The following is a 487721-nucleotide window of genomic DNA, read 5'->3' as shown; positions in this document are numbered from 1 at the left end:
TTGAACCCTAGGTTTGATGACACACATTCACCTTAAATATGCAACTTGCTTTACTAAGACAAAATATCCTTTAGGTTTTGTATACTGAAAGGGAAGGGGATTCGGATACATCTTGCTAGCTTTGATATCACTACTTCATTTTGAACCTGGTTAAGAGCCCACGTCTCCCCTGCAGACATTTGAGATACTGAACTGACAGAATTGTATGATTGACAACATCCAAGATTAGGACTCTAAGCAAAACATAGTGCAGAGATGGTGCTTATGGTGCCCTGAGAACCATTAGGCGTTACGGTTTTGTAACAAGTCTTGATTGGTCTGGATTGTATATGTCTGTTTTCAGAGGCTCTTTCTGCCTTCCGGCTTGTACTGCAGAGCAAACACGCCTGCAGAGTGCTCAGATATATTCCTCATTAGGAGAGACAACCTCTTAAACTCCTCATGCTCTGAAACTAGAATAAACTTGTTTCAGGATTTGATTTCACTTCTTCAACCCTATTTGACCCCAAAAAAGGCAATGCGATGACCATTATACTCCAACAAATCTTAACCCTGCTTTGATCAGGAATGCCTCGCTGTGAAGTGGTCTTTGTTGGGAAAATACAGGAACTATAGGTCTGCCAATCTACCCTCACTCCCTGCAGAGTGGTTTGAAGCTAAACAAAACTATAAAGCTTTGATCAAAAAGAAAAAGTTTCAGGCCCAAAGGGGAGAGTCTCGAAGGAGGGACTCAGCCACCTTTTGGAAAATAGTCGCAAAAGGATGGCAAGATTCCCCCTCCGAAGTGGAATATACCATCTCTGTTGGGATTTGGGAGTCATACTTCCAATCCTTATACACAACTAAGCAACATCTGTCCCTACCTCTAAGTGATACTGGTGCTGAGTGGCCCCCGGTGTCAACTGAAGAAGCTCGCAAGGCTCATTCAATCTCTTAAACCTGGCAAAGCTCCTGGTGCAGACAATATTTCACCCGAGCTTCTTAAGGCCAATGTTGATTTGCGGGCCCCAGTGATTGCTGCCTTGTTTACCAGCATAGATCAATTGGCTACCATCCCAGAGGATTGGGGATTGGGAGTGAGGTCATGGGAAAATATCTAGATATCACTACATTGGTGTCTGTTGCCAACTATCCTTGGCAAAGAAATATCAGTAAAAAAGCCAAAAGAGACCTTATGCCAACCTTTTAAGCTAAGGAACCCATCTTCAGGCATGATCTTCAAACAGTCAATGAAAGCACTAAAGGCAACCAAATTGATGTTCTAGCCTTCCAGAAACATAGCAAGGAACTAACAGTTCACAGATCATTTATTTGGACAGCATGTCTGCAAAGGTTTATGTCAAATCAGAGATTTTTCATTCTTCAACAGGAGGGCCAACAAGGCTATAGTCAAGATAGAGGTCTATCCAACCACATTTTCAAATCATTTTCATAGTAGAAATTATATTACCTCAGCAGATACCCCATGTATTCAAACAGGCAGCATTAAACTTAGTTAAAAATAATAATTAATTGCCATTTTCAAAGTAATCTGATTGATTCAAGAATAAATAAAAAGAGGTGTAAACAATGCATTTTGCATAATGTATATAGTTTGGCCTCGAAGGAAGGCCACTGTGCAGTAACTCCTCTTCAAAAGCACGGACGAAAGAAGATGAAAAAAAGGAATGAGAATTAGCGGAAATATAAATACTCAAAAGGGCTTATTTATGTATGTTCTCTATTCCTAATCCTTTTGGCATATTTGATATTGGTATATATTTGAAATGTAACTGAATACAACAAAATATTTCATAACTGGACAAATTCTGGAAATACAAATACTGACACAAAGAAATTAGACATTTCTGTGCTGAAAACTCACTTGGCCAGCATCCTTCCTGTTTCATTATTGGTAAACTCCCAAGTTCTTTCTCCAGGGAATGGGCGTTGTGCTGCCCCACCAAGGCTGTAATGATCACTCATTTAGGTCATTCTGAGACAACTGTCACTGTGCCTCACCCACACATGTGATGGGACATTAAGTGAGGCGTGCTGTGTTGTTTTCAGTGTTGCAGTGTTAGTGATGGGTGGGAGCATAAAGTTCAGACAGGCACTGAAGTTTAAAGATTGCTGCCTGATGCAAAGATGTTCTTTAGATCTGAAATGCCTTCTGGTATCTCATTATAAATCTACATTTTGGGGGGGTCCATTGATGTGTACAGCAGTGAAGGTACATTCCAGACCGAAGAATGCCAAGCACAAAAGTTCAAGGAGAAATTGAGAATAAATAGGTGTGGGGGTTTGAAGCAAGACAAAGCTACAATGTGAGCTGAGAGACATGTGCAATAAGAATATAGTGGCTGGATTAATACCAGAAGTGGCTGTGGAGGGAAGTTTGATATTGCAGAAACTGAATTGGGCATCTGTAGTGTGGAACACAGTGCATGTCAGTGGTGAATAGGGCATGGAGATCTTAAGAACTGCAGCCCTCTGAATTTTTGTTTGCTTGAATGGTCCAAATAAAATACACTAGAAACAAGCCTGCCTGGATATTTCACACGCTGTTTAAGCACTGCCTCCTCCAAAGCATTTTGGAGACTGGTAGTTATTAAGAAGGAGGTAAAGGTAAAGGACCCCTGATAGTTAAGTCCAGTCACGAACGACTCTGGGGTTGCGGCGCTCATCTTGCTTTACTGGCGAAACTAGAGCAGCGCATGGAAATGCTGTTTACCTTCCCACCGGAGCGGTACCTATTTACTTACCTATTTTATGAGGAACGGCTAAGGGAGCTGGGCATGTTTAGCCAGGAGAAGAGGAGGTTAAGGGGTGATATGATAGTCATGTTCAAATATATAAAAGGATGTCACATAAAGGAGGGAGAAAGGTTGTTTTCTGCTGCTCCAGAGAAGCGGACACGGAGCAATGGAGCCAAACTACAAGAAAGAAGATTCCACCTAAACATTAGGAAGAACTTCCTGACAGTAAGAGCTGTTTGACAGTGGAATTTGCTGCCCAGGAGTGTGGTGGAGTCTCCTACTTTGGAGGTCTTTAAGCAGAGGCTTGACAACCATATGTCAGGAGTGCTCTGGTGGTTCCTGCTTGGCAGGGGGTTGGACTCGATGGCCCTTGTGGTCTCTTCCAACTCTATGATTCTATGATTCTATGATACTTGCACTTTGACATGCTTTCGAACTGCTAGGCGGGCAGGAGCTGAGACTGAACAACGGGAGCTCACCCCATCGCGGGGATTTGAACTGCTGACCTTCCAATTGGCAGGCCCAAGAGGCTCAGTGGTTTAGACCACAGCGCCACCCGCGTCCCGCTAAGAAGGAGGTAAAAGGTAAAGGTAAAGGTACCCCTGCCCGAACGGGCCAGTCTTGACAGACTCTGGGGTTTGTGCGCCCATCTCACATCTATTGGCCGGAGGCCAGCGCTGTCCGGAGACACTTCCGGGTCACGTGGCCAGCGTGACAAAGCTGCATCTGGCGAGCCAGCGCAGCACACGGAACGCCGTTTACCTTCCCGCTGGTAAGCGGTACCTATTTATCTACTTGCACCCAGGGGTGCTTTCGAACTGCTAGGTTGGCAGGCGCTGGGACCGAGCAGCGGGAGCGCACCCCGCTGCGGGGATTCGAACCGCCGACCTTTCGATCGGCAAGCCCTAGGCGCTGAGGCTTTAGCCCACAGCGCCACCCGCGTCCCCAACGCGGAGGTAGTGTGCTCATATTCAGTTCATGCTCTGTTACTATGATAATTGTTTAACGTATTCCAGGGCTGAATTTTTTTAAGGAAAAAAATATTTGTATAATGTGTGCAGTACGTATAAAAAGGGCATCAGGACTAAAAAGTGCACCCTGAGAAAAACCATACAAAACAGAAAGCAATCACGAAGCAAAACTACTATAAGAGTTTGAAGGTTTGGCCTCTGTCTGTCTCAGGACTTCACCGTTTGTGAAGTCAGACTGTTGGACCATAGTAGCGCCTGCTGTGGCAGTGGAGACCCATGCAGGAAGGACATGTTTTGTTGCAACTGGGGCAGATGAAGGCCTCCAGTTGTGCTGCTGCTGCTGATGCACCATGACGTTTCTGCTCCGCACTCCTCCCTCTGGTCACTGCTGTTGTTCTTTAGTCGTTTAGTCATGTCTGACTCTTTGTGACCCTGCTATGGATACACAACTTGATTGCTTGTCTCCAGGCGTTGTGGTTGTCTGCTAGGGATTCCCACATGGCAGGGTTGTTGATGCTGCCAGCCTTCATGTCACGGTGGCAAGACATCTTTGTAACACAGAGTTGGACTACCAATGAGCCTGGTGCTGTAAGTCAGCTTCCCATAAGACCACATCCTGGAGGGCCAGCAACTGATACTAGTGGAACAGCAAAGAAAAGGGGTGGGGAGAATTGAATGGGCACGAGAAGACAAAGGGCCAAATAAGTTCAAACATTCTTCCAAGTAAAATCGTACTTCCCATAAGTCAAAAGAGGCTTCCATATGGCCACAAGGCTGAATCTTAACATCCACAATTTTGTGGAAAAATATCAAGTCAACCAGGAAAGTTTCCAAAATCACATGGCGCAATCCCCCTGTGTAACAGATATTCAATCCAAGCCGCGAAGGAGTATGTGCTTTAGCTTAGCAGTAAATTGTACTTTGTGTTTTGGTAACCACAACAAAAAATAAAAGGCCTGTTACTTGACAAATAACAGCTGAATTCATGATATTTTGATTTCTCCCTTAAAAATTAATCTTTGATCATAAATTTATGCTGCAGATTCTTCCTGATAAATTTATGAACCAGTGGCCCACAAATATACAGTGGTACCTCAGGTCACATACGCTTCAGGTTACATACGCTTCAGGTTGCAGACTCCGTTAACCCAGAAATAGTACTTCGGGTTAAGATCTTTGCTTCAGGATGAGAACAGAAATTGTTCTGGCGGGGCGGCAGCAGGAGGCCCCATTAGCTAAAGTGGTGCTTTAGGTTAAGAACAGTTTCAGGTTAAGAACGGACCTCCAGAACGAATTAAGTACTTAACCCGAGGTACCACTATATTGGGGTAGGGAGAGTTCACATGTTTCATTTTTGCAAGGGCCCACTTGTTGACTTAGACATATCATTTTTTAATTAAAAAAATCATTGTTACACAAAGCAATTTCAAGGCATTATGAAATAATAATAATAATAATAATAATAATAATAATAATAATAATAATAATAATTTATTTATACCCCGCCCTCCCCAGCCAAGGCCGGGCTCAGAGCGGCTTACAAGCAATAATAAAAACAAGTTAAATGATTACAACTTAAAAACAAAATTAAAAATGCAACATTAAAATATTGAAACATTAAAATATTAAAATGTAGCCTCATCGCAGGAGGAGAAGGAAAGGAAAAAAGAAAGAGAGGGAGGGAATCAAATTGGCTCCAATCCAAAGGCCAGGCGGAACAACTCTGTCTTACAGGCCCTGCGGAAAGAAATCAGATCCCTCAGGGCCCTGGTCTCATGAGGCAGAGCGTTCCACCAGGCCGGGGCCAGTGCTGAAAAGGCCCTGGCTCTGGTTGAGGCTAATCTAACTTCCTTAGGGCTCGGGACCTCTAGGGTGTTGCTATTTATGGACCTTGAGGCTCTCTGTGGGGCATACTGGGAGAGGCGGTCCCGTAGGTCCAAGGGTCCTAGGCCATGAAGGGCTTTAAAGGTCAAAAGCAGCACCTTAAATCTGACCCTGTACTCCACCGGGAGCCAGTGCAGCTTGAAAAGCACTGGATGAATATGCTCCCATGGCAGAGACCCTGTGAGGAGCCTCGCTGCAGCATTCTGCACCCGCTGGAGTTTCTGGGACAGCTTCAAGGGCAGCCCCGCGTAGAGCGAATTACAGTAGTCAAGCCTGGAGATGACTGTCGCATGGATCACTGTGGCCAGGTCGGGGCGGGAAAGGTAAGGGACCAACTGCTTGATGCGGCGAAGGTGGAAAAATGTCGCCTTGGCTGTTGCTGTGACTTGCGCCTCCATGGAAAGGGAGGCGTCAAGGATTTTTTTTTATATAAGATATTTATTAAAGTTTCACAAATTATATAAACAAACACAACAATACAAACAAACACAAACGAGAAAAAACAAGCATAATTTCAAATCCTTATTTTCTTAAAACTTACTTCCCCGACCTCCTCATACCTTCCCTTTCTGCATTCCCATTTCAAATATTCAGTTCAGCAAATCCTCACCCTTAATTTTATGTAATTGTTAACCTTTCTTTTCTTTTAACTTAATCTTTACAGCTGTAATCCACTTAATTTCTAAAACCGCATCATTCTAACACTCATTAATTTTACAATGTTTCTTAAGATAGTTCTTAAATTTCTTCCAGTCTTCTTCCGCCGTCTCTTTTCCCTGGTCTCGGATTCTGCCAGTCATTTCAGCCAGTCCCATGTAGTCTATCACCTTCATCTGTCATTCTTCCAAGGTGGGTAAATCTTGTGTCTTCCAATACTTTGCGATGAGTATTCTTGCTGCTGTTGTAGCATACATAAAGAATGTTCTGTCTTTCTTTGACACCAATTGGCCAGCAATGCCCAGGAGAAAGGCCTCTGGTTTCTTCAGGAAGGTATATTTAAATACCATTTTCATTTCATTATATATCATTTCCCAGAAAGCCTTAATCTTTGGGCATGTCCACCAAAGGTGAAAAAAAATACCTTCAGTTTCTTTACATTTCCAACATTTATTATCAGACAAGTGGTAAATTTTTGCAAGCTTGACTGGGGTCATGTACCACCTATAAATCATTTTCATAATATTTTCCTTTAATGCATTACATGCTGTAAATTTCATACCGGTGGTCCACAACTGTTCCCAGTCAGCAAACATAATGTTATGACCAATATCTTGAGCCCACTTAATCATAGCTGATTTAACTGTTTCATCCTGCGTATTCCATTTCAACAGCAAGTTATACATCTTTGACAAATTCTTAGTTTTGGATTCCAACAACTCTGTTTCTAATTTTGACTTTTCCACCTGGAAGCCAATTTTCCTGTCCAATTTAAAAACCTCCATTATCTGATAATAATGGAGCCAATCTCTCACTTTATCTTTCAATTTTTCAAAACTCTGCAATTTCAGTTTGTCTCCTTCTTGTTCCAGAATTTCCCAATATTTCAGCCATTTGGCCTCCATATTAAGCCTTTTCAAAGCTTTCGCTTCCATCGGTGATAACCACCTTGGGGTTTTATTTTCGAATAAATCCTTATATCTTATCCAAACATTAAACAATGCTTTCCTTACAATATGATTTTTAAATGCTTTATGTGCTTTGACCTTATCATACCATAAGTATGCATGCCATCCAAATACATTGTTAAAGCCTTATAAATCCAAAATGTCTGTATTCTCAAGAAGTAGCCACTCTTTCAACCAGCAGAAAGCTGCTGATTCATAGTAAAGTTTTAAGTCTGGCAGGGCAAATCCACCTCTTTCCTTTACAGGGAGGCGTCAAGGATTACACCCAAACTCTTAACGGAAGGCAGTGGCACTAATTGGGCCCCCGCATGAGAAGGGAGTTCGTCCCTCATCCCCATGCCATCCCGACCCAGCCATAGGACCTCTGTCTTTGAAGGATTTAGTTTCAATCGGCTCCCACAAAACAATCCAGCCACAGCTTCCAAGCATCCGGTCAGTGTGTCTGGGGCCGAGTCGGTGTGGCCATCCATCAGCAGATAGAGCTGAGTGTCATCAGCATATTGGTGACAGCCCAGCCCAAAGCTCCGGATAATCTGGGCAAGGGGGGCGCATAAAGATGTTAAAAAGCATTGGGGAGAGGATTGCGCCCTGCGGCACTCCACACACCAAGGAGTGGCGCGACGACATTTCCCTCCCTAGTGCCACCCTCTGTCCCCGACCAGAGATAAAAGAGCACAGCCAAATGCAATAATTCTATACAAAATGATTCCTCTGCCTGCTGCAGTCAGTTGGTGTTCCTCTATTATAGGTAGCTTGGTCAGCAAACCAGTGGGTCAGTTTATACCTAAAACTGTAAGAGCTGTGCCAAAGAACTGTAAAGAATGATTTATGTTCTTGTTAGCAGCTAGCAGCTCTGCTGGGAAATGAGAGTGGTGGCTCCTCGAGGATAGAAGATTGCAAGTACACCTGTACTGGGGGATTGCTGTCACAAACACAATGGTGTATACAAGAAAGGCACATTGAACTGAAATTGAATTGAAATACTTTATTGTCACTTGTACAATTTGTATACAGTGAGATTACACGAGCACCCCTACTCAGCTCTCTTAGTCTTAATTCCCCTCATTTACTGACGCACACCCACCAAACCCGAAAGTCTGTTGCCCTGTTGTTATCTTTTCATTCAGCAGCCCAACAGCCCACGGATAGAAGCTGTTCTTTACCCTGTTGGTGCGACTAATCATGCTTCTATATCTTCTGCCCGAGGGTAGGAGATAAAGAAAGTGCCGGCCAGGGTGTGAATCATCCCTGAGAATTTTCCTCACTCTCCTGAGGCAACGTTCTTCCGCTATTTCATCCAGCGGATTCACAGGACAGTCCATAATATCTTGTGCTGTATTCACCACCCTCTGTAGGCACTTCCTATCAGTTGATGTCAAACCAGCATACCACACCGTGATGCAGTATGAAAGGACACTTTCTATTGTGGACCGGTAGAAGGAGATCAACAAATGTTGATTGACATCATTCTTCCGCAATACTCTGAGGAGATGCCACACCTCTCTCCACTTGAATATATTCCCTACAACAGTTGAAGGTGGAAAGGGGGACAGACAAAAATAACCCAGTCCTCCCCCCCCCCCATCCAAGTGTGGGAAAGCAGAAGACGCAGTCACCAAGAAATGGCTCTCTACCCAGAGATTATGAGGTGCATATGCTGGTTCTTAGACAGGATTAACTGCATAAATCTAATAGAAATACAAAGGAAGGTTCTCCTACCCCAAACCTGGCTGTAGAAATTCAGCAAAAAAGTGAATGCTGTTTTAGTCTGCAACAACAGCAGTCTAGTGTCCAGATCAAGGGAAATAATAGTACCACTTGATTCTGCCTTAGTCCGACCACACCAGTAACCAGTTCTGGGCACCACAATTTACGGTAAGACGGATGCTGACAAGCTGGAACATGCGCAGAGGAGGGTGACCAAGATGATTGAGGGTCTGGAAACCAAGCCTTATGAGGAATGGTTGAAGGAGTTGGGGATATTTAGCCTGGAAAAGAGGAGACTGAGGGAGATATAATAGCCATCTTCAAATATGTTTGAAGGACTGTCAAACAGAAGAGGAAGCATTCTTGTTTTCTCCTGCTCCTGAGGGCAGGACTCGAGGCAATGGCTTCAAGTTGCAAGAAAGGAGATTCCGACTAAACATTCAGAAAAGCTTGCTGACAGTAAGAGGAGTTCAGACTCCCACGAGAGGTGGTGGACTCTCCTTCCTTTGAGGTTTAAGCAGAGGTTGGATGGCCATCTGTCCCAGATGCTTCAGTTGCGATTCCTGCATTGCAGAAGGTTAGATGAGATGACCCTCAAGGTCTCTTCCAACTCTACAATCCTCCCTTCACGATTATATGATCCTATGATCTCATTCATCTTTACAACTGCCCCTAAGAGCAATAGAATGATCCCCAAGTCCTCACTCCAGTCAGCAATCATGCTGCAGCATTCCGCACCAGCAGGATTGGCGGCAACAGCAACAAATATGGTCTGTGCTTATGGTAATATTATGTTCTCTTTATTTTATTTTTTTATCCTCTTGCTAATTATGCTGTCTTTTGGTTCAAAATTGGGAAAGGAGTACGGCAAGGCTGTATATTGTCTCCCTGCTTATTTAACTTATATGCAGAATTCATCATGCGAAAGGCTGGGCTGGATGAATCCCAAGCTGGAATTAAGATCGCCGGAAGAAATATCAACAACCTCAGATATGCAGATGACACAACCTTGATGGTGGAAAGTGAGGAGGAATTAAAGAACCTTTTAATGAGGGTGAAAGAGGAGAGTGCAAAATATGGTCTGAAGCTCAACATCAAAAAAACAAAGATCATGGCCACTGGTCCCATCACCTCCTGGCAAATAGAAGGGGAAGAACTGGAGGCAGTGAGAGATTTTACTTTTTTGGGCTCCATGATCACTGCAGATGGTGACAGCAGTCACAAAATTAAAAGACGCCTGCTTCTTGGGAGAAAGGCGATGGCAAACCTAGAGAGCATCTTAAAAAGCAGAGACATCACCTTGCCAACAAAGGTCCGTATAATTCAAGATATGGTTTTCCCAGTAGTGATGTATGGAAGTGAGAGCTGGACCATAAAGAAGGCTGATCGCCAAAGAATGGATGCTTTTGAATTCTGGTGCTGGAGGAGACTCTTGAGAGTCCCATGGACTGCAAGAAGATCAAACCTCTCCATTCTGAAGGAAATCAGCCCTGAGTGCTCACTGGAAGGACAGATCCTGAAGCTGAGGCTCCAATACTTTGGCCACCTCATGAGAAGAGAAGACTCCCTGGAAAAGACCCTGATGTTGGGAAAGATGGAGGGCACAAGGAGAAGGGGACGACGGAGGACGAGATGGTTGGACAGTGTTTTCGAAGCTACCAGCATGAGTTTGACTAAACTGCGGGAGGCAGTGGAAGACAGGAGGGCCTGGCGTGCTCTGGTCCAGGGGGTCACGAAGAGGCGGACAAGACTAAATGATTAAACAACAATTATGCTGTCTTACTTGTGCATTTTATATTTGACATCCTTTAGTTATGTTATCTTTTGAAAAGTCCCCCTTCCCTCCCGTTAGCTTTGCTGTTGAATGAGCCTTGTGCAGCTGACCACCTTTGTAAACTTTTGTTTTGAAATCTTTAAAATAGTATTTCTGCTCTCTTAATTATGCTACTTTGAATGTATATGGTACTTTCTGACTTTCTTCGGTAATGTTTTATCCTGGACTGTTTTATCTGATGTTTTAATGTGGGTTGCAAACCGTTTTGAGATTTAAATCTTAAAAACGTAAAGCAGTTTCGAAATGAAGTGACTAATAATAATGACGATTTTAAGAGAAGTGAGGACTCAGCAGACCAGCTTAGGAAGGAAGTCCTGGCCTTAGGGACCACTCCCTAAATAATCTTACGGTACTTGTTTGGGTGTCATACATTTTATTTGCAAATATGCGTGTTGTAACCCTATGACTCATGGAAGAAGAGAGGAACCAGGCCTCGCTCATTGCGGGACCGTGACGCCAAAGGGGCCCGTTGCCATAGCAACGGCAGGCCGCCCCGCGCGAGGCGCCCTTCCCCCGGGGAGTCCCGCCCCGTCCCGCCCCGCGCGCCCTGGAGCCCAGCCAATGCCGTCGCGCGGCTCCTCCGGGACCTGGCATGACGTGGCAGAGGCGCCTCCCCGCCCCGCGGAGCCTGCCATTGGTCGAGGTGGGTGAAGAGGGGCGGGGCTTGAGAAGAGGGCTCCGGCTGGGCGGCTGGGGGGAAGAAGAAGCGGAGACGGCGCTGCGAGTCGCCGCCGCGGGAGGTGAGCGCCTGGAGGGGGCGGCGGGGGGGGGGGAGAGAGAGAGAGCTAAATCGCATGGAATCTAGCTTCTTGTTCAAGCTGAGCCAGAGCAAGGAGTCGCCTTTTCGTTTTTTATAAAGAAAATAACGATTGTGCCAAATTTGAGCAGCCCCAGGAGGGCATTTCAGAGTGGGGTTTATTTGGCTTCTGTCACGGTTCATGCCGTTTGACGGTGCTTTGCAGAGTAGCAGAAAAGGCAGGTGGCATAAAAGGAGCGCATACTGTCCATGTGTGTGTATATACGGTATCTATATATATATAGAGAGAGAATGTTATTTTTATAGACACAGCATAATGATGTTTTCTGTGTCACATCTGGCATCCCCATGTTATAAGGAAGTTACCATAGTCAGTGGCAGAAGTATGATGTGGCTCGATGACACGAGTGAGGCGTTTGTGTGCATGTGTACGGGTCTAGCACGCTGGTCTGTTTGTTGCAGTAACTCTGGGGTGCTTCAAAAGGGCGCATATATATGCAGAGAATATATATGTTCTATAGAGGACACGGGGGATAAAAAAAGAAATGGGTCTTATTGGTGTTAATAGTAATATTGGGGGTATGCACTTGTTACTGTTTGTAAAGGGTGTGTGTGTGTATGTGATACTGCTTTTAACTGTTGTGTGATTTCATGCCACCTTGAATTACTTTTTTGGAAAATAAGATGGGATGGAAGCACTAAAATAAACACAATTTAAAAAAGAGCAACCCTGTTTCAGTATTTGCCTTTCCAGATGTGAACTAGGCTATCTTTGCCTCCTTGTGCCAGGAGTCTTTCCCCCTGCAGAACTGTTCACTTAGATATCACTGGAATTGGCGCTTTCCCCTTCTTAATGGTGGCCTTCGTGGATCAAGATTCAGGCCAGCATCCTGCACATCCTTTTCAACATGTCTTATGCTCTATATTCCAGTTTTTTAAATCATTCCACAAAAAATAGTGGGCTTCAAATATTTTGATGAGGTTATTAAGAGGCAAGTGGCCTGTAATTCCATGCTAGCCATAGACGAAGATTAGTCATCTCCACTGCAGCCAGCATGAAAATGCAAGCTAGTAAGGAAAAGGGAAAGCGCCTTCTAACTATGCCTTTTCTTCTTCTTTTTATTATGTATTTTGTGTTTTTTATCTTGTATTTTTATGTTCTGAACTGCCCTGAGATCTATGGATAAAGAACAGTATCAAAATTTAATAAATAAACAAGGAAGAGGGTTTCCTTCTTTTCACTAGCATGGAACCCAAGTAGTTTGGTAAATGTGGGGAGGAGTGTCTCACCCATCTCCCAGTCTACTCAATTACTTTCTTGCATCTCACCTATGTGACTACCTGCTTGGCTATGGCTACCTGGTGAATTGTTAAATTCAAGGCTGCTGGGGGAAGTGCAAAGTGTTTTTGGGCTAAGAGTTTCTCAGTGAGTCTTACTGTTCTCTTCTCCTCCATAGGCCATGGACGGGGACAGTGAGATCCATGAGCTCCAGCGCTGCTTGGCTGAGGCAGGACAGAGCCATCTGCTTCGGTTCTGGGAAGAACTGGATGTGTCAGAGCAGCAAGAGCTGTATAGAGACTTGAAGGACATGAATCTGGGAGAGCTGGGCCAAGCTTTCCAGAAAGCCATGAAGGAAAGCAGCCATTTGCCAGGGCAGGAGAACGTGGATGCCAAAATGGAACCTGTGCCGCGTGAAGTGCTAGGGAGCGCAACTCGGGACCAAGCCCAGCTGTCCGCCTGGGAGCAGGAAGGTAACAAGAGGAACCCCACTTGCCACATAGTCAGTTCTAGGAAGCAGACCTGGTCCCTGAAGTGATACAGACTATGTAAAGAACAACACAGGTCATAGGCTTGCTTCTCTACACTTTTTATATAATATCCACAGTTTGTGAAATATGAAAACACTCTCTCTTAGAAGGCGTAGGCTGATGTTACGGCAAGCTCAGTCGGGACCCCTTGTAGCAAGGTTTTCGCATGTGCTTTGAGGGAAGTGGGAAGTCTCACAACTTCACAAAGTTTTCTTACAGACCATTGTGTAACTATAATAATACAATGGCAATCTATGTATTTTGAGACTAACATTTTAAAAAATGGTTGTGTATGTCTCTAGGCTCTCATGGAAGGTGCTTGTTGAATGCCAAATTATGAATAATTTTAAAGTGGGGAGAACATACCAGTTCCTTGGTTTTCATTCTATTAGTAACAATGCTGAATAGCACTCTTTAGATTGATTTTCTCTGTCTTGTTGTGTTTCTCCGCTTGGTTGTCTTGACTGTAGGGAGCCTTGGTGGTCTACGTGGGAGTCTGCTATTCCTTTTACTATGTAGCCAAAGGGATTTAGGCATGAGTGCCATTTCTTAATATGATCTCTTCCACTAGAAACTGCAGGGAAAAGTAGAAACAGTGGACCCTTGAGCAAGCTGTTTGTGTCAGTTCTTTGGAGCGCTGAAGTGCATGTTCGTCCATAAGGACTCTCCTTGTTATCCCAAAGAGCTATGACCTTTCCCAGTGCTTTCCCCTCAGAGTCAGCTGGAGACTGACTCTATCATACCATAGTCGTAAGATCTGTGGGCTTGGAGTATCGTCTGGATTGAAGCAGTGACAGAGAGAGAAGAAAGAAGTAAAGAATTAAAGAAAAAGTAATATCTAGGCTCAAGTCTGATTGCTCTGGACTAGAAAAAGATTAAAACTTGCAAAAGCAGCAGCAGCAGCTGTGTTGCTGTTAAGAAGAGAATAAGCAAGATTTTGCTTTTACTGTCTCAATAACTGTTTAAAATGTCATAAAGCAGGCTTTTGAGTAATACAGCATTCTTCTCCAGGCCAAGAAAACTTGGAACTACTGAATATTTTTTGAAGTTAGCTTTGTTCTGCCTTGCTGCTTAGGTTGCTCTTTGCCTGTGTTCCTCATTCACCTATACTGTGTGCCCTTTTTTAATAAAACAAATGCTTAAATAGTTTCAGGCATGTTTCCAAGCAGGAAGTAATCCAGGAAGCATTTTATCATGGGGAGGCCAAATAAACATTTAACACATAATGTTTCTTTAGAAACACCCATATTTGAACTCCTGTGGCAATAAAATGATTGATGAGAACCCCAGATTTGCATGCAACATTCCTTCTTGCCATTCCCCCAACCTCATGTCTAGCCAACTTCCCTGGTTTGAGGCAAACCATCAATTTGCCACTTCATCCAAACCAGCAGTCTCTGCTTTTCCTCAAACTTGGAAATTAGGCAAGGAATTTGCAAGTGAGCCTGAGATTCAATCCAGCATTGTACATGTAATGTCAAACACAGGTTGGCATAACCACTGATTCCCCATCTTCCAAGGTCTACTCTGAAAAATGAATGATGTAACTTTAAATGTGCTTGTTCACACATTTTTGATTTTTTGATGTTGAGAAGCAGTCAAACCTGAGAGTAGTATTGTAGGATGGGAAGGGCAGTCATACAGAGTACAGGTGCTCTACCCCCTTTTCTCTTTAAAAGCAGCAACAAAAATATACTTTAAACAATATCTCCAGAACTGTAATCACTTTTCTTGTTCTTAAGTGAAGCTTTTGGTTCAAGATGTAAATTCTAGTGGTGTAGAAGGATGTTAGGGAATTTCTCATTACTCTTGGTTCCAAGTAGAGCATAAAACAGCCTTAGATTAGTAGTAGAGAGGACTGGAGTCTCCAAGGGCACTTTGAGCAGGATAGAGAGAGTCTAGCTTCGTTATGTGAAGCACGTCTGTTTGGATCAGTTAGATCCTTTGAGTAATGCCTTGCATGCCTGAAAAAGAGTTGTGTGCAAATCAATCACTGGAGTAACATTTATTTTTCTTGCTCTTTTTAGGTCTCCGACAGATTTCCCAAAACAAAGTTGCTGTTCTTCTTCTAGCTGGTGGGCAAGGAACAAGGCTGGGTGTCTCATACCCCAAAGGGATGTATGATGTAGGCCTTCCATCCCACAAAACTCTCTTCCAGATCCAAGCAGAGCGCATCCTGAAACTGCAGCAGCTGGCTGAAAGACAACATGGCCTGAAATGTGTTATTCCATGGTAAGCAACTTGGACACTTCAGTCATTTTATCAGTGTTCTTCAGGAGCAAGTGGAAGCAGATGATCCCTGCTAGTGGTCTTTGTTTTGTTGGTTCAGAAGCTTTTGCTGCCTTGCTTTCAGGGCTGTATCCAGCAGTGGTGTGAGCAGAAGACAGCTTGCCTGCAGAAGACATTCTTTTCCCTTCCTCTCCATCATCAACCCCTACACACACTCCACCCCCCAAGAGTACTTTGGGGCCCTTCAACAGTGAGGGGTGTATCTTATAAAGTTGCAGTGCAAGGGTAAAATAGCTATAAGTTGGCATAAGATCTCTTGGCCCAGTTTTGAATTATTTTCTGGCACGTATGGTTTCAGAGCCCATAAGAAAGCTGTGAAATAACACTTGTGAATGCATGGCTTCTTTTGGCCCTTTGGGGAGGAAGGTTCCTATGTATGTCTAGTAGCAAGGAAAGGCCATGAGCTTTGTATCCCATAATAGGTGAACACTTTCATTTTCCAACAGGCTTTGGGAAAGTGACTGCTTTTAGTTAAAAGGCTGGTGCCATGCTGCTTTTATTATATGTAATTATGTGTATGCTTTAAACAGATTTTATAGATTTATTTAGTTTTAATTCTATTGTTTTTCAATGATAGATTTTTCTATTACAGATAGGTAGCCGTGTTGGTCTGCCATAGTCAAAATAAAAAAAATCCTTCCAGTAGCACCTTAAAGACCAACTAAGTTAGTTCTTGGTATGAGCTTTTGGTATCTGAAGAAGTGTGCATGCACATGAAAGCTCATACCAAGAACTAACTTAGTTGGTCTTTAAGGTGCTACTGGAAGGAAGATTTTTCTATGTTTGTAGCAGTTCTTGTTTTACAGTGGTGCCTCGCAAGACGAAATTAATTCGTTCCGCAAGTTTTTTCTTCTTGCGAGTTTTTCGTCTTGCGAAGCACGGTTTCCCATAGGAATGCATTGAAAATCAATCAATGCGTTCCTATGGAGACCGTCCGGGGACAGAGGGGAAGCGCCACGCGCCTTCCCCTCTGTCCCCGGGCCTGTTTAAAGCAAGGGGCGGCGGGGAGAAGATTGCTTCTCCCCGTTGCCTGCCCCGCAATCTCCGGGGACAGAGGGGAAGGCGCGCGCACCTTCCCCTCTCTCCCCAGACCTGTTTTAAAGCAAGGGAAGGGGCAGCGGAGAGAATCGCTTCTCCCCGTTGCCGCCCCTTGGTTCGAAAGGGGTCCGGGGAGAGAGGGGAAGGTGCGTGCGCCTTCCCCTCTGTCCCCTCTTTTGAAGCAAGGGGCGGAGGGGAGAAGATCACTTCTCCCCGTTGCAGCCCCTTGGTTCAAAAGGGGTCCGGGGAGAGAGGGGAAGGTGCGCGCGCCTTCCCCTCTGTCCCCTCTTTTGAAGCAAGGGGCGGAGGGGAGAATCGCTTCTCCCCGTTGCCGCCCCTTGGTTCAAAAGGGGTCCGGGGAGAGAGGGGAAGGCGCTGCGCCTTCCCCTCTGTCCCCGGAGATTGCGGGGCTGGCAACGGGGAGAAGTGATCTTCTCCCCGCCGCCCCTTGCTTCAAAAGAGGTCCGGGGACAGCGGGGAAGACGTGCTGCGCTTCCCGGCTATCCCCGGAGCTTGCGGGGCAAGCTTCGTTTTGCGAAGCAAGCCCATAGGGAAATGCGTCTTGCGAAGCAGCTAAGAAAACGAAAAACTCCTTCATCAAGCGAGTTTTTCGTCTTCCGAGGCGTTCGTCTTGCGGGGTACCACTGTATTTGTAAGCCACTTTGAGTTCTGATGTGGGGAATGCAGGATATAAATATATAATATATGATGATGTTGATGTTGATGATATGATATGCTCCCTGTCTTAATTATCTATAATTATTTTATTTTTGCCATTCAGGTACATCATGACAAGTGGTAGGACAATGGAATTGACTAAAGAATTTTTCCTGAAGCACAAATACTTTGGCTTAAAGAAAGAGAATGTGATCTTCTTCCAGCAAGGGATGCTGCCTGCTATGGACTTTGATGGGAAAATTCTCTTGGAAGAGAAAGGCAAAGTTTCTATGGCACCAGGTGCAACATCTATAGGAACCCTTTCCAAACCCATATTGGCAATTGCCCCTCTTTGCTCTAGCATTCATCAGCTTCTGCTATGTCCGTAATTTGCTTCCTGTGACTTGATGAGAAAAGGTGCCGAGGAAAGGGGCAGCTGGGGCTTCTGCTTAATACCTGAGGCTACCAGCAAGCCTCTTTCCTACTCTCGTGTTTTGTTTCCCAGTCGTGTCCCTGAGCAGTCTGTGCAAATCCACAGTTTGACATGATGGCCTCAGTTAAAAATGTCATATTTTCCTCATTCTTCTTCACCCCCCCATTATGTCTTTCAAAAGCAACTCCTCCCTTTTTATCATTCAAAAAATAGAACAGATTGTGATTATAAAGAAAACAATGTAGAAAATAGGAATATCATACAAAAACCAACAAGGCGTAGACTCCCAAACTTCATAGAGAATCATGACAACCAGCAGCTAAGCTTGAATAACACCAGTAACTATAATAAGTGAGACACTAAAAATTTGCCATCTAACTTGTATTTTTGTGGCATTGCGTAACAGGGCTCCAAATTTGATTGTTTCAGTAGTGACTAAGTTAACAAGTATTGTTCTTTTCCAAACTTTGAGCAACTGTTCTTTTTTTATTTTTATGATGGTTCCAAATAAGACGCTTCAGTATCTTCCAAATTCAGAAATTTAACACATAGAAGTTGCTCATGCTTATTCATCTGGTTATTTTTTATTAGCTCAATAAAAGAGCTTTCAGGTCATTATGTAAGGCAATATGTGAAAATTCTTGAACCATATAACCAGGCCCCAACATCACTTTGCCCTTACACAGTGCCATCTAAGTCATTTTCTCAAAGCCAACGTTTTCAGCTTCCAGATACTTCAAGCATGGAAACGCTGAATCTTGAAGACATTTTCTTTCTGATTTAACACTTGCGTTTAGCGTGAACCTTTATTAAAAAGGAAGTTCCATACTTCATGAAAGATTAGCTGTGGGGGCATAGGCTGTCATTTGTGCAGCAGCCATCGTGACTGCCCCAGCATCTGATATGTTGCCCAACAAATCTTTTAGTGATTAATGTTTGTGTGGTTTTTTTGGATTTCCCAGAAGGCAGTTAGCTCATCCATAGAGCTGAAATGCTTTTCTATGTGGAGCTCAGTTAATGGTTTTGCTTCTTACCTTTAAAAGCCCTAAAGGGAATGCTGCCTCCTTTGTGGACCTCACTGGCCCCTCAGAGTTTTGGACAAGGTCCTGCTGCACCCAGGGGAACATTCGAAGCCATGAAGAAGACAGACTGCCTCAGCTGAAACACCATCACCTACAGAGCTCTCTCGAGAGGGGGGATGGTTTTCTCTGACTTTTGTGTGTGGGAAGGAATTTTTTTAAAAATCGAAAGGCATTTGGAATAGACTAAGGTTTTCAGTGATGCTGCTGATATTTTCTGTGTCACCAGTAATGCTGAATTTTTAGGATTTTTACTGACAAACCTTAAGTATGATAACTTGTCTTTGTGGTGGGTCATGTCAAAAAAAGATACACAAAAACCGATATGAAAAAATAACTTTTCTGACCTACTGAACTGCTTCCTTTTCTTCTCCCTTCCTAAAGATGGTAATGGTGGTCTCTACCGAGCTCTGGGAGCCCATCATATTGTGGAGGACATGGAAAAGCGAGGCATTGGCAGCATCCATGTCTACTGTGTTGACAATATTTTAGTCAAAGTGGCTGACCCTCGCTTCATTGGCTTCTGTGTACAGAAGGGAGCAGACTGTGGAGCAAAGGTAACCAATATTGATGCCGGCTGTAGAGAGGGAGCTGTTAGGTTTGGGAAGGTGACTCTGTAAGACCTTGTGGGGGGGGTGGGGTAGTGTTAGGTGCAACTAGGTGTGACTGCACTCTTTTATCTTGTGAATGGCTGCTTCATTGAACTGTCAGACTTTACTTTTTATTGCCTTTTGATTCCACTGTTTCCCTCCTCTCTGCTCATGCATGAATACCAGTAGCCGAAAGCCACAGGGGGGAGAGTGGCTCTTGCACTGGGTCCTGCCTGCTGGTTTCCTGCCGGATGCTGGACTCCGTGGGCCTGATCCAGCTGGCTCTTCTTAGGTTCATATTATACTGTGGTACCTAAGAATAGCACCCATGTATGTTCATGCATACGATGAAGCCCACCAAGGTGTATGCTGTAATCAGTTTGTTAGCCTTCTAAGTACAACAAAACTGTCGTTCTTCTTCTATATTAGGTTGTTGAAAAGACCAATCCCACGGAGCCCGTTGGTGTGGTGTGCCGAGTGGGTGGCGTTTACCAAGTGGTGGAGTACAGTGAGATCTCTCTGGCCACAGCGCAGAAAAGGGGTCCTGATGGCCGGCTGCTCTTTAATGCTGGGAACATAGCCAACCACTACTTCACCCTGGAGTTTCTGAAAGACATTGTCAAGTACGGGCATCCTTTAGTCCTGAGATGCACTCCTACAGGAGTGGAATAGCTCTTATATATCATTTCCTTCTATCTATCCTCATATATCTGCCATTGCTACCTTCCTTTTGTGTCACAAATTTTTAGCAAACAATGCCAGTTTATACATGTAGCGGAATCAAGGGGTAAATCTTTTCCTAAGCTATACTACCATATTTTTCCGTGTGTAAGACTAGGGTTGTTTTTTTTTTTAAAAAAAAAGGTTTAAAATTGGGGCTCGTCTTATACACGGGTAGTGCTAAGGGGTGTTTTCTTATTTTGGAGTCCCCCCAAATGGGGGGGGGCATCTTAAACACGAGGGCGTCTTATACACAGAAAAATATGGCACTTCAGGCAGCTGGTGACAAGGAGCTGCATGTTTGAATTCACCCCTGGGGGGGAGGGAGAACAGCGAATTCTCGCTTTTTAACAGCAGAATTCAGCTAGATCTGCCTCCTTCAGAACATGATTCTGCAGGAATTAGGAACTTGTGGCCTTGTTCTTAGACTGAAACTCACATAAACCCCAGTCAGTATGGCCAGTGGTCAGGGGTGATAGAAGTTGTGATCCAGTAACAGCTAAAGCGCCACAGGTTGCATCCCAGCACTATTGTTTTGGGTCCACAGAGATCCCCCCCCCCACAAACCCCTGAATCTGGCGATCATTCTAGCTAGAAAAAGCTTTACCACTTGATTCTGCTATGTTTATGTCCCTGTGCAGAGTATGTTCCCCTGTTTCAGTTTAAAGGTGGAAATAAACGAGAACTGGGGCAGTGGTTAACCGTTCTGAGTTTTTTTGGAAGTTCAGTGGCACTTGCTTATGGAAGTGGCAAGGTTTTTTAATGGAAGCATTCTGCTGGGCCCACCACAAAGCTCTAACTTCCAGTTTCAATGTTATTTTGTCTCAATCAGAACAATAAACGTAGAAAAAAAAAATAATACTCTGGCTTTGCATCATATGCTGATTGTGTCCAAGCCTTAAAGAGAATTGATGAAAGAAAATGGTCCCTAATATGTAGGAACAGAGGTGTTTAGAGCTCCATGTCAATAGCAGAGGACCTGAATTGTGCATTAAAACCATGACGTTAGTAGTGGAGATTTTGGAGTGCAGTCTGATTGCACTGAGATTTGTACTAGTTGCTGCTGGTGGGGTGTGTAAAAAGTGGTAGTGAGTCCTAACTGCAGATCATCTGTAGAAAATGGCACCTTCTACCTTTGCAGCCAAAAGGTAAAGCAAAGGTGTGGATCAAATATCCTACACTTGGGATAGGTGGCTTCTTTTCTGCCAGAATAACTAGATATCAAGCGCCTTCTGCTGGAAATACATTAATATTCAATGAAAACCTAAGAACTGCCTTGTTATATCAAGGTCCATCTCATTCAGTATTGGTTTTCAGCTGCCGTGCAAATGGTTCACAAGCCTGGCATGAAGGTGATGTCTTTCCCCATTCTCTGTCCCCAACATCTGGTACCTGGAGGCTTCATTTAGCTAATGACCCTTGATTCCCTGTGTGCTTCAGACTCTGCTGACTCTTCCCTTGATGTTTCAGCCTTTACGAGCCTCAGCTACAGCACCACGTAGCCCAAAAGAAGATCCCGTGTATAGATGTAGCCACTGGAAAGCCTCTGAAGCCAGACAAACCAAATGGGATTAAGATGGAGAAATTCGTATTTGACATCTTCCAGTTTGCCAAGTATGTCCTTTTGTGCTGCTCCTCTGCCTAGCACTGAGAGTGTTTTGTGTTACCTGTTGCAACTTCATTTTGGTATGTTAGCTTTACTTTCAAAACAAGAAACCCAATTTTGGATCTTCACAGTTGTAGAAGGTACAAACTATATGAGGCATGTCCGCTGGGAAGCTCAGCTGCCGAGAAACTAGCTGAGATTAGCAAAGAGAGGAACTAAGTTAATCTTGCAGTTTGAAGAACAGAAAGAAGTACATTGCATGAGGAGTTGAGAATAGATTTTTACTTATGGTTGAGGAGCATGCTTGCATCCTGAGACTGTTGTGGCAACTGATAGCACAGAGGCAGTCATAGTAGGAAACCAGCAAGAGGGCAGGAGGCCTTCTTGGAGAGGAGGAGGTGGCCTGTATACTAAACCTCTGCTATGGTGCCAAGGTGAACTCCCAGGAAGGTCCCTCTTTGCCACAGTGCCTTCAGTTGTCCCTTTGTGTGTAAGATTGGGACCGCCCTCACAGCCTAGAAAGAGGGAAACTGAAAATCTGCAGTCCATTTCTGAAGACTGGGGAAAGATCCTCTTTGCTTCTTACAAGTCCTTGGCCTTCGCCTTGGAAACTGATGTCCAGGCTTGCGTGCTTGAGTGGCTGGCCTGTCACAGTAAAATTTGAGGTATTTGGGAACCTTCTTGAACTTTGGCTGGTTTCCTTCTAATTTGATGGATTAAAAAAACAAAAAAAACTTACCAGAGCTGTCTCTGCTTTCTTGCTCTTCTAGAAAATTTGTGGTTTACGAAGTGCTGAGAGAAGACGAGTTCTCTCCTCTGAAGAACGCAGACAGCCAGAATGGGAAAGACAGCCCCACCACTGCACGCCACTCGCTGATGTCATTGCATCACTGTTGGGTTCTCAATGCTGGAGGGCACTTTGTGGATGAAAATGGAAGGCGCCTTTCTGCAATTCCCCGGTAAGAATATTTAGGCATAGCTTTAGCTTTTGCCTTCCGTCCCTGAGTATAGCCTATGGAAGTGGGTGTAGTGGCTGTACATCTGGGAGAGTGTGCAAGGATGCTGGAGGTTCCAGTTGATCGGGTTTCTAGTAATATTCTGCAACAGGCTCCCATGTCCATAATATCTCCCTTTGATTGTAATTAGCATGGCTGAGATAAGTACACAGTGTGAGGCAACAATCTTGATTGATGTACTTGATCATCACAGTTGCATCTGTGTCATTGGGGACAAGTGAATGGAACCCCAGCATTTAGGAAACTACTCCAGCCTTCCATAATTCAAACTGGAGCCAGGATATCTAAGCCTTTTTAGAGAATAGCTGCTTTAGGCTCCCTCTTCTTCAGATGTGGGAAGGTACCAGTGCCTTCGCCCCTTTTAGAATAATAGCAGCAAGCAGAAGACAACAATTTGTCTATACCTTGAAGTGTGTTTATAAAGTATTTTTACCCCACTCTTTAACTGAAAAGGCTCACACAGTGGCTAACAAATCAATAGAAAAATCCCAGACTTAAAATCTAAAAGGCACAACACACCAGAAACAAAAGATGGAGAGGAAGGGAGAAGGTGAACACAAGCACCAGTAGGTTAAAAAGGTAAAGGTAGCCCTGACCATTAGGTCCAGTTGCAGACGACTCTGGGGTTGTGCTCTCATCTTGCTCTGTAGTCCGAGGGAGCTGACGTTTAAACGCAGACAGCTTCTGGGTCATGTGGCCAGCATAACTAAGCCACTTCTGGTGAAACTAGAGCAGCACACGGAAATGGCATTTACCTTCCCACCAGAGCTGTACCTATTTATCTACTTGCACTTTGATGTGCTTTCAAACTGCTAAGTGGGCAGGAGCTGGGACTGAACAACAGGAGCTCATCCCGTCGAGGGGTTTCGAACCGCCGACCTTCTGATCAGCAAGCCCTAGGCTCTGTGGTTTAGACCACAGCGCCACCCATGTCCCAGTAGGTTACAGTGTTCTTATAATGACCATCTGGAATGGAAAGACTGCAAAAGAAGAGGAGACAATATTAGCTGGTTTCTCAGCAGAGCTGATGAATTTACCAAGGCCTAGTATCTAATGCAGTCTTTGTCAGTCTTGGGTCCCTAGAGGTTGTTGGGCTGCAGCTCCCTAGCCAGTGAGGCCCGTGGTCAGGAATGGTGGGAGTTGTCGTTCAAGAACATTGGGGACCCAAGGTTGAGAGAGGCTGCTCTAATGTATGGTTTAGGAAACAGCTGGGATAACAGCTTTAGAATGGTTGAATAGAAGCTGCTTGGCAGATGAGCCTTGCTTGTACATACTTGAGTGCCTCAACACATTTGCTCATAGGACTAGAGTGATCATCTCCTCAACTGCGTCCATGCTTGGAGCTGGTGGAATTAAAAGTTTTCTGGCTGGGGGAGTTATGAGGGGTCTTGGAATCATACTGAATTTACATGATCAAGATTAAGTTTGTGGGAGACTGCGTCTCTTGCATAGATCCAGTTACAGATAGGTAGCCGTGTTGGTCTGCCATAGTCAAAATAAAAAAATTCCTTCCAGTAGCACCTTAAAGACCAACTAAGTTAGTTCTTGGTATGAGCTTTCGTGAAGAAGCTCATACCAAGAACTAACTCAGTTGGTCTTTAAGGTGCTACTGGAAGGAATTTTTTTATTTTGACTATGGCATAGAAACATCTATGTTGTTCTGAAGAGAGTGTAATTGAGTGAAGTGGTCTACCACACTCATGGCACATGCAAAACAATTTGTTTAGTTAGAAGTAGAATCCTAAATAACGTGCCACTGTCGTTCAGTTCAGCCAGCAGTGGCCTCCAAGGCCCCTTAGGAGTCATATCAATGGAATGAGCCCCACCAACCATTGGACAGTGGTACCTTGGTTGTTGAACCTAATCAAAAACCAATTCCGATCGGCTGCAGGAGCTTCCTGCACTCAATCGGAAGCCGTTTCGGATGTTCGGTTCCCAAAAAACATTCGCAAACCGGAACACTCACTTCCGGGTTTGCGGCATTCGGGAGCCGATTTGCTTGGGAGCCAAGCCATTTGACAACCAAGGTACCAAGAGACTCAGGAAAGTCTGCTGTTTTGATCTGGCATATTCCCTAGCTTCATTTCCCTTCTCATTAATCCTTTTTCTTCCCATGTGACAGTTGCACTAATGGAAGGTCTGATGCGATCCAGGCGGATGTCAGTCACAAGTAAATATACTATCCTGGACGGGTGGAGGTGCATGGTGATGGCGCTGCGCTTGGCACTGACTAACAATCCTTTCTGCAGCATGCAGGGTCTCGGTGCTCAGCCTGTTCTGTTTCATTTTCTAAGGGAGTGGGTTGTTGTTTGTTGCTGTGATAAACCTGTCTCTTGGGAAGGGTCTGGCAGCTGAGGTGAATGCTGGGGAAAGGTGCATGTCTTGACTGTGTAGATTCCAGGAAGTGATGATGAGTGAAACTGAAGAGTAACCTGGCCACATTCCTTTGAGAAATCTGTGAATCTGAAAGGCTTAACTGGGAGCTGATGGCATATGACCCTGTGACTGCTTTTATGGTGTACCAAGACAAGAGGTTTAATGAAAATGAGCTGGTAGGGCTCTCAGTTTTGCATGCAGTGTAGTATGCACTGCGTTTTTGCCAGGCTTAGAGTCTGTTTTTAAGTTTGCCAGAACATTTGCTTATGTTTTGGAAGGCAGAGTGACACAGTTTAGGTATTGCTTTTGCCATGTTTGATCTCTGCTATAGTTCAGTAATTACTGTGAGCTAATGTGCCCATCGGTCATCCTGTTTTCTCACATAGACTTCATTTCCAGATCCCAATGAGATTCTATTATTATTGCTATTACTGTTCTGTGCCTAAGGGCTCAGTATTTTAAAATGGAGAAGACTGTTCACAGGAAGAAATTTCCACACAAAACTTGTGAAAGCCATTTTTAAATAAACCGGCAAGAGGAGAATCAACTGAGAATCTAGTGTTTCTGCATAGTTACGAACAGCTCTTCTGACAGATTCAGCTCTATAGTTCATGTGAATTTAAAAAACATATACACAGCACCTCTGAGAATTGCAGTGCTCGCGTGCAGCTGCACTGTATTAACAGAACTTTCTAGAGCTGCTGTGCAACAAACTTCCTGCAGCCAATAGGAAGCCGTGGCCCCATGCAGAGCAACCGGCGCGGCAGTTTAGCTCCGTGCGGGGACTGACCAAGCGGGCGGCAGGGGCTGGGAGCCGGTTTAATGACCCACTCGGCCATATACAGCCCACGGACCGTGGTTTGCCGACCTCTGGTCTTGGTAGTTCTGCAATTTGGAAAGTGCTGGTTTCTCTTGCTGTTTCTTCCCTTTTCCAAAGGGCATCACAAGTGAGAGAGAAACCCTTCTCTGCCAAAGGAGGTGGGCAAGAACATTATTGCAAGCAAGGCTGCTAAGCCAGCCCAAGGCGTGTACACCTTGCTGTCTCCCTTGGATTCTAGAGCACCATGGCTTGGTGGAGTAAGCAGCGCTGAGCTAGCTAGATGGACCAATAGTCAGGTTTCCTTTTGGGTATCATCATACATTATACTCTACTAATTTTACTGTTAGGACCACAAAATCTAGCAAAATGGATCACTTGCTGGAATTTCTTGTGACTTTTGACCTGGAACAAAGTGCTTATGAATTCCTTGATTGTGAGCCGAAACCTTTATGGGCCACTTAAAATAGCTTTTGTCTAATTTCCAACATGGAAAGAACATGTGCACAGGAGTTTGCAATTGTGCAAGCAGACTTTCATGCCTTGTTTTTGTTCTGAAACCCAAAGGGCTGTCAAACAACTGCCTCTTTTATTCAGTTAAATTGAAATCATTTGCAGTACCAACATTTTCACAAACAGCTACCAGTCATAGTAATAAGGAAAGACCACATTTTTTAAAAAAATGCACTCCATATTATACTAACACCAGAACCAAAATAACACCCGAGAACGTAATGACATTGTCTTAGACTCTGAGCCATGCTGATTTAAAATTGGTGTCTCTTGGATTCGACAACTAAAGCTTTATAGTCGGTTGAGCTACAATTTTTAAATCCAGAACCCTCATAAATTGTCTGAAGATGGAAGGCACAATGCTTGAAATGATGTACAGTGGTACCTCGGGTTACAAACACCTCAGGTTACAAACACTTCAGGTTACAGACTCCGCTAACCCAGAAGTAGTACCTGGGTTAAGAACTTTACCTCAGGATGAGAACAGAAATTGCTGCAGCAGCGGGAGGCCCCATTAGCTAAAGTGGTACCTCAGGTTAAGAACAGACCTCCGGAATGAATTAAGTTTGTAACCAGAGGTACCACTGTATTAGAGTGGGTTTTTTAAGGAAATGGTCTGCTCAGTTTAATATTGATGCTCATTAATAAGAAGATATGTATGTGAAAGGAGCAGTGACGTTTTAATTTTTTTACTCCCACTTCTCAATTGCCATTGGTGTGTGTGTGTGTGTGTGTGTGTGTGTGTGTGTGTGTGTGTGTGTCTCAGGGCACAAGCTTAACTAACCCCTGTCAATTCAGGCGCTGGAGCTGCTTCATGGGTGCCATCTTAGTTTCCTTATTGCTGCTGAACTGTTTCCTTGGCAGGAGCTGAGGAAAAGGCTAATCCTTAACAAAGTGACAAGAGTGACTACCTTCCTAATTGAAACACGTGTATCTTGTCTGATTTGTTTATGTTTTTCTCGCTTTTTTTCTTTAGTCTGAAGGATGCCAATGATTTCCCAATTCAGTGTGAGATTTCTCCTCTTGTTTCCTACGGGGGTGAAGTAAGTTGATGTGGTGTTCTCTGTTTCTCTCCCCACCCCCATCCAGTTTGAATTTGCAATTCCCCTCTCTTAACGCTCAGGGCAGATGGCAAGGCTTGAAGTCAACCACAGGAAGGTATGCTATGCACGCCTTATACAAATGAACTGGTGGCTGTCCGTCCTTGGCACTGTAGCGAAGAAGGGGTAAGAGGAGCCTAGAGAGCTGGCACGAGGAAGTCATCCTATCTTGTAGATGCAGGTGCGAGTTTATCTGGCCATTCAAACAGTGGTGTAAGTCATGGGAAGGCAAACTAAGGTCTGCAGGCCCAATTGCCTTCTGGATCCGGCCCGCGAATGGTCTGGGAATCTCTGCGTGGCTCGCCAGTGCGCGTGTTCTTTCCCTCCCACTCGACGCCTCCTCCCTCCTGGCTTCTCCCCGCCCTGCCTAGAGGAGGAAGGGGGCTGGGCTTTGTTGGTGCCAGCAGCACCAATGCTCAAGCGGGTGCCATTTTAAGCAGCCCCTCTTCGGAGCCCTTTTGTGCGCCGCTCATCACCCCTCCGCTGCCAGCCCCTGCCGCTCGCAAGACACAGGTAAGCAGCCACCAGGGCTTGTGGTGCTCTTGCACCACCCCCCCCAAAAAAATATAGCCCGCCCCCCCACAAGGTCTGTCACGAGTCTTGTACTCCCAGCAGGGTCACCCAAGGCGGTAAGGTCAAAGGGGAGGAACTAGACCTGTGGTTCCCAACGTGGGGCTCACCACACGCCCCACAGGGGGGTAATTTGGTTTTTAAGGGGGGCAAATTGAGAATGAATTAGACCATGTTAATGGCCTTTTAGGTTTCCTCCATGTGAATAGGAGTTCACTTTTTGAATAGTAAGAATTATATGTGACCAAGGGGAGGAGCATTAGGATTTTAGAGATGCTTAGGTGGGGCATGACCAAAAAAAGGTTGGGAATCACTGAGCTAGACATAGAATGATCCTAGAAGTCCTCAATGGCAGAACAGGCGGAAGATAAAAAGCGGTATGTTACAACGACTGTGAAGGCGAATGAAGGCTGCAGCAGATAAGAATCTACCGGTCGTTGTGATACTCATGCCATCGGAATAGAGCCTTACTGAGAAGACAGTGCGTTGGTCAGCGTGCACTGATCTACACACATAAAACAAATTTTTGGAAAGTTGGATAATTATGATAACTAATCGTCTCAGGGGCAGGGGGCACATTTTTATTTGTATTATTATTACTTTGCTTAAAAAAAAGAAAAAGAAAAGAAATCCATCTGCTTCAACTGTGCAAGAGGAATGTCAGAACTTGATTTGGCTTTTCTAGCCACTTGCTCTGTGTTGGACATGGAAGGTGTAAATGATTAATCCGGAGCTTGAAAGTCTGACATGGCTGCCAATTTGTATGTATAAAGTGTTATATGCCAAGTGTTTCTGGCATCTTGTTATCTCATTTATTGCCATAACTCCTATGTGGAGATCATAAATAGTTATGTTTACAGGTGGGGATGTAAAGTTGAATGGTTCTTGGCTGAACAGAAATTTGAACCTGGTGTTCCCAGGTTCAGAGCTGCACTTTGGTTTGCACTTAAGTTTTGACTCCCTAGCCTTTAGTACTACTAAATCTGCTGTGCCCAGTTTCTGAATATCTGTTGCTTCTTTTATTCTCCTAGGGCCTGGAGGAATACGTGAAGGACAAAGAATTCCATGCCCCTTTGATTATCCATGAGTTGGTGAAGAATGGATTGTGAGATCCCCCTGCTCATCTTTCTGCTCTAGAACTTGTTGTGATCCTCGGTTGTCAGACTGTGAATATTCGAATTAAAGTTTCAGTATCACCCTATGGGTTTTTCACTTAAATTGAATTCCCTCAAAATCCAGGACTTGGCTGCAGTAATAATGGATGTAGTCCTTTTCACACTTTTTATCTTGAGGATAGCTATTTATATAACTTTTAATTTAAGGGTAGTAACACTTAAAATAGCAAGGATGCTACATTTCATTCTACAGTACTTCAAGGCATTTTGTATCAAATCCAATGGTATACCTTCAAAAAGGCTTTATGGTACGGGGTTTGAGTTGGAGAAATTTTATTTTTCTCATATATATGTGACTTTTGAAAAAGTGATGGGATTTTATGGCTGCCCACATTGTGCTTTTATTAACAGTTGTATCTTGCAAAGGTTGCACAGTTGAAAGAATGCTGAAGGAGTGAAACTGGATTAAATTGTCTCTCCCTCCCCAATGCTGTGTTTCCTCAAACTTCTTGAACCTGCTTCTGAATTTCCACTCTTTGTGTGGGGCGGGGGCTGACCCTGTACCTCCACATGTTTCACATGAGATTGTATAAATGATACTTGCATGCAGTTTTGTGCATAGAGCACACTGCTTCTGGTGAAGATATGTGTACTGGGGTATTAATGCCAAATACCATCAGTTAGAGGAGGGCTAGAACAGGATTCCTTGATGGGGTAATGTGGGCGTAATAGGGGATTATGAGGACACTGTCAAGGAGCATTCCGTCCCCCCCAGAGCTTTGGGGAAGGAGCCAAACAAAGACTTTGTGTGCCTCTCCAGGTGCCTGCTGTCCCAGTTTGACAACCAAAATGAATGTCTCATTCCCCTCCCCACCCCCGAATTATTTTTATTAATACAGTTTCTTAAAATCAGGTTTCCTGCTCCTGTTCCAAACATATGATCATCATTTCCTCACACTGCCACATCATTTTGTATTTAGAGTCCAATTAACACCATTCACTTGCTGTTAAACCATTCTTCCAGCTGGCCACCTTTTTCACCTTACAAACAGAACCTCCGTTACATCTTATAAATAAATATTCTATTTCATGTGTTGTTCCAGACCTGGTGTGCTGGGAGAGTTAATTACTATCTTCCTTTGTTCAGTCTTTGGAGTGTTTATCTGGTCACATTCCATTCCTTTCAGTGCTTACCGACTCGCATACCAGCTGTCACCATAAATAACTCACAGAGTGCGTATCCAAACTGTGCCATTAAAATTCCACTCTGGAGTTCTTCCTCAGCACACAGTTGAAAGCAAGATCTTCTCTCAAATAAGCCTCTTTACCACATCTGTTCAGCAGCAGTTCATTCCCAACTGCATTACTCCATCAGCACTCCTAGTCCAGTCCAGGAATAATTTTAAAGTCCATTCAGCCTCGTGGGGGGGGGGGTCTTAGTAAAACCTTGTTAAATTCTTTGTTGAGCATAAATCAAAAGCCTTCCCCCCTCTTTTCTGAAGTAACAAACAGAATAGCACAGCAGCGGCTACACATGTCTCTTTCATTTTGCAGAGGAGGGCAAGAAGAAATGAGACCATCTGAAAACCACAAGAAAGCACAAAGCACCTTGTCCTCCCCCTTCCTTTCCCGGCTGTTCTCAAGCTTCAAAGAAAACATTCAGATACCTTCAAAGAACCAAGCCCAGTCCTTTAGGCAGCTGACTGGTTGCAGCCTATTAGCATATGTTGGTCTAGGAGCACCTCTTGATTAATGTCAATTGTCTGAATTATGGAGGAACCAACCACAAATTATAACGGAGATGGAGGCTCGTCCATGGCAGGGACACACTCCCAGGTCGTACCCGCTGCGCATTTCAAGTTGGCAGACACGGGCTTGCGTGGCACAGCGGGATTCAGTGAGCTCCTCAGAACCCACTGGGGAACACTGCCAGGATTTTTGCCTTATAAATCCTGGCTTTCCCCTGCCTGAACCTCCTTCGCTGCCTCCAGAGTGCAGCGAGGAGCAGCCACCACTGAATTTGTGATGTAGCTGGAAACCTGAATGTCTCTCATTTTTTATGTCTCAACACTGGAAGCATCGCCAGTGTTGTTTGTTGGAGTTTAATCTTTAGGGGCGGCAGTATGTGGCATCAAATAAATCCGAACTGTATGCCAAGGAAACTTGTCATCTGTATGAGAAAAAAGTCTTGCGCTCCTAAAAGATTTGTGCAAATTGGTCATGAAAGTATTTAATTTGTGTCAGTTGCAACACTGAAGTTTTACATAACTGAATTCATTTGGCAAGGGCTGAAGTCACGTGCCAAGGATTTTGGGTCGTGGACAGGAGGTTGTGCAGATCAAGCTGTCTCAACCCTGGTCAATCCCTCTGTCTTGCTTGTGAGCTGCCTCCAAGAGAAATTGTTTTCAGCTGGAAAGAAATAACAGGATGGTTTTCTTAATCTTCATAATATGTCAAACGACTGTCTGAATTCTGATACCCACAATTAAAATATTGACTTACATTCTGGCTCTCCTGACAATTTAGTAACTGAAAGCAGAATTTTGCCTGAGATGTTGCAATACAGTGTTAGAAATCCTTTATTTGGATATACATTTTGATCTACCAAAAAAGGATATGTTCCGAGTACAGTATTGGTAAAGTTTTGCTTTGGCATTAAGTTTCCTTGGAGCCATGAGAGTCAGAATTCCCATTTTAATGCAAAACAAGAATCCACAAGGAGCCAAAATATCTACCTCATTTAAACTAAATTTATCAATATACATGGCCGTATTACTTTGACATCACAAAATATACATGTTTTCATGTTAAGAAATTCAAGATCTAAATTGTGATACACTTGAAAGGCAGAGCAATGAATGAGCATGAGCTGATGCATTTTATGTCAGGAGGGAGATTGGAGTGTCTTGGCACATGGAAAAGAAAATGAGCGTCGAGGGCTCATTTTGTAGGGCGATGTGAAACGTAGTGTTTTCACCCCCAAACCAAAATTATCTGGGTGGTTGTCGCCGCTTTGGAGTGAATCGGACAACGTCTGACTTTTGGAGAAATTGGGTTCCCGTGAGTTAGGGCGCCAAAGTCTCATTTTTGGGGGTGCCATGAAATGTGGGGTTTTCACTGCCAAACATTTCAGGGGGCCTTTAGCAGGTGTTTGCCGTTGCTTTGTTGTGAAACCTAAGACATCGGGTTTTCAGCGAAAGCGTGGCCACCATAGCTATTCTGACAGATGATTTGGCCTGTCACCCTTGTGTGGAAGTAAAGGATGAGATTCCCCTACTACTCTGCCTGGGGTCTCCAATGTGGTGCACCCAGCCTCCACTCACACTGTTCCTATGTTGGGAAATTTGGGGGTGGTTTGTGGGGATGTTATGTACTGAGTTGAATAGGATCCAAAATGCAACAGTCTGATTGGTCCTAGAACAATGCAGCAGTCTGATTGGTCCGCAGGAGCCACCCAATCCAGCTCCAGGTGGAAGTGAATCCGCAACCTGATTGGCCTACAGGAGAATCCCAGAATTAGCCAATCACGTGCAGCCCATTGTGTAAATAATGTATATAAAGCAGATATTGTGGGGGAACTTTCATTCCTCGCTACTATGAGCTGAATATAGAGCATGAAATCCACTCTCGACTCCGAGTATATTTCAGGGGAAGAGCTGTTTGGGATCTTTCCTGCTTGTGAATTATTGGTGTCTGTGTGTGTGTGTGTGTGTGTGTGTGTGTGTAAAACACATGCCTAAAGCTTTAAATCTGGGATGGGCATGGAAGTTCCGAGGTGGGCCACCAGGTGGCACTGCAGGCCATGCTCCAGCTGCTGCTGCTGCTGCTGCTACAGGTGCCAGTAAGTCTCACATTTTCAACCTCTTCCTCCTCCTTTGCACTAGCTAAATGATTCATTGCTGGACTCCCATCGCTGAGGCCAAATGTACCTTTACCGAGCAAAATATCCTTTCGAATTCTACACCCAGCACATGGAACCTGACAAAGGGGCAATACGAGTGGACTCCCTGTGCCCTTACCACAGCAAAAAGACTGATACTGGTGAGTTGGAAAAATAAAAATGCGTCTCCCTTCTATGATTGGACTGAAGACTTCTACAAACTCACCACATATGAACAACCTGCAGATAAACGCAGACTTGCCATGGACAAATTCAATGATACAGTGGTACCTCGGCTTAACATACACTTCAGGTTACAGACTCTGCTTGTAGCCTTTTTAGCCTCGGGTGAGAAGAGCTTTGCGCCCGGGATGGGGAAATGGGAGTCAACAGACACTCAAGGAATAGTTTCAGAGAAAAAGCTTTATTCTGCCATCCGGGGTGGCAGAAGGAGCAAGTGTGATAGATTCACAAAACAAGCACGAGTTCACAGCCATTTGCGCAGAGTATATATTCCCCTTCCAGTTCCCTCCCCTTTCTCCTCCTCCTCAAGAGTCCTGCCCCATGATGAGTTTCCTGAGCATGAACAGAAAGCTCCTGTCTTGGGACTCTTTTGGACTCTTGGCGCCCTTCCCAGGAAGGGGATGAGAAGCCTTGCTTTCAGCATGTCCAAGATAGGTTTCTTTTCTCTTGCTCTATTGGCACAGTTCTCGGAAAGTGGCAAGTTGAATGTACCTTTTGGCAAGGTCAGCTAGCCTGAGAAGCGACCTTTGTTACAGCAGAGCGAATGTTTCTGATGCTTAGCTAATGCCTTTTAGCTGCTGAGAAAATGATTTTGAAAAGCTTTGAGAAGCTTTGAGCCTGCTTTGGGGGGGGGTGACTTCGGGCCTAGGTGGGGTCACCTGTCCTCACCTCCTTCATGTTAACCCAGAAATATTACCTCGGGTTAAGAACATTGTTCAGGATGAGAACAGAATCGTGCTCCGGCGGCATGGCAGCAGCGGGAGGCCCTATTTGCTCAAGTGGGGCTTCAGGTTAAGAACAGACCTCCAGAACGAATTCAGTTCTTAACCTGAGGTACCACTGTATATGGAATCCATTCTTTCAAATACTGTTCTTCTTTGGTGATCATTTGTAGCCAAGTAATACTGTCTTCCGCGAACACGGTCTTAACAGTGAGTCCGTAAGTGACTGTGGAGGCCAATTCTGGATCCCCACATCCTTCCACAGTGCGGACATCGGTTTTTGGGTGGGAGTTGATCACTGTGAGGGTTTGCCAAGCGTGCCTTCCTCTTAGCACATGTCTTCCTTTTGTCCTGAGTTCGAGCATCTTCAAAGCACATGACACCTTTGGTAAAAGCTGTTCTCCAATTGGGGCACTGGCAAACCAGTGTTTCCCAGTTGTCGGTGTTTATACTACATTTTTAAAGATTTGCCTTGAGAGAGTCTTTAAACCTCTTTTGTTGACCACTAGCATTACGCTTTCCATTTTAAAGTTTGGAATAGAGTGCGGTAGTTTCTTTGGAAGACAAGAATCAGGCATCTGAACAACATGACCAGTCCAATGAAGTTGATGTTGAAGAATCATTGCTTCGATACGGATGATCTTTGCTTCTTCCAGTACAGTCATACCTCATGTTACATTTGCTTCATGTTACCTTTTTTCAGGTTGGATCCCACGGCGACCCGGAAGTACCGGAAAGGGTTACTTCCGTGTTTCGCCACTCGCGCATGCGTAGAAGCGCTAAATCGTGTCAACATGATTCATGGTGTCAACATGACTGTGATGTGTTACAAGTCATTAACTCCAAGCCTCATGGCCATGCCTCAGAAAACACAAACCACCCTAGCTTTTCAGAGCTGGCTATCGTGGCTTTAATCTTTGTGCATTGCTACGCCTGATGGCTGAACCGTATAAAGCACTGACTTTTATATATCTATTTTCACTGCCAAATGTTGCAGGGGGCCATTTCCCGCAGTTTGGCGCTGCTTTAGAGTTAATTGGATGACGTCAGGTTTTCGGTTAGAGCGCCAAAGGCTCATTTTGTGGGGCGCTGTGAAACGTGTGCTTTTCACTGCTAAACACTGCACGGGCCATTTTGCCTGTGCTCAGCGCAGGAATCCCTTTCCCATAATATCTTATACATTTTAGACAGCACTTTTACATCATGCAACAGGTCTCTCTCCAGTTGTGACATTTGGCAAAATCTTGACCCCGAGGGTTAGGGCGCCGCGGGCTGATTTTGTGGGGTGCAGGAAAACATAGTGTTTTCACTGCCAAATGTTGCATGGGGCCTTGTTACAGCATATGGCTCTGCTTTGGAGTTAGTCGAACAACCCCAGATTTTTGGCGAAATCTTGAAACTACTGTTTAGTGTGCTGATGGCTCGTGTTTTTTTGGGGGGGGGAGCTGTGAAACGTATTTTTACAGGGGCTCTTCCTGGAGCACCGCTTTGGAGTTAATCGGATAATGTCATATTTTTGGCGAAATCTTTACCCTGCAGGTAAGGGTGTCGAGGGTTAATATTGTGGGGCGCCATGAAACGTAGTTTTTTCACTGCCAAATGTCACATGGGGCCTTCTCCAAGCATTTGGCGAAACATAGTGTTTTCTCGACAAACATTGCAGAGGCTTTCCCCCGCAGCTTAGCACCCTTTGTAATGATTCGGCTGACCTTGGATTTTTGGCGATATCTTAACCCAGCAGGTTAGGGCGCTGAGGGCTCATTTTGTGGGGTGCTGGGAAATGTAGTGTTTTCTTTCCCCCCCAAAAAAAATTATTGGTTTTTTCACAAAAATTTAAACACACAGACAAATAGACAAACAAACATAAATCATAACCTTATTAAGACTAATCTAATTAACATTGTTAAGTGACTTCCTCGTATCCCCCTGGTTGGATTTCAGTGCATATCATTTTAATGGTTTTCCAAATCAATATTCTTATAAAATTAACTTAATCACTTAACATCTTTCTTGCTTCCCAGTTCAGTATTAAACATATTAATTTGTCACATATTACATATTTAAATCCTAAGCCTATCTACTATATGCAAGCTTTTTCCAACTAATTTAACTTAAAATATTTAACTAAATAGTCATTAAATTTTGTCCATTCTTCCTGATACTCCTCCTCCTTCTGGTCAGGGACTCTTCCAGTCAGATTGGCTAGCTCCAAAAAATCCATCATCTTCATCTGCCATTCTTCCACTGTTGGTACTTCTTGCGTTTTCCAATTCTTAGCTAACAAAATTATTGCTGCAGTTGTGGCATACAAAAATAATTTAACATCTTTTGGGGGCAATTCTAAACCTGTTATTCCAAGAAGAAAGGCCTCTGGTTTCTTTATAAATGTATATTTCAACATTTTTTTCAATTCATTATAAATCTTTTCCCAGAAGTCTTTCACCTTGGGGCAGGTCCACCACATATGATAGAAGGTACCTTCTTTTTCTTTACATTTCCAGCAATGGTTATCACAGTTATGATAAATCTTTGCTAATTTAACAGGGGTCAGATACCATCTATACATCATTTTCATTATGTTTTCCTTTAGTACAGTACATGCAGTGAACTTGACCCCTTTCTTCCACAATCTTTCCCAATCCTCAAACATTATGTTATGTCCTACATGTCTTGCCCAATCTATCATCACTGATTTAACTTGTTCATCCTTTGTATGCCACTCTAACAATGGGAAATGTAGTGTTTTCACCCCCACCCCACCCCAATGTTGCAGGGGGCATTCTCTGGGTGTTTGGTGCTGCTTTGGAGTGAATCAGATGACACTGGACCTTTGGAGAAATTGTGACCCTTTGGGTTAGGGCACTGAAGCCTCATTTGGGGGGGCGCCATAAAACGTGGGGTTTTCACTGCCATGGATCACAAAACGGCTGCTGTTTTGTGCGAAGCTGGTAGATTGAGAAACTTGTATTTTATTTTTATTTTAAAAAAGATAAACTAAAGGTGTGTGCTTACAGGTAAACAGATACCAGTGTGCATGCCCATTCAGGTAAGAATCAAGAAAATAGAGGTGGTCCCTCTTAACTGACATTCTTAACTGAACAGAACTGAAGGGAGGGGCTGGTTCTGGAGCAAAGCTGTTTAGATTGGGTTTGGGTGGATGCGAAGAGGATGCCTCCAACTTCTTGGGCTTTGCTTCTCAACTTATTCTGCCTTCTGGGACCCCCCAGCCCAAGACCAACCACCTCTTGGATAGGTGAGCATGCAGATATTTTGGAATGTGAGTGTGGGGCAGGATGACCGCGTATGAAAGCTCATTTGAGCAGAAGTGCTGGCCCCCCTTTTCTCTCCCATGGAGGCCCTGAACTGGCCAGCTCCTTGTTCAGCGCCTCCAAGGGAGAGAAAAGGGAACCTCAGTTACTCTTTGCCTTCTGAGGACAATGTCTCACTCCCAGAGCCCCAAGACTTACGGCTGCTGCTCTAACAGCCTCAGGACACCCAAGGGATCATGAGCAAAGCACACAAGCCCTGCCCGCCGGATATGAAGCACTCTCCTGAGAGAATTGGGGTTTTTTAATTGGCTGAACAGAGTTTCAGCCCTTGGGGAATTTGATTTCTTAAGCATACACCTTCCCCTTCCTTGTGTCCCTGGTGAGAAAAGCCAATCCTGCTCTCTTCCTTTGGTAATTTAATCAGAGGAAAGAACTCTTTCCATGGTCTAATAGATTTGCTGAATCATGAATTCTGCGCATGCACAGAGGCTATACCTCTTGAAACCCCAAAGATGGGCAAGATGGGGCATTTCTCTCCACCTGCCTCCACCGGATATTGCTGATGGCCAATGAAAGCCCAAGTAGAGATTCCTAGTGGGGATGTTGCTGTGGTATATTGGAGGAGCAGGGCCAGGGGGCTAACTTGGACACCTGAGAACACAAAAAAGCAGCAGCAAAAAAACAACATGTTTCCTTTTAAATGGACCTTCCTGCTGAGTGTAAAGCACAGATCCTCATTTTTAAAGGGGAAAGGGAGAGAAGGCTTCTCCCAAAGTGTTAGAAGGCCACAAATAATGTAACAATAGAACAAAACAAATGTTCCATTTCATGTGATACAGAATCCTATGTGCAAATCTGTTAGATTGAGAAATGTGTATTAAATAGGGGGGGGGGGAATTAAAAGTGTGTGCTTGCAGGTAAACAGATTGGAGATTTCCTGCAAGATCTCATTGAAGTCTTGCAAGATGTCTAGGAGAGCAAAATATGTATTGAGATTTGGGAGAGATCTTGCATGCTCTTTCAGGGACCAAAGCCATCACTGCTGCAGCGCCAAAGGCAGGTGGCTAAGGGGTGGTGAGTGTCCCACGGGGCGAAATGGGATGTACCCCCCCCCTCAAGCTCAAGGATTCCAGAACTAACAGCTGTCAGTTGGGAGGGCCGGAAGGCAAGGACCCACAGCCCAGGTGGGGCTCGCTAACTTGGGGAGGAGGTGTGTGATTCCTCAGCTGGAATAGATGCAGGACAGTTGAGGCTCACATGCCTCATCACCGCAGAAGCTATAAGTGGAAAGCTGTCCTGGCCAGGCCTGTGTCAATCAATCAATTTCTTTATTCGACCGATAGTCAGAATTAAAACATTACACAATAATTATAAACTATAACATCATAGGAGGTACATAAGTAAGGTAGGGCCACAGTACTAGACCTCTCACAGATAACCCACATCAAAGCATTCAGTTATACGTTTCCGACACTTGAGTGCCAGGAAAAGAAATTTAGCCACTGACAAGGTTGTTTTCCCAGAAGACTTATTTAGCAGATATGCTGTCTGCTTTCCTCTTTGTCGGGAACTGAGCTGGGGTAAGTATGGAGTTATAAGATACTGTCTTAAATCGTTGTAGAAGGGGCAGCTCAATAGAATGTGCTCTGTGGATTCTACCTCACCCAATGCACAGTGGCATAATCTCTGGTCATATGGGACTCCTCCATATCTTCCCTTCAGGACCGCCGAGTCAAGAACATTCAGCCTAGCTGCAGTAAATAGTCTGCGGTATTCCACATAGTGGATATCCGCCAGGTAGCGAGCTGGAGCAGCCCGATACAACTGCTCCCCCAGAAACAACCCAGGTTTCACACGGGCTATGTCCTCCTGTCTGGCAATATCCCTTAATCTTTGCGCGATCACCGCCTTTGCGTGGCTATACGTCATGGACTCTATATAAAGGGAGGACAACCCACACTTCTGCACTTCCTCCACTATCTCCCGCCAGGCCTGTGTCCTTTGGCTCCAGTTGGGAGTGAAACAGATGACGTCTGATTTTGGGCGAAATGTTTTTTTAAAAAAAATTATGATTTTCATGTTTATACATTTCAATAATTTTGCAGTCATTTTAACATTTCAAAACTTGACTTCCTTCTCCCTCTTTCTGCAGTTCGTTAAACTGATTCTTCATATCTTATGCATATCCAAATTACCTTAATTTCTTCATTTATGCATCTGCTTTAAATATATAATCTTATTAAACTGCAGGTTATTCCAATAATCCTGCCAATGTTCTTATCTGTTTACAGTTTGTAACTACCGGTATTCATTAAACCATTTCCATTCTTTAATAAAAAGTTTGTTCTCTTGCTCCTAGAAACGGTCAGCATGCGACAGAGGCCACATCCTGGGAACGGCTTTGACTGGCCACCTAAACCAGGTGAGGGCAGCCAAGGAGTCTCAAATGCTCAGGAACTTCCCCTGTGTGCAAAGACAGGCTCCAGCAGATTGAGCGGACAAGACCAAGCGTGGGCCCAGTGGTCAAGAAGGTGGTTTCTGCAATGCTGTGGAGGGAAGTGAGGGGCAGATGGGGCTCATCCACCTAGAAAGAAAGCCCATCGAGGAGAAGGAAAACTCTGATCCTCATTTGCCTTGTGGGATATCTTTGGGAGCTGAAAAGGCTAAGGAGTAAACCCTACACAAATCTGGAGTGGAGTCCCTCAGGCGGTTGGATGGCGCCGTTTACAACCCCTTCTGACAACTCCTGCAGCCCAACTGGTGCCTAACTCTGCTCTCCTTGGAGACACATCTGCAAGGCCAAGAGGGAGTCTTGTCATCTGGGAAGCCCAGGACCTCCAGACACACTGCCCACACTTGCTCCCTGGAGAGGTCCCTTTGGGACTGCTGACACCCTTGCTTGACTTTGGACCTCACCCCCGGCACTCCATTGCTTCTCAAGACAGACAAATGCCAACATTAAAAAACTATTTGAAAGAATTTTATTTCATTCACAAAAGACAATCTGGCATGTGATTAGGACAGTGCTTTTCAGACAACGGGTGACACGTTTATTGATCTAGTTTGGAAGTCTCTGTCTTGTCTTCGCACATGCGCAGTTCCATCTAGGAGCAACAACAATGGAAGGAGCCAAACTGTCGACTCCTGCAGCGAGACTCAGGATTTCCACTCATGCTCACAAACGTAGGAAAAGGCACCGCCTAGGATAAAAGGATGATCACAGAGTAGCATGTTTGTAAAGGAACTTGATTAGAATAATAATAATGTTTTTTTTATTTTTCTATTTGGGTTTGTGGGGAAGGGGGGGACTGGGTCTTGGTGGGGAGGGAGATCTGTGCTGGAGCTGCTGGTCTCACTGCTGTCGCTGCCCGGAAGAGAAAAGAAGAGAAAAGATTTTTAATCTTTCCATTTATTATTATGTTGACAGCCCACCTTTCCTTCAAGGATCTTCAGGTGGCTTACGCTATTCTCCCTTTCTTTAATTATACTTACTTCCTCATTCCATTTCTCTTCCAATATCTCTTCCTCCTCCTCCTCGCAGACCAGAGGGTGGATTTTAGGGGCACGACAGCAGGAGGCCAGCAGCTCGCACAGCCTGCCACACTGGCCATTCTCACTTTCAACAGCCTTTGAGAACAACTGAGTAGGCATCTAGAGCGTCAACTGAACAGGCATATGGATCAGCTAGTCACTGGGCACAGTCTATTCTTTTCCATTTATAAGAAGTTTGAAAGGTTGCCCCTTTATAAAGTCTGTTTCCTTGTGACAAGAGACCACACTGGAGACTCATAGTGTTTTTGAAATATATAAAGGTAAAGGGACCCCTGACCATTAGGTCCAATCGTGGCCAACTCTGGGGTTGCGGCGCTCATCTCGCTTTATTGGCAGACCGGTCATGTACAGCTTCCGGGTCATGTGGCCAGCATGACTAAGCTGCTTCTGAACCAGAGCAGCGCACGGAAACGCCCTTTACCTTCCCACTGGAGCGGTACCTATTTATCTACTTGCACTTTGACGTGCTTTGGAACTGCTAGGTTGGCAGGAGCAGGGACCGAACAATGGGAGTTCACTCCGTCGTGGGGATTCGAACCGCCGACCTTCTGATAGGCAAGTCCTAGGCTCTGTGGTTTAACCCACAGTGCCACCCGCATCCCTATTATTTATTTATTTAGATACTTGGGTTTTGGGCGAAGGGAGAACTGGGTCTTGGAGCGGGGTAGAGCTGTACTGGAGCTGCTGCCCTCACTGCTATCGCTGCCTGGAAGAGAAATGAAGAGAAAAAATTCTTAATTGATGACCCATCTTTCCTGCAAGGATCTCCAGGTGGCTTGCGTTATTCTCCCTTCCTCCCTTCCTCATCCCATCCCTGAACTCTTCTTGAATCAGGGAGCTGCCTCCCCCCATCCCAGTGATCCAGATTCTCTCTGGCCTCCCTGTTCCTCAAGAACAAAGATCACCATCTCTCACCATCTCTATTGGCATCGGTGGCATCCATCCCCTGGTCGCTTGGTCTTACATTAGTTGTTTCCACCTTCACTAAAGATTCCTTCTGATCTTCATAACCATCACTTCATTCTCCCATTTCTCTTCCAATATCTCTTTCTCCTCCTCCTTGTAGACCAGGGGATGGATCTTTGGCACGTGACAGCAGGAGACCAGCAGCTCATGCAGCCAATCTTTATAAACTAATCTAACCATGACATGGTTCCCTACGTTTCTGAATCTTGAGGGATAGTAAAAGAAACAGAATGCAGAAGGAATTAGGAATCCTACTTATACTTCATATGAAGAAAGTCTCTTCATTACACCAGAAAATGTATTTCCTTTCTCACAAACTACCTCCTCAAACTAAATATGCTCACAGACCCTCTTCTCCTCAAGCTCTCCTTGTTAGCTTAGTCCAGTAATTAAGGGGATTGGGAAAGTGAGAGATTTTGCTGCCGTTCTTACCATTTGGGACTTGGAGGCTTGCTGCTGAGGATTGCTCGTGTCCTTGCGTCTAGGTACTCTCTGTCGACTTACCTCCTGGTTAGGACGTGGGCTTTGAAGGGTTCCTTTTTTGATGCTGCCGGACAATGTCAGCCCTGGGCCACGCCCAGAGCCTTTTTGGGGGTCGTGTAGCCTCCGTGTTGCCCCCCCAAAGTTCCCTCTAACAGCTGCTAGGCGCGGAGAACCCACGAAGCACATCCACAACGGAGGGCGGAAAAACCGGAAGCCCTTACATACCAGGTTTGGGAGGGGGATTTGGTCTGCGATAGGCTTTTTCCGTAGGGACACGGGTGGCCCCAGAGCCTATGGCTTGCTGATCAGAAGGTCGGCAGTTCGAATCCCTGCGACGGGGTGAGCTCCCGCTGCTCGGTCCCAGCTCCTGCCACCCTAGCAGTTTGAAAGCACAAGGTGGAAGTAGATAAATACCGTATTTTTCGCTCTATAGGACGCACTTTCCCCCCTCCAAAAATTAAGGGGAAATGATCAAAGCAGCAGAAATAAGAGATGATTGGATGGGTACCCCCAACAAAAATTTAAAATTCGGTTTTGTAATTTGGAACTAATGTGATTTGATTGGTTTGCTAATAAAAATTATGTTATAAAAAACAACAACAAAAATTAAGGGGAAATGTGTGTGCGTCCTATGGAGTGATTGCAGGCTGCACAGCTAAGCCCAAAGCCAGAACAGGGAGAAGGAGCGCTGCACAGCGCTCCGTCTCACTGTTCTAGCTTGGGGTTAGCTGCGCAAAGCCTCCGCAGGGCAGCGGGGTGAAGGCACCCTGCTGCCCTGCGGAGGCTTCAAAGGCCGTCCCCGAAGCTAGAACAGCGAGGCGGAGCACTGCGCAGAGCTCCGTCTCACTGTTCTAGCTTGGGGATGGCTGCACAAAGCCTCCGCAGGGCAGCGGGGTGCCTTCACCCCGCTGCTCTGCGGAGGCTTCAAAGGCTGCACTCCGTTGGCTTCAGGCAGCTATCCGCAAGCTTTCAGAGCGCAGTAGGAGTTCCCGCTGCGCTCCGAAGGCTTGTGGATAGGCCGCCTGAAGCCTGGAGAGCGAGAGGGGTCAGTGCACACCGATCCCTCTTGCTCTCCAGGCTACGCTTCGCTGGAGAGGCGCTGCACAGTTTTCCCTCTCTGCGCAGTGCCCCTTCAGCGAAGCAGGAGGAGAAATGGAAGGGGCTCCGTTTCTCCTGCCGCTTCGCTGAAGGGACGTTGAGCAGAGAGGGGGAGAATTCCCCCCCCCGTTCTCCCCCTCCTATGGTCCAGTGCATCTTATGGTCCGGTGCGTCCTATAGAGTGAAAAATACGGTAGGTGCCGTTCTGGTGGGAAGGTAAGCAGTCTTTCCGTGCACTGCTCTGGTTTCGCCAGAAGCGGCTTAGTCATCCTGGCCATATGACCCGGAAGCTGGACGCCGGCTCCCTCAGCCTATAGAGCGAGATGAGCACGCAACCCTAGAGTCGTCCACAACTGGACCTAAGGGTCAGGGGTATCTGTACCTTTACCTAGGCTTTTTCCAGATCTGCCTTACTGCCCTATGTTTCTAAATCTTGAGGGAGAGCATAAGAAGCAGAATGCAGAAAGAATTAGACATCCTACTTACACTCAAGAAGAAGAAATCTTCATTTTGCCGGAAAACATCATTACTTCTCACAAACCACCTCCTTTCTCCTGAACTATCCTCAGATAGTTGCTCTTCCCAAAGTCCTCAGCCAAGTCACTCAGCAGGGGGACGTGTCACAATGGAGGACATGACACTGTTGCTTTAGCTACCTTGCTTAACAATGTGAATTGTTCCCCTTAACATTAATTTTTCAAATATATCTTCCAGTGGGTTTTTATTTTGTTTATTTAGGAAAGATCTAGAGCTGGCTTCATCCAGCACGGTGCATTTCTGGACAGGACAGGAAACACCTTGCAAACACACACTTTTCAACATGGCGGTGTCACCAAGGAAAAACACTCCTGGCCTAGACTATGGCTGCTGTTTCTCAATTAATAGTAAAAAATGACCCTTCTCAACATCCTGTAATAATCTGCCCAGTATTAGGATGGACAGGAGCAGGACTTCACCCTTAGACCTCCTCATCCCCCTGTTTCTTTCTGTTTCTGCCCAGTGTCTTCTGTCAATCAACAGCTTTCCTTAGCTTGCAAGGAAGTGAAATGTTATGAGTTTCTTGGTGCCAGACTCCCCTTTGCCACGAGTTTCTGGGTGCCAGGCACTGAACCCCTGGACACTGAACATCTGGGGAATCGATCTAAGCCATGTTTAAATGTCCCCCAAGCTCTACATTTGATTGTTGATTATTAAAAACTGATTGAAACCATTTTATTTCATTCACAAAAGACATTTTGACATGTGATTATGATAAGAGTTTATATAATAAAGGTGACACATTTATTGATCCTTTTTGTAAGTTATTATTTGTCTCCTTTAATGTATTTTTTAAATATATTAATCAGTAAGGGGGTGGGGTGGGAAGCAGTGTTGCATATGAAACGGGTGGGTGGCTGTCATTAATCCAGATCCATTTCATAGAACCATAGAAACTTATAGCTGGAAGGGACACCAAGGGTCATCTAGTCCAACCCCCTGGGATGCAGGAATCTCAGCAAAAGCATCCATGGCAGACGGCCACCCAACCTCTGCTTAGTAACCTCCAAGGAAGGAGAGTCCACCACCTCTTGTGGGAATCTGTTCCAACGCCAAACAGCCCTTACTGTCAGAAAGTTTTTATGAATGTTTAGTTGGAATCTCCTTTCTTATAACTTTAATCCATGGGTTCGAGGCCTACCGTCTAGAGCAGGAGAAAACAAGCTTGTTCCCTCTTCCATGTGACAGCCCTTCAGATATTTGAAGATGGCTGTCAGATCTCCTCGCAGTTTCCTCTTTTCCAGGCCAAACCTACCCAGCTCCTTCAAGGGTTTCTCTTCAATCTTAGTTTCCAGACCCTTGGTTGTCTTGGTTGCCCTCCTCTGCACACATTCCAGCTTGTCAACACCCTTCTTAAATGATGGTGCCCAGAACTGGACACAGGACTCCAGGTGTGGCCTGACCAAGGTAGGAGAGAGTAGGACTTGGACTTCGTTTCATCAGGACCCTGGACTTCCATAGATGCAACCGAGAACAGCATGACCATTTTCTGCTGCTGCACATTCCTTGTGGCTGAGGCTCAGGGTAACGCCCCCGGGACCTTGTTGGGAAACTGCCAGGGAGATAACGTCCATCTGAGCCCCCAAGCCGGAGTTCTGGACATCCATCGGCCTCACGTAGTCACGCAGATCCAACAGTTAGGGGCACAAAGCCTTAGAAATTCCTAGCCACATTCCAGGGCTTGGTGCACCCTCTTTCAGCAGAAACGCAGCCAAAAGCTTGCATCACAGAAGAGCATAATTTACAGACTTTATTTAGCGTTTAACAGAACAAAAGAAAACGTGACCGTTCTGTGTCAGCATCTCTGTCCGACTGAAATCGAAAGGAATATCAGAACAAAAACATCCTGTGATCAGGACATGCGCAGACTCTGTGACTCCCCAAAGCCTGCTCCCTTTTAAGGTGGAACGGAAATATCCTAACATCCTCCCCCTTTCCGTGTAACCTGTTGTACCTGTGGTTCACCCAATTGCAACCTTTGTACATAAACCTTAAGTTGTTCTTTGTTAACAACCTTAGACAACAGATCAGCAGGAATTTCATTTCCTGCCATGTAGGACACCCGAATCAGTCCTTTCTGAATACACTCTCTTGCACGATGTAGCTTAATCTGCAAGTACTTGGTTCTCTGCTTGCAACTCTCGGAGTTCAGCAAAGCCAAACAAGATCTATTGTCTTGATACACTTGTATAGGACATTTCACAGCAACTCTGATGTCCTTAAACAGTTGCATCAACCATTCACAATCCATGAGTGAAAATGACAGAGCATTGAGTTCTGCTTCACAGGAACTTAGGCTCACTGTTGTTTGCTTCCTGCACAACCAGTCAAACAGGCAGTGGTTGTACATGTAGCATACTCCAGAAGTGCTTGTACCATCCGTGGTGTCACTTCCAAAACTTGCATCTGCAAAGATTTCAAGACCTCCAGTCTTCTGACTGGTGAACCTCAGCCTGTAGTGCATAGTCCCTTTCAAATAGCGGGCTATGCGCTTCAGAGCTTTCCAATCCTGAACCGTAGGATTGTTGGCATGTCTGCTAAGCAGATTACAGCTTACAGCTATGTCAGGTCTTGAACATCTGGCAATGAAGTTCATCTTGCCTAGAATGCATCTGTACAGCGTTGTGTCAGAAAACGCTTCAGCAGTACTGTCTACCTGGTAACCTGTTACCATCGGTGTGTCTGCTGGGTTTGCATCAACCAAATTCAACCTGGTTAATACATCAGCAATTTTCTGTGTTTGGTGTACCAGAAAATTACCTGCTTGGTCCTTCTCCACCTGCAGAGAAAGATAGTTGGATACCTCACCAAGATCCTTCATGTCAAAGTGCTCCTTCAGCTGAGCTAGGGTGCTTTGGTAAAAAGCCTGATTCTTCCAAAACATCAGAAGATCATCAACAAAACATAAACAATACAGTTTGTTTTGCCCCTCCTCCTTGACAAACACACATGGATCAGCTTTGCCCTGGTGAAAACCTAGAGAAAGCAATGTCTCAGTGAGTTTTGTGTTCCAACACCTGGCACTCTGCTTGAGACCATATAAGGATTTCCGCAGTTTACAGACCATTCCCTTCTGTATCTGCATCCCATCAGGTGGAAGCATGAACAGCTCCTCCCCCAAAATCCCGTACAAAAAAGCTGTATTAATGTCATGGTGGGAAACATGCAGTTTCTCCTCCGCAGCGATCTTGAGCATCAGCCGAATGCTCTCATATTTGACTGTGGGAGAGTAGGTCTCGTGGTAATCCTGTCCTGGTACCTGTGAAAAACCTCTGGCAACCAATCTGGCTTTGTGTCTGACTACCTTGCCATTCTGGTCTGTCTTGGCCTTGAAGACCCATTTGCTGCCAACCAGTCTCATTCCTGGGACTACCGGTACCAGTTCCCAAGTTTGGTTCCTGTTCAAGGAATTAACTTCAGCCTTCATGGCATTTAGCCAAGGCTCAGCATCTTTAGAGGTTAACTCCTGAACCTCTTTGAAGCTTGAAGGTTCCCATACCTTCTCTGAGCTACTAAGAACAGCAGTTGCTGTCTTAGCAAACTCATCAGCATACCTCTTTGGAGGTCTGCCCTTTGTCGCCCTTTCAGACCTACGTACTAGACGCAAGTCTTCTGGACTCATCTCCTCTTTCTTAGGAGAAAAATGACCAATGGTGAACAGTGGTTCTTCCAGTTCATTGTCAGACGCATCAGATGGTCTGACTGAGGCCTGTGCGCTCTTGTAGTCTGCTGTGTCATCACTGTCACTGACACCAGCAGCAGCAGCGCCGCCCACTGAACTGGAATCCGAACTCTGATCATCATCATCATCATCATCCTCATCATCATCATCCTCATCCTCATCATCATCATCAGCAGCAGCAGCTTTCTCATCTTTAGCTGCTTGCTTGACATCACCTTCATCCTCCTCTGGGTAACTCTGGAAAATTCCCACATTTCCCCCCCACTTAGGATTGTACTCAACACTCCTTGTGAACTTAATGGACTTAGAGACAGTCATCCATACCCTGTATGCACCTTTTTCGTACCCCATGAACAAACCATGTGCCCCACGCTTCCCAAGCTTGTTGGTTTGTTGTGTGCGTACCCACATGTCCGAACCAAAAATTCTCATGTGTTTGGTGTTGGGTTTCTTGCCAAACATCTTCTCATAGGGGGTACAACCAATGGGTGATGACAATCTGCGATTATAACTGTAAACCAAATTCCCCAGAGCCTCCCCCCAAAACTTATCAGGGAGATTGGCATCATGCAACAAGGTCTTGATTCCTTGCAGCAATGTTTGATTTGCTCTCTCCGCAAGACCATTCATCCATGGCGATCTGGGCGTTGACATGTCATGCTGGATTCCCTTCTCATTCAGGAAAGCTTCAAACTGCTGAGAAGTAAACTCCCCGCCCCGATCAGTAAAAAAACAAGAAATACGTTTACCGTGCACATTCTCCAACCAAGCACAGAATGCCTTAAACTTTGGAAACGCTTGCGATTTCTGTTCGAGCAAATACACATGAATGTACCTGGAAAAAGAATCAATCAGAATCATGAAGTACCTTGCTCCTCCTATAGAGGGCGCAAGTGGCCCAACCAGGTCCGCATGCACTAGCTGGTAGGGCTTGGAAGCCTGCCTGCTAGACTCCTTGCCTTTTGGAGCAACCTTCACCTTGTTCTCTGCACAGGATACACATTTCATGTGAAATTTACAGGGTTTGATGTTCAAACCCTCAACCACCTCTGGCATCTTGGCTAGTGCCTTCCAAGAGAGGTGACCAAATTTTCGATGCGCATCATGAATGCAACCTGCATGAAGAACTTTGTTAGTTTGTGCAACACAACAAGAATCAGCATTATTCACAACAGCAGTGTCATCATAAGTTATATGGAACAAACCATCCATAAACTTTGCATGCAAATAGTCCTCTTTGCCTTTACTGATGACACAGACGCTCCTCTTGAAGGAAATCTGAAAACCACGCCCAGTAAGCTGTGGGACACTCAACAAGTTGCTCGCAGCTCCTGGGACATATAGCACACCGCTGATGGTTGTGTGCAAACTTGCAAGTTTCACAGTCCCTTCTCCAGCAATTTGCAACGTCCTTCCATCAGCCAGGTGGATCTCACCTTCCTGAGGCTTGAAGGAGATAAAGAGATGCCTGTCCTTGGAAACGTGGCGGGTGGCACCTGAATCCACAATAAACCTGCCTTTGGCTGTTGGAGCAGTCTTTACAGCAAGCAAACCCTTGTTCTCCACGGGTGTGGGCTTTTGCAGCTTGCCCCCCTGCTGCTCCTGGCCAGCTGACGTGCCTTTAGCCTTTGGTGAAGCTGTGCCAGCAAGCAAAACCTTGCTTTCCACTGGCGTGGGCTTTTGCAGCTTGCCCCCCTGCTTCTGGTCAGCAGACGTGCCTTTAGCCTTTGGTGAAGCTGTGCCAGCAAACAACGCTTTGTTTTTCCCTGGCTCTTCACCCTCCCTGTGCTCCTGGCCATCTGCAGACGTCTGCGTCTGGCTCTGTTTACCTTTGCCTTTCCGGCCTCTGCAAAGGCGATGGCCTTGGTTCCCATGAGAAACAGAGCTCTCAGCTGCCGACTCCTTGGCTCCCCCTGGAGGCTGGAATGCTGCCTGGGATGACGTGACGGTCAGCTCCCCCTGCAGCTTGCAACCGGTGCCCTCAGCATCCCTGCAATCACCCGCATTCTGGGAAACAGCTAGGACCTCCGATGCAGTCAAACTCTGGGCTGGGATTTTTGCCTTGTGAGCTTTCATCAAAGCATACCACATTCCACGTGCAGTGGTGTTGCCAGCCAGCGTCTTAATTTCCTCAAGAGATACGGATAAGACTATTACGTCTATCGCTTTCGAATCATGTGATTTCCATCTCTCTGTCAGAGGAACTGGGGGGGGCTCACTCACGACATGCCATACCCCAAACTGACGCAGCAAACTCTCACACCATTTTGCCCAGGTTTCATAATTCTGCCCATCCAACTTAGGGCATTCAGCATTTCCATAAGCTTGGAAAAACTCCATTCCAGCTTTTGGCATTAGCCGTGAGTCTTATTATGCCTTCAAAGACTCCTTATCTTGGCAGCCATTAATCACGAAGCCTCTTTGGCGCAGCTCCCAGGCCAATTAAGCCTTGCCGGAGTTCAAAGACTCCTTGCCGAGGTAAAACAGGAAAACGTCCCTTCCTTTCGCTTTCCCCACTTCATACCTCTCAAACGCAGTCTGTTGCAGCTTTACTCTCCTGTAGGTGCCGTGAATCTGGGCCCATAACCTTGTTGTTGGGAAACTGCCAGGGAGATAACGTCCATCTGAGCCCCCAAGCCGGAGTTCTGGACATCCATCGGCCTCCCGTAGTCACGCAGATCCAACAGTTAGGGGCACAAAGCCTTAGAAATTCCTAGCCACATTCCAGGGCTTGGTGCACCCTCTTTCAGCAGAAACGCAGCCAAAAGCTTGCATCACAGAAGAGCATAATTTACAGACTTTATTTAGCGTTTAACAGAACAAAAGAAAACGTGACCGTTCTGTGTCAGCATCTCTGTCCGACTGAAATCGAAAGGAATATCAGAACAAAAACATCCTGTGATCAGGACATGTGCAGACTCTGTGACTCCCCAAAGCCTGCTCCCTTTTAAGGTGGAACGGAAATATCCTAACAGGTAACGCCCCCGGGACCTTTCAGTTCATGGTGTCCATGGAGGCGCAGGTCAATTCTGTGTCCAGGGCAGCTGTTGACCAGCTTCATCTAGTACGCAGGCTGAGACCCTACCTGCCCACAGACTGTCTCACCGGAGTGGTGCATGCTCTAGTTATCTCTTGCTTGGACTACTGCAATGCGCTCTATGTGGGGCTACCTTTGAAGGTGACCCAGAAACTATAGCTAATCCAGAATGCAGCAGCTAGACTGGTGACTGGGAGTGGCCCCCGAGATCTACATGGGCTCCCAGTATGTTTCCGGGCACAATTCAAAGTGTGGGTGCTGACCTTTAAAGCCCTAAACGGCCTCGGCCCAGTATACCTGAAGGAGTGCCTCCACCCCCATTGTTCTGCCCGGACGCTGAGGTCCAGCGCTGAGGGCCTTCTGGCGGTTACCTCATTGCGAGAAGCAAAGCTACAGGGAACCAGGCAGAGGGCCTTCTTGGTAGTGGCACCCGCCCTGTGGAACCCCCTCCCACCAGATGTCAAAGAGATAAACAGCTACCTGACATTTAGAAGACATCTGAAGCAGTGGCGTAGCGTAGGTTGTCAGCACCCAGGGCAAGGCAAGTAATTTGTGCCCCCTAACCCGTGGATTTGCGCCCCCTAACCCGTGGATTTGCGCCCCCTAACCCTAACCCCCAGATGTTGCGCCTGGTGCGGCCGGCCCCCCCTGCACCCCCCACGCTACGCCACTGATCTGAAGGCAGCCCTGTTCTGGGAAGCTTTTAATGTTTGACAGACTATTTTATTTTAATATTTTGTTGGAAGCCGCCCAGAGTGGCTGGGTATAAATCTTAAATTATTATTATTCTATTATGATGATGACTGTGAGGTGTTACAAGTCATTCACTTCAAGCCACACTGCCATGCCTTTGAAGACACAAACCATCCCAGCTTTTCAGAGCCGGCTATCATGGCTTCTTTAATCTTTGTTTATTGCTCCACCATGTGGCTGAATCATATAAAGCACTGACTTTTACATATCTCTTGACCTCTAATTGCAAGAGGATCTCGTTAACTTGGATTATAATCTTTATAAATTGGAGTTGGGGAGCAGGTCCTCGAGAGTGGGGGAGGCCTCCCACCATTCCTCCTCAGTCCAGCCCCTGACAACCATGTGGGTTACGGCGTCGAGGGCTCATTTTGTGGGGCGATGTGAAACGTAGTGCTTGTTAAATAGTGGGTTGACATAGCAGCCGGCACAGCGATTTCTTCAAGTAGCTCTTTATTAAGATAAGCTGGAATAGAACTGACTGCGAACAGCTCAGCCGGCCTGTATTTATAGGCAGCCGGCTGTCAACATTGTAACCACAACAGCTCAGAGTTCCCGCCTAAACTAACTGCCGCGGACCTGAGTGAAAACTATCTACAGACCTGAGTGAAAACTATATACAGTATCCCCCTGTTGGCCCAGGGTGAAACTACACTACATAACACCCCTCCCCACCGAGATAAGGCGTTAGTTACAATCGTAATGGTTTCCTTATATACAGCACTACGCGTAATGGTTCAATTAGGCACAAAAGCATATCGGTTACATTTCCCATACTTAGACCAACAGTGATACCTGTCCAACAACGTAGTCCTTTAAATGAGTTGGGCGCTTGGAAACTCTGCCAGACCGCCGGGGACTGGTAGCCAAGTCCGGAGGGCCACACAGTTCTCGCTGAGGCTGTGGTGCGACCCTAGGTGGCGTTGGAACCAACTCCCCTGGATCCGCTGCTGTGGGTGGAGCCTCCGCAAGTGGAGTGGTCTGAGTCTGTTCTGAGACGGCTTGGTTCGGCTCCACGCTGGCAGTTTGCGAGGGAGGTGTAGGTGGGGCCTCGCCATCTGTACGTGTCTCTTCTGGAGCCGCAAGCGCAGTTGGGGGCACCTCGGTAGTGTCTAAGTCGCCAACCCTGCGCCTAAGCTGGTCTATGTGCCGTCGCCACAAACGTCCGTCTTCGAGTGCCACCTGGTACGAGCGAGGTCCAGTGACTCCCACTACTGTGGCTGGCACCCAAGGAATGTCCCCCACATAGTTCCGGGCAAAGACCTGGTTTCCTGGGACAAATGACCGTGGTGCGTTGGCACAGCCTGGGGGTTCAGCCACGGCAAAGTCTGGGTGTAGCCGGTCGAGCGGTGACCTGAGGCGGCGGCCCATAAGCAGTTCAGCAGGACTCCTCCCTGTGGCCGCATGAGGAGTGATGTGCTGCACGAACAAGTATTCGGCGACCCGCTCATGCCAGTCTCCCCGGTCCAGGCGCGCCAGTGCCTCTTTTGTCGAGCGCACCATTCTTTCCGCTTGCCCGTTGCTGGATGGATGAAAAGGTGCCGTTAGGGCATGGCGGATGCCCAGTCCCAAAAGATACCGCTCAAACGTGCCTGACGTGAACTGCGGTCCGTTGTCAGAGACAAGGACATCAGGACACCCATGCGTTGCAAACAGGCCTCGCAGCACCCGGATGACAGCTTCGGTAGTGGTGGAGGGCATCAGGGTGACCTCCAGCCATTTGGAATAGGCGTCCACCACTACCATAAAGGTCCGGCCGTGAAAGGGGCCAGCCAGATCGATGTGCACCCTCGACCAGGGTGTCTTTGGCGTCTCCCAGGTGTGTCCCTTAGCTGCCGGTGGTGCAGGCCTCGACTCTTGGCACGCTTGACAGGCGGATACCCAGGCAGTGATGGCATCGTCCATATTAGGCCACCAGACGTAACACCGAGCCAACGCCTTCATTTTGACAATTCCCGGGTGGCCAACGTGCAGAGCCTCCAGGACGCGCTGACGGAGTCCCTGGGGAATCACGACGCGGTCTCCCCACAGCAGACAGCCGCGATGAGCTGAGAGTTCATGTTGTCTGGTTGCGAAGGGCTGGAACTCCGATGCAAAAGGCCCTTGTGGCCACCCCCTCCACACCCAGTTGATCACCCGGCTGATGGTGCGATCCTGGGCAGACGCGGAGGCCACAGTGGCAGCCGATACAGGCGCTGCCGGAAGATCCTCAATCAGAAGGAGCGATGAAGCTGGAGCCGGGTCTTCCACAAATGCTGGAAGAGGGCAACGGCTGAGGGCGTCGGCATGGCCCACCGATTTCCCCGGGCGATGGATGAGCCGGTAGTGGTAGGCAGCCAGGAAAACAGTCCATCGCAGCATGCGTGGTGAGAGGACCGGTGGAGTTGGACGATCACCGGCGAGGAGGCCCAGGAGTGGCTTGTGGTCAGTGATGAGGTCAAAAGTCCTGCCATAGAGGTATTCATGGAACCTCTTCACTCCAGCCACAAGTGCCAATGCCTCCTTGTCGAGCTGGCTGTAATTCCGTTCCGTCGGAGATAGTGTCCTGGAAAAGTAGGCGAGCGGTGCTTCTCTTCCATCTGGGAAACGGTGACTAAGGACAGCACCGATGCCAAAAGGTGAGGCGTCGCAGGCAAGGACCAGCGGCCTGGATTCACTGTACTGTACCAGCACACTGTCTGAAGAAAGGAGAGCCTTGACCGCGTTGAAGGCCGCCGTCTCTCGATGACCCCAGGCCCAAGGCGTCTTAGTGCTAAGGAGTCGGTGAAGAGGCTCAGCCACCGTGGCTTTGTGGGGCAGGAACATGTTATAAAAAGTTCAGCAGCCCCAGGAATGCCTGCAACTCCGTTTTGTCCTTTGGGGTGGGGGCCTGCTGGATAGCGCGGATCTTGGATGTGGTTGGATGAAGGCCGGAGGCATCGATAAGATAGCCCAGGAACTCTACCTGTGGAATGGAAATCAGGCACTTCTCCCTCTTTACCTTGAGCCCGGCCTCCTGGAACCTGGTCAGCACGGCACAGAGGCGCTCGAACAGCTGCTGGTGTGATTCTGCAGACACCAAGACGTCATCAAAATATGGTACCACGCCCGGAAGCCCTTGCAGGAGACGCTCCATAAGGCTTTGGAAGATGCCAGGAGCCACACTCACCCCGAACTGCAACCGGCGGCAACGGAATGCCCCCCGGTGGGTGACGATCGTCTGGGCTTCAGCAGTGGCATCATCGACTGGCAGTTGTTGATAGGCTTGGGCAAGGTCCAGCTTAGCGAAGACCTTACCCTCACCCAGGGAATGCAGCAGGTGTTGGACAACAGGAACCGGATAAGCGTGCTGCTGAAGTGCCTTGTTGATTGTGCACTTGTAGTCAGCGCAGATTCTCACCGACCCATCTGGCTTGACAGGCGTGACGATGGGGGTTTCCCACTTTGCGTGGTCAACGGGCTCCAAAACTCCTTGGGCGATCAGTTTGTCCAGTTGTTCGTCCACCTTAGCCTTGAGAGCAAAGGGAACCCGGCGTGGCTTAAGCTTGATGGGGGCGACTTATGGATCAAGGCTAAAGGAGATGGGCGTACCAGTATATTGTCCCAAGGTGCCGTCAAAAACCTCGGCAAAGTCTTTGACCAGACCCCCAGTCTCTGCGTTAGAGATGCAGTTGATGCCGGTGACTTCCAGGCCGAGGGCATCAAACCAGTCTAGCCCTAGGAGGCTTGGCCGCTGACCTTCGACCACCACCAACCGGAGCAGGCCCGAAAAATCCTTGAAGGCGATCCGGAACCGGCCAACGCCTACCACGGGAATGTCGTTTCCCTGGTAGTCTCTCAGGTGTACGCGGTGAGAGTCGAGTTGCCTTTTGGATACTCTGGGTACCAGTCTTTTGATGGTGCTCCATGACACGACGGACAGGGCAGACCCGGTGTCGATCTCCATGTCACATGGAGCTCCTTCAATGAGCACCGTGACGTTCAGCTTGCGTCGCGTAGACGAGTCGGTTTGGCCAATCGTGGTTCCAGACGGGCAGCGGCAGTTGGTGAGAGCGAAACAACTTTCCTTGGCAGACTGGAGTGAAGACTTGAACTTGCGAGTCGATGAAGGGGGGGTGTCAGACGGAGCCGATCGGCAGACCTTAGCGATGTGGCCCCTTCTGGAACACCTCCTACAGATGGCGTCTCTGAATCGACACTTGGCACGGGAATGGTCGCCTCCGCAGCCAGCACATTCCGGTTGGCCCTTGGACTTCTGTTGGAGCTTCCTGCGCTCCCGCTTTGTCTGGTGCACGTCATCGTCTTCACTGGAGGATGCCTCATCACTGCTGGCCTCTTCATGATGCACCGGAACTGGCCCCCTAGCAAGACGCGGGCTGCTGGACTTGCGGATCTCCTGGGCGGAGCGTTCAGCAGCTTCTGACGCCACAGCCTCCTCAATGGCTTTCTGTAGTGTGAGGTCTGGCTTGGCTAGGAGACGCCGTTGCAGATGGATGTCCCGGACCCCGCAGACGATTCGATCCATCAGGGCATCGTCTAAGTCTCGGAACTCACAGTGCATTGCAGCCTGTCGCAGGGCGGTGGCGTAGTTGTTGATTGACTCCCCCTCTGCCTGGTTCCGGTGGTAGAACGCATGGCGGGCAGCAATCTTGGACGGCTTTGGTGCGTAGTGGTTGCGGAGCTTCTCTTGGATCGTGTCCCATGGTGTTGCCTGGACTGCTTCAGGCGCAACCAATGCTCGGGCCGTCTCAAACACCTCAGGCCCACAGAGGCTGAGGAATAGGCCCCGCTTCCGATCCACTGATACTGCTGTCAGCTCGTTGGCTTGGAGGTAGCAGTCGAACCGAGCGAGGTAGGAGTCCCATGACTCAGAGGCTGGCGCAAACGGCAGTAGAGGCACAAATGAAGCCATGATTCCGATGCCGGCGTGAAGGGCGATGGATGGAACACAGTGCTCTAGCCAGAACAGTCAGCTCTGAATTGGTTCTGCCCAGTGATTTCGCTCAGTGATTTCGCTCAGTGATTCAGCTCAGTTCAGAGGCTGGCCGCATCTGGCTGTGCTCTGATGTCCATCCAATCCCATCCTCGTCGCCAGTGTTAAATAGTGGGTTGACATAGCAGCCGGCACAGCGATTTCTTCAAGTAGCTCTTTATTAAGATAAGCTGGAATAGAACTGACTGCGAACAGCTCAGCCGGCCTGTATTTATAGGCAGCCGGCTGTCAACATTGTAACCACAACAGCTCAGAGTTCCCGCCTAAACTAACTGCCGCGGACCTGAGTGAAAACTATCTACAGACCTGAGTGAAAACTATATACAGTATCCCCCTGTTGGCCCAGGGTGAAACTACACTACATAACAGTGCTTTCACCCCCAAACCTTGCAGGGGGCATTCTCTGGGTGTTTGGCACCGCTTTGGAGTGAATCGGACAACGTCTGACTTTTGGAGAAATTGGAATCCCGTGAGTTAGGGCGCCAAAGGCTCCTTTTTGGGGGTGCCATGAAATTTGGGGTTTTCACTGCCAAACATTTCAGGGGGCCTTTAGCAGGTGTTTGCCGTTGCTTTGTTGTGAAACCTAAGACATCGGGTTTTCAGCGAAATCGTGGCCACCATAGCTATTCTGACAGATGATTTGGCCTGTCACCCTTGTGTGGAAGTAAAGGATGAGATTCCCCTACTACTCCGCCTGGGGTCTCCAATGTGGTGCACCCAGCCTCCACTCACACTATTCCTATGTTGGGAAATTTTGTGGGGCAAGTTAAGATTTATCTGTGAAAGAGGACTTAGTCTTTTTCTTGCTTTTTAGTGTAATGTACTATGAAAAGGTCTTAATGGAATTTTCTTTTTTAAATGGAATTTTCTTTTTTGTTATTACCCTGTTTGCCAGTGTTTGTCCCTGGTAATTAACTGTCCTGATGTCTTTGTAAAACAGAAAAACAACTAAAAACCCACGATGATTTCACTGTGCACACAAGGTGTGTATGAAAGTGAATGTGAGTTACAAGAGATGCCAGCCCACTTGTTCTAAAGTGAAAGCCTTCTGGGACATAATATACAACGAGTTAAAAAAAGGCTTTGAAATATAATTTTAATAAAAAACCAGAGGCATTTTAATTAGGCTTAATTGGTGAGGAAATACATAAAAGTGATGTAAACATGTTAATGTATGGCACAACGGCTCCAAGGACACTTCTGGCTCAGAAATGGAAGCAGCAGGAACTTCCAACACTGTAAGATTGGCAGGTCAAGATGATGGAGTACGGAGAGATGGCCAAGTTGACGGGGAAGATCCGGAATCAGCGTAATGAACAGTTTCGTAAGGACTGGAACAAATTTATATACTTCCTGACAGTAAGAGCTGTTCAACAGTGGAATTTGCTGCCAAGGAGTGTGGTGGAGTCTCCTGCTTTGGAGGTCTTTAAGCAGAGGCTTGACAACCATATGTCAGGAGTGCTCTGATGGTGTTTCCTGCTTGGCAGGGGGTTGGACTCGATGGCCCTTGTGGTCTCTTCCAACTCTAGGATTCTATATGAAAAAAATTGTAAACATTTGAAAATGTTTGCAGGCTTGAATTGAAATGTTCTGTAATGTAAATATAAGGAACTGATTTACCGATAATAAGGTGAAATATTCTAATTTGACAAAGGGTAAATAAGTGCTTATAGAAATGCGAAGAATATGGAAAGTTATGTGGAAGTCAGAAAGAGGGAGGGAAGGAGGTTGATGCATTTACAGAGTAATATGGAATTATGTAACAAAATGTGAATATGATTTAAGTGGAAAACTCAATAAAAAGTATTTTTTAAAAAATACAAGAGATACTGGCCCTTTCTCCCTGCCTCTAGCATAGGAGCCAACTCCTAGGGACCAACGTCCCTTCAGCCCCCCCCCCCAATAAAATATTTGAGGGGGCCCGCCTTCCCCCAAAGTTGATGGGCATTGCCATTCAAATGGTGTGCGCACCATGTCATGTGATCAATTACACAGGATGGGGTTTACCTGGTCCCCCCACCTAATATTTTATTCAAGTTGGCACCCCTGGTCTCTAGGCCTTCACAGCACAATCCTACGCCTGCTTGCTGAGTCCCGTGAGCCTGACTCCCAAGGCAGAAAGGCAGAGACAGCCCTGGATTACTCAGTAGTACATATACATGGGGGGGGGGGACAGAACTTCACTAGACTCCCTCACACCCCACTGCACATTCTTCCCCCATTTTTCTCTTCTTCTTTTTCCCTATTTATTTTGAATTGCTTAGCGGGAGGCAACCTCATATTTTGACTGCTTTAGGGCCTCTAAAGGTCTTCATCTAGCCGCAGGTAGAGATGAAAGGAAGAAGTGAAATACTAAGGGCTGCCTATTTCAGGGAAAGGGCAAGGGAAGGGGGTGCTTCTACAAGTTTCACTGGGACCCAGAGGTGTGGATTGTGGTTCTGCATAGGGGTTCCAGCTGCAGCTAGCAGCAACTGACAAACTGGTCCATCCATTTCAGTTTCCATCCATTTCTCATTTTCCCAGTCTTAGATTTGATCCTCCACATTTCTGCAGTACTTTGCATTTTTAAAGAGGAGTCCTCATGCAAATCCAATGCTGCATGCAATTTTTGCAATGTTCGCATTTATGCAAGCAACTTTCCTGAATAAAATGCATGCTTGTATGTTCTGTTTCTACACACACGCATTGTAGAGGTGCTTGGCTGCTTAACATGGCAGACTCAGAGACTGCCTCAGTGATGGAGGGCTTAACACCCAGCACCTCACACACACACACACACACACACACACACACACACCCCGCTTCCATGGAGGCAGGAATGGCCTCAGGAGATGATTGGGGGTCTCCTTTCTAATCGATACCCCTCAACAAGGTATGGAAGGCAATTCAGCCTCAGGTTACCCCCTCCCCTCTTCCAGAGTCTCCTGCGAATGGGTGAGATGCTGCCATTGCCACAGACTGGAACAAGAAGCCCACTCCGCCGCTGCTAGTGAGTGAAGGAGGCAGGGGCGTAAGCCCTGGTATTATAATATAATTGCAGTATTGGATCAGCACAGCTACCCAGATTATTGGACTCTCCTAGTTGGAATGGCTGTATGACAGCTGTCATGATGAGATTCTGCCCTTTAAAATATACTGTACTACAGCACCAGTGGTTATAGCGACAATTCAAATCCTCCGCCTTTTCCAAGAAGTTTAAAGATTACTTGCAGAAGCACTGTAAAATTAAGGAATGTTGAAATGATGTTTGAGTGAAAATAAGTGGTACTGGTAAAGAGATGCTTAAGAAAATGTAAATAGGGATTGATAATTGGAAATGGATATTTATAATAATAGGTTAACATATGGAGTAAGGATGAATGTTAGAGGGTAAGGATTTGCTGAATTTAATATTTGAACTGGAATACAAAATGGGAGGTGTGAGGAGGTCAAGAAACTAGTGAAGAAAATATAAGATTTGAAAATATTAATCTATTTTTCAGTTTTGATTTTTGGCTTTTCTCTTTGTTCTTATTCTTTATTCTTTCTTCTATCAACTGTTTTTCTACTGTGTATCTTTTATTTGTTTAGCTTTTGTAGTTTGAATGCTGGAATTTGTTGGAATTTGTTTTATTGTTTGTGAAATATTAATAAATATCATTTAAAAAAACACAAATCCTCCGCCTTTTCCAGGCACAGTCCATGCTTACCCTTCAATCTGCCGTTTGCTCCGATTGAGCTTTAAAGAGTGGATTTTTGTGAAGAAAGCTCTGGGGCAAAAACCAGCAACAACAATGCTCAATCAATGCTTTTAAGCATGGACTCTGCCTGGAAAGTGTGGGGCAAAAGGCAAGTGTGGATAAGCCCTCCATTTCATACATACACATACCTCAGTTTTCTCACCACCCCCCTCCACAACACTCCATGCCCAGCTTAGTTCTTGTTGGGCTACTTTTTGACTCCCTAAGGCCTGGGGCTCAGAGACTGGAGATCATCCCTGTCAGTCATGATGGAAGTGTGCCAGAGCTCTCCTTGAAGGCACTAGCATCCCCTGGTGTACATTTGTGCACCATCTCTGCCAAACCCATACACAAATTCAGTCCATTTGTGGTACAGCAGAAAAAGGGAAGATCTACTGCAAAATCAGAACTGCTTGCAAAATCTTCCAACCTCCCCACACTTCTTTGAGGGTGGGTAAGTAAGTTTGCTGTTTTGGATACTGCCTTCAGATATGCATTGGCAAAGGGGAGCTCCATTTATTAGCAGCCCAGGCCAAGTTCTCACAAACAGCAGACGAGGAGGCAAACATGTTTCTGGGCTGCTTCACTTTAGATTGTAGGTGGGATTCCCGAGGTTGAGTGCTGCTACAGACAAAATATATAGACAGATGTGAATTCTGTACATAGAAAACATTTATCAGGGGAAACTGAGGCTGCATTCAGACCTGCGGTTTATAAAGCTAGTGCTTCCGCACCAATTTCTAATGCTCTTTTTACACTCTAGTATCTTGTTGCGTTATGGAACTGTGGCTTTTTGATCAATATATGTTTCTGTGCGCTGCTCTGCTTCCCCAGAAGCGGCTTAGTCATGCTGGCCCCATGACCTGGAAGCTGTACGCTGGCTCCCTCAGCCAGTAAAGTGAGATAAGTGCCACAACCCCAGAGTCGTCCGCGACTGGACCTAACGGTCAGGGGTCCCTTGACCTTACCAGAATTGTATGCCAGTATGTTGTTGTTGTTTAGCCGTTTAGTCATGTCCAGCTCTTCGTGACCCCATGGGCCAGAGCACGCCAGGCACCTCTGTCCTCCACTGCCTCCCGCAGTTTGGTCAGACTCATGTTTGTAGCTTCGAGAACACTGTCCAACCATCTCGTCCTCTGTCGTCCCCTTCTCCTTGTGCCAGTATACTATCCCTGATTTCATCAGTGCAAAACTCCCACAATATCTGAGCCAATGGGAATGCAATATGATTTTTTGATGGAAACAACACAGAAACCAGATTCCACTAGATTTTCAGAAATGGCTTTTCCATCATGTGAAAGATCATAATGAATGCAAAAATGAGCAGGTAAAGAAGCGTCGTGAAGATGGAGCAAAGTGCTGCCCTTGTATGGAAGCCTAGTATGGAAGCTTAGTATGGAACTTTTCCACTAGCAGCCAAGGGTTGCTCCCAGATAACCTGTTCATTGAGTATTCAGAGTATTCAGCCTGTAGCATTTGCACAAAGTCTGCAGGGCGGTTAGGTGACACCCGCCATTTAATGAGCCTTCATTCTGATCTGTTTGCAGGGAGTTTTTAGATGACACCATGTTAAGCAATTTTCATCCCACTGTTGGAGAAAATAATAATTTCATAAGACTATCATTTTGATTATTACACTTTCTTTAGTTTATGGCCTAGCTAAACTGCAATGTCCTGTGCTTGTCTAGCTTTTACAGTAACAAAACTAGCTGCTTTTAGGTACTGTACATAAGGTCCTTTCCAGAACATTGAAAAGAATAAGCTGTTAGAATCTAGGGTGGCCATTGTATGTCAGGGTTGTGATATATCCAGGATTTGGCTGTTGGAAACAGTGTCTGGGTGGAAATCGCTGAAATGTCCCCAAAAAAAAATATTGTTTTTTTCACAAAAATTTAAACACACAGACAAATAGACAAACAAACATAAATCATAACCTTATTAAGACTAATCTAATTAACATTGTTAAGTTACTTCCTCGTATCCCCCTGGTTGGATTTCAGTGCATATCATTGTAATGGTTTTCCAAATCAATATTCTTATAAAATTAACGTAATCACTTAACATCTTTCTTACTTCCCAGTTCAGTATTAAACATATTAATTCATCACATATTACATATTTAAATCCTAAGCCTATCCGCTATATGCAAGCTTTTTCCAATTAATTTAACTTAACATATTTAACTAAATAGTCATTAAATTTCGTCCATTCTTCCTGATACTCCTCCTCCTTCTGGTCAGGGACTCTTCCAGTCAGATCGGCTAGCTCTGAAAAATCCATCATCTTCATCTGCCATTCTTCCACTGTTGGTACTTCTTGCGTTTTCCAGTTCTTAGCTAACAAAATTCTTGCTGCAGTTGTGGCATACAGAAATAATTTAACATCTTTTGGGGGCAATTCTAAACCTGTTATTCCAAGAAGAAAGGCCTCTGGTTTCTTTATAAATGTATATTTCAACATTTTTTTCAATTCATTATAAATCTTTTCCCAGAAGTCTTTCACCTTGGGGCAGGTCCACCACATATGATAGAAGGTACCTTCTTTTTCTTTACATTTCCAGCAATGGTTATCACAGTTATGATAAATCTTTGCTAATTTAACAGGGGTCAGATACCATCTATACATCATTTTCATTATGTTTTCCTTTAGTACAGTACATGCAGTGAACTTGACCCCTTTCTTCCACAATCTTTCCCAATCCTCAAACATTATGTTATGTCCTACATGTCTTGCCCAATCTATCACCACTGATTTAACTTGTTCATCCTTTGTATGCCACTCTAAAAATGGGAAATGTAGTGTTTTCACCCCCACCCCACCCCAATGTTGCAGGGGGCATTCTCTGGGTGTTTGGTGCTGCTTTGGAGTGAATCAGATGACACTGGACCTTTGGAGAAATTGTGACCCTTTGGGTTAGGGCACTGAAGCCTCATTTGGGGGGGCGCCATAAAACGTGGGGTTTTCGCTGCCATGGATCACAAAACGGCTGCTGTTTTGTGCAAAGCTGGTAGATTGAGAAACTTGTATTTTATTTTTATTTTAAAAAAGATAAATTAAAGGTGTGTGCTTACAGGTAAACAGATACCAGTGGGCATGCCCATTTTTTTATTTTTTTGAGTTTGACCCTTTTCTCTTTATTATTATTTTTTGTTTTTTATAAAAAAATATTTTATTAAGGGTTTTCTTGTTTTACAGTGTAAGTGTAATACCTCGTATTTTTTTCCCCATGTAACATTTTTACAAATCCCTTTCATTTGTTGAGGCATTAGGGGGAGAAGAAAAAAAGGGGGGAAATAAAGGGGGTGGAGGGAGGGGAGATGGATGGGGGTGGGGTCGGGTAGCGGTGTTTCTATTATGCTTAATGTATGTAGAGTTTGGTGTCAGCATGCTTGTGTTGTTCACTTGTGTTCCTTTGGTGGTGAGAGAGGTTGGGGTTGGCCTAGGGTGTGATTGTTTGTTTGTGACTGGCTGTGGTGATCTTGGTTTTCGTGTGTGAGTGAGGTGGGTGGGTGTTTTGGATCAGCTTAGCCATATTGATTTGTATGCTGTTGGTGGATTATTGTCATTGTCCTGTTGGGCTGTGTATGTGATAAAGGGGAGCCATACCGGGGTGAAGGTGTCTTCTTCTGTTTGTCCCCGTGTCAGTTTCAGTTTATTAGTTAATTTTTCTATTCGGCTGTTTCCCATACTATTTGGTACCATTGGTCCATGCTTACTCCTGACAGGTCTCTCCAGTGTCTGGTTATGGTGTTTCTGGCTGCTGAAAGTAGGTGGGTTATGAGTTCTTTGTGGTGTAACTGGGCATTGTTGTCTTGGAAGATGTTTAGTAGGGCCAATTCTGGGGTGAAGTCTAATACTTGCTTAGTTATTTTACATATTTCTTGTATGGCTGTTGTCCAGAATTGTTGGATTTTGGGACACTCCCAACACATGTGGAGGTATGTGCCTGTGGAGGTGCACCCTCTCCAGCATTTTGGTGAGGTTCCAGGGTGTATTAGCGCTAGTTTCCTTGGTGTTAGGTACCACCTGTAGGTGAGTTTCAGTTTGAGTTCTTTTCTTTTCGTTGATATGGATTTAAAGGGGGGTTTAGACCACATTCTGGTCCATTGAGTGGGGTTAATCTCATAGCCTATGTCATTCTCCCATTGTTTTTTGATTGCGTCTAGGGGATTTGCGGGATTTTGGAGTAGTATTTCGTATATTGCAGATACCATCCCTTTACTGATTCCCTTTGTTGTTAGGAGGAGGTTTTTGAAGGTTGTCAGGGGCCTAGTTGCTGCTGATTTTACTGTTGGGTTGTTTAAGAGGGCATATAGTTGGTGTTGTGTTAACCAGGGCATTTGGGTGTCTTCTAGTTTGTCTTGTATTTCTTGTGTTGACAAGGGTTTGTTATTTTTATAAAAGTCTATTAGGCGATATAAGCCTTTGGTTCGCCAGGTTTTTATCTGGAGGTTTTGTGCTGCAAGGTGGAATAATGGGTGGTACGCCAGGGGGATTAGTGGGGATGGGGTTGGGGATAGTTTGCCTATTTGCGTTTTCCATGCTTTGAGCATGGTCTCTGTGTACCTGTTAAGTGTTGAGGGAATTTTCTTTAGTTTGTTTGGGAGGAGTGGGTATGTTGTGGTGCAGGTATTTTCAATTGTGTCCCTCTCTAGGTGTACCCATTGTTTTGTCTCATCTTCTAGTATATATGGGATTATATGGCGTATTTGGTTGGCAATGTAATATGCTTCTATGTTGGGGATTCCCCATCCTCCTTCTGAGTTGGGGAGGTGCAGGTATTTGGGGCTTATTCTTGGTTTTTTATGTGAGAAGATGAAAGAGTGTAGTTTTCTCTGCCAACTGCGGAGTTGGGTTGAGGGGATCCAGATTGGGGGGGGGGGGGTTTGGAATAGGTAGGTTAGTTTTGGGAGTGTGATCATTTTGATCATGGCTATTTTGTCTGAGAGAGTGAAATTCATGTTATTCCATCTCTTTAGGTCTTTGTTAGTTTGTTGCCACAGGGGCTTGTAGTTGTGGAGGTACAATTTATTGAGGTTTCTGGTTATTTGTACCCCTGGGTATCTGAACTTGGTGTGGCAAAGTTTTATTTTGGTGACCTTCGTGAGTTCTTTTTGGGTGTGAGGAGGGGTGTTGAAGCACATAGCTTCTGACTTTGTAAAATTTACCTGTAGGCCCGACACCATTGCAAATGTGTTGAGTTCTCTGATTAGGGAGGTTGCTGTGCTTATGGGGTCTGGTGTTGTGACATTAGGTCATCTGCAAAGAGCCCTAATTTATAGGTTCTGCCTTTTATTTCCACTCCCTTGATGTCTGTGGCTGCTCGGATGCGGATTGCTAAGGGTTCCAGAGCCAGGATAAATAAGAAGGGAGACAGTGGGCATCCTTGTTTCATGCCTCTTTGGATAGCTATAGTATTCGAATCCATATTGTTAGTTCTGCATTTTGCTGAGGCTTGGGAGTATATTTGTTTGAGGATTTGTAGGAAGTTGGGGCCAAATTTCATGTTAGTTAGTACTGCTAATATGTATTTCCACTCTAAGCAATCAAAGGCTTTGAGGATGTCTAGGGACATAATTGTCAATGGGAGTTTGGTTGCCTTGCTGTGTTCGATCAGGTTCAGTAGTTTCCTGATGGGGTCTGTTATATTGCGGCCAGGGACAAAGCCAGTCTGGTCTGGGGCTATTAACTTGTGTAGGAAGATTTTTAGGCGGTTGGCCAAGATTGATGTGGATATCTTGTAGTCTTGGTTTATTAATGAGATTGGGCGGTATGATTCTACTTTGAGGCTGTCTTTTAGTGGTTTGGGGGATGGGGCCCCCTTTTAGGATGTCGTTGAATAGGCGGGTCATGTAGGGCATCAAGGGTTCTTTGAATTTCCTATAGAATTCTGCTGTGAAACCGTCTGGGCCTGGGGCTTTGTGTGGTTTCAGGTTTTTGAGGACCGCATCTATTTCCTCTGGGGTGATAGGGCTGTCGATGAATTCCTGTTCCTCATCAGTTAGGGTAGGCATGGTCAGTCCTGCTAGAAATGAAGCGGGGGTCGCTCAGGAGTTTGCTGCCTTTGGGTGGGTTGTGTATTTCTTGTAGGAAGGTGATGTGTGGTTTCATGGTATTTATGAATGAGGTGATGTGTTTTCTTTTGATGGGGTTTCCCAGCCCCCTCCCATTTAATGTAATTGCTTTTCGGTTAGCCATTTTGCTTATCTATTATGTGGGGCGATTCCCTGCCAACCCGTTTGGGTTGTCTTGTATCTCTCTCTTTGTGTTGTTTAAAGTACCAGTGGGGTTGTGCTGACCTAGGGTGTGGTGGGTGGGGGGCTAATGGGATTAGAGTAAGAATTGGGTTAAAGAGTAGGGGGTAAGTTGTAGAGAGTTTCCTATATGTAGTCATATAGGTGTTTGTTTGGGGTATTTTAGGCCATCTGGCATTTAGCCGGTTGGTCCTAGGTCTCAGCTGGTGTGGAAGGCCGTGTTCAAGGACAGGCCATCCCCCCTGTTGTTTGCGATAGGGGGAGATCAGTGAGACAGTGTGAAGTGACTTTGTAACGTCGCTGTCAGGTATAAGGTTCATAAGCCATGTTGCCAATGTTATGAGCAACATTGTTGGGGTGTTGGGGTGGGGATGTGGGTGTTGGTACGCTCTGGTGCCACCATAGTGCTGGTTGGGTATCAGATTTTAGCCTGATTGTGGGTTGTGTTATTAAGGTTGGAGGAGTTGTTTTCCCTTAGTATGGAGTATGGGGATGTTGAAGGTGTGTGCTTACAGGTAAACAGATACCAGTGTGCATGCCCGTTATGACCTCAGGCAAGAATCAAGAAAATACAGGTGGTCCCTCTTAACTGACATTCTTAACTGAACAGAACTGAAGGGAGGGGCTGGTTCTGGAGCAAAGCTGTTTAGATTGGGTTTGGGTGGATGCGAAGAGGATGCCTCCAACTTCTTGGGCTTTGCTTCTCAACTTATTCTGCCTTCTGGGACCCCCCAGCCCAAGACCAACCACCTCTTGGATAGGGGAGCATGCAGATATTTTGGAATGTGAGTGTGGGGCAGGATGACCGCGTATGAAAGCTCATTTGAGTACAAGTGCCGGCCCCCCATTTCTCTCCCATGGAGGCCCTGAACTGGCCAGCTCCTTGTTCAGCGCCTCCAAGGGAGAGAAAAGGGAACCTCAGTTACTCTTTGCCGTCTGAGGACAATGTCTCACTCCCAGAGCCCCAAGACTTACGGCTGCTGCTCTAACAGCCTCAGGACACCCAAGGGATCATGAGCAAAGCACACAAGCCCTGCCCGCCGGATACGAAGCACTCTCCTGAGAGAATTGGGGTTTTTAATTGGCTGAACAGAGTTTCAGCCCTTGGGGAATTTGATTTCTTAAGCATACACCTTCCCCTTCCTTGTGTCCCTGGTGAGAAAAGCCAATCCTGCTCTCTTCCTTTGGTAATTTAATCAGAGGAAAGAACTCTTTCCATGGTCTAATAGATTTGCTGAATCATGAATTCTGCACATGCACAGAGGCTATACCTCTTGAAACCCCAAAGATGGGCAAGATGGGGCATTTCTCTCCACCTGGCTCCACCGGATATTGCTGATGGCCAATGAAAGCCCAAGTAGAGATTCCTAGTGGGGATGTTGCTGTGGTATATTGGAGGAGCAGGGCCAGGGGGCTAACTTGGACACCTGAGAACACAAAAAAGCAGCAGCAAAAAAACAACATGTTTCCTTTTAAATGGACCTTCCTGCTGAGTGTAAAGCACAGATCCTCATTTTTAAAGGGGAAAGGGAGAGAAGGCTTCTCCCAAAGTGTTAGAAGGCCACAAATAATGTAACAATAGAACAAAACAAATGTTCCATTTCATGTGATACAGAATCCTATGTGCAAATCTGTTAGATTGAGAAATGTGTATTAAATAAGGGGGGGGGGAATTAAAAGTGTGTGCTTGCAGGTAAACAGATTGGAGATTTCCTGCAAGATCTCATTGAAGTCTTGCAAGATGTCTAGGAGAGCAAAATATGTATTGAGATTTGGGAGAGATCTTGCATGCTCTTTCAGGGACCAAAGCCATCACTGCTGCAGCGCCAAAGGCAGGTGGCTAAGGGGTGGTGAGTGTCCCACGGGGCGAAATGGGATGTACCCCCCCCTCAAGCTCAGGATTCCAGAACTAACAACTGTCAGTTGAGAGGGCCGGAAGGCAAGGACCCACAGCCCAGGTGGGGCTCGCTAACTTGGGGAGGAGGTGTGTGATTCCTCAGCTGGAATAGATGCAGGACAGTTGAGGCTCACATGCCTCATCACCGCAGAAGCTATAACTGGAAAGCTGTCCTGGCCAGGCCTGTGTCCTTTGGCTCCAGTTGGGAGTGAAACAGATGACGTCTGATTTTGGGCAAAATATTTTTTTTTAAAAAATTATGATTTTCAAGTTTATACATTTCAATAATTTTGCAGTCATTTTAACATTTCAAAACTTGACTTCCTTCTCGCTCTTTCTGCAGTTCCTTAAATTGATTCTTCATATCTTATGCATATCCAAATTACCTTAATTTCTTCATTTATGCATCTGCTTTAAATATATAATCTTATTAAACTGCAGGTTATTCCAATAATCCTGCCAATGTTCTTATCTGTTTACAGTTTGTAACTACCGGTATTCATTAAACCATTTCCATTCTTTAATAAAAAGTTTGTTCTCTTGCTCCTAGAAACGGTCAGCATGCGACAGAGGCCACATCCTGGGAACGGCTTTGACTGGCCACCTAAACCAGGTGAGGGCAGCCAAGGAGTCTCAAATGCTCAGGAACTTCCCCTGTGTGCAAAGACAGGCTCCAGCAGATTGAGCGGACAAGACCAAGCGTGGGCCCAGTGGTCAAGAAGGTGGTTTCTGCAATGCTGTGGAGGGAAGTGAGGGGCAGATGGGGCTCATCCACCTAGAAAGAAAGCCCATCGAGTAGAAGGAAAACTCTGATCCTCATTTGCCTTGTGGGATGTCTTTGGGAGCTGAAAAGGCTAAGGAGTAAACCCTACACAAATCTGGAGTGGAGTCCCTCAGGCGGTTGGATGGCGCCGTTTACAACCCCTTCTGACAACTCCTGCAGCCCAACTGGTGCCTAACTCTGCTTTCCTTGGAGACACATCTGCAAGGCCAAGAGGGAGTCTTGTCATCTGGGAAGCCCAGGACCTCCAGACACACTGCCCACACTTGCTCCCTGGAGAGGTCCCTTTGGGACTGCTGACACCCTTGCTTGACTTTGGACCTCACCCCCGGAGGCGCACTCCATTGCTTCTCAAGACAGACAAATGCCAACATTAAAAAACTATTTGAAAGAATTTTATTTCATTCACAAAAGACAATCTGGCATGTGATTAGGACAGTGCTTTTCAGACAACGGGTGACACGTTTATTGATCTAGTTTGGAAGTCTCTGTCTTGTCTTCGCACATGCGCAGTTCCATCTAGGAGCAACAACAATGGAAGGAGCCAAACTGTTGGCTCCTGCAGCGAGACTCAGGATTTCCACTCATGCTCACAAACGTAGGAAAAGGCACCGCCTAGGATAAAAGGATGATCACAGAGTAGCATGTTTGTAAAGGAACTTGATTAGAATAATAATAATGTTGTTTTTTTATTTTTCTATTTGGGTTTGTGGGGAAGGGGGGGGACTGGGTCTTGGTGGGGAGGGAGATCTGTGCTGGAGCTGCTGGTCTCACTGCTGTCGCTGCCCGGAAGAGAAAATAAGACAAAAGATTTTTAATCTTTCCATTTATTATTATGTTGACAACCCATCTTTCCTTCAAGGATCTTCAGGTGGCTTACGCTATTCTCCCTTTCTTTAATTATACTTATTTCCTCAGTCCATTTCTCTTCCAATATCTCTTCCTCCTCCTCCTCCTCGCAGACCAGGAGGTGGATTTTAGGGGCACGACAGCAGGAGGCCAGCATCTCGCACAGCCTGCCACACTGGCCATTCTCTCTTTCAACAGCCTTTGAGAACAACTGAGTAGGCATCTAGAGCGTCAACTGAACAGGCATATGGATCAGCTAGTCACTGGGCACAGTCTATTCTTTTGGAGGGGGCTTTCCCCAGTTTCCATTTATAAGAAGTTTGAAAGGTTGCCTCTTTATAAAGTCTGTTTCCTTGTGACGAGAGACCACACTGGAGACTCATAGTGTTTTTGAAATATATAAAGGTAAAGGGACCCCTGACCATTAGGTCCAGTCATGGCTGACTCTGGGGCTGCGGCGCTCATCTCGCTTTATTGGCAGACCGGTCACGTACAGCTTCCGGGTCATGTGGCCAGCATGACTAAGCTGCTTCTGAACCAGAGCAGCGCACGGAAATGCCCTTTACCTTCCCACCGGAGCGGTACCTATTTATCTACTTGCACTTTGACGTGCTTTCGAACTGCTAGGTTGGCAGGAGCAGGGACCGAGCAATGGGAGTTCACTCCGTCGTGGGGATTCGAACCGCCGACCTTCTGATAGGCAAGTCCTAGGCTCTGTGGTTTAACCCACAGTGCCACCCGCATCCCTGTTATTTATTTATTTAGATACTTGGGTTTTGGGCGAAGGGAGAACTGGGTCCTGGAGCGGGGTAGAGCTGTAGTGGAGCTGCTGCCCTCACTGCTATCGCTGCCTGGAAGAGAAATGAAGAGAAAAAATTCTTAATTGATGACCCATCTTTCCTGCAAGGATCTCCAGGTGGCTTTCGTTATTCTCCCTTCCTCCCTTCCTCATCCCATCCCTGAACTCTTCTTGAATCAGGGAGCTGCCTCCCCCCATCCCAGTGATCCAGATTCTCTCTGGCCTCCCTGTTCCTCAAGAACAAAGATCACCATCTCTCACCATCTCTATTGGCATCGGTGGCATCCATCCCCTGGTCGCTTGGTCTTACATTAGTTGTTTCCACCTTCACTAAAGATTCCTTCTGATCTTCATAACCATCACTTCATTCTCCCATTTCTCTTCCAATATCTCTTTCTCCTCCTCCTTGTAGACCAGGGGATGGATCTTTGGCACGTGACAGCAGGAGACCAGCAGCTCATGCAGCCAATCTTTATAAACTAATCTAACCATGACATGGTTCCCTACGTTTCTGAATCTTGAGGGATAGTAAAAGAAACAGAATGCAGAAGGAATTAGGAATCCTACTTATACTTCATATGAAGAAAGTCTCTTCATTACACCAGAAAATGTATTTCCTTTCTCACAAACTACCTCCTCAAACTAAATATGCTCATCTTTAGTTTTATAGTCCCTCTCCTCTTTTGTCCAGTTCTGCCCCTCCTTTTGCCACTTTTCTTTTCTTGATTCTCCAATTAGTCCGGCCGTTTCTCCCAGACCATGCTACGCCATCTTTGCCATCTTTATAGGTTCGTGTTTAATATAAGTTCAATATTAAAAGTGTTGCCTTCTCTTTTACCTTTGTTTTCCAGGAACTTCCACTCTTTTACCACAAACAGCGCTGACAATCCAAGTCTTTTAACTCAGTCTCTTTCGCTGGGCTCACGCCACTTCAAAGTAAAAAACAAGTTAAGTCCTTGAATTCCGCTTCTTTTAATGGGCTGCTACTACTGCTGCTGCAGAGTGAAATTTGAATCTGTCTTCCTTTTCTTACTGGTACTTGTTAGAGAAATCTTCGCTTATGGTTAAGTATAATGAGAAAGATTTCCAATATATTTAAGATAAAATCTCCTGTTCTTTACTCTTTATGTGCTAGTCTTTTGTGTCTGTTTCTGAGCAGTGCACTTTGTATAAATAAGTCTCACAGACCCTCTTCTCCTCAAGCCCTCCTTGTTAGCTTAGTCCAGTAATGAAGGGGATTGGGAAAGTGAGAGATTTTGCTGCCGTTCTTACCGTTTGGGACTTGGAGGCTTGCTGCTGAGGATTGCTTGTGTCCTTGCGTCTAGGTACTCTCTGTCGACTTACCTCCTGGTTAGGACGTGGGCTTTTTTGATGCTGCCGGACAATGTCAGCCCTGGGCCACGCCCAGAGCCTTTTTGGGGGTCGTGTAGCCTCCGTGTTGCCCCCCAAAGTTCCCTCTAACAGCTGCTAGGCGCGGAGAACCCACGAAGCACATCCACAACGGAGGGCGGAAAAACCGGAAGCCCTTACATACCAGGTTTGGGAGGGGGATTTGGTCTGCGATAGGCTTTTTCCGTAGGGACACGGGTGGCCCCAGAGCCTATGGCTTGCTGATCAGAAGGTCGGCAGTTCGAATCCCCGCAACGGGGTGAGCTCCCGCTGCTCGGTCCCAGCTCCTGCCAACCTAGCAGTTCGAAAGCACAAAGTGGAAGTAGATAAATACCATATTTTTCGCTCTATAGGACGCACTTTTTCCCCAACAAAAATTTGGTTTTGTAATTTGGAACTAATGTGATTTGATTGGTTTGCTAATAAAAATTATTTTGTAAAAAAAAAAAATTCAGGGGAAAGTTGTGTGCGTCCTACGGAGTGATTGCAGGCTGCGCAGCTAAGCCCAAAGCCAGAACAGGGAGAAGGAGCGCTGCACAGCGCTCCGTCTCACTGTTCTAGCTTGGGGTTAGCTGCGCAAAGCCTCCGCAGGGCAGTGGGGTGAAGGCACCCTGCTGCCCTGCGGAGGCTTCAAAGGCCGTCCCCGAAGCCAGAACAGCGAGGCGGAGCACTGCGCAGAGCTCCGTCTCACTGTTCTAGCTTGGGGATGGCTGCGCAAAGCCTCCGCAGGGCAGCGGGGTGAAGGCACCCTGCTGCCCTGCGGAGGCTTCAAAGGCCGTCCCCGAAGCCAGAACAGCGAGGCGGAGCACTGCGCAGAGCTCCGTCTCACTGTTCTAGCTTGGGGATGGCTGCGCAAAGCCTCCACAGGGCAGCGGGGTGCCTTCACCCCTCTGCTCTGTGGAGGCTTCAAAAGCTGCACTCTGTTGGCTTCAGGCAGCTATCCGCAAGCTTTCGGAGCGCAGCAGGAGTTCCCGCTGCGCTCCGAAGGCTTGCGGATAGCCGCCTGAAGCCTGGAGAGTGAGAGGGGTCAGTGCACACCAATCCGGAGCACTGCGCAGAGCTCCGTCTCACTGTTCTAGCTTGGGGATGGCTGCGCAAAGCCTCCGCAGGGCAGCGGGGTGAAGGCACCCTGCTGCCCTGTGGAGGCTTCAAAGGCCGTCCCCGAAGCCAGAACAGCGAGGCGGAGCACTGCGCAGAGCTCCGTCTCACTGTTCTAGCTTGGGGATGGCTGCGAAAAGCCTCCGCAGGGCAGCGGGGTGCCTTCACCCTACGGCTCTGCGGAGGCTTCAAAAGCTCCCGCTGCGCTCCGAAGGCTTGCGGATAGCCGCCTGAAGCCTGGAGAGTGAGAGGGGTCAGTGCACACCAATCCGGAGCACTGCGCAGAGCTCCGTCTCACTGTTCTAGCTTGGGGATGGCTGCGCAAAGCCTCCGCAGGGCAGCGGGGTGAAGGCACCCTGCTGCCCTGTGGAGGCTTCAAAGGCCGTCCCCGAAGCCAGAACAGCGAGGCGGAGCACTGCGCAGAGCTCCGTCTCACTGTTCTAGCTTGGGGATGGCTGCGCAAAGCCTCCACAGGGCAGCGGGGTGCCTTCACCCTACGGCTCTGCGGAGGCTTCAAAAGCTCCCGCTGCGCTCCGAAGGCTTGCGGATAGCCGCCTGAAGCCTGGAGAGTGAGAGGGGTCAGTGCACACCAATCCCTCTTGCTCTCCAGGCTACGCTTCGCTGGAGAGGCGCTGCACAGTTTTCCCTCTCTGCGCAGTGCCCCTTCAGCGAAGCAGGAGGAGAAATGGAAGGGGCTCCGTTTCTCCTGCCGCTTCGCTGAAGGGACGCTGAGCAGAGAGGGAGAGAATTCCCCCCCTCCCCGTTCTCCACCTCCTATGGTCCAGTGCATCTTATGGTCCGGTGCGTCCTATAGAGCGAAAAATACGGTAGGTGCCGTTCTGGTGGGAAGGTAAACAGTCTTTCCGTGCACTGCTCTGGTTTCGCCAGAAGCGGCTTAGTCATCCTGGCCCCATGATCCGGAAGCTGTACTCCGGTTCCCTCAGCATATAGAGCGAGATGAGCGTGCAACCCTAGAGTCGTCCGCGAGTGGACCTAACGGTCAGGGGTACCTGTACCTTTACCTAGGCTTTTTCCAGATCTGCCTTACTGCCCTATGTTTCTAAATCTTGAGGGAGAGCATAAGAAGCAGAATGCAGAAAGAATTAGACATCCTACTTACACTCAAGAAGAAGAAATCTTCATTTTGCCGGAAAACATCATTACTTCTCACAAACCACCTCCTTTCTCCTGAACTATCCTCAGATAGTTGCTCTTCCCAAAATCCTCAGCCAAGTCACTCAGCAGGGGGACGTGTCACAATGGAGGACATGACCCCGTTGCTTTAGCTACCTTGCTTAACAATGTGAATTGTTCCCCTTAACATTAATTTTTCAAATACATCTTCCAGTGGGTTTTTATTTTATTTATTTAGGAAAGATCTAGAGCTGGCTTCATCCAGCACGGTGCACTTCTGGACAGGACAGGAAACACCTTGCAAACACACACTTTTCAACATGGCGGTGTCACCAAGGGAAAACACTCCTGGCCTAGACTATGGCTGCTGTTTCTCAATAAATAGTAAAAAATGACCCTTCTCAACATCCTGTAATAATCTGCCCAGTATTAGGATGGACAGGAGCAGGACTTCACCCTTAGACCTCCTCATCCCCCTGTTTCTTTCTGTTTCTGCCCAGTGTCGTCTGCCAATCAACAGCTTTCCTTAGCTTGCAAGGAAGTGAAATGTTATGAGTTTCTTGGTGCCAGACTCCCCTTTGCCACGAGTTTCTGGGTGCCAGGCACTGAACCCCTGGACACTGAACATCTGGGGAATTGATCTAAGCCATGTTTAAATGTACCCCAAGCTCTACATTTGATTGTTGGTTATTAAAAACTGATTGAAACTATTTTATTTCATTCACAAAAGAAATTTTGACATGTGATTATGATGACAGTTTATATAATAAAGGTGACACGTTTATTGATCCTCTTTGTAAGTTATTATTTGTCTAACGTATTTTTTATATATATTAATCAGTAAGGGGGTGGGGTGGGAAGCAGTGTTGCATATGAAACTGGTGGGTGGCTGTCATTAATCCAGATCCATTTCATAGAATCATAGAAACTTATAGCTGGAAGGGACCCCAAGGGTCATCTAGTCCAACCCCCTGGGATGCAGGAATCTCAGCAAAAGCATCCATGGCAGACGGCCACCCAACCTCTGCTTAGTAACCTCCAAGGAAGGAGAGTCCACCACCTCTTGTGGGAATCTGTTCCAACGCCAAACAGCCCTTACTGTCAGAAAGTTTTTATGAATGTTTAGTTGGAATCTCCTTTCTTATAACTTTAATCCTTGGGTTCGAGGCCTACCGTCTAGAGCAGGAGAAGACAAGCTTGTTCCCTCTTCCATGTGACAGCCCTTCAGATATTTGAAGATGGCTGTCAGATCTCCTCTCAGTTTCCTCTTTTCCAGGCCAAACCTACCCAGCTCCTTCAAGGGTTTCTCTTCAATCTTAGTTTCCAGACCCTTGGTTGTCTTGGTTGCCCTCCTCTGCACACATTCCAGCTTGTCAACACCCTTCTTAAATGATGGTGCCCAGAACTGGACACAGGACTCCAGGTGTGGCCTGACCAAGGTAGGAGAGAGTAGGACTTGGACTTCGTTTCATCAGGACCCTGGACTTCCATAGATGCAACCGAGAACAGCATGACCATTTTCTGCTGCTGCACATTCCTTGTGGCTGAGGCTCAGGGTAACGCCCCCGGGACCTTTCAGTTCATGGTGTCCATGGAGGCGCAGGTCAATTCTGTGTCCAGGGCAGCTGTTGACCAGCTTCATCTAGTACGCAGGCTGAGACCCTACCTGCCCACAGACTGTCTCACCGGAGTGGTGCATGCTCTAGTTATCTCTTGCTTGGACTACTGCAATGCGCTCTAGGTGGGGCTACCTTTGAAGGTGACCCAGAAACTACAAATAATCCAGAATGCAGCAGCTAGACTGGTGACTGGGAGTGGCCCCCGAGATCTACGTGGGCTCCCAGTATGTTTCCGGGCACAATTCAAAGTGTGGGTGCTGACCTTTAAAGCCCTGAACGGCCTCGGCCCAGTATACCTGAAGGAGCGCCTCCACCCCCATTGTTCTGCCCGGACGCTGAGGTCCAGCGCTGAGGGCCTTCTGGCGGTTACCTCATTGCGAGAAGCAAAGCTACAGGGAACCAGGCAGAGGGCCTTCTTGGTAGTGGCACCCGCCCTGTGGAACCCCCTCCCACCAGATGTCAAAGAGATCAACAGCTACCTGACATTTAGAAGACATCTGAAGGCAGCCCTGTTCTGGGAAGCTTATAATGTTTGACAGACTATTTTATTTTAATATTTTGTTGGAAGCCGCCCAGAGTGGCTGGGTATAAATCATAAATTATTATTATTATATTATGATGATGACTGTGAGGTGTTACAAGTCATTAACTTCAAGCCACACTGCCATGCCTTTGAAGACACAAACCATCCCAGCTTTTCAGAGCCGGCTATCATGGCTTCTTTAATCTTTGTTTATTGCTCCACCATGTGGCTGAATCATATAAAGCACTGACTTTTACATATCTCTTGACCTCTAATTGCAAGAGGATCTCGTTAACTTGGATTATAATCTTTATAAATTGGAGTTGTGGAGCAGGTCCTCGAGAGTGGGGGAGGCCTCCCACCATTCCTCCTCAGTCCAGCCCCTGACAACCATGTGGGTTACGGCGTCGAGGGCTCATTTTGTGGGGCGATGTGAAATGTAGTGCTTTCACCCCCAAACCTTGCAGGGGGCATTCTCTGGGTGTTTGGCACCGCTTTGGAGTGAATCGGACAACATCTGACTTTTGGAGAAATTGGAATCCCGTGAGTTAGGGCGCCAAAGGCTCATTTTTGGGGGTGCCATGAAATTTGGGGTTTTCACTGCCAAACATTTCAGGGGGCCTTTAGCAGGTGTTTGCCGCTGCTTGGTTGTGAAACCTAAGACATCGGGTTTTCAGCGAAATCGTGGCCACCATAGCTATTCTGACAGATGATTTGGCCTGTCACCCTTGTGTGGAAGTAAAGGATGAGATTCCCCTACTACTCCGCCTGGGGTCTCCAATGTGGTGCACCCAGCCTCCACTCACACTATTCCTATGTTGGGAAATTGTGTGGGGCAAGTTAAGATTTATCTGAGAAAGAGGACTTAGTCTTTTTCTTGCTTTTTAGTGTAATGTACTATGAAAAGGTCTTAATGGAATTTTGTTTTTTAAATGGAATTTTCTTTTTTGTTATTACCCTGTTTGCCAGTGTTTGTCCCTGGTAATTAACTGTCCTGATGTCTTTGTAAAACAGAAAAACAACTAAAAACCCACGATGATTTCACTGTGCACACAAGATGATGGAGTACGGAGAGATGGCCAAGTTGACGGGGAAGATCCGGAATCAGCGTAATGAACAGTTTCGTAAGGACTGGAACAAATTTATATACTTCCTGACAGTAAGAGCTGTTCAACAGTGGAATTTGCTGCCAAGGAGTGTGGTGGAGTCTCCTGCTTTGGAGGTCTTTAAGCAGAGGCTTGACAACCATATGTCAGGAGTGCTCTGATGGTGTTTCCTGCTTGGCAGGGGGTTGGACTCGATGGCCCTTGTGGTCTCTTCCAACTCTAGGATTCTATATGAAAAAAATTGTAAACATTTGAAAATGTTTGCAGGCTTGAATTGAAATGTTCTGTAATGTAAATATAAGGAACTGATTTACCGATAATAAGGTGAAATATTCTAATTTGACAAAGGGTAAATAAGTGCTTATAGAAATGCGAAGAATATGGAAAGTTATGTGGAAGTCAGAAAGAGGGAGGGAAGGAGGTTGATGCACTTACAGAGTAATATGGAATTATGTAACAAAATGTGAATATGATTTAAGTGGAAAACTCAATAAAAAGTATTTTTTAAAAAATACAAGAGATACTGGCCCTTTCTCCCTGCCTCTAGCATAGGAGCCAACTCCTAGGGACCAACGTCCCTTCAGCCCCCCCCCCAATAAAATATTTGAGGGGGCCCGCCTTCCCCCAAAGTTGATGGGCATTGCCATTCAAATGGTGTGCGCACCATGTCATGTGATCAATTACACAGGATGGGGTTTACCTGGTCCCCCCACCTAATATTTTATTCAAGTTGGCACCCCTGGTCTCTAGGCCTTCACAGCACAATCCTACGCCTGCTTGCTGAGTCCCGTGAGCCTGACTCCCAAGGCAGAAAGGCAGAGACAGCCCTGGATTACTCAGTAGTACATATACATGGGGGGGGGGGGACAGAACTTCACTAGACTCCCTCACACCCCACTGCACATTCTTCCCCCATTTTTCTCTTCTTCTTTTTTCCTATTTATTTTGAATTGCTTAGCGGGAGGCAACCTCATATTTTGACTGCTTTAGGGCCTCTAAAGGTCTTCATCTAGCCGCAGGTAGAGATGAAAGGAAGAAGTGAAATACTAAGGGCTGCCTATTTCAGGGAAAGGGCAAGGGAAGGGGGTGCTTCTACAAGTTTCACTGGGACCCAGAGGTGTGGATTGTGGTTCTGCATAGGGGTTCCAGCTGCAGCTAGCAGCAACTGACAAACTGGTCCATTTCAGTTTCCATCCATTTCTCATTTTCCCAGTCTTAGATTTGATCCTCCACATTTCTGCAGTACTTTGCATTTTTAAAAAGGAGTCCTCATGCAAATCCAATGCTGCATGCAATTTTTGCAATGTTCGCATTTATGCAAGCAACTTTCCTGAATAAAATGCATGCTTGTATGTTCTGTTTCTACACACACGCATTGTAGAGGTGCTTGGCTGCTTAACATGGCAGACTCAGAGACTGCCTCAGTGATGGAGGGCTTAACACCCAGCACCTCTCTCTCTCTCACACACACACACACACCCCGCTTCCATGGAGGCAGGAATGGCCTCAGGAGATGATTGCGGGTCTCCTTTCTAATCGATACCCCTCAACAAGGTATGGAAGGCAATTCAGCCTCAGGTTACCCCCTCCCCTCTTCCAGAGTCTCCTGCGAATGGGTGAGATGCTGCCATTGCCACAGACTGGAACAAGAAGCCCACTCCGCCGCTGCTAGTGAGTGAAGGAGGCAGGGGCGTAAGCCCTGGTATTATAATATAATTGCAGTATTGGATCAGCACAGCTACCCAGATTATTGGACTCTCCTAGTTGGAATGGCTGTATGACAGCTGTCATGATGAGATTCTGCCCTTTAAAATATACTGTACTACAGCACCAGTGGTTATAGCGACAGTTCAAATCCTCCGCCTTTTCCAAGAAGTTTAAAGATTACTTGCAGAAGCACTGTAAAATTAAGGAATGTTGAAATGATGTTTGAGTGAAAATAAGTGGTACTGGTAAAGAGATGCTTAAGAAAATGTAAATAGGGATTGATAATTGGAAATGGATATTTATAATAATAGGTTAACATATGGAGTAAGAATGAATGTTAGAGGGTAAGGATTTGCTGAATTTAATATTTGAACTGGAATACAAAATGGGAGGTGTGAGGAGGTCAAGAAACTAGTGAAGAAAATATAAGATTTAAAAATATTAATCTATTTTTCAGTTTTGATTTTTGGATTTTCTCTTTGTTCTTATTCTTTATTCTTTCTTCTATCAACTGTTTTTCTACTGTGTATCTTTTATTTGTTTAGCTTTTGTAGTTTGAATGCTGGAATTTGTTGGAATTTGTTTTATTGTTTGTGAAATATTAATAAATGTCATTTAAAAAAACACAAATCCTCCGCCTTTTCCAGGCACAGTCCATGCTTACCCTTCAATCTGCCCTTTGCTCCGATTGAGCTTTAAAGAGTGGATTTTTGTGAAGAAAGCTCTGGGGCAAAAACCAGCAACAACAATGCTCAATCAATGCTTTTAAGCATGGACTCTGCCTGGAAAGTGTGGGGCAAAAGGCAAGTGTGGATAAGCCCTCAATTTCATACATACACATACCTCAGTTTTCTCACCACCCCCCTCCACAACACTCCATGCCCAGCTTAGTTCTTGTTGGGCTACTTTTTGACTACCTAAGGCCTGGGGCTCAGAGACTGGAGATCATCCCTGTCAGTCATGATGGAAGTGTGCCAGAGCTCTCCTTGAAGGCACTAGCATCCCCTGGTGTACATTTGTGCACCATCTCTGCCAAACCCATACACAAATTCAGTCCATTTGTGGTACAGCAGAAAAAGGGAAGATCTACTGCAAAATCAGCACTGCTTGCAAAATCTTCCAACCTCCCCACACTTCTTTGAGGGTGGGTAAGTAAGTTTGCTGTTTTGGATACTGCCTTCAGATATGCATTGGCAAAGGGGAGCTCCATTTATTAGCAGCCCAGGCCAAGTTCTCACAAACAGCAGACGAGGAGGCAAACATGTTTCTGGGCTGCTTCACTTTAGATTGTAGGTGGGATTCCCGAGGTTGAGTGCTGCTACAGACAAAATATATAGACAGATGTGAATTCTGTACATAGAAAACATTTATCAGGGGAAACTGAGGCTGCATTCAGACCTGCGGTTTATAAAGCTAGTGCTTCCGCACCAATTTCTAATGCTCTTTTTACACTCTAGTATCTTGTTGCGTTATGGAACTGTGGCTTTTTGATCAATATATGTTTCTGTGCGCTGCTCTGCTTCCCCAGAAGCGGCTTAGTCATGCTGGCCCCATGACCTGGAAGCTGTACGCTGGCTCCCTCAGCCAGTAAAGTGAGATAAGTGCCACAACCCCAGAGTCGTCCGCGACTGGACCTAACGGTCAGGGGTCCCTTGACCTTACCAGAATTGTATGCCAGTATGTTGTTGTTGTTTAGCCGTTTAGTCATGTCCAGCTCTTCGTGACCCCATGGGCCAGAGCACGCCAGGCACCTCTGTCCTCCACTGCCTCCCGCAGTTTGGTCAGACTCATGTTTGTAGCTTCGAGAACACTGTCCAACCATCTCGTCCTCTGTCGTCCCCTTCTCCTTGTGCCAGTATACTATCCCTGATTTCATCAGTGCAAAACTCCCACAATATCTGAGCCAATGGGAATGCAATATGATTTTTTGATGGAAACAACACAGAAACCAGATTCCACTAGATTTTCAGAAATGGCTTTTCCATCATGTGAAAGATCATAATGAATGCAAAAATGAGCAGGTAAAGAAGCGTCGTGAAGATGGAGCAAAGTGCTGCCCTTGTATGGAAGCCTAGTATGGAAGCTTAGTATGGAACTTTTCCACTAGCAGCCAAGGGTTGCTCCCAGATAACCTGTTCATTGAGTATTCAGAGTATTCAGCCTGTAGCATTTGCACAAAGTCTGCAGGGCGGTTAGGTGACACCCGCCATTTAATGAGCCTTCATTCTGATCTGTTTGCAGGGAGTTTTTAGATGACACCATGTTAAGCAATTTTCATCCCACTGTTGGAGAAAATAATAATTTCATAAGACTATCATTTTGATTATTACACTTTATTTAGTTTATGGCCTAGCTAAACTGCAATGTCCTGTGCTTGTCTAGCTTTTACAGTAACAAAACTAGCTGCTTTTAGGTACTGTACATAAGGTCCTTTCCAGAACATTGAAAAGAATAAGCTGTTAGAATCTAGGGTGGCCATTGTATGTCAGGGTTGTGATATATCCAGGATTTGGCTGTTGGAAACAGTGTCTGGGTGGAAATCGCTGAAATGTCCCCCCAAAAATTATTGTTTTTACCACAAAAATTTAAACACACAGACAAATAGACAAACAAACATAAATCATAACCTTATTAAGACTAATCTAATTAACATTGTTAAGTTACTTCCTCGTATCCCCCTGGTTGGATTTCAGTGCATATCATTTTAATGGTTTTCCAAATCAATATTCTTATAAAATTAACGTAATCACTTAACATCTTTCTTACTTCCCAGTTCAGTATTAAACATATTAATTCATCACATATTACATATTTAAATCCTAAGCCTATCCGCTATATGCAAGCTTTTTCCAATTAATCTAACTTAACATATTTAACTAAATAGTCATTAAATTTCGTCCATTCTTCCTGATACTCCTCCTCCTTCTGGTCAGGGACTCTTCCAGTCAGATTGGCTAGCTCCAAAAAATCCATCATCTTCATCTGCCATTCTTCCACTGTTGGTACTTCTTGCGTTTTCCAGTTCTTAGCTAACAAAATTCTTGCTGCAGTTGTGGCATACAGAAATAATTTAACATCTTTTGGGGGCAATTCTAAACCTGTTATTCTAAGAAGAAAGGCCTCTGGTTTCTTTATAAATGTATATTTCAACATTTTTTTCAATTCATTATAAATCTTTTCCCAGAAGTCTTTCACCTTGGGGCAGGTCCACCACATATGATAGAAGGTAGCTTCTTTTTCTTTACATTTCCAGCAATGGTTATCACAGTTATGATAAATCTTTGCTAATTTAACAGGGGTCAGATACCATCTATACATCATTTTCATTATGTTTTCCTTTAGTACAGTACATGCAGTGAACTTGACCCCTTTCTTCCACAATCTTTCCCAATCCTCAAACATTATGTTATGTCCTACATGTCTTGCCCAATCTATCACCACTGATTTAACTTGTTCATCCTTTGTATGCCACTCTAACAATGGGAAATGTAGTGTTTTCACCCCCACCCCACCCCAATGTTGCAGGGGGCATTCTCTGGGTGTTTGGTGCTGCTTTGGAGTGAATCAGATGACACTGGACCTTTGGAGAAATTGTGACCCTTTGGGTTAGGGCACTGAAGCCTCATTTGGGGGGGCGCCATAAAACGTGGGGTTTTCGCTGCCATGGATCACAAAACGGCTGCTGTTTTGTGCGAAGCTGGTAGATTGAGAAACTTGTATTTTATTTTTATTTTTAAAAAGATAAATTAAAGGTGTGTGCTTACAGGTAAACAGATACCAGTGTGCATGCCCATTTTTTTAATTTTTTTTTTTTTTGAGTTTGACCCTTTTCTCTTTATTATTATTTTTTGTTTTTTATAAAAAAATATTTTATTAAGGGTTTTCTTGTTTTACAGTGTAAGTGTAATACCTCGTATTTTTTTCCCCATGTAACATTTTTACAAATCCCTTTCATTTGTTGAGGCATTAGGGGGAGAAGAAAAGAAAAAAGAAAGTGGGGGTGGAGAGAGGGAAGATGGATAGGGGTGGGGTTGGGTGGCGGTGTTTCTATTATGTTTGATGTATGTAGAGTTTGGTGTCAGCGTGCTTGTGTTGTTCACTTGTGTTCCTTTGGTGGTGAGAGAGGTTGGGGTTGGCCTAGGGTGTGATTGTTTGTTTGTGACTGGCTGTGGTGATCTTGGTTTTCGTGTGTGAGTGAGGTGGGTGGGTGTTTTGGATCAGCTTAGCCATATTGATTTGTATGCTGTTGGTGGATTATTGTCATTGTCCTGTTGGGCTGTGTATGTGATAAAGGGGAGCCATACCGGGGTGAAGGTGTCTTCTTCTGTTTGTCCCCGTGTCAGTTTCAGTTTATTAGTTAATTTTTCTATTCGGCTGTTTCCCATACTATTTGGTACCATTGGTCCATGCTTACTCCTGACAGGTCTCTCCAGTGTCTGGTTATGGTGTTTCTGGCTGCTGAAAGTAGGTGGGTTATGAGTTCTTTGTGGTGTAACTGGGCATTGTTGTCTTGGAAGATGTTTAGTAGGGCCAATTCTGGGGTGAAGTCTAATACTTGCTTAGTTATTTTACATATTTCTTGTATGGCTGTTGTCCAGAATTGTTGGATTTTGGGACACTCCCAACACATGTGGAGGTATGTGCCTGTGGAGGTGCACCCTCTCCAGCATGTTGGTGAGGTTCCTGCGTGTATTAGCGCTAGTTTCCTTGGTGTTAGGTACCACCTGTAGGTGAGTTTCAGTGTGAGTTCTTTTCTTTTCGTTGATATGGATTTAAAGGGGGGTTTAGACCACATTCTGGTCCATTGAGTGGGGTTAATCTCATAGCCTATGTCATTCTCCCATTGTTTTTTGATTGCGTCTAGGGGATTTGCGGGATTTTGGAGTAGTATTTCGTATATTGCAGATACCATCCCTTTACTGATTCCCTTTGTTGTTAGGAGGAGGTTTTTGAAGGTTGTCAGGGGCCTAGTTGCTGCTGATTTTACTGTTGGGTTGTTTAAGAGGGCATATAGTTGGTGTTGTGTTAACCAGGGCATTTGGGTGTCTTCTAGTTTGTCTTGTATTTCTTGTGTTGACAAGGGTTTGTTATTTTTATAAAAGTCTATTAGGCGATATAAGCCTTTGGTTCGCCAGGTTTTTATCTGGAGGTTTTGTGCTGCAAGGTGGAATAATGGGTGGTACGCCAGGGGGATTAGTGGGGATGGGGTTGGGGATAGTTTGCCTATTTGCGTTTTCCATGCTTTGAGCATGGTCTCTGTGTACCTGTTAAGTGTTGAGGGAATTTTCTTTAGTTTGTTTGGGAGGAGTGGGTATGTTGTGGTGCAGGTATTTTCAATTGTGTCCCTCTCTAGGTGTACCCATTGTTTTGTCTCATCTTCTAGTATATATGGGATTATATGGCGTATTTGGTTGGCAATGTAATATGCTTCTATGTTGGGGATTCCCCATCCTCCTTCTGAGTTGGGGAGGTGCAGGTATTTGGGGCTTATTCTTGGTTTTTTATGTGAGAAGATGAAAGAGTGTAGTTTTCTCTGCCAACTGCGGAGTTGGGTTGAGGGGATCCAGATTGGGGGGGGGGGTTTGGAATAGGTAGGTTAGTTTTGGGAGTGTGATCATTTTGATCATGGCTATTTTGTCTGAGAGAGTGAAATTCATGTTATTCCATCTCTTTAGGTCTTTGTTAGTTTGTTGCCACAGGGGCTTGTAGTTGTGGAGGTACAATTTATTGAGGTTTCTGGTTATTTGTACCCCTGGGTATCTGAACTTGGTGTGGCAAAGTTTTATTTTGGTGACCTTCGTGAGTTCTTTTTGGGTGTGAGGAGGGGTGTTGAAGCACATAGCTTCTGACTTTGTAAAATTTACCTGTAGGCCCGACACCATTGCAAATGTGTTGAGTTCTCTGATTAGGGAGGTTGCTGTGCTTATGGGGTCTGGTGTTGTGACATTAGGTCATCTGCAAAGAGCCCTAATTTATAGGTTCTGCCTTTTATTTCCACTCCCTTGATGTCTGTGGCTGCTCGGATGCGGATTGCTAGGGGTTCCAGAGCCAGGATAAATAAGAAGGGAGACAGTGGGCATCCTTGTTTCATGCCTCTTTGGATAGCTATAGTATTCGAATCCATATTGTTAGTTCTGCATTTTGCTGAGGCTTGGGAGTATATTTGTTTGAGGATTTGTAGGAAGTTGGGGCCAAATTTCATGTTAGTTAGTACTGCTAATATGTATTTCCACTCTAAGCAATCAAAGGCTTTGAGGATGTCTAGGGACATAATTGTCAATGGGAGTTTGGTTGCCTTGCTGTGTTCGATCAGGTTCAGTAGTTTCCTGATGGGGTCTGTTATATTGCGGCCAGGGACAAAGCCAGTCTGGTCTGGGGCTATTAACTTGTGTAGGAAGATTTTTAGGCGGTTGGCCAAGATTGATGTGGATATCTTGTAGTCTTGGTTTATTAATGAGATTGGGCGGTATGATTCTACTTTGAGGCTGTCTTTTAGTGGTTTGGGGGATGGGGCCCCCTTTTAGGATGTCGTTGAATAGGCGGGTCATGTAGGGCATCAAGGGTTCTTTGAATTTCCTATAGAATTCTGCTGTGAAACCGTCTGGGCCTGGGGCTTTGTGTGGTTTCAGGTTTTTGAGGACCGCATCTATTTCCTCTGGGGTGATAGGGCTGTCGATGAATTCCTGTTCCTCATCAGTTAGGGTAGGCATGGTCAGTCCTGCTAGAAATGAAGCGGGGGTCGCTCAGGAGTTTGCTGCCTTTGGGTGGGTTGTGTATTTCTTGTAGGAAGGTTATGTGTGGTTTCATGGTATTTATGAATGAGGTGATGTGTTTTCTTTTGATGGGGTTTCCCAGCCCCCTCACATTTAATGTAATTGCTTTTAGGTTAGCCATCTTGCTTATCTATTATGTGGGGTGATTCCCTGCCAACCCGTTTGGGTTGTCTTGTATCTTCCCCCCCTCCTGTTGTTTAAAGTAGCAGTGGGGTTGCGCTGACCTAGGGTGTGGTGGGTGGGGGGCTAATGGGATTAGAGTAAGAATTGGGTTAAAGAGTAGGGGGTAAGTTGTAGAGAGTTTCCTATATGTAGTCATATAGGTGTTTGTTTGGGGTATTTTAGGCCATCTGGCATTTAGCCGGTTGGTCCTAGGTCTCAGCTGGTGTGGAAGGCCGTGTTCAAGGACAGGCCATCCCCCCTGTTGTTTGCGATAGGGGGAGATCAGTGAGACAGTGTGAAGTGACTTTGTAACGTCGCTGTCAGGTATAAGGTTCATAAGCAATGTTGCCAATGTTATGAGCAACATTGTTGGGGTGTTGGGGTGGGGATGTGGGTGTTGGTACGCTCTGGTGCCACCATAGTGCTGGTTGGGTATCAGATTTTAGCCTGATTGTGGGTTGTGTTATTAAGGTTGGAGGAGTTGTTTTTCCTTAGTATGGAGTATGGGGATGTTGAAGGTGTGTGCTTACAGGTAAACAGATACCAGTGTGCATGCCCGTTATGACCTCAGGCAAGAATCAAGAAAATACAGGTGGTCCCTCTTAACTGACATTCTTAACTGAACAGAACTGAAGGGAGGGGCTGGTTCTGGAGCAAAGCTGTTTAGATTGGGTTTGGGTGGATGCAAAGAGGATGCCTCCAACTTCTTGGGCTTTGCTTCTCAACTTATTCTGCCTTCTGGGACCCCCCAGCCCAAGACCAACCACCTCTTGGATAGGGGAGCATGCAGATATTTTGGAATGTGAGTGTGGGGCAGGATGACCGCGTATGAAAGCTCATTTGAGTACAAGTGCCGGCCCCCCATTTCTCTCCCATGGAGGCCCTGAACTGGCCAGCTCCTTGTTCAGCGCCTCCAAGGGAGAGAAAAGGGAACCTCAGTTACTCTTTGCCGTCTGAGGACAATGTCTCACTCCCAGAGCCCCAAGACTTACGGCTGCTGCTCTAACAGCCTCAGGACACCCAAGGGATCATGAGCAAAGCACACAAGCCCTGCCCGCCGGATACGAAGCACTCTCCTGAGAGAATTGGGGGTTTTTAATTGGCTGAACAGAGTTTCAGCCCTTGGGGAATTTGATTTCTTAAGCATACACCTTCCCCTTCCTTGTGTCCCTGGTGAGAAAAGCCAATCCTGCTCTCTTCCTTTGGTAATTTAATCAGAGGAAAGAACTCTTTCCATGGTCTAATAGATTTGCTGAATCATGAATTCTGCACATGCACAGAGGCTATACCTCTTGAAACCCCAAAGATGGGCAAGATGGGGCATTTCTCTCCACCTGGCTCCACCGGATATTGCTGATGGCCAATGAAAGCCCAAGTAGAGATTTCTAGTGGGGATGTTGCTGTGGTATATTGGAGGAGCAGGGCCAGGGGGCTAACTTGGACACCTGAGAACACAAAAAAGCAGCAGCAAAACAACATGTTTCCTTTTAAATGGACCTTCCTGCTGAGTGTAAAGCACAGATCCTCATTTTTAAAGGGAAAAGGGAGAGAAGGCTTCTCCCAAAGTGTTAGCAGGCCACAAATAATGTAACAATAGAACAAAACAAATGTTCCATTTCATGTGATACAGAATCCTATGTGCAAATCTGTTAGATTGAGAAATGTGTATTAAATAAGGGGGGGGGATTAAAAGTGTGTGCTTGCAGGTAAACAGATTGGAGATTTCCTGCAAGATCTCATTGAAGTCTTTCAAGATGTCTAGGAGAGCAAAATATGTATTGAGATTTGGGAGAGATCTTGCATGCTCTTTCAGGGACCAAAGCCATCACTGCTGCAGCGCCAAAGGCAGGTGGCTAAGGGGTGGTGAGTGTCCCACGGGGCGAAATGGGATGTACCCCCCCCCCCTCAAGCTCAAGGATTCCAGAACTAACAGCTGTCAGTTGGGAGGGCCGGAAGGCAAGGACCCACAGCCCAGGTGGGGCTCGCTAACTTGGGGAGGAGGTGTGTGATTCCTCAGCTGGAATAGATGCAGGACAGTTGAGGCTCACATGCCTCATCACCGCAGAAGCTATAAGTGGAAAGCTGTCCTGGCCAGGCCTGTGTCAATCAATCAATTTCTTTATTCGACCGATAGTCAGAATTAAAACATTACACAATAATTATAAACTATAACATCATAGGAGGTACATAAGTAAGGTAGGGCCACAGTACTAGACCTCTCACAGATAACCCACATCAAAGCATTCAGTTATACGTTTCCGACACTTGAGTGCCAGGAAAAGAAATTTAGCCACTGACAAGGTTGTTTTCCCAGAAGACTTATTTAGCAGATATGCTGTCTGCTTTCCTCTTTGTCGGGAACTGAGCTGGGGTAAGTATGGAGTTATAAGATACTGTCTTAAATCGTTGTAGAAGGGGCAGCTCAATAGAATGTGCTCTGTGGATTCTACCTCACCCAATGCACAGTGGCATAATCTCTGGTCATATGGGACTCCTCCATATCTTCCCTTCAGGACCGCCGAGTCAAGAACATTCAGCCTAGCTGCAGTAAATAGTCTGCGGTATTCCACATAGTGGATATCCGCCAGGTAGCGAGCTGGAGCAGCCCGATACAACTGCTCCCCCAGAAACAACCCAGGTTTCACACGGGCTATGTCCTCCTGTCTGGCAATATCCCTTAATCTTTGCGCGATCACCGCCTTTGCGTGGCTATACGTCATGGACTCTATATAAAGGGAGGACAACCCACACTTCTGCACTTCCTCCACTATCTCCCGCCAGGCCTGTGTCCTTTGGCTCCAGTTGGGAGTGAAACAGATGACGTCTGATTTTGGGCGAAATGTTTTTTTAAAAAAAATTATGATTTTCATGTTTATACATTTCAATAATTTTGCAGTCATTTTAACATTTCAAAACTTGACTTCCTTCTCCCTCTTTCTGCAGTTCGTTAAACTGATTCTTCATATCTTATGCATATCCAAATTACCTTAATTTCTTCATTTATGCATCTGCTTTAAATATATAATCTTATTAAACTGCAGGTTATTCCAATAATCCTGCCAATGTTCTTATCTGTTTACAGTTTGTAACTACCGGTATTCATTAAACCATTTCCATTCTTTAATAAAAAGTTTGTTCTCTTGCTCCTAGAAACGGTCAGCATGCGACAGAGGCCACATCCTGGGAACGGCTTTGACTGGCCACCTAAACCAGGTGAGGGCAGCCAAGGAGTCTCAAATGCTCAGGAACTTCCCCTGTGTGCAAAGACAGGCTCCAGCAGATTGAGCGGACAAGACCAAGCGTGGGCCCAGTGGTCAAGAAGGTGGTTTCTGCAATGCTGTGGAGGGAAGTGAGGGGCAGATGGGGCTCATCCACCTAGAAAGAAAGCCCATCGAGGAGAAGGAAAACTCTGATCCTCATTTGCCTTGTGGGATATCTTTGGGAGCTGAAAAGGCTAAGGAGTAAACCCTACACAAATCTGGAGTGGAGTCCCTCAGGCGGTTGGATGGCGCCGTTTACAACCCCTTCTGACAACTCCTGCAGCCCAACTGGTGCCTAACTCTGCTTTCCTTGGAGACACATCTGCAAGGCCAAGAGAGGGAGTCTTGTCATCTGGGAAGCCCAGGACCTCCAGACACACTGCCCACACTTGCTCCCTGGAGAGGTCCCTTTGGGACTGCTGACACCCTTGCTTGACTTTTGACCTCACCCCCGGAGGCACACTCCATTGCTTCTCAAGACAGACAAATGCCAACATTAAAAAACTATTTGAAAGAATTTTATTTCATTCACAAAAGACAATCTGGCATGTGATTAGGACAGTGCTTTTCAGACAACGGGTGACACGTTTATTGATCTAGTTTGGAAGTCTCTGTCTTGTCTTTGCACATGCGCAGTTCCATCTAGGAGCAACAACAATGGAAAGAGCCAAACTGTTGGCTCCTGCAGCGAGACTCAGGATTTCCACTCATGCTCACAAACGTAGGAAAAGGCACCGCCTAGGATAAAAGGATGATCACAGAGTAGCATGTTTGTAAAGGAACTTGATTAGAATAATAATAATGATTTTTTTTTATTTTTCTATTTGGGTTTGTGGGGAAGGGGGGGGGCTGGGTCTTGGTGGGGAGGGAGATCTGTGCTGGAGCTGCTGGTCTCACTGCTGTCGCTGCCCGGAAGAGAAAATAAGACAAAAGATTTTTAATCTTTCCATTTATTATTATGTTGACAACCCATCTTTCCTTCAAGGATCTTCAGGTGGCTTACGCTATTCTCCCTTTCTTTAATTATATTTATTTCCTCATTCCATTTCTCTTCTAATATCTCTTCCTCCTCCTCCTCGCAGACCAGGAGGTGGATTTTAGGGGCACGACAGCAGGAGGCCAGCAGCTCGCACAGCCTGCCACACTGGCCATTCTCTCTTTCAACAGCCTTTGAGAACAACTGAGTAGGCATCTAGAGCGTCAACTGAACAGGCATATGGATCAGCTAGTCACTGGGCACAGTCTATTCTTTTGGAGGGGGCTTTCCCCAGTTTCCATTTATAAGAAGTTTGAAAGGTTGCCTCTTTATAAAGTCTGTTTCCTTGTGACGAGAGACCACACTGGAGACTCATAGTGTTTTTGAAATATATAAAGGTAAAGGGACCCCTGACCATTAGGTCCAGTCATGGCTGACTCTGGGGCTGCGGCGCTCATCTCGCTTTATTGGCAGACCGGTCACGTACAGCTTCCGGGTCATGTGGCCAGCATGACTAAGCTGCTTCTGAACCAGAGCAGCGCACGGAAACGCCCTTTACCTTCCCACCGGAGCGGTACCTATTTATCTACTTGCACTTTGACGTGCTTTCGAACTGCTAGGTTGGCAGGAGCAGGGACCGAGCAATGGGAGTTCACTCCGTCGTGGGGATTCGAACCGCCGACCTTCTGATAGGCAAGTCCTAGGCTCTGTGGTTTAACCCACAGTGCCACCCGCATCCCTATTATTTATTTATTTAGATACTTGGGTTTTGGGCGAAGGGAGAACTGGGTCCTGGAGCGGGGTAGAGCTGTACTGGAGCTGCTGCCCTCACTGCTATCGCTGCCTGGAAGAGAAATGAAGAGAAAAAATTCTTAATTGATGACCCATCTTTCCTGCAAGGATCTCCAGGTGGCTTTCGTTATTCTCCCTTCCTCCCTTCCTCATCCCATCCCTGAACTCTTCTTGAATCAGGGAGCTGCCTCCCCCCATCCCAGTGATCCAGATTCTCTCTGGCCTCCCTGTTCCTCAAGAACAAAGATCACCATCTCTCACCATCTCTATTGGCATCGGTGGCATCCATCCCCTGGTCGCTTGGTCTTACATTAGTTGTTTCCACCTTCACTAAAGATTCCTTCTGATCTTCATAACCATCACTTCATTCTCCCATTTCTCTTCCAATATCTCTTCCTCCTCCTCCTTGTAGACCAGGGGATGGATCTTTGGCACGTGACAGCAGGAGACCAGCAGCTTATGCAGCCAATCTTTATAAACTAATCTAACCATGACATGGTTCCCTACGTTTCTGAATCTTGAGGGATAGAAACAGAATGCAGAAGGAATTAGGAATCCTACTTATACTTCATATGAAGAAAGTCTCTTCATTACACCTTTCTCACAAACTACCTCCTCAAACTAAATATGCTCATCTTTAGTTTTATAGTCCCTCTCCTCTTTTGTCCAGTTCTGCCCCTCCATTCGCCACTTTTCTTTTCTTGATTCTCCAATTAGTCCGGCCGTTTCTCCCAGACCACGCTACGCCATCTTTGCCATCTTTATAGGTTCGTGTTTAATATAAGTTCAATATTAAAAGTGTTGCCTTCTCTTTTACCTTTGTTTTCCAGGAACTTCCACTCTTTTACCACAAACAGCGCTGACAATCCAAGTCTTTTAACTCAGTCTCTTTCGCTGGGCTCACGCCACTTCAAAGTAAAAAACAAGTTAAGTCCTTGAATTCCGCTTCTTTTAATGGGCTACTACTGCTGCTGCAGAGTGAAATTTGAATCTGTCTTCCTTTTCTTACTGGTACTTGTTAGAGAAATCTTCGCTTATGGTTAAGTATAATGAGAAAGATTTCCAATATATTTAAGATAAAATCTCCCGTTCTTTACTCTTTATGTGCTAGTCTTTTGGGTCTGTTTCTGAGCAGTTCACTTTGTATAAATAAGTCTCACAGACCCTCTTCTCCTCAAGCTCTCCTTGTTAGCTTAGTCCAGTAATTAAGGGGATGGAGAAAGTGAGAGATTTTGCTGCCGTTCTTACCGTTTGGGACTTGGAGGCTTGCTGCTGAGGATTGCTTGTGTCCTTGCGTCTAGGTACTCTCTGTCGACTTACCTCCTGGTTAGGACGTGGGCTTTTTTGATGCTGCCGGACAATGTCAGCCCTGGGCCACGCCCAGAGCCTTTTTGGGGGTCGTGTAGCCTCCGTGTTGCCCCCCAAAGTTCCCTCTAACAGCTGCTAGGCGCGGAGAACCCACGAAGCACATCCACAACGGAGGGCGGAAAAACCGGAAGCCCTTACATACCAGGTTTGGGAGGGGGATTTGGTCTGCGATAGGCTTTTTCCGTAGGGACACGGGTGGCCCCAGAGCCTATGGCTTGCTGATCAGAAGGTCGGCAGTTCGAATCCCCGCAACGGGGTGAGCTCCCGCTGCTCGGTCCCAGCTCCTGCCAACCTAGCAGTTCGAAAGCACAAAGTGGAAGTAGATAAATACCATATTTTTCGCTCTATAGGACGCACTTTTTCCCCAACAAAAATTTGGTTTTGTAATTTGGAACTAATGTGATTTGATTGGTTTGCTAATAAAAATTATTTTGTAAAAAAAAAAAATTCAGGGGAAAGTTGTGTGCGTCCTACGGAGTGATTGCAGGCTGCGCAGCTAAGCCCAAAGCCAGAACAGGGAGAAGGAGTGCTGCACAGCGCTCCGTCTCACTGTTCTAGCTTGGGGTTAGCTGCGCAAAGCCTCCGCAGGGCAGCGGGGTGAAGGCACCCTGCTGCCCTGCGGAGGCTTCAAAGGCCGCCCCCGAAGCCAGAACAGCGAGGCGGAGCACTGCGCAGAGCTCCGTCTCACTGTTCTAGCTTGGGGATGGCTGCGCAAAGCCTCCGCAGGGCAGCGGGGTGAAGGCACCCTGCTGCCCTGCGGAGGCTTCAAAGGCCGCCCCCGAAGCCAGAACAGCGAGGCGGAGCACTGCGCAGAGCTCCGTCTCACTGTTCTAGCTTGGGGATGGCTGCGCAAAGCCTCCACAGGGCAGCGGGGTGCCTTCACCCCTCTGCTCTGTGGAGGCTTCAAAAGCTGCACTCTGTTGGCTTCAGGCAGCTATCCGCAAGCTTTCGGAGCGCAGCAGGAGTTCCCGCTGCGCTCCGAAGGCTTGCGGATAGCCGCCTGAAGCCTGGAGAGTGAGAGGGGTCAGTGCACACCAATCCCTCTTGCTCTCCAGGCTACGCTTCGCTGGAGAGGCGCTGCACAGTTTTCCCTCTCTGCGCAGTGCCCCTTCAGCGAAGCAGGAGGAGAAATGGAAGGGGCTCCGTTTCTCCTGCCGCTTCGCTGAAGGGACGTTGAGCAGAGAGGGGGAGAATTCCCCCCCCCCCCGTTCTCCCCCTCCTATGGTCCAGTGCATCTTATGGTCCGGTGCGTCCTATAGAGTGAAAAATACGGTAGGTGCCGTTCTGGTGGGAAGGTAAACAGTCTTTCCGTGCACTGCTCTGGTTTCGCCAGAAGCGGCTTAGTCATCCTGGCCCCATGATCCGGAAGCTGTACACCGGTTCCCTCAGCGTATAGAGCGAGATGAGCGCGCAACCCTAGAGTCGTCCGCGAGTGGACCTAACGGTCAGGGGTACCTGTACCTTTACCTAGGCTTTTTCCAGATCTGCCTTACTGCCCTATGTTTCTAAATCTTGAGGGAGAGCATAAGAAGCAGAATGCAGAAAGAATTAGACATCCTACTTGTTGGAGTTGGAACTTAACAGGTTAAGTTCTTCCCATGATGCCACACCATTCTGACGTCAATTTTAGAAGCTTGGGAGGAGCTTTGGGCAAAGTTTGCCAGTCTCACTGTGTACTGTGAGGGAAAAGGAGTAGCCATACAAATGGCTGCAAGCAGTCCAGGAGAATCCTGAGAAATATCGGAATAAAAGCTGTAAATAGACAAACTGGACTCTGTGTGAGTTTGTCTGGAAGCCAAGCTACGTGACAGGTAAACACCGCTGTGCGAAACTCTGCTAATGGCGTGACGGAGAGCTCGGAGCAGAGCATGCGGCAGGAGAAGCGTGCCGGGCAGTAAAGAGCTAATTGAGGGCCATAAATCAATTAGCGGGAGTCACGCCTGATAACAAAGTGCCATAGGTTATGGGTAACCTTTAATCATCGCTTGTAAACCTGTCACGGGGGAGTCTGCCGGGACCTGTAAAATCTGCGGTGTCGAGCAGAGACGGCAAGAGACGGAGGCAAAAGCAAACAAGCAAGCTGAAAGACGCAGAAAGTGCCTGTGTTGCTGAAAACTGAAAACAGCAAGGCGTAGTTTCACCAGGGACAGAAGCCAGAGGAGCTGGTGCTTATGTAAGTACAGCTTGGGGCCCCTTGGGAGAACGGAAGGAGATGGCGGACGGCCATGATTCATTCTCCGTGCCTTTCGAAAAGTTAAACGGCCAGAATTGGGGAGAATGGAGCAGAAAGCTGAAGGCCTGGCTGGTAGCTAAGGGTCTGTGGGACGCGGTCTTAAGGCCTCCACTGCCTCAACCAGCCGCCGGAGCTGCAGCAGCAGTAATTGCAGATGCGCATGCTTCGCAGAGAAAAAACCAGAAAGCCCTGGGAGCTATAGTGCTCAGTTTGGAGGGTTCAGAGTTGCCCCATGTGGAGGGTTTGGAAACTGCGCATGAAGCTTATGCTGCTCTTGAAAGAGTGCACCACAGGACCACGGCTGGTGCTAAAATCCACACCACCAGGCGTTTGTTTGAAATGAAGCTGCGTCCAGGTGGGGACATAAGACAGCATGTTACAGAGATGCTCTCTGTGTTTAATGAACTGCGGCTGTTGCAGGTGAACTTTACAGATGAATTGAAGGTTTATATTCTGCTAAGCTCTCTGGACAAAAGTTATGACAACTTATGCCTAACTTTGGAATCTATGAGTCCGCAGGATCTGACTTTGGCGTACGTCACAGGACGCTTGGCTGACGAACAGGAGAGACGGCTCAGGGAGAGCAAGTCTGGCGCAGCTAGCTCCACCGGGAAAAAGGGGGGGGGCTAAGCAAGATGAGAGCTTTGTTCAAGCTTTTGGAGCTCGTCGGTGCTACGTGTGTGGATCACACAGTCATTTGAAAAGAGACTGCCCACAGAAAGCGAGAACAGCTGGACAGGAAGGCTTCAAGGACACCTATCATGGGAACCAGTCGGGTTTCCATGGGAACCAGTCTGGGAGAGCAGGCCAGCATGGGAACGCAAGAGGAGGACGTGGTAAACAACGTGAGGAGACGTATCAGATAACAGCTAGTCTGGCTTTGTCTGGAGACAGCTGTGGGTCAAAGCTAAACTTTGTTATTGACTCTGCAGCTAATCGCAATTTGATTCCAGAGACACCTGCTGTCGAGAGGTGGAACTGCACGGCAATTCCTGCCGGGAAAACTGTAATGTTTGCAAATGGACAGAAAAGAATTTTAACAAATGCTGTAACTCTGCATTTTCGTATTTTGCAGGAAACGCTGGAGTGTTGTACTGTTCCTGGGATGCACCACTGTCTTTTGTCTGTGCCCTATTTACTGAAAAAGGGATTTACGGTTTGTTTTCAGGGTGATGTGTGCACAATCTCCAAAGGAGGGAGGATGCTTGCCAAGGTTAGAAAGGGGCAGAATGATCTCTTCATTCTTAAAACGTCTCTGGAGGGTGATGGGAAGGTTGAGAAAGCACAAGCACTGCGTGCTACAATTCCCAATCATGATGAATGTGTTCATGCTTGGCATACACGAACAGCCCACAGTTCTCTAGAAGAACTACAGGTGCTGCCAGAAGTTTCTAAAGGGTGTAGGATTTCAGAATGTGGACAAGCTGTAAGTTGTGAAACTTGCAAGCTGGCAAAGGTAAAAGGATGCAGTTATCCAAAGGTTGAGAGGATAACCACTAGGCCTTTTGAACAAATTCACATAGATTTGTTGGGTCCTGTAAAAGAACCAAGTCTGGGAGGGTCAAGGTTTCTGCTCTCGATGCAGGATAATTTTACACAGAATTCCTGGACACATGGTCTCAAATCCAAGGATGATGCAGCACAGCTGATCAAATGTTGGATTGAGGAGGTAGAAGTAAGGTTTTCCACCAAAGTGCAGGCTGTCACAAGTGACAGAGGAGCTGAGTTTACAGGTTCTGCTTTGCAGAAGTACTTTCGCAAGAAAGGGATATGTCACACAGTGACTGCACCCAATCAGAGAGGAGAGGCAGAGCTCAGGTGTCAGGCTCTGGTTAAAACTGCACAGGTGTTGCTGAAGGATTCTGGGTTACCTCCAAGGTTTTGGTTGGAGGCAATCAAGTATGTGAGCTTCACCTGGAATCGCACCTACAATTCCATGGTAGGGGACACACCGTTTGGTTTGTTGCATGGCAGGAAACCCCAGATTCATTTTTTGCGCAGGTTTGGGTCACATGCATCTGTGTCAGTACCTGCAGCGTTGCAGGGGCCAGATGGATCCAAGTTCCGGAAAATGATCTTCTGTGGGTATGAGCCAACAGCGAGTGCATGGAGGTTTGCATTTCCATCAGATGATCAGAGTAAGTTACTGATCAGCAAGCACGCTGAGTTCTATGAGCAGGATGAAAAGTCAAAACCTGCTGTCAAGCGTGATGTTCTTTCAGAATGTCTTTCTGATTCAGAACAGGAAGATTCTGAGGGGGAAGAAGGGGAGGAAGGAGAAACTGAGTCTGATGATGACGATCAGGTAACTGACCAAAGTCAGGAACAGGAGGAGGTATCTGTAGTTTTTCCACAGGTTAAGAGAACACCCAAAAGCGAGCCCAGTTCTCCTGTGAGTGTAATGGAGAGGATTCGAAAACGTTTTAAGTCGGAGGGGGAATCCCGTGAGGCTGAGGACACAGGTCCTGGTGGCAGTGAGTCAGAGGTAACATCTGAGTTTGTGCCCAGAAGGTCAAGTCGCGCAACAAAGGGCATTCCACCTGAAAGGTACCAAGCGACAAGTGCGTGGGCAAAATTCGCACAGTGTGATTCTGGGAGTGTTGAAAGGGTTCAACAGGTGCCTGGGAAAGATGCTGGGAAGGAGCACAAGGCAAAGGTGTTGAACTCAAAAGGGTCTTGTCAGAAGGTGCGGCAAAGGGGGGTGTTGGAGTTGGAACTTAACAGGTTAAGTTCTTCCCATGATGCCACACCATTCTGACGTCAATTTTAGAAGCTTGGGAGGAGCTTTGGGCAAAGTTTGCCAGTCTCACTGTGTACTGTGAGGGAAAAGGAGTAGCCATACAAATGGCTGCAAGCAGTCCAGGAGAATCCTGAGAAATATCGGAATAAAAGCTGTAAATAGACAAACTGGACTCTGTGTGAGTTTGTCTGGAAGCCAAGCTACGTGACAGGTAAACACCGCTGTGCGAAACTCTGCTAATGGCGTGACGGAGAGCTCGGAGCAGAGCATGCGGCAGGAGAAGCGTGCCGGGCAGTAAAGAGCTAATTGAGGGCCATAAATCAATTAGCGGGAGTCACGCCTGATAACACTCAAGAAGAAGAAATCTTCATTTTGCCGGAAAACATCATTACTTCTCACAAACCACCTTCTTTCTCCTGAACTATCCTCAGATAGTTGCTCTTCCCAAAGTCCTCAGCCAAGTCACTCAGCAGGGGGACGTGTCACAATGGAGGACATGACCCCGTTGCTTTAGCTACCTTGCTTAACAATGTGAATTGTTCCCCTTAACATTAATTTTTCAAATACATCTTCCAGTGGGTTTTTATTTTATTTATTTAGGAAAGATCTAGAGCTGGCTTCATCCAGCACGGTGCATTTCTGGACAGGACAGGAAACACCTTGCAAACACACACTTTTCAACATGGCGGTGTCACCAAGGGAAAACACTCCTGGCCTAGACTATGGCTGCTGTTTCTCAATTAATAGTAAAAAATGACCCTTCTCAACATCCTGTAGTAATCTGCCCAGTATTAGGATGGACAGGAGCAGGACTTCACCCTTAGACCTCCTCATCCCCCTGTTTCTTTCTGTTTCTGCCCAGTGTCGTCTGTCAATCAACAGCTTTCCTTAGCTTGCAAGGAAGTGAAATGTTATGAGTTTCTTGGTGCCAGACTCCCCTTTGCCACGAGTTTCTGGGTGCCAGGCGCTGAACCCCTGGACACTGAACATCTGGGGAATCGATCTAAGCCATGTTTAAATGTCCCCCAAGCTCTACATTTGATTGTTGGTTATTAAAAACTGATTGAAACCATTTTATTTCATTCACAAAAGAAATTTTGACATGTGATTATGATGACAGTTTATATAATAAAGGTGACACGTTTATTGATCCTCTTTGTAAGTTATTATTTGTCTAACGTATTTTTTATATATATTAATCAGTAAGGGGGTGGGGTGGGAAGCAGTGTTGCATATGAAACTGGTGGGTGGCTGTCATTAATCCAGATCCATTTCATAGAATCATAGAAACTTATAGCTGGAAGGGACCCCAAGGGTCATCTAGTCCAACCCCCTGGGATGCAGGAATCTCAGCAAAAGCATCCATGGCAGACGGCCACCCAACCTCTGCTTAGTAACCTCCAAGGAAGGAGAGTCCACCACCTCTCGTGGGAAGCTGTTCCAACGCCAAACAGCCCTTACTGTCAGAAAGTTTTTATGAATGTTTAGTTGGAATCTCCTTTCTTATAACTTTAATCCTTGGGTTCGAGGCCTACCGTCTAGAGCAGGAGAAGACAAGCTTGTTCCCTCTTCCATGTGACAGCCCTTCAGATATTTGAAGATGGCTGTCAGATCTCCTCTCAGTTTCCTCTTTTCCAGGCCAAACCTACCCAGCTCCTTCAAGGGTTTCTCTTCAATCTTAGTTTCCAGACCCTTGGTTGTCTTGGTTGCCCTCCTCTGCACACATTCCAGCTTGTCAACACCCTTCTTAAATGATGGTGCCCAGAACTGGACACAGGACTCCAGGTGTGGCCTGACCAAGGTAGGAGAGAGTAGGACTTGGACTTCGTTTCATCAGGACCCTGGACTTCCATAGATGCAACCGAGAACAGCGTGACCATTTTCTGCTGCTGCACATTCCTTGTGGCTGAGGCTCAGGGTAACGCCCCCGGGACCTTTCAGTTCATGGTGTCCATGGAGGCGCAGGTCAATTCTGTGTCCAGGGCAGCTGTTGACCAGCTTCATCTAGTACGCAGGCTGAGACCCTACCTGCCCACAGACTGTCTCACCGGAGTGGTGCATGCTCTAGTTATCTCTTGTTTGGACTACTGCAATGCGCTCTAGGTGGGGCTACCTTTGAAGGTGACCCAGAAACTACAAATAATCCAGAATGCAGCAGCTAGACTGGTGACTGGGAGTGGCCCCCGAGACCTACATTGGCTCCCAGTATGTTTCCGGGCACAATTCAAAGTGTGGGTGCTGACCTTTAAAGCCCTAAACAGCCTCGGCCCAGTATACCTGAAGGAGCGCCTCCACCCCCATCATTCTGCCTGGACACTGAGGTCCAGCGCTGAGGGCCTTTTGGCGGTTCCCTCCCTGCGAGAAGCCAAGTTACAGGGTAGTGGTGCCTGCCCTGTGGAACCCCCTCCCACCAGATGTCAAAGAGATCAACAGCTACCTGACATTTAGAAGACATCTGAAGGCAGCCCTGTTCTGGGAAGCTTTTAATGTTTGACAGACTATTTTATTTAAATATTTTGTTGGAAGCCGCCCAGAGTGGCTGGATATAAATCATAAATTATTATTATTCTATTATGATGATGACTGTGAGGTGTTACAAGTCATTAACTTCAAGCCACACTTTGAAGACACAAACCACCCCAGCTTTTCAGAGCTGGCTATCATGGCTTCTTTAATCTTTGTTTATTGCTCCACCATGTGGCTGAATCATATAAAGCACTGACTTTTACATATCTTTTGACCTCTAATTGCAAGAAGAGCTCGTTAACTTGGATTATAATCTTTATAAATTGGAGTTGTGGAGCAGGTCCTCGAGAGTGGGGGAGGCCTCCCACCATTCCTCCTTTTGATGAAAGGGAAACTTCTGACTTTGGAACAAAATTGGTTGTATTTGCCTATATGGCAGACACAACTCTCCCCATGTTTTGCAGTCTTTGCTGTCTGATCATCATTATCTATAGGCTTAGCCAGCTACCTGTGGTGTGGCTTCATCCTGTCTTAGAGAAAGCAAGAATTTGCTCTTAAGCAGGTGGAGCCATAGTAAAATCATGTTTGACACCTCTGTCATGGAACTGGAAGAGAAGCTCATTCTTTGAGACAAGAGCAGATTAATCTGAATGATTCTTGAGTTCAGGATGTGACTCTCTGAGGATCTATCAGAGTTAGCATTTTTTCCAAGCTTGCTCCTCCTACTTTAACAAATCTTTTAATTTTCTGAAGCTCTTCAGTGTTGTTGTTTTTTTAAAATGCAATAATCAGACATAGTTCCATCTGGTCCTCATGATGAATAGCAAGCCTGCATTAAAAACAAGCCATTTTCAATTATCCAAATAAACATTATAAAAACACAGTAGTAGTCACAGAACAAAACAGAAAATGCTGTCTGACAAATGCAAGATAAAAACACCGAAGCAAATATTCATAACTGGAATGACTTTTTCTACCACCCTACCCCAAATCCATTAAAACAAATGGAGCTTTAATAATATTTCTTTTTATCAAAGACTCCCAGGAGAGACGCGTGGCTCAGGCGCGCTACAGGCCCTGCGGTGAGTGCCGCCCAGCATTTTGTCACCCCCCTCAGTGGTGACACCCAGGTCAGACCACCTCCACCGCACCCCCCTTCCTCTGCCCCGGGATGCGAGTAGGAGTTGGGCCTGATGTACTCATTTCCCACACTCTTGAAAGGGTCAGGCATCCCTTGTTTGAGAAAAAGCCCACTGTAGAATCTGACACATATGAACGTGGGGGAAACTCTTGCTCTTTTGGTTTGAGCTGAGTTGGGGGGGGGGTATGCATAATAAGTGGGAACTAACAAATTACCATTTGGGAGTAGAAAAAGGAACCAGCAAAGATTTCCTGGAGGAGCAAGGAGAGAACACTGCTACTTTTTAGCAATATGCTCCTTTGCTTGACATAATCTAAAACAAGCTATATTCAAGGCACACAACATTTAAAAATATATAAAGTCCCATTCCTGCAAGTTGGAGTGATGGGATCTAGCCTGGGTGACTTTTTAAAAGGGTTAAACTGACATCAGTCACAAATTTATTTATAAAAATGATAGCTACATGGAAAAAAATTCAGAGAGGCAGCCATCTGTTGCAGGGGTTTGTGGCACCCTAGATATGTTTGCAAAGAAGAGTCTTCTTTCGATGCCTCGAGTTACCCTCAGTTGACAGGTATAAGTACATGGCAGGGGAGAGGTGACTGGAAAATGAAATGCAAAAAGATACAAAATGCAGCACTTGCAGTTAAGCATATACAGTGGTACCTCGGGTTAAGTACTTAATTCGTTCCGGAGGTCCGTTCTTAACCTGAAACTGTTCTTAACCTGAAGCACCACTTTAGCTAATGGGGCCTCCTGCTGCCGCTGCACCGCCGGAGCACGATTTCTGTTCTTATCCTGAAGCAAAGTTCTTAACCTGAAGCACTATATCTGGGTTAGCAGAGTCTGTAACCTGAAGCGTATGTAACCCGAGATATCACTGTATATACAAAATAAGCACAGTGACTACACAACAACATTTAACTATATTGCTAGGTTAATCAACACCTTTAAGTGGGATAAAAAAACATTTCCACAATTCAGGCTTAAGGTGGCAGAACACATCTAAGTTCTTGGTTCTTTGATGTGGTAAAATAGTTTATTCTTCCTGCACTGGACTGTGCTGTATGAGTTGATCAGCATATCCTGACTCAAAGCGTTATGGCAATGCAGACCTCTGGGAGAAAGCCCCATTTAACGCAAGGAGATTTACCGTATTTTTCGCTCTATAACACGGACCCGACCATAACCCAACCATAACACGCACGTCGTTTTTAGAGGAGGAAAATCCGTAGGCATGCCATCCGTAGGCATTTCCTCCATAACACGCACAGACATTTCCCCATACTTTCTAGGAGGAAAAAAGTGAGTGTTATGGTGCAAAAAATATGGTACTTCTGTATACTGTGTTAGTTTTATGATGTCAGCTGCAGTGAGGTTGGCTCTGGCCGTGGAGGGCAGGGTACAAATAAAATTTTATGATGATGATGAAGAGTCATGTATAGTATTGCACTGTGTCAGAAAGCATGCTCTTTACTATCCTATTACTAAAACATATTGTTAATTTATTTTCATAGATACTGCTAACCAAATAAAACAATATAAGAGCACCAGAAAAGAAAAGAAAATCTCCAATCAACAACAGCTTAAAACATTAGCAATGTTTAAAACCTTGGGAAAAGAAAAAGGTCTTTGTATGGTTTAGTAAATGCAGTATTTGACCACCGATCTGCATGTGGCTGAGAGGCCAGAGGGCTCCTGGTCTGCAGGGCTTTCCAGACACCCCTTTGCCTCCTTCCTTCTCGGAGGACTAAAAAGATTCCCAGGGCAACAGCTGCTTCACCTGGGCCCTTGCTTGGCAGCTGTCCAAAGCCCAGCCCTGACACTTGGCAACTGCACACGAGAAAATGTCAGATTTGACTGTTCGCATCTTCGGTATCTGACAATGGATGGTGTATGAAATTTGTTACTTAATGCCTGCAGATCCCACACAATCAAGAGATGCCAGCAAGTCTAAAAACACTGAGGTTATGAATCCTCAGGCAACATAATTTTAAGTTCAGAATTCTGCAAAGCTTCACATCTTGGAGCATTTTGAACATTTGCAAATATCTAGCTGAGCTCTCTTAGCAGCATGATGTGTTCCCAGGATCCAGCTGATATTTCAGCATGAGAACGTTCTCCCTAGGTCAGTGGTTCTCAGCCTGTGGGGCTGTGGACCCCTAAGTTATCTCACAGGGTCTGTGAGCCAGAGCTGGATGGATTTCGCCTGCCTTCCCTCTCCTTCACAGCAGAACCCCCAGGAGCGCTGTACGATCTCTGAAGCTTGTGACTGCTGGAAAGCGCAGGAAGACAGTCCGGTAGCTTTCACGTGTGCTTTCCCCACTAACCTCCATTGGTGTTTGGTGTGAGGTGTACTTAGAAGAGCTTGACAACAAGGCATGGGAGTGCAGTGGGTTTTGGCGTTGCAGCTTTGCATGAGGAGGCCTGCGGTCTTTTACACTGCACCTATTTTTATTTCCATGGGCTCTGCCCTGTGGGTCGTTGGTGGGTTTTCTGCCTCCTAATTAATGGTTACCTTCAGGATCCTTAGTTTTTGGCATTATTGGGGTTTACTTCTGGTGCTTTGTTGGGATAAATTATGTGAATGGAGGTTGCCTGATTCCTTGGGGGTTCTGGCTTTGGGGGCAGACACTTTGGGGCTGTCTGTTGTTCTGAGTAGCATTTGCTACTCATGCCCATTGGCTTATTAAAGAAAAACCACAAATACAAATAATAAATAGTTTAATTATATACATAAATAGTTTTGCTCACAGGGATGAGGAATTTCATTCATTTTATTTTTATGCTGCTTTTCTTACAGAAGACATCACACTCAAAGTGACTTACAATAAAGAAACGGGTGCATTTCATACAAACACTACAAAAATGATTCCATAATAACATAGCAAAACAAAAATATTGTTATGAGCTGGAGGGGTGTGTTGAACCAAATATGAAGTGTTCCAGAAGCTTCACCATTTTGAAAGTCAATATAACCTCACAATTAATTGGTGGTGGTTGTTGTAGCAATGAGCTCATATATGTTTGTAGTCACTTGCTTTGATATACACTGATTGGCTGGCTATCCTTGTCTGTGGGTTTGGGGTGCTGGGCTCTGAGCCCAGAAAGGGGAGCTATCTGTAAGACTTGGGTATTTGCCGCTACGCCCTCATCTGGTCAGGTGGATAGTGAGGGGAAGTCCTGGCCAAAGTGATGTCTGCTGCTTTGTGCACAAAGGATGTAATGCACGTTTGCTTGGGTGCGGAGAAGCCATCTCCTGGCTGCAGCGCCCATCCGTGTCTGCAAAGCCTGGAAGACCTGGCAGGCTGATCTACACCTTTAGTTAATAAAGCACTAGAACTGGTGTCTTTGGCAACCTTCTTTGGTATCCCTGCACCCAGCCACTCTCACAAGCCCTTCTTTGGGCCTATGGTTCAGAAGAAGGGGGTACACTGCATGCAGAGACCCTTCTAATTCCTGCATCTAGCAAAGGATTTGTCTAAGCAAGGATTTAAATTCCTGGAATAGCCAGGATAGCTTCCTGATGAGGTAATAGCCCTCTAAGCGTGGGTCATTACGGAAACAAAGGAAGTGACTCTGTGCCAGACAGAAAATGAGTGGTAACTAGAAAGACAAAGGCAGAGTTGAGAGTTGTTTGGGGAGCTGGAAGCTGGAAGCTGGCAGGCTGAGAGACCGAGCCATGCCTAATTTCTTCTGGAATCCAAGGCTGTGGCTATGGGAAAAGCAAGGCCCCCTTAGGGTGTTAATGTTGTGAACCCCTCCATCATAGGCCCAGGTTGTATATATGTGTAAATACACCAGATATCCTGAAGACACCACAGTCTCTACTGCCCCTCATTCCAAAGGAAACACAAAAATTGTGTAAATGTCTGGAGCCCCTGGGATTTTGCACCTCTAGGAGACTGGGATGGTGTGCAACAACACTATAACATACAAAAAAATAATTTTTAAAAAACTCCCAAAATTTAATACTATTAATATAACAAGATTACTTAAACAACATGCAGCATTCAAAAGCAGAAATAACAAGGGGACCTCACAGTTTCCCCTTAGACTCAGAAACAGCCCCTCTCCTGCAACAACTTCTTAAAAGGCTTCCAAGAGCCAAGGAGGGGGGCAGCTAGAAAAACCCCTCCCATGATTTCACTGAAGTATACGATTGATATTCCTGAGTCTACACAAAGGAAAAATGAGTGGCAATTAAAGTTTTAATTTTAATTCTTTTGGGGATTACTTCAGCTGAGTTCACTGGAAATAAATAAATACATTTTGTTTACATACAGGGAATTAAATGAATTCATAATTATAGATAAATTTATTTTTCATATCTTTTTGAATTGATTAATTGAGTTGATCAGTGGGTATATTGGGGAAATAAATAAATGTATTTATATTTTTGAATAAATGTATTCTTTCAGGATTAATAGCTTAGGTTGTTAATTAGTGGGCCCAATGGGGTGGGGAATGGATTTTGCTGCTTCTTTGATTTCAGTACATTTGAGACTTCATTTAACAGCATTACTGAGTTCACTACAGTTTTTTGTCGTCATTATTTTCTCGAGTTAATGTAGTCTGTTTATTCCTAAAGGTTGGGAACCATTGTCCTAGATATTGTTATGAATTGGGGGGGGGGGTGTCAGTCTGTATGATGCCCAAGTCCCTTCTAATCCCTGGGGTTCTGGATCCAGCAAGGGTTGAAATCTGATGGAGGACTCAACTGTTCAACTAGTTGGGTGTGTTTCTTTGTGAGTGAATGGTTCTAAGGACAGTCATTGGTATAACAAAAGACGTTGTCCTGTGCCAGAGGACCCTCCCTCCCTCACCTGACTGGTGGTCCGACACCCGTAGGCTAGGAGAGAAGCAGGCAGAAGTCCGAGTGAGAGCCATGCTTGATTTCTGCGGGAATTCAAGACTGTGACTATGAGGGAAGCAAGACTGCTTGGGGTGTTAATACTGGGAGCCTTCTCCATGTTAGGTATCAGGTTGTGTGTGTGTGTGTGTGTGTGTGTGTGTGTGTGTGTGTATATATATATATATAGGTTTTGGTGTCTTCGGGTGTCTTCCCGTGTAAGAGTTGGGGTGTCTAGGCGACGTTTCGACGAGGTCTCACTCGTCATCTTCAGGCTGGTGCTTTCGGCTTCTTGTTACTAGAACAGAGCAGGGTCTCAGTGTTTGAGTTCCTATAAATACTGTTGAGGGGGTGTGGTGTATAGCCTCCAACGTTCTGGGCAGAGAGGAAGTTCCCAGGTTAGTGTGCCTTTTCTTCTTTTGTTCATTAATTACTTGAGGGATATCTTGAGTGATTACTTGAGTGATATTCTGAGTACCACTTAGGAGGGTCATTAGGTGTGGATTAGTTGCTAAAGCTTTCGTGTCTTGACCTCTTGAGCTTGTGAAAAGTTTTTCTGAGAAGATGGCTGTACTGCACTTAGTTGTGCTCTGGCTTGGCTTCGTGTATAGGGGCGAGCTGTGGTTTTGTGTCCTGTGCCAGCCAGATCTGTGTAGGGATTGCAGGGGGGTGCAGCATCCGGAGGTGCCACTATGGTTTGGCTACTGGATGGTGTCTGTAATTTATCTGTGGAGAGGGTCTGGGTTTGGGTCTGGTGTGGTTGATTGGAGATGGCGTTCTGTGTGCCTCTGGTTCTGGTGTCGGTTTTTGTGGGGAGGGCTAATTTCCAGATGTCTGGCAGGCGGGACGTGTCGTCACGCTTGTTCATGTTGTGAGGGTGTTTCTCTATCTCGATGGCTTCCATGATTATTCTCTTGTGGTGATGTTCCATGTTAAAGAGCAATTTGGAATCTGCAAAATTAATTTCGTGTCCTGTTTCTTTCATGTGTTGGTAAAGAGAGGAAGTTTTTTCTTCTTTTTTGACGGCATTCTTGTGTTCTGCGATACGTGCATTTATTCGTCTGTTTGTTTGTCCAATGTACGTGGCTGGGCAGACTTTGCAGGGTATTTCATAGACCACCAGCCTGAAGATGACGAGTGAGACCTCGTCGAAACGTCGCCTAGACACCCCAACTCTTACACGGGAAGACACCCGAAGACACCAAAACCTGCATTCCTGTACCCGTGAAAATCTACGAAAGCAAATATATATATATATATATATATATATATATATATATATATATATATATATATGTAAATAAGCCATATATCATAAGCACACCACATTCTCTGCTGACTCTCGTTCCAAGAAAACTGAACCCTGGGTAAAACCCTCGAACCCCTGGAATCTCTCACCGCTCAGGGACTGGGGTGGCCTGCAACAATATGTTCCTGACTGATGCCTAGTCTCTTGCTACTTGAACCATATTATCACTCCACCATCTGCAATCCCACCGTGTAAAAATGGTGGGGGGAAGTCATGTTGCTAATATTTATGTTAAAAACACCTTACAGCTCATCAGTCACCCATATTGATATTTTTCTCTCAGCTTATTCATTGACGCTTTGCAAGCCAGTAAAACATGCCAAATCCTGTCATTTGGGTCAAATAAAAAATAAAACACGAAGCATACTTTTAATATAAAAAAGCGGACTGCATAGACCCCTGGAGCCTGTTTGCTACAGCGTCCCTCTGCTTGCAATGAATGAGTTTTGCCATAAATTATAGTTTAGCTCAAGTTTCCTTGAGTGAAAGAAAAAAGCCTGCAAAGAGCCAGCTCCAATTGGTGACTTTCTTCCCCCTTCTCGTTCCCTAATTGAAACCAAATGTGAAATATGTTGGATTGTGGGATTTCTGGCCAGGGCCCAGGAATCCTCAGAATGCTAAATCGCTTGCAAAGGCATCTTGCATCAGCCTGAAGAAGTTTCTTTCCAGCCCGGCCTCTCCATCTAGGGCGAGAAAGAGGAATCTGCCCGCTCCCCTTAACCCAGTGGATTAAACTTCTGAAAACCTCCCGTCTTCTTCCCCTAAAAGTTCATCTTAGCATCCAGGTATGGACTTTATGATGTTTTTGAAAAACAGAAGGGTCTCCCCCTTCTCGTCCATCTGAGCCAAGAAGCAGCAAGGCAGATCGCCTCCTTCCCTCAAACAAAGACTAGTCCAGTTTGGAATGGCGTAAAGCGGGGAAATAAGAGTACGAAGCGAGGGGATAGAAGTGTATGTTTTCCAGGCAGACCTTTTATACGAAGAATTAAGTATATATATATATATATATATTTAAAGATTGTTTGCATGCCAGGCCAAAGTGCTTGATTACAGATTCCCGTGACGGTTATGAAAAATGGGAGGCATTTTCAAAGAGGAGGCTTTGGAGCTAGAGGAAAATGGAGATGGCAGGCCCTTTTAGCTTCCGCGGCTTATAAATTAGAAGTTATTCAAGAGTTGAGGATTGCAATTTGTGTAAAAGTGCTTCTGTTGAGAGGCTATAACATACACAGCCCTTTTTTTTTAATCGGACGCGTGTGTGTGCCTCGTGACAACCCTGTTTTTCATTACTGCTCCTCCTTTTGTTGGTGGCGCCGACAGCTCATCCGAGCAAAGGCAGCTGGTCCAACCTCTGAAAAGCCCCAAGGCCCAGAGGTCTTGCAACAGAGCCCTTGCTATTTCCCTTCTTCTGGAGCCGTGATTCAGGAAGGCCTGGCTGGGAGAGCGAAGGGAGACCTTCAATTCTGCTAGTTACAGAATCTGAATGTGATTTTTCGTTTTACATTTGCACTGGCACATGCATCTCCAAATGACAAAGGCCACTACACACGTGACTTGTTTTAGGTGTAGCTCTCAAATGATTCAAGAACATGCCTCAAATTACACACATAAATATAAGCCATCTTTGTTTACATTCTCATCAGGGATTGACTCCAATTCCTTGTTAAGTGTATATTCACATTTGCTGTTGTGTAGTGAGTGAAAAAGTCCCGGGGAACATAAAAAGTAACATAAAGTAGCATACATTACAATAATATCTTATACTTGGTGTAGAGAAAGTGGATAGAGAATGCTTTCTTCCTCTTGAGACTTGACCCTAAAACTTGTCCCCCAGTAGAACTGATGGTCAGTAGTTTCAGGACAGACCAAAGAAGAAGACATGATAAAGCCATAAGAAATGGCCGTAGTTATCATGGCCATTGGTGTAGACAGGGGTGGAGGAAGGGGATGCGGGAGGTGTGGTCTGCCCCGGGTGTCACCACTGAGGGGGGTGACAAAATGCCGGGCGGCACTGGGTGCCCGCAGGCTCCGCGCTGCCCAGATGGTCCACACTTAAGAAATGCTTTAGAAAACATTAATATTATGAGAAAATGCAGTTTTGGTAATTAGGCAGATTGTCGTCTTTTGATATACCATGAATAATAATAATAATTTATTATTTATACCCCACCCATCTAGCTGGGTCCCCCCAGCCACTCTGGGCAGCTTCCAACAAAACACTAAAATACAATAACCTATTAAACATTAAAAGCTTCCCAGAACAGGGCTGCTTTCAGATGTCTTCTAAAAGTCTGGTAGTTATTTTTCTCTTCTGGTGGGAGGGCATTCCACAGGGTGGGTGCCACCACCGAGAAGGCCCTCTGCCTGGTTCCCTGTAGCTTTGCTTCTCGCAGTGAGGGAACCGCCAGAAGGCCCTCGGCGCTGGACCTCAGTGTCCGGGCAGAATGATGGAGGTGGATAAAAATACCATGAATAAAAATAATAATGATAATAGCAATAATAATAATCTCACCTTTGCAACAAATGCAGCCTCTCCCTTCCACTCGAGGAGAAGCACTAACAATGCTGCCAAAGGACGTTTTCCTTAGCATAGGTATTCTAAAATAGTTTTCATGATACTGCAGTCAATTTTCTGCAGTTTTGACTTGGAGAGACCCCCGGTTTTGTCAAGCTGCAAACTGAGCTCAGAGCAACTCAAATCCTTCCTGTTAGATTTGTTTAGAATGGAGCAGATTGCTGCCAAGTGCCTAATCCTTAGTATGGAAGTGCAACCAAGGGAGACTACAATTCCCAGCATGCTTTCCCCACCAAGCCTCTAAGGGGCATTCTGTCCAGGAGCAAAGAGCCCCTCGTGGCTTTTCGGCCAAATCCCCATTTTCAGTTAACTGCTAATGTATGCAATGTAGGTGCGCTCTGGCTTCTGCCACGGGGTCCAGAGCGGTTGAGTCCTGCTGGCCACATGACCCGGAAAGCTGTCTGCAGACAAATGCCGGCTCCCTTGGCCTGAAAGGGAGATGAGAGCCACAACCCCATCGCTAAATTCAACGGGACTTAACCTTCCAGGGTCCTTTACCTTACTTTTACTTAATGTATGTGCCTCTAAAAGGACGATGCCCCAGCTGATGTGGGCCCTAAAATATGGGATAAGTAATTTGTGTGTGTGCTACAAAGGATTGAATCTTTTTTTTAAAAAGGGGGGTTCTGTTTTCTGAGTTTACACATTGCTGCCAAACACTCAACACTCAATGGCCAGATGATTTCTTCTGGAAATTTCTTAGGTTCTGTATTTTTAGTATGTAATGGGGAAAGGGAGAAATTGTTCAGGAATTACAGAGTGACTGAATGTATAGCAATGCAGTCTTTAGTAAAATGTTATTCTATTCTCAGTGATGTTTTAGAATATGTGGAATACTTTTTAATGGAGTTTGACTGCTGCTTTAGACCTCAGCAGGGTTCTGTCCCTTCTAAACATTTCATTTAGAGTATTATTTTTTAATTGAGTATTTATTCTGATTTGCTTGCACAAAGTTTATGCAGAGGCTAGATCATATGCAGTCATTTACTGAGCATTTGCTCTTATTTGTTTGTGGGGGTATTTAAATGTCTTCTCATTAATCATTTGTTCATCCAATACAGTCGTACCTTGGTTATCGAACTTAATCTGTTCTAGGAGTCCGTTTGACTCCTGAAACTGTTCAAAAACCGAGACACGGCTTCCAATTGGCTGCAGGAGCTTCCTGAACTCAAGTGGAAGCCATGTCAGAAGTTCAGCTTCCAAAAAATGGAACACTTACTTCTGGGTTTGTGGCGTTCAGCATCCAATTTATTAGGCAACTAAGCTGCTCAATAAACAAGGTACAACTGTACTTTTCAGTGCATTTCCCTGTCGCTTTCTAAACTGAAAAAGGCCCAGTTCTTAAAAAATAAAAGTGGATTTCTTGTGTCAGGGCAATAGAGCACTTTAATCCCACTTAATTTTGCAAACCAGGGCGGGGGGTGGGGAACCAATTGTTTTGAAAATGTTTATGTTTATGCTTCCCCCCACCTTGAAATTTAATAAAATATTTAATTGTACAAACCCAAAGTACCTCTATAGAGTCTAGACTGTCAGTATATTTGGGGGGCTAGGGGATTTTCAAGCACATACCAAAACTTTGTTTGCACATTTAAAGTGTATTAAAGGTTCCTGCATAACCTATGTGAAAACAAATCAGGATGAATTATGAATAAACAGGTTGTCCTTCCTACAAATAATGAGGGCTTGTCTACATTTGCACTTCTGCCATGCTTAGAAAGAACTGGTCTGAGCTGTTTACCTTTAGCCTGCTCCTTTCCAAGGGAAATCCTGCTCTTTAGTGATAGATCAGAACAAATGGCAATCCAGGGAAAACCCAAATTGCTGTTTGCTCCGATTGAGCATTAAAGAGCTATTTCCCCCAAGGGAAGGCGGCCTGACAAGAGGAAGTGTGGCATCCTTACCAAATGGCTCTAGGACTGCCAGAGCTAGATCCAAGATCCAGAGCAGTTTCTTCTTCTTTTTTATAGCACCTGGAAAGAAAGGTGTTGTTTACCCCACTTGAGTTCGCAATGTAGCCCTGCTCAGGTGGTCAAAAAAGGCACAGGAGAGCACAGACTGGTCTCTCACCCTTAACACTCCTGCTCCTATAATCCCCGCTGTTGCGCATTCCAACCCCATGCAAGGTCCGAAAGGCAGCTTGTATGCACATTTAGCAGAACATGTTTAGGATGTCCCTTCGGACCTTCACACGAAACGCTTGAAGAACTGAAGAGGAGGGTGCAGCCTGCACAGGGATGTTGGGAGTGGGGCCAGCATGGGTGCCCCCCAGCTGCCCCCCCCCCAGTTTGTGCTCTCACACAGTCTCCTGGATGCCTGAATAGGGCTTAACTAAGACATAAGACAACCCAAACCAAATGAAGCCCTGGTCATGTTTAATGACCACTAGGAGCTCACTATGCCCACAGGTTTTTTATTTTTTTATTTTTATTTATTTATTTATTTATTTAATTAAAGATTTTCTTGATTTACAAAAGTGTGTGCAATGTCTCTCTCATATTTTTTCCCCCATGTAACATTTTTACATATCAGTTTCATTTGTTGAGACATTAGGAAGAAAAGGGGGAAAGAGTTGGAGGGGGGAGAGACGGGTGGGGGTGAGGTCGGGTGGCGATGTTTCTGTTTTACTTTCTATATGTGGGGTTTGGTGTCAGCATTGCTTGTGCAGGTTCTTTGCTGTTCACTTGTGTTCCTTTGGTGGTGAGAGAGGTTGGGGTTGGCCCAGGGTGTGGTTATTCATTTGTGGTTGGCTGTGGTGGTCTTTGTTTTCATGTGTGAGGGGGGTGGGTGGGTGTTTTGGATCAGGTTAGCCATATTGATTTGTATGCTGTTGGTGGATTTTTGTCATTGTCTTGTTGGGCTGTGTATATGTCTTCTTCTATTTGTCCCCCTGTCAGTTTCACTATAACCACAGGGAGGTTTACAAATCTGCACTAAGTCTTTGATTGTTTTTAGTGTGTGTGTAGGACTTACTTCATTATTACAGGGGATCCAGATGCAATTCTGTTCAGGCCAACTGCATTTTCCCAGTGCTTAAAAACACTACTCTTTGTTGTTGTCAGCATGTGATTGACTTCTTAGTTAGATCCAAAGAGCCCTGTTAGTCTGTTGTATCAAAAACCAAAAAGTGCCACAATACTCTCTTGGTTAGTATTTCTGTGGGTATATCCACACTTCCGTTTGCCCTGCCACTTTCTCTTGGGGAAAGCCACAGTTTACCGCTGAATCGGATCCAAATCAGCAGTAAAGAGGGTGTTTTCCCAGGGAAAGTGGTGGGACAAGCAGAAAACCTCTCGGATTTCTAGGTATAGAACAAACAGGCATATGGATGAGCTCTGAAAAGCCAGCAAGATTGGACTGCTTCTTCCTCCTCCCCTGTCATCTGGTTAGCAGCCATTCCGTCAGGCTCCCTCAGTGGAAGAAATGAGAAGCAGGCCTCCTTCCATCAGGTGCCTCCTACCCACGATCTGTTTCCATTCCATCTTCTCATTTTAAGAACTGCTGTTCAACCTTAAGGTCCACTCTTTAAAGCTCCTTGTCTGAGCACCCTCCCCTCCCACCTCACTTGCTCCAGAGCTTTCCTGTTCTTTAAAGCTTACTGAGAGCAAACAGCTATCCATGGAAAACACAAATTGATGTTTGTTCTGATCGAGTTCTAAGGAGCAAGTTTTCACAGGGAAAGCTTTGGGGCAAAAACACAAACACTCGGACAGGGAGCTTTAAAGGGTGGAGCAGTGCCTGGAAAAAGCAGGGCAAAAGGCAAGTGTGGATAAGTTTTGGCACCAAAGTGAGCTTTTCCTCGCTTCCCTCCCTGCCCCTTTCCTCATGAGCCATGCCTTTTAGGTGGTAAGCCTACAGCCAGGCCTTGTCATTTAAAAACTGATGATACGTGAACCCCTCTGCAGAGGCATAGCATGGGGGAAGCTGTGGGGGCCTTGGCCCCGGCACAATTTTGTGAGGGGCGCAAACAGGCACCCCCACAGCAGGTTCCTTCATCGGAGCCTGGCTTTGCACAAGGAGGAGCTGCCCCTTGGCTGTGGCGTTCATGCCTGGCACAGCTACGCCCCCAAGTCAGGCCGAGAACAGGAAGTGGGCGGCACCACTGCCACACCCTCCTCAGCCACAGCACACCTTGCACCCAGACGCAGCAGCTCTGCCACCGGGTCACGTCTGACCCGGCGGTGGAGAGCAGCCCACCTCAGTCGCAGCAAGGCACGCCTGGCCGCAGAGAGAAGGGGGAATGTGGGCAGCAAAGCTGCCTCCCACTCTCTTGGGCTTTGGCCTGGCTGTAGCAGCTCCACCACTGAGTCTGCCCTGACCCAGCGGTGGAGAGCAGGAGGAGAGTGGGCGGCAGCTTCCCTGCCCCTCTCCTACCCTGAACTGTGGTGCGCGGAGGTCACCTTCTGCGCCCCGCCCCCCTCGGGGGTGCGCCTCAGGCCGTGTGGGCATGCACTCCGCTGCTGCCACTCTGGGAGCCTTTCTGGCATAAGAGTGGGGTACAAATGCTCCAAATGAATAAACTGTGCTCTGCAGAGAGGAATGCACATCAAGTCAATGTCATAGGTTCCAGGATTGCCAGACAACCAAGGCTGTGTGTGTAAACGGCCGGCCATTGTTTAGATTGGAGGTTTGTGTGTGTGTATTCCTTGCAAGGTCATTCCCACTGTTACGGCTAAAATCTGGGTGCGGGGTTACTCTGCCACCCAGCTCATCGGACTAAGTCCATGGGTCCCTGCGGAAGAAAATGAGCTCAGCCGGACACAGGAGCAAACTGCAGAAGGTCCAAGTTTATTGCGCAACAGGTTCAAGGCGAGATTGAACCCAGAGAAAGGGGTGACATGAACTTTTGAAATTTCCCTCCATATCCCAGAATACAGTGCATGAAACGTCACGAATACATTATGGGAAGGTTGGGTTTCACAAGTTACATCATGAATATACTTTACATGTCATAAATACATTATGAAAAGGTGGGATTACATTAATTAGCATTTTCGGATGAGGGAGGGGGGATATGCGGAGCGGGAAATATACATAGATACACATTTATTGAGTACCGGTGGTGGCAAGACAATGGGTCAGAGATATGCATCGTCTGCCACCTAATATTGCCTAGAGGAAAGGTTTGGCGAAACGATCTGACAGGATTAAGAAGTTCCTGCGTACGTGACCTGCTGCTTCGGGGATTATGGAAGTAGGGATAGCATCATGGAGTCCACGGGGAACTGAGCTGAATGACACCAAGAGCGAAGAAATCGGAGTTACGGTTGATTTTATATCAATTTCTAAAGATTTCAATGATTTCAAACCCATTCTGTACTATAGGGCAAAAGCAGAAACAGAATGGATACATTGTAACAGGAGCCCCCCCCCTTCCGTTCCGTATCAGTCCCCCATTCGGAGATAGATTTGCATTAAAGTTCTGTAAGAACTTGCAAATCTTTTCTCCGCACCCTAAATCTTGGTGAATGGGATGTGTGTCTTTATGCAAACCTGAAAGGGACTTGCAAGCCATGCCTCTTACGGTCATTTGCAAGTATAGCAGTGCAGGTAGCTGCATATAGGGTATTATATAAAGAACACCTCTTGTATTTTGTTGCTAAATTACTTGTGGCATTCTCAATAGTGTTTTATGCTTTACACCTAGCAGGAAGGTCTTATTGACTGAAAAATGCAGTTGGTGTTTTGTCCTTCGCCATTTTTGTGTATTTCTCAGGTGTCAAGCTAGCTCTTCTGTGGTCTCACACTGACATAGTGCTACAGCAACACATCCTGTCTGTTGAATCCCCTCGGGGCTTTCATTTAACCATGTTGCCTGGCATTCACCATAGCTGGCACAGGTTGGACATCTCGTGAGGGAGATGCCTTGGCCTTGGCCTTCCTATGGGATTCTATTATAGGCTGTGGTTTTGCACGCATGGGGGTTGCTCACTTGCACTTAAAGGACCAAAAGGCTAATTGCAGCCTGGATACACTTGCCCAATTCAAACTGAGCCCAATTTGAATTTATCTTGCCCCATGGTTCTCATCTCTTCAAACCAATCTGTTAAAAGAAAACCATTCTTAACAAGGGCAGTTGTCCAAATAAGTCAATTTAAGTCTATAAGAAATCATTCCTGCTAAACCAAAGCATATGCACCTTCATGTACCTGGTGTTTTGTGGATCCTTGGCAAAACGAGGTTTAACACATTTTAAAATGGATAGGGAAAGTTGGCGGTGGAACAATTAAATGTGGTTACAAGTTGATCTAAACATTGGACTACACAATAGTGTGAGCTATTAGAAAGTATAAAATGCATGAGAATTCTCCATTGGTGTGTAAGCAATAAGACATTAAACATAAAAACAATTACACACAAAATTGCCCCCCTTTGTGGAAATCACACTGTCAGACACATTTCAACATTCTTACATAATAACACATAATACAAAACAAACTAATTAAATATCAGTTACATATCTTGACACAATTGTGATCTTTTACGTATGTATCTTTTGAATCCTGGAGCACAGTCTTAAGGTTCAAAAGTGGGAAAATGTCCTTGCAATTCAACTCCTCCCCCCTTTGTCGGCCCCCCTCCCCATCAGTCTATATCCTTTGAAAGAGATAGCTGTGGGCACTTTGAAAACTCTGGCGTTGCAGGTCTTGTGATGGCGAAGGGGTTGTTGCTGCTTTTCATCATTGCACATCTGTAGAAGTGATATCCTGTAAGGGGCAGGGTTTTGGGGCGACTTAAAAACACAGTTAGACAAGAAGGATGTCCTCCAGTTTTCATGGGAAGCTGCAAATAATAAAAAATCTTAGCACATTAAGCGTTTCATTCATTCCAATATTACTATCACATTTTCCTATAACTACTGTTATTATCTGCCAAGTTCGTTTGCTTTCCTTCACTTTGGAGAGAAAGAGAACTGTAAAAAATACAAGGTTAAAATAATAATGAAACACACACAATGACTTATGAGGAACGAAAAATAAATAAATGCTAAGACACACAATTTTAAGAAATCTGAAGTAACAATGAAAATAAAAGAGTGTTTCTTGATGTGACAACATTGGCTATAGGACAATACTGGAAAATGACTTAATACCAAGGGAAAAAATGAATGGCAATTTAAAGTTGTGCAAGTACCTTGCACTAGCCAAAATGACAGAATTAATAAGAAATGCTCAGGCAAAAAGGTAAACAAATACCATTCCACAAACAATGTTTGGTTGTGCTTCGATTAACTTCATAGACATCATGGAGAGACAGATTAAATAAATGAAAACAGATTACTTGTAACTTTAAAAAAAGTGTCAAAGCCACAAAGAGATGGAAGTCAAACTGTAGCAGGGATTCAGACTTGTTTCACAGAACAGAAAGAAAGTTGCTGTGGGAGGAAAAGGGACAAACGCTTTGTTATCGGGGTTCACATATCCTGTTAAAAGGGAAAATTATTTCATGTGAGAAGCCTGTCAGGAAATGCTGTTCCTAAATGTATAGGCAATGTATAGGCATATACACACACACCAAAAAAAAAAAAACTCTTATAAAATTTAAATCCCATGGGGGGGGGGGGAGAAACTACTCAAGAGAGGAACTCACAGTGGGAGTGCTTTGATATTTACCTGTGAAAAAATTTGGCATGTCCAGTACTTAACTCTTGTCTTAAGTAGCCCCTGGAGCAAAACACATTAAGGATGATTTCCCTCAATGGTTCCACGTTTTACATAAGGAAATTTGGAAAGGTTTCTCCCTGCAGCACACTGCTCTCCAAACCTTCTCTCTCCCCCCTCCTTTCTCTCTCTCTCTCTCTCTCTCTCTCTCTCTCTCTCTCTTTAAGCTGATCTAGCCTCTGTGCATGTGCAGAGTTCATGTCTCAGAAACCTTTTATACCATTGAAAATGTTGCATCTTTTGGCTCAATTTGAATAAGGAAGGGAAAGGTAAGGGGTAGATTTTAAAAGTAGAGTTAGATTTTAAAACACAAAAAGAGAAACTCAGTAATTCAAGTACAGTATTCACCTTCCTTTATGTACAGGAAAGGGCTATCATTATTGGTCATTTTATCTGGTCATTCGCAGAACAATCAACCGCTCTCTTATTTATGAGTAAAAATGGCCAGTCATTGGTCAAGGCTAATTGTACTTGATTATTCATTTGTATGTGCTTAAACTTTGAGTAGACTTTTAAATCTGATTTTTAAATAGTAGACAAAATGATAAACACTGTAATCACTCAAATGCTTGATATTACCAGTTGGGCTTCACCTCTCACCTTTTAAAACTAAAGAGCAAAGCTAGGCTGAATTTCAACTCCATTACCACACCAGAATTTAAGAATTACCCTCCAATGCTTGCAGACACATAGCCTTCCACACAGCCACAAATTGGGAGAGTTGAAAGGGGACCCTGGGGTCATCTAGTCCAACCCTCCAAAATATAGGGTTCACAGCAAGATTTCGCAGCAAGATTTGTACTACCAAAGAGGCATACACATTTAAGTACAGATTTACAGCTGGGAAAGGAATCATCTATGCTCATATCATGTACTAAGGAAGAGGAAAATAAAAGTACATAACTTTACACAGAACCCTTTTTGCAGATCTTGAGATAGTTTGAGTGAGTTTGAAATGATATTTAAGGAAGAAGTGAACAGTTTTCGTAAGATAGGGAGAGGATCTCTTATAAAGCACAGTTAAAGCAGCCCTAGATTTAATTTTTAAAGGGAATACACAAGTGTTGCCCCCTCCCCTCTTTGCAGTTTCCTTTAAAGGAAGCTTACTCGGGAGTAAATTTACCTGGCACAGAAGTAAGAAGGGAGAAAACAACTGAAAGAGGCAGAGTGAAACAAGGGGGAGGGGGGGCATTTTCTAACAAAAGAGGCCATGAAGTCTTATAGAGACTGATATCAGGAGCCTTACAATAACTCTTCTGTCCAACCAAATCAAAGTTAAAACTGGACTCAAATATTTTTCTTAGAATGAACACCATACTTTTATAGGCATACGCTTAATGAAATGCATACACTGCATTTTAGCTTGAGAGAGCAGTTGTGCTCAACTAGGCTTTTGCAGCAGAAACATTAGGTTAAAAGCACCTTCCAAAATAAGACTGTAGACTCACAATCTCAAAAGTTGGGGCAAAGCAAGAGGTGGGGTAAACATTTGCACACTTCATTCTCATCTTCTCTTATTTAGGACTGCTAAGATCCAGCATGGCTTCCTTAGATTTAAATTTTGAAGCAAGCTTGCAGTTTAAACTATGCACACTTAAGAAAGGCAGTCTGCCAGAGACAGAAGGAACAGACAACACACATAACAGACAACATGTAAACATACATATTCTCATATATGTATTAACAGACAACACACATAACAGACAACATGTAAACATGTAAACATATATATTCTCATCCTTTAGTTGGTTATTGCAAGGAGTTGGGCCACTACCTTTGGCTTCATTAAGTGAAATTAGTAGGAAGGTCCCACATGGTTTTATGAGCCTCCTTGCCTCTTCAAACACACCACCAGTTAATCAAACTGGTAGGGCTCACAACGCTTGGTTGACTGGGTACCCCTTTATAGATGCATGCGTTGCTGTTGTTGCTTTTTTTTTTTTTTTGCTTTTTCCTTTTTTTGGGGGGGGTGTCTGGGATAGAGAAGGGGGAAAGAGAGGGGCTGATTAGGATTGGTATGTCTAGGGGTTTGGTATGCTTAGTACAGGGACATATAGTAAAGAGGAGAAGGGGCTTCTAGTTGCCTGGCAACTTCCTTAGTGGGTTTTAGAGAGCTCTAGCTATCCGGTTCCTTGCATTCCATTTCCTATTTCCTTATTTCCTTATTTCCTTATTTCCTTATTTCCTATAACCTGGGGTCTCTTTCCACTCCGCCGGTCCTGCCCAATTCCTCATGGGCTATCCCTCCTGGCAACCTCCTACCTATCGTCACATCTCAGGAATAGGGGCCCTACTGGACGCCCGCGCCATGCGGTGCCAGATCGGGTGGTCCCTGGATAGAATTTCGGGTCGAAAATCCCCCTTGCTTTCGGAAGCGAGCTTACAGTACACGTGGTATGTAGCTCGACCGGTGCGGCTGGGATTGATACAGAAAGCAAGACCACTTCCTGCCCCCTAGCAAGGACGCTCGGGAAGTTCGGAAAGAGAGCTCCAACCCCTTGCTTTCAACTGGGATGCCCGTTGCAGAAAGTCGGCTATCTTTCAAGTCGGGTCTCTCCGTCTTACTTTCGGGCTCCCAATTGGTGCGGCTGGCTGGAGATTTTAAGGAAAAGGGATAGAGCTCAGAACCCCCCTTTCGGGTTGAGCAGCGGTCCACGGTCTCTCTCACTAACCGGACCAAGAGAAAGGCGAGAAGGACTTCCGGAGGCGGCGCGCTCAGCAATGGCGGTCCTCTTCAGTTGCTGAAGAGGGGCTCCGCGGAAAAGGGTCGTGCGCTGCGGCACAGCGACGACCCATGAAGAAAAACCACTGGTAGAGTGAGCCAGTGGCCGTGGGATTCGGCGGGCACCAGGAGCGACCTCCGAAACGCAGAAGGGACCCCGTAAGGGGTTTCGGAACGTGAAGGGGGTAGCGGTGCTGTGGATCCATCGCTCTTTCCGCGGAAGTGAAGCCGCGCGGCTGCTGCTGATCAGCGCTGACCTTTCTTCCTTCAACAATCGAACTGAAACAACTTACTCGTGAGTAGGAAATTTGGAGCTTTGTACGAACTAAATTTGGAGAAATTTGGCTGAAAGCGGGAGACGCTAAAAAGGAAGTCAGTCTCCCGGCTCTGTTTAAAGTATTGAGCAAAGCCCCTTTAAAGCTGAAGCGCTGAAAGGAATCTTAAAAGAGTTGGAATCTATCTGCAAATTCGACCTTGATTGATTAAAAGTTAAAGAAAGGACATAACAGTTTTATAAGTGACAAATTTATGTTCCTCTTTCTTTTACCTTGTGGATTACAAATTTTTGAAACCCTGTTCTCGGTCTGACTGGATACAAGTAACATCGGTCTGCAGTAACTGTAGACAAAGTTAGAAGTAACATTGGGCTACTTTGTAACCGGGAAAAGGAACTGTTGCAAGCACCTTGGTAAAGAACTTTTATTCTCTGCAGTTTAAGCTTAAGGAGAGGGGTTCCCCCCCTTGTTTTGGATAATATTTTTCTTTTGTGTGTAAAGGGAACTTTTGGTGGAAATTTCCTATCCTTCTCCCTAATTTTCAGGGAGCTCCCCCTGCTGGATTGTGGATTTAATAGTATCTGAGAACTGCTACTAGTCTTGGAATTTTCCTGCCCGGATGTTTATTTTTTCTGGAATTAATTTTCCCATGGGATTTACAATTTGACCTTGATACTGGGACAGCTGTGGAATGAGTGGCACAGCAAAAACAAGGGCTGCAGAAAGAAAAAAAGCAAAACAAACTGAACTTTTGCAATTAACTCTGCCTGTGCAGCCACGCAGATCATCTGTCCCAATTGTGACAGGCCTGCAGGAAGGACAAGCTATACAGCCTACTCTTGGAGAGATGGCTGCTGGAGGGATAGACTCTGTATCTAAAGAAATATTGGAGCAGTTGGCAGCACTGAACAAGAAAGCGGATGAACAAGCACTTAGGTTTGATGAACAAGCTGCTAAACTTGACCAGGTAACAGCCTCAATTAACAAATTGACAGACCAAGTTTCTAAAAACTCTCAGGCCATAGATAATATTGAAAAGACTGCAACAGAAAACCGGAAACTGGCACAGGAAGCAAATACAAAAGCAGACGAAAATAAAAAGAGGATAGAGGAATTAAGAGGCGAAGTCAGACCACTGAGTAGACAGGTGACTGAACAACAAGTGTACCTGTCCCTTGCAGAGCTGAAAAATAGGGAAAATAACCTCAGAATTAGAAACATTCCAGAATCAGAAAAGGAGGATTTGATTGGATTTTTGACAACAGAATTATCCAAATTCTGGGGTGTGGCAGAGGAAAAAGACTTTAAAATTGTCACCGCTTTCAGACTAGGAAGAGTGGCTAAGAAGGATAAACCAAGAGATTGCCTGATCATTTTCAGATCTAGGCAAGAAAAAGAAACCATACTCGGCTTGCATTTTAAAAATCCATTGGTGATCCAGGGAAAAAAGGCAGAAATTTTTAGAGATATACCAAAACAACTTCTGGACTTAAGAGCCACATATAAAGACCTAGCAAGCTTACTGAGAAACAACACAATCCCATACAGGTGGGAATTCCCTCAAGGATTATCTTTTACCTTGAAAGGGGTGAGGGTAAGAATCAGAACAGCAGAGGAGCAAGAAAAGTTCCTAAACGACCACGGGGAAGACCTTCGGAAAGGAATAGCAGGTGCCTGGCCACCTCCTCCGCCTGGATTGAATCCGGTTCCACCTCCAGACAAAAACGAAAAAGGAGACACCCCAGCAGGTAAATAATTAGTCCAAGATGTCTCTACAGCTTCTCAGCTGGAACATTAATGGCGCAAATTCTCCCGAAAGAAGGAAAAAGATTTTTCATATCTTGAGAAAAGAACAATTAGACATTATTTGCCTTCAAGAAACGCATGTGACTAGGCTCCATAGGAGAGTACTAATTAACAAGAGACTAGGCCAAGATTTTATCTCATCAGATAAGGTAAAAAAAAGAGGAGTAGTGATTTATGCAAAGGAGACTCTAGCACCAAAATTGATCTTTAAAGATGAACAAGGAAGAATTTTGGCGATTGAAATTCAAGCACAAGGAGAGAAATTTTTGATTGTAGGAATTTATGCACCAAACGATGGGAAATCGGAATTTTATAAGAAGCTACATGAGACAATGTTGGACTATATTGATTATACTAACATCATCCTGATGGGTGATATGAATGGAGTTGTCTCCACACATATGGATAAGTCTCAAAATCAGAATTTGACCAAAGATGGCAGACTCCCAAAGACTTTTTTTGAACTTACAGACAATATGGACTTGATTGACATCTGGAGAACAAAGAACCCTCTAGGTAAAGAGGGAACTTTTTTCTCTGAGGCCCATCTTTCGTGGACAAGAATCGACCAGATTTGGACATCTAGAGGACTGGCACCTAAGACAAAAAAAGTCGAGATCTGCCCTAAAACTTGCTCTGACCACAACGCCTTGAAAATAGATTTAAGACTGGCACCAGCTGGATCCTTCAGATGGAGAATGAATGACTATTTGTTTAGAGATCAGGAGATTGTGAAGAAGGCCCAAAAAACGCTGAAAGATTACTTCGAAATAAATTTGAATACTTTGGTGGAAAAGAAAACAATCTGGGACGCAAGTAAAGCTGTGATGAGAGGATTTCTGATACAGCAGAACTCTATCAAGAAAAAACTCTGGAATGGTAAAAAGGATAAGATCTTGGAGAAGATAAGAGATGGCGAGAAAAAGTTGAGACTAAACCCAAAATCAAAAGAAGTTTTAAGAGAAATAAAATTCCATCAAGCACAATATGCAAAATTGATAAATCAAGAAGTTGAATGGAAAATTAAACAAATGAAACAAAGATCATTCGAATCGGCAAATAAATGTGGGAAGCTGCTGGCATGGCAGCTGAAAAAGAGACAAAAGTTGAACTTTGTTACCAATCTAGAGGTTGAGGGAGAATGTATTCAGAAACCAGAAGATATTAGAAAGTGCTTCCAGAGATATTTTAGAAAATTGTTTATTCAAGGACCCCAAGTGGAGACTGAGATAGATAATTTTCTAGGAAGTTATGGCCTCCAAAAATTAACACAAGACAAGCAAACAGCCCTGAATTACAAAATAACACAACAGGAGATTGAAAGTGCCATTCAGAACATGCAATTAGGCAAATCTCCAGGTCCAGATGGGCTTACCTCCAAATACTACAAGACATTGAAGGAATATTTGGTTCAGCCATTAATGGAGGTATGTAACCAAATTATGGAAGGAAAGGGGGCACCCGAATCGTGGAAAGAGGCATTCATCACCTTGATTCCTAAATTGGAATCTGAAAAGACTCAACTCAGGAATTATCGCCCTATCTCACTCCTAAATGTGGATTACAAAATTTTTACTAACATTTTGGCAAACAGATTGAAAAAAGTCTTGAATGAAGTAATTCATAAAGACCAAGCAGGCTTTCTCCCTGGCAGGCATATGTCTGACAACACTAGGAATATCATTGATGTTTTGGAGTTATTACAGACAAATCTGAACACGAAGGCAGCTTTGATATTTATAGATGCCGAGAAAGCCTTTGATAACATATCTTGGAAATTTATGAAGAAAAATTTGGAAGGGATGGGAGTGGGAAGGGCGTTCCAAAATGGTATTGAAGCAATCTATTCAGAGCAAAAAGCTAAATTGATAGTAAACAACGTGGTGACTGAGGAGTTTAAAATTGAAAAAGGGACACGACAGGGGTGCCCCTTATCACCCTTGTTATTTATTTCTGTCCTGGAGGTGTTGCTGAATATGATTAGGAAGGACCAGCGGGTGGAAGGAATACAGGTCGGGGAAAAACAATACAAATTGAAGGCCTTTGCAGATGACCTGGTTTTGACATTACAGGAGCCAGAAGCTAGTACAAAAAGAGCCTTAGAACTAATTTCTGAATTTGGTCGGGTGGCGGGATTTAAGCTGAACAAACAAAAAACCAAGGTTTTGGCTAAAAACCTGACACCTTCAGAAATAGATGGGTTTCAGAAGGAAACAGAATTAAATGTTGTTCCAAAAGTGAAATACCTGGGGGTTAATCTGACTGGGAGAAATTTGAATTTGTTTAAAGATAATTATGAAAAATGTTGGTCGGAAATCAAAAAGGATTTAGAAACATGGTCGAGACTGAGACTTACCTTGTCGGGCAGAATAGCTGCAGTCAAAATGAATGTATTGCCAAGAATGTTGTTTCTGTTTCAAACCCTTCAGATCGTGGACAGAGTGGAATGTTTTGGAAAGTGGCAGAGGGACATTGCGAAGTTTGTCTGGCAGGGCAAAAAGCCCCGAATAAAATTTAAAATATTAACAGATGCAAAGGAAAGAGGGGGGTTTGCCCTGCCGGACCTAAGACTGTACTATGAAGCTGCATCCCTCTGCTGGTTGAAAGATTGGTTTTTGTTAGAAAACACTGATGTCCTAGATCTGGAAGGGCATAGCAATGCTTTTGGTTGGCATGCATATCTCTGGTACGACAAGGCAAAGTCTCATAAACTGTTTAAAAACCATATTGTCAGGAAAGCTCTACTTATTGTTTGGACTAAATACAAAGACTTATTCGAAAGTAAGACTCCGAGGTGGTTATCACCGGTAGAGGCTAAGGCCGTAAAATTTCGTAATATGGAGACTGGCTGGTTGAAATATTGTGAGATAATTGAAAGAGATGGTGACACTTGGAGGTTGCAGAGTTTCGAAAAACTGAAAGGAAAGGTGCGAGATTGGTTTCATTATGCCCAAATTTTAGAGACTTTTAAAAAAGACAAAAAAATTGGTTTCCAGGTGGAAAAATCAAAATTAGAGACAGAATTACTTGAACCTAAGACGAAAGTGCTTTCAAGAATGTATAATTTGCTGCTTAAGTGGAACACCCAAGATGAGATAGTTAAATCAGCTATGATAAAATGGGCACAAGACATCGGGTACAACATTATGTCTGAAGACTGGGAAAGGTTATGGACCACCGGTATGAAATTTACGGCATGTACTGCCTTAAAGGAAAACATCATGAAAATGGTATACAGGTGGTACATGACCCCAGTCAAACTTGCAAAGATATATCATTTGTCTGACAATAAATGTTGGAAATGTAAGGAAGCTGAGGGAACCTTTTTTCACCTCTGGTGGGCATGCCCGAGGGTGAAGGCCTTCTGGGAAATGATCTATAACGAGTTGAAAAAGGTGTTTAAATACACCTTTCACAAGAAACCAGAGGCCTTCCTCCTGGGCATTGTGGGCCAGAGAGTGTTAAAAAAAGATAGAACTTTCTTTCTATATGCAACCACAGCAGCAAGAATTCTTATAGCTAAACACTGGAAGGCACAGGAGTTACCCACGCTGGAAGAATGGCACTTGCAGCTGATGGACTATATGGAATTAGCTGAAATGACAGCCAGAATCCGAGACCTGGGAGAAGATGCCGTGGAAGAGGACTGGAAAAAATTTAAGGACTATTTACAAAAATATTATAAGCTATATGAATGTTGAGAATTTGCTAAATGTTCTGGAAAAACATGCTTCAGTATTGAATTTGGTAAATGTTGAAAATTAAGTTAAGATTTCGAAATGTATAAATTGTGGACTATATAACTAAAGGAAAACACAAAAACATATGAAATAAGGTATTAATTTGCTGTTTATTTTTATTGTAAAGAAAACAGGGGATGGGGGACGTGAGGAAGTCTGATCGATCATGAAAATGGATGTGAAAAATGTGAATCTTCTCTTTTTTTTTCTCTTATAACTTCTTTTCTTTTCTGTAAAACTGCTTTTGATGTGCTATGGATGATATACCTTTCTTTTACCCTGGAAAAAAGCAATAAAACTTTATTAAAAAAAAAAAAAAAAAGAGAAAGGCGAGAAGGAGCGATAGAGAGGAGGGCAGAGAATTCAGTTGCCAGGAGATTCCACCCCCTTCCCACCAGTGCACTGGATTTTCCTTTTTCCTTATACTCACGCGTCTTCTATGATGATCCCGGGATCGATGAATAAGCCGGCTGGATCCCTCTTTTGCTCCCCGGCTGAACTCCTAGGGCTTTCGATTACCGCCCAGAAGATGGCTGGGGGTCCAAAAGGATCTTCCCAGGCAAAATGGCCTGGAGCCGGCTGAAGATTTCGGGGCCCCCAGTCAGCAGCTCGGGAGAACCGCAAGCCCCGCGTTGGGCAGCCAACTGTTACGGCTAAAATCTGGGTGCGGGGTTACTCTGCCACCCAGCTCATCGGACTAAGTCCGTGGGTCCCTGCGGAAGAAAATGAGCTCAGCCGGACACAGGAGCAAACTGCAGAAGGTCCAAGTTTATTGCGCAACAGGTTCAAGGCGAGATTGAACCCAGAGAAAGGGGTGACATGAACTTTTGAAATTTCCCTCCATATCCCAGAATACAGTGCATGAAACGTCACGAATACATTATGGGAAGGTTGGGTTTCACAAGTTACATCATGAATATACTTTACATGTCATAAATACATTATGAAAAGGTGGGATTACATTAATTAGCATTTTCGGATGAGGGAGGGGGGATATGCGGAGCGGGAAATATACATAGATACACATTTATTGAGTACCGGTGGTGGCAAGACAATGGGTCAGAGATATGCATCGTCTGCCACCTAATATTGCCTAGAGGAAAGGTTTGGCGAAACGATCTGACAGGATTAAGAAGTTCCTGCGTACGTGACCTGCTGCTTTGGGGATTATGGAAGTAGGGATAGCATCATGGAGTCCACGGGGAACTGAGCTGAATGACACCAAGAGCGAAGAAATCGGAGTTACGGTTGATTTTATATCAATTTCTAAAGATTTCAATGATTTCAAACCCATTCTGTACTATAGGGCAAAAGCAGAAACAGAATGGATACATTGTAACAGGAGCCCCCCCCTTCCGTTCCGTATCACCATTTGTTTTTTTACTTCTGTATGTTAGACCAGCCTTTGCCAACCTGGTGCCCTCCAGATGTTGGGGTTTGAAGGTGTGGGGGCAGCAGCAACAATGGAAGGGGGATCTGTAAAGGATCCTGAAGCTGCTGAACACAAAGAGGTCTGACTAGCCAGCCTCCACCAGATTTTGGAGGGTTCAGCAGACCATGTCCATAAGTTTCCTTATGGAAGACTCACAACCATGAATGATAGAAACTTGAAAGAAGGTATCTAGGTGGAATGAGATCTGCGCTGGTGTAGCAAGCTTCTGAACAAGTAGAATGAATATCCTCAGTTCTGGTGATGGCAAATTGTAAGTGGAAAGAAAGCTAAAGGGAGGTGAGTCAACTGTGCAGAAAATCTAAGTTGGCTTTTTACAGGAACGTTGTTCCATTTTAAGAGTTTTTAAACAGATTCATGAGCTCTGAGTACCTGCTATATCAGTTACAAAGCCTAGGAAATAAGGGAAGTCTTTGATATGTTTTGATACCTTAAGCACGCTGTAGCACAAACAAGATGTGTGGCAAATATTAAGTGTATTTTCAGTGTTTTAAAAAAGCAGGAAGGGAAGAAGGCAGCAGCAGCAGCAGCACCTTGGGAGACAGCAGTCTATAGGGATCCCTTCCCTTTAGAACTAGTGATGCCCCTCCAGCAGAGGCGCAGCTGAGGAGGGAGAGTTGGGCCCAGGAAGAAGAAGAAGAAGAGTTTGGATTTGATATCCCGCCTTTCACTCCCCTTCAGGAGTCTCAAAGCGGCTAACAATCTCCTTTCCCTTCCTCCCCCACAACAAACACTCTGTGAGGTGAGTGGGGCTGAGAGACTTCAGAGAAGTGTGACTGGCCCAAGGTCACCCAGCAGCTGCATGTGGAGGAGCGGAGACGCGAACCCGGTTCCCCAGATTACGTGACTACCGCTCTTAACCACTACACCGCAGGAGTCATTTTGTGCATCTGCTGAACATAGAACCAGAGAGTTGGAAGGGACTCTGAGGACCATCGAGTGCAGTGGTAGCGAACCTATGGCACAGTGCCAGAGAGGGCACTTGGAGTCCTCTCTGGTCACCGTGCCATCGCCCCAGCAGGGCCCTAGCTTCCACTCCTCTTGCAGGCAAGTAGGCCTGGGGTCAGGCTGAGGAGCGCCTGGCTGCCTTCAGGTGGTGCAGGGGCTCTCAGGTGCAGCTTCCGGGCTGCCTCCACCTCCCCCAACCCCAGCAACTATCCAGCCTGGCTGTCTTCACGGGGCTGCAGGGGCTCCTTTAAACTTCTCCCTTGAGGGGAGTGCAGCTGCAAACCCCTCAATGGAAAGTGTGACGGAGCCTGCACCTCCCCAGCTGAGCAGCCCCATCCCACTCCTGCTTGCCTGCAGCATCTCTTGCCTGCTCGCCTCACTCAGCGTTGGGCCTGTCAGAGCTGGAGGAGGGGGTGGCAGCTGTTGTGGCAGCGGCAGAGGGACCCAGCGCTGGAGGGCGGCAGGTGCCTGCTTGCTTGCTGCCCAGCCTGCCTTCCCTCACTAGGAAAACAGACGTGTGGCACTCAAAATGGAAGTTCTCCTCAGAACAGAGCATGCTCGGCTTCCGAAAAAAGTTCCAAAACCGGAACACACATTTCCGGGTTTGAAGTGTTCAGTTTCCAAGTAGTTCGAGAACTAAGCTGTTCGAAAACTGAGGTATCACTGTATTTATTTCCCCCAGTTTGAAGTGTATTTATTGCCCCCCCAGTGATGATTTTATTGAGTCAAAATGAGAGTAACCCTAAACATTTTTTTAGAAAAAAGCACTGAGTTATACCATAAAATTATATATCAATAGAAATATAATTTAATGAAGAATGTAATGCAATAACTTTTATGAAGGATTATTTATTACAACAGCAGTCATAAAGAAGAAATGTGAAACACACAGAAAAAAATGAGATATACAGGTTAAATTGCCATGTTGGCACTTTGTGATAAATAAGTGGGTTTTGGGTTGCAGTTTGGGCACTCGGCCTCTAAAGGTTCGCCATCACTGACCTAGTGCAATGCAGAAATATGCACTGTCTCATATTGGGATCCAACCTGCGACCTTGGCATTATCAGCACCACCCCGAGACTATAAGCCTACAAGGCGATGGGAGCCACCCTTTGAGAGCCACCTGCACCACATGGCAGAGACTTCACTGGGATCCCAGCAAATGGAGCAGCAAAGAGGCGGCAGCAGGGCCCGGGCGCTTTTCACAGGCATCCCTGGGAGTAGCAGGTCTGCTACACTGCTAGGTTTGGCAATCCTGCACAAGCCACGCAACTCGGTAACACTGCAAAAAGCTGCAGCGCCGCCCAGGGGTTGTGGGGTGGGAAGCCATGGGGGCAATTTCCTGCAGGCCCACACAAAGCAAGGGCTCCCGTGCCTCAGTTCCTGGGTGGACCATTGGCTGCCAGTGGTGAGTGAATACCTCCTGAGATTTCCAGACAAGGTGCCACTGGAGGGTAATTTCCTGTGGCAAATTCCAGAGGAAGAGTCGTAGGAATGCAATATGAGGCCAGGCTTTAAGGGAGGAATCCTTCCCTTCTGAGTGAGTGGGGAAGGCCACAACCAGAAGAGCCGTGAGGCTGAGCTCCAGGAAGCAGAAAGAAGCTCCACTGAGAGGGGTTGATATCTGGAATAGGTCCTCAAGAGGACAGCCCAATCCCTGTTCCCGTTTCCCCACGTAAAAAAGAATGTAGCGCTTCTATCGTTTTGCTTAATCCCAAGGCTAGGAGGAGTGGAAGGCACTAATGTGCGGTCTGTGTATGTGAGTTCTCGCATGTGGTTCTTTTGATGCAGCTTAATTCATGGTTCTTCCTGAATCCTCCTTTTAGTATTGTCCCTAGGTACTTAACACGTTCTGTATTACTCAGTGCAACTACAGCGCTATGGTTTGTTGCATTTTCTTTTTCATACTTTGCTGGCTTTAATCTTCTTATGCCAAAAATTCCAATAACTTTTTGATTAAAAATATATGTAATTGCCTGTGGCCCTCAGCTTTGTACACACACGAATGGGTCCTTGCGGGGAACAGCATGAGGGCCCATAACAGCACACCTGTATCCAGAGGTGAACCTAGGCTCCCTTGTGCCCTGGGCATGGAGTTTTACTGGCACTCCCCTCCTTTGCACCCTTGCCAGAGGAGCCTGAGCCAACCAGAGCCGTGGAGGAGCGGTCCAGGGAGTGTGTGGATGGGCTCTGATCCACTCCAAGCCAGAGTGGAGAGGCACAATTTTTGTACCCTCCTGGACATGGGAACTTGGCGGGGATGAACTTGGCCAACCCCTAGGTGTGCCCTGCCCCATACACCCTCTGGGCAGACCTGCAATGCTGGCCATGGTGGGAGGAGCTGAACAAAGGCACCCCTGGCTCAAAATGCTATTTATCCTATCGCTGCAACTCGGAGCCTGCTGGGCCCTGGAAACCAGGGACACTTTCTTTCTGCATAGGCTGATGTGCTGATTAAGGACATGCACCTGAGCATAAACAAAGGGCCTTTCCTTCAGTGAGCCATTCTCGTTAGCTGAAGGGAGTGGGGTCAATAGCCTAGGGCACAGGGAGTGAGCCCAACTGAGTTATGGCTGCCATATTTCAAAAAGTGAGAATTTGGACACAAAAGTTGTTGACAGGGCTTTTTTTTCAGAGAGAATCAGTTCTGGCCCCTCTCAGGTAGGCATCAGTGCTATTCTAAGAAAAAGAGGGGGGCATTCTGGCACCTCTTTTTCTAGAAAAATAGCACGATGGGGGCAAAGTTGTTGAGCTAAAATAAAATTTGCCAAAAAATCAACACCCTAAGCTGAGTCATACGATTTAAGTGTGTGTCTTTGGGTAAACACGTGGAATGTTCCATTGTACTAGGTTGAGGAGCTGATTTTATTTCATTCATTCTATTCTTGCCTTTCAGTATTCACATTGTAAACTTTCTAATGAATTTTAAAATAATTCTTGGGGCTCTATCAAATATGCCAGAAATAGATTTCAGCCATATGAGGCTGCTGGCTTCTTTTTTTAGGCATTACACCTGTGCTTTTAACAGTAACTGGAAGCAGAAGCAATAAACAATGGAGTAGGCCGAAAAATATTTATCGATCCCATGTGCTTCCAGCCCAACTAGTCCTTCAGGGTATTTTGGAGATGAGCGGTTCAAAACTGAGTTGTGCTTACACTTCTATTTCTTACGCTATCAAAAGAAGTAGAAGAGGTGGCACCTCTGAATTTTGTGTATTGTACAACAGGCTAGTTGAGCAGGATACAAATGGGAGATCAGTATTTGAATATCTGAATATGTCTCATCTGCTGGAGGAGACTCTTGAGAGTCCCATGGCCTGCAAGAAGTTCAAACACATCCATTCTGAAGGAAATCAGGCCTGAGTGCTCACTGGAAGGACAGATCCTGAAGCTGGCCACTGCATGAGAAGAGAAGACTCCCTGGAAAAGACCCTGATGTTGGGAAAGATGGAGGGCACAAGGAGAAGGGGACGATGGAGGACGAGATGGTGGGACAGTGTTGTGGAAGCTACCAGCATGAGTTTGACCAAGCTGCGGGAGGCAGTGGAAGACAGGCGTGCCTGGCATGCTCTGGTCCAGGGGGTCACGAAGAGGCGGACACGACTAAATGACTAAACAACAACAACATGTACAAAGGAAGAGAGTAGGGCTGGGCGATAGTTTTCAACACTGTGATGTATCACCACCTAAGTAGCACAATATTTTGAGATATCACGATGTCTCATAGCATGCTTCAGCTCATACATGCCAACTCTCCCTGTGGTGGTGGGGGGCCTCCCAGGGCCTTGCAGCCTCCTGACACGTGTGAAATCATGCGCACGCGACTATCTGCCCCCCATGTCTCAGCACCTCTGCACCTCTGCTTCAGCACCTCTGCTTCAACTAAACCATGGGTAGGCAAACTAAGGCCCGGGGGCCGGATCTGGCCCAATGTGGTGTGGTGGAGTCTCCTACTTTGGAGGTCTTTAAGCAGAGGCTTGACAACCATATGTCAGGAGTGCTCTGATGGTGTTTCCTGCTTGGCAGGGGGTTGGACTCGATGGCCCTTGTGGTCTCTTCCAACTCTAGGATTCTATGATTCTAATTGCCTTCTCAATCCAGCCTGCGGACGGTCTGGGAATCAGCGTGTTTTTACATGAGTAGAATGTGTGCTTTTATTTAAAATGCATCTCTGGGTTATTTGTGGGGCATAGGAATCTGTTCATCCCCCCCCAAAAAAAATAGTCCGGCCCCCCACAAGGTCTGAGGGACAGTGGACCGGCCCCCTGCTGAAAAAGTTTGCTGACCCCTGATACTAAATCATTAAAGATTTCTGGGGAATATATTACTGTTTTATGCAGTTTTGTGGGCATATTTAAAATTTAAGGAAGTAGTAGATTTAGTAAAAACATTAAATAAACTTCCATATGATACACTGAATATATTTTCAATTAATTTAAGAGTAGTTTAAGTGATTTCCTAGTCAAGTTGCATCTGCTTCCCCACTCAGAGGTCTGAGTGGAATTCTATGCATGCATAAGCCCCACTGAGTTCAACTAAATTTACAGTGGTGCCCCACAAGACGAATGCCTCGCAAGATGGAAAACTCGCTAGACGAAAGAGTTTTCCGTTTTGGAGGTGCTTCGCAAAATGAATCTCCTATGGGCTTGCTTCGCAAGACGAAAATGTCTTGCGAGTTCCTGCAGGTTTTTTCCCTTTCCCCCCCTTTTTCTAAGCCACTAAGCCGCTTATCAGCTGATCCGATAAGCCAATAAGCCGATAAGCCGCTAATAGCGCTAATCCGCTAATCCGTCAATGGGCTTGCTTCGCAAGACGAAAAAACCGCTAGACGAAGAGAATCACAGAACGGATTCTTTTCGTCTTGCGAGGCACCACTGTACTTCTACTTTCTTGGGAGTAAGCCCCATTGAACTGGGTGGGGCTTGTTTGTGAGTAGACACACAAACACACTCCCCATCAATCTCACAGTACACAACCTCCAATTCAGCATGAGGCAGTCATTTAAATTTCCCCTCCATTTCCCCCATCTCCTCAATCTCTCCCTTTTTATCAAAGGGATAAAAGGGATAGCAAGCAAGGAGACAGACTCCTTAATTATTTTTTGAAAAAAACCTTCCTTTTTAATATGGAGGGATGCTGTTTAGGGGAAACCAACAATGTAAACACCACCAGAAAATAAAAATGAAAACACCCCCCTTTTTTTGAGGGGGGGGGACGTGAGGGAAGAAAAATGAAGAAGGCAAAGCAAATAGAAGGCAAAGGCAGAAAAAGAATCTGTTGAGGAAATCGGCTGCCATGGGCTCTGCTTTCCAGATTTTTGCCTTTCTGCATCTCTTTCTTTGTTTATGTTCTTTGTTTACATTGCTTCTGGATTTTTAATTGTCTGGGGGGGGGGCGTTGCTCCTGGATTGGTAGCAAGTTTTGCATAATTAGCTGAGCTATGCTTAAAGGGGTGGTTTGTGTGCTTGCGAGGGGTTAGAGGGGTTATTGGGAAATTGGCTGCAGCCGAGGGCTTATTGCTTATTTCTCAGCTAGGGAAAGATGGTGACTGCCTTCTTTCCAAGAAAAGTATCGAGAAAAGTTACTGGTTCAGTGAGAGCAAGAAGTTAAGCCAGGGGTCAGCAAACTTTTTCAGCAGGGGGCCGGTCCACTGTCCCTCAGACCTTGTTGGGGGGCCGGACTAGATTTTGAGGGGGTGTGTGGATAAATTCTTATGCTCCACAAATAACCCAGAGGTGCATTCTAAATAAAAGCACACATTCTACTGATGTAAAAACATGCCGATTCCCAGGATTTAGAAGGCGATTGGTCCGGATCCAGCCCCCGGGCCTTAGTTTGCCTACCCATGAGTTAAGCTTAAAGCATTTGCTGGTTTTTGTGAGCTTGCAGGGAGGACTTATTGTCAGAGTGAGGGGAGGGAGGAGTGAAAGCAAACAAAGCAGAGAGAGATGGTGAAGAGTATCAAGGGAGTTATCGGTTCAGCTGAGCTGAGACGACAGCCTGGGAAGCTGTCCCCTTTTGTTCACATTTCCCTCACTGGTATATTGCCTGGTTGAAACACTTTTTGCGATGTCATTTCAATACTCGTAACAGATGGTATAGCGATTTATTGCACAGCCCTAGAAGAGAGAGGGAAATGCTGGACATAAACTGCTAGGTTTGGCTTCTTGGACCATGGTCTCTGCTTCCCTGAGGAAGGACTTCTGGCAAGAGATGGGTTGCACCCCACAGTGGTTGGCAAGAATGAGAGCTTTAAACTAAATCTTGAGTGAGTTGGAGATAATATTACCAGGTATACCAGGTACTGAGGTGAATAGTTTCATTGATGCAAAGGAAACTGAGGTGGTGCTCCAGAAACCTGCTAAAGGGCAGGAAAGTATAAGAAGGAAGCAGCTAGAGTAGTTTCAGTTGTTTCTAGAATCATAGAATGATAGAGTTGGAAGAGACCACAAGGGCCATTGAGTCCAACCCCCTGCCAAGCAGGAAACACCATCAGAGCACTCCTGACATATGGTTGTCAAGCCTCTGCTTAAAGACCTCCAAAGTAGGAGACTCCACCACACTCCTTGGCAGCAAATTCCACTGTCAAACAGCTCTTACTGTCAGGAAGTTCTTCCTAATGTTTAGGTGGAATCTTCTTTCTTGTAGTTTGGATCCATTGCTCCGTGTCCGCTTCTCTGGAGCAGCAGAAAACATCCTTTCTCCCTCCTCTATGTGACATCCTTTTATATATTTGAACATGGCTATCATATCACCCCTTAACCTCTTCTTCTATACTAATGCCCAGAGAATTGGAAACAAGCAATACAAATTTGAGCTGAAATTTGGGATGAGACTCACATCTGGAACATAGAAATTGAGGGGTATAACCTTTTCAAGAGGAATAGACCAAATGGGAAAGGAGAAAGAGTAGTATTATATGTAAAGCATTTCTTTACAAAGGAAGAAACCCATGACCTGGAGCATGGAAGGCATATTCAGTAAAAATTGTAGGAGAGGGAAACAACAGTGACCTTACTGTGGGTGTCTGCTATAGCCAGACTGAAGACGTGGATGATGCCTTCCTACAGCAAATTACCAAACATTCAAAAATGAAAGCTATAGTAGTCATGGGAGACTTCAACTTCCCCAATATCTGTTGGAACTAAAACTCTACTAAGGTCCAACAAATTCCTCAATTGTTTTGCTGACAATTTCATTTCTGAGAAGTGGCAAGAAAAAGACCATCTCTCTTGTATCTGGTCCTCACCAACAGGGAGGAATTGATTGATTGAGAAAGTGGAAGTACTGGCCACCGTGGGAGAAAGTGATAATGTCCTCTTGGCTTGCATGATACAGAGGCAAGGGAAAGCTGAGTGTAGTCAGAAATACACTCTGGATTTCAAAAAGCTTAAGGAACTACTGGGTGAGATGCCATGGTCAGAAATACTCAAAGAGAAGGGAGTCCAAGATGGATGGGAATTTCTTAAAAGTGAAAAAAGCACAAATGCAGACAATTCTAACAAGAAATAACAGTAGGAGGCATCTAGGGAAACTGATGTGGCTGCTAAAGCTCTTACAGATGAGCTGAGATTTAAGAAGGGCATGTATAAGGAATGGGCCCAAATTAACAAAATGAATCTCAATAGGTACAAATGTAAGGTTCTGCATTTAGGCAGAAAGAACCAGATGCACAAATTTAAGATGTGGGATACCTGGATTGCCAGTAGTACATGTGAAAAGGATGTAGGGGTATTAGTAGACCACAACCTTAACATGAGTCAACAGCGTGATTCAGAAGTAAAAACTGTGAATGATATTCTAGGCTGCATCAAAGTCTAGTGTCCAGATTGATAGAAATCATAGTACCACTCTATTATTATTTGGTTGGACCACACCTGGAGTACCGTGTCCAGTTCTGGGCCCCACAATTTAAGAAAGATACTGACAAGTTGGAACGTGTGCAGAGGAGTGTGACCAAGATGATCAAGGGTGTGGAAACCTAGCCTTATGAGGAAAGGTTGAGGGAGTTGAGTATGTTAGGCTGGATAAGAGGAGACTGAGAGGATATGACAGCCATCTTCAAATATATAAACGGTTGTCAAATGGAAGATGGAGCAAGTATGTTTTCTCCTGTTCTGTAGGGTAGGACCCAAAGCAATGGTTTCAAGTTACAAGAAAGGAGATTCTGGCTAAACATCAGGAAGAACTTTTTGTTGGTAAGAGCAGTTCAACCGTGGAACGGACTCCCGGGGGAGCTTGTGGACTCTCCTTCTTTGGAGGTTGGATGACCACCAGTCATGGATACTTTAGTTGAGATTCCTGCACTGCAGGGGGTTGGACTAGATGACCCTCGGGGTCCCTTCCAACTCTACAATTCAATGATTCTGTGATACTATAAAGCTCTAGTTCAGCTTTGATTGGGGGTGCATTTATTAGTTACTTCACTATAAGCATTGTTTACTGCCCTTCAACCAATGATTGCCGTTAAAAATAAAATAATACAATAAAATCTAAACACATTCAGACAAAAGAATCAAGAGCCCATGTGATTAAAAACAGCACATGTTTATGCATGTCTACTCAAGCAGTTCTAGAAGACTTGCAGCATAAGAAAACAACGCCCAAGTTTTTCTGGATGATCAAGCTGTGATGGTTGGGGCTGCTAGAGTCCAAAATGTCTGGAGGGCACCAAAGAAGGACAGAACTTTTTTTATGTATGCAACAACAGCAGCAAGAATACTTATTGGAAAGTATTGGAAGACACAAGATCTACCCACCCTGGAAGAATGGCAGATGAAGGTGATTGACTACATGGAATTGGCAGAAATGACTGGCAGAATCCGAGACCAGGGAGAAGAGTTGGTGAAAGAAGACTGGAAGAAATTCAAAGACTACTTACAGAAACATTGTAAAATTAATGAATGTTAGAAGGATGTTGGATAGAAACAAAGCGGTTTCCAGCTGTAATGCTTTAAGAGATATGAAAAAAAAAAGGTTTCACAAATGGGTAAAAGTTTAATGGTAAGGATTTGCTGAACTAACAAATCGAACTGGAATACAAAGAAGGGAGGTATGAGGAGGTCCGAGGAAATAAGTGTATGGAAGTTATGTTATTGAAAATTAATGTGTGTTTTTAACTGTTTTTTATTTTGTATGTTTATTTTTCTTTTTTCTTGTTATATCTTAAAAACTTTTAATAAATATCTTTTAAAAAAAAATGTCTGGAGGGCACCAAGTTGGTGAAGGTTGAGCGTGAGCAATTTCCATCCATCTTCAGGCCCTGAAAAATGACCTATGCCAAGAATGTAACAGGGAGAGGCATCCCTGCTGGTTTTGCCTGGACCCCTCAGTTACTGTCCCAAATACAATATGCTTCTAAATCATTTCATCTGGTCAGGGAAATTGCAGACAGGTTGAAATCTCAAGTCGGATTCTTAGTAGGATTTTTATCTCTTGCTTTCCTAGTTAGTAGGGTTTTCCTAATTCCCTCAAGAGCAAAAGTGGGAAGAAGGCATGTCTGATCCAAAACCCTTGCACATTCAGCCCTCCCTTTAAGGGGTCCATGGATTTCTAGGACAATTTTCAAATGTGATTATGGGCCAGAAATTCCCACTTTGGGGAAGGGTCATAGCTCAGTGACAGAGCACCAGTTTTGCATGTGAAAGATCCAAGGTTCCATGTAGGGCTGGGGGTGCTGTGTGCCTGAAACCCTTGACTGCCACTGCCAGTCAGTGTAGGCAGTACTGAGTTCGATGGATCCATGGTCTGACTTGGTATAAGGCAGCTTCCTGCATTCTTCCTGGGCCTGAACTAATCTCAACATAGAAATGGCTTATTTTTCATCTCAGTTCACATTAAAGCAGTGTAATAAGTAGGTGCTATATTCTAACTGATATATGGGATGCAGGTGTGCTGTGGTCTAAACCACTAAGCCTCTTGGGCTTGCTTATCGGAAGGTCAACAGTTTGAATCCCCACGACGGGATGAGCTCCCGTTGCTCTGTCCCAGCCCCTGCCAACCGAGCAGTTCGAAAGCATACCAGCACGAGTAGATAAATAGGTACCTCTGAGGCGGCAAGGTAAGCAGCATTTCCATGCGCTCTGGCACTCATCACAGTGTTCTGTGCACCAGAAAGTGGTTTAGTCATGCTGGCCACATGACCCAGAAAAGCTGTCTGCTTTCAAGCTCCCTCAGCTTGAAGATGCCGCACTCCTTAGTCAAATTTGACTGGACGTAACTGTCCAGCGGTCCTTTACCATAACAGAGATCAATAAAAATCCAATCATGCAAACTTAATTCTTTCTTTAAAATAATACAAGTTTACTAAATTTGAGTTTTTGTGGCAAACACTCTGGGGCATGGAGCAGTAAAGCACGGACCTGTGCCTTGAAAAAGTGGGGCCAAAGGTAAGTGCGGCTAAGCCCTAAATCAAACAGAAATAAACTAATCCAAATTCCCCTAAGCTAGGGTTGCCATATTTTGAAGAGCAAAAAAGAGAATGCGGAGCCCCCTTGCCACACCATACCCCCCAACATTTCTCTGATGAAAGTAGGGACATCCTATAATAATAATAATACCCCACCCATCTGCCCCACTCCAACATATATCAAAGCATAATAAAACATTAAACATTTTAAAACAGGCGTGGGGGAGAAGGGGAGACAGAGAGAGACCCCCCCCCGGGAGTCTTTCCCACCTGCTCACAGGCAGCTTACTGGGCACTGGCATGGCCAACAGCTCAGAGAGGTCCAGTTAGCAGCCGTTTGATCTGCCATTGGACCGTGAGCCCAATCCCAACATCCACCATGCAGGTGCATCATAGAAATAGAAAAATGTTAAGAGTGGTCCTCGCGTGCACACTTCCTGGCTCTGTTTGCAAAAACCCGGACATTTTGGCAAATTCAAGAAATCTGCCCAGACTGAAATTTCACCCCTGAAAAAGAGGACCTGTCTGGGAGAAACCAGACATATGGCAACCCTACCAAAGCTATACTTGATGGATGGTTCAAGAAGTACCGTATTTTTCGCGCTATAACACGCACCCGACCATAACACGCACGTAGTTTTTAGAGGAGGAAAATCCGTAGGCATTCCCTCCATAACACGCACAGACATTTCCCCTTACTTTCTAGGAGGAAAAAAGTGTTATGGTGCAAAAAATACGGTAGGCCTTTCACCGGAAAGTTGCAGTTAGTTCCTTTCTTTATTTAGGGATGTCTTAGAGTGGAGACTGAAAAGGTCTGGCCAAACATCTTCATGGTCTACAAAGGTGTACAGTAAAGTGCAAAACAGAATTTCTAGGGTTGCCATATTTTGAAGAGCAAAAAAAGACACATTTGATGACTTCTGCTTTTAACTATGGATTGCTATGATGACTCTACTCATGAAAAAGAGGATGTGTCCTGGAAAAAGAGGACATATGGCAAGCCTAGGACACCTCACAGCCTATACCGTATTTTTCGCCCCATAAGACGCACTTTTTCCCCTCCAAAAATGAAGGGGAAATCGGGGTGCGTCTTATGGGGCGAATGCCTGCAAGCCTCGCGCGCCCGGCAGGAGGTCCGACCGGGTGCGCGAGGCTTGGGGCGGCAGCCTGTCGCCCGAAGCACGGGGAGCCCTCTGGAGGGCTCCCCCTGCTTCGGGCGAGTGTCTGCAAGCCTCGCGCACCCGGCAGGAGGTCCCGCTGGGTGCGGGAGGCTTGGGGCGGCAGCGGACTGCTTGCCCGCACCTAGAAGCTTGGGGCGCGCTGACCTCAGCTTGCCCCAAGCTTCTGGATTAGCGCAGCGCACCTGGGGGGGAAATAAATTTTTTCCCCTTTATTTCCCCCCCTAAAATCTAGGTGCGTCTTATGGGCCGGTGCGTCTTATGGGGCGAAAAATACGGTATATCATTTCTGCTGATTCCACTTTCTGTGTCTGAAAAATACCTTTATACCTGGAGTTTCAGAAACTCCGCCCTTTCTTAAGTGTCCTCTGTCAGATAACCCTTGGGAAAAGCAATGCTCAAGACATTTGCATTCTGGCTCTGCTCTGGCTGCGGATAGGAAAATAGCATTTGAGCTGTGAACACACTCCATTTACTCTGCATGCTGTGTGCTCCCACTGCTGGTTTGAGAAGTGGTATACACACATTAGCCACAACCCATATCAATGGGGTTGCATCTTACAACATACTGCATTTTAATGTGTTTCCCCCAAAACCAGCTTCAATCCTAACTGGTGGAGGGGGGAAGGAAAGGACCTAGGTGAGTTTGAATCTGGTAATGTATACACAGCATGTATAATTTAAGGTGTTATTCTGCTGTGCAGCATACAGTAAGATACATGTGTGGCTGGACTTTTAACTCTTCGACCTCAGCTAGCCTTGAACGCAATCAAAGTCTTAAGGGGCAACTCTCTACATGTTTACTTTGAACTAAAACTCAGGGCTTATCTATACTTCTGCTTCTCACGTGCTTTCTAGGCATGAATTCGAGTGGTTTTCTGTTTATTTGGCCGCTTTCCCCAGGAAAACCTGTTCTTTAGCACTGAATCGGAGCAAACATAAATCCATGGAAAATGCAATTGTCGTTTGCTCCGATTCAGTGGCAGAGAGCGGATTCCCCTGGGGAAAAGCAGTGGGAGAAGTGAAAGTGTGGATGAGCCCCCACTGTGCACTGTTCAATGGGCTTTATTCCCAGGGAAGTCAGCATACGACTGCAGTCTTAATTGTGCCTTCTGTGTGTCTCCTGATTTCTTATTTTGGCTGCCATAGGTACGAAACTGAAGATGCTTACTCCTCCCCAGACACTGCTAGCTCTGCTGATCCTGCTGGCTGTTCCAAGTGCTGTGAAAGCTCAGGTCAATCCAGGTAAGGGATGAAAATGCTGCTTCTCAGTATCAGGTCCACAAACTAAGAGATGTAGCCTACCTGGAAGTAAGTCCCATTGCATATAATACTTCTGAGCAGTATTGTAAATATGGCTCCTGGTGGTCATGAGTTGTACCTTTTGATGTTATTTAACACTAAATTGGGCTTATCACAGCTAACATGTTCCATGTATGATTCTTGATTAAGCTGCTTGCCCTCAGACCTCCATAAAGTTTAGCTCTCATGGCATACAAAATTAACAAGTTTGGGTCCCCTAAGAATCAAAAGAAGATTCCCTGCTGAATCCCTGCACAAAGCTCATTGAATCCAGCATCCTGTTTCTAACAGTGGCTGGGTTGATGGTTTTCATAACACTAGGAAGGCCAGAAGCAGGACATGAGGACAACAGCATCGGAAACTGGGAGGTGAGCGTCCTTCCTTGGAACACAGAACTTCCATTTAGCTGTCATAGCCAACCTGGTGGACCTGTCCACTATGCATTTGTGTAATTGCTCTTTAAACCCATTGAAGCCACTGGCCAACACCATGTCTTGTGGCAGCTAATTCCACCCTGTTAATTATTCACTGAGAGAAAAAGTAATGTTACAAAAGGCGGGTGCCTGTCCCTCTCTCTGCCAAGAGCCCAGGGGGTCCCAGGCACACACATAGGTTCAGTGTCCATTTGAAGAATACAGTACATGGCGGAGACTGTCGTGGCTTTAAGAAATATGGTTTATTTACCTATTTACACCTTCAGTCTGCATGGAGGGAGTCCAGAACTTATAGCACAGTCCTTTCAAGAGGGGCTTGTCCCCCAGGGACAGGCTTTCAGCTCTTCTTCCTCCTCCTTTTCCCCAGCCACCCTTGCTCCCAGAGCAATTACCCTGGCAACCGTCCAAATCCCCAGTCCCTGTTCAAACCTCAAGGCAAGGGGGAAGGAGTTCTCTTGTATTGTTAATGTCCCTCAATTGCTTCCTGTTGTTCTTTGATGACCTTAGCTCAGCCACAGGAATTCCTCTGCAGCTTGGATTCTTCCAAATAAATACATAAATAAATATTATTTATAACCTGCCCACCTGGCTTGGCTGCCCCAGCCACTCTGGGTGGCTTCCAACACACATAAAAATAATAATAAAACATCAAACATTAACAGTAACAATCAGTTCCTATATAAAAAGTCACAATAACTTTAAAATAAACAACTTATATCACATAAAGCAATATTCAATAATCCATTAGAATCCAATAGTAAACAGTAAAATTAAACATCAGCAAACAATAATTAAACAGTTTACACTTATCAATTACAATAAAGAATTACTAATCTATAATCAATGACAGCAAATCACAATGTATAAAATACCACAAAACGCACAAAGCCATGTAAAACGGTCAAACTGAGAAACAAGGACACACAACTTGTAAAATATTAAAAGCTACCCTTGAATTCCTCTCTTCCCAGATGCTTCTGCTGCTCTCAAAGTCATGGTCTGGGAAAGGCTCCCGGGGCTGGAGAGTGGGGCATGGAAAAGCCATTACCTGCAGAAAATCTCTCTCCCCTCAGTCTCTCTCCCTTCATTTCCCAAATACTGTACAGTAATCAAAATTGCCGATCAGAAGGTCGGCGGTTCGAATCCCTGCGACGGGGTGAGCTCCTGTTGCCCGGTCCCTGCTCCTGCCCACCTAGCAGTTCGAAAGCACACCAAAGGTACCGCTCCAGCGGGAAGGTAAACGGCGTTTCCATGCGCTGCTCTGGTTCGCCAGAAGCGGCTTAGTCATGCTGGCCACATGACCTGGAAGCTGTCTGCCGGCTCCCTCGGCCAGTAAAGCGAGATGAGCGCCACAACCCCAGAGTCGTCCATGACTGGACCTAATGGTCAGGGGTACCTTTACCTTTACCTTTAAATCTAGAACTGCATTTTCTTTTTCCGTGTCCTGAATCTACTGCCAATCAGTTTCCTGGGCAACCCAAAAGTCTCTAGCGCAGGGGACTGGGAACCTGCAAATCTCCATTTGTAGCTGGAATACAACTCCCATCATCCCTACCCATTGGCCATGCTGGCCAGGGCTGATGAGAGCTTGAGTCTAACAACAACAGGAGGGCCACAGGCTCCCCATTTCTGGTCCAGTATTTTTAAACCACTGTTGGAAGATGTGTAGGCTGTACCGAATGTGTCGGAATGTGTTTGGCTGCATAAGTGATTCAAAAATGCTGCACCTTCCTCATCCCGTGTAGTTTAGTTTGCTAAGAAGTAGTTTTCTGGCAGGTAATGGACAGAGCTTTGGGCTGAGGCCAGCGGTCAGACAGTAAACACTGTGGAACAAGCAGCCCTTTGAGAAGCTCTCTTGGCAGCTAAGCATGAAAAATAATGCTCAGGTAGCTCAAGGCCTGCTTGAAGCTTCTTGGCTAGTCTCTTGCAAATCAAAAGCAGCCACACATTGTAGGCACTGGTAGTTTTCCATTTCCAAACTGGGAAGAAGGTGTTGGGGAAGTGAGCTTGCAGAAGGGCTTTACTGAGCTGTCCCTCCAGTGCTCAGTCAGCTCAGTCTCTGTATCTTACCAATTAAAATGTATTTAATGTTTAACTATTCAGTTGCTGTAGGGTCTGCAAGTCAGGACGTTCTCTAGTCCACATCTTGCCTCTGCCACGAAGGCAACACAATCTCATCATCTCCCCCTCCCACCTACAATTTGGGGGAATACTGGTGTATATTACAGAACTATTGAAAATAATGTATGAGAAGTTACTTGGATATTGCAAAGTGCTGTGTAAATGCCAAATATTATAATTCTAGATTGCAAACATATTGGTAGGGGAGCTTCCGGCAGGCAGTTCAGGAATGAATAATTGACTAAAAGTGTTTATGGGAATGCATTTCAAATGATGTTTAGAGTACTCTGTCAACTCAAGTCTACCACTGGGAAACCCAGGGAGAACTAGTGGAAAGAATTTGACAGCACTTTAGAAACTAAAAAATGGTATAAATGACAAATGTGATTTTAAAAAATTCAAGAATTTAACTAAGAGATTCAAATCAGGATTGAGATTGAAGTTAGGACATGGTATCAGTATTTGCAGAGATGTCTTTTTCAAAAGTGAGTAATTAACTCCTAATTAAGTGAGCTCTTACAGGATCTGAGACTCTCACAGTTAAACAGTCCACACATTTTAAACATATTCCTTCTCATCACTACAAAACTTTAGGATTTAATTCATGGGCTACAGATATGCAGAAATGGACTGAAGATGCAGGGTCCACTTTAACTTCTACATATCTGATTTGATATGATTTATTATATTTCCATGCCACTTACAAACAATAAATAACAGTGACATGGCAGAACATTATAGAATATAACAAATACAGCATAGATCATATAGAAAATTAACAAATCATCAGTGAAACAATTACAATTTATAAAACACTGTTAACAAAGCTACAATTAAACAACATGCTAAACATTACAATTAAAGCAAAAGTCATATTATATGATTAACTAATCAATACAGCATTTATTATTTATAAAACAAAATAGGAACCAAAAGATAAACTATGCACTGTTAAGTTCATACACACATTCTCTGCACCCCAATAACTCATAATCTTTCACTCTGTTCAGCTCATTACACATATACATAGTGCCCATAGCAGCAATTCCTTTCTGAAGGTTCCTTGGACTGGAAGTGGGGTTGCATGGGTGAAACCCACCACCCCCTGATGGCAAACAGTCTTTCACCACTCACAGAAGGCTGGAAGGCTCCTAGGGCTTAAAGAGCTTCGAGGAAGATAGAGCTATGTACAGCTTTTATCTGGCCATTATTGCTGCTTAGAATCATAGAATTGTAGATCTGAAGGGACCCTGAGGGTCATCTAGTCCAACCCCCTGCAATGCAGGGATCTCAACTAAAGCATCCATGGTTCTTTCCTAATATTAAGGAACGCGCATTCAAAATCTCTGACAGGTAGCATTATGTGCCAGCTAAATTTCACGCTATATAAATTAGTACTCATAATTATAATGATAAATAGAATACTGTTTTTCTAATCTTTCTAATCTATTTTATGCTGGAGTCATTGTGGTAATAATGTGGGCTCATGGGGGGTGGAATAGATAGATAGTGTGCGGAAATTAGTAAAATAACTGGCTTGATCCTTAGATCCAAAGCACAAGCTAAACACCCTCTCCAGCAAGTGAGAGCTCCCAGCAGAGTTTAAAAACACAATAATAATAATAATAATAATAATAATAATAATAACAACAACAACAACAACAACAACAACAACAACAACAATCATGTAGCACAGTGGAGCATGAAGAGTATAGGTTGTTAGACTCTTTAAATATTCTGTTTAGTCCACTTACAGAGCTTCCCTCTCTACTCCTCTCTATCCCTCTCGCAAAGAACAAACCACACTGTTAGTAAGTTTAAATGCTTTACTTACAAACTCCAAAGGTCAGACTCATGCATTATTCCATGCAGCAGCATGTCCAAAATATGCACATGTTTTTCATCCTTTTTATTTTCCATTCTATTTCTTGGTTTATTATCATGGAATATTGTCTTTGTAATCTTTATTGTTTGTTTTACCAAATCTTTTCCAGGTTTTTTTAACCAACTCTTTTTAAATAAATTCTTCCAATACTTCTGTTTTTTTTTGTTTGTTTGTTTTCTGGTGAATATTTTGTTGGATTAAAAAAACCTGCCATTGCTGTTTTACTGACATCCCAAACCGACATCCCAAACTGCTCTCTCTCTCTGCAGCTGTGTGCCGCTACCCGTTGGGCATGTCAGGTGGACACATCCCTGATGAGGACATTACTGCTTCTAGTCAATGGTCTGAATCCACAGCAGCTAAGTATGGAAGGTAAGAGAGAGATGAGCCTGGGTCTCTCGCAAACCCAAGACATATGAGCCTGAGATCCTCATTCACATCCCCCAGTCGTTCCCATGCCTCACTGGCTGTGCTTTTGCATCCTCCCCTACTCCAAAAGTGATTGGCTCCTCCTAGGCTAAGCAGTCTGAGGGCACCCAAAAAGGTGAAACTGACTCTGCATACATCCTCAGAAGAGCTCATGGTCTACTACTGGCACCCTTCTTGTACCAGGGCTCAGCCCCAGAACCCGATTCCAGTGCTAACGTTCAGGCATTGAACATTACCAGCAGCAATAGAGCAGAATGAACAGGTTCCTGCTGGATTGTTCATGGTGTCCTTTGCTTAACACTGATGTAACCAGCTGTGGCTCATCAGATGGTTTGCTGGATGCTGCCAACATCCACTGCTGAGCACCACTGAACGGGGCATGTGAGGTGGTGTAGAATGCATGAGGGCTTTTAATTCAACACTGTGTGGGTGCACAGCTACTGAAGGACTAGCCAATGCCAGCAAGGGCCATGATGTTAACAACCCCTGCTGGCCAGGCCGGCCCAAGACATTTTGGCACCTGAGGCAAGCCACAAAATGGCACCTGCCCCATCAGGGATAAAGTGGGGAGTGAAGCTTTACATCAGGGAAAAGGAGGAGGTGAAGGTCTTCATGTGATGGTGTTATGTACTGAGTGAATAGGATCCAAAATGCAGCAGTCTGATTGGTCCTAGAACAATAGGATCCAACATGCAGCAGTCTGATTGGTCCTAGAACAATGCAGCAGTATGATTGGTCTGCAGCAGCCACCCAATCCGGCTCCAGATGGAAGTGAATCCACAACCTCATTGGCCTACAGGAGAATTCCTGAATTAGCCAATCACATGCAGCCCATTGTGTAAATAATGTACTGTATATAAGCAGATACTTTGAGGGGACATTCATTCCTCCTCACCACTATGAGCTGAATAAAGAGCATGAAATCCACTTTCGACTCAGAGTATATTTCAGATATGTTCCTTGGAGGCCAGATCTGCTGCCTTTGTGGATCCTACCACCCGAGGCATTCACCTCAACTTGCCTCATTTAGTTACTATGGTCTATCACCACTGATACATCACCTCCATAAATACGCATAAGCCCCTTTTAAGCCATCTGAGCCTCGCCACATCTTGCAGCAGCTAACTCCATATGATCATTGATTGTGATATAAAGAGTTCCTTGTTTTGCCTCCCCCAAGTTCTTTCATGTGAGAGGGAGTAAACCGTTCTCACTATCCAAATCCTGTCCATCTGTCATAGCCAGCTTCCAGCCTATCCCTTTGTCCCAGTCAGGGCTGCCATGCTCTTGTTCTCCATTCCATCCCTGAGGTCAGCCCAACCCTCTTCCCCAGTCCTGGCTCTGCCCTGTTGCCACCCGCGTGGCACATCTATCGTGGCAAGTAGGGAAGGCACGGGTGCTGAGGTGGTGAAAGTAAGAAGCTGAATGGGAATGGAGAAACTGGACTAGTGGCCGAGAGGCCAGAGCCAGATAAGGGAGTCACAGGAAGGGGGCGAATGAAAGAACCACCATGGGAAGTGATAGGCCAAGATGGACATTGACCACAAATGAGTTGGTGACGCCAGTCAGGTCCACTTTCTGCTTTTCTCTAGGCTAGGCTCAGAAGAAGGGGATGGTGCCTGGTGCCCTGAGATCCCTGTGGAACCAGATGACCTCAAGGAGTTCCTGGAGATTGATTTACATGCCCTGCACTTCATCACCCTGGTCGGGACCCAGGGCCGTCATGCAGGAGGTCACGGCAATGAATTTGCACCAATGTACAAAATTAATTACAGCCGGGATGGCACCCGCTGGATATCTTGGCGGAACAGGCATGGAAAGCAGGTAAAGCAGTAGGGAAGGGGTGAAATAATAATAATAATAATAATAATAATAATAATAATAATAATAATAATAGTTGTTGACTATAGAGTGTCTGTGGCAAATAAAAAACAACAGCACAGCCAGGGCTTAGGCACACTTATCTTTTGCCCCACTCTTCCAGGTCTGTGCTTCAAAGCTCTGTCTTTGGAGCAAACAGCAATTCAGGCTTTCCACATATTGCTGTTTGCTCTGACTGAGCTTTAAAGAGCGGGTTTTTGCAGGAAAAGCTCTGGAGCAAAAAAAAAAAAAAGTGCTCGGACACGGACTTTTGAAGTGTGGACCATGCTTGGAAAGAGCAGAGGAAAGGCAAGTGTGGAGATGCCCTCAGTAATGCTGTAGTAAGTTCTGAAGCCCAGGAGCTCATAAAGACGACCCCATAAAGATTCCAAAAATGCAGGCAACTTTGTTGAATTATACACATACAGACAGACGTGTGTATGCATGCCTCAAAGTGCACCACACACAAAAAAGGTAAAGGTGAAGGACCCCTGGACAGTTAAGTCCAGTCAAAGACAACTATGGGGTTGCGACGCTCATCTTGATTTCAGGTTGAGGGAGCCAGTGTTTGTCCACAGACAGCTTTCTGGGTCATGGGGCCAGCAGGACTCAACTGCTACTGGTGCAATGGAACACTGTGACAGAAACCAGAGTGCATGGAAATGCTGTTTACCTTCTCGCCACATTTTGGTCCTCACAACTAAGTCAAGGACCAAAGAATTCCCTGAACTTGACAAGATTTCAGCTGAATTTTTATGTTACCAAGAATCCATGTTTTGGGTGAAGGTGCAGAACGTACATAAATTGCCAATGTTCTCTAGGAGAGGGCATGCTACTAAAGAGCAAATATTGCAACCAGTTTAAACACCTGATTAAACTTATAGCAGAACTGAGTTGACCTAAATAGAAAAATCTTATATATTCAGTTGCTAGAGGGCACCATCAGAATAATAACTACGGAAATTTCAAGGAGAACTGTGGTACAATTACTGTGGCTGCAACACTTCCCTGTCTACCTGCCACCCAGCAGCCTTGTTCTTGGTTATTTTATGTCCTTTCCCCCCTCAGGTGCTTGATGGAAACACCAATCCATACGATATTGTCCTCAAGGACTTGGAGCCACCCATCATTGGTCGATTCATCCGCTTTATTCCTGTGACTGACCATTCCACAAATGTCTGTCTCAGGGTGGAGCTGTATGGTTGTGTCTGGCTAGGTAAGTACAGCAATTCATTGGAACTATGACCTATCAGGGTGACTTACACTGCAGGCAAATATAATTTTTGTAGAGCAGTGAGGCTATTCTGGAAGCTTCATCACTGTGTTCCATCCAAATGTACCTTTTTGGTCCAAAGTTGAGGGAAGCAGGGGCAGTAGTTCTGCAAGGTAGAAGCAGAATCTAACTGTGCATAGTGTCGATTGGCTAGCATCTGTTATGTCACCAAGGATTCTTCCCCCCCCCTTTTGAAAATAAAACACTAATGAACAGGTAAATCAATGTGGTGCTTTAAAAGAAAAATAACATATTTGGCTGAGCCACCATACAATGGCAGTGATCTAGACAAATGTGTTCATAGTTAGTGTCTGCACCCAACTGTTCTGGGGTTTTTCCTTTGCAACAGATGTATCCCATCCACAACATGGACAAATGGCTTGCCAGATTCTTAAAAAGAAATGTAAAAGTTTTCAAATTATTATGGAATCACAGAGGCAAGTGAACAATAACCAAAAAAAATCAATAATATATTGAACTCAATGCAGGGCATACAAAATATAAAAACATTAAATAATAACGCCCAGTTTAAAATAATGGCATGGGGAGAGATACCTGTACATCTGAAACAAAACTGTATGAAATAAAATCCTACCATACTGAACAGAAATGCGCAGGATCTTCCTGTCCATTAGAGACCCATGACTTAGGTTTTATTTTTTATGCAATAACTAAATTCCAGAGATTATTTTTACCATCAGGATATAGACATATATTTAAATGATTGTCACTGCTGTGCTATAGAGATGCTGGCAGCTGCCAGAACCCAAAAGTTCTTTTGGCAAAACATCTTCATGGTATCTGTTGACACATTTAGTAGGAATAACTGTGGATAAATTTGAATATGTGTTAATAATCTTTAATATCTCCTAATAAATTTCATCCCAGAATAAAGCAACCTGTGGGTATTCCTACTGGATATGGAGGGGAAAGTCCCTTTAGTTCCACAACCAGTTTCTTAGATTAAAAAATAGTTTCGAAACTGAGCTGCTGAGATGCAAACTTGCAGAAAAACTCTCATTCACGGCTGTACTTAGCTGGATTATGGCTGTTCTTGGTCACAGATTGTGGCCATTTTTGTTCGCATTACTCTGAAATGAGAGCAGCAAAGAGGAAACTAGAGAGGGAAAGTGGGGGCAAGTGTGGAACTGGTCAGGGAAAAATGTCTCAACTGGCAGCATATTCCTTTGCACAGTGATACGTCTAATTTACTTATGTGTATCACTTTCAAATGTATAATGTTTCCTGGAACTTTAAAAATTCATAGAAATCCAGTAGTTTAGAAAAGTGTCCAGTGAAGTGCAGAAATAAGTCACAGGAAGAGGACAATTTAAGTGACAGAAAGCAAAATCTGCTGTTCCCAAACTGATTGAAGATTTAATGCTTGAAGGGAAAAAGCATTCCGTTTAATTTAAAGGGCTAGAATGGGTAACTTTATGTATTTATTTTTTGTTCTTAATTTCATTTACTACTTTTTAATTGTATCATAATATTTGATTAGAACTACTTATTAATAATGTTATAGTTATAAAATAGGAAAGCAAAGATAGAATTGTCTTAAAAATGAGAAATACAGTACAGCATTTCTAACGCTCATTTGAGCGTTTGAAGTGCTTGGTATCCATTCTTTTGCAATCTGAAAGCAACCCTGTTTCCCCCCCTGTATATTCCCTGTACAGTATTTTTCCCTGTACATGTTGGGGGGGGGGTGGAATTACAGAGAGAGAATACACAATCACCCCTTAATAGTACGCAGAAACATGCCCCCCAATCTCTGAGCAGTGAGAGATTCCAGGGGTTCCAGATGTTTACTCAGAGTTCATGTTTCCTTTTGGAAATGAGGAACAGTGGAGACTATGGGGTATTCAGGATATATGGTTTATTTACACACATAAACAACCTGAGCCTAAGATGGAGGGGCTCACAGCTTTAAAACACCCAAAGGATCTTGTTTCTTGCATAGTTGCAGAATTGGATTCAAACAGAAATTGAACATTGCTCTGACTCTCCCTGACATTTGCTCCAATTCAACGGTAAAACACGGGGTTTCCCAGGGAAAGTGCTGGAGCAAAACAACAAACAAACAAAAACAAACAACTCTGTTCAGACATTGCGCTTTAAAGCCTGGACCTGTGCCTAGAAAGTACAGCATAAAAGGAAGTTTGGATGAGGCCTTAGCTGCTAGCTCCCAGTTCCTTATTTGCACAAAGGTTTGGAACAGAGATTTATTGTGAATTTTGAAGGGGACACTCCTTCAATCATGCAGTTATACTATATGGACCAGATATTTATAACTTATTTTGAGGTGCAGGGGTATATTAACTGTAGTTCCTGATCAGGCTTACTGATTGAGATCTGTTTCAAACTTTTGTGCAAATAAGGAGCTAGGAACTTTATCAGGGGTAAAGAAATATGTGTCAAGTTTTGTGCCGTGAGGTCCTATTTTCAACCCCTTTCCCAGACTAGTTTACACTGTTAGAAACACTGCCCTTTTTGCAGCTTAAAGGCACCACAGAGGAGCAATTAATTAGGATCACAGGAAGTACTTTCTTTAAATTAATTAATCACTGCAGTATTATCTTGTTTTAGCTTCAAAGAGCTCAGAGTCCTCTTTGTACCTGAGTACAAGAGTACCTGAACTGCAGGAAGGTGTGCTTCAGAGGGCTGGAGTTTATTGCACATTTATTCTGATTTGTTTGCAGGAAAGTGTTATCCCACACTTTCAAGGGCATTTCCCCATCATTTTCCTTCCCACAAAAACTCATTTTTTAAAAATCTCTACGCCACTTAGAGATTTTTGAAATATCACATGGTGAGTAAGTGCTTTTTTAAAAAAGCAATTTTGTTGCTCAAGCGTGCCAAATCCACTAACTGCACAACCTAAATTTGCAGGTGTGCGAATGATTCCACTTGGAAGCAGCCTAGACCTCAGCTAGTCTTTCTTCCCATTTATCTTATCTGTTCCCAGCTTCCAGGCTCTGTGTTTGTGGACTTCTTTCCAGACCGATGTTCTGACTAGCAGCAGCAGCAGCAGCCGTGCAAGAGTAACCCCTGTTCCATCTCTTTACAGATGGGCTGGTTTCATACAGTGCTCCTGCAGGGCAGCAGTTGGCTTTACCTGGTGGCACCGTGATTTACCTGAACGATTCAATCTATGACGGGTACAGGTGGGTTCCTGAGTATCACGCAACTGGGAAAGGGGCCTGATGGGTGGAAGGGAGAGAGGAAAGGCTTCAGCCAAGTTAATATTTCAGAGTGAAGGGAGCAGGCAGTCTCATTGATTTAAGAAACATAACAATAGTTTCAAATTTAAAGATAAATTGTGAAGAGTAACCAGTGCCTTTTCCCTAGAAAAATAGGTGCTGGTACTCACCATAAAGTTGTTAAAGTAAGTGTCACACTTTTTAACAAACAAAAAAAGAGGTTCCGGTACTGCGTTCCCTTGAGTACCCCCTGGGGAAAAAAGCACAGAGTGTAACTCTTTTTTTTAATATAATTTTTGGTTCTCCATCCAGTTTCTTACTTTATAGTTTAAAGGGCATGTGTGCATCCAGTGCAACAACCTGCCCCCAAGTTTTGTATCCAACCTAAACCAGCGGCAAAAACTAAGTCAAAGGTGATTATTTTTCATGAATCTGCTCTATTTTCCTGCTATTTGGGGAATTTGAACATAAGAACATGAGAACAACTCTGCTGCATCAGACCAGTGGCCCATTTAGTCCACCATCCCTTTCTCACAGTGCTCAGCCATTCAAATAGCCCTCAGAAGGTTGTCAGTAATAAAATGAGATAATATCTATAAAATTTCTGCCAGCCATCTCTTTCTGTACCTTTATACTTTCTCATGGTCACACAACAACCCAGCCAGATGGGCAGGGTATATATGTATGTATGCATGTATGTATGTATGTATGTATAAACAAACAAACAAACAAACAAACAAACAAACTTATAATTATCCTCATCCTCTAAGTTCAACCAGAGACAAAATTAATGCTCATTTTTCATGTGATAAATTTCTTGTGCGATGTCTACCCATCACATTTTTGTGGAGCAAATGACCTTTCTGCAAAATTAATTGTTTCACTAGCTTTTACTATGGTATTTGAACAGGTAAACAGCAAAGCCTTCATGGCATGCAGGCCACTTTGTCTCATGGGACTTGCCTGAATGAGTTTGGGATTCCCATGTGGACAAATTCACAAGTGACTGCATTAAAGTCCACAAGCATTTTCTAGAACTGAAGGAACTTTTCCAGTAACTTCCTTTTCTTTTTCCTGTATGGGGGACTATTTCACAAAGCAAGTTATCACATGGAAATGACCCAGCAAAGACACCATAGCTCAGGGGCTGCCAACATGGGGCCCCCCAGATGGCCAGCATGACCAGGGATGATGGAAGTTGTAGTAGCCCATGACAGCTGGAGAGCACCAGGTTAGCTTCCCCTACTGTAACTAGATTTCTAGAGAACTACAAGATTCCTTCCTTGTGTAACCTGGGTCTTTTGGAACTTCCTGGAAGCCCCCTGTGCCTCACAAAAACTCTCATGATGATTTGGGGATAATCAGGGCATGTACAAAAATGCTTTACAGTGGTGCCTCGCAAGACGAAAATAATCCGTTCCGCAAGTCTCTTCGTCTAGCGGTTTTTTCGTCTTGCGAAGCAACCCTATTAGCGGATTAGCGGATTAGCGCTATTAGCGGCTTAGCGGTTTAGCGGCTATTAAAGGCTTAGCGGCTTAGCGGCTTAGCGGCTAAAAGGCTATTAGCGGCTTAGCGGCTTAGAAAAGGGGGGGAAGCGAAAAAAATCGCAAGGCTCGCAAGACGTTTTCGTCTTGTGAAGCAAGCCCATAGGGAAATTCGTCTTGCGAAGCGCATTGAAAAACGGAAAACCCTTTCGTCTAGCGGGTTTTTCGTCTTGCGAGGCATTCGTCTTGCGGGGCACCACTGTACATTGCATCACATGAGAGGAATTTACTGTATCAAAAACTAACATGAGAATTTGTCCATCCCTGGGCTAAATTGGACTTCCAACTGAGTTCCCAGCTGCCAATTCCACAATTTATCCATCCATTAAATGGTACAGGAGGCCACCATCTGTCCCCTTTGCCCTCCTGTTTGAGCTGGGACAATCTTGCTGATATTTAGAAGAAAAAGGTTGGGATTAACTGTGTTCTACCCCCTCCCCCTCTTTTAACCTGCCACTCACTAGCATGACGGAAGGACTAGGCCAGCTGACAGACGGGGTTTCAGGCCTGGATGATTTTAGCCAAACCCACGAATACCATGTATGGCCTGGTTATGACTATGTTGGCTGGCGCAATGAGAGCACCACCAATGGCTATGTGGAAATTGTCTTCGAATTTGACCGGATCAGAAACTTCACCACCATGAAGGTTAGTTGCTAAATTCAATGCGGGCTCCCATGTTTTCTTTAGACTGACAGCAGAGTGCAATTTATAGAAGATGTGTAGGGATCCTTTTCCTGCTGCCCAACCCCACATTTCAAACCTCAGGTCTGAAGGCTCCAGCTGGTGCAAAAAGGTTCAGCTTGACTGTTGACTGGGGCAGACCAGTGCTAACAAAAAACTTGGATGCTCAAAAGCTTGCACTGGCTTCCTATGTGCTGCAGGACCAAGTTCAAGATTCTCATATTAATTTACAAGCCCCTTATCTGCTTGGGTCCAGATGCCTAATCCCTTATATCCCACCCCAATCACTGAGGTCTTGAGGGACCCAATTTTATGGGACTCACTTCCAGCTGAGGTCAGAGGTGTTGAGCTTCCAACACCTTCCAAAACCATTTTTATTCCAGTTGAAGTCTGATTTTATAGCTTTAACCTATTTTTATCTTTTCTGTATTGTATTTCTGAGACTATGGTAGTTAAGTATATATAAATGGTTTAAATAAATAAATACACTTTTGGCCTACACACTTGAGTAACTATTATGATAAACAATTACACATGGGCCTTTGTGCTAAATATGTGTGCCAAAGTCCAAATCTCTTACCTTTAAAAAGGGGTCTGTGTATTCATTTGACCTGTGTTGATGACAGCCATTTTGAAATCTGACATGGCACATCTGGTTGGCAGGGAAGAGTGCAGATCCTGCAATACAAAGGGATCCAAAACTCAGACGCCATCTTTTGGGGCTGCAATCCTGTGCAAGTCATGTTACCCGTACAAGTTCTCAGCGCCCCCCAGCACTTGTTGGGGACATGGTGCCCCAAAACATGTGTTTTGGGGCATTACACAATATTTCTGCCCTGAAAAAAGCACTTTTTCGGGGTGAAAGTGTACTGAAACCGTGTGAGCTCACAGTGGCCATTTGGGCTGCTGTCCTCTCACGAGAAAAATCAGGATGCCCTGTTTTTTTCTGGGACAGTTGATGTGTTTAAGAGTGGCACTGGCAAAGGATAAACAGGTGTTATATTTTGTGCCTTGTGCAGGAAATTCAAATGTTATCTTTCCCTTCCACTAACTGATATGGGACACAATCCACTGATACCTTATTCTACTGAAATTGATGAGAGCTTGGGTCGATTAAGAGCAAGGGTTTCAAGCTGCATCCCATTCATTCCCGAGGGGCCTGTGCAGGAGAAATCAGGAGAGAAGAGCCTAGCTTTGCCTAGCACCTCAAGGGTGCAACCTGATGGATAGAATGGGTGGAACAAGTGGCAAAACAGACAGGAAGAAAATAGTATGTGCGCGCACACACACTGTGATTCTGGACCTCAGTCCTGAAATGCTGCTGCTTCCCCAGAGACCCTAAGAAGACTAAAATTCTTGTAAAGAAGCTGGTAAAATGCGGTCTTGACTATGCTACCACTCAGTGGATTTGTAACTGGCTGACTGACCGAACCCAAAGGGTGCTCATCAATGGTTCCTCTTCATCCTGGAGAAGAGTGACTAGTGGGGTGCCACAGGGTTCTCTCTTGGGCCCGGTCTTATTCAACATCTTTATCAACAACTTGGATGATGGACTCAAGGGCATCCTGATCAAATTTGCAGATGACACCAAACTGGGAGGGGTGGCTAACACCCCAGAGGACAGGATCACACTTCAAAATGACCTTGACAGATTAGAGAACTGGGCCAAAACAAACAAGATGAATTTTAACAGGGAGAAATGTAAAGTATTGCACTTGGGCAAAAAAAATGAGAGGCACAAATACAAGATGGGTGACACCTGGCTTGAGAGCAGTCATGTGAAAAGGATCTAGGATCCTTGTTGACCACAAACTTGACATGAGCCAACAGTGTGACGGGGCAGCTAAAAAAGCCAATGCAATTCTGGGCTGCATCAATAGGAGTATAGCATCTAGATCAAGGAAAGTAATAGTGCCACTGTATTCTGCTCTGGTCAGACCTCACCTGGAGTACTGTGTCCAGTTCTGGGCACCACAGTTCGAGAAGGACACTGACAAACTGGAACGTGTCCAGAGGAGGGCAACCAAAATGGTCAAAGGCCTGGAAACGATGCCTTATGAGGAACGGCTAAGGGAGCTGGGCATGTTTAGCCTGGAGAAGAGGAGGTTAAGGGGTGATATGATAGCCATGTTCAAATATATAAAAGGATGTCACATAGAGGAGGGAGAAAGGTTGTTTTCTGCTGCTCCAGAGAAGCGGACACGGAGCAATGGATCCAAACTACAAGAAAGAAGATTCCACCTAAACATTAGGAAGAACTTCCTGACAGTAAGAGCTGTTCGACAGTGGAATTTGCTGCCAAGGAGTGTGGTGGAGTCTCCTACTTTGGAGGTCTTTAAGCAGAGGCTTGACAACCATATGTCAGGAGTGCTCTGATGGTGTTTCCTGCTTGGCAGGGGGTTGGACTCGATAGCCCTTGTGGTCTCTTCCAACTCTATGATTCTATGATTCTAAAATCCTGAAATTTTGTCATACACTAGGATCTGGCAACCAAAGGTGTCAGGACAAGAGTCCAGAACAAAATTCTGTAAAAGCACAACCAATTAATTGCTGAAGGAGGCATCTTATAGCTTGATTACTCAAAGGGAAGTTGCACTGAGCTCAGTGAAGCTTACTCCCAAATATATGTGCATACGAGCAAAAGCTTAATGTGGCTGCCTTGCATGCAGTTACAGTGGGAGAGTATTATTACTTATTTATTTCATGACATTTATATAACACTTGATTGCTTCTCCTGTTAATTTTCTATGTTTCGCTCTACTGTTTAAAGTAGCAGGGCTTTCAAAAAATGTGGCAACCTTGGAGCATTTCATAGTCTTTGGGTGGGATCACGTCACCTCCTGCTCACCCATCTCATGTCTCCATTACACAGGTTCACTGCAACAATATGTTTGCCAAGGGAGTGAAGATTTTCAAGGAGGTGCAGTGCCACTTCCGCTCTGATGCAAATGAGTGGGAGCCCAACGCCATCTCCTCAGTGCTGGTGTTAGATGATGTGAACCCCAGTGCCCGCTTTGTCACAGTGCCCCTTCTCCATCACATGGCTAGTGCCATCAAATGCCAGTTCTACTTTGCGGACACCTGGATGATGTTCAGTGAGATCACCTTCCAGTCAGGTATGACACAGGGATGGGTGATGGAACTGTGTGTGTTTATGTGTATCCTAGTAAGTGAGAGATATTTTGGGAGTGAGCCAGGAATCCTTGTTTATCGCTGGAAGGCTTGATGTGCTGGGAAAGTAGGTTTCATTGTCTCATATGTCTGGACACAGCATAGGCTGATGAACTGTATTTGTCATAATGATATACAAGATATGTGGATCTGTACAACACAGAAGATCTGCTCTGTACATGCAGCAAAATTGGCTCAGTGAACAGGATTGTGCCCTAGCCACTCCTGCCTCATAAGCCATGTAGGCATTTGCTCTAGTGTCTAAAGTGTGCATGGGTGCATACACTTTATTGCACATAAATGTGACTAAGGCCAGGTCTATTTTTCCCAGGGAAGGATGTAGTTGATGGACCAGAAAGTCAGTTAGTCAGTTAGGAGTTCCTTTTACTAATTTGTAAACAGTGGCCTTTCCTGGAGAAGTCAGACTTAGACATGCTTATTCCTGTTCTTGTTACTGCCAGGTTGGACTACTTTCCTGTTCTTGTTACTGCCAGGTTGGACTACTTTAATTCACTTTACAGTGGTGCCTCGCAAGACGAACGCCTCGCAAAACGAAAAACTCGCAAGACGAAAGAGTTTTCCGTTTTTGAGTCGTTCCGCAAGACGAATTTCCCTATGGGCTTGCTTCGCAAGAAGAAAGCCCACAGGGGAATTTCCGGGGACCTCTTTTAAAATGCTGGCGGTCGGGAGCAAAGACTTTCGCCCACCGCCGGCCTTCAGAAGAGGTCCTGGCCTTCGCTGCCGACCCCCAGCATTTTAAAATCGCCCCGGGACAGCGGAGGCTTCGCTGCTGCCCGCCAGCATTTTAAAATCGCCCCGGGACAGCGGAGGCTTCGCTGCCGCCCACCAGCATTTTAAAATCGCCCCGGGACAGCGGGGGCTTTTAAAATGCTGGCGGTCGGCAGCAAAGCGCTCCTGTCCCCGGAGCTTGCGGGGCGGGAGGTGGGGAGAAGGGCTTTTCTTCCCACCGCCAGCCTTCAGAACAGCCTTCTGAAGGCTGGCGGTGGGAAGAAAAGCCCTTGTTCCCCCCCCCCAGCCTTCAGAAGAGGTCGGGGGACAGACTGTCCCCGGACCTGGTCTGAAGGCGGTTTCCATAGGAACGCATTGATTGATTTTCAATGCATTCCTATGGGAAACCGTGCTTCGCAAGACGAAAAACTCGCAAGAAGAAAAAACTTGCAGAACGAATTAATTTCGTCTTGCGAGGCACCACTATACATGGGATTGCCCTTGGAGTCCAGAAACTGCTGCTGCCAGGTTGTTATCAGGAGCTGGGCAGACACAGCTGATTGTGCCATGGGTTGCCAGCTAGTTTCTAGACTCAGTTCAAACTGTGTGAGAGCCTTCAGGTATCACTGCCTGTCCCTTGGGCATCTTCCTAGGCTACAGCCTTTATTGGCCTTGCTCTGTCCCACCTCACCTGGTGTGTTTTTGCATGGCCAGAATGTGTCCGTCCCTGAATTGTGATAATCTCTTCCTTGCCTTTGTGTGGTAAGTTGGGTTCAAGCCATACAAAATTCGGAGGTTTCTACACCCACCCACACCCCTCTCCAGCCAAGCGAAAGTCACATCTCTGCTCACGTTGTTGCCTTTGGCTGTGCCTGCCACTGATATACCACTCCCGGTATGCAACTGAGGGAATAAGGCCTCTGGGCTGAAAAGGGCCCCCTGTGGTTTAGACCTTTAAAAAGCCTTAAGCAGCCTGGGACCGCAGGGTATCTACCTTCTTCCCATAGGAGGCTGGTCACAGAGCGAACTCCTAGAGGCTGAGGTCCCTTCAGACCCCCCACATTTGAGGGGACTGCCCCCCAAGTTGATGGGCTTTGCCATTCAAATGGTGTGCATGTGCCGCATATTGTGATCATTTATGTGGGGCAGGGCTTACTTTCCCCCTCCCCCATATTTTATTCAAGTTGACACCCCTGAGCCTGGTCTAAACTTTGCTTAGTCTCTGAGGCCTATGCTCTTGTCCCTCTCACACTTTCCCTCCCATGTCTTCTTGCCCTGTTTTCAATTTGGCCCACAAGAATTTGTGATTCTTGCCTCAGATTTTATCCCTGAAACCCCATGTTTAGTCTGCTTCTTGTGTTCTCCCCAACTTCAGCTCTGCCCACCTACGGCAGTCAGATAATCAGGGAAGCAGATGCTCAGAAGCTGGATAATCAGACAGTCATTTGACATACAAAAGAAGTGGGGACCCTTCCAATAAATATCATTTTATCACAAGTTTCACATGAGCAGTAAACAGGGGAAAGTAAAATAAACAAATAAAACATTCTGAGAAAACCGGAAGTGCTTCTCAAAGCTGAAGAGACAACTGGGAAAATTACCCTGCAGGGCTAGGTGGGGAAAGAAGGAGAGGGGGGGCGGGGAGCAGACTCTCCCCAACACATGAAGCACATGAAATCCGATTCAGGAGCTATGTTAGGACTGGTTCAGAAGAGGGACAAATTTTTATTCAGGTTTTCTGCAGACGGGCATTTGCTCCAGTTCAACAGTAACCAATGGGTTTTCCTGGGGAAAGTGGTGGGACAAAAACCCTATTGGACCCGTGATACTAGATCAGTAGGAATCACAGGTCAGACGAAAGTGTGGATGGGCCACTGACAGGAGTTTAGCTGGTTGGCCAAGGGAAACCGCCTTTTCCATAACCAAACCTAATGTTTTAATCACTGTTTGTGTGACTAGAGGAGCAAAGAGGCTGTGTGCACGGCCATTAGGGGCTTTCGCATCTTTCTTCATTAAGCCAAGGTACGATAAGTGAAACCAGCTCAGTGTCTTGAGAAGCACCTATAATCTGATTTTCCACATTTAAAAATGAAAGTTTCAAACAACCACTGTGTCTGCTGGTGCTGTTGTTTAAGTCTGGATTCCCCCCCCCCTTTCTTTATTAGATGCAGCCATGTACAATAATTCTGGAGCCCTTCCTGATTCTTCAGTGACTCCTACTACTTATGGTATGTGTGAAGCTAGTTTAGAATGTGGACCCTAAAGTGATCTACCTGGAATATTGTGGATGAGCTAGCTGTGGAACAATGCTAACTTGGCACCAGGGAGATGCAGAGTAGCAGGTTTGCACTGTGGTGGAGGGGTGGGGGTGAGGCCCTTACTTTCATTTTGCTACTCCTGCTCCAAGATGTCATAGCTGAGGGACCCAAAGATAAGACCACTTGGGAGATCCTTCACCATTAGATGATGATGATGATTTATTTGTATCCTGCCAATCTGACTGGGTGGCACCAGTTACAGATAGGTAGCTGTGTTGGTCTGCCATAGTCAAAATAAAAAAAAATTCCTTCCAGTAGCACCTTAAAGACCAACTAAGTTAGTTCTTGGTATGAGCTTTCGTGTGCATGCACACGCACACGAAAGCTCATACCAAGAACTAACTTAGTTGGTCTTTAAGGTGCTACTGGAAGGAATTTTTTTTATTTTGGGTGGCACCAGTTACTCTGGGCGGCTTCCAATATATATAAAAACATAAAACAATAAACATTAAAAAGCTTCCCTATACAGGGCTGCCTTCAAGTGTTTTCTAAAGTTTATATAGTTACTTATCTCCTTGACATCTGTTGGGAGGGAGTTCTACAGGGTGGGCGCCACTACCGAGAAGGCTTTCTGGACACGGCCCAGGAGAAAGGAGCAGAACCGCTGTATAACAGTGCCCCCAGCTCCCAACCTCTTCCCAGCCAAGAGGATACCATGGTCAATGGTATCAAAAGCTGCTGCAAGATCCAGCAGAACCAGGAAACAGCTTTCACCTCTGTCCCTAGCCCGCCAGAGCTAGGGACCACGAGACCGAGGCAGTTTCACGCTTATGAAGGGGCCTGAATTCCAACTGGAAAGGGACCAAATGACCCGCATCCTCCAGATATGCCTGGAATTGTTCAGTGACCACCTGCTCAATCACCTTGTCCAAGAATGGAAGATTGGATAGATCCAAGACCACTGGCAGCCTTCCCTGAAATACCTTATTTCAGGCCTTTTTCCTTCTACCAGAAGGGACAGCCGTAGCTTTCCACCCTCTTGATCGCAGCTGGACCTCCCATCATAATGAAGACCAGTGGCATTCTTCAGCAGAGGGGAACCTATGTGCCGTCTTGAGCCCACTCACTCAATACTGGAAGGGGCTGGAACTGCATTCTTAGTTATTCAGGCTGCTGTTCTCAGTGTGAATAGAGGCGGTATTTGAAAAGACACCAGGAATAATTCTGATGGAGTGGGGAGGTATGAAACCTAGGGCAAAAGATGGCAGCTTGCAATATGCCATATGAAAGTCTTTTTAATTTTCATAAATTCACCTAAAGCTCACATTTTATGGTTGTATTCTGACAGATCCAACCCTCAAAGTGGATGATAGTAATACTCGCATCTTGATTGGCTGCCTAGTGGCCATCATTTTCATTCTGGTGGCCATCATTGTAATCATACTCTGGAGACAGTTTTGGCAGAAGATGTTGGAAAAGGTAAGCCTGCAGACAGATACAGTGCACGTCTGCATTAGAAACTTAATTGCCAAAGTGAATAAGTTACTTCCTCAGGATTAAGCATGGCACATGCAAGTAAGCATAGAAGCGTGTAGGAAATGTGAGTTTAGTATCAAGATTTGAAGCAACCCATTCAAGATCCTTTCATAACTGAATAACTGAACTATTCAGTTATTTCATAACTGTTGAGGAAACCTACTTGTGCCCTTAAGCTGTTTCCTACTTACAAGGGGTAAAATCCCCATCTCTTTCTCCCTCCCTCGTTCTGCGCTTCTTAACTTAAAAGAATATTAGTCTGGCCCAAGCAAAAGCTCTGTACATCTTAAAACCTTGCTTGCGCTTGCACCAATGAATATGATTGAACAGGGGTGTTAATATCAGTTCATAAAGCCAGTCTCTCCCTGTTCTGCCTGTTGTACAGTAAAGATGAAACCTTGACTTGCTTCCAGGCTTCTCGCCGGATGCTGGATGACGAAATGACCGTCAGCCTCTCTCTGCCCAGTGAGTCCAGCATGTTCAACCATAACCGCTCCACATCATCCAGTGAGCGAGAATCAAACTCCACGTACGACCGCATATTCCCACTGGCTGCAGACTACCAGGAGCCTTCTCGACTCATCCGCAAGTTACCCGAATTCACCCCAGGGGAGCAAGAGGCAGGTCAGAACAACCAGGCACTCTGTTGATCTTGTTCCCATATTTGCTCTGTTACCCTGGGCTATAAACCCCTATCCCACCTTCAACGTTTCTTTATGGGGGTGAATGAGATTGAATTCTTTACTTAGGTACTTTTATACGTACTGCCTTTCAGTCCCAAAAAAGCCATCATAAGGTAGTTTTGTTATGCTTCTAAAAGCACAAATTTATTTTAAAACATAAAATAGCAGCCATCTCACAGAATATATAGATAAAAGAGTTATTAAATTATAAATCAACAGCCTCTTTCAGTTAAAATGAATTGTATGAATTCTCTGAATTTTGCAATGTAGGTCTTCTGCCACGTAATGCATACAAAAACACATGTACGGTGGTAAACTGTGTCTAAAAACACATATTTCCCAAAAATATATATAAAACCACATTATATTGGGAAGCCCTACCCTGCAAAAATGTGTAAATAATGCAGAATTGCGTACAAAAGTTTATTAGGAGAAATTCACATACGGGTGAATTTTCATGAGCACTTAAAAAACAACAACTGATGTGCAAATGTGGAGAACTGAACTTAAGGCTGGCAAAATGAGAAACTGAGAAAAACTGAGGTCTGCCCATCCTTAATTTGGCATCCAAAGATAACTTAATGGCAGCAGGCGGTCTTCCTGTTGGCAAACTCCAAATACACAATCGGGCCAGGTTTTGGGTCACCCCTGCCAACAACTTGCAGCCGGGCCCAGTCCCCTCAATATTTCTCACCCTGACCGCCTGCCTTCCCGCCTTCCTCTCTCACTCCCTTGGTCGGCGTGAGGTCCGCTGGCCTGTGTAGCGTCTCCCTAGAGGAGGGCTGCCCTGCCCTGCACAGCGTTGCGAGGTGCATGTGCACGCCAGTGCCCTTCAGTTTTGGGGGCAGCCTGGAGCCTGTGGTGCCTGCACAAAGTTCCTTACTGTATGAATAACAGAAACAGAAGAACTTACATAAAATAAAGAATAAAGTTCTTAGTATCCATAAGTTGCAGCATTCAACATTTTTATATACAGTATGTATAAATATTTTTATTTATGTGAAGAGTAAGCAACAGAATACAAACACAAGAAAAAGAAAGAAAGAAACTTCCCCAACATAGGAGCTATGGCATAATAAACATATACAGAAAGACACTGCATAAATTACTGGTATCTTGCTATAATAATAATAAAAAAGGTCTACTGTTGTCCAAAGTTCATTTTATTGATTCAGCACTTTATATACCCCCCTTCAACTGAAGATCCGGGGGTGGCTTACAGCACAAATATACAAAGTGAAAACGCAAAATACTTAACAGCCACAAAAACCAATAACCCCCCTCCCACAAAGTCATTTAAAAGACCATTAAATTGTTTCATCAGTCAAAGGTCTGGTTATAGAGGAACCTTTTTTCTTGTCACCTAAAGATATGTAGTGAAGGCGCCAGGTGAGTCTCTCTGGAGAGAGCCATTCACAAATGGGGAACCACCACAGAAAAGGCCCCGTTCTTGTGCTGCCACCTTCTGGACTTCTCATGGAGCGTGGCACATGAAGAAGGGCCTCGGGTGATGATAGCAGGGTTCGGGCCAGTTCATATGCACAGAGGTGGCCCTTGAGGATTGCAGCCAAAGACCCCAAAGTATATTTGGCTGAGACCCTCTCCTCTACTTTCCTCCCTTCCCAGGTTGCAGTGCGTCTGCCAAGCCAGCCCAGCCCGGTGCAGCTGAAGGGGTTCCCCACTATGCAGAGGCAGACATTGTGAACCTGCAGGGGGTGACAGGCAGCAACACCTACTCTGTCCCTGCAATCACCATGGACTTGCTGTCCGGCAAAGATGTGGCTGTGTCCGAGTTTCCTCGAAAGCTGCTGACTTTCAAGGAGAAGCTGGGAGAAGGCCAGTTTGGAGAGGTGAGTTCACGGCTTGCTCCTTACAATATGTGTACCTTCCAGCAAGGATTGCAGGAGCAGGAGACGGATGATAAAAGCATGGCATGGTCTGCTCATGGAGATAAGAGACTCAGCTGGACTGAGCACTAAGGCAAGAAGGCCATGAGCAGAAAAGAAAAAGGAGTTGGATAAACTATGGACTGGGATAGGAATGCCAAGATGTTCTGATCAGGGGTGCCAGCTATAGGGGACAGAAGGTGCTTCAGTCCCCTCAATATTTTGAAACAGGGGGCTGAGCCCCCCCAGTATTGAGGGGAGGGGGCTGCCACCCCCCGCTGCTCCTGGGTGAGCACCGGTGTGCTGGTTGGGGGTGGGAGGTACAGAGGGCGCTTTCCACCCTCTGTGCCCCCCTGATGGGTGAGTGTCTGCCCACCATGCACGGCAATTGCCAGAGTGCCTTCCGCACAACAGGTGCCCCCCCCAATGTTGGGCCCAACTTGCCGTGGAGCACTTGTCCTTGCTGATATATTTTTCTGTGACTTTCCATTGTGCTACTATGTCAATGTCTGTTGAAGTACCACTGTACTTTGGCAACGCTCTCCTTGTCTGTCACTGCTGACCTTCTGGAAATGAATGGAGGGTGTTAATTTGGAGGAGAATTATGCCTAATAGTAGAAACTGATAACTGCTTCACTGCATATGCTGCTCTGTCAGGTGTCCACTATGATCAACTGCCCAATAAAATAAAATACAAAATCACAGGCTCATGTGACCCACCTTATTTTTGTGATTGTGAAGTTTTTAAACTGCTTTTAATATTGTATTTTACTTATTGTAGCCTGACATGGAAGCTGTCATTAATAATAATAATAATAATAATAATAATAATAATAATAATAATAATAATAACAGCTTTTATTTTAATAGCCACAGCTTCCAGCAAAGAATTCCCAGAATTCTCTGAGGGAAGACATGCACTTTATATTTATCTTATGGATCTGAACATAAATACCAGTGCAAATTAATCTCTTCTTTTCACCACAGCAGTGACAATACATGGACACGGTGACAGTATTACCATCAATGATGGCTTTCAATTTTTACTGAAAGTTCAGATTTTATTTATTTACTGATTTTTTTAAAAATGTACCCTGCCTATCAAGGAAAACTTTATTACCTGGGTGTATAATAATAAACTAATTTAAACTACAATGCATAGGAATAACAATATAGAAGCAATTAGATAAAACAAAAGTGAGTACAGTATCACTCTTTAAAAGACCTGAACAAATGAAGTTATTCTAGGGTTTTTTCTGTCATTGTTCATGTGGCAAGGCATTGTTTATTATACTGTGCAGGCTCATCTCACTATCCTTTCTGATAAACAATTGGTTTTGCATTTTTGTTGTGTCTCCAAAACCTATTTGAGCAGAGATGACCGTGGGACAGAAGCAATATGTGTGTTCATCAAGTTCCAAAATGCTACTATCATATCACTTTCAGCTCTCTTAAAAGATAAGTGGTACGACAGAACCACTGCTGCCCTTTGTGTTCAAACATTTATTTTGCTCCAGTGTTATCTCAGGTCAAACAATTTTGCAGATTTTTGAAATGCTATAAAATTATACCTCTATCTGTCATGCCAGTTACAAAATCATAGAATTGTAGAGTTGGAAGGGATCCCAAGGGCCATCTAGTCCAGCCCCCTGCAATGCAGGGATCTTTTGCCCAACGTGGGGCTTGAACCCATAATCCTGAGATTAAGAGTTTCATGCTCTACCAACTGAGCTATGTAGCATGCTGGACAAGCTCTGTTGGTCCTTAACTTTGATCTTGTGCAGATACTTTTGGGTAGGGGGTGAGGGGAGAGACACAACATATGTGTTCAGAAATCTCTTTGCATTTCTGAAAATCTCTGTGTATTTCTGCTTCATGTTTCTAGGAGTGCTGTTACATTGCTTAATTAACCAACTTAACTGATTGGTTATAAAAACTGGTCCAATAAAAAGTGGTTCCCTGTCCCTATCTCCCCACTGGAAACATAGGGATATGTTAAAGTTTAATGTGTGCATTATCAATTAGATAACGTGGCATGTGAACCCTTAAAGGGAAACAGCGATGACCCAGCAGCTCAGTCCTGGAGAGCCGGCTCAGGGCTCATCTGCGCTTAGCTTTTGCCCTGCCCTTTCTAGGCACAGGTCTGCAGTTTAAAGCCCCGTATCTGAGCGCTTTCCCCCTGCCTTGACACTTTTGTCAGGAAAATGCGCTCTTTAATGCTGAATCGGAACAAACAGCAATTTGGGTTTTCTGCAGATTGCTGTTTGCTCCGATTCAGCGGTAAGGAGAGGGTTTTCGCGGGGAGAGCGCCAGGGCGAGAAAAGAAAAGTGTGCTTAAATGTGGTGCTTTAAAGCACGGACCTATGACTAGAAACGCAGCACAAAAGGAGGTCTGGATGAGCCCTCAGAGGTGTGGCCTGGCTCTAGGAATTCGTTATTGCTCTGTCCGACTCCCAGGCCTTGAGAAAAAAGTTTGTTTTACCATATGTTTATGGCAAGTTTCTGCGCAAACGACAAAGGACAAAAAGTAGTCTTTAGGCCACCACCGTTTGAGGTAATTGCCACTGGCCTTCTTAGGGCTCATACACTTAGCTTTTGCCTCGTTCTTTCGAGACACACCTCCATACTTAAAAGCTCTGTGTCTGAGCGTGGGGGGGGGGTTGCCCCCCAAACCTCACAGAAACCCGCTCTTTAAAACTCAGTCATTGCAAATGCCAATTTAGGTTTTCTGCTGATTGCCTTTTGCTCTGATTGAGCTTTGAAGTTCACGTTTCACAGGGAAAGATCCAGAACAAAAATGATGCTCCTCAGAGATGGAGCTTTTAAGAGCAGAGGAAAAGTAAGTGTGGATAAACCCTTACATTTCATTTCCCCTGAACTCATTCTTCTGTTTCCCCCTCCATGTCTACATGTGCTTCCCAATGCAGAATTGCAATTCATTCATCTGATGAGGTTGATCGTGGGCCACCAAAAGCTCATGCTGTAATATCGATTCGGTATTTCTATTCTGCTTTTCAACAGCAAATGCTGAGCTCCAAGTGGCTCACAATAATCACAGTAGCATTAAAACAACAAGCATTGCACTCATTGTACTATCAGATACAATAATATAAATATTATAAAATAAAGCAAACAACAAATTTATAATAATGATTAGTACAATTCAATAAAGTCATAGTAATTCAAAATATCAGAAAACGTAAGAAATCATTCATCTAAATGATTAATACTGTTCAATAAATACGGTATGTTAGTTTTTTAGGTACCACAAGGTTTGGGAAGCTACAACAAACCAACAAGATTACAGTTCTGGAAAACGACTCAAAGTAAAAACCTCTCTACCGCCTCACACTAATTGGAGGCTATCTAAACCCTGATGGGTATTACATGCCAATACTAGAGAACTATAAAGCAAAACATCAGTATTCATCTGTTAAATTCCTGATCCCCAGCAAATTTAGGCAAAACTAGTCATAGATCCATTTATGGTCATCCAGGCACCCAAATTCACATCACCAGATTGTTTTATTTCATACAAAATATGAAGAAGCTCATCTGATGGGTCACTCAGCCCTGGGGCTGATATCAGTCTGGTCATGTTGCCTCTCTCTAATATTCTTGGCAGCAACTATGTTGTGTCTGGGGAGCTTTCCATTATGGATAAGGGGACTTCAGTGGAGTGATAACACAACCAGAAGATAACAACCATCTGTCTGTACAGGAAATTCACAAGCAAATGGACTCTCAAATTGGCTGCACAGCACTTTGAACTCATTTCTACTCCAGAAGCAGAGGAGGAAGTGGGGGGGGGAGTTGAGGGGGGGGGAGGCCATTCTCATGATCTTGCTTTTTTTTAAAGTCCAGCCCTTCTCTCTGTGAGAGCTATTTGCCAGACCATTTCTGCTTTGCTGCCTTCCTTCCAGGTCCACCTGTGTGAAGTGGAAGGAGGGATGGAGCAGTTTGTGGAGAAGGATTTTGTTCCGGACGGCAACACCAGCCAACCTGTCCTCCTGGCTGTGAAGATGCTGAGAGCTGATGCCAACAAGAATGCCAGGTGCTTGGGAGGAGGAAGGCAGCTGTAGCAGTCCTAAGATCAGTTATAGCAGCTCCTTTACCCACAACCAGGCCAAAAATAAACAGAATAACGTAAACAGAGCCCTGCTGGACTAGAACAAAGGCCCATTCTGTCCTCATGGTGCCCCACCAGATGCCTATGGGAAGCCCGGGTGCAAGCAGGTTTCCTGCCCTGCTTGAGAAAGGAATCTTGAGTAAAACGCACCAAAAGGGTCTTAACCATTTATAATTACAGTTCAAAAGCACTAGGTGAAATACAAAGTGTGTTCAAAACACTTCAGATACATGTTATTGCCGTAATCCTTAAAATAACGCTGTGAGGTAGGCTGGTATTAGTATCTGCATATTATAGAGAGTGCAGGAAGTGAGGCCCAAGAGTGTGACTTGCCCAAGGCTAACGAGAAGGTTAATGCTAGACTCGAGGCATGATTTGAACCAGGGCCTTTCGGATTTTCAGCTCAAGGCTTTCAGGCCCTGGGCCACATCCATTCCCCATGCTGGATTTAATTTCACTTTTAATATGTATACTGCCTTTCTATATTACTATACACAAGGCAGTTTACAAGCTGAAAAACAACAAAATATACAACAAAGATGACTGATGTTTTAATGTATTCTTAATCTCTTGTTGGAAGCTGCCCAGAGTGGCTGGGGAAGCCCAACCAGATGGACAGGGTATAGGTATAAATTATTATTATTATTATTATTATTATTATTATTATTATTACTACTACTACTACTACTACTACTACTACACACCTTATAACAATCTGATAGGATACAAAGGATTCATAATAAAAACATAGTAACTTTAAAACAAACAACTTTTACCAAATAAAGCTGTATTCAATAATCCATTAGACTATAACAGTACAAAATAAAATTAATTCTCAAACTATCAGCAAATAATAATCAGAAACTCACTCTTAACAATTATAATAAATGATTACTAAACTATAATCAAGTAAAATAACAGCAAGTGACAATGCATAAAATACCACAATACATACAAAACCATGGAAACTGAAAAACTGAAAAACAAAGACACACAATTTTACAAAATTATAATAATTTTGTTTCTGAAAGGAATGACTTCCTCAAGGAGATAAAGATTATGTCCAGGTTGAAGGACCCCAACATCATCAGGCTCCTGGCCGTGTGCATCACTGACGACCCTCTCTGCATGATCACGGAGTACATGGAGAATGGCGACCTCAACCAATTCCTGTCTCGCCAGGAGCCCCAGAGCTTGTCGGAGTGCTCCACCCCTTCTGTCAGGTAGCTCATGAAGGCTGTGTGAGTGCTGGGTTGTGCACTGCTTCCTCTGTGTGCAGGCCTCATTTAGGTGGCAGCTGTTCCACATCCTGACTTCACAAGCTGCTGAGCTTGTGTGTGTGCATGTTGTACTGTGCTGCACAAAAGGGCTCAAGGTGCAGTCCTTGGGCATTTCCCCCCGAGCCTTTACTGGAGCAAAGGGGGTCCTCATTATCCCTCTTCTGCCCCCAGCAAGTATTTGATTCCCACCCATTTCATCCCACCACATGCTGCAGCCTTGTCTGTTCAGAGAACTATGATTGCTCTCCAGATGCTTCCTGTATAAATAATATTACAAGCTCGTTTTTTGCTCTGGGGAGACAACAAAATCAACAGCAGAGTGGAAGGGCTTGGTAAAAGTACTTTCTCTCATTTCACATTTCTCTCCAGGCCTTTGTCCAAGATGGAACTCAGAGCAGCATATCTGAGTCTTCTAGTCAGTGTCCTCTCCAGGCACTGGTCAGAACCAGAGCTGCTTCGCTTTGGGAAGGTTGCTGCACCCTGCAGGTTCAGAGTGTGGCATCCTGGGATGGAGCCATAGGATTTGCTAGTTGGGGATGAAGACTGAGGTTGCTAAGGCAAGAGCTTGAAGAAGGGGGGGGGGCACCCAGCATGTTATGGGAGGACATACTGTCTGCATTAGGCAGAGTTATTCTGGAGAGCAGGAGACCTTCAGGCAGATGAGGATGATAAAGTGGGAAGCTGAGATCTATTGGGAAAAGAGCAGGAAAGGTGTAGCAGAGACATGGAAAAACTAAGGGTAGGAAGAGAGATACAGTGGTACCTGGGGTTAAGAACTTAATTCGTTCCGGAGGTCTGTACTTAAGCTGAAACTGTTCTTAACCTGAAGACCACTTTAGCTAATGGGGCCTCCTGCTGCTGCCGGAGCACGATTTCTGTTCTCATCCTGAAGCAAAGTTCTTAACCTGAAGCACTATTTCTGGGTTAGCGGAGTCTGTAACCTGAAGTGTATGTAACCTGAAGCGTATGTAACCTGAAGTGTATGTAACCCGAGGTACCACTGTACTGTACTATCTCAGGGATTTTGAATTATAGGGATCAGCATCATCTAGTTTTTCTTGTTGCAAGGCAAGCTCAGCCATGTATTACCGGTAAGTAGCCTTCACAACTGCCATGTTAGGGCTCGCCAGCACTTGCATTTGTCCTGCCCCTTTCTCCTGGGGAGACCCTCTATTTGCGGCTGAATCAGAACAAGCAATAATTGATTTTGCTACAGAGTGATGTTTGTTCCAATTCAGCGGTAAATACAGTAGAGGGTTTTCCTGGGGGAAACAGTGGAACAAGCAGAAATCCTCTCCGTCCCATGCTTGACGGGCCCTGTATCTCCCTCTAGATTTACCCATCTAATTAGGGCTTTGCTTTTGCTGCTCCAACTGATGGTCAAACTACATGTGACTTCTAGGTGTTTTTAAATAGCGTGTTTAAGACTGCCCACATCTTTTTCTCTTATAAAAAGCAGCTGTGGGAGCCCTCAGTCAAGAGAGGCTGTAACAGCTGGATTAGTAGTTTGCCCCATGCATTCCCCACCCCCACTCCGCCCCCTAGCCCAAAGCTGCTATTTGCCCCATTTAAATAAGCTCAAAATCAAAACCACCAGAATGCCTATATTATGCAAATCCAATTGAAAAAACACGTAAACATAATAGACTGTATGATATCAATTGCAAAGTTATTTACTAGAAACTACTTCCTAAAAAAATAAGTACAGCTTCTTATAAGTGTCAAAATCAACATCATGACATAATATATTAAAATGTAGCTTATTCAGTTGACAACCAAGTCCAGTATGTACAAAATACAAAGCCTATTTTGTCAGTGCCGTAATACATTCATTTCCAATTTCTTCATCTTCTCTTGTATTTTTCTGTCTGACGTATTCCTTAGAAGAGGGACATGAAATAATCTTCTAAGTGTCTAATGACGATGATAAAGTTGGTAGACAAAAGAAACTGGCACTGGTAGATGCTGGCACAGGCAGACAAGACAAGGATTTTTAATTGGTGTACCTATTATATTACAAAGTGTCTGTGTTTGTATGATTTAGAACTACGCACAGCTGATGAAGCCCCTTCGGGCAAAACAGGGGAATATCCAGGATAAATACAAGAGAAGACGAAGAAATTAGAAATGAATGAATTACGGCACTGACAAAATAGGATTTGTATTTTGTACATATTGGACTTGGTTGTCAACAGAATAAGCTACATTTTAATATATTATGTCATGATGTTGATTTTGTTACTATGAGAAACTGTATTTAATTTTTTAGGAAGCAGTTTCTAGTAAATAACTTTGCAATTGCTATCATACAGCCTATTACTTTTACGTGTTTTTCCATTTAAAAAAACAACATATTTTGGGTGGAAGCAGTTTGACAGGAAAGTAGCAAGGGTGAAAAGGTTAAAAAATGGCACCATAGTCCCATCTGGATCACCTCCCCCGGCTGCTTTTTTGAAAGATTGAAATGCAGCCCTTCCCAAGCCTGCAATTTAAAAACTCCCTCAGTGCAGTCTGACCCTCTGGGTGGCTGTTCCCCTGCCTAGACAGGAAGGAAGCATGCTTTCTGCAGTTTGGACACTTGGCTGGCCACAAGCCATTCCTTCTCTGGTGCTTCTTATTTCCTTCAGCTATGCCAACCTGAAATTAATTGCCACACAGATTGCTTCTGGCATGAAGTATCTGTCCTCCCTGAATTTTGTCCACCGCGATCTGGCTACACGCAACTGCCTGGTAGGGAAGAATTACACAATCAAGATCGCTGACTTTGGCATGAGCCGGAACCTCTACAGTGGAGACTACTACCGGATCCAGGGACGGGCCGTGCTCCCCATTCGCTGGATGTCCTGGGAGAGCATCCTTTTGGTAAGCCTCATCTTGCACTTGGAGCCTGGATTCATCCTTTCTGTACCGAAAAGCCAAAGACTTGTGTATATGGGAAGGAAAGGAGGAGAATGGGTCGTGGGCTAGGTGAATATTGAAGAGCACATTCTTAAGGTTTTTTAAAATTATACTTTTAATCAAGTTTGTGGAATCCAGTTTGATACCATGGTTGGCTTTGTTAGCATCCTGCAGGAATACAAATTGGAATCGCCACTCTATTTTTAAAACATTCCTTTGCCCCATCATTCTTTTATTTCTCTGATTGAACACAGGCAATTGACCTTTCAAGGGTTCCTTCTGATAGCAAACTCCCTGATGGTGACCACAGAAAGGAGAGCTAAATTTGGCAAAGGCCTGAAAATAACAGCTTCTTTCAACATGCCCTGCAATTCCAGCTGTGCTTCTCCACCAATGAGGGACTGAGAACTAGACTACCAAACTAGACTGCCCCATAGCCTGAAAAAGTGTCTTCTGCTGTTGCCACATATTTTTCTCCTGGAAGTCTCTTTGGGCTCTTGGAAGATGTACATCCCTGGATGTTTGTAAGTGCATGTTCCTAAATGGTGTGCTTTCTTTCTCCCTCTCTCCCTCTCTCCCACCCACCCATTTATCCACCCAGGGCAAGTTCACCACAGCAAGTGACGTGTGGGCGTTTGGTGTGACACTCTGGGAGACTTTCACCTTTTGCCGTGAGCAGCCATATTCTCAGCTCTCAGATGAACAAGTCATTGAGAACACAGGAGAGTTCTTTAGGGATCAGGGACGGCAGGTATGGAAACAACAGGAAATAGGAAAAAACGAAATCTACCAGGTCATCTGCTCCATTATGGGACACTTGCATGTGCTTTAGGTGAAAAAGAGGACAGGACCACTGCACTTTAAAGAGTGTTGCATGCAAGATCCCAGGGACTTACCCAGGGTTCTGTTTCCTTGAAATTAGGGACAGTGGATGCTATGACATCTTTATGATATATAGTTTATTTATACATATATGCAACCTGAGCCTAAGAGGAAGAAGTTTACAGCATCAACACCCCAGAAGGTCACATCCTTGGATTCCAACAGAAGTCAAGTGTGGCTTCTTCCATGACCCTGCTTCCAGCCCAGCTCACCCCCCCCCAATAATTACAAGGGACTCAGGCATCGTGCACGCTGAACCCCCAAATGCACAACAATGCTTTACAGTGGTACCTCGGGTTACATACGCTTCAGGTTACAGACGCTTCAGGTTACAGACTCTCCTAACCCAGAAATAATACCTCAGGTTAAGAACGTTGCTTCAGGATGAGAACAGAAATTGTGCTCCGGCAGCACGGCAGCAGCGGGAGGCCCCATTAGCTAAAGTGGTGCTTCAGGTTAAGAACAGTTTCAGGTTAAGAAGGGACCTCCGGAACGAATTAAGTACTTAACCCGAGGTACCACTGTAGTTGGTTTATAAGGTGCTTTCCCACAGTGAATTTTATCCAAAGCAGCTCACCACAAACACCAGCTTATCAATGTACCAAACATCCCCCTCGCAAATTTTTTTTACAAAATGTATCAATAAATTTGAGTGTCAAAAATATTTACAAGCACAATATTACAAAGAAATAATATAATCTTAATACATAAAATGAAAGGTAATTCCCATGGCTTCCTTTCCTACCAGAATTGTGAGCTGTTTTAAAATAATTATAGATTAAATCTTGCACTTACACTCATCCAGCTGGCATCCCATAAATACAGTGGTGTTTTTGTTGTTGTTGTGTGCTATTTTCCTTGACAGGGACTCAAGGCAGCTATGGTGCTGTGTTCTGGGGGGGAAATTGGAGACTTTAAAACAGGATAATAAATAAGCCATGATTAGATTCTGGAAAGATTTACAAACCTGTGTTGTTGAATAGAAACATGGGTGAATGTGAGATTGAGGGAATGGATGCAATGAAGCGGAATATTATTACTGGAGCTTTAAAAATGGAGTCAGAAAAATGGGTGGGATTGGAAGAAAATCAGTGTGACACTTCTGCTAGAATGAAGAACGTGGCTTCCATTCTTCATATGTAAATGAGGAGGGGAAAGATGCTCTTCCTTACCTAGTTATGATGAGGATGAACACAATGAAGAGGAAACATACTTTTTGAGCCCAAGTACAGTATAAATCATGGATGCAGGTGGCGCTGTGTGTTAAACCACAGAACCTAGGACTTGCCAATCAGAAGGTCGGCAGTTCGAATCCCCGCGACGGGGTGAGCTCCCGTTGCTCGGTCCCTGCTCCTGCCAACCTAGCAGTTCAAAAGCACATCACAGTGCAAGTAGATAAATAGGTACCACTCCGATGGGAAGGTAAACGGCGTTTCCGTGCACTGCTCTGGTTCGCCAGAAACGGCTTAGTCATGCTGGCCACATGACCCAGAAGCTGTACGTCGGCTCCCTCGGCCAATAAAGCGAGATGAGCGCCGCAACTCCAGAGTCGATCACGACTGGACCTAATGGTCAGGGGTCCCTTTACCTTACAGTATAAATCAGGAAAGCTGTGATCTTCCAAATCTTCCAACTCCCATTGTCTCTGGTTATTGCAGCCAGGCACATCTGAAGCACATTTCTCCCCTCAAAAAATTCTGGGCACTGTAGTTTAACCCACACAGAGTTACAATTCTCAGTAACTCTTTGCATATCGTAGTGCCCAAAATTACAGGTAAAACTCAGAATATTGTGGAAAAGTTCATTTATTTCAGTAATTCAACTTAAAAGGTGAAACTAATATATGAGATAGACTCATGACATGCAAAGCGAGATATGTCAAGCCTTTATTTGTTATAATTGTGATGATCATGGCATACAAGCTGATGAAAACCCCAAATTAACAATCTCATAAAATTAGAATATTAAATGAAATCAGCCAAACAAGGATTGCAAATAGAGTAATATTGGACCTCTGCAGGAGGGGGGCGGACGCTCAGGCCAGCAGTGGTTGGGGTGGTGGTGGCGGGCAAGCTGTGGTGGGGAGGGCAAGCGGGCAGGGTGGTGGGATGGCCTGATTTCCCATTTGCACTACGGCATGTTGACAGTTTTGCACCCCTGTCTGGAAGCACTCCAAGCCTTGAGTAGTCTGGATTGCCCCACTAGCAGGACCTTCCTTGCCTTGCAGATCATGCCATCTTCTTCTTAGAACAAGGAAAACGAGAGTTCTCGTGTGGTCTACTGGGTAGAGTGATTGGCCCTGAGTTCAAATTCCCCCAGAGCCATAAAATTATGTCAGCCTCTGATTAATCCTTCTCTCAGCCTCAACTTGTAAGCCATCCTGGATTCTTTGGAGGAAATGGGGCTACAGATCTGATTAATAAGTAATCATTAATAAATGAAGTAGATTACTTTCAGCTACATTCCAGCTCTGCTGTTACATGCCACAAATGAAATCTGAAGTCTCCGGCTTCTAGTGTCTTTTTGAGAGGGGTTTTATCTGCCTTTATTCAGTATCTGTTCTCTCTCTCTCTCTTTTTCCTATTTAAAGACCTACCTTCCGCAGCCTGCCTGCTGTCCTGATCCTGTATATAAGCTAATGCTCAGCTGCTGGAGACGAGACACCAAAAACCGACCCTCCTTCCAGGAAATCCATTGCCTTCTCCAAGAAGCAACCACTTTGTTGTGATGCCTTTCCTTCATGCCCTAAATACTCTGGACCGTCCCAGCCCATCTGCCCTCAAAAACTTACACATAGAACTGAAGCCACTTCACCTGGACTCACAATTTCTTTCAGTAGCGGAGTTGGGACTTTCATTATCGGCCACCAAAGGAAAGGAAAGGAAAAAGATGGGATCTGACCAGGTCTACCACACAACCTCATTCAAGGTGCTATACTTTGGATTGGCAAAGACTGGGGGAAGGGATGCTATTTATCTTGTAATGTCATAGGTTCCGGTTTATGAATGGGTTTAGTCTGCGATGGGAAGAGGAAAAGACGACTCTTATTTTCTTATTTTCCTCTGAAGGAGGAACTTGAGATGTAGTCTGACTACACAGACTTGAGGTGGGAATAGGCAACACACACACACAGCTAGGAAGAGTGCCAGCACTTTATGCCCGGGGCTGGGTGTGTGTGTGTGTGTGTGTGTGTGTGTGTGTGTGTGTGTGTGTGATGCAGTTCTGCCTGAGTGTAGAAAAAGAGTAGAATATGATACCGGATGTAGAATTTGGCTTCTTTAACTCAGCTTTCATTTTAAATAGGAATAAGTTTTATGGTCTTAATTACCGTGTCTATACACTTGAAAGTGTACGAACAATGCTTGCTGAAATCTCAGAAGCCAGAAAAATCGCTGAGGTAGGTTTCCAGTGGTTTGTGAGACTGTCCTAATGCACCCCCCCAAAAAAATTAACCAGATATGAAAAATTGTGCAGATTTGCCCAGCTTGCACATTTTACACAATAATCAGAATTTGGATCACTTTGTGCTGGTTAAATCTTCTTTTTTAGTGTGGAGTACAGACTGCCTCAATTTAGGTTTTTTTGTATGCTATATGAAATATAGAAATGTCTCCTCCTATACACTCCAGATCTAGAACTTCTGAGAATCTCTCGATTTATCTATTTTAGAGCGCATGAAGATTTTTAATACTGTGTACAGTCCTGGTTTCTCCCATCTCAAAAGGGTTAACATAGAGCTGGAAAAAGTGCAGTAGAGGGCAACTAAAATGAACTGGCCAAAGTGGCCATTTAAGGCACTTTAGATTAGAAAATGGCAAGTAATGGAGGGCATGATAAAGGCTTAGAAAATGATTCACAGTGTGGAGAACGATAATTTTTTCTCACTATCCCTCATAAGGCTCGGACTCACAAGTATGCAATGAAATCTATGGCACATCCGTTCAGGAGAGTCAAAAGAGAGCGTTATTTCCTACTATGGATAATTATCATATGGAATTCAGTGCCACATGCTTTGGTGATGGCCACTGGCTTAGATGACTTCGAAAGGGGATTAGATACATTCATCAAGGGTGCAGTCCACAAGTGGCCATTAGCCATGACAGCTTCAGGGACATCTTATCTCCTAATTCCGGTTACTGGGGCCAAACAGTGAGGTTCCTGTTTCTGGGTTTCCCAGAAGCCTCTGGCGGGCTTTGGTCTGATGCTCCAAGTTTCTACTTATGAGGATACTTCACTTATTGCCCAGGCTTCACCTCTCTGTAGCATCCCATTCTTTCATCTTTTTTCTCCAGAGCCTCAAAAGCTGTTTTGAGAATGGGAAAGGCCTATCATTTTGCTTCTATGAAATAGCTGCCTTCTGCAGAATAGATTCCTGGAATTGCTTACTAGTAGGGCATGGTAGCTACCAAAGAAAAAGGTATAAAATTTTAGGAATTGTTAACTAAACTAAGTAAACCTTGTCACCAAAGTTCCCTGTCAAAATCTTTGCATTTTGTACCTTCAGAATTTGTAGGCTGGCCCATAATCACAATGGAAGATGCGTAGAGTTGGGATGTTCAGCTACAGCAGAGTAAGCGGCTAGATTTAGCCTTCAACAGTCAGGGCAGCACAAAGCTGCAAAATCTGCCTTTTGGAATTGGGCTGTATCTGGAATCTAGGGAACAGGAGAGCTCAGAAATAAAGAAGGCTGTCACCATACAAGGGTCTCTGCAGCCAAGTCCCATTTTGAGCGGGTCACAGGCTGATAGTGAGGCAGCAGAGGGGTGGCAGGTGGCTTGCTTGCTGAAAACCAGAGATAGCATGAAACCTCTTGAGGTGGCCTACCGTGAGGGGATAGGAGCTCTTGTAAGGCTCCTACTCATTTCAGTGAGGTGGATGGTGAAGGGCTAGCAAACTGGAGGCAGTTGGGTACCAACCAGGGAGCTAGTCTGAAAGCAGCTGAGAACCAAACTAGGCATGAAGCAGGCAGCTGCATCTGTACTTACATACCTCTGCCTCCTTCCCATATAAAGTGGGAGGTTGGGGGAGGTCTGATGAAAGAGCTGGATTCTTGGTCTTTCCTCCCCTGTATTGTCTTCCCGTGTTTCATCTCCCCAGCCAAGTTCACTTTTGGCATCGGACCAAAGCCGGGAGAAAAGTGTCTGAAGCAGCAGAGTAAAGGGAGGTGAACCTGAGGAGTGAAGGAGAGAGGCAGCTTCTCTCAGATGCATGTACCTTTTGTTGTAGAAAAAACCATCCTCACACGCCCCACACTTTATACATGAAAGGGGCAGATGGGTGAACAAATGCGACTATTTCCATCATGTCTGCTTTGGCCCTTGGCCTGCACAAGTTGCTCAGACTAAAGTGCCAGGCAAAATGAGTAAGTTTTATAGGACCAAGCACTAATCTATTGGCTGTTTGTGTCACCTCAGCCACAGGCCGATTGCAGGTCTTTTCAGCAAAGTGGCACAAAAAGCAACGTGCTTCAAGACCTCCAGTGCCTTATGGGATGTTCCAGTCGATTATGTCCCATAGTCATCGACAGGAGGGGGCGGGCATCCTGCTTCAAGCACCAAAATGTGTTGGGCTAGCCTTTTGTGAACGGCAAGCATGCTGCTTCTTTCTTCTTGCAAGGCTTAGTGAGGTGAACCTGTGAGACTTTGTGATTTCAGATCTGAAAATCTTTGACTTCTTGCTCTTCTGGGTGTGGAGCATGGCGTTGCGGCCACAGTCCTATGGCCTCCAATGTGGCAATTCACACGGGTGGGGTGGGAGCCATCAACAAGCAGAATGAAGCATAATAAGGGATGAATAGATGACTTCCTTCTGCAGCAGGACTTGGCACCAACACCTGGGTTCTGAACAAAGTCAAAATTGTCTCTATGGATCTGGAAACCATCTGGAAACCACAGCTCTAAAAGCATAGTTCTCAAGGTGTGAGGTAGGCTTCTTGGACAGTGCAGATAACAGAAAAGAGAGAGACAGATTGTTCCTTGAAACTGCAAGGCCAGTTTGGGGTATGTTTTGACTGGGCTGAGAGATGGATTGCATCCTTTCACTCCCAGTCAGTCATGGGTGGCTCGGTGCCTAATTTCAACATGTACTAATAGTTTGCCAAATGTGTCTGTTTTGCTCTTTCTCTCATTTGGCACTGCTCTTCACTTTCTAGGGATCCATCATGCAAGGAACCTTAAATCATGCTGTGTCAGTCTTCCTTCCTTTCCCTTTGATCGCTAGCCAAGGACAGGGGGAACGAGCTCTTGCCAGGCTTCCTTTCGGTCTTTGTATCTTGGGAGGCTCAAGCATTCCAGTTCTTCTTTTCGGATTATCACCATCGTCAGCGTCATGTTTTTTGTATGCTGCCTTTCCTTAGTTAAAGCAATGCTCAAGGCAGCGTACAACATGAAAATATTTACATAATTACGAACACAACTGAAACAATTATAAACAATGATTAAACACATCAAAATGTACAAATCTGAACAATTTCCACATTAATCATAATAAGATCTAAAAATCAAGATAAAAATAATATCTATAACAGCAACAAAAGCCTTTCGGCACTTTTAGTGGTTGCTTCATTTAAATATAACTTTGTCAGACTTGACGCAAGTCACAGTCTGCGGGGAGAGACTGGCAGAAGTGAGCTGAGGCAGACCTGGGCAGAGTGAAATAATCAGGATAACTGAGGAGTCTTCTTCCTGTGGTGTCAAACTCTCCACATACCCCTCTGTCCAGCATCCTGAAAGGCACCACACTATTTTCCCTGCTAGAGGATACATTCTTGCAATTGCCATTTTACAATTACTTACTAAGATCTAAATATCTCACTTAGATGTCTGCACAAACAGCCTGGCTTCCTTCGATGGGCTTTGCTGCTTCTGATTCAGCAGCATTCAGCTAATTTGCATCTTAGTGACTGCTCATTTACTCATACCACAAAACTAAACTAGGGGTGAGGGAATTTTGGACCATGAAATGTGGGGAGGTAAGATGTGCGTCCATAGCTCATTGCCTTCCAATGTGCTCCTCACTTTTTAAGGATTTTTGAGGATTATTGCACTTTTGTTGGTAGCATTGGTACGTGCAATTAAGCACACGCTTGTTTTATTTTGTCGCCAAGGGAGTCTTGTAACTAGATTTTTGAAGTATGAAATCGCAGATATAACAAAGAAAAACAAACACCAGAAACCCCACCTTTCACGTAAAGAGAAGAATCTACTTTTCCTCCCAACTGTAAAGTTAATTTTTTTACCATAGTAACACCACATTATATGCTACAGCTTCCCACCATTGGTGGTTTAGATGGAGGTGAAATAACTCGTGTTTGTAAATAGCTTGCTACCTGATTGCTTATGGGAACTAAAAATTCCATCCAGGCTCCAGATCACCAGGTTGGGAAGGTTCTGTAATCCCCCCCCCCCCGCCTTCCAGTCTCTCCCTCCCTGCCTCTCTCTCCTATAAAAGGCTCAGGTGTATGTATTTAAGCAGACATTTTATGAAATTATTCACAATATAGGTCGTATTTGCACTACATAACAAATGAATTACCGAGACATCAAATAACACAGAACTGCAGTATGTCACAAGTGAAGATGCTGTCTTAACAACAACAATTTCTTTTTTATAAATAGTGCTATTGTATATAGGCACACTTTGGTCAACTCTTCATAAAGCACCTTGGTAGAAGCCTGGTTTAAAAACCGGGCTCAGGGCAGCTAACAGCAAATATAAAACATTGATTAGAATGCAACTTAAAAACAGCATAAAGCAGCATAAAATACAACATAAAATGCAGCATCAATATCAATAAAATTCAAAAATTCAGGGGTCATTTTTTTTTGGGGGGGGGGGGAGAACAAAACCCAGTCAGCAGACATCAAATGATCACCAGGGCTAACTGGCCAAGTTGGTCCTACTAGGGCCAGCAAGGAGACCAGGGAAGAGTTTAAATGTGGGGTCCCAGAAAGGGTTTCTTCATAGAAGAGGACAGGGAAAAGGGAATAGAGGATCAGGCTAATTCAAATTGAAGGCCAGTCGGAATAGCTCTGTCTTACAGGCCCTGTGGAAGGAGATCAAGTCCTGCAGGGCCCTCGTCTCGTGGGACAGAGCATTCCACCAGGTCGGAGAGGTCACTGAAAAAGCCCTGGCCCTGGTGGAGAATAGTCTGGCTTCCTTAGGGCCCGGGACCTTTAAGCTATTATTACCTTAGGGTGCTCTGTGGGACATACCAGGAGAGGCGGTCCCGTAAGTACGATCTAAAAAGTTTGGGAAAATAAAAAGAAACAGTTTATTTTAGAGCAGGTTGTATATTGCATCCATCACATTGCAAGTCGTCACCTACAAGTGGAAGTGGAGCTAGCAAGGAGCAACAGATGTTTCAGGGTGGAGGGCTCCTGTTTGGAGTGTGGGCCAGCTCAACCACCTACGCCTTTGTTCAGGATACTCCGTTCCATTAACCCCCTCCTAGTTTTCTGACACACGCACAACTTTCCCCCAACAGATGCTCAGCTTTCTGTGGCCACTGAAAAGGGGTTGATAAAGGGGCTGCCTTCCTGTCAGATCCAAAATTTGTTGTTGTTAGGGTCTGCTCAGTAGGTGCGGTGAGCCTGAAGCACCAACCCGCCCCCCCCCCAGGCACAGAGGCAAGTGTGCCCTTTCTCTGAGTGCCAGCAAATGCTATTAAGTGTCATGACCACTGCTGAATATAGAGGTCACCTATTGCTGCCATAGCTAATAACCACTCACATTTTCCCTGCATGAATTTGTGTAATACCCTTCTAAAGCCAGCAGCCATCACTACAGCATCTGACTGCTAATTAACTATTATTGTTTGTTAACTAAAAGGTAAAGGGACCCCTGACTATTAGGTCCAGTCGCGAACGACTCTGGGGTTGTGGCGCTCATCTCACTTTATTGGCCGAAGGAGCCGGCGTACAGCTTCCAGGTCATGTGGCCAGCAGGACTAAGCCGCTTCTGGCGAACCAGAGCAGCGCACGGAAACTCCGTTTACCTTCCCGCTGGAGCAGTACCTATTTATCTACTTGCACTTTGATGTGCTTTCGAACTGCTAGCTGGGCAGGAGCAGGGACCGAACAATGGGAGCTCACCCTGTTGTGGGGATTCGAACCGCCAACCTTCTGATTGGCAAGTCCTAGGCTCTGTGGTTTAGACCACAGCGCCACCCACGTCCCTTGTTCATTAACTATGTACCATATAAAGAAGCAATGTCCTGGAACTCCTGCCAACCAGTTTCATTGGATAAGCGCAAGTTCTGCTATTATTAGCAAGAAAAACTTCTCTTTGTCTCCTTCTTCACACAGTGTATAATTTTATAAACCTCCCATCATATACCGCATTGCCAGTGACAAAATGACTATCATGGAGGGTATGTCATAACACAAAATTTGAGTGCAGCCACTGTGAAGCTTTTCCCACAATTGTATGGGAAAAGGCTTTGGGAAAATGTTCCTTGGCTTCTTAGCGTAAGACTAAAGGTAAACATTATATTAATCCTTTTTAGCATTTTCCTCCAAAAATAATGTAAATAGCAAGCATAGCCACACTGTATCAAAAAACTAAACTCTGTCTTCACACATTTACAGCAATTGTATCAAATAGAAAACTGGTCTTCAGAGTGCACTTCCATGTGTGGTTGTGCATACACACATTGATTTTGGTCATTTTGTAAATCTCAAAAATGATGATCCAGAGTGTTACAATGGGTATGCCTGAGTGGTATTATGCTTATGAAAGTTCCCTCAGATTCAAAGGTGATCGGGGTGCAAAACTAGTTGTACAGTTCTTTGGAACCTGGTCTGTTTATAATACGTTGTATGTTAGGCTTCTTGCTTGTAACGATAGTACAGTATTTGTCTTTTGGTTGTACTCCATTCCTCTCAATGCAGAGCACATTTTTCTGAAATGTTCTGAGCTATCACTGCAAGTAATTGGCCCCTCTGCTTTATAGTGAACACTGGTAGCTGTGTTCCCTTCATCTCTAGTAAATATTAATGTCAGGCTGCTTAATATTAGTTTATGACTATAGTACTCATTCAAAAACAGCCCTGTATTTTGAAATGGAGACTTAAAGACCAATGTATAGTTTTTTTCTTTATTTATTCTCTGTAAGGCCACATTGAACTGTATTCCTGTAAAATGATCCATTTGTAAATAAGATTCTTTAAAACAAATCAATTCCTTGTGCTTCTGATGTGAAAGTGGAGGGTGGTCAGTCCTGAGTTCATTGATCAGTCTTCATGGTTTAATGGCCTTGCAGATCTCAGTTTAGCTTCTCCCCAGCACAGTAATAATGGGGGGGGGGGGCAGGCGACGACACTACATTAATGGTGAGAAGTACAGTCTAACAGCAAAGTTCATGTTAATAAAGGAGGTTATTTGAGCAGCTGGAATGAAGACTGGAATGAAGAACGACTTCTGCCTCACCAACACAATGTATGGAGACATTCAAGGAATGTAGGGGCAGTAGTTGTGGTCTGCAATCCACTGCCTAATGCTTGCCAAAGACACTGTTCTACCAGCCACTGCCAAAAAAGAGGAAATGCAATGTCAAAAAGGGAGAGCAGATTTACAGATGCTTATGAATAAAAGCAAATTTAGAAATAATTACTGCCAGTGCTATTTTTCTAGAAAAAGAGGTGCTGGAACTCACCATTAAAGCCTCCTTTATTTTCTTATAATGGCAATGGTGCCCACCTGAGAGGTGCCGGGACTGAGTTCCAGTGAGTTCTGGCTGAAAAAAAGCCCTGATTGTGGCAATTTAAATAGAAATTCAGTACATCTCACCACAGTGCAGAAGAGTGTGACCATGACATATGTGCCAGTCAGCTGTCCTGGTAATAACCACTGAATGGGCAACCTTGAGAACCCTGCTCTCTCTTCTTTGACAACACTACCCTTCACATGGAGAACTGTCCTTCATCAAGTAAGACACATAGCCACCCTACAACTGAGCCAGAGCAAGGAGCAGTCATGACACTGTATGGACACCATGACCTCTGGAAAAGCACCTCATCCCAAAAAACCACTACTTCTCCACAGCCTAGTAGAGCAAATGTCAGAATTGCAGGAGGGCCCAGCGCCAATGCTGCCTTGTTGCAACTAATGTGGCTCAGCTGGATGGCAGCTATGTTGAGCCGAGTTTTGAATCTGTTCAGCGAACGAAGTGGCTGGCACTGCCCCTAACATATACATGTCAGAGCATCATTCATGAAGTGATGCTAGCCAGTGTCTCAAATGGGACCAGAGAAATTCTTGTTTCCAGGGCCAGCCCAAGACCACTTGGCACAAAATGGTGCCCGCCTCCCTGGCAGGAAAGAAGTGGTGAGTGCACATCTATGTCAGGAACAAGGGGGTAATAAAGATCTGCATTCAGACCCGCTACCCCTGTGGATCCAGCTGCCCAGGGTGGTCGCCTCACCTTGCCTCATAGAATAGAATAGAATCATAGAATCCTAGAGTTGGAAGAGACCACAAGGGCCATCGAGTCCAACCCCCTGCCAATCAGGAAACACCATCAGAGCACTCCTGACATATGGTTGTCAAGCCTCTGCTTAAAGACCTCCAAAGAAGGAGACTCCACCACACTCCTTGGCAGCAAATTCCACTGTCGAACAGCTCTTACTGTCAGGAAGTTCTTCCTAATGTTTAGGTGGAATCTTCTTTCTTGTAGTTTGGATCCATTGCTCCGTGTCCGCTTCTCTGGAGCAGCAGAAAACATGGCTGGGCTGCCCCTTCTGGGTTCAGGCGGCTGCGCCTCCATCCCTGCTGGGCAGTTGGCCAGCCCATACGCACAGAGCAGCCCCAGAATTCCACTCGATTCCTCAGCCACCATCACTAACAAGCAAGTGAGAGAGGGCCACATGTCACTTGGCCGGGACTGAGGCGTTCTCAAAGTAAAGGAAGGATTGAACTCTGATTAATAAGAATACACACAGAGGCTTGAACCAGCAAGACTCTGGGAAGCGTGCATATACTAATCTCTCTCTCCACCCCCTGGCCCAGGTCGTTTTATTCACAAAACACTTTTTTACAGAGTGTTCTAAGAACCAATCAGATTTCTTCTGAGCATTTCAACAAACCCCACATGGGGAAAAGTTAAACTACCAAAACTAATTAAGCATGGGGTAAATAAAACAGAACTACAAAGGAGTGCATTTGGCAACCCCGGGAGGTGATAAACAAGCAATATATATGATAAGAAGGATGGCCAGGAAGATAGCGATTATTATCACCTTCAGGTGAGATCTGTTTCCTGGCCCTAAGATTAACAGAAAAGCTACATCAAAAGAAGCTGCCTACTTTCTTGATGACCCAGGATGCCTGCCTGCAGTACGTGACTTGTCAAGAAAGAGAAATGAAACAAGGATGCAGAGGTGTGGATTGATCAAGAATCGTATCAAAATAGTTCAAACCCAGTCAATGCAATGCTTTCATTGCTGACACAAATGGCTTGCTCTATATTTGTTATACCGTATTTTTCGTCCTATAGTGCGCACTGGCCCATAGGGCGCACCTAGGGTTTTTTTTGGGGGGGGGGAATAAAGAAAAAACTTTTTATTTCCTCCCCAGGCGCAAGGCTGGGGCAGGGGAAGCCCGAGCTTCCCCCGACCCCAGCCCCCAGAACAGGCTGCTATCCGTAAGCCTGGGGAGCCCGGCGGGAACTCCCGCCGGGCTCCCAAGGCTTGCGGACATCTGCCCGAAGCCCGGGGTGCGCTGCAGAGTGCTGCCCGGGTTTGGGGCTGCAGGCTCCTGTCCGCAAGCCTTGGGAGCCCGGCGGGAAGTCCCGCCGGGCTCCCAAGGCTTGCAGATAGCTTCCTGAAGTCTGGAGGGAGAGGGGTCGGTGCACACCGACCCCTCTCGCTCTCCAGGCTTCATCGAAAGCCTGCATTCGCCCCATAGGACGCACACACATTTCCCCTTCATTTTTGGAGGGGGGAAAGTGCATCGTATAGGGCGAAAAATACGGTAATTCCTCATAGCAATCCCACCTGATCACTACACGGGACCATCCCACAGCAGGAGCCAGGCTGACTCCCAAGACCTTATGCTTGTTGTGCTGTTGAGGAAGAGACACAGCTCCCTGCCCCCCACCAGCAACCAATCCATTCAGTTGCTAATCTTTTGTTTAAGGGGAGGAAGATGGTGTTTGAAAATTTAATTGGGGGAGATAAAGGAGTTTGGAAGGGGAGAGAAGACAGTTATTCATAGGACTTTTCTACTTGTCATTTCTATTAAAGTGCATTGCAGCTTTTGCAGTAATGATGTGTTCAGAGCATCCAGCTTGAGGGCGAATACGACTTAACCAAACTGTGGTGGTTTACTCCTTCACTTTCATCTCCGCGAAACCACCTATCTCAGGGGTTGTCCACCTGGTCCCTACCGGCCACTAGTGGGCGTTTCAGGATTCTAGGTGGGCGGGAGGGGGTTCTGCGGCACAAGCTGAATCCTCCTTCCATCAAGCACTGGGGGGCGGCAAGGAAATTTTACCATCAAGAAAGATGCATTAGTGGGCGGTAGGTATAAAGAGGTTAACAACCCCTGGCCTTTATGCTGAATGTGCATAAAGTGAGCAGCAAGTGTAGATTAACTGAGATTATCCAACAATATTTTAAAATATTCTTAAATAAGTGGTTATAGTCAGTTTGCAAATACAGCCTACTGTAGTTCCAGGTGGAATGGAGCAGAATGTTGTAAAGTAAAACTATAGAGAAAGTGGGGAAATTACCTTCAGTGTGTACTGTTATTTGTTTGTTTGTCTGTTTGTTTATATCCCACCTTTCTCACAGCACACAATAAACAAAAATAATTAAATAAGTAACCCTATTAAAAACATCACTGAAAACCTTTCCTATTTATTTATTCATTCATTATTAAATCTATTTGTATCTTACCTTTCCAACCAAATGTATGGACCTAAGGCTGTAATCCTAAACATGCTTACTAAGGAGTAGATCTCAATAAGATCAATTGGACTTCTGAGTGAATATGCTTAAACATACAGTAAAAACTGCAAGTTGTCAAAACAAAGATATGTGCCATTAAAAGAACACTAGTATTTAAAACATTCTTTTTAAAACACATATAGAAAACAGCAAAAAGCCAAAGACTTGTTCCCCAAAGGCTTGAAGCTGGCCTACACACTGCTTATGACCGAGCAGGCCTGCTTCTTGTGGCTGCTAGCTTCATCTCAGCCAGAGAAGCACGTTTTATTTATTATTATTTATATATTTTTATACACCATCCTTCATTTGAGGATCACAGGGCAGCTTACAACATAAAAACACAAAAATACATACCGTGGTAACAAACAAAAACAATTCCCTGTCACACACATAGTTCGTTTAATTAGCCAAATGCCTCCGCAAAACTAAGAAAAGTTCGACCCCTTTGGCCCCAAAGAAGAAGAATTTCCCTTTTGGAAAGACGGGAGTCGTGTTTTCCGGGGAGCCCTCCTCTCAGTCCCAGGAGCCTGACTCTCGCTCAGCGCGGCCCCTCGGGCTCTCCTGGGGGGATGAAGACGCCACCGGAGTCCGAAGGCTGCGCGCATAGGCAGCTCCCTCCTTCGCGCCTCTTTTGCACTGACTGCCCCCCCCCCCTCACGCGGCTCTTCTTCCTGACCCGCCTCGAGGCCCCGACTTCCTTACGGCCCAGCCAACCAATGAGGAGCCCGAGGGGCGGTGATGGACAGGCCTGGCGCCCTCTCCCAGGCCCTGCCCGGCCTCCCTTGGGCGCCTGCCCCGCCATCGGGCTACCGTCACGCCACTCGGCCGCTCGGCCCCGAGCGAGGCCTCTGATTGGGCCAGGGGGCGGGGCTTGGAGTCGGGGGCGGGGCCTGGGCGGGGCCAAGCCCGGCTTCTGGCGGCTCGTCCCGCGGCGCTCGCCTCCAGCCTCCAGTCGCCGCCGCCGCTCGCCATGCAGAAGGTGGCCGTTGTCACCGGCGCCAGCAGGTAAGGAGGGAGGGGCGGCCCGGGGACCCGCCCGGCAGCGGCGCGGAGGAGCCGGGCTCGCAAGGGGAGACTCGGCGGCGCCGAGAAGGAAGGAGCGGCCGAAGTGCGGGGAGCGCGGCGCTGGGAGCCTGGCGGGGGCGCTGGGCGAGGGGTCCGGCGGGGCGTCAAAGCCACACGGGGCGCAGATCTGTCAGTTGGAAGGGACCACGAGGGTCATCTAGTCCTGCCCGGCAGGAATCCTTCCCCACGCGGGACTCGAACCTGCAGCTCTGGGACGAAGAGTCTCGTGCTCTCCTAACTGAGCTCCTCGGGGGCAGAGGCTGCAGCCCATTTCGAAGCCCCCTCCAAGCTCGCTCTTTCCCTGGGAACTGTTAGCTCTGCAAGGAGCAAAGAGCAGCGCGCAGAATGATGTGCTTTGGAATGTGCTTTAAATGTTGTGTGTGAACAGTTGTGACAACAGCAGTGAAGAGGGTGGATTTCATACCTTGGCTTTCTAGGAAAGTGTCGACATCCGTCTTGCAAGGCAAATATGTTTAATATTACAGTACTGGTTGCTTTGTAGATTTGATAAACATTGAGAGGCACTAATAGTGTCTGGAATCAAAGTTTATCACTGGATTTTAACACTATTGTAATGTGCTTTATATCTTGCTTCTTAGAGATCTTTTTTGTTTTGTTTTGAAGTCTCTGTACATTATTGAAAACACAACAGCCAATATTTGTAAATCCACGGTGTGGCCATATTTGGAATGCCATGTGCACTGCTGGTTATCCCACCTCAAAAGGTATTGTAGAGATAGCAAAGGTATGGGGAAACAACAACCAAGGGTGCAATCCTGTACATAGCCACTCAAAAGGAATAAGCTTCACTGAGTTCAGTGGGGTGTACTTTCAGGTAAGTGTGCACAGGATTGCAGCCTAAAACTAGAGTCCCAATTTCACTTCGCTGAGAGTGGAAGCCCCATTGAATTCAGTGGGGCATCTGCTGGTGAAGGGGCTGAAGCGCCTGCATTATGAGCATATGTAAAAGTGTTCTGGGGTTTTTAGTTTAGAATAAAGGGGGGGGTGTCAGGATTTTAGAGATGCTTAGGTGGGTGCATGGCCAAAAAATGCTGGGAACCACTGCTCTAAAGAAAGCTTGAGCGGAAACTGAGTTGTTCTCAGTTTGCTGCTGGTTAACACAAAATGCCAAGCCAAAGCTCTGGTTTATTTCTTCCTGGCTGGGGATAAGAAGGGGGTGGAGGGGGAGTGCGCTTCAGCAGCATGCACCAGGATGCTGCTCATTCAAGATGAGCCACAGTTGGCTGTATGGGTGGTGAATGATTAGAGTAAGAAGTAGTCCTCCAAGTGGAGCACTTGACTTGCCACTAGCCAAGCTACTGCAGCCTTGATTTGCACTCCTCTCCAAGCCAGGCTGCTCTGCTGCCTTCTGCTCTTCACTTCAGCCACTGCCTCTGTTCCTTTCTTCACATTGAAGCAAGCGGTTACTTTATTATAATTCTGGGTTTGTAACAGCTAGACCAATATATTGCCCAGAGAAAATTTTGCATACTATTCCTATGGACATTTTCCTTCTCCTGGAAAACTAGCCCCCAAAATGGTTCATCTCTGAAAGTTCAGTACAGCTGCTTTCGGATCACTGAACCTGTGTATCGTGAAACTGTGAGTTCCTGGGGTTCCTGCTCAGAGGGATGCATAATCAATATCCAGAGCTCCCATTTGGCCTCTGCAAGGCTTCCCAAGTGTCCTTTGAATGCATGGCTTTCGTAGTTGTGTACCTCCATTTGAAAGCTTTCCAGGTTTCCCTTACGTAGCTAGATAACTGATTCCTAGTTGAAATCTTCTTGAGTGCAGTGCTAGCAGGATTTTTATTTGAATTTTTGCCCCAGGTTGTTATTTTTTTTAAAAAGGCTAGTTTCGCCCTTGCTTGAGTGAACCATCCTCCTCCTTCAGTCCTTGCTTCTATGTCCTATGCCTTCCTCTCAGGTTTGAAATCACAGTCTTGGGGTCAAGTCCTTGTTCTTGCTTGAGGTGTTTCCTATTGGGGCTCCATCAGGGCAAACTTGTGTCTTCCTAGCGGATCTCCAGATAGCTTTAAATACTTATGAACTGAGTTTATATAGCCATTCCATGGTTTCTGTGGCAAATTGTCACACTTACTTTCTGTAGGCTTTTGAGACTAGTTAGGGATTCTTTCACTCTTTAGATCATGGTGTCTGTGTAGGGCAGGATTTGCTGCCTGCTTAAATTGTAATTTAACTGCTTGTGGGCATCAAATTAAGGATTAACACGTATCCATAGAAAATGCAGTCACAATTGTTGGCAGTGTGTGTATGAGTGCTTGTGAATGGTGAACTCAAATGTGGGTTCAGACACGTGTCATTGTCACAGTCCTACTCTCCCTCTTTCAGGGAGGGATTTGCAACCTTCTAGACTCAGATAGACCTCTCCTCCCTGCTAGTTTTAATAAACCAAGAAGGGCAATCATCAGAGACTTCTCAAATGTCCTGCTCGCTAATTGTGAAGGCACGTTATTTCATGTGGGGCTGTGCAAAATACCCAGAAGGAAGAGGAGAGACCCTTGAAACTGCAAAGTTCTTGGTTTTGTTCCGAAGGGAGTGTTTTCAGTTTGGATCTCGGAAAGTAGGATCATATTGGGCCACATGGCAGGCTGGGCATGTTGCACTTAACCGATCTGGGAGGTGTTGCTCTTTTGGTCGTCAAAGGAAGGGCTCCCTGAGACCGGGAGAAGCCTTCAGTTGTATGGAGTTGTGATGCCGGACGCTCTATGTCTGGCCCTGATCCTGTGCTCTTACTGTTGCAGTGGAATTGGATCTGCGCTGTGTGAGCGTCTCCTCCAGGAAGATGCCAGCCTCCACGTGTGTTTGGCCTGCAGGAACCTGGAGAAGGCAAACGCCACCCGTAACCACCTGTTGTCCTGCTTCCCCAGTGCAGATGTCAGCATAGTTCAAATAGATGTCAGCAAGATGGCCTCTGTCTTACGCGCAGCGGAAGAGATCAAGGCAAGGTATGTGGGGGGAGCAGGAATGGTTTGCTTAGGCTGCCTGTGCTGTGGGGCTGTTCTCCAGGGAGCGGCTTCCTTAACTCATCACCTTTACAGGACTTCCTTTTCTTACTTGAACTGGACCTGTTCTGAGATGTGATTGCGTGATGTGTGACGGCCAAGAGAAGTGGTTTGCACAACTGGCAGAATCAGGTCTTCCTTAAGCTATAGATGGGGTGAAATCATATGCTGAAATGTTCTACTGTACTCTATGAAGAAACTCCTTGCTGGTAGAAAGTAAGTATCTCAGGGGAAATGTTTCATCATAATCCCCTGGCATACTAGCTTTCTGTATGTAGGGAGGTTTCTGCCCCTCCTCCCCCAAATGGAAGAGCATTCCAGCCTGCAGCCTAAAACAGTTTAGGGCAAGCTTGACCTCTTGATTATGAGAATTCACCCCTAGTGTGCTTCCCCAGAAAGATTTGGTGTTGGACCAGACATTAGGGGGAGAAATTACTAACTTTTATATAAACTACTTAGAGGTTTGGGATGATTGGTGTATGAATCCTATTAAAAAATAAATATATTTTAAATTCTGGGGTACTCCAGTTCTGCTTAATTGCTATTTAATGCTGCTTTCCCATCCTTTCAATAACCACCTTTTTTTGTTTTGGTGTAGATTTCATCGTTTGGATTATCTCTTTTTGAATGCTGGGATCATGGTAAATCCACGTATCAGTTTATGGGCATTTATACGTGGCATCTTCTCCAGGTATGTTAGATATCTAACTGTTCCGTTGCTCGTCTTCATTTTCTGCCTGGCTTTGTGGATAGGAGGGGAGGACATGGAGTTACTTAGGCAGGGTTGTCCAGGGAAACAAAGCCTGGACCTCACTCTTTATCCGGCCTCCACCCCACATGTTACAAACCTAAAGTTATGGAATGTGAACATTTCTCTTCTGAGACAGAATGCTGCAGTTTGTCAGTGAGCAAAATCTGACACAAGGCTGCCCTCTTAGCATTGCAATTCCTTTCCTGCGTATAATACAGGAAGAAAATTAATAGGCTCTTATTAGAGGTTTAAAAAAGTGAAGCTTCCTCAGAGTGTGTGTATTTGTTTGTTTAGTTGCTTGTTACCCTTCACTGTTGCAGAGGTACATTGGATTATGTGACAGCACTGAGAAGTAAACAAGGAATAAAACCAAACAAAGCCCTATTCTATCTGATTCTGCCTCTCAACCCTCCACCTCAAGGCCTCCACCTCCAATGTTCCTAATGTGAAACATATTAGAAGCTAAGTGTATCAGAAGCCATTTTGGCATATAAGTGGTGTGTAAATTAATAATTAATAAGAAAATTGCATAGTGAGTTCACACTGGTATTTATGTTCGCTTATATATGTGTGTGTGTGTTCAGAAGTGTTGCCTTGTCAGCCTGCTGCTGCAAAAACAACAGACTCTTGTGACGTGTAAAATCTAACAATCTCTCTTTCAAGGATTTGCATCCACTTTGTCAGATGTGTGAAGTTTTATATTCTGTTCAGGGAGAGAGGGAGAGAGAGAGAGAGAGAACTAATGTGAAGAAGGAGGGGGAATTACACCATTAAGACATAATTGGTGTCAGTCTGCATGAGCCCACTTAAACATGCACAGAGGAGCCTGCAGAGGGACGGGGACTCGAGTTGGGATCTGCCTAAATGCAAAATATATGGGTTGGATCCTGTGTCCAGTCATACTTTGACTCACAGGGAGGAATTCAGCATTGTGCCCTTCCAGTGGTCCTGTTAGTGTAAGCATTTCCTGTGGGTTCTCCAGCCCCCCCCAAAAAAAGAACCTTCTCTTTTTGGCAGAGGACTAGTGAGATTCATTGTGTGCCTCCCATAGTGCACCTGTGTAGTAGAATTCATCCCATGGAACTCAATGAAACTTTAGTTACCTGACTGACTTATGTCCCATTAATATCTATGGGTCTGCACTAAGTATTAATGCTAATATTTGCTAGTCTCCCCCCCCCCAAATGAAACAAATTGACTGAATCCAGCTACACACACTCACACTTACCTACCCCTGTGTGACAGGAACAGTGCTTTTATGTTGAACAGGTGGCTAGACCAGTAAGACGGCAACAAACCTCCCCTGGAACATGTGTGACGTTTGCAGTTCACTTGCCCTTGTCAGTGTAGTTGGAAACACAGGAAGACTGTCTAGCAGTCCTGTTACAATATCTGTATCTGGAATAAGTTGAGGATCCTATTTCCTCTCTCCTTTTCGCTGTCTCCCTTTTCCGTGTCCCATTTGCCGTAAACTCTTGCTGCTTGCTTTCAAGATCTTGCCTTCATCTCTCGTCTCTTGTTCTTTGACCTTTGTCCTTCCAAATTCTCACCATTCTGTTGGCCTCATCCTGTCTGCCAAACCTAAGAGTGCTGCTTCATCTCTGTTGCCTCGCACTGTTCCTTGTTCTGTCCTTTGGATGGCACTTTCATTTGACTTTATTTTGAAATAGAATTATATATTGAAATAGTGGCTGAGACTTCCCTGCTTTCAACCTTTACCTCCTCGTTCGTTTTCCTCATTGCGTTTCTGCTCTTTTCTATCGTGTTCTTTTCCCAGCCTCCATCTTTTTAGTCTGTGAGCTTACTAGAAGGGTAAGTCCAAAAAAGGACTGTGAGAATAAAAATTAAAATGTTTGCATCAAAAACACGGGCTGGACCTTGAGAAATGTCTTGATGTATGAACCTAAACATATGAGAGTTGGGAATACTTTCATTTGGGCATTGGCACTTGACGCCTTGACTGAGACCCCCCACATTTTCAAATGCATCTCTGAACCATGTAGACTAGAGAGTTTCTTGTTTGTTTCCTAATTTCTGGATTCTATCAAGTTCTTGTGAGCCACAGATTGTGCCCTCAGATGCAAGGGGAGGGAAGGTTCCAGTCTCTCTTTAATTACTGAATAGAAGAAGGCATTTCAGCAGGTGCAGCCCCTTGTTCACCCCTTTGACACGATAAGCTGCATCTGCCAAAATTCCTCCTTATACACAACTGTCAAAGGCTCAGGAGCTCTGGGCGGCAAGTTACCCTGTGTGCTTTCTCAGTTATCCAAGCTGCAATGTCTTAATATTTACCTGTTTTCCTTTCTGTGCCTGCACTCATTCCTTTTTCTTTTTTCCCAATTTTTGAGTTCATCCTTTTTAGAAATGGGGAAGACGCACACAAATTCGAACCGTGAGAACACCATTGACGTGTATTTTCTGTAATCTGCATTTTGTCAAACCGAGTGTGATCTCCTTGTTAGACCACTGAAACGCATTGAGCTAGTGTTCCCAGAGAAGAATCCTGAAACGGCTTAAAATATCTAACCTGTAACCTAACAACTGCCTGTTCTATTTACACTTGTATCCTGCTCTTCCTCTAAGGAGTTCAAAGCAAGACACATGGGTTTCCCATGCAGTCTCCCATCCAAATACTGACCAGCCCCAAACCTGTCTAGCTTCAGTGATGGAACATCCTCAAGTGGAACAAAATGAAGCAAAGTCCTCTTTTGCCCAGTATGTGCTACTTCCTTTGTGACACGGGAACTACATTTCTGTCTTGGTTTTATGTAGCAGTCCTTATTTGCATAAAGTTGTTTGCTATCTTCATCTTGTGTGTTCTGATGATGAGCCTCCAAGGTAGGTTATACTGCTGAGGAATCAACAACCAGGTATTGTTACTTTTCTAAGGTAGCTGTAGCTGTTGGCTATCTCTGGCAACAGGATGGATCCCTGCTACCTCACACTGCTGTGCATTCTGCCAATCAAAAATAACATCAAATCTGCCTTCTGTTTTAGGTTTCCTGCCAACTGCAATATGCTTTCTGCTAGCTTTGTTCCTGTTGTAGAAGTGGACAGCTCCACTTTTCCTCTGACCCATTGCTAATTATTTCCAGACACACACCTGGCTTTTTACCACAAGAATCCCGAAGTATCAGGCACCTCATAGGCTTTGTTCACACATAAAACAAAGCCATGGTTCAGTTAGCCCAACTGTGGGTTGTTGTTTTTTAAGTGTTTGATTCCACCCCACACTAACCATGGTTTATTTCCAGACAGCAAATCATGATTTGAAACCATGGCTCATTCTTGGCTTTTTTGGTTTTTCATGACGCCTGAGCCAGCATCCTGGTTTTGTAACCTTTGTTTCGGTGTCCTGTCACAGACAGATACTCATGAAGTTCCAGAAGTGTGAGGCAAGACCTGTGGGAAAACAAAGCTACTCCCCAGGCTAAGCAGCTCTTGGTGCTACTTTTCCAGAAGTAGGCCTCTCGCCTCAGGTTGTGATGCCAATGGACATAAAATTGAAAGAGGTTTGACCTGCTTTGCTACGTTGCTGTCTATACAGGACTGTTGTGTTGAAAACACCACAACTTTTTAAAGTTGGCTATCCTGATCATTACACCTACCCACAAATTATATCACTTCAGCCAGCAAATTGGTACTTAAAACCCCCCCTAAAAAAACGACCTAATGGGGATGTTGTCAGGAGACCTGCAGGGCAAAAGTCTCCCCGGTCACTTAATGGATTCTGAATTTCTGATCTTAAGGCAGCATGGTGTGTGTCTGCGCTGGGCAGCTGGTTTGGCTTGGGGCATGTGGAGAGCAATGAAAATCTGTGAAAATTTCTCACTTTGATTGCGCAACTGTCCAATTGTAAGGAAGCTGGTGATGGCGAAGCAATGCCAGTTACAGGAGCAATGTGATGGTTTTGGGATAACAGACAGGAGGGAGACACACACAAAATTGAGCAAGCCAAGCTGTGGTTTCTTTCCTCTGAGACTCATCATAGCTTGTTCAACAATCCATGTGAATGTGGCCACTGTTTCTGAAATCTTTGTTCTAGAGTAGCAGCTCTTGGTTGAACTGAGCTGCCATTTTGGTTTGCTTCTTAACAGCCACAACCTGGGAGGCTGCTTGAAGAATCTCTCAAATTCAAACACAACTATTATATTTGTCTCTTTGTGGATGTGATCCAGAGGAAAGCTGTGCACACAGCTAAGGGGGTTCATAGAAATTTCCTGCAACTGCTTGCAGTGCTGAAAAGAACACAAGGGCACAGCTGGATCCGGCCAAGAGTTCATCTCATCCAACATCCTGTTTCCACCAGTGGCCAACCGGGCAACTAACATAAAGACTTTTCAGTTTAGCATTTAAAAAACCAACCGCCTCTTCAGCATGTAATTAAAACATCCAATAACATTCTGGCTCTTTTATTTATTTTACTTGCTCTTCTGTTCCTTTCATTGTAATCATGGGGACCACCTGGGATTAGTGGTAGTCCTTGGATCACAGTTTAACAACGTTCCAAATAAAAACCAGCTACAGTTTCTGTCATTTCCCAAAGATTGCTTCCTTTTTGCCGGCATAAGCCATCTCCACCCACCCTCACATTTAGTTGCAAGGACCATAATATTGGTTGGCGGTTTCTCTTAAGGGCAGCAGTCCTCTCTTCTACGCTCTAACCTCTTCCCCTGTTTTCAGGAGGGCATACCAGATGCTGACTACGGCAGAGGGGCTGATGAGCCAAGAGGACAGGGTCACTGCAGACAACCTTCAGGAGGTCTTTGAAACAAATCTCTTCGGACATTTTGTTCTGGTAGGGAAGCTTTTACCTAGTTTTTGTCACACGTCCTGGTGTTCATCATCATCAACCTTTTATTCGACCGTCAGTCAGAAAAAAGTACAATTGTCAATACACAGTTAAAACATCCAAGAAGATTTTAGAGCTTAGCCAACACTAAAATGGGCTAAACAGATAGCCCCATATCAATACAATCAATTAAAGTCTTGCGACGCTTAAAAGCTAAAAAAAGAAATTTGGCCACCAAGGAAGGTATAGCTCTAGTGATGTTATTCAGCAAGTGTAAAACCTGGTTTTCTCCAGGTAGGGAGCTAGATTGACATAGGAGTGGGTCTATAAAATTTTGTCTAAGCTCTGCATAAGAAGGGCAAGTCAAGAGAATGTGTTTGGTGGACTCAACCACACCCATGGCACAATGACAGGTTCTCTGGGCGTATGGTACTCCCCTGTACCTTCCCCACAATATCGCAGAGTCAAGGACATTTAATCTGGCCGCTGTAAGAAGTCTACGGTATTCCACATAGTGAATTTCTGCAAGGTAGGGGGCTGGTATGGTCCGATAGATCTGGTCCCCTAGGAACATCCCTGGTTTTACCTGGGCTATGTCCTCTTGTCTGGCAATGTCACTCAGTCTCCGGGAGATCACAGCTCTAGCTTGATTGTACGTCATAGACTCAAAGTAAAGGTGAGACAATCCGCAGGATTGAACCTCGTTAGTGACCTCCCTTTCCCAAGATGATTGGAAATCGTCCCTCAATATCAAGGGGGCAATACCCACTGGTTTAAAACAAAGCTTGAGCCATAGCCAGAGCTTCGTCTTCAAGGCCACATACCGTAGAGCTTGCCAGCCGACCTCTAGTCTCATAACCGCACCCGCTACCGAGGGGGGAATCCTAAGGATGGCTCTAAGGAATCGCGTTTGGATAGAATCCAGTTTCAAAAAGTCCCTACGGGAGCCTAAAGAGATGCCCACCAAAAGAAGGGGGAGGACTTTCATTTGAAAGAGTCTCAAAGCTATCTTCACTGATTGAGCCTGATTCTTAGCATATAGAGATCTAATCTGGATGGCTGCTTTAGATGCGTTAGTTGTTATATAGTCTCTATGGGCCAGAAAAAGACCTATTTGACCGTATTACTTGTCCCAGATATTTAAAGCAGTTAACCTGCTCTAGGGGGATCCCGTTCATCGACCATCGATAGAGTCTCGGTCGGGCAGAGAAGACCATGATCTTGGTCTTAGCATAGTTGGGTTGGAGCTCATGCTGATCACAGTATTCATGTAGAGCTTGCAACATTCTCCTCAGTCCAATAGGGGATCTAGCAAGAAGTGCGGTGCAGATGTTATCTGGGCGTTTATACATGTATTGCAAGACATTATTCTAGGTGATCTATGTATTGTGCAACGTTGCCCTACATTCCAGAGTTAAAGATGGTTGTGAACAAGCTCTCACCTCTTTAGTTAATACATTGGTATATCCACTGAGCCTTCCACAGATAAGAATAAGGACGCCTATTTGCATAGGTAAGTTTGCCAGTCCTTTGTCAGTCACTGTAGTGTAATATCTCTAGCTCTCATCTTTGGTGGCTGTTGCTGGTCTCAGAATATTAAATTGAGTGTGCTAATTCTCAAAAACTGAAGAAGTCTCAGTAGATTTGTTTTGGTGTGGTTGCTTTTTTAGCACGAGGGCTTAATTCTGCGCCAGCAGCATCTGGTTTGACTTTCTGGATGTGATCTGCCGATTTCACAACGGGTTGGTAGCTGACAGAAAAGCTGACCAAAATTTCTGCCTCATTGACTTCAGGGCTGAACTCACTGCTGGTCCTTTCAGTGGACTTCCAGCAAACAACGTTTAAAGGCAATCTTGTAAGCTGTAATTTGGCCACACAGGGCAAAAAATATTAACAATAGAATCCCAGTATAGTAGCTTTATCTCCATAATTGTATCCTGTCATTTCCTTTAGTGTCCACTGCATGGAGCTAATGTATTTGACTCCTCTTTACTTTTGCAGAATGGATAATCAAAGTTTGTGGCATCTTGCAGTCAGCAGGGTAGTGGGCACACGGACTGGTCCTACCTGTGCCAGATTCTATGTCTGTGGGCTCCTGTCGCAGTGCATAATTGTAATGTGTGCCTGGTGGCAGGAGAGGCAGGGGTGAGTTGGGGCAACACAATCGTGATGGTGTAGGTTTTACTTGCAAAGCAGGTGGGACCTTAACTGTCAAGAAGGGCAGAACCTCTTGTCCACGGACAGTGGCGACGCTGCCGGGCATCTATAACGCATGAGTGAAGATGCAAAGTACTGTGTTACAATTTCACGCCTGTGCTGTGAAATTGGAAACCAAAGACCCGTTCCAAAGGTTTATGCTGACTTGTGGCTCACTTAAGAAGAATATGTTTATCCAGTGTATACTGTTATAAGTCATGTTGTATGGACAGGAAAGTAAATATATTTGTAAAGTATTTTAGGGATCTTTGGGGAAATCCTGTTGGTTCTGTTGAGTATGGGTCAGCTTTGTTTTAGAATGTATACAGTGGAACCTCGGGTTACGTACCGTCCTCCTTACGGATGCTTCGGGTAATGAGCTCTGCTAACCCTAGTTGCGAACTTTGCCCCGGGATGCAAGCGGAAGTCGCATGGTGGCAGCGGGAGGCCCCATTAGCATAAGCGCGCCTCATGTTAAGAACAGTTTCAGCTTAAGACCGGACCTCCGGCACAAATTAAGTTCATAACCGGAGGTAACACTGTATTCTGAAATAATATTGATTAAAAAAAATTTTTAAATGCCAGACTCATTCTGATTTATAATCTTTTTTTCTTTCATAGATGAAAATGCAGAACATACTTCTTGCAAGTAGAACTTGTGAGGAAGGATCTGTATCGGGGGTTACCAAACATTTTCCTCCATTGGCCATTTGAAAATTGCAGAGGGGCTTAGTGGACAATGATTTTTCGCCCTTTGTAGTAATTGTAGTGCACTATGATAGGTGCTGTATGATTTTTAATTATATTTTTATTGCTCCTTTTGTTTTTTATATATTATATTACAGTTTGAATTCTGATATTAAATATATTAAATATTTTTAATTATTTTAACTGTGTTTTTATTGCTGCTTTTATTTCACATTGTACAGTATTACAATTTAAATTTCTTCAAATCCAAAATTTAAATACAATATAAGAAATAAAAGAAGCAATTAAAACAGTTAAAAATCAATATAAATATTTAATGCGATGGATGTCCTGTCTCCTGTCTTCAAACGCAAATCCACAGGCATACTGTGGACCACCTGAAAGACCCTGGTGGACCACTAGTGGTCTGTGGAGCACAGTTTGGGAACCTCTGTTCTATATTGTATGCCTCTTAAGGCAGGAACCTGGAGCCTTGTTAAAGTCTGGTTTCTTCATTTTTGCAGATCAGGAACCTGGAGCCTCTGCTCTGCTGCGTTGAAAAGCCCAGCAAGCTTGTCTGGACCTCTTCAGTCAATGCCTGCAAATCTAACTTCAGCCTTGAGGACTTTCAGCACAGGCAAGGCAAGGAGGCCTACAGCTCTTCTAAATATGCTACTGACCTTACAAGTGTGGCTCTGAACAACCGGTTCAACAAGCAGGTGAGAGCACCCTATCCTAGTCCTTCCAAAAGGCCCTTCCGACCGAAAGCAAAAGAAGGTGGCATTCTTTTCAGGAAAGTTGGCGAAGTGTGCCAAGATAAGCGGGTGTGAGTCCCATCAGTGGAAGGCTGTGCAAGGACTTACACATCTGCAATGGGGTCCCCCTCTACACACCTCATGCCTCCCAAATTGGCTCTGAGGTGTGTGGGTTGTGGGGACCCCCAGAATGTGGTGAGAAGAGTGAGGGGGCCGCTCCGTCTGGCAAGCGGAAACGCTTGTGGTGGTGGAACACTTGATGTCGTGTGACTCTCAATTCCTCCCATTGTGTTGCGACTTTTCTGAACCGCCGCTTACCGTATTTTTCGCCCTATAGGACGCACTTTTTCCCCTCCAAAAATGAAGGGGAAATATGTGTGCGTCCTATGGGGCGAATACAGGCTTTCGCTGAAGCCTGGAGAGCGAGAGGGGTCAGTGCGCACCGACCCCTCTCACTCTCCAGGCTTCAGGCAGCTATCCGCAAGCCTTGCGAGCCTGGCGGGAGTTCCCGCCGGGCTCGCAAGGCTTACAGGCAGCAGCCTGCAGCCCGAAGCACGGGCCGTGCTCCGGAGCGCGCCCCAGGCTTCGGGCAGATGTCCGCAAGCCTTGCGAGCCCGGCAGGAGTTCCCGCCAGGCTCCCAAGGTTTGCGAATAGCAGCCTGTTCTGGGGGCTGGGGTCAGGGGAAGCTCAGGCTTCCCCCACCCCAGCCCCATGGCTGGCGGGGGGGGGGGAATAATTTTTTTTTAATATTTCCCCCCAAAAAAACTAGATGCACCCTATAGGGCGAAAAATACAGTAATCCCTGGAGCATTTGTACTCAAATGTCTTGAGAGTTCAGCACAAACTCAAGACAAGCCACAGAATTTGATACTGGCTACAGAATTTTTAAAAGTAGGTTTCTAATCCACATGGCTGCAAAAACAAGCTTTCAAGTTAACAGACAATGCCTGGTCATATGCCTGAATTTTGAGGGTGGAGAAAGGGGGGCTTTTATCAGATTGACTATTCTTCTATTTCTCCTTTTTGTGAATAGTGAAAGCAAAATAAATCATGCAGATCTTGAGCAAATTACGGTAGTTTAATTTGCATAATTTATACAGGACATAGAATTTTAGCTGTTTTGTGCTGTGTGGGTGACAAAATGAGACTGCATTCTCAGTGGTGGCCCCCAAATTATGGAACTCCTTCCCAAATTACATTTGGTTGTCCCCCCACATTGGACTCATTGAGATGCAAGGTAAAAGCATTGTTATTTACCAAGATCTTTGTATATGTGATGTTGCTGCTAATGTCATTGTTGCTCTCTGCTCCTATTATGGTGAAGGGTAGGATATAAGTACAAGGAAATGAATAAATACAAACTTTGGTTACTTTGGTTCATATTTTGCCATTGTTTTGGACAGCATTATACACTGTCACCCATGGAGTGCTTTAAAAATATGCAAGATGTATCACAATCTTGTCTTATTTATGTTTGCCATACCCCCTGTAAAATGTTCTTTCCATATTGGGGTGAAATAAAATTGACCATGGCCAATAGCAATTTCATGATAAAACAGTTCTTTTTCTAAAATGCCTTTAAGAGCTGAGAGCAATTTGGCAAGGTGTATTGCTGTTCCTCTGGGTCCTATTTTAATAGTCACAATGACCCTGGAAAGTCGCTTAGGCTGTCCAAGGCTTCCCAGTCAGGAGTTGAACCCTGATCTCCCTTCTCTGGGTCAGACTACTGCACTGTGGCTTCTCACATCTGTTCCTCCCCAACAAGCCCTTTCCATTCTGTCTGCCGTCCTTCCCCACATGAGTCAGAGGCCTAGTCCACACCATAATTTAATATGGACTAGAAGCTTCTGTTTTGTGATGTCCACACAGTACCTCATCCAACTGGCAGCCCACAAGGCCCACCTTCGCTGTTTTATTCAGATTCTCCCAATCTATGAATAATTTGTTAAGAGGACATAAAAATCCAACATGAAATCGCTTTCCACTGGCGTGTGGGTGTTAGGATATTTCCGTTCCACCTTAAAAGGGAGCAGCCTTTTTGAGTCACAGAGTTTGCGTATTTCCTGTTCACAGGAAGTTTATGCTTTTGTATATGTTTTCGTTTTCTCTCTGTGCCTGAGACATCGTAGCAGGCAGTCATGTTTTCTCTTAGTTCTGACCAACGCTGAATAAACTTGTAAATATGCTCTCCTGAGTGCACCTTTCGCTGTACGTATCTGCTGACAGAGCGTGCACGAGCTCTGGAATGTGGCAAGCTATTTCTGGGGCTCCTGTCGCTAATTGACTGATACTGCGTTACAGTGGTGCCCTGCAAGACGAATGACTTGCAAGACGGAAAACCTGCTAGACGAAAGGGTTTTCCATTTTGGAGGTGCTTCGCAAAATGAATTTCCTATGGGCTTGCTTCGCAAGACGAAAATGTCTTGCGAGTTCCTGCGGTTTCCCCCCCCCTCCCCCCTTTTTTCCAAGCCGCTAAACCGCTTATCAGCTGATCCTAAGCCGCTAAGCCGCTTAACAGCTGATCCGCTAAGCCGCTTAACAGCTGATCCGCTAAACCGCTTATCAGCTGATCTGCCAAGCCGCTAAGAGCGCTAATCCGCTAAGACGCTAATGGGCTTGCTTCGCAAGACGAAAAAACCGCAAGACGAGGAGACTCGCGGAACGGATTCTTTTCGTCTTGCGAGGCACCACTATATCTACGGGAGGTCGATGGATCGCAACGGAGACGGCTTGGGCGCATGATGGCCTTTGTCTCCCTGGCAGTATCCCAACAGTGGGTGCCCTGAAGTGCATTTTGCGACTGGGGCCCCCCCTCCACAATGTGTGTGGTGATGTTTCACTGGGTGCTTTGGAGGGGAGGGAGAAAAAGAAAAGCGCTGTGTCCACATCTCCACGCTGTTGCTCTCCTTGTCGTGCCTTTGCTGTTCATGTCCTTTTGGAAATTGCACAGCGGCTTTATGTTTTTTGGGGGGTGAGGGATTTCTGGAGACCAGCTTCCTTCACACTGACATGCAATCACACGTAAAGCAGTGACTTGGGGATGCCGTTCTTTCCACTCCATCCTTCCACAATAGCAGAGAAAGTGGTTTCTAATGAATGGGCAGGGGAAACCTCTCAGGTTTCACAGCTCTGAAGTCAGCCAAATGCAGGATTTCCGCCTCCCATTCAGAAGTAATTCTTGTGCTAGTTTATGCCGTTCACATGTAGAAAGGGCAGAATAGTAAGTTAACAAAACCAGGAGGGAATATTTAGCTTGCACCTCTTTCTGTTGCAGACTTGGCACAAGCCCTGTCTACGTGGTGTGCGTGTGGGTGTCTGCCAGCAGTTGTGTGTGTCACACTGTGGCCCCATGGAGCCATCTCTTTCTCTCTCCCCCCAATCTCTCAACAGGGCCTGTATTCTAGCGTTGTGTGTCCAGGTGTTGTGATGACCAACATGACGTTTGAGATTTTGCCTCCTTTCGTGTGGAAGTTATTTTTCCCCATTCTGTGGCTGGTGAGTGTGATGGTCTTCAGAAACTGCAGCAAACCCTTAAGTTCTAGGAACTAGAGGCTGATTCAGATTCCCTTGTAAGCAGAGAGAAAAGCTGAAGTGGTCAGTGGAACAAATACAAGCATATGGCGCGATCAGACTTTACAGTATACAGTGGTACCTCGGGTTACAGACGCTTCAGGTTACAGACTCCGCTAACCCAGAAATAGTACTGGGTTAAGAACTTTGCTTCAGGATGAGAACAGAAATTGTGCAGCGACGGCGTGGCGGCAGCAGGAGGCTCCATTAGCTAAAGTGGTGCTTCAGGTTAAGAACAGTTTCAGGTTAAGAACGGACCTCCAGAACGAATTAAGTACTTAACCTGAGGTACCACTGTATTTTACTATAGAGGAAGCCCTTTTTGTCTGTTTCTTGTTTGGGGTCAGAGGATCAGAAGAGCCTCTCAGGTCAGGCCAGGGCCCCTCTGCTCCAGCACCCTGTTCTCGGAGTAGCCCACCAAGTGCCCACGGGAGCCCCATAGTGGGACCTGAGCGCCAGAGCCCTCTCCCACTTGGGATGGACAGCAACCAGCATTCAGAAGCATACTTCCTCGGACAGTGGAAGCAGAACATGGCCATTGTGGCTTCTCCTCCAGGAATTGGTCTCCCCTTTTAAAGCCATCCAAATTGGTAGCCATCACTGCCTCTTGTGGGAGCAGCCTCCTTCGTTTATCTGGTGCTGGGTCTGCCCTGAAGCTTGCAACCTTCAGCTTTGCTGGGTGTCTTCAAGTTCTAGTGGGATGAGAGAGGGATATGGCTGCTATTTGGGGGCAGAGGATGGTGGTGTTTTCCTTGGCCTCCTGGAGCTGCTTCCCCAGCTTCAGTGCCATGGAGCAGAAAGAAGAGAGAACTGACTTCTTGCTTTTCTCTCCCCGCAACTCCAGTTCCGCCTTTTTACCAACACGTATACACTGACGCCGTACAATGGAGCAGAAGCACTGGTAAGATGCTTTGGCACTGACATGTTGTACATTGTGCCTGTCTGATCCATCGCGTTTGCCTTGCGATAGCCGATGTACCAAGAGGTTCACAGCCACTTTCTTTCCTCTTCTGGGGAACCTGTTGGCTGCTCCCACCCTCACCCACCCTGTGATGTGAGTAGGGCCAACTCTGGTCTGCACTCCCAGCCAGAAACTGTGTGTGTGCATGCGCATTAGCTGCATCCGTTTGTTTGATCTGATTGATACCTGCCTGCAGGTGGGAGTGTGTTTGTGCCGATCATAGTGTGGGATGTTGCTTGATGGCTGGCTGAGTGAATGCCGCTTGGGTGGGGGTGGGGGGAGTGGTCCAGGGCCTGTCTCACTATATAACAACAGGCCCTAGGGGACTTCAATATCCACCCAGAGGCTGCTGGCTCAAGACTTCGTGACTACCATGGGTCTTTCTCGGTTGGTCATGGTTCCAACACACTGGGCAGAGCAAAGTCTTGATGTAGTCTTTGCCCCAAGTGATATGAAGGACGGAATGAGGATGGGGCAGTGCCATGCCCTCCCTTGTCATGATCAGATCATTATCTGCTTCAGTTTGGACTGACGACTAGTGGTGGACACATTCAGATGTCTCACCCTTGCAGACTGAGGGAACTCAATGTGTTCCTGAATGCTCTGGGGAATTTTCCAGAGGAGAAAGCTAGTGGAGTCCTTATCTGACAATGGAACAGCAAGATGAAACAGGCAGTTGCCCTGATCACTCTGGACCCTTCAGATTGGAACAGCTCTCAGCCAGTTGCCAGTACCTCCTTTGGGGGGAAGGTGGTGGAGAGGGCTGTGGTGGGGCAGATACAGGCATTCTTGGAGGACACAGATTATTTAGATCCATTTGAATCTGTGTTCAGGCCTAGCCATGGAACTGAGTTGGCCTTGATCACCCTGATGGATGACCTCTGCAGAGAGTGGGGACTGCTGGGGGGGGGGGAGTGAGTCATTGTTCTACCTTCTTGATCTCTTGTTGACATTTGATACCATTGACTATGGTATCCTCCTGGACTGGGAATTGGGGGCACTGTATTACAGTGGTTCTAATTCTACCTTCTGCACCAGGTCCAGAGAGGAGCATTGGGAGAGTGCCTGTTGGCTCCCTGGCAGCTTACATTATGGGGTTAACTCGTTTGAGCCCCTTTAGATCCAAATCCAGCCCCACAGGGGTTTTCAGCACTGGCAGCGGTTGTCTTGAGTCAAACGCACTTGCAAGGAAAGAACTGCTCTCTTGTTTGCATCCCCTTTCTAGGTTTGGCTCTTCAAGCAGAAGCCTGAGTTGCTGGACCCCCTGGTGAAATTTCACAGCTGCACCACATTCTTTGGGAAGAACTACGTTGAGATCCGCAAGGTAAGTAGACCCCTTCGTGTGCATTGTGTTGTCACGAGTACAGTGGTACCTCAGGTTACATACGCTTCAGGTTACACACTCCACTAACCCAGAAATAGTGCTTCAGGCTAAGAACTTTGCTTCAGGATGAGAACAGAAATTGTGCTCTGGCGGTGCGTCCGCAGCATGAGGTCCCATTAGCTAAAGTGGTGCTTCAGGTTAAGAACAGTTTCAGGTTAAGAACAGACTTCTGGAAAGAATTAAGTACTTAACCCGAGGTACCATTGTATTGCTTTCATGCTTTTGGTGCACGCTACGCCGTGGGAAATCATGGAGGACCTACGTCATGAGGCAAGGCAAGGCAGCTGTCTTGGAGGGTGGATTCTGAGTTCCATTAAGAGGCAGCAGAATCTTCCAGAAAGTTCCACTGCAGAAAGCCCCATAGAAATGAATGTTACTCGCCTGGAGCTTTGGAGATAGGAAGGGCTAAAACTTACATTTATTTTTAAATGTTACTTACCTGCGAAAGATGTGTCTTGCTGGACTAGATCAAAGCCCCATCCAAGCCAGCGTTGTCTCCCACTGCATGGGCCACAGGCAGGCTGGGGTCGCATCAACACTCCCCACTTGCAGTGACCAGGCAAAGGCTGGCTATGGATGCGCAGAGTGTTTTATGGCTCCTGCCACTTTGCAACCCAGGGGCTTTGCAGTGAGAAGTGCCAGCCGCCTGCCACCTTCATGTCCCCAAGAAAGCAGCTGGGCCCGCCTACTACGCACGTCTGCAGTTGGGTCAGAGCCAGCAACTGTGGTGTACAGTTCCTAGGTTCCTTTAGCTGATGGAAGGGAGGGATGGCTCTGGGGTCTCCTCTGGGGGTGGGGGGTGGGCTTGTGGTAAAGGAAAGAAAACACTGCTGGTTCTATGGAATCTGTCCTGATCACAGCTGTGTCTTTCAGATGGATCTCAGTGAAGATACCGCAGAGAAGCTTTACGAGAAGCTCCTGGAACTAGAGAAGCAACTTCTTGCAAGGTCCAACAGCCCACAGCATTAAAAATAGCAAAGCCAGGCCAGTCTTTAGCCACCATTCCTCATGGCAACGAGTTTCTTCCACTTGGGACAGTTAAGAACCTCGGCTCCTCACCCCCACCCCACCCTGGCTTTTGCCTTTTGCAATGCAAACCTCTCTAGAGATGTATCTTTTGGCTGTCATGAAGCTGAAATGCTGAAAGAGACCAAAAAGTCTTGCAGTTGAGTCCCTGCCCACCCCAGCGTGGATTTTATAATGCCTTTGCTCTCCTTTTAGTTGCCGTGTCTTCACATCACTGCAGCATTTGTCTTTTCCCCGTTACGTGTTTCCTGAAGCCTTTGTACTCCTCAGAGCAGGATCTTTTTCAAATAATAAATGAAATGAAGGGTCGCTGTGTCCTTGCTTCAGAAGTGGGCATTCGGGGGGGAGGGGTAGTCCTGCCATTAGGTTGTGTGGCATTGCCTACTAGAGAGCAAAGTAGAGCCGGTTTGTGCCCTGGCTCCACTTTTGACCCAAACATGCATTTGGGGACCCCTTTCTTAACCCTTTCCATGTGTTTGCATGGTGGAAGTGCTCCTCTTGTGAGCCACCCTGGATGCCAATCTGGAAAATCCAGTTCACCTTTGCTAGGACTCGGCGCTAAAGAGTGGGCTTTCCCTGGGGAAAGTGGCAGGACAAGCGGAAGTCTGGATGAGCCCTAAGATTGGTCAACATCCCCTCCCACCGTAGCTTCTTTCCAAGAACTCAAAGTCGTTTGTATTTTAAGCAGAGTGAGAGATGGATGCATGGGAGTAGGAAAACAGAAATGCTGTCCTACGCAGACAGTACTACTCTGCCATTCAATCATCAGTGGGAAGCTGTTTTAAATGCTTTAGAGGAACATTGGGCATTTCCCTTCTATCAGTACTATCAGTAGCATCACCTGGCATGAAGGGGTTCACTCAATAGTTTGATTTCCCATGGGTGAAGTATCCCCCCCCCCCGTTGCAGCTGCGCAACTGCCCTTGTGATCCCAGGACATGATCTGAGTGCACCTGATGCAGCCACCTTGGAGAAACACAACAGGAATAGACTGCTCTGGACACCCCACGAGATTCATCCGCTATAACAGCAGAGTCAAGGTCTTGGTGGATGCAGGCAATTTTATCCTCAAAATGTTTTGCAAACAAGTCACATCAGCTACTGTTGGTTCCGCCACCTCCTCTGGGCCAGCCTGTAAAAGGCCCCGTCCAGTCTGAAAAAGTTCTGCCGGACGACATGATGAGGATGCCATGGAGGCAGCAAAGTAGGCCTTTTTTGCTGTCTTCCTTGCCACTAGGGAGGCTCCATAATGAGCCCTTTCCAGTGTTCGGTTGCATTCATTTGGATTTTTTCTCCACTTGCATTCAATATAGAGGAATGATTTTTGAAGTTATTTGAGGTAAAATTGATATGTTTGATTAGAGAAAAACCATTGCTGACATTTATTAATACAGTGGTGCCCCGCAAGACTAATGCCTCGCAAGACGGAAAACTCGCTAGACGAAAGAGTTTTCCGTTTTGGAGGTGCTTCGCAAAACGAATCTCCTATGGGCTTGCTTCGCAAGACAACAATGTCTTGCAAGTTCCTGCGGGGTTTTATTCCTCCCCCCCTTTTTCTAAGCCGCTAAGCCGCTGATCAGCTGATCCGATCAGCAGATAAGCCGATAATAGCCGCTAATAGCGCTAATAGCTCTAAGCCGTTTATCAGCTGATCCGATCAGCAGATAAGCCGCTAAAAGCCGCTAATAGCGCTAATCCGCTAATCCTTCAATGGGCTTGCTTCGCAAGACGAAAAAAACCGCTAGACGAAGAGAATCACAGAACGGATTCTTTTCGTCTTGCGAGGCACCACTGTAATAATAGAGAACCCCTTTTGGATTTTGAGTGTGAAAAGAAAATGAACAAATTTGAGACATTTGGGTCTGATGATTGTGAAAATATTGCTTAACAGGAAGTAGAATAGTTGGATGTCATCCTAGAGTGAATGTTTTGAGTAATTTCTTTTATGTAAAGGCAGCAATCATTTTGTGTGTTTCCACTTGAAACACAACTGCTGTTGTGCGGGTCCTTTTGGACCCGGAAGAGGGCAGAAGCCACATGCAAAATGGTTGCTGCCTGTAACTGACAAATGGAAAATCAGAAGTCCTTCTTATTTTTATTTCTCCCCCCCTTTAATTTCCCGTTTCCCTCCCCCCCCTTTTCCTTTGGGTGTCCTCTGCTCCGGGTCGTCATTGGGCTGCAAGGATGACACACACATGAAGGTGATGGACACTGAGTGAAGGACGCAGGGAGGGGAAGATCTCGCAGGGTGGGAAGCTGGGAGAAAAAAGGAAAGCTGTAGGGTTAAGAGCTACCTTTGAGGGACACTGCATTTTCTTTTCTCTTTCTCTGTTTTCTTTCTCTCTTTTTGTTTTGTTTAGAATAATAATAATAATAATAATAATAATAATAATAGTAGTAGTAGTAGTAGTATTTTTATTATTTATACCCTGCCCATCTGACTAGGTTCCCCTAGCCACTCTGGGTGGCTTACAGCATATATAAAACATAATAAAATATTAAACATTAAAAACTTCCTGATACAGGACTCTTTCATCTTACTGTATTATGAAAAAGCTTCAGTAAAATCTGAAAGTAAAACCTTGAGCCTGGTCCAGTAGCATATAGGCATCCAGTGCAGTTCCTTCCACAGTAGTGACATGTTGACGATGGGTCACACCCTGCAAAGCAATTACCTGCTGCACTTTGCACTAGCTGCAGCTTCTGAACTGGCCTTAAGGGCAGCCCAACCTAGAGTGCCATGGCAGTAGTCTAGTCTTGGAAGTTACCAAGGCATGCACCTCTGTGGCCAAGTTGTCCCGGTCCTGGAAAGAACGAGCCACTGCAGGCATGTGGGCCTCCAACACTCCCAGACTACAAACCTGCCCTCCATCTGTAGCTCTCAGGGGATTCGCAGCATAAAAATGCAAGATAAAAACACAAAATACACAATAAAAAAGAGCAAAACAAAGCCCCTTCCCCACCGCCAGAAACATATTTAAGAGGATATAGGATGTTGTAAGCCAAAGGCCAGCTTGAAGAGGAATGTTTTCGCCTTGCGCCTAAAGGTGTATAAAGAAGGTGCTGGGCTCCTCCTGAGCACATGAACCTGCAAAACAGATCAGAATGCAGTTTCAAGAAACTTTCCACCTTCACCCAACCAAACTGACCAAGAACTTGCGCAGCTGATTCATATGTTGCAGAAAAACAGAGTTAAGTGCCATCAGCATGCTGAGAACACCCCACCCAAGTCCAAAGCCCATGGTTTCATATGGAAGAGTCCTGGGAACAACTGGCTTGGTGTGCTATTTCAGGGTGTGCAAGCCTGCTTTGAGCTGATGGTGATCTTGAGTGCCATGATTTTGGAGGGTCATGGCATCCTTTCCCCGCGCACTCAGGGCTATGGTTTCATCATAGCCTGCCCCTGTGGTGAACGCTGCCTGGTCTTTTTGTGTCCAAATATCTCCTGGAGACTCAGTTCCTTTTCCCAGGCAGGAGCGTTCTTGTGGCGAATGTAGCGGGCTTTCCTAGCTTCCGCATAAGACTTTAGGAAATCTGGCCTGGCATACATGGTCCTGAGGCGTCCATCTGCTGCATAGGCCTCTGGATCCATGATCAGCCTCTCAGGCCCAAGGGAAGGCCTTCGCTGCCCTGGGAGAGTCACGAGCTTTGTGCCCTTGGCTCCAGCAGCAGCTCTGCTCTCCTTCTCTGCAGGCCCTTCCCCTTGGCCCTCAGTTCCATCTGCTTCCTCTCCCTCCCCAGCCTCTGAGGAGATGCACAGCTGCTTGGCGATGGAGTCCTGTAGGGTGGCTATGTCCCTGTCAGCAGTGGTGTTTTGGTCTTTGACATTCAAGGGGGGCAAGTGCCCTTTTATGCCCTCTTCATTTCTTGCGACATCACCATCAGGCTTCTGTAGATACAAGGAAGGCTGGCTTGTCCCCGGAAAGCCTCCTGCCTTGGCCAGTGTTTTCCTCTTGGATCTAGAAGAAAAGAGGGAGAGTCACACAGCCCTGGCCTAAGCAGGGTGGTTTCAGTTCCCCACTGCACGGAGTATAAAGAAACTGCAACCACCTCAGTGGCCTGGAAGTCCATGTGCTTCTGAGGGCAAAGTGCAGCCTCTAATTGGCAGGGTCTAACCCTAAATTGGAGCGTTTCCTCATATCTTTTTTGAAGTGGAAAGAGTGAATGTGTTTGCGAACATGTTATCAGGCAAGTACCCTCACGAGAGTGCCAAGATTTGGCTGCTGCTTCTTGTTCAGTGTTTGCTGTGACAATGTGGAGTAGGGAGTAGGCTGCTGCTACTTTGCATGAGGCAAAGCCTACGCACTGACTCTGCCTCCATCCTCCATTTAAACTCCCTGTCGATGTTTTGAAGGCTTTGTTCTGTCTCCACAGTCAGAGACAGTTCAGGTGGTAGTCAGCTAACTAATTGTGCTCACACAAGGATTATTGCTGGCACAACAGGACTTTCCCCCCTCTGCACATATCCTGCACTGTTACCAAATATGTTCCAGAGATTTAGAACAGATTCAGGGGGTACACATGGGAGGAGAGGAGGAGAACTAGAGCCAGCCCAATACATTTTCCTGCCTGAGGCAAACCAGAAAATGGCAACCCGTGGGAATCCTGGGAACTGTAGTTTGTTCAGTGTGCATGGATAGCAAATATCAGGCTCAGGGACCAGATGCAGCCCTCCAGGTCGCTCTGCTGGGACTCAAGCCACCCCCTTCTCCAGTCCTACTTTGCACCCTTCATAAGCGTTTTTGACTGATGCACCCCTCCAAAAACATGCCTCCTCTTTCCATTCCACTGACTGACCTCTCTCTCGCCTTTGCACCATGGCTAACTGGCTGGAGGCTGAAGCTGCTCTCTAGCAAAGCTGAGAGGGAGCATGTCTGTCAGGAGGCAGTCATTTGATAGAGATATGGAAAGGAAGGGCTAGTATGGTGCCGTGAAATGGGGAGACATTCTGTGGTAAAACAAGGCTGCTGAAATGGAAGAGGAAAATGGGCGGCAGATGCAATGCTCATGACATGAGAATAAAACTTGGATTTCCATTCCTTAGACACATGCATGGCATTTTAGGAGCCCAGATGTGAAGTTCTCCTGACAGACACTCTTACCGCTGTGCCGCATCTTGGAATCTGCTGTAATCCTGTCCTGCCTGTGGCGACAGGAGTGGAAGAGCCAGTTTTATGCTTCTGCGTCCAGGGCCCACTGAAAGCTTCTGCTTGGAGCGACCTTGGGAGAAAAGGAGCAGGCTGGTTATCAGGATCCCCCCTGCATTAAAAGTCCCCAAACAGGGACTTTGGAGTCAATCTAGATCAAGCATTGTCAACATGGTACCATCCAGATTCTGTGGGCTGCTGGATAGGGTTATAGGGGTTGTAACTCAAAACATGTGGGGTGCCCCACATTCGCTGCCCCTGCTCTACACAGGAGATGTGTGAATGATTTGTGATTGTTTTAACTGAAGAACAGCTGGGAGGAGGCTGTCAATTTCAACGAAGGAACAGAATGGGACGGCTTAATCCTGTCTTGCTGTTTGTCCACTCAAAATGGCTTCCCCAAATTGCTTTTCACCCTGAAAGGAAGATTCTTTCATCAACTGGGCTACATCTGAGTCAAAGAAGGGTGGGGAAAGGCTGTTTACCAAGGAGGATGGGGGTCATTTTTTGGCACTGAACTGCAACCAGTGTGCCCTATGACTAGGGTCTGATTAGGTCATTAGGACCATATTGATTGATGTTCTAATCTTAAACTAGCCCTAGTCATGGGGAACAACTTGCATAGAATGGGCAGTCTCAGATGGGCAAAGATGCCTCTCCACTCTACATCCAAAAGATGCACCCAGCCAATTCAGTGGAAGAATATGCAACCCCATTGACACACATGGAAGCCTGCTTCTTCCCTTCCTGGATCAGGATCAGGGCATCTGTGGCCTTCCAAGGGTAATCTTGGTGGCAGGGGTCAAATTCTGCACCAAATTAATTCCAACTGCAGAATCCCTGCTTTCAAAAAGTGGCTTTATTTGTCGTTGCATTGGGTGAAAGAAGGAGGAAACAGCTCCTCACTCTTCTGCATTCTCATGAGCTCCTGCTGGAGTCTCCGCTGCTCCTTCATCATTGAGTTCAAATAGGAGAGGCGGGCGTCTTCTAAATGCTGCAGTCCGCGGATGAGCCTGGCCTCCGCCCTCTTGCCATCCTGCCTCTCGGCCTCCCAGCGCCTGGAGGTCTCCCCACCTGCCATGTCTGTCTTTAGTCCCAGAGAGAGAAAGGCTTCCTGGCACCCCTGGAGAATCTGAAAAAGATTTAGCAAGGTCAGCCCCGCATCCTCTTTCCCTCAAGATAGCTGCATATCTCCCAGCTGTCCAATTAACAGCCCAGCATTTGCATAGAATTTCTGAATGTTGCGATTAAACATGTCAGGCAAATTTATCCTCCACTACTGAGACATTATTTTTGTACAAGAATCGCCCACTTATGTGCATTCTACTTGCACATGACTGCATATATTTGTGGTGCCGGGAAATAATTAAATAAATAGAATCGTACCAGGAATTTGCGGGAGAGAGCTGGAGAGTCTCCGTCAGTGAGGGCAGAGGAAGTCCCAAAGAGACCAGAGGCACAGTGGGGCTTTGTTTAGGCTCCTCAGCCTCCCCGCCTAGGAGCTGATGAGCAGGGTAGTGCAGCAGCAGCAGCCACTTTTCTGCAGCCAGCCCCGAAACTTCAACTCTAGTTAAAGAAAGAGTTGTGGAGAGAGAGCGCTGGAGAGCAGGAGAAAACAGGCATTTAAAGGCTTGTTAGAGGGTGCTCCCCACTTTACACAATTTCACTTATGTGTGCAGGGGCCCAGAATGTAACCCCGACATAAGTGGGGAGATGCCTCTATTTGTGGGGTGCCCAAATCTTGTTTAAAAATTTGGATCCCATCAGAAGTTGCCTCATTACAGCAGAACAAGCAACATTAATCTGAACAGGTCTAGGCTCACATTTGGAGTGGTCTCAGGGATCTCCTGTGATTCTGTCCACACTCAGGGCTCATCCAGACTTCCTCTTGGGCTGCATTTCTATGGAAAGGTGAGGGCTGGGCTTTAAAGCTCTGTGTCCAAGTGTGTGTTTATTTGGAGCTGGTGCTCTCCCTGGGAAAATCTGTGTGGTACTGCTGAAGCTGGGCAGACGGCAACCGGGTTTTCCTCAGTGGGACTTACTTCTGAAAAAACATGCAGAGAATCAGGCTGTGAACTGGGCCGCGTGGGGTCAGGCGCTCCCAAAGATCTGAAAGAGAAAGGGAACAATCCTGGAATTGCCAAACCCTTAACAGGGGGCCTGCGTTTGTTGTGTTACGCAGATGGTGTTGCTATGAGAAGGGCTGTTACCTAAGCCATAGTTAACACATTAGCTGAACTCTGTTCTGGAAGGCTAAAAAGTAAATCTTGCTGTTGACATACCCCTTTTAATGCGTGAGTAAACAGTGCAGAACTTGCTACACCTATAACTTCCTCAAGTTATTCACTCCTATGCCTCCAGTGTAAAGGAGCAGAGTCCTGAAGCTTTTCATGGGTTATGAATGCTAGAAAGAGATCCAGTAGTGGATGCTAGACTATGCCTTGACTCTTGGCTACGTTATTCCTTCAGCTGCCCAGGGGCATTGCTGTACAGAATTTCAAAAATGCCACTATTCCGTCCCAGAAGATGTGCAATGTCTGTTGTGTGAGTCGCATAGGAACGGGGGAGGGTTGAGATGAAGAACTCTGGGATTGGTTAAGGAAGAGGCGAGTGGCCTGGCTGCAGTGGAGCAGGGAAAGTGGATCAGGCCAGCTGACCTTTTCCCTGTGTAAAACTAATCCACCCAAAGTCCTCTTTGCATCCAAAGAAAGATGGTGCAACATTAGGTTTCTTGGGTTTCTCTCAGGAGAACAGTGTTTCTTGTTTCTTCCTGTTCCTTTAATGCTCGTATCAAAGAGGAAAATTTCTAATCCCGGCAATGGCAAGCTGCAAATACCGTAATGGCCCACACAGCTATGAAGCCCTGTCCTCCTTGGCACCTGGCCTTGGCACACACCCTGCAAGGGCCCCTGCCAACACACAAGAGAAGAAATGCTGGAGAGCAGCAGCAGCACTTACAGTTGAAGGATTCGTCCTGTGATTCTCTTTTGCTCAGGATGACAGGGACCCTGAGGCTAGTTGGGGAATTCCAGGCACAATCCACAGAGCAAAGAAAGGCTGATCATGTTAAAAGCCAGCAATAACTTTCTGTTTCTGTCTTTTGCTTGCCCTTCCCCAAGGAACGCGTGGCGGTGGGGAATCCAGAAAGCTCCTGAAATCCTGAACAGTAGACCCAAATCTTCCCACAATGGAGGCTGCTTGCAGGGCAAGTGAGAGCCGCATGCTCCCAGTGCTGCGTGAAAACTCCGCTGCGCCTGCTGCCGGCTCTACTACATGGATTTGGCTTGTTGCCTAGTAGGCGGAGGCAAAGAACAGGGCAGCTCCTTGACTCAGGGGAGCAGCCCCCATGAAACTGCTCTGCAAATAAGAAACAGACATGTGATGTGGAATCATCACTCAGGAAGGGTCTTTGCAGTCGATACAAAGCAGCACACATTTATTTTCTTAGAGGAAAACATAATACATAAAGTAAAGCACTAAAGTAGCGATATGTCAGCCTGCGCTGTTCTGACAATAGCGTCTCCCCATGCGATGGAGGGGAGATTTTCCTTGTTGTGGGGCCTCGGGGGAGAGAGAACCGTGTTGCAGGGAGATAACTGATTACCCTTTCAGAGATATTCCTTCCTTGGAATTCTCTCACCTAGCCCTCTTCCTTTACAAAGCAGCATGCACAGATGAACTCCCTTCTGGGCTCTCTTCCCATTACAGGTGTCTGTTTTGATGCTCCAGGCGAGAACAAAAAACTAAAAAGAAAAAAGGTTTGCAAGACTGAGCAAAATCTGCAAGAATGAGAGGAGCTCTGCCATTGCCTGCTATTTTTCAGCTTTGTAAAAGGCTAAAAGTAGCATGCTTTGGTAAGTGTGCCACCTGCCCCCAACACTAACTATTATCTCATTTTATTTTGAAGCTGTGAAAAAGCCAGAAATCTTGATACCTGGAGGCTTTTGCAAGCGACTCTATAGCTTTTTCTCCTACAAAAATTCCCACCCCACAATCCATTGCATGCAAATGTAATAGTACAGTGACTACTGGCAACTAAATTGACACAGCAACCTGTGCAAACGCAGGGAAACATGCAAGTATACATACATACATACATACATACATACAAAACATCATGCACACAAGGTAATCTTACTCACTCCCCTGCCAAAATCACATTACTTGAAAACTTTCCCCACCATCAGAGACTCCAAGAGGGGGTTCCAAGGAACCCTTAGGGACTTGATTTATTCTGGAGAATTCATTTGGAGCCTAGTTAGCAAGCAAATCTTCAGTCTAAGCCCACAAGCAAGCCAAAGGTAATTAAGAACATCAGCCCAAAGATAGCTATTGTGTTAGGAAAGCCTAGCAACTAGAAACCAAGAGACTTGTTGGCTCCCAGACCTGTTTTCCCTGGTCCCCTCCAGAGATGAAGAGAAATATCAGAGTGCTGCAAGGACACGGTTCCACAGCCAGCTCTGCAGTGAACGGCTTCATGCAGCACAATAAAGTGTGTGTGTGTGTGTGTGTGTGTGTGTGTGTGTGTGTGTGTGTGTGACAAATGAAGACAGGAATTGATGTCTGAGGTGGGGGGGCATCATTTGGGCTGGCACTGGAAGGTCTCTGACATTACGGGAGGAAATGGTAGCAGGTTCCAATTGGCAAATTACTGCTAACATACAGAGACATTTACTGGGGCATTATCTTCCTCAGCAATACTTGGATGACGTGCTGGGAGTGCTGGGCATACATCCCTCCATGATGCTGTTGCGCCAGACCAGGGCCTGAACCCAAATCCAGTCTTAGAGACCTAATGTATTTCAGGTGATTTTGTGAGCGCATAGAGGGAAGAGGGGCAGGCAGGCAGGCAAGGGCTGCTGTGGTGCCGTCTACTATGTTCCATGCATGAAGATGCAGAGCTACAGAAAGACAAGCCCCACAAGTTTCTGATATCAGTAGGCTTTCCCCATCTCACTGAGCAAACATGAGACCTGTCCATAGAAATTAATGGGGAAATCTTCATTACATACATGGAAACAAATTTAGGAAATATTAAAATTACAGTAGGGGTAATATAAAACCGGCGATGTAGAGATAAAAGTGGTAAAAAGATTCTGCAGAAGAAAACATTGGGATATAGCTCAAACCGTGGTGGAGGGAAGTCAGTTCAACAAAACAGTATGAATCTAATGTTTTTGTTATGTGACTTTTTTGTGCCTTTGTATTTTGCTTTATTTCTTTTCCCCCCTCTTTTTTATCCTTTTTGGATTGTTTGTGGTTTTTTATGTTGGTGTATATGTCAGAAATAAAATAAAAATAATTTTCAAAAAAAGAAAGAAAAGAAATTAATGGGGAAATCAAAGACTTTACTGCATGTGCGACTGGGAAATGCCCCCCCCCCCGCTGGCAAAAAGCAAAACAAAAACAGCAGCAGAGACAAGGTCCCTACACTTTCTAAATGTGGTCTTGCTGTTGGGGGAGGGATATTTTCACGAGTTCTTTCTTGCACATTTAAAAGTGCAGCCCATCTGCATGCGACTGAACAAAGCATAAGGCTCCCGCCTGCATGGGCGCAGCCTTAAATCAATAAAAATCAATATAAATCTTAGGTTCTGCCCCCCCCCCAACAAAAGTCTGCCCTCCGTAACAAAAACCCTGGCTATGCCCATGTCTGTATGTGATGAAAAGCAATGTTTTTAAGTGAAATATGAGCTGACTTAGAAAGAGCAGGACTTCCTCTGTTTACTGCTTCCATTTGTTTGTGGGGCGTCCAGACACGCAGCTACACCGAAATCTTTGGCTAGGCCGCTGCTTTCTATGGATAGCTCTCAGTTCCACCCCAGGAGGCATTTAAAAATGGTTTCCCAGAGTGAACCAGGAAATGGTGGATCTAGATAAGGGCTAGTCCTTGTGGTGCTCGCCAGTTGTTGATGGACTACAGCTCCCAGCATCCTTGATCATTGGCCGTGCTGGCTGGGGCTGATGGGAGTTGTGGTTCAGTAGCACCTGGAGGGCAGTCCGCTATCCCTGTGCGTGAGATCACTCTTTCTCTGATTTCTGACTGCCTCTGTGTCTGGAGGGGACGATGAGCACCCACCACCCACAGAAGCTTCGTCAACCAGGTCCCAGTGCCAAACCTTGAGGTCTCACAGGCTCTGGAGTGCTGAGACAGGCTGGGTGGGCTGGGCTGCTTCTTCCCACAGGGGATGCCCTTCTGGTTGAGGTAACTACTATTCCCCTTCTGATAAACATAACATATTGGGCATGGGAGGCCAATTAACTATCATGCTAAGTTCAAGGGTTTGGATTTGGTGTATAAAGCCCCATGTGCAGCTTGGGACCAGGCGACCCGTAAGATTGTCTCACCCCTCCGTAGCATCTTCTCAGGTAGTCCCATTCTGGACAATACAGTGGTACCTCGGGTTACAAACTTAATTTGTTCTGGAGGTCCATTCTTAACCTGAAACTGTTCTTAACCCGAAACACCACTTTAGCTAATGTGGCCTCTCGCTGCCACGCGATTTCTGTTCTCATCCTGAAGCGAAGTTCTTAACCCGAGGTACTACTTCCGGGTTAGTGGAGTTTTTAACCCGAAGTGTTTGTAACCCGAGGTACCACTGTATAGGAATCAGGCCCCTAGCATCATGGCTGGTGCCCTTTGGAATCCCCTCCCCTTGAATATTAGCCAGGTGCCCCCTCTGTTGCCTTCATGGCACCCACTGAAGCCCAAGCCTTTGAAGTGGAGAACTTTCCCAGTTTGCCTCTGTACTGGAACTGGTTTTAAAATGTTTTTAAACTGTTTCTAATGGTCTTACTAGGGACGCTGGTGGCGCTGTGGTCTAAACCACTGAGCCTAGGGCTTGCTGATCAGAAGGTCGGCAGTTTGAATCCCCGCCACGGGGTGAGCTCCCGTTGCTCGGTCCCTGCTCCTGCCCACCTAGCAGTTCGAAAGCACGTCAAAGTGCAAGTAGATAAATAGGTACTTCTCCGGCGGGAAGGTAGATGGCGTTTCCGTGCGCTGCTCTGGTTCGCCAGAAGCGGCTTAGTCCTGCCGGCCACATGACCTGGAAGCTGTACGCCGGCTCCCTCGGCCAATAAAGCGAGATGAGCGTCGCAACCCCAGAGTCGGTCACGACTGGACCTAACAGTCAGGGGTCCCTTTACCTTTACCTTTAATGGTCGTACTGTTTTATCTCTTGTTGTTTGCCACCCTGGACTCATTTGGGTGGAAAAGCAGTATATACATTTAATAAATAACAATAATGCTGGTGCCTCCATGTTGGGGTCTTTTGTCTGGCATATTTTCAAATAATTCTTCACATCCATGAGGGTTAGAAACCTTCCTTTAAACAGAAAGAAATCTACAGCTCTTAGGAATTATGGTTTGGAGATGCCTTGCTAGAAAAGTATTAAAGCGACAAAGTAAAAAAGTGTCCGCTTCTATGGAGCATGATTCTCTCTGGAAGCAGAGCAGCATCACTGTAGAGGCAACAACCCATTCCAATTTAAACTGGAAGTGGCAACCAAGGGCTCTGAAAGTGTTCTGTCCCTTTGGTGCAAATATAGTTTATAAATAAAACAGTGCCGTGTGCCCACCACAAGGTGGCACTGTGTTCTCACCTAATCTTTAAAGCACAAAGGATGTCAGTTTGCAGAAGGGCCGCCTGGAGGCGCCTGGAACCCACGACTGCCCTGTCCTTTTCAGGTCAGCTTTGTATTGTTCTTATTAAAGGTAAAGCTTCATCTCTCTTTTTTTGCCAGCAAAGCATTTCTCCTTCCCGGTGCTGGACTGCCCAACTGGCAGGCTGGGCACATGACTGGGGCACCAGCAAAGCAGGAGACCTAAAAACGGAGAGATTTTTAATAAGGTAAACCAAAACAGGAGATCTATGCCATGCTGTTAAAGGCACAGGAAGAAGATAGAGGAAGAAGAGGAGACTTAGACATACGACTTGGCAGGACTGTGCCAAGTGTGGAGACAGGAGAGGTTGCGGCTCCAAGATGCCATCACAAGAAGGAGTCAGAAGGGGAAAGGACAACACAGAAAAGCTCATTTTGTGAAGCCTTTCCCGGCCTGGTCTCCTCCAGCTCTTCTGAGCTACAACTGCCATATTTCCTGCCCACTCAACTAGTCAGGGCAGGCTAAGGGGGGCTGATGGTGAGGTAGTCCCCCAAAAATCCGGAAGGCACAGGTTTGGGGAGGTTGGGCTGGAATTAGACCTTCAGGCTGATCAGTATACAGTGGTACCTCGGGTTAAGTACTTAATTCGTTCTGAAGCAAAGTTCTTAACCTGAAACTGTTCTTAACCTGAAGCACCAATTTGGCTAATGGGGCCTCCTGCTGCTGCCGCGTCGCCGGAGCTCAATTTCTGTTCTCATCCTGAAGCAAAGTTCTTAACCTGAAGCACTATTTCTGGGTTAGCGGAGTCTGTAACCTGAAGCGTATGTAACTTGAAGCATATGTAACCTGAGGTACCACTGTATTTGAAAAGTGACTGTGAAGGGGAACAATGCCCCTTATGAAGCAAGATAGCTAAAGTAAGGGGGTCATGTCCTCCATTGTGACACGTCCCCCTGCTGAGTGATTTGGCTGAGCACTTTGGGAAGAGCAACCATTTGAGGATAGCTAGTGAAGGAGATCAGAGATGTTGCGGGAGAGATTGCAGAGACTCTCTTCGTCTCAAGTGTAAGTAGGATTTCTCCTCCTTCTGAAACGTAGGGGAGGTTTAGCTGCCAGGTGCCCCAAATCCAGCACAGAGATATCTAGAACTCATTTCCTCATTGTTTCCTCTTCTCCCCTAGGTTCCGAAGTCTGAGGCGGCTTCGCGGGCTGCTGGTCTCCTGCTGCCGGTTGCCCAAGATACATCCCCTGGTCTGCCAGGAGGAGGAAGGAGATGAGTGGAAGGAGGAGGTAAATGTCACGAAGGACGGAAAGGAGGAGAAGATTAAGATTCGATCGATTTTTGTGAGACCATGCGACCAGGGGATGGAGTCCACCGATACCAACGTGGATGGTGAGTGTTGATCTTTCTTCCTCAGGAACAGGGAGGCCAGAGAAAATCTGGCAGTGGGGCGGAGGGTGCAGAAAGATGGGTTATCAGCATAAGAATCAATTAAAATATTAAGAATCATTTCTCTTCTTTTCTCTTCCAGGCAACGGCAGCAGTGAGACCAGCAGCTCGAGCGGAGCTCTTACCCCCCCTCCCACGCCCAGTTCCCCCCTCCCCACAATTCCAAGTAAATAAATAAATAAATTTGAAAATAATTTTTGTATGGATTCTGTTAAGTTGTGGGTGAAAATATCAGACAACACAGTGATTCTTCAAACAGCTCTTGTTTATTCACAGGCCAGAACAGAACTGAACTGAAGGGTTCAGCCAGCCTGCTTATATAGAGCTCCACTAGAACGCAACAGTAACCATTTTCTGTAACTATCCAATCACTGAACGTCACTTTTGATCCCTTATTTGCATATGTGGACCTGAGTGAAAACTATCTACAGTATCCCCCTGCTGGCCCAGGGTGAGAACTTCAGTACATAACAGATTCAAATAAAGTTTGTAATACAAATATGCTAGTCTTTGATCATGTTTTTATCCCCGGGGGTTCTTTTTCCCAACAGTTGTGAGGATGGGCAAGAAAGTTACTTGCCCAAAAATGGAAAGAAGAAGAATACCTCCCAGCGAAAGAAGAATGGCTACAAAAACTTATGAAATATGCCAAAATGGCGAAACTTACCATAAAAAAAGAAAGCAAGATAACCCATTGTTTATAAAAGAATGGAAATGGTTTATTGGATATGAATGGCCATGAATGGCCGCTCATCCTCCTGGGGAAAAGTGACTAGAGGAGTGCTGCCAGGTTCTGTCCTGGGCCCCTTGTTGTTCAATGGCTTTATCAATGACTTGGATGATGAAATTGAGGGGATGCTCATCCAATTGGCAGATGACACCAAACTGGGAGGGGTAGCTAATGTTGCAGAAGACAGAATCTGAATTCAAAATGACATGAACAGATTGGAGCACTGGGCGCAAGCGAACAAAATGAATTTCAATAGGGAGTCATGTCAGGTTCTGCAAGAACCAGATTCACTAAGATGGGATGGGGGACACCTGGCTTTCTAGCAGTACAGGTGGAAAAGATCTAAGGGTCTTGGTGGACCAGAAGCTTAACAGGAGTCAACAGTGTGATGCAGCAGCAAAAGAAAGCTAACACTATTCTAGGCTGCCTCAGCAGAAGTCTAGTGTCCAGATCAAGGGAGGTAATAGTACCACTCGATTCTGCCTTGGTCAGACCACACTTGGAATACTGTGTCCAATTCTGGGCACCACAGTTTAAGAAGGATGTTGACAAGCTGGACCATGTGCAGAGGAGGGTGACCAAGATGATCGAGGGTCTGGAAACGAAGTCTTACGATGAATGCTTGAAGGAGCTGGGTATGTTCAGCCTGAAAAAGAGGAGACTGAGAGGAGATCTTCAGCTATCTTAAGGCCTGTCACATGGAAGAGGGAGGATGCTTGTTTTATCCTGCTCTGGACGGGAGGACTCGAACAGATGGCTTCAAGTTCAAAGAAAGGAGATTCCAACTAAACATTAATGAAAATCTTTCTGACACTAAGAGCGGTTTGGCAGTCGAACAGACTCCCTTGGAAGGTGGTGGACTCTCCTTCCTTGGAGGTTTCTAACCAGAGGCTGGATGGCCATCTGTCATGGATGCTGTTGCTGAAATTCCTGCGTTGCAGGGGGTTGGACTAGATGACCCTTGAGGTCCCTTCCAACTCTAGAATTCTATTATTCTATGAAATGGATCGGAACTCATGACAGCCACCCACCAGTTTCATATTCAAACCTGCTTCCCACCCCAACCCCTTCTTGATTACCGTTCCGGAGCCCCGTTCACATCCTGAGCAGAACGCAACCTGCGTCTGCGCGTCACGATTTGCCGCTTCTGAAGATGCGCATGACGTCATTTTGAGTATCTGCGCATGTGTGAGCAGCGAAACCCGGAGGTAACCCGTTCCGTTACTTCTGGGTCGCCATGGAACGGAACCTGAAAACGCTCAACCTGAAGCATATTTAACCCGAGGTATGACTGTATATATAAATAATACACTAAAGTAGACAAATCATAACTTACAAAAAGGATCAATAAATGTCTCACGCATTGTCTATAAACCTTGATCAGAATCCCATGTCAGCTTTTCTTTTGTGAATGAAATAAAATGGTTTCAACCAGTTTTTAATAGCCAAGAATCAAATGTAGAGCTTGGGGTACATTTTAACGTAATACTGGACAGATTACTACAGGGTGTGGAGAGGGATTATTTTGAACTATGAAGTGAGAAACAGCAGCCGTAGTCAAGGCCAGAAGTGCTTTCCCTTGGTGACCCTGCCGTGCTGAAAAGGGGGGGGGGTGTTTGCAAGGGGATCTTTTCGAGATCTTTTCTAAATAAATGGAATAAAACCGCTTAACCCACTGAAAGATATGCAGTGGTACCTCGGGTTTCAGTACTTAATTCGTTCTGGAGGTCCATTCTTAACCTGAAACTGTTCTTAACCCGAAACACCACTTTAGCTAATGGGGCCTCTCACTGCTGCCGGAGCACAATTTCTGTTCTCATCCTGAAGCAAAGTTCTTAACCTGAAGCACTATTTCTGGGTTAGCGGAGTCTGTAACCTGAAGCGTATGTAACCTGAAGCGTAGGGAACCCGAGGTACCACTGTACTTACACAGAGGCTCAGAAGTTGAATACAAACCTGGGCCGGGCTTTATATTGTGGTGGCAGCACCAGCTCCTTGAATGGGTCGCCCGCCAGAGGATGCTTGCAGACACTCACTGACTTCCTAATAAAGACAGGCATTCTTATTTAACTTAGCACATTAAAACCCCAAGCTTTCTCCAAATCTCGTTCAGGCTGCCAACACACCTTACATTTAAAGTGCATGACTTCTTCCAAATAACTCTCCACAAAGCTGCCATTGCCAGCACCCAGAGGAAACTACTGTTGCCAGGATTCTTCAGGTGAAGTCATGCCCTTTGAGAGGAAGAACTTGTTTTAATTCTTGTTAAGATTTTGCTAAAAGGTACTTTGCTAATCTGGTACTGTGCTGAGATAAAACCCAGTGAAATTATAGTATGAAAAATCAGATTTAATTGGTGAGAACTCCAGTTTAAGGGAGGGAGAATTAAATTGTTTTAAAGACAAAAGAGATCTAACTGTAAATAGGAATGGTATCTAGTGTCTGTAATTTCCCTATGTTAATTCCTATGGGACTGCACAAACTCCTGATATCTGATTCATTTATTTCTTCATACAAACATAGCCTGCTGAAGCTACTAATAATCAGTGGTTTAACATCCCCTTATCCTCAACTGCTGCGTGAACATAAGGTAGTTATTATGCTGTCAAAGGATAGTTTTCACCACATTAGGAACAGTGGGCCCCACCAGACTGGTGTTTTATTGAGGGTGTGTTCTGCAGCATGCAATTAACACAATAATAGTGCATAAGTGGTAGATTTATTCTGATTTATTAGTTGTTCTGCATTGCTTTCCCAATGTTACCACATTATTGCTTTCTTGAGGGGCTGTGCTGCAAGAAAAGCAGGGCAACCCCACCCATCTTAAACCTTTGTGGTATGAAAGGTTATGGGATATAGAAACATAGAATCATAGAATATGGGATATGCACTGATTGGAAATGAAGTACTGTGACTTTCCCAATTTTTTCCAGGCAACAACATTGTTGAAAATGGGATCGCGTAAACAGTGCTATTTTTCTAGAAAAAGAGGTTCTGGAACTTACCATGAACACCTCTCTTGTTCTCTTAAAATGGCAATGGCGCCAACCTGAGAGGTGCCGGAACTGAGTTCTGGTGAGTTACAGCCCTGCTAGAAAGACTGCCCCAATGGTGCTGTGAGTGCAAATCCTCATGGGCACAGACTGTCCAGAGGGGCCCAGTTTCATTCTCCTGCCCCCATGCTCTTCCACAAAACCCTAAAACTAAAGCAAAACTAAAACACCAACTTTTTAACGAAGGAATATGAGATGGCATAGGTTGGGTGGGATGGAGAATTTTGCATACTTCTCTGATTCTGGAGGCATAATTGCTGGTTGACCTGATTCTGTGCAAGAGACCAGGTTCCATGTGGAACTGCTGGAGGAAGGCACCTAGCCTTGGATAATACCAGTCAATCAGAGAATTGCTGAAATTCATACAAGCAAAACAAGGACATGAATTGCAGGGGGTGAGAACAATACCTTGTGATGCTGGCAAACATCTGCTAAGTTGGAAGCAGCAACCTGGAGATCACACAGGACTCTCAACTTTTTCATGGGCACAAGAGTCTAAGAGGTGCTAAGCCCGTAACCTTAAAACACCTCGTTCCTTGGCTGTGCACCAGCAAGTAAGCAGAGGCCCTCAGCCAGAGTCTCCTACAGAGTTCTGAGCCACAATAACAAGCTGTTGCTGAAAAGAGGTCTGATGTGTTGGTGAAGTTGAAGTCCTAGTTCAGTTCTCTGTCTGCTAAAGCCACAGGTGACCACTTGGCTCATGAATCTAGTTTGCTGCTAAGCTTTTATCTGATTAAGGTGACCACCTATGATAGATGTTCCAGCACAGTAAGGCTCTTTGTATTGTAATTATTGAATTTTCCATTATATATTATTTTTTCGCCTTGTTATTTGTTCAAAAGAGCTATCAACTTCCCTCCCTCCCACCTCATGGTTACCTTACTTACAGTCATACCTTGGGTTACAGACAGTTCAGGTTGCACGTTTTTGGGTTACGGACACGCCAAAACCTGGAAGTACCGGAATGGGTTACTTCCGGGTTTCAGCACTCACGCATGAGCAGAAACACTGAATCACAACCCGTGCGTGCGCAGACGCAGTGCTGCGGGTTCTGGACGCTGCGGGTTGCGAACGTGCCTCCTGCACGGATCACATTTGCAACCTGAGCATCCACTGTATTTCTATTTTACAGCGTTTCTATTTTTTCCTGTTTATATCCAACTATCAAATTTTAAATATATATGTAAAAAGTACCTAGCCTCAACATTACAACATTACAAGTTTCTTAAGTTTCTTAAATTATCCTTCAAATATTGTATAAATTTACTGCAGTCTTTTTGGAACGCCTGATCCCGCTGGTTTCGGATTTTCCTGGTCAACTTTGCCAACTGTGCATACAGTGGTACCTCAGGTTAAGTACTTAATTCGTTCCGGAGGTACGTTCTTAACCTGAAACTGTTCTTAACCTGAAGCACCACTTTAGCAAATGGGGCCTCCTACTGCTGCTGCGCCGCCGGAACACGATTTCTGTTCTCATCCTGAAGCAAAGTTCTTAACCCGAGGTAATATTTATGGGTTAGTGGAGTCTGTTACCTGAAGCGTATGTAACCTGAAGTGTCTGTAACCCGAGGTACCACTGTATTCAATCATCTTCACTTGCCACTCTGGAATCGTTGGTGTCTCCTGTGGCTTCCATTTTTGAGCTAATAAAGTCCTTGCTGCCACTGTTGCACACCTGAATAGTCTTTGGTCTTTCTTTAGAATTTCCTCACCTACTATCCCCAATAAAAATGCTTCTGGTTTTTTAACAAATGTACTTTTGTACATTTTCTTTAACTCATTATATATCATGTCCCAGTAAACGTTTACCTAACTGCTTGTCCACCACGTGTGATAAAAATTCCCCTCCTTGTTAGAGTGATAAAAATTCCCCTCCATGTTAGTGTTCTATCTTAGTGGTGTCTTTCTTATAGTTTTTCCTTTAAAACTATTTTCAGTGAAACTAATTTTTAGAAATACAAGCCACTCCATGCGCTGTCCCTTAATAGCAAGGGAAGCCAAGTAGTGATGCTAGAAACCAATCTGGATGTAGAAAGTTCAGTGGAATAAGGTTTGGATCCTAACCAGTGAGCTCACAAAAGTTCAGTAACATGACCTGTGGCCACAATTATATTTAGATCTTAAGCAACATCTTAGGCCACTTCTTATTACAGTAATATCTTGCTCTGCTTCCTCATGCAGTCAGGCTAATGTTCTTGGTCCTCTGCTAATGTCATCAGCTGTTAAGTGGCACATCACATCAGCACACGTTCATCCCCCTGATCTGCTGGAGAAGACTTTTTGCCACATTGCGTGTGCACTAAGAGTGCTGGAGTAGCAGTTTTCAAACTTTTCTTCCATTGACTATTATTACTTTGCAGACCACTTAATACGCTTCATTTTTGTTCTAATAAATCAAAGAGCATATGTAACTCATATTCAAATTTTTAAAAATAAATACAAGAGCTAAATACAACTCTTGCAGTCAGACCCCCTCCCCATTTCTGTGGAGCTCTAAGGCCTTCACATGGCTGTCTGCCCTGACAAGAACTGCGGACAAGTTCTTTGTCTGAATCTATCTAATCCATCTTAATTGTTTTCAATCCATATCTATACACCCCAAAGTCCAGCAAATGTAGAGTTTTTGCAAATTCTGTCTGAATTGTAATACAAAAGCTCAAAACCCCTTTCACTTAAAGGTTGAAGACCTTCAAACATACTTACCTGTTGGAATACGAGCTTGGATTTGATATCTTTACGAGTACATTACTCCAGATATTTCGAGAATCTTCTCCTGACGCCTTTGACAAATCACAATTAGCATAATCTACCTAACAGAGTTATTGTGAACATAAAAAGGGATAAAATTTTGTTCTTAGACTTTTACTACCTTGTCTTATACAATAAAAGGGAAAAATGCAGTTGTGGTTTTTAACCCCCATTCTGTACTTCTTCATTCTTTCCTTGCTTAAAAGCAAGAGCTTTTCATTGCAAAAGGAAGAGCCTTTGGGTTGTTTTTTCTTCTCCCTGCTGATATTTTTACTGGCTTGTAGGTGCTTTTCTTTGGAATAGTTTGCAAAAGATAGTGAATGCCTAATGAACAAACCCCTGGGGCTTTAGTCACTTATCATGACAAGCTAAAAATTAATTTAGATTGTCTACCTTTTAGGTACAGGGGGAACCTTTTTTTGAAAGCTAAATTAATTCACCAGCCTATGGTGAGGGAGTGGAATGATTAATAATATCTAAATAAGAAACTGCTGAGAAGGAATTTTCTGTTTTACTCTTCATGGGAACTAAAACCTGCAATTTACTACCCAGTTGAAAGACTGTATTTAGCCATGGGCAAAATATCTGATGCAGTTTCCACTATCTCAGCAAATCACCTACCTCAAATCTACCAGTGATTGCAAAGTTTAATGGCCATTTCCAAAAATGGAACTTAAAAGAAAACGAAAGTCTGGACAATGTGGGCAAATGAATGAAGTTTGCAGAGGAGTTTAGACAACCCACGGAAGGAACACTGAGAAAATGAGGTGCTGTGCACTGGAAATCTGTCTGCAGAAAGCAGATGCATCGGAGTTGCAATGAACTGGAGATCACTATCCAGTTAGGGAGGGAAGAAGCTATATTGGCAAGTAATGTGTGAAGTAGGTTAGCTCCCTCTGGTTACAGGAAAGGCTTCGGGAAAGGATACACACATACACACAACAAGAAATGTGCTGACATGAGGGGAGCCCCCGGATTAATTTATTCATTTTATTTGTATGCCGCTTTCCCACACACCAAAAAATCATGCTCAAAGTGGCTTACAACAAAGAAAATAGAAAACACTTCAAACAGTTCCCTGTGTGACCCCAAGTGTGTCTTCTGAAGGAGCTTCCCCTTCACAGTGTTCTTACATATAGCATGGGTCTGATCTTTAAAGAGCGATAAACCTCTCCCAGCAGCCTGTCCTTCAACCTCTTGTCTCCGCTGGACTCCAATACTGAGAGAAAAACCGCCTGTCTGGGAGGAGTTTGAGAGCTGAAGCCCCAGGGTCAGCAGCAGCAGAGGCTTTCGCTGTATCCTGAGTCACTTGAAAACACACAAAGAGGTCTTTAACATCACCATTGCTATTATAGTGTGGACAATCACACTCTCAGAATGTTTCCTTCATGTACTTCACAAAACCTCAAACTTTGTGATGAATTCTACAAGTGTAACAAATATGCAAGCTGGACGGATTTACATACATTTACCTACTTTGCTTGTTCCAGCAATTTAGACAACTTTATGAATTTTGTGCGAGTTGTTGTTTAAAGTAACTGCATTAATCGATGATTGAAAAAGATACAGGGTCAAGAGGCAGATGTTAGCGAAATGGGAGGTGCAATGGCCTAGTTCTTGCAAACAGAGGGTGAGATGGTAAACCTGTGTCAGGACTGTACCTGGTTTATTTCTGGGCACAATTCAAAGTGCTGCTTATAATCTATAAAGCTCTACACGGCTCAGATCCAGGCTATCAGAAAGACCATCTTCCCTCACACAAACCTGCCCAGGCTCTGAGACCTCCAGGGGAGGCCCGTCTCTCAGTCCCACCACCCTCACCACCACCATCCTGGTTGGGGACACAAGAAAGGGCCTTCTTGGTGGCTGCTCCCAGACTCTGGAACTCCCTCTCTGGGGGAGCTGTCCTGGCTCCCTCCTTGTTGTCCTTCCGCCAGCAGGGAACTGACTGCTTTTAAGGTTCTGTGCTATGTTTTCAATGGATCTTTTTAAAGTATTTTAATTCTATTAGTGTTTAATGAGTGTCTTTTCTATGCTTCGAGCTTGTTCTATTTTAGCTGCGTAAGCTGCCATAAGTTCCAAACTGGGGGAAAGGTGGATATAAATAAATAAAATAATGATGATAACAACAATTGTTGTTAGCCGCCCTGAGCCCGGCTTCGGCTGGGGAGAGCGGGATATAAATACAATTTATTATTATTATTATCATTACCCCTCCATACTGCATGAAGGCTTCTCCATTCAAAAAACCAAAACACACACACCAGTTTATCTGAAACTGGTATGTCAGAATGCATTTTATCCTGACATGCCAGTTTCTATGTGGGGGGTATGTGTTTGTGTGTGTAGAACATTATTTTATGCGAGCCTCACCTGCAGCCTGAACTGGCACTGTCCTACTCTTCCACCAACCGATTGATATAAGAACTAAAGACCTCAGGTGTTTATTTTTGATTTTAATAATGTTTCAAAGTTTCACTTTAATTGCATTTAACCTTTTAGAATGTATTAGGCTTGTTTTTGTGTGTTCTACATTTCATAGAATCATAGAATCTTTGTGTTGGAAGGGACCCCAAGGGTCATCTAGTCCAACCGCCTGCAATGGAGGAATCTCAGCTAAGGAATCTGTGACAGGAGACCACCCAGCCTCCGCTTAAAAACCAAGGAAGGGCAGTCCAACCACCTCCTGAGGGAGACCGTTCCACTGTCAGACAGCTCCTACTGTCGGAGCTGTGAGTCTCTCCCCTCCTACGCTGCCTTCCATCTCTCCTTATCTGACCCTGAAAGGCAGGATGTTTTCCTATGTCAGTTATGAGTTAGCATCAGGGAAGAAATCCTTGGCAGTTTCCTGAAAGATAGACGGGAGAAATGTCATTAAAGACTGATCATAGGCTAGGTGGCCAGGGCAACATGGGACACCTGATGCCTAAATTGGGCAAAAGGCCTACACGCGTCTGGTCAACCCCAAGGGGGGGGGGAGTGAATAGCAGGAAGACGCCATGCGTGTTTTCTATCCCATGACTAGTAACCTTTCTTGATGTATATGAAGATGTTTTATGTCTATTTGTTTGCTGTGTTTGAACTATGATATCAGCCTCTGTTCCGAGGTGCTTTGGGGCAGCCCTTCTCAACTGGCCGTTGAGTGGAGTGAGCTCTGTCCTATTGCAATAGCTATAATAAATGCTGTTTCCCTAAATCCTGATGCTGGACTTGAAAAATAGTTTCTGTGGTTTATTCAAAAGGTGGTTGTTCCTCACCCGGGTAACAAACAAGGTGATGTAGAAGGGAATTCTTACATTTGTCCCTATTGAAATTGAGTATGTTAGATTGCACCCAGTTTTCCAGTCCATTAAGGTCATTTTCATTTTTTATTCTGTCTTCTGCGACATTAGCTACTCCTCCCAGTTTGGTGTCATTTGCAAATTTGATGAGCATCCCCTCAATTCCTTCATCCAAGTAGTTTATAAAGATGTCCAACAGGCTTCTTCTTCTAAATTTTTACAGTCTTCGTGTTAATAACGCTTTCCACCAACTTACCTGAGAAACAAGTTAGACTGACAGGTCTTTAATTTCCTGGATTCTTTGTGGATTCTTTTTCAAAACTTCATGTTGGCTGCGTTTCAGTCCTCTGGTGAGGCGGCTGATTCTAGCAATAAGTTACATACTTTACCTTGAAGATCAACAATTTCCCATTTGAGTTCTTAAGAACTCTCAGGTGAGTGCCCCCTGGTCTTGGAGACTTGCCAACTAGTTCTGAAATTTAATCTTTTGCCACCTTGATTTCATATCGCTTCTCCATTGTGCTTCCGGGGGGGATGGAGAAGTCTCCAAATTTCTACAGTGAAGACTAATGCAAATTATTTATTGAGCTTTTAAAGAACATCTGCAGACTTTTGCTGGATCAGACTGAGGGCCATCTGATGCAACAATCTGTGTCCAGATGTCTCTGAGAAGTCTACAAGCAGGGATCTTGCCCTGCACCATGGTTTATCCTTAGCACCCCCCTGAAAATGATGTTGACTAAGGGATACCAGTAGTAGCTTCCACCTTCCTGTACTTTTAATGCATTTAATGCATGTAGGGGGTTGAATTAATGAGCCTCAGGTTCCCTTCCAACTCTGCCACTCTGAGATTCTGCAGCAGCAGAGGCACGTCCTCACCCCTCCATAGAGTCCAGCAGAGCCCAGTGGATCCTGTACTGCTTCTTAATCCCCTCCAGTCTGGTGGACTGGGGGAAACTAGGATTGCTCTGCCCTAGCAGGAATAGACCAGTCCTTTATATGGCCTGCAAGGTGATATGTAAACAATCAGTTTCACTGTTTTTAAGCTCCCATGACTAAACAATAGTAAGACCAGCATTTCTCTAAACCTATTACCATTTGCCACCCAGCTTCCAAGGGGCAGCTGGGCACCTCGAAAGTAAACCCCAGCCCTTAGGAAGGAAGGAAGGGCTGCCCTGTATTTCCCCTCACCATCCTGGTCACAAGGTCCTTGGAAAAGTATATGGCAGTCTTTCAGAAAAGTGGGTGCCCTTTTAGATAAAACAAAAACAAAGGTAATTTATTAATGAGCGGACAAAAACACAGCGTCATTCTATTTATTTCATAAAATTTATACACCATTTGATTGTAAAAAAACACCCTCAAAGCAGTTTACAAAAAGGTAAAACCATAAAATCAGGAAAAATTCACAATACATGCTAAAATAGTTTAAAATTCACATCAGCTTTACTCCATGTAAGCGAGGCTAGGTTTGCAGCTCAGGCAGTTAGTTGCCTTTCTCCACTGCTGGGTTTGGGTGGGAGACTCAGGGCCAGGCCAGGAACAATTCTTGGTCTATTCCAAGAAATCCAAGGTAGCTCCGGTCACGTGGCTTCAAGCGCCTGGGGCAAGTCTAGTCAAGTCACGTGGCCACATTGGCTGGAGCCCCCGCGCAGTGACCAGCCCCTCCCCCATCGCACCTGTGCGACATGGGCGGAGCCAGGATGGGGGGGGAGGCTTGATGGTAGGCGGGATGCAGAACCGAGTTACCTGCGAGGCAATTGATCAGTTGAGTATTTCTATTTCTCTACTTGATGGGGGGGGGGGGTTAGGCCCAGGGACCCTCTTTGCACCTGGGGAGGTCCAGTTGGAGCTGGAGAAGGAGGAGGGGACCTGTGCAGAGCCACACATTTGGGGCATTGAAATGGAGCAAGGCAGGCAGACCAGCGGTCTCCAAGCGGAGTCAAGCAGACACGCGTCTAGCCGGGGCTTCTGACCCGGGTGAAGCCTCGGGGGGGGGGCATTGGGGCTCCAAGCCAGAGAGAAAGTGGACGAGAGCTCCGTCCTTCCCCCCGAAGCTGAAGGGGCTCATTTGGAGCGAGGCAGAGAGAGGCTGCGCGGCTCCCCCCGGGAAGCAGAAGACAGGATCCCGCGTGGGTTTGCCGCTGTGTGAGAAAGAAATTCAGGAGGGGCAGGAAGCTGAGGAAGAGAAGCGGTTGGACTGGAAGATGATCCGCGGGGTCTCTTCCAGCTCTACAACTCTGTGATCTCTTCAGAACTCTGAATGAGTTTAAATGGCTCAGGTTGAGACATTTTGCAGACTCTACATGATTTACACACAGGAAAGTAAGGGGCATTTTTCCTGCCAGAGGCAGATCCCTGGCAGGCGCTAGTCATCCTCAGGATTGTACTGGAAGGGCACTTTCTACTCGCAAAAAGCATTTTTATTCACCTTACAGGGAACCTAAAATGACTACAAAATTATCATTTCTTAAAATGAGTAATCAAACAAAAGTAAAGGGATCTTATTGAAGCTTAGGAGTAAATTTACACGTCAAAACTCCTTGAAAGGCTTTGCACAGAACCAAGAAGAGGGATGGGTGGCCAAAAGCCTCAAAGAGAGGAGGGGGAAACGTTTTAGAAGGAAGCCAGAGGGTCTTGGCTGATCTTATGGAAATGCAGCCTTTGAATGATCCTGTGGCCAAATCAATCCAATTCCAAACCTGACCTCAGACACTTGCTGTACGTGGAAGTTCTACCATTGTCAAACGAGTGGCTTTTAGTGGAAGGGGAGCTCGGGATTCCTTGGTATTCAGACAATACATTGCCTACTTTTTATGCCCTTTACAAATAAATGGGTTGAGGTGCTTGTTTGTTCGTACGTGTGTGTAGGCACAGGGCATCGGGGTGGGGACCAAGCTGGGTCTTTGGCCGGGGGGGGGGGACAGCCGAGGTTCGGCCCGGCTTGCTTCTTGGCTGGCGTGGCCTCCCCAAGCGGCGCCCGTCCGGCTGGAGGCTTCGTGGCTCCGGCTGCCCAGCCCGAAGGGGCCGGAGCGGGGCGCCCCGGAGCTGTCCTGGCCCGGCCAAGTCCTTCGGCCCCCGCCTCCTGCTTCCTCCCTGCCCGCCTGGGGCTTGTGGGCCTGCGAGAACTTTCAAGGCGAGGTGAGTCAGGCTTCGCGCCTCGGAGTCCCATCAGACGAGAAGCGCGGCTCTCCCGTTTCAGACCGGCTTCGGGGGGCGCCTCGACCTTGGCTGGACACCCACGAAATGCGGAGCCCCTCGAGACTCGCCTGACCGGGGTCGGACCCTGCCTTTCGGCCCCAGACCTTCGGGCTTCTGGTGCCAGACTTCGGGGCTTCGGGCGGGTTGGGGGCGGCGGGGGGTCGGAAGACACAATAGCCGAAGAGGAGGACGGGGCGGGCGGCAGGCTCCTCCTCCGGCCCGCCCCGCCTCGCCCCCAGCCGGGCAGCGGAGCCGGAGTCAGGCGCGCTCTCCCCCGCAGCCGCCATCCCCGGCGCGGCCGGTGCAGCTCGGCTCGCAGCAAGACCCCCGCCGCCGCCGCCCATGCCCGGCCCCTCGCCGCCCGCCGCCCGCTAGCCGCTGCGCCCTCCATGGCTCGGCCCGTGGCGCTGCTCTGCTGCTGCTCGGCGGCGGCGCTGCTGGCTGCCTGCTGGGGCTCCTCCGCCGCCAGCCCCGCCGCCGGCGCCCCGCTGCACGACGAGGCGGACAACCAGGAGAACGTCCTCTCGCAGGTACGAGGAGGGAGGCAGCCGCGGGGCTGAACCCCACTGCCCCTCGCCGGGTGCAGCTCCGGGGCAGGAGGTGCTGGGCTGGGGCGCACTCCTGCGCGGAGCCCCGGCAGCCCGGGGGCGATCCAGCCGCGGCCGTGCAGACGCCGATGCGCCGCCCCTCGCCCCGCTGCCGGCTCTGGATGCGGCTGCTGGGTCTGTTTCCCGCTCCTGAAGGAGACCGGAGTGCGTTGGACGGAGCCGGGATCTGGCTGGGGAGGAAGAAGGTGCAGGAGCGAGGAGGCGAGCGCCCTCTCCTCCCCCTGCCGGGCGCTCGGAAGGGATCCCGGGGCAGGGCGAGGGGCTCTCCGGACGCGGGCCCGAGCGGGGTGCCGGCTGCAGGCACGGCCCGGGGGAGGGAGGCTTCCCAGTTCCCAGGCGCGGATTTGCTTAGAACTTCAGGAGGGTTATGTTTTCTTTGAAAAACAGGTCTCTTTGAGGCAAGTTCCACCGAATGCCTGAGGTTTGCTTCCAAATCAATGTGTGTTGTGCTGTATTGAGAGCTGGATAAAGATAAATTTAAAAATGAAATAAAGGTGTGCAGTATTCAGGTGCTGGTTCCAAGGGCATGGAAATCATTATTTAGCACCCTGCAGACCTGCTGCAAATTAGTTTAGTCCTCAAACCAGTTCAGATTAGAGCCATTATTTTTCCAAAGAAGGATGTTTGTGGACTTTTCATTTGGGTGCCTGTCCCTTTGAGAAATAAATATGCTTCATATTTCTGAAGGCTGAACTGTGACTCAGTTGAGCTGAAGCTTTTGGGTCTGCAGCTCAATCAAAAACATCTTTACTTTGAACTCCGTGGAATTTGCTTCTATGCGACTTATTCCAAAGAGAGCGTGCTTAAGATGGTGCAGTGATTCATAGCCTTAACATAAACAGGTTGTGTTAAAGAAACTCTCTTCAAAGGTATCTTTCCACTTCATCCCTTGATGGGATCTCTGCACATGTGTGCGCCATGTTGAGCACTGCAGTGTACACCCTATGGGCTGTGAACTTCCTTAATTTTCATCTGTACTAACGTCTTGGAGCAGAAGCACATTCTGATGTGGATCTCATCTGCTTCAACTTGCTTCCTAGGCTGCTTCCACACCCACCCACCCAATGTTGTTGTCATCAAAATTCCAGTACTTCCCCGCCTTGTCTTTTTTACATTTGATGCAGTTTTCTTACTGTGGAAAATCTGTAAAGCTCAAAATAGCCTACTATACATCTGAAGTCACAGATGGTATAAAAGTTCGTTAGCACTTATTTCTTCTTTTATTTTATCTTTTTTGGCAAGTGGGTTGTTAACAGGTAGTTGTTAACATTGCCATCGTCATTGTTAAGTTGTGGGTGAACATATCATATGACACAGAGATTCTTCAAACAGCTCTTGTTTATTCACAGGCCAGAACAGAACAGAACTGAAGGGTTCAGTCAGCCTGCTTATATAGAGCTCCAGTACAACATAACTGTAACAATTTTCTAAAACTATCCAATCACTGAACATCACTTTCGATCCCTTATTTGCATAACTATCTACAGTATAGGGATGTGGGTGGCGCTGTGGGTTAAACCACAGAGCCTAGGACTTGCCAATCAGAAGGTTGGCGGTTCGAATCCCCGCAACAGGGTGAGCTCCCATTGCTCGGTCCCTGCTCCTGCCCACCTAGCAGTTCGAAAGCACGTCAAAGTGCACGTAGATCAATAGGTGCCGCTCCAGTGGGGAGGTAAATGGCATTTCCATGCGCTGCCCTGGTTCGCCAGAAGGGGCTTAGTCATGCTGGCCACATGACCCGGAAGCTGTACGCCGGCTCCCTCGGCCAATAAAGCGAGATGAGTGCCGCAACCCCAGAGTCATCCACGACTGGACCTAATGGTCAGGGGTCCCCTTTACCTTTATCTACAGTATCCCCCTGCTGGCCCAGGGTGAGAACTTCAGTACATAACAATCATCATCTTTGCTTTTAAATTGTTTTATTGTGCATTTTCATTCAGGTTGTTTTAATGACATTGTGTATTTTTTAAATACTGTTTTTATTTATATTCAAGGTACAGAAGATAATTTTTGAGAAAATAATTGTTACAACAGTAAAAAAACAAATAATTTGTCCTGATAAAATTACAGACTTGCCGTGTGTTAAAGTCTCATTTGATTACTTTAAGAGATCACGCCACATTTCCCCGCGAGTGCTGGGTGGATTCCTGCCACAGTCTGAGCGATTTGTATTCAATAAACATTTGCCATATGTTATAAAAGGAATATGGATTGTGTTTGCCCTTTGCCGCTCTCACCTGGCATGTTAGTTTCTCAGCTATGACCATACTCTGTTAAACCAAGAATCAATGTTCAGCCCAACACTGGTTTTCCAACAGCTGGCCATCTCCATATGGGCAGCAGTCCATAGAAAGGTTAAGAGGTCATCTGTAGGATACTCATGAGTAGACAGGATCCTAAGCCCAAGCAGCGCTAGTCCAGGGGACATTTCAGTTGTTTTCTTCTGTATCAAGCTTTTTTCTTTGAAGACAGCATTCCGGAAGGGTTTGATGATGTCGTAACACCACCACCACATACGGAAATACACCTCCTCCAACTCTTGGGATTAACTTCCTTACCTATTCAGGAGAGCCTCAACGGCGTCTAATGCCACCTATGCAGAAGTTTTAAGGAGGCTTCCCTTATTTTGGAGAAATGGATTCCAGTGGTCTCCCGGACCACAAAGCCATCCCTTTTTCATTTGGTATTTGCACATCTATGTCCATTTTCCATGGCATTTTTGTGAACAATAGAGTGCCATATTCTAGTATTATTAGAGCTTTATAAATTGAGGAAGCTGTGCCCTTAGAGAGTGGAGAGAGGTTAATGCTCTACTGCTGTTAGTTTCCTGTTTGCTTGAGTGGAAATGTCTGGGTTATACAGGAATCTTAACAGCTGGTTGAAGTGGTACCATGACCATTTAAGGTTTGGTATGGCAGCTATGAATTGTTCTTTTTGTGGCGGGGGGGGGGGGGGGTTACTGTTTGCATAGAAATCTTTTAATTTATAAAGACCCACCTGTTCCAAACCATTCCAATCTAAACATTTCCCTGGATGAAAGCGAAGAGGGATAAGGGGGGATATTGGGGGAGCTAGTTTTTTAAACTTTGCTTTCCACACATTTACTGTGGTTCAGAGGAAAGCGTTCACAATAGCATGTGTTTTAGTGAGTGCAGAGGGTAGAAAAGGATATGCTCTATATATACAGGACCTGAAATTTCTATATCTACCTGTGGTTTACCTTTCTGCCCATGGATCAGTGACATCAAATACTTTACAGTGGTGCCCCGCAAGACGAATGCCTCGCAAGACGGAAAACCCGCTAGACGAAAGGGTTTTCCGTTTTTGAGCTGCTTCGCAAGACGATTTTCCCTATGGGCTTGCTTTGCAAGACGAAAACGTCTTGCGAGTGTTCCGATTTTTTTCCGCTCCCCCCCTTTTTCTAAGCCGCTAAGCCGCTAATAGCCTTTTAGCCGCTAATCCGCTAAGCCTTTAATAGCTGCTAAGCCTTTAATAGCCGCTAAGCCTTTAATAGCGCTAATCTGCTAAGCCGCTAATAGGGTTGCTTCACAAGACGAAAAAACCACTAGACGAAGAGACTCATGGAACGGATTAATTTCGTCTTGCGAGGCACCACTGTAATTAGAAGGCATTGTAATGAGTTTGGAGATGTGGGATTCTGAGACCACCATTTTTGACACTTCCATATATAATTCTGGAGCCTAGTCATGCTCCCCCCCCTTTTGTGAATAAATTTGTTTATTGAGCACTGCCAATTTTTAAATTGTTTGGGTGTAATCATAATTGGCAGCACTTGAAAGAGAAACAAAAATTTCGGCAGGATAGCCATCTTTACTGCAGTGATGCAGCCTGACCATGATAAACGTGGGTCTTCAAGACATTGTCATAACTGTAGGAATACTGGTGTGAAGTTTGCTTTCTTTAGAGCTGATAGACCTTTCTGATTTTGAATGATGGTCAGGCGAAGGAATGCCTATATACATTATTTCTTACTTGGATTCATTGAATCATAGAATTGGATGGGACCCCGAGGGTCATCTAGTCCAACCCCCTGCAATGCAAGAATTTCAGCGACAGCATCCATGACAGATGGCCAGCCAACCTCTCCTTAAAAGCCTCCAAGGAAGGAGAGTCCACCGCCTCCCGAGGGAGACCGTTCCACTGCCAAACATCTCTTACTGTTAGAAAGTTTTTTCCGAATGTTTAGTTGGAATCTCCATTGGTTTGAGACCTATCCTCCAGAGCAGGAGAAAACAAGCTTGTTCCCTCTTCCATGTGACAGCCCTTAGGATGTTTCCAGATGGCTATCATATTTCCTCTCACTCTCCTCTTTTCCAGGCTAAACATACCCAGCTCCTTCAACTGTTCCTTGTAAGGCTTAATTTCCAGACCCTTGATCATCACCCTCCTCTGCACAAGGTCCAGCTTGTCAGCATCCTTCTTAAATTGTGGTGCCCAGAATTGTAAACAGTATTGCAGGTGTGGTTTGACCAAGGCAGAATAGAGTGGTACTATTGCTTTCCTTGATCTGGACACTAGACCTCTGTTGGTGCCACCTAGAATAGTATTTGCCTTTTTTGCTGTTTCATCACACTGTTGACTCGTGTTAATCTTATGGTCCACCAAGACCCCTAGATCCTTTTCACATGTCCTGCTAGTAAACCAGGCGTTCCCCATCCTATATTTGTGCATCTGGTTCTTCCTGCCTAAGTGCAGAAGCTTACATTTGTCCCTGTTGAAATACATTTTGTTCGCTTGCGCCCAGTTCTCCAATCTGTTAAGGTCATTTTCATTTCTGATTCTGTCTTCTGCAGCATTAGCTCCCCCTCCCAGTTTGGTGTCATTTACAAATTTGATGATCATCCCCCCAATTCCTTCATCCAAGTCATTTATAAAGGCGTTGAACAACAAGGAGCCCAGGACAGAACCTTGTCACTTTTTTCCAGGATGATGAGGAACCGTTAATGAGTACTCTTTGGGTTCAGTCAGTCAACCAGCTACAAATCCACCTAACAGTTATCTTTTTCAACCCACATTTTACCAGCTTCGTCGTGAGAATATCATAGGGGTAACTTTTTGCTTTTGCTATGATGGATAACATTGAGTAGCCGGCAAATTGGGTCACAGATGTGTCTCTGGGGTATGAATACAGCTTGGTCCATGGTGATGTAGGAAGAAATAAATGCGTTGAGCCTTGCAGTAAAGATTGCTGTAAAGATTTTAGCACCTTGAGTTAAAAGGCTTGTGTGGAAATGGATGTTGCCCCTCCCCCAGGCGCAGGCATCCACGATAACTAGGAACCAAGTATGGAGCTAGTGCAGTTCCTGCAAATGTTTTAAGGTGCACATGCACAGGAAAGGAAATATCTGCCCCCAATGGGGAAAAGTAGTAGAGGGCAGGAAGGTAGGAACTGAGGGGGAAGGCACCAGAAAAGATAGCACAGAAACATTCCACCAAGGACTGTGCACTGGCGTGGATGGGAAGTAGTGGAATACCTAATAAAATTGAAGACACAGAAAAACTGGGTCAGAATGACCCCTAGTAAGATAGGTAGGTTTAGGATTGTTGCCATACAGCCCTTTCCCAGTAGGACTTTCTCCTGAGCGGATATTTCCAGGATTGTGCTGCAAGAGTAGTTGTATGTTTATTCCTGTGGCTATGTGAGCCTGTGGCAACAGCGGCACTTTCAATCAGCTTTGTGTTGGTTTTCACCTGTGGCTAAAGTCAGCCAAAAGTGACAGCTGCTGCCATAGGTTCCAACAGTTGTAAAAATGAGCCATAAATTGGTATGAACAGGAGCTCTTTATGGCTCGACTGACTGTGCTTTTGGCTCTTTATTAGAAACAGAAACAATTATTTTTACTTAGATTAAAGTCTGCTTCTAAATTAATTTACTCTGTGGTTGAATGAACTCAGGTCATGGGTGTTACTATAGTTTCCTTTTTACAAAAAAAGATTGCTTTATTTGCATCAGAGATGTGCCAAATGCAAGCCCAGCCAAATTTAATACAAAATGAATACATTGCCAGAATAGTATAGCTGGATAACAAAGCAAGCAAATTGGGCCTATTTGATTGGATCAGCTTCCATTGTTAAAGGAGCAAAGAAGCTTACATTCTATGTCAAGCACAATGAAAAAAAGGAAGAAACTGACCAACTATAAAGAGGCTAAATTTAGTTATGGGTTGTTTTAAAAAAGGAGTGTTTTGAAATGATGGTAGCCTAATTACTAATTTTGAAATCATGTTGATAGATGGGGAATCTTAGCCTGCTTTATGTTACAGCTCAGCGTAGCTTTCACATGCAGGAGTCCTCTTCCTGCCCTGCTGCTAGTGAGATAAGGGCAAACTCAGAAAGGTACTGATTTCACGTATAATGGATATGTAATTTTGATTTAATTGATTATTTAGAAGAGCATTAAGTTATTTCTAATAAGATTTGGTTTGAATTATTATTAGTGAATATCAATATACGTATCAAGGCTTTGAGATTAGACCACTGAAGAAACTTGGAAAACTACCTTGGGAGTGTGCTACCTGCAAGCCCCAGTAAAAGGGCCCCATTGGGGGCGAACAGCAGCCTCTTGATTACTTGGACTGCCAGGGCGAAACAGGCGCAAAATGCTGGCACCCTGTCTACAACCTTATTAATATCCATCTACAGCTTCACTACGGGACGCGGGTGGCGCTGTGGGTTAAACCACAGAGCCTAGGACTTGTTGATCAGAAGGTTGGCGGTTCGAATCCCCACGACGGGGTGAGCTCCTGTTGCTCGGTCCCAGCTCCTGCCAACCTAGCAGTTCAAAAGCACATCAAAGTGCAAGTAAATAAATAGGTACTGCTCTGGTGGGAAGGTAAATGGCATTTCCGTGTTCTGCTCTGGTTCGCCAGAAGCGGCTTAGTCCTGCTGGCCACATGACCTGGAAATTGTACACCGGCTCCCTCAGCCAATAAAGAGAGATGAGCATCGCAACCCCAGAGTCGGTCACGACTGGACCTAATGGTCAGGGGTCCCTTTTACCTTTACAGCTTCACTAGCATCTGTTGGTATTGTGAACAACATCAAACTTACCTTTTGTTGGTATCTTCATGAACTTACCTAAAAAGATAAAGAAAACAAAAGACTGAGTTAAGCACTTGAAAAATCCATTGAAATCAGACATTATAAGTTCATCTTACGTTGGGTAGTTCATAAGTCTCTGTAGCTTTGCATAAGGTTTTGTATTTTTCTCAGAAGATCGATAAAGAACGTATAATCATTTTGGTAATTATTGCGTGTATATTAGTCGCCAACGTGTTGCATGAGTCGTACTATTTCTATCAGCAGCACAGATTTCATTTTTCTTGCTCAGTGAAAGTGGCACAACCTTTTTTATCCATCACTGCTGACTAGCAATCTGGCTGGTGCTCGGCTTCAGATGTCATGCCGAATCATTGTTAAGGAAGCCTGAGTACGGCTGAGCGCAGGGGTGGCCATCATGTGATCTCCAAATGTACTGGACTGCAGCTCCCATCAGTCTCACCCAGCACACCCAGGGGTCAGGGGTGACAGGAGTTGTAGTCCAGCAACATCAGGGGAGGGAACCACATTGACTATCCCCCTCCCTGGTTTAGTGTCATGTCTGACCTGACAAACCATAGTTACAGCCGCTACTTCCTTCGGAGGGCGCTCCACTGCGGGGCCGAGGAGATGGAGAATAAAAGCAGACAAGCAGGTCTGACCCGTGGTTGGCCTCTGTTATGTGTGGAAGCCCAAATCATTCTTTAGCATGATGTCTGAACTGAGCCTGTACCATCTGAATGCAAAGCAGCCAGGGTCTCTCATCACTGAATCTCTCCAAACATTGTTTTTGTGTGAATATGGCAAACACACACCTCATGCCTCATCAGGGAAGCTTTACCATCTTTGTCAAATCAGATATACCCAATTTTGATGATGGATTGGCTTTAAGGGTGTATTTATTGTTTTGTCACTCCCTTTTGTCTTACTTGTTCTTTTTAAGAAATGTACCTTCAGTGGCAGACTTGGGTTTGCTGCTGAGTAGTGTGTGGAGTAGCCCTCAGATGTGGCTCTCCAGATGGTTCTTCTGAAGGAAGTTCTCCACCCCTGGGAAGTCTCAGCTCATACTTGCACTGCAAGAAAAAACATGTGCTCTGGCTATTTTTATTCTTCAGTTTTGTGTCTGATCCCTAAAGGAAATTCTCTGGGTTGCATCTGCAGTTGTTGGACATTTGCTTTGGCTGATGCACCTGGTCTGCTCCAGAACTCAGGGGAGAGGTGCTGCTCTTCAGAAGCCAATACACACCTGCTGGACAATCGTCCTGCAAGAGAAGGTGGTCTTGCTGAGGGATTGACTCTGACTTTATTTCAAGCAGACCAGGAGGGTTTCCTTTCTTTGGCTGCATTCCTTCTGGAGCTTATCCAGTTCCCACTGGGACCATTCTCCTGCACAAGCCAACCTGAAATAAATGAGAGGTGCAAAGAGAACAGTTCTTGCATAACTCCTTCTCACTTCAGTAAGGCTCAAGGAAGAAAATGTCTTGAGGGACTGTGCCTGTTAAATTTAAATGAGCTCATCCTGGAATGCATGGTTTGGGAACTACAGCCTTTTAATTTCCCCAAACCCAAGAGAGCGAGAGAGCGCAAAGTTCATCGGGGGAAGTTGACTAGTTTGGGGTTTGGGGGGTTTTGGGTGGTGGAAGAAAATTACTTTCCCAGATAATCAAGGAGCAGAAAATGGCGAGAGTCAGCAATATTTTAAACCAGCGACCTATTTCTTCAAGGTTTCAGAATGTCTGAGCCTCTCCCAAACACTCCACAAGAACAAGCATAAAGCAAGGAGGGTGGAGGGAGAGAAGGGGAGGGAAATTCTACTTTCAGAACAAACAGACCAACTTGTTCTTTTTCCTCCTTTCCCTTTATTAGTTGTTAGGGGACTATGACAAGGTGAAGGCCGTGTCGGAAGGCAGAGACTGCCAGTGCAAGTGTGTGGTGAGGCCCTTGGGCAGAGGCGCTTGCCAGAGGATTAACGAAGGAGCTGCCAAACCAGAGGATTTTTACACGGTGGAAACGATCACTTCTGGACCGGAATGCAAATGTTCGTGTGTAGCCCCACCATCCGCCTTGAACCCCTGCGAGGGAGACTTCAGGCTGAAGAAACTGCAAGAAGCAGACAGCAAGGACTTCAAGGTATTTCTCTCTCTCTCTCTCTCTCTCTCTCTCTCTCTCTCTCTCTCTCTCACACACACACACACACACACACACACTGCAACTGTGATTTCTCATTCCAAAGCAATAGGCAGCCTATTGATACTGTTTTTGAGGAGATAAATCTGTAGACTCCTGGCTTGAAAACGAACATGATACCTACAAGTGTACCAGGCCTGAGAGGCAGGGGAGCAGACAGACAACCATAAAGTGCTAGTGTGTAAAACAGCAGCTCCTCAAAGCATTCGGCATGTTCTTAACAAACAGGGCTGAGAAGCCAATGGTGGTCTGGATATTGTTGGACTCCACTTCCCATCAGCACATGGCCAGGGGTCAGGGATGATGGGAGCTGCAGGCCAAGAACATCGGAAGGAGCACAGGTTTCCCAGCCCTGCCTGAAAGCGGCTCCTTCCTCTGAAGACTTCTGGCCAGCAACTTGCCTCTTTGCTCCTAGATTCAGGTAGTTGGCTGTGTTGGTCTGACGCAGTCAAAATAAATAAAAAAATGGTCCAGTAGCACCTTAGAGACCAACCAAGTATGTCCTGAGTACAAGTTTTCGTGTGCATGCACACTTGGTATCTGAAGAAGCTTAACCTGAGTCACCAGGGTGATGCAGCAGCAAAAAACCTGAACGCTATACTAGCCTGCATCCACAGAAGTCTAGTGTCCAGATCAAGGGAAGTAATAGTACCACTCTCTTCTGCCTTGGTCAGACCACACTTGGAATACTAAGGAGGTCAGGTCATGGTTGAAGAACGGTTTTCTTCCATAGATAGCTAGTTATGATTCCTCTCATTGAATTCCTTAGGAGCTAATATATATATTTAATGTTGCACTGCTCTATTGCACCTTTCAGGAACTGTGTCCAGTTTTGGGCACCACAGTTTAAGAAGGATATTGACAAGCTGGAATGTGTGCAGGGAAGGGAGAACAAGATTATCAAGGGTCTGGAAACCAAGCCGTGATGAGGAACAATTGAGGGAGCTGGGGGTGTTTAGCCTGGAAAAGGAGACTGAGAGGAAATATGATAGCCACCTATTAATATCTCAAGGGCTGTCACATGGAAGATGGAGCAAGCTTGTTTTCTCCTGCTCTGGATGGTAGGACTCGAATCAATGACTTCAAGTTACAAGAAAGGAGATTCCAACTAAACATTCAGAAAAATATTTCTGACAGTAAGAGCTGTTTGGCAGTCGAACAGACTCCCTTGGAAGGTGGTGGACTCTCCTTCCTTGGAGGCTTCTAACGAGAGGCTGGATGGCCATCTGTCATGGATGCTGTTGCTGAAATTCTTGCATTGCAGGGGGTTGGACTAGATGACCCTCGAGGTCCCTTCCAACTTTATGATTCTATGATCTACACACTTGTAATTGGGTAACAGTTACGGGTAACATAAATGTGACAGATTTCAAAGTGTGGAACACTTTGAATACTCAGAAAGCGCTTTATAAATTATGAGTAGTGCCAATGAATAACTGTCCTGCTTAGTTTTTTGTGAATGTCCATTTTGCTTTATGAACATTTCTGCTTTGCCAGCTGGGAAAAGTTTCAGCAAAAGACAACTCATGATATTCATGCTTTCCCTGTAGCAACACATAGGGAATGCTACTCCTTTTGCACTTATTCTTTGTGGGAAGTGATCCTGCTGAGGGACGTTGTGTACGTGGCAGTATGTGGTAGCTGTGGCAGATCTGTGATGAGCTGCAGGGGGTGAAGGAAGAGAAGAATGTTCCGGAAAAATCAGACTCATTCTCAGTATGCACTGCCCTTCCCAGCTGGAAATAAAACCTAATTTTGCAAAAACCCAGAACACAATTCTGGCTTTAGTTTTGCCAGTTTGTGGCATTCCAAAGCTCTTGCTTTCAAATTAGTCTCCGTTTTGTGTGTGCATATCCCAACAGTTATAATTCTGAGAGTGCTGCCTGCTAAAGATGGGTCTGGTCTTGCAGTCCTCTTTGCAATGGGAGCCAACCAGATGTCTTTGGGAAACTTGCAAGGGCAGCATGATGGCTGCGACAAGCCCATGGGGATTGTGTGTGTGTGTTACCGTACACATCTGGTGCTTGGAGACATAGAGACAGCCTCTGGCCACAAGGGTTCCACTTCGTTTCCTGCTTTCATTCCTGCAGTCTGCCTTCCATTCCCTTGGGGCCAGCATGCGCTGTCCTCCGAGTGGCTTCCCACACTCATTTGGGGTTGTCCTTGTGTGGAAAAAGGCACATACCAGGAAGCCGCCAACTTCATGCGCTTGTTCTGGTAATTGTTGTCTTTCCTTATTTTCTGCTTTACAAGGCTTTTTTTTTGGCAGTCCAAAATGTAACTGGAGACGGTTGTTTTAGGTTTGTTCTCACAACCCTGAAAGACATGAAACTTGAGCCTCCAGCTATCTCCTGCCTGGGCAAGTTCAAATGAACTGTAATCCGCTTGACTGTCTGACCAGCAACACCTCCTTTGTTCTCCAAGCAGCAAGGTGGCATGTAGCTGGCCTTGCACATGAATGGATGCCCTCAGCCTAATGAGGAATATTGCAAAGGCTTGAAAGCTGCCACAATTTGGACCAGGCTTTGCTTGGCGGCATCCCAATTCAGGCAGCTGGTGGGAAGCCTTTGTGACATGAAATACTTGAGGATGAGCTTGCTTTTACCCTCTGTATCTTGGTGGCACATAAAAGTTTGCTTGCTAGAGCAGACCCAAGCCCATCAGACCCAGCATTCTGTTTGCAGCAGTGGCCACCCAGACGCCTCTGGAAGTTCAGAATCGGGACGCAGAGCAGGGATGGCCTTCCCCCGTTCTTGGCCCTCAGCACCTGGTTTTCATGGTTTATGGCGCTGCCTTTAAGCACAAAGGCCCGATTCAGCTCTCATTCCAAATAGCCATGAATTCTCTCCATGAATGTGTTCAGTCCTTCTTTAAAAAAGGGCAAGCAATCTTCTGGAAGGGAATTCAGAAGTTAACTAACAAATTCTAGCTGGCTGAGTGTCAGATCATGTGTGTCGGGAGCAGAGGGTCCCAAGTTCAGTCCTTGAAATATCCAGTTAAAGCTATCTCTGGCCACAGTTTTGGAAAATAACTTTCCCTGAGTTTTTGGAACTGTTACTACCAGCCTGAGTAGAGCATTCGGGGACAGATGGACCAGTGGCTTGACTCCATAAGGCAGCTTCTTATGTTCAGATTCATGTTAACCTATTGGCAGCTGTGAGATGGGTGGTTGTATTGTGCTTGAGAGCATCATCCTCCAGCCTGCCTCCATCGCTCATGGCCCCCTTCTGTGAAGGTTCTAGGGAATTGCTGCCAGATTCCCTGTCATCCAGGAACAGTGTCATGTTCCATACGGCTAATTCATAAAGTTCCCTGAAGAGGGTTATGCAAACATCCTTGGCTCTAGAACTCAAGCTGGGAATGCTCAGAACTAGGGCATCCAGAGCCTTCTTGTGCCAAGCATAATTTGAAGCAATTCATCATCTCACATTTGTTTAAGAACTTCTTCCTTTTGGATTGGGCTTAGATTAAAAGATACCATTTACCGTAGTTTCATTTTTTGAAAAACAACAACTGCTATTACAGGGTCAGTTCCAATTTAATATTTTCCATCAGAACAGTGAATTTCTAATAGTTGCACACATGTGGAAGAGGAATAAAAGTACCGATGGTTGCAATCTGGATACCGATAGAGAGAAAGTGAGAAATTTCAAAGAACACTTAACTGTAGCGTTAATTTTGGGGCGAAACCACCCATGGCCTTGTCTGGAATAAAATACTACTACATTGCAGAAGGTAGGAACAGACTATGAGGACAGGAGAAAACAGACGCCAGGCAGCTGTAAATGGAGTAAATTCTCCTGAACAAAATTTGGTATCAAAGTGTGTAAAGGTTTCCATCAAGAGCGCACACTTTCTTCTTTACTGATTTAGCATAATTATAGATCACACAGTTAGTAAAGTAGTAGAAAAGTAGTAGAGAAAATCAATGAGAAGGAAATAACTGGACCTAGAAACAAACAAGTATAAAACTAAGATATTGGGGAAGAATGAAAAACAAAATACTCTGGTGTAATGAATGTTATTAAACGAGGGCAGATTGAGCAATTATAAGAATTTAAATTCCTGGGAAGCATTATTTCAACACAGGCCTCTGGACAGTTTGAAAAAGCTATGAATTGATTTGATAAACACAATCAAATAACACCAGCCACATAAAAGGGTAGATCAGAAACGTAAAGTAGCAAGGGTATATATCTTTTAGTTTTAAAAATTACGGAATTATTTATGTAATTACAATTTCTTTCAGCAAGATATAAGTGGAGACTATTGTTCTGCTGTTGTTGATGCCAAATGCCCTTGAAGAGTGACTCTTAGGTGCGCATTTCAAAGACCACAAATGAACATTTTCTTTCTCAGTGACTTCCTTTTGATTTGCTAAGCATTTGATACAGCCAGTCATGTTACAGAGAAACCCAAGTTCTGGGTTTGATCATGTTTTGAGGGTGAAGCTAAAGTAGTGAACTTGCTGTCTTTCCCGCTCTCAGAATAAGCTACCAGGCTCCTAAAAGGGCTCCTGACCTTGACTGTTTTCCATTTAATTTAGAATGTAAGCTTCTTATGACTTGAACCTTGTCTTTTTTGCTTATGAAGCTCTGAAAAATGCCAAGTACACTGGTGACACTATAGGCATGATGATTGTGAAAAAACCTTTTTGCATATATTCTCGGGATACCACTATGTATGGCCATTAATATTTCCATTTCAGAACCAATAAACTTTGGTCCTTTCCCAACCGAGACCCTATAGCGCAACACACACACACCTGCCAAATAATGCTGTTGAGGACTATGAAATAAATGTGATATTCTTTCTCTTGTGTCTTTCAGTGTACAAAACAGTCTTCATAACAGGCCTATAGGGGAGGTTTGGCTGAGAGATAGTTAACTTGCCTATTGAGCTTCACGGCTGAGCTGTTCAAAGGGTTCATCCAAAGAGCACACAAATTGTGTTACTTTCAGGCAAGCAAATATGAGGGGAGACAGTGACATAACTGTTCCATGATTATGTGTTTTCAGCTGGCAGCTGTCATCGATCTACTAGAAGGCGCTTTCTATGGCCTAGACTTGCTCAAGCTGCACTCGGTCACAACGAAGCTGGTTGGCCGAGTGGAGAAACTGGAAGAGGTAAGATGGCTGCCCTAGACAACATTATGACAACCCCAAGAAGCGGCTAAATTGCAGATCAATATTCTACTGTGGGCAGCTTGATCCACAATACTGAGTCCCACAGCAATTTTGGGAACAGTCTGTTGTGAAATGAGATTTTGTAGGCACCCAGCATTTCCATCCCTTTCCTCTAGCCCTCTTGCTTGACATGCAGAAATAATACAAGCCCATCACTTCATGCCAATATAAATTTTGCCTGTCTAACTTGTCTATGGAATGCTTTAGAGCAGGGTCGTCTTTAGCATATGCAGCACTGGGGTGCAAAAAACTGCCCAGCGCCCCCAATTTTTGGGCGACGGGAGGCCAAAGTTGTTGAGCTTTTTTAGGGGGCAGCTCAGAGTTGTTGAGCTTTTGGGCTGCAACTCTCTCCCATGCTGCTGTGGGTGGAGGGAGGAGAGCAATCCCTGCAGAGGCTTGTGAGGAAAGCAACACCCCTTGTGGGAGCAGTGTGCGTGTGCTGAGTGCGCCTCTTGACGGCCTGCCAATCCCAGGTGCGCAGGAGGGCGGAGCTGGCTGGCCGCCTCAGCTCTTGCAGCAGAAAAGCTCTGGCAGGCTCTGCTCCGCTCGGCAGTGGCTGTCGGCTGGCCTGGCTCTTCAGTCCCCGGACTCCAAATCTTGGCCCCGGACTCTCGGCCTGGCGCCCCTGAGAGCTGGGCCCCTGGGTGCCCTGCACCCCTAGCACCGATGGTTATGCCGGCCCTGCTTTAGAGGCAAAGGAGCTTGAGCCGGGAGAAATGGTGGCAGTCCATTATCTACAACCAGTCGCATAAATATATGCCCTCTGTCTGCAGAGAAGGTGCCATTATTCCACTTTAACTCTTTAAAGGATCTTGGGGACTGAGAGGTGTTAGGAGGCCCCTGTTCCCCGCACGGGCAGCTCTGGTTCAGGCTCTGGCTGTGGCGCGGGCAGCCTAGGCTTGGCAGCAGCGGAGCAGCTATCAGGCAATTGCCCTAGGAAAGCTCAACAACCTTTTGAGGCTCAGGCCTCAGTTATCCTTGGTTTGATAACGTGGGTGCTAACAACATGCAGGAGAGCTTCTGTTTTCATCTGGGAAATGCTAGGTTGTGTGTGGTGGCACCAACTTGCGCCAACGGCATCATGGGGACAGTTCAAGTTTAGTGTAAACACACCAGTGAAGCAAAGAATCCTTGAAATCTTTTCCATGCGCCCTCTTGGAAACAAGGGGTAGCCGCTGTTGATGTGGGCCTGGCTGGGGGCGGGTGGCAGGAGAGTGAGGAGGCCCATCATTTCAGCTGTCTCTCTGGGAGTTCGGTTACCTCTTACTGACCTAGAAAGACTCCCTTGTTCCTGTAATAGCCGTCAGTTCCTGCCTCTCCCACCTGCTCCACAGCTGCTTCTCATGGGAGTCTTCTGGGGGGCATAGCCTGGCTGGGAGCCGTGGCGCCTACAAAGTATATTTTGCTATTGATCTACAGCAGTTATTGTTCAAGCACAAGGTACTAACTATTTTTGTTGGTTTCTGTCCTGCTCCATCCCAAAGATATTCAGTGCCCGTTCAGGGCAATTGGCTAAGGAAGGCAGAGCTGGAATGGGCAGGGGGGGCGGGGGGGGGAGCTCCTGGCAGCAGCCATTGGTCCTCTAACACTTTTTAATCCCACAAACTGTAGGCTAATGTGTAGAACTCTGCTCTCTGTGCTAATGACGTTCTTTCTTTCCCTGTGCTCATTCTAGGAATTGTCTAGCAATCTCACCAAGGAATACAAAGAGAAGAGACCAAATGCAGACAAAATTTGGCAGGAGATGGATCTTAAAGGCAAGACAAATTCTTCTGACAGCATCTCTAACAACCTTGCTGACATCCAGAGTTCACTGCAGAGGGATGCTGCCGCCGCCTACACTCTCACTGAGGTGATTTCAGATTTCCGCAAGCTCCTCCTTGAGGGCCAGGAACTTTGTATTTCCATTCCCCACTCCTCCCCAAAATCAGTGAAACCAGGATTCTGTTAGATTCTGCCTGGTACCAGATTTAAGTTTCAAGCAGGGACAACAATCACTTTTCGTGACTCAAGTAGTCTTTAAAATATTGACTAAAAGACTGCCTGCTCCCACAAAAGGGTGGCAGTTCATTTACTCTGTGTTTCTTGTTTGGTGGTTTTGATAGGTTAGGGTGGGGCAGCTGTGACCCTCCAGATGTTGTTGGATTGGCAACACACATAATCTCCAACCAGCATGGCCAGTGGTCAGGGACGATGGGAGTTGTGCTCCAACAACATCCCTGATCTCAAACGGTGAAGGTTATTGGTTAATTACTGGCGCTTTCAACTGTGTCCAAAAATACACAGGAACATTTATATTGCTACATGCGGGCGCTATCTCTTTCACATTTCAGTATTTTAAAAACCTTATCCAAATGAATGTAGCCATATTTTCCTATCTGATGGAGATGTTTGATAAACTTGTATCTTTTGCATTAATGGATAGATAGGTTTCATTTTGAAGTCTGTTGACAGGATTGATTGACTGAGGTGGGAAACTTAGCGTAACTGAGGAGATGTTCTTCCCCATAACTCATGCCAGCTGTGATCATCATTGCAGTAGAGTTCAAGTATCAAGTAGAGTTTCTGAGAAGTATTCAAAAGCAGTCCCATATACAGCACATTGCAGTTCTTGTCCCTGGGTGTTACTAGGGCATGAATGACCACTGTCCAGGCTACCTTTGCCCAGGAGGTGATCATGGTTAGCACATCAGTCTAAGCTGGTGGAAAGTGCTTTGTGACACTGATGTCATTTGAGCATCCAGAATTATGTCCCAAACTAACAACACCTCTGGACTTCAAACCTGTTCCTTTAACAGAGGATGCAGATCTCCAAGACAGAACTCCACCTGCTTGGTCAGATGGATAATTACTGACAAACACTCCCTCTTTGTCCTCTGGCCACACTTTAATATGTTGTTTTGTTTCTCAAAAGGAAAAATACGAAGAGGTTTTCCTGCATGATGAAATGGCTTCTCAGCAAATCAGTTCTGCAGAGTCTTTGCGCTATGCGCCCCCAGCTCCAAAGGCAAAGTCAAGTTTGCCAAGAAAACTCCATGTGAGGAGCCGGACTCCAGCCCAGCCCACCATCATCCGAGGAGTCACTTACTATAAGGCCAAAGATCCTGAGACAGAAAAAGACCTCGATGAACGTGAGTTGTCATTTCAGGACTGGGAAGGTTGTAGAATGGCACTTTCAGAATTCTGGATCTCAGGGAAATGCTGGCAGGCAGCTTGCGACACTTACTTTAATTCTGTTTACAATGCTTTGAATAATACATTGGGGGGGGGGGAATAGCAGGTGAAATTTTAGTCTCTTGATAGGATGGTCTTTTTAAAAGGACCAATGGGGAAATGGGAGCAGAGGAATGGGGATGGGAGCCTGAAACAATGGGAAATTCAAAATGGTTGGAAAACTTGAATCTTGGAAACAGAAGCCGTTACTCCAAACTGAAGGTATGTAGAAAGGCCTCAGCTGTGGCCTTTTAAGGTCAGGAAGGAGAATTTCGCGACGACTCCCTCCCCACGTGGCACATGGGATTTCCTTTCTATTGCTGTGGCACAGAGAACGTTATATGTGGTGTGTATGTGTTTTCGGGACAGCTTTTATTTTTATGATTGAGTGAAATTTGATCAGAAACAGGATATAGGGTTTAGGAATCAGCGAGGCGTTTTATCTCCTGTGGCTCATTACTCATTGAGCAGGTAAGGGGGTGCTTGTTGGCTCTCCCTTTCAGGGTGTGGATCCGCTTGCAGTCGAAGGCACCTGGGGCTCTTTTGCTCTGCAAGTCACTTTCTGTAGGGCACCTGTCCTCTGCCACAAGTAGATGTTCCTGTCTCCAAGCAGGAGAGATGGATGAACTAGATGGCCTCTGAAATTCCTCCCAAAGCCAATTTATATTGTAATTATTTTGATAATATTTCAAAAAACAGCAACAGGGATGTAGGCTCCTACGTGCCTATCAGTAGCTGGATGGGAGGTTGTGCAGGTAAGAAAGTTCTACGTATGTCCTGCTTCACCAGCTAGCGCTTCGTGGGCCCAGGAAACAAAGGTGGAATTCTGCCAATCAGCTGTTCAGGAGGGGGAACAGGGCACCTGCGTTCTGGTTTGGTTGCTCTTCCTTTCCTTCCCGCATCAAACTGCTGATCAGGAGGATTCCATTTTCTTTTACAGTGTGCAGTCCATTGGACTAGGGGCAGAATCAGCAGAATCAATGTGGACATTTAATATTAACATGGAACCTGATTCTCAGCTTTTAAGCTCCTAAGAACTGAGTTGCACATTGCATTCTTTTGAGGTTAACATTTAAGATGTTTTAAAGATGAGGCAATTGTAAGAGAATGTTTTGGCTTGTACACCCGGTGGGCCTGCTGAGAGAAACAAGGGAATTGCCTCCTGTTGTTCATCTAAGGGTACCCAGTTAGGCCAGAGTTCACCGTGTGTTCCTGGTACTGAGCCAGTTCCCCCCAGCATGGTAAACCGTAGTTAGAAGTTCATCACGACTGTGCCTTTCTGAGCTGTTTGTCTCCTCCCTGCTAGTGCACAGAGGAACATGTGGACCTGTTTTATACTGAGTCAGCCCAGTAGTTCATTTAGTTTAGTGTTGTCCACTCTGCACTGACTGGCAGAGTCTCTCCAGGGCTTCAGAGATGAATTTTTTTCCAGCCGTACCTGGAGGTGCCAGAGGTGAACCTGGGGCCCTCTGCGTGCGAAGCAGTTGCTCTGCTATTGGGCTGCAACCATTCCCAAACAAACCAGGACCCCTGACTTACTGGTATGTCCAAATCAATGATTGTGGTTTGTTTCTCTCTCTACAAACCACAGCCTGTAAGTCAGGAACAAACTATCCTGGCTGTGGGTGGTGGGTTTTTTGGTCACAAAGATGTAGATGTAGCATTAAGCCAGTGGCTGCAGTGTGTAGTATTGCAGGGAGGAGGCAAACAGGCCAGAAAAGTGCAATCATTTTAAACCATTTCCATCCACACCGTGTTCAGGAGGGAAGGGTGAGCCCCACTTCTTGTTCTGTGTCTCCAGCAGACGATGAGCATTTCAGTGGTGAGAACCCAATTGATATGCTGATTGAAGACCAGCTATTGCAACACAGCTACCTGCCAAATATCCCCATGAGGAAGCAGCTGTCGGTGGAAAAGCCTCTTATTCACCAAAGCCTCAGGCTCATCAAGCAGGATGCTGCAAGCATCACATCTGCTGGAAAAGAAGCATCTGCAAGCAGTGCTGCAACAACCAAGCTACCCCTGTCCTCTGCCATCATGCCTCCCTCTGTTGAGCCAACACCAGCGTCTACCTCATCGGATCTCCCTACAGCCAGCAGCCATTTTGCAATGACTTTGGAGCCCACAGCAGCCACTGGAGCCTCCTCAGTGACTGGCTTGGTGGATGAAGGCGCCACATGGGCAACAAAAACAGCAGCTCAAACTGCCACACAGGCTTCCACGGTTGTGGCAACCCGGAATGCTTTTGACACAAAGCCCCCCATGGCCAAAGCAGCCACAACAAATTTCCACACACAGGCAACAGCCCAGCCGACTTCAGCTGCCACAACCAAAGCGGTGCCCCCAGCAGCCCCTGCCAGGCCCAGCCTCACCGTCACACCCACACAGAGCCTGGACGAGGAAGATATCCGAAACAGCATTGGTAAGCTTGTGTCCACATTGATATTGCTTTAATCCAGACTTGTGACCAGGGTGTTGGTGGAGCTCTGTTTCTCACCCGTGATGCATTTGACAGACTGTGATATTGTTCCCTCCAAAACAAAACTTGGCTGGTCAAGTTTGGAAGAGAAATGGAGCCACCTCAACATTAGGTAAGCAAGCTCCACATATTTAAGGGATTCCCTAAGAATGCAGAAGCATTTTCCTTTGTAAATTTAGAAGACAAACAAAAATGGTCTAAAAAGGACCTGTGAGTTTTCAGGACCTACCAAGTGTTGACAACAGTTAAGCTATGGAATACTGAAGGTGACAGTTGAAGAGAACTGGAGTGGGATTGATCTGACTAAGCCTCTGATGGTGCCCTTTGGGTGGAGATTAGGTTTGGGGAGATGTTTTCAAGGAAAGAAGTATCTCTTTCCACAGATACTGATGCACCAGAAAGATGTGTATGGAAACACCAGGCTTGTCTGCCTAGCCTGGAGTAACATTGAATAAAACAATTGGACTCTAAGTGGAAATAAAAGAACTAGTATTAGGCGAGGCAATATAGCACTGTAGCTCAGTGGCTGAGCATATCCCTAGAATCTCCCATTGGATCAGGTTGTGGATGCTGGGAAAGATGATGCCCTTCTGCCAGCCAAGGTAGACAAGGCTAGTCTGACCAGATGTAAGGCAGCTTCTGAAGTTTCTTAAGAGTTTTCCAATGGTCGTCTAAACTGCCTGTGCCTGATGCTTATTAGAACTACAGACTTCAGGCACAGAAAAGCAGAAAAGCACAACACTCACACCCACTGCTCAGCCGCATGGAATCAGGTGCCAGAAAAGCAGCTCTCTCATGCCTGTGACAGCAGAAAGGCTACGCTTATAAAGACACAGAGATGGGTGGCAGGAGATTGTTGGTAAAACAAACTGATGTAGGGCAATAGCAGGCCAGGTTTCTTTTTGTTTTCCAAAAGGAGCTTGTGCAACTGAAGTGAAATATAGCAAATTTTGTTAGGAAAGCAAGCAAATCACTTAAATCTGAAGCTAAAGTGGCATTGCTCTTCTGCAGATTAATGTATTCCCCCTTCTCTCTCTTTCTCTGTGTGCACACGTGCATATGTGAGTGAGAGAGAGAGCGCACCAAACACTATGTTATATGAGGAAAACGAAATTCTGTGAATTGACCAGAAGCAGAATAAGGAACAGAAATTGCAAAATTATAGAATGCATGCAAGTATTTCCTGTTGATTCCTTTGTCACTGATCTGCAGGGGACTCCTAGAATTTGACTCACTCTGAGGAGAATTATCTGGTGCCTTGCCTTGCTGTTTTAAAGGCCCTGGACCAGGGTCTGTTATCTGCTTTACAGAGAATGTTAAGTTCTTGAGTTTTGTGGGCTGCATTGGTTACTGGCAAGCTATGAGCCTGTCCAGAATTTTTTTTGTATATGGCACATCCTCTGTGCCAACCCTGCCATGTTTATTAATATTATTGATTTATTCATCCATGTATTCCACAACATTTATATACTCCTTGAGTAACCCTGTCTTGAAGTAACCAGGGCATGGGCTGCTGTGGCCAGGCCCTCCCAGCCCAGGAACGATCAGAGCTGTCCTATCAGGTGCAGTTGGTAAAAGGCACTCCTAGCCACAGAGGCTACCTAGGCCTCCAGTGACAAGCCTGGATCCAGAAGAAACCCCAGATTGTGAACCTGCTCGTGTAACCCCCTTCACAGTAGGCAATTGACCAATTTCTCTGCCATAGGAACTACTCACCCACAGTGCCTCCATCTTGCCAGGATTCAAGCTCAGCCTGAATTCAGATGTTATAGAGAAATAGAGCTGAGTGTCAGTGTCCTGAGGGCCCCTGGCCCCCAAACTCCTCCTTGCCTACTCTCTGCAGCTTCAAAGAAATACAGGCAGCTCCCCATTTGCATGGGGGTTGCGCTCCACATCATCACACACATCAGTGGGGCACACATAAGCCCACCCCTGTTCCGGGGCCAGAAAAGGCGCATGTGTCAGCGGCCACACATGCCTTGAATGCGCACTAAATGGGAGTTGCCTGTATAAAATAGCAGATAAGCTGCTGCCCTGCAGTACCCCATAGCATGCCCACCAGGGAGCAGAAAATCTCCTTCCCGGTGCTACTCTCTAGATTTTGTCCCATAGGTAGGGCCAGACCCACTGTAACACAGTGCCCCCAATAACTGATCAATAAGGTATTAAAAACTGGATAATAAGGTATGTAATAAGTAGATGAATAGCTTGCTTTGTTGCTGCTAGCTCTGTCTTTCAGCTGTTAATCACTTTAATTCACTGGCCAATTCCCATACTTGTGTGTTCCATGTTAAAGGGAAAGGCGATTGCGGGGGGGGGGGGGCAAGCGGAGAGCAAGCTATGCTCACCCTCACCTGCCTGCCCACTTGTAAGGTTGAGGCAAAGGATGCTGAGATAATTGCCGTATTTGAAACACTATGAACGCTTCAAATGTGCTACATACGCAGTGCAAGGTGTTGTTGTGATTGTCGTTATTTGCTGCTCTGATTTATTAACAGGCCAGTGCAAGGACACCTTGTCTACTGTCTCTGGGCCCATGACCCAGAACACGTATGGGCGGAATGAAGGGGCTTGGATGAAGGACCCCCTTGCCAAGGACGAGCGAATCTATGTCACCAACTATTACTATGGCAACACCCTGGTCGAGTTTCGGAACCTGGACAGCTTCAAGCAAGGTCTGCCTTGTGCTGTGTGATAAGAGTGCCTGAGAGAGAAAGAGAGAGGCTGAGTGTTAGTGGTGGATCCTGGATGGATTCAGAGCAGAGCCAAGGAACAGTGTTGAATCGCCCCAGAGTAGGGCCATTGAGGAGTCTGGTGGGATGGAGATGGGTAGCGTTGATTCAGCAGTTTGAGGCTAGTGTGGGCATAGAAGCATGAAGTCTCTGAAGCTAGTGAACTGCAGATCAGAAAATCAAGGGGACCCAAAATATTCTATCCAGCACAGGTTGTTCCCACTTATGCTCAGAAAAAAACGCTCCTTCATCTGTTAATACCACTGGACACTACAGCTGAAACAAATACTTGAAATCTTCCAAACTTGAAATTTTGAACATGGACCTTTACCTCAGATTTTGAATGTATTGGCATAACCTGATTTTTATTTTATTTTTGCAGGGTCAAATATGAAATCTCATAAGTTGTCCACTGTCAAATATTAAATGCCATTACATAACATCTGTAAGATATTCTTAATACCGGCTAAAACACTACTACTTGTCAAATAATGAAATCAAATAACTTGGATCAGCCGCGTAATCTCAGGCCGCATGGGGGGGGATGTGGGGTGCACCCCCAAGGGGTGCAGTGCATGGAGGGAGCCTCCTGCAGCTGGCCTTGCAAGGCGCACCCAGAGCACACGCACCGCAGCCCCTCCATCCCCTGGGACAGAGCTGGTGCAGCCAGGCGCCTCTCCTCGCCCCGGGTCAAGCCTGACCAAGGGACGGTGCTGTGGCTGGGCTTGCACACATTGCTGACCACTCCCCCCTCTCCACCCCTCGGTCAGGCTTGACCTGGGTATGGCGTTGCAGCTGGTGGGGTTGGGCGCGAGGAAGCTGCCTGTCCCTGCCGCTCGTTTGTGCGCTGGAGCCAGGCTCCAAGGAAGGAGCTTGTTGTGGGGTGCATGGTTGCACCCCCTTCAAAAAATTGTGCCTGGGACCACGGCCCATTCACGCTACGGCACTGAGGTACCTCAATATATCAAATATTAGAATATTCAGAGAACTACTGAATATTCAACGTTAATATTCACAGAGGAGGATCTTGGGAAATAAATTAGTTTCAGGCCTAGTTAGAGTAGAGGGAGGTGCCAGTGGCAGGTCACCAGCTTTGCCTGACTTGAGGGGATGTGGTTGAGGAGGTGTTGCCATGGGAGTCCCAAGAGCCACACTGAGAAGCAGTTGAACTCCCACTGCAGGCCTGAGGCTCCCCACCACTGTCTTACACTGACCAGCTGGTACCGCACTACATGGACCAATAGCCTGATTGGGTATAAAGCAGTTTCCTGGACTCCTTTTTGAGCCTCCATAGGAAACAGAGGAACCAATGAAATTAAAATCAAGGCTGGTAAGAGCTGTTAGGCAGTGGGATGATCTCCCTTGGGAGGTGGTGGACTCTCCTTCCTTGGAGGTTTTTAAGCAGAGGTTGGATGGCCACCTGTCAGGGATGCTTTAGTTGAGATTTCTTCATTTCAGGGGGTTGGACTAGATGACCCTTTCCCTTCCAACCCTACAGTTCTCTGTTTCTGTGATCTCTGCCCCTTAGGTCGATGGAGTAACTCATACAAGCTGCCATACAGTTGGATGGGGACAGGCCATGCGGTCTTTAATGGCTCTCTCTACTATAACCGGGCCTTTACTCGCAACCTCATCAAGTACGACTTGAAGCAGCGTTATGTGGCTGCCTGGGCCATGTTGGAAGATGTGGCCTATGACGAGGAGACACCTTGGCGGTGGCGTGGCCACTCTGATGTGGATTTTGCAGTGGATGAGAATGGCCTGTGGATCATTTACCCAGCCATTAATTACGAAGGCTTTAGCCAGGAGGTGATTGTCCTCAGCAAACTTAACGCCAATGATCTGAGCACTCGCAAGGAGACCACCTGGCGGACAGGCCTGCGCAAAAACTTCTATGGCAACTCCTTTGTCATCTGTGGTGTCCTCTACGCCATTGACAGCTACAACAAGAAGAATGCTAACATCTCTTATGCATTTGACACGCACACCAACACCCAGATCATCCCCCGCCTGCTCTTTGAGAACGAGTACTCTTACACCACTCAGATAGACTACAACCCCAAGGACCGGCTCCTCTATGCTTGGGACAATGGCCACCAGGTCACGTACAAAGTCATCTTTGCTTACTGAGGACACAGTGAGATCATGTTTAAAGGCCACTAGCACCTTTTTTTTAATAAATATTTTTTTATTGTACAAATCAGAGTAAATAAGGTTTTTTGAAAAAAAAACTTTTTTCTTTTTTTTAAAAAAGAGTGGATTGTAGATCAGTCCACATCCTAAGCCAACCCTTTTATTTTGGACATAATCCTGCTTTTGATTTTATACTGAATGTGCTGCCTCCTATGAAACAATGGAAAATATTGTTCATCAGCACCTGCTAAGTGCAGACTCTCAAATAATGAATAATAAGGCAAAGGGATGCTTTTCTAACAGAAGACTCACACTTTGGATAAGAACAGGGCCCCAGCCCCCATTTTTTATAATAAAACATCAATGTTAAAAACTCAGTAACACCAGAGTCCTGCTCACATTTCCTTCTGTCGTTGTATTTGTCTAGTCGCATTGTATACTCTGGGCCATAGACCCTGTAACTCTTGTCGCTCCTGCCCCAGTTGCTGTCTTTTGAACCCTGGGCTGGGAAAGATGTTGCTAGATTCTAACTCCCCTCATCCCTGGCCACTTGCCATCTGTGGTGGAGCTGATGGGAGTTGGGAGTTCAACAAGATGTGGATGGCCACAGGTTCTTCCCCTGCTTTACCCACAGGAGTCTGTATGGGACAATTCAGGCTGAATTCCTAAACATACTTGCTAGGAAATGAGCCCCATTGAACATAGCAGAACTCCCCCCTGAGCTAACCTGTACAAGAGCAGACTTGAAAGAAAACAATTTGACTCCTGTGCTGGAGAAAACTTGGAAGGAGACGAGTGCAGGCCATCCCTTCGTTGTTTGCTCCTTGTACTGAGTAGAACTCCTTCCAAACAGGCTTTATTCAGCTGCTAGATCTGTTAGACAACTATCCCCTTATCCCATGGTAGCTTATAGAGCGGGACTTTGTCAAAAGCTTTTTGAAACTCCAGATGTATACTGCCTACTGGATCCCTTCTTTGTATGTATGTATGTATGTGTGTGTTGACATTTTAAGAACTAATAAATAAAATAAATTGCTGAAGCAAGACTTATCTTTTCAGAAGCCATGTTGATTTTTCAGCAAACCATTTTCTGCTCAGTTTCTAATAATGCTGGCATTCTACCAATTAGGCTGACATGTCTGTAAATTGTGAGATCTTCTTTGCTATATATATCAGCTTACCCTCAACGCTTGCGTTGGCATTGCAGGCTGGCCAGTGCTTCCTTTCACCAGGACCCGGTGGGAGCCAGGGTTGCCAGGGCTTTCCCTGCTGGCGGGTGAGCTTCAGCAAGGAGCCAAGGATGAGCACCTGGGATGGGGAGGAGGTTGGGTCAGCTGTGCTGCTTCTGCTCCCTCCACGTCTGGCACGCTCTACTCTCCTGGCCTGGCTTTGGCTCCAGCATGTTCAGCACATGACAGTCAGCAGCATGCAGGGTAAGGGAGGACGCCTCAGGGACAGCAGCCAGGTCCAAAGCAACACCCCTGGAGCCTGTAGGCCGTGCTTCGCTCCCTTCCACCCGCCAGCACCCGCTCCCCGCCTTGTCCCTGTACAAGCCGCCTGACTGACTGTGGGGGAAGGAGGGAGCACCTCTGTGGGGCAGAGGAGGAGGAGGAGGACCAGGCCCCTCTGGAGACCAAGAAGCTTCAGAGGCAGCAGAGGCCGCCTCAGGCCGCCTGGTGTTCTAGAGCAGATCTGGTGTGCACGCAGGGCTGGAACCGCAAGGCTGTCCTGTGCCAGTGTGCTGCAGCTCCTGCGTGCTTCTGCCTGGCACCACCCCTTCAGCTGCTGAGAGGTAGGTAGTGAGAAAGAGGCTTATGGGGCGCCCTCAGCCCATCTCTGGGTGCAGCAAGACCAGCTTGCCAGTCGTGATTTGGGGCCAAAGGTGTGGGAGAGGGAGCATGGCGGCTCCTGGCACTGCTTCCCCAGAACTGTAGCTGCTGATAGTTAAGCTCAGGGAACCTGCTGCTACGGATCAGACCCACCCCAGCCCAACCGAGGTTTGGTCCCTATTGTTGTTAGTGGGTGAGTGCAGAGGAGACCGAAAATGGCAGCGCCCACAGGGGAGGCCTGAGGCAATGAGGGATTCCCTTTGATGATGCGACCTTTGCCCTCAGAAATGGCTCCGACCTCCAGATGTGGCAATAACCATACTCATCCTTTTAAATCAATCAATCAATCCCCCCTTTTTTGGTTTGCTTTGTATTTTTAGTCAATTCCCCCCTTTTCTTCCTTTTTTCTAGGGGGGGGGGTCCCCTTCTTTTAACTTTTTATCCCCTCCTATTTCTACTCTACTTTCACTGCCATCTCTTAATTATCACCAGCTTTTTATTTTTTTACTTTCATTTTCATTTTTTATTACTATTATTAAATCTTTCGATACACCTTATATTTTTTATCTTATTCATTTATTTTGCTATCACGTGTAGTTGAGTAAGATTGTCTTCCATGAATACGATCTTAACAGTGTGTCTGTAGGTGACTGTGGAAGCCAATTCTGGATCTGCACATCCTTGCACAGTGGAGACATAGATTTTCGGGTCAGCAACTCAACTACCCAAGTTTGCTATTAATAGTGCATAGGCATTACTTGGGTGGGAAATAGATCTATATAATATGACACCCACATACACAGAGATATTGAGGCCAGTGCTGCAAGATAGAATTTGAACTGAATGCACACAATAAAACCAAGCATCACTGAACTACACTTAAAAGGTTTTTAATTTATTTTTTATCTTCTAAAGAACAGATACAGAAGTAGTCCCTGATTTTGACATCCTGGCTGTAGGATGCCTTCAAGCCAAAGCAGATGCATCACCTCAGGTACAAATCACACACAGATCAAAACTATATCCCTCCCCCAAAACAGTTCATACAAACAGAAGTTACTTTCTTGAAAACAAATAAACACAATCCTGAAGAAGGAAATAACAAAAAGTACAAAAAGACAATGTGCACAATGCCGCCTTTTAACTTGTTTGTGGGGTGTTAACAAGCACACCTGGGCTTGTAGAAAAAACTGGTCTAAGCTTGGGGGGGGGGCAATCAAATTGAGATCAACTCCGAAAATGGTCTCTGCTTAGCTTCTTCTGAAAGGGAGGTTTTCAGTTTTAATAAAGTGTTCTACAAGAGTTGTGTCCGAAGCCAAGGGCAGCTGGCCAGTTGCAGACAGGCAGTGCTGAGGCTGGCAGGAGGACAGCTGAAAGCCGTGACTTTCACATGGGCTAGACAAGAGATTAATAAAGGCCCTCAAGAAGGGGGAGGCTTTCAAAATAAAGCATAGCATCCCTAACAAAGGAGGAGTGCCCTAGCAAACCAAACAGGGCTCTGCTCTAGTTCATACTGTAGCTCCTTGAACTTGCATTACTCCCCCAGCCCAAGGGGCCAAGACTAGCACTAGGAGAAGGATGTGAGCCTGGTGCACTGGGCATCCCCAAGGAACCCCGTATTATGTATAGCTAGGACATCTCTACCCAACTTAGGCCAGCATGCTGGGTGAATGAAAAATCAAAACTTGACAAAACCAAGCTTGGTGGGGGGGGGGGCTGCCTGATTTGGCTGGTAATTGCTTGGCAGGGCCAAAAACTCAGCAGGATTCTAAACGCACCCTCAGACCATACCCTTTATTACAGAAAACGTTTGGCTATACCAAAACTGCTTGCTTCAAACTGTGTTATTGAACCATATGAGTCTGAAAAGCAGAGGAAAGCACCCCAAAATGGTTCACCCTTCAACTATGCAACAGATCCAACACTGTAACCTTCCTACTGGATTGTGCCCCTCTTTTTAAAGCCATCTTGCACTTTCCCCAAAAAAACACCTTTCCAAAAATGTTTCTGTGTATATTTCCATTAATATTAAATTGTGCAAAATACGGCTTTCTACAGGGAACTGCTTTCAGGATGCTGAGATTTCTTTGTGCCACGATGGGGACTCAGCATCCAAGTGAACAACGCCTTCCTTAATAAAATAATGTTTCTGAACTCAGCTCTCACTAGGAGCCTGCAAGTTTCCTCTGCCGAAAAAAGGCAGCAGAAACCCTCCATGCTCAAAGGCTCTTTAGCACATACACCCTGAGATGCAGTGGAGGGGTAAAGACAATGTATGGTGGAGTTCCAGTCACATAAGCACATTTTGTAAGAGGCAAATTCACCTGTTGCATGGTAAAATTCTGGCAAAGCAAAGCATTTTCTCAGCATAATGGACAAATAAGAGCTGGCGCATATATTGTTGTTGTTGTTTATATAGTGCTGTCAATGCGCATAGCACCTTACCAGGTAAGCATGAATGTTGGGTCCTTGGCCTGAAGAGCTTATAAATGAAACACGGGAGACAACAGAGGCAGGAGAAGAAGGTGGAGGCAAGCTAAACTGGGACTTGTCAGTGGTGGCCTCTCTCCTTTGGAGGATCTTTCCTGCTGATTTCTAGGCCCCAGAAATAAACTCTTAGCTGATGCACCAGCGAGCGCCTGGGTTTTTGGTTTGTTATCTTAAGAATGTTTAGGGTTGATGCTTTTCAATTTTCATTGCCATTTTGTTGTATTGTTTGGGCTTTCCCTTATGTTTTATGTATGTCACTTTTGATACCTCGGCAGAAAGTTAATCAGTAAGTTATTTCAGTTAAAAATCAATTCACTTTAGTTACACACTCTGAGCTTTAACTATAACTACCAGCTTATTTGCCCAAAATAATTGAGCACAGGAGTGGTGTACTCCAGTGAGCAGGGTAAGTTCAGATAAGCTTCATGACTGCACAATGCCACTTTCAAATCAGCTCAAACACTGCGGGACAATTTAACCCCTCCTGCTGCCAGTCATAAAAGGGTGTACAGAAGTTACAGCAACTGCATCTATAAGCCAGGATTTCTCTACCCTTGTCACATCCCATTCATAGGAGCTTCTACTGCTACTTTCCAGGTATGTGTACCTGACATTACTTATGCAAGTGTTATTTGCACAAATGTAGTGGTATGTACATTGTCTGAACTGACTCCCTTTTTTCTATTTTAGAAACAGGCAACAAAGGAAGCAAGAGGTTGCTGGTCCTGTAACACCTGCCCTGGTCATGCCATATTGGCATGGTTTTCTCTGCTGAGAGTGCTTCTGGCATGAGGCTAGTTTTCTCTTCGGAGAAGGCAGCCATTCTTGCTGTAAGTCCTATTTGCTTCAACATGCATTTAACAGATGCGTAACACATCATCCCTGATTTACGCTTATCATATAAGTTACCCTGAGCATATCTATATGGAAAGACAGCAAATATATATATATTTAAAATAAATAAATATAAACCTTAGCCTCCTGGCTCTAGCTTCTTTTCCCTTTGCATGATCCATCCATTTTCTACGAGAGCAGCACATTTTTCTTTCCTATTCCTGACAATTTCAAAGCACATCCCAATATGGGCGCTCTATATGCCCAATATGGGTACTCAGTATGTCCACATGCTCCAAAGGAGTGGGTGGGGGAAGGCAGGGGACCTGCTCTCACTGACTGTGGACATTTAACTGGCTCTGGCTTTGGTAGCCTTTGCATCTTCTTTAAAAGGCACACCCATTCCCAGCTGCCTTGAAGCTATCCCCTTTTTCCTGACAGAGTAGGGATTTGCACAGCTACAACTGTTCCCCAACACAGCTTTGCTTTGGCTTCCTTCTGCAAAGCCCAAGGTCATTACACACTGTTCTATGGCCTTATCAAGGCGATCTGTTCAAATATTGTTCATATTACATATTAGTGTTTGCAGGACAGCGCTGCCATGTCCCATGTCCCCAGGCAATGGATTTAGAAGAAGGGAAAGTGCTTTCTTAGGCTAAAAATAAAAATCTAAAGTCAGATATATGAGAGAACATGCGAAGGAGACACTCACAGAAAAGTTGATACACTACAGCCTCAAAGCAAATTCTGGAGAAGAAGCCTCATATCCATTAAGGCCAAAAGTGCATTTAACTACAGTTGCTAAGCAAAGTTTAGCAAACTGAAGATTGGCCAGTGAGTTTGTGTGTTTCTCTGTGAGTCTGTGTGTAACTGACAAGGGGCTCTTCCAAAGTCAGTTTCAGTTCCCTCTGTGCAGGCTGATATCATGAGTCAAAACTTGGGTCCCCACAGTGAGGTCACAAGTGCCAGCCAACAGCTGCTTATAAAGACATGTCCAACCACATTCCAGACAGCACTACAACTTTGTAACCCCACTAGCTAGGGAAATAATTGCTTGCCCATCAACTATACATTATTAACTTGAGGGATGGATAACCAAAAGATCCATGCTTATGATACAACAGTTGTCTTGAGGCTGAATTAAACATCTGAAGCACGAGAAGCAAGCTGTCTTGGGAGACCTTCATCTGCAATCCACATCACCACAGCTGGGAGCTCCTTGTTTTCTCTCCCCCTCTACTTTTGCCATCGATCAAATCAAAACAACCAAAAGCCCACTTCACCTATTTTTATACAACCAAGTAATGTTTTAAAAGCAACCTGCATGTTACTGGAACAGTAGCAATGGTACAAAGCAGTGGGGACGGATTGGGTTAGTAGTCTTAGAGGCTTATTTGATAGCCTCATGTTGACTGTGATAGACTCTTGACTGAGGCAGGACACTGCCCATAAAGCTGCCATGGCAAACCCATTAAGAAGCAACCAGGCCAATTGGTCATTCCAGGGTATTAAGCCTGACTTTCGGAGCCTACTGTGGTGATTCTGTGATTGCTCTCACAGCAGGAGCTGCCTCTGGGACAGTTGGAGGAGAGCTGTAGAAGGATGTTGTCTGGTTCCTCTGATGGTCTCGAAGGTAAAGAGGGATGGAGGAGCTTTTGATGTGCAAGATCCTGGTGTCCATCACTTCGCAGTCTATCTGCATCATAACTTCGTAGTCTTGGCCATTGATTATTTTCTCTACAAAAGTAAAAGGAAAGAGTCATAATGGGGAAAACATTTCCCTAACTGTATGTATGTTATAACATAATCCTCTTCCACCGAGCGCGCAGCTTCGGGAGGGACGCACATGGAGCGGTGAGGGAGGAAGGGGACACCCGCCTAGCCAGCCAGATCAGCCGAATCAACCCTGGCGATCAATGGGGTGACAGATGTCGCAGCCAGATCGCCCTCACATCCATAACATAATCTAACATAACATAACAATATACATGCAGCTGCTGTACAGAAAAGTTGCTCCTACATTTCTTACAAACTAATTCATATGAATTGAACAACACTTTGTATGAACTAAAAAGAAAGCAGTGTTCTCTTCCATTTTTACTGGGTACATTACTTGGATGGCTTTATGCCATGAAGTGGTCTATAAATGTGTATTATTACAACAACCACCACCACCAAATTGTTGTGGAGTTGCTTTCGCACAAACTCAAAGCAGGTAACAGTCTATAAAAGAACAGGAATAACCCCACCACACTTAGAACAAACAAGAACAACTAAAAATAAAACAAACTTCAAAAGGGAGTGATACACAGTAAATTATCCAAATGACCAGTGGGGAAAATATTTTGCACCTGTTACACTCCAGTAAATATGTCAATTTCCAAAGACACCCAGGTTTCAAAATTTAGGACAGACCACAATAAAGTCCATGTTCCTGGCATCATGGGCAGTACCAGCTGGCCTGATTTCAATCGGCATGTGGGCACATACAAAGAGAGGCAGTCCTGAAAGTGTGTTCCAGAGCATGTTGATTAATACTACGAATACTACGAAACCCAGGATCCTCCTAGACCAGGTCTGTTTATCAGCCTTCCAGAAGTTGCTGAATTACAAAACTCAGGACCCTCAGCAATTAGACACATGGCTGAGTCTGATGGGAGTTGGAGTTCAGCAGTACCTGACAGGATCCCCACCCCTGTCCTAGATGTGCTCAAAAATAGAACTAAACACCCACCAATGAAAATCAGTCCTGGTTGGATAGCATTTGGAAAGTGATCAGTAGGTTTCTATTTGTCAAGAAGGAAGAGTGAAGAATCTCACTGGTTTCCAAGCAAAGCTGTATAAAAGTATTGTATGATTTTTAACCTGATCCCTCTGCTGTGCTTAGCTGAAGTGTGAGAAGTTTTATTTGCTTTTCTTCCTTTTTGGGAACATGCCAGCTGTTCTTTTGCACAAGCCCCATGAAACAAGGGCAGCCACCCAAGTGCAGTGCAGAGGACTGTATCTTGCACACCAGCCTTTCCTTTAGGGCACGGCCACAATGGTTGAGAGTTTGTGCCGAAGGGGCAACAAACCATCTTCAAGAGAATTTTGGGATTTTGCTTTGCCACTTATCTTTGGGAACCATATAATGTGGTGTGGTAAGAACTGGCCCTGAGGTAGAACTTTGCAAAATCACTCCTCACGTGGTCTCTGCCTTTCCATTCGCTTTTTCATTCAATGGACCTGCATCTCAGAGCTGTTCCTGCCATAATGGATGGTATTTGGTTATGCCAATGTCCAAGCATAAAAAAGGCAAATTTCACCAGATGTGAAAGAGATATGCCACTTCCTCAAACAAGGGCTCAATCCTTGCTATTTCAAAAGGCAAAAGCAATATATGTATAGATCACACACACACACGTGTTGTGTGCATGCATTTTTTATTTGCCAAAGTATGTCAGAGATTAGTATTTTTTAATTTTAGATTTTCCTAGTTCCCCAGAAAGTATCAAGAAACTCTGGCATAAACCAATAATCAGTGCCCAAATAAAAATTAGTTTCCCCCCAAGGAAATTGCCAATATATAACTCAGAAGTACATGTTTCAAGGTAGATGGTGCAATGTCCAGTCCCTGACATCTCTACATAAAGCTAACTCAGGTAACAGCTGAAAAAGGCTTCTCTCATCCTGAAAATCTGGACCCGACAGATCAATGGCCTGACATGGGCAGTTTCCTATGTTCATCCCTGGCAGACTGTCCACACGCCTTTGAAGCTCATGGGATTGGGCTGGAAGTGGGGATTAACTTACTTACTCTGGATGTATTTACACATAATGGTAATTCAAGATGGAGAGAAAACAGACCAGAGTGCTGTTTCAGATGATAACAATTTAGATGATAATAGGCTTGTTTCTCCACTCCGCTAAGTGAGAAGAGAAACAGGAATGTGAAACAAACCATACAGTTGGGGTTTAGCATTCTGTGTGAATGCAGCCATTCTAAATTTATTCATTCTGAAACTTGTACTCAAGCTTGCTGCCTCAATATTGGATGCTTTTTAGAAATTTTACACTGAGACCGATACGGAATTAAGAGGCAGACAAGGAATCAGCTTTTGCCTAGGTTCTCTTACTCGTTGCAAAAATGTTTTGACCGTATTATGAGCCATCTCCCACGCTAGTATAATAACATAAGCAGTCTCTCTCTGACCTCCCTACCATCCACAATAGCTTTCAACTTCTTTTCTTTCTGCATTCATGCAAAATTGCCCTGAAGCTTGCCCCACCCCAGCACCTCTTGGTGGGTGGTCAGCTTCTCATCACTCATCAAGGGCGCAGAGCCGAGAGCAGCTTGCTCCAGGGGTTTCTGCACAGTCAGTCACTGTGTGGCTATTGAACGGGCTCTTTGGATGCTGCTTCCTGCTCTCTGCCCCGCAAAGTCCAGGTGGCTGAACCGGCTAAATGCCTGTTGTGGAACAGTTGCCTGGAGGTTCTTGTGTGCTAAATGATGCTCTTCATCAGGGCTGTTCAAAGACAAGGACTACCTTTTTCATTTTCTTTCTTGACAAAACAAAATGGGGAACACATCTAACGTCAACATTTGGGTGGGGGAAAGTGTATGCAGTCCCAGATGGGACATGCTGGATGCTAATTCTCTCTCTTTATGACTGCCCATTAATGAATCATTCACGTTGCACTCTGAGGCACAGAGGTATGACAGCAAGTACTGCCCCTTAGGAATTGAACTACTGTAGCTGGACTGGAGTTCCCTCATTTGACTGGGAGAGAGGAAACTATCAAATTTCTTTTCTTTCAGTCTCCCAAAGCCAGTTTCTCTATGGTGGAGAATCAACACAGCAACATCATTTACTGAGTCAAACCACTGGTCTGTTTTAAACCAGTGCTGTACTCGAACAGGCAATGGCCCTCTACAGTCTTCCCCTGACCTGCTACGTGGATGAGAGTGGGAGCAGAACTATTTCCCCAAACCCAATTTCTTTCTCCCCAGTAATCATACCCCTAATTTAATAGTGCTAAAACAACTTGCATGGGTCACACCCATGAATGCCTTTTGACGTGTGTGAAGCATATGATTCCTCCTGCGTAGGGTCTCTGAGAAACTGAACTTTGGGCAGCGGTGGGGGGCCTACAATCTAGGATCTTACTCTATGCAATTATCTCTGGAATAAACAGACACAGTACTAGAGCCCTGTTTTACCCTATAGGTGCAATCAGGGAAAATCTATTGCTGACTGGAGAGCTGCAAAATATCCAGAACAACTGACTGGCCCAAACCAGAAACTAAGGAAATGTTCATTAGTAGTTAAGTGTAGCCTCAAGCTAATAATTCATACTTCGCTCCTGAATAGTCTGAAGACAGATGACACAAGTCTTCTGCTGAGGCTAAAGAGGTCTAGGGCCATAAGCTGCCTGGATAAGAGACCACTTGAGAACCATAAGCAAGCCACTCTGAGTTCTCTGAAGGACAGCAGGGTAGTGGCAGAATGAATATATGAACACACAAGAATAGACACTTCATACATTCAGCAGAGAATCATAAAATCAATATAGGAATAAGTCTGTAATTTCATTAATTCTGTTTCTGGTCTCTCTGTTAAAAGAAGTATTTTATTTATTTAAAAGCATTTAATATCTCCAAGGCGTTTCTGTGTGCTGCGCTGGTGCTGGCTTGCCAGAGCAGCTTCGTCACGCTGGCCACATGATCCGGAAGTGTCTTTGGACAGCGCTGGCTCCCGGCCTCTTAAGTGAGATGAGCGCACAACCCTAGAGTCGGACACGACTGGCCCGTGCGGGCAGGGGTACCTTTACCTTTACCTTTAATATCTCCAAGTTCTCTAAGGAGATATGCATATGATGTTATCCATGACACTTATACAGCTTAGTGAACAACCCAATGTGCTGCCATTAGGACTAAATGTGAGGCCTAGAGGCTATCAGTGCAGTTCCCCTTTAGCTCTCCTACACTGGAACTGGACCAGTGTTAGCAGAGAAAAGTTCTCAATACTGAAGCTGGCTGTTGAATGCAAAGGGGTTCAATGCTTCCTACCTACTCTAAAGTAGTGATATCCAATATGCCTGCCAGTGTCCTTATGGACATTTTGCCAGAGGAAAAAAACAAAGCCAGCTTTGATTCTAAGTGGCAGCCAACTACTGACTTACTTTTTGCCAGTGTCTGTACAATATGTTTTCTAAGCCTAAAGAACAGAAGGCCGTCTAATGGAAACATGAATCACAAGATATGGGATATACATTAAACCCAGTATGCTGCTTCGCTGGATAAAGTTGGGCTCTGTTGGACAGTTCAGAATTACAGACTGCGCCACCATTCCATAGCCAAAGTCACCTGCACAAACCATCAGAGCCCACGTATACATCTGAGGCAGTAACAAAAAGCAGAGCAGTCTCAGGCGCCAAAGGCCCGTAAGAAGAGCCCTTGTCATCAATGGGAACGAAGCCAGCAGGAGTACAACCCCTTCAGGCTCTGAAGGGAGCATATGGCAAGGCAATATTTCTCCATGGAAGAAATAGGATGCTGCCTGCTCATTTTTATTATTATTTTTTTTTTTAGTAATTATTTTCATTAAACCAGTGTTAGATATGCAAGCTATTCACCAAATGGCTCCTTAAATTTAGGTTATGGGCACAACAATTGAATGTCTAATTGTGTACAGTGGTACCTCGGGTTACCTTCAGGTTACATACGCTTCAGGTTACAGACTCTGCTAACCCAGAAATAGTGCTTCAGGTTAAGAACTTTGCTTCAGGATGAGAACAGAAATCGTGCAGCAGCGGCACAGCGGCAGCAGGAGGCCCCCATTAGCTAAAGTGGTGCTTTAGGTTAAGAACAGTTTCAGGTTAAGAACGGCCCTCCAGAACGAATTAAGATCTTAACGCAAGGTACCACTGTATATTGTACATTTAGCGTTTTACAATTCAGTTGCACATTTTAACAATTACAGTATTATGACAATTATTGTTATTATTATAGTAAAAAAAATTTGGGAACACGTGAACTAATACACAATTCACATCAGTAATGCATTTTAATAGCAACTGTTAATTGGACACCACAAACATAAATGGGGCTCAGGCTTAGCAATAGTGGCCAACCATAAGTATTAAGTACAGTGGTACCTTGGTTCTCAAATTTAATTCGTTCGACTTCCAGAATGGTTTGAAAACCAAGGCGCAGCTTCCGATTGGCTGCAGGAGCTTCCTGCACTCAATTGGAAGCTGCAGAAGCCGCTTTGGATGTTTGGCTTCCAAAAAACATTCACAAACCGGAACACTCACTTCCGGGTTTGAAACATTTGGGAGCCGATTTGTTTGACAACTAAGGCATTTGACAACCAAGGTACCACTGTGCTTGGATGTGTGTGTGCGTGTTCTCTCTCTCTCTCTCTCTCTCTCTCTCTCTCTCTCTCTCTCTCTCTCTCTCGCCCTCTCTGCCCAATATGTTATGTTGCAACTTCAGCAAGTATTGCAGTCACAGTTAAATACAGCCGTACCTTGGACGTCGAATAGCTTAATTACCGAACGTTTTGGCTTCCGAACATCACAAACCCAAAAGTGACTATTTCGGTTTGTAAATTATTTTTGGAACCCAAATGTCCCACAGGGCTTCTGCGGCTTCAAACTGAGTGCAGGAAGCTCCTGCAGTTAACTGGCAGCCACGTTTTGGTTTTCAAATGTTTTGGAAATCAAACGGACTTCCGGAACAGATTCTGTTTGACTTCCAAGGTTCGACTGTACGTCTATTACAGTATACCAAAATTCTTGGCAGAACGGGTCTAACAGTGCATTCCTAACCATTTCCACGCAGATATAGATCCTACTGAATGCAAAAGGGACTTACTCCTAGGCAAATGGGATTGGGATTGCAACCTAATTCAGTGGTTTTCAAGCAGTGTGCCGTGGCACCCTGGGGTGCCTTGAATGATGCTGAGGGATGCCACACGCAACACTGGTCTCTGTCCCTCTTCCCTCCGCTCTCTCCTCTGATGCCCTCTTGCTTCTCTGCCTCCCAAAGGCTTGTGTGACCATTTGTTGCAGCAGCCCTGGCTAGAAGCTCCACAGGTGAATGGCGTCTCTGGGGCCGGCCAGGGGGTGCTGGTTGCCAGGAGCTGAGGCGGCCTCGGAATACACAAGAAAGCAGGCAAGGGAGCCCAGCCAGCCGGGCCACCAGCCTTGCTGCTAGGAATGGACAGACAAGACCCAGGCCCTTCTGGGGCAGTGTGAGGAGGCACCTCTCTTGGAGGCGGGGGGCAGGGGCAGCTCAGGGACAGGAGGCGGCAGCAGTAGCTGCCCAGGGGACTCCCAAGAAGGGAGAGGCTGCCAGCTCTGAAGGCAAGGGGTGGCATAACTGCGCTCCTGAGCCCCACAAGGATGCTGCAGAAAAAATGTAGTTGGTCAAGGGAGTCGTGGACTCAAAAAGGTTGAAAAGCTCTGACCTAATTCATTATTTTTGAGCATTGCCTCTCCAGCAGCATGCTTATGAACACTCCATTAGCAAGATTTTTTTTTTTTTGCAGGACTGCCCGTACAGCTGAACCTTCAAAATCCTGCTATATGAAAGGTTCTGGTTACTTGGGATGCTACATTCACCATGCAAACTAACTAAATGTTAATGTAGGCATCCCCAAGCTGCGGCCCTCCAGATGTTTTGGGCTACAACTCCCATGATCCCTAGCTAACAGAACCAGTGGTCAGGGATGATGGGAATTGTAGTCCAAAACATCTGGAGGGCTGAAGGTCGGGGATGCATTTTGCAGACCTTCCTTTTAATATCCATAATTTGAGAACCTCTTAACATTAAAAGATTAATGTAAGCACAATCCTCCCTCTATTCCTTGATGGGTGCCATGTCTTCTCAAGAGTGTTTTATTATGTAAATACAGCTAATGGGATTCCAGTATTGAAGATTCATCACAATAAAACAAGTAGATATCAGACTTACACCTCTGTGGCATCAACAAAACAAACATTTGTAGGCTACAGCCACCTCATGAGACGCATTCAGCAATCTGACAAAGTGGGCTTAAATGTGTTAAGTCTTTATAACGTCATAGTATTCCTTTGGTTTAAAAGGTGGTATACAAACTATAATTATAATATAATGATATGCTATGATATGATATGATATGATAAAATAAAATAATATATGCCTATCCCTCTGAAATTTGTTGATCATGCCAAGTCCATTTAGTAGAAAGAAAAACTGTAGAACAGAAATTGGGGTTTTTAAAAACCCATTTTCACTAGATAATTAATATCTCTCAGAATGCCCATTCAGAATTTAACTTTTTCAGTTAGCTTATAAGCTGTGTATAGGATTGCCATCTTTCTCCTGGTGAGCACCTATGGCTGCAGCATATGCACATCAGAAAGAAATTCAACAGATGATGCTTATTTATCACTGTATGAAATGGGGAGGTCCCAGCTGGTTGACGTCTCAATTCTGCCTGTCATCAAGCTGTCAAAAAGTACAGAAACCCTGACATTAAAAAGTTGTAACTGTGGGTAGGAACTTGTTTATCAAATAAGAACAAAACCATGTTGCGATAATACATTTAACTATGTTTAATGGTTTTGTTAATGGAGTTTCAAAGCCTCTTGGCATATTTGACAGGGATGTCATATGGATTAAAAGAATATATACCTACAGCATATGAACACTTGCTGCTTAGAGACCAACTTTGGCAATTAAGAAGCATATAAAGTCATTAATAAAAATACTGTAGTTCATTATTACTATGATGCTGAACTAGAAAGAAATCTGAGAGAGAGAAAGTGAAACAAATGAGCAAGTACTGTGGAATAGAGATGGGAAAGTAGATCATTTGGCGAGGGGCTATGAGAAGAGGAGGGGGGCAGTAGAAATATAATTCTAGGAGAGTTCCTCGTAAATAATGGGGGTTGGGGAAAGAGAGGAGTCCAAAACAGCCTTCCAGCACCTCATTATGTGAAGAAAGGAATGCCCACAAATGGAACCAAGTAAACTTCTTGCCAAAATAACAACAAAGCACCCCCCCATTCTTCCTTGATTCCTCCCCCCCCCAAGCAAAGCTCATTTTGCTTAAAGGCATAGCCATAGACACCCCTTCTCTTCCGAAATAAGGGGGTGGGGGAGATGACCAGAAAGAAATTGGGAAGAAAGAAACTGAGGGGACACCAATCCACCCTCTCCTATCTAGGAACAAGGAACCAAAAGCAGAGTGGAAACCAGGTTTCATTAACAGGGTGAGAGGTGAGAGGCAGAGGTGGTGGAACAGCCTTCTGAATCCCAGGTGGAGACTGGGAACATGTTTTTGGGGTGGGTTTTGCTGTCGCAGGAGGACAACTTGTGCTTTGTCTTCAGTTGCTACCTGCAACCTTAGCAATTCAGATCTCCCCTCCTGCTAACCACCCAAGAGAGAAGCAGTGCATCTAACCACAGAAAAGAGCTTTGCAGCTTGTTTACTTGTGCAAACTGAACGACAAGGGAGTCAGATTCCCTCTTCAGCACATCAAAAGGCTGGTGTAGGGTGGGGTGTAGGGTTGAAAGGGAATTCCAGCAGTTCTATAGCTGATAACACCTTTTCAGCTTTTGTGGTCAGTCAGGGAGGCTGCTGTCCTCTCCCATGGTGGAGATTTCAGTCACAAACCTTTCAGCAGAAATCTCCACTTGGTTGCAAGGGGGCGCTTCTGAGTCGCAAAAGGCAAATAGCACCTTGTTAGTTTCGAATGCTGCATCAAACGTAATTTATAAATAACATCCCAACAATAGAAATGTAAGATAATAATGATGATTTCAAAATTTAAGAACAAACAAACAAGTGGTATGTTGATTGTGATCAGATATTGTAGAATACGAGTGAGGAAACTGTGGCCTCTAATGTTGTTGGACTCTCAACTCCCTTCAGCCCCAGCCAGTGTGGCCAAAGGTCTGTGATGATGGCACTACGGCACAGCAACGCCTAGAGGGTCACAGGGTCCTAATCCTATTGCAGAATATTCCAGTTATGCCATGCAACTGATTGGCGTCCAAAATTCACCACTTACAGCCAGAGCCTCACCTACCTTCACTACCTCTGTTGGGTTTCAGCCCATTTCTTGTCCCATTCATAATGAAGCCCCCTTCCTATGCACCCTGGCAAGCCCAGCCTTGCATACCAGCTCTTCTGCTCTAGATCTCACCCACAGTTTTCCTTTCCTTTCCAATCACTGGGAGGTGAGAGGAAAGCAGCACAATGATACCACATTTTTCATTTTCTTCATCAGGAGGACAGGCACACTCCATTCTGCTTGCCTAGAGAAGCAGCTGCCTCAGTGGACTCCATGCATTCCAGAAATCTTTCTAGATCAGGGAGGGGCACCATTGTGGCTGCTCATATACGCTACCTGGTCTTCCACTTCATTGGCTTATTCCTCTTGCCTGATGTAGCCTGACTCTGCTTTAGGCACTTCTGTCTGTCTGCCTCTCTCTCTCAGGCCCTGCACACTTCTGGTAGTGGAGTCAGGAGAGGGAGAAGAGTGCCGGAACAGACTCGAATATGAACCAGGGTGACTGCTCCTATCACCTTAGGTATTCCTGTCATGAGAACTATCCACTACTGGTTTAACATCTTACTTTCCTCTCCTATCACTTTTCAGGTTACTTCAAAACTATTTGGCCTAAAACTTCAGTTTTGAAGACTTTGCCAGGATGCAGTGAAGTTGGCTGATGCTGAGTTACATAATGTTCGGCTACAACTTGGACATACCGTATTTTTCGCTCTATAACACGCAGATTTTTTCTCCTAAAAAGGAAGGGGAAATGTCTGTGCGTGTTATGCAGCGAATGTGTGGTCCCTGGAGCCGAAAAATGAGGCAAAAATCAAACCGCGCTTCAGGGAGAAGGGAGCTCCGTGAGAGAGGAAGCTGTTGCTTTCCTGCATTCTGCCTCAGGGTCTTACTGCCCACCCTCTCTGTTTCGTTACTGTGTTTGCTCAAACGGAACAAAGAGCAGGGAAAGCCCCTCCCCTCCAGGCAAAAAGAGAGGGAAGCAGAGCGTCGCTCTATCCTGTCCCTGCTCCGGAGGGAACAATGTTTGTGAAGGGAAGAGAGATTACAGGTTCGGCTTAAAATTCTGATTTGACTTCCTGCTTTTTGTTTTTGGAGACACACAGCATTCAAATATGCTTTCTTCCATTTAAAAGGATGAAATCCTTAAACAGTGTTTTGCCTGTAAATTCATGCGATCTGGAAGATTACAGTGTCTGTACCTCTTAAGGGATGGCAAAGCTTAGGTTTCGCTGCTAAATAGTTCTTAATGCAGTTAAAATGCTTTCTTCTGTCAAGGCAGTTAAAAAAAATACGTATATATCAGGCAGCCGGAAAACATGCAGGTGGGAGGGAGAGGGAGAGGGAGAGGGAGAGGGAGAGAGAGAGAGAGAGAGAGCACGCTGGCTGGCTTGTGTGGGTGGGTGGGGGGAAACTTTTGCCTTCCTTTCCTCACGTTATAGCCCTCTCCTGCATTCTTAGCCTTCTGTGTTTTTCCTTCCCTCCCCACTTAAAATGTGGTTACAAAGCATGGATCCACATGGATCCTCAGGATCTTTGCATTGGGTCAGCCAAAATTCACCATCAGATCACATGTCTGTGGCCACAGCATGAAGCACAAAAATGATACGTCCACTGTTTCATTCAGAATATTTTTTCCCTTGTTTTCCTCCTCTAAAAACGATGTGCGTGTTATGGTCAGGTGCGTGTTATAGAGCGAAAAATACGGTAGTTTTGCCAAGTTTTGTGTGTGTGTGTGTGTGTGTGTGTGTGTGTTTTGATGTTTAACTACTGTGAGTCACCTACAATGTATCATATTACATAAATGAAGGCAAGGAAATTACCCCCCTGCCTGGATGTCTGGATATATAAACAAGATCAACTGTTGCCTTTTGCACTCTGAAACATGTGGCAAATCTCAGTTATTATTATTATTGTTATTATTATTATTTAAAGAATGCCTTTTGTATGTATTATAACATCGGGCTCAGGGTTATGAACTGCAATTTGAAACAGTCTCCCTAATTCTAATCCGACACTCTAACCACTAGGGAAGGCAGGGCTTCCAGAGAATGAAACCAAGAGGGTCTTTCTCTTCAGGAGAGATGGGCTACCACACTCCTATAGTCAAGGAAACCTATGGACAGTCAAGCACAAGTGAAATTACAGTAAATTAGCTGTGTGGAACCAGCTGACCCAGACAGCTGCAAAATCTGCCTGTGGCTCAGGGAATGAGCCCCGAAGACATGGCCACACTATCCAGCAGTAAAATATATGCAAAGGCACTTGACTTGTATAGTCAGTCATGGTGTTTGCAAAAGGCACATTTACACCAGAGTTGTTTGTATGTTTGTGATGCAATATTTGCCTTGAAAACAGGGATATTGGAAGAAATCTCGATAGTCATATTCAGACAAAATTCTATAGTTTCACGAAGAATACCAGCTCAGCCCACCCCCAATTTTCAAGGGCAACAGGAAAGTCCCGAAGCACACATTTGAACACTGAATCTCAGCCAGAGATCTCACAACGAAGTTCACTATGTATTTCTGCAATGTACCTCTTCTGTTTGAACACCAGTTTCATCTGCTGCAAAATGAAATACAGCAGAGCAGATGCGGCCTTCAGTTTGCCCCTCAGGACTGGACAGGGAGGGGGGAGGCGTGCAGCAGCTAACAAGGACTGAGGCTGGACTGTTTGCATCTGAACAGCGCAGCTGTATCTCATCCCACAGCTCAATTCCTGCAAATGCCGTGACTCAAACTAAACTGCGCTGCTCTAGCTCTACCATCCAGTGTGGTCTGGACAACGTTTCCATCAGAAGAGTTGCTAAGTGTTACCAAATAAGACTATAAACACCCATGGGGCTGTAACAGCAAAAAATGGCTAAAAATACACTATGTTCCAAGCACATACCAGAACATTTTGACAGATCTCCCTTCAGTGCTTCATTTGTTGACCTAACACATAAGTATCTTTTTGCCTTATGAAACCAGGGACTTCATTTCAATGCAAGAATCTATTTTAAAACCAGTTCCAACCACCATTACAAGAGACAGCTTCTTCTGCAACACATTAAAAAAAAATCTGATTAAGAGTTGTTTGGATCCCATTGCTACTTATGTATAAACACAGAATCCTAGAATTGTAGAGTTGGAAGGGACCTTAATGTGCCACACGGCATGAAACAAAGGGCATCTCACTGATCTGTTTCCCCCACATCCTGGTCCCACCTTCGCTGTGAAAGAGCTATTCCAGTACTGCCAGTACAAGTGGAAGGAAAACAGCTGTACAGATACATCTGAGCTGAACAAAGGGGCCCAATAAGCTTCCTATTTTGCTGCTTGCATGGAACTAGCAGGTCACAACACATACCTGGTGGGCTGTGATTGGCTAAGAACAGGAACGGGGAACCTGCCAGAGATGAGAAACCCGTGGTCCTGCAAGGGTTGCTGGATGCCTGCTCCCATCTGCATGTCAACTGGTCAGTGAAGATGGGACTTGTAGTTCAACAATATTGTGAAGGGCTGCAGGTCTCCCATCCCCAGCTTAGCAGGTTATAAATATGGCTAGTGCACCCCACAATTCCATGGCAGCAACAAAAGTGGAATTGGCCACAAAATGTGACTTTCTGAGACTCTCAACTGTCATTTGAAAAGATCCAGGTTTCCAGCTCCTGAGTGTGAAGATATGCTAGAAAGCGTGTAAGTAACACCTACTGAAATATCAGATGCCAAGAAGTTGGCCAAGTTTCCAGTCTGTGGGCTGAGTTTCAATGCTCCAATACTTGCCCAACTCAAGTCAAGGAAAACAATACGCTAGTAGAAAAATATTATACATCATAAAAGAAAATTGTGCAAATTTGCTTGATATGCATAATTTACAAAAGCTACAGAATTCAGTTTTTCTTGCCACAGAATTTGTATGACAGAATGTGATTCGATTTTTTTTTAAGGACAGAACAACTAGGGTTGGGTGTTCACAATGCAGGTGTGAGACGGAAAGCAGCCAACAGTCCCTTGACCTGAGCAAATCTGCAATTTCCCTTGGGATGTAGCAAGACAGCTATATCATGGAGGAGCTCTTTCATGGCAGATGCTGTATCAGCCATGATCTCCCTTTCCTCACTATCCGAAAACAATATGCAAGGGGAAAGATGGAAAGAAAGATAAGGTTTATTATGGACAGAGAATGGAGAGCTCAGCCTAGACAGACTGATTTCATAACCCAAGAACAGCCCTGACTCATTTCTCGGACCCTGTTTTATTCCCACGCTTTTGCAGAAGGAAATGTGATGGGAAAAAGCAGAAAGCTGAATCCCAGAGACTGCTAGTCATAAGCTGTAAAACAATAAAAACTGGCGGGGGGGGGGAGACTTGATCAGGGATACCATCATTCATTCAGATTAAGTAAAATGCTAATCAAAGCAGAGAGAGAAAGGGCGGGGGCCGAGAAAAAGTAGCACCAATATGTGGAACTTAACTTTTTCAGATTTGTAATCATAATCATAATAATTTATTTGTACCCCGCCCTACTCTGGGTGGCTTCCAGCATATATAAAAACATAGTAAAACATTAACCTTAAAAAGCTTCCCTATACAGGGCTGCATTCAGATGTTTCCTACATGTTATATAATTACTCATCTCCTTGACATCTGATGGGAGGGCATTCCACAGGGAGGGCGCCACTACTGAGAAGGCCCTCTGCCTGGTTCCCTGTAGCTTCACTTCTCGCTGTGTGGGAACCGCTAGAAGGCCCTCGGCGCTGGACCTCAGCGTCCGGGTAGAACGATGGGGGTAGAGACACTCCTTCAGGTATACTGGACTGAGGCCGTTCAGGGCTTTAAAGGTCAGCACCAATACTTTGAATTGTGCTCGGAAACATACTGGGAGCCAATGTAGGTCTTTCAGGACTGGTGTTATGTGGCCTCGGCGGCCGCTCCCAGTCACCAGTCTAGCTGCCGCATTCTAGATTAATTGTAGTTTCCGAGTCACTTTCAAAGGGAGCCCTGCGCAGGACGCATTGCAATGCTGCTTTTATGACCCACCTTAGGTCAGGCAGGGAACCAGCAGAAGATTCTGATCCACTAGCTGAATGCAAATTACAAGAATCTAAAATGTTGAACAAAAATGGTAGAAAATAATGAAAGTCTCTATTTAAAAAGTACAAATCCTTTGTAAATGTACAAATGTACAAAGGATTATTACTTAATATGAGTGATTCAATTTGTAATGCAAGATTATTCAAAGAGTTAATGTTTTACAAAGTACTCCTGTGTGACATTCTTGAATCATACTTAGGAACTAGAATTTGCTAGTACCTGTTGAGGTCCTATTTACTGTCATTTCTTTTAATCTATGGAAGTCCAAGGTAGGCTACTGCTGCAAAGCCGACATGTCTTTGGGAGAAATGCCACATTAGACAACCTTAGGAGGGACCTCTGAAATCTTTGGCCTTCCTTCTGAAAAAAATAGAGGCAGGCATCCTTGAAGGTTCAGTATTACGATTCTGAGAACAAGTTCACTGTATCAACTTGCTTCAATCTGGTTTGCAAATGATAGTGAATTCAGCTAGATGGCTCTGGTAGAGTTTTCTAGGGAGACAAGGTCCTTTGACAATGCCTTCCCTTCTGCTTGGAAACCTATGCTTAAAAAAAACTGAAAAAGAGCTGAAAAATGACACATCGGCGGGCTAAAAGAATCTAATGCTTGAATCCTAGATCTGGAAGGGACCTCTGTAGAAAGAACCCACCTGTAATTTCCCAGATCCTCCCTAGACCCCTGCTTAAAAATTGGTGTTATACTGGTGACTTTCCAGTCCTCAAGTACAGAGTCTTATCTTAGAGAAAAGTAGCATATTTTTGTTAGAAAGTCAGCAATTTTGCATTTGAATTCTGAAGACTTCCCGGATGTATGCCACCTGGACCAGATGATTTGTCTGTTTTTAAGTTGTCATTAAGACCTACAATGACAACTGCCTCAGTTCCTTTTCTAATGTCGAATATGACTGTGTTGGATTTTCCTGGCAACTGTCCGCTTATTGAATTTGATAGCACTATGGTCACAGTTCCCAACTGATTCAACAACGCTTACATGTTGCATCAGGTCCTGGACACTAATTAAGATAAATCTTCAGGCTTGCTGCCCATATGGCCACTTCAATGACCAGTCATTAGATTTTATTGTTTATAGCCAATGGCCATCACAATACTGTATGAGCACTAACCACACAACTACAAAATTTCCATGGCCAACTCTTCTAGGGTACAGCCATTTAGATGACTACATCCACCGAGCTCTTTGTAAATTTTGAGTTAAGAAAGTATTCCTGCTTGGCCCCAAATAAATGAACAAAAATTATTTGTAACACCCACCCTCCTCCCAAGTTGCTAAGAACTGTGTTCATCTTCCAAACAGAGGATAGCCAAGCCTAGACATGATTAGTTTCAGAGATGAAGCTACATTAGCTATCCATGATCACTCCTGCCTTTCCTGACATAAAATCATGATATCTACTCAGTCTAAACACCTCAACAAGTAGTAAGAGAAAATAAAGCATCTGGCAACCCCCTTTTCTTCACTGCTATCAAAGCTGCTGTCTGATCATGTGCAGCCAAAACGCCTTTACAGCATTGAGCTGAACTCAAGGATTACCCAAATTTTCCACCTGTTTTAACTTGGCTACATAAAAATGATGTAATTTATTTACATGCTACGATTGGTATTTTCTTGTAAAAAGGCTGCTTTAACCACAATCTGTCCCTTGTGAACAAGAGGCACCAAATTTACCCTCTTCCCATGATCCTAAAAACATTGCCTGTCAACTCTTGCTCTGCAAGAGAACAGGGCAGGATGCGACAAGATGATACCATCTGTACATGGACTGGCTGAAGAAATATGTTTATACTTACAAGTACAAGTTAAAGATGATATAAAGCTCAAGGAAATGCACGGTTTACAGCAAAGTTCTAGCAAGCTGTCTATTACAGCCAGGATGGACACCTATCATAAATCTGTGAACTGTTTCACTAAAAATTTAAAAATAAGTCCTGGCACATACTCCTTTTGAAGTTCAAGACATTGGATGACCTTATTGAGATATTAAATAGGTTTTCCTGGTTACAAAAAGATCCTGACTGTTCTTCTCTAATGGCATATGCTTGTGTTACAATCCAAATAAATCCACAGAAGCTACCAGAACATGACAAGTTCTACAAGTCCAACTGCCCTAAGATTATAAGCATTATAATCTTAATGCTATGCTTATTTCTTTTTTTGTGAAGACTAGGGCTGGGTGATGTCACCTTTCCAACATTGCGTTGTATCACCAGCGAAACATTGCACTCTGGCGATACATCGTGATGTTGAACCTTGGTTGAACCAGGGCTCGTTGCTGCTGCCATCAAGCGCTGGGAGTAGAGGGACTCCTTCCGCTTCCAGCACCAGGTGGCAGCATCACACAACCTCAGCCCAGCACCCTGCAGAGCAGGGCTGCTTGATACTGCCGCCACCTTTTCCTTCACCTGGGCTCCCTCTTTCTCCTGGGCGAAGGCACCTGAGGCCCCCACCCCGCCTCTGACTCACATGAGCTGGAGGAAGGGGGCTTGATCGGTTGAGAAGTGGACTTCTTTAAACCCCCTGCTGCAGATTAAAAGAGCCGCCACCACCAAAGAGGTCAGCACAGTGGCGTAGCGGGGGGGGGGGGGTACAATCAGGCACTCGCATGCAGGTGCTGGCTTCCAAAGGGATCCCTACCCCACCCTGGCAAAGGGAGCAGAGCAGCGCAGGCCCACGGTGAGTGGGCGCGGACAGAGGGAAGTGGGCAAGGGACGACCCCAGTGTAGTCCAGCCTCTGCAGTGTAGTCCTCACTGCAGGAGTTGGGGGGATTCGCCCACCAAGGGCCACGTTGGCCAACAGGGCTCTCCCCTGTGCAGTGCAGTACAGCCCTGCTTGGCTCTGAGGAGGCACTCTGGAGGTATTGGCGGCTGGCAACCCACACTACGCCACTGGGTTAGCAGACCTAAATATTAACAAAAACCATTCAAAAGGTACAAGAGTTGAAGTATTTGATTAAAACAGACTAATCCTAAACCATAATTTATGTTCTGCTTACTGATACTGAAACAAACCAAAATAAAAATGGTTCGAAAATAAAAATCCTGCAACTGCAGGGGCAGAATGAGATGTTTGTGAAGAATATTTGTTTTTCCTCACTGAGTGCCTAACATAGGCCATCACACATCCAGTCTGCAAAGAGGAATAGATACCCTTTGCTTTAGCAACATAATTATATACCACATTGTTTCAAACCACACTCTTACTAGTTAGAGAAAAATTCTATGGGATATACTTAGCCATATGACTATTAGAACCCATATGTGTAAAACAGCTGATAATGCTAAACATGAAAAGTCCTAATTCTCTGCCAAGGAAAACCGCAATCATTGCTCAAAGAACTATGCAAATCAATAAGATTTATGCAGATCTGCTTATGGTTACAGCAAGCTCACCCAATTACCCAATTCGCACATTTTATTTTCAATTTCAGATGCTTTTGGGTGGAGATTCTGTTCCATTCAACACTGAGAACTATAGCCAGATTCCCCAGAACATTAAAGAGGCAAATCATTCTCTCATTCTAGTCAGCTTCTATCATCTCTCTTTCTTTCTTTCTTTCTTTCTTTCTTTCTTTCTCTCTCTCTCTCTCTTTAAAAAAAAGGGGGGGAGTTTCTGTTGCTTTAATACAAAAGGCGGCAACTTAGAAAAACAAGGCAGGATGTAAAATCCCTGAAGAATTTGCTTTTATATTTAATTTCTCAACTGTTTCCTGTCCAAGTGACTAAACACATATGAACTCTCAAACAGAGTTTCAATAACCTTTATATATAAAAAGACTCAGGCCATTTTTTCTAATCAAGGGTGGCCCTCTTTGTTTTAGAAGTAAAAATATATTTTGCTCACATATGCATATACCTTGGAATGTATACATTTTTTAAAGTGGTCCATAAGAACTAGAGTGAGCTTTAATAAACTGAGAACCACCCAGCCAAACCCACCCTTTCCCAATTTCCCAACAGTCAAACACACCCTTCCCAGACCTTCCCTTAGCCCCTTCCGCTCCCCCATCTGGCCAAGCCTGGCCTTCCTCAGTAACATTCTTAAGTCTATCCTTCGCCGCAGTCCCAGAGTGACTGACAACCGACAGTGAATGGCAAGATCCCAGACTCCTCAACATTCTGGAACATGGTACATCGACTTCCTTCAAAGCATGTTAAATAGCTTTCAACTAAGGACCAAATCATTTCAACTATCAAGACATGCCCTCTCTCTTCATCTTCCTGTGTGAAGAGACCACATTACATTTTTGGGTTAGATAACAAATACTTCAAAGGAATAAACAAATGTGGCAAACAGTTATTTTAAAATGGGTGCATTGTATCAAAGCACTCAGGACGCTTGCTGTAGCTCCTTGTCAAGAGTACACACACTGCAAAATGACCAAATTGTGACTGGCCTTGGTAGTCAGCCGAATTCCTTGTTTCTCACCAATGCTGCTCCTCTCACCCCAGAGGTTTTATTGTGATGCCACACTGCAAGTTAGGGTGCTTCCACAGCCCAGTGTGACTGCGGGAGAAGCCCCTTGCCTTCCTCTGAGCTAGGAGGAGAGGGATGTCTCACTGCTTTCCAAGGCTCTCTGGGGCTCAGTGCAAGGTCTAAGAGTTCTCCAGCCCTTCTTCAAGCTCAAGGAATCTCAGCAGAACATAAAAATGCTCCTGCCAGTGGCCTCGGAGTGAATCATAGAATCATAGAATCATAGAGTTGGAAGAGACCACAAGGGCCATCGAGTCCAACCCCCTGCCAAGCAGGAAACACCATCAGAGCACTCCTGACATATGGTTGTCAAGCCTCTGCTTAAAGACCTCCAAAGTAGGAGACTCCACCACACTCCTTGGCAGCAAATTCCACTGTCAAACAGCTCTTACTGTCAGGAAGTTCTTCCTAATGTTTAGGTGGAATCTTCTTTCTTGTAGTTTGGATCCATTGCTCCGTGTCCGCTTCTCTGGAGCAGCAGAAAACAACCTTTCTCCCTCCTCTATGTGACATCCTTTCATATATTTGAACATGGCTATCATATCACCCCTTAACCTCCTCTTCTCCAGGCTAAACATGCCCAGCTCCCTTAGCCGTTCCTCATAAGGCATCGTTTCCAGGCCTTTGACCATTTTGGTTGCCCTCCTCTGGACACGTTCCAGTTTGTCAGTGTCCTTCTTGAATTGTGGTGCCCAGAACTGGACACAGTACTCCAGGTGTGGTCTGACCAGAGCAGAATACAGTGGCACAATAGAGTGGATGGCAAGCTCCAGTTTCTTGCTGTGTGCAATAATCTTTAGCAGCTGACCCTGGCTGGATGACTGCAATGAAGAGTGGCTTTTCATTTAGTTGCAAGTGATGGAATCATGCATAAGCAGGTATGTGGAGAGCTGGGTAAAGGGCAGAGAAGGAACCCCACCTCATAGTGCAAAACGTACAGGGGCAAGAAAGTGCTGTTTGGATGCAGTCAGGGATGCCAGGGCTTTAAAACTACAAACTTTTTACACATGTTTGTTGAATTGTTGTTTTCACTCGTGGTTACTCTCTTTCGGAATTTGCTTTAAATATGGAAGCAGCCTATAAACACCCTGCCTCCATATATAAAGGGGAGAAATGCAGAGGAAAGCAGAGAAGCTATTTTTTGTGCTGCTCACTTCTAAGGATCCCTTGGCCTCCTTGTCACTCTGCATGCTTCCTATTTATATGTACCATTCAGTCTACTGTTATATCCAATGATGTTCTGTGACTCAGTAGCTTATTGCGCTAAATTATTCCATATGCTAAACATTGTAAAGGTAAAGGGCCCGTCTTGCCAGACTCTAGGGTTGTGCGCTCATCTCACTCTATAGGCCGGGAGCCAGTGCTGTCTGCAGACACTTCCAGGTCACGTGGCCAGCGTGACGAAGCTGCATCTGGCGAGCCAGCGCAGCACACGGAATGCCGTTTACCTTCCTGCTGGTTAGCGGTCCCTATTTATCTACTTGCACCGGAGGTGCTTTCGAACTGCTAGGTTGGCAGGTGCTGGGACCAAACGACGGGAGCGCACCCCACTGCGGGGATTCAAACCGCTGACCATGCGATCGGCAAGTCCTAGGCGCTGAGGTTTTACCCACAGCGCCACCCACGTCCTTTCGCTAAACATTGTACTGCAAAAACCCCACTCCAGCACAAAACATTTACCATTATATAACTTCCTACATTTGGAGGAGGCCCTTCCTTCCTTTTAATGTAGGGTATGGCCCACATTTATATTGATTCTTCTGAATATGTCTTATTAAAGTGTTACCACTCATTCCAGGAGCCTGGCTACCAGTGTTCCCTCTGCCCAAAGCAAGTTTTACATTTTTTTCTTCTTACACACCATTTACTTTTAATGATGCACGAGAGTAAAAGTGTTATGGACAAGATGGCCCAGCTCTGCTTTTGGACTCTATGGATTCTAACAGAATGCTGCCTTTAAATATCTTCCAAAAGTGCATTTCAAAGTCTGAAAGCACACTCATATTGTTTCCAAGTGTTATGGCTTGATATTTAAAATGAGAAGAGACATTTGGATTTCTTTGGTGAAATACAGACTTCCACCAGAGCTTACTATGGTTGCCTTGTGGAAGGTCAGCTCGGCCACTTGATCTTGTAAGGGCAGATCACTGCCTCCACTTACCATAAAAGGCACCTTATAAATCAAACAAACAAACAAACAAACAAACAAACAAACAAACTAAATAAATAAATAAATAAATAAATAAATGTCAGTCTAGCCATAACACCCTTAGCTGTTGGGCTTCCATGGCCTTACAAGTATATCTCATAACCAAGAGATGGAAATATTGATTCACATCTGGTTTTGTATGCACAAGTATCAGTATGAGTTGAACTGGAAAAATAAAAACAAGTCCATGTTCAGAGCATATCCTGGAACAGTGAACAGGGCACAGCCTTCTTTACAACCTGACCGTTCTAGTGGGGAGGTGGCAGAATCAGCTGACTTTGAGGGCTTCTAAGGTAGCGTGCTTGGAAACACTATTTTCCCCACATACAAGACTGATGGGATAAGGCAGAGTTGAGGGATCTTCGTGCATAGGAAGCATTCAGATTTGTAAGGCATTGGGGAACATTTTGAGACACACTGAGACTATATAGGCTCCAACTTCATTTGAATCCCAGCAGGACAAGACTTTTATTGCTTATTATCCACAAAAGACTGCAGAAAATCTTTCCCGAACTGACTTCTAAGGGAAAGTTGACAGAACCTCAGATACAGAAAGGTGGCCCCCAAAAGTCTGAGAGGATGTCAATACCCGACCCCACCCCCACCCATCTTCCACCCCTCCACGCCTCTCCCCCTTTTCTTCCTAATGTCTCAACAAATGAAACTGATTTGTAAAAATGTTACATGGAAAAAATACAAGAGAGAGACATTACACATACTTCTGTAAATCAAGAAAATCTTTAATAAAAATACAAAAAAATGGTTAATGGGCAGAGATCCTATTATTATACCGCCCTATACCTGGAGGTCTCCAGGCACTTCACAGAATAAAATAAAAATATAAAACCATAATTTATGGAACTTGCTGCCAAGAGTCTTAGTAGAGCACAAGCTTAACATGAGTCAATGGTGTGATGCAGCAGCAAAAAAGCTAATGCTATTCTAGGCTGCATCAACAGCAGTATGGTATTCAGATCAAGGGAAGCAATAGCACCACTGTATTCTCCCTTGATCAGACCACACCTAGAATACTGGGCACCACAGTTTAAGAAGGATACTGACAAGCTGGAATGTGTGCAGAGGAGGCTAGTCAAGATGATCAAGGGTCCGGAAAACCAAGCTTTATGAGGAATGGTTGAGGGAGATGGGGATGAGACTGGAAAAGAGGACATTGAAAGGAAATATGATAGCCATCTTCAAATATCTGAAGGACTGTCACATGGAAGATGGAGCAAACTTGTTTTCGCCTGTTCTGTAGGGTAGGACCCAAACCAATGGCTTCAAGTTACAAGAAAGGAGATTCTAACTAAGCATCAGGAATAACTTTCTAACAGTAAGAGCTGTTCAACAGTGGAATGAACTCCCTGGGGAGGTTGTGGACTCTCCTTCCTTGGAGGTTTTCAAGCAGAGGTTGGATGGCCATCTGTCATGGATGCTTTTGCTGAGATTCCTGCATTACAGGGGGTTGAACTAGATGACCCTCGAGTCTCTTCCAACACTACAGTTCTATGATTATAAGTTGTGGTGAGGGTCATAGGTAGAGAGAGGTTTAAAATGGGATTCTGCAAATTTATGGAAGGAAAGTCTACCAATGGTAACTAAATGGAACTGCACTTCTTAAAGACAACTGTTGGTGATAAATGGGGGTGGGGAGGAGAGGCTTATTCTTCATTCTGTTGTCTTCCTGCTCTTAACAGAAAGAGGCTCGGCTGGAGACTCATGAGGAGATGTGACAGGCAGCCTCTTCTGTGGGTGGTACTTTAGGCTCATAGGCTCAAAGTCTAATTTATTTAGATTAAACCAAATCTTTCAATGAAAGCTAATTTACTTTTCATGATGCACAGCTGGGCAGCCTTTTCTGTGGCTGGGTATTTTAGGTTCATAGTCTAATCTGATTTATTTAAATTAGGTTCAGTTTATGGTGCACAGTTTGGCAGTTATTTCACTACATGCTGCTACACTAAGCCTGATAATAAATCAGTGGGGAAACTTACTGTGGCTTTGAAAGTATTTCAAGAAGCAGCTACATCCTTCCTATGGTATAGAAAGCCTCTAAAAGACATGGCCCCTGCTCCTTCCCTTATAAAACCACTACCCAAGGTATGTGACAGCATAATCTAACCAACTCAATTTTTACAGTGAGTTGCTGGAGCCTAGAACCAGGAGCTGGAAAAAGCTAAATGATTTGGGATAAAAGCGTTGATAGAAATGTAACATCTGCAACTGCACAAACAGCTGTTGAACAGAACTGGAATAGCTTTTCACGTTCCTTGGTACAAAGGGGGGAAAAATGCCCAGCTTTGGCCAAGGGAGGGGGGAGGATGGAAATAAATAAGATTTCTCTGTCTACCCACAATCATGGTGAAGAACTACTGCAGGCTTGATTCAGAAGATTTAGCTAGCCTAGCACAAAAAAGGCTTCCAGAGCAATTTTATGTATATAAAATTCCCAGAGCTGGCTGTAATGGGCAAGAGAATTATGAGGGAGGTTGCATTGTTATAGAGCTTCATGGAGAGAGGAACACGGGTCCCTGGGCTGTGGGTAAGGATATCTAACCAGAAACATCTAACTAAGCCTTGCTATCTAACTATGGGACATCTAGCCAGGCCCTACTGTCCACTTCTGCGATCAAAACACCTGTTCCAAATATCTACATCAGCCTCTGGAAGCTCAAGGTCCAAATCTTGCTGCCTCAGGTAAATCATCTGCCTCTCCACCCCCAACTGCCAACCCAAAGACTTTTTTAAAAAGTGTTATTTAGAGGGATGTGTGGAAGGGTTGCCACTGTTATGGCAGCAAATTTGCTACCAATTGGGAAGGTGGTGGCTAATCCACAAGCCTCTCACACCCTCAATGTGACTCTCCTTTAAAACAACAACAACCAACAACAACTACCACTAGTTGCTGTCCAGGCTACAATAACCTGCAGGGAGAGGAAAGAAAAAGGAAGAATCTCTCCAGGAGACAACCCTTTGCACAAAAGTGGCAGAAGCCCCCACTACCTCCTCACACCAAGAGGTATTCTTATTCCATAACTGGAACGAGGCAAAGATGCATGTAGAATTTTTTCATTCATCTGAGAGATGAAATCAATTATCCCTAGCTACTTTATTAAACAGATTGAATAATATTCACCCTTGTGAACTGATGTCTTTTGTTGTCTCAGTGCTTGACTCCGTCACCCCATCCAATACCCTTTCTTGTCCAAGCTTCCCAGTAAATACACTTGAAGACTTTAAAGATCAGACAACATAGCTGCACAATCCCTCTTCCCTCCCAAATCTTTGTTTCTTACATGCTACAACAATTCTTTTCACGTTCTTTAGAAACACTCTTTGCTCCCCTTTGCAATCAAAGGCAGTTTTCCAAAGAAGCTGTAAGATTTCCATATCAGAATTCAGCCTGCAAGCGATAAACCACATGCTTGCAGGTGTTAAATTCAGAGCTCTACTAAGAAATGGCTCCCACTGCATAGGTGTTGGAAACATTCTTCATTCAAATGAATACCAAAACCAAAGTATTATCCATTTTATAACTGTTTCCCTTTCTGCAGTGTGGTTAGATCGTTGCTCTTACATTGCCATAAAGTTTAGGAAAATATAACTGTTAGGATGTAGACTGATTCATGCCTTTGGCAGAAATTCTTCCTGGTCAGAAAACAATTTTGGTCCCATTGTGGTTCCCCTTCATTACATACACAGCACAACAGGACAATGACCTATCCCCTCCAACAGCATACAAATCCATATGGCTAACCTGACCCAACAACCTAGCCTGCCTCCCTCACACAAATGAGACACACTGCAACCAACTAAACACAACCCACCAAGCTTGGGAACCCCTAACATTTCACAATACCAATAAAAACAAATAAATACACAAACAAAAGGGACGCGGGTGGCGCTGTGGTATAACCACTGAACCGAGGGCTTGCCGATCTGAAGGTCAGCAGTTCGAATCCCCATGATGGGGTGAGCTCCCATTGCTCGGTCCCTGCTCCTGCCAACTTAGCAGTTCGAAAGTACGTCAAAGTGCAAGTACAGTGGTGCCCCGCAAGACGAATGCCTCGCAAGACGGAAAACCCGCTAGACGAAAGGGTTTTCCGTTTTGGAGGTGCTTTGCCAAACGAATTTCCTATGGGCTTGCTTCGCAAGATGAAAATGTCTTGCGAGTTCCTGCGGGGGTTTTTCCTCCCCCCCCCCTTTTTCCCAAGCCGCTAAGCCGCTTATCAGCTGATCCTAAGCCGCTAAGCCGCTTAACAGCTGATCCGCTAAGCCGCTTATCAGCTGATCCCCTAAGCCGCTTATCAGCTGATCCGCTAAGCTGCTAATCAGCTGATCTGCTAAGCCGCTAATCAGCTGATCCGCTAAGCCCGCTAAGCCGCTAATAGCGCTAATCCGCTAATGGGCTTGCTTCGCAAGACGAAAAAACCGCAAGACGAAGAGACTCGCGGAACGGATTCTTTTCGTCTTGCGAGGCACCACTGTAGATAAATAGGTACCGCTCCGGCGGGAAGGTAAACGGCGTTTCCGTGTGCTGTTCTGGTTCGCCAGAAGCGGCTTAGTCATGCTGGCCACATGACCCAGAAGCTGTACGCCGGCTCCCTTGGCCAATAAAGCGAGATGAGCGCCGCAACCCCAGAGTCTGCCGCAACTGGACCTAATGGTCAGGGGTCCCCTTTACCTTTACCTTACACAAACAAAGGACCTACCCATGTGATGCTGACACAATCCCCCCTCCTTTCCCCCAACTGCAAGATGTCTATAACAAAAATGTCTCTCACTAAACATAAACAAACTGAATTAAAAGTGGAGACAATAGATATACCGTTCCCTGTTTTTCTGTTTACTTTGTAACACAACCCCCCTCCCCAAATGGTCAGCTTAAAAGAAACATTTAGCCTCTATTCATTATTTATATATATATAAACTTAATCACTGGGTCTCTGTAATAAACTAGCCAGAATGGTGTCCAAGGACAATTAAACAATAGAAAAGAACAAACAACAACAATAACAAACAGTAGCATCTAGGCTAGCAGACTAGCACTACCCAATAAAAACTCCTGAGAAAACAAATCTGTGCATGCTGGTTTGCCTTTATATTTTATGTACTGTTGCATGAAATGGCGTGCCAGGAAGAAAGTTAAGCAAAAGCCTCCCCCCTGCTGCCCCCTCCCCACCTTGACATGCTAAATTTGGAAGTAAATGGGCTAGGTTGGGTGTTTTTCTAAAATATTCTAACATTCAGTTCCTCACCCTTGCCTCTTGAAGTGCTATAGTCCAGGACAGGCATCCCCAACATTTGGCCCTCCAGATGTTTTGGACTACAATTCCCATCATCCCTGACCACTGGTCCTATTAGCTAGGGATCATGAGTGTTGTAGGCCAAAACATCTGGAGGGCCGCAGGTTGGGGATGCCTGGTCCAGGAAAAGGATTTCATTCTGCTGGCCCTTATTCAAGAATACAAAAGTTATCATGAGACCATCATTATAAATAAACACTTCAAGCTTTGTTCATCATGACTTACATTTCCATAAGCAATATAGTCAACTGGACTTTTGTAAAATAACTTCTCCAACAGGTTAAACAACACTCACCACTGATGTTTATTGCTGGCAATACTATTGACATCTTTGGTCGTCTGGTCTTATTATGGGTGGTAGCAGGCAACAACAGGTGATCCTGAAAAATATTTAAAAATGCATTAAGTTGCTAAGTATGTATTATGTTGCACTGGGAAAACTGTGCACGTGAAGACTGTGCATTCAGAGTCTTCATAACAAATCAAATCTGAGTTAAAGCAAGGCTAAGGATGTTCATAGCCAAGGAGCTTCTGAAACACCACTAATTCACCATACAGTCCAGAGATAGCAAACTACATTTTCAAGAGTTAGGATCAGTAATAAATCACAAGACAACCCAACATAGGAATTCTACTCAGAATGCCCAGTGGTTTGCTTACGCCAACAAGAAGCAGTGGACTGCTTTGGATTAAGATGGGATGGGCACACTGAGTGTTTTTTAATCAAACCTGGTATTAAGGGTGTCATGACTCCCCTAAGATGCCTTTTTTGTTATGGCAGATGTTGGAGTCTGCTTCAAAGATCTTACAGTTTAAAGAATAGCTATGGCAAACAACTTAAGATTCTTACCCACCACTACAAAACTTTTTGGCAAAAACTTTTTGCCCTATTTTTGGATGCTGTTCAATGAAGACAGGAGCAAAATGATCAAAACTGGATTCTCTAATGGCAGAGAAGCTTGAAACTTAAGAGCTATCTGGCTTTCTTGGGGCAGCTGGAAAATTAATTTAGAGGCAAGAGCCATCTGAACACGGTATAAGTAAAAAAAATGCTGGCTAGATAAAGCCACATTATAAACCAAGGATCATTCAGTCTCAGAAAGCCCCGTAGTTCATTTGATAAAAACGGAGGGTACCAATCTTGGAAAAATAAGTAAATACCACCATAGGGCTTCCTGCTTAGTGGTGCTTCTTCACAAGCCAGGCATCCAATGCCCTTCCTAGCTGTAGCTGTGGTTAAGAAATAGAGCAAGGATGTGGAAGATGGCCCTCCAGAGGCTTCCTATAATTTCTGACGACTGGCCACATTGCAGTGGTCAATGAGAATTGGGAGTCCAACAACATCCAAAAAGCCCACATTCCCTACCCCTGAAAAGAGTGTTCATTCTTTGGTTTTCCATAGTTACTGTATAAGAAGTTTTTTCTATATACTCAGCTTGATTAAAGAAGCATATTGGGTTGAGTTTAGAATGTATATAGAACATCTGGTTTAGGAGGTCACTGAATTAGGAAGATAGCCTTGAAAAAAATAAAACTGCTGGAGTCAGGGGCTAACTTTGGCAATCTCATTTTTCCAAGCTGATAGTTTTCCAGACATCATGCCAAGCACTCGGGCCTAAGACGTCTCCTTAGATTGTCATTTCATCAAAGTGTAAATTTTGGCTCAAAGCTATACTGTCGTCTGTTCTGGTGTCTAAAGTGTTGTGATTTATTCAGTCTATAGCTGACACATCACATGAAAATAGCAGATGGTGGGCTTTTGAGGTTCATATTTCAATCTCTTCCTACATCTGCTACTATTACTAATAACACATTTTGGTTATTTATATCTCAAGTGTTAAAATTGCCAATGAATAGCTTGGGGGTTTTTCTTCCTTGTTTTGGCAGCAACTGAGGACAGGGGTTTCATTACAGACTGATCTAATGAAATCGACCCTAGTTCACAAAAGTGTATGTCATAATAAAATCTTTAAAGGTTCCACAATATCTTCTGCTGTTTTTTTGCTGGAAGGATACTTATTTAGTAGATTTTTTTTCATTTTAAGATTATGTACACAGCAGGGTAAAAAGTAATTTCTTCCAAATTTCCCCCCTCAAATTTCACTTACTGAATGGACTTTGCAAAATGAGTTCATTAAAACTGCAGCAGGTTACAGGGGGGCAAAGTGATTTGTTTCATATCCAAATTTATTGCTTAGTGGAAAGTGTTGCTTTGGAATGGTAACTGAGCCCTGCTGAATTTGGAGAATTTGCAGCAAGTATAAAATTAGTACATGTTCTACCTGTAATCTTCCTTTTCTTCTACCCAACTGTTTTGGACTGTTTAGTATCTACCTAGATATAGGTAGAAATCAAACATATAAGCTGAAATGGAACAGTGGAGCAATCCAGTACAGTGGTGCCTCGCAAGACAAAAAGAATCCGTTCTGTGATTCTCTTCGTCTAGCGTTTTTTTCGTCTTGCGAAGCAAGCCCATTGACGGATTAGCGGATTAGCGCTATTAGCGGCTTTTAGCGGCTTATCAGTTTATCGGATCAGCTGATAAGCGGCTTAGCGGCTTAGAAAAAGGGGGGGAGGAAAAAAAAACCCCGCAGGAACTCGCAATACATTTTCGTCTTGCGAAGCAAGCCCATAGGAGATTCGTTTTGTGAAGCACCTCCAAAACGGAAAACTCTTTCGTCTAGCGAGTTTTCCGTCTTGCGAGGCATTCGTCTTGCGGGGCACCACTGTACTGTGCTTGTGGTACATAAAAGTCTTGCCATAAACAGTGCATGCTTAAGCATGGGAAGAGGAAGGGAAAGAGAACATCTTAAGGTTGGAAGAGAGAAGAGGTGGTGGCGGCGGCACATTACATGAGAAATGGAAGGCAAACATGGTGGTGCATGGGAAGTAGGAAAATGTGACCTGAAACACAGAGACAATCTTGCATGGTGCTGTGGAATGTGTGAAGCGCATTTCATCTCCTCCCTTGCAAGTTATCCCACCCTCATGTCTTTGATTGAGCTGAGGGCCTTCTAAGTGAGGCCCTCTCAGAAACATAAACTTTTCCCTGCAGCTCACTTTGGGTAGGAGCACATGAACTGCTGCAAAGGGTCACACATGCCAAATTAAAACACTTCCTTAAGCTTTGCTTTCTGGCCCTTTCCTTAAATCTTAATTTTCTTCTTGGACATTTTTTTGGCTCCCTGTTGTCTCCATGCAATACCGCTACACAGAATCTAGATGCCACAGCAATGGTAAATCACCCTCTACTGTCATCCCATGGGTTAATCTTTTATAATCACTGCAGAGTGCCCCTTACATGCTTGGGTGACCACCCAAAATACAACAACATACAAAGGGAAAGCACATTGATCTGACGATGCCAGAAATGGAAGGCTCCACCATGTGTTTCACTGGAAACAATAGAAGAGACCAAATGTTTTCTGGAAACAAGCACCATCTGATCTGTGGCCAACTAAAGTGTTATGCTTCCTTTCATCGTCATAAGTGTCACACACTTTGAAGTTTTCTGATTAATGATTCCAGCTACCTTCAGAGATGTGAAAACTTCTTCTGGGTGCTATTCAATTAAATATGTAACTAAATCATGTTACAGACTACTCGCAGGTGAAAAGTGACAGACCACCTCTCTCCGAGGTCACTATAAATCAGAACACAGCAAAGAAGCTCTTGCAGCAAGATGAGGGAGACTTGACTTCTTTTTGTACAAAGGTCCAGTGATGCTGCTCTGGTAACAAAGAGTCTACAAGCATTTGTGGGCAAAATGCCTTGTCTGATGCATCAGCATCAGTAACCTCAAAAGAGGAACTGGAGGCGCCTTAATGTAGGCCGAGATAAAGCCACTGTGGATCTGATTGGCTTTAAGCTCATCAGTTCTTAAGAGCAAACAGAAGAAAACATGTAGATTTTTTTGAGTTTGTTCAGGAGATAGCTGTAGAATTTTACTATTGATGTATTTGTGTGATGACGGTAGGCATATGAGGGGAAAATTATTTCAAGGAGTGGGCTGGTTCCATTTGTACAAACATACAGTTTCATAGACGCTGCTGAGAAAACACTATTATAACCATCTGTTCTGGGCCTCCTGCCAGTTAATCTGGCAATTCCCTCAAGCACAGATCAGGGAATTTTCTCCAGATCTTTGCTTGGGAGACTCGTCTGATCCACTCTGCAACACAACCACCAGGTCACATGAAATTATGTAAAGCAGGCTTCAAGGCACTAGCTCTTAGAAGCCTAAAGGATCTTAGGTTGTTGTGGTTTTAATGCAAGTCACTGGCTTTAATGGGTCTCAATATATGTTTGAAAATACAGTGACAAAAAGGAAGAAAAATAGAAATGGATATATTTACTGCCCTGTACCATCCAAAGTTTCATTCTTATTTGCTATAGCAATTAGTAGAACACAAGATTTCAGCTATAGCTTGGTTATAAACAGACTCACAGTCACATAAAAAAGGCAAAAGATTTATACGATCTGAAGAGAAACCAGAGTATCACAGTCACATAAAAAGCTGGGCCAAACAGTTCCAGCTATTAGGAAGAGCTCACTCCAAATAAAGTGTTCTTAAGCCTACCTTATACCCACAGACTTCTAAGTACAGTCATACCTCGGGTTACAGATGCTTCAGGTTGTGTGTTTTCAGGTTGCGCACCACGCCAAACCCAGAAGTAAAGGAACGGGTTACTTCTGGGTTTCGGTGCTCACGCATGTGCAGAAGCTCTAAATCACACTTTGTGCATGCGCAGAAGCACCACGTGTGCAGATGTGGCGCTGTGGGTTGCGAAAGCTGTGGGTTGTGAACGTGCCTCCTGCACGGATCACATTCGCAACCCGAGCATCCACTGTAGTCAAGGATCTGCTGCCAGTCCAAGAGAGCAGCCTATAAGGAAAGTGTGAGACAGTAATGACTATGGAACAACCTGTTATATTTTCTTTTGTGATCTGAATCTTTAGCATTCTTCGCCAAAGATGTTTCTTTTAATGTTTGACGTATTAATATTTTTTTGGAAGCCGCCCAGAGTGGCTGGGGAAACCCAGCCAGATGGGTGGGGTATAAATAAATTATTATTATTATTATTATTATTATTATTATTATTATTATTATTATTATTTAAATAAGATAGTTCAAGTCAGAAAATTTAGAATATAAATAGCATTTCTATAAAAAGTTTCAAGATGGTCCAAAAGAGAGCAAAAGTAATCAATTTGCCTAATTTATTTTTCAGAGGCCACTCTCTATAGTGTTGATTATGGTCCAATACCTCAGCTAATCTACCCAATCTGTTTTTATAGCTTTTGCTTCTAACAGAACGAAAGAACAGCAAGATGGGCTTTTTATTTTAAGCACTCTAACAGAAACATTTGAATTCCACAGTTAATAAAACGGTGTAATGTTTCAGATGACTATTTTCTTACAGTCCCAGACAGGCTTTTATAAGGCACGACTAACCACTAGAATGTGGATCAGTCCCTAAATGCTCTGCATTGTTTCAGACTGACCACTCTAGCTTCAACCTGAAATTAGGGTTATCAGGTCTCCTGAGATTCAGACTAAGGATTAAGGGAACCAAGCCTGAAGGCTGTAGGGTCATGACCAAGAGATGTACAGCCTAACAGTAAGTATCTAATGGTGGGAGACTGAAGAGCCTATCTGTGCTGGATAACTCAGGATACAAGAGCAAATCACAACACTTCTTAAGCCAAGGGGGAGGCAGCTCCCACCTGAAATTTTACTCTTTCCCTTGGAGATGCAAAAGAAAGAAAGAAAGAAAGAAAGAAAGAAAGAAAGAAAGAAAGAAAGAAAGAAATTTCATGTCAAAGATTGATTATTCTTCCTGGAGAAGTTTTACAACCACAGTGCCCTAAGGATAAGCAGATACAGGCAAATTACAAGTCCCAATTTACTGCAAAACAAACAAACAAAATCCTGAGACTTCTTTCAGTGGCACCCTTGAAGTAATCTAGTCCAAATTCTAAAACCAGATTCTCTGTAATGTGCAGGAGTTGTATTCAATGTAGAGCTAAGGTGTACATTTCATCAGCACAAGAGTTTCTCCTTGTGCAGTAGAACGCGCTTCCCCTCTCCCACCCATGTGTGCCTCCTAAATACGTTATAGGGGTTCCACTAACCATCCATAGCAAATTTGGGGTTGGCAGAGGGCATACATGGGCAGCAGAGGAGGAAATCTCCTTGCACTAGTGCAAAAAGTCAGTTGAATACCACCCCCCAGATTTGCAGGTCTACACATGCAGCAGAATGGAACGCACCACTTCAGACTGCAGGTAAGGAATGTAATTTTCTAATGGTTCCTACTATGCCAGGAAGAAAGGTTCTAGCCCAGCCCACACTTTATGGTGCTGGTATTCTAATTGCAGGGAGATGGGGCAGGTTAATGCAAAAGAGCATTATAAAAATGTGATTCCCTCATCCCACCAATTCGGAACGTTAAACAAGTCTCAGGTCCATGAGTTTCGGGCTCAGATGAAGAGATAACTCCGAAACAGCAACAAAAATTAGCTGGCAATAACATGTGAATTCTTGAGGTTTTTTAAAAAATGTACTTTTATTTTATAATTACTGTATGCCACATTGTGGGTTTCCTTGTACAGAAAAAGAAGCTTATACTTTTTAAGTAAAAGAAAGCTATTCAATTTTAGGTTGAGGCTCATCCCTCAGAAAGGGAGATGCAGTTAGCTGCCTCTTACTCACTTGGGATGTTTACAGAGTTCTTTCCAAGAACTGCTGGACAAGTGAAGCTGGAATTTACTCTGTTTTCCCACCAATCCCGATGGCAAAAATGGAATGAAAGCAAACAAGGTGACTGACAATAGCTGTTTTTTCTAATCAGCCAAGCACAACCAAGCCAGCTCTCCACAGTGACTTAAGCTCCAAGTTGGATGGGCCATCCTATATATCTTGGCAGGGAGTTTGGGCAATATTCCTAGGAAACCTAGTGTCTGTGCAGTGGTCTGGCTACAACCCACACTCAAATTCCCACTGGCCTCAAATCCTTTTTCATTAAATAGTTGATTGCATAAACAAACTTTTAGTGTCAAAGCAAACTTAGCATGATATGATTGCTTGTTTTGCATTTGCCAAACGCAGAAGGGACACAGAGCTGATTCACATAAAATGCCGAGAAAACCATTAAAGCCATAAAATGTGTTCTGCTCACAAACACCTCATTACACGTGCTGTTAAGTGTGCCTACCAAATCAAGCATGAAGCTGATTGTACTGAGCATGAAACAGATCATAAAATCTGCTCCAAAGGATGGTGGTGCAGGATTCAGATTTACCTTTCACATCAGGCACAAATCTCTATCTTTAAGACCCTCTATCCTTGAAAAAATCAAGAAGAGTCACAAGCATGGATCATAAATAGTCGTACACAACATGGACCACAAGGTTACTGTGCCCCAGAAAAGTGGTGTGGGAGAGAGGGGAGCAGCAGCAGTTGGTCTGAAAGGCAGATATACAGAAGCTTTTCCAATCTTCAGGGTGGGGGGTGGAGAGGGCAAGAGGACAAAAAAGGAACACTAAGGCAGAAGGCCCGTAAAAAGGAGAGATTAAAAACAACAGGAAGTGTTTGAGGGTACAGAAGGAGCAAGCAGAGGGGATGGGGGGGGGGTAGAATTGGAGGAAGGAGCCTGATTGTGGAATGTTCTTCCCAGAGAGCCTCACCTGGCACCTACTTTAAGATTTTTCCAGGACAGGTGAAGATCTCTTTATTCCTCAAAAAAAGTTAAATGCTTTTTTTTTTTAAGTACAATTCTTATTCCCCATCACTGGTTTTATTCTGCTGCTGTACTATTCTGTTTTAGATTTTAATGTCTATTTTACAATTGTCTGTCTGTCTGTCTGTCTGTCTGTCTATCTATCTATCTATCTATCTATCTATCTATCTATCTATCTATCTATCTATCTATGCAAGCCACCCAGAAACTTTATCACTCATGATAAAAAAGTTGTAAACCAATGAATTTCAGGTTACACAAAGTCATGTCAACATACAGAAGCAAACATGTCTCACTTAACTTGAATAATTGAAAAGAGAAAGCAACGTGTACTCTTTTTGTATCCCTGGAATGGGGTGGAGGGCCTTGAAGATATAGACTAATAACTTGATGCTGATGTGGAAGGAACAGAAGAGTAAAACAATTTAAAAACAAGAGAAAGTTTTACTGGACAAATAGGGGCTCTCTCTTTACACATTTCATCTTTCCCAAGAAACACTTTTAAATGTTCTAATATTAAAGAGGTATGCCTTAAAACAAGCTGTATGCCTTAAAACAAGCTTCCGGTCGGCGCCAGCGCTAATGGCGGTCCTTTTTCCGAGCTCCGGAGAAGGACTGCCCTGCGAGTTCGGGTCTGTCCCGCTACGGCAAGCGGGGGACCCCTAAAATCACAGGCGCGGAAGCCTGTGAACGAGGAGATTCGGTGGGCACCAAAAGCGCCCCCCCTTTACCGCAGAAAGAGCCTTTTTAAAGGCTCTGGAACGACATCGGGGGAGCGCGGTGCTGAGAATCGCTACCCAGCCCGCAGGGTGAAGCCGCGTCGCTATTAGTGGAGAGCGCCGATTCCTTCCTGTAAATTACGGACAGAAAAAACCCGTGAGTAAAACGGAACTTTTATTTGGATCTAAAATTTGGAGATTTGGTTGAAAGCGGGGAGGTTAAAATCAAGGAAGTCTGCCTCCCCCCGACTGCATGAAAGTGAAAGCAACGGAACTCTAAAGCTGCATCCGTCAAAGACTTTGTTCTTATTTAATCAAACCTGACATTTGGACTTTAGATCTCCCCTCTAGCTAGCAGGGCAGAGGGGAGGCGAAAGAGACTTTGGCAACTGCATGACTTATTTAAAAGAAAAATCCTCTGCTGCCTCAGCTGTTTAAGAGCATGAAACGGTCTGCCTTTTAGGACAATAGGACACTGAACTGACTTTTCCCTGTGAAAGTTACACTGTGATACAAAGTTTTTGCATTGTCTGGCTACAGTACATTAGAGTAAGCCGAAACAGTATCTACTGGAAAATTGTGGTAACTTGCAGCTACAAGCCTCCAGCTACACTTGCTTTAATTTTTCTCTTTCTCCCTCTTCTACGCATTTGGATATTCTCTTTGCCTTTGTATTTGGACATTTTATATTTGGCCATTTTGATTTGCTCCCCCTAGAGGGTAAAGTAAAGGTTGGCCCAGCCTAAGACAGTGGAATTTTCCAGTGGGGAACAGCTCCCGTGGGAAACGACCTTGACATGAGTGGCTCACAAGAAGAGATAGTCACAAGAGCCAAGACCAAGCAACAACAACAGCAACAGCTGCAGCAACAACAGACAAAGAAAAGAGGCTCAATCTCAGGCGTAACTGCCGGACTTGCAGGAACAACAGGACAAGAAAAAGTGACAGCTGTCTCTATGGAAGCCGTGACAGAAGCCCTGCTCAAGATAAATCAATCCCTGGAGTCTCTGACAAAACAGACTTCAGAAAATACACAAAAATTAACAGAAATATCAGCAAGATTAGACCAGAACACAGAATCTATAAACAAATTGGTTGAGGAAAATTCTACTACACGTAAAATTGCTGAAGAAGCGAGAGCTATCGCTGGAGAGACACAAGAGAATTTAGAACCGATTGCCAAGAAGGTCCATGAGCACGACGCAACTTTGGCTCTGTGGGAATTACAGAGAAAAGAGAGAAATTTGAAATTGAGATTGATCCCAGAGAACGAAAGAGACAACCTTGCGGAGTACTTAACACGGGAGTTTGCTGACTGCTGGGATCTGGAGGAAGACGAATTCAAAATTACAACAGCTTTTAGACTGGGCAAAAAGCAGGACAGAAAGACCCCGAGAGACTGCTTGATTACACTTAGATCTAAGGAAGAAAGAGACAAAATACTAGGACTACACTTTGAAAAGGCCTTGCAAATTGGAAACTCAGCTGTACAGATTTTTAAAGACATTCCAAAATATATCTTGGATTTAAGAAACTTTTACAAGGATTTAGCTCTTCTGTTAAAGAAAAACTCCATCCGCTTCAGGTGGGAATTCCCACAGGGACTGTCTTTTGATTACAAGGGAAAGAAGGTGAAAATAAAGACAATTCAAGACAAAGACAAATTTTTGGGAAGAAATCAAGAGGACCTGCAGAAGGGGACTGTGGACCCAATTGCAGAACAGAGGAGAGCATTAGACATTCTGAATCTCTCGCTTGGACACAAACCACCACCATCAGAGGAAGAGCAACAACTTGGAGCTGTTGGAGGAGTGTCAGAAAAATAACAAGATGGCTCTGCAATTCCTTAGCTGGAATTGTAATGGGCTCAATGGGCCTTTGAAGAGAAGACAAGTATTTCACATTTTGAACAGAGAACAATTGGATTTGATATGTCTACAAGAAACCCACATAACCAGAGCTCACAGGAGATTACTTACAAACAAAAGACTAGGACAAGAATTTATCTCATCAGACAAAGTTAAAAAAAGAGGAGTTGTGATATATGTAAAAGAGAAATGGGCCCCCAAAATGATGTTTAAAGATGAGCAGGGGAGATATTTGGCAGTGGAGATACAAGTACAAGGAGAAAAACTTTTGATTGTTGGAATCTACGCACCAAATGAAGGCAAATCTGACTTTTTCAAGAGACTTCATGAAACTCTGACGGACTACTTGGATTACAATATGATAATTATGGGAGACATGAATGGTGTGGTCTCCACTAACATGGACAAGGCACAAAGACTAACAGTTTCTAAGGAAGGGAGACTTCCTAAGACCTTTTTTGAAATGACAGAAAACATGGACTTGATAGATATATGGAGAACAAGGAACCCTCTGGAGAGAGAGGGAACCTTTTTCTCCCAAGCAATGATGACCTGGACCAGAATTGATCAAATTTGGATTACTAGTGGCATGGCTCCAAAGATTAAGAAGGTAGAAATCTGCCCAAAAACTTGCTCCGACCATAACGCTGTGAAGATGGAAATGAAACTTACAACAACTGGTCAATTTAGATGGAGAATGAATGACTCCCTCTTTCGAGATAAGGAGATCCTTATGAAGGCCCAAAAAACTTTAAAAGACTATTTTGAAATAAATTTGAGGGCTGATGTGGAAAAAAGAGTGATCTGGGACACAAGCAAAGCGGTGATGCGAGGTTTTTTGATTCAACAAAACTCAATAAAGAGGAAAAAACAAAATGAGAAAAAAGTAAAGATTTTGGAAAAGATAAAGGAAGGAGAGAAAAAATTAAGAGTAAAACCAAAGTCCCAGGAGATTTTAAGAGAGATTAAGTTATATCAAACACAATATATGGAATTGATGAATCATGAGATTGAATGGAAGATAAAGCAAATGAAAAAAAAGACATTCGAATCAGCAAATAAATGTGGCAAACTTCTGGCATGGCAATTGAAGAAAAGGCAGAAATTAAATACAGTTACAAGTCTAGAAGTGGATGGAAAGAATATATCTAAACCTAACGAAATTAGAAATTGCTTTTTGAGTTACTTTAAAAAACTTTACACTCAAGGCCCGCAAAATGAAGAAGATATAGACAGATTCCTTGATAAATATGGATTACAAAAAATCTCTCATCAAAGTAAGATGGATCTGAACCAGAGAATAACAGAACAAGAGATAGAGGCGGCCATTCAGGATATGCAATTGGGCAAATCTCCAGGACCAGATGGACTGACTTCCAGATACTACAAATCGTTGAAGGAATGGATGATTCAACCACTAAAAGAAGTCTGTAATGAGATCCTTGAGGGAAAAAAGGCACCTGAATCGTGGAAAGAAGCATATATTTCACTCATACCAAAGACAGAGACTGAAAAGACTCAACTGAAGAACTACCGCCCAATATCACTACTTAATGTGGATTACAAAATCTTTGCAGACATTTTGGCAAAAAGATTTAAAAAAGTGCTGATGGAGAAGATTCATAAGAACCAAGCAGGCTTTCTCCCAAAAAGACACCTAGCAGACAATGTAAGGAATATAATAGATATTTTGGAAAAGCTAGAGGTGAATATAAATACTAAAGCAGTATTGATTTTTGTGGACGCGGAGAAAGCCTTTGACAATATTTCTTGGAGCTTTATGACAAAGAATCTTCACGGGATGGGGGTAGGCCAAGGTTTTGAGAATGGTATGGCTGCAATATATTCTGAACAAAAAGCTAAATTGATTGTAAATAATGTAGTAACTGAGGAACTAAAGATAGAAAAAGGAACACGACAGGGGTGCCCAATTTCCCCATTACTCTTCATTTCGGTTCTGGAGGTGTTGCTGAATATGATTAGGAATGACCAGCAGGTTAAAGGAGTGCAGGTCGGAGCTAAACATTATAAGTTAAGAGCATTTGCAGATGACCTAGTATTGACTTTGCAAGAGCCAAACACTAGTACGAAAAAGGTCCTAGAAATAATCCAACAGTTTGGCCAGGTAGCTGGATTTAAGTTGAATAAACAAAAAACCAAAGTTTTAGGAAAAAATTTAACAGATATGGAAAAGGAGAAATTCCAAGAGGAGACAGGGTTGATGGTGGTCAAGAAGGTGAAATACCTAGGGGTTTATTTGACATCTAAAAATGTGAATTTGTATAAGGATAATTATGAAAAATGTTGGTCAGAGATCAAAAAAGATCTAGAAATATGGTCAAATCTGAAATTGTCAATGTTAGGCCGAATTGCAGTGATCAAAATGAATGTATTGCCTAGAATGTTATTTTTGTTTCAGACCTTGCAGATTCTTGACAAGATGGAATGTTTCAAGAGGTGGCAGAAAGATATTTCGAAATTTGTCTGGCAGGGCAAAAAGCCCAGAATCAAATTTAAAATATTGACAGACGCTAAAGAAAGAGGGGGTTTTGCCCTGCCGGACTTAAAATTGTACTATGAGGCAGCAGCTTTTTGCTGGCTGAAAGAATGGATGCTCCTCGAGAACACAGACATTTTGGATCTGGAAGGTTTTAATAATGCCTTCGGTTGGCATGCATATCTATGGTATGACAAAATCAAACTGCATAGTGCCTTTAAAAATCACATTGTTAGAAAAGCACTGTTTAATGCACTTCCGGGTTGGCGCGATCTGGAAATGGCGGATTCCCTCCGAGCTCCGGAGGGAATCGGCTCAGCGGTGGATGGGTCTTTGCCGTGCCGGCGACACGGGGACCCTTAAAAACCGCAGGCGCGGAAGCCTGCGGACTGAAGACTCGGCGGGTGCCTTAAGCGCCCCCCCTGATTCGCAATGAGCCTTTTTAAAGGCTACGGAGGGGATACGGGGGACGGCGCGGCACTGAGAGTCGACCGCTACCGCCGCTGAGCGAAGCCGCGAGCCATAACTGGAGAGCGCTGACTTCCTTCCTTGAAATTTGGAATGAAAAAGGAACCCGTGAGTAATTTGGAACCGATCTTTAAAAACTTTTACCCTTTGAATTTGAGACGACCGGGGGGTGTGCCAAAAGGAAGTCCCCATCCCCCCCCTTGCAGACGATCCAGAGCAAAGATATAAGAGCTAAGCTGGAGTGCCTACCCTGTAAAGGGTGAGTTTTAATAAAGACAGTAACTTCCAGGATTTGGAAAAGCAAATTTAAGCAGGAGAGTGGAGTGTTGGAAGAGTTTCTGTTTTGTGGCAAACAACCCTCCCTCCCGAGCCCGGGAGCGACCTGCTTTGGAGCCTGTATAGAGGAGCAGAATTTGACAGCTGTCAAAGCTGTCAAATGGACTGTTAATAGTAAAAAATTGCTACTTAAAACCTCTCCGGATAAAAAGGTGTTACAATTGAACTAAAATTCTGGGAAACAAAGAAACAATAACAGGACAGAGGATTGTTGGAGAAAAGACCATCCAGTAACCAGATTCCCTCTAGGGGGAATTCTGTGGAATTACAATGGCTGTGGGTGGAAAGATACTGAGAGAAATCGAAAGGATGTTTTCACTGGTGGGAACCTTACAGGAGCAGACTACAGCTATGAGTAAACAATTGACGGCCTTGGATTTGGAAACAAGTAGTTCTGCTGAATGTAATGAGGACCTGAATGAGAAAGAACCCACAGCTGAATTTGAAATAATAAACAAAGAAGAGGAGAAGACAAAACAAGAAAGAGAACAAGTTATGTGGGAAAATACAAACCAGAAGCCGACATCTGGAGAACACAAGCAAGGAGACTATTGGATGAAATTCATTTTAAGCCTACGAAAGATACAGAAGACGAAAGTGGAGGCCCTGGGAGTTTATGGAACTCAGGAACTCGAAATAAAGAAGTACAATTGGGGCCTCCACATAGACTTTGACTCTGACTATCACCAAGACTCAGGCCTTGTGGAAATTCTTCAGCAGTTGCTTCTAAATATGGGAAGAGACTATGGACTGATTGGATTGATTGCTAAGGAAATCTTTCGAGACTCAATGATAGACAAAGAGGACTACCAACAAAACCGGCGGAGAGGGACTGAAATAGATTTGAGAGCCTCGGATGTGCGGAATCCAGGCTAAAAACTGTTACTTTGGACATGTCTTGGGAAAGGACGCAAAGCGGGGATGGGAGGGAGGGAAGTAAATTTAAACAACACTCAAGACCAGGGGGTTTAGTAATAAGGAAATTATTCAAGAAAAAATGAGAAATCGAGGGAAGAGAATTGGGGTCCAACTTAGGGAAAATTTATTTTTGTTTTTATAAAAGGACTAATATTAAGACGGAAGAAATGCCAATTTGCTGACATAAACTTGGGAATAGGGATGCAAGGGAGGGGGTGGGGGGAAGTCAAGGACTAGGGTTAGAAAATAAGATTTTCTGGAACTATTCATGTTTGCTGTCTTTTATGTTTGTTTTGGTGTTATGTGTTTTGTTTTTGTCTATAAAAAATGTGAAAACCCAATAAAAATTATTAAAAAAAAAAAAAAAAAGAAAAGCACTGTTTAATGTTTGGATAAGATATAAAGATCTGTTGGAAAACAAAACCCCTAGATGGGTGTCACCAGTGGAGGCCAAGGCAGTGAAGAAACTCAATATGGAGGTCGGATGGCCGAAGTATTGGGAAATTTTGGAACAGGATGGAGATAAGTTGAAATTACAAAGTCATGAGAAATTGAAACATAAAGTACAAAATTGGTTTCAGTATCATCAAATAATGGAGTTTTTCAAACAGGACAGGAAAATTGGCTTTCAGGTGGAAAAATCAAAACTAGAGACTGAACTGTTAGAACCCAATACTAAGAATTTATCAAGAATGTATAACTTGTTGCTGAAATGGAATACACAGGACGAAACAGTCAAATCGGCTATGATTAAGTGGGCACAGGATGTTGGTCATAACATTATGTCAGCTGACTGGGAATGGTTATGGAACACCGGTATTAAATTTACGGCATGTAATGCCTTAAAGGAAAACATTATGAAAATGGTCTATAGGTGGTACATGACCCCAGTCAAGCTGGCAAAAATTTATCATTTGCCCGATAACAAATGTTGGAAATGTAAAGAGACTGAAGGTACCTTCTACCACCTTTGGTGGACATGCCCGAAGATTAAGGCTTTCTGGGAAATGATCTATAATGAAATGAAAAAGGTACTTAAATGTACTTTCTCTAAAAAACCAGAGGCCTTTCTCTTGGGCATTGTCGGCCAATTGGTGTTAAAGAGGGATAGAATTTTTTTTATGTATGCCACAACAGCAGCAAGAATACTCATCGCAAAGTATTGGAAGACACAAGATCTACCCACGCTGGAAGAATGGCAGATGAAAGTGATGGACTATATGACATTGGCCGAGATGACAGGCAGAATTCGTGACCAAGGAAAAGAGACGGTGGAAGAAGAATGGAGAAAATTTAAAAGTTATCTTAAGGACTATTACAAACTTGATGAATGTTAGAGTGTTGTGGTTTTTAGGAACAAGGGGATACAGTGATATAAGGTCAGATCACAGAGATAACTAAGATGACAGAGGTTGGAAAGTAACAATTGGGAGTTGCTATAAAATTATGGACATTGGGATGCAGAAAGGGGGGGTATGGGGGAGTCCCAGAAAAGAGGATTATGAAAAAACGTTATGAAACTATACGTGTTTGTATGTCTTTTTAAGTGTTTGTTTGTTTCTAAAAATTCTGTAAAACTAATAAAAATTCTTTAAAATAATAATAAAAAAAAACAAGCTGTATGTGGGTATGCAAGAATTGTGAGGTAAACTCTGCCAATGTCACCCCTCGCCCCCAACAAGCACTTCAAGACACCAACAAGAAGTTCCTGATCCCTGTACTCTTCCTTCTCCTGTATCTCTGGCACCAGTCCTGCTCTCCAGCACCAGGAGAGCACTAAGGAAGTACAACTCACACACATCACCCTTTCTGTCATTCCTGGAACAGGGCTGAGGACAAGTGGCAGCCACAACCAACAAGAGGTTGGGACAGGCACAGCAGCAGAAGCAGAGAGAGATTTAAAAGGTGCCCCTAGCCAGTAATATCCAATTCCTGGGTGCTGACACCAACCACTTCCATCACATAGCTAAATGCTTGGCCAACTTCCATGAAAACTGCTGGGAATGCCTTCTCTCATCTGCTAAATCCCAGATTCAAAGCAGAGGGAGGCAAGAACAAATTGGTTTTGTTTTTTCATGCAGTTGTCCAATTTTCAAAAGAAAGATACATGAAATAAAACAGAAGTCCTTCCTGTTCTCATTTGAAGAAGAGGCAGCTGTTCAAGATGCCGTGGTTGTTTTGACTCCAAGTTCTCCAATTATATCCCAGGAGTAGATCAGCCTCACAGTTCCATCTCAATGTGCCAGAAACAAAGCACAGCACCTGCAGAAACGTTCTTGCTCCCTTCCCTTTCATCCCTACCCAGCCACACGCACTTAAGTCAAAAGGAAGCAGCCTTGCTTTCATAAACTTTTTTTTTGGGGGGGGGTATTGGTTATGCCACAACCAGCTGCCAACTGGGAACGGGCAGCATGATCTCAGGCACCCACAGCGCCAAAGCACCCAGGTGTTCCACAGAGCACCCCAAAGTAAGGTTACCAGATTTTTTCCAATGAATCCGGGGACACTTTTCAACTTCCTACTAAATAGATGGATTTTGTCAGGGGACTGATTTGTAAATCCGGGGACTGTCCCCAGGAAACAAGGACGTCTGGTAACCTTACCCCAAAGAGCTCCAAAACTTAACCACTACAGAAGAAAAGGCAAATTCAGCTTTTGAACCCATTCACGTGATGCTGACTGCTGTGGACCTTATGGAGGTCAATCTAAGGGTAGACACAGGAATGCATATTTCACAGAGCTAGTTTTCACTGCAGAAGCTGCAGTTGATAATGGGGATAAATAAGATCTTCCTCTTGGATTTTCCTTGTTGGCATTCCTGGCATAATTCCAGAGCATTGTTTAAAATTTTGGTACTATTTTATAGGTGGTTTTTGATCTTGTCATTGTCAACTGTTCCTCAATCTCTTGCCATGGTGCAGCCTATAACATTTATTGGAATGGGGGAGGAGAGGTTATGGGGCTGTGGCTGGAAGCCACATCAATGAACCACACATGAGAAGAAGCAACACCTGTTTTATTGAAACTGCTCTGTGCTCCATGTATGAAAGATGTTGGTGTCAAGGAGTATGAAAAACTAATACAATATTTTGTTGGGCTTAATATGAAAGCTTTCAGATCACACAGAATTATATCTGAAACAGAATATAGCACTTCTGTTTTTCTTGGGTCAATCTACCACACATAAGCTAAAGAGGCAGACCTACCAAAGGCACATTCTTTATAAAAATGTGCTTTGCTTCACAAGTCTTGTGCTATCCTTATGCTATATTTTAATTTTACAGGGACAGAACTTTTATCCACAGGAAAAAAGTGACACTAACCCCAGATTTAAGTCCCCAATATTCTATCATGTCTGGATTACATAGCATCCTACAAAACTGAAAATACTTTTGGACATCTACACTCAAGCACAACAAAGAGCTTCCGAACTGATTTCAATGCAGATTGCATGCATGAGAAAAGCTCTAAGACAGTGATTTTGGGGGGGTTGTCTTATACATGGATGGTGAATGCACAGAGGTGTGAGCTTGGGCTGTGGTGTGGGCAGCCTGGCCTTGGGTTTGGGCAACCCTAACTTTGGCCAACTCCCCTCAAGAAAGCTCAACAACTTTGGGTGACCTCCCCCAAAAGCTCAAAGTTGTTCTCTTTGATGTTTAAATTTTGGGTTCAAATAAATAGGGGTTGTCTTATACATGCAGGCGTCTTATACACAGAAAAATACAGTAATTAAGGAGATCTATTCTTTTAGCCAGCAGGAGGTGCTGTGATACAGGAAAATTGACACACCCCTAACTGCTGCACCTGGATTTTTATAGACGCTGTCTGTTGTGTAATTGTAGACTTGGCAAAACACATGGTTCCAAATTGCATGGGAGGGGAATGGCTTCATCTGTATGGAATTAGCTCTTAAAAGAAAAATCAGCTGTATGCAAGAGAAACCTACAGCTTGCCTGGTGCTAAGTGTGCTTAACCAACGTACAATGATCTTCTTAGTGAGATCAATACTTCAAATTGTACACAAGGGAGCCAGACAAAATGCAGCTGGAAATGGTCAAAAACACAATTGTCGACTTATGCAGTCAACGTATAAAGTCATGTAAGGATACTGGTGCATTCCCACCAAATGACTGCAGTGGGGGCGAAGGAGGAAAATCTTACAGTGCTGGAGAAGCAGCACAATCTTCATAAACATTTTCTCTCTTTGTAGGTCTATAGAAAGTAGTTCCTGTACATATTGTACCAGTTTCATTTATCAAAAATGACATTATTAGACATCTCTAAGGAGCTGGCTTGGAAAATGAAGAAGTGAACAGCTTTTCAATTTATTCCTGCCCATACATTTCAGTATCGTCAACCATACTCAGAGCCAGAATTAAGGTTGTATTGGAGTTATCAAACAGTATTTTTGATGGGGGAAGGTGGGTGAAACAGGGTAAAAATCCCCCCTGTGCCACCCTTATTCTCATTTTATAGGTACAGAGCAGTAGAAAGGTGGCACTTGAGCCCACAACCCTCCCTTATGTCTGGATTGCAGGTTCTTAGGAATAGCAGAGGCTGGCATGGTAGCGTGGGTGGGTGGGCTACACACCACTGTCAGTTACTGAGGGGGTGGTGAAGGAAGCAGGTAGCTCAGTGCAGGGCAGCAATGCAGCCCCATCTGTACTGACGTGCTGGCAACCACAGCTTAGAAAACTGAACACACTTTTATGCACAACTAACAGCTTTCAAAGCTGATGACAGCACAAGTATCAGAATGCATGTGAAAAACTGAAATATGCTCAAGGCCTCCATTCCTGCCTTCTGGGGTGCCAGAACCTAAATCTGACCGGAGTGAGCTCATCAGCTGCAAATCAAGATACAACGTGGTGGCGTCCCTGATTCACACCTCTCCCCACCTGTCTTTGCAGCTTTCATCAAAATGTATTGGACTGCAGCCACACTAACACACGTTAAAAAGCACAAAATGATTATATGAAGTCATTAGAGACAGTACTCACTACAGTGGTACCTCGGTTTATGAACTTATCTGTTCCGGAAGCCCGTTCTTAAACCGAAACCATTCTTAAATCGAGACGTGCTTTCCCTTAAACCAAAACCGTTCTTAAACCGAGACGTGCTTTCCCTAATGAGGCTTCCCGCCATCTGTGCCCTTCCACCATTCAGATTCTGTTCTTAGACCGAGGTAAAGTTTGCAAACCGGGACACTATTTCCAGTTTTGCGGAGTTCATAAACCGAATTGTTCTTAAACAGGACTGTTCTTAAACCGAGGTACCACTGTAAACTTAATAGAGCCCCAACTCCATCTTGAAGTTCTCTGCTACAGAGTTTCTTTCAGCTACTCTATTTCCTGCCACTTCTACAAAACTAAAACAACAAGGAATTATGAATCTGAGGGTTGAAAATTCATGAGGCATTGAGGAAGATGGCCAGTATGTTAAGCAGAATAGAAGATCTTTGAGAAATCATTTCCCTTCTTGATGAAACTAATCTCTGATTTTGTACTTTTAATAATATCTAAATATGTCTCGCAGATATATTCTGCACCTTGGAAAATCGATTTCTGGAACAAACTCCCAGGCACTTGAGAACAATTGCTTTATGTCTTTAGTATTAATGGCCCTAGAAATCTAAATTATATAATCTGATCTCCCCCTGGAACAGATTTCAACTGAAAAGCACACAACAATAAAACAAACCAATTTCTGCTTAAGTATTAAACTTCGACCTCTTAAGCACTGCACCTATAAATTCCCTTTCTTTGCACAATATGAATTATTAATATGAAAATCCACACACTACAGCTAATTTTACAAATGCTCATAATCTTTCCTCATTTGAGGACTCTGACCCATAGAACTGTATAGCTGGAAGGGACCCTGAGGATCATCCAGTCCAACCCCCTGAAATGCAGAAATCTTTTTTCCACACATAGGGCTTGAGTTGGCCCTGCTCTTCTTTTAAAAGTTGCCTATATGTTGCCCAATTTCCCCCCATATTTTTCTTTTTGATGAGATTACTTCCAAGAGTGATACCCATCATGGTGTTTTGGGCTCTAACAACTTTTGGTACCTTGTCCAAACTTTATATAGTGAATTCCTGATTGTATGATTTAGGAACTCTTTATGAACCACAACTTTGTTGTAAACTAAATATGCATGCCAGTTGTATCTATTATTCCAACCCTCTAGATTTCAAATGCCTGTGTTGTCTAGCATAATCCACTCCTTAATCCGGCAAAAGCATGCGGCTTCATAATAAATTCTTAAATCCAGAAGAGCAAAACCTCCCTGTTCCAATTTATCTGTTAATAACTTATATTTAATATACAGCTTTTTACCCTGCCAGATAAATTTTGTTTAGTCCATTTTCCATTTATTAAAACAATTAATTTCCCCTATTATGGGGATCATTTGAAAAAGGATAAATAATTTATTTTTATTGCTGAAATTCTACCCCATAGTGTCAGTTTCAATCTTGCCCAGATTTCCGTATCTCTTTTTATCTCCTTCCAAATTTTGTTGTAATTATCTTCAAAGTGATTTATATTTTTCATTGTCACCTGAATTGCTAAATATTTAACTTTTTTTACAATTTGTAGATCTGTTTTTTCTTGTAGTTCCTTTTTCTCCTGATCTCCCATATTTTTAACCATTAATTTCGTTTTCTCTTTATTAAGTTTAAAACCTGAAACTTTGCTGAAATCTGGCATTTTTTCAAGGATTTTAATGATACTCTCTTCTGGGTTCTCAATCATTAAAATTAAACCATCCGCAAATGCCCTTAATTTGTATGATTTGTTACATAAAGTTATCCCTTTTATTTCCTGATCACTTAGAATGTCATGATTAAGTATGATTAAGATGTGATCTCAGAACCACTGGCAGTCATCTTTGAGAATTCCTGGAGAACAGGCGAAGTCCCGGCAGACTGGAGGAGGGCAAATGTTGTCCCTATTTTCAAAAAGGGGAAAAGAGAGGACCCAAATAATTACCGCCCAGTCAGTCTGACATCAATACCAGGGAAGATTCTAGAGCAGATCATTAAGCAAACAGTCTGTGCGCACCTAGAAAGGAATGCTGTGATCACCAATAGTCAGCATGGATTTCTGAAAAATAAGTCATGTCAGACTAACCTGATCTCGTTTTTTGACACAATTACAAGCCTGGTAGATGAAGGGAACGCAGTGGATGTAGCCTACCTTGATTTCAGCAAGGCATTTGACAAGGTGCCCCATGATATTCTTGTAAAGAAACTGGTAAAATGCGGTCTTGACTATGCTACGACTCAGTGGATTTGTAACTGGCTGACTGACCGAACCCAAAGAGTGCTCATCAATGGTTCCTCTTCATCCTGGAGAAGAGTGACTAGTGGGGTGCCACAGGGTTCTGTCTTGGGCCCGGTCTTATTCAACATCTTTATCAACGACTTGGATGATGGACTCAAGGGCATCCTGATCAAATTTGCAGATGACACCAAACTGGGAGGGGTGGCTAACACCCCAGAGGACAGGATCACACTTCAAAACGACCTTGACAGATTAGTGAACTGGGCCAAAACAAACAAGATGAATTTTAACAGGGAGAAATGTAAAGTATTGCACTTGGGCAAAAAAAATGAGAGGCACAAATACAAGATGGGTGACACCTGGCTTGAGAGCAGTACATGTGAAAAGGATCTAGGAGTCTTGGTTGACCACAAACTTGACATGAGCCAACAGTGTGACGCGGCAGCTAAAAAAGCCAATGCAATTCTGGGCTGCATCAATAGGAGTATAGCATCTAGATCAAGGGAAGTAATAGTGCCACTGTATTCTGCTCTGGTCAGACCTCACCTGGAGTACTGTGTCCAGTTCTGGGCACCACAATTCAAGAAGGACACTGACAAACTGGAACGTGTCCAGAGGAGGGCAACCAAAATGGTCAAAGGCCTGGAAACGATGCCTTATGAGGAACGGCTAAGGGAGCTGGGCATGTTTAGCCTGGAGAAGAGGAGGTTAAGGGGTGATATGATAGCCATGTTCAAATATATAAAAGGATGTCACATAGAGGAGGGAGAAAGGTTGTTTTCTGCTGCTCCAGAGAAGCGGACACGGAGCAATGGATCCAAACTACAAGAAAGAAGATTCCACCTAAACATTAGGAAGAACTTCCTGACAGTAAGAGCTGTTCAACAGTGGAATTTGCTGCCAAGGAGTGTGGTGGAGTCTCCTACTTTGGAGGTCTTTAAGCAGAGGCTTGACAACCATATGTCAGGAGTGCTCTGATGGTGTTTCCTGCTTGGCAGGGGGTTGGACTCGATGGCCCTTGTGGTCTCTTCCAACTCTATGATTCTATGATTCTATGATTCTATGATTCTAAGTATTTCCAAAATTAGAATGAATAATAAAGGAGAAAGTGAGCATCCCTGCCTAGTCCCTTTTTCTATATTAAAAGAATTCTGTCATGTCATTATTAATTATCAAGTTTGCTTTTTGCCCTTTGTAAATTGCCTTTATTCCTCTTGTTCCCCCATATCCATCTGGTCTATAATTCTCCCCAGGAATTTCCATGATAAGTTATGAAATGCCTTCTCTGCATCCACAAACATGAAGGCCACTTTTTTGTTTGGTTTCATATCTAAATATTCAATTGCATCTATAACTACTTATTTGGTTATTTGGATATAACTATATCTTGTTAATATTTTAATTTATCTAAAACAATTTCCAACCATTTTTTCAAACATACATTCATACAATAGGGTTTGAACAAAAATATATTTTAACACAGATTTTTAAAACTGTTTGATAACATGCTTTAAAATTGTTTTATAACATGCTGCTAAAACAAAGCCTGCTCCACACTCACTAGCATGGATGGAACATGGCAGGATGTAAACGTACAAGATTGATTAAACTCCCCACTCTAAAATGTGAAAAGGAAAACTGCACATCAGTCAGGAATTACCCCAGGTCCCAACCAAATGCACACCCCATCTACACTTTTACCCAGTCACAGATGTTGGCAAGCATTATCATTACCTGTTTAAAACTAGGCGACTAGGCATTATGTTTCAGCAACTAGCAGGCCTGTTGGCTAATGTTTTATGGTGGTGAATCTAAAGCTACATTGGGATGGAGGCAGCTATCACACTTGTAAGGCAGGAAAGGTCTATACAGTTAAAAATGTTATTTTATTCAATAAGTTTAAGAATGTAAAATTTGTGCCTAGTGCTAATCATCAACCAGAACAAAAGGCAGGAGTTTTACTTTTTGCTAAGGAACTGGGCAGGATACAGGGAACAAGCACATAGGCTATACTTCCATAAAAGGTGGTCTAAGACTTGTTTTAGGGGACGCGGGTGGCGCTGTGGGTAAAACCTCAGCGCCTAGGACTTGCCGATCGTATGGTCGGCAGTTCGAATCCCCGCGGCGGGGTGAGCTCCCGCCGTTCGGTCCCAGCTCCTGCCCACCTAGCAGTTCGAAAGCACCCTTAAGTGCAAGCAGATAAATAGGTACCGCTTTATAGCGGGAAGGTAAACGGCGTTTCCGTGTGCTGCGCTGAAGAAGAAGAAGAAGAAGAGTTTGGATTTGATATCCCGCCTTTCACTCCCCTTCAGGAGTCTCAAAGCGGCTAACATTCTCCTTTCCCTTCCTCCCCCACAACAAACACTCTGTGAGGTGAGTGGGGCTGAGAGACTTCAGAGAAGTGTGACTAGCCCAAGGTCACCCAGCAGCTGCATGTGGAGGAGCGGAGACACGAACCCAGTTCCCCAGATTACGAGACTACCGCTCTTAACCACTACACCACACTGGCTCTACACCACACCAGCTGCAGCTTCGTCACGCTGGCCACGTGACCCGGAAGTGTCTTCGGACGGCGCTGGCTCACGGCCTCTTGAGCGAGATGAGCACACAACCCTAGAGTCGGACACGACTGGCCCGTACGGGCAGGGGTACCTTTACCTTTACGACTTGTTTAGGAATATTCCTAAGGAGGCAGGACTTGCAGCAGCATCTGACAGTGACTGTGTCCCTGCTTGTGTTGGATCTATTCTAGGACAATCGGTTAGGAGGGGAGGAAATTCATATGAATATGAAATTATTTCCTCAGATCATGCTCTGATGTCAGCAGAGCAAAAATATGTGCCACATAGCATTGGAGCTGCCTGCTTTTCATCTGCAAAAGGAAAAAAAAAACATAGGCCCAACTGTTTCTGGAGTAAGAGAGAGACTATGAATTAGACAGGAAGAAACATACTTGTTTGGCTCCACTGAATGCCAACTGCTTTTTGTAATTTTGTACATAAAAGATAATATTTCTTCTACATTATCTGCCAATGAGAGAATGCCATAAGTCAACCTTGCCAGATCATTCAAGTTTGCCAATAACCCATACTTTTTTTTAAAGGAGCAATCCTTGCTATGAAGTTCCAGAGGGTTCTCAGAAATGTTTTATTAAATACAATGGCTTTTTTTCAAGCAATTCTGAATGACTGGAAATGCCAAGTTTCTTAAAAACATTTTCTGCTCTGCAAACTCAAAATTACCACTCTTTTCTTCTTAGACTTTGAATTTTAACACTTTTAAAGCCCAATTGCATGCTTAGAATAACAGAGCCACTGCATACAGGGTGACTTTCTTCCAGAAAGTAGAGAGCTGTACAACAAGATGGTATAGGATGCAGGGAGGGGCAGAACTACTAGGAAAATGCCCTCAAAGCCTTTTGGGGTGGCCCTCAACAAGATCTGATTTTCCCCCAAACTGCAGCCCTCCTGCTGCCTTCCCAAAGTTGGATACACAAGGTTTGGGAGGGAGGCATGAGGGTTCTGACAGGGCCCTAGAGTTCTCCCTCCTCCTTCCCAAAAGCCTATTTAGCATTTTCCAGCTTTGGAAAGAAAATGAAAGGGCTCTAGGACCCTGCCAGAGCCTTGCACCTTCTTCCCAAAGCCTGGTGCCTTACTTATCTAGCTTGGCAGGAGGTGTCAAATTTTGTCCTTGCTCCTCCACCCACCACACAACAAGGCAGTGTGTGGCCCGCCAGTTCTGTGTCAAAGTACTCTTGCGGCCCACTTGGTATGAGACATCGGACCACCCTGTACTGGAACATGTGGGTGGACTGGACCGACTTGACTCTGAACGTAGAATGCATCATTTTATTTGGGATCAAGGAAAACATTCTCCCTTAAGCAAAAAGAAACTGCAGTTACTTCTTGTGGTTTATTTGGAGGAAATAAAGCATGTGCCTAGGTTCAGACAACAGGACAAGCCAGATTCTGAATAGCAGACATCAGCACACTGCTTGCTCACATCAAATTACCGTATTTTTCGCCCTATAGGACGCACCGGCCCATAGGACGCACCAAGTTTTTTGGGGAGGAAATCAAGGGAAAAAAATTTATTTCCCCCCCAGGTTTGCGCAGCCATCCCCAAGCTAGAAGAGAGAGACAGAGCGCTCCATCTCCCTCTTCTGCCTTCAGGGACAGCATCTCTAGCCTCCGTGGGGCAGCGGCTTGCCCCGCTGTCCCCCAGCTTATGGGGCTGGCGATGGGGAGAAGCAAGCTTGCTTCTCCCCCCCCCCCGCCAGCCTCCAGATCAGGTCCGGGAATAGCGGGGTGGCGGCGCTCCGCCTCCCTGCTATCCCCCGAGCTTATGGGCTGCAGGCTGCTGCCTGCAAGCCTTGCGACCCCGCAGGACCTCGCGCCGGGATCCGGGGGGTGGCACGGAGCTGCAGGAAGCCCTGGAGCACAGGCAGCTCCGCGCCACCCTCCGGAGCCCCGCGCAGCTTCGCGCCGGGATCGGGAGGGTGGCGCGGAGGTGCCTGTGCTCCAGGGCTTCTTGCAGCTCCGCGCCACCCTCTGGAGCCCCGCGCAGCTTCGCGCCGGGATCGGGAGGGTGGCGCGGAGCTGCAAGAAGCCCTGGAGCACAGGCAGCTCCCCGCCACCCTCCGGAGCTCCGCGCAGCTTCGCGCCGGGATCGGGAGGGTGGCGCGGAGGTGCCTGTGTTCCAGGGCTTCTTGCAGCTCCGCGCCACCCTCTGGAGCCCCGCGCAGCTCCGCGCCGGGATCGGGAGGGTGGCGCGGAGCTGCAAGAAGCCCTGGAGCGCAGGCAGCTCCACGCCGCCCTCCGGAGCCCCGCGCAGCTTCGCGCCGGGATCGGGAGGGTGGCACGGAGGTGCCTGTGCTCCAGGGCTTCTTGCAGCTCCGCGCCGCCCTCCGGAGCCCCGCGCAGCTTCGCGCCTTGATCGGGAGGGTGGCACGGAGGTGCCTGTGCTCCAGGGCTTCTTGCAGCTCCGCGCCACCCTCCGGAGCCCTGCGCAGCTTCGCGCCGGGATCGGGAGGGTGGCGCGGAGCTGCAAGAAGCCCTGGAGCGCAGGCAGCTCCGCGCCACCCTCCAAAGCCCTGCGCAGCTTCGCGCCGGGATCGGGAGGGTGGCGCGGAGCTGCAAGAAGCCCTGGAGCGCAGGCAGCTCCGCGCCACCCTCCGGAGCCCCGCGCGGCTTTGCGCCGGTATCCGGAGGGTGGCGCGGAGCTGCAAGAAGCCCTGGACCACAGGCAGCTCCGCGCCACCCTTCGGAGCTCCGCGCAGCTTCGCGCCGGGATCGGGAGGGTGGCGCGGAGCTGCAAGAAGCCCTGGAGCGCAGGCAGCTCCGCGCCGCCCTCCGGAGCCCCGCGCGGCTTTGCGCCGGTATCCGGAGGGTGGCGCGGAGCTGCAAGAAGCCCTGGACCACAGGCAGCTCCGCGCCACCCTTCGGAGCTCCGCGCAGCTTCGCGCCGGGATCGGGAGGGTGGCGCGGAGCTGCAAGAAGCCCGGGAAAGCCTGCATTCGCCCCATAGGACGCACACACATTTCCCCTTCATTTTTGGAGGGGAAAAAGTGCGTCCTATAGGGCGAAATATACGGTAATGTGATTTTTGCTGTTGTACACATGCTGATAATTTGTCTAACCTTGCTGAACTCAAGGCGGCTTACTTCCGACTAGGAACAACAGACTGGCGGGAGGCCCTGGCGCATCAAAAGTCAACACCTGCTCAGCTGCTTGCCAGGGTTACCACAGCTCTAAATGCGCCTGAGAGCAGAGCAGGAAGGCAGGTTGGGCGCAACCGAGCTTGATGGTGGGGAGGCGGAACCAGCTCAGAGGCGGCCGTCAGGTTTGGTTGCGATGGCAGATGGGCTTGATCGGTGACTTGAGTAGCGGTGGTGCAGGCTTTGGACGGAGTGGCAGTTTCCTGGCACAAGCCCTCCCCCCCACCCCCCCTGTGCAGCACCGAGGGTGAAAACAGTGCCCTAGCAGTGCTGGGACCATACTGGAAGCGGCCAGAAGTCTCCTGCAGTGCTGGAGTGCCAGTTTTACCTCCTAGCTATGGCCCTGCTTGGGGGACGACATGCTTGCTCACAGAGAGGGCTCTGAGTGCCCCCTCTGGCACGCGTGCCATAGGTTCGCCACCACTGCTCTAGAGTGTTCCCCAGCCCTGTGGAACAGATTTTCAGGGTGTGCAGTGATTCCCAAGGTGAAGGGAGGAAAGGAAGGAGAAGCTACCTTGCTATGTTGGATCTCATTCAGGAGCAATAAGACTCATCCAAATTACTATGTAGTATCCCTTCACCTTGCAATTGCATACATCCTCCAGAATTCATAAGTCAACTGTACTATTATATTATGTAAAGGTAAAAGGTAAAGGACCCCTGGACGGTTAAGTCCAGTCAAAGGTGATTATGGGGTGTGGCGCTCATCTTGCTTTTCAGGCCAAGGGAGCTGCTGTTTGTCCACAGACACCTTTCCGGGTCATGTGGTGCAACAGAACACCATGATGAGTGCCAGAGCGCATGGAAACGCCATTTCCCTTCCTGCCACAGCAATACCTATTTATCTACTTTCGAACTTCTAGGTTGGCAGAAGCTGGGACAGAGCAGTGGGAGCTCACCCCATCACACACATTCAAACTGCCAACCTTCCAATCAGCAAGCCCAAGAGGCTCAGACCACAGCGCCACCCATGTCCCCCTGAATTATCAGACAAATATAAAGTAAGCTTTTGAAAATTGCCAGTTTTATAAACTCTCCATACTTTGTACTGAGAAAAGTGCTACTGAGAAAAATCTTGCAATCATAATGACATCATAGAAGCTTTCATGTATAAAGATCAGGATCCCCCTTTATGACATCACAGAACCCTTCCCCAGCTGATGGGTTGATTATATTGCCTGCATTCAAATCTCTCCAGTGCTCAGGCTGAGAGCTTGGTCATGATGGAAAGATTTATTTGATTTATTTAGATTTTTTTTAGACAATGAATATGAACTTAAACAGTTATTTGCTACTATTCCTACACAGGAAACATCAATTAGCAGAAGACATTTCTTGCTGAAAATTTCACAGAATGTTTTCTCAAGGTCCTTGTCAGGTTTCTCTCCTTTGGACAGTCTTATTGTTTCAAGATGTTATTGGCTTTTGTGAACGACCAGCTTGGACAAGAGTTGCTTGGGAAATGACTCCACAGGATCTGGAACTACTGGCGACTAAACAGCAATCTAACTGTTTTCGTGATTCGATGTGTCAAGTATGCCATTGTTTTACTGGCTTAGGACTATCCAAAGAGTCTCTAGAAGTTGTGTATGCTGGTTGTAAAGTAGCATTCCTCATAGTGAGTGGTTTAGTTGTGCACTACCTGTTCATCAAACTGAAACTGAAATTGACACTGGCGAAACCCACAACGGTAAGATATTCTCAACTAGCACATTGTCTGGCTCCCTAGCTTTAATTTCTGACCTTTAACTCAGATTCTAATTTAATAGAAAAATATATGTAAAAAAACAAACCATGAGTCTTAATGCTGATCACAGTCAGAAGTACTTTCTAAGTAACACTTTCTAAGGTGAGCACAGCCACACTATAAATGTACTGGTTTTATTTAACATCAATTTCCTCCACAGCATCCTGGGAGTTGCAGTTTGAACTGACAATTCTGTTAGAGATCCTTAGCACTCACAGAACTTGATTTCACTAATTCTTTGCAAGGACAAAACCATGTATAGTCTGGTGTGTAGATATGCCCAATGTGTGCTTTGTACACAAAAAACTAAATTATGAACAACTGAACCACCTGGGACTCTAACTACAGTGAACTCGCTAAATATGTGCCTAACTTATACTTATACCTACCTATATGTTAAAAAATCAAGTGATCTTGCCATCTAATAAGCTCAGCTTTCACAGAACAGCAGATAAAAGACCAATGAGCATACTACCATAAAGCCAAAGGAAAGGAGTAGCAGATGTTTTTTATGCCACAGGGTCAAATCCAGGACAGCAATCTAAGACCAGGAGTACAGGGATTTCAGACATCAAATTCCTCTTAAAAGGCATAATAGCAGGGTCAGTGAAAGAGATGGCAACACTATTTAACTTGTAAATTGCTTTCGATGCAAAGTATTACTCCCTGTTTTTCCATTTTTCTCAGCCCTGTAGGACAATTGTCCAAGCACCTGCACTTCCAGTTGCTACCAAAGTAAATGATGAATACACCCACAACATGGACAAAATGCTCTACAGGCTGGTGGCCAACACCTCCAAGATGATGAAATACATGAAGCATGTTGCTCACCGTTACAAGAAAGAAGTCAAATATCGCAAATTAAGCAAAAAGAGCAAAGCAGATGAATTTGATGAAGACGAACAGTTCTTCCCAATTTGTCCCCACAACCACAGCTCCAGTGGAGACACATAATGCATGAAACCTAAACCCAGGTTCTTCCCTGCTATGTTCAGCTCTTCCTTTCACAATCTTTCTAATCATACTCTTAAGTCAACAGGGTAGCACAATAAATGGCAAAAATCTCAATATGCTTGATCAACCTTTTTGAGAAGAATTTAATGAAGAATCTTGTGGATGATTGAGGTGAAAGAGGCCCAAATGAAAGGCTATTAAACATTTATTTAAAAAAAAATCTACCCAAAAATTAAAGCCTGTATCTGATATGCTGTGATTCTTCCATATGACCCTGCTGTATTAAGCAACTTCAGTTTTGCACAATTAGGATAAACAATGCTACATTTGTCTGTCAGAAGATTCCTTTTTCACTGGTAACAAAAATACTAAGTTAGCAATTAAATACCAGCCCTCCTCAATATATTTCATAGCTAGCCTTACCACTAAGGTAGCATTTCTATGGCAGCAGCAAACAAAAAGTATTTCCCTTCCATTGCTATCCTGATATAGTCTCTGCTCTGGAATGATGGGCAAAAAGGGTCATTATGCATGAAACCTAAAAAGCAGGCAAACAGGCAGGTGACTCCAAGGAAAGTAGAGGGTGGACAAGAGATGCAATGACAGAGGCTCAAGTTTACGTGAGCTTGAACTCACCTGACAGAACAGTGTAAGACACCAGGGCATGAAAAGATCCCTCAGCAACCAAGCAAAACCTGGTCTGATAAATTTGGTTTCCTCTTCAACATCCCTCCCTTTCCTTGGAACAGCTGTGCCTGCCACCCATTGCATGGTCAGTCAGCAATAACACTTTTTGCAGCCCTTGTTGAGGAACATCTCTTCCCTTTAGTCACTGAGGCTGCCATGCACACTCCCTACAGAAATGATATAGAAGAGTACTCATCGTTGCAGTGTGTGTGTATGCCATCCCAATCCACACAAACTCTTCCTGGGAAGCCAACGCAACGCAGAACACAAACCAAACCAAATCAAATACAGTAAATGCAATCAAATGTATCCCACAAACACCATGTAGAACATCATCCTGGCCCAGCTAAGAACTAAATATGGAATCCTCACCAGTGAATGTGCCTTGCTGTGTTCCCCTCACTGTTAAATGTGTGGACCACAGCTGGTTTTCAACTCAATTTAACTATTTAGATTTGAGGTATCCCCTGTTCAGTCATGTCTTCAGGTGGGCAAGATACTATAATTAACAAGGTAGCTTCATGACCTCATCACAATGGAGCAAGTTCTTGACCTTGACCTTTCTCCCGTTCTCAGAGGCATACCTAGGCTCCCTTGTGCCCTTTGCAAAGAGCTGTATTGGTGCCTGCAAAGCTGGGAGAAACTGTGGAAGCCAACAAACAAATTGACTATGGGGTGAGCGAGACAGAGCTCCTGGCCTAGGAAGTGTCTCACTGAATTCAAAAGAGACTTACTTCTGAGCAGGCATATACACGGTTGCACTATTAGGGGCACCAAATATTGGCATTGCAAAGGGCACTGCTTTAAGCCAAAGCCAGCCACTGCACATGGGGGTTGGAGGGGGGAGAGGATCCATTTTCCCAGGTGTTGCAAGCAGTGCCAGAGAGCCCTGTCACACACCAAGGGGCTTCTGGCAGTTCCCTCACTGCGAGAAGTGATCCGGCCAGAGGAGCTTCTCAGTAGTGGTGCTGCCCTGTGGAACGTCCTCCCATCAGAAGTCAAGGAGATGAGTAACACTATAACCTTTAGAAAACACCTAAAGGCAGCCCTGTATAGGGAAGCTTTTTAAGGTTTAAAGTTTTATTACCGTATTTTTCGCCCTATAGGACGCACCGGCCCATAGGACGCACCAAGTTTTTTGGGGAGGAAATCAAGGGAAAAAAATTTATTTCCCCCCCAGGTTTGCGCAGCCATCCCCAAGCTAGAAGAGAGAGACAGAGCGCTCCATCTCCCTCTTCTGCCTTCAGGGACAGCATCTCTAGCCTCCGTGGGGCAGCGGCTTGCCCCGCTGTCCCCCAGCTTATGGGGCTGGCAATGGGGAGAAGCAAGCTTGCTTCTCTCCCCCCCCCCCCCGCCAGCCTCCAGATCAGGTCCGGGAATAGCGGGGTGGCGGCGCTCCGCCTCCCTGCTATCCCCCGAGCTTATGGGCTGCAGGCTGCTGCCTGCAAGCCTTGCGACCCCGCAGGACCTCGCGCCGGGATCCGGGGGGTGGCACGGAGCTGCAGGAAGCCCTGGAGCACAGGCAGCTCCGCGCCACCCTCCGGAGCCCCGCGCAGCTTCGCGCCGGGATCGGGAGGGTGGCGCGGAGGTGCCTGTGCTCCAGGGCTTCTTGCAGCTCCGCGCCACCCTCTGGAGCCCCGCGCAGCTTCGCGCCGGGATCGGGAGGGTGGCGCGGAGCTGCAAGAAGCCCTGGAGCACAGGCAGCTCCCCGCCACCCTCCGGAGCTCCGCGCAGCTTCGCGCCGGGATCGGGAGGGTGGCGCGGAGGTGCCTGTGTTCCAGGGCTTCTTGCAGCTCCGCGCCACCCTCTGGAGCCCCGCGCAGCTCCGCGCCGGGATCGGGAGGGTGGCGCGGAGCTGCAAGAAGCCCTGGAGCGCAGGCAGCTCCGCGCCGCCCTCCGGAGCCCCGCGCAGCTTCGCGCCGGGATCGGGAGGGTGGCACGGAGGTGCCTGTGCTCCAGGGCTTCTTGCAGCTCCGCGCCACCCTCCGGAGCCCTGCGCAGCTTCGCGCCGGGATCGGGAGGGTGGCGCGGAGGTGCCTGTGTTCCAGGGCTTCTTGCAGCTCCGCGCCACCCTCTGGAGCCCCGCGCAGCTCCGCGCCGGGATCGGGAGGGTGGCGCGGAGCTGCAAGAAGCCCTGGAGCGCAGGCAGCTCCGCGCCGCCCTCCGGAGCCCCGCGCAGCTTCGCGCCGGGATCGGGAGGGTGGCACGGAGGTGCCTGTGCTCCAGGGCTTCTTGCAGCTCCGCGCCACCCTCCGGAGCCCTGCGCAGCTTCGCGCCGGGATCGGGAGGGTGGCGCGGAGCTGCAAGAAGCCCTGGAGCGCAGGCAGCTCCGCGCCACCCTCCAGAGCCCTGCGCAGCTTCGTGCCGGGATCCGGGGGGTGGCACGGAGCTGCAGGAAGCCCTGGAGCACAGGCAGCTCCCCGCCACCCTCCGGAGCTCCGCGCAGCTTCGCGCCGGGATCGGGAGGGTGGCGCGGAGGTGCCTGTGTTCCAGGGCTTCTTGCAGCTCCGCGCCACCCTCTGGAGCTCCGCGCCGGGATCGGGAGGGTGGCGCGGAGCTGCAAGAAGCCCTGGAGCGCAGGCAGCTCCGCGCCGCCCTTCGGAGCCCCGCGCAGCTTCGCGCCGGGATCGGGAGGGTGGCACGGAGGTGCCTGTGCTCCAGGGCTTCTTGCAGCTCCGCGCCACCCTCCGGAGCCCTGCGCAGCTTCGCGCCGGGATCGGGAGGGTGGCGCGGAGGTGCCTGTGTTCCAGGGCTTCTTGCAGCTCCGCGCCACCCTCTGGAGCCCCGCGCAGCTCCGCGCCGGGATCGGGAGGGTGGCGCGGAGCTGCAAGAAGCCCTGGAGCGCAGGCAGCTCCGCGCCGCCCTCCGGAGCCCCGCGCAGCTTCGCGCCGGGATCGGGAGGGTGGCACGGAGGTGCCTGTGCTCCAGGGCTTCTTGCAGCTCCGCGCCACCCTCCGGAGCCCTGCGCAGCTTCGCGCCGGGATCGGGAGGGTGGCGCGGAGCTGCAAGAAGCCCTGGAGCGCAGGCAGCTCCGCGCCACCCTCCAGAGCCCTGCGCAGCTTCGCGCCGGGATCGGGAGGGTGGCGCGGAGCTGCAAGAAGCCCTGGAGCGCAGGCAGCTCCGCGCCACCCTCCGGAGCCCCGCGCGGCTTTGCGCCGGTATCCGGAGGGTGGCGCGGAGCTGCAAGAAGCCCTGGACCACAGGCAGCTCCGCGCCACCCTTCGGAGCTCCGCGCAGCTTCGCGCCGGGATCGGGAGGGTGGCGCGGAGCTGCAAGAAGCCCGGGAAAGCCTGCATTCGCCCCATAGGACGCACACACATTTCCCCTTCATTTTTGGAGGGGAAAAAGTGCGTCCTATAGGGCGAAAAATACGGTATTTGTTTGTTTGTTTGCTTGCTTGTTTCCCGCCCATCTGACTGGGTTGCCCCAGCCACTCTGGGTGGCTTCCAGCTTATATAAAAACATAATAAAACATTAAACTTAAAAATTTGACCCAACTGCGGGAGGCAGTGGAAGACAGGAGTGCCTGGCGTGCTCTGGTCCATGGGGTCACGAAGAGTCGGACACGACTAAACGACTAAATAACAACAACAAACCTTAAAAAGCTTCCCTATACAGGGCTGCCCTCAGATGTTTCCTAAAGATATATTATTACTCATCTCCATGACATCTGATTGGAGGGCATTCCACAGGGTGGGCACCACCACCAAGAAGGCCCTCTGCCTGGTTCCCTGTAACTTAACTTCTCACAGTGAGGGAACTGCCAGAAGTCCCTCGGAACTGGACCTCAGTGCCAAGGCTGAACAATGGGGTGGAGACACTCCTTCAGGTATACCATTTAGGGCTTTAAAGGTCAGCACCAACACTTTGAATTGTGCTCGGAAACGTACTGGGAGCCAGTGCTATATGATCTTGGCAGTTGTTCCCAGTCACCAGTCTAGCTGCCGCATTCTGGATTAGTTGTAGTTTCTGAGTCACCTTCAAATGTAGCCCCATGTAGAGCGCATTGCAGTAGTCCAAGCAGAAGATAACCAGAGCACGCCCCACTCTGGCAAGACAGTGCGCAGGCAAGTAGGGTCTCAGCCGGCGAACCAGATGGAGCTGGTAGATAGCCGTCCTGGGCAAAGAATTGACCTGTGACTCCATGGACAGTTGTGAGTCCAAAATGACACTCAGGCTGCGCACCTGGTCCTTCAGGGGCACAGTTGCTCCATTCAGGACCAGCGAGTCCCCCACACCTGCCTGTTCTCTGTACCCTAGAGCAGTGTTTCCCAACCTTTTTTGGGCAAAGGCACACTTGTTTGATGAAAAAAATCTCGAGGCACACCACCATTACAGCCCCGTGACGTCAGCGCGCAGCGTCACGCCAGGAGGGACGCACGAAAGTGTAAGTTTCAATTTTTTTCCCTCCCCCTTGCCGGGGAACCTCCAAGCTTTGGGGGTGGGGGGGGAGGAGGCAGCAAAGCGAGGCAGGAAGGAGAGCGCGGCTTGGCTGGGTGAGCTTTGGCAGGGGCAGGGAATGAGAGCCGCGAGGCGGGCGCTGCGGACGGAGGCGCTGCCCGCCGAGCTCGCAGGCAGCCAGGCAGGCAGACGGCGAGAGCCCCGCGCTGGGCGGCCTCTCCTCGCCGCCGCCGCCCCGCCTCTTGCTGCCCGACTCGCCTGCCTCCCTCCAGGCAACATCTCGCGGCACACCAGGCAACATCTCGCGGCACACTAGTGTGCCGCGGAACAGTGGTTGGGAAACACTGCCCTAGAGACAAAACTTCTGAATTGTTGGGATCCAACCTCAATCTGTTAGCCGCCATCCACCCTTCAATCGCTTCCAGACACTCACACAGGAACATTCATTGTTTTAAGTGGTTCCGACTGAAATGAGAAGTAGGGCTGACTATCATCTGCCTACTGATGAACACCCACCCCAAACCCTGATGATTTCTCCCAGCGGCTTCATATAGATGTTGAAGAGCGTGGGGGAGAGGACCGAGCCCTGAGGTAACTGACAAGTGAGTGGCTAGAGTAGAGGTGTACTGAATCAAAAGCCCAAAATTCACCAGGTAAGGAACTGCAGAGGTGGTGGCAGTGTTGGCTGACTGCCAGTACCCACAGCAGAGATGGCCAATTGGTGACTCAGATTCGAGCCCTGACAGCACTAACAAATAATTCAATCAAGATTGTGGGGGAAGGTTTGCCCCATTTTCATTACTAAGGAAAAAACATATTTATAAGTTCTAAGAGATAAAGATAACTATTTCATACTTTAACATAGCATCTTTTATTACAATTTTAAAAATAAAATGACCCAGCTAAGCCAATGCACACATGATCCATAACCAGGAAGTTCATACCGTTAGGTGGCTGGCTCTGAATTATATAGAGAGCAAATGGAGCAACTACCCTTTGGCACAACAGCCTAGTTCTCACGGAGGGCATAAAACTGTCTGGGCTGTACTACTACTTGCACTGATAGCGGAGACTTGCACGACTGAAGGCTCTATCATAAGAAATAAAATCCCACCACATAGAATATTGGTCATCAGGGGAAGATTCTCACCTAGCGTTCACATTTGCTGGCAAGATTGTTTATGGATTTTTTTGGGGGGGGTGTGCTTGTTCTCTTATTTTTGATAGAAAGGAACATTTATATGCTGTGGACTGATACTCTCTTTAAGAGCTAGGCCAAAACATAGAGAAGCTCCAAAAATACCAGCAACTGCTGTTCTTAGTAATATCCATTCTGTGCACTGAACAAAATTAGTTCATGTTAAAAAAAAAAAAAGACTCTTAAGTTACAAGGCATCCAACGAATGGGAGAATGTCTAAGGGGTCAAAACTCCTGACTTTGGATGGGCTTGTATAATTGGGCAACATTGGAAAGTCCTGATCAGTGTCTAGTTCTGAAGGAAACATAATCTGCATAGCAAACTATTAGCTCATTTTTACACCCATTTTGCCTGGACTGTTTTTCTAAGGAAGATTTCAGTGAAGGGAAGTCTTTGAAGCTCCTGGAGGTAAATAATATCAACCATAGGACCCATTACTTCACACTACTGTCTCCTTAGATCAAATTGTCTCCAGTCTGCTCCATATGCATTCTGCTACCTCAATCCCTTCATGCTATTCCATGCTCATTTTAGCAAAAATGTATGTTCCTGTTCTACCCGTATGAGCTAATAATGTTGGAAGACACAGGTGGAGTTTGACTAAGGTGAGACCAGATTAATGTCTCTCTCACCCAAGTTGTGTTTGCTTAAGCACACACACACACACACTCCTGCCTAGCAAAGAAGGCTCCAATGCTCTCTAGAAGACTGGCGTTTCTTCAGTTAAAGCATCCCTTAAAGCCATGAAAAGGGGAGGGGGTCCTTTCATGTTACTGAAGTGGGTAGGTACTCTGGGGGGTTGCTGTGCAGTAGCATTTATGCAATCTCTAATCAAACTCTAAATTACATTTCAAGAATTCAATTAAGTTTCCATCAAGTTCATACATACAACATTCTTCCATCAGCAGCAAGGTCATATTAATTCCAATTCTTAAATAAATGTCAGAAGAAAGCATGCAGATTGTGCCGCCCTCCCCCCGCAAAAAGAAAGGTGTAGATGGTTTTGGCAAACATTTTTTTTTAAAAAAAATTGAAACGAGCTATGCATATTAGAGAGTGAGGGTGTGACGGACAGCAGAGCCAGCCTAGCAGAGCCGACGTCTGGTGAGCCAGCCCCCCTCAACTCCCACCAGAGCTACAGAGTCAACTAGCCACAGAGGAGGGTGGAACAGCACTTTGGGGGGAGGAATAAAGGGGGCCGTTTCTGAGAGAGAGAGTTAGATAGGGCTGGATTTAAGATGAGAGATAGGGTTTGGTTTTGAGAAGGTGCAAAGGTTCAGGTTAGGAAATAGGGTTTGATTGGGAGTGAGATAAGGAGAACTGGTTCTGAGTGAAGCGAATCATGCACCCTGAGGAGACTATCCATAGCGAGAGGATAGGGAGACCAGGTTGACAGTCTGGGAAAGGAATACGGACAGGAGTGTCCTGGGAGGGCTGAGTCTGAGCCCGGAGAGGGAGATCCTGGGGGGATGACAGCCTCCCTGGGTTCTTCTAGGTCCAGAAGACTCCCAGCCCAGTCCCAGGGGGCGAGGAGACCCTCATTTAGAAGACCTCAGGGGTGGGATGGCTAAGAGAGTGGGCAACTGAGGAGAAGCTGTGAAGGAAGCGGCATGGTGTTGAAAGTATTCAATGGTAATATCTCAGTGACAGAAACTGAGTTGAGCATTTTGCTCTCTGTTCTAGAAACCTGAACATCTACCACCTGAAGCGTAACAACTGATTTTTAGTAACTAAAGTTCAAGAAGAGCTGTGCCTATAGTGTTGTGTTTAAGCCTGAGTTAGTTAAAGTAAACAAGTTAACGTCTACCTGAAAAAATGAATTTCCTGACCCACTTTGTTTCATAAACCTTTTTTGTTTAATAAAACTTTTCTTGTTTGTTTATTTTCTGCTTGAGACTCCTGTCATTAAGTTTTCCCTCACACAAGTCCCCCATGAGATGATCTGTGGTAAATTGTGGGTGCACTATATTTAATGGGGGGCAGTTAGCGGGAGTGGATCTGCTGCCTTATTAATGGGTGGTATTAAGTGGTGGCTACAGAGGGAAACACTACAGGACCGACACTTATTGGAATACAGTTATGAGGAGATCAGTAATGGAGAAGAAGATTCTCTAGAAGACAGATCTCTCATCACTACTGAACTCTCTTTGCAATAGGCAACAGCTGGATGGAGAGGGCATCATTCATGTGAGGTTCAATAGGCTTGGCCATTGCCCTGAAATGTTTCCTGCAAGCATGCAAGGGTTCATCTGCAGACCAAATGAGGTCAAAAGGGTAGAGCATTTGAAAACCATTGCCTTAAAAGCACTTAAGCCATTATGCCATCTGCTGCAAGGCAGTGGTATAACCACGCAATGCAACTTTGATGTGGTTTAATTAACTCTCATGCACTTTTACCCCTTTTCCCAGAGTGTGGCCACTGTTGCATGCTGACATCTTCTAGGAGCCACAGCTGAGAGCTGAATGCAGGGTGGGGACCAAAGGTGGACAAAATATCACAGAAGGAACATGATGTGTCACCCACCAGAGGTACAACCCCTTCCCTAACACTCTGGGAAATGGATTTGACAGGCCAGGTGAGGGTAGTCAATGGGTCTCAAACCCTTGGCGAGTTAAGGAGTTCCCCTGCATGCGAAGATAAGCTCCGGCAGATTGTGCAGATGAGACCAGTAGTGGGTCCCAAAGTCAAGAAGGCAGTTTCTGCACATGCTGCAGAGGGAAGTGAGGGACAGATGGGGCGACCAGACAGTCATACTGAGCTTTATAGGTCAGTCAATGAGGCTGCATCTGAACCCATAAAACTCTTGACCTGAGCCTAACTCTTCAGTCTAAACAACTCATTTATGAGGTGCACGTGGAGCTGCTTACAGGATGACTTCCTGCCTTGTCTCACTCTCTCCAGGCCACCAGCACTGACAACTAGTCAACATTGCTTAGAATGGAAGTAAGCCTAAAGGTATTTTCAAGAACACCAGAACTAGCACAAAATGGAGTTTAATATTGCTGTGTTTATTCTTCCTGGGACTGCACTGTCTATTCATTAGAAAAAAAGCTTTTACAGATTTCTTGATGGACAGGACAGCAAGGATCCATCTGTGCAATGGAAAACTGGGTGCATGCCTAATTGTTCTGATATAAAGGCCTGGATGTGGTAATTTATGTGCTCGCATCTCCTTGTCCCCACGAGGCACAGTTCTCCTCTTTTCCCCTGGAAAAATTGTTAATTGTGAAGAGGTCCATAGGAAGAGGGAAAATCTCACCCTCTGCTGCTTAGCCAAAGCCTAATTCTTCCCAAACAAGCCTATAAAACAGTTTCACTATCACGACTAAATAATATAAATGGATCCCTGCCTCTTCTTCCCACTAAAGAACCACAGGAGATGCAGTTTTTAGAAGAGATTAGAAATGATGGCATCCCTTAAAATGATTATCAACATTTATTGGAGGGGGGCATTATACCCTCCAAATTTGCAATGGATTCCTCTATACGTTCTGTGTTGAACCATAACACACTTACCCTACGGAATGATACCACATAGAATGTATCTCCCCTTCTGTGAATTGCTTCAAACAAATCTTGGTAGTTTTGTGGAGAAGCATAATAAACTTGTAGCTCATTCCCTGAGTTCCTGCTGAAATACATGAGAAGAAAATGCTAGAACCAAGAAGAATTGCATGCACAGGACACTATAATGAAGCACAGGACCTTATTTAATAATGTGCTTAAAAATTTGTAGTGGCTTGTTACTGGGCCAGGTTCAAGGTTCTTGTATTAATTTACAAGGTCCTTAACAATTTGGGTCCAGGATATCTTAAGGAAAACCTGGTCACTTGTATCTCTGCCTGATCACTTAAGTCTTTGAGGGAGTCTCCGTTGGGCTCAGATGCATGGCTCGTAACTACTAGAAGCCAGGCATTCAGGGTCATAGGCTCAAGCCTGTAGAATTCCCTCCCAATTGAGATTATACAGGCACTTCCTTCCTGAACTCCCAGCGCATGACAAAGACTTTCTTATTGCAGAAGGCGTTTGAAGGCAGTGTTTCTGTTTGGTTTCATGAATAATTTTTACAGTGGAACCTTGGTTTTTGAATGTAATCCGTTCTGGAAGACTGTTCTACTTCCGAAACATTCCAAAACCAAAAACTCAATACAGAAGCCTCCATACAATAGGGAAATTCAAAATGGAAGCCACCTCAGAAGTTCGACTTCCAAGGTGCATTCAAAAACAGAAGCATTTACTTCTGGGTTTACGGTGTTCGGGTTCTGAAATGTTTGTCAACGGAGACATTAAAAAACCGAGGTTCCACTGAATTTTTTTATTCTCTGTATTTTTTATTTTTATGCATATCGCTTAGAAATGCTAATGATTAAGAAGTATATAAATGCCATAAATAAATAAATACTATCTGAAATACACATGCTCAGTTTTATAAAATTCACTCCTGCAAATTCATGGTGATAAGACACAATATTAATTTCCTGCAAAAAGGAGTTGGAAAAATTGTGGAGGACAAATCAACTAACAGATAGCTCCCAATTAGAAGAAGCCTCTCTTAATGATTCTCAGAAGACAATGGATGAAAGCTAAATTCGAGGGGAACTGCCAGTCTTGCCAGCCAGGATGCCTTCAGCAAAACAACTATGATTTCAAGTTTCAGTGGTCCTTTACAAGTAGGATTTAGTTTGGATTTATTATTTTTTTATTATTGCTGCACTGGGGCAAGGGAGACCAAGGAATTTTCTTCTCTAGGGAAAATGTTAGAACTTGCATCCAATGGAAGAGTAATGCCATCAAAATACTGCGATGGAAGATCCCATCTTCACTCACCCAACACTGTTGTCTGTGTATGGAAGAGCCATCAGCTCAGAATTCGATTTTTCTCCTGAAGCATTCTGGGGTGGGGTGGAGAGACAGTGTCATTACACAGAGAGAAATTACTCTTCACTCAACTGAACATGATCTTATTGAGGTGTGCATGCAATGGGCCAATCTACTTTTAAAAAAAACTTCTGTGGAGGTTGTATATATGAGCACGGAATCCCAATTAATTTTCTGGCTCGTTAAATACTATAAAATCGTCTTCAGTAATCAGGTACATAGATGTAAGAATTATCAGGGTCATAATCCAACTGAGTCAGAGTACATCTATTGAAATCACTAAACTTAAGTACACTGATTTCAGTGGGACTACTCTGTGTATGACTTAGCTGGATATCACCATAGTTTGCTCTTTCTTTTATGCATTTAGACAGCTTTTATACAAACACCCTACAGTATCCATAATATATCCTTTTTCATAGCACTTATTTTATCTATTTTATTTATTGAATTTATGCACCATTTTATACCCGAAGGGCAGTTCACAGAACAAAATCAGAATATAAAAACCACAAAATACATAATCAAAATAAAAACAAGAACCAAATAGCCCCCCCAACTTTAAAGGGGCATAGGATGTCAATTAAATCAACCAAAGGCCTGGTTAAAAAGGAACGTTTTTGTCTGCCGCCTAAAGGTATATAATGAAGGTGCCAGGCGAACTTCCCTGGGGAGAGCATTCCACAGATGGGGAGCCACTACAGAGAAGGCCTGTTCTTGTGTTGCCACCCTCCGGACCTCTCGAGGAGGAGGCACACAAAGAAGGGCCTCAGAAGATGATCTCATAGTCGGGTAGGTTGATATGGAAAGAGACAGTCCTTGAGGTATTGTACTCCCGAGCCATTTAAGACTTTATAGGTCAAAGCCAGCACTTTGAATTGGGCCAGTGCAGTCGGACCAGGATCGGTGCAATATGCTCAAACCATCTTGCTCTGGTGAGCAGCCTGGCCGTTGAATTCTGCACCAGCTGAAGTTTCCAAGCCATCTTCAGAAGCCATATGTATAAAGCATTGCAGTAATCCAGCCTAAAGGTTACCAGAGCATAGACCAGTGTTTCCCAACCTTTTTTGGGCAAAGGCACACTTGTTTCATGAAAAAAATCTCGAGGCACACCACCATTACAGCCCCGTGACGTCAGCGCGCAGCGTCACGCTGGGAGGGACGCACGAAAGTGTAAGTTTCATTTTTCCCCCTCCCCCTTGCCTTCCTTCTGTGCCAACCGCCAAAAAGCCAAGAAAAAAGCCAAGACTTTAGGGCAGCAGGTCGACACGGAAGAAGCTCCTACCTAAGGACAGGTGCGACGGCCGTGTCCTCTTCTGCCACACTTGGCAGCCCTGCCTCACGGTCGTGACTCCCACCCTGATTTCTCCCCGCAGGTCGAGCGGCACAGGCAGCCCAATGTGTCCAGCCCAGACACAAGCCCCGCTTCCCCACTCTAGATCCTGAATGCGACCAAGTGCTCTGGACTCCCGAGCAGGGTGGGAAAGAGGACTCGCATCTGGTAGCCTCCGGGCTCCTCGCCTGCTCGAGGGATGGCATTGCAGGCAAGCTGCCGGCCGTCGCCATCGCCGCCCCCTCATGCGAGTGGACCTGCCCGGAGTGGTGGGCCGGGGGAGGCTCGCTCTCTGTGGGGATGTGGCCCGCACGCGCGGCCCCGCTTCCTCCTGCCCAGGGCTGAGCTCCTTACCCGCGATCTCGATCTCGCGCACACGGATCCCACTTATTCCGAAGCTCGCGCCACTAGCCGGGGCTCTCACACCGTGCCAGGGCGAGGCGGCGCGGCCCACTGACGTCATCACGGCTCGCCGCCACCCTCGACTTCCCTGTTCCCTCCCCTCCCTCGGGTTGCCGTGGTTACCGAGGACTGCAAGCTGCTCGGGCGAGCGTGGGGCATTAAGTGGGAGAAGGAAAATTAAAATTAAAACTCGCCTGAAGGCCGCCTCTCCGGATATGAAGCTATCTTTCGAATTTTTTAATTTTTCCCGCGGCACACCAGGCAACATCTCGCGGCACACTAGTGTGCCGCGGAACAGTGGTTGGGAAACACTGGCATAGACAACAGTAGTTAGGCTATTCCTGTCCAGATAGGGGTGTGGCTGGGCTACCAACTGAAGCTGATGGAAGGCACTCTGGGCCACTTCCTAGTCCATCTCTCCATGACATTCTAAGCAAACCTTGATTGGCTGCATATCCTGATATTCTACCCATTTGCATCCCAAGTCTTCCTTTATATGATGTTATCTGCTGCTCATATGTCAACTCCTACTTGTAGGTTAGTTTGAATATTGTGCCCTCTTAAGATATTTTCCAAAACTATTTTCCACTCTTCTCTTATCTGTAACTTGTCCTTGTTCCTCAATTTTGCAGTCACAGTTACTAATTTTGTATATTCTATCAATTTATTCTGCCAGATTTCTTTAGTGGGTATCTCTTTTTCTTTCCATTTTTTCACATATACTACTCTGCATGGATCATTTCCCAATACTCTCTAGCATATTTACATGACTGCCACATGTGCATCAGGGTTCCTTCTACCTCGTGGTACTTCCAGCATAAATTAGATGATTTTCTGTGCATTTTCACCAATTTGCTGGGTTTCAAGTACCACTGGTACATCCTCTTTTGTAAGTTTTCCTTAATAAGATAGCAGGCAGAGAAATTCATGGTCCGTCCGTCCCCAATTTCTCTCAAGCAGACATTTCTATATTGTAATCAATGTCTATAGCCCATTTAGTCATTGTCGCCTTTACCATCTCATCTTTGGTCTCCCACTCCAATAGCAGTTTTTAATGGATATCACCACAGTTTACTTTTAGGAACATTGAAGGTACAATGTTTTGTGCACAGAAATGTTCATAGGGGTGCTTTACACAACTAATCCTTTACAAAAATTAACACTTAAAACTTTTTTTTTTTGTATCAAATTATTTGGGCTACAGGGAAACTATAGCATATAATCCAAGCAATCAACGTGACACAGAACTTCAGACATCATCCTGACTTGGCCACCGTACTCCTTGCTCTGGTAACTTCCACACTGGATTATCACAATGCAGTCCACGTGGCGCTGCCCTTGAAGACGACTCAGAAACTTCAACTAGTTGAAAATGCAGCAGCCAGATTACTGGCTGGGGTTGCCTTTACAACTGTTCTAAAAGAACTGCATTGACTGGCAGTTCGTTTCCAGGACCAATTCAAGATGGTCATGTTAGTGTTCAAACCCCTAAATAACTTAAGCCCCAAATATCTGAAAGGCCACCTCCTACCCTACAGAGCCTCCCAGGTATTATGACCAGCAGAGGAGGCCTTCTTGGTAGTTCCATCTCCCTCAGAGTGGCAGCCCAGGATAGGGCATTCTCTGTAGTAATCCCCCTCCCCATTGAGATGTGTCTGATTTCTTCGCTATGCAGCTTTCAGGGAATGAAGACACGCCTCTTTACCCTGGCCTTTGGCACCTGAGATGTGTGCTTTCAGGACCCACCCAATTCCTGTGAATGTAATAGGTTTAAATATTTTAAATTATGTATTTTAAATAGTGTAATCTGCCCTAAGACCTACTGCTGAAGGGCAGGTAACAAATTTAATCATGATTGCTGTATCATCGAATCTGATTACAGGAGTGACAACTGCATCGTATAAATAAAGCATAAATTAAGCCTAAAATGTTTGAATATAATATGTTTGTTTGGGAAGGCAACTGGAAGCACCAGGGCCCAATCCACTCCTGGGGAGCTTCCATTCTGTTCCTTAGTCCAGCTCCTGATCCCAATAATTCCTACGTCTTGTTGGCCATCTCAACCACTTTCTTGCACAAGGTAACAAGCAGCAGCATAAACATACCTGGATGGGCTGAGCTTTTTGCTGCTGACTATTTAACATCCTTGATTTTGTCCTTTCTTCTTCATGTCTATGCACCCAGCCTCGCAGCTCATGCCTCAACCTGTAAAATGCAATACTACAGTTATCTTTTTATTGAGAAACAAACATATGCTGGAGGGAGGGTCATTATAAACCTCTCTACAACCGATAAAGATATTGAAAAGTGAGACAAAAAGCTGTTTGTGACACTGATATAGAGAGTCTCAGTAATGACCTGGGTTAATTTCAATAATTCCAATTCCAATTCACTGACCACAGTTGTTTTATGAGTAATTCAGCCATTGGAAAATGTTACACTTTCAGTAACACAGGAGCTTCACGCTTTTCCACATCTGCAGTTTTCAGATCTGGGCAGCTCAGAGAAATAGCCATAAGACAATAACGGAACAAGGAAACATTCTGAAAATTCAAAAACTAATATTGAGTAATAGAAACATTGATTTGAGGTTTGGATCTAGATCTGTATCTTTATTGGGGTTACAGAGTTGTCTGTCTTCAGAGTGACAGTGTGATTTATCCTTGTGGAAAATACAAAGGTGTTTAGGTGTAGAAAGGGCTGAAAACTCCAACACTCTGCATGCCAAAGTGATTGCCACCAAAGAGAACTTTGAAAGAAAGGATCCTTAGGGGTACAAGACACAGAGGTTTGAATGGAGGTCTCTGAAGAGCTGTGAGGACTGAGTGTAAATTTCAGGTGGGAAAGCGATGTGCCACTGGTGGGTGTTGACGTACCAAAACCCTTGAGAAAGTGTTTCACTAACCAGTCCTGGGATAAGGGAGGCCTACCAGTAGCACTCAGAATGGAGGAAATGGATGAGACGTGTCTTTTGAGAGTATTAGGCCTTAAGCCTTTCTGTAGTCCATGTTGGAGATACTGAAGAATGTCTGGAATCAATATCTTGTGAGGTTGCAGGCCGGATTCTGAGCACCAAGATGTAAAGGCCATCCATGTAGATTGGTAAAGACATTTTGTTGAAGGGCATCTGAAGGCTAGGATCGTTGAAACAACTGCGTAGTCTAAACTGTGGCACTTTAGGCTGTGACACTCAAATGCCAGTCAGTTTCAGCCACTGAGGAGACAGGTATAGTAGTGGAACTTGTCACAGCAATGTTGGAGAGAGAGGTAGAAGGAATAGCGGAGAGATTGACAGGGCTTGAAGTTCTGTCATTCATGGCCTGCGAGGCTAAAAGGGAGCAACTAGAACTAATTCTGCCTTCTCTTGTCTGACCTTGCGAAGAACATGCGGTAAGATTGATTGAGGGGGGGAAGGTGTAAGGCAGGCCCCGTGGCCATGGAACTATCATTGCATCCCATGCCTCCTTCTGAGTGTCCTGAAACCTTGAAAATAACGGAGCAGCTGTCAATTCACCTTGGTCACAAACAGGTCCACTTGGAGGGGATCAGAGATAGCCTCTGATTTTCACCAAATAAACACTCAATTCCATTTGCCACACCGTGGACTGGGAGTGGGGAAGAACAGAAGCTACACTCTCTCTCCTTGTCACAGCTGCTGACGAGGAGGACAAGGACGAGGGGCTGACACTCCGCCGCTGCCAAAGTGAAGCGGGAGGCAGTTGGGCAGGGCTCAGTTTCAAAGGCAAATAGAAGAAGGCAGGCAGGGACTTCATAGGAACACTCACTCTGTTGCTGGTGTAAAAACAGCGAACTGGGAGGAGGTGGCCAGGTCATTTTTAAATCAAGGCAAATGCCATACCAGCAGTCACACAAGTAGCACACACACCAAAATGAAAGAAATACAGTTGTGATCCCAGAAAAATGGTGGCAGCCGCTGAGGCTACTGAGGGAAAGAAAAAGAGGGTGCCGATAGAGGGCCGCCATGCCTGAATGCGGGAATGGCTATTGGCAATGTGGCAAGGGCACCGGTTCTGGAAAATTTATCAGTGTAAGTAAACAACTAAGGAATAAAAGAAGGGTGGCAAATAAGCAGAACAACCAAACGTAAAGTGCAATGGAAAGGGGGTTTTGTGTGTGGAAAAAACAACAATGTGCAGACTGTCTACATCTAGACAAGAGGGAAAACTGAGGGAGTCCAGCCTACTTCCCACAAGCCTTTGCTCCTGGTCTAGTGTCTCACGACAGAGTGAACACCCATTCCATTGGATACGACACCCCGTAAACTGAAATAAAGCTTAACCTGGAAGGACTGTTGTATAAAGGGTACAAATTAGCTCCACAAAATGGTGGGAGTAAAGGAAACAGGACACCATTGGTGGCTATGGTAGTCACAGAAGAAGAGAAGACAGAAATTGATCTAAATGAGACACTGAGAGTTGTGCAAGCAGCAATAGAAGCAAATAAGCAAGTGTCAGCACAACTTTCTAATAACATTATGGAACAGTCTAAGAGAGCCATTTCTGTAGAGGGAACTTTGAAAAGGAATCTAAACTAAAAGCTTTGGCAGTGCGCACCTGGAAAAACTTTGCATAGCCACTAGTTACAAGTCCTTGGGCTTATCAGACACGAAACACCACCATCCTGACTGAGCAGGTTGCTTACCTGAGTGACTCTGTGCGATTGATCATTGGCTGGCAAGGTGGGGGAGAAATGTATATTATTGGTTCCTCCGTAACTACCATCAACGCTTTATTATTCGAAACTGAATGTTTATACCTAGAGGGGGGAATACAAAGCCTTAGATATTTGTTCAAAGGAGACATACCTTGAAGAAAAGAAATGTGAAGATTGTGTATCTATATATATATATATGCTGTTTAGTTTATCCTTTATAGGATAATTTTATTTTGTCTTCCTTTGAATATTTTTTTATAGGCTGCATGCCTGTGTAATAAATTGATTTCAAACATGACACATCAAAAATACAAAGCCATATAACAAAACAAGGCTGTGAAACCATCTGTGGAAAGAAGAGCTGCCTCAGTTTTAGATCCCACATGTGTGAGGTGGCTTCTAAGGGGAAACTGTAAATGCAGTATACTTTCCAGATTAAATATTTTTTTTGTGTTAGGGTTGTGCAGTGGCAAGTGTAAAACATGAATCAGGTGCAGTGCATTAACCGAGGAGGAGGGGAAGGGATTCCACAGCTCTCAACAATATGAGATGGCATCCCTGGTTAGTCCCTCTCCTTCTCTTTCTGCTCCCCCCTGCAAAAAGAAAAATAGAATAGGAAATACCAGAAAATGTAGATTTCAAGCAAGGAGCCACCCTTTGTATATTAAGTGTGTTAGGTGTGTGTATTAACTATATTTAATGTACATTATATATTAAATGTATATTAAAAAAACATTAAATATACATTGATGGAGATACAGTCATACCTCATGTTACAGATGCTTCAGGTTACATCTTTTCAGGTTGCGTCCCACGGCAACCCGGAAGTACTGGAAAGGGTTACTTCTGGGTTTTGCCGCTTGCGCACAAGTGCTAAATCGCGCTTCGCACATGTGCACAAGCACCAAATCACAACACGCACCTGCGCAGACACGGCGCTTCAGGTTGTGAATGGGCCTCCGGAACAGATCCCGTTCGCAACCAGAGGTACCACTGTACATAATTAAATAAAAATGCTCAGTAAAGGCTATTTTCATTCTTGTCCAATTGTTAGGCATGTAACTCCAGGACTGCAACGGTCATGTCACTGCCCACAATAGGGAATACTTCCCCATCAAGGCCTTCCCCATCAAGGCCGGCACCATTATTTTCATCTAAGTTACATTGCTACTTTGAGACAGTGCTCGCATGCTCAACCAAATGACCTAACCCTGTACATTTCAAAGAAAAACCCTAAGGAATAGCTATCCGACTACTCCCTTCCAGTGCAGCAGATGCTAACCATTTTGAATGCTGTTTGTTTTGAACAGTTAGGCCCATGAAATGGGGGTGGTGAGGGAGAGAAACAGTAGTCATAATGGTTTAAAAGTAGATTAGGAAGTCATCATCCTAAAGCTGGCACTTGAAAAAAAAAGGAATGAAAGTTAGGGTGGAAGAACTGCAAGATACCAAATAGGAGGCCTTAAATATGGCAAACGGGAGGAGGGAGGAGACACAAGGTGGGCAGTCAGGATGCACGAGAACTGGCAGGAGTGTATGGTGCCTGGCTGCAGATTAGAGCTGAGAAGAGGCCATTAAATGTGTCCAGAAAACGGTTCCTGGAACCTTGGGAAGCAGTCTCAGTGGAAAGGAATGTGAAAAAGACAAACTGGAGAGGGTGGAGGGCAGGGGAGAAAACAGAGAAGAGAACTAGAGGCAGCAGGTGTAAATGAAATAAAACCATGCCAGGCCAACCAACACTCAGAGAGGCAAGACAGATGAGGCAACGACAACACCAGGAAGGAAAGGGCTGGGCAGGAGCGAAGGCCAAACAAAATGCAAAGGGGAAACCCACACCACCTCCATCGGCATCATGACCCGCTGTCTCTGTGATTTCAGATGCAGGCAAGACAGCAGATACAGGACCCAAACAGGTCAGGAATCCATGGCATAACTTTACTTCTCCAAGCTCCTCTCCAAATGGTATTTATTCTGCAGAGCTCAAGCAGACACACAGCTAGCGCTCCTTCAAGCGGTTGTGCCTATAGAATCTTTCTCGCAAAGACATTACAAAGCTTCTTGTCTTGCTGCCTGCTTTCCAAAACATTCTCAGCTATTCATGCTTTCGGCACATCTGTGGCTGGCTATTTAAAAAAAACGCTGGAAAGGAAAGGCTCCAATAGGATGGAACAACCTATTAGCTGAAAAAGCCAAAGCTTCAATCTGGAGATGATTAAGTGCACATCTCATCTATTGCCTAAAGTAAACCTCTGTAACAAGCCAACAAGAGCATTAGCAGAGAAGAAGGCAAATGCTTTTCAGGCTATACATGGAGCAGGCAGAAGCCACAGGCTCACTTGGGGCATCAGGACCAAATGCACACACAGAGAAAGAGACCAAGAAGAGATGCAAACATATCCTTGAAATGCTCAGACAGTCAGACACAGGAAGGAACCTTGTCTTGAACTGCTGGGAGTGGGGCAGGACGAGAGAACTGCTGAAAGCAGAATTTTATAAAGAACTAGATAATCTGACTATAATCAGTATTTACCGTATTTTTCGCACCATAGGACGCACCGGACAACAGGACGCACTTTGTTTTAGAGGGGGGAGAACAAGAAAAAAATATTCTCCCCCTCTCTGCCCAGCGCCCCTTCAGCGAAGCGGCAGGAGGCGCTGCGCAGAGAGGGGGGAACTTTCCCCCTCTTGTTTTCCCACTCTAAAACAAGGTGCCGTTCAGGTGGCTACCTTGGAAGCCTGGAGAGCGAGAGGGGTCGGTGTGCACTGACCTCTCTCGCTCTCCAGGCTTCAGGTTCCTTTCGACCTGCTCTTTGGGGCTGGCGGGGGGAAGCCCACCACCAGCCCCAAAGAGCAGGTCAGGGAGCAGCGGAAAGGCGCAGCGGAGAGGCTCCTGCCATAGCCGCGCGTCACCTCTCCAGCCGGGAGAGGGTCGCGGGGCTATGGCGTCTTCGCTCCATAGGACACACACACATTTCCCCTTCATTTTTGAAGGGGAAAAGGTGCGTCCTATAGAGTGAAAAATACGGTATTTTTATTGTTTAATTTATTACCCACTCTTCACCCTAAGATCCTGGTGCGGGTTACAACATTACAGCACAATATTAAAAATAGTTTAAAATAACTTACAATTACAGAAATAAGGCGGGTTAAAGTTTCTAAAAGCAGACTTTTCTGCAAAAGGTGTTTTTGCCTGGCAAAATAACTATGCATTAGTTGCGAGAAAGAGAACTTGAGAAAGTTACATATGTGTGTAAATCAAGGTGCAACCACTGGCCAAATTAAAAGAGACATTGCATTTATTCATTTCTATCCCACCTTTCCTCTGAGGAGCTCAAGGTGGCACGCACAGTACTCTGCCTCTACATTATATCCTTCTAAGAGCCCTGAGAGAGGAAGGCTGAGAGAGTGAAGGAGGGACCTGAGGTCACAGAGTGAACTTCATGGCTGAGTGGGGATTTGAAGCCTGGTCTCCCAGGTCTTAGTCCAACACTCTGTAACCACTACACTTCGCTGGCTCTGATATCTACAATTCCCCAACTTGATAATTTTCAAAGGATTTTATCTGTGTGGTTGCTGCTTATTGACTTGGATGTTAAGATGGAGCCGAACACACCCAAGCATACCACCTCTCTCTCCAGTGGACCTAGCCTGCTCAGCCACCTGGGGCTGTGTACACTCAAGCTTCAGGATCCTCCTCAGGCAGAGAAGGGTGAGGGGAAATGGTATAACAAAGACTGGCAAGCAGTGTGAAGCCTCTGGATTGGTCAAACCTAGCATAAAATACGAGGAGTTTGGCCTTCTACCACTGCCTGGTCAAAGAAGTCGCCTCTACCTACTGCTCTTCAGGTTCAAGTCCTCAACTCTAGTTCCAGTAGCAGAGAGCAGGAAATCAAGGTGTAGTGTGTGTGTGTGTGTGCGCGTGTGTGCGTGCGCGCGCGCACGTGCATGTGTGATCCCCATTCCAGATTTTGGGACAGTTCTTCACAATCCCAGACATGACAAGGACTTCTCAAACTACAATTTTGAGAACTGAATTCCTTTTCATGCCTATTGTTTCATGCCAGAACTATAAAGTGTGTCAATCTGTCCTGTGCAGAAGGAAAACTAACCTGCCCACAAATGCCTTTCCAACTTTACTCCTAGAGGTTGCCGCAATGTTTGGAGCACACATTTTCCAGATGGAGGCTACAGCTGAAGGAGCTATTTGAAATTGGGGCTATTTTTTGGAGGTTTTTGTCTGAACAAAATGTATGTTGATCCAATACCCCAGAACAGCAGACCCAGATGGTCAAAGACATTTTTCAGCAATACTAGAGAGATTCATAATGGAAAAACATCAAGTTGCATGAAAATGAGCTGGAACAGTGTATGCCCTGGAAGGCTGTAGGCTAAAGACAGAAACCAGGATAGAACGTGCTTCACAAAAGCACATATGAGCTAAAAACTAGGAGAGGGGCCTCTGCTGGCATCTACATACCCTCCTAAGAAATGAAGCATCTCTTACACTGAAGCTGAAAGGGGAAAGATGTGCAGCATGCTTTCTGCAAACAGGATAGCTCTTGAGCCCCAAAGAAGTGGAGCAAAAAGCTACTGCTACAATCAACAATACTATTTCAAATTATTATTTGGTGTCAGCACACAGGATGCAGCCAGACACTGAACCCTGTTAGAGACACAGAAAGCTGGTTTGTGTCAATTTAACATGAAAAGTGGAAAGCAATTTTGTTCAGAAATGCAGCTCTTCACCCCACATACACTCAAACACATTCAGCTGGCCAAAAATAACCAAGAGCACTGACTGGCCATGTGTCCCACTCGCCAGGTCAAACCCTGTCCTCTATCAAATGAACGTGGCTTAAGCCCCACACCCCTATTAATTTAGTCTGGATTCTGGTCTTGCTTTCCCCCTGTTCCCCTGACACTTGCATTTCCAATTCATGCCTATATTTTGCTAAGTTCTTCTACTTCCATGCACCTTTCAACCCCAATTCCTATCTTGGCTCTTCTCCTGCACTGTTGGCCCATTTGCTCTCTCACTTCCAGTGTCAAGCACCCAGACCACCACCATCTACAACCTGAAGTTGGCTTCCAGCTTTGATCTTTCTGCCTGGTCTTGGCCAGATTCAGATGTACATTGAACTGGATATGGACAAAGATAATCTGGTAGTTATCTGTGTTATATTATCCTAATAAATGAGCCTGTCAGAATTTCTGCATTTTGCACCCACAGTATATTTTTTTACAGGCAGTCTCACAAAGAGAGTATTACAGGAGTCCAACCTGGATGTGACCAAAACAAACATTACCATGGCAGGTTCAGTGTCAAACTCCCTCCAAAAACATGCTTCCAACACAGGCCATGCCCCTCTCAACAAAGAACAGCAGAGGAGTCTTGCCACATTGAACATTGGAGGTGCTCAAAGGGCTATACACCTCTCAGCCCTGACTTGGGATGAAGTGGGGTTCAGGGACAAGGCCCTGACCGCCCTCACAGCACAAAGATGAGAAGGGGGTGGGATGAGGCCATTATGTCAGCTGCAGAAGTGCTTGGGAAGCACAGTGCCTCACTATTTCCCAAGCATCTCCAAGCCAAAGATATAATATACACCCACCATCATTGAACACAATCATGGACCCTGGGTCCAAGTGAAATTGTTAAGCACTATAACCCCACCCATTTACTGCCTGTGTATGTATAAGGTGCTGGAAACAGGAAGCCAAGATAATGTATGCTTTAATACTCACCCATCATTATTCCTGCCATCTGTTTCCTGAGGTACCCTTGCAGAGAATTCAAGAAGGTGCCTGCTCTGGTGGGCAGAACTACCACGAAGTTCAGTAGAGCTGGGGCCCCATTCAAGCACACTGAAAGCAAAAGATAAAGCTGTGAGTTTCAGGAGTGAACCACAGCCAGATTCTCCCATTCATTTACCTATACTATAGCTTAGCTGAACCTAGGCCTGGAACATTTGAGTTGGTTCACTGTTCAGATTTGGCAACTCCTTAGCCAAGGCAGATCTTAAATTGATTTACAGCATTTGTACAATTTCTCACTTGCCCTTCACCATAAGGTCCCAGGGTGGGTTACATTAACAGCATACACAATTATAAAAACAGACGGAACCATTATAACTATAAAACAAGGAAAGTTGTTCCAAATGGAGAACAGTAATTTAAAAAGTTGCTGTAGCTATAACTGGAAAATCCCTGCCCATCCCACCTGAAATATCAACCCACTTAAGCAAGACACTATTCTCTTTGCCTTAGCACTTCTCCACACTGGCTACATGGTTATTATAAGGTTTATAGCTATAATATGCAAACTGCATTGAAAACTGCTATATAAATCAGGAGAAGGGAACCTCCACTCCTCCAGATGTTGTACTCCAATTCCCATCAGCTTCAGCCAGCAAGGTCAATGGCCAGGGATGATGGAAGTTGCTTCACTACCCCAATAAAATGCTTACTATTCTTGATAGCAAAGCCTCACCAATGGAATTCCTTGCCTAGGAAAAGCCATATGGTTACTGCATTGTCATCTTTTAAGAGACTACTAAACAGCACCTTATTTAGTTGAAAACAGTATTCTGCGAGTCTGATTTTAGTGCGGTGTTGAGTTTTGTCATTAAGTATTTGGATTTTTTTAGCATTTTGACATACTGATGGCATCTTGCTAGAAGGCATGGTTACTGGTCATTAACTATCTCTGTTCAGGGCTACAACAGAAGTACCAGCAATCAAAATCCAGAGAGAGCGTATTTGGGTGTGGCTTGCATTCTTAACCTCAATCAAATTAGAAATTGGCATAGTTCTGAACTGGTTCACATGCAGTTTTATACAGCTAGTTCAGCTTAGCCCTGGAGGGGCTGTTATGGAGGGGGGTGTTTCTGTTTTTATATGTTGTATGAAATGTTAATGTTTTAAAGTATTTTTTTTTCTTTTCTTCCACCTGTGCAATGTACTGATATATCTTTTTAACTGTAAGTCACTTGGAGACCTTTTAGGTAATAAATAATTAGTAAGTTCTACAGTATTACTACTACAACCACTAAAAATAATAATAATAATCAAACATAGGGATCACTGGTCGCTGTCCAAACAAAATTCCACCAGACAGCACAAAACCCATGAATGAGCCTATTTGGATGCCTGGTCAATGACTTCATTCACCACATGATGCGTTTCACAACACAAATTGTGGCCTCATTAGCAAGTAGCCTTCTATAGCCTTTCAATAAATTGTGGACATGCAATTATACTGGACTCTTGAGCCACATTCCCAGCAAAAACATGAGTTTAAGATTTCCACAGATAACTGCAAGGAACAGAAGATAGATGTACTGCTGCCCATGACAAGGATACATCGCAGACACAACACACCAGCCTCCTGCATGCCATGCTCTGCACATCAGGAGCCAGACTCATTAATACATTACTCCACACTTATCCAAAGGTATTTTCTTCCTCCTAAAATTAGCCACAGTGTCTCAAAAACAAACTATTGTTTCCTCGTAGAGATAGAAACCATGGTGTGAAAAAATATTTGCAAACCAAGTATGCAGAGGATCTTGCACACATGCTTCCTGCCAATGCACAAGTAATACAAAGCTATGGTTAGCAACAGGAAAGGAAGATGAGGCTGGTAAAAATTGTCCTAGCCTACTTGGGTAGGGGGGCAGGATATAAAATTAATACCATCTGCATCCTGAGCCCCCTGGAAGAAAGGCAGGGTAAAAATGTAATTATTCCCTTCTCTTGCGATCAGAATTGGTGAAATCCAAGGAGAGCGCAAAGGATAATCAGCCACCTTGTGAAATCAGGTGTTGGGTAAGAGCATGGGTGAAGCAGAGAGGCTGCCCTCCAGCTTCCTTGATTAGCAAGGCACACCTTTGCCCAGTGACACTTTCTCTGTCAAACTGATGGATTGGAAATCCATCTATGCCAGCAAACTTAACTGGGTCTGATTTGTAAATCTGGCCAAAAAAACAAACCCTTGTGCAATTAAAATGTCAGATTTTTTTTTTAAAAAAATCTAAGCAGTACAGTAACTGCTCTGCTCCAGCCAACAGTGATATCATCTGAAACATATGCCTGGTTATAAAAGTTTTCTGAGGACAAAATAATCCTTGAATTAGAGCTGGGAAGCTTCCAACAGCATAAATGAAAAACTGACAAGGGCTGGCAAATGCCAGGAGCAGAGACTGCTCCCCCTTCGGACAGAACTTCCACAACACTTGCTCCAGCCAGCCCATTCTTGCAAATTAACCTGGTTAAGGCACCATCTACTGGGCCACTTTAGAATAAACATTGGAATCTTTCATCTTCCAATCAGTGCTGAATACAGATACAAATAACTGCTGGCCTTTCTCTTTTCGGAAAGAGAGTGGTCACTGCTTCATTACCCCAGTATAGGACAACCTGATTTTTTTGCTTTGACTATAAAACAGCATGCAGCACAAACTTACACTTGGCTAGAGCATGGTGCTGATAACGCCAAGGCTGCAGATTCAATCCCTGTATGGGGCAGCTGCATATTCCTGCACTGCAGAGGGCTGGACTAGATAATCCTCAGGATCCCTTCCAACTCTACGATTCTATTATTCTATAGTCACTCAAAGTGAGCCTCACCATGTTCAATAGTGTACACAGGGTTACAGTCTTAGTCTGCAAAGAGTTTTTAGATCAACATCTGTAGACTGCCACACTACACAGTGGCAAGTGTGAAGAGTTTCTCTTTCGCCAGCTAAACTAATGGCTCTCAACATTAAATAGCTCTTTGTCCAAATTTCCCCCTTGATTTCTTGAAAAGCAGAGATCCCACAAGTGATATTATCTTTTCTGACTGACTGCTCAAAAGCCTAGCCGTTGTGTCCGACATAAACTGGCCCAGTTCAATGAGTGACTCTGGCCATCCTTTTTCCACTATTAGAGGGCAGAAATTCAGAGTGGCTCCTTTCGCTGGCGCTACTTCTCATATATAACATTCCCATACAACCTTGCCGCACTTTCCATGGAAGGGCACCGACATGGATGGCAAAGGCACCAATGAGAGATCTGCATTTCAGAAGAATAATCCATCCAGCTACTGACAAATTCAGAATTAGTCCATGTGAGGGAAAACAACAGCCACACTCTTTTTAATGTGATGGCTCAAAGTTATCACTGGATCTTCCAGAAGAATAAACATAAGAGAAAAGCTTGCTCCTGACACTGTCATTGTCTAACTTTATTTTCAAACTTTCTGTCATCAGGGAACCTTTTCCATGCTGGTTTGAAATGGCAAAGAACCTTTGTGCTTCTGCCTTGCAGTCTCCATACATTGGAATAGATGCTGTTGCAGATTCTAGTATGAGCAACTGATTCACCCAAAGCGTTGGCCAGGTTTACTGAAAAATGCTGCCCTGTGGATTCACGCTGTAGTGAGATGTCAACAATTAGGAGATTTTACCTACTGACCTCAGTAAGCCACCAGAGCTTGAGAATAAAAATCAAAGGATGCATCTCTGTTTTGAAACCAACTCTGGGTATATTGTTGCCTGATGAGGGTGTTGGAAAGGAGCCTCACCTTAGTCTGTCATAATTCAGCATTACGAAGGCTAGGAGCACCATCACACAGAGTGCTCTTCTCTTTGGAGGGGAGCCTTTGAGATTCTGGTTCTGGAAAAGAAGAAAAGCATTAGAGAAAAGTAAGAGTGAACGCAGACAGCGTTTTCCCACTCCTTCCAACATTAAGAATGCCATTATTATTTGTGCCAAAAGGGGGTTGCAGCATCAATCATAGTGACTTAATAGTGTTGACATTCCTCACATATTCACCCAAATACAGCATCAGCTGTGATCTTGATTAACAACCAACAGGGAAAACAGAACTCTATTTGATCTTTCAACGGCATCCTTCTCAACATACTTCAGATTGCTTAAGTGACCCCATATTCTTGGCAGAGAGGGCCTTGAAGAGCACATGTGAATCCTCAAGGCTGAACATGTCTACCCTCCAATTCAGATAGCATAAAAGATTCTGCATACGTATGGAGGGCAATGCTCCCAATGTCCTCCTTCAACTGATCTAGGTCCCAAAGCCTTGGTTCTTAAGTGGTACATGGGCAAGTGAAGAAGAGGATGCAGAGTGATCAACCACATCTGAATCCATATACGTAAAGCAGAAGTTACCATGATCAGCAGATTCCCCAGCCTAGAAAAGCTTATTAATCTAGGTTCCCTTGTCAGCACGTTACCACAGTAAACAATCTCCTTCAACATGCTTATTTCTCACAACCCCACACCTACCTCCACTGCCAGTTCATCCAGCTGCCTCTTCAGAGTGCTATTCTCTCTCTTAAGGTGATCGTTCTCCAACAAGGCTGACTTCAACCTGGCCTCCAAACCCAGCATATATTCTTTTTTCTTCCTGCGTGATTGACAAGCTGATTCACGGTTCTTTATCATACGTTGCTGCCGTCTCAGAACATTCATCTATGAATGAGGGACAGGGAACTTGTTAATGCTATAATGCTATCATACTTGCAAAGAAAGGGGCACGTTGTTACATAAGCAATGAAGTTACACATTGGGAGAGGGGAAATTGGGGGGAGGGAGCCAACAAAATTGTTTATTGGAAAAAAGAAACATGAAATTCAGGAGATTCTTACCATGGCTCTTGTTGCTTTGATCCAGAACTCTTATTTCAACTTCAACCTTCTCTAAATTTGATTAAGATGCATTCACCATGTAAGCAACACTGCATTTAAAACCACGGTGTTCTTTTCAGTCAGACACAGCTTTATTTAATAATCCTATTTATTTGTAATACACAAGCCAAACTCTCCTGAAATGTTTTAAGGCTTGTATTTCAGTCTGGGCTATTTACAATGTTTTATAGCTTGTATTTCAGCCTTGGCTAATCTAGCATTTAAATGCTCTGCAAATAATCTTGCAATTTATTCCCACAGAACACCGCTGGGAAGCCCCCAATACTTTGGCTTGTGTTTCTTTAAGGGAAATGGAGCTTTTACTCTTCTCTGGGAGTGTTGTGGGTTCCTTCCTATCTAGCTTAGTCAGAGACATTTTGCCTGGTTGTGTTTACAATCTGGTGACAACTCACAAAGCCGGGGGGGGGGGGGAGGCAGGACACACTGCTATGCTTTCTGAATCAGCAGGCTGATGAAGAGAGAGGCTCAATGAAGCTAAATTTTCAAGTCTCCCTGGCTTGAGGGAAACCTGGAACTGGAAGCACTCTTGGATCCTGCCAGCCTCAATGACCCCAAGGCACCAGGTGAATGGCACCAGAAGTGACCTGACATACCATTAAGGTGTGAGAGAAGTGAAGGGGTCAGCCAAACAAGCAAGTCAACAGGTGGCATTCTTTGAACCACCCCAAGATCTTATGATGAAGGGCAGTATATAAATCTAATTAACAACATGTGACAGAGGCTTAGTTCTCACTGAACTGCACTCCTTTGACGACATGTTCCTCTATGCCCCCACAATCTTTCCACACCAAAAACTAGGATAAAAACAAAGTTCCAACATTGTTTAAAATTGTCCCTGACTTTTTAAAATGCAGGGCATTCCCTGCATTCCATCCCCATGTAGACCTTCAGTTTGAAGTGGTCCGGCCCAGTCATAGTTTTACCACCGCAGTGATAATTACCGCCTACTGGGGAAGTATGGGAAGACAGGGCATCTAACCAGTTTTTATCTATATTGCAGACCACTGAAAACTCATTCAATGCAGTTGCAGCCCTCTACTGAACCCAACTCTTGTGTCTCGCAGCATCATTACTGGGATTGGGGACAACTTGCAGTTTTCTGGTCGGAGAGGGAAATTGGGAGAGAAGGTTTTAGTTCTCATCTGCATTTCCAAGTGCTGCATCTTTTTTAAGTGGCTGAAAATTGGACAAAAAAAATATGGAAATGCATGGCTAGCCCTGAGGTGGCTGGCAAAATCCCTGAGGCAGCAACTTCCAGGGAGGGTGGGGACTGTGTCTCCTGGTACAGAAAAAACAGCTCAACAAAGCTTTGCTCCTCTGCCCTGCAACCACACTCAATATTCCAACAATAACTTCAGCATAACTGGGAAAAAGAAGTTCAACAATGCCATCTACATACAGATTTTTCTTTTAAGAGGATTGATAAAATCTTGGGGCAGGGAAGAGGATGGCTCAAACTGGCGCATCCTTGCAGCCACATCCACCTCCAGGAGAAAAAAATCAGGAAATGAGTAAGTCAGGAAAACAGATCAGGCACAACATTGGAAATAGGAAATAGGCATAATGGTGGAAACAGTGTATCCAGTTCTGTGTTTCCTTCATAATCCTAATGTGTGGGTGGGATCACTTTTTAAAATATATTTTATTATATTTCCACAAATTTCACATAACCATAATACAATAATCTTTAATTATTTCTGTTGCTCATAGTTCAAATCCTGCTCATGAATTCATCATATTATAGCTCTTTAAATAGTCCAAAAAAGGCTACCATTCCACCATAAAACAATCATCATTAAGTTCTCTTATTTTACATGTCAGCTTTGCTGATTCAGAATAGCCTATCACTTTGCCTATCCATTCTTCTCTGGTAGGAACTTCTTCATCTTTCAATTTCTGTGCATAAAGTATCCGAGCTGCTGTTGTCACATACATAAACTTAACCTTTTTTTTTTTTTTTTGAACTTCTGTCTCTATAATCCCTAGAAGAGCCCTGAATTGTTGCTAATGGTGCTCTACAAGTTTTCTTGGAATCCTAAAAGAAGATTTGCAGCAAAAACTCTCTAGGTGCAAGGGCCAATTACAAACTTTTGTTAGAAAGAACTTACATCCATGCTAGTATTTGGGGAAGCAGCATGAAGAACAGGCTTAGCCTCAGTAAGTTTTCCGGAGGTCAAACTCTTTCCTACAGTTTGCGGCAATACATTTACAGCATGGCCTGGTAGTTGTGCGACTCCACCAGTGACAGCAATGGCTGGATTAGTGGCAGGAAGGATTGCGGGTGCCTGAAAATGCACCACGGCAGGCTGAGAAAGCATTACCGGCTGACCTGAAATAGAGAGAAACAGCACTGCAGAACTGATTTATCACACAAAAAAACAGATTTCTATGCATGTTAAGTCTTGTCCCTTGGCAGCTGTATCAAGAGGAGAACTGATTTATTGCCCAAAGTTGAAACTTAACACTGATGCCAGACCTAGAAAAACATTTCAAATCCTAGGCACTCTGTCTCCTAGGATGGGATGCAAAGATTTCCTTTAGTAACACCCAATGAGTTGCAGTTACCCGGTGATACCCCCTCCCTCCTTTTAAGCAGTACACTCTGGGCCATAACATGTATCACTTTGGAGACTACCTTCAGTTTTTAAAAAAGTTACAAGGTGGCAAAGAGGCTGCTTAACAGTCTCTGCCAAATCAGACCAAAGAGTCTTCTAGTCCAGCCCTAGATTTTCAGCAGTGGCCCATCAAATACTGTCAGGAAGCTTAGAAGCAGAAGAAAGCTGGAGGTGTATTTCTTATTGACTATGACTCAGTGTCAGGTAAGCAGAGAAATACTGCCTCTGAACACAGAGGTGTCACTTAGACATCATTATTAAGCTACTGTATGTAGATGGTTCCTTGAGCAGGAAGAACCCCGGAGGAGGGTGTGGTTTCCCAGGAATGTTTACCAGCCAGACATTCCACCTTGGCTGCTGAAGAGCATTAATGTATACGGTAATTGATGGGTACGTTCTTCTTTGTAAATCATGTGGAGATCTTTTTTTAAAAAATGTTGAAAGACAACTAATAAATGTTTAAAGTTTGCATCTTCCATTAACTCACAATGCTTTTAAAAGTCATCTATGCTTGGGCACATAGATGGCTCTTTGCATCCTTGGTCTTACTATAGAAAGGACCTACAAAGTAGTACTTGACCATTTCACCACTGGGTGCCAAAACTGAACATGCATAATGAGCCTGAGGGTTGAAGCTGCTTAACTGCGTACATTAAAGATAGTTCTGTATTAAAGCAATTTAAAAACATTGGCAACCCACCTTGCTTAAGAAAACTGGCACTGATCCAGTTTCCTTTTCACACGAGAGCCAAGCTTTCCACCCTCCACCAACTGCTCACATACCTTTTGCAGGTGCTGGCTGGATAGCAACAACTGGCTGCTGCTTTGGCAGTGCCAAGAGTGTTTGAAGAGCTGGAATGACAATAGCTTTTGCATGAACACTGACGCTGGTCTGAGGCTCCCGAAAGGCAGGCAACAAAGGTTTAGGTTGAACCAAAGGTTTGGAGGCTGGCTGACTACATCGACTGGAGGTCACAGAAGATCCATTTGCTGGAGAACAGAATGAAACTGGATTGAAATTGAAGTGCTCTTCCAAAAAGATTACAATTACTGGTTCCTTTTTATCCAGGACATGCATTAGCATGAAGATAAGCAGTCATGCACCTCAACAGAGGTGACATCATAGGCCAGGAGAGCAGGGAGGAAAGCAAGAACATAGGAAGCTGCCTTATATAATCAGACCCTTGTGTTGATCTAGTTCAGTATTTTCTACGCCAGAGACATCCAGCTTCCAAGAGACTGTGATCTACTCACAGTATAAAAAAACTGGCATTGATCTACCCATTGTCAGAGTTGTTGAGCTTTTTTGAGGAAGGCAGAGTTGTTGAGCTTTTCCTTTTTGGGACTACACTAACTAGCAACGATTCTCTAGGTTTTCAGACAAGGGATCTCCTATCTGGATGCTCTGCTACTGAGGTACGAATCCCTCCTCAAATAGAAAATGCATCTGATGAAGGGAACCATTCAAGATAGCCTAAGCACAAACCTGGAAGCTACTTATGATTAAAACTATTAAAAACATGTACATTTCAAACTAGCTTTATATATGTTGAACTTGTGTAAGCAACCATCCTTTAATTCTAAATGTTTGTGACATCAAGAGGTCACTGCAAGCCCCCTCTAAGAATCAACAACCAGAAAAGGAAGCTAGATGAAAAAGGGGACAGATCACTAACACCAACAATAGTAATTTATATAGCACATTTCAAGTGTCCAATACACAGGGTTTAGTGAATGGTCTTAAGGTTTTTAAAGATGCCAAATAATTGTGTGTCAAAATTTTAAAATACTGCTAATGATTTTTGATACAATTATTTACAAAAGCTGCAGGTAATAAGAATCATCACTGACACAGGAGATAATGCCTCATCTACGGTACTGATGCTTCTGATACATCTCTTAAAAACGAAGAATGACTCTTTCTTCAGAACTACTGTTTATACATATGCAAACTTACGCATATATACTGATCAATTAAAACTCATACAATTCATTTTCTCAGCTATTTTAAACTGAGTGACAGCCCTAATTCTCAGTCACACTTATAATGGGAGAGGCCAGGATTATGACTCCTATAATGCAAATGGCCAGAGCAAACATATCTGCTATACCCGAGCGGTTTGTTGTTCTGGGTGGAGGCTTCTTCTCCTTTCGTCCTACAGGTGAGGAAAGACTTTGACAGCCCCTGTCATACAAAGACACAGGCGATGGGTGGGAACTGGAGCCCAGCTCTACCCCCTCCTGAGAAAGTAAAAACAAAAACGAAACAAAATGAGTCAATTCCAGTTGCAATAAATAAGTAGAAGACGAACACATGCTAATAAAAAGTCTATTTTCAAATCTGCACTCTGTTCACACGCTATCTATGGCATGCTATGCTAAATCTTCAAGATCCCAACCCAGCTCATTAAGTCCTATGTTAGCCATTTATACCCGGTATCTGCAGTTATCACAGTAGCTGGAAATGGTGGATTAAAGGGTGTGGAGGTTGAGGGGGAGAATGTACAGCAGCCCCAAATAGAATTTCAGTTAATAAAAACCATGAATTGTAATAGGTGAGGACTTGCAATGAACCATATCAGTCTCTAGGTTTGGAAAATTCGTAGGCAAATATCAAATCAGTCAAAGACTCACTCAAATGGCCTTTGGCAAGTCACCTGCCCTTAACCTCAAGGAGAGAGTACAATAATTTACTCCTTGCATCATTCCTACTGCAGCAGAGCCTTAATTCTGGTTTGCTCCCAGGTATTTTCTAGAAAACATCAGCAGAAGAACATGGAAGTTACATAGCAGAGACGAAAAGCAATCGCTTCTATGCAACTTTAAAAACTACATATAGCTCTGAATTCTAACTCCATTAAATGCTACCCCACTGCATGTGACTAGCACAAAATGTTCAGCTGCTTACAGGTACATGTGCTGGAGAATCCACAGATAGAGGAGAAGGAACTGAATCAGCTGAAGTGGCTGGCGAGGGGGGCTCCACTTCACAGTCTACATCTGCAAAATGAGGATGTAAATGAATGTAAGACTAAACAGGTGCCTCTATGTGTAGAATTCTGGATTGTGAGTATGATGCTGAAATATATTTAATGAGTTAATATCCTCTTTGGTTTGAGTGCTTGGGTTCCCCAGTGCCCCTTCTTTAGAAAGATTAAAACATAGCATGACGTTAGGAACCTTATCCATCATTTCCCCTTGGATCAGACTACTTTCCCCATATCCAGACTATCAGGATATGCGCAAAGAGATTTTCCACTGATTTAGGGAGAATTCATTATGGTTTAAAGTCAGCACAACAGAGTGTTGTTGCATTCAGGTCCTGCTTGTGGGCTTGCTATCAACATTCGGTTGTCCACTGCAAGAACAGAATGCTGGACCAAAATGGCCTTTGGTCTGATCCCCCAGGGCTCCTCTAATGTTATCTTATGCAAGAGGTCTCATTACTACCGTGTCAACGCCAAGCACTTAAGCTGTGTGAAACATGGGTATATTTCAGAAGCAGCATCTAATATTTTGCAATGAGCAACCCATCCGGAGATTACCTGCTGGGATCTGCTTTGAAACATCACAGGAGTCCAAGTCCCAATGTATCAGATCCAAGTCAAAGTCAAAATCACAAAGATTGTTTTCCTACAAATTAAAGTGAGCAAAATTAGAAAGAGAGAGAGAAGCAAACTGAATAAGCAGTATATTCAAGAAATATTAGGTAGACTTCCGGTTTGCTGCAAGGGGAGAAGGAAGCAGGTGCTGCTATCGCAGTGACCCGGCTGCTGCTTTTTTGGAGTTTTGGGGTAGCTCAGAGGCAACAAGCACCCCAAAGAAGGTCCTGGAGATGACCACGACATTGAGGAGTCCCGCAGTTACCAAAGCGAGCTCCCAATGGGTCCGCTTGGCTCCACCAGGAGCCGGATCGTCCCAGTGGTTGAGCCGTGGTCACTGGGCTCTAACGCACTCCAGCAGCAAGCTGCCTTTGTCATTCCTCTCTCAGGAGTGGAAAATTTCCCAAAATTCAATCAAAGAAACAAAAGGATTAATTCTGGATTATTTTGAACTATTGGATGTATTGGTGTATTGACTGGAGAACGAAAAGGGAGTCTTCTCTGGAAATGTTTGCTGCCCTGCAAGGGAACAAGCTGTTTGAAGAAATCAAGGTAACAAAAAAAGCCTGCCATCGCAAATAAGGGAAGGGGATAGGGTAGTCAAATTGAGAAGCTTAAGTGAATGACCCTGAACGGGAAAAACCCCCATGACTATAACCACTACACTGCCTATAACCACTTCTATATTTTAAAGGACATTTTTTTATACTTCTTTATATTGTTGTGAGAAGGAGGATATTAAGAAAATGGACTCTTATCCAAGTGATTATAATATACCTGCGTGTCTAAAGACAAACAGTACAGTGGTACCTCGGGTTACATACGCTTCAGGTTACAGACTCCGCTAACCTCAGGTTAATAACTTTGCTTCAGGATGAGAACAGAAATTGTGCAGCGGCGGCGCAGAAGCAGCAAGAGGCCCCATTAGCTAAAGTGGTGCTTCAGGTTAAGAACAGACCTCCAGAACGAATTAAGTACTTAACCTGAGGTACCACTGTAATTTTGAATGCACCAATATTGATTTTGGAACTGCAGGTGGCAATAAACTGAATGAAGATGGGCAAAGCATCAAGACCAGATGGACTTACCACAATTTATTTTAAAAAGTTTCAGGATGTACTTATAGAACCACTTAAATACACCATGAATAGAATTTTGGTGACTGGCACGGTTTCAGCTTCTTGTAAAGATGCATTTATTACTTTGAGCCCTAAACAAGATAGTGATCTAACAAAGACTAAGAATTATAGATCTATTTCTTTATTGAATTGTGACTATAAACTACTTGCCACAATTTTGGCTGATAGATTGAAAAGGACATTGACCAAGTCAGTCCACAGAGACCAGGCCAGTTTTATAACAAGCCGACAAGTGAAATATAAAATAAGAAATGTAATTAATCTGAGTACCTGGAAGGAATGAAAAAATTGATCTTTCTAGACATGGAGAAAGCCTTTGATAATATTTCCTGGTCATTTATTGTGAGGGTTTGATTAGCTGCTTGTGCGTGAAAACGTGCTCCCTCAGAGTTTGTGCGCCCCCACAAACCTCCGTGTGTGACGGAGCTCCTCAGACATGTCTGCTCTAGTCACTAGTAGAGTCCGACAGTGGCTGTCTGCGGAAGCGTTTCCAGCAAAGAAGTTCCTTAACGGAAACGCGTCTCCTGGACTCACGGCGTGACAGTTTCCTGCGAGGTATGGGTCTCCCTATGGGAGACTCCGATACCTCACCACTGTCCTCGCTGGAAACCTCCCTGAGCCCTCCCTCCTGCTCGCATTCCCTCAGAGACCCACTCCTCCCCCTGCTGGTCCCTGCTTCAGCAGTTGAGTCTCTTTCATCCTGCCTGAGTCCCTCCACCACCTGATGCTCTGATGGCAGTTCCCTGACATCCACCTCCCCTCCAGGGCCCCCCTCACCCCCTCCCAATTCCTCCCCCCTGGGAGGTGAAGGGCTAAAACCCCGAAACGAATCTTCCTCATCTTCTGACGTCTCGAACAATTCTCTCCATCGATCGTCGTCCTGGCCAGCTGAATCCTCCTCCTCTTCAGAATCTGGGAACCCCTCCAACTCCTCTTCCTCGTCGGTGGTGGCAAAGTATTCCCTTCGAAACCTCGCTACAGGCTGAGGTTTACGTGGGAACCTCTGATGAAAAGTCTCTATTAAAACCTCGTCATTGACATCCTCTGCCCTAACCCAGGTGTTTTCCGACTCCGGTTCCCCTTCCCACATTACCAAATACTCTACTTGATCTCCCTTCCACCTGGAATCGAGGATCTCCGCTACATGGTAGCTGTGTTCCTTCTCCTCCATTGCTGGTCCCCTAGTGACCCTCCCCTCACTGTCTCCTCTATACGGTGACAGCAACGACCTGTGAAAAACTGGGTGCAGCTTCATGTGGTTCGGTAACCGGAGCCTGAAAGCCACTGGATTGACCTGCTGTATGACTTCAAACGGACCCAGCCTTTTGGGTCTTAATTTCTTACAACCTCCTTTGAATGGCAACCCTTGGGTTGACAGCCACACCTGGTCCCCCACCCTGATGCTTTCACCTTCCCTTCTGTTTTTGTCTGCTTGCCTCTTATATTCCTCCTTAGCCCTGTTTAAGTTGAGTTGGAGCTGGCGATGGATCGCTTCCATTTCTTCCACGAACTGTTCCGCAGCTGGAACGCTCCAGTTCTCCCCCTCCCCCCCTGGGAAGGCTCTGGGATGGCACCCGTGATTAGCCAAAAAGGGGCTCATCCCCGTGGACACGTTCTCTGCATTGTTGTAGGCAAATTCTGCCAACGCCAGCTTCTCCACCCAATCATTCTCTCTGTCATTAACATAACACCTCAAATATTGTTGGAGAACCCCATTTGCTCTTTCCGCCTGCCCGTTGGTTTCAGGATGACGGGCCGTCGAGAAATTAACCTCTACATGCAGTAAGCTCATGAGCTTCCTCCAGAACCTGGAAGTAAATTGTTTCCCTCGGTCTGAAACCACCCTCAAGGGGGCGCCATGCAACCTAAACACATTCTCTACAAACAATTTGGCGGTTTCTTCTGCTGTAACCGCATGCGAGCAGGCTATGAAGTGGGCCATTTTAGTTAACAGGTCTACTACAACCATGATGGCTGTTTTCCCTCTAGACCTTGGCAGATCAGTCATGAAATCTATTGCCACTGCTTCCCACGGTCTCTCAGGTGTGGGCAGTGGTTCTAATAAACCAGCCGGCGCCTGCCTCTCCCCCTTGGCTCTTTGGCATTGTTCACACCCTCTCACATACTCCCGCACATCTTCCCTGACCTTGGGCCACCAAAATTCCCTGGTGACCAGCCACATGGTTTTGTGTTGCCCAAAGTGCCCTGCTGTGGGGCTATCGTGCAGCTGCTTGAGTACTTTCTCCCTCAATTCCCCTTCAGGTATATATAACGCTCCCTTATAATACAATGCCCCATTTCTCTCCTCAAAACCACCGGGTTTGTCTTCCTCCCCTCTGAGATCCCTGAGTTTCCCCTGGGCGTATGCATCCTGCACCGTACCCTCTACCAATTCCCTTTGCCCCACCAAAGTCGCCCCACACACCCAGCGGTCCTCTGGAATGATATGGGTTTCTTCGGGTGCTCCCTCCCCCTCCAAATATTCAGGTTTGCGTGAGAGAGCGTCCGCCCTAACATTCTCTGGGCCTGGCACATAACAAATCTCAAAGTTAAATTTGGAGAACTCTTGGGCCCATCTCAACTGCCTTTGGTTGAGCACTCGCGCCGTTCTCCAGTACTCTAGATTTTTATGGTCCGTGCACACTTGCACTTTATGTTGTGCACCAACTAGCAGATGCCTCCATCTCCGGAACGCCTCATGAATAGCAAGCAGTTCTCGGTCGTACACCGTGTAGTTCCTCTCGGATTTGTTCAGCTTCCGCGAGAAGAAGGCACACGGACGCCACTCCGACTCCTCCTTCCCCGGCTGCAGAAGAAGCACCGCCCCTATGGCTCTGTCAGATGCGTCTGTTTCAACCCTTAGCTTCTTTCGTAAATCCACATGCAGAAGTTGTTCTTCAGAGGCGAAGGCCCTTTTCAGTTCCTCAAACGCTCGCTCCGCCTCCGCCGTCCATACAAACTTCTTCTTACTGCTGAGACAGTCAGTGATGGGCGCCGTCAGATGGGCGAAGTTGCGGATGAACTTACGATAAAAGTTTCCAAACCCTAGGAACCTCTGCACATCCTTCTTGGTTTTGGGTGTTTTCCATTCCAGCACTGCCTGTACCTTGCCGGGATCCATGGCCAATCCCTTGTCTGACAGGCGGTACCCCAGGAATTCCACCTCCTTGGTATGGAACCGACACTTCTCCAGTTTGACCCACAGCCTGTTGGCTTGCAGTCTGCTCAACACTTCTCTGACGTCTCTCACATGTTGCTCCTCATTCTCAGAATACACCAACACATCATCTAGAAAGGCAACGCAATTCTTGTAGAGCAAAGGGCCCAGCACGTGGTTCATGAAAGATTGAAAACACGCGGAGCCTGCTTGTAATCCAAATGGCATAACGAGGTATTCAAACGCCCCCAAAGGGGTAAACATGGTGGTTTTCCATTCATCCCCTTTCCTTATGCGTATCAGGTTGTACGCCCCCCTTAGATCCAGCTTTGTGAAAATCTTTCCCTTCCTCACCATGGTCAAAATATCATCAATTCTGGGCATAGGGAACGCCACCGGTTCAGTCACTGCATTCAGCCGCCTAAAATCACATACAAGTCTCGGCTTGTCCGCATTTTTTTTGTCCACAAAGAACACTGGGCTCCCCCCTGCTGCTTTGGACTCTCTGATGAAGCCTCTCTTCAGGTTCTTGTCAATGAACCCTCGCAACTCCTGCATTTCCCTGTCTGACATGGCATACAACTTGCCCACGGGAAGCTGTGCTCCAGGGAGTAAATTGATCTGACAATCAAAGGGTCTATGAGGTGGTAGTTGGTCAGCTTCCTTCTCGCTGAACACGTCGCTGAGATCTGCATACTGTGGTGGTACCTTCACCTTCCCCATTACTTCAGTCCCTGCTAGGGTGGCTTGGGCCCCTACTGAACCCTTCTCCCCTTTGCAGTGTTCTAGGCAATGTGCTGAACCAAAGGACACCACTCTTTGATGCCAGCCAACCAGCGGATCATGTAGAGCTAGCCAGCTCATTCCCAAAATAATGGGAGCGCCTCCCAGGGTGGCCACATTAAACGCTATCAGTTCTGTGTGCCTTGCCACCCTCATTATCATTGGGACAGTCTGCAAGCGGACTCCTCCTCCCAACAACTCCCTGCCATCAATCGTGGTCACCTGCAGGGGGTTGCTTAAAGGGATGGTCTGTATCTGGTGTTCAGCAGCAAACTCCTTGCTCATAAAATTGCAGGAGCTGCCTGAGTCCAATAGCGCCTTTATTTTTAGGGGATGCCCATTCTGCAGCTCTAGCGACACTTCAATCACTAGAGCAGGTCGAGGAGCTTCTGGCACGGGCACTTTCACTGCTCTTTGGCCTGGCTGCAGTGCCCCAATTGTGGCAACCAGGCGTTGGCTTTTACCTGCTCCGCTCCCCCTTCTTCTCCCCCCTCAACAGCTCCCACCATCCCTTGCCATTCCTTCCTCTGGGGGCAGACTCTGGCAAAGTGGCCTGGCTGTTGGCAGAGATAGCATTTCCGGGGGCCCTTTCCCTCCTTCTTAGCTCCCTCGCTGGTTTTTGAAAATGCGCGCGCGCGCGCTGTTCCGATTTCCATCGGCTCTGCCGGCGGGAAAGCTGGCTCAGGAATGTCTGGAATGCGGAACTCCTTCCAACGTTCCCCTCTCCCTTCCCGCCTCTCCAAGGCTCTTGCCTCCTGCCGCGCTCCTATGGTCAGCGCAGATTTGGTCAGCTGATCCATAGACTCCGCCCTGGGGCTCCGTGCCAGCTCGTCTTTCACCCCCGAAGAAAGACCTTCTTCAAATAGCATTTGAACGGGTGCCGCCGATAAATCCCAACTCAGTCTGTGAATCAGCATGGTAAACTCAGTCCAATATTCACGGACAGATCGACTCCCCTGCTTACAAGCCATTAGCTGTCTGCGCACCACCCCTTCCTCAATATCGCTGGAAAACATGATATCCATTGCACGAAAGAACTTCATTGTGTCCTTTAGTATGTCATTGTGCGTTGCCATTAGGGGTCGAACCCAGTCTCTAGCCCCTTTCTCAAGATGCCCAATTACAAAAGCAACTCGCGATTCCTCATCAGGGAACTCATCGAACTGCACATTAAGGGCATATTGCATCTCTGTCCTAAAAGCATGGTAGTCCTTGGGGTCCCCCCCAAATTTCTGCACCAATCCTGGTACCTTTCTGGGGAATTGAGTGGCTCTCCCCTTCTTGTCTGCATCCTGAGCCCTTCTCTCCTCCAGCCTCGCCGTCTGCAGGGCCAGTTGAACCTCCAACGCTCGGTATCTATCTTCCAAGCTTGGACCAGCTCCAGCCCCTGCTCCTCCGGTTCCGGTTGGTTCGCTCATGATGCCTTCTCTTGCACAGGCAGCGTACAAAGACTGTCGGACTGCTGTGAGGGTTTGATTAGCTGCTTGTGCGTGAAAACGTGCTCCCTCAGAGTTTGTGCGCCCCCACAAACCTCCGTGTGTGACGGAGCTCCTCAGACATGTCTGCTCTAGTCACTAGTAGAGTCCGACAGTGGCTGTCTGCGGAAGCGTTTCCAGCAAAGAAGTTCCTTAACGGAAACGCGTCTCCTGGACTCACGGCGTGACAGTTTCCTGCGAGGTATGGGTCTCCCTATGGGAGACTCCGATACCTCACCACTGTCCTCGCTGGAAACCTCCCTGAGCCCTCCCTCCTGCTCGCATTCCCTCAGAGACCCACTCCTCCCCCTGCTGGTCCCTGCTTCAGCAGTTGAGTCTCTTTCATCCTGCCTGAGTCCCTCCACCACCTGATGCTCTGATGGCAGTTCCCTGACATTTATGATCAAGGTTTTAGAAAAGATGGAGACAGGTAATTCATTTCTAGCAGGTATTAAAATAATTTATGCTATTCAGTCTGCAGATATATTAGTAAATAATATTCTCTCAGAAAAATGTAAAATAAGAAAAGGAACTAGACAAGGTTGTCCCCTATCTCCGTTGTTATTTATCTTGAGGTTAGAAATATTGCGTCAGAATATAAGGAGAAATAGGAAAATTAGAGGTTTTGAAGTGGGACGAAGGGTCTATAAATTAAGGGCATTTGCTGATGATGTGGTGTTAACATTGGAACAACCATTGGAGAGCGTTCCCAAAGCGCTAGAAGAAATTAAAAAGCTTGGGGAAGTGGCAGGTTTTAAAATAAATTCAGACAAAACCAAAATGTTGGTCAAAAAAATGTTTTTTAAAAAAGTTTTAGAAAGGTTGTCTGGTTTAAAAATGTTCTGTTAGCCCCAAAATGGAAAGTGAGCGAGGTCCCTTGTAAAGAGGATTGGCTCTAGAATATGATGCTAGAATATGCAGAACTTACAGGCTTAACATGCAGAATAAGAGAGCAAGAAGAACATATATTTAAAGAAGACTGGAAAATATTGACTATATGGAAAACAATTGTACACAGCTGAAAATGCTGGCAGTATTAAGATAAATTCAACAGAGAAAACAATATTTGATTAATGTAGAAGTGGAAAATTGATTTGAATGGTTAAGGAAATTATGCAGGAAAGTACGATATGTAATATGAACTATGAAAGGAGAAGAAGGGAAGTCATTGGATATTTTAAAGTTTGTAAAATGTTTCTTTTGAAATATAGAAAATTGAAAACTCAATAATTATTTTTTTTTAAATACTGGGTATTCAACTAAGTTTGACTCGGAGTAGACCCACCTAAATGAAACATAATTTAGACATGTTCCAAAATTTAAATAGTTCTACTATGAGAAAACAGTTGAATATCACCCATTACTTCATTTACTTTTGCTAACAATAATCTTATCAAGCAGGCTGAAGTTAACTGAGGGTCTTTGTCTGAAAATGCTCAGGCATTTGTGAGCGGCATCAGTTTCAACATGTCCTCAGCCTTTACTTATTCCCTTTACATCTCTTAAGTCTAGATTCCTAGAATCTAGATCACCTGTTCACCAGATGCCTATGTCAGGCCTTTCTAGATATGGCTGCAGAGCTACAGAACACCTTGCCTATTTGAACCTAAAATGGTTTTCTGTACATTTTCCACTATGTTCATTAGCAGCCCATGACTTCTGAGTTTGAAATTTCAGGCTGTCCAAACATTAACAATACAGTATTGTGTGCTTAAATGGTTATTCCAAGATAATATATGCCGCACAAATTCTGGATATCAAATGTTGAAATAAATGTTTACATAGAATCAGATAAAACAACATACTAAGGCCATAAAGCTAAAAGCTGGTTGCCTAAAACATCCAATACATACCTGCCAGCACATGTAGAACATTTGTTACATATAAACAAATTGGAGGCAGAATTCATACATGAATATGCTTTTCTTACATATAGAGAGTAAAAAAAAAAATTACTACTTATTTTTTTAAAGCATCTATGTGCTACTGAAGAGAAAGAGCTTTTCAATTAAAACTATCAATTGAGCACATCTCAAGATCATTTTAAGCCTACACAGCAGCTTACATATGTTTTAAAAGTTAATATTTTACTTTTCTCCAGTTCCAGAAAAACACGAAGTCCCAGGTTTCAAAGCCACATTTTTTGGTTATAGTATCATCATAAAAGCACCCAACATTACAGGGATTGACTATGAACATATTTCAGCTTTTAAATACAAATGAGCACCAGCAAGATTGCAACTGAAGATAAGTAAGGAGTTTGTTGAATAGTCAATTCATACCAAAGGGATTCACAGAAAATGTTAAAAATACAAAGCTTCGTTTACATTCTCTTGTGCAATGGTAATAAACACACTGTTGAAAGTGCAAGTCAGAATATGGTTGTGTTACTGATTGCTAAATTAAGCTGCATGCATGCATTAAGTAGAAAGAACCATGTAGAAAGAAATGCTTCCAAATTTGTGCTAGTGCAGGAGAGAAATAATATTGCACTAGGTAAAGTTGTAACGGGTGCAAGCAACAAATACTGTACTAACTAAAACCAAGGGAGTTTTACGTGTTGATTAAATACACTGTAGGGTCATGCAACTATCCATACTACAACGACTTACATAAGTTTCATTCTCTGCATTTAGCTGCAATTCATCTTCTATCAGATCACCAATTTCAGTGAAGAGAAGAGACTCTGTAGGATGTAAATCAACATGAAGGGGAGAGAACATTAAGGAATGCAAGTCAAAGCTGAGCAGGTACTGATAGTCAGTTTTCCTGTTACCCAGAATTGAGAAACCACTAATTCTCTATCCTGCAAGTACTGCAGCGGGTACACATGACTCAAGTGTTTACTATGATTAATTTACTGCTTCCAAAATTCAGGATTATTTTTTATAAAAGATATACACTTGTCCAGGTAGGAACTATTTACTAAGCAGGCAAAATATACAGGACAGAATAACTGTGTTGCAATTTACAGAGGATTATTCTTCAAGCAGTACTCTTTGGGTCAAGATAAGAGAGAATAAGTGATCTATGACTGACTGGAGACAACAGAATTCAGTGATCAGCATGGAGAGAGAAGGATGAACACCTTTCTTTCCTACATGCCATTTATCAATTTAATTTTGCTCCAAAGCTCTCATTTACCATGGGATGATAGGAGACATATAGATGCAAGAACGAACACTTCATGGCCAATAAGTTTTAAAAGAGACCTGAGGAGGCTTAAACAGATTGTCAGAATCAACAAGAGAATGTTCATGTACGAAGTTTACTTCAAATAGATTCCACTGATTTTTTAGAAACATTTAATTGCAAGTAAAGATGTTCAGGATTGCAGTCTTAATTCCACCCCCACTCCAAAAGCCAGTATATTGACTATGTAAACCAAAGAAAAATGCCTTGCGGGCCTTAAGTAGCATATTCTCCCTCAGAACCCCCTTCTAATACCTGCTTACGTGTGTATGTGTGTCTGTTGGGGGGATTATGAGGCAATTCATATGAAAGAATATAGGTAAAGGTAAAGGGACCCCTGACCATTAGGTCCAGTTGTGGGATTGCGGCGCTCATCTCGCTTTACTGGCTGAGGGAGCCGGCGTACAGCTTCCAGGTCATGTGGCCAGCATGACTAAGCCGCTTCTGGCAAAGCACAGCAGTGCACAGAAATGCCATTTACCTTCCCACCGGAGTGGTACCTATTTATCTAATTGCACTTGGATGTGCTTTTGAACTGCTAGGTTGGCAGGAGCAGGGACCGAGCAACAGGAGCTCACCCCGTCGTGGGGATTCAAACCACTGACCTTCTGATCGGCAAGTCCTAGGCTCTGTGGTTTAACTCACAGTGCCACCCGTGTCCATGAAAGCACTAATGTAAGAACATAAGAATAGCCAACGGCCTATCTAGTCCAGCATCCCGTACTCACAATGGCCACCAGATACCTGCCTGTGGGAAAGCAGTGAGCAGGATCCGTGCACAAGAGCACTCCCCATTCCCATAGTTCCCAGCAACTGGTATTCAGCAGAAATTGTGGAGGCAGAGCACAGCCATCCTGGTTAGTAGCCGCTGCCAGCCCTCTCCTCCAATCCTGTTTCAAAGGCATCCAAGTCTGCCTCCGGTGGGATGGAGTTCCACAGGTTCAACTAGGCACTTCCTTTCCTCGGTCTTGAATCTTTCAACGCAACTCTAATGTCAGGCGCTGCACTGGAAGAGGGGATGCCTCCGTCCCTGGGCGAAGGGCGGCAGAGGCATTGAATAAGCAAAGCAAGAGGAATAAAAGTGTGAGGCGAGGGCTCAGGGAAACCGGGCTTATGCCAGCCAGTCCCTCTTAACGGGCACCTGGGGCGAACCACCAAAGGGAAAGTCCACAGCAGGAGCCGAGCGAGGAGGAAGCGGACATTTGCCAAGAGGCTGTCCGGGGGGAGGCGGCCCTTGACGGGGGCTGGGTCTGCCCCCCCCCAGGGTCCCCCCCCCCGAGGGTAGGCCGGCCCTGCTCCCGTCCGGGCCTAAACTGCTCCTCACAGGACTGGGGAGGAGGGAGACATTGTACGTCAGGATGCACAGACAGAAAGAAAATTAACCGGCAAAGCGAGCTTGGGGCGGGGAGAGAGACAGGCCGGGCCCCGTCCCCGCGGCCCCCTCCGCTGCCCTTACCCCACTCGCCGCCGCCCGGCTCCCCCGGCTCCCACCCGGCCACGGCCGCCGCCATCTCGCTTCGCCGGCCGCTTCCGGGATTGCACGCAGAGCTCGTGGGATTCCAGTCACACACGTGTACTTCCTGTCAGCGAGGCGCCCCGCCTCCGACGCCGAGGCGGAGGGAGCGAGGGAGGGAGGGCCGCCTCAGAGCGGAGTCCGCCGAAGCCTTCCAGGCGCTGCCTCGGGCGGGCTTTCCGGCCGGCGAACCGGTTCGCCATCAGCACGTTGAATAAAGAGCAGAGCAGCTCTCCCCCTCGAAGCAGGGCCTGGGCACAAAATCCTCCTCCTCCCCCGTCGTGTCCCAACCTTCCTTAGGCCGCCCACCCCTTTCCTGGGAGGTTTTCCAGCAGAGCTTGGGGGGCCCCGTCAGGGATGCTTCACCTGAGATTCCTGCAACCCTCAAGACCCCCTTCACATTTTACCTTCCTGGGCACCGGAGCCCTCAACCCACTGTATAGGATTCTGCAGTTTCTGCTGTGCCAAATATGTTCTCCCTGGTCTTCTTTAGGTCTTCTATTTATTTAATTATTTTCTTTTTCAACACTGTTTAAGCTGTTTATTAGCAGAAGACACTGGGCAGAAACTGAAACTGGGATGAGGCGGTCTAAGAGTGAAGTCCTCCTGTCTATCATAATACTGGACAGATTACTACACGGTGTGGAGAGGGGTTATTTTCAACTATGAAGTGAGAAACAGCAGTCGTAGTTGAGGCCAGAAGTGCTTTCCCTTAGTGACCCCACCGTGTTGAAAAGGGGGGGGGGGTGTTTGCAAGGGGTTTCCTGTCCTGTCCAGAAATGCACCGGGCTGGATGAAGCCAGCTCCTTGATCTTTTCTAAATAAATGGAATAAAACCACTTAAGCCACTGAAAGATAGATTTGAAAAGTGACTGTGAAGGGGAACAATGCCCCTTATTATTAAGCAAGATAGCTAAAGTAAGGGGGTCATGTCCTCCATTGTGACACGTCCCCCTGCTGAGTGACTTGGCTGAGCACTTTGGGAAGAGCAACCATTTGAGGATAGCTAGTGAAGGAGATCAGAGATGTTGCGGGAGAGATTGCAGAGACTCTCTTCATGTCAAGTGTAAGTAGGATTTCTCCTTCTTTCTGAAACGTAGGGGAGGTTTAGCTGCCAGGTGCCCCAAATCCAGCACAGAGATCTCTAGAACCCATTTCCTCATTGTTTCCTCTTCTCCCCTAGGTTCCGAAGTCTGAGGAGGCTCCGCAGGCTGCTGGTCTCGTGTTGCCGGTTGCCCAAGATACATCCCCTGGTCTGCCAGGAGGAGGAAGGAGATGAGTGGAAGGAGGAGGTAAATGTCACGAAGGACGGAAAGGAGGAGAAGGTGAAGATAAGATCGATTTTTGTGAGACCATGCGACCAGGGGATGGAGTCCACCGATAACAACGTGGATGGTGAGTGTTGATCTTTCTTCCTCAGGAACAGGGAGGCCAGAGAAAATCTGGCAGTGGGGCGGGGGCGGAGGGAGCAGAAAGATGGGTTATCAGCATAAGAATCAATTAAAATATTAAGAATCCTTTCTCTTCTTTTCTCTTCCAGGCAACGGCAGCAGTGAGACCAGCAGCTCGAGCGGAGCTCTTACCCCCCCTCCCACGCCCAGTTCCCCCCTCCCCACAATTCCAAATATATAAATAAAGAAATATAGAAATAATTTTTTTATGGATTCAAATAAAGTTTGAAATACAAATATGCTAGTCTTTGATCATGTTTTTATCCGTGGGGGTTCTTTTTCCCAACAGTTGTGAGGATGGGCAAGAAAGTTACTTGGCCAAAAATGGAAAGAAGAAGAATACGTCCCAGCGAAAGAAGAATGGATACAAAAACTTATGGAACATGCCGAAATGGCGAAACTTACCGGGAAAATAAGAAAGCAGTATAACCAACTGTTTATAAAAGAATAGAAATGGTTTATTGGAGATTTACAAATAAACTGTAAACAGATAAAAACATTGTAATAACCTGCAGTTTTATAAGAGTATACAGTGGTACCTTGGGTTACATACGCTTCAGGTTACATACGCTTCAGGTTACAGACTCCGCTAACCCAGAAATATTACCGCAAACTAAAGAGGAATTTGTGAAACTGAGCATGACTTAGCGGGCAAAAGATGTGGGTCACTGTATTCATTATGAAATATGAATTTTACAGCATGTTATGCGACAAAAGAAAATTATTTTTTAAGCTGCCATGTATTCAATGGCACACTAGAAATATTTGACTGCAGCCTCATAGGCAGTCAATTTAAAATTTACAAGTGCAGAATGTGGCGCTGACTGCAGAATTCAGCTTTGGAGGATGTTCTCTTTCGTTTGCTTAAAAAAAAAGACGTTCCTGTTCTGAGTGGCAGCTGGCATTCTCCATAGTATAGTTTGTGCCCACAAATTAACAATGTTTTCCTAGTCTGGACAGCAAGGCAAAGGTAGGTTTTACTAGCACGGTATGTGCATATTACATGATCTAGTAATATCTTGGCAGTGATCCCCACGTTTGTTTTAATGTTTGGGTATTTTTTTAAAAGGCAGCCTTACAACAGGATCTGAAACCAAGTCTGGGTGAAGAAAGATAAATCAGTATGTCCAGAAATATTTTACATCAGCTTTTGACAAAGTTTTTCAGCAACAGCATCTTTGCAAGACCTTTTAATGATAATGGTTCTTAATGTTGAGAGTTGGCAGGAGTCTGACAGCATAAGAAGAATGCAGGTCATCTAAGATAGACAGGTGATGAAGGCAAACGCTGAGACAATTTGAAATCCATTAAACACCACAGTGCGGATGATGACTGGAGGCACGAATGTAAGCAGGGCTTGCTGGATCAGGCCAGTGACCCAACTAGTCCAGAATCCTGTTCTCACAGTGGCAGAGCAGATGCCTGCAGAAAGCCTGCAAGCAGGACCTGAGGACAAGAACACTTCTCTGCCAGCCCATGGTATTCCGAAGCATGAATTTGTTCCATCTCCAGCAACCAGGCAGCAGAAGCTCTCACTGACAGTGGCGGCACAGATTAATGAGGTTGCAAGAAAGTCCCATTGCATCAGCACTTTTCTTCCATGGACATGATCCAGATGAGTTCTGTGTGGATACAAATGAAATGTAGGAATACAGCTTACAATCACAGAAATAAGGTAGGTTCTAAAAATGTACATCTCAAGTGTCAAAAGCCACTGTAAAGTTGTGTCTGAGACAGTCTGTAAGGAAAGAGGTGGTGTTTCAGGTATTTGGGGCCTGAGCCATTTAGGGCTTTAAACATTAACACGAGCACCTTGAACTGGGCCATAAAACAAACCAGCAACCAATGCATCTATCTGAAAGCAGAAGTTATATGAGAACTAAGTGGAACCCCAGTCAGCAATCTAACTGCTGCATTTTGGCCCAGTTGAAGTTTCTGAGTAATTTTTGAGCACAACACCACATAGAGGATTAAGCATGCAATGTGGAACCACAGTAATAATCGCACTTCCACCTAACAGTGTAAGAAGAGCAATGCTTTAGCAGCATGAAAGAGCCCCGGGACAGAAGCAACCCAGTTCAGTTAGTTGACACACATAAACCAGCCACAAGAGGGCATAAAAGTACTGGCATCCAAAGCATCACATTAATGCAATACAGTGAATTAAAAAGTGTTCTGTAAGGAGTGTAGCACAAGATGCTCAGATTCAGAAAGGAGAACTGGGCTAGTGGGTCTGAAACATATCAAAGCAACACAATGGCAGGCTTACCTTAAAAAGCAGAGCTGAAGCCTGCGTTGGAGAATACACCAGGTGCTCCCAAATCACTATAAAGGCAATACAAACAGAGGGTTGTTTTTCTAGAGCTGGTGTAGCCTGGAGAACAAAGGGCCCAATGCTCAGAAGACACTTTTGCTCCATTTCTGTTCCCACAGGAAGTAATTTTAACTCACCAAATTACCAGGATGCCCTTGCTCAAGTTTCTCTCTCCTCCACCCCATTTTTGTTTTCCAGAAGAAGAAGAAAGCCAGTATCCAATATCAACAAGAAGTATACCTAAGCAAATTCTATTTGGCATAGTGCCAGGCCTAAGCAAAATAGCACAATAAGTAGGACCAAAATTTATAAAAATAGGAACACTTGTGAAATGAAAAAGTCAGCAAGAAGCTATAGACCATACACTGATTGCTGCTGCTGACATGTGACTGTCTGGTAAGTTTGAAGAAGGTGCAAATTGACTTGAATGTGGGAGCTTGTTATCATTCCAATTCCATCAAGAGCAAAATAATCATGAAAACACATTAAAAAGACCATCTGGATCAGCCCAACCTGTAATTTTGCCTGCCCTTGCAGCAATGTGGCCCTCATGGTACTGACTTTCAGAAGTGTTCGTCTTTTCAAATGCTGTTGCCTAAAGTTATGTTTCTGAGTAACAAGAGTTGGTGAGAAAAGCACCAGAAGTTCAGCCTTTCCTAACTGTAATTTCAGCTATGAAGAAAGGTCATTGTACTGAAACAAAAGAAGCCTTGGGGTTGGATAGAGGAACAAGACTGATGACAGAGGTCATTTGGACAACCGTTCACTTTGGCTTGAAGCAGAATCTTGGTTGGCCATATCATGGGAAGTAGAGTACAGTATTTTTCTTCCAGCAAGGCTTGAGGGTGCCAGGACACAGCTGTACCTGAGCTTTCAGATGCTGAATGACTGAGGATGCAATCCATGCACATACAAGGAAGGAAGGAAGCCCCATTTGTCTCAATGGGACTTACTCCCAAGTAAATATGCTTAGGATCATGCTACACATCTTGCTAATTAAAATTGTTTGACCAGATCTGAATGACAGATCTACTCTCTCTGTGTTAATCTTTACCTCTCTTTTCAAAACAGCTTGCGAATCTGTCAGAATAGACTCTGGTACATTAAATCTTATGCCTCATTAAATTATTAGCCATTCTTTTAGAATACTAGAAAAAAGAAGTTGGTCTAATTTCATGTTGTAATTCATAGTACCTGGTATGGTCAAGGAGCCTTTTCTTTTCCCCTGACAAAGTTGCCATTGGATGGTGCAGAGAATTTGAGAAAAAGCGAGAGAGAGAAATTCAGTTACTGTCATTTATTTATGTAAGCAGCAGATAATATAGAAGTGATTTGTTCTCAAATACAAAGTAGTGATAGATGAAATAATTCCATTTGCATTCTGCCACTCCACCCAAAAGCAGAGGGAGTCAGATGGGTTTTTCTTCATACAACAATCCTGAGATTAGACTGAAAATTCCTGGCACAAAATTCCCCACTGAGTTTCGCCCCAGTTCCAGACACAGAAATATGTACAGCAAACAATGCTATGGCCATCCTGACTATAAAAGATCATTGGCTAACAAACTTGCAACAAGTCAACTGGTTATATGATTCCCAGACCTCAGTATTAAAACATTTCTTAAATGGAAATGGATACTGCAGCCTCACCCCAAAAAACTCCCCACAACACGATATTTTCCCCCATTGTGAAACATGATAACTAAGGCGGGTGACATTTGGCCTTGCACTCTTGCGTGCAGATGCATCAGTATAGAAATACCTGCATGCATGTCCAGAACAACAACAAAAATAGAGGTAGTGGAGGAGGAGGGGGTGGGGTGGGGGGGGGACAGGAGACAACCAACAACAACCCAGAGACATTTTGCTAAGCTCTGTTCACACAGTGAAATAGCAATGAATATCCATGACTGAAAAAAGGGTACGTGTGGAAACTAATGCACACACAGAGAAAAATCTAATTTCCAAGGTAGGGAAAATAAATGACTTATTTGATATTAGGCCCCATTTGAAAGCACCCATATATCACAAGGTGCATAAGCTGCAGATGTTGCTTGTGGCACAGAATGAAGTGGGGACTGTGGTAGCAGAAAGCCACTGCACCACTGTGCCACTTCCAAATGTAAGTGGGGAGACATTTTTAAATCCCCAGCCCCGCCATGTAAAAAGCTGCCTGCATGTCAAACATATCAGAAATAAGCCTCCCACAAAACAGCTCTCAAATTTACAACACGAGAGAAGGATTGTTTTTACATAAGAGAGTCACCCTGGGACCACACACACACACACACACACACACACACACACAGCCTGAAGTGCTATGGAACATAACTTTACCAGCACTTTCTGCATTTCTAGCTCCTCAAGAAGATGTTAATCAAAATAAAAAGTTGAAAACATGACCTGGTTGGGGGAAGTAAATAAGTTGGGGCACCTTGGTTTTCTTACCTTTTTTCCTGAAGCGTCTGATAGCCAGAGCGATCAGACTCCCAGAAAGCACGAGGGCAACAGCCGACACTGTGGCTCCACCAGTATAAAGCAGAGCTTTTGTGTAATAAGGGGCAACATTTTCTGGAATGAATAACAAACCTAATAGTTAGAGACTGAGTCCCCTAAGCTCTTCTTAGGTTCTTCATTTCCAGTTCTATGGTCTGCTGCCTAGTGGCACCTTCAGCATGACAAATCCAAGTGCTGCAGACTGTGATCAAGCCAGAGAGACTTCATGGCAATATAGTCACCTGTATGATGTTCTGTCTTCTCAGAGTCCCTTCCTTCCTGTACAATGTGGGCGTTGGCTCCAGTGGACCGAGGTTCTGTGGGCCCCCTCAATCTTTTTTTATAAAGGGGGCGGCTGCCTCCATTGCTGAGGCCAAACACAGAACCCCCCTCAATGTTCCTCAGAAGATGGTACCTCTGCTGTGCCAGCAGCACTTTGCTCCCCCAGCTATCCAGGTGGATTTAGCTTTACCAGCCAAGACCAGCCTGGACACCATCAGTTGACCCCACAAGCCACCTGCCCCAGACTTTATAAAACCCTTCCATCCAAGAATGCTCCTCAACTATCAGTGCAGGTCTTACTTCTAACAAGAATGTTTCACATGTCTGCAGTGCCACCAACTGCAGTAGTTCTGCAAATGTACAGCAAACCAAGCTGTCGGTACCACCAACTGGCTACCATCCATGGTGCCAGCAGCATATTTCCTTCCTCCTGAGCCCCAGGACAGTTCCGCAACTTTTTTGGGAATTATTTTCTTTTTAAAAAATAAGGGTGCTTCTATGCTAAGCATTTTAGCAGAAACTATTCACAGGAAAATCACAGTCTTTCCAGTTGTGTGGAAAGCCAATCGGTAATTATAGCTTACAGTGGAAGAAGAAGAATTAGATAGGGCTAGAAGCCACCCATCTGGAAGCCCCCTTGAAAAGGGGCTACAGGTGGGGGGCCACTAGGGGCGCATTGGAAGATGGCCGACAATACCATCTCTCCGACCCACACGGGGTAATTAAGAGGCTGTTATGGCAGTAGGCAGCCTCCCTTGTTTCCCCAAGGGAATGGGGAACACTGCCCTTGCCTGCTGTGCCCATAAATCACCCCCAAATTCAAAAGAAGGGGGTGAGGGCACTAGGCAGAATGCCCCCTTGTGGACCTTTGCTCTCCTGGACGCTGTCTCTGATAGCGCACTAGCTGCAGCAATTTGGAATAATTAATTACAAAAGAAGCAAATGCACATATTTCAAGTGAAGAAGGGGAGTGAAGACTGCTAATTTAAGGGACCTCTGCAAAAGAAGACGACGGGTTGGAGCAGCAGGAATATTTTACGATGAAGATACACCAAAGGCTGGGTATGTCAGCAACGGGCCTGAATGGGGGGGAGGAACCTTTTTTACTTTCCTTCTATGTGATTTACAAGAACCCCTCCTCATTAGAACCGTCGGTTGAACTGACCCAAGCAGGATGATTAAGGTCTGTGTGGAGATAACCTTTAACCAAAAGTATGATTTATGGAGATCGAGAAGGAATAAGAACTTTTGGAACGACGCAGCAATTAATTCAGAGTCGCCATCTTGCCAAAGGATTTATAGCCGGGAGGAGGAACGGACTTGTTTTCAGACTGCATTCCTGGTGAATCTCCTCAGAGGTTTGAGAAAGAAGGCAGATTGGTGAAGATTAATGATGCTAAGACTGTTTTGATGTATGGAAGTGATGTTATATGGAAAACGTCTGGATATGGCTACTGGATAAAAAAATAATAATCCACGCAGGATTACAAACTGTTTTAACCAGCTTGTGGAGACTATCAGAGGTCACAAAGAGAAAGGAAAAATATATGAAAATAACAACAAGAGATGTGGAAAAACAATAAGAAAGGACTGGATAGTACTGTGAACATCATATGGTTAGATTTGTGGACATTAAAACAGCAGCAAGAAGCAAGAAGTTGATTGGATCCCCTTCGGAACTTGAAATATGGGTACCCCCAACAAAAATTTAAAATTTGGCTGTGTAATTTGGAATTTATGTAATTTGGTTTGATTTGATGTGATTGGTCGGTTAATAAAAAATTATTCTTAAAAAAAAAAGAAAAGGGGCTACCGGTACCTTGGCAAACAGGCATCTCGGGAGACCACTGGCCATTGGCCTGGCACTGGATGCTGCTTGTTCCATTGAGGTTGTAGCCCTCAGCACACTGGAAGAGGCATGTCGACCCGTATCTGAAGGCGTCCCAGGGACCAGAGCAATTCATCTTCATCTTCCCCAGAGCCTTCAGGGGGGGACACTTTATCGCTGTTGGGGGGATGGGAAGAAAATATGAACCACAAACTTGCTTTACACATTGGATTAAAGGAATGTTATGCTATTTCTAAATATAGCATTGTAAGAATTAGACAAACGGCTTAATAAAAGCTGACAAGTGACAGAGGCAGCTGTATTTATGTGATATGCCTTGGCTGTCTCTTAGTGCAGACCCAGATAACTGAGCCTGAGCTTCCACAGCTGCCACTCTCCAGGAACCACAATCGGCAGGACTGGCAGCAACAGCGGCAGATATGTTCTATGCTTGAAATAATACTTTATTCTCTTGCTAATTATGCTGTGTTAAATGTGTATTCTGTTGTTGACCTCCTTTGTAATGTAATATTTCAGTTTACTGTTAAATATGTTGCTTTGAATATATGCTTTATATTTTATATACTTTCTTCAGCAATGTTTTATTCTGGATTGTTTAATTTGATGTTTTAATGTAGCTTGTGAGCCACTTTGAAAAAATTTTCTTAAAAATATAAAGTGGTATAGAAATTAATAATAATAATAATAATAATAATAATAATAATAATAATAATAATAATAATAATAATATAAAACAATCAGAAAAATAACCCAAAACCAAGGATGTTACTGTCAAACACTAGGCTGGACATAATATTTGGCTGCTAAGTGGGGAGACCAAATGGAATACCCTGATGTTGTGCAGTGAAATAAGAAGTGAAACTGGGGGGTAGAAAAAATCTAGTTCACCCATGTGGGGTAATAATTAAAGACTTGGCTAGATCTCTAACTCCAAAGTTTGGGGCTAAACACACTCTCCAGCAAGAGTGAGCCCCCAGGAGAGTATTAAAATAACAGAATCATGCTGCACAGTAAAGCATGGAAATAATAGGCTGTTAGACCTTTTAAACATTACATTCTAGTCTGCTTTCAGTGCTTCCTCCTCTAGCCCTCCTGCAATGAACAGACCACACTATTAGTAAGTTTAAATGCTTTACTTACAAACTCCAAATGTCAGATTCATGCATTATTCCATGCAGCAGCAAGAAGAACACAGGTAGAAATACTGGGTTTACAAAACACAGAAAAATATTTCTGAGCACGCACTCTGGGCTTAAAGCTTCACATGGTGGGAAAGAATGAAGAAAGAAGCTTCACTTCCTCCTTCACAGGAGATGAGGGAGCATGACCTAAGTCCAGCAATACCCCAGCTGGATGGGCGGGGTATAAAAAATAAATTATTATTATTATTATTATTATTATTATTATTATTATTATTATGTGGTCTTAATCCCTTAATGCATTAACTAGCCCTACACTTGCTAACTAGCCCTAAATTTGACTGCAATTTCCCATACAAACTCCAACGCACAAACTGAAAGCGTGATAAGACATGCAAGGAGCTCGTCAGTGGGGTAGGCCTACAGAAATGATGGCCAAACTTGGCCCTTCCCATCATCCCTGACAACTGGTCCCGTTAGCTAGGGATGATGGGAGTTGTAGTCCCAAAACAGCTGGAGGGCGAAGTTTGGCCATCACTGGCCTACAGCGTTTGTATCACTCTTCCAGTGTTGAATAAGATACAGTGGTGCCTCGCAAGACGAAAAGAATCCGTTCCGCGAGTCTCTTCGTCTTGCGGTTTTTTCGTCTTGCGAAGCAAGCCCATTAGCGGCTTAGCGGATTAGCGCTATTAGCGGCTTAGCGGGCTTAGCAGATCAGCTGATAAGCGGTATAGCGGCTTAGCAGATCAGCTGATAAGCGGCTTAGCGGATCAGCTGTTAAGTGGCTTAGCGGATCAGCTGATAAGCGGCTTAGCGGATCAGCTGTTAAGCGGCTTAGCGGCTTAGGATCAGCTGATAAGCGGCTTAGCGGCTTGGGAAAAGGGGGGGGAGGAAAAAAACCCCGCAGGAACTCGCAAGACATTTTCGTCTTGTGAAGCAAGCCCATAGGAAATTCGTTTTGCGAAGCACCTCCAAAACGGAAAACCCTTTCGTCTAGCGGGTTTTCCGTCTTGCGAGGCATTCGTCTTGCGGGGCACCACTGTACATATTTTGGCCTCTGAAGCCACTATGATACACAACACACCCTTGGAAAGAAGCCCTAATTCTGGGGAGCAAATTACGACAAGCAGCACCCACTGTTTGCCCAAGCCTGTCCCAGAAGGAACCAAGGTTATCTGGAAGCCCTACCTTCACAAATGGGCACATCTCTGCTCCAGTTTCCCTGATCTGTGCACTCGAGCTCCTCTGACCCAACCAGCTCAAAGCCAGAGTTGCAGGAGAAGATGCAGCTGGAGTGATAGGCAAAGTGGCCGTATGGATGAGAGCAGCTTCCCTTGCCATTGTCTGGAGTTTGCAGGGATGGGCACTGGACAGCTGGAATAGGAATGGGCAGATTATTTAATGTACAGGAATATTGGATGAGTCACAATACACTGCAGCAGATGCATATTCAAATTATAAAGTGTTTCTTTCCCCTGGCTGGTGACCATATTGCAAGTATCCAAGATATCAAAATGCAACTATATGATTTTATGTTCTGGTCTTCCTTCAATGCGGAAAGCTTCTGAAAGAGCATTTTATGGGGTCAGTTTCCTTACAAGGAATAGGAGACCTGTGGCATTTTTGTTGTATACTTTAATTTCCAGTCATACGCATTGAACTCTGAGGAGTTATGGGAAATGCATTTACTGCAGGTGTCAGTCAACATGGCACTCTCCAGATGTTGGCTGGGGGGATGGGAGTTGGAGTTCAGTCACCTCTGGAGGGCACCATAATAATAATAATAATAATAATAATAATAATAATAATAATAATAATAATAATATATTATTTGTACCCTGCTCATCTGGCTGGGTTTCCCCAACCACTCTGGGCAGCTTCCAACAAAGATTAAAAATACATTAAAATGTCACACATTAAAAAACTTCCCTGAACAGGGCTGTCCCTGTTTTGCTGGCACTGACCTTGACACTGCGGCAGTTGTTCAGTCCAGCGGCCTTGAGCTGTGCAGTCAAGCATCTCTTGGCCAAGCAGCTGAAACCCAGCACTGCAGGAAACGTTGCAGCTGGAGCCATATGCAAAGTGCCCAAGAGGGTGGGTGCAATTTAAATGGCCATTGTTGGGCTTAGGTAGACCTGGGCACTTAACAGCTGAAGCAAAAAGGACAAGTAAGCAACAAAGCCAAAGTTATAGATATGGTAAACTGAAGAAAATCAATTGATGAGCATATTATTATTACTAATAAAGCATTTATTATTTATATAGCAAAATGTGTTGCAAAGGCAATGCCTCCATGAAGGGAATATTTATGCCACAGGAGAGCTTAATGCAGATGAAATATCTATTACTATTTGTTGCTTTTGTTTTATTAATCTATGTCTTGCCTTTCACATTTTTGTCAAGGCAATTTACAAATGTTTCATAAAAACGACTAAAATAGTTTTTAAAACGGTACAAAGAACAGTTGACGAGGGTCCAAGGCTACCTTCACAAATGGGCACATCTCTGCTCCAGTTTCCCTGATCTGTGCACTCGAGCTCCTCTGACCCAACCAGCTCAAAGCCAGAGTTGCAGGAGAAGATGCAGCTGGAGTGATAGGCAAAGCGGCCGTATGGATGAGAGCAGTTTCCCTTGCCATTGTCCGGAGTTTGCAAGGATGGGCACTGGACAGCTGGAATAGGAAATACAGATTTATCAATATACACCCCAAATAAATATGTCACTTCAAATTCAGCTTGCATTGTATGATATCAAATGAAAGGTACTAACTTTGGGATTGGGGCCAGCCTGCAGATAGATGGCGGTTAATTCCACCTCCCCACCCCACCCCCCGATGAACCACATGCTCACGTGGTGAGGTCGCACCTCCTGAAATGCTGCTACAGCAACTAAGCACATTTTGAAGCTTTGACACCCAGGACATCAGTGCTAAAGAAATCTGGAAATTAACAAGGAAATAAACAACTATCTGACTTTTAGAAGACGTCTGAAGGCAGCCCTGTATAGGGAAGTTTCCAGTGTTTGATATCCCACTGTGTTTTAATTTGTTGGAAGCTGCCCAGAGTGGCAGGGGAAACCTAGTCAGGAGGCATAGAAATAATATATTATGAGATCCAGTTTTCCCATATGAACCAGCCTTGCAGCATGTCCATTGACTGAGCTCTCTAATGCTGTACTCCAACTGGCAGCAGTCCAAAGTTAATTTCAAGCAAAGGTCCTATTCTCTGCAGCTGCTGCTTGAGATCCTTTTAATTGGGAGATGCCAGAAATGGAAAAATGCAAAGCATGTGATCTTAACCGCTGAGCTATGGCCTCTCCTACTCACATCAAGAGTCTGCCCTCTTGATATACACACAACGGCAAGTAAATTGCCAACCAGCTCTACATCTTACTCTAAGCATAAAAAAGCACCAGAGAAACACAGATCCATACAGAGATGTGTCTTAAATGGCCAATAAAATTATGTCAATTTAATTTACTTATATCCTAAATTGTATTTAGTCAAAGGCAATTATATCTCCATTGGGTGAGCTAAAAATAAATGGATTGTGCATCTGGGGCTCTGCTGTCTGCATGTCTGGAGTGAATGTGTTCTGCACCTCTTCTCAGCATTTTGGAGAGTGATACAGATGATATAGCTCTGCTGGATCAAGGCCCATCTAGTTCTACATCTTGCTCTCACGGTGACCGACATGATGACTATGGGGCCCAAGCTCTCCCCACTTGTGATTCCCAGCACACTGCTTCTGACAGTGGAGGTAGAACATAGGACGTACTGTATGTAGAACCCATATGGAGGAATTGCCAAGCAGATGCCACTAAGAATGTTGCTACAGTGAATGGACCCCAGGGACAGGACAGTCACCATCACCCAAAGCCTGTGTTGCTGTTCTACACACCCAAAGTTCAGGTTTCATACTTTTCAGGAGGAGGGTGTGCTACAGTAATTCAGCTTTAGACACTATGGATTAGTGTCCTTATTTCCACATCAGTCTGTGACCTCTTTTAGGAAGGTTGTCCCTGTGATCACTCCAGAATAAGTACCCAGTTCTTGGTATTCAGTTTGTGTCCTGTTCCTTTGCAAGTAGCAAAGGATAATCTTCCAGGGCACCCAGTCAGTTTTGTTTAGATTCCCAAGTTTCAGAGCAAGATCTTGTATGAAACTGAAGAAAAATCAAAAATTGCTGTTGCCACTGCTATCAGTGGAAGTATGACACCAGAAGATCCAGTTTGTTTTTCAATTTAGCAAATGCAACATCTCAATTTTATATACTCAGCTACCATCCATTTCCCAGCTGATTCCCAAGAGTATACTCAGCACTGACCTTCACATAAGGGTGGTTTCTCCGTCCACATTCCCAGAGCTGTGCACTGAAGTTGCTCTGCTCCAACTTGCACAAACCCTGTATTGCAGGAGAAAGTGCAGCTGGAGCTATATGCAAAGTCTCCATGTGGATGAGAGCAGTCAAATTCTCCATTCTTGGGGACATCCAGTTTGGGGCACTCAATAACTAGAATGAAAGAGAATGCTCAGTGTTGGTGAAAGGAGGAACTATTCAGCCCAGATTCTCCCAGCCACAGGAAGAGGCAAGTCCAGGCATGAAATGAGACCTATTCTTCTGGGGGGGGGGATGAAGGCAGTTATTTCAGGGGTGCTTCCAGATATAAGTTCTCCCTTGCATATAAGGTAGGTGCTGCTCAACAAACCTCTACCCCACCATTCTTTTTACATTTAACTATTTGGCTTGACCCCACCATTTCTCATCTGCACCATGGATCATGATAAGATGTGTCTGGAATGAGTATTTAACTCATTCCTCTCACAGAAACATGCGCGAGCATGCAGGTGGTTCATATATCTGCATGGGTTCCTTATTTTGTTTTTTTAAAAATAAACCAATCCTGCCACAAGTGTGAAATTTAAAAAATGCAAAAGTCTCATTGACCAATGTAGAGATTGATCCATCAATCCCCCTTTTTGCTTACCACTGCAAGGTGGCAATTGAAAACACATTTAAAAAATATGTTTTCCATCAGAAGCCAAGAAACACCTTACTTTTGCCATTTTGAAAAACAGCCTTGTGTTTTGTCTCTTCTCATCAGGACTTCCTCAAATTCTGCTTTCTCATGCTCAAGGAAAAAGGCACCGCATGCACTTAACATTATGTTTAGGCAATGTGATGCCTCCCCCCCCCCCAAGCATGAGAAAGCAGCATTTGAAGACGTGCCTGATTTTCCATGCTATAGGCCCCACATTTTCTTCTCATGAAAACCTTCCCCAACCCATGAAAGACAGTATTACAATACAGGCAGCAAAAGCCAAATTTGTGGCACATGACACTTCCTGTGTCAAAAACCACAGTCCCTAAAGTCCCAGTGGTAAAAGTGCAAAGAAGCACAAACACACCCACACCGAAGACCTCTTTGCACTGCTGTTCTGTATCTTTCCTATCATTAAGAAATTAGAAGGGGAGAAATTGATGAAAGGAAGATAATTTCAAAACAATGATGCTGTTGTGATATGCATGCTCCCATATGAAGTCTGAGGAAAATGCTATAAGAAAGGGCCATCTGGAAGTAACCCAGGTTATTATAAGGTAGCCAGGCTGGAGGTGCTCAGCCTTGAAAGACCCTGACCAGACAGATCAGAGTTTCATCACAAAAACAGGCAGTGAAAAGACCTTAGTTACCCTGACATGTTGGCAACGGAGCAGTCCAGTTCCCAGTTGCTAAGCAGCGGGTTGAATTTCTTCCAGCCAAGGTAAATCCAGCCTCGCAGGCAAACTCACAGGTAGATTGGAATGCAAACTCTCCATTTGGATGAAAACAGGTCATCCTCCCTTGCTTGGGGGTCTCCAGACTGTGGCAATGCATGGCTGAAGATGACAATGGTGATGATGATAATAATCATAATTTCTTAGACCCTTCCCATTTGACTGGGTTGCCCCAGCCAGTCTGGGCAGCTTCCAACAAAAATACAGGGAAACAACAACAACAATGGGATAGAGAAGGAGAAGAGATACAAGTGGGCAAAGGGCGGGGGGAGCCAGGAGGGAGAAGGTGGGGGGGAAGGCTGTTGCAGAGTATTATTCCTTTGACCCAACCTCTACCCCTTGCACATATTGGTGTTTATTCAGGTATGTGTAAATGTCTTGTATACTGCAAATGTGTTGGTGGCCAGGAGGCCAAGGTGTGGAACGCATCAATTGTTAAGAAAACTGCGAATTAAAAGTTAGTATATTCAGGTGATGCGTTCTCTAGGAACTATGGCTTCTGGAAGAAGTCAGGAAAGATGTCATTTTATCCGTATTCCACCACCTCATACCCAAAGAAGAATGGTGGTTCTTCCAGCAGCCTCACCTTGGCAAGCTGGGACTGCCGCTGTCCATTCTCCAGATGCTGTGCACTCCGTCACCTTTTCTCCAAGTAACTGGAACCCTTCAGCGCAGTGGAAGGTGCAGAGAGACTGGTACTGAAATTTCCCATGGACATCGAAGCAGGTGCTGTTACCGTAAGCAGGAGGCTGCAGCAGCTGGCACTGAACAGCTACGGAAAGCAGATGTGCAAATCAGGCGAGAGGCAACAGTTAAGAGTTGGAACTGGTTCAAGGGTGCGATTGCTTCTCATGTCCTGCCCACAGTTTAGCAGAGGTGAAAGCATACAGCGTCCGTGTTCAGTCTCAGGGTGAAACTACATAGCTCAGTTGGTTAGAGCACAGTGCTGATACTGCCAAGGTTGCAGGTTCAATCCCTGTCTGGGACAGCTGCATATTCCTGCATTGCAGGAATTTATTATTTCTACCCCACCCATCTGGCTGGGTTTCCCCAGTCACTCTGGGCAGCTCCCAACAGAATATTAAAAACACGATAAAACATCAAACACCATCAGAGTCCCTTCCAATTCTACAATTCTATGATTCTAAGATTCATGCAATAGTGCAACACTTCTGTATTAAAAGTGGATCCGGCATCAAGTTCATAGCAAGTGTGGAAGTGAAAATAAGAAAGGGTTCAACTGCTTCCAGTCAAGCACCCACATGGACTTTATGTACATTTGGCAGGAACCAGTTAGGGACTACCACCATTGGGTCTAGCCTGATTCTCGGGACATGATGACCTGCCAGGTGACCTGTTTATTGAGCATTCATCATGATTTGTTTGCAAGGAGGTTAGATGGTGGTGGGCCCCTCCAGCCTGGTCTTATATTGCAGATGTGTTCTACAACATGTTCTTGAAACATGAGTAGCACAATAGTGGTGGGTTTATTCTGCTTCCATGTGTTCTGTAATGCTTTCCCAATGCTGTCACATTATTGTTGACAGGAGGGGCTATGGGACAATAAAAGTGGAACAAAAACCAGAACATTTGTGGCACAAAAAAGTTATGGGGCTTCAGCAGGAAGTTACAGGATATGCACTAATTGGAAATGAAGCAGTGCAACTGCCCCATAACTTTTGCAGATGCAAACCGTATTGAAAGATGGAATGTGTGTGACTGCATTGATAGCATCATGAGCACAAATAGTCATGAATGCACCATGAAAAAAGATGTCTGGAGGGGCCGAGTGTGTCAAGGCAAGTGTTATTGCACACTTTCCAATGCATTTTTCTTTGTGCAACCTGAGTGACTTTCTTGATTATACAAATTACAAGGCATAGAAAATTACCCAACAACGAGGTAGAATATTACCCAATATTACCCAATTTACAGCACAGTCTGGTATGCATGACGTACATATTGTAATTCTTTCTTTCCCTCTTTCCCCCTTTCCTTCTCTATTTTTCTCCTTTTAACTTTATAAATTCTAATACAGTCGTACCTCAGGTTAAGTACTTAATTCGTTCCAGAGGTCCGTACTTAACCTGAAACTGTTCTTAACCTGAAGCACCACTTTAGCTAATGGGGCCTCCTGCTGCCGCCGCACCGCCGGAGCACGATTTCTGTTCTCATCCTGAAGCAAGGTTCTTAACCTGAAGCACTATTTCTGGGTTAGCGGAGTGCGTAACTTGAAGCGTATGTAACCTGAAGCGTATGTAACCTGAGGTACCACTGTAGTTATTGATACAAAATACCTTTTACTTATGGTCACTAATCAGGCAACATACATTACTATACATCACTTCATATCTTTAATAATTTTGGCATATATACTTTGTTGATATAGTCAAAAAATTATCTGATGGTATATTATTATTTTATTTTTTAATGTCAAGAATTGCTGCATGCCATATGCTCTATTGTAAACAAACAGGTAGCTCAATGAAACCATGTTAAATAGTTTTTAAATGAGAATTAAAAAAAAACAAAAAATTAATAATTGTGCAATCTGAACTTGCTGACATGTGAATGAATCCCACAAAAAACCCCACAACAGTCTGTAGATGCCCTCAGTTATCAAGCCCTTGGAACGCTATCATGTTGTGTATTGTGTATGATTGTGTATTGACAAATTCTGGACAGCAACATACTGTAAAACATAGTATCTCTCTGGGCTCACTGACTACGTTCTTGGCCTTGGGTCCTGTCCAGTCCTCCAATCACTACACAGCAGGGTTAAGTGGACTATTCAACGCTGCAACTGTACAAGGTAGCTGCAGCAGACCAGTAACAGCAAACTGAGACACTAAATTCCTCTAGAGGTCCACAAAAGCCCATATGGATGCCATACCGTGACAAACAGGTACAGAGGATGTCCACTGGCCAGATGCACTGCAGTGCAACGTCTTGGGACCACTGAGCTGAAAGCCAACTTCACAACCAAAATCACAGGTGGAGTTGTAAGCGAAGTCGCCCACTGGATTTACACAGTCCATGGTTCCTCTTGTGGGTAACTCGATTTCTGGACATTGCTTAACTAAAGAAAGAAAAAGGGGTAAACTAGAATGAAATAGAAATCTCCAAAACCATGATGCAAGGGGTCTGCTTGCACTAGATTTATTTAGTATATGGAGTTTATAAACCATGAGCCTCACCTACTACATTTTGCATGATGCCAGCCTATCTCCTCACCAACACCACAGGCACCCCTCCTCCCAGCTCTGCTTTGGTAAGCCTTGCTAGACACAGATGGATGACTGACTTAAGCAGACCCATTCCCCGTTTGACTGGGGGACCCTCTGCCAATCTCCAACAGTAACATTAAATCGGATTGCTATTGTCCCATGGATTTGTAGCCTTCACGGGTGCAGAGATAGTCTAGAATTAGCCACAAATCAGCTAAAACAATTAGAAACAAATACATTTATGTTCTTAGAATTGCAGAATTGTAGAGTTGGAAGGGACCCCCCCAAGGGTCATCTAGTCCCGCCCTCTGCAATGCGGGAATCTCATCTTAAGCCATCCAGCCTCTGCTTAAAATGTTATTCAACTCATTAACACTTGTTGGCTTTCAAGAAGCTCTGTGAAAATGATTGGTAGAAATGTTGCTTAATAGATATGATAAAATTAAGATTGTTAAAGCGCAATATAAATTTAAGAAATGTGAGTAATTGTGATAATATGGAAAATTGCCAGATAGGCTGAGGGAAGTCTAAAAGATGTATATGTTAGAAATGGATGTTAAATATGGATGGAATGTAAATTGGAAATTGAATAAAAATTAATTATAAAAATAAAATAAAATGTTATTCAACTCTGGTTTTTCAAGGGCATTTTTTTTATTTTTACATTTGAGAGCAGCAGCTTCAGAATTGAGACCCAGCGCCAAAGATACGGCCAGCCACAGATCAGATCAGTCACCTGCCCCTTCCCTCTCTAGGTTTTTGTCGCCTACTGCCCCACCTTCTCTTTTCCAAGGCTTCTGCTTCCTCTGTCCTTCCTTGCCTAGGCCATGCATTCTCTGAACCTTTGCAGGATTTGTGCAGCTAAAGACAGTGATCTCGGGTTAATAGGCAGGGTAAAAATACTCCCAAATAAGTAAGCAAATGTTGGCAGTTGAAAACTCACTATAGCACAACAGCTGGTCCCATACCTGGCAGGAAGCTCCAGTTTAGGGTAGCTCAGCCAGCCTCTGCCAAACCCTACCACATCATCCCTTTGTTTTTGAAGATATAGATACGGTATATAGATTGGTTTTTAGAATCAGATAAGTTAAGGCTCTCACTTTTTACTTGTTCTCTGCCTTAAAACAGCAGCCTGATACGCAGAAAACAAGGAATCGAAACTTACCATATCTCTATACCAGAAAACATTCCTGCTTTCAAGTCAGGCTGCTGCAAACGGTACAGGGCAGGATTAACAAAAAGAAGGGGGGGGGGGAGTTAACAACCCTAAATGCAATATGACCACCAACAGTAATTTGGAATCTCCAGGTTTATGAAAGCGATGTACAAAATGTTTATTTCATGCATCTAAATTAGTTTTCCAGGTCAACATATACTTCTGGTCTTGGCATTTGATAGCCAACAGCTGGATCTCCAAATATATTCATCGTACACCCTCTAAGTACTACAGAGTTCTGAGACAATAATATCGGAATGGGATTTAGAAGGAAACTGAACCTTGACATATTGGCTCCAGGGAACTCCATTCTCCAGAAGCTTCACATCTAGTGGTCTCCACTCCACTTAGCAGAAAGCCCTCCGCACAGCTAAAGTTGCAGCTAGTCTGGTACTGAAATTTCCTGTGAGAGCAGATGAGGTCTCCATGAACAGGGATTCTTAATGGCCAGCACTGGACAGCTAAGGAACAGAGAAGGGAGGATTCAATCAGGTATTTGTGCGCTATGCATGATGGGAATTGGCTATTATTATTATTATTATTATTATTATTATTATTATTGCCACCCATTTGGTTGGGTTTCCCCAGCCACTCTGGGCAACTCCCAACAGAATATTAAAAACACAATAACATATCAAACATTGAAAACTAGAAGATCAGGACTCTGGTTATGAAGGACATTGACTGAAGATGGACTACTCACTTATTGCTCGTTTTATCTGCAAGTGCGCCCCCTTGCCCCCACAATTTAGGGGGCTGGGCGATGTCAGCATGCCACATGTTGTTGATGTGTCATGTGCACGCCACACGGCTTGCACACATGAAACAGGCACACCCTACTGCATGCACCCGTTTATCCGTGAGCTGCCTTGAGTTTTGTCAGGGTAAAAGGAGGGGGAATAACAACAACAACAACAACAACAACAATTCCAATAGGAATATCTCCTGCAACTAGGGATGGGGGTGAAATGTGCCAGAAGCAGAATGAGCACTGAACTGGCCTGTAACCTGCTTGTCCACTCTCTTATGTGAAGTGGTCTTGCTTGCAGCAACTTTCTGAAGATTCCTCCAGTACTGCTTCTTTTATTTTAGGGGGCAGGTAGAATTTATTTATTTATTTGTAAATAATTTTTATTCATTTTCCAATTAAAAACCAGATTTCTTAAAATATGATGACATTTATTCCCGTACAGTTTAGTCAGCTGCTGACATCACCAACATTTAATCTTAACTGTCTGCTGAAATGTACATTCACATTAACTTCTGTCTCATTTATTCACAGTTGAGGTGATTATGTTAGCCATTAACCCCCATTCACATTTATTGTTTTAATGTTAACCTTTCTCTCATTCCCCCACCCAACTTCAGCCAAATGCATACAGAAAGCACAGTCACTGTCTTACGTCTTAATGTGGGCATAAGATATTTATTAACGTAACCCAAAGTGGGCTTCACTTGTATTTGTGAATGCTAAAATGAGACTCTGGAGCATATATATTTGTAGCAACATTGCTGCATTACTTATTATAATAAATTATAAATTTATAATAAATTGTGAGTTTTTCTACCATCCTGTTTATGCTTACTGCTTTTCAGTTTTGATCCATGCAAAAAGGAAAACTCCAATTTTTTTGTTTGTTTTCTGGGCAAAGTGCGTGGGCTGATGGGGTGTGTGGCATTATTACAACAGTGCTTGGCTCAGTGGGCCTCTTGCCAGTTTTTGGACCTTGGCAACTGCCACACTTGCGTTAACACCTGGCACCCACCATAATAGCACATACCTACACACTGCGGTATCTCTGCTGACCAGCTCCCAGACGGCAAGCACTGCAAAGTGGCCAGGCCATTCATTTCAAATCCTTCATCACAACTGAAGCCACAGCTGGAGTTATAACTGAAGTTCCCCAGAGGATGACTGCAGTTCATGCGCAGTGGTCTAAGTGCAGCATCCAAGTCCTTGCATTTCACAACTAAATGGAGACATTGAAATACCAGGTTATGCCAACACTACCATCAGCAAATGTGTTTCTAACCTCTCCTTTGAAAGAGATTGTGGAGCTGAAACATTTGTTGCCTGAACCCTTCCTCACTCACTTATAATACCAATCCTTTCAGACCTTGTGTTTCTTTGGAGCCAACACAGCAACCAGAATTTAATTCTCTCCCAAAGCATGGTCTGGCCAACTTGAGTTAAAGTACCACTTAGTGGTGGTAAAGATGAGTGACTAACTCAACCATCAGGAATTTATCATGGTGGCCCTATTCTGCCTTAGGTGCAGGACCAGACAAGTTTTTCTGGGGACATGAACAACAGTGTATGGGGGTGTGTGACCCCTTTCCCCTCAAACCACACCCCTAAAACTCAAATAAAAGTTACCGTATATTTAAAAGACAGATATATTTCACTGGATATATTACAAGACACATTTGCAAGAAGCAACCTGTATTCAGTTCAGTGGCGCTTACCCTGGGAAAGTGGATAAGGAAAAGAATGGCTCCAGTGAGCTGTGGAGTTGGCTCCTGAGTATTTAGGTCAGCATTTTCACCCATCCATTTCTAAGTCTCCTTTTAATTTCAAATATGCACTTTGCATCTCAGTGATGCTGACAGCATGCTATCTTTCTGGAATGTCTATATAGAGCCTAAGCAAGAAGGTTATAATTTAGGCTAGATGCAAGACAGCCACCTTGGGCCAAAAGAGGAGGGGAGAAATGCTTTTGCTATATGCATCACTTATTAGTACACCCACTCAAAGTTTCATGCAGAAACTTAGGATGGAAGCTACTTCCCCCCACCAGATTCAGTGTCTCTAGAACAGCTTTCTGGAAAAAAGCTTTGTTGTTTTTCAGCATATCAGACTACAGCTAAACTCTGTAGAGCAGAATCAGTAGTAAGCTGGAAATCCTGAGGTCTAGAAAGCTGGATTTCTCATATGTGTGTCTGCCAGAGCAGTAGGTAGGAAAGGGTGGATGGGAGAAGAGTTAAAGCACCATCTCCCCTTCCTAAGGCTTCTCCACTCTAGATTATCCCTGCTCCCATTTGGATTCCTTGATTCCTCTGGTTTAGCTCTCAGGCTGCATACACACAATACCTTTAAAATACATTCAAAGTACATCCTTTCCCTCGAAGAATTCTAGACAGTGCAGTTACACAGAGTTACAATTCCAGCAACTCTTAACAAACTACGGTGGCCAGAATTGTATTTTGTTGAGGGTGGGGAGTGTGCTTCAGATGAGCTTTAAAGGCATGTTGGGTACACAGGCTTATTCACACAACTGAGGCACACCTTTCACTGAGACAGTAAACCTGCATCTTTGAGCAAGACCACTTCAAACTATTAAGACTTGCATGGCTGATATATATTTTTAAAAACCCTCGCTATTATAGAAAACTGGCACATCAGGGAGAAGACTCAACTAGAATCCAATATCTAGTTCTATAGATATAGAGCCACCAGCCTTGTGAGCCCCCATTCACAATATAAAGTACAATTCAGAGGTGAGTTTTCTCCTCGTGGAAATAGGCCAAACTTGCCCTTTTGATTCCCCCAAACCATGGCCAAGAATGGCTGAGGAGAATTTGTACATTTTGTTGTAAGACTTAAAACCCCTGGCATGGCTTCCAACATAGATGTTTCAAAGGAAACTTATACTGAGCTGGGCAGTAATGTTATTTGTGATGCATGTCAGTCAACACAACAGGGCTAAATATTTCTCACAGAGCAATCTTTGTTATCACATTCCTGTGTGCTTCCTTTTGGGGCAAAGCTACACTACAAATGTAAACTAGTTTTAAAAATGATTTCCTCTTTCCAGAGAATTCTGGCTACTGTAGTTTCATGAAGGGCAGGGTGGGCGGAGATGTCAGCAGCCTCAAAGTACAATTCTCAGGATTCTGGGGAGAAAGCCAAAACACTTAAGCTTCTTTTAAACACACACACACACACACAATATAAGTTAGCAGCATAGAACAATAATCTGCACAGGAAGAAAGCTGACAAAATAGGAGGCTTTGCAAAAGATGCTACTGGTTTCATCCCATAAGCTTCATACAAATGGACAAAGCCCTCTGAGTGTCCTTTAAGTAAAGAAGGTAGCACCAGTTCAAACCTCAACAAAAGCCAAGAACTGGAAAGAAGCCCCCCTCAGCCTTGAAGAGGAGCAGTTTCTCTTGCTCAGCAAAAATTTATTCACAGGAAAACCTCTTAAAAGTTATACAAGAGAAATAAATGTAAATTTTGTATTTTGTGGTGATCAAGAGACTGAGCGGAAAATCAGATAGTCCCAGGTTCAAAATTCAGCTTAGCCATTAATTCCCTAGAAGGCCCTGAAGGAAGCCCCCCTCGCTCTCAAATGGGGATCACACTGGCCTTCCCTACAGGAAAGCGTACGCGAAGCACTCAGAACCATACCCTCCAACATTTTCCCAATGAAAATAGGGACATCCCATTCCATAATGATAACTTTACTATTTATACCCCACACACATCTTACTGGGTTGCCCCAGGCACTCCGGGCAGCTTCCAACATATATAAAAACATAAGAAAAATATATAAAAACATAATAAAGCATAAAACATTAAAAAAACTTCCCTATACAGGATTGCCTTCAGATGGCTCGGGGGTCAGATAACTCCATACCCTCCAGCATTTCTCCACTGAAAATAGGGACAACCTAAGGAAAAGTGGGACATTCCAGGATCAAATCAGAAACTGGGACGGCTTCTCCAAATCAGGGACAACCCTGGAAAATAGGGGCACTTGGAGGGCCTGTCAGAACATTTAACTCAAGCACTAATTATTCTTATATGTTTTGTCAGCACGTAACAAGTATCCATCCCCCAGCCATGGCTCTGGTCCTTGGGTTGTTAGAAGACTCACCATATTCACACTCCGGCCCATAGAAGCCAGGATAACATTGGCAGGTATAATTCCCAATGGTCTCCACACACTCCCCATGCTGACTGCAGGAGGAAGGCTGGCAGGAAGCTGCGCAGAAGAGAGAAGTGGGTTAGAGTTGCGCCATCTCTTGAAACTTAAGCTCTACTCCCACGGGAACACAGAACTGCAGTTGCCAGGATCTCTTTGGAGAAGAGAGGAGGGCCACACTAGTTAGCAGCCGATTTCATTCTGTAGTGTCGATGTGAGAAAATGGAGGCCAGTTTCTCCTGTGTTTAGTCCAGTTGCAATCATTCCCTGCAAACATAGGCGTCAACTCCTAGGGGTTGAGGTCCCTTTCGGGGCCCCAATAAAATATTTGATAGCCACTGCCATTCAAATGGTGTGTGCACTCTGCATCTTGTGATCAGTTATGTAGGGCGGGGCTTAACTGCCTCCCCCCATATTTTATTCAAGTAAAAATGAAAAACTAATGGCAGACTAGCTAAAGGCCAAGGAGGACTTTAATAACTGCACAGAACAGGCAAGAGCAGGTCAGCCATGTAGTGTGAACAAAGCTACGCATATTAAAAATTTCCTCCTCTAACCAGCTCTTCAAAGATACAAGCATCTTTGGCATCAAGCTACTCTTAACAGAAGGGAGCTGTGGACCCATTCTGCAGAGTTCAGTACTCAGGGCTGATTCTGCTTCATGTTCTACTAAAGAGCTCCAAGTCTGGACAAAATCAAAGTCTACAGGCTGTTCCACACCACACTTTTAAATCATGCAACTTTCCCCAAAGAACCCTGGGAACTGTAGTTCCCCCTCACAAAGCTACAAATCCCAGCACCCTCAACAAGCTGCCGTTCCTAGGATTCCTTGAGGGGAAGTCATATGCTTTAAAACTGCATTGAATATACTTTAAATTTATGGTGTGGATATGCTCCAATCTCTCGTCAAATACACTAGCTTGCTTTTGAACAAACTGTCGCACTTATAGATGCCTGTTTTTGCCAATACAGGATTCATGTTTGTCCATTTTCACTTAGCAATATCTGAAAAGGAAAAAGGAAATGATAGATTGATCCACACCTCTAAAGCAGTACCAAAAGTCATGCCAGAAATCGGGTCACAGATTTTCATTTCCAAATTCAGCTTTGTTCCTAAAGGAGATTTCAGCTAAACATTAAGAATAACTTTCAGGGGGTGAAATCTGTTCAACGGTGGAGCAGACTCTCTCAGAAGGTGGTGAAACCGTCATTGGAGGTTTCCCAAGAGAGGTTGGCTAGCCATCCATCAGGGATTCTTTAGCTGTGGTTCCTACAATGCAGGGGGTTGGACTAGATGACCCTTGGTGACCCTTCCAGCCCTGCATTTCTATGGTTCCAAGATGTGCTGCAAATATATCAGGGACCTGCACCTTATACTGCACAGGAAAGAATATCTCCATATGCGGACTCAGAATAAGCTGTGCTTGATTAATTGCAAGATCTCAGGCTGCTGTTTACAGTGCAGAACAGAAAAAATGGCAAGCAAAAGAGGCAGCAAGCTAGCCTGGCCATTATAGTGGAACCTAGGCTGCAGCTCTCTACCTGGGAGTAAGCCCAACTAAACCTACTTCTCAGTAGAAATACATAGGAATGTGTTGTTAGAAGGCATGGAGGAGAATTAAAGCTGAATCTACACTTTGTAAAACAATATGTGAACTGAAACACCTTTGAAATTTGCATTTATCTGAATTTTTCTGTGCCATTCTGCAACGAAATAGTGTTGACAAAAAATATATATTGGGGAAAGCGTGCATACAAGTGAAGATATGAGTGAAACAAACATACAGAAACACATTATATCAGGAAATATAATGTGTACATATGTTAGATGCAGAAATGTGTACATATGTTAAAACTGCATATAAAAATGTGTTTACAGTATTATGAGAAATTCTCACTGAAATGCTGGTGAATTTTCATGAGGAGTCTTCAAGAATAAAATTCACAAATTGCTGAAAAATGTAGAGAACTGAATATTAGATTGGAAAAATAAGAAACTAAGGCTGGATCTAGACACATCAAATAAGTGTTTCAGTTAAACGCGTTGTAAATTTAAACAGGGAAATCTGGAAGGGAAAAACAGGACTCCACAGTGCATATAAATCGCTTTTTCTTTACCAATCTAGCTGAGTCCTAAGAGAAACAAAACTGATCAGCCCTTCCATTCCTAGCTGTTGGTATTCCACAGCTATGACATAATACGGGGTGCTACTTACCTTGGTAGCACAGTGGCAGTTTTTTGTTAGTACAACGTTCATCATTCCATTTTCCAGATTCCACAGGCCTTTTAATGTATATCTCAACACAGTCTTCTCCAGACCGTCTGTTGTTGGGTTCCCGAGAAGCCCAGTTTTCTGCTTCCTTTTTCAGGATCTTGCCCGTTCCAACCCAGGTCCAAACATTCTTAATCTTCCGGATCCCAATCCAGTAGTACGTGCGGTAGTATGGAATGGTAGCATTGAGGTAGGCAATTTCTTCTTTGTTTTGGATTGCTACTAGGTCAGTATAGTGCTGCTGGCAATATCTTCTTGCCGTGTCCCAGTTGCTCGGGGGCATCGGCCCATAGTGGTAAGTCCAGGCACCCACAGAAGAAAAAAATATCCCTGCCAGAGCAACAAGGAGCATTAGAAAAATGCTGCAATTGCAGACAAGCATCCTGAGTACACAAATGGTGATGAATACAGCTGGCCTGTTCTTATTAGAAGCACTAGATAACTTAAAATTAGCAGCCACAGAGGACAAGGCATTCTGCAGAATAGACTCCATGCTCAAAAGGAAGAGGTGGCACTTTTGAACTGATCCTAACAGTTGAAAATCAAACAGAAATTAAAGAGGTGCAATTGAAGGAGGGAGCAGCTAGCCTAGTAGGAGAGACATATTTGGAGTGTAACAAGGACCTTCTACTGGTGGAGGGAATTGTTAATCTTTTCTCCTGGAAACCCCATTAAGGACTGCTTTGGACAAAGAACTTAGCAAAATTACATTAGTCAATAAGTATTTTCTTCAAAAGGGTTTACATGGGCCAGATTGGAACTTTTTACGGTTTTGTGCCACCTGCAATATTTTCCTGTTGTGACTATACCAGGAGATTCTTCTTGGCGTGGTCTTACAGGGCACTTGTTTTAATGGGTTTGCCAATGAAGCATTCTAGTTTCCATTTGGAATAGTGAGAACAGCAGAACCCAAGCAGCTTCAAACATATTTCTGCTTGCACAACTCTTCCCATCCCCAGCGTTGCTTCATATCCTTCCTTGGCAAGGTCAAAGTAATAGCAAAATGACATTTTTTTCCAGTAAATTTCATAAATACTTACCACAACTAATGATAGTAAACAGCAGCATGTGGTCATCTGTTCCTGTAGACCACAATCTTCTGCTGGTTACACCCTATTTGAGAATACAGATTTGCTGTTAAAGTGACAACGTGCATACAATTTTAAATGCAAATTAATAAGCCTCCTTATACAATCCAGCCAAAATTGCCTTTCAAGGCTCAAACTATATGTAGCAACATCCACACAATTAGCAACTGTGCTGTGCAGATGCTTTTTAGAAAGCAGCAAGTCTGCAAGGTGCAAATGTGGCTCAGGAGAGCTCTGCTGGTGCAAACGATTAAGGCTGTTCTCCTCAAGCTTTTTCCAACTCTGGCCCCTTCCTGTGCCTCCCCCCCCCCCCCATCAACAGGGGCTATTTAAATGTTCCATATGTAAATAGAACATGTTTTATTTATTATTTTATAATTTATACAAAATACAATTACATAAATTTTTATACTTTTATGTGTTTCTCTCTCAATGTTGCCCCTGTGCCTGATGACCAGAAACAAGTGCTGTGAATGCTGCTGGCGCTGATGTTTCTTTGCAAGGAGCGATCATAGAGCTACAGAGCAACATAGCAGCCAAAGTAACTTTCTGTCAAGAAAAACACCATTTTTGGATAAAGAGCACAATACAGTGGTACCTCGGGTTAAGTACTTAATTCGTTCTGGAGGTCCATTCTTAACCTGAAACTGTTCTTAACCTGAAGCACCACTTTAGCTCTGCTGCTATGCTGCCGGAGCACAATTTCTGTTCTCATCCTGAAGCAAAGTTCTTAACCTGAGGTACTATTTCTGGGTTAGCGGAGCCTGTAACCTGAAGCATATGTACCTGAAGCGTATGTAACCTGAGGTACCACTGTATCTAAAAAATTTCCACAGCTTTGGGATAAAGTAAAATTGTATTTCATGGTATTTCCTACTTTGTATTTGGTACAATCAGGTTTCAGTCGTGTTGATTATTTACTCAGCCTAAAGCGGAATCACCTTAACATAAGGACAGAGGTGATCTTCGGTTATCCCTCACAGCAACAGAACCAGGTATTTTAAAAACTTGTTTCCCTCGCTCCCTATCTTGTTGTTACATGTTGTTCTGCTGGACCTTCCTGTGGCATTGTCAGCTGCTGTATTTGGGGCCAGGTTGGAATTTTACCAGCTGGCAAAATGGCTCCGCCCTTCTGGTTTTTGCCACCCTCACAGCAACTGTCACAACTTTGGTGGTATAGGCAATGGGTAGGCGTAGTCTTGGACAGAGGACAGAGGGGAGGTTGTAGCCCCTGCCTGCCCCTCTGAAAAGGGGGGTCCAGGAGAGATGCTTCTGGACTCAGCTAGACTGGTAAAGAAAAAAGCAATTTATATGCGCTGTATATGTGATATAACATTGTGCCACCAGATGTTGATGTGGAGTTCCGTTTTTCTCTATCTGTTTTCCCTGGTTAAATTTACGCTTTAAGCCAAAACGCTTCTTTGAGGTGTCTAGATCCAGCCTCTGTCTGGACGCCCAGGAGGGGGCGAGGGGCCACAGCTCTCTCCAGGTACAATCCATTGGGGGACACAAGATCTACCCACCCGGGAAGAATGGCAGATGAAGCTGATGGACTACATGGAACTGGCGGAAATGACTGGCAGAATCCGAGACCAGGGAGAAGAGTCGGTGGAAGAAGACTGGGGAAAAAATCAAAGTATATTTACAGAAATATTGTACAATTAATGAATGTTAGAAGGATGTTGGAATGAAGCTATATGGCTTTAGCAGAAATGTTATAAAGAATTAAGTAAAAATAGATTGTTAATGGGCCAAAGTGGAAAATTTAAGGTTAGATTGTGTTAAGATAAATTATAGAACAAAAATTGAGAAAGATGGAAAGGATTTGCTGAAATAGCTAATTGAACTAGAATACAAAAAAGGGAGGTGTGAGGAGGTCGATGAAACAAGTAAATGAAAGGTAAAGATACGGAAATATTGGATGTGTTTTTAAATGTTTTTGGGGGTTTTTGTGTTTTGCTGTATTGTTTTTTGTTTTTCTATTTTTTAATGTATTGTAAGGTATTGTTTTGTTTTGTTTAACTTTTTATTGTTTCTTTCTTCTTTTTTCTGTAACTTTCAAACCTCTAATAAATATCATTTAAAAAACAAAACAAAAAACAATCCATTGGGGGAGCTACTCCTTGAGGAAGGCCAAGGACTCCTTCACTTCTGGTTGACCCCAAATGCAAATCCTTCTCTCAAACCTCTTACATCTGTAGTCAACAAAGTTGTGACCTGATTTTACCCAAACACTAGTTGTCATTCCTTCTATTCTTGGAATTTAGGCAGTCCTCAGGGCAGGAGGGATGTCTTGCAGCACAACAGCAATGCTGGGCTGGATGGGGCCCTGGCCTGATCCTGGAGGCTCGTTTTAGGGTCTGACGTTCTAAAACTTCACTCAACTAGGCCCCCAGAAAACCTCATGCTGTATCTTTCTTCCCAGCAACATAAATTTTCTCTCCAGAAATTTAGGAAGAGGTTGAAACATCTACAGCAGACTATAAGACTAGCCATTTATAAATAATAAGACTGCCTATATGCAGGTCCATCCAACATATTTTAAACAGTCTTATACCACTTTAAACAGTCCTGATTCCACACTTGGGAAGAGGGATTTTTTTTGTTAAACTACTCTGAGGACTGTACCTCTGTGAGGGGAATAGTGATAGCCTAACAACTCTCAGCACCCTCAACAAACTATAGCTCCCAAGTTTTCTTGAGGGAAAGCATGACTGTTTAAAGTGGTATGACACAGGTTTAACTGCATAGTGCAGATGGGGCTGCAGTCTATATCTGGGGTGGGTGGAAGGTAGCTCAGCATCTACTGGTAGGTCTCTGGGGGATATTCAGCAAACCACCTCCAGGGATTTATGCTTTCCAGTTGTTTAACAGGAGCAACAACAGCTTTTGCTCACATACACACCCGAAAATCAGGCTGCTGAAATAAAGGAAGGTTGGAGGAAACCTGGAACAGATCCCCCCCCCATATCAGTTATTGTACTGAAAAAAGATTCCAGTGCTAAGGTGCACTTTGAGTTGCCCTGCTCCTTAATTCTAAGCATATGTCTGCCGCTGCTGCCGCCACCTTCCTAAGCCACGTGCCATGACCCTGCTGGAGGAGTCCCCTTCAGAGCACCCCAAGGCCAACATTGCAGGGGGACAGGGAGACATACCAGACCCTTCAGGGTGTTTCAGCCTCTTCCCCCAGACACAGCAGGCTCTGGCTCAGATACCGAGGCGAGGACTGAGCTTCCCCCAAACCCAAGAGAACATTCACTTGTAAAGGCACAGAAGCAGTCAGATGCCAGATGCCAGAGTGCCTGCTTGAAGACCAAGGTCCCCTGTGCTACTCCACACAAGTAGACCAAGCTCAGGCAGCCCAGATGGCCTCCAGCTGTGGTCAGGGTGAGGCTCTGGGGCACATGGCTAAAAGCTTTCAGTTCCTTTTCTTGTACCAGCCAACTGCTATGTTGGTTAGTTGGTGCTTCGATTGCCTTGGATTTGACCTCAGATCATTATTGGCTCTTGTCTCTTGTGTTGCCTTTAGACTGTTCCTGGAACCTGCCTTTTTGGACTGTGACCTCACCTGGCCTTTCGGGTTGCCTGTGTGTGTGGATTTGGAACTGCTGGCTTGGTTGTAAGTCACTTTGGGTTGCCCTGGGCAAGATAAAGCGACTAATTAACTAATTAATTAATTAATGTACTATCTGAAGCAGGGCTGCTATATACAACTTGGTTACTGTCCAATTCAATGGGAAATGTATGAGCATGGATTCTATGTGTTTCAGTGGGACTTATGAAGGGGACTTTCCCATCAGCTCATACCCAAGAAATATTTATTATATATATGAATATGAAGTGAATAGGGACGCTGTGGGTTAAACCACAGAGCCTAGGGCTTGCCGATCAGAAGGTCGACGGGTCAAATCCCCGCGACGGGGTGAGCTCCCGTTGCTCGGTCCCTGTTCCTGCCAACCTAGCAGTTCGAAAGCACGTCAAATTTCAAGTAGATAAATATGTACCACTCCAGCGGGAAGGTAAACGGTGTTTCCATGCGCTGCTCTGGTTCGCCAGAAGCAGCTTAGTCATGCTGGCCACATGACCAGGAAGCTGTACGCCGGCTCCCTCGGCCAATAAAGTGAGATGAGCACCACAACCCCAGAGTCGGCCATGACTGGACCTAATGGTCAGGGGTCCCATTACCTTTACTATATGAAGTAATATACCGTACATAATTTCTTTTATTCATACAAATTATAATGAAAGTTTTTTAGATGATGGCTTCAGCTGCAACTGCATACTAAAACATAGACAAAATTAGCCATTTGCATGTAATTTTAATTGTCGCTAATGAAATCTCAATAGGTTTTTCCTTGTTTAACTTAAATCAAAATTGATTCTGGCATGTCATTTCCACAAACTGTATACTCTAGGCACTTAATCCAGTAAAAATCAGGCTGTCCTATTAAAATCCATGACACCCAAATTAGGCATAAATAAGCTGGCCAACTCCTTTTAAAGCAATTTAGCTGTGACCTTTATACTGTAGTAGTGTATTATTTGAATGCAGTTTTTCTGAAGAACAACCTTTGTATTAAAAAAACCCACACTATATTTTTACTGGGGAAAAACCCACACTATATTTTTACTGGAATTTTCAATACAGGAGAAAACTGGCATACATGGCAACAGGCCATCAAAAAAGTAAAAAACAGATTAAATCCATTGAAATAAAGTACGTATAAGGAATAACAAAAAAGGAATACAGTATATGCTAAATAAAATAATAAGGAGTTTACCTTGTCGTAATTATGCCAAGCAAATCATTTGATTTAGTAAACTGAATTACAACTTTTGCAACTTCCCCATCAGGTTCTTCATTTGTGGACGTGATCCCTGAATTGTATGTACAGCACTAGACTTCTAAATCATAGTCCCACAATTTCTGCTCCGAGGGCTTTGGCATGCTGAAGCAACATTATTATTGTGAACAATGTTCATTCACTGTTCATTCAATTCCCCACCCCCCACCCCCAACCTTCCCCCAATTTTCCTTGTTTGGGCTTGGGGGCTTCACAGCTCCCAGCCCCATTCACAGTTTCTGAGTTTTTCACATTTTTTCACATTCACTTCTGCACCACTCACCCAGCCTATAAGAGACTAGTTGTAGGCATGCTACGGGGGGGGGGGGCTTTTTCCTTTTGCCTTGAGGTCATGGTCACCAGTGGAGAAGCCACTCTCCCCAATACTTTTGTGTTCCATTGCTATGCCAGAGATAGAGGTAATCTACAGAGGAAGCTCAGAGCATACTCAACTGTCCCTTATTCCTCAATTCTATGGATTTGCCCCATATCCATGAAGAAACTGCACCTACCACGTTTAATGCTGACCCTTCTGATTTCTCCTTTCTGTGCTGCTTCTTATGTGGATAGGCATGAGTATTAAACACCTCCTTCCTCCCTGCAGCCTTCTTGTGCCAGGCAAACACTTCCTCTAAAGCAGACTGAAGCTGATTGCATCCTTTTCCTATTGCCTGCTTTCACTGTGCTGTCCTGTCACAACCACATGCGTTAACTCCTTGTCAGCTGTTGGTTTGGGCATGTAGCAGTGCCCTTCTTGGATGCTGGGATACGGCAACAAAAATAGTAGCGCCACAGCAGAAGCAGCAAGAAACTGGAAGTAGTAAGGGGCATCTATTTCAGGTGGCAAGATGGAATCCCCCCCTCCGCTAAAAAAAGCAAATGTACTTGCTAGTAGAGTGGGCACCATCCAAAATCAGATTTGGGGTGAAATATATGTGTTGAAATCAGCTTCCCCCCCCCAAGAAAAATAGGTGCTGCTACACAACCATGCCTCTACCACCACCCCACTGCCACTTGCCCACCCGTCCACTCACACTTTTGCTGCTTCCTCCATCATTGCTGCTGCTTCCTGTGGCTGTAGGCATGGCCTCCCAGAGGTGCTTTGTTGTGACCGTTTTTACAATCGCCATATCGCCTTCCAGGAAGCTGCCTGATAATTGTAAATAGGTCATGCCAAAGTGCCTCTGTTCTGGTGGGTAAAAAGGTAAAGGACCCCTGATAATTAAGTCCAGTAGCAAACGACTCTAGGGTTGCGGCGCTCATCTCGCTTTACAGGCTGGGGGAGCTGACATTTGTCTGCAGACAGTTTTTCTTGGTCATGTGGTCAGCATGACTAAGCCACTTCCACTGAAACCAGAGCAGCGCATAGAAACACTGTTTACCTTCCTGCTGGAGTGGTACCTATTTATCTACTTGCACTTTGACGTGCTTTCAAACGGATAGGTTGGCAGGAGCAGGGACCGAGCAACAGGAGCTCACCCCATCACGGGGATTCAAACTGCTGACCTTCTGATTGGCAAGTCCTAGGGTCAGTGGTTTAGACCACAGCGCCACCCGCATCCCATGTTGGCAGGACCTTTTTACAATAGTCAGGCACCTTGTTGGAAGGCAATTTGGCAATTGTAAGGGTAGCGCCAAAGCGCCTCCAGGAGGCCGTTCCTGCAGCCATGGAAAGTGGCAGTGGCAGAGGAAGAGGCAAAGGGGCAGGTGGGGAGGGAGGGAGTGGGTGGGCGGGCAAGAGACAGTGGTGTTGAGATGGTGGTGGTGGGGAAAGAGATGGCGGTGCTGCGTACCAGTGCGTACTGCCTAAAAAAAAAAAAGCACTGCTTTAAATGGAGCATGCAAAGATACATATGCCTTCATTGCGTCAGACAATTTTGTCTGCTCCCTTTTGTGCTGCAACCTGTATCTTTTCTGCCACCTTAATACTGGTCCCCCAGGAGGGTGAGTGCCACCAGCACTACACCAGTGTCCTGAGAAAACCTCTGAATTCCATTTTAATTTTATTCTTTGGTAGACTTATAAAAAGGAAAAAACACACCAATAAATAAATTTTTGAAAGGGGAAATGTTAGACACGGAGGCATAGAGTACCAAAAACGAAAGAAATCAAGCCTCCTTGCTCTCTCCTTTTCTTCCTGCCCTCTGCCTGGGGCCTCCTCCTCACCTGCTGCTCTCCAGCGGCTGCTACGAGCTGCTCAGCAACAGCAGCTGTGGAGAGAGCGTGGTGAGGCAACGGGGTGCTCCCTCGCAGCTGCCACTTGGGACCAGCACCAGCTCACCCTCCTCCCTGAGCTCAGTGGTGGCAGCACTTGCAGGGGAAATGGGGACATTCCGGGAACAATTCAGAAGCCAGGGTGGCTTTTTTAATTCCAGGACTGTCCCTGGAGAGTCATGACACTTGGAGGGTACAATGTCATATGCTACAAAAGAAGGCCCAAGGAACCCACCTCCTGGAGTCTCTCCAGCCTGGACACCAAATATGTGGCTGTATTAAACCGAGTCTAAAACAAAACACACCACATTTATACACAGCAGCTGGGTTGCATGGATGTTTAGCATGGCACATTTATTAACGTGGAGATGCATGCCCTAAACAATTTTGGGGAGGGGCAGAGGAATGAGCTGGGGAGCTGCCCCGGGTGCAAGTCCACTGCATATTTGGAGAGTCATCTATTTCTCTGATGCATTTGCTCTCAAGGTGGAGGGAACTTTTTTCTGTGGAGAAGTTCTTGGTCATCTGAGCTCTGCTGTCACCTACACTCAGGTTTACAAGAGCAGTGAGAATGAAACATGAGTCTTCCTGGCTTTTTCTTTTTACTTGGATGGCTTTTCCTATATGTCTCTTTGATTTAATCCACTCCCCCCAAATTTGCGCTGCTCGTTCCAACGACAACAAAAGAAACACACACTTCAGCTCTCATTTCCAAAACACTCGTCCCGCCATAGATAGGTCCACCAGAAAACAAAAGGAGGAAGCTCCTTTTCAATCCAGGAGTCCAGAAATGTAAGTAGGCCTTGTGCCAGATTGAATCCAAGCAAATTAAGAGAGAAAATATATAATGGTTACTACATGTTTCCAAGTAAGCTCCAATAAGGACCAGCAGGGGCATTAAAACAACCAGAAAACAGCACAAACATGTTCCCATATAACTAGTTACCTTAGCAGTACAGGTTGTGCCTCTTCACCTGAACTGATGGCCGGCTATTTCAGGGCTCCCCATTTTAGCAGATTCTTCGTTTAATCTCTTCTCTTTCTTTCTCTCTCTTTACAAACCTTATTTAAACAATAAAAAGCCAGTGGTTGCATTATTTCAGGGGTCTGAGGGTGAGTGCTCATTTGCTGATAAACACAAATAATGCTCACATTTTCAGTTAAGTACTGTACTCTACTCACTTTTGGTAACCAGTCTACTGTGGTGTGTCTACTTCTCCAATAAAACAATTTCCCATGCTCTGTTGACTCAGTTTGCAACCTACAAGAAGCTTTTGGCCTCTTTATGGCCTCTGACATTCTTAAGGCCTCATGGCCTTGCCCGTTCCATACTAGACAAAAGTGCTGGAACTGGGTCAGGGCAATAATAGTAGAAACAGTGCCTGAAATTCTCCCCAAATCCTCTGTCCAGAAACTCTGGACTTTGGGGCATTCTGATCACAAAAGTAATAGGATTCTAGTCATGCCAACATTGGGAAGACTATTGCTAGTTCATCCTGTGAAATCTCTGGGATTTATAGTACAAATGGTGCACTAATTTAAATGTGGCTCTTTACTTTTGCCAAGGTTGTCTTCTGCCAAAGACTCTCTTCCAGTTGTTGGCTTCTATTGTGCATTTAATATCTGCTTCCCATGGGGTCCAACATTTTTGTTATTTTTGCTTTCCTTCGTGACTCTGGGATCACCCATCCTCTACTGATGCTATTATACAAGCCTTTCCCAACTCTACTCCCCCCATGCCCTCCAAACTGGTTCAAGGAAGAGGCTGGGTGAACCCTTGGAACAGCAAGGTCAAGGGGAGGGGAGTGCAGATCATTCTATCAGACAAGAAGAAATACCTGTGTTGACAGAGCAATCTGTCACTGAATTTCTCCCTAATAAAACAGCTAAACAGAATTCCACAATCTGGGAGCCGCCACATAAAAGGCCCTATCTCTCATGCTCACCAGTTGGGTTGATTTCACAAGTTGATAGAAAGCAAGGCCTCTGAGGCACATCTTAATTCTTGGGAAGTTTTGTATGGGATCAAGTAGACTTTCAAGTAACTCTATCCCAAACTATACTAGATAATACTAAGATATGGAAAGAAGCCAGCAATGTTGAAAACATTTAATAGTGTATATTAGTGGATGAATATATATTACTTTATTTTTAGATGAGGCATGCTTTTAACTCACTAATAAGTGAATACTACCACTAAGAAAAAAATTAGGTAGTATTTGACACATAAAAGATTACATTGTATATAATTCTATCCAGGAGCAGAATACAGATTTTGGAAGTTCAGATATGTGAGGACAGATATAGCACACGTTTTCTGGGAAAGTGTTTTGGAAAATATTAATGAAATGACGGGATATAATTTAACCTATGACCTGCTTGTTACTTTATTTGGATATGTGAAGGCTGAAATTCCCCAAACGGATATGATTATTCATTTATTAATGGCTGCTGGAATTTCAAATGGAAACTTTTGGGGATAATGGCTGATGGAGGTCTAGGAACTGTAGTCCTCTAGTCCCTGTAACAGACTTTGGTAGGTAAGTCATTGCTGAAGGCAATATTGGTGACATAATTTAATAATTTTAAAAAAGGGTGAATCCTGCGTAGGGAGGTGTAAGTTTGCCAACACCATTTTCCAAAATGGCCACCAGCCCCCCTCCCACTGGAGAATACAATTTTGTGAACCATGGAACTTATGTTTTAACATATATCTTTGGGGTGTAACTTTTGGGGTGTTTAAATAAACACTAGTACAACACAAGGTGAAATTCAGCATTGCACCCTTCTATCTGTGCAAGCCTTCCAGCTTGTCAGATAGAGTGATACCCCCAGTCTTGCCCCAAGAACCATTCTGGGGGTTCTCCTGACTTCCAGATCCATTTGGGGGTGCAGGGGGGAGGAGAGGGGGACACAAGCAGAAGTCATGGCATTTATTGTTGTTGTTGTTTGTTGTTGTTATGCCACTCATCTGACTGGGTTGCCCTACCCACTCTGGCTGGCTCCCAACAAAAAATAGTAAAAACACAATACAACATCACACACTAAAAACTTTCCTGAACAGGGCTGCCTTCAGATGTCTGTTAAAAATCACAAACTGTCCAGTTGAAATCTGCTGGGATTACCAAAAAGGTAATCCCCAAAAGGCCTGCTGCTTGGTTCCCTATAGCCTCACCTCTCACAATGAGGGAACCACCAGAAGGACCTTGGAGCTGGATCTCGGTGTTGGTGTTGGAGAATGGAAGTGGAGCTACTTCTTCAGGTATACAGGGCTGGAGCCATTTAAGGCTTTAAAGGTCAGCACCAACACTTTGAATTGTGCTCAGAAACATACCTGGAGCCAGTGTACCTGAAGGAGCATCTCCACCCCCACCATTCTGCCCGGACACTGAGGTCCAGCGCGGAGGGCCTTCTGGTGGTTCCCTCGCTGCGAGAAGCCAAGTTACAGGGAACCAGGCAGAGGGCCTTCTTTGTAGTGGCACCCACCCTGTGGTACACCCTCCCACCAGATGTCAAAGATAAAAATAACTACCAAACTTTTAGAAGATATCTGAAGGCAGCCCTGTTTAGGGAAGCTTTTAATGTTTAATAGGTTATTGTATTTCAGTGTTTTATTGGAAACCGCCCAGAGTGGCTGGGGAAACCCAGCCAGATGGGCAGGGTAAAAATAATAAATTATTATTATTTAGGATCAGTGTTACATGGTCTTGGTGGCCGCTCCCAGTCACCATTCTGGCAGCCGCATTCTGAATTAGTTGTAGTTTCCGAGTCACTTTGAAAGGTAGCCCCACATAGAGTGCATTGCAGTAGTCCAAGCAGGAGATAACCAGAGCATGTACCACCCTGGGAAGACAAGGCTCAGGCAGGTAGGGTCTCAGCCTGCGTACCAGATGGAGCTGGTAGACAGCTGCCCTGGACACAGAATTAACCTGCAGCTCCAAGGACAGAATTAACTTGCACCTCCATGGTCCAGAATGACTCCCAGACTGCGCACCTGGTCCTTCAAGGGCACAGTTACTCCATTCAGGACCAGGGAGTCCTCCACACCTGCCCGCCTCCTGTCCCCCAAAACTGTACTTCTGTCTTGTCAGGATACAACTTCAATCCATTTGCCTCCATCCATCCTCCAACCACTGATGGGACTGGTAAGGTGAATTCCATCCATTATAGTTTATTGTTGTAATATAATAATGCCAACAGTGGCCAAAAGGTAAAAATATAAAATAAAATACTGTATTTCCAGGAGAGTATCCTTTACAAGAAGGCAGTGAATTGTAAATGGCTGAGCACTTTGGATAGAAGACACTGCCAAGGGTGTGGGCGTATAACACACACCAATGGCATGCAGCCCCAGAAGGCTACCTATAATGGGACGTGACCTAAAAAGGTTCCCTATTCCTGATTTATAATAATAATTAATAATAATTTATTATTTATACCCCGCCCATCTGGCTGAGTTTCCCCAGCCACTCTGGGCGACTCCCAATCAAGTATTAAAAACAATACAGCATTAAATATTAAAAACTTCCCTGATGTCTTCCTTCACATCTGAAGGGAGGGTGTTCCACAGGGTGGGCGCCACTACAAAGAAGGCCCTCTGTCTGGTTCCCTGTAACTTGGCTTGTTCCCTGTAACTTGGCAACATGCAGCATGTTGAACGCAAACACTGGCCCATAGTGGACACTGTGGGGAAGCTGCATTTTACTTTTGATAGCCCAGTGCTCATTTTGCGGCGCACACTTCCAGTTCCTTATTTTTTTCTTCGTATTGCTACATACCACCCCTCCCCCCTCTTCCCCCCCCCCGTATCTGAGGGGTGCAAGATTCCAAGCATTGTAGGCACTTACCCAGAAGACAGTTTGGTCTCCTCAGAAGCAGAGAAAGTGGAGACTGTGGTGTCTTTAGGATATACGGTTTATTTACACATATATACACCCTGAGCCTACATAAGGACTTGCTTCTTCCCAGGGGGTGCAAAAATCATGCTTCTCTACTCAGACTGGCTAGGAGCCTGTCCGTCTGTCCAGCCCCTGCCCCCCCCCCGGCTGCTCTGGGCAGCTGGTATATCTCCTTGCCAAGGGAGCATAACCACATCCTTGGATTCCAAAAGCATGTTCTTCACTCTGGCTTCTGCTTGCTTCTGGCCCAGCTCAAACACACACAGCTCTGCCCATTGTGCTTCTCACTACCAGCCAGGTGAGGGAGGAAGCCCACCCACCCACTTGCCCTCTGGCACAAAGCCACTTACCTTAAGAACCAAGACTTAGGGGCCATTAACCCACCATGAAGCTGGCCTGGCTTGTCCAACAATTGAATTCTCCATTAGATTTTAACCTTTGCTGGATGCAGAAATTAGAAGGGACTCAGGCATACAGCACCCCCCCCTCAAAAAACCACATCACAATATCATTGGCATGGGGCACCATGCTTGACCATGCTCCTGTGCTCAAACAAAGCACATAATTCACTACCATCTTGTAAAGGACAAGTATAAGTATCAGATAGGTAGCCGTGTTGGTCTGCCATAGTCAAAATAAAAAAATTCCTTCCAGTAGCACCTTAAAGACCAACTGAGTTAGTTCTTGGTATGAGCTTTCGTGTGCATGCAAACTTCTTCAGATACACTGCAAGAACTAACTTACCAAGAACCAACTTAGTTGGTCTTTAAGGTGCTACTGGAAGGATTTTTTTTATTTTAAGTATAAGTATGTGGATGAAACTGAGCTCTGTCTTGGAAGCCTATGGGATTTAAATTCCCACTTTTAACAGTTTAAAAGGGTTGCAGCGATCCCTTTGTGTGCTCGCACTGACTTGAATGGGACAGCATGTGTATAAGAATTCAGATTGAGCGCACTTGTATTTGAAACTGGTGGAGCTTACAGTCTGAAGCATCCACAGTTTGAACCATGCGTGTCTGCTTCAAAGTAAGTTCCACTGGGGCAGCTCAAGCCAGCCCCACCCTTTTCCTCTATTCCATCAGCAGTGCGCATACATAAGGGTTGCAGGGGCAGGGGGGAGTCCAGGTAAGCCCTGCCCCACATAATCACAAGATGTGGCACACATGCACCATTTGAATGGCAATACCCATCAATTTTGTAAGGGCCCTGGGCCCCTCAAACAGTTTGGGGGGGCTGAAGGGACAGTTTGACAGTCTGAAGAGAAGCCATCCTGGTTTCTGATTTGATCCTGGAATATCCCGCTTTTCCTTTGTTGTTGCTGTTGTTTACTTTGGCCACCTCACGAGAAGACTTCCTGGAAAAGACCCTGATGTTGGGAAAGAAGGAGGGCACAAGGAGAAGGGGACAACAGAGGATGAGATGGTTGGATAGTGTTCTCGAAGCTACCAGCATGAGTCTGACTAAACTGCGGGAGGCAGTGGAAGACAGGAGTGCCTGGCGTGCTCTGGTCCAGGGGGTCACAGTTTTCCTTAGGGTGTCCCTATTTTCATTGGAGAAATATGAAGTGTCTCTTCTGAAAATGCCCTTATATTGCCTTCTCTGTTAAGCATTTTGTTGCTGCAACTATGATAATTAGAATGTTCCTCCTTTTTCAAGAGTCTACAGCTTGCACTGGATTACAATATGGAAGCAAACATGTTCAGCCCTGACATGGTCTGGCCTTGCAATAAACTAGTATACAATAGAAAAGAGCAGTATGGATCTGGATTTCAAGGTCATGGGAACAAAGTTTGTTATCATTCTACTGCAAGGTTTGCAGAATCATCGCTACACTGACTGGCTTCCTGTGTGGTTTGCAATACTCTGTTACGTCCTGTCCTGCTGCACCACACAAATCACATTTCCGATCCTGAATTTTTGGAGCCCCTTCCCCTGCCATCAGCACAGCTGCCCCACGTCTCCATCCAATCCCAAAGGGAACTCAGCTGGAAGACAAAGGTTTACCTTAAGCACTAAGGCATGGGAGAAGCCAGTTTACCTTCCTGAATCACATTGTTCTCCTGGGAACAAAGTAACAGTTGTCCTGGAACTTTGAGGAACTGAAACTGCAGTATTTGAGCACATGCAACATGTGGGGAACTGCACACATTTCAAGGGATGGGATTTCAAAAATTTGCCTTCCTTGGTTCATGTTGGTGTAACAAGGGAACAACGGGCTTCCTGACACCAGTCCTCTTTGCAACACTAATGTGGAGCCAGTGGGGCAGAGAGCCATCCAGCCTGGGAGTCCAGCGTCAGATGCCTTCTCCCAGCCACCAGGGAAACTTCTGCGGCCCCTGTCCTACTGGTGTTGGCACTGGAGATGGGATCTGCCAAGTGGGTTTGCTGGACCTGCTCTGGCCAGACCCATGTACAGATTGGAACACAAGTTCCCTACAGAACCCACAGCCCAGATGGAGCCCTGGGGGCAGCCATGTTTCTTCAGTGCAAAGGGATCACGTATTCTTCAATCCCATCAACCCCAGGAGAACCTTCCGCATTCTTTACATGGCATGCCCAGCAGGTGCCACAGCCCTCAGGCAACCTCACAGTTCCTTTCTGAAGTTTGCTTCCTCATATGGATCTTTTTAAAAGGAATTTTCCAGATTTCTTCACAAAAACAGGATGAGATGGAGTCTGGCCCTGACCCATGTGGAAACAGGGCAGCCTAGAATTTCATGGATATCTATATGCCAAGTTGGGTAGGACTGAAAAGCTGTTGTGCCTGGGCATATTCAGGACATGCCCAGCCTGGGCTGGAAGGAGGCCTGGATCTCACGGCCCCCAGCTCCCTGCCCTGCCCCCAAACCAGGGAGAAAACCCAGCGGCTGCCCCAGGCGGAATAAGCCACTCAAGCAGGACTGTGCCTTGGGTTCTCATCATCCACCAAGGTCGCCACATCCAGGGTTTAGTGTGGGGTCTTCGTCTTCTTCCACCTTTTCTCCTCCAGTCCTTGAGCTGGTCTGGTGAATTCACACACAATGGGAGGGAAATATTTACAGGAAGAAAAAACTGGAAAAGCAGAGAGGGAGAAGCCGAAGGGAGATGCACCAGACAGAGCCAGGCAGAGGACAGGATGCTGTGTGTGTGTGTGTGTGTGTGTGTGTCTCACACACAAACATTTAGTATTTTACCATGAGTTTTTCTTTGTTTTCACAGGAGATTTATTGGTCATTTCCAGCAAATGTCTTGCTTCCTCTACTGTGCATCCAAACATGTCTAAATGGCACACACTGGTATGTATTTACCGTATTTTTTGCTCTATAAGACTCACTTTTTCCCTCCCAAAAAGTAAGGGGAAATGTGTGTGCGTCTTATGGAGCGAGTGAAGGCAGCGCAGCTATCCCAGAAGCCAGAACATCAAGAGGGATCGCTGCGCAGCAATCCCTCTTGCTGTTCCGGCTTCTGAGATTCAGAATATTATTTTTTCTTGTTTTCCTCCCCCTAAAATTAGGTGCGTCTTATGGTCTGGTGCGTCTTATAGAGTGAAAAATACAGTATGTCTTTTAGGTTACAATGCCAGGACAAAGCCCAGTTCATACCAGCTTTTTAGATGTCTAGTTTCTCCCTCAGTGAAGCAAGTGAAGGGGAAATAAGGGCTGTGGTGTTTAAGTGTCGCCATCTAGCGGCTAAGAGCTCCTTGCTTCCCTCCCAGAACTCCTAGAAATATTTTCCAGGGTGGGGTGAGGATATGGTGGATTTTGTTATGCGGCTTGCCTTGGGTAGCTGTATTTTTGTTTTTGCTTTAACGCAAATAGCTGGCGTGAGGAAGGGGGCAAAGCTGGATTGGGACCATGGCGGGGGGGGAGGGAGGGTTTGTTTGTTGGTTTACATCTCTCCTCCCCCCACAGATGAACACAGAGCCCTTCTGGGCTTGCTCTTCCCCATGGGAGGGCCGTGTACCAAGGGAGGGCCAGCATGACCCCCCCCTCCCTCTCCCATATACACTCTTTCTCATATAAACGATTTTCTGCTTGTTAAAATCACATTAAAGCCCTGCTTCAGGGGGAATAATTTTCCTCTTAGCCAGCCTTTTAAATCTTGAGGATATAAAGCAATTGCTAATAATTAAGGGAAGAAAGAGGCTGTCAGATAATGTATGGGGGTGTGCAGAGGGAAGGAGTTAACCTCCCTACCTTTATTTACCAGTTGCTTCTGAGTTTATCCCATAGTATAAAAAATAATGTAATATAAAAATAAAAAAGACAGTCACACTTCAGTGTTGGCTTCATTATGCGGCCCCAGAATGGGATGCTCATCCACATCGAAAGAAGTGGGTTTCCAGTGTCACAAGGTCGGTGTATCTAGCTGTTAATCAGAACGCTGGTGGTTCAAGGCCACCAGGGACAGCGGTGGGCAGGAGTCTTGCATTGCAGGGGGGGGTGGACCAGATGGCCCTCAGGGTCCCTTCAAACTCTGATTTGAAGTGTTGATTAATATCACAAAGGAGATATTTCCAAAGTGGAGTGAAGGTCCCAGTCGGATGCTGCTCCTGAGGTTCGGTATTTTAACTGATATGTTGTATTGGTTTTTTATAGTGGTTGTAAATCTCTTCAATACTTCTTTATTTGTAAGACTTTACTCGTAAATTAATTAAACAAAAAACCACTATGTTTCAATGCAGCTACCATCCACTGAAAGCAGCAAAAAACAAACAACCCCAAAAGGGGAATGTGTTAAATCACCAGTGGGTTTTGAGCCATGATCCCTGGCACCAGATGTCTTACACCATGAAGCACTATGGCAGCTTGAAGATGGAGAGATTCAGACTGCAGACTGTTTAAGAGAAACAAAGAGAGATGGAACTGTAAGGTAGGTTGAGCTGAGAGTGAGCCATTTGTTGAAGGTCACCCAGCAAGTCACAGGCCTGATGGCCAAAAAGACACATGGAATATCTCCATCACTTTGTTTTTCCTGGTGTAGAAGATTCTGAACTGATTGGGTCTGTGATGCTGGGGGGGGGTGCTTAACCCTTTCCTCAATCAATATCTCACACATCTGGAAGAAAAGATATTGGTCCCACCAATCCTATCCCATGCATTGAGGAAAGCAGGTCAGGAAGGATGATATTTACTAGTACAAATGGCCTGTGGGCAGTGCTGGCTCAGCCATTAGGCAGACTCAGGGGTGCAGAAGCCCTCAAGGCAGCAGCCCTTTGGGCTTCCCGTCGCCTCTGGTGGAGAAGCGCCACCAGCACCAGCTGAAATTATGCAAAATCTCATGTGATCTCACCCAAAATTTGGGCTGATGCTGGCACCACTACTTTGCCAGTGGCAGACACAGGATGGTGGGTGAAGAAACTGCGCTGGTGGCAGCAGGTATGGTGGCAGTGGCAGTGGCAGCAGCACAGGGCAAGGTGGCACTTCGCGTTTTGCCTCAAGCAGCAAAAAGGGATGTAGTGCTCCTGCCCTTGGGGAAAGGGTCAACCACTCTTCAGCCCACTGCACCAATCAGATCTGAAGGAGCCTGCAGTGGGAATGTAGTCAAAGCAAAGAGAATTAAGTGACGCCCCACCTGTGTTTAGTTCGATGGGGACTGTAATCCCAGCCATGTTGGCATAGCCTTTCAAGCTCCCAGTCATTTCAACGGAAGCGAACTTCCAGTAAAACTGTGCCCACGATTTTCAGGAAAAGAACCAGAGATGTCTCGGGAGAAAGACTGAGAAAGTAGCAGGTTGTATCCAATTAATTTTTACTCAGAGTAGACCCATTGAAAATAATGAGCATGACTAAGTTAGGTCCATAAATTTCAATGCTTCTACTCTGACTTAAGTTGGGTCTTAGAATTACATATACAAAGACGCTTCTATGTATCCAAGCTATTTTCTGCAGCCAAATATCTCCCATTTCTCAATGTTGTGGGACTGTTTACAAAGGAGAATAACTAATTGTTGGAGTAGAGAATTTCCATTACACAGTAACTGCAGGAAACCCAGTGGCTAGATTTTGATGTTTTTTACGTATTGTTGAAAGCCACTTTCCTTACAAGGTCACATATTTTGGCTGGCACATTGTTCTACTTTCACCAGACCATGTAAGGAGAAAATAAATACGCTAGAGATACAGGAATTTTGTCAGGAGTGGCACCCCACCTTATCACCTTGGTTTCTTCATTTCTTTCAACCCAGGCAGTTGGAGCAAAGCTGCAGATTTGCATCTCTTGGCTTAAGAAGGATGGCGAAGGCTTCTGAGGTCAACATTTCCATGGAAAGGGGTGACTCACAGAAAGGGATATTCTGAAACAGGGATTGACAGATCATGTGGGATCTCTCCTTTGTTTCCCCCCTAGAACTCCAGGATTCTTATGTGGTGTAGGGAAAGCAGGGAACCCCCAGTGATTGTCCTGTTCACAGAAATATGATAGGAAATGCATAACAATATGTGTTTAATTAACAGGACCTCAGTCACTGATGAGGAATTATTTTTCCCACTGATTACAGCAGGGACGGGGAACCTCCCTCCCAAGGGCCTATGGTCATTGGCTGGTGGAGCCATTTTGGCCAAGCCATGGCTCACATGCCCTATGCCTGACACAATACCTGACCTCAGGTGTGGGGCAGGTAAAGATGCAGCTGGGCCAAAGGGGGATTGTAGCCAGTGGGTGGCGCCAACAAAGCCCTGCGCACAGTGCTCTCCAAGCACCAAGAATCAACAGGACTTCAGCAGCTCCATGTCTGGTGCTTTGCAATTCCTGGTGGTCAGCTGATCAAGGTTGCTTTATCCCCTTGAATATTTAGGTTGCCCTTTTAAAAACTTCTCTCAACTCTAGAAATATTTCAACAGGTTCCACATTAATTAGGGTGTTAAGTAAATTTTTGCTTGGATGCCTCAACTAATGCTTATAAAATAAATAGGCAGCATGCAGTGAAAATGCATGAAACCAACGGCCACCAAAGACCTAGGAGCCAAAATTCATGTGACAATAAATTGAAGAGTCACCATACCAGGCACATTTGGACATCTGGGTCACCATACCAAAAGGGCTGGGACCCCCTGCTCTGGAGCTCTGTTTGAAAACCACAATAGAGGTGTGTCTTGGATGGTTGCTGACTTGACCTCCACTTGATTCCCACCAGTTCCTTTAACTCCAGACCAGGCCAGATCTTGAGCCAGGTCTATTAACCCGGCTATTGGATACACACAAGCCCCCAAATCCCTAACTGGCTCTAGAAGCCACCTCTTCACCCCACCTCTCGCTGCAGCCTTGAATAAAAATGTCAGTTTTATGACCACTCTCATATGACTTATTTCCTCTTAGAAAATTGAAGCAACAATATGGTTGTTTATGTGAGCTGAGCCAAAGAGCTGTGTGACGCTTTGCAGTGGTGGTGGGATTATTTCGTTTCAGACATCAGAGGATGGATGGGTGTTTTCCTTTGTGGGACACTGCTGTTTCTTTTCCCACTTGGTTCTTGACAGAAGGAGCATGTTTATGTCCCTGTGTTGTTAGCTGAGTGGATGGAATGCGCCCTTCTTGGAAGCTTGGTGTGCCTGATCTCCCACGAGTAAGAGATTCGTAATCTTCCCTAACCTGCACTCTTTTGACCTCAGTTCCCACTAGAAAAGGTGAAGTCACTGCCTCAGGTGGCAGAAGCCTCCAAGGTGCCTTGCCTGCCCCACCACCCCTACCAGTGGTGAAGAAATGGCACCAACATTGGCACAGATTTCAAGTGAGATCACGTCCATTTGAGGTAAGACCTCACCCCAAATGGGCACCATCTTGCCTGAAATTGACTCCTCCAGCCATGGCCGATGCAGCAGGGTGTGTGGTGGCAGCAGTGGCAATGGAGCATGTGGTGGAGGCAGAGGTGGCAGCGAACAGGTATGGAGTAGCAGCGGGAGTGTTGGCAGATCAGCATTTCCCATTCCGCCTCAAGCAGTGAAACTGGAGGTGCCACCCCTAATTCCCATCACCCCTAAATATTGTGGTACGGATGGGAGTTGTAGTCCAAACCCTCAGGAGAGCCCAGGTTGGGGCATCTGCTTCTGGCTTATCCCAAGTTGCAAGGCTTAGGTTCTGCACTGATGTTCAGCCTTCCCTTTAGGACCCTCTTCACCAAAAAAATATACCTAGAATGTACTGAGCATGGACTGATGTACCTGATCAACATCCCAAGCCATCGGCCCTGTCCTCCGAAAGGAGCTAGGCTGCCTCAATGTGTGTGCTGCCCGCTAGTTCACGAGCAAGAGGGGAGCCCCAGCTGATGAAAAGTCTCAGCCCGAGTGAAAAAACATTAAGGCAGCAAGCAGGTTTGGCAGCAGAAGGAAGACACCAGGCCAGGCTGCTCTTGGTGACCTAACAAATCTCAAATCTCCCAAGTAAATCGACCCAATAAACAATGGCAGCAGCATTCAGCCAGCTGGAGTGGGGCTAGCCAGTGCATTGCACGTAATGTTTCATGTTTCATCTGCCTCCTCTACAGAAGTTATGGATGTTTGCTTGATGCAATTAGTTCTTTACCCTCAGGGAATGAGTTTGTTCCCTTGAGACTATGGTGGATGGCCTGGAGAAGCAGAGAGAAGCAGATGGACAGAGCCTTCAGGGATGTGATAGCTGTGTCTGGAGCCCCAAGGTGGCAGCTGCTCTGCTTTTGTGGAGAATGAGAGACTCGGGGAAAGAGGGCATCAGTCTGTGGGAAATGAATGGGAAATGAATGGGAGATTTGAGGTCTTAGAAGGGACACCTTTCTTGGGGGACAAGCAGTTACCGTCTCATGCCAAGGATATGGAGGGATCCTGGTAGTGCAGGATTGCATTGCTAGGGGCATTGGCATGCAGACTGCCTGGTGACTTGGCTGCCTGGCACAAAGACTGCAGATGTTGTGCATCATCTAGATAGCTGGGTAGACGGGGCTGGGGATGAGTCAGTGGTCATGTGGGCATCAGTGATGTGGGAAACTAGTCATGCACTTCTGAAAGTGAAATTTAGGTTGCTTGTTTAGCTGACTACCCCTGCAAAGAATCACACAGGCCAAACTTTAAACAAAGAGGAAAAAGAATCCCTATTGTATAAACAATTGTAAAGGCACATTTAAGAATCATATTTTTTTGTCCAAGCCCTGGACACCAAAACCAAAGGGATTTTTATTTCTAGAAAACAGCAGGCAAAATTATTGATGCTCCCAAAACATGGAGGGGAGGGGAAGGCCAGGCAAAGCTAGAGCTTGTCTAACCAAGCTTTAAAAAAAATATCCCTAAGTACTTAAGTACCTCTAGTACTAAAGCTATACTCTAACCCAATTCTTTCCCATACTTTTTTTTTTAGGTTATGACAATATTTTTTGAGGCAATAAACAATTCATCACACAAGTCTCAGGTGCCAATGTAATTTGTGTCAATGTACCATAATTTGTTTCAAGAAATTTGACTAGACTTTTCCCCAGATGCCTCAGGTCTCCCCTGTGGCACCAGGAATGAATATGGATCTGACCCCATTGCATTTACAGGTCCTTTGTGCCTACGCCATGTCTCTGTTCAAAGTGCTGACTGCAGTAGCTTGGCAGCAAAGCACTTTTCTTGTTTTCCTTGTAGACTTGGTGCCAGAAATGTGCTGTTTCCATCGTTCTCAGAGAAGATCAGAGCATACGTTGGATAGCAGTTGAGACAGCAGGGCCCCTGGAGAGCTGCTCCTCGCCCCTTTGGCCCCGGGCCCTTGAGCCACAGGTCAGGCAGGCAAGGGAAGCTCCCACCATTCAGTACAATGGGGCCATTTTTCTTAATTTCTAGCTGAGAGCAGTCAGTTGTCCCAGTGGGAGATGTGCTGGAGGGGAGAATTCCTAAGAAGCATGACTTCCTCTCCTCCCTGTCCATTTGTTCACTGCCAGTCAAACTGTAGGATTTATTCTGCACACACTCTGTAATTCTTTTCCCCAAAGTATCTGTTAATGATATACCTCTGATCATGAATGAAGTCCAGGAGCATGCATAGTACAGGTCAGGACATTTAAATAATGAAGGCTTAGTTCTCACTGGGGCCGGTTCACCCATGAGGTGAACTGAGGCAGGCCCCCACCCCACCCCTCCCCTGCCTCCATGAAAGAAGTGGCAGCTTCTGACAGGAGTTATTTGTGGAATTGGCACTGCTTGCTCATGTCCACAATTGTTCTCTGGCATCCACAAGACATTGTCATCACCAAAATGCCAGCCAATACTTTCTTTACAATTAACCCAGATTTCCCCTTATCCAATATTCTGTGATTCTATATGTGTGATATAGTTGAGATTCTGGCATTGCAGGGGGTGGACTAGATGCCTCTCAGGGCCCCTTCCAACTATACAATTCTATGATTCAATAGGTGAAAATGCAATCACAAATGGTGTGGGAGCTTGTTAGCATTTGGGGGCAGTTTGCCATTTGTTTGATGATGTTTGGTGGGTGGTCTCTATTGCCAGGCCCCCACTTCTGTTCACTACTTACCGGAGCACAAGCTACCCATTTTGTTTCCAGTGCCCACTTCCCAGAAATACCAAAGAATTTTCACTTTTTGCCAAACACTTGGTTTGGATGAGATATTATTTCAAAGACCTCTGAATAGTAGATGTGAGGGATTCCCCAGGAGGTTGTCATCATATAACATACACCAAGCTTTAAAATAAACAAATAAGCATTAATATAGAGTTCTTGAGCAAGATTTATTGATTGCTCTTGTGCTACTCCTCTATGTTTACTTAACAGAAAAAAAACAAGAGAAAATGGATATGTCCCCCCAAAGCAAAAAGAGCGGAAGCTTCTATTTGGCCCGTGTGAAAGGATAAGACTGGTAATGTTTGCTCTTGCAGACACAAGTCCAGGAATAGTGAAGAGGTAGAGAAATGCAGGAAGATGAACACCTGTGCACATGCCCAGAATGAAATAGGTTGGTGGAGGGCAGGGGAAAGGATTGAAAAGCAGAGCCCATTCTGTCAAGCTGCACCCCCTGGTGTGGATGGCAAAGCACCCTGAGCTCACCCAAATGGATCCGTCCACCTGGCCACTAACCTTTAAAGCCTTGTCTAGATGCAGGAGTAGCATCACTTTGCACGTGAATGCAGCAAATCATGGAAGAGATGGACTGGAAATGCAGTTCTTGACCACCACTAGAGGGGAAAAGAAATCCAGTGGGTGTACTGGTGCTTTGACTTCAAGGGTTTGTAATGATAGGCTGGTGAATGCAAACATAACTTGCCTCTTTAGTTTTATTATATTAGCCACTTTCCCCCTGAAGGGACTTGCAGAACTTGAATCCAAACAGCAAGGCCTAATGATTTGTAATCTAATTAGCAACAGGGGCTGATTAACCACCTGCTTCTTTGTTCTGATAGGCAACAGGCATGTCTGGGTAAACATCAGCCAAGCCTTGAGTTGCTGATTTTATTTTATTTTTACTGGAGTGCTGAAGCCTGATGAAAAGTTCTATAGGGATTAAAAGCTTGTTTTAAACATTCTAGGGCAGTGTAGTGGGGGTGGGGGGGAGATCAAAGCCTCTATTTTCATGTTTTCACTGGATTTTCCCATCTCTTCAGATCAGAAGATCTGGTGCCTGTCCAGAGTAAGCAGTGCAGCTCAGTGCAAGAGCTGTCCGTTTATCTAATGTGCAAATAAGAAGAGATGTCTCAAGGAAGTAAGCTTAGGGTGCAATCCTATTTCCACTTACCTGAGACAAATAAGCCCCACGGAACTCAAGAGAGACTAATGTCTATGTAGACGTGTATAATAGCCACATAGCCACGTCAAGCCACACATTTACAGAAAGGGTTGGACAATCACTGTGTGTTTTTCCTTTATTGCTGTATCTGCCAGCACGTTTGTGTAGCATATCCACTTTGGCTTTGTAAATAACCATTGTAACTTATATGGAACATCCTATATTAACAGAGCCATAATATGAAACCATAATATGAAACTGCAACAAAAGCAGTTTCTAATACTAAATAGAATGATGCAGCTAAGACAATGCAACAATAGGAGTATAGCATCTAGATCAAGGGAAGTAATAGTGCCACTGTATTCTGCTCTGGTCAGACCTCACCTGCAGTACTGTGTCCAGTTCTGGGCACCACAGTTCAAGAAGGACACTGACAAACTGGAATGTGTCCAGAGGAGGGCAACCAAAATGGTCAAAGGCCTGGAAACGATGCCTTATGAGGAACGGCTAAGGGAGCTGGGCATGTTTAGCCTGGAGAAGAGGAGGCTAAGGGGTGATATGATAGCCATGTTCAAATATATAAAAGGATGTCACATAGAGGAGGGAGAAAGGTTGTTTTCTGCTGCTCCAGAGAAGCGGACACGGAGCAATGGAGCCAAACTACAAGAAAGAAGATTCCACCTAAACATTAGGAAGAACTTCCTGACAGTAAGAGCTGTTTGACAGTGGGATTTGCTGCCAAGGAGTGTGGTGGAGTCTCCTGCTTTGGAGGTCTTTAAGCAGAGGCTTGACAACCATATGTCAGGAGTGCTCTGATGGTGTTTCCTGCTTGGCAGGGGGTTGGACTCGATGGCCCTTGTGGTCTCTTCCAACTCTATGATTCTATGATTCTGTGAACATCCTTTTATAATTATAAATGCCACCAGCCATGGGCAACATTTGTTATCCTTCTGTACGCTTTACACTCTTTCACCTACATGTTTTTATATAGGAAAAATAGGATATTAGCTTAGCTTAGTAGTTTAAAGATAGATGCTGCCTTGAAATGTCAGTAACCAAAACACCCGAGTCGTCATCTACTTTCTATCTCTCTCTCACACACTTGCAATAGGGAGATAATAATGATGCCTTATAATGATTGCCGTAAAGTTTACGACAATATAGTGTTACATGCATCACATCAAACACACTAAAGGCACTAATTGTGATTTATTGAGAGCCAATGTGGAGCAGTGGTTAAAGTGTTGGACTAAGGACCTGGAGTCCCCGAGAATAGCTCAGTCAGTAGAGCATGAGACTCTTAATCTCAGGGTTGTAAGTCTGAGCCCCACACTGGGCAAAAGGTTCCTGCACTGCAGAGGGTTGGACTAAATGACCCTCATGGTCCCTTCCAACTCTGCAGTTCTGCAATTCTGTGAGACCAGGGTTTGAACCCCACTCAACCATGAAGCTCACTGGGTGACCTTGGGGCAGTCACTGCCTCTCAGCCAAACCTTCTTCACAGGGTTGTTGTGCAGATTAACTGAAGAGGAGAAACACCACGCACGCCACCTTGAGCTCCTGGGGCAGGGGAAGATGGGATACAAATGCCATAAAACAAAAAAAAACCCAATTATTAGACAACGGAAGAGCATTGTTGTCAGAAGATAGCAGGCCAGAAGATGAGCAGATGAAGGAGCCCCTGGTGTTATTAGACTCTGTCATAAAGGGGTGATGGTGGAAAACAAAAGAGCCCCTGCTATGTGTTGAAAGACATCCCCCCTGAAGGGCATCATGGAGTCCAGCAGGCTAGCCTTGTCCCACCACACTCGCATGCCTGACCACTACGGTCCTACCATCCCCATGTTTGGCCCGCATGTTGCAAGGGTTCCAATCAAAAGTTTATATTATTGTTTTAAAAACCCCAAGGGAGAGCTCCCACATTACATGTGGCTTAGACTTCTGTCCATGGTAAATAATCAACAATGTATTTTGGCATCTCAAAGATGAACAGATTTGTTGAGGTTTGGGCTCTGCAGAGAAACATCAGAGACCCAACGGCCCTTTCATCCCACCATTGACAGTTCTTGCCCTTCTTCCCCACTTGAGAGTAGTACTTCATGGGTCTGGCAAAGAGGCCTCTAGTTGTACCCAACCCAAAAAAATGAGCGCACAATAAACCAGCTAGATTTTAAAGTGCTTATTGCCCCCAAATTATTTGCTTTGTATTATGACTGAGTAAGGTGTCCGTGTGTCCTACTTTACAGAGGACATTCAGTCCTCTAATTTGAAGGGCTGTCAGAGTCCTCTATTTGAAGGTGCTGTTTATCTGAAAGGCTGTCCAGGAGTGGGGGGGGGGGGAGAGGGGGCCTTGAAGTCTACCATCAACAATTCACACCTGGACAGCAGGCTCACATGTATTGCTTTTCTAGGTAAACTATAGCAGTCATTTCTAAATTTGCATCTATACATATAAATTACCATATGCAAATATAAACCTCATTTATGTCTTCTAGTTTGGGGTGAAATGTTTCATCTTTCTGGGGAGGGGAATGCAAAAATAGCCACCATAACAATAAGTATCCCTGTGTATATCTGGAAGAGCGTTGCTGTCGAATTGTTTGAGCATCCCAGCTCTTCACTGCAGAGAACAGCTGTGGTTTGTAATACAGACAATTTCCTCAGCCAGACTTCCTACGACAGCTGGCAAACGTTCAAGCCTGAGGTTATGTGGCTGGTGCCCAACAGGCACCCTCAAGCATCTCTTGCCTTAAATCCCTTTAAGACGTCTTTGGTCATTCAGTGTAAAGAAATCAAGGTGTTTTGGGAGGATATCCACACAGAATTGGAAAAAATGTTAAAAATATATTTTAATAGGAAACTGGAAGCTTTCCTTTTGGGAACCACAGACTCGGATATTCCTAAAAAGGCTAAAGAGATCTTCTTATATGCTACGGTCGCAGCAAGAGTTCTCATTGCAGCAAATTGGAAAAGTGATAAAGTCCCGTCGAGAATGGATTCAAAAATTGGCAGAATACACAGAATTAGATAGCATGTCAGAAAAGATAAAAAATAAACCAGTGTTTAAAATATATTTGAAAAATAATATTAGTAGTCTAAGGTCATATGCAGCGTTCAAATAATTTCAGTAGTAGTGTTAAAAATGTGAAAAAAACCAATGAATGGATTAAGGGATACTGAAATTGAACAAAACTTGTTATGCAATGGCAGCGAACAATTAATACAGAATCTGTAATAAGGAATAGACGGGAAGTTGGGTAGATAGAAAAAGACCACTTTTATTTTATGTCTTGAAGGATATTAGTTGGTGTATTAATTCTTTTTTCCCATTGGTGGTAATGGAAGTTTATTTTCTTTTTCTGTATGGCGTGTTAATGCAAATAATAATAATAATAATAAATTTTATTTATATCCCGCCCTCCCCAGCCAAGCCGGGCTCAGGGCGGCTAACAACAATCAAATAAACAATCAAATAATAACACATTCTAAAAATTTTCATTATAAAAATTAGTTAAAATCAAATTGATGGCAACCGATTAAACAAAATTCTGTGCAGGTTGCCAGAGGAGGGAGTCAGGCTGCGCCCTGACCAAAGGCCTGGCGGAACAACTCTGTCTTGCAGGCCCTGCGGAAAGATGTCAGGTCCCGCAGGGCCCTGGTCTCTTGTGACAGAGCGTTCCACCAGGTTGGAGCCGCAGCCGAGAAGGCCCTGGCTCTAGTTGAGGCCAGCCTAACCTCTCTGAGGCCTGGGACCTTGAGGGTGTTATTATTTGCAGACCGTAGGTTTCTCTGTGGGGCATACCAGGAGAGGCGGTCCCGTAGGTACGAGGGTCCTAGGCCGTATAGGGCTTTAAAGGTTAAAACCAGCACCTTAAACCTGATCCTGTACTCCACCGGGAGCCAGTGCAGCTGGTATAGTACCGGATGAATGTGATCTCGCAGCGAAGACCCCATAAGGAGTCTCGCCGCGGCATTCTGCACCCGCTGGAGTTTCTGGGTCAGTCTCAAGGGCAGCCCCACGTAGAGCGAGTTACAATAATCCAGTCTGGAGGTGACCGTCGCATGGATCACAGTGGCTAGGTGAGGGCGAGAGAGATAAGGGGCCAACTGCTTAGCTTGGCGGAGATGGAAAAATGCCGCCTTTGTTATAGCTGTAATCTGCGCCTCCATAGAGAGGGAGGTATCGAAGATTACACCCAAACTCTTAACGGACGGTGCTGGCACTAATTGCACCCTCGCAAGAGATGGGAGTTGCCCCCTCGATCCCATATCGTCCCGCCCCAGCCAGAGGACCTCTGTCTTCGAAGGATTTAACTTCAACCGGCTCCCACGTAACCATCCAGCCACAGCTTCCAGACATCTGGTCAGTGTGTCTGGGGCCGAGTTAGGATGGCCATCCATCAACAGATAGAGTTGGGTGTCATCAGCATACTGATGGCAACCCAGCCCAAAACTCCGGACAAGCTGGGCGAGGGGGCGCATAAAGATGTTAAAAAGCATCGGGGAGAGAATCGCACCCTGAGGCACTCCACACACCAAGGAGTGACGCGATGACAATTCCCCCCCAAGCGCCACCCTCTGTCCCCGATCAGAGAGAAACGAGCGCAGCCATTGAAGGACTGTGCCCTGGATCCCCACGTCGGCAAGGCGGTGGTCCAGGAGTTCGTGATCAACCATGTCAAAGGCTGCTGACAGATCTAGAAGAATCAGCAGCCCCGACCCGCCTCGATCCAGCTGTCTGCGGAGATCATCTGTTAGGGCGACCAGAGCCGTCTCGGTCCCATGGCCAGCACGGAAGCCAGACTGGAATGGATCCAAAGCAGATGTTTCATCCAGGAACCTACCAAGCTGTTCAGCAACCGCTCTCTCAATCACCTTACCCAGGAATGGAAGATTCGAGACCGGGCGGTAATTGGATAGATCTAAGGGATCTAATGATGTTTTCTTTAAGAGCGGACGCACCACCGCCTCCTTCAGTTCCCCTGGGAATATCCCGGTGCCAAGGGACAAATTGATGATATCCCCCAGGGGGGCCCGCACCTCGTCTGGACACGCTCTAATCAGCCATGACGGGCACGGGTCAAGAGGACAGGTGGTGGGCTTTCCAGCTTGGAGGAATCTGTCCACATCGGCTGGAGATATCCGGTCAAAGTGGTCCAATACTGGACCCGAGGACAGTCGAGGGGCCTCCAGTTCCTTTATTGTATCCAAATTGGCAGGGAGGTCATGGCGGAGCAACAGGACCTTCTCCACAAAAAAGCTCGCAAATGCCTCACAGCTGTGTGTCAGATTGTTATTTAAATTTGGCTGTCCTTCAAGGGACGTTAAAGACCGAATTATACTAAATAATTGCGCCGGGCGAGAGCTAGCGGATGCAATGGAGGCCGAGAAGTAAGACTTCTTAGCGGCCTTCACTGCCATCTCATAGGTTTTCATAAAAACCCTATAAGATGTTCTTGAGGCTCCGTCACGGGCACCCCGCCATACTCGCTCTAGCCGTCTGAGGTCCCGCTTCATTTTCCGAAGCTCCTCGGTAAACCAGGGGGCCCGGTTTCTGCGGGGTCGCAGAGGGCGCTTAGGTGCGATCTCATCGATGGCTGCCAGGAGCTGGGTATTCCAGCCCTCAACAAGCTCAGTCAATGAGTCGCCAGGGGGAGCAAGGTCCCGCAAGGCCTGACGGAATCTATCAGGGTCCATCAGCCTCCGCGGGCGAGCCCAAATTGGCTCGCCACCTAAGCGGGGTGGGGGTGGAAAATCAATCCTGGCTTTCAGTGCGTAGTGATCAGACCATGGCACCTTCATCGAGGGAGACATGATCACATCTATACCGGCGCCAAAGATCAAATCCAGCGTGTGGCCTGCTTGATGTGTGGGGCCCGAAACAAACTGGGAGAGCCCTAGTGTCGCCATGGAAGACACCAGGTCCAGAGCCTGTGAGGAGGGAGTGGCATCAGCATGGATGTTGAAGTCCCCCAGTACCAATAGGTTGGGGAACTTCAAGGCCCAGCCGGCCACCGCCTCCAACAGGCCTGACAGGGTGGCTGCTGGTGCGCTAGGTGGCCGGTACACCAGCCAGACAGCCAAGCTCACCTCGGAGCCCCACACTAGGCCAACACATTCAATGCCGGGAATCAATGGCGATGGCAGAGCCCTGAAAGAACAGTCTTCTCGGATTAATAATGCCACCCCTCCCCCCCGGCCCACAGTCCGCGACTGGTGGAGGACGGAGAAACCTGGGGGCGCCATCTCTCGTAAGGTAACAGTTTCCCCTTCGCGTACCCAGGTCTCCGTCACACAAGCCAGGTCAACCCCCTGCGAGGTGAAGAAGTCTCGCAGGGTGGCGGTTTTTTTGCCTATAGACCTGGCATTGCACAACACCAGTGACGGAGGTGAGTAATCCTTGCTCACCCTACCTTCGTCCCTCGGGATGGGGCGCAGATTGGAAGGGGTACGAGCATATCCATATCTCGATCCCCTTCGCCTATGACATCTGCCCCCACCGCCATACCTCCCTCGCCCCACTACGGTAGCAATCCCAAGCCTCAAACCAACCTCCATTTACAGAATAGAAACAAGTCAAATCAAAAACAATTGTACCAACACAACAAATCCCCACCCCACTCAATAACCAACCCCAAACCAAACTAAAACAGAACAAAATAGAAATACATCAATAAAAACCACCGTTCACGGTGGGACAACAAAGTAAAAAATAAAAACCCCTATAAAACATTTTAAAATATATAAAAACATATTAAGCATTTGCCGCGGCAACATCAGTGTCCTTAAAACAGTAGCGGTGGCGAGTGTGGGCCCCGCCCCCTAGGCCTGGAGGAGTGTGCCTACAGGAGGGAGCGGCCTTCCTCAACCCCCACGGTGGAGCCGCAGCAATGGTGTCCCAGTGCCTCATGAGGCCTCTTAAGCTGTGGCAGTGGTGAGTCAGTCTGGCCCCGCCCCCTGGGCCTGGTGGAATCAGCCTGAGGAGGGAGCGGCCTTCCCAACTCACAGTGCAGCAGCAGCAGTGGTGTTCCGGTGCCTCGTGCGGCCTCTTAAGCTGTGGCAGTGGTGAGTCAGTCTAGGCCCCGCCCCCTGGGCCTGGTGGGATCAGCCTGAGGAGGGAGCGGCCTTCCCAACTCACAGTGCAGCAGCAGCAGTGGTGTTCCGGTGCCTCGTGCGGCCTCTTAAGCTGTGGCAGTGGTGAGTCAGTCTGGCCCCGCCCCCTGGGCCTGGTGGAATCAGCCTGAGGAGGGAGCGGCCTTCCCAACTCACAGTGCAACAGCAGCAGTGGTGTTCCGGTGCCTCGTGCGGCCTCTTAAGCTGTGGCAGTGGTGAGTCAGTCTGGCCCCGCCCCCTGGGCCTGGTGGGATCAGCCTGAGGAGGGAGCGGCCTTCCCAACTCACAGTGCAGCAGCAGCAGTGGTGTTCCGGTGCCTCGTGCGGCCTCTTAAGCTGTGGCAGTGGTGAGTCAGTCTGGCCCCGCCCCCTGGGCCTGGTGGAATCAGCCTGAGGAGGGAGCGGCCTTCCCAACTCACAGTGCAACAGCAGCAGTGGTGTTCCGGTGCCTCGTGCGGCCTCTTAAGCTGTGGCAGTGGTGAGTCAGTCTGGCCCCGCCCCCTGGGCCTGGTGGGATCAGCCTGAGGAGGGAGCGGCCTTCCCAACTCACAGTGCAGCAGCAGCAGTAACAATAAAAGACTTCTTTGTTCATTCATTTTCCCACAAAGTCCAATAAACTGTTGTGGCTCTCCAGGGAGAAGTGCTGTTGAGAGGCCTTTGAGAGGGACATCCTTATTTTTTCAATGGCTGAAGGCGACAGCAGGCTAAGGTGTAGTTACCGTAGATCTGATGAGGCAGGAAACATGAGCAGGATTCCCTGCAATACACAAACATCCACACATCCACACCCCTCCGTGGTGTATGTCTCAGCACTTGGTGGTGATTTTTCACCTTTTCTCTTGCACTGCTTTCCTGATTAAAATCACCCTGCAAAGCTGCTCTTTGCATTGTGGAATTAGATTAGGTGTGACACCTATTAAGTTTCCTCCTATTTTGTCAAAGAGCGCCTTGAGCAGCAATTTTAATCAATAACATGACACAGATAAAGGGTTTAATTCCCTTCCTCTGGAGGCTGTGGCCCCTGTTTAGCATTTTTTTTTAAAAAAAAACAACCCATAGGTTTGACCTTTAGGCATACCTGACCAATGAATGGGTGGATAGAGTTACATCTAGGCAGTTTCACACCACAGTATAGCCCCTCCCCCCATACTCAATGGTGATATTCAATGATGCCTTACTCAGAGGAGATATATTAAAATTAAAGAACCTAACTGAGTTATTTGCATTAATTTTAATGGGTCAACTCTCAGCAGGATTACCACTGAATACCACCCAATGTGTTGGTGGAAAGGATGCTGTTTGCCCAATATTAGAAACAAGGAACATGCCTGTCATTGTGATGGCCACCAACACAGACAGACTGAAATTCCACGGGGTCCTCCTCATCGGATGCTGAGCAACCTTGTTTCAAGGGCAGGGTTTGCTCTCATTTCAACATTCTCCCTCAGTGTAGCCTAACTTAATACTCTGCCCCCAGAAATGGCCGCCATTCGTAGCTGGATAAAGACGATAGTTTTTAAGAATGGTGAGAGCAGAAGGAGAAAGGCACTCCTTCCCAAGGTGTACACATACATATTTATATTGTCCCACTTACACTTCTGGAAATAAGGTAGAGATGGCAGAGTGGGGTGAGTGTACCCACCAGAAGAATGATCATTTTCGAAGTGCCTCCTGCTCTCTGGGAGGAAATATAACACTATTCTCTGTTTCTGGACCATTTTATCTGGGCAACCAAAACAGTGGGATGTACTCAGGGACACCAAAGGCAGCAATTGTTAAAATTTCCGATTACAGTTTCTTTATTTGCCACCATCTGTCTGCGTACATATTCCCACCTCTTCAAGATAGCAGAATCGTAACAAAGAGACTAAACCCAAAGACCAGGGACTATATTTATGATAAGTAGTGTAAGCAGCATAAAAAAATAAATTTGTGAGTCTGAAATCTTGCACTAAACCAAGGATGAGAAACCCATGACCTTCCAGATGTGTTGGACTACAACTCCCATCAGTCCCAATCAGCATGGGTAATGGTAAAAATGATGGGAGTTGTAGCCTTACCTGTATCTGGAGTGCCACAGCCCTTCACTAAACCGAGCATGATCCTGTTTGAGAATCTAGCACAATCATAGCCACAAGAAGAGAAATGGAAAAAGTCACAAAACAACCCTATTTATAGAGGTGAGTGATTTATACACAACTGCCTTGCCACAAATTTGAAACTTGGAGGTTCGGGAGAAAGTGAAGTCTTGAGTCCCGTGATCTTGCAAAGAGTCACCATATACCAGACAAGTCTTCTGTGGGTGGTGCAGGTGCTCACATTCCAAAAGGCATTTGCCTAACAGAACTAAGCAAAAGAAGGAAGGTCACAGAGAAGACTCAGGGACACTTTATTTCATACTGGATAAAAAGCTGAGTAAATAGTTTTAACTAGTCATCTTTAAATTTGCAGTCGTTCAGTCTATGTGCAATCCAAAACACAATCCAAAACACAAATTACAGCATTCTAGAAATATATATGTGAATATATGAATATGAAAAATCCAATGGGAACATCTCCCAGTGAAATGAAAACAAGTCTCAGGAGACTGTAAATCACATTCATTCCAATGAGGAGAAGTTCTAAGTGGAATTCGCCCATAATTTTTATATTTTGTATAAGCCTGTAGATAATAATGGAGAAATATAATGATATCACCAATAACATGTGCATTATTAAATGACAAAAGTAGGATAAAAATCTAACATAACTGAAAATAAAGCTATCACAACCCAAACGTCTCTGTAGAAGGCTCCCCAAAAGTTGGTGATTTTGTTGGTTTGTTTTTAATTGCATCTTCCCTCCACCTGATTTGCATACCAGAAAGATTAAATAGAGGATGCTGCACAACTGCGCCTTATTAGAAATTCTGGGCTTCTGCCAAGGCTTCTGTGGTATGAAGTGGCTTGTAACAATCTGACTTCACAGGCACATTGTTAAAAATGTGCCTAAAAGGAGATTACTTTTTGCATTTGTTGTGGCAGTGTTGAAGAACAGCAATTCAAGGGAAGCCCCCTAAGCTGCGTAATAAATGCAAATACACAGTGCCAGAGTTCTTGCTTTGGTTTCTAAGGACTTCCTGTGCTGTCCAGGGCAATGATGCTTTGCAAAATGGCTGTTCAGTATTTTAATTGGTCTAATCAAGTCAATGGATAACTACTGATATGGCAAGGTATGAACATGCTCAAAAGGAGAGACCAATCATGTTAATCTCAGCTTTTAAAAAATATGTTTTTAAAAATATATATTTTTAAATTAAAAAATATTTTTGAAAGCTAAAACTAAAGCATGGTTGGTATTGAATATGGGAAACCCAGCTGCTAGAAAGAGATCGGATCACCTGATGACATTCTACATAACTGATCATTAGGCAAATGTTTTTCTTTACATTTAACACCTATAGATGTTTAGAGAAACAGATGGCCTGCCATTTCACAAACAAAGGATCTTGAGGGTCTTCATTGATTTCACAAGATTATCGGTTCAGGTCTGAGGCCTTGAATCTGAGGTTGCTTCCAGACTATCTGAGCATTCAACCTGATTTGTTTGAATAAAGTTTGTAGGGAGGTTAGATGACACCATCTGTTTTCTGAACATTCATTTTGATTTGCTCGTGCGAAGGTTATGCAATGTTTTGTCAAGCAATTGTTCTCTCATGCTTTCCAAGGCATTTTCTTGTCACATTCCTTATTGGGCTGTGGATTCTGGAAACCAGTCAACCAGTGAACTCACCTGGCAGCCTTGGGCCAGAAACTCTTTTTCAGCCTAATCTACCCCACAAATATTTGGGAGACAACACTTATTTGGGAGGATTTGGGAGGGTAATATGGACTCAAAGAGGGACAGGATGAAGATGTCATAATAATTTTTTTAAATATTGGATCATTTAGAGGCATCTTCCAAGACACCTTTTGATGATGTTGAGAAGCACTTGCCTTGAGCATCCATTGGGCTCTAAGTGCTTCTCTATCACAGACTGACTAAATTCTTCCTTTGATGAAGCTACTGGGCTCAACCATCCCTGATCCAATTCTGAAATCACTGTTTTCTGCTTGGGACCGGAAAGTGACAGGGGTGTGGGAACTTGTGTTGTTGTTGTTGTTTTGTTGTTGTTGTTGTCATTGTCATAGCCCCTGTTTCTCTCTTAGTCATCTTTCTTCAACAATAGGCAGCAAAAAAAAAAAACCAGTTGAAACCTGCTTTAAAATATTAGTAAGAAATGCTTAGAATTTGGACAGTGTGACATTACTGTCACACTGTCCAAATTCTAAGTGTTTCTGCACAGAATCTGCCATACCACAACTGATTCAGGTATTCTCCAAGTCACCCAGAATGCACTGCAATCCTGATAAAATTGCTCCCTAACCAGAATACTTATGGTTTGTTTCATCCAAACAAACCATGGGCAGTAAACCAAGAGCAAACCTTGGCTAATGCACATGGTTTGTTGCAAGAGAAACATGACAACTTAATCTCTTGCTTCTTTCCCAGCAAGGAGAGAGAAGCAGAGGAGTACAATAAGAAGTTTTCAGTAGTGTGTGCAAGCATGCTGCTTGTTCACAGACCATAATTTGTTTTTAATTATGGCTTAAATTGATGTGTGAACCAGGTCTATACTGAGAAATCAGGGGGGGGGGCATAAAATCCTCATTCTCACGCTGTAATGGTTCTTTAGATGTTTGCCTGAAGCTAAACAATAAAAACAAATAGATTTGTTTTCTTTCTCCTGGGAAGCCTGACCCTTCAGCCATGTGCTATATTTTTATATTTTCAGCATGGAAACAATTTTTAGAAGTTATTTTTCTTACTCTTCTGAAAACAGGTTTGCCGAGCCTTTGTTTATTTCATTGTATGTCACATGCTGTCTTGTTAAGCTCTCTTTCCAGGACCCAAGAGAGCAGGCTGCTAGTTTAAACATGTTGACAAGCTCTTTATACTTTCAGAGGGAGAGAAACAGAACAGGTTCAGCCTAAGCTGTAACCATGCAGGCTGCCTCATACATCATGGGCTGGAAAATCTGCCTCTAGGGGGAGAGGAATCTTGACAGCTTGTTCTGTTATCAGCATCTCAAGGAAATGTGTGTTCCCAAAAATGGTCCCTGGGGATTAGTCAGCCTTTCCCACATAGTTCCCCAAAAACAAGTGCATGTAACATCAGGGATCGCCACTGATGGATCGCATCAAAGCATGGGCTAAAACCAAGGTTGATTAATCACTCATTGTCATATCATTTCCCAGGAAAATAAGATTATTTAACCAACTTAGATTAGTTATTGCCTGGAATTTCCTTTCATGATGACTTTTTTTCTTTAAAGACTGCATCGTATGTCTTTATAATTTAGAAGAAAATAATTTGTTTATTGAGAAATTTAAGGAAACTGGGAATAAGTCCAGCACTTATTCGTAGTATATGTAAAGCTATTTAAGTGCATTGTAATGAAATAGGTTGTAAAGTGGGTGTGTGAAAACCTTTGGCCCTCCAGAGGTTGCTGAACTACAACCTCTGGCCCCTTGGCCGTTAGCCATCCTTGCTGGGCTTGATGGGCAGGCAGCCCTGACCCTCAGACAATTACACTCCGGACATAAGTAGCAGTTGGCAGGTGAGAGGAAAGGAACAGGTGGCCACAAAGCCTAGTGGTGCCAGATGAAGTTAAATGACTGCCCTTGGTGAGGCAGCAGGTGGAGACTGGCTGTGCCTGGAGCCTGATGCATAGGGAGGGTGGAACCAAAGGCCAAAAAAAGCCTGTTCTTATCCCTGACTCCGAGATTTTAGCCTTTTCGCCTAGAAGACCTGGCGAATGGGGCTAAAACCCTGAAACTTTAAGTCAGGCCCTTAGAAAGGATAACTCTGTTTATTGAGGTTGCTTATACACACTTCATACATTGCAGTCATTAGTTTGCTTCCTCCTTCTGTATCCATATAGAAATAATAGGATTGGATTGGTGCCTAATCCCACAGGACGTTCTACCCTGTCTGTAAAGGGACATAACTAGTGACTTACTGCTACCAGGAAAAAGAAGGAGTTAGGGCTGGCTAGAAATGAGCATCTGTTCACAGGATGTCAGCACATCTTGAAACTGGAGTGAGACCAAAGACTTTCTTCATGACAGGCAAGCTGTAATAAGAAATTTTCTTTGGCCAAGGCTGGTTTAAGTAGTGGAGTGGCCATGTACATTCAGTGGGAAATGGTTCTAACCTTACCTTGAAATAGAATATTAGTGACCCAATTAGGTCTGTCCTGTGGAGTCTGACCAAGAATAATGTAATGAACCAAATCTTTACGCAGAAAAGCAATCTATCCTCCTGCTAGAGCTGTCTAAATTTTATATTTTCTTTTCATCTTGAACTTAAAAGGGTTTGGCAGCCAGCTTTTTATTGTGCCTTCTTTTTCTTTTTAGCATTTAGGATTAATTCCCCCATCTTGATAATTGCCCAGATCGCAGAGTTTTCAAAAATAAGGGGCAAATGAGTCATTTAGATATCATGAACTGGTCAGTGGCAGAAGGGGTTTTATTTTTATTTTTTAAAAAATGGGTTTTCTGTGGGAAAAGGTGAATCTGGATTAACAGGAGGGTAGTTCTCGCATGCTGTATAGCTGACTCATTCAGGGTATCTCCCCAGCTATGCAGCCACAGGCTGGGATTGCAAGATGGTGCTTAGCACTGCTACCTTTTCTCTTCATTTGGGTTCAGACGCATTTCTATTTCCATGCAGTTCACAGAAAGCAAAAATCTAGATAGCTTATAATTAGAATACAAGTAACACTAATTTTGAGGTTAAATGTTTAGACTGAAATACCGCTTTGGCAAGCCTGCCCCCGAGAGAATGAAAAGACAAGACTTTGCTACAGGTATTTTCATCACAATTCAGAAAAGAATACTTCTGGAACATTACATATGCTCCTGCGCATGGGCTGTGCACTGGCACTGGGAATTATGTAGGTCCATTACAGTTATTATAACCTCACTAAAGCTAACTTAGAAATGGAAGTAAATAAGAGGTCTGGGTTGCTAAAAACAAGCCACACTGTTTAGACTGGAATGGTGAGATTTATTTACCTCTTTGTCTCCATTTCCAAGGGTTTTAGTGTGTTTTAGTAACTGCTACGTGGGGTGGGTATTTTGAAAATGATATAATTGCACATCCCTTCCCTCAACTCCAGCAGAACATGCTGGAGCGACATCAGTTGCTGACCGAAAAACTATCACTTTCTCTTCAGCCTTCTTCACAACAGAGCAGGCTTGGGTGTAACTTATGAACCACCAAGCTGCATGTAACCCACAAGAAGCTCGACAAATCTCTTGGCTTTCCTGCCTAATTCCCACATCCCCATGTCAACATATAGATCATTATTGCAAGCTGAGTTTTTATACCATCAGTTTCATGTGGCAAATGCGTGTTTGAATGCTCCCTTAATTGGCAAAGAGCTGTAATTTTCTGCCATATTCCTTGTTTGGTTTACTGAGGCATACTAAGTGCCTGCTCTCACCCGATAACAATATATCTGAATAACATTCCCTGGATGAAATTGCAGTAATAAAATGACCTAGTGGATAACAAACTTTTGACATGGGAGTATGTGAATATGATCTCAGTGAAAGAATTAAGTAAAAAGGCACAAAAGAGCGAATGTTATTTTTGTGGGCTGATGCGCAGCCTTTTCCTTTCCTATCTTCCTTATATAGCTAAGCCATGCTGTATCCTCATGGCTACTACAAATGACAGGATGACCTATGCAGGTCAAAACCTGTTTTCTATAGTAATAGTCCTCAACCTTTTCAGACCAGGGACCCACCCTTAGCCCAAGCAGGCAACTGGAGACCCACTTTTTATTGTCACACCATATATTTGAATGGTGGTATTGCTGCTGCTACCAACCAATAGGTCCAGCCGCAAGTCACCAGTGGGTCCCAAAGCACCAGGTCAAGACCCCACAACCTCCTTGTCTTTGATTAGACACAGACATGCGATGGATAGGTGATGGGATAATAAATACAAGTAGCATAGGTTTCAACAGTTGACATCTGTTGTATTTTAGGTAGGTGTGCCCATCTAATTACTTTTACTTTCTTTTTTTTGTAACAGTGATATTCATGGAGAAGAACAGAAATTTCAGAAATTGTAATATGAAATCATCTGGAACAGCAGAGAGACCAAAACAGTGTGGGCAAGACTTTTAACAACACAGCCTTTGAACTCTAGAAGCTTGAAATATATATATACTGTATATATAAAGCAAAACAACTACGCAGATGACTAGCAAACGCTGGCTACTGATAACTGGAGTAAGGAAGTAACGGCGCTGCTTGGGGTGGGAGTAGCAGTTCCCCGCACAGCTCTGCCACGTTGCTACTTTACTAATTCCTGATATATGTTGGAACGCACAAATCTGGGCAGAGAATCCTTCTCCATCAGCATGAAGATTCTCTTCTGGGCCAGGTCAAAAGTGCTCACAGATGGCTCCACCAGGTTCTTCATGGTCACAGATTTGGTGAAATGGTCAATGTTCACCTAGGTAAGAAGGAGGGGGGAAGTGATTATCTGTGGAAATCGAACCAATCCTGTTCCTTCACAGTGTTATTTAAAGCAAGGGAGCTACTAAAAATATGTTTTGCACTTGGATTTATGGCAGAACTACCAACATGCCTCTCCCATGCAAACAATTCAGATGGGTGGGGTGCAAATTAAATATAAACAAACAAACAAACAAACAAACAAACAATAACAATAACAATAATAGTTTGTAACAATGGCAAACATGAAACCAGGAATATCAGAAATTAATCTGGGCTGTAATGCAGTGAACATCTAGAACACAAATGCAAAAATAATTAAATATTTGAATTTATTTGCATTGTAGATCGTGAATTTTTGCTACAAATACCAGTTATGAAGCTACCTCATTCTGAGTCAGTCTTTTGGACTTTCAGGTGGAGCATTTTCTGAACCCTGCCACATGAGATCCTTTTAGCAGGGATACCAGGAATTGGACCTGAGCATTGAGCTCTTGGCTCTTCCCTAGAATCAGTACATGAGTCTTGGTTGTGGGCTGTATGTGGCAGATGTAAAATTTCAAAGGATACAGATTTTAATTTGAAAATGTTGGCAGAGCTTGTTGAAATTAGCAGGCTTTGAATTGGAGCAAAGTTCCATTACAACTTTAATTTAGATATTCAATTTTTAAAAAATTAAAGGTGTGAAAGTAGAGTTCCCAAGTATATTGCATGATGACCAGGAAGCAATGCTGTAACTTTCACTGCAACAGCAAATCATTATGATATACAGTCAGGGGATAGTTTAGAGAATTGTCTCATGATTTGGGGGATAATATTGTGAGATCATTCCACCAGAGACAACTCTTAGCATACAGCAAATTTATGAACTCCTTTCAATGCAAATAACTGACCTCTTTGGGAGCCTCACTTTGGATAAATTCCTCATAGATCTTCTTGGCCTTTTCAGCGGTTTTAGCAGGCACCTTGATTTTCTTATAGTCTTCACAAGCAATCCAGAACTCGATGTTCTCCTCGCTGAACTCAGATTGGAGGAAGGTCCTGAAGCTAGCAAGCCCATCTGCACAGGGAAAAATTGGGGAATGGTCATCATTTAAAATAATGGATTCACCATAATCCTTCCAAATAAGAGAGAACATTGGCTTCCGACATGGAAAATGCAGATTCCCCTATTCAACATCTGTATTGCTTTTCTTCCATCGGACCTACAAATTATATCAGAACGATGTATTTCTATCCCAACTTCTTATTCCAGTTCCATTTTCTTTTGTTTGAATCTATCACATAATAATAAGTAGTCTTTGGAGGAGGATAATGTAGCAGGATTCTAGCAAGCCATACTACGGGGCTATTAGCCACAGAAGCCCCAGTTCACATGAAGGCTAGCTATATGGGAGAGGGAGGAATTTGTTGTGCTCCTTATGAATGGAGACAATGGCATTTAAATCACTATGTCCTTAAGAGTCTAATTGCTCTAACTAACTTGCGGCTGCAATTCAACTTCTGCACATGTCACATGCCTATGAACTGCTTGAAGCATACTGTACTGGGTTTTCCCGTCTGTCATACTGCCTTACTACCAACACCTTTATTACCTGTATATCTGGATTCCTCCATGTCTCTAGTTTGTGGCACAGTACCATTCAGTTTTCATCCAAAGCCCTTGTGTAGTGTCATTATTATTAAATACTTATGATTGCACTTCTACCTTGTCATTCCCAAGGAATGATTTAACCTGCTCACACCCACAACCTGCAAGGACTCTAACGGTGCTCCCAGTAGTGGGAGATCCCACAGCAAACGTACATGGATTTTGCAGGAGTTTCTCCAGAGAGTTGCGCCACAGCCAAGCCTCCTCTGGTGATGGTCTGAAAAGATGAGAGGGGGAGATATTTAGGCACACCCATTAAAGTCAGTGAAAACAGTCACTGGTAAAATATAGCAGAAAGATTTTGTCGACGTTTGAAGGCATCACAGTGGAGAAGGATTGAGAATAATCACTTAGCGTTTTGACTTTATTCTTGTTCAAAGCACTTCACACACATAATTTAACTACAGCCCTGGAAGGAAGATTGATGTTATGATCCTTATATGACATATGAGCAGATTGATGCGCAAGATGAGTAGTGACTCGCATAAGTTCAGCAACTGAGTTTATGCCAGAAGGGACAGTCAAACTAAGGACTTATTGGTTTGTAGCTCATGGTTCAACTAGATGAGACAATGGAGATCTGGGCTAACATCTCCGTTTGTTTGTTTGTTTGTTTGTTTGTTTGTTTGTTTGTTTGTTTACGTATGTAAAAAACAGACCTGGGGAACGAGATTTGGAATTAGGTAAAACCTATGGGTGGACAGACTCCATACTTCCTCAGGCTCCAGGTTTCAGTGATGCTGCAAACTTGAGGTACCAACTCCCATCCATCTCAGCCAGCATGGCCAACAAGGACAATGGAGTTGTACAGATTCCCCACCACTGGCAGCTATACATCCTGACTTTCCTGGACATATCTGGAATACTGCAGTCAGAAACAGTATTCCAGTATTCCAGGCAGAAATCGCTAAAAGGTCCAGGAAAATCCGGACGTATGGCATGTCAGCAGTGTTTTTGGCGATCTTCCTTAAAAATAGCTCAAAGACTTCTTTTTTTGTGAATTTGCCCGAAAAGCTCAACAACCAAAAACAAAGCTTAACTTTCCATCCAGATTTTCACAGTTTGAAATATGGCAACCCTAAATTAAGCTGCTTTAAACTGGTCCTGTTCTCTTTCTCTCCCAAGGTCATTCTGCCTATAAGAACAAAAGAGCCTGGTTTCACTTTCTCTTTTTCCTTCTTGGTTCTCTCTACTTTGTTCCTTGGTGGTAATCTGTATACAGTATAGTATATTTAAGTGCTAAGTTTTTAGTGTCATTGTCATAGCTGTCAACTTTTCCCTTTTCTTGTGAGGAATCCTATTAGGAATAAGGGAATTTCCCTTAAAAATGGGAAGCGTTGACAGCTATGCTTATTGTAAGTGTAAGTTAAGGTTTTGCTGCAACTTGATTTGTGACTGTTATGCTCACTTGCTCTCAGTAAATAATACTGGATGGAGCTGATTGTGTCTGAATCTTTTTTGGAACCCTGCATCAAGTTTAAACATTCTTACTCTGCTAACTATTGTTGTGACTTGCTCTAGATCGTTATGGAGCAAAACCATGACAATCACACCATACATTTTCCCTCTCGTGGCAGACAGTGTGCTGGAGTGAGGCTTGGGGAAAGGCACTTTATGATCCCACATTCTATGAGCGAGGGAGAAGGAATTCTACATGGGTAGCAGTATTGGGCCATAGTCCTGTCTTGAATATAACACACAGTTCTTCCCTGATGCCTTGAAGGGCTCCTACATTCCTTCCAATATTCCATTTTTAACATCCCCAGTTTATTTTGTGTGGAACTAGGCAGAAACAGTCTGGAGCAGAGTGGGGAATGATCCATCTCCATCCATATCCCTTGAGTATTCATTCATTCATTCTCAAAAGTTCTCTGAAGGCTGAACTCTTTCCCCTGTGCTGGCTGTGGCTTTGGGGTCTGCTTCTGTCCCTCCCAGAGATCCAACATCAGTTCCCACGCCCTCCTAAGAGATGTAGTCAATGACCCCCTTTGTCTCAGGCAAGACATGCCAGAGGGTTCTCACAGCAATGAAATGGATAATAATGATCTGATTTTACTCTTCATAGATAATAATGATCTGATTTTACCCTTCAGGGCTTGAAATTAAGAGTTTATCGACACTTCTTATTGTCTCACTGCTTTCCCCTGGAGAAAAACCACACTTTAGCGCTCAATTGGAGCAAATATTGTGTTTGGTCTGATTTAAAGCTAAAGAGCAGGTTTTCCCTGGCAAAGGGGAAACCGATCTAATCTGTGCTTTCTGGGCACCGGACAAGCGGAAGTGTGGACAAGCCCTCAGTGATTAGTTTAAGACAAAAGCAACATCGGCCATGTATGGGGTGTGTGGATGCAAGCTGGCAACATCACTCAAGAGGGAGGGAGAAGAAGAGGAGCGAGGCCACTGTGGCATAAACCTGCCTGGTTCTGAGAGGTGGTACATATCTAGCGTATTTCAAGGCAAACAACCACCAGTGTGGTTGGTCCATGAATGGAGAGCTGGAGGCTGGACATGGATCTGGGAATCCCAGACCAAATAAATATGAGTTCTGGGTTGCCACTTCTGCCATGGATTAAATGTGTAGCCTGGACAAATAAGTCAGTCAGTTACATTCTCTCTCCTCCCTGCTTTTTCCTGTCTCTCTCAGCTTCAGTTCCCCATATGTAAAATTAAAATGTTGGCAACCACCTCATAGTCAGCATAGTAGTATATTTGTAAAGCACTCTTAATTGTATAAAGGTAAATACTGTTAGGCCTCCCACCAGGGTGGACACAGATGTAATCAAGCTGCCTTATCCCTGGTTTTGTCAGATACACAAATTTCCCTGTAGGATTGAGCTCATAAAGACACCTCCTCACATTCACTTTTCAGGTGTTTTTTTTAAAAATGAAGTGTGTATTTTTTTTATATAAAGGTAGCAAAGAAACACCAAGATGCATAAACTTGCAAGATGCTTGAAAAAGATATTTCTTTAAAAAGATAAACAGCATTGTCCGGTGTGTGGAGGAGGGCAGAGGAAATCATGGCTATTTGGAGTGAAAGTAGCCTAATTTCAGGAGTGAAAGAAGTGGGAGGGAGAGGGAACACAACTCCTGTTTGTACAGATGTCTCTATGCTTCTCCAGAGCAAAAGAGTTTGCAAATTTCACTCATGTCCACCCACAGCTCTCGCCCAGACTTCAAGCAGGGCACTCCATAACAATCTCTGTCAACATCCCATTGGGAAAAGAGGGAAGCATCTGTTGGGCCTGTGCAGACCACTGCAGCCCCCACTCACACTGAAGGACACATTCAGGAGTTGAGGCAGCATCCAAAGAAAATGGCAGGTAGCTTTTATGCAGAACACCCTTCACATTCAGCTTGAGAAGGCAGTTGGGCATTGCATGCCAACTGGTGGAGACAAGAGCTGGTTGAAGGACCCTGCATGTGGGTGACAAGGAGATTGTATGAAGTGAAGCACTCCATGCACCCAACCCCAAAGAAGATTCAGGTGAATGTGCCTTTTGATTTTTCCTTCAGAAAGCACATGCTTCCCCCAAGGCTTGAGATGGTGAAATCCTGGTCTTAACTGTTTATTTGATTGCAGTCTAAAGTCATGAGGGCCCTTGGAAACAGCCCTGTGGGACTGCTGGTTAAGACTTACCAATTCAGACTGCAATCCTATATAATACTTGTCTGAGGGCAATCCCAGTAGAATTCAGTGGGTCTTACTTCTGAATAATGTGGGTTCTTTGGCATGAACCCACACTAGAAATTATGACAGCAATTCTGAACCACGGAATTTAGGGTTAGGTGTTATATATTAATAAAACTTCCAAAAAAATTGCATAGGGAGAGTATGAGGAAAGACAGAGGTACGCAACTCCCAGAAGAAAAGCAACTGTGGGTTCACCCACACTTTATGCCCCTGCTGCCTTTCCCTGGAAAACCCACTCTTTGATGATAAATCAGAATCAACATCAATCTGCAGAAAACTTGATTAACATTTGCTCCAATTCAGTGCGAAAGAGCTGGTTTTAAAGAGGAAAGCTCTGGGGCAAACAAAAACAAACAAAAAAACTCCATGCTCAGACACGGAGCTCTAAAGAGTGGACCTCTGCCTGGAAGGAGAAGAGCAAAGGCTAAGTGTGGCTAAGCCCTAGTCTTAGGACAACTGCGGTGCTTAAGTATTCACCACGTCTTTGCAAGCAAGGAGGCTGGGAAGAAAACCAGAACAACTGGGCAAGACTTCCTAGCACCCCTGCCAGGCTCCATGGGCACCAGCTGCCAATGTATGATAGCAGGGACCATCCACTTATAAATCTTCTCTCTCTCTCTCTCTCTCTCTCTCTCTCTCTCTCTCTCTCTCTCTCTCTCTCACACACACACACACACACACACACACACACACACACCAAATTGCCAACCCCCCAAAATGCAGCTTCCACACACTAGCAGAAACTGCAGAGAAATGATGGGTGATTTTTATCTCACTGGTTTTTCACAGTAAGAAGAAATCCAAATAAAATGTTAAAAAATATATAAGTTGACATTTTGATGTTGTCTGAATGCCGCATAGGGGCAGTTCTGATTCCACAATAGACCTCCATCTGGAAGCACCCTAAGGCTCCCTTCTGATCTGGAGAGATAAGCTTCTGCTTCCCACGCGCTGCCTTCACAGTGAGAATCGGGCTCCCCGGACAGCTAAAGGAAAACAAGATCTGCAGCTGCCTGTCTGTGTCTGTGTATTTAAGCATGCATCTACTTTGGCAGTAATTAATGGGGGTGGGGGTTTCTGCATGATTCACAAAATCAGAAATTAAAAATAGTAAAAATAAGCAAACTTTTATTCCAGTAGGAATAATAGAAAACAGAATGCTTTCCTCCTTCCAGAAACTCAGAGGAGCTGCTGGCTGACAAGATGAGACTGCTGTTTCCATTATCAGGACAAGATGAAGCACATCGCCTAATTTGTTCTTAATGACTTTGAAAAGGAAAAGTGCACAATCTATCTAATTTCTGTCTCTAATGATTGTTCAAACTAGGCCAATAACAGCCATGCAGATCACAATGCAATCTTTAGATCAGTCTATCTGCAGAACCTTCGTTAGAAGTAATTGGAAACAGATTCAGGGCCAAAAAGCCAATATACAGTAGTTTCCCTTCTCCCACTGAGGCCACCCTTCTCCGTAACAAAAGCAGATGCTACTGGGGTTCATTTTGTTCCAATTCCTGGAACTGATTTATCTTCAGTACAGATGGGAGACTGTTTTCCTTCAGATAAAACTGACAGTGATTAATGCTGTGGATCGGCAGGCAGCAGTGCCACCAGGGCTCCAAGGCCAGCATAAATGGAGCCGTCCACCACCAAGATGCCTCCCAGCAGCTGATACCATTAACTATTGTTTGCACACTTCCTATAAAACTCTTATTCTTCTAAACCTGCTAATATACATCTGAAGTTTTAGTAACTGACAGGGGATCAATATATCGACTCACAGTCCTTTGACAAGCTGTGAAAGCCATGGGATCAACTTTCAAGCTGATTTTATTTCCCCTTTTGTAAAATGAAGTTTAATTCCCTCATATATCACAGGGGCATTTAATTTCCTGTTTAAACACTTATTTCTAAGCCCTGTTAATGCCTGTATTAATGTGCAGTGTCATCAGGATTCTGGTGACAGACAGCTCTACCTCTGTTTTCCAGCTTTAAATCCCAGGAAGGCTGTGGAACTCCCGGACAGGTGTCTAGAGGACGTTTTGGGATGGAAGGGCAACTAAGATGAAGAAAGAGGTACTAAGTCTTCTGTTCTAAAAGACCACGTTTACAGCTTTGGGCAGAGTTCCTCCAGGGTTAGCATTGTCAGTGGAAACACAGAACCAGGTATGCTTTCACCAGCCCATGCCACTACTCCAGTTGTTTTCTACATTGGAAAAGCTGATCTAGTCTTGGTTATGCAAGCAGTCGTTACATTCAGACTAGACTATGGCAACGCACTCAGAATGTGGAGCTTCTGTTGAAAACGACTTGGAAACTTCAACTTGTACAGCACAGAAAGAGTCTGCTCATTGTGGCTAGATGGTCAGAACATGTTACACTGACTCTGTACCAGTTGCACTGATTTCTGGCCCCAGTTCCCAAGCTGACCATACATAATTTGACACCACGTTGCATGAGACCACCTGTGCCTGTACAAACCTGCCTGTGCCTTCAGTTCGGCATGGGAGACCCAGATTGTTGGCTGCCTAAGATTGGTTGAAGGACAGGGACTTTTCAGTGGTGGCTCGACTCTGGAATTCCCTCTCAAGGGGTATATAGTTGGCTTCACCCCTTCAGTCTTGTTGCAAAATGCTTTGAAGATCTATTTGCTCCAAGTGACTTTTAAGTCATGTGATTTCACTGGAAGCACTGCTAACTGGCTGTTGTGGTTTGTGCTATTTGATGCTGACTCGTTTTATTTTAAAATGTTGCTTACCTTTGGATTTTGTCATTTTAAAAGTTTAACATTATATTGTTTCAGCTGAACTCGACCTTGAGAGTACTTTGGAAAGGTGGCCTATAACTGCTTTAAACAGACAGACAAACCCACTGTCGTAAGTGAAGTGAAAACATGTGTTGTTACTTCCTGAACTGCCTTTCCCACTATATGTGGTAGTGAGAGGGAGGTAAGAGTCAGTGTAGCATTATGGCTGAAATGGTGGATTTAGACCAGAAAACTCCAGATTCAAATCCTTGCTGGGCCTTGAACTTCAACTGGATTTGTCCCACTGGCTTAGATCTAATGCCCTGGGCCTGGCTCTATAGAAAGGGTACGAAGCCACTGCTGGGTAGCAAAGAGACCAAAGTAGCCTTTTCTCTTTCTCCGTTTCTCCCTGTCTTTCTGCCACCCACTTTTCTTTCTCTCTCTTTCCCTCCTAGTTCATCAGCCTGCTGGCAAAGACCAATTCACTGGTGCCAGAAGCTTCTAGAGAGCTTCTCCCCAGGCTTGCTACCGGTTCCATCACTTTGTCAGTTTTGGCTACCCCCTGTTTTTCCCTCTCCTGGCCTCCACCTATCCCTTCAGGCTGCACTCATCCTCATGAAATTAGGCACGTTTTGGGAAATTGCAGTCAAACATAGCTATGCATGAGTTCTAGTTAGTACATGAAGGGGTTAACACCACCGAGTTAGATTCCTAGGCTCAGCTAGATAATACATCCTCTTTGCTGAAGAGGGAGGAAGTGACGCCTTCTGTTCCTGTTCCCTTTCTGCAATATGTAACTAACCAAGGAAGACATGTCTAAGCTTTGCTCCAAGCTTAGAGCATGTGTTTGAAGCTATCATTCTATATTTTCCAAGAGTATTCTGCCTGTGTTCTCCTTGCTGCTGCTTGGATAAATGCATGAATCTGACCTTTGGAACATTTTGTAAGTAAAACTTTTTAAACTTACTTAACACTGTGTGGGTTGTTCTTTGGAAGAAGGGTAGAAAGAAGGGAATGCTCTGCAAGCAGACTAAATATGATACGAAGAAGGTCTATACACTTTCCTCTGACTTCCTAGGCACTACCCTCTGACTTTCCCACTACCTCATGACTTTGGCCCCACCTTTCTGAGAGTTCAAAGAGGCTGACAAGGGTATTATAATGAGTAATAAGCTTCAAATGTTTTGCAAAAGTTCACCCAACCACACTTTCAAAAGTAGCATTGCTAGAAAATGGCCTTCAGCAAAATGGAAAAACAAAAACAGCAGAAAACAGGGTCACAGAGTGGACCAATTATTATATCCTTACTTCTGGACCTTTGCTGGCTTTTCCGGCTTCTCTGGGTAAGGGATAATCAAGTCAATAGCCGAGTCAGGCTTCTGGAGCAGTGTGCCCAACTTCGTCCTGATCTCCTTGGCTCTGGAGGGAGAGATATAAGAAAAAAATATATATGTAAGTGTAGCTGACATTGTATTCAATAAATGCTAGTCTGAGACAGTTGAATACATTTGTCGTAACTTATGAGAGGTAGTTCTTCAAGTTGCTTCTACATTTGTTCAATTCAGTGGCAAAGAGCAGATTTTCCCAGGGAAAGTGACAGGGCAAATGGAAAACCACTCTGACCTGTGCCTAGAAAGCACAGGACAAGCAGGAAATCTCTTGGATCCGTGCTGTCTAGGCATGGGGCAAGGGGAAGTGTGGACGAGCCCTCAGTTGAAGTGACTTTAAACCATTCCTCCTCACCTTATTCTGATTGCATAGACATCTCCCCTTTTATCCTGGGTATCATCCAGTCTATTGGCCACATTCACACCATGCCTTTAAAAGGCTCTTATTCCATTTTAATAATTGTATCTGCCCCCAAAGAAAAGTTTTGGAAGAAGAAGAGTTTGGATTTGATATCCTGCTTTATCACTACCCTAAGGAGTCTCAAAGCAGCTCACAATCTCCTTTCCCTTCCTCCCCCACAACAAACACCCTGTGAGGTGAGTGGGGCTGAGAGACTTCAGAGAAGTGTGACTGGCCCAAGGTCACCCAGCAGCTGCATGTGGGGAGCGGAGACGCGAACCTGGTTCACCAGATTACGAGTCTACCACTCTTAACCACTACACCACACTGGCTCTCAAAGAGTCCTGGGAAGTGTAGTTTTGTAAGGGTGCTGGAAATTGTAGCATGGTGAGAGGGGTCTCCTAACTACTCTTAGCACCCTTACATTTCCCTCCTACCACTACCTAGAAGTAGAAGGCGGTTTCTGCACATGCTGTAGAGGAAAGTGAGGGGCAGGTGGGTCCACTTGGGAAGGCAGCCCATCTAGGAGAAGGAATACTCTGATCCTAAACCTCCACTGCCTTGCGGAATATCTACATGAGGAAAAAAGGCTAAGGAGTAAACCCTACACAAATTCATAGTGGAGTCCCTAAGGCAGGTGGATGACACCTTGGACGCCTCCTTCCAGCGACTCCTGCAGCTAAGCTGGTGCCAAATATATTGCTCTCTTTTTCTTTCAACCACATCAGCAAGGCTGAGAGGGGGGTCTTGTTGTCTGGGCAGCCCAGGAACACCCCCCCCCACTGCTCAGGCTTGCGCCACTTGGGTGCTGCTATTGCAGCGGTTTGACCTCACTCCTGGAGGTGCCCTCCATTGTCTCTCGAGATGGACAGGTGCCAACAATTACTACTTGTGGTGGTGGGAAGTTATTTTCCACAATGTATTTTTTGCAATCTTTTATATATATATATACTTCACCATTAAAGCTGAATGTTGGGAGATTCAGGACAACAAAAGAAAGAAATTTCTTCTCACAGCACATACTGTAAGTCAGTGTTTCCCAACCACTGTTCCGCGGCACACTAGTGTGCTGCGAGATGTTGCCTGGTGTGCCGCGAGATGTTGCCTGGAGGGAGGCGGGCGAGTCGGGCGACGAGAGGCAGGGCGGCGGCGGCGAGGAGAGGCCGCCCAGCGCGGGGCTCTCGCCGTCTGCCTGCCTGGCTGCCTGCGAGCTCGGCGGGCAGCGCCTCCGTCCGCAGCGCCCGCCTCGCGGCTCTCATTCCCTGCCCCTGCCAAAGCTCACCCAGCCAAGCCGCGCTCTCCTTCCTGCCTCGCTTTGGTGCCTCCTCCCCCCCCACCCCCAAAGCTTGGAGGTTCCCCGGCAAGGGGGAGGGGAAAAAATTGAAACTTACACTTTCGTGCGTCCCTCCCGGCGTGACGCTGCGCGCTGACGTCACAGGGCTGTAATGGTGGTGTGCCTCGAGATTTTTTTCATCAAACAAGTGTGCCTTTGCCCAAAAAAGGTTGGGAAACACTGCTGTAAGTAAACCATGCCACTTGCTATAGCAAGTTGTCATGATGGCCACCCATGTCAACAGCTTTAAAAGGGGATTAGATAGATTCCTGGAGCAGCAGCAGCAGCAGCAGCAGCAGCAGCAGCAACAACAACAACAACAACAACAACAACAACAACAACAACAACAACAACAACAACAAAGGCTATTGATAGTTATAGCAACTAATCATGGTGGCTATCTCTGAATGCCAGTTCCTGGGGAGCCTGAGCACCCCATGTCAGGCTTGCAGGCTTCCCAAAGGCATCTGGTTGGTCACTGCAGGATACAAGATACTACATTAACTGTTGTTATTATTATTTATACCCGCCCATCTGGCTTGGTTTCCCCAGCCACTCTGGGCGGCTTCCAACAAAATGTTAAAATACAGTGGTCTGTTAAACATTAAAAGCTTCCCTAAACAGGGCTGCTTTCAGTGAGATGGGGTTTTGGTACCACTGAGCTGGGCTCTTCTTTTATTCCTACAAGGAGCGCAGGATGCCCAGGGAGGCTACCCTATTTATCCTCACAACAGCCCTTTGCAGCAGGTGGAGAGAGGCTATGACTGAGCCAAACTTCCCCAGTGAGCTCCATAGAAAGCAGGAATGAAACCCGTATCTCCCTGGCTTGTGAAAAGCACACTAGACACGGCACCACAATGATTCTGTGATCTATAGAGCTCAGACAATGGATGAGGGTGGGCAAGGGAACCAGTGGGAGAATGAGGAAGGGGGTGTAAGCAGCTGTATCCTGTACTGGTGGCGCAAGTAATTTGAAAGCCTCATTAATTTAAAAGTATATCAAATGACACAGTGTCAGGGGCTGCCTGGCCTGCTTTGCAACCTGAGGCAAAATATGAAAGTGCCATCATCTGTGCCCGGCCCCCACCTCCACGCCAAAGCCTTGTTTCACATGGCTGTGGCTTTGGGTGAGACCTCGTGAGCAGTCCAGGAGATTTTGCAGGGCTCTTGCGATATCTCACTGAAAGCCACCACATCACTTCTCCTCACTTCTCCACTGGCAATGGCTATGTCCACAAAGCCCAAAGTGGACTGCTTCCTATTGCCTTATTAAAAGGTCGTCCCTGCACAGTGTTCTTTCCTTTCCTTTTCCTTTCTTTCCGTTTTTCTCTTTCTTTTCCTTTCTCCATAGGCAGGAAATCTCAAGAGTTCTGAAGACTGACCGTTATGTTCTTGGCTTTTTGGACCCTGGAGTCAAAATCTTACTCATCCGTCTCTTTGGAGGACGTCAACAGATGCTAAGGCTATTTCCATAATCAGTAGTTCCAAGAAATGTATTCACTTGACCTGGGAAAAGCCTTTTTCACAGGCCAAAGGGTGGCTAAGTCCCCATGCTCTCTTTTGACCGAGGTGTCTCTTGAGTAAGGATACTCTCATTAGAAATGCAGACTGAGAGTGGATGCAAACGGAACACCCCACCCCCAATATGAGAAAAAATACTCTGTATTCTGGGAGTCCCTGAGCCTAGAAATAAACACAAGCACACTAGTTGCTTTAGAAATTTCGAAGAAAATATACTTTTTGGTATGCAAGGTTTTAGCATGCAAGAATAGCAGTTTCTTCTGCCTTTTTTTGGATATATTTTATGGTTGTGCCAGACTAAAGCAGGTTCTTGCAGGCTCATCCTCTCAAAACAAAGGAAAAACTGCTTTGAATCTTCCAATGGGTAACTAAAGCTTGTTTCAGTTCTGGAAAAATTTCACCAGAAGTGGTTTTCCCTTTCACCAAAGTTTCTTAAGCAATATTATTTGCTTATCCTCAGGTTATCAAATGAATCTCCTATATCAAAGCAAAGACCTCTTGGATAAGCAGAACTCCTCTGCAATTAATGCAGATTAAAAACCATAAGCAGCAGAAGCTCTGAAAACTTCTTTGGAACGACAGAGCTTAGGGATGTTGCCTTCCTGTGCTTCTGACATCTACTGAAACCCCACACAACTGGGTGTACAATGAAGCATGGACTCAGACAGGTACATTTCCTGCTAGCCCATCCCCAGAAAGTTAGCCAAGGAGATTGCACCCAGTTTGGGCCCTGTTCTATCTGCACAGCAGTTGCTCAGTCAGTTCTATAAATAACTATTTTATAAATAAATATTGTCCTATCTCTATGCCAGGAAAGGCTGCACCTGCTGAATTTCTGCTTAGATCAGAACTCACTGGCAATCAGCATCTCAGGTGACAACAGGACCAAAGCCCAAAAGTCATGTGGGAGCAAGCCAGACGGGATGGGAGCCAGAGGCAAGGAGCATTAGTAGTTCAAGCAAGCAAGCAGATTCTAGACACAGTAACCCCTTTACAGAAGGGCTGTGAGCAGATGCTCAGTCCAGCAATGTCTTCTCATGAGGACAGGGGTGGGGAAACTCCAGCCTGTGAGCCAAACCTGGCCTGCCAGGGGTTCAAATTTGGCCCACGAAGTCTTTTACCCAAAGCATGCCCTCCTGCCCCAACCCTACATCAGGTGTGGGGCAGGTAGAGATGTGGCTGCCTGAATGCAATGGGACTAGGCCCAATTTCCAGGAGAAGGCCAAACTAAACATGAGGTTAATCGCAAGAATGCAGTAAACATACACACAAAGTTTAAGTGACTGCTGTGACGTGGTAGAAGCAGGATTAGGATTCTGGTGGATGTGGAGGAGGGTTTGGCCGTTTCAGCCGCCACAGTCCTGATGAAGCAACTATTAGCCTTATCAGCAGGAGGCAGTAATGGATCATGTCCCCTCCCAAGCTGTAAGCCATGTTTTCATCTATGTTCAATATTTATTCTGTGCCCAATAACAAAAGTTATCTGAGTAACTTATGATCCTTCTTTCCCAGCTGCATTTAACTTAAAAACAAGCATCTCTCAATGTCTTGTCATTACTTGGCACTGTGGCGCTGCAATTAATTGTGTGTGTGCTAGACACTTCTAAATTCCTGGAACCAGTAAGTGTTAGAATTTAATCAAAGGCTTCTAATTCCAGGAAATTGCTAGACCACTATAAGCCCTGGATTCAGCAAAGTGTTAAAATCTAATCAAACCCTTGGGTGTTAAACTGAGTGATACTGCATTAATCCCTCAATTTAGCAAGTGTTAAAAGTGTTAATTAAGCCAGGCTAGCCTGCAGGTTGACAAGCCATTAAGACAAAGCACAAAGAGACCTTGTGTGGGACAGCAAATAGTTGAGGCCCCTCCCTCAACAGATAAAGCCAGGGTTTGGAGAGTGGGGAGCTATGTGAGCTAGAGATAGGAGTTTTGTGACCAAGAAACAAAGCAGCGAATAGGAGAGGCAGAGCAATGTTTGAGAGCAGTGGTGGAGGTCTGCCTGGCTCTAAGGCTGCAGCTATGGGAGAAGCAAGACCCTCTTGGGGTGCTGATGCTGTGAACCCCTCCATTGTAGGTTCAGGTTGTATATATGTGTAAATCAACCATATGTGATAAAGACACCACTGTCTCCATTGTGCCCATTCCCAAAAGGAAACATGAACCCTGTGCCAGTGTGCCTGGGGTGGCATGTCACAAAGCATTTACCCCAGGGGAGGAACTCGGACCTTATTTTGGTACACAGCCTGTGGAACAAGTAACAATGGCCGAAGCTGGCAACCCGTGAGAGCCTGAGACTTGCATGCCCCCTTTCTCACACCATCCAGCTCAGTCACAGAAATAAGATTAACAGTTTATTGTAAATCAGCAATGCTAAGTTGGTGCTGCTGCACACATGATGAAATAACTATTAAGTGTCCGGACAAAAACCAAACAGTCAAAGAAGATAAGAAAATGTGGTTGTCAAAACAAATCACATCTGTTGTATTACCAAGGGTCCAGTTTTTCCAAAAGCAACTATGGGAAAATTCCATTAAAACATAAAAAGAAATCAATTAATCCCATCCCATGATCAGGAAGAGATCCAAAAGGAGGTGTGTTTGTTTGGCTCTGCAAAATAAAATGGCATTCACAATAAAGGGAATTGTTGGCTTATTCACCATTTTGAGGTTGCATTTGCACCAGCTGGGTTCCTGGGACATATTCTAGGAAGCGCTAGTGCCATTCCCTTTCCACTGGTGTTGAAATTGCCTATGGCCAGGGCTTTTTTCAGCCAGAACTCACCGGAACTCAGTTCCAACTCCTCTCAGGCGGGCACCATTGCCATTCTAAGAGAACGAGGGAGGTGTTCATGGTGAGTTCAGGTAGGTCTTTTTCTAGAAAAATAGCATAGGCCACAGCTACTAACACTTGTGGGCTTTGTTAAATTATCTTTCTCCTGACAGGGATTTGAGTGACCAGTACAGCAGTACCTCGGGTTACAGATGCTTCAGGTTACAGACTCTGCTAACCCAGAAATATTACCTCGGGTTAAGAACTTTGCTTCACGATGAGAACAAAAATCGTGCTCCAGCAGCAGGAGTCCCCATTAGCTAAAGTGGTGCTTCAGGTTAAGAACAGTTTCAGGTTAAGAACGGACCTCCGGAATGAATTAAGTTCTTAACTCGAGGTGCCACTTTAGTGTAAAACTGTAGTAAGGAGACATATATGTACAAGCAGCAAATCCCAAGTCATTTAGACCGTCCCCACAAAAAATAAAATAAAAAATCAAGAGGGTTTTTTTTCCCCCTTTAAGTTGGGACCTCTGTGGTTTTTCATTGGTTAAGTCTTCATGTTCTCATATTATCTTTGGCTTGCTATTCTGTTTCATCAGATGAAAACCAGGCTTTTTCTTTGATGGATAGTTCTCGTCTTGTGTCTTTCCACACAGATTTGGGCCCCTGCTCTTGTTGTTTTATTCTTTGATCACGATGCCTCGGTTGTCACGGCCTTTGGCTAATAAAACTCATGGACAGCACCCATTTGTTTTCTTTCATCACGTCACCAGGCACACCAAAGCATTGCGCCCAGAGTTGCTGTCAAGCAAAGCTGGAATCGAAGGATGGCGGGCACAGCAAAGCAGCAGGTGTGGGGCGGGCACAGGAGAGAAGCCAGGATTTGGCCCAAGCAACGGGAACATTTGGCCATGAGGGCAGCTCACTGACAGGGCAAACTGGGTTTGGGGCTATGTTACTTCACACTGCCAGTTAGGGTTTCCACATTTTAGTACTGCATTCTCCCGGAGCCCAAGCCAGAATCTTTCTCCTCTGGCAGCTGATCAACTAGCGGGAATCATCGCCTGTTCCTCTGCTTTTCTTTTCTTTTTCAAAGGAAGAATAAGTTACATGTGCATGAGCACATTAGGTTTATCACAATTCATCAGAGAAATGCTGGGTTTGCTGCTACCCAACGGAAGGAATTGTTCTCCTCATGCAACCTGTCCCGTCCCCCGTCCGCTGCTGCCCCAATCTTCCAGCTTATCTCACTCACACATTTATACTCTTTTCTTTCTGAAGTCCATGTCTCTGCCAGCCCTTTAGCAATATCAAAACAGTAGTTAAACACAGCACATAATATGCCTTATGAAGCCTTCAGCGACTCAGGACCGCAATACTGTCTCTTCCCATATGAACTGAGACCATCACCTGAGGCCCTTCTGAGGTCCAAAGGGCGGCAACATGAGAATGGGCCTTCTTTGTGGTGGCTCCCCACTTACGCTCTCCCAGAGAGGCTCGCCTGCCACCTTCATTCTACATCTTTAGGTGCCAGGCAAAAACGTTCCTCTTCAACCAGGCCTTTGACCTTTAACTATCTACGGCCTTTCAGAAGTGGGTGGGATGTTTCTTATGTACTGGGATTTTTCCTGCCCTGCTTAGTTTTAATGCATCTAAATGGGTTTTGCTTGCTTGTTTGTTTTAGTTGGTTGGTTACAAATTGTTTTGAGTTGCCTTGGGCAAGATAAAGTGACAAACAAATTTAATAACTATTACTACGACGAGAAGTCAGTCCCGTTTAGCCAAGATTGATGTTAATGTTAATTAAAAACATGCTGTTTGCTGATCCAGTTCATTTCATTTCTTCCTATTGAGCAAGGCTCAGGGATGACTGATTTAAAGTTTTTTTATTGCTGATTGAAGACCGTTTCTAAATTGCCATATTGTCACTTCTAAGCTCCTGTGAATTGTAGAAGCAGCTGGGGGGGTGGAGGACTTTTCATTGCTGATTTCCTCCTCTTTAATCTTTTCATTTTCTCACAGTGAATTAACACTAATGCTATATAAAAAATAAAAATTTAAAAATAAACGGAAGATAAATAATTCTCCACTACCAAGGAAAATAAATGATCACTCTGTGGCAGTTACTGAAAAGTTGTTCAAACAGTAAAAAAAAAAAAGGCAAATATAATCAGTAGCCCACCCACCCCCAGTCATGTTCTACAGAAAACAGGCTGAACTAGCTAACAGGATGCTTTTAATTAAAGACCCAGGAGCCCTGGAAACTCTCAATGCCTCTTTGCCTGGCCACACTTGAGAAGTTAGTGCTGTAATTGTTTTCAGACAACCTCCATCGTCTGCTCAACAATCACATATGAAATAGAGGTAGAACGATAACACAGAAAATGCTGAAATGCAAGATTGTAATGTAATCTGAATTCTCTATAAAAAGTGAAAGAATGGCAAACTGGAGAAAAGGGGGTGCATGGGGATGTAGCTTCTGCCTCCTCCTCCTCTTCCTCTCAGCTCCCTCAGTCTCCCCCCCCCCCATGTTTCTTCCGCCATCTTTGTTTCTCACCACTTTCTCTCCTTTGTTTCTCTCGCTGGGCGTCCCCTCCTGTCTGATGCACCGCAGGCCCAGTGCAATACAAGAAAGGGCCAGCACTGCCATGAAGAATTTGTCATAGGGGATGTGTGTAAATAAGTGCTGTTGAAAAGTCAAAAGCTGTGTTTTGCTAGGAATGATTGCTAAGGTGTCCAAAGTCTTAAGAAAAAGCTACACAATTCGTTTACTGTCTTCCGTCTTATGTAGTGCTGCTTTCCATTGTAGTACCTTCTTTTTAAAAACCCACTGACACCCACCAAATTCTGAAAGGTATGCACTTTTACCAAGAAATCCAAGCTAGCACCAGCAGTACATGACAAGCCCAAGAAGGGGCTGCACACGGCATGCTTAGTGATTGCTCTCCTCCTACAATCCAAATATAGCTTGAACCCACTCCCGAGTAATAAAAAACACGGAAATCCTGGGTTTAAAGAATAACCAGTAGTCCATTGCCTTGCTTGTGGTGACAAGCTAGAAACAAGAGATTCACTACTAAATAAGAAGACCTGCAACAAAATGTTGCAGTGTGGTGTGCACTCTCTGCTCAGCCCTCCAGGCAGTCAGCATGTCAGCTTTCCATCCTTTTTTCAAAATACTCCATTCCACGCACTCTCAGAAAGAGGAGAGAGATATTTCTCTTTCCACTCCCACCAACAGACACCTAGCAGGGTTGTTTAGGGTTTAGTTTTTTTGTTTTGCTTCATTAGGTGTCCTGCTTCTGCAAAAAAACAAAAAAACCCAGCCCTCAGATGCTTCTCCCTTGTGTAGGGATGGTGCCATTTTGGCTACATAAGGATATACTTGCGCTGCAATTCTACCATGTCTACTCAGAAGTAAGTCCCGTTAATTTGATGGGGCTCACTCCCAGGTAAGTGAGGTTGACTGCAGCTTTAGCTATGAACATATAGAATGAAGAAGAAGAAGAAGAAGAGTTTGGATTTGATATCCCGCCTTTCACTCCCTTTAAGGAGTCTCAAAGCGGCTAACATTCTCCTTTCCCTTCCTCCCCCACAACAAACACTCTGTGAGGTGAGTGGGGCTAAGAGACTTCAAAGAAGTGTGACTGGCCCAAGGTCACCCAGCAGCTGCATGTGGAGGAGCGGAGACGCGAACCCGGTTCCCCAGATTACGAGACTACCGCTCTTAACCACTACACCACACTGGCTCTTAGTGCTTAGCACTCTTAGTGCTTAGCACTCTTAGTGCTCTTAGCACTTAGAATACTGAAAGAACTTCATTCATAATTTCACTAATCTTTATGATGACCTGTGCAAGCAATATCAGGATGACTGCAGGTACAATTCCTGTTCAGAAATTATCCGTTTTGCTGGGCTTGATGGTTTGGATTCACCCAGAGGGGTAAACTCTTGGAAAAGGAAACCTTGCAAGCAAGCAGCAAATCTGGAAACCTTCAGGGCTCCGATGTGTTTCATCAAGAGACAAAGACGCTTCTTTGCTTTTGTTTTAAGTTGGGATCTCTACGGTTATTATCAGCTGCTTATAAAATAAATGTTTATACCGTTATCTCATCTGTTATTTGGTTTAATGGAAATCCTAATATATTTACTGTATTTCAGTATTGTTATCCTGATATTTCAGATGGCCAACTGAGGCTTAAAGGAGCACAATATATTTCCAAAGGCCATTATCATTCAGCTCATGCCTTAGGGCTAACTTAAAAGCAGGTCATGTGCAGAATGGGACCTGTATCAAATCCATATAAAGTAGAATGTGTGTGTGTGTGTGTGCAAAGGAGAATTAAAATACATTAAAGATGAACAGAGTAAGAGCTAAGCCTTCTCCCCACCCACAGTCGCTCTCAAGAAAACTCCTATTAAGACATTTTTTCCCCTCCCAGTATGGGTTTAAAAATGGAAATAAATCCTACTGGGATAAAAACAAGTTTTTAAAAGGTAGTTTGGGTGGGGAAGGAGAGACGGCGGAGAACTCAGCTCACTCTTCACATTCTTGTTTTGCCTTAACAGAGCCTTCTATGGCATCCTTCAAAATAACAGTTCACCTCTATAAATCCAAAATTTAATTAGCTTTCTGGTTCCATACATGCATAATAGAAAACAAATTAACTCAGTTAATCATACTTTTCTGTTCTGTTAAGCCACCTTCTTTCTTCACTGTGTTGGTGAAACTCATTTTATACCATCCTGACACCACCGGCACAGTCTCCTGCAGAATCTGCACTAAAATGAATGAGAGCAGGAGAACATCCTAAAATGCTAGGGATATATTTTCTGTCTTCAATGTACGCTAACTCTCCTTCTGAGAAAAGGCTGCTGTGTTCCTTTTCAGCCCATCAACCCATTAATTTTCCTGCTTAATAAGACAAACTGCTTCTCTCACCTCTCCAGACATGTGTGGGGCAAGGCAGCTAGTCCTTTGCACATCTTGCCGTGTGGTTATTGTGTCCTTGATGCCAAGAAGATTGTGTGTGAGGAGGCTGAGACTCCGTCTGGAACGCAGAACGCAGCAGCCGGCTTCCTTTCAGAAATATATAGCGGCTGCCTTGAATCCCAGCCAGCCCCTTTGGCCAATCACGTCCCGTGTGGTGATTCTGGGCGAAGGAGCATTAGCCGGACAGGCACAGACCTTGCATTTCCCAAGTTAGCTGCTGTTGACTCAAAACTGCTTAAGAAAGCATTGACAGCATTTAACCTGGCAAATTATGGACAACCCAGTTCTTCTCCAAATCTTTGGGGCAAAATCAGTAAAACCCTGAAGGATTTATTTACTGTTCCAATATAATAATAGCTTTCCATTAGTCACACACACACACACACACACACATATTACATTTTAAAGTTCTATAGCCGTGTTCACAGTACTTACTAGCATAAATATGCAAATAATCAAATAAAAGGGGAACAGGAAAGGGGAAGAGAACTGGACAGGGAGGCAGATAAAGGCAATATAAACAAGGATTTATAAATCGGATTGATAAAACGTGCATGATCTGGGACCTTTGTTCTAAATTTCACTGTTGCTGTAATTTATGCCTTCCAAGTAGAGCAATTCGTGCCCCAGAACCATTGATTGTTGTAGAGCATCTGTAGTTGCTTTTATACTAGGCGTGTGGTGTTTTATGAAGCATTTCTTTAAAATCTGCATCATGTGAACTGGCTTACGATGGAAAAAAACCCTGAAATAGTTTGTGAAACAATCCACACCGTGAGCAGCTGGCACCCTGACAAGTCCATGTACCCCACGGCCCTTTTCTAAGGTGCAGGCCTCTTTCAGCTCAGCTTGCAAGGCCAGGCCCCTGCCGTTCCCTTCTCTAGCAAGGGAGGGAAGGGGTCGGGGGAAGCAGTGCTTAGAGAGGTCCCTTCTTTCTCACTATGGCAGGCCCCAGAGAAGCGCTGAAGTAAGGTGGTTCTCTGTCCCAGGGGCTGCCTAGGAGCAGAGGAGAAGGGGTGACTGCCATTGCCAAACTCCTAGGGGGCTGAGGTCCCTTCGCCCCCCCCCCCCCAAGTTGATGGGCATTGCTATTCAAATGGGGGGGTGCGCTGTGTCTTGTGATCAGTTTGTGGTGTGGGGCTTACCTGGCACCCCTGCTTAGCTTTCTTCTTCTACACATCTTTAAAGTTACAAAACTGAGGGCATTCCAGTGAAACCACTCGTGTTTTTACATCCATTTGAATGTTCTTAATAAACCTAGACACACAAACATTGACAGCTACCACGAGTAATGACAACCATTTTGCATTCCTGTTGTTCTCTTGTGTTCTGCTGCCAGAGGGCATAGAATCAAAGCCAGGGATGCTAGTGCAGGCACAACTGCATGACCACTGACCCCTTCAGCACGAAAGGTGTGCAGCCTTAGCTGCTGCCAGATGTGGTAAAGCAGAGCACCACTCCGGCAATAGCCAAGGCACACCAAGCAGTTCCCTTCCCCACCCTGGCATGCCACCCATCATTTGAGGCCCTTATTTGTGTGCCCTCCAAAGGAGGCACAAAGGGTGACAACACAAGAATGGACCTTCTCTGTGGCAACTCCCTGTTTCTAGAGTGCTCTCTCCAGGGAGACACACATGGTGCCATCACTAGAGTCTTTAGGTGCTAGTGAAAAACATTCTTATTCATCCAGACCTTATCTTTTAGTGGGGTGGGATAGAAGTGGATCTGAGATGATAGATAGATAGATAGATAGATAGATAGATAGATAGATAGATAGATAGATAGATAGATAGATAGATAGAGATCTGAGTCGTCAATGGTGACTGGGGTGGTGCTCATCTCGCTTCAGGCCGAGGGACCTGGCATTTGTCTGCAGACAGCTTTCCAGATCATGTGGCCAGCATGACTAAACCGCTTCCGGCACAACGGGACACCGTGACAGAAACCAGAGCGCACAGAAATGCCATTTATTTTTTGTAAGTTGCTTTTGAGTGCGGGAGAGTGGCAAATAAATAAACAGAATAAATAATCAGTCTTTCCCAATACCAGTCACTCCAGCTTGCCCCACCCTCTGGCACCAGCAAGTACAGCGCTAACACCTGCAGCAGGGATGTTTTCAGGGGCACAGCCGTAGGCATGAAGGCTGAAGATGGTCATCATGTGCACACATGGATGTCAGGGCAACCAGAGTACTTGATGTCACAGGATGAGAGTGTGACAGGGAGCTAGTTTGGCATGATCCTGCTCTCTGATCATGCACTGTCTCAAGAAGTGAGGAATACTTCATGCCAGCTGTTGCCCCATCTATCCCCTCAGCAAACCGAGGCACTGCCAAGTGGGAGCATTTAGGAGCTCCCAGTTCAAACTCCAGTTTAGTCATGCTATCAAACAAACAAAGCCTGGGTAAGGGGCTTGTTCAAAGAGCTTCATGCACGTTAGCGGGTAATCCTTACAACAGCCTGAAAGGCAAGTTGGTTAACATCCCCATATTGCAAATAGAGGGTTCAGTGTGTAACTTGCCTCAGGCCACCCAGAGTATTCACTGCTGAGGTGGGATTTGTACCAGGAACATTTTCATTTGTAACTCAGTCACAGAATCATAGAATTGTAGAGTTGGAAGGGACCCTGAGGGCCATCTAGACCAACCCTCTGCAGTACAGGAATCTTTTGCCCAATGTGGGACTCAAACCCTGAGATTAAGAGTCTCATGCTCTACTGACTGAGCTATCCCAGGTTAAGTCTATTAGCTACTACATGACACCAGTGCAAATGGATTTCAACAAGTCACTATTACCAAGCTTCAAATTCCCACCTGTTTAATGGGGATCAAGAGCAAAACTTTTAATTCTATGCATGTGTACTGAGAATTAAGCCACACTGAACTTAGTGGCACTTACTTCTGAGCTAACATACACACGGTTTGGGCTGAAATGCTGATGGAAGCATGTTCCATTGAAATCAGTGAGACTTGCTTGCAAATAAATCTAACAATAGTGCTGAAAGGCAACATGGCTAATTTGGGGCAGTCTAGCACATTTGGTTTTATGAACTCTCTATGCTTAAATTACTTTTCAGCAACACTGTAATGAGAAATTAATGTTCAAGGGAATGCATTGGTGATTTGCCACTCTGACAGTAGCTGGGAGACTGGCTGTTGATGTTTTACTTGAACAAAACTCAAATTTGAAACAAAAAAATGAGATAAAAAGATTCTCTTTTATGAGAATTGTCTTACAGCCAATTTTATTAATGTGGATCAATATTTTTCCCTTTTGTCATACATTATATAAACCCAACACAAAAGCTCTTTGCTATGTACAAAGCTCTTTGCTATAGTTGCAAAGGCAGCCCAGGGCAGCGGCTCAAACTGCAGCCCTAAAACTTGGCAACTCTAAGAACCATCCTCTGTCAATCTCTAGCCACAATCCTTCATTCCATGAAGGGAATAATAACAGGAACAGGTTCTCCACAGCAAACAATGTCACTTTCCTTTTCCACAGTGACACAAAACTATTTTTGGAATGACTGCCGTGCACTGTGATTAAAAGAGGGTGCCCAGGCAAAGCATACGCACTGCTGAGGCACTGCTCTTTTATCCTTTCTAGAAGCAAGCACAAAGCACTCTGGTTTCTCAAGTAATATTTCCATAGGAAAGAAGTCCACATTTCCACTTGGGAAAGCTGGCACAATAATGCAAGTCCTGTGATCCCAAAGTCAAAATGCCCAACCGGCAGGTCCAGGAGATACCAGCCCAGCCGATCGTCAGCACTGGCCACTGCTTCTGCCTCAGCATGTCAGGAGTCCTTCCTTTGCAGCCAGCCGCTGCCGATGGATCTTGTCCTGCTGCAGCTCCTCGTGGTTTGGGTGCCAGAGCTTCAAGATGATCCTTTCAATATTGAGGGCATAGACTGTGTGTGCAGGAACCACTTCTCGGTGGACCTACAGGTTACATATGAGGAAATGTTGTTAGCAACATATTCTCAACGTAAAAGGCCTAAAATGTCCAACTGGAACCAATTGTGTGTTTCTTATTCTTAGTGCTTCATACACTACATAATCCCCAGTCCAAGGGACAAAGAGTGTTTGATGCATGTGCCAATTAATTTTTCAAGATATACACCCTTCTTTTAGGGAAGGGCAGAATGTGTGCTCTGCACACAGAAGGTCCCGGGTTCAGTCCCCAGCATCTACAGTTAGGGCTGCGAGGGGCCCCTATCAGAAATCCTGGACTTCTGCTGTCAGTCACTGTAGACAGCACTGAGTTAGATGGAACGATAGTCTGACTCAGAATAGGGCGGCTTCCTATGTTCCTAGCATACAGTTTGGGAATTACTGTACCAAGAACGTTAAGGTGAATATGACCACATGTTACACAACATGCACAGCTAAAAAGTGAGTTGTTGCCCTGTCCGATAATGTTTGCGATTCATAGAAAGATGGCTTGATAAGCGTATGTAAGATCAGAAGTACATAGAGTGGGGACTGGGCCTGTTTGCCTAAATTTTGGGAGCTTCAGTAGGAAATTAAATTTAGTTCGCTGGAAAATCTAAAACAGTTGCTGGGTTAACAGCTAGATACAACCTGGAAGTTTATGTAGTGCATATGCACTTATACAGAAAAGAGCATTTCCTTCCTACAGTCCCAAGGTTACTTCTGTTGGGGTTTTGCCAGAAAACACTCTCTCCAAGCCAAGCCAACGAGCAGAATAAGGAAGTTACCTGCAGAGCTTCGAAGAGGTCATACATGTTGACTGGTGGCAGAGTGGCTGGAGAGGTGTCCCCAGAACATGCTAGGAGTAGGGCTGCTTGCTGCTCAGCATCATCAGGAGGTGGGTGTGAAGCAAGGTTTTGACCAGGAGGGGGAGCTAAGCATGTGGGAGGGCTAGAAAAAGAGAAATAGGGAGGGGAAAAGGAATGAATGAAAAACACTAGTTTCGTATTCTAAAGTTCTGTCCTGCACCACATTAAAATAGGTACTTTCTTACCACTCAGTTAAGTTGTTGTAAGCAATAACACTATTCTTCAGATAAGGCTGTGGGTTCACATTGCTTCCAAAGGCATACTTGAAGTGACCATCTCTGAGACGGTAGGCCTTTCTCCTTGATATTATAGATGCAAGGATATCCTTAAGATGCTTCTGCAGAGATAGAACTCATATTTACTGCTCATGATGAGTACCAAGAACAACTTCCAGTTCCCGTCCTGTGATTATTACATTGTAAATACTGCACGACACCCAGGCCTGAAACCAGAACACCCACTGGTCAGGCTGCAGAGCTTTATGCCCTGCACTGTCAAGTCTGCCAAAGAAATTGGAGACTAAATTGTTACCCAGAAGCAACCCAGGGAATCAGCGCATCTCATTAGCATAGCCACACATCAGCCTGATCCAAATCTACACAACTTATCTCCTAAGAAGATGACCCTGGCAGACTTAGTGTCAGGACCCCCACTCTAAGCAGCAACAGGGACTCTGACTCATAACTGAAATGAGGAGGGATGGCCAGAGTTATTGGACTGGCGGCACTGGAACTAGAGTTGCTGGAAATTTACATAAGCCCTTTAGATTAAGGGCTCTTAGGAACTTTTGCTAATTCATGTTTGCCATGTTCCACTATAAAGGCAGGGAGGAGCAGAAGAAATAGTGGCCCCAAAGTTAACATCAAAAGCAGATAATAGACTAGGGGAGACGTATCCCCATCTTTACTTCCCCAACTTCACTCCCTCACAATCTGTTACCCACACTCCTTTATCCTCCAGCCCAGCTCGCTTCCAGAGGTGCCTGAAGCAAAGAGAATGGGAACCTCAGGTGGAGAAGGGTTCAATTACCCTCACCCACAGTCTGATGCAGGATGCAAGCCCCTTCATTCTGTTTTATATTTGAATGGGGTAGGCATGTGAGAAACAAGCATAAGGTCCTGAATTCTGCAGACACTTTTTGCAAAGCACAGGCCTCATGCTCACATAGGGGCTGCCTCTTCTCTGTATTCATACTGAATCATCAGAGAAAAGCAGAAGGCAAGCCACTCCCTGTACTTGTGAGTGTGGTAGAGCCTGGTTGATCTTTGGATCATGGCCAATGCACATATGTACAACTAAGAGCTTAAAAGAGAGAGAGAGAGAGAGAGAGAGAGAGAGAGAGAGAGAGAGAGAGAAAGCAAAAAGGTTGAGATGCTTAGAAATCCAAGGCAGGGAGTCAGATTTTCATCAGAACCAGATATGGCTTTGTTTTCTTTCATTCAGCACTTAAGCCAGTATTAAATGCTTTATAAAGTCCAAGTTTGTATGCCAGCAGAGTTACAGAAAAAGCTCAGCCTGCCTTACTCATACTCTGAGAAATAACACCAAAAGTGCTATCATATATGCTTGCAAAGGCTGGTTTTGTTTTGTTTTGTGGGTATCTGTTTTGCTTATTTCTATAGTGATAGCTGGTTTTAATTCCATACCATACACAAAATAAGATGTTTTCTGCCTGCAGCAAAACCAGGACCACATTTGTCCTTCTGTGTTATCTCACCTCCACAGCATAGACAACAACTGTCACTGCCTCTTCAGTGACATTATCCAGTCCGTGCTCATAAGCAGTGACAATCATCCTTCCCTCCAGCTGGCCCCAAGTGGGAAGCATCATTGTATGTGAACAGAGCTTCAGATCATCATCTTCTTGGGGGTCCTTGGCCACAAACTGCTGAGCTCCAGATAATGGATTCTGAGGCTGGAATCGGTGCTGTTAAGTATAACAATACATTTCAGTTCTCTAAGCTAAAACACTGAGCGAGATTAAATAATGCTCCATTTGGACACATAACCTGCCACTTTCTTAAGACTTCAGAGAGATAAGAGAAATTAAGCACATTATTTCATCATAGCAGCCCCCTAAACTGCAATCCTATACATGAAGAAAGCCCTACAGAGTTCAACAGTAGACACTCTGGGATAAGTGCATATAGGATTGAACTCTTAAGGATATAGATCACATCTGCAACTCCACAGAAATACACAAAAACAGTGTGGTATCCAACTTCTTACTGGGCATTTCACAATTATTCCTACCCAATTTATTTATGTATGCATTCTTACCATGTTTTTGCAATTTTATCACTAGCATGTATGTTTATACAGTCATACCTCATGTTACGTCTGCTTCATGTTACGTTCTTTCAGGTTATGTCCCACGGCGACCCGGAAGTACTGGAAAGGGTTACTTCTGGGTTTTGCCACTTGCAGATGAGCAAAATGACGTCATGTGCATGCGCAGAAGTGACGAACGCAACCCGCGCATGCGCAGACGTGCTGCTGCGGGTTGCACTCTTTTCATGTTGCGAACGGGCCTCCGGAACAGATCCCGTTCGCAACCAGAGGTACTACCGTACATGAGTTTAGTCTATTCAGCTATTCAGTCTATTGTGTAACTAATTCTCAAAACAATCTTCTTCTGTCTAAGCCTCTTTTATATATTTGCACATTAAATAAACTTCTTAGTTGCAAGTTGTGAAAGACAGGAGGCCTCTTGAGCATTTTTTCCCATTTATTTGAGTATAAGATAGAACTCTACCTATTTTAACCATATGGATAGTTATGCTGATTTTATTAATGTAAGCAATTTGTAGGCTACTTTTTGTTTTTTAAAAAGGAATTAATAAAACAAAAAATATTGTAATGTTTCTACTTTTGAATTGAACATCATTCCCTTCACATAGCCGCCATAGTTGAGAGCACATTCTTTGCACCAAAAGCAGAGAATATTGTTTCTCATTAATCTCACTTGCACTTTTGAGAGTCCCTATCTTCATGCTTGTGGAGAAGAGATTGATAATATTAAAACTGTATCAGAAGACACCTCAAAAACCGGAAGGGGCAAAGCATGACTTGGCATGTTGGAAGGTGCGTCCTTCATACCCATACATCTTTAGAACTGCTGCTAATAATGACATCTACTGGCTCCCTAAGCTATTCTGCTCTTCTCCTTCCCTTTTCCTCCTCCATCCAAGCTCATGCAAAAGCCTTTGAAATTACGTTATGCAAATCTGCCTGTCCTTTAAGGTTGGCTGTTGCATTTCTCTTGTGTGTGCCACTGATGGCCTTCTGAGGGCTTCTGCTGTAGCGGCACCTCATATGTAGAGCTCCCTGCCCCAAGAGGTTATCTTCCCCTTTTATTTGTGTTCTGCCAGCAACTGAAAACTTTCCTTTAAAAACAAGCTTTTATTTATTTTATTTCATACAATTTATACATCACTTGATTGTAAAATCATCTCAAAATGGTTTACAAAAAAGATAAATCAATAAGAAAAGTTAACAACAATTATTTAAGACTTTCCTAAACTTTTAAAATAACAATATACTAAAAACAGATTAAAACTCATATCAATTTTCTAAGCATCTGGATAGGATTATCTAAAAAAAATGTTTTAGCAAGTACCCAAAAGAGTACAGTGAAAGCACCTGCCTGATACCAGGGAGTTCCAGAGAGCAGGTGCTGCCACACTAAAAGACAAATGCAGAATGGTTATTAAGTGGCACCTATACCGGGGCCTGTTCCACTTTTGATTTTATTGCTACTCAACTGTATCAGTTGCTGGCGCTGCTCTTTTGGTGTTTGCTTTCAGCTGCTGTTTCTGGCTTCATCATTTGTATTCTAATAGTTGGGTAATGGTTGCTTTTGTGTTTGCATTTCATTTGTATGCCACTTTGAGCAACTCCTTTGTGAATGGCAAAAAGTGGGGTATTCATATTTTAAAAAATAATTTCTAAGAAATCTGCCAAGTTACTGTTGGCCAAAATTCCAGTCCCAGGTCGAGTTATTCCCTTTGCTCTCCCAACATCATTATCTGAAACATTTCCACACTGCTAAACCACCTCAGTGGCTACCTCTGGTGGAGGTGTGGAAATGCACAGCGTAGTGATGCGCCTGGTGAACTGTACTAAAGGTTTTGGAGAGTGTGTCGGGAACTTGAGCTGGGGCTGCTATTTATGATAGCAGCTCTGCATTTTTTATCATGTTGGTTTCCAACATCTAGGCTTAGTTTTCCTCTTTCTAATGCATGTAATAATGGACAAACTTACATCAAACTTCTGCCGAACGGAGGAAAACTTTTTCTTCCCCTTGGGCTTCCCTGGTTTTGTTGCAGAACCTCCTGTCCATGGCAAAGAGCCAGCACCCTCTGGAAATGGAAAAGAAGAAAACAGTAAGTCTTAGATTTGGCAAGGATCTAAACCTCCATTGCACCCTGTCCAATTTAAATATCCTGGTCATCACCGTCTATCACAAGTGCCAGAGGTTGCTTATGCTCTACTCCAGCAACCTCAGCTTCCCAAACCACAGTTTCCACTTTTCTGGGCTGAGCTATTTTCTGCTACTCACACCCAGCATCAAACTCATGTCTCTGAACCACAGTCAATATATTTTATAGTGTACTCTCTGGAGCAAAAGGACTCCTTTTTATTATATGTTTATACATTACTTACATCAGTGGGGCACTTCAACTGGTTGAGATGCTGAAGAATGGCATACTTTAAAACAACACTTTGCAGCATAAAGTTTGAAGTCCATCACAAAGTTTGGCAAAATGAGGAACACAGCTGGGTTACCCTGATGAGAGTGCAACTGCTAGAAAGCTGGAATGAGGAGAACCAGGGGAAGCACAAGACCACCAGGGCTGCCTTAAGCACCATATTGTGGCAAAAACTCCATGGACATGGAAGAGCAATGATTACACAGAGATAGAACATGAATCTCAGTTGATAAATAAGAGTGTGCTGCTTTAGAGCATAACAAAAGCATTTTTGAAGAGAGATAAAAATAGACCCCCTTGACTTAGGATAATCTGTCGTGAGTCAAAGAAGAGCAAATTGTCATCTTCTCTTGCAAGCTCCAAACTGTATTTTAATCACTTTCGCAATAGGTCTTCTACCTTACTCCCTGAAGGACTTCTGGAGAATGTTCTGTGTGTGGCAGCTCACAAATCTACCCAATTAGACAGAATCAAGGCAAGTCTTATTTCCCAACACATTCGGGATCAGACTTGTACTTCTGAAACAGAATTCTGAAGTATGCAACAACAGCAGCAAGAATACTCATTGCGAAGTATTGGAAGACACAAGAGCTACCCACTCTGGAAGAATGGCAGATGAAGGTGATGGACTACATGGAATTGGCAGAAATGACTGGCAGAATCCGTGACCAGGGAGAAGTCGGTGGAAGAAGATTGGAAGAAATTTAAAGATTATCTGCAGAAACACTGCAAAATTAAGGAAAGTTAAAGTGATGCTGGATGGAAAATAAGTGGTATTGGTTAAAAGTTTTTTAAAGTGTATGCAAGTATAGATTGTTAATACTTAGAAATATATATTTACAATAGGTGATGATGCAGGGTTATGAAAAATGACAGAGGGTAAGGATTTGCTGAAAGGACTTTTTAAATGGGAATACAAAAGGGGAGGTGTGAGGGGGTCAAAGAACCAAGGTGATGAGATAAAGGAGGATTGAAGGATGGAATTAATTTTAAATTTTAAACTTTTTATGTTTGTTTTTCTTTATATGTATATCTAATCATTCTTTTCCTTTTATGTTTCTTTTTATTTTTTAAATTGTTAGTTGTGTGAACTGTACTTTATAATTCTATGTGTATTTTAAAAATCTTAATAAATATTATTTTTAAAAAATGAAACAGAATCCTGAAAAACATTTAACACTGCAGTCTCAAGCACACTTTCAAGTAAATGTGCTTATGAGTGCGTTGCTTCCACTATCCTGACTTTACTGTGTGAGATATGCTCAATATAAGATTTATTTAATCTTAAGACAAGCAAAATATGGGCATTTCAACCTGTTCCTACAAACTAGGTATGCTGCTCAGACCTATTAGTCCCACTGTACAGGGTTATGATGAAGCTGGCAGACTGCTCACATTTAGCTCAAAGAGAAATCAACCCAGATGGTTTGCACTTTTCATGTGTGGGGCTGATGAGAGGATGAAAGTCTCCAGTTTCTTCTGCGGGCTTTTAAGCCTGAGTCATGGAAAGGGAGGAGGAGGAGGATAAAGAGATTTGGTGAGCAGAATACCTACATCCCCAGGTGAGGAGGCCTGAGAGAAAGGCAGGAAAAAGTACAGGTACCCAAAGATCTGAGGGTATGATCACAGTGCAATGATCACAGTTGCAATCGTGGGTAGAGGGGGAACTGTTGGCCTTCCAACCAGTCAATCAAGTTTGATATCACCTTTGCCTATTTGCAGATATTTATGGTGAGGCAGCCTAAGGAAGCATTCTAGGAATAGCTACAACTGTCCTATTTAAAAGAGAAGACTCCCTGGAAAAGACCCTGATGTTGGGAAAGATTGAGGGCACAAGGAGAAGGGGACGACAGAGGTTAAGATGGTTGGACAGTGTTCTCGAAGCTACAAACATGAGTCTGACCAAACTGCGGGAGGCAGTGGAGGACAGAGGTGCCTGGCGTGCTCTGGCCCATGGGGTCACGAAGAGTCGGACACGACTAAATGACTAAACAACAACAACGTCCTATTTAAAAAACCACAGAGAGAAAATGAATGCTGCTTCTGTGTGCTTCATTCCAACTCCCGTGCCAAGGCTTAATATGAAAACTTCAGGGTCCCTCCTCTATTCATATGTGCCCCACTTTCCTGGGTCTATTCATTCTGCAGTACACATCTGCAACTGAAGTTACTTATCAATAGCATCCTTAAGATCCCTGCCAATGTCATTTACAATAATGAAAGATATATATATTTCCAGGTTTCAAAGAAAGCTATTTTGGGAAGGAAGCAGCTCTATTTGTTTCTGAGAAGTACCGTATTGGCTCGAATACAAGCAGCACCTGAATATAAACCGCACCTTTAAAACCATACTAAACCATACTAACCATACTAACCATACTAAAATGAATATTAGAATTGCTGCTGAAGTAAACACACTACAGCTCTTTCTCCTAAAGTCCAGGTGCATGAGCGTTTTTACAGTCGACTTACCAGGTGCAGAAACCAAGATCTGGCATCGTGTGAGAATAGCCAACAGGAAGTCATTGTGAGAATGGACTGCCAAAAGAAAAGAAGTCCACATAAAGAGGTCAGCAAGCCATCTTACAAGAAAACATTGCACTTGCTTCAGCATCATATAGTGGCATTGAAGATGCCCCTTGAGTCTACACAGCAAGTACAGAACTAGATACAGAACTAGAGGTGCTTGAGCAATGCCTGATGCAATCTCAGAAACCAAAGGGGTGGCTAAACATTGTCTTCATTGATCATGGTGCCATTTCAGTGCCCTATAGTTCAACCCACCCCATGGCCTGCTCATAGCCGAATCATGTCATTACTGTACAGTATTGCAGCTAACCCCCAAGTTCAGCATGAGATTCATGGAAGCCACATAGAGCAACTCGCATATAGTTTTCTTACCATTGTCTTGTGTGAGGAGCCTCCGCGCTTCTAGGTCAAACTCTTCTTTGCTGATCTTTTGCTTAAACCACAGCTTCAAATTAGCCCAATATCTGTGAAATATATAAATAATGTACCCTCAATCCTAGCCTTCGCTTCTCAACAATCTACTCTTTCCCCCTTCAACCCTTTAGGAGAGACTATCATGCAGTTTCATACATGAGAGCAGTGGTGGCCAAACTTGGCCCTCCAGCTGTTTGGGGACTACAATTCCCTTCATCCCTGGCCACTGGTCTTGTTAGCTAGGGATGATGGGAGTTGTAGTCCAAAAACAGCTGGAGGGCCAAGTTTGGCCACCACTGCATTGGAGGAACCTCAGGGGTTATCTAGTCCAAAGACGAGCAGAACTTCAATCAGAGTTAATAAATTTAAGGAACAATTTGACCATCAGGACTCTCTGTTGAATATCAGAGCCTGGAAACAGAACATAGCACTATGGAAAATTATGTAACTGCAATACTCAATCTGAAAATAATAAAGTCGAATTTTACACCTCAAGTTCCTGGCTCCAGCATAATCCCACGTGTACTAATTACACAATTCAAAGAAAGCAGCTGGAAATTGCCATGGAAGTGATTCAGTTTATGCTGGGTTTTTTCAATGCTTCCCCTGGGGTAATTAAAAATTGTGCTCTTTGCAATTAAACCATGGTTATATTAAGGGCTTTCTTTCTTTTTTAAGAAAAAGAGGTACTGGAACTTGTTTGCCATTTTTTCGGGGGAGGACGTCTCTTCTTCGCCTGCTTGCCCCACCGCCATGGGAGAAAAATAAAACAAGTAAGTGGTCTTTCAACAACTGGTCTACATTACAAGCCATAGCTGACTTTGTCACAACTGCCTCTCCCCCACCCCACCGTCATGTACTGCCCCCCTAATAAATAATAATTCTGGGCATTTCAATTCAGTGAAGGGCTGGTAGATCTCTGCCCTAGTAATTCTTGTCTGTTTTGTTTTAAATATATATTAAGCTGCAACAAGAAAATCTGTCTACAGACAAATGCCAGCAGGAAGATCAAGGCAATTAACCAACAACCAGTTTAAATTGGCATTAAACAATATTAGCTGAAACACAAAATATTACATAAAGAAGCTTACAAATGTTACATTGGGCATCACAGAATTACCTATTACTGAAAGTAGAAACTAACTTCACCTTTCCCACCTACCCCTTTCCCCTATATACCATGTGTTCTTTGAAATATTGAGGCAACTCAAACAAACTTATCCCAGGGCTTCAGGGCCGGTCCAATACAATTATTTATAATTTTATTTTCAGCTTTTACAAGTATTTTGACAAGAAAAACCGAATCTTTACAAATTTAATTTACTTCCCCCTCGACTTCCCTTCCCTCCTTTCTGAGGTTATTTATTTCATATATTTTTATTACTGCATATCCAATTAAAATATATTTACAAATTTTTCCTTATCTTCCCCTTAATTGTCTCTTACTGCACGTTTCTATATCAGTCCCACTAATGTTTTAATTTGTTTACAGTGTGTCTTCAAATAGCTCAATAAATTTCCCCATTCTATTTTAAAAAGAAGAGTGATCCTTGAGCTTTGGGCACCCGAGGTGAACTACAAAATGCTCCTCTGTAGATGCAGCCATTTCTGCCACTGTGGCAGTGGGCAATGCATTCCTTGGAGGCCACATCTGCTACCCTTGCGGATCCTGCCACCCAAGGTGGTCACCTCACCTTGCCTCATGGGTGGGCCGGCCCTGCAAGGTTTATATTCTCTCCAGAACAGGGCACTGTGCTCTTATTTAGATATTCCTATTCTATTAGACAAGCCTACCCAGATGTTTAGGGATGCGGGTGGCGCTGTGGGTTAAACCAATGAGTCTACGGCTTGCTGATCTGAAGGTCGGTGGTTCGAATCCCCGCAACAGGGTGAGCTCCCGTTGCTCTGTCCCTGCTCCTGCCAACCTAGCAGTTCGAAAGCACGTCAAAGTGCAAGTAGATAAATAGGTACCACTCCAGCGGGAAGGTGAACGGCGTTTCCGTGCGCTGCTCTGGTTCGCCAGAAGCGGCTTAGTCCTGCTGGCCACATGACCCAGAAGCTGTACGCCGGCTCCTTCGGCCAATAAAGCAAGATGAGCACTGCAACCCCAGAATCATCTACGACTGGACCTAATGGTCAGGGGTCCCTTCACCTTTACCTTTACCCAGATGTTTAGAAAGTTTGTGTGAGTTTCACAGTCTATTCCATTTTGGTTCTCTGCCCCCCTCTCTCTCTGGGCGTGTTTTTAATTAGGGTTGTAAAAAAAAGTAAGTGCTGATTTTTATTGTTTTCATCTTTTTTTGTTAAACCACCTTGAGAGGTCCCTCCACGTGCACCTGCTTGCCCACTTCAGCTGGTGGAATCGGCACGACGGCAGGGGCCCATAAGACCCATTCCCCATGTGTGGGACCCCGATTGCGGAGTGTGGCGGCGACCCTTCGGAACTCCCTGCCTCTGGAGACCGAGCGGGCTGCGCTCTTCGGCACCTGCTCAACACACACCTGTCTACAGGGCAAGTTTAGAAATGCTGAAGTGCATTTTGATCCATTCTGCTGGCATTTTCACTTTTAAGTAAGTCGGGTTGTGAATTTCCCTCGATTTCATTCTCTTTTCCCTAGACCGCGGGGAGGTTCGGTCTGTTTGCTTTTCGTACGCTGGAGCGGTATATAAATGTTATGAAATAAATAAAAGGAGAACATAAAACGAAGGACCGCCGCTCTTTCCGCTCGACGCCACTTTGATGTCCGCAGCAGCGAAGGGAAACGTTTCTGGAGCGAGAGAGATTCGGGCGCCGGAACAAAGAAATGAGAATGCGGCGGCGGGGGGGGCGCGGAAGGACTCGGGCAGTAGCCGCCCGTCCACCCAGCCCCCCACCTATTTGTGAGCCGCCCCGGCAACGCCCGCCCCGCGGGTGCGAGGCACAAATCGAGGCCGGCGCTCGGGCACGGCCTACTAGGCCCCTCGCGCAGGGCGCGGCGGCTAAGCGGCCGGAGGGGCCGAGAGACAGAAGGTGAAAGGGCCCCGCTCCTCACTCACTGCTTCACGTTCTCGCCCAAAGCCTCGCTCAGGTTCTTCTTGGCCGCCTCCAGCTCGCTCACGTAGGTCGCCATGGCTCCGGGCGCCGCCCGCCCGCCCGCCCGCTCCTTTTGGGCCGGCCGGCCCCGGCGCGCCAACCTCAGAGACGTTCCTGGACGGATTCCTTTTGCTTTTTGGTTTCGCAGCTCCCGGCCGTAATTCCTCCGCTCCTCTCGCGCGCCCAGAGTGACTTACTGCCTCTGACTCGTATAGAATCAGAGAATCGTAGAGTTGGGAGGGAGCCGAGGGTCATCTAGTCCAACCCCCGGCGATGCAGGGATCTCAGCTCAAGCCTCCATATATGCTTAAGGAACCTCCAAATGAGGAGAGTTCCCCACCTTCCGAGGAGGTGGCTGGAGTCATAAAGTGGAGGTGCTGAGGAAAACCTAAACGAGGGTTCGGGGCTGCTGTTCTTGGATGTGGCCATCTCAATTAACCGGAATATGTTCTTAAGTCACAGCTGCTAATAGGTCGAAGGGCAAAATTCAGGTCATATTGCAGACAGCCAAGTGGCCACGAAGTAATTTTATCTAGCAACTGGCAGACAGCTTTTAATCAAAATGTGGCAGAAAACATTCCCACTCCAAAGAAACATCTTTATGATTTTTAAGAGATAAGAAAGAGTAGACACTTCAATGTCACATTGCTCTTTGTGATGTGCCAAGCCCCAAGCGGCCCAAATGCGTGTGCGCCATAGGCAAAAAGCTCCTTTAGGTGGTGCCAACAATTCCCCACAACCTGAGCACCTGGCAAAACACATTTCCAGCCCCTGAAGCAGATTAGTTGTTGTTGTTGTTGTTTAGTCATTTAGTTGTGTCCGACACTTTGTGACCCCCTGGACCAGAGCACGCCAGGCACTTCTGTCTTCCACTGCCTCCCGCAGCTTGGTCAAACTCATGCTGGTAGCTTCGAAAACACTGTCCAACCATCTCGTCCTCCGTCGTCCCCTTCTCCTTGTGCCCTCCATCTTTCCCAGCACCAGGGTCTTTTCCAGGGAGTCTTCTCTTCTCATGAGGTGGCCAAAGTATTGGAGCCTCAGCTTCAGGATCTGTCCTTCCAGTGAGCGCTTTAGAAGCAGATTAGAGCTGACCCTAAAAATATCAAAGCTGGCCAGCTCTGCATTTCAGCCGAGGGACTTCATATTTTGAGGTAATTTTAATCTGTTTTAGTATTTTAACTTAAATATGTTTTAAAGTATGGTTGTGAACTTTTTTCTTGCTTTATATTTTCATAAACCATTTTGAGGGGTTTTTTTTAACCACTAAGTGGTGTAAAATTTTATGAATATATGCCACCCTTCATCCATGCAACACAGAACTGAACTTACAGATCAGATAATAATAATAATAATAATAATAATAATAATAATAATAATAATAATAATAATAATAATAATAATAATAATAATAATAAATAATGATGATGATGATGAATAGTAATAATTTATTATTCATACCCTGCCCATATGGCTGGGTTTCCCCAGCCACTCTGGGCAGTTCCCAATCAAATATTAAAAACACAATACAGGATTAAGCATTAGAAGCTTCCCTAAACAGGGCTGCCTTCTTCTAAAAGTAGGATAGCTGCTTATTTCCTTGACATCTGATGGGAGGGCGTTCCACAGGGCGGGCGCTACCACCGAGAAGGCCCTCTGCCTGGTCCCCTGTAACTTCACTTCTCGCAGCGAGGGAACCACCAGAAGGCCCTCGGAGCTGGACCTCAGTGTCTGGGCAGAACGATGGGGCGTATTAATTCAGCGTATTGTTGTTGTTGTTATCTGATCCACATCATCAGCGTCTCCCCCAAAGAGTCCTGGGAACTATTGTTTGTTCACAGCATTAACCTCACAGAGCTCAAACTTCCAGCACCTTTTGTTGTTGTTTAGTCATGTCCGCCTCTTCGTGACCCCCTGGACCAGAGCACGCCAGGCACTCCTGTCTTCCACTGCCTCCCGCAGTTTGGTCAAACTCATGCTGGTAGCTTCGGGAACACTGTCCCACCATCTCAACCTCTGTCGTCCCCTTCTCCTTGTGCCCTCCATCTTTCCCAGCATCAGGGTCTTTTCCAGGAAGTCTTCTCATGAGGTGGCCAAAGTACTGGAGCCTCAGCTTCAGGATCTGTCCTTCCGGTGAGCACTCAGGGCTGATTTCCTTCAGAATGGAGAGGTTTTGTCTTCTTGCAGTCCATGGGACTCTCAAGAGTCTCCTCCAGCACCAGAATTCAGAAGCATCCATTCTTCGGTGATCAGCCTTCTTGATGGTCCAGCTCTTACTTCCATACATCACTACTGGGAAAACCATGGCTTTAACTATATGGGCCTTTGTTGGCAAGGTGGTGTCTCTGCTTTTTAAGATGCTGTCCAGGTTTGTCATTGCTTTTCTCCCAAGAAGCAGGCTGTGCCGTTTGCCGGTTCATTTAGAAGATGTTTGAACAGGGGGGAGAGATAGGGTTAAAAATATAGACCAATAGGAAAGCTGGAGGCGGAGCCTACATGTGTATAAAAGGGCTTGGCCCAAGGTTTGTTAGAGTTGTTGGTGGGCAGTTGGTTGGTTTTAGTGGGTTGGCTGGTTGGGAAAGGCAGTTGGAGAAGCAGTTGGTAGGCAGTTGGAGAGACAGTTAAGGCAGTGGGTTCTTGAGTGAGGGGAGGTAGAAGAGATAGAGTGGGACAAGTTCTGAGGGGGACTCGGGGGAGGGGATGTTTTCCGGAAGTTCAGGGGGCAGTGGGGCATATTGGGGGGGGGGTCAGGGAGAGGGAGCAGAGGAGTGGGACAAGCTCTGAGGGGGACTCGGGGGAGGGGGGTGTTTTCCGGAAGTTCAGGGTGGAGGGGGGCATATTGGGGGTGGGATGAAGGGAGAGGGAGCAGAGGAGTGTGACAAGTTCAAAGGGGACGCTGGGGGAGGGGGATGTTTTCCGGAAGTTAAGGGGGCGGGGGGCATATTCGGGGGGCAGCGAGAGGGAGTAGAGGAGTGGGACAAGTTCTGAGAGGAACTCAGGGGGTAGCGGGGGAGGAGGGAGTTGGATGTTTTCTGGAAGTTCAGGGGGAGGGGGCATATTCGGGGGGGGTCAGGGAGAGGGAGCAGAGGAGTGGGACAAGTTCTGAGGGGGTCTCGGGGGAGGGGGATGTTTTCCGGAAGTACAGGGGGAGGGGGCATATTTGGGGGGGTCAGGGAGAGGGAGCAGAGCAGTGGGACAAGTTCTGAGGGGAACTCAGGGGGTAGCGGGGGAGGAGGGAGTTGGATGTTTTCTGGAAGTTCAGGGGGAGGGGGCATATTCGGGGGGGTCAGGGAGAGGGAGCAGAGGAGTGGGACAAGTTCTGAGGGGGACTTGGGGGAGGGGGATGTTTTCTGGAAGTTCAGGGGGAGGGGGCATATTCGGGGGGGTCAGGGAGAGGGAGCAGAGGAGTAGGACAAGTTCTGAGGGGGACTTGGGGGAGGGGGATGTTTTCTGGAAGTTCAGGGGGAGGGGGGCATATTCAGGGGGGGTCAGGGAGAGGGAGCAGAGGAGTGGGACAAGTTCTGAGGGGGACTCGGGGGAGGGGGATGTTTTCTGGAAGTTCAGGGGGAGGGGGGCATATTCGGGGGGGTCAGGGAGAGGGAGCAGAGGAGTGGGACAAGTTCTGAGGGGGACTCGGGGAAGGGGGATGTTTTCTGGAAGTTCAGGGGGAGGGGGGCATATTTGGGGGATCAGGGAGAGGGAGCAGAGGAGTGGGACAAGTTCTGAGGGGGTCTCGGGGGAGGGGGATGTTTTCCGGAAGTACAGGGGGAGGGGGCATATTTGGGGGGGTCAGGGAGAGGGAGCAGAGCAGTGGGACAAGTTCTGAGGGGGACTCGGGGAGGGGGATGTTTTCCGGAAGTTCAGGGGGCAGGGGGGCATATTCGGGGGGGTCAGGGAGAGGGAGCGGAGGAGTGGGACAAGTTCTGAGGGGGTCTCGGGGGAGGGGGATGTTTTCCGGAAGTACAGGGGGAGGGGGCATATTTGGGGGGGTCAGGGAGAGGGAGCAGAGCAGTGGGACAAGTTCTGAGGGGAACTCAGGGGGTAGCGGGGGAGGAGGGAGTTGGATGTTTTCTGGAAGTTCAGGGGGAGGGGGCATATTCGGGGGGGTCAGGGAGAGGGAGCAGAGGAGTGGGACAAGTTCTGAGGGGGACTTGGGGGAGGGGGATGTTTTCTGGAAGTTCAGGGGGAGGGGGCATATTCGGGGGGGGGGTCAGGGAGAGGGAGCAGAGGAGTAGGACAAGTTCTGAGGGGGACTTGGGGGAGGGGGATGTTTTCTGGAAGTTCAGGGGGAGGGGGCATATTCGGGGGGGTCAGGGAGAGGGAGCAGAGGAGTAGGACAAGTTCTGAGGGGGACTTGGGGGAGGGGGATGTTTTCTGGAAGTTCAGGGGGAGGGGGCATATTCGGGGGGGTCAGGGAGAGGGAGCAGAGGAGTAGGACAAGTTCTGAGGGGGACTTGGGGGAGGGGGATGTTTTCTGGAAGTTCAAGGGGAGGGGGGCATATTCAGGGGGGGTCAGGGAGAGGGAGCAGAGGAGTGGGACAAGTTCTGAGGGGGACTCGGGGGAGGGGGATATTTTCTGGAAGTTCAGGGGGAGGGGGGCATATTCGGGGGGGTCAGGGAGAGGGAGCAGAGGAGTGGGACAAGTTCTGAGGGGGACTCGGGGGAGGGGGATGTTTTCTGGAAGTTCAGGGGGAGGGGGGCATATTCGGGGGGGTCAGGGAGAGGGAGCAGAGGAGTGGGACAAGTTCTGAGGGGGACTCGGGGAGGGGGATGTTTTCCGGAAGTACAGGGGGAGGGGGCATATTTGGGGGGGTCAGGGAGAGGGAGCAGAGCAGTGGGACAAGTTCTGAGGGGGACTCGGGGAGGGGGATGTTTTCCGGAAGTTCAGGGGGCAGGGGGGCATATTCGGGGGGGTCAGGGAGAGGGAGCGGAGGAGTGGGACAAGTTCTGAGGGGGTCTCGGGGGGGGATGTTTTCCGGAAGTTCAGGGGGAGGGGGGCATATTGGGGGGGTCAGGGAGAGGGAGCAGAGGAGTGGGAGAAGTTCTGAGGGGAACTCGGGGGAGGGGATGTTTTCGGGAAGTTCAGGGGGCAGGGAGGCATATTGGGGGGTCAGGGAGAGGGAGCAGAGGAGTGGGACAAGTTCTGAGGGGGACTCGGGGAGGGGGATGTTTTCCGGATGTTCAGGGGGCAGGGGGGCATATTCGGGGGGTCAGGGAGAGGGAGCAGAGGAGTGGGATAAGTTCTGAGGGGGACTCGGGGAGGGGGATGCTTTCCGGATGTTCAGGGGGCAGGGGGGCATATTCGGGGGGTCAGGGAGAGGGAGCAGAGGAGTGGGACAAGTTCTGAGGGGGACTCGGGGGAGGGGCAAGGACGGAGGGGGACGTTTTTGGGAGTTTCAGGGGGAGGGGCATATGGGGGTCAGGGAGAGGGAGTAGAGGAGTGGGACAAGTTCTGAGGGGAACTCAAGGGGTAGGGGGGAAGGAGGGAGGGGGATGTTTTCGGGAGGTTCAGGGGGAGGGGGCATATTCAGGGGGGTCAGGGAGAGGGAGCAGAGTAGTGGGATAAGTTCTGAGGGGGACTCAGGGTAGGGGGGAAGGAGGGAGGGGGATGTTTTCGGGAAGTTCAGGGGGCATATTCGGGGGGGTCAGGGAGAGGGAGCAGAGGAGTGGGACAAGTTCTGCGGGGGACTCGGGGGAGGGGGATGTTTTCCGGAAGTTCAGGGGCAGGGGGCATATTCGGGGGGTCAGGGAGAGGGAGCAGAGCAGTGGGACAAGTTCTGAGGGGGACTCGGGGGAGGGGATGTTTTCGGGAAGTTCAGGGGGCAGGGGGCATATTGGGGGGTCAGGGAGAGGGAGCAGAGCAGTGGGACAGGTTCTGAGGGGGACTCGGGGGAGGGGATGTTTTCGGGAAGTTCAGGGGGCAGGGGGCATATTGGGGGGTCAGGGAGAGGGAGCAGAGGAGTGGGACAAGTTCTGAGGGGGACTCAGGGAGGGGGATGTTTTCCGGATGTTCAGGGGGCAGTGGGGCATATTGGGGGGTCAGGGAGAGGGAGCAGAGGAGTGGGACAAGTTCTGAGGGGGACTCGGGGAGGGGGATGTTTTCCGGATGTTCACGGGGCAGGGGGGCATATTCGGGGGGTCAGGGAGAGGGAGCAGAGGAGTGGGATAAGTTCTGAGGGGGACTCGGGGAGGGGGATGTTTTCCGGATGTTCAGGGGGCAGGGGGGCATATTGGGGGGTCAGGGAGAGGGAGCCGAGGAGTGGGACAAGTTCTGAGGGGGACTCGGGGAGGGGGATGCTTTTGGGAAGTTCCAGGGGAGGGGTTAATTATATTCCTCGTGTTGTTAGACAAGTGTCTGCCTGGGAGAAAGCCAGCTTGGTCCTTATGTATCTCTTCCCCTAGTACTTTTTTTAGCCTTTTAGCCAGAATGTTAGCAAATATTTTGTAATCCACATTTAGCAGGGATATGGGTCGATAGTTCTTAAGTTGTGTCTTTTCTGACTCAGTTTTCGGTATAAGTGTAATATATGCTTCTTTCCACGACTCTGGCGCTTTTTCCCCCTCCAAAATTTCATTACAAACCTCCTTTAGTGGTTGAATTATCCAGTCCTTCAAAGTTCTATAGTACTTTGAGGTTAAACCATCCGGCCCTGGAGATTTTCCCAACTGCATATTCTGAATGGCGCCTTCTACCTCCTGTTCCGTAATTTTGTAGTTCAACATTGTTTTATTTTCTTGAGAGATCTTTTGCAGTCCATTTGTTTTCAAAAACTGGTCTATCTCAAACTCTTTCTGGGGCCCTTGTGTATATAGTTGTTTAAAATACCTCTGGAAGCATTTTCTAATTTCCACCGGATTCTGAATGTTCTTTCCATCCACCTCTAAATTGGCAATAGTATTCAACTTTTGTCTTTTTTTCATCTGCAAGGCTAGCAGTTTCCCACATTTATTAGCCGATTCAAAAGTCCTTTGTCTCATTTGTTTAATTTTCCATTCAATTTCCTGATTCATCATCTTCATGTATTGCACTTGATGTAGCTTTATTTCTCTCAGAATCTCTTGTGAATTGGGTTTCACTCTCAGTTTCTTCTCGCCCTCTTTAATTTTTTCCAAAAAATTTTTTTCCTCATTTTGAGCTCTCTTCTTTAATGAGTTCTGTTGAATCAGAAACCCCCTCATAACTGCTTTACCTGCATCCCAGATTACTCTTTTTTCCACGGTAATGTTCAAATTTATCTCAAAATAATCTCTCAAGGTTTTTTGGGCCTTCTTAATAACCTCTTGATCTCTAAACAAGGTATCATTCATCCTCCATCTGAAGGAACCAGTTGGTGTTAGTTTCATCTCCATTTTCACGGCATTATGGTCGGAGCACGTCTTAGGGCAGATCTCTACCTTTCGAGTCTTAGGTGCCAGTCCTCTAGTTATCCAGATTTGGTCAATTCTTGTCCATGTCTTTTGGGCTTCAGAAAAGAAGGTTCCCTCTCTGCCCAAGGGATTCCTAATTCTCCAAATGTCAATCAAATCCATATTGTCAGTCAATTCAAAAAAAAGTTTTTGGTAGTCTACCATCCTTAGTGACTACCTGTATCTGCGACTTATCCATGTTTGTCGATACCACTCCATTCATATCTCCCATCAAAATAATGTTGTAGTCCATATAGTCCAGCAAAGTCTCATGCAACTTCTTATAAAATTCAGATTTCCCCTCATTCGGTGCATATACTCCTACTATCAGAAATTTTTCTCCTTGTGTTTGGATTTCAACTGCTATAAATCTTCCTTGGTCATCTTTAAAAACAAATTTCGGTGATAGGCTCTCTTTTGCATAGATAACTACTCCTTGCTTTTTAACCTTATCCAATGAAATAAATTCTTGACCCAGTCTCTTGTTGATCAATATTTTCCTATGTAGCCTTATCACATGTGTTTCCTGTAGGCAAATTAAGTCCAATTGTTCCTTTTTCAATAAATAAAAAACTTTCTTCCTTTTCTCCGGGGAATTAAGTCCATGAATGTTCCAGCTTAATAGTTGCAGAGACATGGTGTATTTAAATTATTTTCCTCCAACTGCTCCCAGTAACTCCTCTTGTTCTAGTTACAGATAGGTAGCCGTGTTGGTCTGCCATAGTCAAAATAAAAAAAATTCCTTCCAGTAGCACCTTAAAGACCAACTAAGTTAGTTCTTGGTATGAGCTTTCATGTGCATGCACACTTCTTCAGATTTTTTTATTTTTCCTCTTGTTCTGACGGTGGTATCACTTTCTGTAACTTGTCCAACCCCAAAGGTGGTGGTACTTTGTCTAATGTTCCTGGTCTTAAGGCCCTTGGATCTTCTTCCACTCCTTTTTGCAGGTCTTCTTCGTGATCTCTCAGAAATTTTTCTTTCTCCTCCACTGATCTTATTTTAAACTTTTTACCTTTAAAGGTAAAAGATAGGCCTTGGGGGAATTCCCACCTAAAAATGGTTCTATTACCTTTCAACAGTGTCACCAAATCTCCGTAGTTAGACCTAAGGTCCAGCAAGTGTTTTGGAATATCCTTAAATATCTCCACTCTTGATTCGTGTATTGTCAGAGTATTCTGGTAATGCAGGCTCAATATTTTATCTCTCTCCTCTTTTGATCGAAGGGTGATCAAACAGTCTCTCACCCTGTTTTTTCTCCCTCCTCTTCCAAGTCTAAAAGCTTTTACTATCTTAAAGTCTTGCTTATCATCCAGTTTCCAAAAGCCTGCAAATTCCTGTGTCAAAAAGTCACTTAGGTTATCTTTCTCAAGTTCAGGTACCGCCCTGACTCTCAAATTGGTCTGTTTCTCCTTCAATTCGATCATAGACAAAAGTGCCTGGTGGTTCCCAAGCTGTGACTGGTGGTCTCCAAGCTGTTTACATATTGGTGTTACCTTTTCCTCTACAGCAGCTGCTTTTTCTTTTGCTTCCTCAGCTGTCTTTTGATTTGATGCAGATTCTTGCAGCAATTTTTCAATAGATTCTGTATTTGAATTTACCTTCTGCCCCAAATTGTTATTGCTTATGGTGTTCTGATCAATTTTATTTGTCGCTTCAGTAACTTGTTTGCTTAATTTATCTAAGGTTTCATATATTTTGCTTAAAACTGAAGTGAATCCTTCTTCCGATGTCATACCTTTTACCCCCGCTTGTGCCGGGTCTTCCACTTGTGGAGCAGAAGGACCAGATGCAGATGCTCTGCGCTGTTGCAATGCTGCGCTGGTCTGTTGGGTTCTAACTTTGCCCGATCTTGTTGTCCTTTCCTCCTTAGCACTTTATCAACGAGTCAAGGTCGCTCCCACAGTCGAACTTGTTTTGTAGTTAGAAGTGGAAAATTCCCCAACCAATTGTAACAATTTCAGTGAGCCTCTAGGGGGACACAGTAGCAGTCAGAAATAGTGCAATAAAGTAACTTCCCAACTCTTCAAGAGGCCCCCTACAACAAAGTTAATACCAATATCTAGTCCAAAGTGTCTCACATGCAGAGTTAGCTGTCCAAAGAGTTACATTGTCCATAAATAGTGCGGTTCTCAAAACAACCGTTCTATTTGTCTTGGCAATCCGATCCCAGGGATTGAATGGTGGTCTTATACCCCTTCCTTCTTTTCCTTCCTCTCTTATTTTTTACAAGCAGAAATTACTTTCCCTTCTTCCCTCCCCTCTGAATTCAGGGAGGGAATTCTTTATATTTGACGTTTGGTCTTGAAACTTTTAACGTCTTAGCTTAGTCAGTCTTTGCTTTGATCTATATACAAAACGGAAGGTGGACTTCCTGTTTACACCTTGCCACTTCGGTGCCAAATTAGTCCATCTTTTTCTTTTAAACTTCAAATCTTAAAGCTTGACCTACTCATGGATTGTTGTTTAATAGCCGAATTATCCCAGGAAAAAAGGTCAGCGCTCTCCGGCAACAGCTGCGCGGCTTCACTCCACGGAAGAAGCGATCGACTCTCAGCACCGCGTCAAACCCCCGTTTTGCTCCGGAGCCCCTTACGGGGTTCCCTTGCAAATTGGGAGCGCGCTGAAGGTGCCCGGAAACCAGAGGCCTTTCTCCTGGGCATAGTCGGCCAATCGGTGTTAAAGAAGGACAGAACTTTCTTTATGTATGTGTAATGGGAATTGTAGTTGCTTGTGTGTAAGTCACCAACTTCCCTAAACTGCTTGTTGTTTAAACCTTTCCCTAACTGAAGTGCACTCCTGTGCGTCTGGTTCAGTCGCTGGCAGAATCCGTTAGTGGGTGTTTCCTAAATTTTTTCCAACATAAGAATTCCTTGACAGCCAGTCTCCGCCTAGCCTCTCTGCGCGGAAGCCTTCTGCGCAGAGTAGGCGTGCCCAGTGGTGGTCCGGCACTCTCCCCACTGATCTCACTGGAAGAGTCCCTGAGCCTTCCCTCCAAAGTGCTCTCATCCCCTCCTGCCTTCTTGGTGTCACCTTGATTCCCTTCCCCCTCGGAAACCCTCTCTCTCTCCTTGCTGGTTCCCTCTCCTGCACTATCGGGGCGACTTCTCTCTCTGCTGGTCTCTGATGTCAGTTCCCTGACATCCACCTCCCTCCCAGACCCCCCTTCCTCCCCCGTCCGTTCCTGGGACGGTGAAGCTGGAAAACCTCGGAAGGAGTTGTCCTCCTCCTCAGAGGATTCAAACACCTCTCCCCACCTGCTGCCGTCTTTTTGCGCATCCTCTTCTGCCCACTCGTCTTCCTCCTCCTCGGATCTTCCCCCTTCCTCCTCTTTAGAGGGGGGAAATCCCATAAACTCCTCTTCCTCCTCCGTGTCCCCAAATTGCTCCTCCCAGAACCTTCCTAAAGGTTTGGGTTTTCTTGGGAACCTGCGATGGAACTCCTCCTGCAAATACTCATCCCTGATCTCTTCTGCTGGAACCCATGTGTTCTCGGATTCGGGTTCCCCCTCCCAAGCCACCAGATACTCCACCCGCTTTCCTCTCCACCTGGAATCAATGATCTCCGCTGCATGACTACTGAGTTCCCTTTCCTCCACCCATGGATGCATGGGTGTTTCTCTTTCTTGTCCCATAAACTCCCTCCCTTCCCTGTACGGTGAGAGTAAGGACCTGTGGAAAACCGGGTGCAATTTCATGTTGCTGGGCAGTCTGAGTTTGAAAGCGACAGGGTTCACCTGTTGTGTTACCTCAAAAGGTCCCAATCATTTGGGCCGTAGTTTCTTACACCCCCCTTTGAACGGTAACCCTTGGGTAGACAACAACACTCGGTCCCCCACTCTTATGGTTTCCCCTTCTCTGTGGTGCTTGTCTGCCTGCCTCTTGTACGCCTCCTTCGCCCTCTCCAGGTTGACCCTGAGTTGTTGGTGTAACGCCTCCATTTCTTCCACAAATTGCTCGGCTGCCGGTACACTCCAGTTTCCCTCCCCCTCCCCTGGGAAAGCCCTGGGGTGACACCCGTAATTGGCCATGAAAGGGCTCATTCCCGTGGACACATGTTCCGCGTTATTGTATGCAAATTCAGCCAGTGCTAGTTTGTCCACCCAATCGTTCTCCCTTTCGTTAACGTAGCAGCGCAGATACTGTTGAAGTATGCTATTGGCTCTCTCTGCTTGCCCGTTGGTCTCCGGATGTCTGGCCGTCGAGAAACTCACCTCCACTTCTAACAGACTCATCAGTTTCCTCCAGAACCTGGAAGTGAATTGCCGGCCTCTGTCGGACAAAATCCTCAAGGGGGCGCCATGCAACCTGAAGACATGATTAACAAACAGCCTAGCTGTTTCCTCGGCTGTCACTGTGTGCGAACACGCAATAAAATGACACATTTTGGTCATCAAGTCCACTACCACCATGACAGCCGTTTTACCCTTGGACCTAGGTAAATCGGTCATAAAGTCAATTGAGACCACCTCCCATGGTTTTTCTGGTGTTGGCAAAGGTTCCAGTAACCCCGCTGGTGCTGCCCTCTTCCCCTTGGCCCGCTGGCAGCGTTCGCACCCTCTTACGTATTCTCGAACATCTTCCCTTACCCTTGGCCACCAGAACTGCCTAGTGACTAGCAACATGGTTTTGTGTTGACCAAAATGTCCCGCCGTGGGGTTGTCATGAAGCTGTTTGAGTATCTTTCCTCTCAAGTCCCCTTCGGGTATGTACAACGCTCCCTTATAGTACAAAACCCCCTCCTTTACCTCAAAACCCCCCTGACCTTCTGCTGCATTTCGGATCTCTCTGATTTTGGTTTGGGCGTACTGGTCATCCCTTGTCCACCCCACAAGTTCTTGCCTCCCTACCAACACTCCCCCACACACCCATTGGTTCTCTGGTATGACATGACGTACTTCCAGTACTCCCTCTCCTTCCAAGTACTCTGGTTTGCGAGAAAGGGCGTCTGCGCAGACGTTTTCCTTCCCTGGTACGTACCTAATCTCAAAAAAAAACTTTGAAAACTCCTGTGCCCATCGCACTTGTCTTTGATTCAAGACACGTGCAGTTCTCCAATACTCTAGGTTCTTGTCCGTGCACACCTGGATCTTGTGCTGTGCCCCTATTAGAAAATGTCTCCATCGGCGAAAGGCCTCATGAATGGCCAGCAGTTCCCGATCATACACAGTGAAATTTTGTTCGGACTTATTCAGTTTCCTCGAGAAAAAGGCGCACGGCTTCCACTCTCCACGATCTCCCGGCTGAAGTAAAACAGCTCCCACCGCTTGATCTGATGCGTCCGTCTCCAGCTTCATTGGCTTCCGCAGATCTACGTGTAAGAGTTGCTCTTCCGAAGCGAACGCCCTCTTTAGCTTCTCAAAGGACTGCTGAGCCTCCGCCGTCCATTCAAACTTCTTCTTGCTGCTTAGACAATCGGTTATGGGCGCGGTTAAGTGGGCGAAGTTCTTGATGAATTTCCCATAGAAATTCCCAAACCCCAAGAACCTCTGCACGTCCTTCCGGCTCTTGGGAGTCTTCCATTCTAACACAGCCTGCACCTTGCCCGGGTCCATGGCTAATCCCTTGTCCGACAATCTGTAACCTAGGAACTCCACCTCTCGGGCATGGAATTGGCACTTTTCCAATTTGACCCACAGCTGGTTCTCCTGCAGCCTCTTTAGCACTTCCCTGACGTCTTTTACATGCTGCTCCTCGTTCTCTGAGTAGATAAGCACGTCGTCCAGGAAAGCCACACAATTCTTGTACAGCAGGGACCCCAGCACGTGGTGCATGAATGCTTGAAATGTGCTGGAGCCTGATTGTAATCCGAAGGGCATCACGAGGTACTCAAAGGCCCCCAGAGGGGTGAACATCGTGGTTTTCCATTCATCCCCCTCCCTCATCCTTATCAAATTGTACGCCCCTCGGAGGTCCAACTTGGTAAAAACTTTCCCTTTCCTCACTCTGGCCAGAATATCATCTATTCTAGGCATGGGGAAGGTCACTGGTTCCGACACGAGGTTTAAGGACCTGTAATCTACGACTAATCTTGGTTCTTTGGAGTCCCTTTTGTCCACAAAAAACACCGGACTGCCCCCCACCGCCCTTGATTCTCGTATGAACCCCCTCTTCAGGTTCTTGTCAATAAACTTCTGCAACTCCTGCATCTCCCTGTCTGACATGGCGTACAGCTTACCCACTGGTAACTGGGCCCCAGGGAGTAGGTTGATCTGACAGTCAAAGGGCCTGTGGGGGGTAGTCTATCCGCCTCCTTCTCACTGAAGACTTCTTGCAGATCAGCATACTGAGGTGGTACCCTCCCCTTTTCCCCTGTCACCATCCCTGCCACTCTGGCCACTGCCATTCTCTGGATCTCCCCTCCGTGACAGTGCTCC

At 45.2% G+C, this 487721-nt stretch overlaps 12 protein-coding genes and 8 long non-coding RNA genes across 34 annotated transcripts; 11 read left to right on the top strand and 9 right to left on the bottom strand.

The window, feature by feature from the left end:
* The first annotated feature begins 9690 nt into the window (after positions 1-9690).
* UAP1 (UDP-N-acetylglucosamine pyrophosphorylase 1) lies at positions 9691-29328 on the top strand. Of its 2 annotated transcripts, XM_081195639.1 has the most exons (11): positions 11474-11499; positions 12974-13268; positions 15353-15557; positions 17434-17609; positions 19206-19378; positions 19841-20034; positions 21602-21745; positions 22508-22696; positions 24876-24923; positions 27436-27502; positions 29161-29328. In XM_081195639.1, exons 2-11 carry the CDS (start codon positions 12977-12979, stop codon positions 29236-29238), a joined length of 1566 nt encoding a protein of 521 aa, XP_081051765.1. In that variant the 5' UTR covers positions 11474-11499; positions 12974-12976; the 3' UTR covers positions 29239-29328. The 2 variants fall into 2 exon arrangements, with proteins under 2 accessions (XP_081051766.1, XP_081051765.1); XM_081195640.1 differs by lacking the exons at positions 11474-11499; positions 24876-24923 and adding an exon at positions 9691-9708.
* Positions 29329-37151: 7823 nt separating this feature from the next.
* On the top strand, positions 37152-40624 carry LOC308587826. Its single transcript, XR_014008534.1, has 2 exons — positions 37152-37342; positions 39718-40624. It is a non-coding gene; the product is annotated as an uncharacterized lncRNA (long non-coding RNA).
* Positions 40625-42949: 2325 nt separating this feature from the next.
* On the bottom strand, positions 42950-73155 carry LOC308587831. The gene is made up of 2 exons (XR_014008542.1): positions 73043-73155; positions 42950-43295 (listed from the first exon to the last, which is right to left on the bottom strand). It is a non-coding gene; the product is annotated as an uncharacterized lncRNA (long non-coding RNA).
* LOC308587832 lies at positions 62218-67169 on the top strand. Its single transcript, XR_014008543.1, has 2 exons — positions 62218-63227; positions 66924-67169. It is a non-coding gene; the product is annotated as an uncharacterized lncRNA (long non-coding RNA).
* On the top strand, positions 68128-71695 carry LOC308587833. The gene is made up of 2 exons (XR_014008544.1): positions 68128-70755; positions 70806-71695. It is a non-coding gene; the product is annotated as an uncharacterized lncRNA (long non-coding RNA).
* On the bottom strand, positions 69466-72497 carry LOC308587829. Its single transcript, XR_014008540.1, has 2 exons — positions 71493-72497; positions 69466-71385 (listed from the first exon to the last, which is right to left on the bottom strand). It is a non-coding gene; the product is annotated as an uncharacterized lncRNA (long non-coding RNA).
* An 8946-nt stretch (positions 73156-82101) lies between the features above and the next one.
* On the top strand, positions 82102-86896 carry LOC308587598. The gene is made up of 2 exons (XR_014008485.1): positions 82102-83076; positions 86778-86896. It is a non-coding gene; the product is annotated as an uncharacterized lncRNA (long non-coding RNA).
* A 20621-nt stretch (positions 86897-107517) lies between these two features.
* On the top strand, positions 107518-182164 carry DDR2 (discoidin domain receptor tyrosine kinase 2). 2 transcript variants are annotated; one of them, XR_014008530.1, is made up of 18 exons: positions 107518-108167; positions 141296-141391; positions 146158-146260; positions 147910-148141; positions 149246-149393; positions 152521-152617; positions 154662-154845; positions 157754-157997; positions 160947-161009; positions 162388-162518; positions 162989-163199; positions 164885-165108; positions 169068-169198; positions 170305-170496; positions 173181-173415; positions 174053-174202; positions 176924-177528; positions 177565-182164. XR_014008530.1 is itself a non-coding variant. In XM_081195629.1 (17 exons), the coding sequence occupies exons 2-17, from the start codon at positions 141310-141312 to the stop codon at positions 177059-177061; spliced, it is 2565 nt and encodes an 854-aa protein (XP_081051755.1). In that variant the 5' UTR covers positions 107518-108167; positions 141296-141309; the 3' UTR covers positions 177062-182164. The 2 variants fall into 2 exon arrangements, 1 of the variants encoding a protein (XP_081051755.1); XM_081195629.1 differs by having other exon boundaries at positions 176924-182164.
* LOC308587828 lies at positions 178634-188674 on the bottom strand. Of its 4 annotated transcripts, none has more exons than XR_014008536.1 (3): positions 188634-188674; positions 184988-185068; positions 178634-184859 (listed from the first exon to the last, which is right to left on the bottom strand). It is a non-coding gene; the product is annotated as an uncharacterized lncRNA (long non-coding RNA). The 4 variants fall into 4 exon arrangements; XR_014008537.1 differs by lacking the exon at positions 188634-188674 and adding an exon at positions 188229-188486; XR_014008538.1 differs by lacking the exon at positions 188634-188674 and adding an exon at positions 186570-187077.
* Positions 188675-189168: 494 nt separating this feature from the next.
* Positions 189169-208801, top strand: HSD17B7 (hydroxysteroid 17-beta dehydrogenase 7). 2 transcript variants are annotated; one of them, XM_081195642.1, is made up of 10 exons: positions 189169-189284; positions 192109-192312; positions 192968-193060; positions 195704-195835; positions 197804-197918; positions 201320-201514; positions 204942-205046; positions 205966-206022; positions 207308-207406; positions 208340-208801. In XM_081195642.1, exons 1-10 carry the CDS (start codon positions 189250-189252, stop codon positions 208433-208435), a joined length of 1131 nt encoding a protein of 376 aa, XP_081051768.1. In that variant the 5' UTR covers positions 189169-189249; the 3' UTR covers positions 208436-208801. The 2 variants fall into 2 exon arrangements, with proteins under 2 accessions (XP_081051768.1, XP_081051769.1); XM_081195643.1 differs by lacking the exon at positions 195704-195835.
* On the bottom strand, positions 192898-195697 carry LOC308587827. The gene is made up of 2 exons (XR_014008535.1): positions 194819-195697; positions 192898-193106 (listed from the first exon to the last, which is right to left on the bottom strand). It is a non-coding gene; the product is annotated as an uncharacterized lncRNA (long non-coding RNA).
* Positions 208802-210890: 2089 nt separating the features above from the next.
* Positions 210891-216989, bottom strand: CCDC190 (coiled-coil domain containing 190). Of its 2 annotated transcripts, none has more exons than XM_081194629.1 (5): positions 216598-216989; positions 215463-215748; positions 214546-214771; positions 213595-213712; positions 210891-212451 (listed from the first exon to the last, which is right to left on the bottom strand). In XM_081194629.1, exons 3-5 carry the CDS (start codon positions 214718-214720, stop codon positions 211872-211874), a joined length of 873 nt encoding a protein of 290 aa, XP_081050755.1. In that variant the 5' UTR covers positions 214721-214771; positions 215463-215748; positions 216598-216989; the 3' UTR covers positions 210891-211871. The 2 variants fall into 2 exon arrangements, with proteins under 2 accessions (XP_081050755.1, XP_081050754.1); XM_081194628.1 differs by having other exon boundaries at positions 215682-215748; positions 216598-216986.
* Positions 216990-222048: 5059 nt separating this feature from the next.
* On the top strand, positions 222049-223349 carry LOC308587236 (uncharacterized protein). Its single transcript, XM_081194631.1, has 3 exons — positions 222049-222307; positions 222424-222635; positions 222775-223349. Exons 1-3 carry the CDS (start codon positions 222267-222269, stop codon positions 222864-222866), a joined length of 345 nt encoding a protein of 114 aa, XP_081050757.1. The 5' UTR covers positions 222049-222266; the 3' UTR covers positions 222867-223349.
* Positions 223350-236079: 12730 nt separating this feature from the next.
* OLFML2B (olfactomedin like 2B) lies at positions 236080-262348 on the top strand. Of its 3 annotated transcripts, none has more exons than XM_081195631.1 (8): positions 236080-236235; positions 245239-245502; positions 250578-250685; positions 252421-252597; positions 253660-253876; positions 255763-256380; positions 258936-259112; positions 260698-262348. In XM_081195631.1, the coding sequence occupies exons 1-8, from the start codon at positions 236095-236097 to the stop codon at positions 261297-261299; spliced, it is 2304 nt and encodes a 767-aa protein (XP_081051757.1). In that variant the 5' UTR covers positions 236080-236094; the 3' UTR covers positions 261300-262348. The 3 variants fall into 3 exon arrangements, with proteins under 3 accessions (XP_081051757.1, XP_081051756.1, XP_081051758.1); XM_081195630.1 differs by having other exon boundaries at positions 255760-256380; XM_081195632.1 differs by lacking the exon at positions 236080-236235 and adding an exon at positions 244553-244646 and having other exon boundaries at positions 255760-256380.
* Positions 262349-264005: 1657 nt separating this feature from the next.
* Positions 264006-370690, bottom strand: ATF6 (activating transcription factor 6). Of its 2 annotated transcripts, none has more exons than XM_081195637.1 (16): positions 370543-370690; positions 368507-368580; positions 359284-359371; positions 358647-358738; positions 357850-357979; positions 356522-356728; positions 355232-355452; positions 352702-352887; positions 351980-352071; positions 348160-348279; positions 342403-342516; positions 339846-339945; positions 335955-336019; positions 334644-334755; positions 294880-294964; positions 264006-268192 (listed from the first exon to the last, which is right to left on the bottom strand). In XM_081195637.1, the coding sequence occupies exons 1-16, from the start codon at positions 370595-370597 to the stop codon at positions 267984-267986; spliced, it is 1950 nt and encodes a 649-aa protein (XP_081051763.1). In that variant the 5' UTR covers positions 370598-370690; the 3' UTR covers positions 264006-267983. The 2 variants fall into 2 exon arrangements, with proteins under 2 accessions (XP_081051763.1, XP_081051762.1); XM_081195636.1 differs by having other exon boundaries at positions 334644-334758; positions 370543-370689.
* LOC308587821 (uncharacterized protein) lies at positions 323314-324953 on the top strand. The gene is made up of 2 exons (XM_081195645.1): positions 323314-323828; positions 324573-324953. The coding sequence occupies exons 1-2, from the start codon at positions 323493-323495 to the stop codon at positions 324837-324839; spliced, it is 603 nt and encodes a 200-aa protein (XP_081051771.1). The 5' UTR covers positions 323314-323492; the 3' UTR covers positions 324840-324953.
* Positions 370691-370772: 82 nt separating the features above from the next.
* LOC308587825 (uncharacterized protein) lies at positions 370773-372285 on the top strand. 4 transcript variants are annotated; one of them, XR_014008532.1, is made up of 3 exons: positions 370773-370793; positions 371783-371994; positions 372140-372285. XR_014008532.1 is itself a non-coding variant. In XM_081195654.1 (3 exons), the coding sequence occupies exons 1-3, from the start codon at positions 371070-371072 to the stop codon at positions 372229-372231; spliced, it is 327 nt and encodes a 108-aa protein (XP_081051780.1). In that variant the 5' UTR covers positions 371007-371069; the 3' UTR covers positions 372232-372285. The 4 variants fall into 4 exon arrangements, 2 of the variants coding, with proteins under 2 accessions (XP_081051780.1, XP_081051779.1); XM_081195654.1 differs by lacking the exon at positions 370773-370793 and adding an exon at positions 371007-371092; XR_014008533.1 differs by lacking the exon at positions 370773-370793 and adding an exon at positions 371009-371081.
* A 784-nt stretch (positions 372286-373069) lies between these two features.
* On the bottom strand, positions 373070-404148 carry SELP (selectin P). 2 transcript variants are annotated; one of them, XM_081195627.1, is made up of 18 exons: positions 403993-404147; positions 398592-398661; positions 397492-397878; positions 395228-395335; positions 392129-392317; positions 390629-390808; positions 388798-388983; positions 386491-386676; positions 385821-386006; positions 384456-384641; positions 382616-382801; positions 382095-382280; positions 381319-381504; positions 378962-379147; positions 376813-376935; positions 375559-375589; positions 374320-374375; positions 373070-373672 (listed from the first exon to the last, which is right to left on the bottom strand). In XM_081195627.1, exons 2-17 carry the CDS (start codon positions 398614-398616, stop codon positions 374321-374323), a joined length of 2586 nt encoding a protein of 861 aa, XP_081051753.1. In that variant the 5' UTR covers positions 398617-398661; positions 403993-404147; the 3' UTR covers positions 373070-373672; position 374320. The 2 variants fall into 2 exon arrangements, with proteins under 2 accessions (XP_081051753.1, XP_081051754.1); XM_081195628.1 differs by lacking the exons at positions 382095-382280; positions 382616-382801 and having other exon boundaries at positions 403993-404148.
* Positions 404149-431739: 27591 nt separating this feature from the next.
* Positions 431740-458529, bottom strand: LOC308587876 (regulator of G-protein signaling 5-like). The gene is made up of 5 exons (XM_081195780.1): positions 458366-458529; positions 447318-447428; positions 439725-439786; positions 438812-438978; positions 431740-437916 (listed from the first exon to the last, which is right to left on the bottom strand). The coding sequence occupies exons 1-5, from the start codon at positions 458407-458409 to the stop codon at positions 437755-437757; spliced, it is 546 nt and encodes a 181-aa protein (XP_081051906.1). The 5' UTR covers positions 458410-458529; the 3' UTR covers positions 431740-437754.
* A 2686-nt stretch (positions 458530-461215) lies between these two features.
* Positions 461216-474195, bottom strand: TADA1 (transcriptional adaptor 1). Its single transcript, XM_081195600.1, has 8 exons — positions 473907-474195; positions 470829-470920; positions 470400-470465; positions 467479-467576; positions 464933-465142; positions 463401-463552; positions 463135-463297; positions 461216-462355 (listed from the first exon to the last, which is right to left on the bottom strand). The coding sequence occupies exons 1-8, from the start codon at positions 473978-473980 to the stop codon at positions 462203-462205; spliced, it is 1008 nt and encodes a 335-aa protein (XP_081051726.1). The 5' UTR covers positions 473981-474195; the 3' UTR covers positions 461216-462202.
* Between the last annotated feature and the right edge of the window lie 13526 nt (positions 474196-487721).

This window comes from Podarcis bocagei (genome assembly GCF_964188305.1).
Source record: "Podarcis bocagei genome assembly, chromosome: 5".
NCBI classification, from domain to species: domain Eukaryota; kingdom Metazoa; phylum Chordata; class Lepidosauria; order Squamata; family Lacertidae; genus Podarcis; species Podarcis bocagei.
This window is presented reverse-complemented; position numbering and strand designations above follow the sequence as displayed.

Bases quoted from the DNA above. Each gene is read 5' to 3' on its own strand.
- UAP1 (XM_081195639.1), top strand. From the start codon at position 12,977: ATGGACGGGGACAGTGAGATCCATGAGCTCCAGCGCTGCTTGGCTGAG. The intron at 17,610-19,205 runs GTGCAACATCTA...CCCTTCCTAAAG, and splicing joins CAAAGTTTCTATGGCACCAG to ATGGTAATGGTGGTCTCTAC. The intron at 19,379-19,840 runs GTAACCAATATT...CTTCTATATTAG, and splicing joins GAGCAGACTGTGGAGCAAAG to GTTGTTGAAAAGACCAATCC.
- DDR2 (XM_081195629.1), top strand. From the start codon at position 141,310: ATGCTTACTCCTCCCCAGACACTGCTAGCTCTGCTGATCCTGCTGGCT. The intron at 162,519-162,988 runs GTAAGCCTGCAG...ACTTGCTTCCAG, and splicing joins GGCAGAAGATGTTGGAAAAG to GCTTCTCGCCGGATGCTGGA. The intron at 169,199-170,304 runs GTGCTTGGGAGG...TGTTTCTGAAAG, and splicing joins GATGCCAACAAGAATGCCAG to GAATGACTTCCTCAAGGAGA.
- HSD17B7 (XM_081195642.1), top strand. From the start codon at position 189,250: ATGCAGAAGGTGGCCGTTGTCACCGGCGCCAGCAG. The intron at 189,285-192,108 runs GTAAGGAGGGAG...TTACTGTTGCAG, and splicing joins GTTGTCACCGGCGCCAGCAG to TGGAATTGGATCTGCGCTGT. The intron at 201,515-204,941 runs GTGAGAGCACCC...ATCTCTCAACAG, and splicing joins ACAACCGGTTCAACAAGCAG to GGCCTGTATTCTAGCGTTGT.
- CCDC190 (XM_081194629.1), bottom strand. From the start codon at position 214,720: ATGGCAGGTGGGGAGACCTCCAGGCGCTGGGAGGCCGAGAGGCAGGAT. The intron at 213,713-214,545 runs GTGAGGAGCTGT...TTTTCTCCCAAG, and splicing joins GCTCATGAGAATGCAGAAGA to GTCGCTCCAAGCAGAAGCTT. The intron at 212,452-213,594 runs GTAAGAGTGTCT...CTTTTCTTCTAG, and splicing joins TTCCAAGATGCGGCACAGCG to ATCCAAGAGGAAAACACTGG.
- LOC308587236 (XM_081194631.1), top strand. From the start codon at position 222,267: ATGTTGCGGGAGAGATTGCAGAGACTCTCTTCGTCTCAAGT. The intron at 222,308-222,423 runs GTAAGTAGGATT...CTTCTCCCCTAG, and splicing joins AGACTCTCTTCGTCTCAAGT to GTTCCGAAGTCTGAGGCGGC. The intron at 222,636-222,774 runs GTGAGTGTTGAT...TTTCTCTTCCAG, and splicing joins CACCGATACCAACGTGGATG to GCAACGGCAGCAGTGAGACC.
- OLFML2B (XM_081195630.1), top strand. From the start codon at position 236,095: ATGGCTCGGCCCGTGGCGCTGCTCTGCTGCTGCTCGGCGGCGGCGCTG. The intron at 252,598-253,659 runs GTGATTTCAGAT...GTTTCTCAAAAG, and splicing joins CCGCCTACACTCTCACTGAG to GAAAAATACGAAGAGGTTTT. The intron at 259,113-260,697 runs GTCTGCCTTGTG...TCTGCCCCTTAG, and splicing joins CCTGGACAGCTTCAAGCAAG to GTCGATGGAGTAACTCATAC.
- LOC308587821 (XM_081195645.1), top strand. From the start codon at position 323,493: ATGTTTTCTCAAGGTCCTTGTCAGGTTTCTCTCCTTTGGACAGTCTTA. The intron at 323,829-324,572 runs GTAAGATATTCT...CATTTTTCTCAG, and splicing joins CACTGGCGAAACCCACAACG to CCCTGTAGGACAATTGTCCA.
- ATF6 (XM_081195636.1), bottom strand. From the start codon at position 370,597: ATGGCGGCGGCCGTGGCCGGGTGGGAGCCGGGGGAGCCGGGCGGCGGC. The intron at 336,020-339,845 runs GTATGTTTATGC...ACCCCACCCCAG, and splicing joins AAAAAGCTCAGCCCATCCAG to AATGCTTCAGGAGAAAAATC. The intron at 268,193-294,879 runs GTGAGTGTTGTT...TTACTTTTGTAG, and splicing joins GCCAGCAATAAACATCAGTG to AGAAAATAATCAATGGCCAA.
- LOC308587825 (XM_081195653.1), top strand. From the start codon at position 371,625: ATGTTGCGGGAGAGATTGCAGAGACTCTCTTCATGTCAAGT. The intron at 371,666-371,782 runs GTAAGTAGGATT...CTTCTCCCCTAG, and splicing joins AGACTCTCTTCATGTCAAGT to GTTCCGAAGTCTGAGGAGGC. The intron at 371,995-372,139 runs GTGAGTGTTGAT...TTTCTCTTCCAG, and splicing joins CACCGATAACAACGTGGATG to GCAACGGCAGCAGTGAGACC.
- SELP (XM_081195627.1), bottom strand. From the start codon at position 398,616: ATGCTGCTGTTTACTATCATTAGTT. The intron at 388,984-390,628 runs GTTCAGTTTCCT...TTCTTTCTTTAG, and splicing joins CCTGGAGCCAATATGTCAAG to TTAAGCAATGTCCAGAAATC. The intron at 382,802-384,455 runs GTCAGTGCTGAG...TTCCTATTCCAG, and splicing joins GAAACCACCCTTATGTGAAG to CTGTCCAGTGCCCATCCTTG.
- LOC308587876 (XM_081195780.1), bottom strand. From the start codon at position 458,409: ATGTGCAAAGGACTAGCTGCCTTGCCCCACACATGTCTGGAGAG. The intron at 439,787-447,317 runs GTAAGGATATAA...TCATCTTTTCAG, and splicing joins AAGCCAGCAAAGGTCCAGAA to ACCATCACCAGAGGAGGCTT. The intron at 438,979-439,724 runs GTACGTTTGCTG...TTCCCTGTGCAG, and splicing joins GAAACTCCTGCAAAATCCAT to ATGGGCTTGCTAGCTTCAGG.
- TADA1 (XM_081195600.1), bottom strand. From the start codon at position 473,980: ATGGCGACCTACGTGAGCGAGCTGGAGGCGGCCAAGAAGAACCTGAGC. The intron at 467,577-470,399 runs GTAAGTCGACTG...TTCCATTTCCAG, and splicing joins GATCTTGGTTTCTGCACCTG to AGGGTGCTGGCTCTTTGCCA. The intron at 463,553-464,932 runs GTGAGATAACAC...CTATCTCTGCAG, and splicing joins TTGTTGTCTATGCTGTGGAG to AAGCATCTTAAGGATATCCT.